This window comes from Nyctereutes procyonoides, unplaced genomic scaffold, assembly GCF_905146905.1.
Source record: "Nyctereutes procyonoides isolate TBG_1078 unplaced genomic scaffold, NYPRO_anot_genome, whole genome shotgun sequence".
Lineage (NCBI taxonomy): Eukaryota > Metazoa > Chordata > Mammalia > Carnivora > Canidae > Nyctereutes > Nyctereutes procyonoides.
In genome coordinates, this window is record NW_026575049.1 from 26,895,190 (window position 1) to 27,369,836 (window position 474,647).

Below are 474,647 nucleotides of genomic sequence, written 5' to 3' on the forward strand. Positions count from 1 at the left end.
AGGAGTAATATTCTGTGGCTAGCATGCCAGCACAAGGAAGATGAGAGACAGAGCAAACTAGGACCCAGCCTACCACTTGAAGCCAACTCCAAGCTGAATCAGCCAACTCCTTACTGATCCTAAAAGCATAAGCAAGCTATTTTAGCTTAACCTATCAAGAGGAAAATGGATAAATAACTTGGGGTATATCCATAGAACTGAAATAGAATACTACTCAGCAATAAAAAGAGGAAAATGTTGGTAAACACAGCGGTGGATGAATCTTAAAATAACTATGCTGAATCAAAGAAGCCAAACAAAAAAGTTTATGTGAAATTCTTAAAAACACATACTAATCTATAGTGACACAAGGTAGATCAGGAATTGCCTGGGACTTGGAAGAGGGAGAAGTGGGTTGCAAGGAGGGTTACCAAGGATCCTGAAGACACTTTTGGAGGTAATGGATATGTTCACCATCTTGATTGTGGTGATGGTTCCACAGATTTATGTATATATCAAAACTCATTGATTGTATACTTTAAATATGTACAGTTTATTATATGTCAATTTTACCTTAATAAAGCTGTTTTTTAAAAAAGAATAAATGGTGCTGTTTTATTTATTTGTTAAAGATTTTATTTTTGTTACTTTAATTTTTTTTTGTAAGTAATCTCTACACCCAACGTGGGGCTTGAACTTACAACCCTGAGATCAAGAGTTGCAGGTTGTACCAACTGAGCCAGCCAGGCACCCTTAAATGAATATTGTTTTAAACCACTGAGTTTTGGGGTGTCTAGTTCCATGGTGAAAGCTTCCTGATTGGTCCCCATTGTTTATGTTTTGCTACAGTGTTTCCCAATATCTCTTCAGATTGAGAATGAAGGGCATTTCCCAAAACACAAAGATCCACTTATCAGGGCTAACACAGAATGGATCTGCCACTCAGGCATACATCTGACCAGCAGACATCAAACCACATGAGTGTGCATGTCTGTGTGTGGAGTTATGACTGGGTAGTCAACATCCTCAAAGAGACAGAATTATTTTAATCATTATGAAAATTAAGGAAAGAAAGAAGAAAGAAAGAAAGAAAGAAAGAAAGAAAGAAAGAAAGAAAGAAAGAAAGAAAGAAAGAAAGAAAGAAAGTTAAGTGATCCTACCAGGATTTAAAAAAAAAAAAAATCAAGGTCCGAGGTAAGAGCATGGGCTCTGAATCCTGTATCATCCTTTTACCGCCCACATGACTCTGGAGAAATTACCTAATTTCTCTGTGTTTCAGTTCCTTTATCTGTGAAGATGGAGAAAATAATAGCACCTACTTAAAGAGTTGTTACAATTAAATGAATGAATGAATAAAAAGCATTGTAGAACTACCCTGGGCACATAGCAGGCCTTCGATAAATATTAGCTAGAGATGTCATGAAGTTCAAAGGTCTTTTTTCATTTAAACTTCTTAAGAAGCAAAGAAATTCAAAATCCAATCAATGATGTAGAAACTAAGTTTGCAGATTTCCTTCAACAGAAGAAAAGAATTACATAATGATAGGACTCAGTCCCAAGGATATGGACCAAGGCAGTCATAAGGGCTCTGAGATGACCCCACACGGAAGGTCTTGAGATGAGCATCTACACATAGTCCTTCCATCAGGGTCATGGACAAGGACCCAGGGTATAGATCTTGGGTCATTATGCAACATCAAATAGCTGAGTAGGTATCCTCAAAAATTGCTCAAATGACCTTACAGTTTCCCTAGTAAGTACTTTTTTACCCTCCTGGGGAAGACTTACAGAAATATAAAAAGAGCAAACACTGAAATGTTAATATTTTTATGTCAATGCGGTTTTGGTCTTTCATATCCTCATAATGTTTATGAGAACTTGGTTTATTAAAATAACATATTGCCTTGTGATTCCAATTTAAAATACATAATCGAGGGGTGCCTGTGTGGCTCAGTGGTTGAGTGTCTGTCTTTGGCTCAGATCATGATCCCGGGGTCCTGGGATGGAGTCCCGCATTGGGCTCCTCTCAAAGAGCCTGCCTCTCCCTCTGCCTATGTCTCTCCCTGTCTCTCCGTATCTCTCATGAATAAATAATATTTTTTAAAAATAAATAAATAAATAATGAAATACATAATTAAGGAGCACCTGGCTGGTTCAGTCAGAGGGTGTATAACTCTTGATCTCAAGGTCAGGAGTTTGAGCCCCATTTTGGGGGTAGAGATTACTAAAAAAATAATAAGTAGGGGTGCCTGGCTCAGGTCATGATCTCAAGGTCCTGGGGTCAAGCCCCAAATTGAGCTTCTGGCTTAGCAGGGAGTCTGCTTGTCTCCCTCTGTCCCACCTTTCCCATCCCACTTGAGTGTGTGCATGCTCTCTCTCTAATAAAATACAATCTTAAAAAATAAATAAACTTTTAAAAATAAAAATGTAATTGAATGTGCTGAACTTAAAATTTTATTCTTTTATATATTGTACTGGGACAGCTCATCAAACTTCAAAAACAGCATATGTATAACCTAAATGTGTTAGGTTTGGAGCACCTGGGTGACTCAGTTGCTTAAATGTCTGCCTTTGGCTCAGGTCATGATCCCAGGGTCCTGGGATTGAGCCTGCATCAGGCTCCCTGTTCAGTGGGGAGTCTGCTTCTCCCTCTCCCTCTGCCCCTGTTCATGTGCTCTCTCCCTCGCTCACTCCCTCTCAAATAAATAATTAAAATCTTAAATCAACAACAACAACGTCTTAGGCTTATAAGAATCACTGAAGTTACTTGAAAAAGTTTGTCAGCCAATTAAACTTAGGAAGTTAAGAAAATACACTATATGTGTTGGGTAGTGCAATTGGAAATATTTACAGGAGTTTATGTTTATAAAAGAGACCAAAATTGATCAAAGCCTTCTGAGAAGTGATTGCTAATATTTGCTAGCTCTGTAATTAAAATAATAAATTATTTAAGCTGAAATTAACAGTTTAAGGATGAAGTTTTTTCCTTTTATGTATACCTTTAATAAATGGGATAGTAATTTTTAAAACCTAAGCAAACCCCTAAATCGTCTTTTCTGCACGCAAAAACTACTTTTTAAAATACCTTTTTTAAAAAAAGATTTTATTTATTTTTAATTTATTTTATTTTAATTTGTTTTATTTATTCTTTATTTTTTTATAATATCTTTTTAAAAGATTTTATTTATTTTTTCATGAGAGACACACACACACACACACACACACACACACACACACAGAGGCAGACACAGGCAGAGGGAGAAGCAGGCTCCATGCAGGGAGCCCGATGTGGGACTCGATCCAGGGTCTCCAGAATCACGCCCTGAGCCAAAGGCAGAGGCTCAACCCTCAACCGCCGCCGAGCCACCCAGGCATCCCAGATTTTATTTATTTGACAGAAAGAGAGAGTGCGAGCGTGAGCACAAGGAAGGGGAGGAGGAGGCAAAGGGAGAAGCCTTCTCCCTGCTCAGTGGGAGGGCTGAGGGCTCCATCCCAGGACCCTAAGATCATGACCTAAGCCAAAGGCAGATGCTTAACCAACTGAGCCACCCAGGCACCCTTAAAACACTTTTTTATTTTTTTTTAAGATTTTATTTATTTATTCATAGAGACACAGAGAGAGAATGAGAGGCAGAAACACACGCAGAGGGAGAAGCAGGCTCCATGCAGGGAGCCCGACATGGGACTGGATCCAGGGTCTCCAGGATCACGCCCTGGGCTGCGGGCGGTGCTAAACTGCTGCGCCACCGGGGCTGCCCTAAAACACTTTTCTAATTGAAATGTAGTTGACACTCAATGTGACATTAGTTTCAGGTGTTCAACACAGCAGTCTGACAACTCTATATGTTATGCTGTGCTCATCACAAGTGTAGCTCCCATCTGTTACCCACAAAAGCTACTTTTAAGGGCATCAAAAAATATTCACATTAATGTATAGATGTATGTATGGGTTTGAGATTATTTGAGATGGGTTTTGTTGTTGTTGTTTTGTTTTTAGGGATAAGACAGTTTAATTTAGAAATAAGCTTTGCACAGTCTCCCAATCAGAAGGGAGCCTAAGAGCCCACCCTTGGAGAGAAAAGCCATCATGGAAGGTAAGGCCCCCAAGTGGGGAGGAAACAGCACGGAGCTGGTACCAACAGTGCCACAAAGCAAAAATATAGAACACTTCACAAATTTGCGTGTCATCCTTGCGCAGGGGCCATGCTAATCTTCTCTGTATCATTCCAATTTAGCATATGTGTTGCCGAAGTGAACAAGAGACAGTCTTGTCACCTCTCATTTCTGTCTGTGTGGGGCCAAGAACAGGACAAATTCCCAGCAGGCTCCTGGGCTGACCTCCCAGCCCCCTTACATCACTGGGCATGGGTCACAACTCTTCCTGCTGTATACACCCATCACCAGCTATGGGTCCCGCAGAACCTGGAAGACAGAGGTGTCCCTGGCCCTTATGGGACTTGGGTTGTGGCTCCCAGGGTCCCCCAGAGGGATGTCCCACCGTGGTATGACAGGTGCAGGTGCAGACCTGTCCCAGAGTCTGAGGCTGCGGTGTCCCAGGGCTCCTGCTCCTTCCATGGCTCAGAGCACGAAGATCAGGATGCGGTTCTCTTCAGCAAAGTCCTCGAGGGGCACCTCCTTCCAGTGCAGCCTTGGGGTGGTCAGCAGCACAGCCCCAGGCAGGAGAGCTGGGGCTCTCACCCACCCCACCCTGGGGAAGGCCCCGCTGGTGGAAGCAAGGAGCAAATGACAAATTGGGGTCTCACACACGGTGCTGGAAACATTCTTTGACAGGCCCAGACAACTGATAATGACCTTCACCCGTGACAAAGGTCAGGGGCAGCCTCTAGGAGTGGTTGCTTCTAAATTAGCTACATAATCAGGCCAACATACTTATGTCTCCTGGCTGTGGCCTGAGAAGGCCACACCACTGGAAAAATCCCCCTCAGCAATGTCTGGGAGGCCCACATGTGCCCCCAGGCCCTGGGGACCTGCTCCCCTCCCACAGTATCTGGGATGCTTGGCTGGTGCAGCACTTTCTGGGCATGTTCTGAGCTGTCCGTGCATTTTGGAGGCAGAGCTCAATGAATCCATTAGAAGGATTCTTTCTAATGAGCCCCTAGAAGTTTATCTTTTCAGACAGCCCCAGAACTGCCAAGTCACAGGGAGATTTGGATCTTTATTATCACTCCCCCTAAGGGCTCTCTGAAGACCCCAGGGAAGGAGACAAAGGTGATGAGAGGCTCCCCTCAGGCAGGACCACTGGCCCTGGCAAGACACTGGTCCTCACCGTGAGCAGAAGCAGGGGACCAAGGCCAGGATGGGGAGAGCAGGTGGTCAGCAGCCAGGCTCCTCTGGCCCCCACGCTGGCCCACTGCTCCGGGGACCACACTGCCTGAAGAAGCTGGCAGCATGGGATCAAAAGAAGCCCCAGCCTCCTGTCTCACCCCCTCTCAGGTGCAGCCTCCGGGCATCCACCTGTCACCTGTCCTCCGCCCCCAAGCTCTCCTTGCTGTGCAAAAGAATCTGGGAAATTAACACACACACACACACACACACACACACACACACACACACACACCCAACCAACTGAAAAGTATTTGAAAAAAAGTTTCCCAACATAACAGAAAGAACAGGAAGAGGACAAGTTTGCACAGAGCTGGCTGCAGTCTGTGGGAGATGAAAGAGAAGGCACTTCTCATCTGTTTTGCATTCTCTAGAAGAGGGAGGGATCCTCAGGGGCCCCAGGGCTCACATGAGTCGGAATCATCCTTGATTTTATTTGTAATCCCTTAGGAGTCAGTCCCCCCAACCCATGGCCTTGACCCTCCCTGGCAACTGTCCACTGACCTTGCCGCAGGCCAGATTGCTATGGAAGAGAGAAACAAATCATTGTATTGAGGGATATCTTTGTACAGAAGCTGAGCCTTTTCCCAAACTAACTAGCAGAACAGAGGAATGGCTTCCTCCCCCTTGTCCACCTTTCTGTTGGAGGGGACCCAGGCTGGGAGAGTCCAGAGACAGTTCTTTCCATGTTTCTTTACAGCCTCTGCCTCCATGGATGTATATCCAGGAGGCTGGGTGGTGGCAGATTTGAGAAGCAGCCATCACTTGGCACTCAGGACGGCGCCAACAACCCAAGGCTTGGCCTCTGCATCAAGCACTGTGATGGTCTTTTTCCCTCTTGCAATGAGTTTTCCCCTAGGGCTTCCTTGCCACATTCAGAACAAAGACCAAGCTTTCTTTCGTGGCTGTGAGGTCTGTGTGTGGGGTCTCTGCCTTCCTTGAAAACCTCCGCCTCCCAACTACTCCATTCCAGCTCCACTGTCTTCCTTCTGAGCCTCAGATAAGCCAAGCTTGTCCCTGCCTCGGGGCCTTTGCACTTGCTTCTTCTTCTTCTTTTTTTTTTTTTAAGATTTTATTTATTTATTCATGAGATAGAGGCAGAGACATAGGCAGAGGGAGAAGCCAGGCTCCTTGAAGGGAGCCTAATGTGGGACTCAATCCCAGGACCCCAGGATCACACCCTGGGCTGAAGGCAGACACTTAATCGCTGAGCTACCCAGGCGTCCCTGCTGCTGCTTCTGTTGGGAAAGCACTTGTCCCAGATCTACACAGCTGCCTCCTTTTCTTCATCAGGTCTTATCTCAGATGGGGCTCCTCAAAAGGCCTGCCCTGGCCACCCTAGCTAAGCACCTCATCCACATACCCTGTTCCTCTCTGCCACGCCACCCTATTTAGTCTTCCTATGATACAAGTCTGGCCTAAAAATCATCTTGCTTCATGTGTTCATTGTGTCTCCTATTCTCATAAGAATCTAAGCTTCTTGAGGGCAGGGATGTGTCTGTCTTTTCTCTGCCAGCTCCCCAGCACCTAGGTGCTAGGCACATGGTTGGTGCCCAGAAAGTATCTGTTGACAGACTACCTAGTGTCAGAAAACTGAAGGATATAGGGGTCCCTGCCCTCAGAGAGCTCAATCTTCCCAGAGATGACAAGGGACCAAACAGAACTCTCCTGTGTTCCCAGAACTATGTAAACCTTCAAATGGGGACAAATGAAATCTGGCTAGCTCTACCTGGGGAAGCCAGGTATGGCTTCATACAGAAGGACTTCCCAGAATCGAGTTTTGAAAAATATGTAGGTGCTTCCCACGTGAACAAAATAATAATAATAATAATAATAATAATAATAATAATAATAATTAGGGACAATTCAGGAAACAGCAGGCAGATTAATTAAACCAAAGGAAAGGTTGTGCGGGGTGCAGGGGAAGGGGGCAAAGACCATCAAGAGAAAGGACTTGGGTTTCCTTCTAGAGAGAACCATTGGCCCCTGTGAGGGTTTTTTCCTTGTTGATATTTTGCCTCCTTCCAGCATTGAAGAGTCTTAAACAGAGGGATGACTTGGTCAGAACTGCATTTCAAAAAGATCCCTCTGCCAAAATTGGAGCTCCCTGTATCCCTTGCCCAATTATGACTGTATTCAGGCATAATTCCAAAAGCCTCTACTGCCCTCTTTCTAAAAATAGTTAGTCTTTCTTTTGGGGGCACATAAGTTTGCAGCACGATCATTCAGGAGGAACTATGCATGTTTCAATTCCTTGAGACTTATACTGTCCCCTGACTGCACGTCTTCAGCTTTTTTGTCCAGTTTCATAAGTCAAATGACATCCTGTGGCAGATCTCATGGGGTCATGGGAGGAGATGAAGGACATCTTGTGGACTAGAGCCTAGGTGTTGTTCATCTCAGCTCCAGGTCTTTCATGTTTGGACAGAAACCCAGCATCCACAACAGTGAGGTGGGACAGTATGAGTATCTGGCCACTACGATTGTTTTGAGGTTTAAGTTAGTTAATATTATGCATCGCACTTGGAAGAGTCCTTGAAACATGATGAGCACTATATGTAGTGTTTGGTATTCTCTCTGACCAACACAGATTCAACTTCTAGAGTTGATCAAATAAATTGAGTTTCGGTGGAAGAAAAACATTTAAGTGTATACACTGTGTGTGTATGTCCCCATTTCCCTCTGAGCCAGCTTGGGGCATATACATACTTACACTCTCACAGACCTACTATGTACCCAACAGAATTCCAGGTGCTATATGTGTGTTATCTCATTATCTGCACAATAAACCTACAAGATAGGAATGATTACCCCCATTTTACAGATGAAGAACACCGAAGCACAGGGAGGTTGACAGCTAAACATCAAAATGCACCTGTTTGAGCCTTCATCTCCCCCTGCACCTCAGTACCGGGAGGACAAAAATCCCATCATTTCCATCTTTGCATCCCCAAAGCCCAACACAGGGAGGGAAGGGAATACCCAGGGACTGTTTGCTGGGTCTGTATCCCTGTAAATGTTATATGGTCAAGATTAGTCTTGAAAACCCTTTCAATGTTCCACTCATGGGTCCAAAAAATATTTATTGAACACCTACTACTGGAGATAAAGTATCGGATGAAGTACAAAACCCCCGCCCCTGTGGAGCTTGGAGTCTAGTGAAGCATAACTCAATGATTAATATAATATCAGGTAGTGTTAAGGGTCAGGAAGAAACAAGGTGACATAGGGAATAGAGAGTGACAGGTACTACTTTAGATAAGGAGGTCAGAGAGTACCTTTCTGCAGAAGAGAAATTTGAGCAGAGTCTGAAAGAAGTAAGAAAACAAGACATGTGCCCATCAGGAGAAAACGTGAATGTTCCAGGCAGAAGGAACAGCACGTGTCAAGGCCCTGGAGTGGGAATAAGTGTGGATTTTGCAGAGCCCATAAAGTGAGGTATACATGGTGTTATAGCTCAGCCCTTCACAGTGAAATCTGTTGGCTACCTAGATCCCCCTGGGTGGATGCCCTTTATCATGTCCCTACACCCATTCCCACCCCACCTAGGTACCATGTGCTTTTCCTTCCAACAGCCAGCACCTGTGCCTCTCCTTCTGGAGACCTCCCCAGAATACTGAAGCACACTGAGGTGGAAAGCAGGAAGTGCCTGGGAATTGACATCTGCCCCCCTGACACCTTCTCCTTGCAGCCTTTAACCAGTGCATGGAGGAGAGGAGGCTGGGAGGGCTTCTCAGAGGTGGGAACATCTGACTGGGGCCTTGAATGATAAAGATGAGTTTGCCCTCCAGGCCTCCTCTCCTCCAGGTAGTGGACTGCTCACCTATCTAGTATGAGGGTTCATTGGATGTGTCAGTTTGATTGGGCTCTGGGATGCCCAGAGAGCTGGTAAAGATTATTTCTGATATGTTATGAGAGTGTTTCCTGAAGAGATTACCATTTGATTCCGTAAACTGAATAATGAGATCCACCCTCGCCAATGCGTGCTATAATGTATCCATTGTGGACCTGAACAGAACAAAAAGGCAGAGGAATGGCGAATTCTTTCTCTTCTTGAGCTGGGACATCCATCTTCTCCTGTCCTGGTTCTCTGGCTTTCGGACCAAGGGTCTAACAGCTGAATTATGAGAGGCCAGGAGCCAAGTGAGGCCCCCTGCTACCAGCTTTCCTGGTTTTCCAGTTTGCAGACTTCTTGATCTTCATAACCACATGAGCCAATTCCTATGAACAAATCTCCTCTTATATATTTCTATATACATCCTCACAGTTCTGCTTCTCTGGAGAACTCTAATAAATTTAGACCCCCAAGGCAACCTATACCTACTTTTTGTGGTAGGCTGAATAACGCCCCATCCACCCAAAGATCTCCACATTCTAATCCCCAGAGTCTATGAATATGATACCTTCCATACACTGTATAATATGTTACCCTAGGGTAAAAGGGACTTTGCAGATATCATTAAGGTAAGGATGTTGAAATGAGAAGATAATCCTCAATGATTTGGTGAGCCCAACGTAATCACAAAAGTCCTTATTAGAAAGAGGCAAGAGGTAAGTCAGAGGAAGGCAAAAGTAAAGACTAAAGTGATGCAGTGATTCTATGAGCTGAGGAATGCCAGTAGCTTCCAGAAGCTGGAAGAGACAAGAAATGGATTCTCTTCTTGTGTCTCCAGAAGGAACCAGCCCTGGGGATATCTTGACTTTAGCTTAGTGACACTGATTTTGGATTTCTGACTTCTGGATCTGTAAGATAATAAGTCTGTGCTACTTTAAGCTATTAAGTCTGTGGTAATTTGTTACAGCAGCCATAGGAAATTACTACATGTTTATTCTAGCACCAGTCACACTACATGGCAGGTGCCTCTTTCACCTGACTGAGGGTTCCTCAAGCCTGGGGCACCTTTGTCTAGGTGGTTTAACACAAAACCTTAAAAAGGGTCACAAAAGCTGCTGAATGAACTAACAAATGGATTTAATGGTTACTCACTTTATCTGGCTGCTTGTCTCTCTCAGCCTGAACACACACACACACACACACACACACACACACACACACACTCTTCAATTCACACAGCTCATCTGCCCATTCACCGTGATCATCCCCAGGAAGGCAGCTCAGTTCTTATGTGAAAGCCCACTTGGGGCTGGCCAGCAAATAACTATTTTTCAAGAGCATGTTGATTTTAAGGAAGATGAGGGGGATTTCTCCCAAGATAATTAGACAAATCTGCATAGATGCAGGGATGAGAAGCAGAGATTTTGATATGGTCGATTAGAAACTACAAGAATTAGGATTACAGTAGAGAAATATAAAAATCCTCTTTTCTAATAAACAAGTCATGAAAGCAAGAGACAATCCTGATTCTCACTACATGCCGATTCTTCTCCACCTCCATCTCAGCCCCATCACAGCCACGAAAATGGTGGCAAATTTTTCATTTGATGACACCAAGAGAGGTTTGCTTTATATCATTAAGGGAGAAAAGCAGATTGCAGACATTGTGATTCCTACGATCCCATTTTGTTAAAAAGAAATAACAAATACATATACATATACTATGTATCTACAGTGTACACATATGCATACATACGTGTGTTTATATAGGCGTAGAACAGAGGCTGGAAGAGGATTCATGAAGATATTAATAATGGTTTGATGGAGATTATGGACAGGAAGGTCTTTTTTAAAATGTATTTATAAAGGACAAGACTGCTGGTGCAATAAAAAAAAATAAAGTTTAAATAATTCAAAAGAAAAGAAATGGAGCGTTTTGCGTGGCAGGGCTACTCTGTGTGTCCATTCCGGGACAGCCAGGTCTTCCAGTCCGTCCTCAAATAGGAAGCTGGGGTCTGGTCTCCCTGTGAGCAATGGCGGAACCAGCAAAGGAGCTGCAGGCAGCCGGAGAGCGACAAGGCCAGGGGGCCCGGGGATCAGAAAACATATAGACAAGATCATGTGGGTGGTGTCTGCCAAATGACCCGAGGATGGCCCGCTCAGGCCTCATCTGGGGTGCCAGGGGCCCATTCTCACCCCACAGCCTCTCTCTCCCCCTCCCCTCGCCGCCACACAGTCCTCGCTGCAATCTTCCTCCCGCCTCCTGGGTGAAGGCAGGTGCCGCCCAAGACCCCGGCCGGCCGGCCAAAGGACAGATGCACAGGATCCTCCCGGCCTTCCTCCACCCCATTTACCGCCCCCACCCCTCTTCCTGCGGCGGAGTTCTTGTTTTAATTCATCTGAACTGGTTACAAAACCACACTCCCACGAATACATAAATAATGGATTGGGGAGGAGGAGGGCAATGTTTTAAAGAAATTCCCGCAGGGCCTGGCAAGGCAACAGCAAATGCATTTCTGCTGTATCATATTTAACTGTTTGCAAACTTCTGCTGGGAGGATGCGCAGCAGCTGCAGCGACTCCATGGTCCTTCCCCTGCTGGGGCCTAGCGAGTCTTGCAAGGGGGAGGTGTTAACAGGAGGGAGAAGGTGTCAGCTATGGCGGGCCGGGAAGATGGAGAAGGGAGCAAAAAAAGTGCCTGTTAGACTGCACTGCGCCAGACCAGGCTTCCCACGAGCCTAGCACCCACCGGGTTCCGGGCCGGGACTCCCGCCGCGCGGCGAGGCCCCTTTAAGAGCCAGCGCGCGCCCCCGCCCCGCGAGCGCTCACTTTCCCTAGCAACCGCCCCGGGGGAGGGGGAGGTCCTGGCAACGCCGCGCCTGCCCCGAGGGGTCACGTGACGGCCCGCAGCTGGAACGCGAGCGCGCGCCCCGCCGCGCGCCCGCCCGCCGGGGCCTGTGCGCTGCGGCGCGTGCGCGAGCGGTGCAGCACCGGCCGCGGGAGCAGGGAGTATTATGGGCTGTGGGTGCCGCTGAGCAAGATGGAGCTGTCTGCAGTGGGCGAGCGGGTCTTCGCGGCCGAATCCATCATCAAGCGGCGGATCCGAAAGGTGAGCCCCCTCCCGAGGCGGGACGCCTGGCCCCGCAGCCGGTGCCCGGGTCCGCGGCCCGTCGGGGCGAAGCGGTCCCGCCGACCCGGGCTCTCTCGCCCACCCCGGCGCCGCCGCCTCCTCGCGTCCCCGCATCCTCCCCACCCCCACTCCCCCCTTTTTTTCTTCTCTGTTTTTCAGGGACGCATCGAGTACCTGGTGAAATGGAAGGGGTGGGCCATCAAGTAAGTGCCGGTGGGGGCCGGGGGCGAGGGGGGAGGGGAGGCAGCGGACGGCGGGGCCTTTTTTCCCCTTGGGGGTGGGGGTGTAGGGGGGTGCACGTTTGCTGCTTCGCATGTGCCTCTGCCTGTTGGGTTTTCATTTTTATTTCGTGCATGTGTGACTCGGCAGGTACAGCACTTGGGAGCCTGAGGAGAACATCCTGGACTCGCGGCTCATTGCAGCCTTCGAGCAGAAGTGAGTTTGGGGAGCTGGCAGGGACGGCGGGGCCAAGGCTCGGCTGGGGCGCCGCGCGGGGAAGCGGGGGAAGCGGGAGCGCCGGGGAGGGCAGCGCGGAGTGGGGCCCGGGAAGGGGCTCTTTTTAACCTTTGGCGTTTCTCGGCCGCAGGGAGAGGGAGCGTGAGCTGTATGGGCCCAAGAAGAGGGGACCCAAACCCAAAACTTTCCTCCTGAAGGTAACCTGGCCCAGCCCCAGCAGCCCCCTCGCGGGCCCCTAGCCCTGGCGCAGCACGGGGCCTGCAAGGGAGGGACAGATCCGCGGCTGCCCAGGCGGGCGGACCTTTCCAGAGGGGCCCCAGCTGGGCAGGGGGTGGTTGTGAGGCCCCCGACGAGCCCCTGGCAGCCGGCCCTGGCCCGCGCCGGCTTCAGCAAGAGGGGCCTGGGAGTGGGGAGTGAGCGGGGAGGATAATCCTCGCTGACAAAACCGGGATTTGGGGGTTTGGGCAGGCCCGCCGGGCTCCGGCATGGGGATGGTTGAGGCAGGTGGGGGCTGTCCACCTGAGGGGGTGGCAGGGAGGTTACTTCTGCACATGCCAGGAGGCCAGCCCTCCCCTCTCCCCCAGCCTTGAGATGGGAGGGCTCTGCCTGGAATTAGAACCCATGGGGAGAGTAAATGTGGTTTCCCTGAGGGCTGGGAACAGGGAGCATTTGGGGGCCACCTGCCTCCCCGCCCCCCTGCTTCCTTCTCTCTTAGGATTTGCTCTGCATGCCTCCCCTCCTGTGGAGGGGAATCCAACTTGAATTTGACCTTAGATCACTTCACTTTGAGCTTATCACCTGGGCTGGGCCGCTGGCTTCTCCCCACCCCTGGCTGTTTCTGGAAAGGAGGATGGGGTGGGAGGGAGTGAAAGCGGAGCTCATCGGCCTTGGCAAGGGAGGGAGACCTAGCTCCGGAGGAAGCCATCTTAGAGGTTTGGGGGGGATTATCTAATTTTCCTCAGTGAGGAAGAACAGAGTCGGAGAGCGAAGGTGAGATGGCCCTAGGAGAGAGGCGAGGCTGCAGGCGCGCCTCCGTGGGACACCCCAGTCGCCCCAATAATCTGATGGCTCCGGGCCCCTTCCCACCCTGACAGCCTGTGTGGCGATTGGCAGGGGAATGAAGGGCAGGGAAAGCTCCGCAGGAAAACGACTGTACAGAATGCGCAACCTCAGCACCTCCAGTTTGTGCAAAAGGCTTAAAGCCCCAGGAGGGTGGGGGTGGGCCTCTCCAGCCCCAGCCCCACCCCCACCCCGAAAGGACTGTGCATGTGTAAGGGTTCGGACTTAAAGCGGAGCCGTGGAAGAACTGTCGGCGTCCAGAATTACCTATTTCCGTGACTCCTATTGCCAGCCGACACTCGTTAGGGGGACCCGCGGAGGAGCTCCCTCAACCCTTCATGCCTGAGAGGAGGGATGGGCGGAGCAGCTGGAGGGCGGGTGGCTGTGTGACAGCCTCTCAGCGCAGCTGGAGCACCCTCTAGCGGTGAAGTGAGTAATGACCGTGAGCTTGGATTTCACGAAATGCCATTTTCCTCCTTGATAGCTCTAGCTTCTGAGCTGGCTCTGGGCCTAACACGGTGCCGAGCCCTCACATTGATTATCTCCTTTAATCCTCTCAACCCTATGAAGGCGTAGGATTCTCATTATGCAGATGAGAAAAATCGAGGCCCAGAGAGGGGAGGTGACTTCTGTGAGCTCCTACCCTCCCCACCCCCCCAGCTTCCCCGCTTCATTCTGGCTCCTGGTCTTCACCCTGTCGGTCAGAGAGTCCACATCAGGTTGAAGGGACAAGGTGAACACACCCCAGAAACTGAAGGCTGCAGAGATGGGGTGGGGGGGAGGTGGAGAGGCAGATGAGAGGACCCGGACCCGGACCTGGACCTTACGAGAGTGATGTGGATATTTGTAAGGGGTGATGGAGACCAGCTTGGTCTGAGCCCAGAAGTCTGTGAGTCACCGAGGGGCAGTGTGTATAGTAAACAGATTCTACTGAACACTTACTTTCTGCCTGCAAGGAAACAGGAGCCCAGGAGGTAGGTTGTGATTTATCCCCACTTTACACATAGAAAAACTGAGGCCAGGGAGGTGGTGGAACTTGCCCCGGGTCACAGAGAGTCCGTGGTAGGGTCCAGCTCTTTCATCTGTCGTACATGCCAGCCCCTCAGAGCCGTGCCTCTCCCCCCGTTTACCCACAGCAGTAAACACTGGCTGTGGTTCACATTTTTAATTCACGGGCAGACCCAGGTCCCACCTTCACAGAATTCTCAGCCTAGGGAGGGGAGAGGAGCAGGAAGGTTAAACTAGTCTCTTTTCCAAAAAAAAAAAAAAAAAAAAACTTAAAAGCTATAAAGTAAGAAATGTTTCTCTTACAAAGTTTGGAAATCATACATTAGTAGAAGATTGTTGCTCATAAACCCTCTGTCCGTCCCACCCCCCACCCCCCATGGATAAATCTAGTATTTGTCAAGTACTTGCTGTGTGCCAGACCCGGTGCTGAACAGGTGTTAGCATGTTATCTGACGGTATGTGATGGGCCCCCCAGCCGGAGTTTCATCCCAGGTCTGAGGTTTACCCCCTTTCACCACACCCTGGGGACCATCACCATGGGACTGGGGCAGAGGCCTGGGAGCTCAGGAAGCTCGCTGAGGGCATCAGCACTGACCCCCTGGGGGATAAGAGGGGAAGGTTCCCCCAAACTCCCTTGGAGATGAACCTGCAAAAGGCCCTGTTTGCCAAGCCAAGGAAAGGCTAATTCTCCCGCCTGGGTGTGAGAAGGGATGCGAGGGAACCAGACCTTGGCTCCGCTGGCTGGCGTGCTGCAGGAGGAGCTGGCCGTCCTGGCATGGGGCAGGCTGGGCCTTGTGTGCTGCCACCTAGTGCTCAAAGGGTTGTTGGCCAAACAGCCCCCCAATCTTTCCCATGTAGAGTTAAAAGTGTGCTGCTACCACATTCCAAAGACCCCTTGTTAATTCAGCAAATAAGTCTGCAAACACTGCTTCTGGGCGTTGTGGTCAAATACGATCTAGTTTTGCCTGAGGGGCACCCGGGCCACCACACACGGACTGTTAAGTGCCTAGTGCTGTGGGGAGGGATATGGAGAGGCCCCAGACTGCAGATCCCGCTCCCGGGGAGCTCACAGACTGTCCGTGGGCATGTGTCCTCTTGGCCTCTGTCTCTCATGTGGATTGAGCCAGACACTGCCTAGCGAGTCTCCCCCACCAGGAGCCAGGCTGTCTGTAGATGACAGATCAGTCACTGCCTCTACCCTCTGTCCAGTCATTGCTTTTAATCTCTTGACCACCTCTGGGCTCTCCAGCCCCACTGTTTGTCTTTGTGGCACCCCTGTGGCAGGCCACCAGAGCCTCAAGCGTGGTTGGCTCAGAAAGGACCAGGGCTCCCTCCTCAGGCTTCATCCTCTGAGACAGGCCTGCCCCCGCCTAAGCTGTGCTCCTCTAGGCCCCAATCGTCCTTTATTATGTCGAAGCTCCCAGCATCCTCCCCGCCCGTCCCTTGTCTCCTCCATGGAGGGCAGCCCCTGTGTGTGTTCATAGTTGTAGCACCAAGCAACTTGTGACTACTACTTTGTTAGTGAAGGAAGGACTGGCTATGGTGGACGGTTTATGTGGCCTTGAGAGTTCCTTGCCCTGAACTTGGCAAGGTCTTTCAGGGCCCTGCCACACCCCCCATCTTCCACGAGGTGGTAGGTGAACTTCTACAGAGTGCAGGGGCTTTACAGATTTCACAGCTGGGGTTGCAGCAGCTCCCAGGAGCCTGGGACAATTCCCCTGGCTGCCCACAGGCCTGCTCAGCCATCCCACCCCACCCTGCAGGCTATCTTGGCTCCCATATGAGGTTGGTCCCATCCCTTGGCCTATCCCTGCCAGACCCTTGTCTCATTGGGGTGGATTCCAACCTAGGCTTTAGGTGCCAGCTTCGGAATCTGTAGGCACTGATTTGCTCAGACCCAGGCCTTGCACCACATCTGGGGCAGACGTGAATCAGACCCAAGAGGGGAAGTGGAAGGGGCTGGGAGCGTACAGGAGGGGCCAAGAGGGCCAAGTGTCTGTCCCAGAGGTGATGACCAGCCAGGAAGGGAGTCCAAGCTAGAGGTGCAGCCTGTTCAAAAGCAGAGAGCACAGAGCCCTTGGGACCCTGCAAGTAGGTCAGTAGCACTGGGGGGTGGGGTGGAGCAGGGAGGGGCCTCTGTCTTCCTCTGTCACAAGAATTGGTCCGAGGAGGAGTGCCAGGCTAGGCCGGGATCCTCCACGGAACAGAGTTAGGTAGGGGCTTCTAGCAAAGGGCTGTTCTTCCCACGCAGTGACCTGATGGCTATCTATACTCTGGTGTCATCGAGGACAGCTACCAACCCATCTGTCCCCGGGGCCCACAGGCAAGCTAGCAAAAGCCATGGATCTTAGAGCCCTGCTTGGTCGAGGGTACCCCTGCCCGCAGACCTGTGCACTTTGCTCCAGCTGTCTGACCCCGTTGCCTTGGGAGCTCCGCAGATGCTCCGAGATGCTCTCGGGCTGGTTTAAGGGCACAATGCTTGTGGGTGGCTGGCACCCACAAGCCAAGGCTCTGCTCACCCCGCGCTCTGCCCCACAGGCGCGGGCCCAGGCCGAGGCCCTCCGCATCAGCGATGTGCACTTCCCGGTCAAGCCCAGCCCCAGCGCCTCCTCGCCCAAACTGCACTCCAGTGCAGCCGTGCACCGGCTCAAGAAGGACATCCGCCGCTGCCACCGCATGTCCCGCCGCCCCCTGCCCCGCCCAGACCCCCAGGGTGGCAGCCCTGGCCTGCGCCCCCCCATCTCGCCTTTCTCCGAGACAGTGCGCATCATCAATCGCAAGGTCAAGCCTCGGGAGCCCAAGCGAAACCGCATCATCCTCAACCTGAAGGTGATCGACAAGGGCACAGGCGGGGGCGGCCCCGGGCAGGGGGCCGGAGCCCTCGCTCGCCCCAAAGTCCCCTCCAGGAACCGCGTCATTGGCAAGAGCAAGAAGTTCAGCGAGAGCATCCTGCGCACCCAGATCCGCCACATGAAGTTTGGCACCTTCTCGCTGTACAATAAGCCCCCGTCCGGCCCTCTGCCTCCGCCGCCGGCGGGCAAGGCTGACACAGCAGCCTCCCCAGGCCCCGGGCTGCTCCTGGCTGCCCCTGCTGCCCCCTATGATGCCCGCAGCTCCAGCTCGTCTGGCTGTCCCTCACCAGCACCGCAGTCCTCCTCCGACCCTGATGACGCTCCCCCCAAGTTGCTCCCTGAGACCATGAGCCCGTCTGCTCCCGACTGGCGGGAGCCCGAAGTGCTTGACCTGTCCATCCCTCCTGAGGCCGCAGCCACCAGCAAGCGGGCACCTCCCGACGTCCCTGCTGCCGTGGGCCAGGCACTTACCGCGGCCCCTGAGCCTGCCAGCGCCTCCTCCGAGCCTGAAGCTGGGGACTGGCGCCCCGAGATGTCACCCTGCTCCAATGTGGTTGTCACCGATGTCACCAGCAACCTTCTGACAGTCACTATCAAGGAATTCTGCAACCCCGAGGATTTCGAGAAGGTGGCTACTGGGGTAGCAGGTGCCACTGTGGGTGGTGGCAGCGGTGGGGTGAGCAAGTGAGGGGGCTCCACTGGGGAGGGGGGCTTGGGGGGGCCCTCCTGCCCAAAGTCCTACTCTTGCTCCCACCCCCGCCCTTGCCCTCAGACACCTCTGCCTGTGCTTTGCTTGTTTCAAATGGCTCGGTGTTGACCCCCCCGGATGGGGCCGGGCAGTTGGAGCCCCGAGGCCCCGTGGGAGCAGCAGTCCCAGAACAGGTTAGGGCTGGAGTGGGGCGAGGGCACTTGGAAGTCCTCCCTCTTGCCTCTTGGCATCCTCCTTGCCCGAGCATGGTGGGGCCTACTGGGTGGCTCCTGGGGAGCCCCCAAGCCTGGGGTTCAGCTGCCTCATCCGCATCCCACTCTCTCTCTCCCCAGCTTGCTTCCAGCTCTCGCACACAGCATCTGATTTCTCGGTGCTAACCTGGCAGCTGCGGGGCCCCTTAGGAGACCCCCTCCCACCGTGGGCACCGTCCCTTTCCCTCCCCTGGATGCCTGGGCAGGAGGGCCAGGGATGGCAAAGCCCCGTCAGAGGTTGAGGTGAGGCTGGCCTCGGCCCCTCCCTCAATGCCAGTGAGGGTGGCGGGAGCGGGGCCAGAGGCCTGGGTCTTCCTGCCCACTTCTGGACGGACAGACCCAGCTAAGGTGGTCCCCTTAGCTCCACCCCAACCCCGCTCCTTCCTCATCCCCGTCTCAAAGGTTGGAGGGTCTGGCAGGGTGCCCCCCCACCCCCGCCACAGCCTCCCAGCATCTAAAGGGCCCTTCAGTTCTTGACCAAAGGTGCTACAAGAACCTGCCGTGGAAACTTCCAGCTGGCGTGCCTACCTGCCGCCCCACGGCATGTTTGTGCGTGTACCTGGATGTGCACAGGGCCCGCCAGGGCTTTCCAGGTGGCTTCCTTGAAGGTTCCTCAGAATGAGGTGGTCAAAGGCCCAGCCGTGCTGGGGTGTGTGCCCCCACACCCTTCTCTCTGGGGCGGTCTGCCCCACCAGCCAGGCCTCTGCTGCAGACACAGCATGGTGGAGACCCAGGTGGAGAGGGGAGCCCCAGCCCTGGCCTTCTCCTTCCTCCTTGGTGTCTGGGGGAAGGAGGAAGCCTGGAAACCATTCCCAGGCAGTGGGCTCCTGCCTCTCCAGCCCCCCTCTCTCTTGCTTCTGACCGCTGAGGCTTTTCTCACAGCACAGCCTGCTCAAAGCAGTGGGAGGCCCTGGTGCCCAGGGCAGCTTTCCTTCTCTCTGTTGCCAGGGAGCTGAGGTGTCCATGCCAGCAGAGACCAAGGCCCCAGTCTTAGGCCAGGCACTGGGAGGGCGGGGAGGCCAAAGGGGGTGACCAAAGAAGGGGCCTATGTTCTTCAGGAGAGGGAAGGTATGCGGGACCTGGCTCTGGTGCACTGTGGGAACCCCTCCGCCCCCGCTAGCCCCGGGTCTCAGTTGGCATGGGTGGCATGTCCCTGAGCATGGCTCAGGGAGCTTCTTGGTGTGTGCTGCAAGAGGTCACAACTCAGAAGCATGATGGCAAAAGGTAGGAGGAGGCAGAAAGGGAATCCCGTTAGGTAAACAAATGCCTTTGTCCGAAGTATAGGAGGATTTGTTCTTCCAAATCTCCCTGTCAGGGGCTGAGGCATGGCCCCTGCTCCTCCCCACCCCAGGGTGTAGAACAAGGGCCCTCACAGGGTTTGGGGGGCTGGTACTCCTAGACCCCTCCCTACCCTGCCCTTTGTGTTGGCTCTGTGGCCGTCCAAGTGCCAATTGGCTTCCCCCCAAATAAGGGCTGGTATTTCTCCTCTGTCTTTAGAGGGGATTTCCCCCCTGACCCCTCACCCCAGGTGAGTGACCACCTGGGTGCCAGTTACAGGTGTTTCCAGAGACCATAGAAATGTGTTTTCCTGAGAGTCCGTGTCATTCGTGACTTTTTTTGTAAAGAAGTTGTGTTTTCAGAGGTGATTTTATGACAGGAAAGTGAAAGAATTAGTTTTGCAAAAAAACAAAAAACAAAAAAAGAGGAAAAAAAAAGAAAAAAGAAATAGAAAAAATATTGTGGGATTCCTATGGGGTCGGGGTGGGAGTGGGGGGGAGAGAAAGAGATATTTAAAGAAAAACTAGTACCGCAATGATTGCACAGGTGAGGTGGCGGTGTTAGGAACGGGGATGGAGGCCTAGGCCTGGCTGGCGGGGCCCTAGCATCTGGCTGAATGCTCGCTCTCCTTGGCCCCAGGCAGGGGACAGCCTCCCTCCTGTCCTGGGCCCAGACCCCACACCTACCCTCCTTCAAAGGGAAGGATGACCACTGGCCCTGAGGGAACTAGGCAAAGCTGCAGCGGCCAGGCAAATGGAGCAGAGATTTAAGGGGAGGTTGTGTGTTGGGGGGGGTCAGCGGGAGTCCCACTGTTGCATCATTGGTGACTTTGTCCAGGAAGGCTAGTGAGCAGATACAGTTGGGTTTTCTTGCTCTCTTCAGTTCGTTTGCCAGCTTGTTGGGTCGTCTGGTCCCTCTTCCTCATCCCCCCCAAAGACCATGACACCCCTGAGCTTCCCTGGCCAGGTGGGGATACAGGCTTCAGGAAGACAGGAGCTGTAGACTCTGGGAGAATCTTAGGTGGTGGCCCTAGGGGATCGGGGGTAACCACGGGGAGAGGGGGATCCTTTCTCTTTCCACAGGTGGTTTGCTGTGCCTGACGCTCAGCCATGTGGCCCCCACCCCATCTCAGCACACACAGAGGCACGCATGCACACTGCTTCGAGGTGGGCACCTCCCCTGGGAGGCCTAGGTGGGCACAGGGGCAAGAGCAAGTGGAGCCCTCCTTACCTCTCTCCCAGGGTGGCTCTGAGCAGGGACCCATAACTCTCCCCCCACACTCTTGCACGAATCAGCCTCCTATGGGCCCTTCCTCTCCCCTTGCTGCTTTTCCGTTTGCCTAATTACCAAGCAGAAGTTGCATTCTGGTTTGCTTTATTTTTATATGTGAAATACCCCCAAAGCCCAAGCTCCTCCCATATTCAGTATCAGTTGGGGCATCGATCGTCTCCCCATAATGCCACCCCCTCCCCACCCACGTGTCATAGGAAACAGGTGAGGTCTGGTGTCTCTGGTTTGAGATGGGAAGTTGGGGCACCTCCCGGTCTCATCCCCCTCTCTGACCCTCAGTGTGCCCCTCTGTGAAATGGGTGTATTAGGTGCAGGGCCTCTTCATAAAGCATTGCTGGTGTCCAGACAAGCTGCTGAGGATTCAGTGCTGGTGGAGGGTGCTGGCACTGGGGCCTCCAGCCTCCCTCCCACAGCCCCCTTTCATTCTTGCCTGCACAGGGGTCTGGGGCAGAACAAGCTCCATCCTTCCCCTGCTCTGGAAAGAAGTGATGATCGAGGCCCACCCTCAGTGTGACGTGGGCAGAGTGAGAGGGATCGCCCTATATAAAAGACCAGGGAACTGGGGCTCAGAGGCAAAGCTGCTTCTCTGGGGTGAAGAGCCCAGCTGCTCTGGCGTTTGGGGGAAAGCCCCTTCAAAGGTGGGGGCCCGGGTGCTGAAGCCACCACAGAGCTGACAGGCTCTCTGCCCCCCTACCCCACAGCCTGTGCCCCGCAGTCGTGGGTAAGGGGTCAGCCCAGAGGAGGAGACTTAGGTCTGAGGGGCTGGGCCGTCACCAGTGCTTTTAGCCTCCATGGGACCTGAGTGGACACACCACCCTTCCGAGCTTTTGGGGTTTTTATTGGCTGTTTGGGTTGGGTTTGTGGTTTTTTTGTTTTTGTTTTGTTTTTGCACTTGGCCCACGCCGGACAGTGGAGCCCCACGTGGTCAGTTCCACTTTCGGGCTCCCATGCACTAGCCCAAGGCAGCCTCTTGGAGGCTGGTATGGTTTAAGGAATCACTTTTAAAAAGAAAAGGAAAGTGTTTAAAGGTTTAAGTTTTTTTCAATCTGCATCTCCTCTCAGATTCAGAAAGAAGTTGAGGGGCTGAAACTCCAGGAGAGGGTTTCCCTAGCCTGACTCCGTCTTTTGACAGTCAACAAGGTGCCGGGATAGGGGGCCGGCAGAGTGCGGACGGAGGACCCCACCTCCCAGGCCCGCAGGGTCCCCCCCGCTGCACCTTGAAGGAGTCAGTACCCCACTCCAGCAGTGAGTGAGTGCCTACTGTATGCGGAACTTCAGCTAGGCAAAGTGGGGCTGGTGGTCTAAGGGGGGGCCCCTCGCAAGAGGCCAAGGTAGAAGGAACGAAGGGTTCTGGGGCCTGCCCCTGTTGTCGAGTGGAGTGCAGATGGACACTTTTTGTTCGTTTTAATTTAAAAAACACAAAGGCCTAAAGAAATGTATCTTATAATTTTTTTTAATTTTTGAAAAGCTCATTTAATGAATTGTGCACGAATGAATTCTATATATATAAAATATACATATATAGCTCTATATTTGGGGAGGGGCACTGTCTCTTTCTTTCTCTTTCTCATTTTAAAAATGAAGTGTTGTTGCCTTTGTCTGTGGTTCAACCATCCAGCTCCCAGCTGGCTAAACTTTGCCTCCAGTGGTTTAAAGAGAGGGAACTAGTTGGGTTGGCAGGAGACCAGGAATGGAGATGCCGCCCCGGCGTGGGGGTGGGTCCCCTCTGCCCCCGTCCACCTGCCCCCCTCCCAGAGGTCGAGGGTGGAGAAGACGGCTCGTGTTGGGTGTGGGTTTTGGTTCTGTTGTTCTGGATTCGGTTGTTTCTGGGCCGGGGGAGGGAGGGTTTGTGCCGAATACTCTTGTCTTGTACGTTTAGTTCTGCTGCTCTTCAATGTTGTATCAATGCCAGGAAGGGGGAGTGAAAAGCCTCTTTTGCCCCCCCAAATAAATTGTCACATTCCGAAGCTAAGGCCTAGCCCCTGGGGTAGGGATGTGTCTGTCTCGTTTCTTCCCGCCGTCCCCATGGTCCGTAGGAGCATCAGGCCAGGCCCCTCCCGCTGCAGGAGGGTTGGGGGGGGTGGCCTGTCCCTCCAGCTGTGACTAATTGCCAGCCCATTGTGAGGACCCCTGCACAGCTGAGACCCAGGTCCTTCCACTTCTCTGACCCTGAAAAAGGCCAAGTAGGTGGTGGGGGGAGGGGGGCACCCCTCCTTTTCCCCACTTGGAGTCACAGCCGCTGCAGAGGTGGGGCCTGTGGGGCTGGATCCCTAACAAGTTTCTCGCCACCAAGCCTGGAAGACCAGGCCGGTTCAGAGACCCGTTTTCTGGGCGCTTGGGCACCTCTGATTAGAGGAGCCCTCTCCCCATGTAGGGCGACCTCATGGCTTCAAAAGCTGCAGCCCCAGGCAAGCCCACACCTTCCTCAGGGGCCGCTGCTCTGCTCTTGAGCCACACCTGTGTGCATCCGTAGCAACCGTTTGCGAGGCCTCGAGCAGGTGTCACCCCACATCCTCTCCTTCATGGCACCCCCACCCCCTCAGCCTGAAATCCCAGTGTCTCCCTGCTCTGCTGTCTCCCTACCCTGCACACCCCCAGCCGTCCTGACAGGTCTTTGCAAAGCTGCCTGGTCGGCCAGGCTCCATTTTTGCCTGCACCACCCCTGCCCCTTCCCCACCAGTGCCACTGCCTCAAGCCTGTTGGGAGCCCATGGGAGTGCTGTCCCCACCCACCCTCCTCAAGGTCTCTCCAGGTGCCTCCCATGGCCCGCAGTGCCGCCTGGGCACCTGTCCCTACTGGCCCCTAAGGGGGCGGCCGCATCTCCCCACTGACAGCCTAGTGCCTGACACACTAGGCCGTCCCTTCAGCTTTTCTCCCCCTTATTGTCACCCCCTTACTGATGGGGTCAGTGAAGCTGAGGAGTAGCTGAGCAGCAGGCCTGGGACCCCAGTGCAACTCATCCAACTGGTCCTGGACCAGCAGGACAAATGGGAGTGTCGGCAGGGAGGAGGGAAGGTGGGCGAGGGATGTGGAGTCCCCCTGTGAAGTCAGGGCTGGCCCTCCTCCACGGCACCCACTCCATACCACCCCTACCCCTCCTCCATCTGGTCATCTTGCCAAGTTCTGTGTTTTGTTCTCCAAAAATCCTTAATCCGACTTACTGAGAAAACAGCCCTGAGCTCAGTGCACCTACTACAAGCCAAACACCAATGAGTGCTTTACTGTCTCTCTTCATCCCCTCTCCCTCCCCCTCTCTCCCTCGCCTCCCCCCATTCCCCCTCCCCGCTCCCCTCACTGGTGCCCAATGAAGCCTCACGTGAGGAGCCTCGTCACCGGGGAGGGGGCTTAGTTAAAGCAGTCGATGGATGCTGGATGCATTTGCCTGAAGCAGCACGGCTCCCAGTGGTGGGGGGCTGCCCTCCAGGCCTGGCTCGTGCCCACAAGCCCTACGCTCTCTGGGATTAGGAACACGGGGCTGCCCTTGTGAGGCTGGTGTGTTCAGAGATTTAGAGTCACTACTGTCCTTGGCCACAAATCCTGCCTTTACTAAGGACCAACTTCTGTGTATTTGCTGCCCATGAGTGAATATGAACAACAGCTTCTTTAAGGGGGATTGGAGGGTTTGTTTTGGGGGCTGGGCAGGACCACACAACTCAGCTCAGAAGGCAGGACGCCCTGTCTGAAATGCGTCAGGGTCATTGTTGGTGTCACGCGGACTCCTCTACCAGGTGGTACCTCTGAACGAGCCCCCACCCTTACCTCCTCTTCCTGGGCCTCACCAGGGGTAGGGGTGGGGGTCAGCCACGGGGTGAAGCTCAGGGCTGGGACAAGGGAAGGATGGAGGTTGGGATGGGTGAGAATGACAAGTTTGTAAAATTACTCCATTTTTTAAAAGCTCTAAACACAGTGGGGTTTTTTGTCCTTGTCAAGCTCTGCCTGAAGTGGAGAGGGGGGCTCAGCGTGGTTGCATCCTAATGGCAAGCCCCCCCCGCCCCAAGCCAGATCACAGGCCTGTGTGCCCATTCTGCACCTTTTTGTTCGGGCTGCTGGCTTCTGACAGTTCACACTTCAAAGAGAGCTCTGGCTCAGAGAGCTGAAGGATCCTGATCCAAGCAGGGGGTCTGCAAGGGAAGCAGCAGGGGAGGGGCCCCACCCTCCAGACAACCACAGGCTCTGAGGCTCTGCGTGCCTCTGCATCACAGGAGGGATGAAGATGGAAATAACCCTGGTGAGCAATAATGAGACTTGCACACAGCAGAGGCAGTGGGGATGGTAGGAAGTGGCCAGAGTTGAGAGAATTTGAAATATTGAAGTTTGTGATTGGCTTTCAGGGCTTGCAAGAGGGAACCTCTGAAAACCTCCCAGGTACCTGGTGGGCAAAGCAATGGGTGTTGGTGCCTTTCACAGGCAGGCTGGGGAGCCTGGAGGAGGAGTCAGCTTGTGAGGAGGGGGAGTGCAGCTTGGGTGTGACCCCATGGGTGTGAATCAGGAGGGATTTTGACCCATGGATTTGAGGCTTGGAGCAGCAAGTTCCTGCTCACTCAGGCACTGCTAGAGAAATCTGTCCCTAGATGTCACCAGATGCCCTGAAAGGGTCACTAGGGACTTAGGTGCTTCACTCCAGGGGCCCCTGGGATATCCAGCTCCTGCCTGTCACTCACTCCACAATCTCATGCCTTTCATGTGGGTGAGGTTGTGGAGCAGGTGGCTGGGGACAATGAACTCCATTAGCACTTCCCAGGGTCACTCAGAAGCTGAAGGAAGGGGAACCCAGGTCTTGGGTGTGGTGGATGGAGCCTTCTGATGGGATGCTACCCAATACCTAGAGATTCTGGCTAAAGTGTAACAGACATTCTGTTATATACCCAGCTGACTTTCCAAGGTAGTAAAGAAATCCCTAGGGACCATAAACAAAGAGGAAGCCAAAATCAGAGTGATATGCAGATCACTGCATCCTTTGCCCTGCAGGGTAGGTCTTTGGGTGACACAGGGACAGGTGTGGGGAAGCATTGGCCTTTGCTGATCTTGGTAACCAAGGAGCTTGGATTCTACATCTATATAAAGGATGGGAGACAAGGTCTTGAACCCTTGCCAAAAGAGATGTGAAACCTAGACACCTGAATAAAGCATATCTTCAATGAAAAGGCAAGTGGAAGAAAAAAACTCTTCGGTTAAAAAAAAAAGTCATCAGAGAAGTTGTCTCACTTTTGGTTCTGGATGGAAAAATAAAAATGAAGTCTCTCCGGCAGCCCCGGTGGCTCAGCGGTTTAGCGCCGCCTTCAGCCCAGGGTGTGATCCTGGATACCTGGGATCGAGTCCCACGTCGGGCTCCCTCCATGGAGCCTGCTTCTCTCTCTCTCTCTCTCTCTCTCTCTAGTAAATAAATAAAAAATCTTTAAAAAAAATGAAGTCTCTCTTGAGAAATTCTGACTCAAGACCTTCCTAACACAAATTTGAGATTTGAGTTGGTATTACCCACGTGGTCTCAGCACTGCCAGGTCTGGTAATTAACATATTGAGCAAACGTGGGATGTGTAACACCCACCGAGCACGTGGCAATAGTAAATGCAAGCCTCTCTGGAGGGACATTTCCACAATGGGATACCCTTGTTAACGTGAGCTTGCAATCCAAAATTATAAGACATACAAAGAAGCAAGCCACAGAGACACGCAGCAGAATGACAGCCATGTATAGAATCCTGCACCTGACATGTCATTTTCAAGCACACGCTGAAGATTTCCATATATTACCATGTGCATCATGCGACATGATATAAAGCAAATCCCAACAAATCTCAAGAAATTGTCCTCACCGTTCATGTATAATTATTTTCTGTTTTATTTATTTATTCATGAGAGACACAGAGAGAGGCAGAGACACAGGCAGAGGGAGAGGGAGAAGCAGGCTTTGCACAGGGAGCCTGACGCGGGACTCTATCCTGGGACTAGGGGACCATGGCCCGAGCCAAAGGCAGACGCCCAACCGCTGAGCCACCCAGGTGTCCCTAATCATGTATAATTAAATAAAAAATCAATGGCTAAAAGAGAACTGAAAAACTAAGCCTCATGTATTTGGATAGTAACCCACATCTCTCATTCCCTGGCATCTTGCTCCTTCCCCAAACTTCTGAAATCTCTTTAGAACAATGAGACTCAAGATGAATGTGGAAGTGTGAATACATGGTGGACACACAGGAGGTGCACAGCCAAATGGAGTTGATGCTGGATGGGAACAGGTCCCCTGTGGGCCCTCTAGACGGAATATGACCTTCATTAGAGCAGAAGACCAAAGTCTTCTCTGTCTCTTCCAAAGGCTGAGCTCAGAATGTGACAAAGACACAAGCCTCCATTTAAATGACAGCTGCTGGTGATCAGCCTTTATGAGCCAGAAGGAAACATCTATGCAGAGCCACGATGGGCTGATAGAAATGGGACAAAGCAGGTGGCAGGGGTTCTTGGTGCTGTGGCATAAAGACAGGCCCCCCACCAGCCTTCTGCCCACCTCATCTCATGGTGTGAAATCCCAGCACGAGCAACACGCTCTTTTGGGGTGGATTGGGAGGTCCCTAGGGGTTCTCTGTTAAGGCTCTGATGCTCTCGTCTGTGAGCAAGGCAACGGGACACACTCTGGAAAAGGCAATTGTAGACTGTCCCCCACAGGGACTCATTAAAGTGAGCGTCTTCCCTTGGCAATCTCTGCAGGGCCCCGTGGCACAGTTTCCATGTCGTAGGGTCCTGGCGGAGGCTTTTTATCCTCATCAGCCCTGACCCGCTCCCCCATACTCATCCCTCCTCCGTCTGTCTGCCTTTCACACCTCAGTCATCATAAAGAGACCCTCGTCCGGGTTCAGGTGGCCGGGTCACTTCCCCCTCTCCAGTCCTTGGTGCTCCTCAGCTGTATTGGAAGACGGGAGCCCCTACTTGGCAGGGTTCCTTGGGAGGCCTGAGGTGATGAACCCCAACGGGTTTTGCTCAAGCACAGCTTGGGTAAGAGAAGACACCTTCCAGATCTATGCATCCAGACTTGACCATTCCTCTGACTTTGGTCCGGGTGTTCAGCTGTCTGCTCCCAATTCTCGATGCCCTCCTCCCTTCTAACGGCTTCAGGGTAGCTGAGAAACAGTGGATGAGCCCCAGCTCTGCCCCCTGTGTCATCTCAGACCCGTCAATCACTCTCTCTGGGCCCCGCTGTGTCCTCTGTAAGATGTAGGAGAGGGGCTTCCTCTAATTATCCTTCCAACCCAGAATTGCTCTGAGAAGGAAATCTCACACATATGGAGTGGACTTTACAAGGATTAACTTCTTAAATCCTCACAACCCAGAGAGCTCAGTGCCCACAATATATCAACGAGGGACATGTGGTCCAGAAAGGTGAAGTAACTAGCTCATGTAGAAACGTGGTCGGGGTAGGATTTGAACCCATGCAGGCATACTTCCCACTGTGCCACCATCCTCCCGGGGAGCATGGTAGGTGAGCGTGCAGGAAGCAGAGCTGGGCTGCCTGACAGTGTGGGCCTGGCTTGATATATTGCTCAGCTCGATGTGCCTCAGTTTCCCCATCTGTAAAATGGGAGATGAGAGTAATACTCCCTTCCTCATGGGATTGGAGGGAACCCTCCTGAGGGCCCCTTGAGCTAGGCTCTGAAGTTCACACTCAAGTTTCACTCTGGGTTAATGCCCCCATGGTGCAGCCCAGGGAACTGGAGAAAGAGGCTGACTCACTTGCCCCAGGTGGCACCTTGGTAAGCTGTGGAGCTGGAATTGAAACCCAAACCCCCTAACTTCAAAGTCCATGCTTTCAACCTCTCTGCTCCACCCCCATGTGTCACCCTCAAACTCCGTGTTCAAAACCAGCCTCTGGACTCCAAATTGGCCCCCATGGACTGCCTGATTCACTACTTTCCACTAATGGAGCCACCTGAACCCTGCGCCTCATCTCTGACTCATCCCTTTCTGGCCTGTCACCCTGTGACTGAGGGACCTGAGTAGAAATACCACTCTAATCCCTCTGTTCCACCTCAGCCCTGCTGCCTACTCCAGTCCAGACCCCCAGAGCCAAGGACAGTGGGCACCAAGTACCTCCAATCCAAAGCATAGACGTGCAGTGAGGCTGAGCCAAAAGTGCTCCCGATCCCTCAACCTTCCAAGGCTGCATGGCTGAGTATGGGGGAAGGATTGAAGAGGGGGCCCTCTTTAGAAACAGTTGGCGGTGCTCCCCAACCTCAGGGCAAGTGAAGGGGCTTCAGAAAACCCAAGAGTGGGGATACCTGGGTGGCTCAGTGGTTTGGTGCCTGTCTTCATGCCCAGGACGTGATCCTGGGGTCTAGGGATCAAGTCCCGCATTGGGCTTCCTGCATGAAGCCTGCTTCTCCCTCTGCCTGTGTCTCTGCCTCTCTCTGAGTGTCTCTCATGAATAAATAAATAAAATATTAAAAAAAAAAAGAAAACCCAAGAGCATGGCATGTGTGCCCTGGAATTCTGAGCATGAGTGACAAAGGGGGAAGGCTGGCTAGGCTTCCTTGTTTCTGTGAGGGAAGGACCGAGCTGCTCCGGGAACAGCCTGCACTCCCAGCCTTTGGGGGCCAGAATGCAAGTGTGTTTCCCAGGGCTCCAGAGCGAACCTTGCAGAATGCGGCTGGTTTGAGGTTATTTTGAATTAGGACCCTGCCCTCAAGAGGATTGGTTGAGCAGGGAAGGGACACAAGATCCTATCAGAAGGACTCATATTGGGCTGGACCCCCAGAAGGCAGGTGCTGAAGGGGGCTGTAAGCCCCACCAGCCCGGCGAGGCTTTGCCCAGGTAGAAACGACAGATCCCTAGTGATGGGGTGGGGGGTGGTCTCTGAAGAACCCACAGAAGTACCCCTAATGAGAAAGAGTGCCTTCTTCCTCATTATACAGGTCTTTGAGTTTAAAGCAGATTTAAAGAAAAGGAGAAGGTTTGAACAGAGCTTAAAGCTTTGCTTCTAGACTATTTTAATATCTAAAACAAGGTAAAATCGGGGCACCTGGGTGGCTCAGTAGGTTGAGCGGCTGCCTTTAGCTCAGGTCATGATCCCAGAGTCCTGGGATAAAGCCCCATGTTAGGCTCCCTGCTCGGCGGGGAGCCTGCTTCTCCCCCTCCCTCTACGGTTCCACCCCCCCCCCCCCCCCCCCCGTCCTACCCCGCCTGTGCTCTCTGGCTTTCTTTCTCTTTCTCTCTCTGTCAAATAAATAAATATAATCTTTAAAAAAAAATAAGGTAAAACCTAAGAGTAACTGAAAAAGTTATGAGGTATGCTTAAGATTTCATCCAAGAGTGAGAAAGATTGGGTCAACAGAATAGGTCGACAAGACAGCCACTAGAGAAAGTAAAATTATCTCTGCCTGCAGCCTGCCAAGCGCAGCTCATTCTGGGTGTTCCCTGCTTCAGCCTCCACACAGACCCTCTTTCCTCCCTCCTGAGGCTCCTGCCCTACTCCTAAACCCCCTCCCAGGCCATCGGGTGCAGAACAGTGCCTTCCCTGCACTGGGCTTCCTCCCAGAAAGTCCGCACAGCCTAGTGGTCATGAACTTGAACACCTGAACTTGAATCCCAGTTCCTTACCTTGGCAGAGTGACCTGGAGCAAGTTGCTTACCTTCTCTGTGCTTCAGCGCCACCAGCCATCACATGGAGACGGTGAAGGTGGCATGGCTGTTCCATTGAGGCTTTGTGAGGCTTTAGATGATTGCGTATCATGCACTTAGGAGCAGAGCAAGAACCACCTCATCTTTATTTTTTTTTTAAGAGATGTTTCTTTTTTTTTATTTATTTATGATAGTCACACACACAGAGAGAGAGAGAGAGAGAGAGAGAGGCAGAGACACAGGCAGAGGGAGAAGCAGGCTCCATGCACCGGGAGCCCGACGTGGGATTCGATCCCGGGTCTCCAGGATCGCGCCCTGAGCCAAAGGCAGGCGCTAAACCGCTGCGCCACCCAGGGATCCCCCACCTCATCTTTATTATCAAATGCTTCCTCTTTGCTGTGTAATCGGGAGAAAATCCCTTCCCCTCCCTGAATCTCTGCTTCTGTATCTGAAAAAATAAACTGTGTGTGGGTACAATCTGCTAGTGGCTGCAGCTAAGGCTGGTGACAGGCCAACTTTGGAGGAAAGAGACCCAAGGTGCGATCCATCCCGAAGTGGACCGAGACGAAGGCTGGCAGGCTGATGGGCAGGAGCGGGGGTCCCGCCAGCAGGACTGCCCACTCCACCCTGCTCTCCTGCACTGTCCCTTCTTCCAGCCTCTGGGAGAGTCTTCCTAACCTGCCCCCCACTTCCCCTAGGGATCACCTTGGGTCCCCCAAGCTAGGTCAGGAAACAGATGGTATTTGAGGAGTAGCTGCCAGACACCCTTGGTTCCTCGCTGGATACACATGAGCGGTCGTCCGGTGAGGTCCCAGTACCCCCCTTGCCTCCAGGCCCATCTCAAGCCTCTGCTCTGACTCTTCAGCGGCCACTTGTCCCTGAGCCTCCTTCCTAAGGAGACCTTTTGTCTTTCACAGGCCTTCCATCATATCCGTAGACAGCAAGGTCTGTCCATACCCGCTCTACAGATTAAGAAAGGGAGACTCCTGGGGCAGCCCCGGTGATGCAGCGGTTTAGCGCCGCCTGCAGCCCAGGGCATGATCCTGGAGACCCTGGATCGAGTCCCACGTCAGACTCTCTGTATGATGCCTGCTTCTCCCTCTGCCTGTGTCTCTGCCTCTCTCTCTGTCTCTATGAATAAATAGATAAAATCTTTAAAAAAAAAAAAAGAAAAGAAAGGGAGACCCCTGGAGCCCTAAAAACTCGGCTTTCCTGCCTCCAAGTAGAGTGTCTGCAGAATCCTGGGGGTGATCAGAAATCACCTTTCCTAGAGGAGCTGGAGAAATGGGCATTAGCCCTTCGGTTCCATCGTGTGTGAAGTAAACACACCCCGAGCACACGCTGGGTGCCAGTGACCCAGATACGAAACGGGCGCGGAGCCAGACTGCCAGAAGTTCTCAGGTTTCGTGGGGGAAACGCAAGTCACAGATCAGTGCAAAAGAAAGCAGTGCGGGGACCCCTGGGTGAGGGCAGGGGCAGGCCACAGTGGCTGAGGGGTTTAGATGGGCGCCTGAGGTCAGGGCAGGGCCTGGAGAAAGAGGTGGACTGAGCCCAGGGCAGAGTGAGGCTCCAGGATGTACTTGGCTTTACCTCATTGCTCAGGGGCTCATCGACTCGAGAGAGAGCAAGAACGATGTGCGATGTGGAGTCTGAAAACTTCGGGGTTCTAATCCCAGGTGTGCCTGCACTGAGCATGGGGCCCTGGGCAAGTTACAGCACCTCTCTGAGTTTCAATTCTTATCTGTGAAACAGGGAAGATTATAATGTGGAGCGCCGGGGTTGCCATGGTGAGTAACAGTTTGAGAAGTGTGGGTAGGAGGAATGGACTGAACCCCAGGGGCTGGTGGCATGGTGGTTGAACGGTGAGAGCACCCCGGCCCCGACAGCCACCAAGAGAGGACACAGTCTCATTGGCCGGCCACTTGTTCTGGTCTTTCCCGGCTGGGCCTGGCTGCAGGCACACACCTTCCAGCCAACTGCCAGGCCCCCTGCAAGGAGGACACCCGTTTCCTCCTTGGTTCTCGGTCCCTCCTGAGCTGGGAACAGATGTCCTCGCTTCCTGCCTGAGCCTGAGAGGTGGGTTGGCTCCTTTTGCTGCTTCCAGGGAAGCAGAAACCCTGGATGGAAATCTCTGGGCTTCCCCAGAGGGGAAAGCTCTCTCTCTTCCCTGGTTTCTGCTCCTCCTCTCTGGTCAGGCTCCTAGTCCTGGAATCTACTGCTAAGATGCAAACATTTCTGAGTCCTGCTTCCCCTTGGAAGGTCGTGGGCTGGGGGACGTTGGTTGAATGCATATATGAGCCTTAGTCTGCACGATCCCCGACTCTGGGAAGGGGTGGAAGGGGAAACAGGGAATGACGGTGCACCTACAGGGGAAGGCATTGTAGGCACTTGGGGATAAAGGTAAAGGAGTAAAAATGAGGGGTCCCTAGAGGTCTTAGTTGGTGAAGCATCTGCTTTCAGCTCAGGTCATGATCCTGGGGTCCTGTGATCGAGTCCCCTGTCGGGCTTCCTGCTCAGTGGGGAGCCTGCTTCTCCCTCTCCTCTGCCTCCCCCCCCCCCCGCTTGTGCTCGCTTTCTCTCTTTCACTCTGTCAAATAAATAAATAAAATCTTAATTTTAAAAAAGAAGTAAAAAAAAGGAAATTAACGTTTACTGGGCACCTACTATGTGCTAGGAATAATAAGGGATAGCATGTATTGGGTACTTACTAAGTGCCACCACTGTGCTGTGCCCTGGGCACACCAAACAACGTGGTGAGAAATGGTCCTTGCCCCTGAGTCCTCGGGAGATTTTACACACAGCATCTCATCTGCTCTTATCCTGTTCTCACTATGCGGTAGGTACCACGACCCCACTTTATAGACGAGGAGAACGAGGCGGCTCTGGTTCTGGCACAGTCCATCCCTGGGTGGAGACTGGACTCTCAGGATGGAGATGTCCAGGATGGACCCTGGCAGCCCCCACTCTCCAGGGAAAGGAAGCTCTTTAGCTCACAAGCACACCCGAAGAATTGTCCTCCTTCGCTGGGAGCTTGAGCATCCACAGGTGCAGGCCCCCGAAGACACAGGCATGAGGCGGTTGCAGCTGGTCCCAGTCTCACAGGAGACGGTAAAGTGGGTAAAGTGGGAGATGCAGCCCTGGAGGGAAGCACAGTGGCTGAGGAAGGCAGGAAGAGGGAGACTCGTGTGCTGTTCGATACCCCTTAAGGACCAGCACCTGGGGGGAGTGTGATTTGGAGATCGTCAGGGTGACCAGCTGGCCTGATCTTCCCAGGACCCGGGACTTGCAGTGCTAAGCTGATATGAATTGGTCACCCGAAGCCCTGGGTTCAAGATCTGAGTGTGCCATGTGCCTGTGGCAAAAACTACCAGGTCCCAAACTAGCAGCCTTCTCCCATTCTTTTAGACGTGACTTTGTTGTGGTCTGAAGGTTTTCCCTATCCCTATCGTCCTCCCTCCCTCCTCTGCTTTAAAAAAAATAAAAATAAAAATCTCAGTTCAATAAATATTTATTGAGCTTGTGTGGACTTTGCTAGTCTAGGAGAAGGAAAGAATATTCATCCTACGTTTTCTCAGCAGAGGTAATAAGAAGGCAAGGGGAATTTATGATGGGCAGTGGAGGAGGGAGACAGTGGATACCTCTTGGGGCCCTGAGACCAACTGGAGCGATGGAGCCCATGGTTCATCCCACCAACCCCCCACTTCTAAATATCTCCCCAAGAAGAGAGGCCCAGAGGGGCCGTTGGAGGATCTGCCTCCTGACCTGCGTGGAGAAGTGGATCTTCACGCAAGGGGTGGAGAGTGGCAGCCATGGAGGGGCACTGTTTTTTTTTTAATTTTTATTTATTTATGATAGTCACAGAGAGAGAGAGAGAGGCAGAGACACAGGCAGAGGGAGAAGCAGGCTCCATGCACCGAGAGCCCGATGCGGGACTCGACCCCGGGTCTCCAGGATCGCGCCCTGGGCCATAGGCAGGCGCCAAACCGCTGCGCCACCCAGGGATCCCCCAGCTCCCCGTTTAAAAATGAACTTGCCACAGGGCTGCGCCCCATGCAGTTAGCAGACACCCTCCAGCTGCGGTGCTTTCCGGAGCCTTTCCAGCTTTTGTTTGTTCATTCATTAGGGCCATTTTAGGTTCATGACAATATCGAGCAGAAGATCCAAAGATTTCCCATATACTCCCTCCCCCACACATGCATAGGCTCCCTCACTCTCAAGGTCCCCCACCCGAGTGGCACATTTGTTGCAATGAATGAACCTACATTGACACGTTGTTGTTACCCCAAGTCCTTAAGTTACCTTAGTGTTGTACATTCTGTGGATCTGGATAAAGGTATAATGATACGTACCCACCATTATGGTATCCTGGAGAAGACAGTCTCCCTGCCCTAAAACTCCTCTGTGCTGCGCCTATCCATCCCTCCCTCCCCCATAACCCCTGGCAATCACAGATCTTTTCACAGTTCTTATAGTTTACTTCTCCAGATGTCTTCTAGGTGGAGTCATACAGCATGGAGCCTTTTAGGGCTGACCAATTTCACTGAGTAATACGCATGTAAGGTTCCTCCAAGTCCTTTCATGACTTGATAGCTCATTTCTTAATGCTGAATAAGGTTCCATTGTGTGGATACACCAATTTATTTATCTGTTCACGGCCTCAGGGACATCCAGGTTGCTTCCAAGTGATGGCAATTATGAATTAAGTTCCTCTAAACATCCGCGTGCAGGTTTTCGTGGACATCACTCCCGCTTCAGAGCTGAAGCCACCTTATTCTGAGGCAGCTCCCAACTAAGGATGGAGCATGAAAAGGGTATCAAGGGACTGGGCATTTCCACCCAATACAAAACTTCCCTACTGGTCAATCCTGACCCTAGAGCTCCCTGTCGGATTGGCCAAGACTTTGTCAGATCTGCATTGGGGTCTGAGGCTCTCACAGCCCTTAGCCCCCAATGAACCACTTGTTTATCCATCCCCATCCCAGTGTGTGCTTGGAGGACCTAAGTGGCAAACTACCTCTAAAACGATCCATCCAATTCTCTCAGTCTTCCAAGTCTCCACTCCTCTCACCTGGATGGTTGCACGGCTCCTGGTTGTCTTCCCCTCCTACCCTGATATGACCCCGTCTCCATAAAACTACCAGAGAGATCTTTAACAAACACAAACCATGTGATGTCACTTCCCTACGTCGAGGCTTCCAATTGGGCTTAGAATCAAACCCATTCTCCTCCCATAGCCTGTGAAGCCCTAAATGACTTTATCTGCCTTTCTCTCCAAATTTCCCCTCTCCCCTGAAGTTCACGCTCCTTTAGCCCCAGTGGTCTTTTTTCTGTTCCTGGAACATACCAAGCTCATTTCTGCCTCAGGGCCTTTGCACTAGCTGTCTCCTCTGCCTAGAACACTCAGTCTTTCCCCAGATTTCTGCATGGCTGTTTTCTCAGGCCTTTCAGGTCTCAGTTCATGTGCAGGACTTTTCTGACAACCTTATAAATAATGCCAACCCCCCAAAACCCCCCACCAACACACACACACACACACACACACACACACACACTGCCTACAATTTTCTATATTACTTTTTAAATTTTCTTTGTAGTTCTCATTACTCTTATAAATTAACTCATTTAATTATTCATTTGTTTACTGCTTACCTCCCCACTAGAACATAAACTGCGAGCTTGTCTTATTTCCAGCTCTCCCCAGTGCCTGGCATTATGCCTGGCACAAAGTCGGTCTCAAAACATATATTTTGAATGAATAACTATATTTGTTCATTGAGGGGAGAATTCCCTTACCCTATGAATGGGATATAAGTGAAGAAATAAAAAGCCCAAGAGGCATGACACTTAGAGGGAAAATGTAGGGACAAATCCAAGCGAAGTTCCCCTGAGGATCTGTTTCTGACCATATCTGGAGGAATTCTGGTTAGGAGTGTGGGGCGGTGGGGGGGGGGTCTCTTCCACAGCCCCTGAGAAATGAGTGTCAGGACCTCCCTGTCCTAGCCTCCCCTCCCCCAACCCACTCCAGCAGCAGCGAGTGTTGCCTGTAGGGGAACTAGCTCTGCAAACATTTACCAAGAAGCCATCCTGGGTGGGGGCTCCATGCTGATGTTGGGGATAGAGATGAGCCAAGGAAGAAGGAGAGGAGCAGCATGGCAGGCAGCAGACACCATGAACAAAAGCAGAGAGAGGGAACATTCTGGTGTGTTTGGGGAATTATGCGCAGTTTGATATTGCTCCAGACAGTGAGGAATAGGAGATGAGGCTGGAAGGGTGAGCAGTGTCCAGGGTTGCTAACAGTCTTACAAACCGAGAGAAGTTAGCATAATCAGGCCTGGCATTTACTGAGGCTTCCCACGTATTATTGCTATTCCCCATTTTATAATTTGGAAAACTGAGGTACAGAGAGGGTGTCAAGAATTGGGAAGGGCCTAAGACCTTACCCTCCTGGCAAACCATGTCCCACAACTGAAAACAGGGGCAGGCAGGGTTAGAATTAGGCCTTCTGGCTCTCAGAGAGCCCATGCCCTCGACCACTAGAAGGTACTGCCTCTTAAGAGGTTTGGAATTTATTCCATAAGGGATGGGGAGCCACTGATGGATTTAGAAGCAGGAATTCACATGTTCCTATCACAGGATAAACAGACCAGTTTAAAAAGATTTGACGCCAGCCTATGGACCCATTTATCCAATTGTCCCCTAATCTCATGGGGCAGCTCACATAAAAGTGGCATCATTTGGTGCTCAAGCCACAATGGCTCTGCTGCCCTCGCAGCAGCCCCCTCTCTCAGCCTCCCCTGTCCTTCCCTGGATTTTCTGTAACAGTTTCTCCTCCGGATATTGTGTGTGTTTCCGTCTTCACAGAACACGAGCAGCTGCATCAGGAGTCCCAGTGCCTCATGCACCTTCTGGACTTCCTGGGTCCCCTTCTGCCTGCGTTGGCCTTCAGGGAGCCTGGCTCACCTCTCCATCGCGGAGATGCTTCCCCTAAGCTGTGCCACCTGGCAGGGTTTCCAGGTCACTGCTCCAGTGAGTACTAACTCACAACTGTGTGCATAAGGCTCTGGGGGCTCATCATGTCCACAGCCTGTACTTGCTTGGCTCCCACTTTACAGTTCATGATCCTTGACTCCCAGAGATCTGGTGAGCAGGGTGGGCATCACCCTGGGTGGGGTGTGCAGAGCATGTGCTCAGGGACCATAGCGGGCAGGATCCCAATGGTCAGAGAGGGTCCCCTAGGGCTGTGGGTCTCTCCCCACAACCACCACTACATAGAGACCATACGGCAGCCGTGGTGCCTCAGAGCCAGCTTGTGTCTTCCCCTCCAGTCAAGAATGAAGGCTTAGAAGGGAGAATGGCCTGGGTGTCGCCTTGGCCAGTGACTCCCAGGAGCCACAGCCTTTCTCTGCACCCTAGGCTGTGAACATCCCAACATCTGCAGCCTTCTAAGGGCCCTTTCAGCACCAGGAACCCATGCTGGTCAGAAAATGCCTCGTGGAAAACTGAAGCTGGACCTGAATTGTGGAGGATGGTAGGATTTTTTTTTAAAGTTTTTAATTGCAAAATTAATTTGCAGCAAAATATATATAGACATGTTTGAAAAGAGAAAGTAAGTCTCCTCAACCACCCCCACACCACAGCCGCACTCCCGTTCCTTCTGGTTCCTTCTGGTCCACACGCACGGTTGTGCCTTCCTACTGTATGTAGACTGTGGTGGGGAGAGGGGTCTTCTCTGGGACCCCTGATGTTTCCTGCCCTTAGGGCTTCAGGGGAGACACCATGTAGTTCTGAGATCACCGGAAGTTTTTCTTTGTCTTTCTGCTGTGTGTGTGTGTGTGTGTGTGTGTGTGTTCTTGGGGTTTTCTTTTTGATGAGTGTGGAGGGAAGTGAACCCTGCTCCTTCAGGAGATTGGAGGTGGGAGATGGCAGGCAGGTGGCCCTAGTGTAAGCAGAAGTTGGCTCCAAATCCCCAGTGCCTTGCCCCCAACACCGACCTCTTTTCTTCTACCCACGCCCCTCCCCCAGCTCCACGCCGGAATCTGAGTCCAGCCAGAAGGGTCTGAACTCAAACGCTGCTCCAAAGCATCCTAGGGCGTGACCTTGGACAGCGGCCTGACCTCGGTGGGCCTCGGGCTTCGCATCTCCGCGGTGAGGCTAAACCGTGCGCGAGCTCGGAGCTGTCGCTCGGCCCTGAGCCCGCCCCGGAGACAAGCTTCCCGCAAGGTGGCTGTCGGCCTTACCGGGGCGGGGAGGGGGCCGGGGCACCGGGGCGGGAGGGGGCGCGGCGGGGGTCCCCCGGGGGTCCGGCGCGGCGCGGGCGGTGGGATCGCGCTCCCCGCGGCGGCCCGGCCCCGGCGCCCGGCACGGAACGGGTGCGGGGCTGGGCCACGGCCGGCCGGGGGGAGCCGGCGGGGCGGGGCGGGGCCGCCGCGCCCGCTCCCCCTCCCCGCCGCCCGCCGCCTTCTCCTCCTCGCGCCGCCCGGGCTCAGAGCGGCGGCAGCAACGGCCGCGGCAAGAGCTCCGGCTGCGGCTGCGGCTCCCGTTCCGGCTGCGGCTGCGGCTGCGGCTCCGGCTCCCGCTGCGGCTCCCGCTCCCGCTCCCGCTCCCGCTCCCGCTCCGCCCCACGCGCCCGGGCCCCGCTCGGCCCCGACCCCGCCGCCGCGCCTGCCGGGGGCCTCGGCGCCCCCGCCGCCCGCCTCACGCTGAAGTTCCTGGCCGTGCTGCTGGCCGCGGGCATGCTGGCGTTCCTCGGTGCCGTCATCTGCATCATCGCCAGCGTGCCCCTGGCGGCCAGCCCGGCGCGGGCGCTGCCCGGCGGCGCCGACAACGCCTCGGCCGCCTCGGCCGCCTCGGCCGCCGCCGCCGCCGCCGCCGCCGCGTCCCCGGGCCCGCAGCGCAGTCTGAGCGCGCTGCACGGCGCGGGCGGCTCGGCCGGGCCCCCCGCGCTGCCCGGGGCGCCGGCGGCCAGCGCGCACCCGCTGCCGCCCGCGCCGCTCTTCAGCCGCTTCCTGTGCACGCCGCTGGCGGCCGCCTGCCCGTCGGGGGCCGCGCAGGGCGACGCGGCGGCCGGCGAGCGCGAGGAGCTGCTGCTGCTGCAGAGCACGGCCGAGCAGCTGCGCCAGACGGCGCTGCAGCAGGAGGCGCGCATCCGCGCCGACCAGGACACCATCCGCGAGCTCACCGGCAAGCTGGGCCGCTGCGAGAGCGGCCTGCCGCGCGGCCTCCAGGACGCCGGGCCCCGCCGCGACGCCATGGCCGACGGGCCCTGGGACTCGCCGGCGCTCGTCCTGGAGCTGGAGGACGCCGTGCGCGCCCTCCGGGACCGCCTGGACCGCATCGAGGTGAGCGCCGTCGGGCGGGGCGGGGCGGGGCGGCGGGAAGGGCGCGTTCCCCTCGCGTCGGCTCCAGGCGCCTCGGTGCGAAGCCTCAGCTTCCGCGTCTGTGCAACGGGCGTCGCAGTGCCCGCTCTCGTGGTGGGGGTTTAGTGTTTGCAGGTGTGTGTGAAAATGCTGGGCACGTAGTAGGGCCTCGTTAAAGGTCCGCTTCGTTTGTTTGTTCGTTCCAGGCGCCCCCAAAGCAGCTGCAGTCCCTCTCGCTTCCCACGGCCCGCAGACAGGAAGCGCTGTCCCGGACCGGACCGGGAGCTGCTGCCCTGCTGAAGAGCAGGGAACAGAGCGTCCCATCAGCCAAATCCGGGCCCCCTCAGCGCTTCCCATCCCGGTCCCTCCCCCTGGGGCTCAGACCACACTCCTAAGGGCAGCCGCTTTCGTGGCGCTGGCCCAGCCCTGGGGCGGAGACCGACCCGAGGACTGGGCCTCCCGAGGGTTCCTTCTCCTCCTTCACCTTTTTTTCAGCCGTCCCTGGCTCAGGTCAGACCCAGGGGGTCCTACAGGGGGAATCTGCCCTTGGCTGTGGTGTGATCCCCTGGCCAGTCATTTTTCCTTTCAGGTTGCCAGACCCCTTCCTTCCTGGGGGCGCTGGGCGGACGTGGAAGGGCCGGTCTGCAAGACACTGATCACCCCACGGCCATCCATGATTTGCAGATGGCAGGGAAGGGGGTTAGCACCAAGATAGAGCTGTGGAAAGAGGGAGGAGATGGAGGCCAAAGCCCCCTCCCATAGTTTGCCCTGAGTGGCTCTGGCAAAGACAGAGGGGAGGAGAGGCTGGGAAGAAGGAAATGCAGGGAACCCCCCTCCTCATGGCTCCTTCAGATCAACCTCTGGCCTGGCAATAATGTGTGTGGGGAAGGTTGGCCCTTGCCATGGCCCCAGCCGCCCTCCGGAAAGTCTGTGCTGGTGTCAGCACCCACCCCAGGGGGTGTCCGAGTGCAGCCAGGCCATCACAGCCAACCTTCTCACCTTACTGGTGAGAAACCCCGGGCTCAGGGCCCTCCTGGGTGAGTGGCAGAGGCAGGAGGAAAGCCAGACCAGCAGCATCCCCTTTTTCTCCTTCAGCTCTGAGGGCATTTCTAGGGTGAGAGAGCCAAGAGCAAGAAGATAATCAGGGAAACACAAAAATTCAACAGTGAAGAGGAGCCTCAGTGTCCTCACCCGGGAAATGGGGACACTACCTCGTCGGGGTGTTAGGAAGATGAAATGACTTAGTCTTTGTCAATGGCCCAAAACAGTGCCTGGCAGCCACGTGCTCCATCAATTTGAGCGATGGCTACTTTTATCACTAAGCTATAATACTGCTAATTTTTTAAGTAGCCAGAACTAAAAATGGGAAGAAACCCCCCTTTTGGGAATAAGAGTTTATTAATGTAAAAAAGAGAGAGAGAGAGATTTGGTTTTCGGTAAACTTCCTCTTGCCTGCCCTAGCGCCTGCCTCCACACCCAGATGGCACCTGTGGTTCCTCCCACGTCTGGGGCTGGCAGGGCTGGGCTTGCCCTGGACCTGTTCCCCCAGCACCTGTGCATTTGGCAGGGTGGGCTCCCCTCCAGTTAGCCTGCTGAGGTTGGGGGGGGGCGGGGATCCTGGCGCCTGGGATTTGGCACCAGATCAGCCTCCCAGGTTGGGAGAGCCCTGGCTTCCCTACACATACCCTCTCCTGCTTTCTGAGTGCAGTGGACATGGAGGCAGAAAGGTGGGGGTCAGCTTGCCCACCAGCTCTGTCTTCTGAGCCTGGCAGCGGCCAGAGCCAGTCTCTGTGGAGCCTTTGGGAGGGGCTGGGGTCTGGTCCCCCATCTCAGCAGGACCCTATGCATCCTGTAGCCACGGCCTACTTCCTCCTCTCTCTTTTCATCCAATATCCTCAAAAGGACGCACTCAGATTCTCAAGGTCTGTAATCTCGCCACTCCTTCTTCTCCCTTTATGGCGCACTGAACATGCTCTGGGGACCTCACCAAAGTTGATCAGTTGAACGAGAATGATTCAGTCCTTATCTTGCTGAATGCCTCTCCAACGTCTGACCATCTGACCGCGTCGATCATTCCCTCCTACAGACCTCCATGCCCTTGGCTTCTAGACACCTCTCTCCTGCTCCTTCTCCCTCTCTGCTTCTGTGTCCCCTTTCAGGGTCCTCCTGCTTTAATGGCCACGCCCCTCCTGGCTCTCCCTTTCCCTGGGTGAACTCAGCCACACCCTACGGCTTCCAACACCCATTCTACTGTGGTGCCCCAACCAACTTCGTCCAGCCCAGGTTTCTCTCCAGGATAGGTCCAGTCGCTTCCTGAGAACCTCCCTCTGGACTTCGCACTGACCCCCTGCCCTCAGGGTGCCCCAGCCTGAACTCCCGTCCCCCACCAACCTGCTTTTCAGGTGTGCTCTGAGAAGCTCCTCCCTTGCCCTCCTCCTTCCAGGTGATCTCATCTCTCTGGATGCTTGCTGCAGCCCCCTCAACTCACCAGGCACCCCCCTCCACCCATCTTTCTTCAGGCAGCCCCAAGGATCTTCCTTAAGCCCATCATGGGGCTTCCTTGTGGTGCAAACTCCCCAACCTGCTCCCAGGCTGTAACTTCAGAGCTGGCCCGACTCCCAGTTCCTTCTTGCCTCTGCTCAGATTACCCCCCGAGTATCCATATTCAGCATCCAAGAGTCTGCTTTAAGGACACCTCCTCCCAGGGGCCCTCCCTGATCACACACTGTCTTCTTCCTAGCCCCGTTCCTGCTCCCAGAACCCTGGGCACATCCCTGCCAGTCTTCCCCGCCACCCCCCCCCCCGCCCCTCACCAGCACTTCTCTGCATCACCCCCTCCCTCACCCCACCAGCCTTCTTCCAAAGGGGTGGGAAGGGCACACTGGCCCAGGCCTCCACCCGAGGCCTCAAATGAGAGCCACGTTTGAGAGCTTAGGAGAAATTGTTTGTCTTCTTTCCTGTGTGCTTATTTTTGTTATTGCTCTAGCTGCTATTTGAAAAAGGTAAAAAAGGTGTTTTGGGGGGAGAAATTGCATCAAATTCCACCATTGTATCCATTTTTGCAGCCCCTCTTGGTCTTTTATCCAGATGTAGACATTGTTCCAGACTTACCATTGCTGGTAATTAACATTTTAATGATGGCTATAATATGCTGGAATCCATCTCTGCCTCTACCATCCATCAATCCTCTGATGGTCTCTTGTTGCTGGAGATGTAGGTTGTTCCTAATTATTTTTCTTCTAGATGCTCATTGCAGGATCAGTTTCATACAGATAGTTGTTGTTGGCTTTTTTTTTTTCCTTTATAAGTCTGTTGAATTATTTCTTTAGGCTGAATTCCCAGGAGTGGTATTACTGGGTCAGAGGATATTGATCATTTATGGCTGTGGCCAAGAACCACTTTTCAAAAGGGCTGAACCCTTTATATGGCAACCAGCCACATATGCATGTTCCAGGGTTTCATTTTTGCATTAATTTAATATATGTGTAAAATGAAACTTTAAGATGGATTTAATCAGTAGTTCTTTGACATAAAACACATCCTTAACCCGGCCTGGCAAGCTGGTTGCCTACCCCCATCTTGGAGTGGGAAGATGGGGATAAGGAATACCCGGATGATGGTCACAGAGGCCCCTGGACTTAATAACAATTATAGCTCATGTTCACTGAGCGAGCACTCACCATGTGCCGGACACTGTGCATTACCTTATTTAATCTTCATAAAATCTTCACGAGGGAGGTAACTGTTTTGTTCCCCTTTTACAGATGAAAAAACCATGACATTGAAAGGGATTAAGAAATTGGCCTGAGGTCACACAGCAGCGGGGCCTCGATTTGACCCTGTCAGTGTCTGGCTCCAGAGCCCTTCTTTGTTCTTCATCATTTCCTGTAGATCCATCTGGAGACCTCAGACCTCACCTACCTTCAGGAGAGTGAGAAAGAAGTGAGGGCAGTAACTCGTGCTAGATGTGGCCCCAGACTATTTCTGCCCTAGAGCACCCAGAGCAAAAGCGATGAGGGCCAGTCCTCAAAGGCTTGTGCTGCTGGCTGGCCAAATAATCAGAAGGCTCACGTGGGAGCTTGGCTGATAATAGATAACAATACAACTAATATTTATTAGTTTATCAGTCTTCAGCCCTGGGAAGTGGGCTGCACATGTCTCCGTCTTACAGGCAGGGACGTGGAGGCTCAGAGTATCTAGAGAAAGCTGAGCCAGGCAAACCCCCCCAACACCCCCCCCCCGGCTTCGGTTTCCACTCCAGAAGATGATATGGTGGGCCTGATGTTCTCTAAACACCTTACAGCTCCTAATATCCTCTGAAATAGGATGGCTGGTGGCATAAAGTGGAGTTCTTATGATTTTAAGCTCTTCACCTCCCTCAGTCTTTTTTTTTTTTTTTTTTTTTTTTTGCCATTTTCTTATCTTTAAAATACGTACAAGGAGGGGCTAGATTTGGTCCTGGCCCTTTGGGCTCTAAACTGGGAGTTCTTGGGCAGGTGCCTCCAGCTTAGGAATAGCGTGTATGTGTGTGTGTGTGTAGGGGGGTGGGGGTTACATGTGTGTGCAGCCCTGGCCAGGTCCCCAGCCATCCACTCCCAGACTTCCAAATTCTGAGGCAAATCTGCAGATAAACACAGAGACTGGGAGACTCTAGTGGTGCCTTTTCTGAAGTTTATTGGTGGCTTCTGCTTTTCTCTGATATTGCTGCCCGTTCTGGCAGCTTCTGCTCTGTGGCAGCTGGGTCTCCTCACCCTGCCTCTTTGGCCATGAAGGGGGCTGGCAGGGTACAGAGAGAGAGGTTCTGCCCATTGGCCTTTTGTTTTGAGGATGTGGAACCTCAGTGGCCACCAGCTACCTGATGGCCCCTTCCCTGTGACTGCCCCCCCCATCTCTGGGGGGACACTCACACCCAAAACCCTTAACCCCTGCTCCTGTCAGTGTGACACATTTGCTCTTGCAAGAAACCTGGTGTTTCAAACCCTGGTTCAGCCACCTGTTTGCTGTGACCTCAGAAAATCCCTTCTTCTCTCCGATCCTCAGCATCCCCATCTGTCAGAAGGGGTGGGCAGGACCCCCCTGAGGAGCCCTCTTGCCCTGTCATCCTGCGCCCTTGCATCCTCTCGTCCCCAGCAGTCCTTCACCCAGGAGAGGAGACCTGTCCTGCTATTCCAAGCCTGGCGGGAGCTGCTTGAGGCAGAAGTCAGGGCCTTACCTGGGGGATTTTTTTTGGGGGGGGGTATACCTTACATTCCAGACATGGAAAAGCTTATATATCTTACTTGTAAAATACACAGATCTTGGGGCACCTGGGTGGCTCAGTGGTTGAGCGTCAGCCTTTGGCTCAGGGCATGATCCCAGGGTCCTGGGATCGAGTCCCACATCGGGCTCCCACATGGAGCCTGCTTCTCCCTCTGCCCGTGTCTCTGCCTCTCTTTCTGTGTCTCTCATGAATAAATAAATAAAATCTTTAAAAGACAAAACACACAGATCTTAAGTATATAGCTCAATGAAAATGTACATATGAATACATCCATGAGAGCACCACCCAAATCAAGAACAGGACATTTCCAGTGCCCCCAAAGCCTCCGTTGTGACCCCTAAAATTCCTTCTTCCCCAGAGGTGCCATTATTCTGGCTTCTGTCCCTGTAGATCTGGTTTGTCTGGGTTTGAACTTCATACGAATGTTCTCAGACAGCTGCACTCTGTGTGTCTGCTGTTTTGTTGTATGTTATGTCTGACATTTGATCGGGGGGCATGTGTCAGTGGTTTGTTATTTTTGCATGCTGTAGTGTTTCGAAGCGTGGCTGTGCCTAAGTGTACTTACCCTTCCTCCACAGATGGACATTTGGGTTGTTTCTAGGCTTGGCATTATTACAGATAAGGCTGCCACAAACATTCTTATGACATCTTTTGGTGGCAATAAGCCCTCATTTCTCCTGGCTACATCCCCATGAGTGGGTGTCTGGGTCCCGGGAGAGACATTTATTTAGCGTGAGGAGGTGATGCCAAACACTTTTCCAAAGTGGCAGTAAGCACTTACATGCCCACCTGTGTGTGAAGCTTGCCAGCCTCGGTACGGTTATTTTTAAAAACCTCCCCGTTCTGGTGGGTGTGTGGTGAACTCACTGTGGTTTTAATTTGTATGTCTCTGGTGACTCATGATACGGAGCACCTTTTCTTATATTTATTGGCCATTTTGTAAAGTCTTTGCCTGTGGGAGGTGGAAAGAGGTCAGGGGCTGGTGCTCCTCACCAAGTGAAAATGTGGTGGGGTTACCCGAGGACAATCTTGCACCCGGGGTCCCCATAGAACTCTGGGGACAGGCACTGAGACAACCAGCCCAGAGTGGAAGCACTTATGTGCTCCCACATACCCCTCATTTGACTCCAGGGGAAGCTGAGGCTCAGAGAGGCTGAGCGACTTGCCCGAGGCCACACAGCACAGCAGAAGTTAAGCTAAGCTCACAACCAGGATTTTCTATAAAAACAGGCTGGGGGTAGGGGGGATCCTCAGTCTTTACTGCAGATTTTTGACCAGGGCCCAGAAGTATGTGGGCAAGTAGGACCTGAGAGGAAATTCTGTGGCCTTCTCAATGCAGTAGCTCAACAGGGAATGCTTGAAAGGAGAGGCAAGTGGCCTGGAGTTGGGGGTGTCCTATCACTTAGTCTGGGGCCTCGGAGCCCAAGAGGGTGTGTGGACAGATGCTCATAGAGCCTTCTCCTCGCCTCACCACACACTGAGTGCCCTGACCTGGTCCCCGCCTCTGCTGCACAGAGACCCATTTGTCTACTTTTCCCTACAGCTCCGAATTGGCACTGGGGGCCCAGGACCAAGATCAGTCTGGCCTCCATAGCTCACTCTCCTGCTCCTTTCCCTTCCCTGCCAGGGTGGGATGGAGACACAGGGCCTGCTGGGCCAGCAGGGCTGAGGGCACCCTCTGTGCCAGCCTGTTCTAGGGGCCTTACAATTGAGTACCAAGAACTATGGGACTCCTACTGTCCCCATTTCACAGGGAGGAAACAGAGGCTTGGAGGGATTACCAGGTCCTGCAGCTGGGCCTTGCCTCTCAGCAGCTGGCTCCAGCGCCCACACCTACACCGTTACTGCTCCCGGTGTTCTCCTGCCCCTCCGTAGAAGCGAATAATAATCATGGTCATACCCATTTATCAGCCACATAGGTATGCCAGCCCTCATACACGTTCCTTCATTTTGTCATTAATCATATTCCAAAATGTATAGACGATTATTCCCATTTTATAGTTGAGGAAACCGACAGTCACAGGAGTCGAGCAGCTTGCCCAGGGCCACAGATCTAGTTAGTGGGGGGCCTGGAAATGACGCTGGCCTGTCCGATGTGAGGGTCGTGCCTGTACTTGGACATCGAGTACATCAAGTGGCCACAGCATGTGTGGATGCGCAGATGAGTGATGGGGGGAGGGACTGAGCAAGGAAGACTTTGCAGTCCCCCCCACAGAAGCCCTCTTTCCTCTCCCTTTGGAACATCTTAGATCAGGTGTCCGGAAAGCTGCCATCTGGAGGGGGCAGGCACTGGCCAGGGAAGGTGTGGCGGGAGCAGGAAGTGTGTTCTTAGCAGCAGGAACAGTATGTACGGAGGCCCTGGCGTGAGAAGGGAGTTGGGGACAGTTGGGAACATTAAGTGGGAAGGAAGCATAGCCTGCTGGGGTGGGGAGTGAGGGCTGAGATCAGGGGGACATTATGGGTGGTTGGGAGAGGGCTCTTAAAGGATTTTTTTTTAAATTTTTATTTATTTATTCATGAGAGACACAGGCAGAGGGTGAAGCAGGCTCCCCATGGGGAGACTGATGCGAGACTCGATCCCAGGTCCCCGGGATCATGACCTGAGCCCAAGGCAGATGCTCAACCACTGAGCCACCCAGGTGACCCCTCTTAAAGGATTTTAAGCAACCTGGTTGGATTAGCTGGTTAGGCCGCCCCTGGCTGCTGGGTGAGGAAGGGCCAGTGTAGGGGCCCAGGTGATGGGGGCCTGGACTGGGAAGGGCCAAAGGAACCAGGTGAGCCCACCATTAAGATTCAGGGCTCCATTCTACCCTCGGAGACTCTGCTTTTGGATTTTTCCATTTTTTAAAGAAAGTCATTACGGAGTATCTCAGATATACACAGAGGCATAAAGAATGCCATCCAGGTGGGAGCCCAGAATCAAGAACCAGAACGTTTGCAACCAGCTCATGCCCTTCAGAACCTCCCAGCTCCCAGCCCCAGACTTCTCTCCTCCAAGAGAGGGTCACCGCTGTCCCGAATTCGTATTCATCTGTCCCCATGTGTTTCTGCTTTTACAAATATGTGATCTAGTTTTGAATATTTGCAACTTTATACAAATAGTATCTAACGGTTCTTCTGTAATTTGCTTTTGCTCTCAAGATGATGATGAAACAAAAAGATTTGCGTTGGAGTTGGAGAAGGATGGGCCCCTGCAAGAGATATTTAAATAGTGGTGATAACTGACAGCACTTCGTGTGCCCGCTCTGCCCTCGGGACAGATATAACTCACTTCTCACTAAAATGCAATGAGATATTATTTCTGTGCCCCCTTTTTGCTGGGAAAACTGAGGTATAGTGGCTATACACAGGGTCGCTGGGCTGCTGGAACTGAGCTGTGAACCCAGCAGATTCAAGCTGGACTTGGGGGTGGTCAGATGGGGAGGTGAGGAGACCACACGCACAGTCTGCCTCTCCTCCACCCTGCCCGGCTGCCCCCCGAGCTGGGCCCTGCGCTGTCCCGGCAGGGTGGGGGGTGAGCTGTGCACTGAGGTCCAGCACCCTCCCTCTGCTCCCTGAAGGAAAGGAGCAGACCCCACATGGGGGCGAGGTGGTTGGGTCCTCCCCACATCCTCCCACACTCACAGCCAGCCTGCCCAGGCAGGTCCTTCCTATCCAGGTCCCTCTATGGGGCCACCCCCTACCACGGTCTGCTGGCCTGCTGGACCCTCCCAGCCTTTTCATGGCCACTGGAAGGTCTTCCACTGTCCCCCAGCACCCCCACCATCCCAGACAGGCAGGGCAGCTGGCACTGTGCCCTCTTGGCCCACGGTGAGGGAAGGACAGAAGAACGAGAATAGCTTCTGGAACCAGAAGGGCCTGGGCTGGGGTTCCTGAAACTTCACCTCACTGTCTCCGTTCCCTCCTCTAGAAAGTGGGCCTCCTCACTTGCCCAGATGGTCGAGAGGGCTTGTGAAATGTGCGCACAGGCTTCCCTGGTGCAGGACCTGGCACGCAATATGTGACGATGGGGACAGCTGCCGCTGTCGCATTATTGCTGAGCGCTAATGAGCCCAGCACGCTAGTGCTGAGCTGGCCTGGAACCCCCGGCTCTGGCTCAGGGCCTGTGCACTCACACTGAGCCCCACCCCACAGACGCCCAGCACAACAGTCTGTGGGCTCGAAGCGCCCCCCCCCCGTTCCTGCCTCAGCGGGACCTGAGTGGGGGTGATGGCATCACCATCCCTCCCCCCCCATCTTGGGCGAGGGGCCCAGTTGGCATCAGCCAGGAGCCCACGCGGCACAGCCTGTGCCCGCAGCAGATGGAAAAGTAGGGGGAGTCATGTTCTTCTGATTCAGACATTGGGGTGGGGAGGGGGCTGCACACGATCTGGAGAGCCCACCTCCTCCCTGGCCTTCCTGCCGGTGGTAGAGCTGGTGCCTCGTACAAAAGAACAGCTTGCATGCCCGCCTCCCTCAGCCTGCACGGTTTCTCCTCACCATGGCGTCTGTGTAAATAGCACTAGACGTCCTGTTCCTTCCTGCCAGGCCCTTCTCCCTCTAAGGGAGGAGAGCGCTTTGCTAGAGAGCTCCAGGGGTGTTGGCTTTGCCCAGCCCCATGGCTGTAGAAGATCCAAAAAGGACTTCTGCCTCAGTTCCCCCATCTGTGAAATGGGGGCCCCAGGAGTACCAACCAAAATGAGCGGCTGTGAGGATCGAAGAGTAAATACACAGACAGTGCCAAGGATGGGCCGGGCACACTGTCTCATTCAGACGTATGCCCTTCGTGCCAAGCTTCGCATTGTGGGAAGAGAGGAACAGAGTAGAGGGTGCCGGAGCCCAGGAGACCCAGCCACAGCCCCCCTGGCACTGAGACAGGATGCACTTTATGAGCTAATTGCCTCAGCCCAAGATTTCCTGGAAGTTCAGCCCCTTTAAAGGCAGTGGGCGGCTGGCCCTGTCACTCCAAGGACATAAGTGGCGAAGGAAAGGTTCTGGAGGTTGCCAGTTCTTTGTTGGTTGACGTATTCAAGGTGCACAGGTTGCATTCTGCTTTTATAGTCCACCAGAGCGGGGCCAGTTTTACAGAAGGGGAAACTGAGGCTTTGTGTTCAGTCAGCCCTGGGGTTAGGATTCGTAGGCACACAGGGAGTTAGAAGGAGCCCTCCAGATAGGGTATGGGAGGTTAGGGTAACAGGGGTGGGGCTAGATGTACGGAGCTGCTCACTGGCCTGTGCCCCACCCACCTGGCTTGGCCTGTGCCCTGGCCTGGGAGAGCAAGCAGGGGACTGCATGGATGGGTAGCTATGGTGGGGGGGATGTGAGGGGGGGACAAAGGTGGCCCACTGTGGGGGCGTCTGAGTGGCAGAGTCCATTGAGCATCTGACTCTTGATTTCAGCTCAGGTCATGATCTCAGGGAGCTGCCCCCCATCGGGCTCTGTGCTCTGTGGGGAGTCTACTTGAGGTTCTCTCTCCCTCCCTTTCCCTTTTCCCCTCCTGCCCATGCTTTCTCTCTCTCTCTCTCTCTTTTTTTTTTAAGATTTTGTTTGTTTATTCATGAGACACAGAGAGAGAGAGGCAGAGACACAGGCAGAGGGAGAAGCAGGCTCCATGCAGGGAGCCCAATGTGGGACTCGATCCCAGGACCCTGGGATCATGACCTGAGCCAAAGGCAGACACTCAACCACTGAGCCACCCACATGCCCCTCATGCTCTCTCTGTAAAAATAAATGTTTGAGAAAAAAAATAAGGTGGCCCACTGTGGTCCAGGTTTGGCCTGGGCCCTTCTGCACACCACCATTTAATCCTGACCACAGCTACAGCTCTGCAAGCTGGGGATCCCTAGGCCTCATTTTATAGATGAGAAGTGACGGCAGCGAAGTGAGCCTCCCACTCCCACTCTCCAGGTGGAGTAGCAGAACCAGCTACCCAGCCTGAGGGAGCTTCTCTGAGGTGCTGCCCTCCCCGCCCCAGCCTCCAGCACTCTGATACGGACACGCATTGATCCCCTCAGCACAGCCGGAAAACAGGCCCCAGAGAGGCGATCTGCCCAATCTCACCCAACGAAGGACCGGGGCAGGGCCAGTGAGGCTGGGGAGGGGTCTCCTGTGCCCCAAGCCAGGGGCCATCCTGAGAGGCACAGGGCCCTCAGGGTTGTACTCTTGGTTTTCTGTGTTGCCCTCAGCTGTCTCTTCAGTGCTGCATGCATGGCCCAACCCATCATTGGTGCTCCCCAATTCCTTGCTCAGTGAAGGAACCCTGAGAATTCAGTGAGCTCAGGTCTGGGGTTAAGCCTTTGAGCAAGGCCCAGGGCTCACAGTGGGAGCTGCCTGGGCCCTTGGAGAGTGTGGAGGGAGCCAGGGGGACAGGGAAGGTCTAATTTGGCTCCTAGAAGCTCAATGAATTATTAATGTCTGCCAGAGACTATCCCCTCCCAGAGTCCAGACTTGGCAGCCTTGCCTGTCTTCTTCTACCCCAGAAGGGGCTTCCTCCAGCAGGAGGGGTGGGGAGAGGCCTCCTGAGGCTCCTGCCCCACTTCTCCTGCCCACTAGGGTCGTATGACAACAAAAGGGGGCCTCTAAACACTTTGTCCTCATCCTGGGCAGCATGAGGGTATCAGAGACCAGCTTGGAACACTCTGCCCTGGACAGTAATTGCAATAACCAGGCTCTCTTCATTGGCACCTAGTACTTAACCATCCCCCAACCCTTCTAAATTGTTGTCCCCTGTTGCATGTGAGGAAGCAGAGGTTCAGAGAGGGGTGCCTGGAGTCACACAGCAGATTAATTCTGGAGCTGGATTTGAGCCCTGGGTTGTTTGACTAGGAGCCTATGACCTTACCCACATGCTATTCTGGAATGGGCACCCCCTGCAGCCCTATATGCCCCTGGGTTGTGCCTCTGCATCTGCCCAGCGCCCACACAGAGCCTTGCACCATCATAGAGAAGCCCAGGGAGTAAATGAGTGAAGACAAAGACAGTCCACCCCTTCAAAGACCCCTCAGTGTAGAGGCTTCCAGTTACCAAGGACTCAGCAGTAACTCTGACTGCAATGTTAGAACCACGGAAAGGGGAGCTTTCTGTAGCCAGCCCCCCGCCCACCATAGGCTGAGGTGTTCTTGAGGGCAGAACCAGCCTGCCTTCAGCATGCACAGCACCAGCCTGCTTTCAGGCACCAGCAGTGGAAAGGACCTGCTCTTTGTTGAACATTTGCTCCCTGAATTTGGTATTGCCATCCCCATTTTGCATTTGGGGAAGCCAAGGCTCACCTGGGGTCACTCGACAGCGGTAGTAGGCATCTCTGAGCCCTGTGTCTCTCCCCTTCCTCCTTCCAAGTGACCTCACATGCCCTTTATTCTGCCTCATAAGCAGCAGGAGCTCCCAGCCCGTGTGAACTTCTCAGCTGCCCCCGCCCCTGCGCCTGCGATGCCCACCGCCCTGCACTCCAAGATGGACGAGCTGGAGGGGCAGCTGCTGGCCAAGGTGCTGGCCCTGGAGAAGGAGCGTGTGGCTCTCAGTCACAGCAGCCACCAGCAGCAGCAGGAAGTGGAGAAGGAGCTGGATGCACTGCAGGACCGTGTAGCCGAACTGGAGCATGGTGGGTCCGGGGACCCCAGAGGGCACAGCAAGCAGGGTCTTGATTCCCAGTTAGGTCCTCAAGGTGGCAGATTCACTTGAAAGGATTTTTAAGCTCTCCAGAGGCTAAAGCTAGAGGGGAGGGTGGGAAGGAGACTGCGAAACCCAAGAGGGAGAGAATAATTGGGAATATAATATTTTTTAACAGCATTTTCTGGCACTTACGTTCTGGGAGTAGGCTAAGTACTTGACATGTCAGTTTTGATCTTCACAAACAACATGGGAATTGTACTGTTATTATCCCCATTTCACAGATGAGGAAATTGAGGCTCAGAGAGGTCAAGTGATTTGCCCAATGTCACACGGCCAGTGAGTGGTGGATCTACACCTCAAACCAGTTCTGACTCCAAAGTCCAAGCATTTAACCACCCCACTAAGACGTACCTTCAGGGACTTGGAATTTTGTTCCTTGCTTAACACCTCGGCCTGGCACTGCCAGGAGTCAGAGAAACATGTTGTCATGGATAATGCACAGGTCTGAGCATCAGGAAACCTGGCTTCTAGCTCCACAAGAGGTCTCTGGATTGCTCTGTGGCCTTGGAATTTTGCTTCCTTTCCCCAGACTTGTTTTTCTCATCTGAAATATGGGGATGTAGGACTCATGAGCTCTAAGGGAACTTTCATCTTTGAAACCTTGTGAGGATCACCCTCAAGAGGCTTACCGACAAGTTAGGGTTACCAGGGGGAGATCATGAGTCTGTTTCTGGCTTAGATGTAAGATGGCAGTTCAGAAGAAAATCCAAGAGGCCTCCTGAAGGAGACTCACAACCCTGAAGCTGATCATTGAAAGCAGAGGTGGACAGCCAGTTTTGGAGTGGAGGGGCCGGAGCAAGGGCACAGCTGAAGGCGAGGCACGGGCTGGTGGGTTTCAGGGCCAGTGCTACTGGCCCCTCAGGACTGCATCTTCTAAGGGATTGGGGAAAATGCGCCCTCCAGAGGCTACAGGGCAGAGAGGCGACTAGGCTGGATGTCTGTGTGCCTGTGGGCAAGTTGTGTCTCTTTTTGGGACTCAGCTTCCTCATCTATGAAATGGGTTTCAATGAGCACTGAGCCCCTTCCTCTCTTACCATGATGCATCAGCACAACAGCCTTCACCCTGAGCCCCAATCAGACCTGGGAACCTGGGTCCACCATTCCCAGCCCCAACCCCCTAGTCCAGCCCTCAACAACCAGCTAGAGGAAGGGAACTCCTACCCTGGACGTGGGTATGGTAGGTGTTACTCTCTTTCCTTGGAGGTAGTGACTCCCCAGGGCTCCCCCTGCAGACAGCGCTCTGATATTCAAGATGTACAGTCCCAGAAACTCTGCACTAGCAGACGCCCTGGATACCAAGGAGTCACAAGATGATCTTGTTCAGATCCCAGCTCTGCCACTGACTAGCTGTGTGGTCTTGAGAAGATTACTTAATGTCTCTGCACTAAGGCTCCCCCTCTGTGAAATGAGGATTATAATAATGTCTACCTCACACGGTGTCATAAGAACAGAGATCATATATGTAAAAGCACTTAGAACAGTGCTTGCCACCTGAAGGCTCTGTGTAGTGCTTGTTAAATAAATAGGCAAAGAACTCAGAAAAATGATCATTGCAATAGCTCACCTTTCTTGAGCATTTACCAAGGGCCTGGCCCCTTACCTAGTTTGTCCCACTCGGCCCTCACAAAAGCCTGGGAGGGAGGAAGTCTTATTTATACCATTTTACTGAGCAAACCAGGGCTGGAAAGGTGAAGTTGAACTTGTGGAAGGTCACGTGGCTGGGAAGTATGGAAGTAGGATTTGAACTCAGGACATCTCAGGTCCAGAGCCCTTCTGCTTTAACCACACCCGTCAACACAGAAGTAAGGTAGAGAAGGCCGTGAAGGCACCTGGCACAGGGGAGATGCCCAAGGACCAGGAGCCCTCATCCTAGAGCCTGCCTTGCCACCCCTGATAGTGCCCACTGACCCCCACCATGTCCACCTTGCTCCCCCCAGGAACCTCAGCCTACAATCCCCCAGATGCCTTCAAGATCAGCATCCCCATCCGCAACAATTACATGTACGCCCGTGTGCGGAAGGCACTGCCCGAGCTCTACGCCTTCACCGTCTGCATGTGGCTGCGCTCCAGGTCGGGTGGCAGTGGCCAGGGCACACCCTTCTCCTACTCGGTGCCCGGGCAGGCCAATGAGATTGTGCTGCTGGAGGCGGGCCACGACCCCATGGAACTGCTGATCAATGACAAGGTGAATGGGGGCTGGGTGGGGTGGGAGGAAAGTCGGGGGTGGGGTTACCCTGCACTGTGCTGGGTCCCAAGCATGTGGACCCTTTCCATTCTGCTGCTCGGCAGCTTCAGCGCACGGGAAGTGCCTGCTGTGTGCCAGGCTGGGTTCTGGGAACACAGAGACAATCCAGACCCAGGACAGGCTAAAGAGAGGCTGTCTGTGATGGCATTTCCGTTTATAGAGGAGGCCCGTGGGGCTTCCCCAAGGACCCAACTGTAGGAGCAGGGCTGGAAGTGTCTGTTCCAGAGCCCTGCTCATTCTCCTGGACAAAGAGAGAAATAAATGAGGTCCAGGGAGCTACCTGGGAGGGTAGGACTAGTGGACTCCTTGTGCCCCCCCTCCTCCCCTGCAGCAACCCCTCTGCCGCTCCCTTCACATGGAGAGCAGAATGGTGCATGGTTGGGCCTGAATGCTGGATTCAAATCCCGGTTCTGCTCCTTACCCACTGTGTGACCTTAGACTGGTCATTTACCCTCCCTATGCCTCAGTTCCCTATCTGTCAAGCCGGATGATAATAGTCTCTACCTTGTGGGGTTGTAGTGAGAAGGACTTTACTCACATGATCAGCACTGGGAGGTAGGTACCCTTATTATCACCACTTTGCATATGGAGAAGCTGAGGCTCAGAGAGGGCAAATAATGCGCCCGGGCCACATTGGGTGAAGGAATGGTGATATGATTCAGACTTGGGCTACAGAAACCTCCTCTTAACCCCTCCACTGTTCTGCCCTTGGGCCACCCATCTTCCCCCTGCTTGGGCCACCCAGCCCCACAGCCCTCCCCGGACTTGGCTGAAGGACAGGACAAGGACATGGGGGAGTGATGTGGGAAGGGCATGGTGACTGAGCAGTGTCTTACCACCCTCATTCCCCTCAATATCCTCCTCTGCCTGCCATATTGCTTTGGGATTTGCATGGTGGCAGGCATGGTGATCTGTCGAGACCCCCTGGAGATGCAGATACCACATATCACAGCCACTCATGACCAGCCCACAGCCACATGGAGCTGCTATGAGTGGCTATCACCCATCAGAAGCCAGCTCAGGGGCAGCCCCGGTGGCGCAGTGGTTTAACGCCGCCTGCAGCCTAGGGCGTGATCCTGGAGACCCTGAATCGAGTCCCATGTCAGGCTCCCTGCATGGAGCCTGCTTCTCCCTCTGCCTGTGTCTCTGCCCCCCCCCCCGCTCTGTGTGTGTCTCTATGAATAAATAAATAAATTATCTTTAAAAAAAAAAAAAAGAAGCCAGCTCAGCAGGAGGCATCTTTCATGGGTGTCCTGGAGAAGAAGGAGGAAGGAAATGGGTCCAGGGGACAATGAGTTTCTCCTGTAGCCCAGTAAGGCCTAAGAAGACTAAGATAGTTGGACCACATCTCAATCCTGCTGCCATGTCCCCTTGATACCCCTCTGGCTGCCATCGTTGACCCTGCCCAAGCTCGGTGCTCTGCTCTCAATGGAGAGGATTCAGCACCCTGGACAGGGCACAGACCATTCCTATTCCAGGAACCTCTAGAGTCTTTTAAAACATCAACCTCACAAACAAACAAACAAACAAACAAAAAAAAACCCATCAACCTCACAGGTTACTCAGTTCTCCTCTTTTGTTCCAGCCTCTTAGCCTTTGCTCCTGCTGTACCCCCATCTTGCTTTGACTTGCAATGAGACATTGGCTCCATTGTCCTTCCAGATGTGTTTGAATACCATGTCTGCTGTCCCACACCTGCCTCTTCCTCAGGACCTCCCAAACGGGCCCTGTTATTTTGTCTTATAATATTGCCCTTATAGTTCTTCCTTCCCACCCAAACTCAGCTCACTTACAGCCAGGACCAGATCCACATCCCCAGTGTCCAGAACAAGGCCTGGCACTAAGTGTGCCTCAGAGAATGTTGTATTAAAGTGTGATCTCACAGAACTTAGATGAAAGAGCCCTTTGGGAGTCCCAAATCCACAGGCAGCAAGTACCTTTCACCTTACAGGCCAACGCTAATCAATCACCAGAGGCTTCCCAGAGCACTGTGATGGGAAAGATCCCGGGGCTGAGCCTGGGCTCACGATTCATTAGCTTTGTTCTCCTTGGGTGGTTGAGGTAGAGGTGGCCACATATTTGCCATTCTTTGCCTGACCTCCTCACTTCACAGATGAGGAACTGAGGCCCAGGGAGGAAAGAGCAGCCTCCCCAAGGTCCCACAGGAGATTGGTTCGCAGAGCCAGGGCTGGACGCCAGTGCCCAGCCTCTGGGTCCAAGGCTTGGTCCAGTACTGCCAGTACTTCTTCAGCCCAGCCGTGTACCAGGCACTGTGTGAGGTGATAAGAGGCTGTGAGACGTGGCTCTCACCCTGCCTGACCTTACAGGGTGAGAGGGTGAATAAGGTACCTGGGAACACCTGAAAACCAATACTGAGTAGTCTCTTGTGATCTGAGAGAAGCTGCCTGGTTAAGTTGTAGGGAAAGAGAAGAAAGTGATCAGAAAGACACAAAGCTGGAGGAAGGGGAGGGTCAAGCCTTGGCTCAGTCCCTGGAAAGGACACGGGTCTCGTTGTCCCCACCCCACTGGTCCAGCCTTGGGACTTGTGGCACCTCTGACCTGGGGTTGTGGAACCTCTGTCCAGGTAGCCCAGCTGCCTCTGAGCCTGAAAGATGGTAGCTGGCACCACATCTGCATCGCCTGGACCACAAGGGATGGCCTATGGTCTGCCTACCAGGACGGGGAGCTGCAGGGCTCTGGGGAGAACCTGGCCGCCTGGCACCCCATCAAGCCTCATGGGATCCTTATCCTGGGCCAGGAGCAGGTAAGATTTAAGGTGGTGTGGGGGCTTGGGGTCTGAGTAGATACCACACTCACCCAAGGCCCCTGAGAATGAGGGGTCCGTGATCATTCAGTCTGATCCAGCCATTCTGCAGATGGGCAAACTAAGACCCAGAATGAGCAGTGAACTGCCCAAGGGGCTGGAACCTTAGGGACAGAGCTAGAAGCTTGGGATGGGGCTAGAGCCTTGGGGGCAGGGCTTCAGCAGGACCTGAGGCCCTATTGAGCCTGTCTGCCTGTCTTTTCCACTGACTCGCTCTATGTCTCTCTCTCTCCTTTCTCTGCCACTCTCTTGGCCTAGGACACCCTGGGTGGCCGGTTTGATGCCACCCAGGCCTTCGTGGGTGACATCGCCCAGTTTAACCTGTGGGACCACGCCCTGACACCTGCCCAGGTCTTGGGCATTGCCAACTGTACCGGGCCACTGCTGGGCAACGTCCTCCCCTGGGAAGACAAGCTGGTGGAAGCCTTCGGGGGTGCAAAAAAGGCCACCTTTGATGTCTGCAAGGGAAGGGCCAAGGCATGAGGGGCTACTTCATCCAGGGTCCCTCCCTTGCCTGCCATTTTGGGGACCTTACAGTGGGGGCACATGTTCCCTCCTCAGCCTACCTACCCACTGGCCTTCCCTCCTGCCCTGTTCCTGGCCAGGCCTCCTGTTTCCCCACCTATACCCACACCTCCAGAATGCCCTACCCTGCAATGGCTGTCCCCTAACACCACTTGGATAGGGACAAGCAGCTCAAGCCCACAGGTCAAGCCTGGGGTGAGTCTAGGGTTTGGTTGGGGGTGGTAGCAGTGCCCACAGCACTGTCCACCCTCTTGGCATTACACTGGAGCTGTCTCTTACCCCCACCCACCCTGGCCCATCAACCACGTCTGAATCCAGTAATCTCAACAGCATGTCTCGTGGAGTTGTGTATGGGGGGCAGGACCTACTATCTCAGTGGCAGGCGTGGCTGTCTGCCCTCCTGTCCCCCATGCAACAGGCCCGGCCCCTTCCCCTTCAGAGCCACAGCAAGCTCTAGAACTGTGCTCCCAGCTGAGAAGGGGATGACCGAGACATAGGGAGACTCAGAATCACCCATCCTCCATCTTTCCACCAGTTGCCAGTGAAGGACATCTTGATGGAGCCTCCTGCACCCTCTCTCTCCTTCCTCTTTCCTTGTTTCTTTGTATGCAGTGGTTTGAATGTTGGTTCCATGCCTGGCCTACCCCCACCTCAATTTCCAGAATATCCCCTTCCCGGCTCCAGCCTGAGGGACCAGGACCCTGGGAGGCCAGAAGGCCACAGTCACCCCTTGTATCCATGCACATGTGTGCTAACTGGCAGGTCACCTCTCCTCCTCCACACCCAGGACAGGGCCTGGGCTAGGAGCAGCTTGTGACAGAGGCATGTGCCCAGGGGACCCAGGTTATGGCAGAGCCACATGACCTAATCCCTCTGCATGGCCCTGCAGCCTCTGGGGAAGGAAGGAAGGAACTGAGTGGGTGAAGAGGGGAGAAGCACGGAGTGGTGTATAGAGCACTGGCTGAGAAAGAGCCCACGGTTCCTAGCCAGCCCTGCTGCTAACCTGCTGTGTGGCCTTCTGTAAGTCTCTGCCCTCTCTGGCCTGCCTTCCTCATTTGTAAGCTGACGCCTTTGCTTTGGTCATTTCTGAGAGATGAAACGTGATATGGTCTGATTCCAAGTGGCTAGGGCGGGGCAAGCCTGAAGTTGCCCAGGAACCAGGGGACATAGCAGGCACAGATGGTGAGAGTAGGCAGCAGATGGGCTCTGGCTGGGCATGGGTCAGGGTCAGCAGCTCCTCCAGAGAGTCAGGGGCAAGGGCAAGGGCCAAAGCAGACCGACTTCATGCACAGATTGTAAAAACCACCTTTTCTGGATCGCCCTCCAGCCTGCACCCTTGCCCATTGGAGAGGACTGGTGGCTTCTAGCTCCCCTACCTGAGTCCTTGCCAGCGCCCCCGAGACAGTAGAAGAATGTAAAAGCTGAGGAAAGCCACCCAGGCTGACTCTTGCTTGTATAGATGGAGAAGAGCTCCGAGAGGTCAAGTGACTTGCACAGGGTCACGCAGCACAATGTGGCAGAACCAGGACTAGAACCCAGGGCTTCTGACACCCTCTTCAGTGCCCTTCTACCCTACACCGTACTGCCTGCCCATGAATGTCTTTGAGTCCAGCCTGCACCTGAGAGGATGGACGTTTGAAAGAGGTCAGAATGCTTTCCAACATGAACATCTTCCTTTATGAAACACACAAACATCTTGGCATCCAGCTCCCTCCAGGAAGTGGGGGGGGGGGGAAGGGGTGATCCCCAGGCACTCTGGCAGGAATGGAAAGCAGGTATCCCTTCTGTCAGTCACCTACCAGGTGTCTGAGCAGCTGCAGGCTACCTGACTTGAGAAGGTACTGGTGCCTTTTGCCCTGCTTTCCATTCCCTGTCCCCACTCCCCGTTCCCCAACCACTTAACCCGAGGCATGATTCAAGAGCTGCAGGCTGTGGGGCCCATTGCCATGGAGGCTTCTCCAAGACTTGTTGCTTCCAGCCCCCAGATCCTTGTTGCCATTTCAAGAGCACAAACAGACCATTCAGCACCGCAGGCCCAACTCCCCCTAGAAGAAGTGATGGCGTGCTTCAGCCAGAACCTGCTGAGATCAAGGTTGCCCTGGTAACAGTCAATGACATCAGCCCAAGCGCTGGGTCAAGCGGCTCTTAATGACATATGCTGTTGCTGGGGTGACAGCAGCATTCGGAACTTAGATTTCGGGGACCCTGGGCTTTATTGGATTTCCCTTATTGGTTTTAAGGAAGCAGCTTTTGTAGAGGCCTTGGGGAAAAGAAGGGGCCTTAGGAGGAACGGAACAGAACTTGAGCCCACCCAGAGGCATCATCCCAAGTCCTTCATGCTTTGTCATGGTGATAATGAGACATCTGACCTTGGTCCCTGCTGAGTCACTCTGGACAGCCCTCCAGAGGGAACAGGAACAAATTAGAGGTGTTGAGGTGCAGGCTGTGAGTCTGGGCCATTGGTGAGTGGCCTAGGTGCCCATTTCCATTCCAAGAAGGTGAAAGCCCCAAAGCCCCCACCCCCTTCCTTCATCCATTGATCATTCTTCACCTTTGCCGAATGCCTGCTGTATGGACCCCCCGCTTTGATCTTGTTCAGCTGCTCCTGGGCATGGCCAAGAAGACGTGGAAAGAGGAGCTAGAAATGGTGCTCACTAGTGTCCCTGAGCTGCTCTGGCTAACAGTGATGCTGGGGCCTGTTACATCTTTTTTTAAGTGTCAGGCACTGTGCTGAGCACCTCACAGGCATCATCTCATTTATCCTCACAACACAGTTATAAACTGGGATTGTTTTTAGCCCCGTTATCCTAGGAAGGGAACTGGGGCACAGAGAGGTTAAGTAACCTACAGTGTTAATCAGCTGGCAGGTGATGGAGTCCAGACTTCAAACCAAGGCAGGTTATAGCCAGGACCGAAGGGATAGGCACCCCAACTCTCTATGGAGTAGAACTTGAGCATCATTGTTCCTGGTGGGTTTTGCCCTAAAGAGATGTGCTTGACCTCATTCACTGCCCTCACACGGTTTGTGATGGAGGAAGAGGCCTGGGATGGGCTGGCCCCAAGGCCAGGGCCCCCTTGGGTGAAGCCGTGGGAGAGGTCTCAGCCCCTTCAGGGAACCTCTGTCTCTACAGTGTGCCCATCGCCTCAGCCCTTCTCCAGCTGGCTAGAGTTTCCAGGAGAACTAAAAGGGAAGAGGAAGCTGGATGGTCACTCAAGAGTCCCAGGCAGGGAAGGGGGAAATGATATTTCTCAAACTTCTGCTTTGAGTCAAGCCCTGTGCCAGGTGCTTCACAGCTCTAATCTGCCAGATTCCACCACCCCCCCCTTTGTGGTGTGTTTTGCCCCTAAATCAACATCCTGAGGGGACAGATCACCTTGCCACAATCATGCATGACCTAGGACCACAGTTGGGCAGAAAAGTTTCTTCAAGAGGCCCAAGCCTCATTATATAGATGATGCCGAGGCCCCAGGAGGGTGAGTGGCCCTTGCAGCCACCCAGCTGGGACACCCAGAGACCTGATCTGACTCTCCACAACACAGTAGTCCCTACCCACCACAAGAACTGGGTCCCTGCTCCTCTACATTTTCTAGCACCCTGCCCTGACCCCTGGGGAAGGAGTCCCTCCCAAATATGGGATTATTCTCTTCCCCTCTGTCCCAGCTGCCTGCCATCCCCAACCCCACCTCACCCCTGCTGGGTAGGGAAGGGGCTCGTGTGGGCCCAGGCTGAGCAGTGAGTGAGCACATGCAGCTGTCTGACACTGTGAAATTAGTGCACCCTAATGGTGACCCACCCCCCCCGCCCAATTTTGTACATAAAGTGACATGAGATGCAACATGTGTGTGTATGTGTGTATGTGTATGAGATATGTCCAGGGTTTTGTTACTTTATTGTTTTTGTATATTTGAATGTTCAAAATAAACGATGTTTACTCTGAGGCTCTTCTTGCACGGGTAGAGCTCTCCTGGGGGGTGCCGGGCAGGAAGAGGATGGCTACTTGGGGCAAGGCAATAGGCAAAGACAGGAGGTGCAGCCTTGGTGTTCCATAGCCTCCCCACTTGTGCCTCTCAAACTGATAGTTCCTCAAGCTCCCAGGTGCACACATACCCTGTTGCCCGGGATTTATGCAGGAAAGATGTAAAGAACACAAGTCCCACATGGAAAGTGTCCCAGTTCTGATAACTGGGTTTTGGCCTCATTCCCAACACCCCATCCCCACCTCGTGCCCCAGTTCTGGGAACCAGGTCCCTGACTTGTTCCCTGAGACCCAATCTGCCTGAGTCACTTGCCTAGACCCCCAGAGCGTTGCCTCCCTTGGGCCCTAGAGAGACAGGGAAGGAGAGAGGGAGGGACTCTGTTGTATTTCAGCCTGTCCCTGCTCCACAGTCTACCTGGATCCCTTTGACATGCTTGGCCTCTAGGCTAGACTCTTTGACAGTGTCAGGGTCTGCCACCCCCACCAACGGCTCCAGCACCCACCCTACCCCTGGGAGGTCTTGATCTAATCCTCAGCCCTCCCTGTCCACACCATCTTAGGGACACGGCCTCCACCCTCCTGTTCCACCAATACTGTTACTGCTCATAGTGGGACGGTGTCCCCAGACAGCTAGGGGGTAATGCTAGGGGGTCAGTCGGGTCAAGGAGTCATGCCGGTAGGACAGGCCTTCCCAGATTTTTCCAAAGCTTCCCAAACTTTCCACCTAAGCGAACTCACCCCATGAAGACCAAGGGGTATAGCTGGAAGCAGCACTTGAAACAGGAAAATCAAATCTGAAGTCTACCGAGTTATCCTAAAACTTTGTGTGCTTTCTTCATTCTCCAAAATGAATCCAGATTTGTTTTAAAATATTGCTTTTAATTACTTAACATGGAACAAAATTAAGCAGCTGGCAGATACACTTTGTTTATCCTCTCTTGCACTGATTTACTTACAAACACCCTCTCTCCCTCTGTCCCACTCAGCTGGCAATGTCCAACCCTGGTTTAATCCCCCCCATCCACCTGCTTCATGCCAGCACCTGCCCAGCCAAACACTGATGCAGAAAAGCACTGGGCTCTGATGTGTGTGGACTCTCCTTTTAAATTCAGGGCCAGAGATCTCCAAGGGGATTTCTTCCTGCCCTGCAATCTTAGCACTTTCCTTGTGCGAGGGCTTGCTCTCCAAAATAGCTAAACACCAGACCCTCTGTCTCCTCAGACCCCCTAGTGCCCTCCACCCCGCTTCCTACACCCTCAAGGGTGACCTTACTCCACAGCCCATTAAGGAAACAAAATGATCATCACCTCACCATACCTGTCTACAAACCTGCACATCCTCCGGCTGTCCTCCTGCCACTCAGAGCAAACCATCCCTGCTCCTATCATAGGCCCTTGTGTACTGGACTCCATACCCCTCACCTAGTCAAAAACATCCCTCCTGAGTTACCAACTTCCCCTTGTCTACTTTATCATTCGAACAGGCTTGCAATTATGCCCTCCTAGCTCCTCAAACCAAATCCCCCCACCCCAAGCCAATATGCCCCTCTAGGCTTCACTGTTTCTTTGCTCCTATCATTGTAAGATTTCTTGAAAAAGCAGGTGTGTCAGGGTCCCCAAGACCACCCTCAGGTTTGATGATTCATTAGAAGGACTCACAGGACTTAGAAAAGCTGTTATTTTCATGATTACGATTTCTTGAAGCGAATAGATAACAGAGGGAAAAAGGCACATTGAGCAGAGTCCAGGAGAGCCCAGGAGCAAGCTTCCAGGTGTTCCCTCCAGGGGAGAGGGGGTGCCACTGACAATGCTTCATTCTCCCAGCAGTGAAGTATGACACCTGTACAGAAAAGGTACATCCAGGGAAGCATACCTGAGCCTTGGTGTCCAGGGTTTGTACTTGGGAGTCAGTCACAGAGGCATGAAGCACCTGCATGAGCCTTAACTACTCACTCTCCAGCCTCCACATCCAGAGGTCAAACTGAAGCAGGTGTTTTCCATAAATCACTTTGTCAACATAAATTCTCTGATATGACCCTTCAAGGTATGCAAAGACACCCTGATTAGGCAAGGTATTTGAAGGGCTCAGAAGTTATCTACCAGCCACTGATCAAAGGCCCAGTCCTTTCTTTGGAATGTGCAGGGTTTGAGCACCCTAAGCTGGTTGAGTTAACCCTTTACTGAACACGGGGTCCATGGTCTTGGCCACTCCCTCCCTCTCATTCCCTCCCTCTTCAGCACCCACTCCACTCCTGCACCCACAGTTCACCGAGATCACACTTGTCAAGGCCAACAGTGACCTCCCCGTTACGAAACTTCATGGCCAGGCCTCTGTACTCATCTGAGCTGAGCTCCCATCAGCACTGACACAGAGTTAACCAGTCCTTCCCTCTCTTAAGATTTCCTTCTCTTGCCTTTCAAAACACAACCTTCCCCATTTTTTCTTCCATTTCACTGGTTTCATCTATAGCGCAATAAAAGCACAGATTCCTGGGCCTCACCCCTGGCATGTCTGAGACAGCAGGGCTGAGGTGCAGCCTAACATTCAGCATTTCTAACAAGTGCTAGATGATGCTGTGGCTGCTGGTCCCTGGACCATGCTTTGAGAACCACTGCTTTACTTCACTGGCTGCTCCTTCTCAGACTCCTTCCGATTCCTCCTTATCTCCCCAGCCTCTAAATCTGCAGTAGCCCAGGCCACAGTCTTACATCTCTTTATTCTTTCTGTTTAGATACTCTCCCCAGTAAATCTCATCTAGACTCATGGCTTTAGCTATCATCTGATGACTTTCAAACCAATGACCCAATGAATCCTTGCCTGATAGGAGCCTCAAAATTAATATATCCAAAACTCCTGATCCTTCTTGACTTCTGCCCCAGCCTTCTACTTAACAAATAGGTCCACCATCCACCAGTTGTTCAAATCAGAAAGGTAAGAATTATCATTGACTCCCCTCTTTCTCTTGCTCAAGCATCTTCTGACTCACCACTAACACGGGTTGGGTCTCCAGCCTGCTCACTCCTCTCCACGTCTGCAACCACTCTGTCCAAAGTATCATCTCTCAATTGTACTCCTGCAATGGCTTCTCCCAAAATCCATTCTGTAAACAATACCCAGAGTGATCGTATTGCAATAAAAATATTGTCATTTTTGGGACACCTGGGTGGCTCAGTGGTTGAGCATCTGCCTTCAGCTCAGGTCACCATCCCAGGGCCCTAGGATTGAGTCCCACATAGGGCTCCCGGCAGGGATCCTGCTTCTCTCTCTGTCTCTGCCTCCCTCTCTGTGTCTCTCACGAATAATTGAATAAAATATTGTTTAAAATATACTGTCATTTCCCTTCATAAAACTCTCTGAAGCTTGCCAGTACACTTGGAATGAAATCCATAGGCTCACCCTGATTTACAAAGCCCCGTGTGATCTGATCCCTTGCCTACCTCTCAGGTCTCATGCAGTAACTCTCTCCCTTTCTTCCATTATGCTCTGGGACACGCAGGCCTCCCTCTGTTCCCCAAGCATGCCAGATCAAGGGAGATTGCACATGTTCCCTCAGCCTAGAAAGCAGGCATCTTCCCCTAATTCTCAGGGGACTTACTCCTTCCTGTCAGTCAGGTCTCATCTTGTCATGTAACAATCGCAGATGTTTTGCTGACCCCTTAGCCTTAAATCACTGCCTGGTCACTCTTTGCCACTCACTGGGTCTTTTCCTCCAAGACCCCAGAGTTGGCAACAGAGCCCTACTGACTCATCCTGGACCTACACCTGCTGGAGTCAACTGCCCTATCATCCTCTTTAACTCTTTCCACAGTACGTACCTCTCTTTGGTAATGATCTTGTTTACCGACTTTTAATTATGGATCACCAGAGTGTCGGTCCCGTGAGAGAAGGGACTGTATTTGTCTTTTCCACCATGGGGTGTATCCAGCAGCTGACAGAGTAGGGCTTATTATGTATTTGCTGAATACTAATAACTGATCTATATTAAGTCCTTACTATGTACCAGACATTCGCTGCTCTGATCACTTGACATATATTAGTTTATTTGACCTGGAGGACAAGTACTGCTAGAAAACAGGCACAAAGAGATGAAGTGCTTGTCCAAGGTTATCCATCTGGGAAGTGGCAACACTGGGATTTTAATCCTGCCAGAACAATCACTCAAACGCTGCACTATATTATCATGATTTTTGGATTCCCCTTAACCCCTCAGAGATATCAAACACTGGTTTGAGAAACAAAGGCTGATATAGGAGGTTTCTATTGCAGATTAATTCTCCCATTAGAAAAACCAAACATCTGAAATATTCAAGGAAGGCATCAGAGAGGCATCAAGAGAGGTGAGATTTAACCAGATCCCATGGAGTTTCTGTTGAAGTTCAGAGGTGAACCTGACTTTGGAGCTACAGTTTTCTTCTTGAGGCACCTGCCTACTTATAACAAATGCCTAAGCTGAGCAAAGAGCAGTAGCTGAGTAGATGGCTAATTGGTCCAGGAAATTGTATTACAAATAGAGGTAAAGATTCTAGCTAAAAATTGGAGGTCAAGTTAAGGGGCTCTAGGTAAATAACTCAGACTTTCAGCAAGACCCCAAGAGGTTATACTCTGAGATTAGGGTAAAATGGAAATATTGCAGCCCTCCCAAGACAGAACCCCAGCTTCCAATCCTCTCATTCACTGACTGAATTAAGGTGTCTGCTCTTTCACCAACATCTTGCCAAAACTAAAAGTAAATTCTCTCTGGAGGAAGGATAACAACATCATCCAAACTCACATTACATTTTTGTTACACAAGTTTGGCATCGTCAGACATATCTGGAAACAAAACTGAATGACTAAAAATCAAGAGGGAAACATGTTTAAAGGCCAATAGACCTACGCATATGATAAAATTGCACAGAACTAAATACATACACACACTCGAGTACAAAGTAAAATTGGAAATCTGAGTAAGATTGTATCATGTCAATATCCTGGTTGTGATATTATCCTATAGTTTTGCAGGATGCTACCATTGGTGGTAAGTGGATAAAGGAGGCATAAGATCTCTCTCTGTATTACTTCTTACAACATAATGTGAATCTATAATTATCTCAAAATTAAAAGTATAATTTTGGAAAGATCTCTTTAGGAGATCCATATGGTGGAGTTGTGAGACACAGACCTGAAAATAATTATGGTTAATATATTTAAGAATTTAGATGAAAAATAGAATTTCAACAGAGAACTGTAAATTATGAAAAATAATGAAATGAAAATCCCAGAGCTGAAAAATACATTAACTGAACTCATGAACTCAATAAATAAGTCTAACAGCAGGTCAGATGCATCTGAGGAAGGAATTGTGAACTCTATCAATAGAGATTTCAAAAGAAATGAGCCAGAGTAAAAACTGAGGGAAAAGAATAGAAAGTAAGGGTGGGGGAAGCATAAGATTAATAAGGGACATTGTGGAAAGTTCTAGCAAGTAAGGAGCCCCAGAAGGGGAGAAATTAAATAAGGCAGAGAGACTATTTAAATAAATAACATCTGAAGATTTGCCCAAAACTGTTGAAAGACATGAAGCCACAGATTTAAGAATATCAGGGAACACCAAGCATGAGAAATGCAAAGAAAACTACAACTAGAACTTTGATGGTGAAACAGTTGCAAAAATCAAAGACAAAAAGAAAAATTTTCCAAGACCCACAGAAAAAAAAATGCATTACCTTCCAAGGAGCAATGGCCATAATAACAATTAACTTCTCAATAGAAGGAATGGAAAAAGGAGGACAATAAAGTGATGATAGCTTCAAAGTGTTGAAATAACCACCCTTATAGAATTCCCTATTCATTGAAAACTCTTCAAAAATAAAGATGGCATAGGGGTGCCTGTATGCCTCAGTTGGCTAAGGATCTGACTCTTGATTTCAACTCAGGTCATGATCTCAGGGTCGTCAGATTGAACCCCACATTGTGCTCTGCACTTAGCAAAGTCTGCTTCTTTCCCTCTCCTTCTGCACTTTTCCCTGCACTGTCTCTCACCATCTCTCAAATAAATAAATAGATAAATAAATCTTTAAAAATGTGGCATAAAGATGTTTTCAGACAGAGAAAAAAGAGCATATTCATTGCCAATGGCTTTTGTTACCTACAGAGGTTCTTCAGAGGACAGACTAAAGGAAATCATTTACGGAGAGGGAAAATGGCCCTGAAAGGAAGAATGGAAATTCACATCAGGAAGGGTAAGCATATGGATAAATCTAAGTTAATACCAATCAAAAAACAAAAACAAAAATAATTATCTCCTGTGAGGTTTAAAATTCATGAGAACAACGGAATTACAGGTGAGATGAGGTAAATGCAGTTAAAATGTGTTAATTTCCTTGCATTGTCCTGGATGTAGTAAAAATGTTAATTTTATATTAGACTTTAATACACCTAGGGTCAATATTTTATTTTCCTGGGGTAATCACTAAAAGGGTTGTAAAAGAATATTTAACTAACAAGTTACAATCGAAGAAAAAATAGAATAATTAAAACAATTCAAAAGAAGGCTCAAAAAGGAAAGAAAAAGGATTATGAAAAGGGTGGGATACACAGAAAATGAATAATAAGTTGACTGATTTAAACCTAAATGTAATGTAAGTGGGTTATTACCTTGAATATTAAAAGGGAAATATTCAATAAAAATATTAATATTGTCAAACTGGTTATATGACAGGTTGAAATTTAAAAGATAGGAAAATATATACCATGCCAACACTAATTCAAAGGAAGTTGGTGTAGCAATACTTAGTTCAAACTAGTCTTTAAGATAAAAAGCACTGCTAGAGATAAAAGAGACATTCCATGATGATAAAGAATCAATCCCTTAGAAAGATATAACAATCACAAATTTGGATTCATGTATTAACACAGCTTCATAACATATAAAGTAAAAACAGACAAAACCAAAAGGAAAATTTGACAAATCTACAATTGTAGTGGGAAATTGTAACACACCTCTCTCAGTAATTTATAAAGCTAGTACACAAAAAAAAATCAGTATGAGTATAGAAAGTGTGAACAGGGATCCCTGGGTGGCGCAGCGGTTTGGCGCCTGCCTTTGGCCCAGGGCGCGATCCTGGAGACCCGGGATCGAATCCCACATCGGGCTCCCGGTGCGTGGAGCCTGCTTCTCCCTCTGCCTGTGTCTCTGCCTCTCTCTCTCTTTCTGTGACTATCATAAATAAATAAAAATTTAAAAATAAATAAATAATAAAATAAAGTGTGAACAAAATAATATTAACAAACTTGACCTAACAAAGCAACTACAGAATAGATACTCTTTTCAATTACATGGTGAAAAAATTACCCAAACTGACTAAAGGAGGTAGAATAATGGTCCGCCACAGACGTCTATATCCTAATCCCCAGAACCTGGGAATATGCTATATCACATGGCAAGGGGAAATAAGATTGCAGATGGAATTAAGATTGCTAATCATATGACTAGGAGATAAGGAGATTAACCTGGATTATCTGGATAGACCCAATGTAATCACAAGATCCCTTAGATGTGAAAGGAAGGCTGAAGAGCCAGGTAAGAGGAATACGGAAAGTCTCTAGAAGTTGGAAAAGGTAAAGAACCAGTCTCATCTATAGCCTCAGGAAGAATGCAGCCCTGGGGACGCTTTGATGTTAGCCCAGTGAGACCCATATCAGAACTAAAGTAATAAACTTATGGGGTGCCTAGGGGGCTCAGTCAGTTAAGCGTCCAAGTCTTGATCTCAGGGCTGTGAGTTCACGCTCCACATTGGGTTCGACACTGGGCATGGAGCCTACTTTTAAAAAAAGATAATACATTTATGTTGTTTTAAGTCACTATTTTTCCAAACTCTGTTACTCGTAGCTGATCCAATTGCTAACTGATTCCAAGGTGTCCCCCATCAGCCATGTTAAACAGTAGGAGCAGGAGCAGCACAGGAAAGAGTGTAGCTGGAATATTGGCTGAATCTTGAGGATTGACAGGAGCTGAGTCTGAATAAGTAGGGTGAGATCCTGTCACCCCATTCGTTCACTCATACATCCATTCATGAAACATTTACTAAGCACCTACTCCCTGCTAGATACTGTGTGTAACACAGGGCTGTAGAGATGATCAGGACAAGGTTCTTACTCTCCAGGAGCTCACAGGGGAAGAAAGAAGTAAACCATGAAGAAGAGCAATGACAGGAGTAGGCACCAGAGATGGGAGCGCAGAGGTCTGGTTGCCAGCAATGGAATCTCAAGAAGTACAACTTAGACCAAAAGTATATGGGCTCATATAGCCAAAAGAAGGAGGGTCAGAGGGAGAATGTAGCCAAGAGGATGTGAGCAAAGGCAAGGTGAGAAATAGCTTAGAAAGTGTGGAGAGCCATGAGAACCGGTGTAGCTGGGGTACAGAACACTGGGGAAGGAGCAGTAAGAAGAGATGGAGGCACCCATGGGCCACACCATGGGGGAGCCTCAAATGGCGGGTCATGACATCTGATGTCCCCTGACAGGTTATGGGGAACTGTGGAGAAAGGGAAGGAGTTGTTAAAGACAGGAACGCAATGGTGAAATTTGGGTTTTAGAAGCATCATGTTGACTGCGGCATGGAGGATGGATTGGAGAAGGCCAAGACTGCAGTCAGGGAGTCCCTTTAGGAAGTCCCTTTCAATAATACAGATGGGATCATAGTGCTGGTACATGGTGGTGCCGTGAAGATAGCCAGGAGGGGCTGTAATCAGGACATAGTTAGGAGTCAGAATCAGGAGGCTTGAGATTGACTTGAGGTGGGCGATGGCAGGGGGCAGTAAGTATGAAAGACACGATTCTCTGGTTTCTGATGGAAGCAACTTGGTGGTGCCATTTATTGAGATGAAGGATACAGGGGGAGTGAGTTGGAAAGAGATGATCGAGCAGCCCGGGTGGCTCAGCGGTTTGGCATCCACCTTCGGCCCTGGGCCTGATCCTGGAGACCCGGGATTGAGTCCCACATTGGGCTCCCTGCATGGAACCTGCTTCTATCTCTCTCTGTGTCTGTCATGAATAAATAAACAAAATCTTTAAAAAAATAAAAGAAAGAGATGATCAATTCATATTGGGGCACGTTAACTTTGAAGGGCTTCTGTGACATTCTGGCGGAGATAGCCAGGAGCAGTTGGGTATTTAGGTCTGGAGCTCCAGTAAGAAGCCCAATCGGGAAAGAGAAATACAAGAACCATCAGAATCTATGACATTGGACAACGGAACCGTGGGAGTAGATGAGATCCCCAAAGGACACGGCTATGGCTTAAGGCAGCAATTCTCAACAAAATATGTGTGGGGTGGCATAACTCCCTGGGAGGGTTTGGAATCACCAGAGGGGCTTTTCCAAAGCACCAGCCCTCAATTTCAGTAAATATCCTAGGAAGTGTGACCAAGGGAAACTCTTGCCGATGAAGATGTGACCTAGGGTAAGAAGAAATTTGAGACCCTTGGTAAGATGGAAATAGAGTCAAGGTGGGCACAAGAGAGTAAAGGAAAAAGAAGCCAGAAAGAAGAGATGTTTGGGGAGATCCAAGAGAATGAGGTGCCCCAGACGATAAAGCAGTGACTCTCAACTGTGATTGTGCACCAGGGACACTTGTGAAAAATAACAGATTCCTGCCCTTCACTATTCTGATGCCATGGGGCCCTAGAATCCGCATTGTAAAGAGTTCTGTGGGCACTATTTCTGGGGTAGAGAATTTCATGAAGACAGGTGTGGTCGACAGGCTTACACCAGCAGAGGGAATGGGTCCAGCAAGATAAAGATCTGTTGGATTCCGCCCTTCAGGAGGTCACCGGTAACCATGGAAGAGGTAATTTCAGTGGTGGCAGCGTGGGTGTGGAAGCCAGATTGCAGTGGGCTGAAGACCGAATAGGAGGTGAGAAAGAGAAGACAGCAAACGTGGACCCCTTTTAGAAGTTTGGATGAGAGGCGGAGGCGAGAGCTTCATCCCCCTCAAAGGCCAACTTCCATCTCCTGGAGAAACTTGGCGAAGAGGATTGGGGAAATCTGGAGGCTGAGTCAGACATTCCATGGACCTTCAGAATGCACCAGGAAGGCGATTCGGGAAATGGGCAAGGGCCGAGCACACCTCAAGCTGCCAAGTCTCAAAACCAAATCCACTGTGCCCTCCTTCTCTCTACTCACCCCACGGCCATTCCACCATATTCACCGCCCAAGTGATCTTTCCATGACTCAGATATGACCATCCTTCTGCTCTACTTGAAACTGTCCAACAGCTACTATCCCCACTCTCACCCAAGAGAACACCGGGAACACTCCCAGGGAATAGCCAAGTCCCCGAAGTTGGCATTCAAAACCCTTCTGACCTTTGTGATCCCTACTTCCCTCTGTTTCTTCACCCCCATCCTCTTCACTGTCACCTCCCACTGTACCACATTCACCTTAAACCCAGGCTTCGGGATCCCTGGGTGGCGCAGCCGTTTGGCGCCTGCCTTTGGCCCAGGGCGCGATCCTGGAGACCCGGGATCGAATCCCACGTCGGGCTCCCGGTGCATGGAGCCTGCTTCTCCCTCTGCCTGTGTCTCTGCCTTTCTCTCTCTCTCTGTGTGACTATCATAAATAAATAAAAATTAAAAAAAAAAACCCAGGCTTCATGGAGTCAGTCAATGGCAGTTCCCTGGTGACCTGTGCTGTCCCACCCTCATTACCCAACCAGTCCTCTTAGACACAGCAAGCTCAAGCACCCCCTCCTCTGAGAGTTAGTCACTCCCTCCTTGGAGAGAACCAGCACCTTGCCCACACCTGTACCAAAGTACAGGTAGAATGGTCTCTCTCTCTCTCTCTCTCTCTCTCTCTCTCTCTCTAACATTTTATTTATTTATGAGAGACAGAGAGAGAGGTGCAGAGACGCAGGCAGAGGGAGAAGCAGGCTCCCTGAGGGAAGCCTGATGCAGGACTCAATCCCAGGACCCTGGGGGTCACGACCTGAGCCAAAGGCAGATGCTCAACCATTGAGCCCCCCAGGTGCTCCCCAGGTAGAATAGCCTTCTGTGTCTATTTGTTGACACAGCTGTCCCTTCCCAGGACTGTGTCTTCTCTGAATGACCAGCATCTGGCCAGGGCTGAGTTCCCAGTAAGCGCCAGTGAGTATGAAGTGGGGTTTCACCTGAAGTACCCATCGCGATCAAGTAAATGTTTAAATCATGGAGTCACACCACAGACCCTTTGATCCACCAATTCAATACTTGAATCTGAAGATTCTTCTCTTTCCCCCTTTCCCTTCTCCCTAGCTTTACTAATACTTTCGGATTAATTTTCCCTCCTAAAGGGAAGAAAAGGCAGGCTCGGGGCAAACCGTGTCTTTAGATGGTACAAGGTCTCCTGTGGATTAGGAAGTCATAGGAGGGTGTGCCCCAGGGGAGAGAGCGCCTGGTCCCATCTCAGGGAGTTTTCTTTCCTTTCACACTTTAACTCTTTGAACCTTAGTGTAGATGGGGTTACGAATACCATTACCTTAAAAAAATTGTGGTAAGAATCAGGTGAAATACTCGCTGCAAAGCCTAGGGGTTTGTTGTTGTTGTTGTTGTTTTTAAGCCTAGTTTTTGTAGTGCTAGTTGTTACTAGGCTTTTGAGATCCTAATAAAGTAGTATCTTAGTGTCAAGACACCAACAAATTGTGATTTCAAGTGGCTAACAGAAGCGCTCAAGGTAACACCGCCCTTCAAAGTTTGTCTCTCTAAAAGGTCCACTCCCGCACCCCCCTGGCCCCTCAGGCCCACTCAAGACGACTAAGACTGAAGCCCCGCCTCCCCGGCCTCCAGCCACGCCCCCTTCCGTACAAGCTGTACGTTGTAGGGGGTCTTTACCATTGATTGACGTTTGCATTCACCAATAAAAAGTGAAATCCCCGTCAACGTCCGGTGAGGGGGCAGGACTTCCTTGTTGTTGCTAAGACACTCTTGTTTCGCTCCTTGACAACCCTGGCGGGGGTGCGCTAGCTGCGGCCCCGGCTCCGGCCCCCGCGGGAGCAGGTGAGGCCCCGGGGCGCGGCGGGCAGCCGGGCGGGGAGGGCCGGCCCGAGTCGGGGCCGAGAGGCGTCGCGGGGCGGGTGGGGCCTTGCCCACCGCGGAGGCCCCACCTCAGTCTCCCGCCTGCTGGTCCCCAGCCCCGGCTCCTCCCAACCCCCACCCTCCCATTTCGGAGACCGATTCGCTGTGGCGACTCCGCGGGCAGCTCCTTCCCCACACACTCGAGGCCCCGGCCCGCCGCGCGGTGCCCCAGCCTCCCTGACCCGAGCTCCCCACCCCACCCCATCCCCGCCGCGACCCCCACCAGGACCTTGATTCCCCCAACGTTTCGCGAAATAATCCCCCCACTCCCGCGGCTGCATGGGTGGTCGCGCTCGTCTTGGCCCAGACTGCTTGACTTGGACAGTTGGTGACGTGCGGGGACTCCGGGCTGGTCATTTCCTTCTTTGGGCCTCAGTTTCCCCATCTGTAAACAGAAGTCGGATTGAATAATCTCTAAGGCCTCTTGGACTCTGACGTCCTAGAATGTGATTCTTGATCCAGCGATAGGCTTCCGTGAGGATGTGCTGCCCACGGAAGTTACCGGGTGCAGTGAACAGAACTTGGCAGACCTGATTTGGATGCCCAATTACAGGGCCTTAGGGAGCTACCTGACCTCCCTGGGCTCCAGGCTGAGGATATATAAAATCAGGATGCGTTAGGCTATCTCCTTGGGGAATTCTGAGGGTAATAGGAATTGAAGTATGAGGAGTCCAGTCCAGGGGAGGTTTAGTATTTGTTACTTCACTTCCTTTGTCTCTTACTTCCCTGGTTCTTCTGGCTCTGAGAAGTGTCACCAGCTCCCTTAGTGTCAGCCGTCCTTTCTTCATGTGACCCTTGAATCCAGGCCTCCTGCTCTGATCTTTCTCCTGGGCTTCCTTGGTTAGGGATGCTTCGGGGTGGGGGTGCGGGTGGGGGTGAGGGTAGGGTGTGATGGATTGCCGCGGTGGTTGGACTCAGTAGCTTCCATTCTGTGCCTGACAATCCGTGATTTGGTAGTTACCTACTCCTGACAAGACACCTCCATTTGCATGTCTCACCAGCAACTTAAACTCAGTTCTAAAATCAAACTGACCCACTTCTTTACCTGTCCATCTGTTCTGACTTGCCGTCTTTCTCAGTCACGTGGCCACCGTGCCTCACTCTGCCATTGCCCATCCCACTCAGGCAGTTGTCAAGTTGCTTTGATTCTGCGTCCTCAAGGACCTCACATCTCCATTCCTGAAGCTACCATCCTGGCTCAAGTCTTTAAGTCTTGAGTGCCTGTCACCTGAGCCAGGGCCGTAGCTTCCTGACTGGTGTCCCTACCTCCAGTTTTTTTCTGGGTTTACCCAGCCCACCAGAGTAGTTGCCTGAAAACAATGCATGTCACCAAACCCCAAGAGACCTCCAAAGGGCTTCTCATTCCCCACAAGGTTAGATATTAGAGCCCTTCTAATACTTCTATACTTCCGCAACCCAACCCCAGTATTTTTTCCCCAGGCTTTTTTCTCCTGTGTCAGGTTCTGTCCTCGAGCCAAATTTGACCACTGGACCTTCCAGAAAATGCTTTGAGCTTTCTGCTTTGATATCACTGTGTTTGTTCATCTCTCTACCCTCGTCCACTTGCCAGGATTCCCACTCAAATGCTGCCTATGCCACCAAGATGTGTCTGCTCTCCTCTCCTCTGCCCCTTCTAGAACTCTCCGCCTCCCTTTCTCTGCACCTGCCTTGTGGCATGTACTGCTTGGTTAGTTCCTTGTATATGTGTGTTGGTCTCTCAGATTATAAGCTCCTTGAAAGCAGACACCGTCTCTTGCTTATAGTGGAGTCGTTGAAAAGGCATCATCTTGAAGGCCTATATACCTGAGGGAGTCTTAGCTCCTCCCATTTATTAGCTGGCTAGAAAGTCACTTTCCTTTTCTCAGCCACCGTGGTCATCAGAAAAGTAGGGATGATAGTGCCTGTCTAACAGAGTTATTGGGGAGGGGGGACAGTAAGATCCTGGATGTAGAACACCTATCCTGTTGCCTTGCTCAAGGTCAGTGTCCCATAAATAGTGGATGGATTTAATAGGTCTGCTCCTTTCCCAGGGAGCAAATGAAATATAATTTAATCACAATGTAGATATCTGTTGGGCTTTTGCCATGTGCCAGACACTGGTCTCTGAGCTCTGGGACATCTACAGGAGAATAGATAAGGTCTTTCAGCCTCAGGTGATTGTCTGGACTTGACACGCTGCTAAGTCGTGACTGGTTGTGAGATGTCACCGGTAATTAGTAATTGTGAATGATAAAAATAAATAATGAGTGCTAACTCCAATTTATTTCTGTAATAATGTCATTCGTAGTCCCTTACGTTCAAATCTGTTCTCTTGAGTGGGAAAGGGGGGGTGGGAAACTGCGTAATCCACTGTCTGTGGGAAGCATCTGTTCTTGTGTAGAGCTAATAGCTATGATGGTTTTGACTTTTTGCTATACTTTGCATATTGACAAAAATGTTTGGGATTTCATCCAGATTTGGGTATGTTGGTGAGAGGGTACCACGTGAGTCAGTATTGCTTATTGTATTAGGTTACGCATAAAGAAAATGTCTTGATCTCTTCATCTGTCTTCCTCCCTCCTCCAGCATAGTCTAAGGCACAGCAGAAGTATTCAGTGGACCTCAGAAAATGAGAAAAAATAAGGGCAGTGTTAAAAACAACACCACCAGCACCAACCTCCTGTGTGTGTGTATGTATGCACGTGAGCGCACATGTGTGTGTGAAGGGTAACTGTCTTTTCTGAGGACTGTCTTTTATTCTGCAACCATCTCCTCCTAACTCTTAAAACCTTCCTTTATAGTAGATGATGTGTTCAATTCTCTTGCTTAGCATAACTTAAAAATGCAATCCTGCGTTTGTTCCCCCTTTCTAAACTGATCTATGAGATCCATAGTTGAAATCCCTGTTGCCTCCTAACTTCACCACCATCTTGGATGAATGCTCCCAGGTCCTTAGATTTCTTTCTCCTTCCTTTGCCAGCTTTGCTCTGTGTTTGCCAGAAGGCAGAGGGTAGACGTGGCCAGCAAAGGCATAAGGATAACCAAGGTACACAAGTGTGGATCCCAGATATGGCTAGGCACACCTTAGACAGGTGGCTGGACTGGGATGCTGAGAATTGAAACTATTTGCATTTCTGTCTGTCTCCGACTTGCTTGTGGCCGGGAAAAGGGCATAGAAGATAGAATGAGAAGAGTAGGTATGGGTTTGGATCCTGGCTCCGTCATGGCTGGCTGTGTTCCCTTTGGCCAGCCTCAAAACCTTTCTGAGCCCCAAGTGCCTTATCTGAGAACGAGAAGTGGATGCTGCCCTCACAGGTGGTTATGGGGAAAAATGAAACAATGAATGAAAACCCAGTGTACCTACACCACTAGCGCCGGCCACAGCTTGTTCTACAGAATTTTCTTGTGACTTTTGTCCATCCATGCTACTATTGTGGTTTGTAGAGTGACCACTCAGTAAGTATTGGTTTGTTTGGCTGAATGTTTAGATGTTTAGCTGAACTAGTATATGAAGAAAGAAGTTGCAGGTCCCCCTCCTACTGTACCAGCAACAAGAGCTGACATTTACTGTGAGGTAGTCTACGCTTCATCCCAATTTCCAGATGAGATGTGAATCCGGAGCTGCCTGTGGAACCTGCACCCAACAACCGCCATGTCCTGCTCTGAGTGTGGCCTGCCATCTCTCAGATCCTGATGGTTACTGGGGGTACCCCGAACTCCACAGGCCAGGAGTGTTCTGGGCATTGAGCGGCTGGGGGCACCCTCAGAGGACTAGCAGACACTTCGGGCCTCATTTCCCAGAATCCTTCATTTCTCCTCCCAACCCTCTCACATCCCCTAACCCCCTTAAGGATTCTTCCAAAGCAAAATAATACATGACGACTGAGGTCAGTGTCACAAAAGAACAGGGCACAGAAAGCAAAGGGCCGCTGGCTTTTTCAAGGCGATGACAGGAAGGGCCCTGTCTGTGCCCCCTGTTGCCTAGGAGAAGCCTCTCAGCAGACACAGGCGAGGCTGTGTAAAGCACGCAGAGAGGCCCTCAGGGGTGGAGGAGAGCAAGGGGCCAGAGAGGTCACGACTGCCACCAGCCTTGCGCACAGGGACATCTCGGGACTGGTACCCAGCAGATTCAAGGACCTTGGCCGTGGGCACACTTACATTATTAAAGGGCTCTCTTTTAGGCCTGATGCGACTTCTTTCTGGCCTGGAGCTGTCAGGCACACACGTTTTCACGGAAGATTGATAAGGTTATTAAAACCTCTGGGGCGGCTATTTTTGGTAGCGTTCTTCCAGCTGGGTTTTAAATTGCGGCTGGATGACTATAGCTGCACTATAATGATACAGCATCATAAAAGATTCTCCTACCTTTCTGTATTTGGAAGCGCATCATCTTTAACTGTTCCTTTTTATTCTGCAAGTCTCTTCCCTTTTGGATCCCCAGAAGTATGGATAGCGGTTAGGAAAAGCCATTTGCAATCATGGTCCTTAATATAAACGTGGTTGAATGATGTTGATAAAGTCCTGGCTAACGGCAGGGCGGCAGTAAGAGCAGCACAGTGAGAAAAGTGCACGGGGCTTTGCAGTTTCCAAATACTTACATGCCTATAATTGATGCTCGACCCAGATCTCTAAGAACGAGAAGATGGGTTTATCCCATTTCACAGAGGTGGAAACCAAGGCTCAGGTTCAGTTACTTGCCCAAGACTACAAAGTAAGGAAGAGACCGGAATTCATTTTGCCTAGAGAACAGGCATTCAAGCCTAAATACTCTGCTTCCTGGTTCCCCACTCGCGCCCGCCCCACCCCCCCACCCCCAATATATACCTGTCCCAGTGGCTTTTACCCCTTCATTCCTGAAGAATGACTTTGGTAATACCTCTGACCTCTGAGTCCTGTTTCATTCAAGATTCCATCCACTGAAGCAGAATCTGAGCAGCCGCAGCCCTGCCCTTCCTAAGGGCCTGCACGTGCACACTTGCCTCGATCCCCTCCCAGGCCACTCCAGGCCGGCACACGTGAGCCCTGAGAATAAATTGGATCAAATTGAAATATTTAGGTGGAAGAGGCCCCTGCAGCTGCTGAGGACTCAGTGTTCATCATTTTAAGCTGAAAATCTTGGCAAGTCAGCAAACCGTAAAGCCCTTTGCCTTTGGTCATTGCCATGGCCACCACCTCTGTGACACCTTGATAACGTGGAGAATGCAGCAAGCAAGTGGCCTTTGTGAAAGCCAGGAGGACAGGATGGAATTGGAGATGGGTCTTAACATTCATGAGCAAAGACCAAACAATTCACTGAATTTTGTGAACTAAGAAATGAGGAGGAGGAAGTACAATGAGGTGGTGCCTGGTCATTTGCCAGCTTCCACATAGAAACAGAAGTTGCTAATATCTGAGTGCTCCACATGTCCAGAATTGATGAGATAAGAGGAGCCGTCTGTCCACTGGCAATCAGAAAATACCAGTGTTGCGTGGTGGCAGAGTCGGTGGCAGGCTTCCAGCCTTGTTCGATGGAGCCCACCAAATGGGGTGGCGCAGAAGGCTTCCAAGACATCAGAGAGTGGGCAAAAATTGAGAGCATGGCCCAGAAGGACATAGAAAGCTCAGCACTTGGCCACACAAGGGCGGAGTTCACGTTAGAACATGGTCACCAACTGGTCAGACATCAAATGTGCTGGGGTCACAGGAACCATGCTGGTGGTGGCTCCCGTGTGTTGGCGCTGTGAGGAGGGCCCACCCAGAGTGTCAAAGCGCAGGTCTGCAGCTCACTAGCAAGACTTCAGGCTGACCAAGTAGCAGCTTCAGGCCTCCATTTGTACAGGCCTCCCCGTGGGCTCACTGCAGTAGTGAAGCGCTAGGGACTGGACACCTAGCAGGTGTCACCTGTCATCACTGCCCGTGAATTACTCTGCTAGTATCTTCCAGCTTTGGTGACTGTGCCATGAAAACAAACCTAATTGGAAATGTGAGACATACTGGAGCAACATACAACAGGGTTGTATTTGTCCAGCATAGATGGTTAAACGGGGCTGACTGCACGGTGGTTTGTACACATTCTTCTGAGGTGAAGAAGTCTTTGAGTTCTAGGATAAATTGAATTGTAGAATAAAGAAAAACACCAGGATTTCTAGCAATGCTCCCAGACATTTAGGATCTAGGCTCATCTCTTTAGGAAAAGTCCCATCTGTTATTACATAACTAGATCTGGAAAGAAAAGAATCCAAACATATGTATTAGGCTTTATAACTTTCTGTTCATATGCACACACGTCTCATGTATGTAGCCACGTGCTGGGCACTGTGTTAGGCGCTTTACATACAGTGTCTCATCTGATCTCTTCCAGCCCCAAGAGAGATGTGACCACCCCCGTGTCACTGATGAGGCATCTGAGGCCCAAGGCCACGTGGCTGGTGAACAGTAGAACCAGCACAGACACCCAGGCCTTATACCTTCTGGACCAGCCAGACAGGACAGGGAGGCCTGAGCTGGGAGCCTGGCCTGCCCAGGAGGACCGGAGCTGCTCCCATTCCTTCCTCAGATCGGGGACCTGTGGAAGGAGGCACCTGCTTGTCCATAAGCCCAGGATTGTCGCTCTTGACCTTGACATTTAACTTTCTCACCACGTGTGCTAGGAAATAAGGACCAGGTACATTAGAGCGCCTGGAGAGTTGCTGCATTTGGTACTTGCGAGCTCAAGGCTCCATCCTCGGCCTGGCCCGCAGTCAGTATTTGTCTTGATAATGACAGTGTGGGCTTATAGCAGCATACCAGTGTGTTCTTAACCACCGGGTCCCAGCAGCTCGTGTTGACTCATCCTCCCGTCTGCAGACTTGCTGGCCATTTGGAAAAGGATGTGGAGGAGTTAAGACGGGGAGGTGTCACATTGTCGGTGAGACATTTCTAATTTGTGATGTATGGGTTTAAAGCCAACTCTTTCTCCTGGTTTTTCCTGTTTTCTACAGCACCCCTTGAGGAAAGACATTTTCTGCTCCCACCCAGTTGGCAGGGCCTGCTTCCCGAATCTCCCAGGCGTGTCGTAACTGCCAGTGCCAGCACCTCCTGAGAGCCCCGCTCCCTCCTTCCAGAGGTCACAGTGGAAGGATCATGGGAGAGACAGAAGGGAAGAAAGAGGAGGCTGATTATAAGCGACTGCAGACCTTCCCTCTGGTCAGGGTAAGCCCCAGGGGAGGGCGGCAGGGCCACACAGCCTTGGAGTGAGGCAAGGAGCTGGTTCCCCACATGACAGCGGAAGAAGAAAGGCAAGGGCTCTGTGGGCTCTGATCTAGAGGTCAACAGCGCTTCATTCCGTCATCCATTCATTCATTCAACAAGTCTTTACTTAGGCCACCTACCACACGTTGGGCACTGTTCTAGGCACTGTGGATGTAGCCGGGAACAAGACAGAGCCTAGGCCACGTGAAAGAGAGGCTTAAGGAACATAATTCCAGTCCTTAGTGCTTTAAAGAAAAATAAAGCAGGTGTATGGGGCTAGAGAGTAGAGGTTAGCTTCTGGAAAGAGTTCTCTGATCAGAGACGTGAATAAAGTTGGGGAGATAGCCTTGCAAATGTCTGCGGAAAAACATTCCAAGCAGGAGAAACGGCGAGCACAGAAAACCCAAGTTGGGAGTGAGCTCTGTGTTTTGGAGGAACAGAAAGAAGGCCGGTAGCTGGATCAGAGTGCTGAGATGGGTGGCAGGACATGAGGGCCAGAGTGACAGCAGGCCAGATCTCACAGGTGCGCCAGCCACTGTGACAGATGTGGTGAGGAGCATGGATTCTATCCTGAGTTCAAAGGTGAACAGTGGATGTTTTATTTATTTATTTTTTTAAAGATTTTATTTATTTATTCATGAGAGACACAGGGAGAGAGAGAGGCAGAGACACAGGCAGAGGGAGAAGCAGGCTCCATGCAGGGAGCCCGACGTGGGACTCGATCCCGGGTCTCCAGGATCACGCCCTGGGCTGAAGGTGGCACTAAACCACTGAGCCGCCCGGGCTGCCCACAGTGGATGTTTTAAACAGAGGAGTAATGTGATCCGTTTGGTTTTTAAAAGATCACTCCAGCTGTTGTAAGGAGAATGGGTTTTAGGGGACCAGAGTGGAAGGGGGGAGACCAATGAGGATGCTACTGCAGGGGCCCAGAGAGATGAGAGGGTGACTGGGTCGAGGTCATGGAGTGGAGGTGGACATGGTCACAGTCAGGTCGAGGCAGTAGAACTCACTGGCGTGTTGGGAGCCGAGTACGAGGGCCCACGATAGTCAAGCTAACTCCTGAGCTTAGATGAGAAATTGGTGTCAATTACAAGAGTAGGAAGATGGAGGAAGAGTAGGTTTGTGGGGAAAATCGAGTTCTCTTTTAAACATCTTAGTGAGATTGTCAAGTAGACAGCTGGACATAGGAGTCTGGAGCCAAAAAAAAAAAAAAAAGGTTATAGCTGGGAATGAAAATGTGGGAACCCTCCCCATGTAGAAGATACACAAATCCACAGGACAGGGTGGGATCTCCTAGAGGCGAGATTGCTGGGGAAGAGAGGGGGTGGAGACGAAGCCCAGGATCCTCCCGCAGTCAGGAGGAGGAGGGGGATCCAGCGTAGTGGATGAGAGAACAGCCAGAGGCAGGAAAAACCAGGACCGTCAAGAGCAGCCAAGCTGTCTCTTCACACTTTTGAGGTGAGATCCAGCTGTGCTCTGGGGCCGCTTATAAGCTATTTCTGTAACCGGCATCCCCTCCTGCCTGGGCCAGCCTCCTTCCCCATGTCTGCTGGCTGGAATGTGATGCTGATGAAGCTTCATGCCCTCGCAGAGGGGCCTGGGCATTAGAGCCCACTTGGTTCTACTGGATTCCGTGTCCTCTGCCCCCCAGCCACACACCCCGAGTCAGGATATGAGTCACTCTCTGGGCTCTGCCCAGGGCTGTGCCAGGGCAGCTACCCAGTGTCCATGCCTTAAGCTTGGGACAGAGAGGCCAGCCCAGAAGGCCAGGTCACGGGCTAAGCCTCTCTCTGTTTGTCCCCCTGCCCTGTCTCTAGCATTCGGACATGCCAGAGGAGATGCGAGTGGAGACCATGGAGCTATGTGTCACGGCCTGTGAGAAATTCTCCAACAACAACGAGGTATTGCCATCGGTACAGGCGGCCTCTTGTGCCTTTGGTGACCCCCGTGGGTGAATCGAGTGGCCCCAGTTCGCACATCCAGCTCCAGAGAGTTTTACTGGGACCTGGCTAGCACCTTTGGAAGCATTGAAAGCCCAAGGAAGGCCAGCAAGGGAAGAGGCTGGTGCTGTCTCCAGGCACTGGTCTGCTGGTCATGTCCAGCCCCAGAGGGCTCTCCGTAATGCCCTGCCTGGGGTCCCCGTCTCAGAAGGCCTGCTGAATAGGGTACCTTTCCCCTTGGCTCCATCCCAGTGGAGAACAGCGCCTGGCCAGGCATTCATTCATGTATCCATTCATCCATTCAGACAAGATGTGAGACACCATCTCTCGTGCCAGTCACTGTTCTGGGTGCTGGGGGTACGGCCAGTCGGCATTGACGCAGGAACACCCTTCATCAATCTGGGGATGAGTGAGAAAGTATCATGGCAGCCAGTGGGGAGGCAGCCCCCGGCCCATGAGAGCTCGGGCCTCAGGCCAGCCAGGCCCAGGTTCACATGCTGTCCGCAGCCTTCCGAGCTCTTTAACCTTAGACACCCCTTCTCGTCTCTGAGCCCCGGTGTCCTGGTCTGTAATGGGGAGTCAGACGCTGCATCCTCCCTGGGCACTCGTGAGGATGTGTGCCAAGGTGGTGCGGGCACAGTGCTGGTGCTAGCACGCACCTGAGCGTGGGACTGCCCCCCCCAAGGCGGGCTCCTCTGCCCCTCCCTAGACATCGTGCCAGAAGAAGCTTCTTGAAAGAACCAGCACAGGAAGGAGTGGGGGCTGTTGCCATAACTGAGGGAAGGAGTCTGCCTTCTCTTCTCAGAGCCCCTAAACCCATTAGGGAAAAGCCCTTCTGTGCCCTGAAGGGAAAGCCAACACCTAGAAGTGAGGATGGTCACATACAATCCGCAAGGTGCTCTTAGGCTCTCAGGTTGTCAGGGACAACCCGCCCGAGCACAGCCTGGCTGTGCTGACACCAAAAACAAGCCGTAAGGGGTAGTGCCAGAGCTCAGACCCAGAGCTCTGTCTGCAGACCCGTGTCTGCTTTCCCTCCCTCACCACTGTCTTCCTGACTGGTAGGGTCATGTCTGTTCTTCTGTCCCTGTGTTATAGCCCCTGGCAGGGGTGGGGGTGCAGCCAGGGTGGAAACCTTTTCTGCAGGTTCCAGAGCAGAACAGCAGCAGGGCCACAGGCTCCTCTCTTGCCAAGACTTCTGCTTCCCAGAGAGGAGGTTGACTTGTGCCCCCTCCTACCCCCTGACGATTGTCCTCTCCATTCCAGAGCGCTGCCAAGATGATCAAGGAGACCATGGACAAGAAGTTCGGCTCCTCCTGGCACGTGGTCATCGGCGAGGGCTTTGGGTTTGAGATCACACATGAGGTGAAGAACCTCCTCTACTTGTACTTCGGGGGGACCCTGGCTGTGTGTGTCTGGAAGTGCTCCTGACACTGTCCCCAGCCCTGCCCCCGTCCCCTGCAGGGCCTCTTCCCTCCGTCTATCAGGGGACGGGGGAACAGCCCCGGGCAGGTCCTGGTTTTTCAAAGGAGAGTCTGGGGTCTTTCCTTTCACCCTTTCATACCTGTGTGTGAGCGTGTGGACATCTTTCCCCAGGCTCCCAGCGTGTGAAGGGGAGGGCAGGCTGTGGTCTCGATGCAGGGGAGGGTGGGAAATGTGACAGGGTAGGAGGGCAGGGAGCTGGAGCTTTTGTCACAAGGACATGCCAGCCCCACCTTGCTGGGGGGCTGCCCTCTCCTTGCCTCCCCCGGAGCCCCCGGCCCTCCCACCCCCAGCACTGCTGGCAGGTGTTCGCTGTCCTTGTCTTTAGTGGCCATACGCAGGATGGCCCCAGGAGGAGCCTGTCCTCTCAAGGAGGCAGCTTCTCCCCTTGTCCTCTGGAGAAGTGGTGACCACCCAGAAGCCCCTTCCCAATCTGACCCCAGGCTGAACAAACCACTGCATCTCATTGGACCAATAGCTCCAGAGTCCCCGGCTTTGGCATGAGGAACAAGCAGCCTCTCCCTTGTCCTCCCCTCCCTTCCCAGCCGCCAGGCCGTGAACCTTTTGTACCGCCTCCACCCATGCACTTGGTAACCCGTGGCAGAGGGTGTGGGTGTCACTGAGCCTCCGGCGAGGCTCCCGGGCCAGGAGTGCACTCACCATGAGGCCTGTTTCGGCAGGGAATCCTGGCCTGCCAGCTACTTCTCATCAGGGACCGCATGCTAATTTGTACTTCTTATCTCTGCTGGGTTTTCTATATTCTTTTTTGAGCGTGGGGAGAAGGGTTTTAGTAGAAGGGTGAATCCTATTTTACACAGCGGTCTTATTTATATAAATGTCTTGGTTTTTACAATTAAAGTGACCAAAAATGGACCTTGACCTACAGCCTCCTGAGGTTTGGGGAGGTTGGACTCGGGATTCTCAGGCTGTGGTGGGTCCTAGGAACCCAGAGAGTCTTCTGGTTGTATAGGGAGGCTACTAGAACGTTGTCGGGCACAGCCCCCATCACCCCAGCCCTGCCCCCTCACTATCACGGCCCAGCTGGGGGGCGGGCTGCATGCCGTTGCTGGGGACACAGGGACACTGATTGAGACACACCCTCCATGGCCAGACTGAGCTGCCCTGAAGACATTTTCAGTGTAACATCATGAAGTCATAACTGTTGAGTGGCAGGCCCCAGGCGCAGGGACACAGAGATGGGAAAGCGCAGACCTTGCCCTTGGGGAGCTCACCAGAGGAAGTAGTCCGGAGCAACACCGGACACCGGATCCCGTGCGGGATCCTGACCTGAGCAACCCAGTTGTTTCAACAGGACAGGGAAAGGGATGCGACCAAAGATGAGCCAGGGCCTACCAGGAAGAGGAAGGATCGCCTCCGCACCCAGCGCAGGGACGGAGGGTGTGAGGGGCCTCTGGAGGCTGAGGGCTTTCCTGGGACGGGGGTGGGCTGCCCCAGGCCCAAGGCAGAAGGGATTTGAGGATGAGGGGGGCACACTGTGGGACTGTGAAGCCCCCTCGGCTCGGAGCTGGCCCCTGAATTCAGATCTCAGACCCTCAGATGCTGGCCTGCAAGGGGCTGGAACAGTCTGCCCTTCACAGCCTTCGAGGCCCCCGGGGATGGCCCACCGAGGACACTCAGGCCTGGGAGTCTCGGCCCCCAGGCCAGGAGTGCACTCACCACGAGGCCTGTGCCCAGGCCAAGTCCATCTGTAACAGATCTGTCGTTGCACAGGCCAGATGGTGTGGCTTCGGTTGGCTCAGGTATGCTCACACAGGCCGGCGCAGCCGGGCAGGGAGATGGGTGCTGGTGGGTCACCCGTGCATGAAGCACTCACTGACTTGGTGCCGTGCGGGATCCTGACCTGAATAAAGTGGGACAGCAAGGACTAGCAGCAGTCGGAGTCCCCCCCACAGGCTGACCCAAGGCTGGAGAGATGGGGGGTGCACCAACAGGACCCCCAGGAATGGGGCGCTGGGGCCTGGAATAGCTGTGGTTTATTAGCTGCCCGCTTTGCGTCTGTTTTCTCCTTTCATCTGCCACCTGTGGCTGCCAAAAAGGGAGGCTGGCTCAGCCTGCAACCGAGGTGGTGGGGGCAGCATTTGGGAGCGTGGGCTCTGAGGTCCACCGATCTGGCTCAGGCCCGGCCCTGTGCTCCCTAACCTCTCTGTGCCTCGGTTGCTTTGTCTGCAGAATTAGGGCTAGAAAGCACCCTCCCGAGGCTGCTGAGAGCCTCGGGCCGACATCTGGGGCAGGTGACCCCAAGGGGTACGTGCTGTTACTGTCTTGATGTGCACCTTTGAGCCTGCTACTTCTCTTCCCACCTGATACCCGGTCCTGAGGATGGGGTGGAGGTTCAGCGACGTGGGGCTGGTAAGGGGCTGGCCCTCGCAGGCATGTGCTACAGCAGAGCTCCCCAGGTCCAGGCAGTGGACCCCCCCCCCACCTGCCGCCCCATTCCTGCTCCCATCTAGGGTATGGTCCCTGTTGGGCAGGGTCAGGTGACCGAGCACTGTGGCAGCAGTGTTGCCCAGGGATTTCGTCCTTCTGCTCCCTGAGACCGGGGCTGGCCACGCTCACCCCGACCTTCCTCCCACGGCCGTCCCCGCTCCTGGCCGGTGGTTCAACAAGCATTCACTGACAAGAGTGGAAGAGGAGGGGCGTGATGAAGAACACCTGCCCGCGGCAGCGAGCGGCTCGAGGTCTGTCGAGGGCAGACCCAGGAACAGAAAAGCAAGAGGCATTTAAACCATCCACGAGGAGGAGAGAGGACAGGGGTCAAGGAAGTACGGAGTTCAGAAGAGGGAGTGGCTCACTGCCCAGGGCACGGCGGTTGGGGGGGAAGCCTCACAGAGGAAGGCCAGGGTGTCCTCGGGGCCCGGGGACACTGCCGAGGTTCCAGGATGGAGAGCAGGTGGGCCAGAGTTGACCAAAGGGCAAGGTCAGGGCTTCGCTGGGCAAGAGGAGGAAGACCCTGCCATCCGTTGAATGCGTCCCACCTGGCGGGCACTGGTTCCGTCCCTCGAGACCACGACGTCCTGCGTCCTCAGCAGCCCCCCAGGCGATAGACACTGTCCCCGGTTATGAGTGAGGGCTGGGAAGTGGCGAGCCAGGACCTGCAGCTGGGCGCGTGGGCCCAGGCCTCCTCACTGCCTCTGCTCGGACCAGGCAGCCGGGCACCAACCTGGTGGAAGGGGGGCCACAGCCTCGGCTTGCCCGCCCGCACCTGGTCCCCCTGCCAGGCCCAGCCAGGCGCAGCCTTGTTCACAGGCCAGGTTGCCCGCCCCACGCCACAGGGCTCCGTAGCTCGGCCTGAGAGAGCGGGAGGTCAGACTGAGCAGTCCAGAGTGGGGGGCCGGGGGAGCCAGCAGGCACTGGGCAGTCACTGTGAGGAGGCGAGGGGGGAGGCCCCCAGCTGCAGTGGGCATGCCACCGCTGGGCACACCGACTTTGAAGCGCTCGGGGTGGCCTGTGGAGAAATCCGCTGAATGTTTAATGCCATCTTAGAAGGGAGGCCAAGAAGCTCCAGGATCCCACTTAACCTACTTCCTGCCTCTCTGGAGAACAAACAGGCAGGCAGGAGGGTGGCCCCTTGGGTTGTGGGGTCCCAGCTTAAACCAGTGCCTGCCCCCCCCCCAGCAGGAGGGACTGAGCTGTGAAGCTCCCAGCTCCGAGACATAGAACGTAGGACGAGGACGCAAAAATTCCGCCCTGCAGACCCTCCCCAGTTTGGGAGGGGGATTGTGAAAGTTTAGCCACAACTCCCCACCCTGTTCTATTTTCCTTTTGTTCTCTCATCTCATATTTAAAGCAACCACCTCCCACTGCCAGCTGCTGTCTTCAATCCTTAGAAAGGCCCAGTGGGGGGTGGCGGGGGGGTAAAGAGAGCACTGGAGGCAGAAGAGCTGAATTAGTGTTAATAATGTTCCCAAACTACCAAGCGTGCCAGGCACTTGGCTGAGCATTTTCTGGACTCTGGCTCACTCTGAGGAGGTACTGTCCGCGTCCCCCCCCCCCTTTTCACACAGGGCATCAAGACACGGGGAGGTGAAGCTCCGGGTCACACAGGGCTGGGGAGGCAGAGCTGGGGTTTCTGTAGGCCTGGGACATCAGAGCCCCGGCACCTAAACCTCTCCAGCCCCCCTGCCCTGCTTCCTTTCCAGGAGACTGTGGGGCACTAGAGAGATGCTGGCCATGGACATGGGAGTGCTTTCAGTGGGAGGAGCCAATCCAGGATTTGGGCCAGGGCCAGTGTGGGGTGCCATCCTGCACCCTTGGGCTTCCTAGCCCCGGTACTCTTGGGCCCACAGTGCTAGAGTGTGAACAGCAGGGTGACCACGCAAGCTTGTGCATACACTTCCAGTGACCAGGACCTCAAAAAGCTGGACTAGACCACCCCCCCTTCCACCAAGCCAGGGAAAACAGTCTCAGTGACAAGTACCTGTGAGGCCTTCAGAGTCGCCCAAGCCCTCCTTAAGCCCAGTCTGTACTCCAGCCTTAAAATGGCCTAGTGAAGTGGGGGGTGCCCACCGCCACCAGCAGTGGGAGATGGCTTCACAGAGAACTGGTGACATGCCAGCGGTGGGGTCTGGCCTTGGGCTCAGGTTTCTCTACTGCTCACCAACAGCCTCGAGACATGGTGAAAGTGACAGCTCCGGGCAGCCCGGGTGGCTCAGCGGTTTAGCGCTGCCTTCGGCCCAGGGCGTGATCCTAGAGACCCGGGATCAAATCCCACGTCGGGCTCCCTGCATGGAGCCTGCTTGTTCCTCTGCCTGTCTCTGCTTCTCTCTCTATGTCTCAAACAAATAAAATCTTTAAAAAAAAGTGACAGCTCCTCTGGGACACCTTCCCCACTGCACCCTCGGGACCCCCCCTTCTAGATTCTGACTTTGTGTCCCCAGTGTGCCATATCATCTGTCATGGTATCTACACCTGATACATTTTAGTGACTTGATGGCAGGGACTATGTCTTCTCTCTAGCACAGGGCCTAATATGTATTGAAGATGCATCATGAGGAGTAAGGAAGTGAAAGGATGGACAGATGGATGGATCGGTGATGGTTGGATAGGTGGATGGGTGATGGATGGGTAATGGGTGGATGGATGGATGGATGGATGGATGGAAGGATGGATGGATGGGATGGATGGACAGATGGGTGGATGGGTGATGATTGGATAGGTGAATAGGTGATAAGTGGTGATTGGAGATGGGTGATGGAGGGTGGGTGGATGGGATGGATGGACAGATGGGTGGGTGGACAGATGGGTGGGTGATAGTTGAATAAGTGAATGGTGGGTGATAATGGATGGGTGGATGGAGGACAGGTGGATGGGTGATGGGTGGGTGGTGGGTGAGTAGAAAAGTCCCAGGAAACTTAGAGCAACAGGCACATGAAGCAGGTATATCAGCGATGACAGAGTCAGGGACTGAGCCTTGTCCCTTGAATTCTGATACCCTCTGCCAAGTTCCCAGGCCCCTCACAGAAGGCCTAGGGTTTGTTTGGGACTCACAAAGTCACCCCCGCTTTGGCCTGGTTCCCAAGAAACACGTAAAATCCAGAAGCAGTATGAGTGGATTCCCACAAGTGGGAGAGCATTACAAAGCAGGAAGAGGATGCTGGGTTTGCAATGAGACCTGAAAATCAGTGCCAGCTCCACCACTGCCAGCTGCATGGCCTCGAGTGAGTCCTTCATCTCCTGAGCCCCATTCTCCTCATGTGTAAAATGGTGAGATGTCGTTGTCCTTCTAGCCCAGAGGTCACTGGGAGGATTGAGGGTATAGAGCAGCAATTGAAAGGAGGTCACGAGTTAGCTGCTATTATCAAAGCCTCTGCCAGAGGATTGCCATTGGCAAGTGCAAGGTCAACAGGGCTCCTACACCCTGGGTTGGCCTTTGAGACCATATTCAGCCTCACTTCCTGTCCTCATGGTCTTTCCAGTCATCACTCAACAAATATTTGATGAGCTCCGGGGGAGGAAATGGGCATCCGCTGTGGGGGACACAGATTCTAGAGGGGCTTCCTAGAGAAGCCCATGCAGGAGAGCCGTGGGGAAGCCAGTGGATGTTCAGGATACGTGTGTTCCCAGCCCTGGAAAGCTTCGCCCAAGCCTTCCTAATCGCCCTGGTGGGGGCAGAGTGTCCCCCTTGAGCCCTCATAGTCCTGAGCAGTTGTGGGAGCCAATGCGCTTTGGATTATGTATCACCGACCGAGCTTAGCACAAGAGTGTATACACAGCTGGTGCTCAATAAATGCTTAAATGAATGCCCCTACCCATGTATCCACTTGTGAAATCTTTAAGCATGTTCTTTATGCCGGTTCGGATGGGGCCAGGGACACAGGATGGTGTGACGTGCTTGCCCCCTTCAGGAACCTGCAGTTAGGTGGACATGAGAGCCGCGGGGACAGCTCCAGGTGCAAAGTGCCTGGAGTGCCAGGGAGTGCCCAGGAGGGACGCAAAGCCCAGAGGAGGGACGTTTGAGCCCAACCTTGAACTGGACTGGATGTGGGGTTCAACACGCGGGGAAGGGGAGCACATGCACGAGCACTACCGGCACAGCTGGGGGGAGTGGGGCACGGAGCGTGGGGGAGGGGAGCGGGCCATGAGAGGGGCCAGGCCTGTGGGCCTGAGAGGTCAGGCTGGGGGTGCGAGGAAGGCCACCAGGAGACAGGGAGGGAAGTGGGGCCGGCGATGGTGCGACAACCCATCAGATGCTGGGATGGCGGTGTGGGGGGACAGAGCTCAGTCTTTGAAGGGTGGTCCTCACTCTCCCCCGCCACCCCCAGCTTGGGCCCCATGGGGCTGGAAGGGGCAGCACCACCCTGCAGACAGCCCCGCATCTTTGGAGGTTTGTTGGGGCTAGGGCAGTGGGGTTGGTCTCCGAGTCCTCAGGAGGCCAGCCCCGCCTTCCCCTGGGCCCCTTCTCTCATCAGCACTGATAACTGGGCCCCACCCCCACCCCTGCCTCCACTGCCCCCCCCCCAGGGCCTTGGGCACTCCCTGGACTCCACCTCTGGAGACCCATCGGGAGACGCCCCCACTGCAGCCCCCAGCTGGCTGCCCTGCGTGGAGGCGCCCCTTCCAGGCTGTGGGCCCCATCGAGCTCCGTGGCCCTCCCACCGGTTCCCTAGCGGCCGTGACCCCATCTCTGACTGCTGGGACTTGCTCAGTGGCTCCTTCCTCTTGGGCTCCTCCAGGTGGCCTTATCCCATTCAGGGCCACCGGGGCCTGTCCCTCCTGCCCCCCCCCCCCAGAGACCGAGCCTCTCCCACTTGGCCGCGTGGGAGGTAAAGAGTCTCTGTGAGGACTGCACGGCTCGGACTCCAGGAAGGGGGCTGCTTTCTCTGTCTCAGGCTCCCCTCTCTGCCCTCTTCCTCATCCCTCTTGCTGAGTGTTATATCTGCTGCTGGGCCCTGGGACCCCCGAAAACGGCCAGTCCCTGCCATTAAACAGAGTTTCCTACTCATTGGGGCCTCGGCCACAAACCCCGGTAATTGGTGAGTGCTGTGCTTCCATGAGCTGGGGGTGCCAGAGAGAAGCCTCAGCACCCAGACTGGCCCAGAGGGCTTCTTGGAGGAAGTGGCATCTGAGCTGGGCCTCGAAGGGATTTCCACAGGCCCCGGGTGGTGAGGAGGGCTCAGGCACTGCAGCCGAGGAAGCTAGGGGTGCAAGGAGCCTGCCACAGAGCACCCCCCCCGGGGGGGAGGTGCAAGGCCTCTTGTCCCAGCCCCGAGGGCTTGGGAGAGGCAGCCAGGAGCCCGTAACCTGCTGTGCTAGTCCAATATGGAGCTGGCCGCGGCCATACGGCAGGCAAGGGAGAGCAGGGGTCCTCATCCAGCCCCCCATCCCGATCCTGCTCCCCCCACAGCAGCCAGACTCACCCCCACCTGACAGTCTCCCCAGCTGCCCCGGGATAAGGCCCAACTCCTTGCCCTGGCCTGGGCCAGCCCTGACCCTTAGGTTGGCAGAGGCGTGCCGGCCCTGGGGCACCTGGGGCACCCCCCCCATGGGGTGCTTCTGCATCTGCCTGGCATCATGCCCCGCCTGGCTCTCCCTGCAGAAGGAGGTGGCTCCCAAGAGGATGGTGGCCTCGGGTGAGGCCCAGCGCCCCGCAGGTCCCCAGCCCTCCCCAGCGCCGTCTCCTCCCTGGGGGCCAGAAGTCCCGGGAATCCCAGCCGAAGCGACCCGACTGCTGCGCCCACAATGGTAAACTGTCTCCAAACCCGTGCGGCCAGACCAGGGAGGGGACCCGTGGGCTCCGCCACCAGCTGGCTGTGTCCCTGGGGCCGGCAGCCCCTCTCTGGGCCCATCGCCTCCCCTGCGGCCACGGGCTGACCCTCCAGAGAGGACGATCCTTCCCTGACCCTGGCGGTCCACGACCCCCGGGCGGACCTTTCCCCCCATGAGATCCCCTCCTCGACGCTAGGAGCCCTCAGGGAGGCTGTGCCCGCTGCGGCTGGCGGTGTGGGGCGACCTCCTGTGGCCACCTGTGGGCACAGCATGGCTCAGCCGCGACCGTCTCCCCGGGGCACACGGGGGCGCTGCCCGCACCCTGCTGCCTCCGAGGCCGAGCCACGCCCCCTCTTCAGGTGCATCAGGCCCAGTGGGGAAAGGTGTGGTGGCCTAGAGTCGCAGCCCACTTCCTTCGGACCTTCATTCAAAAACATTTAGTAATCATCTACTGTATACCCTGCCCGGGTGGGGGCTGGGGCAGCAAACTAACAGCAGGCAGGGCCCCCTCCTCACTGAAGTTATGGTCCAGCCAGGCCCTGGCATCTCCCCTTCAGTCTCTGAGCTCCACATGCCCCCCATGCCCGTCCGTCACCTTGCCTGCTCAACAGTCCCCACCTGGCAGGGCCGCCGTGAGGGTGGAGGGGCCGGTGCGTGGGACCTGGCCCCGGGCAGACACCAGAGACTCCGCAGATCAACACCCACCCGGTCCGCCACCCATCCCACCTCCGCACTCTAGCTGTCCAGAGGGCTAGTCCAAGGGCTCCACGAGACGCCCCAAGCCCTGATAGCTTGGCACCTCTGGAGTGCCTCGTCATTTTGGTGATCACTTTGGTGCTGACTCACTTTACTCTCCAGGGAAGGGGTCAAATTAACAGAATTTGATTATGCTTCTTTCAAAATAAGGGCCCTTTCATAGATGGGGGAAGCGCTCTAAAATTGGTCTCTTAGGCCCCTTCGGACTTTCGGCTTGGAGGTTCACTTGAAGCAGGGCAGGGCCCTACGCCTCCCCCAGAGCCAACATGGGCCAGGGGGCCTGGGCACGGAGGACAACGCAGGCCTGTCCCTCTCAGCCCAGGGAGTCCTCCTGGAGAGCAAGAAGGGAGACCCTGGCTGGTCTCCATCCCGTGGCTCGGAGTGTCACCTCTGGAGCAGAGGCCCCCACCCCAACCCTACAGTCACCCGGGGAAGGGACATTTGCCACACTCCACATTCTGCCCACAAAAAAAAGAACAACCCAGGGATGTTCTTCCACAGCCGCTCACACACCTGTGGTTGCACCTGGTGAGGCAGAGTGAAGACGCCGACGCACAGAGAGGTTAGGCACCCGGTGCAGGTCACACAGCCCCTGGGAGCTGAGCAGCAGGTGCGTCCAGAGCAGACGGCGAGTGCAGTGCTCCCAGAGACTCCAGTCCCATTTCGCTGGACCATTTCTCTTGACTTTCGAAAGGCCTTCCTGCGGACCGTTTTTGGAAAGAAGCCAGAGGAGGTAAAGGTGCTGGTGTATAAGGGCGAGGCTCTGGGCCACATTATCCTTCCATCCACACCGCAGTCCTCAAAGTGGGTGCCATTATTCCACTTTGACATATGAGGAAACTGAGGCCCAGGGAGGCAGAGCTACACCTTCTCCCCGCCCCCCTCACCCCACCCCCCGGCCATGCAGTGCCCTCAAAGGTGCAGGATCTTGTCTCTAGTGCTGTGGGCAAGATGCCAAGATACCCCTGACCCCGGGACCTGGGGTCTCCGGCCCAGCATGAGGCTTTCAGCCGCTGGGTCCCCGGTGGAGGGTCAGGTAAGGAGGGGGCAGGGGTCCTTTCTGTCTCATATCGGGGTGACCCAGGGTCAAGAGGCCCCTGCCCACCTCTGCTACTTCTCTGACTTGGAGCAACACCATTCGAAAGGCTGGCTTTCCTCCTGCTAGGTGAGCCTCCATGGCCAGCCCCCCAGTGGCCCCCAGAGCGCAGCCCGACTCCCCCGGAGCACATCCCGGGGCTCCCAGAGCACATCCCGGGGCTCCCAGAGCACATTCCAGGGCTCCCAGAGCACATCCCGGGGCTCCAAGAGCACATCCCGGGGCTCCAAGAGCGCACCCCAATGCCCCCAGAGCACAGCCCAGGGCCCCCAAAGCACATCCTGGGGCTCCCAGAGCACAGCCTGGGGCTCCCAGAGCACATCCCAGGGCTCCCAGAGCACAGCCTGGGGCTCCCAGAGCACAACCTGGGGCTCTAAGACCACACCCCAATGCCCCCAGAGTACATCCCGGGGCCCTCAGAGTGCACCCCAGGGCCCCCAGAGTGCAGCCCAGGGCCCCCAGAGCACATCCCAGGGCCCCCAGAGTGCAGCCTGGGGCTCCAAGAGCACATCCTAGGGCTCCAAGAGTGCACCCTGGGGCCCCCAGAGTGCAGCCCGGTCAGCGGGGCTCCTCAAGCTCACCTGCCCCTGGGTTTCCCTGTCCCCACCTGGCCTCCCCTGCCAGTCACCAGATGCTGCCTTGGACAAGCCCTCAAGTCTCCCAGCCTGGCTTCCTGCGAAGGTGATGATCAGCCTCCTCCTCACGTTTCAGAGATTTAACTGAGCTCACAGGTGTAAGGAAAGGGGCCCGAGCCTGCCCAGTGTGAGACCAGCTGCCAGGTAGAGTCACAAACAAAGGTGCGGAGGCAGGAAGCAGCCTGACCGGTGCGGGAGCCGTAGGCCAGTTGCTGTGGCTATTACTGGAAACTGAGGCGAGAAGGGAACAGGCTGGGGACAAGGGTGCAGGGAGGAGGCTCTGGGTGGGGCTTGCTGGCCTGAGTCGTTCCAGGGTGCTGGTCCCATAATCTTGCCTCCCAGCTAAATGACAGGGCCCTAGTGCTTACTGCTCTGTGTTCACTTGCAAGTGACCAGGAAGCCTGGGGGCCGTGGGGGCTGGCGAGCCACTGTTCCAGCTGAAAGGGATCTGTGCTCTGTGGGCACATCCTGGATCTCCCAGGAGACGCAGGGCCTGAGCTGCACCACCACCCCACCCCCTATGCCCTTGCTCAGGTCCCCGCAGTGCGAGAAGGCTCCTCCCCATCTACAGCTGGCGTCCCGGGTCCAAATCCTGTGCCCCACTTACCAGTAGGAGGCCCGGCCCGTTACTCGTGTTGTGTACTTGCTGGTCCCGGTGTCCTTACAGGTAAGAGCAGACAGTAAGACCTGTGTGCTGAGGGCCATCGGAGGTGCTCCTCGCTGTGAGTCCCCTTCCCCGTGTGGCAGGACCTGACTCCCTGCTGAGGCCAAGGGGAGGGGGAAGGCAGGGCAGGTAAGTGTAGACATAGAACCAGATGCGGGAGGAGGTGGGGGGTCAGGTGAGGCGGACAGAACCCAGTTCTGGAGGCCCTGGCGTCCACTCACAGGTGACAGTGGAGGCTGGGGGTGGGGATCTCCCTGGGGCCCACGGGCCGCCCCAGCACGCAGGGAGCTCAGCGAGGGGGAGTAGGGAACCTGCAGCCCCCAGACCCAGGCTGGGCTGCTGGCAGGGACACATCCGGTGGCTGATGCCTGGGGTGGACGAGGAGAGGGAACGATTTACTAGGCTTCTTCTTTTTTTTTTTTTAATATTTATTTATTTATTTATGATAGACGGGGGGGGGGGGGGCAGAGACACAGGAGGAGGGAGAAGCAGGCTCCATGCAGGAAGCCTGACGTGGGACTCAATCCCAGGTCTCCAGGATCGCGCCCTGGACCAAAGGCAGGTGCTAAACCGCTGAGCCACCCAGGGATCCCGATTTATTAGGGTTCTGCCAGGAATTGGTCACTTTGCGGAGATGGTCCTTTAATCCCCTCAGACACCCCAAGCATGGTTGCTGTGTCCCTCTTACAGGCCAGGAAACTGAGGTTCATCTGCCCCTGCCCAGCTACAGAGAGGGGACAGGGCAACAGAATCTGGGCACAGGGGCTCCTGGGTGGCTCAGTTTGTTAAGTGTCTGCCTTCGGCTCAGGTCATGATCCCGGGATCCGGCCCTGCATCAGGCTCCCTGCTCAGTGGGGAGTCTGCTTCTCTTCTGCCTGCTGCTCCCCCTGCTTGTGCTCTCTCTGTATCATATATAAATAAATAAATAAATAAATAAATAAATAAATAAATAAATAAATAAATAAATAAATAAAATTGAAAGGAAGGAAGGAAGAATCTGGGGACAGGGGTAGCTGGGATCTGGCAAAAGCAGCAGAAATCAAGTTAATTGGAGGTGGTATAGAGCCAGGACCCAAGGGAGTTACTGCTTTAGGGCAGAATGTGGGGCAGGGGTCCTTCTGCCCCCACCCCATCCCCAGCACTTGAGTGGGCTGAGCCCCGTGGGTGAGGGACAGTAGTGGGGGTGGGGGCTATCCCAGGACTGGCCCGTGTGGCCACATCTACAGCTTTGCTCCCCCTGCAGCAACAACCGTGCACACCTCTCCCACTGCAGTAAAGAGCCCAGGATGTGGGCAGCCCCACACACCGGAGGGCTCCACGGGCACCTTTGTGCCCAAACCAACCTGGCCAAATGCACCTGGTCCAGCCCCTGGAGATGCTCCTGAAGCAAGAGCAAGAAGGCCAAGTGAGTGGGGACAAACCTCTCATCTAGAATAACTCTGGGGGTAGCCCCAGTGGCGCAGCGGTTTAGCGCTGCCTGCAGTCCGGGGCGTGATCCTAGAGACCCTGGATTGAGTCCCACGTCAGGCTCTCTTCATGGAGCCTGCTTCTCCCTCTGCCTGTGTCTCTGCCTCTCTCTCTCTCTCTGTGTGTGTGTGTGTGTGTGTCTATGAATAAATAAATAAAATCTTTAAAAAAAATAGAATAACTCTGGTCAAGGCCATGGACAGGGGTGTCCACTAGGCCTCCCCCTCATTGCCTACGTGGCTCCTGCACCTCTCCTCTGAACTCCAGGACAGTCACGGACCAAAGGAAAGGAGAAATGTGTTCTGGATTCAGAAAGCTCCAATTTTGCCAATAACTGGCTATGTGACCTTGGACAGACCACATCTCTGAGCACGAATCACATCAGTTTTCTCATCTGTAAAATGGAGATCACAGTGCCTACCAGGGATGGTTGTTATTCACCCATTCAACTGGTATTCACTGAGCACCTACTATGTGAGACATTGGGAAGTAGCACAGTGAGTTGCTCTCATTAGGCAACAGGGGGACACCTTCCAGAAATTCAAATTTCCAGATCCCAGCCAAGGGCCAGCCTTGAAAACAGGCCTTTGTCTCAGGCCTGCTGTGTTAATTCCTTTCTTTTTTTTTTTTTAAGATTTTATTTATTTATTCACGAGAGACACAGAGAGAGAGAGGCAGAGACACAGGCAGAGGGAGAAGCAGGCTCCATGCAGGGAGTCTGACGTGGGACTCGATCCCGGGTCTCCAGGAACACACCCCAGGCTGCAGGCGGCACTAAACCGCTGTGCCACCAGGGCTGCCCTGTTAATTCCTTTCTGTGTAAGGTGGGGAAAGGAGGCCGGGAGGCTGGGGTACAGACAGAGGCCATTCCGTGGGCCTTCGAAGCTAGGCTAGACTTGGCCTTGGGCTTGATGGAGCCATGGACGGGTGGTCAGCTAGAGGCAGGTGACAAGGTCCAGCCTGTGCTTAAGGAAGATGGTCTGGAAGCTTTGTGGAGACAGGAGGGAAAGTGTGGAGTAGGGGCAGCCAGGAAGCCGCAGAAATCATTCAGAATCCAGTTCTGGAACTGGGGTTCCTAGGGGAAGACAACAGTGTGACAGGCCTCAGGGGGTGGAGGGACTGTGGGGCAAGGAGGAGGGGTGCCACTGTGCTGAGGGGTCCCCAGGGGAAAGGCTGGAGCCTAGGGAGGGGAGCTGGAGGGAGTGCAGGATGCAAGAAGCTGGTTGTGGGAAGAGGCTAGCAGTTAGGGGCGAGGTGTGCGGTGGGCAGGGACCCAGCTCTGAAGGGTCTGGGGTGGGGGTGACACCTGGAGAGGGTGGAAGAGGAAGATGGAGAAACTGCCCTGGATTTCAAACAACCACAGACCCCTTGGCCCAAGAGGAAAGCTGTCCAAATTCCAACCCAGGAGGATGGAGTAACAGAGAAGAGAAGTGGGACGGGGTATGGGACAGGAAGGCGGGGGAGAAAGCAGGCGAGTTTGGAGCATTCCACACAAAAAGGAGAAAGAGATGTGACCTGTAGGACCCTCGGAGCCCGTGTGGCAAGAGCCCGGGTAGCCAGCCTCTGGGAGAGAGAGGAGGGGCGCTCCCACCCCCACCACACACCCCGCCTGAGCGGTCCCCGTGTGGCAGGCACTGGACCGGATGCCAGTCCTGGGAGCTGGACGGGTTCGGGCAGGGTGGCAGCTGCCAGCCAGGAGGGCTGAGCCGGGGATGGAGTCTGGAAGGGACGCCTGCTGTGACCACAGGAGCACACGGAGGCTTGCCTGAGGCCATGTCATTCCCAGGTGGCAGCCCAAGACTACTGTCCACGCCGTGTACACACATACACACACACACACACACACACAAGGGCATGTGCACATGCACTCCACACACACTTGCCCCCAGCTGCTAGAGGCGAGTCTTCTCTGGGATCCCATCCCTCTCTCTTCCCTCCACCATTCTTCAGCATCAAGAAGCCAGACTTCCTGAGCCCACGCTCCTGAGCACCAGGGAACCGTGGCAGGCGGCGCCTCTGAGCGCAGGTGCCCTGGGCCCGGGCTGCAGGCTGGGCTGGATACGTAGCCCCTGGAGGTGCTGGTGGAGGAGCTCCCTGGCTGGCAGGACTGAACCGGGCAGAGGCCCGCAATTGGCCTCTGCAGTCCCGCCCCGCCGCGCCTGCATGCCACCAAAGCCAGCCAGCCAGCACCCCCCCACACACACAATGGGCAAGTACAGACCTCCAGGAAACAGGCGCCATGGGGGAGCTGGAGGGGCACAGGAGAGCTGAACCGACTGGGGTCCCCAGACTGCACTGTGGACAGAGGCTCCCAAGTCCCGCACCCTCTCTGGGAAACACAGAGTGACTTACGATGGAATGTTCTTCCCCATGCAGGCTGCTGTGCTGACAGGGTGCCAAGAGAGGAGGGCTCCTCTGAAGTCTGTCCCTGCGTGGGAAAGGCATGCTGGCCACCCCAACAATAGCACTGCTGTGAGGATGGCTACCTCTGTGGTCCCATGGAGGGCAGGGCTGGGCTGCAAGCCCTGCCCAGTGGAGCAGCAGCAGGAGCCGGAGCAGGCAGGCCAGTGCTGCAGCCCTGGAGGACAGCCTGGCCAGTGGCAGAGGATTTGTTGGTGTTGGAGAGGGGCTGGGGTGGTGCTGAGGCATCTCAGGCTAGCCTGGGGGACAAGGATGAAGAGCCAGTGATTGGGTTGGGACGGACAGTGGCTGTGCCCGCACAACATGCCTGGAGGGTCTGGCCATGTCCCCTGAATTGAGTGCTGTCCCCTCTGTACCCTGGCTATTCCTCTCGCCCTGTTGCCCTGATTCAAGGCACTGTCTCTGGCAGCTTCCTGACTCCCCAAATCTGGGTGAGGGGAGTCACACCCAGTCCCTTATACACGGCAGGCACAATGCCAGGCCCCACAACAATTTAGGGCCCACATAAATGTCTTAGTTTTTCAATCAGAAGGGGGGAAAATGAATACAATCCAGCATGGATTATGTTCCCTTTTATACCAACATAGCTACAAAATCAAATTTTTAATATTTTTATAGAGGAAGGGGCACATGAAAATGATACTGAGGCCTTGATCATGGGGGCCCCTGAAGGCCTGTGTCCCTCCTGGGGCCTCACTGTGTGATCTGCTTACTCACCTCCTTCTCCAGCAGGGCCAGGTCCTACTCGCTGGCAAAGCAGGCATACAGTAGGCATTGGGTGAATAAATAAATGCTTGTAAATTAAAAAGTAGTTGACATTGATTGAGCACTTACTCTGTGCCAGGCACTGGGCTAGGCTTCTATGAAGCAGAGGCATCAATGTTATCCCCATTTTATGGCTGAGGACATTGAGAAAGCCTCAATGATTGGCCTATGTTGTTCACCTGGAGTGTCTGAGTATCAAGCCTATGCTTGGAACCACTGGCCCAACAATACCCCCACAGCAGGTGGAGCAGCCAGTGGGGGCGTCAAGGGGCTGAGAGTTTCTAGGAGATACAGCCTCACAATATATTGGGATATTGGGCAAGTCCCTCTACACTTGATCTTAGTCAAAAGACTGAGAAAGCAACTGCACAAGTCCCTCTAGATGAGGCCATGAGTAAGGACTCATAGGCCAGTGCCCTTGGAGGCCCCAGCACCACCCCTGACTTTCCTTCTGACTGCACAGGCCCTGGCAAGCCATTCCTCCATATGTCCAGGTGCTATGGGGAGGGGGCAACGAGTGATCACCAAAACTTACACTGAGGGGCATGAGCCCTACTAACGTTCATGCTATCCCTGGGGGGCTGTGGGTGACTGTTATTCCCATTCCAGAACACAGCATGGAAAGTGCCTGGACAGAGGGGAGGAGGAATGTGGCACCGTGCAGTAGCCATCCCTTCTGACTTGGGAACTTGGAAGCAGGGAAACAAGCCTCCATGGGTGAAGTGACATTTGAGCCCAAACTTGAAAGCTTAGTAGAATCTCATCAGGCATTGCAAAGGGCCTTCTAGGCCAGCACACTGCCTGAGCAAAGGTGTGGGAGTGGGAGGGGCCCTGGGTGAGGCCGAGGAGGGCTCAGCTCCTGAGAGTGCAAGTGGGTGCTCAGGGGTCTGCAGCTGCCATGCCAGGGAGTGAGGTGTTTGAAGATCGGGAAGCTGCAGTCAGGCAGTTAGCTGATGCATGTTTATTGAGCAGTTATTAGGAGCCTGGTCCTGTAGTAGGCGTAAGGGGACAGAGATGACTAAGGCACAGTCACCCATAAGAACCGAGCTGGGAATGTCCATCTCAGCCAGGGACCTAAGTTCAGTCCCTGGCGCCAGACTATCCCACTTAGTAACCTGGATCCAGCACCTTTCCTTCCTCGGACTGGCCTTCCTCTCCCATAAAACACGCTTTACTGTGCTTGCCACCAGGTGACAGAGCTCTTTGAGGTCTTGGGATGAAAGATCCCGTAAATATGGAGCCCTGATGCCAGTCAGGGCAGGGTGGAGTAGGGAGCCCACATAAGATCCCCAAGAAGATAGAGAAACAACCCCTGAGGGGTGGGAAGACACCAAGATCCTCTGAGGTTATCCCCCTCCATAGCTGCCAAACGTGTTCCTGCTGCCAGGAAGCCTGACATTAAAGTCCTCCCCACCCCACCCCCAGCAAGTACACTCTGCTTGGGGTGATTAAATGACAGACGCTGACACCGTGGTTGCTGACCCATGCTGACAGCAGGGAGGAAGAGTGGAGGTGGCCTTGGCAGCAGCGAGGTGGCTAGAGGCTTTACTGTCACTCGTATGTTCCTGACACCAGCATACTGAGTATTGACTATGGACCAGTGCTTGGCACACAAGTCTGGAGTCATGGAGAAGGCAGACAGGTTCACAGATCATTCCACCTCCATGTGAGAGCCTGGGTCTCTGGAAGCACAGAGAAGCTCCCCGACTTGATTACAAGCCCAGGACAGACCAGCAGTCAACTTCATCATCTTCCCAAAGATCTCCAGCCTTTGTGTTTGAGCAGTTTCTCTCCTCACTTGACCTCACACCTGAGGAAACAAAGGCCAGGGGGCCTTGCTGACTTGTACAAACTCACATAGGACAGTTGTTATTATTCACATGAAGAAAATGACTCATGATATGAAAATAGCCACCCTAGGATCACAAAGCAAGCAAGTGGGCCATCTGCTCTGGAGTCATGGCTACAGGTCCATGTCTTCTTTGCTTCTTATCACCCCAACACCAATGCAAGACTGCCTATGGCTGCTCTAGGTGAGAGCGGAAGTGTTGTATGGCCCAGGAACCCTAGGTGGGCCCTGTGGCAGGCCGGGGCTGGGACAGAAGCATATTTTGGCTCCCCTGGTTGAGCCATTCCTTAGCATCTCTAGTGTGGGACCAACTTTTCTATTAAGCAGAGCAGCCACAGCACCCAGAGCCCACAGAACTGGTTTCCTTTTTATCCTTTTAACATCAGAAGAAAAATCCCATATAATAATAATAAATATTTACAGGCGAATTAAGCCTAGTTTGCAGTCATCTTTCTGCCAATGTGATTATAATATATAAGTTTAAGGTTAAGTTTTTTTTTTTTTTTTTTTGAAGGAAAGGGCCACCAAGGCAAAAGTGCCTAATGACAAGGAAAACCTTTATGTGGCCCCCACTGCAGTGGTTGCATTGTCAGCCACTGAGACCTTGTTCCAGTGGGTGAAGCTGTCCACCTACCACCTTGCGACTGTGTGTGAAATGATGAGAAAAGAAAGGAGGAGCAAGAATGAGGCAGAGAACAAGAGAGGGGAACTGGGGGAAGGCTGGCCGCATGGATGGCAGCTGAGAAGGGAAAAGCCCCAAACGGCTGAGAGTTGCTAAATGAGCAGACAGCAGACAGACAAGGGGCCCAGAGGGGGAGACGGGTCTGCATGTGATCTCATAAGTCTGACGGGTGACACTAGTGACTACAGGACGGGTGTAGGGGCACAGCACAAACATGGGAGACCCCAACAGTAAAGCCAAGAATTCTGCAAGGGCTCTTACTACTTTCCCGTGTCTGCTATAACAAGTCAGCACAAATTTAGTGACTTATAAGCAACAGGAATGCATTCTCTCACAGTTCAGAAGACCAGAAGTCCAAAATCAAAATCACTGGACCAAAATAAAGGTGTCAGCAAAGTCATGCTCCTTCCTGAGGCTCTAGAGGAGAAAGGAGGGTTCCTTGCCTCTTCCAGCTTCCGGGAGCTGCCAGCATTCCTTGTCTTTTGGCAACATCTTCCAATCTCTGCCTCCAGGGTCATGCTGCCTTCTCCTCTCCTCCTCTGTCTCTCTTTTAAAGAACAATTGTAATTACATTTAGGGCCACCTTAATAATGCAAGATACCTATCTCAAAATCCTTCATTTAATGGCTTCTGCAAAGACTTTCCACTTTCGCTAATATTCACAGTCTCTGGGGTTTAGGACCTACTCTCCTTGGGGCCATTATTCGCCTTCTGCTGGCCCACGGAGGCAGCAGAGTTTAAGAGGGCCCTGTCTCCAGTGGGCCTGTGGGCATTGCCCCTGCCTGAGATCAGCAGAAGGCCGGGAAAGGGTCCTTCTGCCCAGATCCTGGGAGAGTGAAACGGGGTGAAACGGGCCTGCAGGGGAGGGAGGTGGTGAGATATGGACACTCCACTGCAACTGAATAGGTCAGGATTGGGGTTTTAAGCTCCCAGGTGAGAAGGTGTCAAGAGAGGCCCCTAGAAGCTGGCCCTACGTCTGATTTGAGTTCTCATTTCACTCATTCCATTATCAGCAGATATTCAGCCATGAGCCAGGCGCCCTGAGAGGTCCTGGAGAACCAGCCTGGTCCTCAGGGGGGTTTGCCGCCTAACCCTTCGGGATGCTGGAAGTACAGGTGAGGCTCTTCTTTTCAAAAGGGAGGAAGAAGAGGCCCAGGAAGGGAGGGTTATTTTTGTCTGGAGTCAACTTAGCACAAGGGTTTCATTCTTCCTCACTCTACCCCCAGCACCTTCCTGTCCTGTCTCAGTGATTTTGTAATTTCTTGTGTCTTCCTCTTGGTGCTTTAAGAGCGAAATAACCACAGTTACCCTTTGAACACCTTGCACAGGAAATGACTTCTCCCGAGCTGAGCACTTGCTGCATCTGTAAAGTTGGCCTGTGGCAGGGCTGCTGGTGTCAGGCACCATTTGACTCACTATCTGTCTATCGCACAGATCTGAGTGAGGAAGAGGTAACCAGCCCTGCCTTCTCAGTACCAAACGTACCAAACTCTCTCCTTAAAGTGGCGAAAAACGTTTGCAGTGAAACTTGGAGGCCCTGGGGGCAGACCGGGAAGTGACAGGCCCTCCTGCCACGTCTGGAATCCCCCAAATCAACCCTAAAGCGGAAAAATCATCCTCGGATGTGAAGAGAATCTCCTAATCTCAATTTTGCCTCTTTCTAAGCTGCGACTTTAAGCAAATCACTTAACACCTCTATGAACCTGTTTCCTTATCTCTGAAATGGGCGTAGGAAGGCCGGGCTAACCGGACAAAGACGCCGGCGCCAGGCAGGCGTTCACGAGCCTTCCTCATCGCCGCCGGGGAGTCCGAGGGCGGGCTACTCCCTGCCCCTCCAGCTGGGCCTGAGGCCGGGGGGGGGGGGGGGGGGGGGGGGGGGGGTCCTTCGACTCCCCTCGCGCCCCACTTCCCTGGGCCATCGTCAGACGGGCTGTAGCGCCCCAGCCGCCCGCGGCGTTTCAGGCCCCGGGCCCGCGGCTCGCAGTCGGCTCGCGGGGCGCTGGGGCGCCGCGGCCGCAGGGCCACGGGCGGGGCGAGGCGCACCAGGCAGCGCTCGGAGCCGGATCGGGTGTCCCGAGCCACCAGGCCGAATCAAGTGCGCAGCCGGCCCGGCCCAGACCCCTCCCGCCGCCGCCGCCCCCGCGCCTCCCACGCGCGGACTCCAGGGAGGCACACGGGGCCCCCCGGGCCCACGCGGCGGGCGGAGCGAACCGGGGCCTTTGTGTTCAAACCGCCCAATGGGCGGGGGCGGTGGGCGGTGACGCGGGCGGGGCCCGGCCAATGGGCTGCGGCCTGTCAGCGTTGATTGGCAGGCGCACACATACACACTCGGCCACGCGCGCGCCGGCCGGCCCCACTCGCGCAGCGCGGTTGTGCGCGGGTCGCATTGTCTGCCGCGCCGTCCCGCCCGCTGGCCTCGCCCCGCTCCGCCGCTCCCCGCGCGCCCCGGGCCCCTCGCCGAGCGCGGCTCGCGGGATTCCGACGCGGGAAGGGGGCGCGCCCGGGCGGCGCAGCGGGCCTCGGACGCCCACGGCCCCGCACGGAGCAGCCGCGGCAGCAGGTAACCGCCGGCCGTGGGCCTCTGGCGGGGGGCGAGCGGGGCAAAGGGTGGTGGGCCGGCCGCGCGCGCCTCTCCGCGGCGCCGGGGCCCGGCCCGACCCCGGGGTCATCGTCGGGCGGCTCCGGCCAGGGCCGAGCTGCCCAGGCCTGGTCCTTCCTCCCCGGGCCAAGCTGGGCCGCGCTCCAGCCCCACCCGGCGCACGCCCCTGGGCCGGTGGGGAAGGGCCAGCGCGGGCCGGGCCAGCCGCCCTGACTCATCCCCGCAGCCCGCCCCCTGGCCAGCCCGCAGGGCGGATGTCTCCAGGCGGGACTTCCCCGGGCACAGCCTCCCGAGAGGAGGGGAGCAGAAGCGGGCTCCCTCCGACCGGCCCAGGGCAGTGCCTGTGTTTTCGTGCCAGGCAGGCGGTTTCCAGGGACAGGCAGTTCTCTGCTCTGCTTGTCAGACTCTGGGAATAGGAGGAAGGCCCATTTTGTTCCGTTCTTAAAAAAAGAAACCAAACAAATAGGAGGCGGGAGTGTGACTTAGAGCAGAACCGCAGGGAAGGCGCGTGGTTGCTTAAAAAAAAAAAAAAAAAAAAAATCAGAAGTCCCATCTCTGCAGGTTCAGCCCGTTAGGGAAGATGGAGAAGGGAGTTAGCACCTGCAGCGTTTTACAGGCCCCATGAGGGAAAGTAGTGTGAAAACGCCCGTGGAAGACGCCCAAGATCTAGGTTAAGTCTGAAGACTGGCTGGGTACTGCCGTAGAAGTTTGTGGAGAGGGTGTGGGCAAAGGTGGAGTTGAGAAACGGAAGTGGTTCACCTCAGAAGTGAGGAGGGATACTTAAAGGGTTTCTGAACTGAGTGTGTGTGTTGGTGAGGGTGGGGTCTCCTGATATGCAAAAGATCTGAGCTCCCAGAGGCTCTTGTTTTGTTTTGGAGGATTCAGACTTTGACCTTTCTCATCTTCTGAAACCCAGACTCAGTTGCAAACTGTTTAATGATGCGGGGACTACAGGAGAGACTGGGAGGGTGGAGGAGGGTGCCACTGCTGACACTTTCCTACCACCACGCCCCGCCCCCTACACCCCCACCCCATACACCTCCCTCTGAATATTTATATTCTTGCCAACAGCAGCTTGAGTTGGCAGAAACATTGCTTTCTTTCTGCCCCAGGGTGAAGGCTTGCTTCATCCACTTCTGCAGGCAGGGGCGAAGAGGAGGAGCCTATATGGGCATCTGGAGCTTTCAAGTGGGGAGGGCAGTCATGAGGGTGGAATTGCCTTATAAGGAGTGGGATATGGAAAAGGACCCAGGCTAACTTTCTGCTTTGATGACCAGTTGGTCCCTTTACCAACACCTGCTAAAAACCACAGGGGGATGCCAGGTGGGCATCTTAGCTGGGAAAATACCAATAAGACCAAGGCATGAGGCTGCTTGTTTTTCATAAGAGGACCTTCTAGAATTCTCCAGCTGGACTAACCAGACCTTCTGGTTTCCACAGTCTTGAGTTGGGAAATATTCGAGTCTGTGCCCTCTGCACTACCTAGGGAACTAACAGTTTAAATATCCACCAGGAATATTAGAAGTGATAATAAGTCACAAATACTGGGGACTCTTGAGCAGGCCTGAGTATAACAAAGACTTTGTGACCTGGGCAGCAAAGGCACCACGTTGAGACTCCTTACATTGGTAATCTGAGATTCTGAATTTGGGTTTCTTTCTTTCTTTCTTTTCTTTCTTTTCTTTCTTTTCTTTCTTTTCTTTCTTTTCTTTCTTTCTTCCTTTCTTTCCTTTCTTTCCTTCTTTCTTTTCTTTCTTTTCTTTCTTTCTTTCTTTCTTTCTTTCTTTCTTTCTTTCTTTCATTTGGGTTTCTATATCTGAAAGGCTTATTAATCCTCCTCTGGTTGTAGAATGAACGCTGCCTTTGGCCTGGTCTCCTCACCTTGACCTCCTTTGAGTCCTAGATATCAATTCCAGAGCCTTGATTTCTCACCCCACGTGGTGACTTGTTCCCTCCGGCAGAGATTGACTGTAACCCCACACTGCTGCTCCACCTCCCAGTTTTGTTAATTTGTTAACAAGTATCTGTCGTGTGACAAGTCTGTCTACAGCCTGTTCTGAGCATATTTGAAGCTATTAAAGACTCTCCTTGGGGACATACAACACATTCCTTAAGCAACTTGAAAACTTTATGGTAAAGGGGAAAGACCCAGGCTGTGCCACCTGTCCCATCTGAGCTCAAGCCCTGCCTCTGTCATTCATAGGCTGGGTGACTGTGGGCATGGTCACCGATCATCTCCGTGTCCCAGGTTCCTCCCTTGCACAATGACAGTAATGGTACCTCTTGTGTTCACAAAGATCAGAAATGGGTATAAGGAGCCAGGTACCTAGGAGGCATTTCACACAGTATTTTGTCCTCCCTGTCACCATCCTGTCAGGATGCACTGATGTTGCAGTACAGTAACCACTCGGGGGACACAGCCTACACACCTTCAGGATGTATAGGGGGAGCTTACCAAGAGAAGGTTTTCTCCAGTCCGAGTTGGGTTGGTGCCCTGAATCAATGAGTACAAATACAAGGAAAAGAAAGTGTGTCTCCTTTAAGAGAAATGACTGGAAAGAGCGCACACAGTTCTAGGGGGAGGGCAGCATGGTAGGATGGCTGGACCGGAGGGTCTGTGCACGGCAGCAGCGATCAAAGGCATTCGGTTAGCATCTATTGCATGCCTATCATGTTCTATGTGCTCTGCTATTTGCCAAAGGTTGCAGAAGGTTGGGTTCTGCGTCTCATGCAGTTCAGTCAGGTAAACTAAAAATTAGAAAAGCTTGTGGGAAGCACCATGAGAGGCCACCCAGGTACTAAGTGAGCCCGAGGCAGAGCGGGAGGGTGGGTGCCAGGGGATGCTTAATAAATACTCCATGTCCCCTCCTCTCAGGCTGTTTGGGTTGAATGCACAGGGACCGACTGTTCCCTGGGAAGCAGGTCCCCAGTGGGGAGCTGAGAACAAACCCAGGCCTCACATGTCCTCCTTTCTCTCCTAAGACTCTCTTCAGGGGGAAGGTCCCCATCCTACCTTGTCATGTCTCGCCGAAGCCAGCGCCTCACGCGCTACTCCCAGGGTGATGATGATGGCGGCAGCAGCAGTGGAGGAAGCTCAGTGATGGGGAGCCAGAGCACCCTGTTTAAAGACAGTCCTCTCAGGTAGGGCATTGCCGTCCCCCCACCACCGTGGATCACGCTGACCTGCACAGCATCTTCTTGTTACCACCTCATTAAGTAGAGATCAGATGCCCATGTCTGGTTGAGGGGGAACACTCACACCCTTGAGGATGCCAGGATCCAGCACTGCTGATTTTTCTCCCCCTATTGTAAGCCAGGCTATTGCCCTCACATTCAGAGAACAGGAAGTGGGGAGGGGCAGCTTCAAGAATAAACCAGGCCAGAAACCCCCAAATTGCAAGTGGGGTTCACAGGAACCCGTTCTGCTATGGATGGCTGTGCCCTTCTGACCATCCTCCCCAGACCCATGCAGGCTTCAGCAGGGCCAGCGAAGCAACCGGGGAGAGGACCCAGTCTGAGGGGCATGGTAAATGAGCTAAAGCCGGCGTCCGCCTCATCCTGCCCGGCTTGCAGATATGAGGCCCAAATAACAGCTCATGAGGCTGTTGCTAGCCCTTGGAGGCCAGGTTGGGTTGGTCTGGGTTTTCAGCAGGTGGTAGAAGTTTCTAATGCATCAAGAAGCATGAGAAGAAACTTTGGCTTTGAAGTTAGAGACCTGGATTTGAATCCTGACTTCATCCATTAACTGCTGGTGAGATTTAGAGGAAATGGTGAGCAGAGAAAGCACCTGTGGTTAGCACAGTCAGGAGCTGGGAGCTGCTAGTTGCCTAGCAACAAGGGTGACCCACTCACCAGAGGCAGGCCCAGCGACTTGCTCTCCTGTTCCTGGCTGAGCTCACCTGCCTGTTCCCTGCCTCTCCCCTCCCGGCTGAACTCCCACAGGACCTTGAAGAGGAAATCCAGCAACATGAAGCGCCTCTCCCCAGCGCCACAGCTGGGCCCCTCCTCCGACGCACACACCTCCTACTACAGCGAGTCAGTGGTCAGGGAGTCCTACTTTGGCAGTCCCAGGGCCGCCTCCCTTGCTAGGAGTTCCATCCTAGACGATCACCTGCATGATGACCCCTACTGGAGTGAGTATCAGAAACCTTCCTCCTGGGGCTTTTGCTTCCTTTGCTTCTAGTGGAAACTCAGGGTCGAAAATCTTCCCCTGAGTGGTGTCCTAACTGCTGCTGGGCTGGAGGAGGGGCTCCCTGTCTTCAGAAACCCTTGGAAAGAGGAGCCTGGTGCCTGACCCGCTCGGGCTGCTTCAGACAGCAAGGCAGCCATGGAGCTGCTCTGAGCCTGGAGACCCAGGGAGCTTGGGAGCAGCTCAGGGCAGTTCCGGCTGTCCATCACAGATGCTCCTCAGGGTGACCCACGAGGCCCTCCAGAATAGCCCCCTGGGAGCATCCCTCTGCCCCAGGAGAACCCTGCGTTCTTCCCTCCCCAGGTGAGGATTTGCGAGTGAGAAGGAGGAGGGGTACAGGTGGCACGGAGAGTAGCAAACTCAACGGGCTTGCTGAGGACAAGAGCTCTGAGGACTTCCTGGGCTCTTCCTCGGGCTACTCTTCTGAGGATGACTTTGCAGGTAGGTGACGCCTGGGAGCAGGCCCTGGGGACCCTGGGGAGGGGGACTCCTGACAGCCCGAGAGAGCACACAGTATCTGGGCGGCCTCTCCACAGACCAGCTGGGCCTCCCCTCCATGGCACCGTGGCACCCTGAAACCCAGGCCCAGGGTGGCCCTTGACACACTGTGATTGCCCTGTCCCCAGGGTCGGAGCAGCCTACTGTCATCTCCACTTCCAGCAAGTACTTAACATGGGGCTTGACCCCTTTAGTCCAGTTCTGAATGATGGTTTGGAGGATTACAGATGAGGAGAGGGACATAGACAAGAAGCTCAGGGGAAATTATGTGTCAGAAACCTATCACTCTATTCCTCTGACAGACATTTACTGACCTGCTAGGTGCCAGGCCTGTGCGACACTCGGGGGATGCGAAGGAGAATGATGTGTGGTCTTAGCTCACAGTCTCTAGGAGAAGACAAATAGGACAGTCTCCCTATCCTTGGGCTCTTAAGAGTGAAGACAGGGCAGCCTGGGTGGCTCAGCGGTTTAGTGCTGCCTTCAGCCCAGGGACTGATCCTGGAGACCCAGGATCAAGTCCCACATCGGGCTCCCTGCATGGAGCCTGCTTCTCCCTCTGCGTCTCTGCAGGGTACTCGGAGACTGACCATCGTAGTTCAGGTTCACGGTTAAGGAACGCCGTCTCTTGGGCAGCCTCTTGTTTCTGGATGGTTGTCACTTCTCCAGGTGGGTGCTGGCTATTCTGTGCATGATTTATTTCCTTTCTCTATGGCAGTCACTCCTCCCCCTTTCTCCCTGTGGTTGGGCATTCCACCAAGAGACCATAGGACTGTCAGGGAAAGCTCATTCTGGAATAATCACTGGAAATCAGAAGCCATAGTAACAGTCTAGCGTTCTCTAGTGGAAGGGCAGGAGCAGCCATGGAGCAGGACGGAGGGTGTTGGCAGACCAGGCAGGTGGAATTGGAGGAATGGGGTAGCCTCAGACAGGACAGAGGAGCCCTGGCACATCAGTGTGGGGGGAGGGGCAGAGAGGGCTGCAGGTGGAGAGACCAGTGCTCTGAAACCATGACCTGCAGGCCACTGGCTCAGGGTGACACTCAGGCCTTGCTGGTCCCTCTCCTAGGCCGGCTCTTTGGACTCCTCTACTGGTGGGTTGGCACCACTTGGTATCGCCTGACGACAGCCGCCTCTCTTCTCGATGTCTTCGTTTTAACCAGGTTAGCAAGACCCCCACTTTGACAATGAATCCAGAAGCCCTGGGACAGAAGGGACCAAAAAAGCTTCTAAACCCATATATGTCCTTTCCCCGAAGGTCTTTGTCCCAGTCTACTTGAGCATGCAGTAGGCTCCCCAGAGCCCCTCTTTGCCTGACAGATGATGGGACTGAGTCAGGTGTTTTCCAAACCAGTAACTCTTCAGGAAGTATTCTGGAATTACGGTTCCTGTTCTTGGGTACTTCCTGCTAAATGCCAGCCCCATCCCACCACTTCTGAGTTTGGCCTGCCTCCTGCCAGTCAGGTTTTAGGCTCTGGCCAAGAAGTGGTGTTTCCATGGAGGTTCAGCTTCTTTCGTGGCCTCGTGCCAGTCTAGAACCCAGAGTCTCTGCTGTGTGTTCAGAAGTCAGGAATAGGTGCTGCATGAGGATGCTGTGGGTTTATTTCCCAAGTCCCTGACCCAGCAGAGCCAGGAAAGAAAACTAAGCCAGGAAGTCAGGGTCCTCTGGCCGTTAATCCTGGCTGGATGGTTGGCCAGCTGTGCTGAGAAGAGGATCTGTGCCACCAAAAGAAGGTTCCTCATTTTTCTAAAATAGTGTTTAAGGAGTTGTATTTTTTTTTTTTCTAGAATTGCTTGCTTGGAGGACCTCTATATATGAAAATTTCAGGTTTTTCAAAGACCCCACTTTTTTGTTTTAATAACATCAATAAAATTCACAGTCATAATTCTCTCCATTATTCCAAGACCTGAAGGGAAATCTCCAAAGTGTCCAATCCGGCCCTGGCAAGATGAGACACTCCAGGGCATCCCCCTCCAACTCGTTAAGCACTCAGGAAAAGCCTCTGCAGACTCCCTATGGGGCTGCAGAGGCCCGAATGCCCTCTTGACCACCACCCTCATCCTCCCCCACCCCCGCTTTCCCTGCCATCCCCTCCTGTGGTCTAGGCGCTTCTCATCTGTGAAGACATTCCTGTGGTTCCTGTTGCTGTTGCTGCTCATGACTGGCCTGACCTATGGTGAGCTTCCCCGGCATTGCAGGGGAGGGGTAGGATGAGCATGCCAGGCCAAAATGGTGCTGGCTGAGCCTGAGGGGTAGGGTGGCGTGGGTGGGGGCTGGCGCTGAGCAGAGATGGGTAAACCAGAGCGACAGTGATTGCCTACAAGAAAGGGAATGAGGCAGGATGAGTGGAATCAGACTGAGCTGGGGCAGCTCCCAGGCCCTAGGCTCTCCTGGGTCCTCACTGACCCATGCTGCATTCTGAGGGTGTCCTGGGGTGAAAGGGGTATGCCCCAATCCACCACTGATCTTGTCCTGTTTGGGTGGCTGCACTGGACTGCCTGGCCTGTTTAGAGCATTCTTGGAGCCACCTGGGTCAGAACATGCCCTAGTACATGTTTTTACCCCTTTTATTGGGGTAAAAAGCAGAGATCTTGACACTGTTACTAGTAGTCTTTTCCCTTCCATTCCAAATCAGGATGTAGTCTAGGTGAGTGAATTCTTGTTACAATGTCAAATTCAATCTTTATCTTCAGGATCATAACAAAGTAGTAAAGAGAAGAATGCCTTTTTATAACTAACATAGCTCATTTACAAGTTGCTTGACATTGTTCCAAACTCTATCCTAGGACTTTCATGTGTCTTACATAGTTGTAATCGTTTATATATTTTGTGTTCAGCTTGTAATTCGACATGTCGTGTCACAGGAGTCTCACAGTTCTTTTTTTTTTTCTTTTTTTTTTCTTTTTATTTATTTATGATAGTCACAGAGAGAGAGAGAGAGACGCAGAGACATAGGCAGAGGGAGAAGCAGGCTCCATGCACCGGGAGCCCGATGTGGGATTCGATCCTGGGTCTCCAGGATCGCGCCCTGGGCCAAAGGCAGGCGCCAAACCGCTGCGCCACCCAGGGATCCCGAGTCTCACAGTTCTATAGGAGTTGCCTCTATTGCCCCCAGGGTTTCAATGATTATATCAATCTACAATTTATAGAGACCATAGTTTCTTTTATTTTTTGAGTTGGTTTTATAGGTTTAGCGTCTACTCAACTTGTATTTATTAAATAGCAAGGTAGAAACATTTTCCAAGTGTTGATTTCCTTTTTGTTTCCTGTTACAAGAACAGCTTGTTCATTTCTAGTGGAAACTGGGCATCACTCTAAAAATAATAATGATGCTCTACAATTGTATAGTGTTTTGTTCATGAGTTACCTCTGTTAATTTGCATTTCACTGTGGGTTTGATGGAGCTGATGTCCTGGCGGCAACATGCTGAGAGTGTGGAGGGTCTGAAAGGCTGGTGGAATGGCCTGCTCAGGGAGTGCATTTAGTGAGGCATGTCCAGAGGGACTGACTAAAAGCCCGATGAGGGGGTGCTTCCTGTTGCACTTGCTCACAGTCAATGATCGTGTGACGAGTGTGGTCTTACCGGGATGGAGACCCACTGGCTAATATGGCTTTTTAGGGGCCCTCATTCCTTCTCACACACGCATGTGCATAGCTCAGGAGTGAATACATCACAAGCAGACAGATGACCCCTAAAGCAAGATGCAGGTGTCACTGTGGCTGTAGCCTTGTGCTGGGTCTTGGATCAAAAGCACTTTTTTTTTTTCCTTCCCCCAAAAGCATCCTCTTATTGTCTTGTTTGATTCTCAAGCATTGCAGCCCATTAGAGTTACCTGGGGAGGTGTTTTTTTTTTTTTTTAATTTTTTTTTTTTTTCCCATAGGGTCCACTTTAGTTGGGCTTGAACTCATGGCCCTGACATCAATAGGCAGGCACTTAACCAACTGAGCCACCCAGTGCCCATCCTGGGGAGCTTTTAAGATTCACCTACAGGAGCACTGGGGTGGCTCAGTTGGTTGGGCATCCAACTCTTGGTTTTGGCTTAGGTCATGATTCGGGCTTATAGGATCAAGCCTCACATAGGGCTCTGTGCTTCAGCATGGAGTTTGCTTCTTCCTCTCTCTCCCTCCCCCTACTTGCTCTCTCACAAAATCTTTAAAAAAAAAAAAAAAACAACAAAACAAACAAAAACCCCTCACCTAGAGAGGGATTCTTCAGTCCAGTGAATTCAGTGGGGCCAGATATTGGGTATTTTAAAAGTTTCCTGGGTGATTCTGATGGACATTTGGGGCTGAGAACCACCATCAGGGCCTCTGGTTCTACCCCAGGATCATCCCTAGCTTATTATAGCCACGTTCTCCAAGTTTTGCTGTCTACAGAAAAATGAGGATTCCTGAGGGATGTGCGCGAATGCATATACTCTGGGACTGTCAGGTGGATGTTGCTGCCTCAGAGAATGATGGGAACTTCCATCCCCCGTACTGCCTTCCAGCAGCACAGCTCACAGAAATGAGACAAGCTGCTAATAACTTGTGTTCATTAGGCCATCTTCAGCAGCTGTGCCTTCCTGCCTGGCCTCTGGCCTGGATAACCCCCTGTCCTCTGTACAGGTGCTTGGTATTTCTACCCCTATGGGCTGCAGACATTCCACCCGGCTCTGGTTTCCTGGTGGGCAGCAAAGGGCAGCAGCAGGCAGCATGATGTGTGGGAGTCCAGAGACGCATCCCATTTCCAGGTGAGTATCTTACAGTTGTGGGTCTTCACTCTGCCCATTTATAATTCATTTCCCTGCCCTTACACCTTATATATGGGGCTGAGAAGAGGCGCGGTCCTTGCTGGTAAACTGTCTTGTCTCCCAGGATACCCCTTTCTCTACTGTTTGTGGTGGAGGTACAGGAGAGCAGTTTGCTTGTGCTTAAATAGGACTTCAAACTGACCAAAGTTAGTTGTCATCTTAAGCACAGAAAACAGAAGAGGGATGAGACAAATCATTTTGTCTACTTTGTTCCTTTTCAGTAGTTTCATAAACATTTACTAAGCATCTTATATGAATAATGTGCTGTTTGGTCAGTTGCCAGTTACAAGTAAATCACCCCTAAAATCAGCGCCTTAAAACTACAAGCATTTGATTAGCTCATGGGTCTGGATCATCTGGGTGGCTAGGCTGGGCTCCCCTGCGTGTCTGCAGTTGTTGATGGGTCAGTGGGGTTGGGTTGGGTTAGGCCTGACCCAGCAGGCTGTGTGCCACATGTGTTTTTCTCGTCCAGCAGGATAGCCTGGTCTTGTTCTCATGGCAGCTGACCATGGTTCCATGAGAGCAAAATAAGGCCTAGATTCAGAACTGTCCTTTCCACCACATTCTAAGCCAAAGTCAATCTCAGAGCCAGTCTAGATTCCAAGAGGGGGACATAGACTCCAGCTCTTGATGGGAGTACCTGCAAAGCCACAGGGAGGAAGATAGAACAAGGGCCACTTTTGCAGCCCAGGCTGTGTCCTCGGGGAGCCTGCAGTCCAGTGGGGGTAACAGGTACACAGACAATTTGAATGTGTGCGTGCAAAAATGAAAATTTAATTCTTTACTCCCTAAATATATTTGAATTTTGCTTGTATCTTGCTGAATAGTTAGTTGAGTAACACATTTTTCATCATTTATTTTGGTGGATATTACTTTCCTGACCCTCATGTTACCATTTCATTAAAATGACGTTTTGGCATTATAACTTTCCCTTTTTTAATCATTAGTAAAAATGTTAAATACAATTTTGGGACCACCTTTTCTGAGAAAAGGGAAAGTATATCTTTGTATTCGCTTACACTGACATAAAGACACCAATGAAAATTGTTGTTTGGTTTGGTGGTTGAGGGCACCAGGTAGATAGGTACATAAATTAGGAGAGTGGCTTTTTAAAAGATTTTTAGAAGATTTTACTTACGTATGTATGTATGACAAAGACATAGGGAGAGGGAGAAGCAGGCTCCCCGCAGGGAGCCTGATGTGGGATTAGATTCTGGGACCTCGGGATCATGCCCTGAGCCAAAGGCAGATGCTCAACCACTGAGTCACTCGGGGGTCTTTTTTTTTTTTCTTTTAAGATTTTATTTATTTGAGAGAAAGAGATAAAGCACAAGCAGGGGGAGCAGCAGAGGCATAGGGAGAAGCAGGCTCCTTGCTGAGCAGGGAGCACAACACAGGCCTCAATCTCAGGACCCCAGGATCATGACCTGAACCAAAGGCAGACACTTAAATCAGCTAAGCCATCCAGGTGCCCCAGAAGAGTTACTTCTTAACTCTTTGCTTTTTGAGTCCTGCAAATACACAGTCTACTTAAAAAGATTTAAAAAATCAGAAGCAGCTTTTGCACCCAGGAGGTCCCTGTCTCTAATGGACAGTTGACAAATTAGTTTTTCTCTTGGCAAAGATTTTTGTTCTTAAGCTAGCAAGTTTCTCAAACTTCATGGCATGCTGTTAGGAGCAACCCTCAAGTCCAAATGATTTACATTCCCTTTACTCGGTGGGCCCTCCAATTAAAGAGAAGAAAGCAAACCTTTTCAAACATTTTTGTCTATTAGCCATAGTTCTCTTGGACAAAGTGGGAGCTGCTGAGGTCAGCAGCTGAACCCCCTGACCCCTTGCTTTCCAGCATGTGCACACATGTAGGAGGGGAGAGGGCTGGGGTTAGCTCAGCAGGCCACGCAGGCCCCTGCAGCTCCTTCTGGTTCTCTGCTTGGACCTGTCCCTCCATTTGGAGTGTCTCTGGGGAGGGATGTGTGTGCACACACCTGGCCCACACACGCTCCTCCTTGGGGATCAAACCCTCCCAGACCACATGTCTAGCGTCCTGTACTGCACTGTCGTGTCAGCGGACTTACGGCACCCTACCTTCTGGTGTACTCACCTACCTGCAGGGCACAGACTATCCTCAGAGCCAGCGTGTGTCACATTTGGGTGTTTCTGGGATTCTCTTCCCTTTCTGTTCAGGAAGCATTGTCGTCCTAGGTCACTCACCTTCATGGCTTTTCCCTCCCTACCCCGCCAGACTGAGCAGCGCATCTTGTCCCGGGTACACTCCCTGGAGCGGCGCCTGGAAGCTCTCGCTGCTGAATTTTCCTCCAACTGGCAGAAGGAGGCTATGCGGCTGGAACGTCTGGAACTGCGGCAAGGGGCCACTGGTGGAGGAGGCCACGTAGGCCTGAGCCAGGAGGACACCCTGGCGCTTCTGGAGGGGTTGGTGAGCCGCCGTGAGGCTGCCCTGAAGGAGGACTTCCGCAGGGACACGGCTGCTCGGATCCAGGTCTCTGAGCGTGAGCGAAGTGGCGTGTGGGTGACACTGTGGGTGTATAGGGGAGGGAGGAGCCCCTACACACCCTGACATGAAGACAGCAGTGTGTCACTTGGGAGTTACCTCCTTTAAGCCTTAGTTCCCTCATGTAAAATGGAGGCTATGGTGTTTACCCTCGCTCCCCCACCCGATGGTGAGAGCATGAGACTGTAGAGTGCCTGGCACAACAGGTGTGCGTAGATATCAAAGGAGTCTTGCGTGTTTCCAAGAAGCACTGGAGCATAAAGGCCAGGACCTGAAGTTTACAGTCAGGCCTGGTTCAGATTCCAATCCCACCACTTACTGGTGGTTAAGTTTCTTCTGCCTATAACTCAGTAAAAAACCTCAGACACTCGCCTATGTCTGACAGGAAGAACTGGTCACCCTGAGAGCAGAGCATCAACAAGACTTGGAAGACCTCTTTAAGAAAATTGTCCAGGCCTCCCAGGTTGGTGGGGCCCTGATCCAGTTCAACATCTGCTCTTGGGCTGAGACAGCTTGGCTCTCCCAAAGTGCCTGCTTAGACACCAGATGGGGTGGGGGTATAGTCTCCTGACTTCTGCAGAAGCTGAACCCTAGGGCTCTGGAATGCTTTGCAGGGATGCGTTGGAGCATGCTTGATGAAGGGTTGCTTTCAAGAGGCCTGTTGTGTTGGGTATAACATACTAAATAAATGAGTGAATGAATGAATGTGTAAGTGTGGCAGCAGGGTGGCTCTCCCTAACGACATTGACTAGGAGGTGTTTAAGGTTTTCCAAGGTGGGGCTGTGATTAAACAGACTCCAAAGGGAACAGATCCTGCTCTGGGAGACCAATTGCTCCGAGTCTGGCATTTATTGTATTTGTCCCTTTTTCTGGCTTATAGGAGTCAGAGGCTCAACTCCAGCAACTGAAGTCTGAGTGGCAAAGGTAATGGGCACTGCCATCTGGCCTAGGCCTGCTCCTCCCCCTGCTCTCCCCGCTGCCAACAGCGAGGCAGGCCTGGGGTGCAGAGCCCCAGAGCAGAGTTCAGATTGTGTTCTAAGCAGAGGGGATGGCCAAAACCTACCTCAGAAACACCTGCCTAGAGCCTGTCCTTGAAGTAAAAGAAGAGGTTGGGAAGGGGGCCACCACAAGAGAATTGGGATTTGTGGGTTCATGTGTAGATACACCATCTTTTGTGCACAGGCTCATGCAGACAGCCTTCCCATGCCCCAGACAGCGGTATGTGGGGGTGGGGTGGGAGAGGCCAAGGCAGAGTGAACTATGGATCTGGGTTTAGAAAGGTAACAGGATAAGAATTCACTCTTCAGGATCAGACCAATTGTAGACACTGAGGCTATGTTCTACAGCCAGAGTCCCCAGGTGTAGGGCCTTGCATTCACCTGTCCATGATGGGCACACACTTCTATCAGGAGCCAATTAGGGGATTCTTTTGTGTTCCTCAGCATGGCCTTACCCCTCACCAGAGATCCAAGGCTTACTGTTTTCTCCTCTCTTTGGGAGTAGGATGACCCAAGAATCCTTCCGAGAGAACTCTATGAAGGAGCTGGGGCGGCTGGAGGGTCAGCTGACAGGCCTGCGGCAGGAACTGGCAGCCCTGAGCCTGAAGCAGAGCTCGGTGGCAGACCAAGTGGGCCTCCTGCCCCAGCAGCTGCAGGCTGTGAGGGATGATGTAAGTTGGGACCATCCAAGTCCCCTGCTGAACACCCTGTCCTCTAAGAGTATCTGCCCTAAAAGCCTATGTGGCAAAGAGCCTCTTGCCCCGGTGGCCAGTTAGTCCCCCAGGTCCCTGCTTGGCATTTGGCACAGATGTTGGCTTTCTTTGACAAGAGTTCTTCCTGTTTTGTTTTCAGTAACCTGGAGGGTTGTTCACAACTCTTTCCTCCATATGGGCTAGCAGGATCTGCTGGTCCTCCCCTCCCAGGCTGGTGCTCTCTCCTACCTCCTCCACTCAAGCCAGGCACTACTCTGCCCTGGGCCACCACAGCAACACTGTCCCTGTGAGCCTCTCAGAGACCTTTTTTTTTGGTCCCTAGGTGGAGTCTCAGTTTCCTGCCTGGGTCAGTCAGTTCCTTCTCCGAGGTGGGGGAACCCGCACTGGGCTCCTTCAACGAGAAGAGATGCAAGCTCAGCTGCAGGAGCTGGAGAACAAGATCCTTGCCCACGTGGCCGAGATGCAGGGCAAGTCAGCAAGGGAGGCTGCCGCCAGCCTGGGGCTAACGCTGCAGAAGGAAGGCGTGATTGGGGTGACAGAGGAGGTGAGGACTGTATGGCCCCTGGAACATACCCACCCTGACATAGTGTTCTCTCTGGGAGCCATAGACCTGCACAGTCCCACACTGCCAGCTTCATGGTATGTTATAAGGCCTAAGTGACATGCGAGAGGCTCTGATGTTTGCTTTGGGGCTGGTAGGGGTGGGGTACACCTAGGTATGTGGCCTGTATGGCTGAACACCAGTGTGTGGTACAGGATAGGAGGGGCCTGTTCATGGGTCCCTGGCCCTCAGTAGTAGGGGGCTCAAGGGTGGAAGAGTGTTTCTCATGGCAGCCGCATGGATGCCTGTTTTAGCAGGTGCAGCGCATTGTAAACCAGGCCCTGAAGCGCTATAGTGAGGACCGCATCGGGATGGTGGACTACGCTCTGGAATCAGGAGGTGTGTGTGCACTCTACCCTTTGCCCAGTCCCCATGCTGGCTGGCCCTCTAGCATCTGCCGGGGCGGCCATGGTGCTAGGCCAGTGGGGCTTGAGATCAGCACAAAACACAACAAAGGCAAGTGAATAAGCTTGGAGAAGTCTGGATGAACTGAACACCATCCTCACCCAGGGAGAAGGTGACATTTACAGTTACTTTGTAGTTGGGTACAGTTGAGGGATACAGACTAGGCCTGGGGCATCTGCCCTCCAGCCTCAGAGAGGACATGACAATAGTCATCCCCGCCTAGGTTCCTTGAGCTGGTGAGATGCCCCGGTGTATGGGTCTCTCCCCCTACCCCCCGCTAGGGTTCAGTTCCAGGTGCCCACACTGCCTTGCTTTCCTGACTTAGGGGCTAGTGTTATCAGCACTCGGTGTTCCGAGACCTACGAGACCAAGACGGCCCTCCTCAGCCTCTTCGGCATCCCTCTGTGGTATCACTCCCAGTCGCCCCGAGTCATCCTCCAGGTAGGCACCCAAAGAGGGCAGCAGCAGGGGCCCCAAGCAGAGTCATCTACATAGCTGGGAACTCTCATCCTGGGTCAGCAAAAGCTGTGCCTAGCATAAGCTTTGTCACCAGCCTTGTGCTGACCCAGCTTCCTTCCTCTCTAGCCAGATGTGCATCCAGGCAACTGCTGGGCCTTCCAGGGGCCCCAGGGCTTTGCCGTGGTTCGCCTCTCTGCCCGCATCCGCCCCACTGCTGTCACCTTAGAGCATGTCCCCAAGTCCTTGTCGCCTAACAGCACCATCTCCAGTGCCCCCAAGGACTTCTCCATCTTTGTGAGTCTCTACCAAGGATAAAGCTGGGATTGGTCTTTGGGAGGGAGTACATTAGGAAGAGAGTGCGGCAAGGTGGGAAATGGTTCTCAGTCCCAGTTATCTTAGGCTGTACTGGAAGAAACTGGGCACAGGGCTTGGCCCCCTGCAGTCCCGCCAAGGCTCCTGCCTGATCTGCTCGTGTGGGAGGGGACCAGTGTGGGAGCAGGAAGGGGAAGTATTCCTCCCTGGGGGACTAGGGAACTTGTTCTAAGAGCAAGATCTTCTCTCCATCCCTTGTTCTCTTCTCAGGGGTTTGATGAAGATCTGCAGCAAGAGGGGACACTTCTTGGCCAGTTCACCTATGACCAGGATGGGGAGCCCATTCAGACCTTCTATTTTCAGGTATGGGACGCTGCTATGCTAACAGAGGTGACATTCACTTTCCCATCCACTCAACGGTTTCTGAACACTTACCCTGGGCCAGGCACCAGGGGCTTAGGGCAAGAAAAAGTACAGCCCCTGCCTTCCCAGAGCTCAAGGTAGGGAACAGACTCCCATGCTCAAGGGGCATGGGAAAGGTACCACATAGATGTCTGCACAGGGGAGGGCCCATCCCGGTTAGAGCAGTTGTCTGAGGGTGGCCCAGTTGGGCTTCAGGCAGTGCAGCATGGCTAGGGGGCAGAGGGAGGCTGTTTGCCTCAGTTTGAGTGGGCATCGGTCTCCCAGCCCCTTGTTAGAAATGGAGATTCCCAGTCTCTACCCCGGGAGATAGGCTCCTAGGTTTTAAGAGCCCTAAGGAATCAATGTTCTAATAAGCAGCCCAGATGTATGCTGAGCAGGGGGCTTAAGCAGTATACCAGGGGTGAAGAATTGGGTGAGATGGTTAAGGGACAGTGGTGGGAAGGGAGGCTGTAGAGAGGCAGGCCTAGCCATCAGGCCAAACACTTTTGGCCCTCAGGGCTGGGCACTGCCAGGTTTTAGACAGATAAGTGACAAGGCATTGTAGGAAGATCGCTATGACCATGTAGAAATGGACAAGACCAGTCAGGAAGTGGTTGCAGAAAGAGAGTGTGAGGAGGTGGGAGGCCAAGGGTCAAGTTGGACAGAAGAGGGGAGGGGGAAGGTGAGGATGGCTCCCAGGTGCCAAGAGGCAGGCTAATGCAGGAGGGGGTTTGGCCACCAAGTCTGAGGGTGGGACAGTCTAGTGGAGCCATCAGGGAACCCAGATATCACCCTGGAGCTGACAGCTCTGTCTATATAACTGAGCCAGTGGAGTGCTTGCGACTTCTCAGCATGTGTGTAGACTGAGCCTTTAGGAGAAGGCAGAGGACAAGAGGCTGTGTGGAAGGCCAGAGGGAGACAGGAAGAATAGGAAAACGCTGTGCTTATTGGCATCAAACCCGGGGAACTTTGCTCCAAAGCTTACTTAAAAAAATGTGAGTTTTTGAGCAAAGAGGACAGAGGCCTACTGAGCACTTGAGAAAGAAAATTTCTATTTCAGAGTAAAAGGAAATTCTGTCCACTGACAGTGATAACTCCTGTGAATCTGTCAGTATGGGATGAATCTAGCTGGTCCTCAACTATAAGGCCATTTTTATGTGGCTGTGGGTCAGTGGCCCCTAGAGGACCTCTGAAGCTCCTGGGGCTCCTTGGCTCAGAGGGTGGATATTCTGCTCCATGGTCTGAAGATAGGGGCTTTGAAGTCTACTTCTCTGTGGAGGCCTGTGGGTGGGGGGAGTGCATCTGGCCCTGGGCATGTCCTCCTTCCTGTCCTCCTGTCAGTGAGGTCTTGAGGACTTGGACACTCACTCCTAATCCCTTCTTTCTCTACCCAGGACACTAAAATGGCCACATACCAGGTGGTGGAGCTTCGGATCTTGACTAACTGGGGCCACCCTGAATACACCTGCATCTACCGCTTCCGGGTGCATGGGGAACCCACCTACTAGGCCTTCTCTGCTGTGGCCAGCCAGCTGGGAGGCCAGCCCCTCTCAGCATGTGCCCCCTTCTCTGGGAGTGGGAGAGCAGCACCCTTGCCACTTCCCCACATGCTTGACCAGTGCACTGACTTCCAGGAGCAAGAACCGCTGGCCCAATGGAGCTGAGAAAGAACATGCAGGGCTTTCCTAGCAGCAGGACAGCTCGAGGTGGACAGCAAGTTCCAGCATCCCTTTTCTCTGTCCTCCTTGTGCCAGGCACTGGGTGTCTACTTCCCCTTCTTGGGAGGATGTATATATGTAGCATATTGTGGGGGACTGAGACAGGGAAAGAAGCAATGAGTGGACATGTTCCAGCAAAGGTGGGTGAAACCTGTCTGCCTCTTAACCAAGATGGGGGGCTGGCACCCAGGGAGCTGCTGTTGGTAGGCCTGTGAATGAATCAGGTGCCAAAGCTGGGGGTGGGATGAGTGAGGGCCTGGGGTAAGTGAGCTGCCCCCATCCACAGGCAGGGAAGTAAGGTCCTCTGGGAAGAAAGTGTTCATGGTACAGGCTGGGATTGAGCCCCTGGCAAGAAACTCCTTGTACAGGACAGCCGGGCTCTTCCAGAAGTCTAGTGCCATCAACTTAAGGGAGCTTGACCTGTGAGGTCCCCAGAAAGCCTCTATACACTGTATTTGTTCTGGGTCAAAGTGGGCCATTGGGCTTCCCATACTCTTGAGGCTCTGGCTCCTGTGAGCCTCTGAGGGGCCAAGGGCCAGCTTGTAGGATTCCCTGTCTGCTGGGACTAATTGCTTTCTCTCTCCCCTGATGCTGGGACCTGGGTCCACTTTGCTCCTCATTCCTGCTAGGGCCTGCCTATGCCCCAGAGCAAGCTTGCCATATTCCCCCAGGGTGCAGGGAGCCTAGACTGGTCTTTTGAGGCTATAAGCAGCTGGGGTAAGCTTAAAAGGGTAGGGAGCAGGGTACTCCCCAAGCTCTTGGTGACATTTAAGGTGTCATGGTAGGAAGAGGTCTGTCTGTACTAGGGGCCCCATCCCAAACAGGTGCCTGACTCTAAGGGCCCTGATCCTCAGCTACCCCCTTGGACTCTTTCAGCTCTTTCTCAGATGGTTTCCTTTCTGGCTCATTTCCTAGGGGGTGCAGCCTTCAGGGGTGGTAGGCTGGGGAAGAGACAGCTTTTAGACCCAGCAGGCCCTGCTGTATTATGTATATATTTTTTCAAGGTCTGTTTTTTAACTGAAAAGCTTTGGGCTTGATTCCTAGCCCCGTTCTGTGGGGCACTGGCTGATTTCAGTTCCTTGTAACCCGGCTGCTGAGAGGGGCTACTGTGGAGGCTGATCCCCAGATGGGCTCCTAGGGGAGGGAGCTGGAAGGAAGATGAGGCCCAAGGCTACCTGTGGTCCTTGGGCACCAGCCCCAGCCCAGACAACCAGGTTTTGTTTTGCGCTCTCCTGTCACAAATGCTGCACTATTGGTTCTGAATTTTTTATCTCCAGATTCTAATTTATGCCTATGCAAAAAAAAAATAAATAAATTATGCCCAGGATTCAGGGAATGTGTAGTTTTTATCTGGCATGGCAAGGGGGATGGACTCTGCTCTTAGGAAAACAAGAGAATGAACTCTGCACCAAAACAATGCCTCAAAGACTTATTCCTAAACTTTAGAAACCCAGGCTTCTCCACTACAACCCAGCTGGGATGGGGGACAAGATGGGCTTGAGGCTGGCCCTACTCTTTGATTCTGGGCTCAAGGGCTAGCAGAAGAAGGGAGGTGGCTTTATTAGCCCTCACGGACATCTCAGTATGAAGTGGGCAGTTTTTCCTGCATCTCTTGGTGCCACTTGAGCAGAAGGTAGAAGAATTTACCTGTTTCACTACTGACCACGTCTGCCTTCAGTACGGAACTGGACTCCACCGCGGGAACTGGACATTTGTCCCTTGTACCTGTGCTGGGATGGCACAAGGAGACGGGTTCCCTGAAGAGCCAGAACCTGTCTGCTTAGGGGAACAGGTCCTGGCCCTTCCTGCAAATATGTCCCCAGATTCACTGCCTCTAGTGAGCTGTTTAAAGGGCCAGGGGTGGTTTCACAACCACACTTCCCAACATATTCTGCTCCTGACTATGGCACCTGACCCAGGGCTGGTCCCCATCACAGCTGAGAAAAGAGGTGGGGACAGGCCAGTAAGGAGGGGTTAAGGATAAACTGCCACAGAAGAGTAAGAGGTGTGGTATAAATCCAGCCCTGAGGCCTTGGGCCAGTTAACTTCTCAGCTGCATGTGCCAGGAAAGAGCTGGTCCTATGGCTCACCCCCAGTGACTTCATTTTTCCTACTTCACTCAACACTTGCTCTACATATAGAACTGCTTCTCAACAAAGGAGATACCCCAGCTTCACCACTAAACAAGTGCCTGGAACATGGCTGTGCCCTCTGGGCCAGACATGTACCCTCTTCACACCTGCACATGTTCAAATTCTACTGAACCCTCCAGGCACAGCTCTCACACCATTTTCTCCACAGCATGTCCCATGACCCCAAACTTGCACTGTGGCATATTCCTGTGACCTTATTCTGCAGCAGGGAGGCCAATAAAACAGAACAGGGGTCCTAACTGAACTAAAGACGCCACAAATGCTAGCTGTACACACAGAAAGGTCAGGATTGGCTATTCGAGATAATCAATTAACAACTTTATTATTAGCTACAAAAGGGCTGGTGTTTTGTTCCAAAGTGAGAGTTGGTGGGGCTGAGACCCGTAGAGGACCTTGGAGTCCCTGTTAATGACAGTAAAACACTGTATTCAGTCAGCCCCTGCTAGCAGGTGTAGGCCTGGTGACCAGAGAGATCAGACCAACCTCTTGTGTGTCTGAGGGCAGAGGCCAGGGGAGATGCCAGAGCTTCCAAATGTAAAAAAAAAAGGGGTTATTATGCTCTTAGGAGCAAAAGAGTTCAAACCAAACAAGGTCTCACCCTGGTGAAGTCCTGTGGAAACATGCACCCCACAGCACCTGCCACAGGGACAGAGCAGAGGGGTACTCAATGCTGGAGCCTTCCTCTTATGAAGGCACCAGTGTGCAACAATCCCTATAAGCAGAACCAGAGTCAAAAAGCAAGAAGTAAATAGCACACAAAGGAGCAGACGGGGGCCAAAGGACACAGGGCGGAGCGGCTGCCTACCAATGGCTGATGCAGCAGGAACAGACATGCCTACTAGTGGTACTGCTCCTCTGAGATTCTGTTTCCTAACCTAGAAAAATGGAACACCATCTCTCTCCTAGATGATAGCTTCAAAATCAAAGCACATGAGTGAGGGAGACATCCAGCACAGCATAGCCACAGCTGAGAGACAGGCCAACATATTTCTCCCTTCAAGCCTGCCCACTGCCCCATGGACTCAGGAGCTGGCGCAGCTGGAAGCCGCAAGGCACCTCCCACATGCAGGTCACATCAGAGCCTTACCACACAGTTTCTCACTGACCCTCACAACCACCACAACACAGGCATTTGTTTACCTCTCGATCTAGATGAGGAAACAAGTTCAGGGAAGACTGGCAACTTGTCCTGTGTCACATCTGCCAGAGAGCCTGCATATGCCTGAGAGAAGCTGGGCTCCTCCCAACCCTGCCCTGCTCCGCAGGTGGGGGCTCTAGGGCAGGCACAGCCAGCGCTCCCCACAGCAGCACCTCCACCTGGAGGGTCTGGGCAGGGAACATCACACCATCAACTTGGAACAAACTTTTATTTTTTGTGCTGGTCTGGTCAGTCCATGGCCATGGGTCAGTGGTAACTGGAAATAGGTGGAAGGAGGGGAGGGGGGGGAACCAGAAGTCGAGAAGCAGGAAGAATGGAGAAAGGTCAGGGATGGGAGGGAGGCAAGGCTGAGGAAGGACCCAGCCAGCTGGGTGTCTGCCCTGGCTAGAAAGAACACATCTCCACCCACCAGTCCACCCTAAACCGAGGGCTTCTGGCCACAGCTCAGGCCAGTCTGGTTTGGACCCCACATTGCCATCTCTGGCCTGAGTGACTCTGACCCCACCCCCACCCCAGGCAGTGAATATTCTAGAGGGCTGAATGAAGGTCTGTGCTGGAGCTGAAAGAATCTTTCACTACTCCTACCTGCCCTGCCCACACCCCAAATGGGGCTTCCCAAACTGGGGCTCAGGCCCTTCCCTGTTGTGCTCCTATAGCAGCCATGCTGGGTCAACATAGTGGGGCTATAGTGAGGAAGGAGGTGTTCCAGTCCTGGCCTGGCTCAAAGGAACACCTCGCACCCCCACCAATAGGAGGTGCTGGTGAGTGTGACCCAGAGCAAGCCAATCCTAGTCTAGGTCAGCAGTGCCCCAAAACCCAGCAAGATTCGTAGAAAGTTCAAGGGCCAGAGCCTCCAGCTCAGAATCAGCAAAGCAGGAGTTGCCCTGGCCTGGCCAGGCAAACACAGGATTGTCTCCAAGGGGAAAGAAAACCATAAGCTGTCTTTGGGTCAGTGGCAAGGGTCAGAGTTAGGGGCAGGGAGGAGGGTCCTACAATCCAAGTGCCACTCCCTTCCACACATCTACAGGTTACAGCTTAAGAGCTTTTGGCATTACCTGTTTTTGGGCTTAAGGGTGGAAAAAAGGAAGAGAGAGGGGAAAAAAGGAGGCCACTACTCTCCATTCTGTTGAAAGCCCCCCTAGTCCCAGAAGGCATGCTCCCTGCTCTGGTAGCAGCACTTATGAAGCCCTTAAGCCCCGAGTCCGGCTCTGTGGAGGGCTCTGGGCGCAGAGGAGTGAGCACAGGGGAGGACGGCAAGCACAGGAGACAAGGGTGCTCTTTAGCTCCTGAAAGCCCCTAAAAGTTGTCAGAGACACACAGACAGATGGACAGATGGGCAGGCAGCCAGCTCCTGGAGGCTGGTGGCCAGCTCATAGAGGAAAAAAGGAGAAAGATTGCCAGGGCCCTGACCGGCTGCACTTCTATACCACACACGCACACACACACACACGCACACATATGCACGCACGTGCACACACACACTAGAGAGAGAGAGAGAGAGAGAGAGAGAGAGAGAGAAAGAGATAATAAAAAGAATAAAAACTAAGGGCCCAGATGTACAAAAAATGTGAGTAAGGAAGAAGGCAGGGAAGAAGGTGGATGATGGTCAGTCCTCCAGAAGTCTGGCCACCTTCCTCAGCTTATAAATTACAACCCCTCTGGAAAATGGGGGTGGTGGAGGAGTGGGGAATGATGAGGCTCCAGCTGTGGCCTGGGGGAGGGCGGGTGGTAGTCAGAGCTGCTTTGGCTCATCTGGTGGAACAGTGGCCAGAGTACAAGGATCCCTTGGGTGGTGGGGGTGGGCCAGGGGAGATTCAGCAGCCGCTGGCAGGAGTCACGCAGGCCCCCTGGGACTTCACTTTGTGACGCTGGCCCCCCCGTCGCCGGCCCCCGCTGCTGGGCTTGGGCTGAAAGGGAGAAAGAAGGAGCTTGAGAAGTAGTAGCCCACTGGGAGCAGGGCAGGACAGCAGAGGGGCAGGAGAAAAGCGAGCAGGTAGGACGGTCTCAGCTACGCTGAGCAGTAATCTACTACATGACTTGGAGCATGGCACTCCCCCTCTATCAGATGGAGCCGGCACCCAGCCTGCCTTCCTAGCAAGGAAGGCACATGGGACAATGGTTGTGAGACGGAGCCATTCAGAGAAACACAAAGTGAGGAGGAACCAACACCTGCTCCCCCCCCATAGGTGCAAAGAGAAAGGCTCAATGTGGGAGAACAGAAAGAACAGGTCCAGACAGAAGTTTCCCTCTCCAAAGAGGGATCAGATGGAGAAGACCCTGGAAGGAGCAATATGAAGGGGTGCCAGGATAGAACCAAGGGATAGGAGACGTTGAGTGAGAACCACACTGACATGGGGCCTAAGGCCACCTATCCCCGCCCAGAAGGACCCCCTAAGGCAGTGCCTTTCCAACAACCTTCTGGACCACCACACACACATCCCACTCCACACACAGACTGCACACACCCTTATTTGGGGGACAGAAATCCTGGCATTTTCCTATTGTTTCATTAATACCAAATCCTAATCAGGACCAACTAAATCAACTTTATGTAGGCCACATTGTCAAACTGGAAAATACTGCCCTAACAGATAAATAGTGCACACTTAGCACTTAGGTGCCAAGAGTTGGGGGAGATGCTATGAACGGCAGACATGGGAGCTAGACACAGGGTGCCTGAAACACTCCTGTTACCTCCACCAACTACAGTAACAGCCACCCTCCCACTCCCACCCTGAAGTGGTCAGGGGACCAGACTGGCCCAAGGAGCATACTTACCTGTGGCTGGAGACTGCTGGACAAGGTTGGCTGCACAGCCCCTAGAGAGCAAGCTTCGTCTCCAGGAGGGGGCGCCCCTACTGCTGGCCCTCCAGATGGGCCTCCTTCTTCTCGCTTGGTCAGGGGACCTTTTTTTGTTGACTGCATTTTAATTTGCTGGGGCTTTGAGTTCATCGGGGAGTTGTTGGTGGTCTGGAGGAGCTGGAGGAGCCAAGGAGTTGAGGATGAGGCTGTAGCTGCAGGTAGTGACAATGGCAGGGCAGTCCAGGCCCTACACCCCCAGGACTTCCCACTCCTTGGCCTGGCTGGTCCTGAGCAAGGTGGATAGCAAGGGAGCTAAGACAGGGACAGTGGGATGGACAGATGTTCTCATCCCTGTTCAGTGTCTCAGGGCTGCCTACTGCAGCTGACTCACCTGCCTCAGCCTGGCTCCATCCTAGTCCCTGCTGCAGCTGCTCTTCCCACAGACCACTTGTGCATCTTGGCTATCTCCTACCTAGTCTAGCTCCTAGGCTGGAGTCTAGCCTGCCCAGAACCCTGTAACGAACTTGAGGCTTTCTTGCTATGCTGGCTGAAACTCCTCAGAGTATCAACTGCATCTCTCCTACTGCCCCTAAAATAAGAGCCTGGGGCAAGTTTTAACTTCAGGCCTCCCAAAGAGACCAAATGAATGTTCAGCATCTGGAAACATTTAGAGTGTGGCTATCAGGGATCTTAAGAGCTACCACCCAGGAGGGACTGATTTAGATCATTCCCTTGCAGCCCCAGTTCAATTTCAAAGCAGGGGGAAGGACTGCCGTACCCCCAAGGGTACTACAGCATGTGCCGGCAGCTTCTGCCACTGTCAGCCAGTCCCAGAGGCAAGTGGTCTTCAAGGATGTGATCTACCCACCATACAGCCCTCAGGTCTGCATGAATGGGCCTGAGGAAGAGGGTTCTAGAGGCAAGGCCACCCTGAGGCTGATCCTAAAATCTCACACGGGCTGTTTGGAGTACTGGAGTAAGAGTCAAACCATTCTACCAAAAGCACCCCCGCCCCCCAAGGCTGTGGGTGAAGTCTTCAGAGGACATGAAGTGGGCTCCAGGATATAGAAACAGCTCAACTCAAAAAAAAAAAAAAAAAAAAAAAAGAAAGAAAAGAAACAGCTCAAGCCCCAAGGGAACCCAAGCCTAGGCCCCCTAGCTATCCCAACATTCAAGGGTGGTACCGAGACCACCCTTCAGCACTCTTCTAGTTCTCGCAAGGCAGAACTAGTGCCTCGGTTCCTGGCAATTAGGGGGATTCTGCAGGCTTCTCCTGTTGTGCTCACAGTCTGAAACTGGAGCGGCCCCCCAGTGCTTCCTGGAGCTTGGCAAGGAGGGCTGCCTGGCCGTACCTTGGTGATGGTGCCCACCGCTTTGGTGCGGCCTTCCCGGAACACCAGACGCTGGTCTATGTGCAGGTACTCAGGAGTCTTGATGAAGCGGAAGTGCACAGTGGCCTTGTCCCCGGTGCGCAGACAGTCCTTGTCCATGCTCAGAATGGTAGCCGTCTGCCTGATGCTCCCACAGTGCACTGCCAAAAGAGCCAGGGGATCACAATAGGACTGAGCTGCCCAGTGACCTCCGGGCAGGAGACAGGAGTGAGAGCATAAAATATGCTTGAGCTATGGTCAGCTAAAGGCCTCAGGGGGCTACATGTGGCCAAGTGACTTGGAGATCTGCTCTGAGGTCTGACCCTGCTGCACACACTCAGTTAGATCCCACCTGTCCCTGGACCCACGGTCCTGGTTCTTTAACACAGGGCACTCTGTTTGCATGTGTGCCTTCTCTAGACTGTTGGCTTCTTAATGGCAAAGCCCTCGCCAAGCATTGTGTCTGTCCCCAGCACCTTGGCAATACCACCTGGCACACAGCAGCATTCAGAGGACATTTGCTGAAGGAAGGTGTGTGAGGTTCTTGAGGGCAAGTCTGGCTCTCCAGAGCCCAGCACAGAGCAAGCATTCAGTTAACATTTGCAGGACTGAATTAACACTGTAGCTTATGGGGAGAACAGAACGGGCATCACTAAACAGGATGGAGACACAACTCTTAGCTGCCGCTAAAACCTTGGGGTTTGGGTAGCTGGAGCACTTTGTTGGGGGAGCGAGAGCAGAGGACTGGCTAGGCTGGCAGTGCTCTCAGACACCTACCCATGGCCTGGTAGCGTGGGCTAATTGTGGTGGGGTGGTGGAGGACAAGGATCTCGGCCTCAAACTCCCAGGAGGCTTGGGGATTCAAGCGTGGGGAAACCATCACCATGCCTTTGCGGATGGACGAGCGCTTGATCTGAAAGAAGAAAGGAATCCCAGATGTCAGGGATAATAATACCCAGTAGTTCTCTTCCCTGGTCTCAGAGGACCGGGAGTTCCGTCTGCGAATGAAGACCACCCCCACTCAGCCTTGCCCTCCCACTGCACTAGACACAGGCCTTCTAGGATGGACAACACAAGGCTGACTTGAGTGCAATCTGGGAAGCCTAAACACTGCTACTAGGGGGCAGGAATTGGCATGGGTAAGAATTAAGTGGTGGAGAAGGCAGGGGTAGGCAAGCTTTCAGGTGGAAGGGACAAGGCAAACATAACAGGACTACTGGAGGGAATTAGGAAAGTACCACTCTGACAGTTAATGTGGTTGGGAGGGAAGGTAGGTGTCCTCAGAGCTAGCACTTACCCAAATCCCCCAGGGATAGAAGGCTGACTAGGAGGAGGATTTGGTATGGACCCTAAGGATCCTACATGGACGGACCATCTGCAGGAGAGAGAGGTGTATTTCTACCCTTACCACTGAGCTTAGGGCACCCACCTCAGACACTAGGAGGAGGAAAAGAGCTTAGGAGGCAGGCACGCCCAGGTTCAAGGTCTGGCTCTAGAACTTACTAGCTGTGGGTTTCTGGCCAAGTCACTTGGACTCTTAGAGCCTGAGTTTTCTCACCTATAAAAGTGAGGTCAGTAATTCATGCCTTACAGAGCAGCCAGGACAACTGGAGATGGTCCAGAGCCTAGTGTAATGAACCCAAGGGGAGTTCTTTTTAGTCTCGGAACTCACCTTCTTCAGTGCAAAGGAGGCTGTCTGGCCGCCCCGCACCTCTTTGACAGGCATGCGCTTGCGGTGGATTGATTTGACAGCAATGGACAGGAAGTTACCCAAGGGATCTGGGCCGAGCAGCAGTGTGTCATTCAGCTTGATCAGGCCTCTCAGTGTTGTCCCTGACACCACTGTCCCCACACCCTGCAGAGAAGGCCAGGGTCCAGTAAGTCTATCCCACTCAAGTCCTCCCCACCATATACTTGCTCGGATGCCCCTGCAGGAAGTACACCCACCCAGCCTCCCACCCTGTTCAGTCCACCAGAAGCCACTCACTGGCACAGAGTAGGTGTCATCAATCTGAAACTCTGCAGGCTCTTCCTCCCGGTAGCTGGTGCGGGGGGAGAGGAGGTTGAGGAACATCTTCAGCAGATCTAGGTTTTCACCTGTAACGTTGGAGATCTGGAATATCGGGCACATCCTAAGTGGAGGGTGGAGAAAGACAAAGGAGCTCATGTGGCCACCTCCTGTGTGACAGGGTGGGAGCAAGAGAGCTCCTGGGACATGTGCTGCTGCTACAGGCCCTGCTGTCCCCTCACCAGCCTCTATGCCTCTGCCTAGGCCTTCCAACTGCTGCCCAGATCTGCTCCGAGGCTTTCTTCTTTCATTCTGTTTTCTCTATGAAATCTGTCCCCTCATCTCTGGTCCCTCCACCACTGCCCCATTCTGGGCTCTGCCTCTTCTTCCTAAAGCACACTCATGCTTGTTGAAAATTCTTAACCTACTTTTCCACTGCAGAAAATACAGATGGAATTCCTTCTCCCAACATCTCTGCAGGTTTATTTCTCTCAAATTCCTATCTGCCAGCCAGACCAGACAACCTGCTTTTCTCCTAAAAGCTTAGTACTTTTTTGCTCCCCATTTATTTCTTCACTCTGATCCTCCTGACTGAACTCTTTCCCTCTTACAACACTAGCAAATCCTCTCCTCCTTCAGAACCCACTTCCAATGCAGATTTTTCCAGGAAACCCTTCCCAAATGGGCACTCCTGACACCTCCCAGCTCTAGAGAACACTTCTCATGTCTGTTACATGTAGCTAATATATGATTTTCCCTCAGTCATCACAACAGCCTTTATATTGCCTCTCCAGGGTTAATCACACTCTTCAAGAACAGGAATTATATATTCTCCATAGGTCCTAGAATAGGACCTGCATAGAACAGGCACGGGGGATGAATGGAAACAGGGCCGGCTGAAACGTACCCCCTCTGGTGGCCGCCTAGTGGTACTGAAGACAGCATTAGGACAAAGCCATAGGCCAAAATGCCAGACTGCTTTTGGGCTGTATACAGACCAAGCCAGGGGGCAGATGGCTCCTAAGCAGCCCCAAGACTCTGGGAAAAGGACAAACTTAACAGAGTTCACTATTATCAAGAGGGTATCTCTGACCAAGGAAGTGATCACCCTAAGAACAAGGATTATACCTGAGTCAACTCTGAATCCTCAATGCCTAGATGAAGAGTCTGCTACAGAACATCCAATAATTATTTATGGAATCAAAGTATACATTAATGAGTAAATGCCAAATGCTAATACATGATTAGAGTTTTTGAGAGACAGTAGTATAAAAACTTACTAATAACAGTTATAAAAATGGCTGTGTATGTATCACACAGCAGCCAGACACAGACAGAGCTGTTGTCCCTGACACCACTGAGAGGCCTGATCAAGAGCTGAGTTCTTTTACATACTTCATTTCTAACACTTATGGGGACCCTGTGAGGAAGGGAATATTATTCCCACTTCACAGGTAAGGACACTGATGCCTCAGCTGGGATTCCAACCTCAACAAGTCCTGCACTTTAGAATCTAGGTTGCTTGATACAGCTCCTGGGCAACACAGCCAGCCTGAAAGAACTTGTACTGAGACCAGAATCTTCTATTCCATCTCTGTCCCAGCCCAGCAGTGACTGCTCCCTACGCCATTACCTCTCAGAGCTGAAGTTGGAGGCCGTAACGATCACATCATCCTTGCTCTGTACCAACACAGGGATCTTCCGGCAGCCTGGAGACTTCAGCAGGCGCTGTAACAGCTTCAGGGTTTCTTAAAGGTTGAAATGGAACACAATTAGGGGGACACAGCTTTCTCTCTGGCCAGGCTTCCAGGGCAAGACTGGTCCACTCCTTACTGAGAGAAGCAGGAGACAGACGGACGGACCAGTGTTAAATGCCATGCCTGGAGAAGCAAAAGGAGGATCAAAACTTGGGGTGGGTATGTGCTTACTAGAGTAGAAGGAACACAGATAAAGCCTGTCGGGTAAGGTTATGAGTCTGAAACTTGTTGGATTTCTCTGGAGTCTCTAAAAGACTCACATCCTGTAAGCAAGTGACTTGGTCGCCCGTGGGAATGTGGGAAAGGCAATGTTCTTCTTAGAATATTCTGCTTCCTGGATTAAAAAAATTCATCTGACAAAGGATCTCTAAGACATTTACACATCTGCAGAAGCATTCATGAGGCATTCCAAAAGGACACCTCTCCATTTCTCTTCTACCATCTGCAACCAATGAGGGAGAAATGCAAAGCTATTTTGAAACCTTTGGTAGAAGGCAATCGGACCCTCCGCCCAAATGCCTCCATATATATCCTGTTCAGATGGTATAACCCAACCCCCTGGCCCTGGGGGCATCTGAAAAAAGGTGCCAGATTGGGGATCTCAAGGATCCTATATTTGGAAACAGAAGGAACAATGAGCAGGAGATAATTCTAGGGTGAGTTTAGACCAAGAGCTAAACAAAGGAGGAAGCAGAAGATTTTGGTTTAATGGAAATACAGACAAAAAAAGCAGAAGGTTCTAGGCTGAAGCTCTGGCAGCACCACCAAGGAGCCACAGTGGGTGATAGTCCCAAACACAGAGACTGCTACTAGCTGCAGGCTTTACTTACCTTGCAGAATGTTGGCAGGACACATGTCAATCTTGGTGACCACCACAAAGACAGGAACATTGAGTGCCAATGCCAAGCCCAAATGTTCCTTGGTCATCCCCACGATGCCAGCATTGCTGCCCACCTGCCCCAACAAAGAAAGAACGGTCAGGACAAGAGAGACAGAGGTTGCTGCTGGGTGGGCACATGGGTTCAAAGAAGACTGGGTTAAGAGAGAGTTTTCATCTCTAAGTCCCTCATCAGAACAGAACACATGGGGCAGAAGTCTTAGGTCAGAAACAAAACAGCTGTAGATGAGGGCAGCCTGGGTGGTTCAGCGGTTTAGCGCCACCTTCAGCCCAGGGCATGATCCTGGAGACGGGGGATCGAGACCCACGTCGGGCTCCCTGCATGGAGCCTGCTTCTCCCTCTGCCTATATCTCTGCCTCTCTCTCTCTGTGCCTCTCGTGAATAAATAAAGTCTTTCAAAAGAAAGAAAAAAAATAGCTGTGGGGCTGGGCACAGATGGCTTTAACCTCTGATTTGATGATGTGGGCTGCCAAAATCTGAGGAGACTTGGAAACAATAAAAAAGAAATCCAGATAGTCCAGGGAAACAACGGTCTAGTGTCATCAAGATAGATTCAGTTTAACATCGTTGGCCCCCAGTTTCCTCATCTATAAAATACCATCCCCTTTAGAGAATCTCTTGAGGTTTAACTATAATGTATGTCAAAGCTCCCATATACAACTAGCATGAATTAGGTGTTTAGGCAATAGCAGTTCTTGTTACTGTTACTATTCCTTCCTGTAACAATAAATGTTTTAAATTATCACAAGGGCTGGCTAAATAAATGAAGGCACATGTACAAGTGTACAGAACAAAATGTACCAAATGTGCTATAGACAAGAGAAAACTATTATCTACTGATATGGGATAATCTCTAAGGTACGTTTTTAAGAACAGGAAAAAAGCAAGGTGTATACAGCATGCTACCATTACATGGGTGTAGAATGGATCGTTGAAAAAAGCAGCTGTCAAAGTTGTTAAGACATTTGGGGAACATCTGAGATCATATAAACTCTTACAGCCTAGGTATTAGAGTGTATTAGCGAGCTTTTGTTCATCTTTCTGGCTGCTGTCACAGCAGGAGACAGTTCTTACTTTTAGGAGCTGTGTGCTGAAGTATTTGGGGGTTAAGAGTCACAATGCCTATAATCTACTTTCAAATGATTCAGCCAAAACAACAAAAATACACATATGCATCCATCACATATACAGATGAACATGGCAAAATGTCAATGACTGTTGAATCTGAGTGGTGGGTTTATGGTATTCATCGTGCTATTCTTTCAAATTTTCTGTTTTGAAACTGGAAGGAAAGAATATATCCACATTTGCTGTTATGATTACAAAATATCTCTGGAGAATACTTAAGAAACTGGAAATACTGGTTGCCCCTGAGACAAAACTGGACAGAAGAGGAAGGGAGACTTTTCACTGTAAGCCCTTTGGTATCTTCTTGTTTTTGTATCACACGAATGAGTGATTTGCTAAAACAAAATTATATTAAAATTGCCACAACATGTTCCAGAAGGGTTTCAAGCAATGCTCTCATTTGATCCCAGTTTGTAGGTGAGCCGCCATCCCGACACAGATGTCCCCTGCATGTCCCTTTCTGCCCACACCAAGATACCACCTCTCTCTTCCTTCTAATTCTTCCCATTTCTTCCAATCACCTTTCCTATCCAACCCAGACTTGCTTTTGTTCTTCCCAACTGGGATAAGAGAATATTCTATCACTCTGTGGTCTATATATTTTAAAGATTTTTTTTCCTGGAAATTGTCATGGAGTAATAATGATTTCAGTTTTTTCTACAGAAAATTTTTAATATCTGGATTATAGTCTAAAAGTCAGGTAATATATAACATTTCATCTAGGGTGAAGGTATTTTCTTTAATTGGCCTTGTTCACTATATAGCTTGGTTTGAAAAATGCTCATTTTAGACTGGTGTTTCTGTACCTTTCTTAATATAAACCCAACTCCCCCAAATATACCCTACAGCTCCTCCTCTGAAATCCCTTCTTGTCAAAAAGCTTTTCTTAGCCCAGTAAAGTTGGTAGTGGCCCCTTGAAATGCTGAAAGATATGGGAGCTGAAATCATGCTGAGATCCCAAGAACCTTGGGCAGAGAGCCGATAAGAGTGTTCACACATATGCTCTGCCTCTTTACTCTCCAGTTTGGGGAGAATTTGCCTGAGAACCTGCGTTTGTGGGGCAACTTGATCAATTATGATCTCAACAGATGTCTGTGTTTACTATACTTATTAATACAGGCAGCTGGAGGAACTAGGAAATGGCGAAGGGCTAGGAGAAGGGCTTGCCAAAGGAAAACTTGCTCACTTGTGCTCTCTCTGAAAGCTGTGAAGCTGTGTGCAAGGCTGTGGGCTTCAGAGACTCCCACTCTCTGTCCAGGGAACATCAGTGGGACCCAAATGGAAGCTCTGCAATATGATCCAACACAGAAGCCTCTGCTCCCTTTCCTTCTCATGTGATCTACACGATTTGCTGCTGAAAAATCTCCACTGGTTACACCATAAACTCTATAAGAGCCCAGGGTGGCCCTGCTCACTGCTGTATTTTCAGGTCTAGCACGAGGCCAGGCACATAGCAGCCTCTCCACAAGTACCTTGGACTGGCTGACACTCCTCTCAGGCTTTGAAAGAGGCCACCTCTCAGGCCCCTCTCGATTGTTGTCTGCATTCTCCTCCAATTCTTCCCAGCCCTACCCTTGTTTGAGGGTGCCGCCTGGTATCAACTTCACAGAGTAGCCTAACCCCAGGAGAAACATTTCTGAAGGTAGTTAAGTAAGCCCCGGGAGAAACTCTCCTCTGTGCCTCTCTGAAATATAAGAGGTCCGCAAATGGCACCAGGAGAGAGATCGAGGTACACACCTTGAGAAGGCCATAGTGCTCAGAGGACTAGGCACCCCTGTAAAATTGGTCATCCTTACCCAGTGCCAAAGACCCAAACTAACAGGCCTCTGTTGCAGAACGATTTCTAACACTTGCATATAAGCACCCCTCAAACAGCCCAGCTGAAGCCTCCCCTACTCACGAGGGCCTCACACTTACCATGAGCATGCAGAAGTCAGGCAAATGACCTGTCATGCCAAAGACAGTGGTCTTCAGGTATTTCTCATGGCCAGCCAAGTCGATGAAGGTAATCACCTTAGTGGATTTCTCACAAATCTTTGTCCATTCCAGGCTGCCACCATGGCTGTCTGGCTTGTTCACCACATTACCTTCACTGTCAAAGCCCAGAATGTCGTTGCCCACGCTGCTGGTGCGACCAGATTCAATCTCGTGTTTGTGGCGGAAGAGCTTCTGGCGGGCAAAGCCTCGGCCATTGTCCAGCTCCCCGTGTGTCAGGACCCCCAGGAGTGTGCTTTTGCCAGCATCCACGTTGCCTACTACTGCTACCCTGTATGTACACAAACCCAAACATCCTTGTCAGAGTCAGTGGGGGAGCAAAGTAAACCCCAGTTAACTGGATCTGTAAGGACAGACTTGCCCCTGAGCCTCTCTAGCTCACTGCTCCTACCATTCACGGCTGAGCACATTGAGAATGTCCCTGGAGGTACACCCAGAGTAGAAAGAATCATTCAGGAGCAACTCAGCTCCTGTCACGAGGGCGTTCTCTCTTAACTTCCACTAGGCCTCTTCAAAGGTGCCAGACAGGATCCCAAAAGCCAAGAGAGGCACAAAATGTTCTCCAAGACCTTGGGTTTTTTAGTAGCCCCATAGGCCGATAGGCAAGAAAACACAGCCCACACACAATGACCACAAGCGTATGGCTAGCCACCCACTCTTACCAAATGGAAATATTCAGGGATGGGAAAGTACAGAAATAAAAAATGGAGCTATCATGTCTCTGGATACTCTTTCTATGCCTCAGAAGGGGAAGGAGCAAAGTTGACATGCCAGGTGCTAACGGCTCAATCACCATTCCCTGCTCAAAACCTCAGACGATAAGGTCATGCTGCAGAGAGCCCCTGAACTGTTCTGAGGCCTCCTCACCTGACTTCCAGGAAGTCATTGTCTCCTACTCGTTTCCGGACCAGGTAATCACGCACACGGCCCCCAGCTTCTTGACGTTCCCGCAGGAGGATGACATCAGCCTCTATCTGTTCCGCCATGCTCTTCACTGTGGCGTAGGAGGCCTCCATGTCAGCTTCACTTAGCCCATACTCAGTTCCATCTGGTGACAAGAGCCCAGATATCAGCCTGCCAACAAGCCAGCCAGTCAACAACCCCTACCAAAGGCCCCACCCCAGGCACTGGAGAAGAACATGGCTCTCTCTACCTGATGCTTTTCAAAAACCTGGACACACACAGAGTTAATAAACAATAGTTCCATGGGCTTCCCCTTTCAGCAGGGTATTCATTAATTCATTCAACAGTAATCACTAAAACTCTCCAAGGTTTTATGTCAAGCCTCATGCTGGGTACTGGGAACACAGGTGCCCTTGGTGAGCTCATAGCCCAGCAGGAGAGAGAGAAAATTAATTAATTGTAATACAGCTTGAGTGCTTTACTATAGAACTGGACAAAAAGAATGTAAAGCGTGAGCAACTGGCATTGCTTGGCGAAGCTGAGGACAGCTTTGCAGGGTGCTGACTCCAAGTATGGTCACCAAGTATAAAAAACAGGCCTATAGAGAAAGGAGTAAAAACATCCTAGGCAGAGGAACAAAGCATGGAACATAGCAGATCATGGACATTCAGGGACCAGTAAGCAGCTCAGTGTGTTGGACAGAAGGATGTCAAGTGGTGAGAGACCATACAAGGAAGAGGTGGGAGCCATTAAGCAGAGACATTAGAGAGCAGAAAAAACACAATATGTACCAGACAGTAGGAAGCTTTGAGGGGTTTAGGCAGGAGAGGAGCAGGATCAGATCGCTGTGGGTTAGAAAGATGTCTTGAGCAGCAATATAAAGTGTGCACTGCCAAGCGAGAGACCACAAAGGGGGAGCTCGGTTAGAAAATAATTCTAGTAATCCAGGCAACAAATAATGAGGACAGGAATCAAAGGAAAATGGGGAGCAAATTTAAGAATGATTTTAGGGATAGATTCTTTTTTTTTTTTAACTGAGGTAGCTCAGATGAAATATCCAGCAAGCAGCTGAAAAACAATAGCAGCAACAAACCACAAGTCTGAGCTCAGGATAAGGAAAGGGAGTCCAAAGGAAAGACAACAGAACAGTCACCAATCACTAAGTGCCTACTCTAAGGCAATACATGTAAGGTGCTTTCCACATGGTGTCATTCAATTCCCACAGCAGCTCCCTCAGCTTTTCCTCCAGCCTCTGGGTCTCACGGAGCACCTCTGCTCCTTCCATAGGATGATCTCCTACCATGCTCCCAGCTCTCTCTTTTGCAGCCTCTCAAAGACCTTGCAGTACCTTTTATCACTTTCTCTTCCCTCCCTCCATGCTTCCCCTTACAAATGAGCTCATTCTTAAACCACAAAAAAGGAAACGCACCCCCTCTTGCCATGCCCCTGCATACTTACTAAGCTATCTATCTCCCCTGTTCCTCCTTATACCACCAAGCATCTCAAAAAAGTGATTGCACCTGCTGACTATATTTCTGACGACTCTAGAAGAAATTAGTTTTCAAGACGTTAATGGACTTCAACCACTCATCTAATAATGTTCTTTTCTTGACCCCTATAGCATTTGACACTGTTGGCTGTCCTACCTTTGCTTCTTGAAGCACCTTCCTCCCACTCTGCTTACGTACTGCTTGAACTCTCTTGATTCATCTCTACCCTCTGTCTGGTTTCTTCTTCTGTTTCCTCTGCTGGCTCTTCCTGCTGCTGCTTCCTAAATGCCAGTCTTTTCCAATAGTCAATCAGTGGCCCTTTCTTCTAGTTTCCAAACATTCCTCTTGGCCATCTCATTCTATAGCTCTGTCATTTTGTAAACTACAAAAATATTCATTTCTAGCACTGCCCTCTTTGCAGAGCTCCAGACCGAATTTCCAACGGCCTGGATGATAGCTCTCAGAAGTCTGGCATCTAAATTCAACCACTCTACTGCCCTTTTAAACAACAACACAGGGATGCCTGGGTCTCTCAGTGGTTAAGCGTCTGCTTTCAGCTCAGGGAGTGATCCTGGAGTCCAGGATGGAGTCCCCCATCCCTGCATGGAGCCTGCTTCTTCCTCTGCCTGTGTCTCTGGCCTTTCTCTGTGTGTCTCTCATGAATAAATAAATAAAATCATTAAAAAAAAAAAACACAAAAACTAACACCACTAACAAAGCATTTTAGGCCTCCCTGCAATCCTAAGGAGTAAGCATTACTGTTCCCATTTAGCAGTGGGATAAACAGAATTCAGAGAGGGCTCAGAGTCAATAGAGGATCAAGGGGCTGTGTGAGCTTGGGTCTTCTGATTCCAAACCTAGAGCCTTTTCCTCTGGCAAGGGCTCCTCTTTGTAACCCACCAGTTCTTCCCTTCCCTTCCCTACTTTTGATGATACCACCATCCTCCCAGTCCCAAGCTCAACACTCATCCCTCCAGTCCTGTTGATCCTAGTTTTAGGCCTCGCCCTTCTGTCCTTGTCCCTGCTCCTTTGTTGCCAATTTGGTGCCGCCAGCCTGATTCAGGCCTTGTCCCGTCTCAATCACTCCAAGACCCCTGGATGGTCTCAGTGTACCCAGGCTCTATTCCCTGCAGCCCATCCTGCATACACACAAGCTTAAGCTCCTAATCCAGGCATAGTTCTGACGTTTTCACTTCCAACCCAAAGCTTTGGAAGGGATCCCCCAGCCCAGCAGCATCCAGTTCCAATTAGTTAAAGGCCTCCTCCATTTATCCCACACCCCCTCTTTAGTATTGTCCCAGTGCAAGTGACCCAGTCACAATCCCCCATGTTCCCTGAACTTCCTCTACACCTTTGCTTATGTATTTCCTACCCTAGAAAGCCCATCAGCACCACATACTATCCCTTGTGGAACAATGTTTTGGATGCATATATTCCTCCACTATACATAAACATCTTGAGGACAGGGTACAGCTCAAACATTCCCTAGGTGCCCCATGACGGTGGTTTTCCTCCATCAAGTCCTCAAATATTTGCGAAATGCAAAACAAATGAACAAAGAGGGAGCAGTTTGGCTGAAGAGTTTCCAAATGCATGGCCAACTGAGCTCTGGAAATCTTCTAGGTTAGAGAAGGGCTTGTGGAAAGTGTCCCTAAGAGACAGTATGCTCATCTTGCCATTCTTGCCAGACCCCCAAGTTCTAGCCAACTTTCCCTGTTTCTGTAACAACAAAAGGCTTTCAGGTCCTGTTCCAAACAAGGGGGCAATCACGAATGTTATCTTGTCTATCCAGAGCTCCTAGAAAATGCTCCCAGTCCTATTACCCTTCTCCAGCAGGCACGACATTCCTCACTCTGTAGGAGTGGAGACAAAGGCCAAGGAGAAAAGCTGCAGAGGCCCAATTACCTAAGGCCACATATTCAGCCATGTCCAAAGCTAATCAGATTTCTGTCCTGCCATTTGATTTACCTTTTCTGTATGTACTCTCCTGCTCAACATGCTTTTAGGATAAAAGTCTTAACTCTTTGATAGGGTATTCAAAAACAATCAAGATCTGGGCTCTGTGATCTGTCCAGCCTACCCTCTTGACACTCCCAACCTCACATTCTATACTCCCACCTTACAGAATCACTTTTAGGGGCACGTGGGTGGTTCAGTCAGTTAAGTGTCTGTCCAATTCTTGATTTCAGATCAGGTCATGACCTCGGGGTTGTGAGATTGAGCCCCTGGGTCAGGCTTCACATTCAGCAGCAGTATAATCTTTGAGATTCTCTATCTCCTCTCTCTCCACCTCACCCCTACGTGAACATGCACTCATTCTCTAAGATAAACAACTTAAACAATTTGTTAAATCTGTTAAAGACTTAAACAGAACCCCTCTTGGTCCACCAAATATCCCATAATAACCAATGCCTCTGTGCCTTTGTGCATGTGGCTTTCTCTGCTCACTCGTTATCGCCTCCATTTACCTGGAAAACTCCTATTAACCCTTTAGTATCAATTCAAGGGGCACCTCCTTTTTGATGCCCTTCCTGACTCCCCCACAATGATCTAACATACTTCCTATGTTCTCTGAATTTTTAATATAGTAGCTGGCTCTTAGAAAGCCATGACTTAATATGAAAAATGAACAAGGTGGTTCTTGAAAGAAACCTCATGGTAAATCAACTATAACCTGGAATCCTTAAAAAATTACTACTGCAATTACTAACACTAGGTAACGTTTATATGGTTACCGTATATCAAGTATTAATCTTCACCATGACATCATGGGATAAATTCTATTACTTTTTTTTTTTATGATAGTCACAGAGAGAGAGAGAGAGAGAGGCAGAGACACAGTCAGAGGGAGAAACAGGCTCCATGCAGGAAGCCTGAGGTGGGCGATCCTGAGTCTCCAGGATCACACCCCAGGCTGAAGGCGGCGCTAAACCACTGAACCACCGGGCTGCCCAGATTCTATTATTAACCCCATTTTAAAACAACAAAAAGAGCCAAGAGGCAAATGCAGACCCACCAGGCTCCAGACCCTGAACTATCAGACCAGACTGCCTTCTTTTAAAATTAGGAATGTAGGGATCCCTGGGTGGCGCAGCGGTTTGGCGCCTGCCTTTGGCCCAGGGCGCGATCCTGGAGACCCGGGATCGAATCCCACATCGGGCTCTCGGTGCATGGAGCCTGCTTCTCCCTCTGCCTGTGTCTCTGCCTCTCTCATTCTCTCTCTCTCTCTCTCTCTCTCTCTGTGTGACTATCATAAATAAAAAAATAAAAATAAAAAAAAATAAAATTAGGAATGTATACTTGTTTTTTTAAAGATTTTATTTATTTATTCATGAGAGACCCACCGAGAGAGAGGCAGAGACACAGGCAGAGGGAGGAGCAGGCTCCATGCAGGGAGCGCAATGCAGGACTTGATCCTGAGACCCCAGGATCACACCCTGAGCCGAAGGCAGATGCTCAACCACTGAGGTACCCAGGCGTCCCTGGAATGTATACTTAAAGAGCACATTACTCTGCTTAGAATTTTCTAACACATAACTTATCCATACAAATCTCTCTGAGGTTAAGGTGGGGAAGTAATTATCCCCATTTTACAGATGAAGGAAGTGACAAAGAGGTGAAGCACTTATACAGGAAGTCAGTAATTCAGCTGACCCCTGGGGGCCTTGTGTCTGGTTTAGTCCCTTATTTGATGTTCAACTTGTTTAACTAGTTATGATCTCTTTCTCCCTCTCAAGAATTCCAGCAGGAAGGAGTCACTATGAACGTAATAGCGCCCAATTGGTAGATGCAAAGATAATGCCTGGGTGTGTAGGAAATGTAATAATGAATATATGACATTTTCCTACGCTTTGCCATTGGAGGATTAATTAGTTGTGGGTTGCCAAGGCATGGTAAAATTCGCTGAGTCCACATTAAAGAATGAGGGGGAAGAGGTGGGGTCTTAAGAATCTAGATCATCAAAGAACAGTCCCAACACTGTCAAAACTGATCTAGATATGGTTTCTTCAATTCTACAAGCAAGAAGTGGCCTTGGGGTGGTTCATCCTATTACAGCAGGCCAGATGTGCACCTGAACACAAGGCTACCAACAATCTCCTAGTCACGTTTTTTTCTGAACCTGACTCTCTTTGCTATCTCTAGCACTTGACAATGCTGACCAATTTCCTCCCTTTCTTGGCAAGGCAACCTCTCAGTTTGCCTATCTCTCTGACCAAGCTTTCTTTAAAGTGATAAGACCCGAAATGGGAAGGTGACAGCAAGGATGGAATGGAAGGGATAGATAGAAGAAGCATTTCAAAGGAAGACATAGCAGTATTTGGACATCAAGCCCTTCTATGTGCCAGTCTTGCAGCATTTCCAAATACTGTTTTCTACTGAAGTTATCTATGTATATGCTATCTTTCTTTCTGGGGCAGAGACTAGATTATAAGTATCCAGAAGTACCTTGCAACAGTATCAAGCCCATAGAAGATACTTTTTTTTTTTTCTCCATAGAAGATACTTAATAGATATATGTCAATAGTTAAAGAATGATTTCCAGATTTTCTCCATTTTAGACTAAAAAGAATTATTACCTGCCTTTTCAAAACCTATGTTCAGCAAAGAACTATTCCTTTAAAGATGCATCAAGGTCTACCAGGGCTTCCTACAAAGATGACAGAAACAAGTTCTGGTAGTAGCTGAATTCAAAAGCGTTAACAAGCCCAGCTGCCATTTCAGCAAAGGTAATGTTATAATGAAGCAAGAGTAAGTAGGCCTTGTATTGAGGACATAAACTAGGAACAACAACAACAGCAGCAGCAACAACAACAAAAAAACCCCAAACCCCAAAAACAAAAGCTCAAGATACAATCTACAGTGAGGACTGCCTTCCTCTAAAACAGTGGGCCCCATTACAATGGAATAAGCATGTTGGAGGACATTAATCAGCCCCTTCCAGAATGATAACAAGGCTACATGTCTGAAAGGATCTCAGAGAGAGAAAAAGAGGACTTCTGTTATCACAGCTATCCACATTGAATGGTCACTGTGGTCTAAGGCAAGGTAGCCTTGCTGAAGACAGAAATTTTGTGTCCCTTTCCTGTAGACATAAAGAAGAATCACAAAGGTTCTTTGCCAAACAGGCAATATGTAGCAAAGGAATCTGTAAATCAGGACTGGAGAGGGAAAATTTAGAGCTGTCCAAGGAAGGCTTAATTGTAGACCTAACTGTGACTTGCTCTATTACCTGAGTTAAGAAATTTCCTTGTTTTGTGCAAATGTCCCTTTATGCAAATTCAGACTACTGGAGATAGAAAAGAAGCATCTGTAAAACCGCCTGGAATGCGAATCTTTGAAGTCAAGCATATCATGACCACTAAGGTGGGAATTAGCATTATCATTTTGTACTTTTATGTCCTCCCAAACAGTTCTGCAGAAACTAAAGAATCACTGCAACTGAGACACATGAACAGAAAGTCAATAAAAGAGGGAAAATGTGCTCTAAATAATTTTTTAAAAATAAAGTGAAAGGAAAACTATGCTCACCTGATCCCTGCCCAATGACATATATGGTCTCTCCGCATCCCTCGTCCATCCTCTCCCACATCTGCCGAAGTAGGCTGTCATACTGCTCTGATGTAGGGCTCACTAGAACCAGCTAGAAGAGAAACCAAAAGCCTTAAGACCACACTTACTAGAAGAGCACCACAGCCAAAGTAGATCAATAGCCTGACCAAAGACCCTGACCGAATCCCACCACACCTTGATCTAAAATAGCTACACAGCCCCCTCATGCCCTCTCTGCCCCTCCAGAAATAGACTTTGAGCCTAAGCCTTTATAATTTGAGTTATATGATGTATTAAAATGAGTATGTCTGAACCGCAACCCACAGAAAAGAGGGTGTGAGGAGCCTGCTTCCTGCTGCTTAACATGAGGCACAGGACCCATAATGACTGGGAATCTGGACTGTGGGCAGAAACTGATGAGCACTGCTTTATTACCTACATGTAAAAGTCTTCCACTTGCAGCTTGCAGTTCACAGGACAGAGATCTTATACACTGCCATGCCCTCCCCCTGTGGCCAATTGTTCTTATCATAACCAAAGAATTCTGTTCCATGTTGCCTTGGCTAACTTGATTACTTAGGAATTGGCAGTTAAAGCTTCTGCAAGACTCATTTTCATCAACAAAACACCATTACCGCTAAGATGGGTATTAGCACCATCATTTTGCAAATTTCTGCCAATAATATTAAAATATGAACTACTTATTTGGGGAAGCCATTTACTGATAGGTGTGTCATAGTCCATCCTCTGACTACTTGTGTGGAGCTTTGGACAAAGAACTTAACCTGAGTCTCAATTTTTCAATCTACAAATAGAGCTTATACTACTTGCATCCTAAAGACATTGTCCAGGCCAAGTAAGAGAACCTGCAATGCATCTAGTCCACAGCTCAATAAGTGGAAATTAGTTTCCTTCACCCAATCATTCCTAGAAAAACCTTCTTGGATGAAACTAGCCACTACAGACCACTAATTGTTTCTCCCTTTGAAAGCTCTCAGAACTTTCGGTCTCCACAGCTAATTATAGCAAGTGTATAAACTTACAGCTTCTAGTCTTCTTTTACTCAGGAAGCAATCTATTCAACACACCCCTTCTCCCTCTCCACATTGTCAGTTCTTCTTTTTAATATCATCAAAATTTATATACATATAGCTTCTAAACTTTAAAACCATGAGGAGGACTTCCCCAACTATGTGATGAAGTAACATTTTCCTATCCTCGAACATTAAATAAGTTGGTCAGGAAATGAAGGTACTAATCTCTTTGCATCTCTGCCTTGCAATTTCCCACTGTGTTTTCAGGATTCTTCAGCACCTTGACCATGAATTGACATCTAATTCATTTGCTCTTGAATCAAGTGTGTTTCTTACAGTCTCCTGAGTTGATTCACTAGGGCTTGTACTTGTAACCTAGGTGCTGTCTGTCTGGGTCTTTTGCATCATGTCACATCACCTCACACATTTCCTCTGATCATCCCTCTCTTTGAGGTTGGCCATTCTCATTGTGGCAGTAGAGACGTCAGACAGGAAAACTGTTACAATGCAGACAGCTGGTTTCTAAGTAGGCAAATGAGACTAGAGGGAAAGAAGAGTCAAAACTTGGCCACTCAGGTTGCAAGGCAAGTTCTCTTGTTTGGGTTAAGTTTCTTAAGGCAGTTTTGCCACCAGAGATGTTGAAAAATCACAAATTTTTTCAATGCTTCACAAACATCTTTTACTGTAACTATCCAACAACAGGTAGGAGGTACCTGTTGGTGTTCTATCTTCCATCAGCTGCTATTTAATCTGCACAGGGAATTATCAGTTATTCAGTTCATTTCAAACATTCACTGAGTAGTATGTATCAGAGCACTGTACTACATGTCTGTTAGAAAACAAAATTCAATTGGGTACATTTTAGCATCTAATTGGCTTTATTCTAAATTCATCAATCAGGCAGCATCTTACTGAGCAAGGAAAAGGAGTTCCAAGTAGCTATACAAAAATGAAAGATTTTATAGGCAAAAAGGGGGTGAGACAAGGTTATTAGCAAAAGAAAAAAAAGTATAATTTCAGGCAAGGTTACCTTCCCTTTGGGAAAGACAGGAGGGATTATCCGGCAGACTATCTTACTAGTGCTGACCAAAAACCTTCACTCCTGGGAGAGGGGGAAGCTACGAGGCCTGGTTTGTAATCTAAGGGGCAAATGACCCCATCTTGGGCCTGTTTGGGTTTTGTTTTTCTAAACACGTCATATACATTAAAAAAAAAAAAACCCCGCTTATCTGTACTTTAAAAATGTTGGAGTTGGAGAACGAAGAGGTTAAGAAACTTTGCCAAGGTCACAGAGCCTTTTAAGTGGCAGGTTAGGGAACCCAGCCCTGTCGGACTCCCAAGTTGGCATTCTTTCCTTTCGCGACGCTTAAGCACCTTCAAGACACCAGCCACATCTTACACTTACTTTGCCATCCTTACAGCGCCAAGCAGAAGCCGAGCCCTTGCTTCCCGCCTACCTTCTCACAAGCTCGGCGGCCCCGATTTAAGAGGTCCTTCATTATTTCATTCATACAACATGAGGTTCCACTCCTGCTATGGCCAGATTCTGCGTCCTGCTCGTCTTTCAGTTTTGGTTTGGGAAGGGATTCCTCAGACCCCTCTCCGGGACTGGCCAACTACTTTCCGGCTCCTCGCCGACACCAGGAAGAGCCCCGCCGCCTTCCTGCTCCCGCCCAGCCTCCTCAGCCGCCGCGGCCAGCGCCGGGAGAGGACCACCTAGGTCTCCGCGGAGGCGGCACGGCCGAGGGCCGGCAGCCGAGCAGGGCGCCGCGGGCGTCGGCGTCGGGCGCCCCGGTTCCACGTGGCGGAGCCGGGGGGCTGTGATCTCGGCGGGAGGCGGACGGCGGGAGGCCGGGTCGGCGCCGCCGGGAGAGGACGCCGGGGCTCGGCCTTCGGGGGCCGCCCCTCGCCGGGAGCCCCGGACGCGTCCCGCCACCGGCAGGTGGGCGGGCTCGGCCCCTCCCGCCCCCGCCGGCGCCGTCGCTCTGGAGACCGCTCAGCCCGCCGCCCTGTCCCCTCAGCGCCCGCCGGTCCCCTCAGAGCCGCCGGCGGCGGCCGGGCCTACCTTGCTGGTGAGGTCCAGCTCCGGCTCGCCGTTGAGCGCCTCCCCGTCTTCACTGCAGTCCGAGTCGAAGGTGCCGTGGAGCCGGGCAGCAGCCGCCGCGGCCCTGGCCGCCCCCGGGGAGCTGGGCTCGGGGGCGAACATAGAGGCCGGGACCGGCGAGTCCATCGGGGAGCGACTCCGCTCCGCCGCCATCTTTAATAACTTAGGCTAATTCGTAGCCGGCCTCCCCTCCCTCCTCGGCGCATTTGCCTAATCTATGCGCGGCCCCGCCCCGGCCCTCTTCGGATAATTTATGCGAAACTTCTCCAGCCGCGTAGAAGATGACACGTATTTCTAGCTAAGAAACAATCGACCAGGCCTCTCAGCCACCAATCACTGCGGCCCTTTCAAGTACCTAATGAATAATTAATGAGGCCCAAACCCCAACAACAAAAGTCTGAGACGTCACACGCCTCGTTCGCAGCTCGGGAGGGGGCAGCACCGCGGCCACGCTACCTGCCCGGAGCCTTCCAGCCAACGAGAGCTGGGCAGGGTTTGACTGACACGGCAGCCATCCAATGAGTGGGGAAGCACACACAACGTTTACCCTCACCGCCCCTTACTTCCCTCCTTTCCATAGGCAGTGTTCAGTTTCCAAATCTTACTGCAAAACAATCCGCACGGACAGCCTTCCGATGATGGACAGGGGCAAGGCCCAATCTAGTCAGCACACAGGGCCCGCGCCTCGGGCCACCGCCCACCCAGATAGTAAACCGCACAAGGCCCCTCCCACCTCCCTACTCGGAGACTCCCGGCAGTCCCTGGAAGACCGAGGTCCAAAACGCTGGCAACCTCCACGCAATCTTAATAGAAGGATCGATGCCTGGAGTACTATAGCAGCCAGAGCGAGGGAAATTAATTAAACGCTGACCTTAGGGAGAATTCTCCATTCACTGCCTCTGCGGTGAGAGCAATTACAGGTCCAAAAAGAGGCAACCAGCTAAAATACAAGCCAAAAGTACCTCACCACATTTGTGAATTGCGAAGCTAAGATCTGGGTCTGTTAGGAGAGTTTCCTATGGATGATTTTTCCAGAGTATCATCAGTTGTATTAGTCCCAGTCCACAATACCATTAGCACGTTTTTGGTATCTCTCCCTGTCTCAAAAGTCTGAAAAGCTTGATAAAATGAGGGATTAGGGCAGTCTCGGTGGCTCAGCGGTTTAGCGCCGCCTTCAACCCAGGGCGTGATCCTGGAGGCCCGGGATCGAGTCCCACGTCGGGCTCCCTGCATGGAGCCTGCTTCTCCCTCTGCCTGTGTCTCTGCCTCTCCCTCTGTATCTCTCATAAGTAAATAAAATCTTAAAAATAATAAAAAAATAAAAATGAGGGATTAGCAAAAAGTCACATAATGCCGGCCTTGGGCACTCGTCCCAAGCAGCAATCAAGAAAAAGCAGCCATTGGGGCAACCGGGTGGTTCAGTGGTCTAGCGTCTACCTTTGGCTCAGGTCCTGATCTCCAGGTCCTGGGATCAAGTCCAGCTTCCGGCTCCCCGCAGGGAGCCTGCTTCTCCCTCTGCCTATGTCTGTGCTTCTCGCTATCGCTCATGAATAAATGAATTAAATATATATTTTTTTTTAAGAGCAGCCATTGAGATGGTAACATATCCAAGAATTAGAGTTTGGAACACAGGATTTGATAAGAGTTAGAGTTCAAAATGGCCTTCAGTTTCAGGGATCAACCTGAAAAAAAAAAAAAAAACTCTGCTTGCCCCTGTTAACAACTACAAATCTCTCTCTTTTTTTTATGATCAAGTCTTATGTACACCGCAGCTGGGAATCTGGGACAAAAAGTCATTCAACTCCAAAGGTCTTGATAAGATCTCCTCGAATGCATTTTTTCCCCTTTCCTTTTTTTAAGATTTTATTTATTTATTCATAGAGACAGAGACAGAGAGAGAGAGAGAGAGAGAGGCAGAGACACAGGCAGAGGGAGAAGCAGGCTCCATGCAGGGAGCCCGACGTGGGACTCGATCCCAGGTCTCCAGGATCACACCCTGGGCCGAAGGCGGCGCTAAACCGCTGAGCCACTGGGTCTGCCCCCTTTTCGGACTAAATTGCTCACCACTATCCTATATATTCCTCTATGAGGTACTTAAAAAACATTAAAATCTTGATTTGGCAGAAAAGCCAAATATCAAGCTTTAGTCCTCTAGAATAATTGGTATTTACCATATGACCAACTGGCTCTTCCAGAAAGAGCTCAAGTACATATGTGCTGACACCTATCGGTAGACTAAAAAACATGTCCTCGCTATAGGACTAGTTCACAAAACATACTCTCAAGAGTAGGTACTTCTTGAACAGAGAAATCTTAAAATTACATCTTGGGAAAGAAATTCCCTTCCCATTTTTACAACCTCTTTCCGAAGACAAGTTAGAGCTCAGGTTCAAATCCTGAGTCTACTACTTCGTAGTAGTAGTAATTATCAAACAAGATAATTAACCACTCTGAGCTTCAGTTGTCTCCTCTGGAAAAAAAAAAAAAAAGCAGCAGCTATCTCAAGGCAGTTAGCAGGAAATGAACAGTGTTTGCAAGCCTCCATTAACTAATCTTATGAAAATATAACCGCAACCTTAGGTGGCTTACAAATTACAAAACTTTTAAGATAATTCTAAAGTCTGGATTAGGGCAGGACTCCCAAGAGTGTGGTAAGCACTCAAGCGTGTGTTAAAGTGGTAACTGCGGTAAGTGTAATGGTCTTAGAGTCGAGTCCTAGCAAGGTTAGAGAAATACCTGAATTATGTAATCTTACTGTTTTTCCAATTTCCTGAACAAAAAATCCCAAAGGGCTCCTAGGGTGGATGATGCCTCCCATGTGACCTAGAGGTAGGTAAAAGGGGGGAAAAGTCCCCGCGGGACCGGGTGTTTACCTTCCTAACACCCAAGATACCTTGAGAAAATCCAGAGTAAAGTCCTAAGTCAGCCACCGTGAGACCAGGGCGAGAGGACAGTGGTCTGTGGGTAGTGCACCGAAATTCGACACCAAGGCACTGAGACAGGGCTCTCCACTCCGCCTGAAATGTGACTCCAGGCGAGGCACTTACCCTCAGCGCTCCCAGGGAAGTGCGAGGCGGCCGGGCCCGCTAACCAAGGCAGCTTACGCCCGACCGCACCAGTACGTTTCTCTGAAATCACCTGGTGAACAGCGCGTTAGACAAACATAAAACGGCCAACGCAGGAGTAGCTAGTCCAGGTTCTGCAAAGCGCTCGGCTCGAGAAGCCCGGCCCACAGAAGGGAAAGGGTGGGGAGCCCGGCGAGGGCAGCCGCAGGCCGGGTCGCCGCCCCGGAACGGCGCCGACGCCCGGGGAAGGGTGGGGAGCGGCGGGCGTCGAGGCGAGACTCCCGCAGGCCGCCCCGCCCTACTCACACCCGGAAAGAACCGAACCCAGGAGCCAGGCACCAGCGCCATGGCCGGCTGCCGCCGCTGCGCCTCACAGCCCCACGGCCCCACGGCCCCACGGCCGCACGCTCTCTCCGACCCCCGCCCGCCAGGCCACCCAGCACCGCCCACACCCGCTCAACGGACCCGCGGCAGCCCCGGCCTTAAAGCCGGCGCCGCCTGACGACAAGCTGACGTCATACGTGACGCCGCAGCGGGCGGGAGCGGAGACGGCACGGGAGGGCGTTTCCGGAGCACGCGCCCGGCGAGGGCCGCTGACGTCGGGCTCAGGTGCGCGCGCTAGCCCGCCCGCCCGAGCGCGGCCCAGGTGGCGGCCCGCAGCGCCAGGTGGCGGCCTGCAGCGGTGAGGGGCGACCCGCGGCGCGGGCGCGGGCGCGGCCGGGGGCGGCGGCGGGAGGGCGTGTCGCCCTGCACTCACGTGACGGGCGGGAAGGTTGGGGTGTGGGCGGTGAGGCGAGCGGGGTGGGCCCGACCCCACCCCTCGAGGGCCTGCCCGCCCCTGCGGAGGACCTTCCCTCGGGCTGGGGCCGGACCCCGCCGCCTACCCCGCCGCCTGGTTGTCCGCGGCGGCCCGCGCGACCGCCGGAGCTGACCGCGGTTGTCTCCTCCGCAGGGCCGCGGCGAGAGGGTGAGAGTCCGCGCGTTCCGAGGGAGCCGTCCCCGCCTTGGCCCGCGCCCCGCGGGGCCCCGCCACACCCGAGGGGATGGAGAGCGGTCCCCGAGGCCCCAGCGCTGCCCGCGATCCCACGCTGGCCGGCTCTCGCTAGCTGCTCGAATTGTGTGTTTTCCCACAACCTAGGCCTTGTCTCCTGAGTCAGTGGCGTTGCGGTTCGAAAGAAATGGAAGAAAAGGAGCGATGTGAACAATTCTGCTCGGTCCTCCTGCATTGAGGCCTGGTTGGCATTTGCAGAGAGGAAAATACGGGAAGAAAATCGTGGGGGGTTTTTTTGGCGGGGAGAGTGGGAGAAAGGAAACAAGGTCTTAGATTTTCTATTTTTTTAAAATTCTGCACTTTGACAGTGGTGGCGAAATACACTAATCCAAGTGATCTTTCTATTGATGGAAGTGGATTTTTTTTTCCCTTTTGATTCCAACCTTTCTCCCCGTGACAAAGCATAAATCATGGACACCAAAAAATAAGGTGGACCTCAGGAATCCCGAAAGGACTGAGCAGCTTACATTCTTCCTCTGGAGGGAAGGGTGGTGTGTTTTTAGCCATCTCTGGAACCTAAAACGAAAACATGAGTTGCGTGCCATGGAAAGGAGACAAGGCCAAATCTGAATCTTTGGAGCTGCCCCAGGCAGCACCCCCACAAATCTACCATGAGAAACAGCGCAGGGAGCTTTGTGCCCTGCATGCCCTCAATAACGTCTTCCAGGACAGCAATGCCTTCACCCGGGAAACGCTGCAAGAGATTTTCCAGAGGTAGGGGACCCCTTATCCTTGGCATTTTTACACTTTTTGCTATTTCTGAATTCCGGGGGGAGGGGCAATGTCTCCGCTATATAAACCTTTAAACCAACAGGTATTATTAGGTAACTGTTGTTAGCAGGTACAGGGGATACAGAGATGAGAAAAATAATAATCACTATCGTTGACTGAGCACTTACTATAGGCAAGGCACAGTGCTAAAAACCCTCAGTCGTGTCATCTGGTGTGATCCCCCAACAGTCCCATGGAATATGTGTTGCTTCTTTCCATTTTATGGACATAGACTTCAGAGAAGCTCAGCAACTTGCTGGAGGCGACATAACAAGAGATAGAGCCAAGTTTTAATTCAGACTTGTATCTGTGCTGTTGACCAGGATGCTGTAATGCCTCTCAAGTCCTACCCCCAAGAGGTTACAGTCTAGAAGGGGAACAAGATCTGTGTACACTGGGTCATCTGTCGTCAGAGGTGGTTTGTTGCAGGTTTTATAAGGAAGGTGTTCAGCTATACATAGTGCTCAGGTTTTCCATAAGGCCATACTCTGGCCTTGGTGCATTTTATACATTATGCTTTGCTTTGTATAGCTTTCCCCAGCAGTTATTTTACCATCTCTATTTTACGGATGGAGCAACAGGCAGAAAAGCCAGATAGTTTGCCCAAATTGCTTTCAAGTAGCCAAGCTATGACTTGAAGCTGACTCTAGACCTCTTTCCCTTTCTACTTCATTCTGGATGGCTTTTTTTTTTTTTTTTTTAAACCAACACTTTACTAAATGCTGCCTGACAGGTTGACAGAAGTTCAGTTTTTTCTCTCTACTTTGATGTTCTAAAATTCTTTTATCACAGGGTTTAAGAATTAGTTCTGTGGTGTCTGGATGGACATAGCATGAGTGCTACTTCCTGAGTATCAGAAAGGCATGTCAGAGCAATTCTATCATCAGTACCCATTCAGCCTGCTAGTGAGTTGGGCCTGGATCTAAAGATACAGACTGTGGTTATAAGCTGTTTGTGGATAATTGCAAGATTCTTTCAGTTGTGTTTTTCCTGAATGAAAGAATGCTAAATATTTGCTAAACTCTCACATGGAACCAAAGTTCTATTCCTGGCTACTAAAGCTCTAGTAAATTTGTACTACGCTCTCCAGTTTCCTGTCAGCACAAGGTAAAGGTTCATCTCAAAGTAATAGCAAACCAGTGCATAAGAAAATATCCTCTATTCTCACTCCAGAGGCTGAATTCTATGTATTTTGTATGGAAAGATTCAGCGTGGATAAATGGAAACAAAGAAGTATGAAAGGGATCAGAGGAAAAAGGAAAGGGAGAAGAGGTGAGGAAGAGAAGATGGAATTTTATAAACAAACATTTACTAGCAGCCTGCTGTGTGCCAGGCCCTGCTAGGCACTGTAGAGAAAACAAGTTGAACAGGACTCAGCCGCTAAGTACCTCCCAGAGCTCTACATTGACCAGACCTTGAGAATAAACTTAAGTGAAGTTAGAACCTTAGAATTTAGAGCTGTTTGAAAGGGAAAAGATGATCTCTTTGGATCATAATGGGAAGAATAGTAATGATGGCAGGTTAAACTAGATAATTTTAAATTCTCAGATACAAAGTTTTATGCTCTTTTGAAGATGAGGCTGATGAATGGTAGAAATGGGAGAAAAATTTTGATGAATGCTGTTTGTTGAAAGGAAGTTCATCCTAGCAGTCGAATTTTAGCCAGATTAAAAAGGAGAAATACAAAAGCAGGGTGGAGTTTTCAGTACAGTTGTGGATATGAGATGACTCATGTTTGGAATAGAAATGAGTAGGGATTTAGAAAAAACTAAAACCAATGGCCGGCAGCATGGGGACGGGGAAGAGAGGAATCAAGGTGGCAGAGTCTCAGTCCAAGAGTTGAACATAGTGATAACAACCATAGTGATGGCAGAAGAGGGCACTAGTTTGGAAAGGATCAGTTTTCAACATGTGAAATTGGAGAAAAGCTCAGAATCTGGGCAGGTGTCTTAGTGCACATTATACAGACTCGGATGTCTGATCTCGTACATCTCATCATATAGGAGTCAAATGATGTAGTAGTAGTTTTGCTGAGTTGTTTGGAAAATCCTCAGGCCTCAATCTATTTTCATAGACTCATCTCAATTGTTCAGTGATTAGATGTTCTTGCAGCAAGTATGCATCCCTCTTCCTCCAAAAAATAGCTGTTAAAATCTAAATAGATGAAACGTAGGTTGGTCCCCCTTGAAAAATCTAATGCAAGCTGGAAGAGACAAAGAGATTTTAGATTTTGGTGAACAACCAGCATTCTCTACCACAAAGTCCAGCCTCCCCATTAAAAAGTCCCTGAGCAAGCGGAAGGAGCCACATTTAAAGGTATGGTGGTGGTAAATTGCTCAAAGAGATGGAGTACTAACCTCTAGAGATTTAAATCATTTTGTCCAAGGGCCAGGCAAACACAGCATCATCATTGCCAACACCTACAGAGTACATTGATGTGCCTGACTCTATGATCTGTGCTATATATATATATATATATATATATATATATATATAATATTATATTAAACATGTATATTATATATTAAATATGTATATTATATATATTTATTTAAAGGTTTTATGTATTTATTCATGAGAGACACAGAGAGAGAGGCAGAGAGAGAAGCAGGCTCCGTGCAGGGAGCCTGATGTGGGACTTGATCCTGGGACTCCAGGATCACGCCCTGGGCCAAGGCAGGCGCTCAACCACTGAACCACCCAGGCATCCCTGTGCTTTATATATTTAATGATATAATGACACATCATGAAGTTCTGAGACATATTTTCTAATGTCATATTTCTTAAGAGCTGATAAAAAGGAAAATAATAATTATGAGAGAAAAGGAACCTCGATGAATGTCCACATCTTCTTTTTGTTAAAATCTGAAATCATCACCTTAGCTAGACCCAGGAATAATCATGAGGGAGGACCAGGAACTCCCCTGAGCGCATTGGCATTAGACCTGGCTGGAGCCCATCTTCTTGCCTGGAGATCACTTCAGACCACATGGCTCTAACCTGCAGCCATAGCAACAGAAGGGAGAGGCATGCTTCATAGTTCAGAACTTCTGTCCAAATCATGAAGACCATCCTGAACAGGAGTTTGCCAAGGAGTCCCAAGAAAAGAATCACAGAAGGGGATGGCATGGAATTCGATGTGACCGGTGTCTCCCAACTATAGGGAAGACCATTGAGTTTATTAGGTGTAGGGTTTGGAGCCTAGCTCTATCATTCACCAGCTGCATAGGACCGTGGAAGTCGCTGTAGCCACACTGCACCTCAGCTTGCTTATTTACATTGCACGATTAAGCTCTGTCTCAAGGTGGTTGGAAAGATTAAGAAAGAGAGCTCAAAAGAGTAGCTAACATGGGATCCCTGGGTGGCTCAGCAGTTTGGCGCCTGCTTTCAGCCCAGGGCATAATCCTGGAGACCTGGGATCAAGTCCCGCATCCGGCTCCTTGTGTGGAGCCTGCTTCTCCCTTTGCCTGTGTCCCTGCACCCCCTCACCTTTCTCATGAATAAATTAATAAAATCTTAAAAAAAAAAAGTAGCTAACATGGTAGGCACCTGGTTATTGTTAAGGCAGAAACAAGTACTGATATCATGGCACACTGGGTAGATTCCACTTACTCAAATGGCCTTTCTAGGAATGAGATGGAGGCCATTCTCTGCATTCCCTAGAGTGGTATCATCTAGGACAACATGTTTATTCAGTTGCCACTGCTTTGCTGTGAGGGCAACAGAGTAGAAGAGCCATCCCTTGTGCTTCAGGAGTTTGCTCTCTGGTTGGACACGTATAATGGAATTCCTTAATGGTTCTGGAAGATGGGAGTTTTTGCCATTGTTAAAGATAAGCCAACAGTCACAGAAATTAAATCTCACAGTTAGCATTGGTGCTGCTTGCTAGGATAACGGGTGGTCCTTCCCATCTCCCTATGTTTTCTACACAGAAGCCAGGAAAGATTCCATGAAAGAGGTAGTATGTGACATTGACCTTGAAGAAGCTTTAGGATTGGGCTTGGAACAGGAAACAGGATTGGAGAATAGAGGTGTCTGAAGTACACTAAAAGCCCAAGGAGAGGGGAACGCAGGCCCCAGAGAGCCAGAGGGTTGGTGTTAGCCAGTGGGCAGGTGGCTCCAGTGGCAGTTCTTACAAGAGAGAGTGAAATGATGACTTGGTAAATGTGGCAGGAACTTCTGGGTGACTTGGTGGAAGGAGAGTTTGGAAGCAAGGAGATCAATTTAGAAACCTGTTTGAAAAGCCCATATATGGAGCAAGGAGGCTCCAGTTTGTGGAGGGTGAATGGGAATAGACAGGAGAGGGCTGGAAACTGAGATAAAAAATAGAAGACATGGAGAAGAGACCCTAGGAACACTCCTGTAAGGCGTACCTCAAAAAAAAATGTCAGATATGTTTGGGAACTGAAAAGTACCCCTCTTCTCAAGACTCAAGGTGAATATTATTAGCATCTTAAGGGGACACCTGTGTAGCTCAGCAGTTGAGCTTCTGCCTTGATACTGGGGTCTGCAATAGAGTCCCACATCCGGCTCCATGCAGGGGACCTGCCTCTCTCAGTCTCTCTCATAAATGAATAAATAAAATCTTTAAAAAAAAATTAACATCTTAGACACACCACGAATTCCTGCAGGAAACCTTTTTACTTGATTCATTCAGCCATTAATGTATTAAACACCTTCTGTGATCATCTGGGAACACATTTGGGAAAGCGTGGCTCTAAGTTTTGAGCTTGGTGGAGAGTTAAATGGTGAACAAGGTAGAAGACCCAGAAGTTTCTTTGTGGGAGCCTTCATGCATCTCCCGGCTAGAGACCTTACTGGAAGTAAGGAGAAGCTATTGAAAAATTGGTGACAGGGAAGGAACTTGATCTACCTTGAGCTAGGCTTTCCATATGCTTTCTTTTTTTTTTTTTTTTTAAGAGTTTACATTCAAATGCCACTCTTCCTGACTGACTCCAGAGACTCAACCTTTATTTATTATTTTTTAAAGATTTTATTTATTTATTAGAGACACAGAGAGGGAGGCAGAGGGAGAAGCAGGCTCCATGCAGGGAACCTGATGTGGGACTCGATTCTGGGTCTCCAGGATCACGCCCTGGGCTGAAGGCGGCGCTAAACCGCTGAGCCACTGGGGCTGCCCTCTATATTCTTATTTAATATGCTTATTAAATGCTTTCTTATTTAATACAAGAGCCCACTGAGAGCCTTTGTCCTTTGAAACTCCACTTTAGGCACAGACCCCAGGGAGTCTGCTGGCCTTTCTTCTTACCCCACTACCACCACCCACTCTAGTTCTTGGACCCTGCCATTGAGCACAACATTGGAGTCAGATAAACCTAATATAAATCCTAGTTCTGTCACTTGTGATCATAGGCAAGTTACCATTTTAAATCGCCAAACTTCAGTTTGGCCTATAGCTTCATAGGTTTATTATGGAAACTAAATGAGATATGCATGAAAGCATCTTGCATTGGGTGTGGCATGGGATTTTTCAATAAATAGTTTGTTTCAGTAAACTACAGTTTGGTTGCAGAGTGAATAGTGTCCTCAGATCCCCTTCTTTGCTAGCTATGGAGACAAGATCACAAGCTCTCTTTATGGGTCTGCTTACCAATGTTTACAAAGAAAGGGTAACAAAATAAACATGGTGAACATGTTAAGTATTTCTTGAGCACCTGTCATGTGCCAGGCACTCTTTACCTCCTGGTGATATAGCTCTGACTGGATGGAGAAGGCCCCTGCTATCATTCTAGTGTGGAAAAACAGACGTGTCAGTTAGTACAAGGGCTGTAATTAAAGCAGATGGATTGGGCAGCCTGGGTGGCTCAGCGGTTTAGCGCCGCCAGACCGAGGATCAAGTCCCATGTCGGGCTCCCTGCATGGAGCCTGGCTCTCTCAGTCTGTGTCTCTCATGAATAAATAAATAAATCTTTAAAAAAAATAAATAAAGCAGGTGGATTAAGAGCTGGCGCCTGGAAGAAACCGAAGATTGGGTGGTCAGAAAAGGTCTCTAAGGCACTAACAGTTGAGACCTAAATAAGGAACAAAACAAGTGTACATCTAGAGGAAGGGCATTCCAGACTGCTAAAACAGTGCATGCAAAGGCCCTCAGGTGAGAAGTTTTGTGTGTTAAAAGACATAGGGATTAGGTCAGCAGTGTCCTGAGGGCCTTGGAAGGAGAGGAGGTAATTTAGACTGCATTTAAGTGTTTTGGGAGCCATTGGAGGATTTAAGCAGTGGAAGAAATGTTTTATGTCTGAAAAATATCTGTATGGTTGATGTGTGTAGAGAAGTTTGAAAAAAACTTTTTATAAGATTTCTTGAGTGTTTAGAGTTGACCTAAAGTCATGATTCTCTTCTGGAGAGGGCCCTTAGCAGCCTTCTGGACGTCCACTCTCTTGCTTTTATTCCTGAGAAAACTCACTCCATTTCCCTCTCTCCTCTTCACACCAAGGTGGAAGCAATCTACCCCTTCATCCATGGGCCTAACAAGCCTGTGAAAGCAAAATCATAGGACTGGAAATGCTTTAGAGCTACTGCCCTTGTGTTGTGATGGAGTGGCCAATGAGACCTGGCCAAAAATGACTTAAAGCTGGGTGGGCAAGTTGAGTTTTGTTTGGCACATTTTTTTTTTCCCAGTTGATTTTTTTTTTTTTTTAGATTTTATTTATTTATTCATGAGTGACAGAGAGAGAGAGAGAGAGAGAGAGAGAGGCAAAGACACAGGCAGAGGGAGAAGCAGGCTTCATGCAGGGAACCTGACGTGGGACTCCATCCCAGGTCTTCAGGATCAGGCCCTGGGCTGAAGGCGGTGCTAAACTGCTGAGCCACCCAGGCTGCCCCAGTTGATTGTTTTTAATTTTTAAAAATTTTTTTATTCAAGTATTTTACACACACACACACACACACACACACACACACACTTTGGAAATAACTTTTGCTGGTTTATGCATTTTGGTTCAATATAGGCCTTACTACTTATTGCTTTACATTTGGCCCCAGTTCATACATTTATGTTACCTGCTGGGGCCCCTGGAGGCCTTGGAGTATTTAAGGATTAATGATTACCAAGTGTGCAAGCCTTAAAAAGAAAGCATTTAAACTGTAAAAAAAAAAGAAAAAGAAAAAGCAACAAATACTACCTATGCAAATGAAATTATCAATTACTATTTTCTAACGTTTAAAAAATGGCTGTATTAAGGCAGGAAGATTAGAGAAGAATGCAGAAATGGATAGGCTGGGGGTTTCATAAATGAGACTCTTTTGTGGCACATGTTTTTTGTCTATTGACTTTCTGAGACAGCAGATAGGCCCCACCACTACTGAATTAATGTTTTGCATAAAAAGAGAGGTAATCCATAGGGCAGTAGGATCGCAGACTAAAAAGTACTTCGGTAAAAGTGGTCACCTTGCGCTGAATGGGGGAAACGAGCTTCCAGAGGCAGTGGTGGAAGGTGTCTATGGAGTACGGGTCAGGAGGGGTTGGACAGCCCACAGGTCTCAGCCCTCCTCCTTTCACATTTGTAGGTTGTCTCCAAACACCATGGTGACCCCCCACAAGAAGAGCATGCTAGGAAATGGGAACTACGATGTGAACGTCATAATGGCAGCACTTCAAACCAAAGGCTATGAAGCTGTCTGGTGGGACAAGCGCAGGTAATCTGAACCAGGCCTGACTTGATGAGAAGTGGCACGAGTGGGGAGGTGTTCCCAGCAGGGGATCTTGGCTGATGCCGTTGCTTTTCTGCAGGGATGTCAGTGCCATTGCTCTCACTAATGTCATGGGCTTCATCATGAATCTGCCCTCCAGCCTGTGCTGGGGTCCACTGAAGTTGCCTCTCAAAAGGCAGCACTGGATCTGTGTTCGAGAGGTGGGAGGTGCCTACTACAACCTCGACTCCAAACTGAAGATGCCCGAGTGGATTGGAGGCGAGAGCGAGCTCAGGTACCTGTTGTGAATGTGCCAGGCTCCTTCCTTGCATGTGTTGGGCAAGTTGAACCTACCTTTAGTAACTTGACAAAGGAGATGAAATCTCTAGCTCCTCGGATCCTCTCTCTGCCTTGTTTAGAATTAGGGTCTTGGACTAGAAAGAGCTGAATCTTAGATGGCCTGTAAGGATATGAAGTCCCTTTGGTAGAGAAGTTCCAGCACCCAGAATGCTGGCCTTCTGGTCTGGTAGGACTGGCATCATAACATTCTCGATGCTTAGATAACTGGGATGGTATAGCTGCCAGTTCAGAAGAAAGGCCTTTAGACCAGAGAGGGCTAAATTTCCCTCAGATGAAACCAAAAACTTTAAAAAAAAAAAGATAAATCCCTTACTTGAGTACTTTGGGCCGGCTGTTCCTCACAGAACTAGATGGTGTTGAGTGAAAATTAACTGGGCAGGTGGAGGGGGTAGCCAGATGTGGAACCCTGCAAGAACAGATCCTTTCTTCAGTGTCTTTAGGACTGCTAAGGATGTAAATGATGAGGTCAGTGGTGAGCACACGGCCCTGAGACTTGAATTTGTAGTTTTACCAGCATTTCATTTTCTTTCATCTACCCTTTGTTCCCATAGGAAATTTCTCAAGCATCACTTGCGAGGAAAGAACTGTGAACTCCTGCTGGTGGTGCCAGAAGAGGTGGAGGCCCGTCAGAGCTGGAGGGCTGATGTGTAATGCAGTTCTGCCCAACCTTCCCTCACCTCAGCCCCCCAAGTCCTCTGTCATGTGCTGTGGCCTATACAGTGGGTCTGCCCTTGCCACTTCCCCAAACATCTCATTGGGTTTCCCCCTCAGATTTGACAGTGCAATAGGACAGATGTGTGGACTGTTACAAGAACCAGCCACCCAGCATTACTCATTCCTGGGACAGGAAGATAGGAGCTCTGTGTGCTTAGGGCAAGCTATGAAGACCCTCGTTTTATTTAAGAGAGGAGGAAGGAAGGTGGGTCCTGGTTTATTTTCCTCATTCCTACGAGAACTTGACAGAGGCTCTGCTGGAGTACACTGCTGCTGTGATTCACCTGGAGATGCTGCCTCCACTTCCCCTTTCCTGGCTACCAGTGGGTCTGAAGACCGAGTACATGCAAAGCCCATGTAACTGGCTTGACGGACCCAGAACATATGGGCCTCTCAGGAAACCATCTCCAAAACCCCAGCAGTGGTACAGTATGCCATCTCCAACCCTCAACGCCACCCATTACCCATTACCCATTTTTATGGTCATCCTTGGAGTTTTCTAATGAAAAGTTCTCTAGTATTCCATGCTGGGTGGTTGAATCCTGCAATATCCTAGTGAAACAGGGTGAGCTAGATACCTAAGAGGACTTGACGGCAGCCAGACTGGGGCAGGCATGGATGGCCTGTTGGCCCCACTCCAGCATTGTCCCTACCACTTCACTACATGGATTTAGGAGGCTCTGGGGCAAAGGTCAGTCTTCCCAGCTGACACACTCCGGCAAAATCAGGAAACAAGTCTGCTTTCAATGTCTAATTCCACTAGTTTGAGACACAGTTGGGTGAGGAAAGTATCGTGAAGATAAGCTTCTCAGAGATTAACAGCAGCTAGAATTGGTACATGTCCTAGGCTCAGAGTCACTATAGTGACAACAATCAGAATCCTCAAGTTGGGTATTAACTTGCATTGCTATAGGACCTGGATTTGTCATCTTTTAGTTTCCTTTACAAATCAATGAAAATTGATCCACCCCCTACCTCTTTAAATAGTTGTAGGCCACTTTTCTCCTGTAACTTTGGAAAACAAAAGAGAAGGAGGGGAAGTATCTTACCACACTGTGTGTCACCTAAGTGGTTGTGGTTGCCTTGAGGCAGGTGGGCAGGCAGGGATGGTCTGTCTACCCCTTACAGATCCATGGTCTTGGCAGGTCTGAGAGCCGCCCCACTGGCCAGATGTCTCCAGCAGCAAAGCCAGCCTGGGGCTTGCATGTCAAGCCTGAGCAAGCTTAACAGGATGAAGCTGAGGCTTTCTCCCCACTGTGACTGGAGTGCATGTTTACACCAGCACTTTTTCTGCACATGTATCTTCAATCCAACAAGGCCGTTTTTTTATGCTGAGTAACAGAGGCCACCAAGCAGCTATTGCATCACACCCTCTTGGCAACTGGCTGCAGTCTCTTCTGCACCATTTTCCACACCAGACCTGCTTGGCACCACAGGGAGCTCTTTACCCCTGCACAATGACATTCCAACCACCACCAGCCAGAAGTTACAGCCAACCTGATTGTCACAAGCAGGACCTTGGGTCTATGGGCACTGTCTGTGATAGTAAGCCATTTACTGGGAGGAGAGGAAAGTCCTCTCCACCAATCTGCTTGGGCCTGTGCAAATGGCACTTCAGAGGAGTCCCTGTGCACTTGGAGTCCATGAGCCAATGGGATATGCAAAGACGCTTAAACATTTCAGGGCTGGTTTCTCTGTTCATATCCAATTCTGGTGCTTAGGAACAGGGACCCATGCTGATGCCCAAGGGCAAAAAGCCCCCACTTCCTTTAAGGAAGGGGGCAGGCCTGACCCTGATGCCCCAAAAGGGGCAACCCTAGGCTTTTTGTTTTTCTTGCTTTTATTCCTTTTTTTGTTGGCCTTGTGCTGGGTTTGTTTACAAAAGATGTATTTTGTTTAACCAAATATTAAAAATGGAAAACTGTACATAAATCTCCTTCCTGTCTGAATTCTGTATGGAAGAGGAAGAAAGTAAACTTTAGTGTGATGAGACTTTAGAAGAAAAACTCACCATCATAAGCCATCTTTTAGAGCTATATGGTGCTTTGGTCAAACCTCTCACCTCAAAAATCCAAACAAAATATTCACTGAGTAGGATTTGGTTCAAAAGCCTGAGGCATTTTTCAGCTTAGAAAAAACTAGGCTCAACAATCAAATCCTAATGTAAGGACAGTTTTCTTTTCTAGCACTGAGATGTGACCAGTGTTTTTCTCTGCTTGACAAGCAGAGAGAGCAGAGGGCCTACTAGATTTGAATTCAGATCCAGCATTTCCTATGCAGTCTGGTAGATTAACCTTTCTGTGACTGATTCCTCTTTATAATAGGAATAGTACTATACCCTAAATAGTATTATTCTGATAAAATACACACCAAAGGCTCAGTATTGTTAATAGCACAGTGCTAATAAAACTTTCCATTATGTTAAATGGAAAAACTGCAAGGTTCAAAGACAGGACTATAGTTGGATTCATAGTCAGCTTGTCATTTTTAAAAGACCAAACCAAAGAAGTTCTGTTTGCCACCCCCTCCCTAGATCAGAAATTAGTACTATGTCATTCCCTAGAATTCTTTATGACTGTATATCACTGTAAACTGTACAAGTACATGGACCGAATCCTTTGTTGGCAGATCTGAAAAGGATTAGCCTGAATTCAGGGCAAAGATTGCTATTAAGAGGTTCTTAGCCAAAAATGACCTTTTTCACTTTTGGAAGTTTAACTAACTTGGACCTAAGGAATCAAATAGTGTTAAATGCTAGCGCTAGCTTAGTGAGAAAAAAATGTGAGGGGCAGTCTAAATAAATGATTTCAAGATGTATATCACAAGTACATAGATGACACTTTCCATTGGAATAATTTTTAATATTTAAATACAAAAAGTGAGCACTTACTTTTTTTCTTTTTTAGACAGGTCTCTCATAGCCAAAACAGGCAGAGGAAATGAGCTGCTGCTCTGTCCTCCACAGTCCCCATCCTGTGGTTGAAGCTGCTGCCCGGCCCTCCCTCCTTTCCAACACAGAAATTCACAGTGGCTGCTTTACACTACGGCTGTAATGCACTATGTGTTTCATATGTGTGCATGTCCCTCCCCAACATCTCCATGCTTAAAAACAAAAATGGTGAGGGGTACCTCCTTCCTAGTGGCATCAGTTCCTATGCCACAATGGGATAGTGAGATCCTCCAGTCATAAGTGATTTAGTGAGAAAGGGGGTAGAAGGCCAGAGCTGGAGTAACCGTCTGCATTGCTGCACTCTTGCTATCAGAGTGAGAACAGAAGAAATGGGACAGCGTGGAGGACACAGTTGCAAGTTGGGAGTCTCCGTGAGACACTGGGGAGAATTCTCCCCACCAGGTTTAGATAGATCAATGTGCCAAAGTTTAAAAAAAAAAAAAAAAAGGAATCCAAATAATCAGCAGTTCAAACACTATTGAATTTTCAAACTTGTCCCAAGACAAGTCATGTAGCAGTAGCAATCTAGATTTTTCCAGGAAGTGAAGGTAGAGCCCCTGGCATTCCTCCTGAGAGCCCTGTGTTAGGCCCTAAAAGTATCTGGAAAAGAAAAGGGAGGAGTATAAGGATCATACAAGCCTAGGGATTGCATTTTCACTACACCTGACAAGGCAGACCAGCTCTACACAAACTGCTGAGCAGAGTCAGGCAGCACCTAGAAGAACATGGGCGGGACCCCAATCTCTACCCACACATAACTGCTGGTCTACCCGTGCAAGGAAATCAACGACTTGCATCTCCACCACTGACAACAAGCCCAGAGGCTGGGCTCACCTGCCTCTGCTGCAGTTGTTGCTGCTGCTCCATTTGCAACTTCTCAGTCTCAAAGACAACAGGAAGAACCAGGATCATGAAGGAAGTGGTCCCAATCCACAAGGCTGCCCTGGAAAACCTGCAAAGGGAGTGTGATTATGACAGAGAGACACAAAAACAGATCGCTCCACCAAGAAGGACCCAGTAACCAAACCGCTCACTCTCCTATGTCTTCCATAGGTGTGTTCTACCCCAACCTTGCACCGCACTCCCACCAGAAACAGGACGGGCAGTTTTGCTGGCCGTTCATCCAGTGATGGCACTTCTAAGATTCTGAGTACTTACAAAGCTACTCATACAGCACATTAATTACCTCACGTGATGTGAACCGATCTCCCAATGACCCTGCCCCATAAGAACTGCCACTTTAGGAAAGAGGAAATTGGGACCAAGAAAGGTTAAGGTACCCACCCGCCCAAGGTCACTCAGGGATCTAGGTAGCAGGCTGGCCTCCAACCCCGGTCTGCTACTGCGAAGCCCAGGTTCGTTCACGGAACTTCAGTCACCCCAGGCACACCCCAACGTCTCTGCCTTCGTCCCTTACCTGTACATTTTTTGAGCCACAAAGAGGGAGAGATCAAAAGTGGCTCCAGCCGCGGACCGGACCCTCTCTGGGAACATCTCCGTCAGACCCCACAGTCTCTCCGACAGGGTCTCATCTAGCTGTGGTGGAGGCGACGCGGGTCTTGATCCAAGCAACTGCAACAACCCCCTGGGGCGAGGGCACCCCCCCCAGCCCGGTGGAGGCCCTAAACCCGCCTCCTGGTGAAGACACCTCCCCCCCGACCTCTCCGGGCCCCGCGACGCGCCTCCGTCCGAAGCCCGCAGCACGCGGGGCTCACACCCCCGGGTGGGCCGCTCCCCGCCCGCAACCTCGCACCCCGTCCCACACCGCAGGGCCCCAGTACCTCCTCGTCGTCTTCCTCCTCCAGCTCTTCTTCGGTCTTCTCGGCATCGCCTTTCGGAAGCAATTCGTCCGGGGACAGGGGCACCCCAGGGCCGCCAGCGGCGGCGGCGGCGGCCATGGCTGCGGGGGAACACCGGAAGCGGAAGAGAGGAGACGAGTGAGCGCTCCTGGCGGGCAGAGCGGCTCTTCCGGGAGCCGGAGGCCGAGGTGCTAGGGAGAGCGACACCTTCTGGCCGGCCGACCTCGGCTTTCGGTCAAGAAAGAAACACCTGGGAAACGGCTTCCGCGGTAGTTCTCTTCGGTTTAGGATGGACCCAGAAACCTGCATCTTAATAAGCTCCCAGGGGTCACACTGAGAAAAACATAACCCAGTCTCATTTCCCCGAGGGGTGTGTTACTTGGTAGGAGTTAGATATTTGGAGGTTTATTGGTCTTTCAGGAAAATGTCAAGTGAACAGTACCTACGTACTAAGACAGGCAAGAGTTAGCACTTAAGTACTCAGCGCTTAAGTACTTGAATACCAGACATTGTGTGTGTGTGTGTGTGTACTCACTCAATCATCACAGCAGCCCACTGAGCTATGTACTATCATCCCTCGTTTAGAAATGAGGAAGTTGAGGCACAGTACAGGGGTGCTGCAAGTCTTCCTGGAGGATAGATTTCTACAAGTGTTTGCTGGCCAAAAAGCCCGAACATTTTAGTATTTTGCTAGATATTAGATAATTACCCTCAAAATTATATCATATACTTTCATAATTGTAAATGGAAGTGTCCTTTTCCCCCACACCATCCCCAGCCTTAGGTATTATCTATATTTTGATTTTTTGCCTTGATGGGTTAAATGCTTCTTTTTATAAGGGGCCACACAAGTTCTTAATGCAAGGGTGATTTGATAGACACTGACCAGCTGACTGTGGGATCAGGGAATCTCAGGACTGAACAGTCATCTCTATCTGAGGCATGATGATGTCCTTTGTCCTGTGCCCACATAACAAGGAGCAGGTAGGTTTGCACTTCCTCCTGTAATAATCCTTGGTCCTTTTCAGCTCTGAACAGGGAAGCCCTGACAATAAAAGGGTACTTACTTTATTTTTCCATTACAAAAAGTTAAAAAAAAAAAAAAAAACGGCAAACCCAATCTATGATCAGGATTAGTGATTCCCTTTGAATACCTTGGAGGGGATATTTGGTAAGGGGCAGGACAGCGGCTTCTGGGGTGCTGGGAAAGTTCTATTTCTTGACTTAGGTGGTGTTTACCTGGGTGTGTTCATTTTAGACAATCTATCAGGTTGTACACTTATGAATTATGCTCTTTTGCATTTGTTAAAATTGCTTAAGTTGGCTAGCACTACATAAATGTAAGGGCAGCTTAAGAGCCCAGTACCAATGGTTTTCAATTCTCTTGTAGGCTCTTTTAGGGAATGCTGGAAGACCAACACTCTTGAAGGTAAAGAAGGCTATCTTTTCTTTCTTTCTTTCTTTCTTTCTTTCTTTCTTTCTTTCTTTCTTTCTTTCTTTCTTTCTTTCTTTCTTCTTCTTTCTTTCTTCTTTCTTTCTTCTTCTTTCTTTCTTTCTTTCTTTCTTTCTTTCTTTCTTTCTTTCTTTCTTTCTTTCTTTTTTTAAGATTTTATTTGTGAAAGACACAGAGAGAGAGAGAGGCAGAGACACAGGCAGAGGGAGAAGCAGGCTCCATGCAGGGAGCCTGACATGAGACTCAATTCCAGGTCTCCAGGATCAGGCCCCAGGCTGAAGGTGGCGCTAAACCGCTGAGCCACTGGGGCTGCCCCTCTTTCTCTTTTTTAAGTAGGCTCCACACCCAACCTGGGGCATGAACTCACAACCCTAAGATCAAGAGCTGCAGGCTCTACCAACTGAGCGAGCCAGGCACCCCTAGAGAAGGCAATCTTAGATACAAGGTACAGGGATTAATGCCTCTAAGTGGAAAGTCATGATACTAATGTGCAGAGGTTTTAGGAAAACTTCAACTAATTTTGTTTAAATTCACAAGAGCAATATATGATTAAAAAAAACAAAACAAAAACAAAACACCTGGGTGGCTCAGTTGGTTGGGCATCTGCCTTTGGCTCAGGTCATGATCTCAGAGTCCTGGGATCCAGTTCCATGTCTGGCTCCCTGCTCAGCGAGGAGCTGCTTCTCCCTCTGCCCCTCCTTCCTGCTTATTCTATTAAATACATAAATCTTTAAAAAAAAATAAATGTTTAAGAATAAAAAAACTTTCAATATTTAGATCACTGCAAAGAGATAAGAAGAAAGGGAATCATGCAGTACAGAGTATTGAAAGCCTTGGGAGAGGTGTGTTGGCCTAGAGAAGGCAAAGTGAGAAAGGGAGCCAAAGGCTGGGACCCTGTGGAATCAGAAATTTCAAGGTCAGCGAGTACTTAGTGGCAATCATAGACAGTAGACAGGCAGTTGCCAGGGCCTGGAGGAGAGGAATACTGAAATGGCCAACCAAAGAGTTCACAGGCTGGCCAAGGCAGCTGCGACTTCTCAGAGAATATTCAAAATTCTGCTGGTTTTCAGAATACTGTCTGCCACCATGTTTCTAGAAGATACTACTTATGCATGACACCATAATAACTCAGTGTTAATTCAATGTTTTGCAGAACTCAAGGTTTCATCACAAAGCCAGCTGAAACTAGTCAGGGCACTGACCTCCCCTTAGAGCCCAACAAAATGCAGTTAACCCTCCCTTACTTCATAACTTCCTTTGTCTGATTTTGAGTCACGTAGTTTCTCTCCCCCTTACTCAGATCCTTTTCCACTTGATTTGAAAAACCCCTGGCACTCAAAAAACAAACAAACAAAAAGACCTGGCCCTCCTGCTTCAGGGGGGTAGACTTGAGGCTTGTCTTCTCATCTGGCTGCCTTGAGAATAGACTCTTGCTTTACTGTACACTCAAGCTCTCAGCGATCAGTTTTACCTTGCATCGGGCACATGAATTTGGGTTCAGTTACAAAATGGGGAATTACTGTCTGATGGATATAGTTTCAGCTTTACAACATGAAGTGTCTAGAGATGGATGGTGGTGATGGGTATATGACATTATGAATGTATTCAGTAGCAACGAAATATCTAATTAGGGCAGCCCAGGTGGCTCAGTGGTTTGGCAGTAACTTCGGCCCAGGGCATGATCCTGGAGACCCGGGATCGAGTCCCACGTCAGGCTCCCTGCATGGAGCCTGCTTCTCCCTCTACCTTGTGTCTCTGCCTCTCTCATGAATAAATAAAATCTTTAAAAATTAAAAAAAATAAATGCCTAACTAAAAATGGTTAAAATGGGGGCGCACGGGTGGCTCAGTCAGTTAAATATCTGTCTTCAGCTCAGGTCATAATCCCAGAGTCCTGGGGTCAAGCCTTGCATAGGGCTCCCCGCTAAGCAGGGAGCCTGCTTCTCCTTCTCCCTCTGTCTCCCACATTATGCTCTTTCTCTCTCTCTCTCAAAAATAAAATCTTTTTTAAAAAATGGTTAAGATGGTAAATTTTACATTATATGTATTTTGCCATGATAGAAAAAAAAATTAAATTAAAAACAAAAAGAAAGGGGATGCCTGGGTGGCTCAGCCATTTGGTGTCTGCCTTTGGCTCAGGGCGTGATCCTGGAACCCTGGGATCGAGTTCCGCATTGGGCTCCCCCGCATTGGGCTCCCTGCATGGAGCCTGCTTCTCTCTCTACCTGTGTCTCTCATGAATAAATAAAACCTTAAATAAATAAATAAAATCTTTAAAAAACAAACAAATAGAAAGGATGCCTGGATGGCTTCGTGGTTAAACGTCTGTCATTGGCTCAGGTTGTGATCCCAGCATCCTGGGATCCAGTCCCACATAGGGCTCCCAGCGAGGAGCCTGCTTCTCCCTCTGCCTGTGTCTCTGCCTCTCTCTCTCTGTCTGTCATGAATAAATAAGTACAATCTTTAAAAATAAATAAAAAACAAATAGAAATTTAGAACTACCAAAAAAGAGAGAGAAAGAAAGATGGGGGGAAGGGGAGCCTTCTTTCCCCACCTAAAGAGGTTCAAGGAGGAGCTGCAGGAGAGGAAGAGGAGAAATCGGAGTGGCTTTACTAAAGGTTTCAGGGAGAAATGCTGAGAGGCAGCAAAGACCATGTAAGACACGACTGATGCCAGGCCAGGGGACACAGTGGGAGAGTAAGGAGACCAGCAGAGGTGCTAAGGAAGGAGTGTGGATGCCCCTTGAAGGCGCACAGCTGATTCTTCCATCTGGATGGACATGGAGATGGGGTGTTCTGGAACCCTGGCCTCTCACTCCTTTCCTACCCCATCCCTCAAGTCCATGATTTTGCCTTTCCTGCTTCTGTCCTGCCAGAACTTGAAATTGGTGATACAGCAGTTCTTGCTGTGGGTCTGTGGGCGGGCAGAGATCCCGCTGAGAATCTCAGGGAAGCTGTAAGGCCCTCCCATAAGGAACACACTCGAGCAGGTATCTGTACTCTTGTGCAGATGGACCCCTTGTGAGGCCTCAAACTCTGCCTGCCTAATCCTGCACCCACTCCCTGACACACCCAGAGCTTTGGTGTAGCTCCTCCATAACTGCTCCCCCTGACATGCAGCACAGCAATTTGCAAAATTGTTGGTAGTATCACAAGAGATAACGTCAAGGAGATAATAGCACAATTTCCTTGCGTGGCCCCTAAGTAACAGATTTGGTTAATAAAGGCTTTGAAGGAGGAAGAACTTAACTGGAAGCTGAAGGATGTTTCTGACTAGAAAGGTAAGAACCTGAACTTAGATAGCATCTCAGCAGGGGAAAAAACACAAGGGTTGGGGTGGTGAGAAACAGCGACCTTCCTCTTTTCGCCTAGAGACCCCACATCCATCAGTAAACACTGGTGGGCTCCACCTTCACTTCAGTCCAGAATCCGACCACTTCACCTCCTCTCCTGCCACCTGCCTGGTCCCAGCCTGGCCCCTTTCACTCTCTTCTCTTCACACAGAAGCCAGAGGATCCTTTTTAAAAATTGATTGGGGCACCTGGGTGGCTCAGTCAGTTTGAGTGTCCGATTCTTGATTTCAGCTCAAGTCATGATCTCAGAGTTCTAAGACTGAGCCCTGTGTTGGGCTCTGTGCTCTGTAGGGAGTCTGGTGGAAGTTCTCTCTCTTCTCCCTCTGCCCCTTCCTGCTGCACATTCTCTCTCTAAAATAAATACATCTTTAAAAAAAATAAATAAAAGTCCTTCTGGATGCAGAACTGTCCCACATAATGGCTCAGCCCTCTCAGATGGCGGGGCGATGCGGAGACCCACATCATTTTGACAACGAAATCCGCCCCTGATTCCCAAGGTCTTGGTCCGGGCTCCATTCCCTCCAGCTGTGTCACCTTGAGGGGGTTCATTATTCATCTAAAAGCAGGGAACGAGGGATCCCTGGGTGGCTCAGCAGTTGAGCATCTGCCTTAGGCCCAAGGAGTGATCCTGGAGTTCCACATCGGGCTCCCCACATGGAGCCTGCTTCTCTCTCTGCCTATATCTCTGGCCTCTCTGTGTGTGTGTGTCTCTCTCTCTCTCTCTCTCTTTTTTTTAAGATTTTATTTATTTATTCATAGAGCTGCAGAGAGAGAGAGGCAGAGACACAGGCAGAGGGAGAAGCAGGCTCCATGCAGAGAGCCCAACGTGGGACTCCATCCAGGGTCTCCAGATCACGCCCTGGGCTGCAGGCGGCGCTAAACCGCTGCGCCACCAGGGCTGCCCTCTGTGTGTCTCTCATGAATAAATAAAAAAATAAAATCTTTAAAAAAATAAATAAAAGCAAGGGACAATAACCAACCTGAATTCTATGAGATTTAGCAATAGGTGTCCGGCATCAAGGGCACTCAATAAATGGTTGCCAACAATACCAGAGAGAATAAGCCAACTTTCAACTGCTCCCATTATTTGTACCTGGAGATTTACATCCTGCTTACATTTGTAGCCTCCAATTGCTTCTGAGTTATCTTCTCCTGTATCAGAAAGTAAAGTTAAGGGCTGGAGCTTTTCTCTATCTCCCCTCGAGCTGGCCCATTAGAGGCCGTCCCCCACCAGCCCCTCCCTCCCTTTCACCAGGAGCTGGCAATCAGTAAGCTCTCACACTTCTGCTGTAGGATTCTGGACCAGTTTCTGAACCTCCAGGAATCTGGTTCCTGACCTGCAAGGACACCTGCTGCCAGTCCCCGCTTTACAGGGCTGAGCAGAGGAAGACAACAGGAAGATGGCAAGGTGCTGAGTCATGTCCCATGCAATTAACAGGCTTTCAGAAACCGCTGACCCCAGGCTAAAGCCCTGGGGTCTCTGTCCCCATCTCTGTGCCTTCCCCCCTTAACTTTGGGAGCTGAGTTCTCTCTTATTGACTCCCTCCTCCAGCCACAGCAGCTTGGCTCACACTGACTTAGGCACAAATTCCCTCTCTAGGAATGAGCCCCCCACCTAACCACTCGGTCCCTGCCAGGTCCGAGCTAGTCCCAAACCTCTGAACGACTTCAGAGGAATTTGGGCAAAGAGATTCTGTTCCAGTTAGCCTCTGCCAATGCCCAGGAAGCTGGAATGCTTCTGCGACGGTGACATTTCCCCACAACTTAAAAATTCTGTCTCTGGACAGCCAAACAGAGGTTTAGACTCCAGGCTCCATTTACTTCTTCGAGAACTGCTGCTGCCATTTCTCAGTCACTTTGGCCACAGATCAATTGCATATCATCATTTAATTCTTAGAAAGTAGCGTGAACAGGAAAGTAGCACAAAAATATAGTGTTTGCCAAGGGAGGCTGGTGCCTGCCACTGAGAGGCTGAAGCCAGAAGAGGCTGTAAATTTGTAGAATGAGTATTCTTTAAAGGACAGAGGGAGTAGCCTGGGAGGCAGAGAACTGGAAGGGCCATTCATCCTAGGCCCCTAATACAGGGCTCTTTAGAACGACTGGTGCCACAGCCCCAACACCAGCATGAGGGGTGAGACAGTGAACTCCAGTGGCTTCGGCAAACAGCATCAGTCCAGGGAGAGGGAGCCCAGGATGGCCCATTCGTACGTGAAGTAACCCCTGGACAGCACCCCAGGGCTCGTTCCTGCTTACCGCCCTGGACTGGAGTCCTGGTTTCTGCCAATATGCTGTAGGTACAGCATATTGTACCCGCTGCCAACCCGATGTGGCCGGTGCCTTTGGGCCCCACTATATGACACTCTCTCCCAGGACCTGATCCAGCAGTTCAGCTACAAAAAACTCTCAGCCACATCCCCCTCCTCTGGTCGATGGGCTTCTCCCTTTCCTCCTGACAAATGTCTTCAGGGTGATTCATTTCCTCCTGTGACTGATGCTCTTCAGCTCCTCCAATTCTTTCTCCATTATGTGGGACTCGGCAGTGGTCTCAGACAGCTGAAATTAGGGCAGCAGACCATTAGAAAGAAGGATCCAGCAGAAAGAAGGACCCCTCTGGGCTGTGATCTGCCAGCAAGGGCAGCTGCATGCACCGGGAAAAGGCCCCCATGGTCTCTCTCTCACACTACCCTGACCTTTCCCACAGGAATTCCTTTGACTTGGGCAGAATCAACCACCTGGCAACCCGGGCCGCCAGTACATAAAGAACAGTCACAACCCACTGTCTCCACACTGACATATTGGTCACCTACAATTGATCGCAGGGCATTCACTGCCTTAAAGACAGAAGCCCTCAGGGCATGAAAAAGCAGATAATGGGCCATTTTAAGGATAAAGAATTAGCGTCTGAGTTGTTTCTGAGCTATAGCTCACATAATGGTGATTAGGGGGGAAAATGTTTGAAAAAGAATGCCACTTCCCTCACTAGGATGGTTCAGTGGACTTTAGAGTAGAAGATGGAAGATATTTAGGACAGGGACAGAAACTTTACTCTCCAAATCAGAGGTCAGCTTACTGTGGAAAAAAAGAGCTATGCTTCTGGGCAATTCTCTATTCCAAGTGCTTTATGTAGATTATTAACTCAGCACGAGGCAGATCCTGTTATTGTGCCTACAGTATCGATTGAAACTAAGTTTCTACACAGGAGCAGTGAAACCATTTGCTAAAGTTACAAAGCCAGTGGTGGAGCCACAGGAGGAAACAGGACGGTTAGCTCCAGGACCTGTGACGGCACAGGCTCTCCTGCCCCGGTCAGCTCTCACCTGCTCTCACCTACAGTCCTGGTCCCAACGGCCTGCTGGGCCTTCTTGAGCAGCCCCAAGAAATCAATACCAGCACAGAGCACACTCCTCAGCAGGTCGGTGCCCGGTCCTGGAGAATGTCCGCTTGGTACGGGGCACCGCCAAGCCTTTCTGCCTGGAATGCCTTCATCCCACCCTCCGTGCCTCGCTTTATTCTTCCACATTCAGCTCAGACATCCCTTCCTCTGCGACCCTCCTGACTCAGCAGAAGGACCTGCTCTCTCCCACGTGCTGATGCCACAGCTGCACAGACTCCAAGTGTTGCTCTTACCCAGAGAGCACTGTCACTGTGTCTATTGTCCATCTCCCTGCTAGACTTGTAAGGCCTGGCAAGTAGGGACTCCGGCTAACTTCCATCTTTGGATTCCAAGCAACTTACTAGGGGGCAAATGGACATCTAGGGGTATTGGCTGGACAGAATGGCCCCTCGGTGGGGCCTCCCTGAAAGGAAAGCCTAGGGGTCCCTTCCATTCCCCTCCTCACCATGTCCAGCAGGATGTCCACCTTTAGCCTCAAGAGATTGTTTTCTTCCTCCAACTGCTGGTTCCGCCTGCGGAGCCGCTGAGCCTCCCTCCGGTCCACATCTTCGCTAATCCCAGTCTCTGGTGGAAGGACAGAATCAAAGGTTACACAGGGGCTTTCCTCCCACAGTCTTGTTGGATACGATGGCAGGACGTCAGCCCACCTGCTATCCACTGGCCATTTTCAAACTTCAGGCTTTGGCCCGCCAGGTTCATGGTGGGGGTTCCATAGTCCAGGCCCAGCTCGACCTCCTTGGTTGATCGATCCAGCTGTGGACAAGACATTGGCTGGGAGCCCAGAGACGCCAGTCCCAGCACCTCTCCCACTAACTGTACGACCTCAGCAACTCATTTCTTTTCTCAAATCATCACCAGGCACATTTCATAACTTTTGTTCAAAGTCAGAAAACCAAAGAAGGTACAATAAACACTTTTAAACCGGAAGAAACACCCCACTTTATTATACATGTTTTCCGGAAAAACTATATATGCCGAAATTTGAATTATTTGACATGGGCTGGGCACTTTAATAGTTAAGAAATCCTACTATAAAGTTTAATAAAGTAGAAAATCCTTTTTAGAGGTGGTGAGCCCCTAAAATATCCCTCGCTTACCATGGAGCAATAAGGTCACATAAAAGGTGTGAAATGCTAACACCCAATCTGTAATTGTAGCTGGTCTGTAATGTGGTTTTCAGTTTCTACAACTCACTTAGGAACCAGGCTGTGGCAGGACTGGGACTGGGGGATTCTGGGATGAATGCAACCAGCCCTGCCCTTGAGGAGCTGCATCTAGAACTTCAACACACCTTGAATGCCATTAATGGTAGCAAAACATCATCCTTTGAGAATGAATTTGATTCTTAGACATGATTAAAATCAATTCCTGGCCAAGTCTTGGTAATAAAGTGAAGGCAAGTTGGCTAATACCAATACCATTTAGAGGCAAATCATGCTGAGATTGACTGTCTTACTAGGGTCTTGAACACACTCTGACAATGATTTCCAAACAGGAGTTAAAAAAAATTTTTTTAAAGTTTATTTGTTTAAGTAATCTCTACACCCAACACAGGGCTCAAACTCATGACCCCAAGATAAGAGTTGCATGCTCTCCTGACTGAGGCATCCCAGGAGTTAAAAATATTTTTAGCAATAGCAATCATGTGATTCAGAAGGATGTCCTCCTTACAGGGATGCCTCCGTAGGACCACACTTTCCATCAGAGGCCAGGCTTGATGCTCCAGTCACTGCACTACTGGGATTGGTCCAGTAGTGATACTCACATTATGCAGGTTGGAGAGAGAAGCAGACTTCCGAGGGGGCGTTTTCTTAGGACTGAACGTATTCCCAAAGAGAGGCATCTTTGGCCCGATGAAGGAAAGGTCGATGCTCCCTTCTCCTACCATCAGAAAATGTCACGGATACAAACATGGGTCAATGACCTTACACCACCATCTTTAAGTCATGAAAACATACATCTTATCATGTGGCTCTTTTTTTTTTTTAATTTTTTTAATTTTTTTATTTATGATAGTCATACAGAGAGAGAGAGAGAGAGAGGCAGAGACACAGGCAGAGGGAGAAGCAGGCTCCATGCACTGGGAGCCTGACATGGGATTCGATCCCGGGTCTCCAGGATCGTGCCCTGGGCCAAAGGCAGGCGCCAAACCGCTGCGCCACCCAGGGATCCCCATTATCATGTGGCTCTTAACAATCCTGATGATGGCACCCGTGTGCCAAGAGCTCACTATGGGCCAGGGAGGATGCTAAATGAACCCTTTGCATGAAACACCTCAACTCTCACACCCACCCTTTGTTTACTTCTCTTATTATCCCATTGAACAGATGAGGTTTAGAAAGAGTAAAGTCCTAAGTGGGAGCTAGCATTTCAGTGCAGTTCTGTGTGGCTCTACAGCTTACTCACCAGGGGCAAGGGCCTAACTTGCCTATTTTAAGTTTTGTCACAAGTTGACATCACAAGTTGACATCATCAGGGCACCTGGGTGGCTCATCAGTTTAGTGTCTGCCTTCAGCCCAGATCATGATTTCAGGGTCCTGACATCAAGCCCCACATCGGGCTCCCTGCTCAGTGGGGAACCTGCTTCTCCCTCTCCCCCCTCCACCCCACTTGTGCTCTCTCGAATAAGTTAAAAAAAAAAAGTTGATATCACCAGATTTACAGTTTAGAGCAAGGAAGGCAATCCTGCTCATTCTTGTATGCTGGTAAGAATCACACCTAAGGGCAGGAGGTCCTGCATAGATTCCATTGTGAAGAAAAGAAGCTGTATTTATACTTCAGTTTCAGAGTGATAATGGTGCCCCTTTACTCAGTCCTATGTCAGAAGGTCACGTGTCCTGTGTGGTAGGCAAGGCAACCAGTGGAAGGAGGAGGCCCACCCACAACATGGCAGAGCTGACACTGCCAACCGTTTGCCTTCAGCAGATTGCAACCTATGCAATTCATACAGGCCCAGTGAAGTTGATTTACTGACACTGCCCGTTTCGGGGGTGGGAAGGTGGGGTAAATATTTTTGTATATTTATGTGTAACATAGAAAAGTATACACATCATAAATGTATGGCTTCATGAATTTCAACTACGCATAAGCCCCTCCCAGCCACCCCAGTCCTGTGTAGCCAGCCTCCAGATCAGGATACAGAACATTTCATCACCCTGCAAGCCTCGCCTAGTAGCTTTGTATCCATGGATTTATGCAGGATGTCTTCTGTTTTTTTTTTTTTTTCATTTGAGGTCATGTTTGTGAGACTTGTCTATGTTCTGTGTAGTTATAGTTTGTCCATTCACATTGCAGTAAGATAGTCTACTGAGTAAGTGAACATTTGGATTGTTTTCAGTTTTTGTCAATTAGAAACAAATGCTAAGAACATGTTTGGACATGTACTTCTGTACATGTAAGTCTACTTCTCTGATCCTATACCCTGGGGGTGGAATTGTGGAGTTCTAGAGCATTCATATATTCAGCTGTAGTAGATACTGCCAAATTGTTTTCCAAAGTGTTTGAGCCAATTTATATGTCTTATGAAGAGTGTATTTACTTTGAACTTTGGGCATTTCCTATCTTTTTCATTTTATCTATCCTGGTAGGTATGCAGTTGTACTGCATCCTGTGCTTAAACTGCTTTCCCCAATAAGTAATGTTTTTAAAAAAAGAATTTATTTATTTATTCATGAGAGACACAGAGAGACAGAGACATAGGCAGAGGAAGAAGCAGGTTCCCTATGGGGAGCCTGATACAGGACTCAATGCCAGGACCCTGGGATCATGACCTGAGTCAAAGGCAAATGCTCAATCACTGACCCACCCAGGCGCCCCCCAATTAGTAATTAAATTGAGCACCTTTTCATATAGTCATCAGACATTTGGATATCCTCTTTTGTGACATGCTTGTTTAAGTCTTTTGCCACTTTTCTATTGGGTTTTCTATCATTTTCTTATTGATTTGTAAGGGCTTTTTATATATGCTAAATATAAGTCCTTTGTTGTAGAGAGAGAATACTGAAAATATCTTCTTCCAATTCGGAACCTGTCTTCTTGCTTTCTTATTGGCTTCTTTTTGATTAAAGAAGTTCTTAATTTTAATAGAATCTATCAATTTTATTTAATATTTAGTGTTTTGTATCCTATTTAAGAAATTTTTGCCTACTCCAAAGTCATATTTTCATATATTCCACAAATTCTATTGTTTTCGCTTTCACATTTAGGACTATGATTATCTGGAATTAGTTTTTGTATAAGGTGTGAAACAGACGTCAAGGTTCATTTCTTCCCAGGTATTACCCAGTTTTAACTTATAATACACAACTGGCTTAAAAAGATTCCTTCTAAGAAACTGTAGACTAAAGATAACCATAATAAAAGCATAAATGAACAGAAAGAAAGAAACAGATCTCTCCATTTTCCTACTCCTGGGTATAAACTCTTCCTCTACCACATTATGAAATAAAAACAGTAATGAATTAATCACATGTGACAAGAAGGTGGCCAAAAAAAGACGGAACTTCTCAAGACCATTTGAACAAAGTTTTCTATCAACTATCATTGAAAGATAGCTCATTGTATGAATCCATCAGAATTAGGAAGACATGCACTCAACGAGAACACAACAATAAAACCATGCTATTTTCAGTGATGTAGAAATTAACATCACTAAGATTAATGATAAAAGTCTAGAAGCTTCTTTGGAGGTTTTACAATATATAATGCAGAAGTTCATGTCTCTATGACTCTGTAAATAAATAAAAATAAAGATATTTGGAGCAGGTGTGCTCATGAGAGTTTCATTGGTAGGTGTGTATTTGTAATTAAAAACGCAGTAGAGGGATGCCTGGGTGGCTCAGCAGTTTAGCGCCTGCCTTCGGCTCAGGCCTGATCCTGGAGTCCCAAGATCCAGTCCCATGTCAGGCTCCCTGCATGGAGCCTGCTTCTCCCTCTGCCTCTCTCACGCGTGCTCTCTCTCTGTCTCTCATGAATAAATTTAAAAAAAAAAAAAACAAAAAACAGTAGACCCACAGCCTAGGGGATGTCATCTGGGCCTGGGCACAACACGAGGACCCAGACAAAGTTTGGTGGTGGATGGGACAGCAGTGAGGACCAAGATGCTGGGGGAGATTTGAAGTTGTGCTACCATGTCATCCTAAACAGTGCAAGGCCCTGGCATTGTTTCTCCTGGAGAAAAGTAAAAGGGTGGTAGAGGGAAGACAATCTGATGTCTGTAGAGGGCAGAGCAAAAATGAAACAGAAATATCTGGGAAGAAAGAGTTTAACTCCAAAAAGAAAAGAAACAAAAACTAGTATTGCTTTCTGCAGAGCCACCATGGGTTGAACCCAATGCTGAGCACACTTCAGAGATTTCTTTTATTCCTTGCAGCAATCCCATTAGGTGGGTATTTTCCTATCCATATCACTGAGGAGAAGATGGGGGCGTGGAGAAGTCAGCCAATTTTCTCAAGGTCCACAACCATGGTCAGTTGGCCAAAAGTCTATATCAAATTACCCTTGTATTAATAACAAGTGGATACATCATAAAAAGAAGCATTTTCATCCACTATACTGGCAAAACTGAAAAGATGAATAATATCCAATGCTGGTGAGGGCGTGGGGAAAAAAGACACTTTCATTTTCTCTAGATGGAAACATAAGATGTTATAATTTTCCCAGTTAGGCAAAACCTAGCAAAATTTTAAATGTGCATATTTTTTGGTCAGCAAATCTACTTCTAAAAATTTATCCTCCAAAAAGAATTGGACATGTACACACAAATGTTCTTTATCATTGATAACAGTGAAAAATAAGAATCCAAAATGTCTACCAATGGTTGGTATAGCCAAATACATTGCAGGACATTATTATTTTTTTTTCAGCACATTCTTATAACAGAATGCTACAGGGCGAGTAAAAACAATGAGGCAGCTGTGTATGGACTGACCTGGAAATAACTCCAACACACTGTAACATTAAGAAAGCAAGTTGCAGGGGATCCCTGAGTAGCTCAGCGGTTTGGTGCCTGCCTTAGGCCCAGGGCGCGATCCTGGAGTCCCAGAATTGAGTCCCGCGTAAGGCTCCTCGCACGGAGCCTGCTTCTCCCTCTGCCTGTGTCTCTCTCTATGTCTATCATGAATAAATAAATAAAATCTTTAAAAAAAAAAAAAAAGCAAGTTGCAGAACAATGTGTATACTATAATGCCATAGAGAAGATAGGAAAAAAAAAAGGGCAAGAATATAGGTGCATATGTTAAAAAACAGAAAAAAATCTGGAAAGATACACCAAACTGCTCATTGTGGTTAAATGTGAGAAGGGGAGTAGGATGGCTGGCTTAAGTGAAATCGTCATTTTAAGGCACCTGGGTGGCTCAGTGGTTGAGTATCTGCCTTTGGCTCAGGTCATGATCCTGGGGTACTGGGATCAAGTCCTACCTGTTTGTCCCTCTGCCTATGTCTCTGCCTCTCTCTGTGTGTCTCTCATGAATAAATAAAATCTTTATTAAAAAAAAAAGAAATCGTCATTTAATAGGTACAAAGTGGTCAAGTGGTAGCAATTTCATACATTTCAATACCAAATTACATTAAACAAATATACTTCTAGATTTAATAAATTACAATAACAATATATTAATTATGAAAAAAACAAAACAAATGAATCTAAAAGAACTAAAAAGCAGTGCCTGTCCTTCCAAGCACCTGGAAACATCTGAAGAAGGAAAAATACATAGCCAAGTTGTTCTCACAAACACGGCAACTGTGCTAAGAATACTACCCCTGAGCATATCCCTTGGACACAACAGACCAAGTTCCAGGTCTGGCTCTGCTCTTCAACTGCATGCTAAACCCCCAAGTTACTTTCTTCCTCAGGATTTTAACGGGGGGGGGGGCACTTCCCTCAGGACCTCATTAATTCTCATAACCCTTAGGCAGAGAACTATCAATATATTACAGACAAGGAAAAGGAAGTGCCTGGACGAGATGCCTTTTAAGTCATATCCAATATTCCACAAACAACTTTGGCTGAGACCCTAGGATCCTGGAACATCAGTGTGGACCCAGAGGTCCCAGCTGACCCCCTTGACCCAAGGCAGCTGTCTTGCTAGTGAAATTCCCCGGGGGAGAGAGGGCTCGGCTCTAAGAAAGTGAATGGAGAGCATCTGGGTTCCAACCACAGCTCTGACGCTCAGCCCCCCTGGGACCCTAAGACTTAATCTTCTCTGGGCCTCGGGCTTCTTTATTTATAATCAGGGATAACAATTTATAAAAAGCCACCGCATTTGATACTCACAGCCACCCTGAGAAATACAGATCAAAGTAACTATGTCCCAGACACCAGATCGGACAATTGAAGCTTAGAGAAGTAACTTCTCCCCAGTCACGCGGTGGAGAAATGGTGGAAGAGGGCTTCCAAGAAGGTCTGCTCCTCTGCGCTGGGGATAATCACGTCATCGCTGTGCAATGCTTTACAGTCTGCAATGGGCCATAACATACATCATCCTATTTTAATCTAACAAGAAGGTGAGGGAGCAGTTTTTGGCTTTCATCGGATTCTCGAAGAGTTCACAACTAAGCCAAGTACGTGCCGCGCAGGTATCTGCCATCCGGAGCCGCGGGGCTCAACTAACGGTACAGAACCAACGTTCACACGCATGCCCTTTAATTCCCTTTGCAGCCGACTTACGGGGAGGAATTACCACCGCAGTGTATAAACGGGGAAACCCACTTGGAGAAGGGCGGTGGGGGCCTGGGGTGAACCCGCCTCCGCCCCGGGTCCCGCGCCCCCGGGCCGCCCCAGCGGCGGGGAAAGCCCTGGCTCCCCGGGGAGACGCCCGGGCCTCCCACCCCTCCTCCGGCCCTGGGGCGACGCTGGGCTCACACCCTGCGCATCCCAGGAGCCCGGCTCCAAACGCACCCCGATACCTGCGGGAAACTGCCGGCAGGGGTTCGCGTCACCCACCGCGACCACGGCCCCGGCGCTGCTCCGCCTCCCCGCCTCTGTGCGCACGCGCATCCCCGTCCGGGACTCTTCCATCGCGGAAGGTGGGGGCGCCCGGCGCGGGGGGATGCACAACGGGAGCCTACGCGAGGCACCAGAAACGCTTCAGGACCGCCTCTGTGTATTAGAGCGACTTCGGAGGCGATCTCCTGGAGTCACTTACATTCCTCATGCTATAGACTGGGGAGAAGAACTACACTCGCCCTCCCCACAAACCCATTGGTCTGGTCCCAGCCCCCGGGCCGTCACCGTGGTAACGGCGTCTAGCGGACGCGGAGGTGGCTCGCCGCTGTTCATTGTTGTGGGACAGGTGGAAGCGGTGACTGCGCCTGGCGTTGCCTTGAGAACGCCAGGACTCACCGTAGCAAAATGGGCCTCTCCCCGAAGTCCCTCCTCTTCCTCTTCCTCCTCCCCGACCACAAAGCAAAGGGCACCCCTTCCTAGTGGATGTGGGGGCAACAGGTGTCGAGTGTCCCATCCAGAACTTTTCGGGGGAACCGGTCCCAAGTTCGTCGGATTCCGCGGATGTTTCCAGGTAAGACGTACAGACGGACGATGACCTGCCCTGCCCTCTGCGCAGACTGCCACCTCCCCACATCCCGACTCTTCAGCTTTTACAAGCAGGGGGAACTGAGTCCCAGGGACCACTTCAAGGTGACACAGCGAGCAAGGGCAGAGAACTACTCGAGAATCAACGCCAGATCTTCCGAAGTCCTAACAGTGTATATTATTGGTTCCATTTGAAAAATAAACCCAGAGCCATTCAAGGGATATTTATTGGGTGTCCGGTGAGTGCACCAGGTCATCCATCCAGTGAAAGCCAGATCCCGTGGGCCTCTGGCTCCAAGTGCAGTTATCTTCCAACTACACCCCAGTGAATTGAAAATGGAGAGTTCTATGCCCTAGAACCAAACTCTGCGATTTAATCCAGCACTATCCAATGGAAACATAATGTGAGCCATACGTGTCATTTAGAATTTTCTAGTAGCCATATTTTAAATATTTTTAAAAATCAGATTATATTGAGTATTTTATTTAATTCGTGTGTCTCAAATATTATCATTTCATCTTATCAACATTGTTTTTAATTTATTTTTTGTTTATTTGAGAGAGGACAAGCAGGAGTTAGGGGGAGAGCAGAAGGAGAGGTAGAGAGAGAATTCCAAGCACACTCACTGCTGAGCACAGAGCCTAACAGGGGCTGGGGCTGGATCTCAGAATCCTGAAATCATGACCTGATCAGAAATTAAGAGTCCCCAACTGGCTGAGCCACCCAGGTGCCCCCATATAATCAATGTTTTTAAATTTATACTGCTTCAGTTTTTAAGTTTCAATTAATTAAAATTTCAGTTCTGGGAATTCCTGGGTGGCTCAGTGGTTTAGAGCCTGCCTTCAGCTCAGGACGTGATCCTGAAGTTCCAGGATCAACTCCCACATCTGGCTCCCTGCATGGAGCCTGCTTCTCCTTCTGCCTGTGTCTCTGTCTCTGTCTGTGTGTGTGTGTGTGTGTGTGTGTGTCTGTCTCACGAATAAAGAAATAAAAATATTTTTAAAATAATAAATAAATAAATAAATAAATAAATAAATAAATAAATAAATAAATAAAATTTCAGTTCTTCAGTGACACTAACCAGATTCCAAGGGCTCAATTGTCACATATGTTTCGTGGCTACTGTAACACATAGATCTAGCCTTTTCCTACCTTTCTACACTTGCTCTTGTCTGCTTGAATGGTATCCTTCCCCTTTATCTAATTAACTCCTATTCTTCCTTCAAGCCTTGACTACATCCATACCTAATATCAGCTCATCTCATAGCACTACATTCTCCCTTCAAAGCAATGGTCACAGGATAATAATAATAATTCACAATTATTTATATAATCATTTGATTATTGCATGTCTCCCTTAGTAGGCATAAGCTCCACTAGGGCAGGGATCAAGTCTGGCTTAGCTCACTACCAGGTCCCTAGTAAAAGCACACTGCTGGTTTCTGACGGGTACTCAGTAAATTGTCATTGAGTGGCTGAAGTGTTTTTTTTTTTTTTTTTTTTTTAAGATTATTTATGGGCAGCCCCAGTGGCTCAGCAGTTTAGCGCCACCTTCAGCCCAGGGTGTGATCCTGGAGACTCAGGATCGAGTCCCACGTGGGGCTCCCTACATGGAGCCTGCTTCTCCGTCTGCCTGTGTCTCTGCCTCTCTCTCTCTGTGTTTCTCATGAATAAATAAATAAAATATTAAAAAAAAAAAACAGAACAAAAGTCTGATTCCAAAGTCAGCAGTGTTTTAACTTGTTTAATATGCTTAAATCTCAGCTGCCAGAATCTGTGCCACACGAGGGCAGAGTGTTACTCTTCCACTCATCTGCCCCCAGAACTACACAGTGAGAAACATGGGCTAGATATTCAGCAAATTGTACATGAGCTAGATATTCAGCAAATTGTTTTCTCCCCCAACCTTTTTTTCTTCCCCAAGGAGAGACAGTAAAAACTTATCATGTTTCAGAGAATACCTAAAAAGGTATGATGAAAAATTCAGAAGAGAACAGAGTATGTATTTTAAGCATTTCTTTTAAGAACCATAATAATAGCCAATTCTTCCATTAAGGCATGAGTAAGAATGTCAAGCTAAAGCAAGAGGCTTCTTGATAGAGTCACCCTAAGGCTGCTTCTCAGAGAACACACTATAGTTTTGCAATCATGCTGTGGAGTAGGTAGGAGGAAAGTGAGAAGCCCTGCGATGCACCTGCTGCCTCCTTACCCTCTCCCCTTCGCCTATAGAGCAAAAGGAGGAAATAATAGTGACCTGGGCCTGGGACAGCCTTTCCTGCAATCTAACTGACTTGGGACAGTGCCAAGCTTCTTTGGACTAGAAAGAAGTATGGTGAGTGAGTCTAAAATGGAATCAAATATTGAGAGTACCTAATCTATGGGGATTAATAATTTGCCTAATGGAGAAAGTTATGGAAGCAAATAATTCCGGTTCAGAAGTGCTTAAGTGCTGTAATGGAGAGATGGAAGCAGGATTCTGAACTTCCCAGAGGAGGGGTGGTAACTAATGGCCTGGAGTATTTCAAGGTTTTCCAAAAGAGGGGCACCTGGATGGCTCAGTCAGTTAAGTATCAGACACTTGATCTCAGCTATGGTCTTTTTTTTTTTTTTTTTAAGATTTTATTTATTTATGAGAGACACAGAGAGGCAGAGACATAGGCAGAGGGAGAAGCAGGCTCCATGCAGGGAGCCCAACGTGGAATTCGATCCCAGGTCTCCAGGATTAGGCCCTGGGCTGAAGGCTGCGCTAAACTGCTAAGCCACTGGGCTGCCCATCAGCTCAGGTCTTGATCTCAGCTCAGGTCTTGATCTCAGGGTCATGAGGCATGGAGCCTACTTAAAAAGAAACAAACACATTGTTTAGAAGAGAAGGTTTTCCAAAAGATATATCTCGGGATGAGCGTGGAATAGAGGGAACAGCATGTGAAAAGGCTTAGAGGTGCTAGGAGCATAGCTTAGCAGGGACCAGGAGGAGGGACAGAGGGGTAGGCATACAGGGTGCATGGCTGGGGAAGAGGCCGAGCAGAAGGCGAGAAAAAGAGAATGTGGTGAAAGAGCCCCTGAGGTGATTTTCCCACTAAACTACATTTTCTCTGTCCTTCCATTACATATGAGCTTCCTGAGGGCCCATCTGAGTCTTTTACTTCATTAGAACCAGGCCTGTGCCACCAGCTCTGGCCATGGAAGAGCCAGGAATGGTAGTCTGAACTCCTGGCCAATAGACCCAGGAAAGCAGTCCGGCTGGAGTGTTCTGAAGCCAGGAGGAAAAGTAGTGATGGGGTTGGTTTCCTGGGAGGGAGCAGGAAGCCTCAGGTAGGTCGGGAGCCTCAGGCCGAGGAGATGGACTGACCCAGTGTCATAGCATCTGAGAGCTGAAAAGGGTCTTAGGGAATCTAAGCCAAATCTCTGACTTAGCAGAAGAGTCTCAGAGAGATGGGACTTTGGTGTCTTTTCTAGTTTGGGTATTGGTTTGCTAGGCGGCCCGGAGCTCTGGCCTTTTCAGCACTCTAGTCTCCTGATTTTATTTTATTTTTTTTTAATTTATTTATTTATGATAGTCACAGAGAGAAAGAGAGAGAGAGAGAGAGAGAGGCAGAGAGAGAAGCAGGCTCCATGCACTGGGAGCCCGATGTGGGATTCGATCCCAGGTCTCCAGGATCACGCCCTGGGCCAAAGGCAGGCACCAAACCGCTGCGCCACCCAGGGATCCTAGTCTCCTGATTTTAAATGCTAGAACAGTTTTCATGGGAACGGGGTGGGTGGAGGGTATCAACAGGAAAAGAAGAGTGTATGTCTGAAATCCTTAGAAGGGCTTGGCAAAAGGATTGCCTCCATTCTCCACGTTGCCTGCAGCATGTGCCTCGCCATCAGCCCAGCTTGCCAGATTGTGTTTTCTTTTTTTTTTTTTTAAGATTTTATTTATTTATTCATGAGAGACACACACAGAAAGAGAGAGAGAGAAAAGCAGGCTCCATGCAGGGAGACTGATGTGGGGCTCGATCACAGGACTCCAGGATCATGCCCCGGGCTGAAGGCAGGCGCTAAACCACTGAACCACCCAGGGATCCCTGTGGTTGTGTTTTCTAAGATGGTTCTATGCTGTTTGTGATTTCCAGGAGGCTGGTTGAACATAAAACAAGATTGGTGTAGGAAATGAGAGGCTCTTAAGTTTACAAGAAACTGGATGGTGGCTTATTTCAGTAACATGGATGTCATCAATGTCACTGCCTTGCCAATGGTACCAGTGGATGAGTACCTGACTGTATCTCTCAATGCACAGAACAAGGTGAAGAATGCTGTGAGGAAGACCCTGGAGGACAATCCACCCTGTATCCTTCTATGGTGCTGTCTACAACTCAGACCAAATACACCTGCCACAGATGTGTAACTAGTGTCTACATCTGTGACCCAAGTTATCGGCCCTCTCCTTATTTGCTTGTTAATTTGTTTTCAATTAGTTAAGCCCTACCAATCCTCCAAAAGAATCTGAGACAGATGGTTTGAGTTTATTTTACTATCATCAGGAAGGGCCCCAAAGAAGAAGTGTGGAAATATTTGTTGAAAGAACAGGGAAGAAGAAGGAGGGAAAGCTCATTTTCTTCATTGTCTCATTCTTTCTCTTCTGTTTTCCTAAGAATTATACGTAGCAACCAAGAAGTCCTGGTGCAGCGCTCTACCCCTCAGACAAATGAGCTTAAGACCCAACTTTGTTGTTCTCACTCAGCTTGACCTTGCCTCTTCTCACCTGCCAGCCCTTCTACCTGGGCTCCGAGTTTGCCCTTTCTGGCATCCTCCCTCCCCCATACCACCCCCACCCCGGCCTCTTCCAGCATCTGACTTCTCTAGCCCTGCCTTTGTTGATCTCCTCTCCCTTCTGACTCTGAGCTCTATGCCAGGGACCCTCAGAAGCCCATCTCTGGAAGACCTTAGAGCTCATCTGGCAAATCACACTCTCAGGCTATAAATAACCCCAGGTCTTCTGGTCTCATCAAGAGCTCATTGACCTTCAAGTCCTGCTGCTGCCAGCCAAGCTGCAGGTGTCCCCTCTGCATCCCCTCATCTTCTGCACCTCTCAGAAACCCTTCTGGAGATGAGCACAAGTGATCCGATCAGGGTCTGCTTCTCAGACTCACTTTCCTGGGTCTTTTTCTAATGTCCCCTCTTTCTTCTTAATCCCTCACTCATCTCAACCTAACTAACCCATTTCACTTCCTATGCTTTATCATGTCCTTTCTTGGCATCTTCATCTGTCAAGTATCCTCCGATCTGTAAGAACCCTTGAGGGTAATGGAAAAAGGAGTGAACTCTGCTTTATATGAAGGCAGTGAGGAGTGATAGGATTATGGGGCTTCTATGAGGATATTTCCTAGACCAATTGAGTCTAAGACAGAAAGAAATGCAAACGTAAAGAGGATAACAAGAGCAGCCCTTGAGCTGAGCAGAGATTTCAATAGTGATAAACAAGGTTGAGATACTTCTGACCCAGTCATCCCTCACCTGAAAGTCTCCCTTAAAGGAACAATCCCAAACATGGAAACAGCTCTCTATGTGCATCACAGCATTATTTATCATAAAAAAATTATGGACAACTTAAATATTCAATAGCCATGGGACAGTTAAATGTATTAAGGCGTATTCTCTAAATGGATTCATATAATGCCATTTAAAATATTACGAGGATTATTTAGCTCTATAGAGAATGATCATAATAATGAGTGGAAGAGAAGTCGAGTCCTGAAATAGACATTCGCTGAGATTGTAATTATGTAAAATGTATGTTATAAAAAATACTGGAAGAAAATTTCCCCAAATCCTAACAGAAGTTGTTAGCATGGTAGCATAATGGATGATTCTTTTTATATTTTCCAAGGTGTTTAGGATATGGTTAATTTTCATTTAGACTTTATAAAGCAACTCATTTAAAACGACAAAAGAAGTGTGAATGTTTGTAAAGAAAATTGTTAAGTGAAGAGACAGCTCAGAGAGTGAGCCAGGCTAGCTAGCCCTATCCTTTTCCTGTGTGATCAGTACCCAGAGAGTTTCCTTAGCAGACTCACCTCTCAGCCTGCCTTATTGGCTCCATACACCAGGTGAATCAAATGATTGGCGAGCTAGATCTGAGTCCCAACAGCCTGGTGAGTTATGGGTCCCAATACAAGGCTTCCTCCACTTATCTGAAAGCACATTTGCACAATGGAGATCTGAAAGATATATTTTATTAGTAAACTTTATTTTTTGGAGCAGTTTTGGGTTCAAAACAAAAATGAGGAGAAAGGGCAGAGTTCCCAAATACCCCTAACTCCACACCTGGACAAGCTCCCCATCACCACAGTGGTACATTTGTTACAGTTGATGAACCTGCATTGACACATCATTATCACCCCAAATTCGTTGTTTACATTAGGGTTCTCTCTTTGTGCTGTGCATTCTGTGAGTTTCGACAAATGTGCAATTACATATATCCACCTTTGTAGCATCATACAGAAGAGTTTCACTGCCCTAAGAATCCTCTGTGCCTCTCCTATTCAGCCCTGCCAACTCCTGGCCACCCCTGAACTTTCTGCTGTCTTCATAGTTTTACCTTTTGCAGAATGACATAGAGTTAGAACCATACAGTATGTGGCCTTTTTCAGACTGGCTTCTTTTACTTAGTAATATGCATTTAAATTTCCTTCATGTCTTTCCATGGCTCAATAGTTTGTTTCTTCTTGGCACTGAAGAAGGTCCCTTTGTCTGAATGCACCACAGTTTATTTACCTGTTCACCTACAGAAAGACCTCTTGGTTGTTTCCAAGTTTTGGCAATTATACATAAGGCTGCTGTGAACATCTTTGTGCAGGGTTTTGTGTGGACATATATTTTCAGTTCATTTGGGTAAATAGTGAGGAGCGCGATTCCTGGACCAGATGGCAAGAGTATGTTTAGTTTTCTAAGAAACCGCCAAACTGTCTCCCAAAGTGGCTGCACCATTTTGCATTCCCACCAGCCATGAATGAGAGCTCCTGTTGCTCCCCATCCTCACCAGCATTTGGTGTTGTCAGCATGCTGGATCTTGGCCATTCTGATCAGTATATAGCAATGTCTCCTTGTCGTTTGAATTTGCAATTCTCTAATGACACGTGGAATTGAACATCTTTTCATGTGCCTGCTTGCCATCTGTTGATCTTCTTAACTGGGGTGTCTATTACAGTCTTTGCCCCATTCTTTGAGTTGTTTTCTTACTGTTGGGTTTTAAGAATTCTTTGTGTATTTTGGGTAACAGTCTTCTACCAGATGTGTTTTTTTACAAATATTTTCTGCTGCTTCACTCTGACTAAATCTCCTGACCCCATCCCCCTTGGCAGCTTACTTTCCAGCAAGTTCCTCCAGCCCCAGGGCCCTGAGCTGGTCATTGCCTCCATAGTTTTCAGTTTTACCCTCTCCCCTCAACTTTTCTAGTGCTAAGTTTTTGGGGCCAGTTCATCTTTTGAGTCTGTCTTTTTGTTTTATTTTTTTTTTTTAATTTTAAATGGCAAGGTAATGCATACTTATTCTAAAATATTCAAATGGAGGCACCTGGTGGCTCTGTTGGTTGAGAATCCGACTCTTGCTTTCCGTTTCACTCATGATCTCAGGCTCATGAAATGGAGCCCCACATTGGGCTCTGCTTGGCGTGGAGTCTACTTGGGATTCTCTCTCTCTCCCTCTCCCTGCACCCCTTCTCCTTGCTTACACAGTCTCTCTCTCTAAAATATAAAGTACTCAAACCATTGACAAGTATATTAAGTAAACTCTGAAAGTCACTTCACTCCCAGCCCAATTTACTCCTTAGAAGTAAACATCAATAATTGGTGTGTATCCTTCTAGAACTTTTTATATGCATTTAGAAATCAGGATGCCTGGGTGGCTCAGTCAGTTAGGCATCTGCCTTTGGCTTAGGTCATGATCCCGGGGTCCTGAATCAGGCTCCCTGCTCCATGGAGAGTCTGCTTCTCCCTCTGCCTGCCACTCCCCCTGCTTGTGCTCTCTCTCTCTCTGTCAAATAAATAAAATCTAAAAAAAAAGAAATAGAGAACACATATATTTAGGGTTATTGTTTTCTTTTCTTTTCTTTTCTTTTTTTTTTAGATTTTATTTATTCATGAGACACAGAGAGAGAGAGAGAGGCAGAGACATAGGCAGAGGGAGAAGCAGGCTCCATGCCGGGAGCCCGACGTGGGACTCAATCCCGGGACTCCAGGATCGCACCCTGGGCCAAAGGCAGGCACTAAACCGCCGAGCCACCCAGGGATCCCCTCAAATTGCTTTTCACAGAGATTAAACTGTTGTTTAGTCATGCAGCAATGAGACCACTAGTTTCAATTGCCCCTACACTACCAGTCGAATTGTGAGTAAAGGCAAAACAGACACACACTATTTGGTGTGATTGCCTGTAAGTTAAGAAACCTTGTATCTGTGTTTGTGCACATATCCATGGGAGAGGTTATAGTACTAGAGGCATATGCTCTGGAGTAAGACTGTCTAAATTCCTGGTCTATTATTTTCTCACATTGTGACATTAGGCAAATAATTTAATCTCTGTGAATCTCCTTTTTTTTTTTAAGATTTTATTTATTTATTCACAAGAGACACAGAGAAAGAGATAGAGGCAGAGACACAGGCAGAGGGAGAAGCAGGCTCCATGCAGGGAGCCTGACGTGGGACTCGATCCCGGGTCTCCAGGATCACACCCTGGGCTGAAGGCGGCCCTAAACCACTGAGCCACCAGGGCTGCCCTCCATCTTCTAGAAAATGATAACAGTAATAAGTATCCTTCATAGGGCTGCTGCAAGAATTAGTTAAAACCGACAAAGAAAAAAAATTATTAAAAACAAACAAAAAACCCCCACAAAGACCCTTAAATCGGGGCAGAGAAGAGTGCCGGCTCATAGGAGAGACATTCCATACATACCAATGTGTAGGAGAAGAGTCTGGAAGGATACACACCAGTCAGTAGGGTCAGTTCTGGAAAGAGGGTAAAGAGGAAGGCAAGTAAAGCATCTTTTACTGTATATATTTCTGTAATGTTTAGGTATTTTACAATAGGAATGTTATTTATGTGTCAGTTCTGTGGCTTTTTTTAAATGATAATTTTAAAACCAGGAAAAAGGATGTTTTCCTCCTAGAAGCAGGATCCGGTGGCTTTTCAAGATTACCTAGCATTGGCGTATCCCCTCAGGTGGTCTTCATCACCAGTCAGTTCCAGGAAGGGGCTGGCAGGAGCAACCCAGGGTCTTCACATGACCTGGAGGAAGGGACCCTTTGCCTGTCCTACCTGTCCTCTGCCCAAGCAGCCGGCCAGATCTGTCAGAGCTGCCTTCTGCCACCAGAGCCCATCCCCAGGCTACCCTGCTGGCCTCTCTTGGCTGCGGGTTGCCCTGTTCTATGTTCACCAGGCCTTGACTGTGTGGCTGCTTCTCCTGAGTCAGCACCTTAGCCAGACTAGTTTCTCCTGTGTCCCTGCTGGCTGGCATCTAGCACAGCGCCTGGTGTGTTCAGAAGTACTTAATAGATGTGTACTAATGAACGAGTGAGCCCCAGGTCCTCCTCCCTCCGTCCCATGTAGCCAAGTCCTATTTCTATTCCCTCTTCCATGCCCTGAGTGTGGGATTCCCTCATCTCTGGCCATGAACCTCACCTAGCTCCCCTTTCCAGTCTCCCTCCCCTCAAGATCTCCCCCACTCCACATCAGAGCTCCACCATCCACACAGCCGCAGCAGGCTCCTCTTCCTGCAGCTCATCACTCTGGAAAGGCCTTCCCTGTGTCCTCCACCCCAGGACTAGTGTAGATGCCCCTTCTGGGCACACTTCTGGCATCCTGTCCCTCCCCATGGCTGCACTGATCACTTCATAATCACTGGCTGCTCCCCACTAACCTGTGAACCTTTGGAGGGCAGGGATGGTGTTCACTGCTCTCTCCTGCATCCTTGATGGGCCTTTAGCAGATGCTCAGGAAATATTTATGGAAGGAATGATAGGGTTGCAAATTCTCGCTTTTCTGCTGTACTTCAGCCTCGTATTCTCAGCTACCTGGAGCAGTGCCACCAAAACCTAAGTGATCATCAGAATCCCTTGCAACATTTTTAAAAACTAAAAGTGTAAAGAGCATCACACAGGACTGCATGTTCTGCATGTTCTTGTTGGTACAGGATTTCTCTGGAAGGCTAGGCAAGAACTAAGGATGTGGGCGGTGGGTAGGAAGACTTGTGACTAGACTATTAGATTTTGTACCTTGTAAAATATTTACTAGTTTTTACAATTTAAAATCTATTCAGGAGCCACAGTAAATAAACAATTCATGACCAAAGGCAGACGTCAGGAATGAGCTTCTCTAATGAATTGGTATATCTGAATAATTCCCCAACAATGCTGGTCACCTGCCAGGTTTAGGAGTTGACTTGCCCCTTGTCCGTACTGCTCTCATCCCAAAGACAAACAGCCCAGCATTGGTGTCACATTTTCCCCTGAAATTTGTTTTTATTCCAATGTTCATTTATCCTTTCTGCTCTCTCTGTATAAAAATTTTGTCCATCCTTCCAAGGCCCAGATAATATTGGCTACAATGGCACCCTGATAAGGCTCAGAGATGCTGCTGTTTTGCAACATTGGCGTATACCTGTTCAATTCATTCATCATGCTACTTTTTCTTGGGCTACTTTTTTGGAGCAACAGTGTCGACAGACTTACCAACGTGACCCCTTTCCCCATCTACATACACCTACATACATGCCAATTTAGGATAAAGTGATGGGAGGCTAGAGGGGCATTTCACAGTTTATGGAGGGCAACAGACAGCTGCCTCATCATGCCTCCCAACACTCATGTCCTACCTCTCTGGGCATTCCTCTGTGACTGCTCCAACTCACGCTGCTCTCATTTGTTTGAATCCCAAACATAGCAGTTTAGGACTTAATTGGCCCATGTGTGCTGATGTGACTATCCAAACAGATTGTAAATTCCTAGGGCAAGAGCACAGAATCATAATTCTTCGTTAACTCTTATTATCCAAGAACAGTGCTGGGTTCATGGTTGACAATCAGTACAACTTGTTGGATCACTGACATTAATTTTTCTTTTCTTTCCTCAACAAAAGATGGGGGAGTCAGATCAAGAGAAATCTCTTGAGCAATCAAGGGTATGGTGATTAATAATAATAATTTCCCTTTATTGAGCAGCTCCTGCCTGATAGTAACCTCTGTGCTAGTGTTTTAAGATGCATTCAATACTTTATATGTGATCCATACAAGGATCCTAGAAGGTAGGTATCACTGCCCCCCTCAGAGAGTTTAACCAATAGCTTTTAACCCATGGAGCTTGATTGGAACCCCATTCCAAATCCTGTACCCCTCAGAGGTGTAGACAAGAGGAGGCATAGCCAGGAGAAGGAGCAGTGTGAGAGAGGGAGGGGTGGGGGAATGTATTGGTGGTGACACTTGAGGTGGGGCAGGGATGAGGTCAGTGACACCAACGGCCACCAAGACCCTAGCACCTAGGGGGAAGACAGTGAGGCACTGCCACCAACTTTGCTCCAGGACTTTTGCACACCAACAGGAGAAGTGGCCTGACCTCTGACCCTACCCCTGTCAGAGATCTGCATGAACTGCCCTAATGCCCCTTTTCTTTTTGATTTTTAAAGGCAATTGAGAGATTTGAGCTGGAAAAGAAGGCTTTGAGAGAGAAAAGTCGCGGCGGCTTGAGAGACAGAGGCAAAAATCCTTTCTCATAGCCTTGCTGGTATTTTTGTGGGGTTCGGCTTTTGTTAATATCTCAAATGCAGTTAAGCGGGAATCCAGCATTTCAGCTGAGGATATTTCTGTCCTCTTCTGAAGGAGCCTCACATCTGAGTTGCTGGCATTGGGCAAATTAGGAGGGGAAGGACTGCACACTTAGAGACGGCCTGCTATGTGGCTCACTGCACCACTGCTTTCAAGCGGATTCCCTTGTTAAATCTTCATAATGTCCCCACCTGTGGGGTAGATGCCAGTGAACATAGTTTATTGATGAGGAAACCAGCTTGGAGCAAGGGAATGGCTTGTCTGCAGCAGGTCCTGAATTCAGGTCCCAGCCTGCCTTCACAGCCCATGCTGTGTGCTCCTGGGGCAAGGAGTCTAACCCATCAGGAAGGGAATCTTAGTGAGTCAGCAGCGCAAGTCCAATGAGACTAAGAGTGTGACTGGCAGCCGGCAGCTCAGGCTGAGTGAAAAATCGCAGCTGTAATTACTGCACAGTGGTGAACAGACCCCATGGTCACTCACATCCTGTTTCTCTTCCATTCTTCTGCAGACAAGACTCAAAGCAAATCACAGTATACGTGCAGAGGCTCAGAATCCAGGAATGTCAAATCTTTCGTTAGTAGAAGGGTAAGGGATCTATTGCTGGGTCTCTTTCTGACTGATTTCTGCTGGGCATGAGTTTAGTCCTGGGGAGGGGACACTTGGCACCTGGCTGGCGATGGTGCAGGAAAACCACAGAGTGCCCTTTTTAGAAGATCTTAGAGCACCTTGATAACACTAGAATTTCTCATGCCACCCTTGAAGGGCTAGAATGAAGAGTGTTCCAGAGGTCATTTGTCTGTTTATTTTTAGAACTTCCAAGGTGTGTCCTCTTAGAAACAGTCAGTTTAGAGTGAGCTCACACAGAGCCGCCTGTTGCCCCGCTCCAAGAGGCCCATTCGCGCAGCAGAGCAAGTTGTGTCCGTCACTTGGACGCCACAGGAAGCTGATAGGAGTAGGTCAGCAACCTGTCCAGCATCATGCATCTGGCTCAGGGCAGAGTGCCTGTCACCCGCCCATGGCCAGGCTGCCCGCTGCCTCCACAGCCACCATCAGGCGCCACTCCAGTGAAGATTCTCCCAACGTGCTCATTTAGCTACCCAGGTCATATGTGTTCAAACTTTCTTTTTGGGGGGGTACAGTATACTTTATTGATGGTACATGACAAGGTAGGGCTCCCCAAGCCCCTGTGTTCAAACTTTTAAAGGTCAGAGTACACGAAACCATCTGTTATTGTTACCCTGTTTCTACCTTTTAGCCCAGGAAATTCCCACACAGCACAAAGCCTGATGGTCGAGAGAGTGGGTCAAAACTGGCATCCTACCTATGATGGTGGCCAAATGGATGTGAATGTCCTGGCCAAAGTGGCACAGCTAGTAAATGGTGGAGCTGACCTCTGGCCCGGGTTGTGTGAGTCGGGGTCAGAGCAGTTCATCAGTTGAGTTTGGCCAATGCCAGAGCCCAGTTAGAAAGCAGCTCAGTCCCTGAGAATGTTTCCAGTAGGTGCCATGGGTGATGGTAATCTGTCTCTTCTTTCCAATTTTCTATATTTTCACACTTTTTGTAGTTATTATATTGTCTCTTTAAGAAATTCTTTCTAGGACGCCTGGGTGGCTCAGCGGTTGAGTGTCTGCCTTCGGTTCAGGGCATGATCCCACAGTCCTGGGATTGAGTCCCCCATCTGGCTCTCTGCATGGAGCCTCCTGCTTCTCCCTCTGCCTGTGTCTCTGCCTCTCTCTGTGTGTCTCTCGTGAATAAATAAATAAAATCTTAAAAAAAAAAAGAAGAAATTCTTTCTAAATGAAGAAACCTAAAAGAGAGGAAACTTATATCCTCCAAATTATCAAAGACTATAATATTAATTGGAGGTAATCAGAGAGTATAGTTAAGTAAATGATGGGATGTCTTCAGTGATAATTTTTTTTAAAGGTTTTATTTATTTATTCATGAGAGACACACAGAGAGAGGCAGAGACACAGGTAGAGGGAGGAGCAGGCTCCCTGCAGGGAGACTGATATGGGATTTGATCCCAGAACCCCAGAAATCATGCCCTGAGCCAAAGGCAAATGCTCAACCACTGAGCCACCCAGGATCCCCAGTGATAAATTTGAAGACAGTGTAACAGTGTGGAAAATCTAAAGTGGACAAACCAGGATATAAAGTGTGTGTGTGTGTGTGTGTGTGTGTGTGTGTGTGTGTTTATGTTTCTGTGTTGTAAAGTGAGTGAAGTTACACATACATATTTGTATATAGGTGCTCAAAGCCTGAAAGGGAAAAATCAGAAATAACATCAATAGGAGTTTGGCTAGAGGTGCTGGGATCATGAATGCACCCCTATTTTTTCCAGTGTTCTATAAACTGGTTATATTGTCTTCATGAGGAAAAGGGGAAGCTATCCTGTTATTAGTTTTAAACTGTCAAATGATGGACCTTATTTCTATATTCTGCTTTTTGTTTCAGAAAATAGCCCATAAAAATATGCTGGCAGAGCTGTACCAGTACCCACAATTTAACAGCGCTGTGCCAAACAGGCTTCCAAACGGGGTGAACTTCTGTGACATGGTGGGCAATGTGGTCCGGGCTGAGAGAAACCGCCTGAGTGGCAAGGTAAGGAAAGACAGTGGGCAGTTCACCAGTGTGACATCAGCTCTCTGAGACCCAGCTGTACCCCAGCTTTGCAGCAAGCTATGTTGCAGGCAGATGCGGCTTTCCCTGATTTATACCCCAAGAAACAGAGTCAAGGTCACTAAGTAAGTCATTCAGGGCCACACGGTTTGCAAGTGACTGAGCTGAGATTAGAACCCAAGCCTACATGTTCCCTCCAAAATCTAGATTCTTCCTCCCAGAGCACTGGTTTCCAGACTGTTTTGATCACATATCCTATCGGCAAAAACTTCTGAGTGTGTGCCCTCATGATGTATTGTTTCTTTATAAATGATATGCTTGCTCTGTTGTCAACAGCTACATTGTTTATTAGTAATCTTAATTTCTTGTTTTTCTTTAAAAAAAAAAGATTTTTATTTATTTATTCATGAGAAACAGAGAGAGAGAGAGGCAGAGGCAGAGGGATAAGTAGGCTCCATGCAGGGAGCCTGACGTGGAACTCAATCCCGGGCCTCCAGGACCATGCCCTGGGCTGAAGGCAGCGCTAAACCACTGAGCCACCCAGGCTGCCCTAATTTCTTGTTTTTCTTAATTAGACATTAGTTAGAACATTTTCCTCCTACACCCTTTGGTACCACTTGGGGTGAATTAGCACTTGGGGTACTGGAGGGTGCTAGGTTCCTTGGGAAGCAGGGTTGGGGCACTCTGAGGCCCAGAACCTGTGTGAGACAGCACTGGTCACTCAGGACTTGGGGACCAGTTTAAGGAGGGGTGGGGAGTGAGGGAAGCCTAGAATATGGTAGCTATAGCTCTATAGCTGTGCCTCAGCACTCTTCACGACTGTTCACTAACCACCCTGTCCCCAGAACAGCTCCAATCCTTGTCCCCTTGGCTCCTAACTAGTCTCCCCACCATTCCCAGGAGCTTCTTAGTCTTATCTATCCGCACTTCCCACTGCTGCTTCAAACCACTCACTCCTCCATCTCTCTCTCTCTCTTCTCTCCTTCCCTCCGTCCCTCTGTCTCTCTTTCCCTCTCTCCTTCTCTCTCCCTCCCCCCACAGGCCTTCCTTTACTCCCTTCTCTCTTCTCTCTACTGCCTTCTCTCCAGCCCTGCCTCCACATCAGTTCCATATGTCTTGTTCCTCCGCATCTTGCATTAGGACTCTCTAAGAGTGATGATCTGTTCGGGCTAGGTACTGCCCAGTATGATGGTGGTGTTTGCTGGAGTTCCAATACCTAGTTCCAGCGTGCTCCAGCTGCAGCCAGCCTTTGACCAGACAGTGGTCACTCTGGGGTCAGGTACCTGATCCCCTGCTGTCCTCAGCATAGAGATGGAGGAGTGGCGGTACTCAGAGCATCAGATTTACCCCAGGACAATGTAAAAAGATGTTCCCTGCATTGCTATTTATGATAGCAAGGAACTGGAAGGTAGTACATGCTGGTGGCTAGGGAGCTCTCTGGGCTCTAGTTTCTTCTGTAAAATATGGTTAAGAGCAGTCTCTGTGTAGAGGTGTGATTGTAAAATTAAATAGGAGAAGGATCTTATTTAAGTGTATAAAAATGCACTTAGGGGGTGCCAGGGGGGCTCAGTTGGTTAAGCATCCGACACTTGGTTTCTGCTCAGGTCTTGATCTCAGGGTCCTGGGAGTTGGGCTCCACACTCGGGAGTCTGCTCATCCCTCTCCCTCTCCCTCTTCACCTGCTTATGCACGTGCACACATTCAGTCTCTCTCTTTAAATAATAAATCTTTTTTAAAAATGAAAAGTACTAAAAAAAAAAAAAAGGAAAGAAAGAACGAAAAAGAAAAGTACTTGGTCCACTGCTTAGTAATGAATTCTCCCAAAAATGGTCATTTCTATTATCAGCATTATTAGAAACAGTTTAAGGATGATTAATAGAAGGCCAGCACAGTCATTTTGAGTACATCTATTGTGGACTACTTAGCCATTGAACTGAGTGTTTATAAAGAGTGTATTTTGGTATGCAGTGATGTTAAATTAAAAAAATATATCAGGGATCCCTGGGTGTCGCAGCGGTTTAGCGCCTGCCTTTGGCCCAGGGCGTGATCCTGGAGACCCGGGATCGAATCTCACGTCGGGCTCCCGGTGCATGGAGCCTGCTTCTCCCTCTGCCTGTATCTCTGCCTCTCTCCTTCTCTCTCTCTCTCTCTGTGTGACTATCATAAATAAATAAAAATTAAAAAATATATCAGTATATAAAACTCTATAATACGGTCTTAAATAAGCACACATAGAGGAAAATCTGGGGATGAGACCATAGATATTACCAGTGTTCGCTGAGTGATAAGGTTATAGCTTTTCTTTTCTCCTTTTTCTGTACTTTAAAAAGAAGAAAGCAGCACCTGACTGGCTCAGTCAGAAAAGCATACGAGTCTTGATCTTGAGGTCATGAGTTCAAATCCCACAGCACCCACACCCAGTGCCTTCCACTGCACATTCAAATCCCACATAGAGATTACTTAAATAAATAAAAAACTTTAGGGCACCTAGGTGGCTCAGTGGTTGAGTGTCTGTCTTTGGCTCAGGTCGTAATCCTGGGGTCCTGGGATCGAGTCTCACATCGGGTTCCCCACAGGGAGCCTGCTTCTCCCTCTGCCTGTGTCTCTGCCTCTCTGTCTGTCTCTCAGAAATAAATTTTAAAAATCTTTAAAAAAATAAAATAAACTTTAAAAATAAATAGAAGAAAGACTTGAGAATAATTAGATTGTATGTTTCATGGATCGGCCGTCCCTATGTGACCTTTGTGCCCACTGGCACAGCCACACACTCATATTCCATTTGCAATGTGGGTAGCCCCAAGGACAGTGACCACTGTCTTATTTTGGAGGTCCCATGGGGAATGTTCTCTTTAGGCCTTAATCCCCAGAAAACTGTATCTCCTGGCATGCCTTTAGTCGTATAACTGATGCTTATAACTAATATTTTTCTTCAGCCCCCAGGAAACTCAAGGCAAATTTGTGTCTTACCTTTAGTTTATTTATTTTATTTTATTTTATTTTATTTTACTTTATTTTAAGATTTTATTTATTTATTCATAAGAGACACACACACACACACACACACACACACACACACACAGAGGCAGAGACACAGGCAGAGGGAGAAGCAGGCTCCATGCAGGGAGCCCGACATGGGACTCGATCCCAGGACTCCAGGATCAGGCCCTGGGCCAAAGGCAGGCGCTAAACCGCTGAGCCACCTGGGCTGCCCTTATTTTTTTAAGCTTTTATTTTATTGTATTATTTCTTTAAAGTTTTATTTATTGAAAGAATCTCCATACCCGATGTAGGGGCCCCAACTCATGGCCCTAATACCAAGAGTCTCACGCTCCACTGACCGAGCCAGCCGTGCGCTCCCATGTCTTACCTTTAAAAAGTCCCTCATCCATCCTGCTCAGGGGCTATCGCAAACCCTTCTCTACCTCCTCACACCCTCTCCTCCATCACCCTTCTGGGCAGGCAGCCCACGTTGCCTCTGCTTCAGAGACTCTGGAGGACATCCCTGACTGTGAGCTCCACGCGGAGGAAAGGCCTGCTTCCCTCTTTGGACGGTGGCCCCAGCCTGGTACTGAGTCTCACCTGGGACTCGAAGAGTTGGGGGTGCCGGCTGCCCTCACTGCTCATGGCCGCTCTCTTTCTGTCACTGCAGCCTGTCACTGTTTCTGTCCCTGACTGTGGCCCAAGTCACTCTACCCTCTGCTCTCAGAAGGTCAAGTCCAGAGGATGTGGTTTTTTGTTTGTTTTTTTAAAGATTTTATTTATTTATTTATTCATGAGAGACACAGAAAGAGAGGCAGAGACACAGGCAGAGGGAGAAGCAAGCTCCATGCGGGAAGCCCGATGTGGGACTCGATCCCAAGACCCTGGGATCACACCCTGAGCCAAAGGCAGACGCTCACCCACTGAGCCACCCAGGCGCCCCCAGAGGATGTGTTCTGTTATCACTTTAGATGACCCCTCCGTGGAATTGACCCCCTTCATGGAACTGACCTTCCTGCACTCGGAAGTTCTGTCCTTCCTTGGTTTCTGTGCTGGCTTCTCCGTCTATTCAGGCAGTACGCTTGGGCTCCCGAGCCCATGTTCTTGGGGACCCCTACCTCCACTCCATCTTCTCCCTCGGCACGGACGCATGGGCACAGTGGAGGGTGGACATGAGGCATCTTCTCCCGACACAAGGCTCCCCACTGTGTCATATCTCCAAACCCCATGCTGTGTGCCCCACTCCCATATTCCCTGCCTCCTGCCCTGCTGGCCCTCAGACCTGTTTCTCTCCCTGTCTTGTCGAAAACCACAGCCTTCCACCAGCCAGTCTCCTCCCTGGCCCTCGCCCCTCTGGCCCAGCAGTCATGTCTTGACCGGACTGTACTTCCTCTTCCCCCAGCCACTGCCAAATTCAGGCCCACGCCTTCTTGTCTGGATCACCAGACACCTGCTGCTCAGCATACCATCTGCCTTACCATCTCAGTCCCCTCTAATGCACCTTCTATGCTGCCTCGAGGGATCTTTCCAGAACAATAATTTTCATGGTGTTCGTGCCCTTTTGAAAATTCTCTGGTGCCAGCTGCCAGAACAACCCTTGGTCCCAGCACCCAGGTGCCTCATGGTCTGACTCCTGCTTGGCCTCTCAGCATCCACACCCAGTGCCTTCCACTGCACAGAGACCCCTTGAAGTTCCCCAGATGTGTGTCCTGCTGTTTCCCCACCTCAGCACATGCTTCCGCCTGTCTGTGGAGCTCTCAGCTCTCTCTTCTTCATCCAGCTGTTTTTATTCTCAAAGCCTCCCCTGGCACCCCGAGCACAGGTTAGCTGCCCCTCTGGGCTCCATATCCCCCTGGATTCCTTCTCTCAGGGCACCCATCACACTAGATTACAAATGTCTGCTTACCTGGGAACACCTCCAGGGCAGGGACTCTCCATCACCAGCCAAGCACCTAGCAGGTGACCAGTAAATAGCCATTGAAGGGCTGAAATGAAATCCTTTTTGAAAGGAAACTGGGGAATGAATGAATGAGAAGTAGCACACCCTTAGCGAGTGTTTCCTAAGTGCCTGGCACTATTCTAAGCATTTTGTAGGTCTCGCTCGCTAGCAGTCCTGGAGGTGGGAACTATCACTGTCACCTCCATTCTTTGTGATGCCAGCAGGCTGTGTCCCAGGACCTGGTGGGGGAGGGGGGCGTCCCATGGGACCAGCCAAGAGGGGCCCTGGCTATTCACAGGACAGAAAGCAAACACGAGCCAGCAGGAGGTGAAAGCAGAGTTTATTGAAGATGTCAGGAAAGTGCAGGTAGAGACAGTGTCTGGGAGACTCAGGAAAGGGATGTGAGTCTTGTCTATGTTTGTGGCCTGGGGTGTTTGTTGAGGGTGGTGGTCTGGTGTATGTGTCCTCACAGGCAGCCAGGAACTGGTTTGAACAAAGACAAAGGCCCAAGTGTTATTCCTTGGAGCCAGGGGTTCTTGGTGTCAATGCCTAGTACCAGGGGGTCTGGAAGACACACATGATGGCTTCTCTAGTCATTGTCACCTGGTCCTTCCTCAGATGTCATCTCTTCCAGAGAAATCATCCACTCCTTGTTCTTTACAAGAAGGATGCACTATCTGCATTAGGAGGCTTGTGTAAAGTGGGGATGCAAGTCCTGGCAAGAAGAGAAACAGGGAAAGGAGTGAAAATATTTTTATGGAGTCCTTCAGTTTCCCTGCCTCCTCTAGATGAGGAATCCGAGTACACACAGGTTCAAGAATGTTGCTCAAGGTCACACAGCTTGTAAGTGTAAAAGCTGGATTTGAATCCAGGCAGTCTGGTACCAAATTGTTGCTCTTAACTGCTCCGACTATACTTTTTCTCTAAGGAAACAGGAGGAATGGTGAAAAAGAAAGTGAAGAGCAGGGATCAGAGAGCTCCCTGCTCATAAGAGGGTTGCTTATCAATGCACCATGCCCTCAGCTTCCGTGGGCCTGAAGGGAGAGCCAGGAGGTCTCTCCCTGTGCATCTAGGAGAGAGGTAAAAGTGGGATTGATGTAGTTAGGACATATAGGTGAGGTTTGCTGGGGTGAGGTCTGGAGCCGATCACCAAGAAAGGGTTCTTGAGATGTCTTTGGTGCAAAATGGTGGTTCTATGAAAGCATGGGGACAGGACCCATGGGCAGAAAGAGCTGCTGCACCGGGGTTGTGAGGGGTGCTGATTATATACTTGGGGGTTGGGAGAGGTAAGGAAAAGGGAGGTTTCCAAAAGAACTTTCATATGCTAAAGAGTACCTACAAGATACTGGAGGCCTTCCCACTGCCAAGTTAAGGTGGTTTTTTTCCCTCTAGCAATGCATTAACATTAAGATAGTTGGGAGCTTCCTGGAGGAATATTACACTCTTCCCACTTCAAGTCTCTGTCAATGGGCTACAGGTTATTATTATTTTTTAAAGATTTATTTATTTATTTATTCATGAGAGAAACAGAGCGGTAGAGACACAGGCAGAGGGAGAAGCAGGCTCCATGCAGGGAGCCTGATGTGGGACTTGATTCCGGAACTCCAGGATCACGCTCTGAGCCAAAGGCAGATGCTCAACCACTGAGCTACTCAGGCATCCTTGGGCTACAGGTTATAAGGACATTTAATTGTATGTACATTTCTTTTTTTTTTCTTTTAAAGATTTTATTTATTCATTCATGAGAGACACAGAGAGAGAAAGAGAGAGAGAGAGAGGCAGAGACACAGGCAGAGGGAGAAGCAGGCTCTGTGCAGGGAGCCCGAAGTGGGACTTGATCCCGGGTCTCCAGGATCACACCCTGGGCTGAAGGTGGCGCTAAAGCGCTGAGCCCCCCAGCTGCCCTGTATGTCCATTTCCTTCTGGAAGCTAGGTGATTGATAAAAATTCTTTGTTCTTGTAAATCACTAAGACATTTGTAAGCTGAGGGAGACCCCTGTCTTGCTGGACTGTGCTCTCTCTAAATTAACTACTTGTTTTTCCTTTCCTTAGCTTTAGGGCAGCCAGGAGTGCCTGAGGAATGTCACACATATCCCACCTGGTGGGGGGGGGGGGGTTGGAGTTGCAGGGTGTCCGCTTGTGTTGTGTCCTCAGCTAGCCCTCATCAGAATCTCTTTGCTCTTCACTCTTCATAATGCTAAGAGGCAACCTGTTTGGTGTTTCCGGGGTCAGGCAGCCTGCTTCCAGAGCCTTCCGGGTTATATGAATTTAGGCAGGAATCCTAAACTTTCAATCCATACTTTCCTCTTCTATAAATCAGGGATACCTATGGTATCTACCACATAGATTGTGAAAAACGAAGTGAGATAAGGAGTGAATGTGCATAGCCCAGGGCCTGACACAGGATAAGCATTCAACAAATAGGACACAATATTATATTATTTAGGTAGTAGCTTTGGAATCAGAGTAAGGTTCAAGACCATATGGCATCGCAATGAAATCTGAATTTTCTGACCCTCTTGATGGGGAACAGAGGGCTAGCTGAGGACAAAGCACAAACTGACACCCCACAAACAACTCCCTCACCCACGGTGGGAGACCTGTGACATTCCTCAGGAAGTTCCCAACTGTCTTAATGTTAATGCCTTGTTAGAAGAAAAAACAACCTTTAACTTGACAATGGCAAGGCCTCCAGTATCTTGTAGGTACTCTTTAGCTTATGCAAATCCTTTTGAAAACTCCCTTTTCCTTACCTCCCCCCACACTGCAGGCATATAATCAGTCACCCCTCACAAGCCCGGGGCAGCAGCTCTTTCTGCCCAAGCAAGGGTTCTGTCCCCGTGCTTTCATAGAACCACCGTTTTGCACCAAAGACGTCTCAAAAACTCTTTCTTTGTCATTGGCTCCAGACCTCACCTATACCAAAACCACATCACTCCGACTTCCCTGATATTCTATTCTAAGTTCTAGAATTCCATAGGCTTACTAGGAACCCGGCAGAATCTTCTGGTCCAGTGATTTGCATTTGTGTAGTATCTGTGTTTGTTGATTGTAGCTAATTGAAGTAGGTGAGAACTTGGAGCAGGGGCCTGGAGTTACAGGGTTCAGTCCCTGCTCTGCCACTCGCTGGCTTATTACTTTGGACAAGTAACTTCAGCTCTTTGGTTCTTGGTATCCTCATCTGTAAAACGTAAACTGTAAACAAACTATAAGACAAAACATTGTAATGGTTAAATGAGAGCATGTAAAAACACCTGGAAAGATAAATAGTTGACACCTACTTTAAAGGTTTAAAGTGTTGGGACGCCTGGGTGGCTCAGTGGTTGAGCGTCTTACCTTCAGCTCAGGTAGTGATCTCAGGGTCCTGGGATTAAGTCCCACATTGGAGTCCCTGCGGGAAGTCTGCTTCTCCCTCTGCCTACATCTCTGCCTCTCTCTCTGTGTGTCTCGTGAATAAATAAATAAACTCTTAAAAAAAAGGGGGGGGTAAGTGTGGGGCACCTGGGTGGTTCAGTTGATTGTCTGCCTTCTGCTCAGGTTATGATCCTGTTGGGTTCTGGGATCGAGCCCTGCATCAGGCTCTTTGCGCAGCAGCGAGTCTGCTTCTCTCTGTGATCTCTCCGGCTCTCACTCTCTCAAATAAATAAATAAAATCTTTAAAAAATAATAATAATGAAAGGTAAGTGTTGTTTTTAAGGTGACGCCCAAGTATGTTAACTCTACAGATGACTGGCGGGAAGATGGTATGATTAGTAACAGCCTCAAGCTGTGGAATGAAGGAGGAAAGGTGGGTCTTGGATGGAGAGGATTATGAATCTGCCTGTGGCTCCAGGTGAAAAATGAGTGTTCAAAAACAAGAGGAATAATAATTTGATTTTTGTTGTTTGTTTGTTTGTTTGTTTCAAGTCTTTCTGTTCAGATAAAGAATTAGAGAAATTCCTCTCTTCTCCTTCTCCAAGAGCCATGTGGTTGGATAGCTTCTGGTGGATCTTTCATGAGAGGTACCAGGTAACACAAATCTGATTGCTTCTCTCCCTTGCTTATTTTTCTCTGGAACAAACCCAACCTCTTTCACATGGGCTGTAAACCTCTGATTTTGTGGAGCACTCCTGCAGCCTCATCTGCCACCTTGACCACCCCCCCTGTGCCCCCTCCCTCCCCAGTGCCTCACCTACCCAGACACCCCATGCCTCAGCCACTGCACAATGTCTTGTAGCTCCCTGAGTGTTAAGAACCATTCTGTGTCACAGGGCTGGTCAAGCATAGGGCCGGAAGCAGAGTCAGGACCTCCCAGCCCAGCGTTTGGGTGCTTTCTTCAACAATCTGTCTCTATGTATATATCTATTTTATAAATCCTATGAAAATTAGTGTACTATTTCATTAATAACATGAGGTTAAATATCTCAAGAATGAGTTTCCTATACATGAGAAAAGTACATATTTCAGAATCTCAGCCGTTGGCCATTTAAACCAGGGGCTCTAGTAATTCCTTCTCCACTTTTATTCCTGGTAGCCAAACAAGGAGGTCCAGAATAAGCTGTTTGACCGGATATCCCAAAACTACGCCTCTCTCTTGCTGCATGAATTCAAGTCCCACTATGAAGAGGCTCTCTTAAAAGTGAGCATCAAGCACTGTTTGGAGAAAAAAAATCACACTAGATATCTCTTCACTTCTATTGCCAATAGAATGCCCATAACATTCTGTGAGGGAGTAAGCAGTGAGTTGTGCTATATTCTTACACTGACTTGTAATGCAGCAGTTAAAATAAATAAGGCAGATTTATATATGGTATATTTTAAGTAAAAAGCAAAGCAATTTATAGAACTCTGTGTTTAAAAATGTGTATGTGTGTGTGTATATATATATGTATGTGTGCCTCTGAATAGAAAAAAAAGATCTAGAAAAATACTTACCAAACTCAGCAATGGTTATCACTGCGGAATGAGGCTGTAAGAGACTTCCTTTCCCATTTCATATATTTCTGTAGTATTTAAATAAGCGTGTAATTTTAAAAGTATAAATATACATATATTCACAAAGACTGATTTAACTACATAAATTATTTAAAGTACCATAGTCAGAGTTAAAAGGCAAAGGAGAAACGGCAGAAATCACATAGCACATACATCACACAATGTAGCGAACGCTTACAAATCGGGGTGCCTGGCTGGCTCAGTCAGAGGCACATTTGACTCTTGATCTTGGTGTTGTGAGTTCAAGCCCCACTTTGGGTGTGGAGATTACTTAAATAAAAACTTTTAAAAAAGAACTCTTACAGGGATCCCTGGGTGGCTCAGCGGTTTAGCACCTGCCTTTGGCCCAGGGTATGATTCTGGGGTCCCGGGATTGAGTCCCACCTTGGCCTCCCTGCATGGAGCCTGCTTCTCCCTCTGTCTTTGTCTCTGCCTCTCTCTCTGTAGGTCTCTCATGAATAAATAAAATCTTAAAAAAAAAAAAAACTCTTACAAATTGATAAGTAAAGATGAGGGGCGCCTGGGTAGCTCAGTGGTTGAGCATCTGTCTTCGGCTCAGGTCGTGATTCCGGGGTCCTGGGATGGAGTCCTACATTGGGCTTCCCGCCGGGAGCCTGCTTCTCCCTCTGCCTGTGTCTCTGCCTCTCTCTCTCTGTGTCTCTCATGAATAAATAAATAAAATATTTTTTAAAAAGATTAAAAACATAAAACAATAATCATTTGATACTCCTTTTTACCTGCTAGATGCATTGATTAAAAAGAATGATTCCCAGGGTTGTGAAGCATCTAGGGAAATGGCGCTCTGAGAGTCTGAGAAGTAAATTAATATATTTTTGCTACAAGGCAGTTATACTAGTTAAGTGTCCACCTACCAAATCACTTCGATGTTCTGTGCCCCAGTTTCGTCATCTATAAAATGGAGGTGATAGTGCCTCGCTCACTGAGTTATCCTAAGGATTAATTAAATAAGATGATGTTTGTAAGGCATCTGACATATCGCCCAGCACCCCAAGCGCATTATAACTGCTGTAATTACTATCATGATTCCATCTTCTGGAGGTCATAATCGAATACTCAGGAAAAGCTGCCTTCCCTCATGCATGCAACAGATTTTTGCCTGCGATGTGCCAGACAGAGAGATACTTAACAAAATAATTATTCCACATAATTAGTAATATAAAGGGATAGTATCCATTGATGGGGATGTTGAATGATTTTGATTTGACTACTCAGCACAATATTATGAAGGTCACTCCTGGCAAAAAAAAGAAAATTCCAAAAAGTTGATAAGAACCCAAGGAAGTGCTTATATTATATTGTTAAATGAATTAAGCCAGATACAAATGTGTAATTTAAGATCAACTCAAGTTGAGAAGGAACAGCAGTACCACCTATGCGTAGGGAAAAAAACCCAGTAGTAGTACTTCCTGCTATCTCCCAGAGGTAGCAAGATGGGCAGGTCAAGGGTATGTCCTCATCTGGACTACTCTTGCAGGTGGCAGAAGGCTGAGCCGCAGACCACCTGCAGAGGAGCTGGGGGAGGGGGAGGCTGCTGGCCAAGCAAGGCGAGCAACAGGTTTGAGGTGTGGCCCCCAGGTAGGGTCAGGGGTCCGCCAAGACGTGGGCCAGCAGCAGAGGGAAATTGCCACCCCCATCTCCTCCATGAGTGGAAGGCCGTGTGGTGTCAGGTAAAGAGTTTAATCATGGATCCTTTTGGCAGTCAGGGGCTCTTTTCTGGTTGTGGAAATGTCCAGAATGTTGCCTGAGCTCTGCTTCCCGCCCCCCACCAGAGGTTGCCATCGCTTCTAAGTAAAGCCGTGTACACCAGCTTCTGTTGCTGTTTCCCGCAGTCCTGGTTCAACACGCATGAATTCAAATCAGACATCTGTAACACAATGAGCCTGTGGATTTCAGGTAAGGAGGCCTGCTCTGTTCTGGGGGCAGCAATTCCGGAAACACTTTTCTGCCTGGGCCTCAGTGTGTTGTTGCCATCACACCTCTCAGTGAGGCAGTTGTCCTTTGCTCCTGTTGACATTAAAGAAGGTAAGGTGTGCGGTCAGAGCCCCCAGGAGTACTGATTGCCCTGTTTCCACAAAATAGTGCGGAGACATTCCTCGTTGCCTTATTGTGTCCCTCGATCTGCAGGAAGCAGGTTTTAGCAGAGGTCAGTTGGTCATGTGCTACGGGTCAATGGACCCAGAGCTCAGGAACCCAAAACCGTATGCTGATTGAATGATCCCACTCTTCAACTCCGGGGTGACCCCGTGTCGCCCAACTGTAGTCCCCTCATCCCTGCCGTGCACACAGTGCCAGGCTGATGTTTGCTTTTAACTACTTTTCACTCCCCTTCCTACTCCTTTCTTCTGGACCTAGATATTTTCTAAGGTCATTAACATCTGCCTATTGAGACGTTCCTGTGTACTAAGTACTGCACTAAGTAAGCACTTTTTTTTTTACATTTCCTATTGTCCTGGGGGTCTCCCAAGTTCACTTCCACATTGGGATATTTGCTCAGAGAACTCACAGTCTCAGCATGTAGTTACGTTCACGGCTAAGATTATGGCAATGAAGTGAGGATACACAGCCAGGGAATACTCTTTTTCTTAAAAAAAAAAAAAAATTATTCGTTCATTCATGAGAGACACAGGCAGAAGGAGAAGCAGGCTTCATGCATGGAGCCCGATGTGGGACTCTATCCCAGGACCCCAGAACCCCAGGATCACAACCTGAGCCTAAAGCAGACGCTCAACCACTGAGCCACCCAGGTGCCTCCGGTGCCCCCAGCCAAGGAATACTCTTAAGGGAAAAAACAGGCAGAGTCTGGAGGAATTCATGGTGTGGGCTTCCTTTTGCTCTCTTCTTTCTATGAGGAGTTAGGCAGGGCGCTCTCATCCCTCTACAACAAAAATGTAGCAACATGTTTGATGTTTCTGCCTGGGGAAGCCTACAGGAGACACAGCACCCGCAGCTTATACTGGGGGCTGGTCACATAGACACCTCTATCAGGTACCAAAATTCCAGGAAGGCAGGTGTTCAGCAGAAGCCACGTTGTTTTATAGATTGTTTAGGCACATTAAGCCTCTTTTGACAGGGAAAAAAAATTTTCTCCAGCTATATTATTATAATTGATGTACAACATTCTGTAAACTTAAAATACACAAAGTAATGATTTGATGCAGGCATCTATTGGGGAATGTTGACCATGATAAGGTTAGTTAACACATCCTTCACCAAATAATTACCATTTTGTTGTTATGGCGAGAAGACTTAAGGTCTACTCTCAAAGCAATGCTCAAATATACAACACACTGTTATTAACTGTAGTCATCATGCTTGTACATTAGATGCCTGGAACTGGTTCCTCATATAACTGGAAGTTTATACCCTTTGACCAACATTTCTTCCTTTTCTCCATCCCCAGCCCTGGCAACCACCATTGTACTCTCTGCTTCTATGAGCTTGGCTTTTTCGATTCCATGTATAAGTGAGATTATATGGTATTTGTCTCTCTGTCTGCTTTATTTCACTTAGCATAATGCCCTCAGGGTTCATCCATGCTGTTGCAGTGTATGATTTTCCTTCCTTGTCTGTGACTGGATAATATTCCATCATGTGTATATACCACATTTTCTTTATCCATTCATCATCCATGCATGGACTGTCAGGTTGTTTCTACGTCTTGGCTGTAGTGAATAATGCTGCAGTGAATATGGGAGTACAGGCATCTTTCTGAGAGAGATTTCTTTTTTTTTCTTTTTCTTTTTTTTTTTAAGATTTTATTTACTTATTCAGAGAGAGAGAGGCAGAGACACAGGCAGAGGGAGAAGCAGGCTCCCTGTAGGGAGCCCAATGCAGAACTCAGTCCCAGGACTCTGGGCTCACGACCTGAGTCAAAGGCAGATGCTCAACCCCTGAGCCACCCAGGTGCCCCCACATGGTTTTCTTACAAGAAGAGCATTAACCCCATAAACATCACCATCAGATATTTAGGGAGAACCCGTTTCTGGTTAGCTAAGTATGATAATATGTTGAGCAAATACTTACTAATCTCCTATTTATCATGTGCTAGGTCCAGTGCTAAGCCCTGGAGATGCACAGGTGAATAAGATCCAGGTCTTGTGCTCGGGAGCTCATAGTCCAACAGGAAGAGAGGAGATAATCACTCCAGGAAAAGGAGTGATTACAATGCCTTCACATCTGGACAGCACAGGATCACGTGTCCTGGTGTGATCCAGTTGTCATACCCACACTGTCTGGGGGTGCCAGGCGAACCTCGCCATCTCTTTTCCAGAGGAAGCCACCAAAGCTTCCTATAGATGCAGAGATGCAGGAAGTGGCTTCCTCAAGGCCACAGGCCCAGTGTAGGATGGGGCTAAGGCTTGAACCCCCTTCCCCAGGACCAGTGGGGGAGGGAGAGGAGAGGCTCTGTCTTGTTTTCTGCCTCCTTTCTCTTCTATGGAAGTTTTCATGATCACTCTTCACTCCCTGTTAGGTATCTACCCTTGCCTGCAGAGCTATAACAGCTGGGACTATTCAGAACTGGATCCAGAGAGATTCCGGAGAGAAAAAATAATTCTTCAGAGAAGATTGTTAAAGAGTAAGGTACCCCTTGTGGATCTGGGCCCCCTTTATTCCTGCCACCATCCAGTTGGGGCAGGGCAGGGCCTGGCAGGCTAGGGCCTTAGTGTTGGCTGGGTTCCCTCTCACATTCCCCCAAACTAGCCACCAACATGACTGAAATGCTTTCGCTTAGGAATTCTAGAGTCAGCACGACATAATAGCTGGGAAACAGAGGTGGAACTTTATGTTAATTATACTGAGGGATGCCAGTGACTGGGTGTCTACTCTGGGTGAGGTTCCATGCTGGGTCTTTATCCATGTACTTAATCTCACAACAACCAGCTTGAGTACACACTAAATCCATTTCACAGATAAGGAAAGTAGAGTCCAGAGAAGCAAGTTGCCCAAGGCCTACTTTCTTATGGCACGCAACAGGTGCATAAAGGGCCCTGTGTGCCAGACACGCATGCCCCGGCAGTGCAGTCTAGTGGAAAATTTAGGTCCCACAGTCACACTGCCATGGATTAGGCACTGCGGTGGCGCAGGGAGAGATACCCAGTCTAGCCCTGAGATGGTCAGTCAGTGGCATGCAAGCTGAGATTTGAAGGATGTGTATTTTAGACAAGTGAAGGGGACAATTACTGTTCCAGATGGAGGGAACAGCATGTGAGAAGACCTAGAGGCATTCCTCATGGCAGCCGTGAGAGGACTCTTAACGGGTAACCAGCCCATGGGTGACGAGGCCAGAATCCAAACTCAGGACTGCAAAGCCAGAGAGACACATGCTGAGTTTGGCAGATATTTCCTCCAGCAAGGGCATATCGACCCATTTCATGGGTGCACCCCAGAGTCGCAGCGAAGCCCTATCTTTCATGGGTCAATAGGACCCAGGGGGCAGACAACACCCCACTAATAAAGTCCCTTAACCACACACAGGACTTTTTGGAAGTGGAAGATAGGAGTGAGAAAATTATTTTTGTCTTAAATATAGTGCAAACAGTTCGTGCTGTAGAGAACGAGTCTGACCACAAAGTGGTACTCTGATTAACAATAAAAATAATGCTATTGTACACTGGCTGCATTCTTTGCACCAGCCACTGGTTGGGTTCTTTTGTGTCATCCCTACCTGAACCTCACGAGTGAGCCTGTCACCCTAATCTTACAGCAGGATTTGAGGTGCAGAGAGGTTCCTGCGCCCAGGGCTTCCTGGCACAACTGGGGGCCAGGATTTTGCCCAGACGACTAATCAGCCTCCTGCTCTTGTCAGCCGGTGGCCTCTGTGGCCAAGGACATGGTTCTCCCCTCTCAGCCTACCTCCCTTAGGGAAACTGAGGTCACTCAGCAGGACTGGGGGGCCTCCTGAGAAGCATACTGTCCCTGGAGGGGCTCTAGCAAGGCCTGTCACATGCTGCTTATAAGGACGAGCGGCATCAGCATCTCTAGAAGGGCTAAAGCGGACTCTGCGGTGACCGCCGCCCCCCCCCCCCCCCAGGATCTCTGAATGTTGTCCAGTTTGCGAGACACTGGCGCAGGGCCCAGGGAAGGCAGTGCTCAGAGAAGAGCACGGCTGCCTTATTGAGTGGAAATGATAGCTTCGCTACTCCTCCTGAGCCCGGCATTTTCATTGCTGCTTTTCTCAGCATTTACATTTACTGACCCACTTAATATGTTCCCTTTCCCAGCAATCACCATGGACACACAGAAATTTCAAAGTGAAAAAAAAAATGTAACCTGTAAAGGGTCTTCAAATTTAATGACACTCCCTGGGGATGATTGTTACTTTTCTAAGGGATTAATTCAACATTTATTCATTTCAGTGTTTCGAGGTTTTGAGTTTTTTGTTTTTCTTTTGAAGCCAGTACTTGTTTTTTTTTTTTCTTCATGTGGGTTGACTGCTTGCCCTGTGTACTAGCCTCTGTATACATGATTTACTCTAATTTTGTTCAGCAGCCCCACAAAGGTAGGTAGTGTTCAGACCTCCAGCAGGATCAGAGAGGTTAGGTAACTTGCCCAAGGTCACTCAGCAGAGGGAATTACAGAGGCTCTGAATGACAGTTTGCCTGAGGTCCATTGTCCTGCTATGGCTGTTGCCTCCAGGGAGGGGGCTGTGTCAGAACTCCTGGTCTGCAGTGTCAGCTCCCAGACCAGAAGGGACTGAAGCACATTTTTCTCTTCTCTAGAAAGAGAGTTCTCTTTGTTCACTTCTAAGAGATGTATCTCCCAGATGTCTATCCAGAACAAGAAAATCCATTGCCTTAAGGTGAGTAGAGGGGCACAAACCCGGACCCCTTGTATCCCCAAAAGCTGCAATAACTTCTAGTTGGTTCCACATCTCTGCACTCCCTGTCCATCATCTCGGGGAGGGATCCGGGTCACTCTAGGTCTGTGTGAGTGAGTAGAGCACTGCAGGGTCACCCCACAGAAGTGCAGTGATTGGGGGATGAGAGGAACAGAAGCAGTTTCTAAATGTAGGCTCAGCTCAAAGCGTTTTCGTATTTTTGCCTATCACTCCTCATCATAAACCTGCACTTGGCTCTCCTATCTGATGTACGAAAGATGTTTAGGGTTCAAAGCTGGTGGCCAAGAAAGAATTCTTGTGACGTCTTTGATGCAAAAAGGTGGTTTTATTAAAGCACAGGGACAGGAGCCATGGGCAGAAAGAGCTGCACTGGGGTTGTGACAGGTGGCTGGGCCGTTATATACTTCCGTGTGGGGAAGGGGTTAGGGAGAACCTGAGTCTAAGGAATTTTGGAAGCAAGGTTTCCAGGACCTTGAGGGAGCTAGCTATTGTTGGGATAAGGTCATTTCACTGTCTGATAAACCCTTAGTCATGAGACCCTTCAGATGTCTGTCGGTGGGTCATATGCTTGCAGGATGATTGCCAACACGTATCTTGGGGGGTTTAGAGATAAAGGAAGTTTCCAAAGGAATGTTTATATGTTAAAGTAGATTCACAGGATCGTGGGGGTCGGGCTAGGATTGCCTTTTGCCCTTTGCCAAGTATTAACATCGAGGCAGCTGAGCTCCTAGAAGAAGGTCACTCTGCCTGTTTCAAGGACTTGTCAGTGGGCTGTAGGGAGTAAGGAAACTTGATTTGTCTTCTGCCTTTGTTTCCCACATCATGCTTGACACCACCTTGCCCCTCTCTGCCCTGTGATGTTCCCTCCTAGGTAGCTCCAGCACCACCTCTCCCCTCCATTTTGCCCCTCTCCTGTCCCCAAATTCAGTTTGAGCTCCTTCTCTGTTGTCATAGGATCCTGGATACCTGCAGTCTTTTCCATTTTAGTATATGTGCTACCAAAGCGAGCACCCTGCAATCTTTTCAAAATGCAGATCTAATTATGTTATACTGTCACCCCCTGGTCCCGCCCTACTCACCCTACCAGAAACACCATCCCCCAGCCCAAATGAAAAATACCTCCCAAACTTCAGAAGGCTTCCTCTTGCCTTGGGGTAGACTGATCTGTGTGGCCCCGCCATGACCTGTCAGCCCTATCCCCACCCTCCTCTGCTCTTGGGGTCCCCCTGCAGGGTTGTTCTCTCAGTTCCTTGTAGACATCACATCCCCTACCAACACCTGGCCTTTGTACCTACCAACACTCCCTCCCCCACTGCCACCAGCATCATCAGCATCTCCTCCCCTTGGTAACATGAAACCTGCCAAATACTACCTAGCAAGGCATACTTTTTCCAGAGAGCTGGAAAAAAAATGCCTGGGAAAACTATGAATGAGGCCTTTTGCTGCCCCCCCTTTTCTTTAAAGATGTTAATTTATTTTGGAGAGAAATAGATAGCAAGAGATTGAGCATGAGTAGCGGGGAGAGGGAGAAGCACACTCCCTGTTGAGCAGGGAGCCCGACATGAGCCTTGATCCCAGGATCATGACCTGAGCCGAAGGCACACACACCTAACAGTCTGAGCCACCCAGGCGCCCCATTGCTGCCCGTTTTTGTAAGTAATACACTTACTGGCACACAGCTGAGGTCACTGGTTGTCTGCTGTCTTCGATGATCTTTGCTCTCCAATGACAGAGTTGAGTACTTGTCATATAGACCTTATGGCCTGCAAAGCTGTAGACATTCACTCTCTGGCTGTTTGCAGGAGTGTGCAGGGGACAAGCACTCATCCTATCCCAGCTGAAGCCTCGGGGCCAGCGGTCTCTACCCTGCTCCACATTCTGTCCCTTGTTCTGTGCGCTCAGAGCCCTCTCCTTCCAAACTATGGAATTATTCAGTCATTGCTCTGATGGCTGTGTCTCCCACTAATCTTTAAGCTGTAGACCCACATCCTTGTTTCTAATACCTTTGTTCTTAATAAGTAGGATAGGAGGTATGAGGCTTGACTCATCATTAGACCAGCCTTTCCCCTTTGCTTGGAGCTGGGTGGGCGGTGTTTCCACCCTGGAACATTCACCAGGTATTTGAAATGAATGGGTGAAGGGTGTGCCTTTCTGTTGTAAAATGGGATAAAGGCCCACTGCCAACTCCCACGTGTTCTCAGGAGAATCGCTTTTCGAAAACAGGATGTGAGGACATTTGGGGATCTGGCAATGGACATCCTTCTAATTGGCAATCCCAGTATTCCTTGGAAAGTCTTCATGTCCCCATAGGGGTTGAAGGTCTCTGGTTAAAGCCTGCTCTCTGTTCTGAAGAAAAGATTCACGGGAGCCATACTCTTCAGTTTTAAGGGGCAAAAAACCACTTTATTGATATTATAAAAATCTAACAGAAACAAAAATAAGGGAAATCTGCACATACATGAGGGATATAGTAAGCAGGAAAAGAGAATAAGGCAAAGTTATATCAAATCTGGTACTTACGACATCCAACCTCATCACTGGGGGGAGCCCCCTGGAGACAGCCAGGCTGGAGTCCTGATGGAGAGGTCTGGGCCAAGCATCCTCCCCTCCAATGAGACTTCAACTGTCCCTATTAATTTCAACTGACCCTAATAAGGGCCCTATTTATAGGGCAAATAAGTATTTGTAGGGCAAATGACTGGGGTCTGAAGTGAAACATTTGTTTGCCTATGGCAGTTTGGAGCAAGCTGCATTTCTATGTTATCATGTCTTTACATCTTCAAGGAGCCTGGGCTAGGTGTGCTTGGCTCCCCTCTGGGATTCTGGGGCAGCTAGCCCAACCTGGAGGCTGCAAGGCAAATTTTATAGCTCTTGGCGTCCAGACCAGAAGGGCCAGTTCTAACCTAGTAGGTCAACTAATGTCAACTAACCAGACTCCTGAGGTCACTTACGCAGCACGAGTCTCACAAACAACAATCTTTAGCCTACCTGCATCCATGTGGGACACATCACAGAAACCATCCATACAATGAGCCATCCAAACATTCCCCCAATTCAGACTGCAGTTGTGCAGCCTCCATGGCTCTGACACTAATGTCACCACTTTAAGTCCCTGTCATGTGGTTGGCTGCTCCCACCTTCTTGAGATGCTCTTTTCTCTTGGCTTCTATGTTGCCAGACTTTTGTGAGTGCCTTCCTTCCTGGCTGGCTCCCTGTCCTGTCAGTCGGTCTGACATGGCCCCTTCCCCTCTACCTATGTATTCTCCCCATGTGGGTCTCATCTGGTCCTCTAGATTGATTGATTGATTGATTGATTGATTGATTTAAAGATTTTATTTATTTATTCATGAGAGACACAGAGAGAGGCAGAGATACAGGCAGAGGGAGAAGCAGGCTCCATGCAGGGAGCCCGATGTGGGACTTGATCCCCGGACTCCAGGATCACGCCCTGGGCCAAAGGCAGGTGCTAAACAGCTGAGCCACCCAGGGATCCCTGGTCCTCTAGCTTTAAATGTCACCCATGTGCCAGTAACACCCAAATCTGCCTCCCCACCCTGGCGTACCCAGTCACCCCCTGGGCCTCACCAGGGAGGATCTCAATGTGCAAGGCGGGAGGAGGTTGCCAGGAGGTTGCTAGATCCAGCATCAATTGTCTCCCAGAAAGGGGCAGCAGCCTCTTCCCGGGCTCCTCTCTTTCACCCTTGCCCCAGCCTGGTCTCCACACAGTGACCAGAGTGACGTTTTCAAAGACATACACTAGATGAGATTGTTCTCCACTTAAAACCTCCAGTGGCGGGCAGCCCAGGTGGCTCAGCGATTTGGCGCCGCCTTCAGCCCAGGGAGTGATCCTGGAGACCCGGGATTGAGTTCCATGTCAGGCTCCGTGCATGGAGCCTGCTTCTCCCACTGTCTGTGTCTCTGCCTCTTTCTCTTTCTCTCTCTCTCCCTCTGTCTCTCATGAATAAATAAATAAAATCTTTTAAAAACATACAGATAAAAATAACAAGGTTTAAAAAAAACTTCAGTGCCTTCTCCAGTGCACTGGAATCAAATCCAGACTCCTTAGCCTGATTTGGACTACCCTGCAGAATCTGACCATCGCCTCCCCCTCCAGCCTCTTCACATCCTTTCACTCCCTTGGTGCCAGACATCAGCCCGTCAGACTTCCTTCTGCCCCTTGGACACTGCAGGCCTGTGTCCAGTTGGGCCCTTGTACTGTGACCTTTGCCTCAACGTGCTTTCCTTAGAATTCCAAGGGAATGGCTGGCTCTTCCTTGTCCTTCAGAGTCTAATTTCATGGATATTGCCCTAACAACAGCGATCCTGACCTCCCAGCTACTCTCATCACATGGCTGATTTAGTGCCCTGTATAGGGCTGCTCACAGACTGGTGCTCTTGCTGGGGGATTTATGTATTGTTTATGTCTAGGCTCTATTAGAATGTAAACTCCATGAGGACAGGGCCCCTTTACTCACTGTTCTATCTCTAGTTCCTAGAACTGACCCTAGCACAAAGAAGGCACTCAACGAATACTTCTTGACTTTATGAATGGGGTCATCTGTGTGAAATCTTTTTTTTTAATATTTAATTTATTTAGTTGACAGAGAGAGAACACAAGCAGGGGGAGCAGCAGGCAGAGGAAGAGGGAGAAGCAGACTCCCCCCTGAGCAAGGAGCCTGATGCGGAGCTTGATCCCAGGACCTTGGGATCATGACCCACACTGAAGGCAAATGCTTGGCCAACTGAGCCACCCAGGCTCCCTGTGTAAAGTCTTGGTCCTGTGCTTAGTTTATAATGGTGCTTTCTCTATAAGTGTCCTCCCCGAAGATGTGTAGACAAGCAGGCACTGCAGAGGGATAGCTGTCACTCAGAGACCAAAGTCAAAATATTATTAATGTTTTTTAGCACTGCCTGTCACAACTGTGTAAAACAAAATGTATTTCCTTTGTACTGAAATACATAAAATCTGACGATTATTTCAGAAACCCAACTAAAAATCCAGTTTTCTGCCCCAGAAATAGAAATAATCAAAAGCTTTCCAACCTTGAAAGCAGCTGAAGTTTTACTGGGTGAACCAGGATGAACTAGTGGAATTCCGGGGTGAGGACAGAGCTTCTCACTTGTTTATAGCAGACCGGCTTTCCCATCTGCTCACAGAAATAGCTGTGTTCCAAATGTTTTTCAATGGCAACAATCTTTCTAAGAGTCCACAGTTGAGTTGCTTTAAGTCTGACCTGTGATTTGCCCTTCCCTTGCTTAGATTTGGGGTTGGCCCAGTGGGAATGAAAAAGCCTCTAACTGCATAGGGTTTTCACCCTGAGGCTTGGCTATAAATAAGGGCTCCTACCTTTTAAAGGTGGGGTCATTCATTCATTTAACAAATATTAGAGAAGATCATCAAGGAAGGTCTTTATAAAGAGGCATCATCAGAATTCTTACCTGCAAACAATGGAAATCTCCTCAGGAAGAAATGTGTTAAAGGAAAACAGTTGTGCACCGCTCCCCTGGGAGGGCCAGTGGGTTAGTTTCAGAGGCCATGCCAGCAAGAATGATGCCCAAACCGTCCCACTCCTGAAGGGTATGCTGCTATGCCCTGACCAGTGTTCCTGGATGCTCAAAGCTCCACTCTGCTTCCTGTCAGCAGTCTTCCCCAAACTGGAGTCTGCATGGTGCCACTTCGTCATGTTGGTCATTTATACTTTGAAGTGTCAGGCAGGTGTAGTGCATCTAAAGGACAGACCGTAGGTGAAATGTCTGCATGCCAGCCACAAAAGAAGTTGAGTGGAGTACCTTAAGTCTTTCACCTTGGGGCATGGGTCTTGTGTATGTGGAGAAGGAAGGGTGCACATGTGACAGATAACACTGCCAGGAAGAGCCATTTGAGCTGAGAACCAAAGGATGAGAACTCAGCCATTAAAAGAGTGAATGGAGGGGCACCTGGGTGGCTCAGTGGTTGGGCATCTGCCTTTAGCTCAGGTCATGATCCTGGGGTCCCACATTGGGCTCCCTGCAGGGAGCCTGCTTCTCCCTCTTCCTGTGTCCCTGCCTCTCTCTCTGTGTTTCTCATGAATAAATAAATAAAATCTTAAAAAAAAAAAAAGTGAATGGAAGAACCTTCCAGAAAAAGGGAACAGTATGTGCAAAGGCCCTGAGGCAGAAAAAAAAAGAGCTTGAGATAGTCAAGGAACAGAGAGAAGGCCAATGATACTGTCACTAGCACAAGTGGGAAAGAGGTGTAGGGGTCAAGGCTGGGGAAGTAGCAGGGGTCAGGTCCTATCCAGTTTTGAGGGTCATAGTAAGGAATATGGATATAATTTAAGTGCTACGGGAATCCATGAAATAGGGAAATGACACCATCTAATTTATATTTTTATAAGATTATAAGATCACATTGTCTTCTGAATAAGAGGAATGTAACAGTAGGGGACACAAGACCAGTAAGGAGGCTTTTGTAGTTGTCTCAGGAAGAGACAGTGACAGCAGGTGGTAAAAGGCAAAGACCTGAAATGTGTTTTGTAGCCAGGTCTTTCAACATGGTCTAACTCATTTGCTTTGGGAATGGGGAGGTGGCATAGGGAAGGAAAGGAAGGAGCCAAGGATGCTTCCCCTTTGAATGGCTTAAGCATCTGAATGGTCCCGTTCACCAAGAGGGAGAGTGGAGCCATTTGGTGTAGGGGCAAGCTACCGAGTTGAACTTGTTTACCTTTAAGATGACTGTGAGAAGCGTGGATGCAGATGATACCTAAGTGGTTCAATCTGCAAGACCAGGCTTTGGAGGAGAGGTCTGGGTTAAAGGAAGAATAAGTCTTACCGAAGTTGCCTGACAAAATATGGGAGCTAGGAGTGAAGGACCACCATGGAGCCATAGGTAAAGGCAGGAAAACACATGAGCTTGGTTCCAGAAGATCGAAAATTCCCTCTATGTGATGCCACCTCTCAGTTGTACAGCTTTCAACAAAACTGAGCCTCTATGTTCTTATCTGCAAAATGGACGTCACAACTGACATTCGTTCTTGCAGATTCAGTCCAGGGATAGGAAATGCCTCAGAGATTGCTCAGTCGAATCCTACCAGAATGTCTACTCATTTTACCAGAGTTTTCCCAAGTTCCAGAGCATGGGTACAATAAGGGTATTAACAGTCATGACCCCGACTCCTCCAGCTCATGTCCATACCTGCTAATACCAGATCTGCAAAGTCCCCTGCCCTCCAGACACTTCTGGGCAGCCCCAGATTGAATCTCACATTGGCTCAAAACAGACTCCCTGGGGGCACGTGGGTGGCTCAGCCAGGTAAGCATCTGCCTTCGGCTCGGGTTCTGATCTCGGGGTCCTGGGATCGAGCCCCATGTCAGGCTCCCTGTTCAGCAGGGAGCCTGCCCCCACTCCCTCTGCCCCTTCCCCTCCTACTTGTGCACTCTCTCTCAATCAATCAATAAATAAAATCTTTAAACAACAACAACAACAAAAATAGGCTCCCTGGCTGCCCTGTCCCATCACATCTGAGGCCTCAGCAAGTGAAATGTGAACAGCAGGGTGACCACATGGGGCAGAAGGGGGTTCCATCTCCCTCTGGGCCTTGGTGAGGAGGGATCCCAGAGCCGTCTTAGCTCACCCCCCACCTGCATAACAGACGCCTTGCCTCACACCTCGCAGGGTTACTGGTCAAAGCCCAAGAGAATAAATGGGGAAGTGTTCTCTCCAGGCCTTACAACACCCTTCAAGGCAGGTAATTATTATCTTATTTGACAAAGGGAGCAAGAGACTCGAAGTAGTGAACACCTGCCCCCAGGCCACGCAGCTGACTTCAGCAGACAGCTTACTGAGCTCCTTCTGCATTGCCATGCTGCCTCTCCAACAAATAGACATAATCCCAGGATTTAAATCTATTTAAGTGCATTTGTTCTCTGCTGGACTCCTGATCTCTCTGAGGCCTGTTAACAAGGAGCGTGAAGCTTCATCGAGCCAGGAGCGTTTTCTCTCTAACACATCCCAGCACACATTTTAACACTATAAAAATCAGTAGCTGTTGGACAGCCGGCTGCATGGTACACAGGAAGCCCTTGCGGCGCTCTCCCCATTCAAATATCGTATTTATATACAAGCAAAGTGGTTGTTGAGGCTGGTGGACTGCTTGTCTGCCGCTTGGTGGGCCATCTGTTTAACGTTGCCAAACTCCTCCTCATCCTTAAAGACAGAGCAAAAGTGTCTTCTCTCCTTGGAAGCCCTCCAGCTCTCCCCCAGATGGAATCGAGCGTTCCCCACTCTGGCTTCCGATGAGACTCTGCTCCTACTGCTAGTGGCAGACTTAGTTGTTCCCCGATACCTGAGATCCTCTTGGACCCTAGGAACAGGACTCCTATCTTAGGAAAGTTGTAACCATGAGCTGGAAGAAATCAGAGCCCCTTGGGACTTATACAGCAGAAACACCGAACGAGCCCCGGATCGCCCACCTTCAGGCTGTTTTGTGGCAGAAATTTCTACCTAGTTTGAACCATTGTCATTTTGAGTCTCTGACACTCACCTAACCCCAACTTACATTACCTCTCTAAGGACTATGTGATACTTTCTACCCCTTAATGTAACTGTCTATTTATCGTTCTCTCCTCTGCTAGCCTGGGAGCCCCTCTGGGCAGGGACTAGGTTCCAGGGTGTGCCCAGTGGCAGACATAGTAGCAGTTGCTCAGTAAAATGTCCCCTGATGGAGGTGCCAGGATTGATTGTGTGAACGATGGCAGCAATGCTCACAGAGCATTTCCCATGAGCCACTCATGTGCTTTGCTTACATGAACTCACTTAATCCTCCTAAGAACCTAGGGGGAAACCAAGACAACCAAGAGGTTCAGGGACTTGTCTAAGATTACCAGCTGTTTTGGGGGACAGGCCTGGGACTGGCACCCCGGCCTGCTCCATCCCCAGCACCTGCATTTTCTGTATCAGCCACCTCTTGGCCTTGCTCCTGGGTTGGAGGGCTGAGTGCTCAGGCCATACTGAACAGTCTCCCTTCACATGTTCTGTCACCAAGAACAATGAGAAATGTGTAGGAAATGTCATTCACACTATATTCCTCTCACAACCATTCTACTAAATCTATTCTTTTTTTTTTTTTTTTTCCTCTCCTGGAGTCTCCTGGTATAAGTTCAACCACTGAGAAAGACTCTTTGGCCAAGAAGAGTTTACCAGATAGCTCACAAACACAGAATGTCACCAAAGGTACATTAACTACCTAAAAGGGAAATGTAGGCATTTGGGTTATGATCTCCCAAGCCCCAGTTTCTTGGGTTTATTCAAACATAACTTGCCACCCTCGTTTACCCTTGTAGAGCTAGCCTGGGCCTTGGCATCAAGTAATATCTTAAGAAAGGACAGAATTAAATTTTCAGTTCAACAAGCCCTGATGAAGTTCCACCTTATGATGATGAGTTCAGCATGGTGCTAATATCTGTGGGGAAGATAGGTTGTTAGCCATGGAAGAAAAAACCCTAAGACATGATTGCTCCCCACCCCTCCGTTAGAAACCAGCATTTATTGAGGTAGGAACTAATTTGTGTCCAGGTGTTAATTTATGAAGGAGACTGAGTGACTACACAGAGAGGCCAGTGCCTTCGAAATAAAAGTTTGGTACTCACAGCTCTAGAAACAGAGGCCCAGCACGCCACACAGAGCGACAGGAGGAAGCATCAGGGTCCGTCAGGAGGCAGAACAGAGCAAGGGGAAGGCATAGACCACAGTCTTTCCTGGGATTTCTTTACAAAAGATTAGGCATGAAAGTGTAAACAGGTTAAGGTTAGTTAGAGTGATTCTGGTGGGCTTTGGGGCATAGAGCCTATCCCTAGTTGTCTGGCACTTGGCCCTGGGGTGACTTAGTGCAGGAAAAAAACTGCCTTAGTGTGCAAGAGTTAGAGAAGTCAGTGGTTCAGAGCACTCTGGGTTACGGGGGAGACGTGAACAACTCTGACCATTAATTTTGCCTTAGATGCCAAATAAACAAATAGAGAACCTAAGAAAACATAGAACAGAAACCCTTAAGTATCATTCTAGACACTTTTATGCATGTTATCATTATTCCAAAAAATTAAACAATCCTTTGTCTTGGTGAAGAAATGAAGGCTCAGAGTATATGAATTATGGCTCAATCAATCTGTTATTAAAACAAAATAAAACAAAACTTGAGAACCACCATTGAGAGATATAGCGTGATTCTAAACAGGGGTAAATATTTGTAGGAGACTTTGCAAGTCCTCAAAATGTAAGCATACAATTGACTCTTGAACAATACAGGGGTTAGGGACACAGATCGTACCTCTCACCTCAAAAATCCATGTATAACTTTTGAATCCCCCCAAAACTTAACTACTAATGGCCTACTGTTGACTGGAAGCCTTACAGCCACACAAACAGTTGATTAAACAAGTTTTGTATGTTATATGTATTCTATGCTGTGTTCTTACAATAATGTCACCTAGAAAAAAGAAATTACTGGGATGCCTGGGTGGCTCAGTGGATGAGCGTCTGCCTTTGGCTCAGGGTGTGATCCTGGGGTCTGGGATCAAGTCCTACGTTGGGCTTCCTGCATGGAGCCTGCTTCTCCCCCTGCCTATGTCTCTGCCTCTCTCTCTCTCTGTGTTTCTCATGAATAAATAAATAAAATCTTTTAAAAAATAAAAAATTACTATTAAGAAAATCATAAGGAGGGGCATCTGGGAGGCTCAGTAAGTTAAGCAACCCATTCTCAATCTAAGCTCAGGTCTTGATCTCAGGGTCATGAGTTCAAGCCCCATGTCCAGCGTGGAGACTACTTAAGAAAAAAAAAAAAACCAAAGGCCAATTATATATTCAATTCATGAAGACACATGAGTCAAAGAGGAAGTATTCAAAGGGACTTAGAAAATATTTTGAACTGAATGAAAATGAGACCTTTTTTCCTAACATAAGCATTTAAGGCTATAGATTTCCCTCTGCACACTGAGGTGTTTCACAAATGTTTGGATATGGTCTCTTAATTTTTATTCAGTTCAGATTGTGTTTCCATTTGTAGCTGTTATGAAGAATGTTGCTATGGGCATCCATGTATAAGATTTTGTGTGCTATATGTTTTTATTTCTCTTGAGTATATGTAAACCAACAATTTGGGTTGTTGGTACAATTGCCAGTTGCACCAGGGTACAATTGCCAGGTCATTATGGTGACTTTTTTTTTTTTTTTAGATTTGATTGATTGATTGATTGATTTAGAAATATAAGCAGAAGGAGAAGCAGGCTCCCTGCAGGGAGTCCCATGTGGGACTCCATCCCAGGACCCCGGGATCACAACCTGAGCCAAAGGCAGACAGACGCTCAACCACTGAGCCACCCAGGTGTCCTCATTATGGTAACATTTTGAGGAACTGCTAAACTGTACTCTAAAGTGATCATCAGGGCAGCCCGGGTGGCTCAGCGGTTTAGCGCCGCCTTCAGCCCAGGGTGTGATCCTGGAGACCCGGGATCAAGTCCCATGTCAGGCTCCCTGCATGGAGCCTGCTTCTCCCTCTGCCTGTGTCTCTGCCTCTCTCTCTCTCTCTCTCTCTCTGTCTCTCATGACTAAATAAATAAAATATTTTAAAAATAAATAAATAAATAAATAAAGTGATCATCATATACAGTTTGAATAATTAAGAGGAGAAAAATAGTCTTATATTTACTATATATAACCACATATGTTTACTATTTATATTATATATTTATTATGTATATTATATACTCTATGTAACCAAAAATTTATAATTTCTATTTTTTCCCATCTTTCTTTTTTTAAGATTTTTATTTTTAATTAATCCCTATACCCAACATGGGGCTCGAACTTACAACCTTGAGATCAGGAGTCACAGGCTCTACCAACTGAGCCAGCCAGGCACCCATATTGTTTTTCCATTATTCTTGAAGTTCCAAGCTTCCCTTTGGTACCATTTTCTTTCTACTTGAAACAAAAACAAAAACAAATCAAAACAAAAACTCTTCCTTTAGTATCTCATTTACAATAGGTTTGCTGGCAGTGAATCTCCTTCATTTTCTTTCTTCTGAGAATGTCTTTATTTCACCTTCATTCTGGAAGGGTATTTTTCCTGGATATTCTGGGTTGGCAGTTCTTTTCTTTCAGCCCTATAAAATGTTCTACAGCCATCTGGCCTCAATGGTCCCATGAGAAAATCCAGGCATTTACATAGTAGTTCCCCTTTTGTGTAATGCATTTTTCTCTCTCTGCCCTCAAGATATTTTTCTTTGTCTTGATCTTTCAGCTGGTTGATTAGAATGTGCTTGGGCATGGGTTTCTTTGGATTCAACTTGTTTGGGGTTTGTAGAGCTTCTTGAACCTGTGAGTTTATGTGTTTTGACAAATTTGGGAAGTCTTCAGAGATTATTTCTTTGAATAATTTTTTTTGTACTTCACTCTCTCCTTTTTTTTTTTTTATAAAGATTTTATTTATTTATTCATAAGAGACACAGAAAGAGAGGCAGAGACACAGGCAGAGGGAGGAGAAGTAGGTTCCATGCAAGGAGCCCGATGTGGGACGTGATCATGGGAATCTGGGATCAGGCCCTGAGCCCAAGGCAGATGCTCAACCGCTGAGCCACCCAAGTGTCCCTCTTTCTCCTTTCTTTATGGGACTTTGATGACACGGATGTTGGACCTGTTGGTATTGTTCCCTAGGTCCTTGAGGCCCTGTTCATTTTTTCCAGTGAACATTTTCAATGTCTCCACATTGTTCAGATTGTGTGGTATAATAAAAATATAGATTTGGTCTTTGTCCCCAGTTCCTACACAGAGTTCCTAAAACCCTTAGAGTTTCCCAAGTGATGGGAGTGTCTTTTGTTATTCATAATGAACATCTTTCAACCACACCTCAGGATGTGCTAATAGAATGACTCAGGTTGGGGCTCCAGATGGCTGCAGGATGGACTCTCATTACCAGGAAGACCAAACAGGAGTAGAGGATGGGAACTTTCAGCCTCACCCTCTCCAATCTCCAGGGAAGAGAGAAGGACTGGAGATTAAGTTATAAAAGCTGTGTGGTTTGGTGAGCTTCCAGGTTGCTGGGCACATTATGTGTTGTGAATGTGGTATGCCTGAAGAGGGCGTGGACCTTCCTCCCCCATGCCTTACCCTGTTTATCTCTTCCATCTTTCTGAGCTGCATCTTTTATAATAAATCTGTAGTAGTAAATAAGGTACTTTGCTGACTTCTGTGAGTCATCCTAGTGAATTATCAAACCTGATAGTTGGTCATTGGAACCTCCAAATTTGTTAAAAGCTAGATAAAAATATGCGTAACTGGGCACCCCATTTGAGACTGGTACCTGAAGTGGAGATAGTTTTGTCAGACTGAGTTCTTGTGGAATCTGACACTAACTGCAGGTAGATCTGGAACTCAATTGAATTGCCAAATACTCAGTTTACATCAGAGAATTGGTGTAGAAGAACCACACATGTGGTATCAGAAAATACCACACAAACTGGATAACTTCTATTGATCTATCTTCAAGTTCATTGTCTCTTTTCCTCTGTCACCTCAGTTCTGCTATTGATCCCATCTAGTGAATTTTTTCCTTTTCTTTTCTTTTCTTTCTTTTCTTTCTTTTCTTTTTCTTTTCTTTCTTTCTTTCTTTCTTTTCTTTCTTTCTTTCTTTCTTTCTTTCTTTCTTTCTTTCTTTCTTTCTGAGATTTTACTTATTTGACAGAGAGAGAGAGAGCACAAGCAAGGGGAGCAGCAGAGAGAGAGGGAGAAGCAGACTCCCTACTGAGCAAGGAGCCCAGCGCAGGGCTCAATCCCAGGACCCTGGGATCATGACCTGACCTAAATGCAGATGCTTAACTAACTGAGCCACTCCAGTGCCCCAGGGGGAATTTGTTTTCAACTGCATTTTTCAGTTGTAAAATTTCTATTTGGTTCCCTGTCATAGCTTCTTTTTCCCTGCTGAGACTCACTATTTTTCTCATTGGTTTCAAAGTGTTCGCCCTTACTTTGTACAGGATTGTTATAATGAATGATTTACAGTCTTTATTTGATTGTTTCAACAGCTGAGTCATTTTAGGGCAGGTGATACTGATTGTCTTTTTCCCTTGAGAATTCAAACTTTCCTCATTCTTTGTATGTTGAATAATTTTGGATTGTATTCTGGGCATTTTAAATATAAGATTTGTTTAGATGTATCGAGAAGGTTGGAGTGTTTTGTTCTGTTTTTAGCATGAAATTCACCAGATTAGGTTCAGGTCACAAGTTCTGCCTTCTGTAGATTGTGCTTTCAATGCTAGTTCAGTTTTCAAAACTTTTGCAATGCCATTTGGATCCATCCTACACCTGTGCCATCCAGGAACCACATCTGAGACCTGAGCAGTGATCTACCTTGCAGTTCAGTTCTAAAAGCCTTTGGTGTGCTGTTTAGGGTCAGATGCACATATGTATGTGCAGCTCAAGTGAACATGACTTCCACACACAATTTGATGGGATTCTTTCCTTGACCTCTCTCTTCTTACCCATGCTTGCCTCCAAAGGTACCTCCTGTCTGGTCTTCTGCTGGAAAGTTGAAACTTCATTCTCTCCGCTCTTCTGCATACTTCCTGTGACTGGGTCTGCCTCCATAGCCAACTGGGAGGAAGACAGAGAGAGGGCAAAAGTGACAGAGATTCCCTCCACACTCTGTATCACACAAGTCCTCCCTCAGAGTTTTAGATGCCTATCCAGCTGCCATTTCTGCTGCTGTCACTACCATATAGGGTTGCAGCTTCAGGAAGATGGTTTGCTGAGATGTATGGGTGAATACACTAGAATACTTGCTGTATTAAGCGAGTATTAAGCATCTGCATTTAGCTCAGGTCATGATCCCAGGGTCCTGGGACTGAGCTCTAAGCTGGGCTCCCTGCTCAGTAGGGAGTCTGCTTCTCCCTCTTCCTCTGCTGCTCCCCTTGCTTGTGCGCTCTCTTTCTCTCTCTCTGTCAAATAAGTAAAATCTTAGGGAAAAAAAGATAAGAAAAAAATTCACTAGATGGGATCAAGAGAATACACTCTTGCTGTCCCTTAAGACTTCTTACTTCTTAGATCACAAATAGAGGGCTTCTGTTAGATCTCTTTCTGTCTTCACCTGGTTCTCAGTTCTGGGATTCATGTTGCCTTTGAGCCAGGACATTCAAGAGGTAAAAATAAATCCAGGAAACTCATTGCCATATGGTTCTTATTTTGAGTTCTGGTTTCCTTTTCTTTTCCTTCTTTTTTTTTTTTAAATTTATTTATGATAGTCACAGAGAGAGAGAAAGAGAGAGAGAGAGAGAGAGAGAGAGGCAGAGAGGCAGAGACAGGCAGAGGGAGAAGCAGGCTCCATGCACCGGGAGCCTGATGTGGGACTCGATCCCGGGTCCCCAGGATCACGCCCTGGGCCAAAGGCAGGCGCTAAACTGCTGTGCCACCCAGGGATCCCCTGGTTTCCTTTTCTAAGTCACTTGCTATCATCTACTTTTCAGAGTCCTCAGATAGCCATCCCATGCATTATGTCCAGGACTTTTAGTTGCATTTAAAGGGAGTTGGGGTAGGATGTGCTTACTCTACCCTAACCAGAACTAAAATCCTGATAGAGTTCTTTTGGTTCTTTTTTCTTTTTTTACTCTATATTATTCTAATTTTTTTGGAAATTACATATTCTGTCTATATTCTTTATTGCAGATTTTTCTTTATTGCATTGAATTTTATTTTCTTTTTTAAAAATATTTTTATTTATTTATTCATGATAGACATAGAGAGAGAGAGAGGCAGAGACACAGGCAGAGGGAGAGAAGCAGGCTCCATGCAGGAAGCCCGATGCAGGCTCCTGGATCATGCCCTGGGCCAAAGGCAGGCACCAAACCGCTGAGCCACCCAGGGATCCCCTGCATTGAATTTTAAACAGGAACAATCCTCGTCCTCATCCCCAAGGAACATTTAGCAATGTCTAGAGACATTTTTGGCTATAAATGTCTCAGGGAGAGGTTGCCACTAACATCTAGTGGGTAGAGGTCAGGGATACTGCCAAATATCCTACAACACACAAGACATCCCCCACAGCAAAGAATCATCCAGCCAAAATGTCCACAGTATCAAGATTGTGAAACCTTGCTTTATTATATGCATTTGAATTTCTTTCATTCATATTTAATTTTATCTAAAGTTAATTAATAACTTAACCTACCTTTCCTGAACAAATCGAGAGCTTGGACTAATTTAACTCCAATCTCTTATCTCCATATTTAAATGCTATTTTTTCTAGTGTTTTTAGCTCTTATTTTAAAACCTTATGAATTACATATTATACTTATTATTGTAGATAATTTTTGTTTGGTCTTAAACTATCATGTTATTTGCTTACTTCTTGATGCTCAGACTATCTTTGTGTGATCATTTTTCCTGAAAAAAAATATTAGGTAGATAAATAGATATTGAGAGAGAAAGAATAAGAAAGAGAATCTTAGCAGTTCCTTTATCATGAGTGTCTTCCCTTAGTTTTTGTTTTTAAATATTTTATTTATTTATTTATTTATTTATTTATTTATTTATTTATTTATTTAAGAGAGAGAGAGAGAGAGAAGAGAGCACAGGCAGGGGGACTGGCAGAGGGAGAGGGAAAAGCAGGCTTCCTGCTGAGCAGGGAGCCCAAGCAGGGCTTAGTCCCTGGATCCTGGGTTCCTGACCTAAGCCAAAGGCAGATGCTTAACTAACTGAATCACCCAGGTGCCCCAAGTTTTTGTTTTTCTATGAATGTCTTTGTTTCACCTTTGTTCTTAAAGATAGTTTGTTGGGTACATAAGTCTACCTCAATGCTTTGATTTTATCATTCCATTGTCTTCTGCCTTCTGTTGTTACTGTTGAGAACTCTACAGTCATTCTCATTGTTATCCTTTTATAGATGATCTGTTGTTTCTCTTGGCCCATCTTTAAGGTAGTCTGTGTTAACCTTCTCCCACAGAAAAGCTATAATTTTGTGCAAGAACTGGATCTTTTATTCTCAGCACCGTTTCTGATTCTGCATAGTTTGTTTGTTTGTTTATTTTTAAGTAATTTCTACACCCAATGTGGGGCTTATTCACAACCCCGAGATCAAGAGTCACATGCTCTACTGACTAAGGCAGCTAGATGTACCTCTGCTTAGCATTTTTGAAGGCATCAAGCCTCTCTTTTCTTATTCTGTGGCTATAGTGTAACTTGTAGAGAATTCTATGCGTGGCATTGAGTTGGTGTTACACTTATTACTGCATGTCTTTTTTTTCTCACTAAACTGAGTTCCTTGAAGATAATCTACCTTCAGCACTGAGCATAGGCTTAACACATAGTAGACACTCAGTAGATGTTTGCTGGATGGGTAGAAGGGACAAATGTGTGGCTGGCTGCAGGTAAATGTATGAATTTACCTGAGCTTCTTCCTCTAGCATGATCTGAATACACCCAGCCATTTTCACATTAATAGGAAGCTGAGATCTACAGTACATGTTTCCTCATCACAGCTGACAAGCTGCAATGATCCTTTTTTTGTTAACGTTGCATTGCAGAGTATCACGGTCAGACTCTGGTGTTCAGGAAAGCTGCAAAACAAGTCAAGAGGATATCACAAGCAAGAGAATATGAGAATATGCTTCCCAAGCAGGTGAGCACATGATTGGAAATTTCATAGTAGAGATGATTTAAGAGGGGCTAGGAGATCTGGTAAGAAAAGCCAGCATGGTGAAGCTGTCAGGGTAGAAACTGGGGTATTTCTGATTACAGACTCGGCTGATACACTCAGGAAATTTCCTAAGGGTAATTCCCGACTACAGTAGGCACCAGTTGAGTGGGCATTTTATCTGGATTTCTCCAGGGCTTTAAGTTATCTGCTTGAAATTCAGGATCCTTGATGTAATGGAAAGAGAGCACTGAACCTCAGATTCCTACTCTAAAATAGGGATGATAATTCCTAGATCATGGTGTTCTTATGAGGTTTACCTGAGGTAGTGATGATAATTAACATGTAATGAACACTTACGATATGTCAGACATTAAACTAAACCTGTACCTGCAGTATATTTTATTTTACAGTCAAAGTCCTCAGAACTTGAAAGGCCCTGGATTGGTATGTGTTCTGTCCTCTTTTCCCCTCCCCTAACTCTTCCCCACAAACCTCTGAGGATGATAGTTTACATCAATGGCACCTTCAGAGTTCTTGAACCTTCTTCATTTCTCCATGTTTTACTGCTGCCTATTTCCCCTCATTATTTAGGAGTGAAATTTTGAGAAGTAACAGGACATGATGGAAAAGACAGACAAATCTCAGTCCTATATCTCATCAACTGTGTTACTTAAGCAGGTTGTTTAAAAAAATTTTTTTTTTCTTTTAAAGATTTTATTTATTTATTCATGAGAGACACAGGAGCGAGAGAGGCAGAGACACAGGTAGAGGGAGAAGCAGGCTCCATGCAGATAGCCTGACACGGGACTCGATCCTGTGACCCCCAAGATCACACCCTGAGTCAAAGGCAGATGCTCAACCGCTGAGCTCCCAGGCATCCCTGTTTAAAATTTTCTGATCTTATTCTATAAAATGGAATAAATAGGGACACCTGGATGGCTCAGCCGGTTAAGTGTCTGCCTTTGGCTCAGGTAATGATTTCAGGATCCTGGGATCGAGCCCTGAGTTGGGCTCCCTGCTCAGTAGTAGTTTGCTTCTCTCCCACCCCCAACTGATGCCCTCTCTTTCTCTTTCATAAATAAATAAATAAATAAATAAATAAATAAATGAATAAATGAATAAATAAATAAATAAATAAATAAATAAATAAATAAATAAATAAAATTTTATTTTAAAAGTATAAAATAAGGAAAATATAAAATCCAGTTGTGGTTATGGCCTTTCCTGCTGACAGGGCTAGTGATAGGTGATGAGCAGTTGTGTCCTACTCTTTGACCCATCTTGGTGAGGAGAAGAAGCTGAGCAGTTAGAGTGGATGGTGGCAGATTTTAATAGGAATGGAATGCAACTGAGAGCCAATGGCCTGGCAGAGACAAGCAGAAGGGAATTGCCAGAGGAAAGTTGGCTCAGCGAGCTATTTATGGGGGCCCACTGGCCACTCCTGACTGAGGAGCTAACGTGATTCCACCCCTTGAAGAGGTACAGCATTGATGTAATCAGTTGCCCATTCTATTTTTTTTAATACCATAGTTTTTATTGAAAAGATAATGTGTGCCCATGGTAAAATCAAACAATACTAAAGGATATGTAATAAAAAGTAAATTTCTCTTCCATGCCAGGCCCTATGCCCTGTACCAACAGGCCAACACTGTTTTCCCATACATCCTTCTAGAAATGTCTGATGGACATCAAGGAATATAAACCTTTTAAATGTTAATGTATAAATACACAAACTGCAATAGAATATACACTAATTTGCACTTTGTTTTTTCAACTAACACATAATAGCTAATGTTTATTGAGTGTTTACTGTATACCAAACATCCTTCTAAACACATTATATACATTGAGTCATTTATTTATTATTATTTTTTAAAACATTTTATTTATTTATTCACAAGAGATGCAGAGAGAGAGGCAGAGACACAGGAAGAGGGAGAAGCAGGCTCCCTGTGGGGAACCTGATGTGGGACTCTATCCTAGGACCCCGGGATCATGACCTGAGCCAAAGGCAAACGCTCAACCACTGAGCCACCCAGGTGCCCCTACATTGACTCATTCAATCTTCTTTTATTATCCTCATTTTATAGATAAGGAAACTAAGGCTCAGGAATATTATCTTGCTTAAAGCCAAATAACTAGTAGGTGGCAGAGCCAAGATTTTTAAAAGACACAATTTGCATACCATAAAATTCTTCATTTTAATGTACAATTTAGTCATTTTTCATTTTTTCACAAGGCTTTGCAATCATCACCACTATGTAATTCCAGAACATTTGTATTGCCCCCAAAAAGAAACTGCATACTCATAAGCAGTCACTCCACGGTCCCCTCTCCCCAAGCCTCTGCAAGCCACCAATCTACTTCTCTGTCTGTATGGATTTGCCTATTCTGGACATTTCATATAAATAGAATCATACAATATGTGGCCTTCTATAACTGATTTCTTTCACTTAGCATAATGTTTTCAAGGTTTATCCATGTAGTGGCATCTGTTGGTATTTCATTTCTTTTTATGGCTGAATAACATTCCATATATGAATAGATCACATTTTGTTTATCCATTCACCAGTTGATGGACATTTGGGTTGTTTCCATCTTTTGGCTATTATGAATAATGCTGTTTCCATGAGCATTCATGTACAAGTTTGTGTGGGCACATATGTTTTCTGTCCTCTTAGATATATAGCCAGGAGTGGCATTATTGGGTCCTATGGTAACTCTGTGTCACACTTTTTGAGGAAATGCCAAATTTTCCCATAGCAACTGCACCATTTTACATTCTCACCAACATGTGAGGGTTTCAATTTCTCCATACCCTTGCCAATACTTCTTTTCTTTTCCATTCTCTCATGATACTTATCCTCATTGGCGTCCAGAAGTACTTCATTGTGATTTTGACTTCTATTTCTCTAATGACTAGTGATATTGAGTTTCTTTTCATGTGTTCATTGGCCATTGTGTACTTCTTTGGAGAAATGTTTATTCAAATATGTTGCCCATTTTTAGACTGAGTTGTTTTTATTTTTGTTGTTGAGTTGTTATCATAGAGCCAGGATTTTTGACTTGAGCAGTTTGAGTCCAGGTCCTATGCTCTAAATTAGACTCTATACTGACATCAGTATATCTTATGTAATGTTCCGTATGAGAGCACCTGGAGAGCCATCACACTCTGTTCTCATGTTTACTTACGCCTGTGTTTCATAGTTCGTTAACCATTTTCCCGTCAGTAGGCGTGTAAGTGCTTCCAGTCTTTGCTATTACAAATACTGCTGCGTTGGGCAGCCCGGGTGCTCAGCAGTTAGCGCCGCCTTTGGCCCAGGGTGTGATCCTGGAGACCCGTGATCGAATCCCGTGTTGGGCTCCCTGTATGGAGCCTGCTTCTCCCTTTGCCTGTATCTCTGCCTCCCCCTCTCTCTGTGTGTGTCTCTCGTGAATGAATGAATAAATAAATAAATAAATAAATAAATAAATAAATAAATAATAAATAAAATCTTTAAAAAAACAAATACTTCTGCCTTGAACATCTTAGTGTTTATGTGTTTCTGGGCTCAAGTGCACCTGTAGAAACACTCCTGGAAGTGGAATTACTAAATCATAGTACATCTTAAATTGCTCTCCAATGAAGTTGTGCCAATTTATATTCCCACCAGCAACCTACGAGAGACCTTCCAGGTACCTTTGCCAATGTCGTGCATCATCAAATTGTTTGTTGCTGTTCTCATGAAGGGGAAATGGTACTTTTTAATTGTTTCGGTATTAATGCTTTAATTATGAGTGAAGTCGCCTAATTTTGTTTATTTTTTTATTTTTATTTTTAAGATTTTATTTCTTTATTTATGAGAGACAGAGAGAGAGAGAGAGAGAGAGGCACAGACACAGGCAGAGGGAGAAGCAGGCTCTATGCAGGGAGCCTGACGTGGGACTCGATCCTGGGTCTCCAGGATCAGGCCCTGGGCTGAAGTTGGCGCTAAACCGCTGAGCCACCCGGGCTGCCCCCTAATTTTGTTTAAAGATTTTATTTATTTAAGGGAGAGAGAGAGAGCACAAGTAGAGAGGAAGGGCAGAGGGAGAAGGAAAACTGAGCAGGGACCCCACTGAGGCTTGGGGCTAGATCCCAGAACCCTGATATCACAACCAGAGCCAAAGGCAGGCAGAGGTTTAACTGACTGAGCTATCCAAGCACCCCTATTTTTCTATATTTATAATCCTTTGGAAGTTCTATTTCTGTGAAATGCCTGAGTCTTTTGGGGTTTTTTTCTAAGTAGAAATATTTCTACTTCTGAGATTGAGGTTCTCAATCTTTGGCTTATTATTCATTTGTAGATGCTCAATTCTTCGTCATATGTTTGGCAAAAGCATTTACTATTTTTTTAAAGATTTTATTTATTTATTCACGAGAGACACACAGAGAGAGAGAGGCAGAGACATAGGCAGAGGGAGAAGCAGGCTCTATGCAGGGAGCCCGATGCGGGACTTGATCCCAGGATCACACTCTGAGCCAAAGGCTCAAACACTGAGCCCCCAGGCATCGCCAAAAACATTTACTATTTAATCTTTTTACTTTAATTATGGTGTTTTATGTGAGAAAATTGTAATCTTCTATAGCTTTTCTTATTGGTCTTCTCTTTTACAGCTTCTCGATTTCATTTCTTACTATGAAAGATCTTTACCACTCTAAGATGTATGAAATATTCTCCCAATTTTTTTTAAAAGATTTTATTTATTTATTCATGAAAGACACAGAGAGGCAGAAAGACAAACAGGCTCCTCCCCATCAGGGAGCCTGATGTGGGACTCTATCCCTGAACTGGGATCACACCCTGAACCAAAGGCATACACTCAACCGCTGAGCTACCCAGGCGTCCCTATTCTCCCAATTTTTTCCATAATATTTTTATATCATCACCTATTCACAATGCAAAAACTTTACTCAATCAGATATCACCAGGAGTCACTCTGCTCCTTTGAATTTATTTTTTTTAAGTTTTATTTTTTTATTCTTATTTTTTTAAGATTTATTTATTTATTCATGAGAGAGAGAGAGAGAGAGAGAGAGAGGCAGAGACAGGCTCCACACAGGGATCCCGACGCGGGACTCAATTCTGGGACTCCAGGATTGCGCCCTGGGACAAAGGCAGGCACCAAACCCCTGAGCCACCCAGGGATCCCTGCTCCTTTGAATTTAGCTAGAGATTGCTCAGGCATTTGTTATATGATTTGTTTGAAGCCCAATCCTCTCCCCATTTGTCTGTGAACTCTGGGGGCTTATGTTTTTTTCTGGCACTGAGCTCCCCTTTTGTCCTGGATATGCTCTTCGCATACAACATCAGCATCAGCCCAAATATGGAACTCACCTCTTCCCCTCATTTTTGAGGGGAAAAAAATTGTCCACAAAGGCCTGTTATGTCTACCTGTGTAGACAGAAGGTATTACTAGGTTGATAGAGGTAGGAAGAGGGGAAACCCTATCACAGTGGCACTGAGAACAGTGATGTGAGTTACTCTTCTTTTTTTGTATGTGTGAGTTACCCTTCTTACAAACCCTATAGTTATCCACCAGTTAGACCCCCTCCCAAGCCCTCTCCACTTTACTCTCTTCTCTTTCTCCCATCCCCAACTCCTGCTCATTTCTGAGGCAAAGCAGTATAGCCCTCACTCTGCCTTTGACACTAAGCTTCTCACCAAGTGCTAATTGCTGTGCGTTCCTGAGCAAAGACAGTCCCCTTGATGTGGGAAACAAAGGCAAAAGAACAAAACTAAATTTCCCTACTGCCTTTAGCCCACTGACAAGTCCTTTAGACAGAGAGACCTTCCTCTGGGAGTTCAGCTACCTCAACATTGACACTTTGCTAAGGGCAAAAGGCAATCTTGGTCTGACCCCCAGGATCCTGTAAGACTACTTTAACATATAAAAATTTCTTTGAAAACTTCCTTTTTCTCTACCCCCTAAGATACATGTTGGCAATCATACTGCAAACATTACTGAGATACATTTGAAAGATCTCATGACTTGGGTTTTACTATATATGTTAGGAATCATCCCCCAAGCATATGACCCACTGATATACATCTGAAGGGTCTCATGACTAAGGGTTTATTAGACAGCAATAAATGATCTTTTCCCAACAATAGTTAGCTCCCTCAAGGTCCTGGAAATCTTGCTTCCAAAATTCCTTAGAGACTTACGCTCTCCCTAACCCTCTTACAATTTGAAAGTATGTAATGGGCCGCTCCTCACAACCCCAGTGCAGCTCTTTCTGCTCACAGGTCCTGTCCCCATGTAAAACTACCTTTTTGCCCCGAAGATGTCTCAAGAATTCATTCTTGGCTGTAGGCTCCGAACCCCAACATTTTCTACATCACCCTCCCCATGGTAAATTCTGGTATCAGCTAAGACCATTTTATTACATCCACTACACCAGGAATGGAAGGGGACCTTGGGAACTAGATAGAGACATTAGTATCAAAAGCCTGCAGAACAGTGAACAGTAGAGCCTTTGGCTTAACACCAGGAACAAGGAAAGGACTCTCATTTCTACCTTCCTTTGAAGTTGTTCTTAATCCAACTTCAGCACTCCCTCAGTTCCCTAGACCTCAAAGGATTTTCCTTACTTTCTTGCAAGCTCCTCCATTCATTGAGAAGAATTTAAAATATATTTACTAGCAGGGTGCTGGGTGGCTACTCTGTTATACATCTACCTTCGGCTCAAGTTATGATCCCAGGATCCTGGGATGGAGCCCTGCCTTGGGCTCCCTGCTCAGTGAAGAGCCTGCTTCTCCCTCTCCCTCTGCCCCTTCCCTTTTTCTTGCTCTTGGTCTTGCTCTCTCTCTCTCTCTCTCAAACAAAAAATTTTATTTTATTTTATTTTTTTTAAAGATTTTATTTATTTATTAATGAGATATACAGAGAGAGAGAGACAGAGACACAGGCAGAGAGAGAGGCAGAGAGAGAGAAGCAGGCTCCATGCAGGGAGTCCTGGATCACACCCTGGGCCAGAGGGAAGGTGCCAAACTGCTGAGCTCTCAAACAAAAAATTTTATTTTATTTTATTTTTTTAAAGATTTTATTTATTTATTAATGAGATATACAGAGAGAGAGAGACAGAGACACAGGCAGAGAGAGAGGCAGAGAGAGAGAAGCAGGCTCCATGCAGGGAGTCCAGGATCACACCCTGGGCCGAAGGCAGGTGCCAAACTGCTGAGCTACCCAGGCTGCCCTCAAATAAAATTTTTTTTAAAAATCTTACAAAAAAATATTTACTAGAACTTTTTAGATATTTTATCATGATTTAGAGTGTCCCATTAAAATTTTAAACATATACACCTATGACCCAACAATTCCATTTCAGATAATCTATCCTGTAGAAAGGTTCATACATGACCATCCTTTACATTAATCTGGACTGGAAAAAAAGGGAAGAAAACTTAAATTTCTGTAGATCAGAAGGTAAATTGTGAAATGCCTATAATATGGATATTGCTGCTATTAAAAACAATGAGAGGTTTCTTTGTTTTTTTTAATTTTTTTTTTAAGGTGCAAAAAAGGCACTTTTATTATAGCATGGGCACAGAATCTGTGGGCAGAAGGAGCTGAACTGCGATTGTGAAGAGTGACTCATATACTTTTAAGTTTTGTGGGGGAGATGGTAGAAGTAACAGAAGTCTCTAAAAGGGGTTTCTGCATGTTAAAGAAGACTTAGAGAATCCTAGACTAGGTCTTTAATTTTTAGTCTCTTACAAAACATCAACATTAAGGTGAGTTCCTTGAGGAATGTCACACACTGCTTTTCTCAGGTATTTTATCACGGGGCTGCAAGTGATAAGGAAATTGAATTTTATCTACATTTCTCTTCCCATTGTTCTCCTCATCATTTTCCCCCCTGAACAATGTTGACCTTTGGGGATCCCTGCATGGCTCAGTGGTTTAGTGCCTGCCTTCAGCCCGGGGCATGATCCTGGAGGCCCGGGATCAAGTCCCACATTAGGCTCCCTCTCTGCCTGTGTCTCTGCCTCTCTCTCTCTCTCTCTGTGCCTCTCATGAATAAATAAATCTTAAAAAAAAAAATGTTGACCTTTAAATCTTTAAGTTGCCGAGGGTAGAAGTTCTCATCTTCTATAACTTCTGCTGAATAAGGGCATAGAGATGTCCCTACCCATGGGTCAACATTAATCAGTTGGGGAATTTATGTTTATATAGGAGTTACAAAGGGTAGAGGCAGCCAAATCCAAGGTAGACAACATATATGGTTCCTGTGGGACAGATTTATAACTTATATAAGAAGTTAGTTGACAAGGTTTATAGTTCATAAATCAAGAGAATGTTACAGGTAATGCATTTAGATACTGGTGAGTGAAAAAGTAATAAGACATTGTATAGAGTATGATTCCATTTTTATTTTTGAAATATATTTCTGGTATAAGATTGGTATGTGCCTACCAGAAGGTTTGGAAGGATACCCAGAAAAGTGTTAATAGTATTTATTCTTAGGGATACAAATGGAAATGAGGGAGACTTTTATCTCTTACTTTATGCCTTTTTAAAATATTATATGAATTTTTCACAGTGAACATGAATTTATTTTGTAAAAAAAAAAGGTAATAATAGAGGCTTTCATCCTCAGAGATAGCAGAAAAATGATCTCTAAGTGTCAAAAACAAAAAAACAAAACAAAAAAAAAACTTCTAAAAAGGAAGTTCTGTTGGCCCAGAATGAGAAAGAGGACAGTCCCAGTTCAGAACATTTCATTTAACGTACATGCAGAGGGAGGGAGCTGGTTGGAGTCTGTACAGGAGTAATTAAAAGCACTAAGGATGTTTAGATTGGAGAAGACAAGACATAGAGAAGATCAAGGGCTCTCCTCCAATATTTTAAGGACTAGTCTGTTACACATGGTTCCGGAAGAAGATGGGTTGGAATTACAGAGTCAGATTTTTATCTAAGGTAAGAAAGAACTTCTAAGAGTCCAAGTTGTCATTTAAAACTAGCTTTACCCTCTGTCTCTGTGGCACACTGTCTCTTGGTCTTGTTCCAGCACTGGCTCTCAAACCAACTCATTCCTCTTGCCAGGTCTCTGATGCCAATGCTTCACTCTAGTTCCTACTCTGCCTTCCCCCTGCCCCTTGGATCTGATGTTTCAGAACTTCTCATCTTGCATATTGCCCAGCCTTTGCCCAGTGCTGTGGCTAGGAGCCAGCCCTTCCCACAACTATCCCCAGGTCCCTGTATCCAAGAGCCTTCCTCTCCCTCCCACCTGTGAGGAGAAATCCGATGCTTACCAACATGCTGAAGGTAGTGTGTTCCTTGTTTCCAAAGTTAGGGAAGCAAAAATGGACAGTTACCTGTTGAGAGTGTTATTGAAAGGAGGTATATTGGGATCCCTGGGTGGCGCAGCGGTTTGGCGCCTGCCTTTGGCCCAGGGCGCGATCCTGGAGACCCGGGATCGAATCCCACATCGGGCTCCCGGTGCATGGAGCCTGCTTCTCCCTCTGCCTGTGTTTCTGCCTCTCTCTCTCTCTCGCTCTCTGTGACTATCATAAATAAATAAAAAAATTAAAAAAAATTAAAAAAAAGAAAGGAGGTATATTAGTTGGAATTATTTGCTTATAAGTAACAAAAACCTGTCCTTGGCCAACTTGAGCAAAAACTGGAAGAACATTGAGTAGCTAGAAAGTCTGAAATTGAGTCCAAGGACCAGGAGAATAATCATGATAGTTTCAACCCTTGAACCATCTCTTCAAGGTGACGTGTCTGAAATGGGTGAACCCGGGCAGCCTGGATGGCTCAGTGGTTTAGTGCCGCCTTCGGCCCAGGGCCTGATCCCAGAGATCCAGGATCAAGTCCTGCGTCGGGCTCCCTGCTTGGAGCCTGCTTCTCTCTCTGCCTGTGTCTCTGCCTCTCTTTCTCTGTGTCTCTATGAATAAATAAATAAAATCTTAAAAAAAAAAAAAAAGAAATGGGTGAACTCCCATATTTTTTCAATCTATGTTTTACCTCACTCAAGACTCAAAATCCCAGGAGCAGGAGCTTTGACTGACCAAGCTTTGACTGTGCCCTGGCTCTAACTGGATAGGTGAGAGGCAGGCTCTGGCAGAGCTGTGAAGGCCTTTGAGGACCCTTCCAGTGGCCCTCACGGAAGAGCAAGACTTTTGACTTAAAGTCCCCTTAAACACAAATACAGTAGAGGACAGGCACAAGAATTGGGACCTGTTAGGAAAGGAGGATGGATCTTGGATTCACTTTAGAATTCTCTGGACTTTGAAAAAAAAAGTTTTCTAACTAAATAATTTCATTAAAGCAAAATAACTGCTATCTACCATCACCGTGATTTCATAGAAGAAAAGTCATTAATACAAAAAAGTAGAAAAGATAATCCCAGAATAAAAGAAAGATCTTAAAGTAAATAAGCTTACTTTATGTCAGATTTATTGCAATATTTTTTTTCCTTGTTGCCCTCATTTTGCTGGAGACCAGTAAACACAGATGAGTCCCTGATTTGGCAGTAGGTTTTTAGGGTTTTAGGAATCTTTGGGCCAAATGATCTGTTGGTTCCTTACTAGTCTCAGGTTTCTGTGATCACAATGGGATCTTGCTGTCAAATAGTAATTCTCCACTGGGGACAGGTTTGCCCCCTAGGAGACTTGGCTATGCCTGGACACCTTTCAGGTCATCACAACTGAAGAAGAAGTTAGAGTCCTACCAACTTCTAGAGACCAGGGATGCCGCTCAGCATCCTACTATATACAGGACAGGTCCCATCACAAAGTATTATCTGGCCTAACGTGTCAAAGTGATGACATTAGGAGACCATACTATAAATAGAAAAAAAAAACAAACAAACTCATGAAGCAATTAAAATGGAAAGTATAGAGAATAGTGCGCTCAGATGTTGTCACAGCCCTTATTCACGAGGCTGACTTTTTGAGTTAAATTATATATGCTTCTTTAAAATAAAATGTATTGGGATGCCTGGGTGGCTCAGCGGTTTAGTGCCGCCTTCAGCTCAGGGCGTGATCCTGGAGACCTGGGATTGAGTCCAATGTTGGGCTCCCTGCATGGAGCCTGCTCCTCCCTCTGCCTGTGTCTCTGCCTCTCTCTCTCTCTGTGTCTCCCATGAATAAATAAATAAATAAATAAATAAATAAATAAATAAATAAATAATCTTTTTAAAAATTAATTAATTGATTGATTGATTAAAATGTGTTATTTCTTTAAATGCAAAGATAGTACATAATCATTATTGACATTTTTGGAAAAAGGCAGAGGAATATAAGCAAGGAAAACAAATCACTCTTGGCCCCAGCCCATTCTTTCCTGAGATACTTCCTCTCAAATATAGCGTGTCCAAACCAGACTTTTTTTTTTAGATTTTATTTATTTATTCATGAGAGACAGAGAAAGAGAGATAGAGAAGCACAGGCAGAGGGAGAAGCAGGCTTCCTGAGGGAAGGGATCCTATCCACATAGGATCCTGGCTTCCTGACATGAGGCACAGGCAGAGGGAGAAGCAGGCTTCCTGAGGGAAGGGATCCTATCCATATAGGATCCTGGGATCATGACATGAGCCAAAGGCAGACATTCAACCACTGAGCCACCCATATGCCCTACAGCAGACTTTTTTTTTTTTACAGCAGACTTTTTGATTTTCCCACCCCACTAACCTGTCCCTTCCCCAATCCTCCCACCTGAAGCTACTAATACCTACGCTTTAGAGTCATCCTTGACTTCTCTTCTCCAGCAAATCCTGCCAATTCTGCTTTCACAGCATATTGCAAATGCCATCCTTCTCACCCCTCTCTGCAATTACTTGGCTCAGTCCCAGCCCAATACACGTCATCCCCAAAAGAGACCCCTTAACCACTCCTCTCAGCAGCTTTCACTCACAGCAGGCCTTTCTTTACACCTCAGTCAAAGGGAACAGTAGAAAAATTAATCCAATTATGTTGAACCCCAGCTCAAACCTTCCAGTGGCTTCCATCACACTTAGAAAAGATCCTCATTCCTATTTCCTCAGGGCCCTCCCTGACCACCTTATGGAAAAGATTCCTCTCCTCTCCAGTCTCTCTTCCCACCATCCTCCACCCCTTGTCCTGTTTGATTCTTATCTAAAGCACCTATTTTCCATAATGTCAAGTTATTCCTTTATTTATTATTATTCCTTTATTGTCTGTGTCTCAACTGTAATGCAAGCTCCATGGGGGCTGGAATTTGTCATTTTCTCAGCTCAATCTCTAGCACCCAGAACAGTATATATCCATGGTAATGACCCAATAAATATTTGCTGAATGAATCATTAACATTTTGGTAACTAATTAAAAAGAAAAAACCATTTTGGTAACTAAGCTTCCAGTCTCCTATCTTTTTTTTAAAACTGGTTTATTTCATAGAAAGTATATAATGCTATCTACCAGATTTCACATCTCAATTTTTTAATCCATTATATCTGAAGCAGTTTCTTAAGACCAATTCTTTATAAACATTTTAATAGCGGCATAACTATTCCTTGGGACAGAAATATCAATATTTTCTTGAACACTCAGGTTATTCTAACCTTTTGCTATATATATATATATATATATATATATATATATATATATATATATCTGTTGCGAGCATCTTGGTACTTAAATTATTTTTGTTTGATTTGGGTAATTTCAGGACACCTGGGTGGCTCAGCGGTTGAGCATCTGCCTTTGGCTCAGGGTGTGATCCTGGAGTCCTGGGATCGAGTCCCACATCTGGCTTCCTGCATGGAGCCTGCGTCTTCCTCTGCCTATGTCTCTGCCTCGGTGTGTGTGTGTGTCATGAATAAATAAATAAAATCTTTTAAAAAAATAATGTGGGGAATTTCCTTAGGATAGCATCCTAAAATTGTAGTTATTGGACAAAGAACATTGGTACCTTTACATTTCTTAACACATGCAGTAAAAATGACAATATATCATTTTTTTCACTCTTTCCTACTCAGTCTTACCCAGCCTGCAAAAGCCCTGAGCTGACTTCAAACTTCTTCAACATTTATGGGAAGAGCCCTCTGATTGTGCACTTCCTCCAGAACTACGCCAGTCTACAGCAGCATGGCAAAGACGTGTTGATAGTCAGGAGGGAAAAAACCAAGAGCATCCCATATCCTTTCCACCACGGGTTTCCTCCTTCCAGAAGCAATGGTGTAGAGAGGCACCCAGCCTTTAGCACAAGTGCCTGGCACATAGTATATGCCCATAAAGGGTAGCCATTGATATGAGCCTAAGGATCAGAATCTTGCTCATTTTAGTTCCAAGTCTGCCTCATGAACTGGCCACATTGGACCTTGAGCAAGTCAGATTTCCCTGGGTGCACAACCTCTTCTATGTGCCAGGGTGAAGGCTAAGTAGGTACTTGAACATGCTTTGCAGCTCAGTAATGCTTCCCAGATGTTCACTGACCCCAGAGTATGTATCAATCAGGATTTGAGTTCTAGGTGTGTGTTTCTTCTAACATTCTCTTCACACACATATATACCCCTCCTCTTGACCCACCAGCAAATCTCTGGCCCTGTTGTCATTTATCTTAAAGATTTGATAACCAACTCAGATCTTAAGAAAATAGATGTGACATGTTGGTGTCCTGAGTCCTAGCACTTTACTGTAGGGGGTCAAAATATGGAATCAAGTCAATCTGAACTCAAGAACCAACTCAATTGTTGACCAGCTAAGTAATCTTGGACAAGTTTCAGCCTCTCTCTGAGCCTCATTTTTTTAATCTATAAAATGGGATAACAACACCTGCCTTCTAGGGCTGTTATGCAGAGTACAGGCACGATAGCAATAAAGGCTTGGGATAGAGCCCAACAGGTAACAAGTGCTTGAAACATTACCTGTCTGCACATAGCTCCCCATCAGGAGGAGCTTTCAGAATGAGCTAGGTAGCACTTGCCCTGTAGAGCTCATATCCCCAAGTTATTTATAAGTCTATATGCAGAGAATAATAATAGCTTTATTATCTATAGATAATATCTATATAGATATTAATATCTATAGATAATAAAGATAACTTTATTATCTATAAAGCACTTTCTCATGGATCACCTCACTGCTCTGTGGACAGTGTAGTGTAGTAGAAGGAGCCTGGGTTGGGGATATACAGCCCAGCTCCATAATCCACTGGCCTTAAGATCTGTGCACAGCTTAACCTCTGAGCTCTATATCTTTTATTTCCTTCCTAAAGTAAGGAGAATTAGGGGCACCTGGGTGGTGCAGTTAGTTAAAGTGTCCAACTCTTGGTTTTGGCTCAGGTCATGATCTCAGGGTCATGGGATTGAGCCTCACTTCAGGCTCCATGCTCAGTGTGGATTCTATTTATCCTTCTCCCCCTGCTCTCTCTCTCTTCTTCTCTCTCTCTCAAATATATAAATAAATAGAATCTTGAAATAAAATAGAATAAAGGTAAGTATACCAAACCAATAGCATTACAGCCAGGAATAAATAGCATATGGCTGGTTCTAAATAAATAATAACTCATAATTATTATTAAATCATCTAAGGCAGGAATTACTATTCCTATTTTACAGAGAAGAAAATAGAAATGTAGAGGATGACATATCTTGACTGAAATCTCACTCCTGAGATTCTGACCCATCCCGAAGGGGTATAGAGGGTGGGGAAGGCACAGAAGATTTTTCAACATACAAACATAATATTGGGAATGAGGTCTTGGGACTGAAAGTTGGAATCCCTTCCTCTTCACCACAGTGATAATTAATAGAGTAAGAACTGTGTTTATTCTTTTTTTTTTTACTGAAGTATAGTTGACTTATATTAGTTTCAGGTGTATGACACAGTGATATGACAATTCTATACATTATGAACTGTTTCCCACACTAAGTATTTCCCACCTGTTACCATACAGAGTGAGAACTTTAGGTGGCAGTCTGAAAAAAGCATTTCCTAGCCCTTCCATTAGCTGGAGGAGAGAAAGGCTTTGTCAAAAGACCAAGTATGGCCTGGCCATAGGGGAGGATAGCTCCTTGCCTTCCCGAGTAGGCCATGGTCAGAGAGCAGGAGTCATTTCCTGCTCAGATTTCAGTGATCCGGTGGAGAAACAGGTCATTTCCCCCACTCTGGCATCTCACCCCCCTCTCCATGTAGGACGCCATCCTGCTGGTAACGCTCAAAGTCAATACCAACTGACAGTGTGGGGTCTTCCTTGACGGCAGATGCCACTGAGTCTGTCCTGACCTATGCCGAGGTCATCGACCTGACCCTGAGTAACATGAAGAAGCGGAAGGAAAACTTCCACCAACTGAACCGACTCCACTGGAATGAATGGAAATATTTTGATGAGTACCTAAAGGGACTGCAAGAAAACTTCCTCAGGTACTTAAGGGTTTTAGGAATGGGGCATTGTTTGAGCATCTGTCTTGTTGCATGTGATGATTAAAAGACAATTTTTTTTCAAGAGAATATTAAATCATTTATTGATTACACATGATAATGGATGATACACAAGCTTTAATCCCATATATAATTTTATCTGATACCATAATTCAATTTAGATATATTGCATAGGATGTGCCAACAATCATAATAACCAAATAAACTCCAGGACTTTGCTTGGGTGACCCTTTTAACGGTGAACTCCAGGTCACAACACATTAACTGTCAGTTCAACCACACCGAGGTTTGTGGAGACAATGGCTTCTGTGCCCAAGCAGGTTGCAAATAAATTTCAAATGGAACCTGGCATCACCCTGAAGGAATTCTAACTTCACACTTTTGGGGTAGTTTACCAAGATGGCTTCAGAGTAGACTAACTTTACACAGTATATTTTTAAAAAGACACATTTATTCAGCGTAAAAAATTTTTAAAAAAGATTTTATTTTTAAGTAATCTGTACACCTCAAACTCACAACCTCAGGAACAAGAGTTGTACACTCCACTGACCAAGCCAGCCAAGCACCCCTGCACAAGACAATTTCTTTTTTAAATGCATTTTAAATATGTATTTATTTTAATTTGAGAAAGAGCAGGAGTAAGAATGGGAGGTACAGAGGGAGAGGGAGAGAATCTGGAGCAGACTCCCTGCTGAGCATGGAGCCCAACCTGGGGCTCAATCTCACAACCTGAGCAAAACCAAGAAGTGGACACTTAACTGACTGTGCCACCCAGGCACCCCTGCATGTGACAATTTTTAATTGGAGGCCTAGCCCTGGGACTATCTCAAGCATATTCAGTTTTCTTGTGGTCAGAATGTAAATTCCAGAATAACAGAGAACAGATCTTTCTTTTAAAAATCCTATAAATTCTTCCAGTCTTTTCTCCTGGGCCCATATAGGAGTATCTGGGTTTTAGACTTTAATCTGGTTTTTAGACTTTGTTTTCCTACTTAGCAGCATATTATGGATATTTTCCTATGCCTTCTGACTTTTTCAATATTTTTATTTTATTTAGAAATTTTTCAGACCTGCCAGAAATGTTGAAAGGATAGTGCAGTGAACACCATATGCCCTCACTGTGTTTACCAATTATTTACATTTTGCCATTTCTCTCTCTGGTAATTAGGTCAAATTCAAATTTCCCCATTTTCCCCAAAAATATCTTTTTTTAGTTTTCCTTGCTGCTCCAGGACCCAATCAAAGATTGGGAATTCTAGGTCGCTGTTACTCTGAGGAGAGAACAGTTGGTAGTGGGGTGCAAAAATGCAGAGCAATAAAACCTTTAACTTGGAGAAGCAAAACCATACTCTAAGGAAGCAGCAGCAGCACCAGCACCAGCAGCACCAGCAGCACCAACAGCAGCAGCCACCACCGCCACCACCGCCACCAATACCTGCAAATGGGCAACAAGCCAGCAGCCAAAATGAAGGCTTGACTATTGACCCAAAGAATTTTAGAAAACCAGGAGAGAAGACCTTCACCCAACATAGCTGGCTCTTTGTGGGCAATCTTCCTCCTGATATCACTGCAGAGGAGATGAGGAAACTATTTGAGAAATATGGGAAAGCAGGCAAAGTCTTCATTCATAAGGATAAGTGCTTTGGTTTTATCCACTTGGAAACATGAACCTTAGTGGAGATTGCCAAAGTAGAATTGGGCAACATGCCACTTTGTGGAAAGCAGCTGCATGTGTGCTTTGCCTGCATCCCTCACGATCCAAAACCTTCCTCAGTATGTTTCCAATGAACTGCTGGAGGAAGCCTTTTCCATGTTTGGCCAGGTGGAGAGGGCTGTAGTCATCGTGGATGATCGAGGAAGGCCCTCAGGAAAAGGCATTGTTGAATTCTCAGGGAAGTCGGCTGCTTGGAAAGCTCTGGACAGGTGCAGTGAAGGCTCCTTCTTGCTAACCACATTTCCTCGGCCTGTGACTGTGGAACCCATGGCCCAGTTGGATGATGAAGAGGGACTTCCAGAGGGGATATAGTTTTTCTTTTCAGAGAAACTGGTTATAAAGAACCAGCAATTTCACAATTAGCAAGAGCAGCCACCCAGATTTGCACAGCCTGGCTTCTTGGAGTATGAGTATGCCATGCGCTGGAAGTCACTGATTGAGATGGAGAAGCAGGGCAGCCCCGGTGGCGCAGCGGTTTAGTACCGCCTACAGCCTGGGGTGTGGTCCTGGAGATCCGGGGATCAAGTCCCATGTCGGGTTCCCTGCGTGGAGCCTGCTTCTCCCTCTGCCTGTGTCCCAGCCATTCTCTCTCTCTCTCTCTCTCTCTCTCTCAATAAGTAAGTAAATAAATAAATAAAAATTTTTTAAAAAGTTTAAAAAAAAAAAGAGAGAGAGATGGAGAAGCAGCAGCAGGACCAAGTGGACCACAACATCAAGGAAGCTCGTGAGAAGCTGGAGATGGAGATGGAGGCTGCTTGCCATGAGCACCAGGTCATGATGAGACAGAATTTGATGAGGCGTCAAGAAGAACTTAGGAGGATGGAAGAGCTGCACAACCAAGAAGTGCAAAAACGAAAGCAACTGCAGCTCAGGCAGGAGGAGGCGTGCAGGCGCTGAAGGGAAGAGATGCAGTGGCAACAGGAAGAAATGATGCAGCGACAGCAGGAAGGATTCAAGGGAACATTCCCTGATGCGAGAGAACAGGAGTTATGGATGGGCCAGATGGCTATGGAAGGTGCTATGGGCATAAACAACAGAGGTGCCACGCCCCCTGCTCCAGTGCCAGCTGGTAGCCCAGCTCCTCCAGGACCTGCCACTACAATGCCAGATGGAACCTTGTGATTGACCCCACCAACAACAACGCTTTGGCCAGGCTGCTACAATGGAAGGAATTGGGGCAATTGGTGGAACCCCTCCTGCATTTAACCGTGCAGCTTCTGGAGCTGAATTTGCTCCAAACAAACGTCGCTGATACTAATAAAAATTTCAATGTCTAGTTTCCCAAAAACCCTTAAAAGAAGGACCCTTTTTGGACTACCCAGAATTCTGGCCTGGAAAAGTGTTAGGGATTCCTCCCAATAGTTAAGTCGTCCTTGCCTGTACTACTCTGAGGGAGTTTACTGGAGGCTGAGGGCAAGGAAGGGGCAACAGTTAACAAATCAGGTTTGTGTGGTATATTGTTTAACTAATTGATTCTGTGTGGTGCATTCCTGAAGCCTCATGTGATTGTTGAGGGTCTTGGGGGGGTGGAACCATGGCAAAATGGATCTAGTTAGAGCCCCATTAATCTTGAACATTCCATTCTTGTCCATCCTGTTCTTTTTGCTTTCTCATTCTTTTTTTTTTTTTTTTTTAAGATTTTATTTATTTATTCATGAGAGACACAGAGGGAGCGAGAGGCAGAGGGAAAAGCAGGCTCCACGCAGGGAGCCCGACGCGGGACTCAATCCTGGGACTCCAGAATCATGTCCTGGGCCAAAGGCAGGCGCTAAACCGCTGAGCCACTCAGGGATCCCATGCTTTCTCGTTCTTAAATCCTCCAACCCCATAGACACTGCGACATACATCACAAAAACAAACATCCCCCAATTACTTTAACCCCATTCCATTCACTCACAGGTGGGAATTCAGGCAAATGTCCACAGAGGCCACAGACAACATACATATGATTCTGTTATATCCCGTATATTAACCCCTTCAGGTCCTTTTTTTTTTTAAGATTTATTTATTTATGATAGACATAGAGAGAGAGAGGGAGAGAGGCAGAGACACAGGAGGAGGGAGAAGCGGGCTCCATGCCGGGAGCCCGATGCGGGACTCGATCCCGGGACTCCAGGATCGCGCCCTGGGCCAAAGGCAGGCGCTAAACCGCTGAGCCACCCAGGGATCCCCCCCACTTCATGTCCTAAGGAAGACCTTTCTCTTAGAGATTTTCATTTTAGTGTATCTTTAAAAAATCTTGTGTTAAGTTGCCTCCATCTTTTAGGGACCTGGTAAGGACAACCCAGGAATGGCCCTTTTATGTCTATGATGCTGTTCACAGCTTTTCTTGATAGGCCTAGTACAATCTTGGGAACAGGGCTGCTGTATGCTGAAGGCCAGGCAGTAGCTCTTAGCCTTGGCTATCTTAGGTAGTTATGCCGTGCATTTTTTTTTATTGCTGTACCATGTTGGATTTGTCCCTGATATCCTTGGAGTTTTTCTGAGAAATGGAGCAGTAATGCAGCATCAACTTATTAAAATACGTTTTAAGCCTTTAAAAAAAAAAAGATTGGGAATTATATTTTGTATAGAAAATGTTGTTGTATCTCTTTGGTGCCTTTTCATCTATACCAGTGCCCTGCCCCCACCTTTGTTGTTATTCCCTGAATCAATTATTACATTATTAATTTTTTTATGACAGACTTTTTTGAAAAGCTCAAGCCACATTCTGGATTTTTCTGATTATTTCTTCAGAGTATAATTTAACTTATTCCAAAATGCCCTGTATTTCTTTTAAACTGGACATTGGGGATATACTAGATGCTTGAGAGGATTCGGGGAAGATCTTTTCACTGAGAATACCTCATAGATGATGTTGTATATGCTCACCACACTGCATCAGGAGATGCTCAGTGTCAGGTCAGCCAGCTCAGCCAGATAGATGGTTTCTTCCAGACCTCTCCACTGTAAGATTCCTGTTTTACATAGTTAGTCTGTAATAAGTGGTATGACTCTTTTTTTTTTTTTTAAGATTTTATTTATTCATGAGAGAGGCAGAGACTCAGGCAGAGGAAGAAGCAGGCTCCATGCAGGAAGCCCAATGTGGGACTCGATCCCGGAGTCTCCGGGATCATGCCCTGAGCCAAAGGCAGATGCTCAACTGCTGAGTCACCCCAGTGTCCCAAGTGGTGTGATTCTTTGAGACTGAATGAACCTGCTCTCCCCAAACCTTCACCCAGTAGTTTTAACATCATTGATGGTCTTTGCCTGAATCAATTATTTTATTCAGGGTTGTACCTGACTTTCTACTTCCACCATCCCTTCTGCATTTATCAGCTGACACTTTTCTCTATAAAGAAGAACTTGCCTTCTTTTTCTCCTTATCTCCCCCTCATGTCTTCTCTGCCTGATAATATTCTCATGTGGACATCCTGGCTGCAAAAGAAGCTTAGGAAATATTTGGCAAAGAAAAATGAGATTTCCATGCCTAGACCAGAGTGGAATTTCATTACCCAAAATAACACTGGATTTGGTTATCAAGGGAAAAAGGGGGGATTGCTGGGTTTTTTTTGTTTTTTTGGTCCAATATCTGCCATCATAGGAGAGAAAGAAAACAATAAGCACATAGGTAACTTTGTTTTACAAAGTGATACAGCTGAGTTATTCCCAAATTATGATACACACATAAAAGCCTGTTGAGCAGCAGCACCACAAAAATGCATTTCAGCCTAAATGTTCATCAAAAGGTGATTGGTTAACAAGGTATCATATGTGCAAACTCTGCAGTGAAGAAAAATGGTCATGTTGATCTAGTAGTCTTCTTTTATAAGGAAAAATGGTCATGACATATTATTGGACAAAAAAAAATCAGGATATGAAATAGTGTGTGTAAGAGGCACAGCTGTTTATCCCCATTTTACAGAAGCCAAGGCCAAGGACAGAACCTTAGAGAGCCACCACATATGTATGGAGGGCAAAATATGGGGCTGAGGAGAGGAGTGGCCACAGGGAAAGAAGAGCCTGTATGTAAAGGTGCACCAATACTGATGCTGAGGGAAGAAAGGGCTAGGGGAAGCAGTGATCAGCAGTTGGGGTTCCAGATGCAGACTCATGGGGCTGAGACAAGTTTAGTGATTTGGTAGAGAGGGGTCTTCACAGGCCTGAAGTCACACACTGGAGCATGGAGCATTAGGGAGAAGGTATGGCTCCCCATGGTGACTGAGATTACTAGAAAGCAGAAGGAGCAAAATTTGGCACCAAAAAAGGCAAGATTGGATGGTAACAAGTCTGTTTCAGTGTAAAGTGGGAGACCCAAGCCTGTGTGAAGGGGGAAGGATTGGAGAGATGCAGGTGATGGTCAGGACTGGGGAAGGGGGAGGACCCATTCTTTTTTTTTTTTTTTTTTTAATTTTTATTTACTTGAGAGGGAGAGAGAACACGAGTGAAGGGAGGGGCTGGGCTAGGGGAGAAGCAGACTCTCCACTGAGCAGGGAGCTTGACACAGGGCTCTATCCCAGGACCCTGAGATCATAACCTGAGCTGAAGGTAGATGCTTAACCAACTGAGCCACCCAGGTGCCCCCATAGGAACTGCTCTTTAGGGTTCTGTGTTTTTGCATCTGTTACTATAGTTCATTATGCTTTGTTTCTTCTATATTTCACTCATTGTTCCAACAAGTATTTTCAGCAACTTCTATGCACCAGGTGTTACCTGTTGCGTATATTTTGTGATGTCTGTCTCTCCCAATAGTTGTTAACAATCCTTGAAGGTGGGATCCTTGGAATGGTGGAGGCTTAGGATTTTTTACTTACTAGCTCTGTGACATTGGACCAGTCACATATATGGCGGAGCTTCCATTCCTTTGTTGGTTAAATGAAGATAGATAGTATTTCCTACCTTGGAGAGTTGTTCTGATCAAGTAAAATAAGGCACATAAAGTCTATTTATAGGATCAAGCCCATAGTAAGTAATTCTATCACTTAGAATTAGGTTTAGCTTCAAGTGACAGAAGAACTCAAAATAGTAGCTAAAACAAGATGCAAGGGCACCTGGGTGGCTCAGTGGTTGAGAGGAGTCTGTCTTTGGCTCAGGTGATGATCCCAGGGTCCTGGGATCAAGTCCCACATTAGGCTCCCCACCGGGAGCCTACCTCTCCCTCTCCCTATGTCTCTGCCTCTCTATGTCTCTCATGAATAAATAAATAAAAATCTTAAAAAAATAGAATAAGCAAATCTATTTTTATTATTTAAAAAGGAGTTCAGGAGATATGGCAGGTCACAGTCTCAGGGACCCAAGCCCCTTTTGTCTTATTTCTCCATAATCCTTTGCCCATGATTTAGCCTCTTAGTGCTCAGACTCCAGCCATCAGGTCTATATTCCAGCCAATAGAAGGGAAGATGAGTCCAAAGAAATGCATTCCTCCTGTTAGTCACAAATAAACCTTCCATTTTTCATTCCATTGGCCAGAACTTAGCCCCTATAGTTATACATAGCTATGGCATTAGCAAGGCAAAAATAATTTAGGGCTAATATTAAACTTATTCAAGATTAAGTCTACAGCATATATGCTTCAGAAATATATAAGGATATCCTTGTTTAATAAAGGAATCCTTATTAGGTGAATTATAGTATAGGTATTATAGGTCAGTAAAAACTTTGTAATTATGTGTTAGCTAATCTCTTTGCTAAATATTTTCACTTTTTTTTTTAAGATTTATTTATTTATTCAGTCAGAGAGAGCAAGAGAGAAGCAGAGACACAAGCAGAGGGAGAAGCAGGCTCCATGCAGGAAGCCCGATGCGGGACTCGATCCCGGGTCTCCAGGATCACACCCTGGGCTGCAGGCGGCGCTAAACTGCTGCACCACCAGGGCTGCCTCAATATTTTCACTTTTTGTTGGATAAGGCATAATCAAGAAGCTCAGCATGCCTTCTGTTAATAAATTGATTCTTAGAATTTTGTTTACAAAAGAAAATGGTGGCCTTAAAACACATCTGTGTTATCAAGGGCACCTGGGTAGCTCAGTCAGTTAAGCTTTTGACTCTTGTTTTTGGCTCAGCTCATGATCTAAGTATCCTGGGATGGGGCCTTATGTTGGGCTCCACCCTCAGTGGAGAGTCTGCTTGAGATTCTCTCTCTCTCACTCTCTGCCTCTTCTCTGACCCCCTGCATGTGCTCACACATACTCTCTCTTTCTCAAATATATCTTAAAAAAAAGAACACACATCTGTGCTGTTAGACATCAGGGCAGGACTACCCTCGGGGTATGATTGAGTAGGGTTTGGATGAGGGAGCTCCTGGGTAGCTGGCAGTATTCTGTTTCTTAATCTGGTGCTGGTTACATGAGTGTGCTCAGTACACGAAAACTCATTGAGCTGTGCATTTAGAGTATGAACTCTTTGGTATCTGTGTTCCAAAGGAACATATTAAGGAACTCACTATATTGGGGCATTGCTTTTCTTTGTAGATGTTATAATGGTTTTGTAGTTACCTTATTTTTAAGAGTCATGTCTGAAAGAGTTATCTAATGAAATGTTTATGGATGAAATGACATGGTATCTAGGATTTGCTTTTAAAAATCACCCATTTGGGCAGCCCGGGTGGCTCAGTGGGTGGCTCAGTGGTTTTGGGCCGCCTTCAGCCAAGGGCCTGATCTGGAATCCTGGGATCGAGTCCCACACCGGGCTCCCTTCATGGAGCCTGCTTCTCCCTCTGCCTGTGTCTCTGCCTCTCTCTCTGTCTCTCATGAATAAATAAATAAAATCTTAAAAAAAAAATAAAATCACCCATTTGGGGTGGGGATGGTAGGGGTGCAAAAGGAGTAGTGGATAATTCAAGATTAGCCTTGTGTTGATAACTATTGAAGCTAGGTAATGGGTAAATGGTGTTGATTATGCAGTTTTCTTTAGTTCTGTTTATTTTTTGAAGCTTTGGCCATAACAAAAACAAAAGGTGCAAATGCCCTATAGAATATTACTTTTAGGAGGGTTAGAACTCTTTTGGGACCTCAGTTACCACTTATTTCCCAAATAGAGCCTATCAGTTAGGAGCACTGGCTTTGAAGTTAGACTGACGTTCCGTTTATGAATCACTTAGTGTGTGTAAGGCTTGGATACCAGCACAGGACTCAGAGTTGAAAGTCTGCAGCTGGGGAGACCTGGAGCAGTCCCCCTTAGAAAAGGCAATCCAGGGGTCATCCCGGGTAGCTCAGTGGTTTAGCACCGTCTTCGGCCCAGGGCGTGATCCTGGGGACCCGGGATCGAGTCCCACGTCAGGCTCCCTGCATGGAGCCTGCTTCTCCCTCTGCCTCTCTCACGCGCGCTCTCTCTCTGTCTCTCATGAATAAATAAAAATCTTAAAAAAAAAAAAAAGGGCACTTGGGTGGCTCAGTTGGTTAAGTATCTGCCTTCTTCAGCTCAGGTCATGATCCCAGGACCATGATTAAGTCCTGCATTAGGCTCCCTGCTCAGCCGGGAGCCTGCTTCTCCCTCTTCCTCTGCCTGCTGCTTTGCCTACTTGTGTTCTCTCTCTCTCTCTCTCTCTCTCTCTCTCTCTCTGTCAAATAATTAATTAAGTAATTAAGTAATTAAAAGAAAAGAAAAAGAATGAAAAGACAATCCAGGAGTCTCGGCTGTAGGTAGAGGAAGAGCCTAGTTTGCACGTTGCAGGTGGATCATGCATTGAGTGAGATGGGGCCCGGGGCCATAAACACCTAATAAGTTCTGGCTGCTGGAGAACTTCATTTACATGAGAGTCTAAAGCCCTGATCCTCAAACTTATCTGGGGGCAGAGCACTCCCAATTCAGAATCCTCTTTGCAGAACTCTATGAGATATTTCAAAATATGATTCTGTCACAAACTAAAGATGCTTTTTCTAGTAGAAAATATGAGTCTAAGGCATGTGCAGGCTTCAACATCTCAAGAAATAACAATATAGAAAATAAGTTATATCAGTGTTTTTTCTGTTAGAAAATGTGATCATTGGAGGGCACCTGGGTGGCTCAGTGGGTGAGCGTCTGCCTTTGGCTAAGGTCGTGATCCCGGGGTCCTGGGATCGAGTCCCACATCGAGCTCCCCACAGGGAGCCTGCTTCTCCCTCTGCCTGTGTCTCTGCCTCTTTCTCTCTCTGTGTCTCTCATGAATAAATAAAAAAAAAAAAAAAAGGAAATGTGATCATTGGGGTGCCTGGGTGGCTCAGTGGATGAAGCAGCTGCCTTCAGCTCAGGTCATGATCCCAGGGACCAGGGATGGAACCCAGTGTCAGGGTCTCTGCTCAGCTGGGAGTCTGCTTCTCTCTCTCCCTCTGACCCTCCCCATGCTTGTGTTCTCTCTTGCTCATTCTCTCTCTCAAATAAATAAATAAGATCTTTAAAAAAGAAAAGAAAAGAAAGGAAAGAAAGAAAGAAAAAGAAAGAAAGAAAATGCGACCATAACAAGGACAAATGCAATTTGCTGCTCTTCTTTGCCTCTTCGTCGCAACCACAAGCAGGCTCCCCAGGGGTAAGAAAAAGTTGTGGCAGAAGATCCCAAAAGTAAGAATGTTGTGTCAACCGAATTTCTTCCTTTGACTTGGGAAAAATGCCCATTGTTGGAATAGCCATTGGTTTTGATACAGGCAGGTTGAGTCTAAGGGACTGAGGAGAGTCCCCAACACGGCCAAGAGGGTCCTTGGCTTCACACAGGATAGAAATCAAATGTAAGCCAAAGAAAGTGAAAACAGAGTTAATTGAATAGTATAAATGATGGGTAGAGAATAGCAGACAGAACGTTTGGGAGACTTGGAAAGGAAAGGAGAATGAGTCTTGTCAGTGCCTGGGGTTAGGGAGTTTACACTGGAAAGGGGTCTAGGGTTCTTGTTTCTTTAGGAGTCGAAAATAGGGCCCAACCAGAGGTAAGTGCCAGGTGAGCAACAGGCATTTTTTTAAAGATTTTATTGATTTATTCATGAGAGACAGAGAGAGAGAGAGAGAGAGAGAGAGAGAGGCAGACACACAGGCAGAGGGAGAAGCAGGCTCCATGCAGGGAGTCTGATGTGGGACTCAATCCTGGGTCTCCAGGATCAGGCCCTGGGCTGAAGGCGGCGCTAAACCGCTGAGCCACCTGGGCTGCCCAACAGGCATTATTCCATCAATTACCAAAGGTAGGGGTATTGATGCCAGTGTCAGCCTGGAACTTATTTGAAATCTGGTTCTTAGACATTATTAGGTGTTTGCGGCGCCTGGGCAAAATTTAGAGGATTAACTTTCTTGCTTCCCCCTCAAAGTGGGAACATAGCTTTTTTGACTTATTCTGAAATGGGGCCTAGTAGAAAAACAGCAGAGATAGAGCCTTTCTAAAATGGGAGTCCCTTCAGGGGCACCTGGGTGGTGAGTCTGTTGAGTGTCCATCAGATTGTGATCTCAGGTTGTAGGATCAAGGTCTGTGTTGGGCTCTGCCCTCAGCACGGAGTCTGCTTGTCTCTCTCTCTACTCCTCCCCCTACTTGCATGCATGCTTACTCTCTCTCTCTCTTTCACTCTCCAATCAATCAATTAACTTTTAAAATCTTAAAAATAGGGGAGCCTGGGGGGTCTGCCGCGGAAACAAGATGACGAAGGGGACGTCATCGTTCGGAAAGCGTCGCGATAAGACGCACACGTTGTGCCGCCGCTGTGGCTCTAAGGCCTACCACCTTCAGAAGTCCACCTGCGGCAAGTGTGGCTACCCTGCCAAGCGGAAGAGAAAGCATAACTGGAGTGCCAAGGCTAAAAGACGGAATACCACTGGGACCTGTCGAATGAGGCACCTAAAAATTGTATACCGCAGATTCAGGCATGGATTCCGTGAAGGAACGACACAGCCCAAGAGGGCAGCTGTTGCAGCATCCAGTTCATCTTAAGGATTTCAACGATTAGTCAAAATAAACGTTCTGGTTTAAAAAAAAAAAGAAAGAAATAGGGGAGCCTGGGTGGCTCAGTCAGTTGAGCATGTGACTTCAGTTTAGGTCATGGTCTCAGGGTCCTAGGATGGAGCTGATGTTAGACCCCATGCTCAGTGGGGAGTCTGTCTCTTCTTCTGCCCCTCCCCCCATTCATGCTTTTACTCTCTCTGAAATAAATAAATAAAATCTTTAAAATAAATAAAATAAAATAGTCCCTTCAGCTTCCCTACCTCAGTTTAGGCCAAGATCAATGCTATTTTTTAATATCAGTCTTTATCTATCTTCCATCAATAGAGAAGTCTATGACAGAATCTTAATTCACACAAATACATTTTTATTGTTATTTTGCCTACCTTGAGTGCCCATAACCTGCTTCTTCATCAAATGTCTACTCACATTTCAAAAGGCAGCCAGTGTATCACCCAATTTGGCATTTCCGTTGTGTACCCCATGCTTATCTGAACACACTCCAGTGAAAACCGTCTAGAACACCAGCAACAGCAGCTGGCATCTCTCAAGCACTTCCTTTGTTTATTGTGTACCAGACGCTGAGCTAAGCACTTGACCTATGGTAACCCAGACCTCACTACAACCCTAGGTTATATTTTTTAAAATATTTTTTAAAAAAAGATTTGTAATTAATTTGACAGAAAGAGAGAGAGAGGGAGAAAGACAGCACGAGCAGGGGGAGGGGCAGAGGGAGAAGCAGACTCCCTACTGAGCAGGGAGCCCACTGCAGGGCTCCATCCCAGGACCCCAGGATCATGACCTGAGCGGAAGGCAGATGCTTAACCGACTGTGCCACCCAGGCACCCCTACCCTAGATTCTATTATCTTCTCTCCACACTGGCGGGGAGAAGTTAAGTAATTTGCCTAAAGGCACACAGTAAGCAACAGCTCCCCAACTTGAAATCAGCTTGCCTTCCAAATTCAGCTTTCTTTTAGATTGTTGATTTCTTCTCCTGTCCTCCTAATTTGAATATATGTTCCCTGAATTCAGGGACCATTTCTTCTTCCTCTCTGTGTCCCCAAGGACTGATATGACCCCTAGCACACAACACAGGCTCCAGACTGTTTCTGCTATGTAGTCATCTCTCTGTTTTAGTCAGTTGCTCTTGAATGAATCAGTTTGTAAATATTTGTTTCTCTTTACATATGAAAAAAAGGAGTGAAAAGGTCATGCTGACTCTTTTTTTTTTAATATTTTATTTATTTATGCATGAGAGACATATATAGAGAGAGGCAGAGACACAGGCAGAGGGAGAAGCAGGCTCCATGCACCGGAAGCCCGACGTGGGATTCGATCCCGGGTCTGCAGGATCACGCCCTGGGCCAAAGGCAGGCGCCAAACCGCTGCGCCACCCAGGGATCCCGGTCATGCTGACTCTTAAGTATTTTTCTGTATGTGCCCTTGTGATTTCCCCACAGGGAGGTGAAGAACGTTGATCAAAGAGCATTAGAAAAAAAGAAGGCAAACCACATGTTCATCCAACCTTCAACCTTCCTTGAGGAATCCTTTGACAAGAAACCTAGAGGAAGTCATGAGAGGGAGACTGCGTTTCTTTCAAGGTTTGTTCTAACAAAAACCATGGAAAAGTGGAAATACAAACACTGTATTTTTTTTAATTTTTTTTTATTTATTTATGATAGTCACAGAGAGAGAGAGAGGCAGAGACACAGGCAGAGGGAGAAGCAGGGTCCATGCACCGGAAGCCCGATGTGGGATTCGATCCCGGGCCTCCAGGATCGCGCCCTGGGCCAAAGGCAGGCGCCAAACCGCTGCGCCACCCAGGGATCCCTGTATTTTTTTTTTTAAAGTAAACTTCACACCCAGTATGGAGCTCAACATGGGGCTTGAACTCACAACCCTAAGATCAAGACCTGAGCTGAGACCAAGAGTCAGATGCTTAACTAATTGAGCCACCCAGGCACCCCTGTCAGAATTTTTTTTTTAAGATTTTATTTATTTATTTGAGAGAGAGAGAGAGAGAAAGCACAAGCAGGGGAGGATGGGAGGAGAGAGACCAGCAAACTTCCCATTGAGTGAGATGCCCAACACAGGGCTCAGTCCTAGGACCCTGAGATCATGACCTGAGATGAAGTCAGATGCCTAACCAACTGAGCCACCCAGGTGCCCCTAGAATTCTTAATACATAGAAAAGAACACATAAAGGTTTACTCACTTTTATGTGTTATTCACCCAACTCTCATTTTTATTATAATTAATGGTGGTAGTAAGAGCTACCAGTGATTTTGTACTTCTTTGCCAAGCATTTGTACTTTATGAACTGTATGTCAGAACTCTTTTGCTGCAAGTGCCAGGAAACCAGCTCAAACTAGCTTGAGGAGGAAAATCTAGTAGCTGCAATAACTGGGATGGCCACAGACAGGCCAGCTGCAGGCATGTTAGACCTAAAAGCTCAATGCCATATTTAGGTTTGTGCTCTCTCTCTTTCTCTCTTATTCCCTCCCGCCCTCCTTTCCTCTATGTGCTGGCTTGTTTTCCAAGCTGCCTTTGGCCACAGAAAAAGAGGGCCACAGATAGCACCAAGCCTGTGTATCTATCAAGATTCCAGTGACATCTTTGAAGAAATCACACTGAATTTTTGATCCGATTTTGTTGTGTTTTTTATTTCCCCCACAGGAAGGGAAAGGAGGAGAGGGAAAGAGAAGCAAGACAGAAGTTGGACTGGTCTCCCCTTTCACTCTCAGGCACTGACTAATTCTCTCCCCTAGGACTGGGAAGCTCCTGCAGGAGCCCAGGAGCTTTGATATTTCTACCAGGTAAGGCAAAACAACAGGAAAAAAAGGACACTGTGGCCGGAGACTAAGAAACAGAAATAGCAATTCCTAGGATAGGGGAAATATACCATCATAGTTTTTTCTAAGCTGAATGAGGAGTTTTTTTGTTTTGGTCACTACATTTATTCATGCATTTACTCTTTTATCCATTATTTTATTTAAAATATTACAAATAATAATATTAAATTACAATATAATAATGGCTTTAGATATAGACTAAACAAGTAAGCTAAAGACCTGACAAATGGGCAGCCCTGGTGGTGCAGCAGTTTAGCACCACCTGCAGCCAAGGGCGTGATCCTGGATACCCTGGATCGAGTCCCACGTCAGGCTCTCTGCGTGGGGCCTGCTTCTCCCTCTGCCTGCGTCTCTGCCTCTCTCTCTCTGCATCTCTATAAATAAATAAAATCTTAAAAAAAAAAAAAAAAAGACCTGACAAATGTCACCTCATTTTGATCTTCATAACAGCCATATGAGGTAGACATTAGCCACTGCGTTTTGCACAGCAGCAAGCCTAGGTTAGAAGGGATTTTAGGGGTACCTGGATGGTTCAGTCAGTTAAGCATCCAACTCTTGATTTTGACTCAGGTCATGATCTTAAAGTCATGAGATAGAGCCCTGTGTCAGGCTCCATGCTCAGTATGGAGTCCACTTGAGATTCTCTTTCACTCTTCCTCTGCCCATAAATAAATAAATAAGTAAGTAAGTAAGTAAATAAGTAAATAAATAAATAAATAAAATCTTTTAAAAAAAGAAGAAGAAGAGATTTCAGAAGTTCCCTGCACTAGATGCTGTGTTAAATAACATAGTTAACACAGTCCCCATTTTCAAGGGGCTCACAGTCTGGTAGAGAGAAGGCAGTTGTCTCAACAAATAAACCCCCTAAGCTCTGGAGGTACTGTTAGACAGAGGTCACCCTAGGAGCCATGCAGAAACGCTTTAGTTTAAATAATATATATATATTATTTTATAAATATTTATAATATTTTACTTATAATAATATAAATATTTATTTATAAATATATAATATTTTATATATTATAATATATTTTATTATATAAAAATATATATATATATTTAAATAATCTCTACACCTAACGTGGGACTCAAACTCACAACCCCAAGATCAGGAAGTCACATGTTTTTCCAACTGAGGCAGCCAGGTGCCCCCAGAAACACTTTATAGAAGTGGTATTCCTTGACCTGAATTTGGAAAAGATAAGGTATTTGTCAGGCAGAAGAAGGGGGATGAGGCAAGAGGATGGCGTTCTTGGTGGACAGAGCAACAAAGGCAAAGGCTCAGAGGCAGGAATTAGCATGGCAGGGGATCAAGAAAGTGTGTGAGGGGTTCCAGGAGAGGTGAACATGGAGATCCCTGGAAATCAGGAAGGGATGGCCACGAAGCACTTTATTTTCTAAGTATTGGGGAGTTGTGGATTTTAAAAATCTGAATATTTTAAAAATCCTGATGGCAGATGAAGCAGTAAAAGGAGATTTGACTCTAAAAAGATCTGGGTTGTTTTTTTTTTTTAAAGATTTTATTTATTTATTCATGAGAGAGAGAGAGAGGCAGAGACACAGGCAGAGGGAGAAGCAGGCTCCACGCTGGGAGCCCGACGTGGGACTTGATCCTGGGACTCCAGGATTGCGCCCTGGGCCAAAGGCAGGCGCTAAACCACTGAGCTACCCAGGGATCCCCAGATCTGGGGTTTTGAATCTTTGCCCTGCTCCTTCTGTGACTCTAGGTCAAATACCTCCATTCTCTGGGCCCGTTTCCTTGGCCCTAAGAGATGTGGATGGTTGTTATATGTGAAAAGTTAACTCATATAAGTTATATAACTCATAGTTAACTCATAACTCATATAAAGAGCCTGGCATAGAACCTGTCAGTAATTAATAGTCACTTTATTTATTATTGTTTCATAAAGCTTCTTACATTCATTTATCCAGAACACCTTTGAGCATGCCTGTTTGAGACCACTGCCCTAGCCCAGCCCAGAAGGACTCCTGGGTTTTCTGGGCCCTGGACTGGCTGAGTTCTTACCTCTTAGGGCAGTGGTCTCTTACCCTACTTACCCACCACCAGGCACTGAAATGGTGAAACTCCACAAATTCCTACCTGCAAGGAAGAGGCTCTAACACACAAATTCCTACCTGCAAGGAAGAGGCTCTAAACCCCAAGAGTTTCACATTAAGAGAGGGCACAACCAGGTCCAAAAATGTCTCCCCAGACACTTCTTTCAGAAGTCACTGAGGACTGGCAACTCTAGACTTTTCAGGGCCCAAAGAAGAGCAAACCTGCTCCTCCTATTGCAAATACTGAAGGGGGAATTGAGGGAAGTAGTCTTTGCCCTGTGCTAGGCATATTCCATTGTCCCATTCAAGTCTAGGAACAGTTCTGTGAAGTAAATTTTATTTTTCCTGTTTTTCAAAGGAGGCAGCTGAGGCTTGCTTAAGTCAAGGCCTGGGCTCCTCCTGGGTCATCTGTACGTTGGACCATTCTGGACTGGGAGGTTTGGAGCAGATCCATTTTGGAGAAGACATCTAGTCATTAGTTTTACAGGATTACTGCTCTAGGGTGGAGGAGGAGGCGGGCTTCAGGTGCAGATGGACTAGCAGGTGAAGGATCAGATGCTGACATACTCAGGGTGTTTTCCTGAGCTCAGAGCCCTGATCCTCCCATGTTCTGGGGACAGTACAGCAGAAGTTGTCTTGCTCTTTGCAGAAGCCCATAAAAATATCACTGCTTTAAATTCTGTCACCCAAATAAAGGACTATTGAGTAGCATAAAATATGGATCTTCAGTATATCTGCAAACTTTGGTATTTTAAAGTAACACATAACATGTTAAGAAATTACAACTTGATTACAGATTAATTTTTTTCTTAATTATAACTTTTACTTACTCATTCCTTTTATCACCTTGAGCAAGGACACCCAACAGAGTCGTGCTTGCCAGGTCCCTACTCCATTCTAAACATGGTCTGTGTATTCTTTAATCCCCACAGCACTCCTGTAAGATATGGGGTGTCATTATCCTCATTTGATAACTGGGGCAGCTGAGGCCCAGAAAGGTTTAGTGACTATTGCCCAGGATCTGGCCTTTGGTAGACAGATGAGCCAGGATTTGAAACCAGCAGCCAGACTCTAGGGCCTGTGCTACAGCCTTTTTTTTTTTTTTTTTTAAGATTTTATTTATTTGAGAGAGAGAGAGAGAGAGAGAGCACAAGCAAGGGGAGCAGGCAGAGGGAGAGGGAGAAGCAGGCTTCCCGCTAAGCAGAGAGGCTGACGTGGGGCTCATCCCAGGACCCTGGGACCGTGACCTGAGCCAAAGGTAGATGCTTAACCAGCTGAACCACCCAGGTAAGAGAAGGTTTAAGAAGCAAATTTAAGGGACGCCTGGGTGGCTCAGTGGTTGAGCGTCTGCCTTTGGCTCAGGGTGTGATCCTGGGTCTGGGGATTGAGTTCTACATCAGGCTCCCTGCAGGGGAGGCTGCTTTTCTCTCTTCCCAAGTCTTTGCCTCTCTCTCTCTCTCATGAATAAATAAATAGATCTTTTCTAAAAAAAGAAGTAACTTAATATGAAGAAAAGTTATCAATTTATTTATTTTTCTTTGATTAAAGAAACAGCCACTGATTATAACAGCATGGTTTGCACCCACTGGTTTGAGCTACAGAGTCTCTTGAGTTAAGAGGGATTTATAAATGCTATTGTTTCTGACATTCTAATATTTCAGAATGGAAGAAGAAAGCAATCATTTCAGTTCATTTAAACAAGTATTCATTGCTCTGTCCTCTTCCTTAAACAGGCTTTACTCACTTTTTCATCTGACAAACTCCTACCTGACCCTTAAAGCCCAGCATGGGCTCCTCCTTCAGAAAGGCTCCCCAAACTGCCCTAGTGACTGCCTACTTTGAGCTGTGTTTTTCCAAGCTTGCTCCACTGAATATGATCTGCTTTAGTGATGGAATTGTCTGTCTCCCTTTCTGTTCTGTAAGTCTCCCAAGTTCAAGGACCTTGTCTTATTCAGCATTGAATCTTTTGTACCTGCTCCTATGGCTCACTTGTAGTAAGGATTCAGTGAATGTTTGGTGAAGGAATTAATGATTAATGTGTGTTTAGCATTTTGCTTCAGTTCCTTGCTTATACACAAAATTGGTCACATTTTAGAACTTTGCCTCTCTATATCCATAAAGTTAGGAATAAATCCTCTTAAAAGATCACACTGATTTAAATTTTTTTGTTCTTATTTGAATTAAAACAATACATACTCATCCTTTAAAAATTAAATAGAGAGGCAGCTCTGGGGTCAGATCACCTGGGTTTTAATCCCAGTTCCTCTACCTATTACCAGCTCTGTGACCTTAAGCCACTTAACTTCTCTGTGTCTCAAGTTTCTTCTTTGGAAAATGGGGATGATAATAGTATGTACAGCATAAGGTTGTTATGAGAATTCAATTGGTTAACATTTGTAAAGCACCTAGAACAGTGCCTGACACAAAGTAATACATAAGTGCTCATTAGATTAACCAATTAATGGGGCACCAGGGTGGCTCAGTTGGTTAGGCATCTGACTTGATTTCAGCTCAGGTCATAATCTCAGGGTCATGAGACCCAGCCCTGGTGGGCTCCACACTCAGCGGTGTGTCTGCTCTCCCTCTGCCCTTTCCCACTGTGTGCACTCTCTCTCAAATAAATAAATAAATAAATAAATAAATAAATCTTTAAAAAAATTAACTGATTAACTATGAAAAGCATAAGTGCTTATTAAATTAATCAGCTAATAGTTCAGTTAACATTTTAACAAAACTTGTTAAAAAATTGCATTTCTCTGGAACCCTTTTTCCATTCCCCAGCAACACATTTCCCACTTTCTTTCTTTTGGGGGTTGGGAGGGGTAGAGATTTTATTTATTTATTTGAGAGAGGAAGTGAGCATGAGCAGGGGTGAGAAGCAGACTCCCCGCTGAGCAGGGAGCCTGATACAGGGCCTGAGCTGAAAGCAGATGCTTAACCAACTGAGCCACCCAAGAACCCCTCCACTTTCTTTTCTGATTGTTTTGGTATTTGTTTTCCTATTCCTGTTGAAATACCATGGTGCTCTGGGTCCTTGATTTTTCAGTGTTAGGCATTATGCATTGAGTTCTCACCAGGGAAGTCAAGGAGGACTGAGCTTTCTTTAATCTGCACACACTTCTGGGAAGCCCTGGTGGCTCAGCGGTTTAGCACTGCCTTCAGCCTGGGTTGTGATCCTGGAGACACGGGATCGAGTCCCACATTGGGCTCCCTGCATGGAGCCTGCTTCTCCCTCTGCCTGTGTCTCTGCCTCTCTCTCTTGTGCTGTGTCTCAAATAAATAAATAAATAAATAAATAAATAAATAAATAAATATCTTTAAAAAAATCTGCACACACTTTTTTTTTAAGATTTTATTTATTTATTCATGAGACAGAGAGATAGATAGAGAGAGAGAGAGAGAGAGAGAAGCAAAGATACAGGCAGAGGGAGAAGCAGGCTCCATGCAGGGGGCCCAATGTGGGACTCGATCCAAGGACCCTGGGATCATGCCCTGAGCCAAAGGCAGATGCTCAACCGCTGATCCACCCAGGCGTCCCTGCACACACTTCCTATCTCATCGTCTCAGTGTGTTTTTGTGGTGATTTGGTTTGGATCACTAATCAGGACTGTTATGCCATCAATACACTTGCTGTGAGCCATAGAGTATGCTATGGTTACTTATGATTCTTGTAGAACTTTTTGTTATCCCTATAATTAAATCTCTCTCGTTTTAATCTATTTCCTTGCCTTTTTATATCCCTCATGTGCTTATCACAATTTATCTCCAAATTCCCCCTTGGTTATACAAATCTCCCCCCTTTACATAGTCTATCCATTTCACCTTCATTTCCCAGTCTTCTGACCGGTTTCACTCTGGGTGGTTGATTTCTAGGTTGTTTACATAACCCTGTGGACTCAATTCTTCATTCTCTTCATCACACTGGCTTTTTAATCTGTTTCTGTTTGTGTCTTTATGATTCATCCACAGAGAGGACACCAAGAAGTCAAAACCAACGCAGAAACAGGAAGCCAGCTTCCTTAATCCCTCACCTTCTAGCTCACCTGGATGAATCCTTGTCCAAGAATTGGGAGAACTTTTGGCTGAAGCCTGCCCATGTTGTTGGGTTTTATCTAAAACAAAAACAATAAAACAAACAAAATAACAATACCACAACACATTTAGTCATTCCCAGTCCACAGGACAAAGAATATTAAAGTTCACCTCTACCCTTGGCCAAAGTCAGGATTTAAATTGAAGTTAAATGACTTAATTCACTCATGCATTAATTTACTAATTCGTTCATTCACTTGTTAGTCGTAATACTACGTAATATATAAAATTATTATATAACACACTAACATAATCATAGGAGATGTTTACTGAGTACTTAACAATGTGCTGAGTACTCTGTTAAGTCCTGCTTAGTCATTATCTTGGTTAACCCCCCTCATGGCTCCCCACGAGGTGAGTATTACTACCTCCATTTCTCCTGGGAGGATTGCGGGGCTTGAAAGAGTTGAGCAAGCCCTCCAGATGTCTATTCTCTACCATGAATCTCTACCCTGACTCATAGTAGATGTATAACTTTAGGCCTTGTAGTTATGTGGTTTGATCTTTTCTGAACTTGTTTTCTTGCGTGCAAAAAGAGAATGCCTGCCTAGCAGTAGTGTTGTGATCATTAAATGAGATAATTTATTCAAAGTTCCTGGCACAGGATATTTCACTTGGTCATTGCTACCAGCTATTGTTGTCATTGCTGTTAATAAATATGTACTTCTCCTGAAACCTGGACATATGGAGCACTTGCCATGTACAAGGCGGCATAGAAGATAACCAGAACTTTCTCACACCTTCCTCTCACTACTCAAATTACAGTTAGCCCTTTATTTACAGTTTATCTAAGGAGCCATACTCTCTCCTATTTCTGGGCCTTTTGCCTGTTGCTGCTTCTGTACCTGAAAATCCCTTCTCCCTCTTCACTATTAAGTCCCAACATCACTCATTCCTGCTTCTCTTCAGGACCCCACATAGACATCCTCTTCTTTCCCTGAACAGCAGGAGCAAAGTTGGCACATGGACCCCTCCTACGCACTCCACAGCCTCTCTTACCCCTCCATGGTAGCAGTTACCATAGTGGATATAATCGCCTGTCAACCTGTCTGTCTCTACTAGCCCCCACCCAGATGAAGATCTCCTGGTTTTCTGGACCCAGGCCAAACTACATTGCTGTCTTTCAGGACACTCCTTTGTATATCTTGAGGCCAAGATCATCTCTGCTCAGACCCCTTCCAGAAATTAATGAGAACTCCTAACCAAAGGCCTCTCAGGAAGTTCAAGATGAAAAGACCTGTCTCTGTTCTTTGTAAATATTAGAAGGGAAAATTATGGTGAAGAATTCTTCGCCCTTCATAAGGGGAAGGGGTAGAGCATTTCAGGGAACTAACATTTAAGAAGCATTTACTGTAATGAATAAAACAAATGAGTAATTGTGTAATACTCCAATTCTGTCATTCCCAGTGTTGCTGAGAACCAGTATTCTCAGCATCAGAGAAGGGAAATTCAGATGTTAAACTAGATGTCAAAATCAGATTTTGAACTGATAATGAATTAAGGTTGTATCTTATGTTTAAAAACAGTTGCCTGAATAATTGAGAGGAGGGGTATTTACAGAGGGGAGGGGAGAGATAATAGAAGGGGTTACAAAGAAGCCTGAAGAAACTTTTGGGGTGATGGATATGTTCACTCTCTTCATTGTGGTGAAAGGTTCTCAGGTGTAGACACATTTTAAATATGTGCACTAGTATGTCACTTATACCTCAAGCTATTTAAAACAGAAATAAAAAACCTATTTCCTAATTCTTTCCATCGAAATGACCTAGAAATAAAGTCTGCAGTAGCAATACCCCAGAATTGTGGTTTTGAAATACTCTTTGCCCTAAAGGGATCCAGGGATCCTTGAAGAAATGTCTAGTTCCTGGTCTAGGGCAGGGAAATCATGAGGTGAACACACAACATCTTGTTACACTAGACAACAAAGAAGCTACCAAAGATGAAGAGTCTTGTCAGAAAAAGTCAGGAACCAACTTAGGATCTCATTGGCTACAGATGGGATAATTGGGGATCCCTGGGTGGCTCAGCAGTTTAGTGCCTGCCTTTGGTCCAGGGCGTGGTTCTGGAGTCCCGGGATGGAGTCCCACATCGGGCTCCCTGCATAGAGCCTGCTTCTCCCTCTGCCTATGTCTCTGCTTCTCTCTCTCTGTGCCTCTCATGAATAAATAAATAAAATATTTTAAAAAATAAAATAAACCCCACATTGGGCATGGAGCCTACCTGAAAAAAAAAGTTGGGACAATTTAAGCACTGTAGTAATAAAAATTGCCATGGATCAAAGCACATCAAATACATTTTCACTTATTCATATTGTTGCTTTAAAAAGATTAATTGGTCACCATTGAAAAATACTAGATAGGGTGCCTGGGTGGCTCAGTGGTTGAGCATCTGCCTTCGGCTCAGGTCATGATCCCGGCTTCTGGGATCTAGTCCCACATTGGGCTCCTCTTGGGGAGCCTGCTTCTCCTTCTATGTCTCTGCCTCTCTCTGTGTGTCTCTCATTAATAAATAAATAAAATCTTAAAAAAAAAAGAAAGATACTAGATAACCAGTTCATTATTCTGAAAACTGGTAAATAAAGGGGTAAAAAATAAGCATTTATCATGCCATTTCCATCCAAACTGTATTACCAGGTAACCAAACAGAAGATGAGGGGAAGTTTCTTTTTTAGAAGTATTCCACTTAATAAAATAAAAAGCAACAATAGAATTTAAAAATTACCATTTTGTGACCCCTAATGAATTAACAATCTAGGTTGATCATCAACAACAGCTGCTAACATCCCCAAAAGATAAAAAGCCATTAAACGCCTCTTAATGGTGGACCACCTACAAAATAGTCATTACCAAATAACCGAACCTGGATCTGATCTACACTTTACATCCAACTACTGTAATAGTAGCTGTCCTCTGAAATACAGAGGACAGAGGAGCATATGACATCAGGGGAATGCAATCAGCAAAATTCAGGCTCTGGAAAACTCCATTTAAAAAAATTACTCTTAAAAAAAAAAGTCACAAAGGAAAAAGAAGGAAATCTATAGATTTTTCAAAAGAAGGTCAAAAGGCATCAGTGAGTTGCAGTGTGTTGACATTTTTTCATCCTGGTTGAAACAAACTTTAAAAAATATATGGCATTGATGATCAAATTTAATATTTGAATGCTACCTATATATTTGATATTAAAAGTTACTAATTTTTAGGTGTGCTAAGGACATTATGGTTATGTTGTTTTTAAAGTCCTGATCTTTTAGAGATACATATTGAAATATTCATAGATGAAATGATATGATGTATGGAATTCACTTCAAAATATTTTTTTAGTATATGTGCTGCCGAAGCGAGCACTGGAATTCACTTCAAAATAATATGAGAGGGAGTAAGCAAATAGAGGCTTAAGTGAAATAAGATTGACCATGTGTTGAAAGTTGTTGAAGCTAGGTGGTGGAAATATTATATTATTTTACCTTTATATATATTAGAAATTATCCATAATGAAATAATTCAAAATATTTACTATGAACTAAATACTTTTTTAAAGATTTTATTTTATTTTTTAAAGATTTTATTTATTCATGAGAGACAGAGACAGGCAGAGACACAGGCAGAGGGAGAAGCAGGCTCCATGCAGGGAGCCCAATGTAGAACTCGATCCTGGAATTCCAGGGTCACACCCTGAGCCCAAAGCAGACGCTTAACAGCTGAGCTACCCCAGTGTCCCTAAGAGTTTATTTTTAAGTAATCTCTACACCCAGTGTGGAGCTCAAACTCACAACCCTGAGATCAAATGTTGCTCGCTCCACCAACTGAGCCAGCTAGGCAGGCACCCTGAACTAAACACTTATAAGCATATTTCCACATTATTTTATTGCCTTCTCACTATAGCTCTGTAAGTGAGGTACAATTTTCCCCGTTTTCAAGAGGACTTTCTTGGCTGAAGCCACCCCTAGCTTTGACTTACATAGTTTTCTCCCTGGCGTCTCTCTTGCCTCCTTCAACCCATTTTTCACACAGCAGCCCAAAGACTTCCAAGTGTATGAACCCATTTAATTCTCACAACTCAGTATTATTATTATTATTATTGGTTTTCAGATGAAGAAATTGACGCACAGATGTTAAATAAATTTCTCCCAAGACGACACAGCAATAACTGGCTGATCTGTACTATGTAAGCCTGGTTTAGTTGCTACTCATGCATGCTGAAACCATACTTCTATTAACAGAAAATAAAATCATATATGAATATACAGAGCCTGCCATGTACTGGTTTAGTATATTGGTTAAGAGCATGGATGCTGAAGCCAGACTGTGAATCTTGAGCAAGTTACTTAACCTTGTGGTGTCTCAGTTACCTCATCTGAAAATAGGGGAAATAATAGTTCCTACTTCAAGATGTCCTTGTAACAAGTGATTATGTTAATCTGTGGAAAGGAGGAAGTGCTGTAAATGTTGGTTGTCCTCAGATGTTGCCTTTAGCTTCTCCCCTTTGCTTCTGAGAGCTGCTTTCTCTCTAGCACCTTCCACCCCGGCAGAACCGCTCGCAGTTACCTAAATAAGCCTCTCTGTTGCCTCTGCCTTTCTGGCAAATCCTCACTTGCTCTCCCAGACCCACATTAAGGGTCACCATCTCCATGAAGGTCCCACAGTGAGAGGTCTACCTCTTACCTAACTGCATGCATAATAAGCCTTACCTTACCCTGTGTGGGATTATCTGTTTCAATATCTATCTCCCCTACTAGACTCCTGGCTCCTGAAGGGCAGAGACCTGTCTACATCTTATCCAGCAGAGAGCTGGGATCAGGCCGTGTTTAATAAATGTTGGTTAAATGACCTGTCAGGGGCATGCCTCAGGGCAGTTATGTGCTGAAGTTGGAGGTCTTTCAAATTTGGAAAGCTTAGTTCTAAATCATTTCTCGTATTTGAGTTCTTGAAACTCCAAGAATATATATTCACAGGCACCAATTTGAAGAAACCCAACTGCAGACAGTGGGATCATAGGCCTTTATTTGATTATAAGTCAGTTGTCCACAGAGGGGCAGTAAAGTGTAATGATTTAAAATTCAGGTAATCCCACTGCCTGGTTTCGTTGTTTTTTGAATACCATAAAAATGACACAGATTTTTAAAATTTTGTAGAGAATTGTGGACTCACTGAAGGATTTGAAAAATTGGGAAAGCTACTTGACATAATTACTATTTAGTTACTAATTGATACAAAACTCTGGCTCCCCATACTCTATATCTATATCTAAAATAGGAAAATAGGTTTTACAACACAACTTTTTAAAATGTAGTCGTTTTAATAAGTCCTTTATGGCTTCTGAGTTTTGTGTCATATTTTAAAATATTTTTTTAGTCTAGGATGATAAAAGATTGTCTCATTTTCTTCTAGCACTTGTATTATTACATTTAGATTTAATTCCTTGATCCATCTGGAATGTATCTTGGTATAAGGTGTGAAATATTGGTTCCAATTTTATTTTTCTTCCAGATGGCTACTAGTTGCTCCAACACCATTCACTGAATTCATCATTTCCCCACTGATTTGAAATATCTCTGTCATCATATTCAGAATTTTTATATGACAAAAAAACCTAGTCCTTTTTTTTTTTTTTTTTGGTCCTGATTTGAGTGGAAACGTCTGCAAATATACTTTTTAACTACCCCCAGTTTTTGGTTAAAAAATGTTTTTAAGTTGTATATGACCATCAATATCATATCCAAACAGGATTTTTATCCTCATTTTATGAATTTGTCATTACCAAGCTCATTTCTGTTTCTTTCTTTTAAGTGTAGTGCACACAACCTTCAAATATTATGAACATTTCTCTCTCCCAGCTGTCACTACACCAAACTACATATGTTATATTTCCCTAAATCATCTTGCTGTGCTCTTTGCAGCTCTTCCATACACTTGATGTCCTCACCTAACAAGTTGCTCAGAAGTCACTACAATTATATTAAATGAGGTTTTGACGTGAAAGCCTATCATCTCTATCCAGTTCATCCCCAGACTGGGCCCTGATTTCCGTTTAACACGAAGGACAGGCTATGTTTCTGGAAAATAAGATTTTGAAGGAGCTACAGTAGTTATTTGTTGGCACTTTAAACAATCCACTCTGAAGGGGAAAAAATGTCCTACAAAATGCCAAATGTTATTGTGGGAAATTTTTTTTCTATTTATTCCAGCAAAATGATTCAGACACTGAAGAAAAAGGGTCGTCCTGTACTAGGTCTTGAACTCAAAGAACTGTTTGCACAGATACTCATCATAGCCTCCACCTCAACAGATGCTCTTTCAAATGTTTCATGACTCTTGTCAACAGACAGTCTCCATTTAAGGGGAGCAAGATGATGCTGCCAGAGCCGGCTGTGCTGGCAAGAAGGCGGGCCCAAAATTTCTATTTAAAAGCTGGACCAAAATATGTTTGGCTTCTGTTGTCTATTTAAAATTTCAAGTTAAGACGCAGAAAAATTACTCTCCATCCTGAATGGGCCCCGGGGTGCCTCACAGACTAGACAGCTGCTGACGCCATGAGAGAGAAATCAGGAACGCTGAGGAACCCGTGAAGACCCCATATTCGACCTCCTGACCCGAGGGTCTCCCCACCTCAACAAGATAAGCATCTTGGGCGGCACCTGCCGCCACGTCAGCCACCTCCACCGGGCGCCCGCTCCACCTTGGTTTTCCACCTCATGACCCTTTCCTAGCGGCCTCTGTCCCTTTCGGAACAACCCCCACCTCAGGACCTTCATTCTCACAGCAGCCCTGGTTCACCTCAGCGCCCACCTCCGTGCGCCCACTTTGGAGTCTTCTCCCTGACTTCAGCGTCTCCCTCAGCCCAAGGGAGGCCCCCACCCTCCCCCCTCATCCGAGCCCCTCTCCTCAGCCGGTGTCCTCCGCCTCAGAATCTCTCCCTGACCCCACGGAGCCGCCCCAGAGGCTCCCGGAGACCGGCTCCCAGCTCTTCCTCCCCCACTCTAGGCCCCGCCCCCCGCGGCCCGCCCCTCCTGCTCTCCGCCCACGGCCGGCCCGCCCTCTCGTTCGCCCCAGCCTGTCCCGCGCCGTCGGTGGCCCCGCCCCCTCGCTCTCTGGCCCGCCCCCGGCCCGGCCCCTCCCACCGTGGCCCCGCCCCCTGCGTCCTCGCTGGACTCGAGCTGAAGCTCTCGTCGGGTGGCGCCAAACCTCCCGGTCAGGGTCCCCTGGGCTTCCAGTCTCCGCGTTCTGGTTCCGAGTCAGAATCCCTGAGGACCGGGAATCCCGGGCAGGGGACAGAAGGGAGTCACCTTGAAAACCTGCGTTGAGAGTGGGGGTACGAGCCGGGTTTGTGGCAAAAAAGAGCAAGCGTGTGAAGAACGTGAGGGGAAACCGAAGGGTTCCTTTCTCTGGTGGTGCTTCGCGGTCGTCGCGGGGCCCTGGGCTCGTGGCTGTGCGTCCCGCGCCCACCCCCGAGAGGAAATCTCCGTCATCTCCAGGGATTTCTAGCAGCATTATTCTAAAGCGGGTCTGACCTAAGTCTTCACGTGGCCTCCTCTGCCTCGTTGGAGGGAGTCGGGTGACGGGAAGATGCCAATGGCGGCGCGGGGGGACGTGGACCAACGCTCCGCAGCGGTGACGCCTGAGACCGTGGTGTCGGGGAGCCCTTCCGTCCATCGTGGCTACTTTTCGTTTTATCAAGGCGAGGGAAACGAACGATTTTTTTTTTTTTTTTTTTTTTTTAGTGAGGATGGCCAATGTTGAATTTGGGGTAGTCCTATTTATGATTACCTATGTGGGGGACAGAAGACCCCATTCCATTATCTCCTCTTTACCTCAGACATCTGCCGTTTAATGATATTAGGTGGTAGCAATCATATCTCTACCTTAGTATTTTTTTTGCACTTCTGCCGGGCCCCAATCGCGACTTTGGTAGGAAGAAAGATAATGCGATAAACAATATTCTACAATCATGCCTTGTAGATTCCTGAGATCTTAACAACTAGTACGGTGTTAAAGACTCCATTTATCTGCCTCTAGGTTCTCACGTTATCCTAATATTGGGTATCTATCATAATTTTCAATCTTAAAAAAATTCTTGAGGCCAGTAAATACTATAAAACAAAATAGATCTAGTGTTTTATGAAACAAAGGGATATGTTGCAAGGGAGCCCGTTCATAATTAGGAGGCAGGAAGGCATTCATCATATATGACAAAAATAAAATCTATTGATTGAGGGTAGATTAAGTTCTAGGAGCCAGGGAAGATACAGGAAGAATGACATGAGGTCAAAGTTCGTCGGGCATTGTTAACATAAACGTGAAAGGTGAAACAGCAATAAGCAATACTAAATAGCATTCCAAGACAACAAAAAAGATATTATCAGACAGTCATATTTGTGCTGTAGAAAATCAAAAGCTAAGGGACGCCTCGGTGGCTCAGTGGTTGAGTGTCTGCCTTTGGCTCAGGGTGTCATCCCCGAGTAACCGGATGGATTCCCCCATTGGGCTCTCTGCATAGAGCCTGCTTCTCCCTCTTTCTGTGTCTCCCGTGAATAAATAAAAAAATCTTAAAAAAAAAAAGAAAGAAAATCAAAAGTTGAGAAAAGGTGACCAATTTTCAGAAAAGGGAGTAGAAACTAAGCCCCCTACCTTCACATACATATACCCACAAAAGAAACAATGTCAGGTGCCCAGCAAAAAGAAGATACAAAAGCATTCTAAACTAAATATATCTCTTATAGCTCTTTTGGTCCCTGGTGACTTTGAAATGAAATCAAGATCTCTGGGCAAAGGATTTTTGTACTATATGATCTATGACTACTTTTTAGATAATATTTCTTATTTTCCCCAGAACTGATTGTTTTTCTGCTGCTCACCTTTCAAGATGAAGGAGGATCAAGTTGTGCTGGAAGAACCAGGATTCCAAGATGAAGAAGTATGGCTAGAATTTTGAAACATGGGTAGACATTCAGTCATTCCACAAAAATGAAGTTCCTTCTCTGCTAGCTATTATTTTTAGAAACAGAGATGGAAAGAAAGCATAGTTCTAGAGAGAGGCAATATTACAAATATGTAACAACTTGTTTGGCAAAGGGTGCTAAGATTAGCTACTTAGCAACTAAGCGTGAAAGTATTTTAATAACCTAACAACTGGTACCACCATGATAGTAACTCTGCAGGCTGGTACCAAATAGCAGAGGAAGGAGTTCAAGGTCTGGTGGGGCAGAAAGTTGAGAAAACATATTTTAAAATAGGGGCGTCTGGGTGGTGTAGTCAGTTAAACATTCGACTCTTGTTTTTGGCTTAGATCTGATCTCAGGTTAGTGAGATCAAGTCTCACATCAGGTTCCAGACTCAACATAGAGTCTGGTGGAGTTTCTCTCTCCCTCTTCCTCTGCCTCTGCCTGCCTCTCTCTCTCTCTCTCTAATAAATAAATCTTTAAAAAAATAAAATAAGTTAAATGTTATTCCACTCCTTTGGGTTAAGGTCTTAAAAATCTGGACAGGACAGGACAAAAATATTGGGCTTCCCAGCCCTTTCAGTGTTGGTGCATCTTCTAAATTTATAATAATGTGTTTAAAAAACACATTATTGATCCTACCTCGATCTATCTAGAGAAGTGGAATTTGAGGCATTTTGGAGTAACTCATAATATTGAATCAACCCTTTAAAAGATATGATACAATTGGATAATGAAGAATCAAAGCTCCACTTTTTATTTTCTGTTGCATCCCCTTCAGGAATCTTTGTTTCAAGACATTGACCTGTTACAAAAACATGGAATCGTAAGTATTTTTTCAATTTTCAATGTAAGTTTTCAATGTGAAATTGTTCAATTCAGGGTTTCTCATCCTTGACCCTATTGACATTTGGGACTGGGCAATTCTTAGTTGTGTGTGAGGGTTGCATTTGTAAGGTATTTAGTAGCATCCCTGGCTCCTGACCACTCACTTTATGCTGATAGCACCCCTTTTAGTTATGACAACCAAAAATTTCTCTAGACATTGTCATATGACCCAAGGGGGCAAAACTGCCCCCAGTTGAGAACCACTGGTCCGACTGGAGGTGTTCAGGGCTACCTACTACTGTCTTCAACAGAAAATTCAGTTCCTTGGCAGGTGATTAGAGTAAATGATGTTGACCAAAATCAGACTTTGAGTAACAAGATGAATTCAACAGCAGTTCATTGATAGTAAAACTTCTCTGACATTATCTTTTGAAGCCCTCACATTTAATTTCTTTCAGTTGGATTTAGAAAATAGGAGCAAGAGAAAATCCTGGCCCTTTGGTAATGTAGTTATTTGCATTTCCCAAGGGTAGAAGAAAAAAAATTAATTAAAAAAAAACATATTCATAATGAAGTTCTCTAGAAGGAAAGAGCTGAACCGAGGGGGCGAATGTGTGATAAATTTGCTAGCTTTTCTACCAACAGACTTTTCTTTTGAATTCCTTGTTACATTGCCATGGTCTCACTAACATTCTTGGGAAATCAGGGCACAGCCAGAACATTTGGCAGCATGCTGGGTATGTTCTACTCAGATATTTCCAGAACATTTGGCTACATGGTGGGTGGGTTCCACCTGGCTGCTTGTATAAAATTGGCATCGTGGTAGAAGGAGATGGACACAAAAGCACATGACATAGTATGGGAGCCTTGCAGGCTGGCATTTTATCAATCTGCTGCACCCATTCTTTTATTTACAGAATGTGGCTGACATTAAGAAACTGAAGTCAGTAGGAATCTGTACCATCAAAGGGATACAAATGACAACAAGAAGAGCACTATGCAATGTCAAAGGGCTCTCAGAAGCAAAAGTGGACAAGATTAAAGAGGCAGCCAACAAACTTATTGTAAGCAAAATCAATTCTTTGTTGTTTTAACTTAGAAGGGCCCTGGGAGTCTCTGTAGCCTTTCTCATTGAACACCAGAAACTCCTCACAAATACTAGAATCTACAGAGGGAACCCTGAATTTCTGTGGATCACAATCTATTATACCCCTCATGTTAACTTTTGATCACTTCAGTTTCAAAGCAACAACAATTAATTTTTGACAGATTGAGACAAGAGTTAAAGAGACTTGAATACTATAAAGATAATCATTTCTACCAAGCCTTTTTTTTTTTGGATCTCCTTTTATATTAATTTTTCTCCCTTTATGTTTCTATGCTTTAACTCCTCCTTATTTTTGCTTTGTCTTCTCAAATATTGTATCTTTGGTTGTTGCAAAGCACTCAGCACCAAAGAAGTTGTACTCTCATGGTATAGGTCAATTGGTAAGGGAACGTTGGGTTAGAAAAAGACTAACAGTGTGGTCTACACGTATACAGTCGAGATAAATATGACCAAGAATATGCTCACTGAGGCAGATGAACTGTAGCTGAGCTGAACTCATACCTTGGAGCTGGCCCACAGACTATGAGAGGCCCATGCAGCTAAGAGGCTCCAAGCAAAAACATATGCCTTTTACCCTAGCTTTTGTGTTGAACTTTTGGAGGCCAGTGGAGGCACTAGCACTGGTAACAAGAATGTGCGGAAAGAAAGTCACCAAGTCTCTCCTTTTGCAGAACAAGGCTTTCCATATTTACATATGTGTGTGAGGGTCTTATTCCCAGCAACTCCTAGAAGCATTCTTCATGGACGGCCATTTGGTTTCCTTCCTCAGAGGCAGTTGAAGTGTGACAGTGATGACAGTGGCAGTGTGGTCCTGAACTTGGAGACAACCTAACTGAACTCTTCTGAACCCAGCTCAGTTGCCCTAACTTCTGAATAAACTCAGGCGGTATATTCACAGGTCAATTCTACAACTGCCCTAGAGCAGTACCCAGAGTTTTTAAAACTGCCACTTTAGAGTTCATAAGCATTACTCTTATTTTCCTTGTAAACTAAATCCCATTATCAAAGAAAAGAATCCCTCTCCTTCTCAAGCATATACTAGTGAACCCAGAATCTGCATCCTTTCTTAACTAAAGCTGTTTATTCTTAGAAAGAGATTGAGAGATAGAAGGCGGGAGGGAGGGAAGGAGAGGAGTGGAGTGAGGGAGAGAGAGACAGAGAGAAAGGAAGTTAATTTAGTAATATAGTGGTTCCAAACATTAGTGCTTATCAATGACCTGGAGTGGCTAATAATGAAGACATACGCCCAGACTTGTTGAAATAGGATAGGGCCTCGGTTTTTTTTTTTTTTTAAGAGTTGTGAGTTTAAACATTTTATTTACTTATTTTACAGGGTGGGGGAGGGGCAGAGGGCAAGGGAGAGAGAGAACCCCAAGTAGGCTCCAGGCTTAGCACACAGCCCTACATGGGGCTTGATCTCATGACCTGAACTGAAATCATGAGTCAGAGACTCAACTGACTGAGCCACCCAGGTACCCCGGTTTGGGCTTTTTAAACCTCCTGTCAAGTTCTCCAAAGTTTGAGAACCACTGTCCTATGAAACAAGAACAGAAATACATTAGACCATATTATTAGAGCACATCAAGCCCTGTTCTCACTAGTTACACTACTGCATCGCTACAGCTCATTGATTTGACAAATAAGTAGCATTTCTACTGCTGACAGATATTGTATCATGAATAGTGAATTTCTGTGCTCCTTGAAATTTCCAGAGCTAGGGGGAAATGATGCTGGTCAATGGAATCATTTAGTAAAATACCATTCTGCTTTGTGCAATAAATATACCTCATTTAAATTTTACAGCTACCCTATGAGAGAGACACTGATCTTATCCTGATTTGACCCCAAAAATAAGTTGGAGTACAGCAAGATTAAGTAGTTTACCCTAAATTACACAACTAGTAAGTATTAGAGACATATTTTGAACCTACATAGGGCAGTTCCAGCACCCATTTTTTTAACCATGATCTTGTGCTGCTTTCAAAGATAAATAAATGAATTGTAGCTCATATCAAATGATGACCCTGATAATCAAGTAGAGAGTTTTGGGCAGCATTTGAAGTTAACATCATCATCTTATACCCTTTTGAACCTTTCCTTTTGTCTTTCTGTAGGAACCAGGATTCTTGACTGCCTTTGAGTATAGTGAGAAGAGAAAGATGGTTTTCCATATCACCACTGGGAGCCAGGAATTTGAGTGTGTATCTTGTATCTTTTACAACCACTAGACACAATCTTTGGAATGCTGGATCTTTTTTCTTGAGTTTGTTAGAAATAGCTTCTTTTTCTGAAGTAGCTTTTTTTTTCCTGAAAGACTACTAAAGCAAACAAATTCCAGATGATTTGTAGAAGCAAGATTAAATTTCTTATAAGAAATTCAGACCCAAAATATAAGTAGTTTTCTGAATCAGCCTGTATTTTTAAAACCATCTTGAAAATCAGTTTAACTTTTCATTTCCTTTTCTTCTTGTTGATAAAGGAAATTCCATTTCACTTTTGGTTTTACTTAAAAATCATTTGTTAGATTGAATATTTTAGAAGAAATAAATTCAGTGGGTTTTTTTTGCTCTTTAGCATCAGAAGCTCTTACTCATTAACAAATTCTGTCTGCTCTACCTTCAACAACAAATCACCCTATTTCTTCATTTCTTCAACAAATAAATTACAAGGAATCAAAAAAGATGAAGTCAGGGAGAAGACGTACAGATTAAAAGATATTTAAAAGACATTTTACCTAATCCCCAATATATGGATTTTATTTGGAGCCTGATTCAAATACACTATAAAAAATAAGATGTATATGAGACAATTGGAAGATTGAACACTTACCTTTTTTTAAGATTATTTATTCATTTAAGAGAGAGAAAGGGAGTACAAACAGAAAGAGGCAGAGAGAAGAGAAGCAGACTCCCCACTGAGCTATGAGCCTGATGTAAGGCAGATAGATGCTCAACCATCTGAGCCACCCAGGTACCCCAGAATTACTACTTTTTTAGGTAATAATGATAATATGATTATGTTTAAAATAAGAGTATTCATTTTTTAGAGATAACTACTGAAATATTTAGGATAAAATGATATATTGTCCAGTCTCTGCTTAAAATAATATGAAAGGGGAAGGAAGTAATTAGAGGTTTATATGAAAAAAGATTGACCATGAGTTCATAGTTGATAAGTGTTGAAGCTAAGTGATAGGTACATGATGGCTCATTAGTATACTGTTTTTTTGCCCACTTTAGTTTATGTTTGAAACTTTCCATTATAACATTTATATATTTTTTTCCATGTGTGTGTGTATAGAAAAAAGAAGAAATAGGAATTCAATTAATTCTCTACCACCTCCTCCACTGTTACCTTACTGGTTTAAACTATCTATTAATATCTCCTCTAGAGTATTATAATGCTTCTAGCCTCTCTCTTTCAGATCTTGCCTCTACTATTTATTCTTCACACAGTAGCTGGAATGATCCCTTTAAAACTTAGGTCACAAAAAAAATAAAATAAAATAAAATAAAATAAAACTTAGGTCACAGGCGTCTGGGTCATTCAGTCGATTGAGTGTCTGACTCTTGATTTCGGCTCAGGTCATGATCTCAGGGTCATGGGATCTAGCCCTGCATCATGGGGTTCCATACTCAGTGGGGAGTCTGCTTGGGATTCTCTCCCTCTGCCCCGCCCCCTCTGCCCCACACTCTCTCTTAAAAAAAAAAACAAAAATCAACAAACTTAGGTCAAATCATGACATTTCTCTGCCCAAAACTACTCTAATGACTCCTCATCTCAGAGCAAAAGTCAAAATCCTCTTTAATCAACTCTCATCTTTTTATTCTTTTTTCAGTTTGCTATACACCAACCACACCAACTTCTTTGCTATTCCTAGAACATGCCAGATACACTCCATCCTCATGGTCTTTGCACTTACCATTTCCTCTGCTTGGAATACTTTTTCCTTCTACATCTGCATGGCATACTGTCATCTCTTTCAGATCTTTGCTAAAATGTCCACTTCTCAATGAGGCTGCTTTAATCACTTTATTTAAATATTTAAACTCCCTGCCTTCATCCTCTGCATTTCTTTTTTTTTTTTTTAAAGATTTTATTTATTCAGAGGGACACAGAGAGAGAATGAGAGGCAGAGACACAGGCAGAGGGAGAAGCAGGCTCCATGCAGGGAGCCTGACGTGGGACTTGATCCAGGGTCTCCAGGATCACTTCCTGGGCTGCAGGCGGCGCTAAACTGCTGTGCCACCGGGGCTGCCCATCCTCTGCATTTCTTATTTTCTTTCTGGATCTAATTTTTATTCATACCATTTAATAACATCTGACATACCACATATTTCACTCATTTACTTATTATTGTTTATTGTCTATTCTCTCACTAGAATGTAGTAAGCTCCACAAAGTGAAGGATTTTTGTCTTTTGTTCACTGCTTTACTCCAAGTGCATAGAACAATCTCTAGTGTAAACTAGGTGCAGAAGCTGTTTTTAGGCAAATAGGCTTAAGTGATGGAATATATAAAGGGCCCACAGTGACACCCTGGCTGAATCCAGTCAGGCCTATCAGGCAATGCACCTCAAAGTATCTACAGGCCCTAATAACCACTGGGCTACTTACAACCAGGCACAGTTTACCAAAAAAAGCAGAATTGCATTCGTTGCCATGTTTCCTCATCTGTCCCTTTTAAAAACAGCCACTCCCTCAAATAAATAGAAAATAAATAATAATAAAATAAAATAAAAACAGATCCCACTTACTGCTTCATAGCAGACAGCCTTTCCCTTGCTCTCTTGCCTGCGCCTCCCTTGCAGTGTATTCAATAAGCTATCTCCTCTGTCCTGCCTCTGGTGAATCCTTCACTGCCAGGACTGTTGGCTACCACCTGATCATCACCCCACATTAGGGGGTCCCCATCCGATTAGGACAGACTCTATCTATCTATCTATCTATCTATCTATCTATCTATCTATCTATTTATGAGAGACACACAGAGAGAGGCAGAGGGAGAAATAGGCCCCGTGCCAGACATGGGACTTGATCCTGGGTCTCCAGGATCATGCCCTGGGCTAAAGTTGGTACTAAATCACTAAGCTACCAGGGCTGCCCAGGAAAGACTCCATTTAAACACCACACTAGGTTCTCAGTAAGTATTAGGTGACTGCATGAATAAAGAAATAGTAAATGAAGTAAATTGGTGAAGTGTAGTATACTATATATTCCTCTTATGGAGATTCACAGTGTACACCAGCCTACTAAAGGATCTAAAATCCTGTCATGGGATCCCTGAGTGGCTCAGCGGTTTAGTACCTGCCTTTGGCCCAGGGCGTGATCCTGGAGACCCGGGATCGAGTCCCACATCGAGCTCCCTATATGGAGCCTGCCTCTCTCTGGCTCTCTCTCTCTCTCTCTGTCTCTCTCTCTCTGCGTCTCTCATGAATAAATGAATAAAATCTTAAAAAATAAAATAAATAAAATAAAATAAAATAAAATCCTGTCATGAAATACAACACCTCTTTAACCTAGGATTACCCCAAATTTTAAAAATCAGAACCCTTCTTTCACGTAACAGCTAAGGAAGAGTCTTTGGGAAATCCTACCCCAAGGCATATTGGTCAAAATCAGGTTGATTAACAAAACAATTTGATTTAAGTGACAGCTTGATATTCTCCAGTCATTCTTCCACATCCTGGTTTAAGCAACATTGGGTTGAAGGAATTCTTACTGTTGTAGTGAGTTTTCTGGTGTCCTCGGTTTTAGTTTTGGGCACAGAAAATACTATTCAAGAACTAGGTTTTTAAAATTTTATTTATTTATTCATGAGAGACACACAGAGAGAGGTAGAGACATAGGCAGAGGGAGAAGCAGGCTCCCAGCAAGTAGCCTTGATGTGGCACTCAATCCCAGGACCCAGGATCCCATGTCCAAAAGTCATGCTAATAGAAATAAGAAAGATTTTAAGAGTCTCCTTCCAGGTCTTAGTACAGTTAACACAATTAATATTTGTTGTATTTAATGAATGAGTGACATAATGACCTAACCTTAAGTCTTTTCACATCAAGAATATTAAATACACTGAAACACTGAGTTGTCAATTAAATATATGCTGTCAAAATCTGACAGTTATTCTTCTAACTGCTAGCATTACCTATAATACTTTTGAATATTTCCTATCCTGACATGTTCTTCATTGAGTTCTATTTGTGTAAGACAGACCAATCATGGTTTCAATCACCAGAATCTCCTAATATCTATTTTTCATACATTTCTCAGTATATTTAAACACTGGATATTCAGGGGATCCTAGGTGGCTCAGTCTCATAAGCCGTTTGACTCTTGGTTTTGGCTCAGGTCATGATCCCAGGCTCCTGAGATGGAGCCCTATGTCAGACTTGTGACTCAGTGGGGAGCCTGGTTCTCTCCTCCCTCTGCCCCTCCCCCTGCTCATGCTCACTTTCTCTCTCTCTCTCTCAAATAAATAAATTTTTTTAAAAAGATATTATTTATTTATTCATGAAAGACACACGGAGAGAGAGAGAGGCAGAGACACAGGCAGAGGGAGAAGCAGGCAGGGAGCCTGACATGTGACTTGATCCCGGGTCTCTAGGATCAGGCCCTGGGCTGAAGGCAGTGCTAAACCTTTGAGCCATCGGGGCTGCCCCAATAAATTTTTTTAATTTAAAAAATAGGGGCACCGGGGTGGCTCATTTGGTTAAGCATCTGCCTTCAGCTCAGGTCATGATCTGGGTCTTGAGATGGAGCCCCACTCAACAGGCAGACTAGTTCTCCCTCTAACTCTCCCCCTGCTTGTGAGTTTTCTCTCTGTGTGTCAAATAAATAAAATCTTAAAAAAATAACAAAAATAAATTAAAGAAAACCACTAAATATTCAGTTGACTTTTAGAAACATAGTCCCAAGCACAATATGAACAATCCAGTTAATAACTAAGACCATTTATTCAAGCTGCAATTCAGTTCTAAAGAATAATGAATCTTAAACCTATATAGCCCATTTCCTATTGATATTCAGAAGTAAGAGCAAGAACAACAGGACTTATATGTTTGTTTGTTTTTTTGATCCACTTTGCCAATATACCAGAACCTATGGTCTAAAGAGGTAGAGTGCCATTTGTCCTCCCAAGAATTCCCGTTTGTGATGGTGGATAGATAGATAGATAGATAGATAGATAGATAGATAGACAGATAGATATGACACAAATGGTACACTTTCTTCTTTCTTGATCTATTTCTGTTCCTTTTACTAATGCTTACTTTCTATTTCCAGTAAGTTGCTAGGAGGTGGAATTGAAAGCATGGCAATCACAGAAGCTTTTGGAGGTAGGTAGAACCTTAATATTTTGTTAAATGAAAAAACTTATGTACACACATACATATATAATTAAACAGACAACCAATAGTACATTGTATCTACTTTGAAATTTATGTTGAAATCTTAATTATAATAGAGGGCCGTTCTGGGCTGGAATTAAAATACATTCTAACATTAACGGAGAAGTCTTGTTGGCATTTGTCATCTTTTTGTCTCTGACTTCCATAGAAGAGAATAGACTTTTTTCTTCTCTCGTTACTTCAAAAGGTAATTGGATAATGAGACCAGTCTTATTTCTAGGATATGCATGCTCCAGGAACATAGAGAGTAGATTTTTTTCTTCTCAGATTATATATCTTCTATTTTTCTTCAAAATAATTCATGCTAAACTATTTTATTTTTTTATTTTTTTAATAAATTAATTTTTATTGGTGTTCAATTTACCAACATACAGAATAACACCCAGTGCTCATCCCGTCAAGTGTCCCCTCAGTGCCCGTCACCCATTCACCCCCACCCCCACCCTCCTCCCCTTCCACCACCCCTAGTTCATTTCCCAGAGTTAGGAGTCTTTATGTTCTGTCTCCCTTTCTGATATTTCCCACATATTTCTTCTCCCTTCCCTTATATTCCCTTTCACTATTATTCATATTCCCCAAATGAATGAGGCTAAACTATTTTATATGCTGTGCCATACAATTCCAGTATCTGCAATCCTTGGAGAACTAAGTCTGTTTTTATGTTGTTGATGTTCCTGTCAACATAGATAAATAAATCTGGTTTTTATTATTTCTGTTGACTATCAGTCTTAGTGGCTTACTCTCTTGTGTATTTTTTTATATTTGTGAGCTTACTGCCTGATTTTTGATCTATGGGATTTCACTGGACCTAAAATGGTGAGTGGGGAAGCAGAGAGAATTTGCTTTTATTGGGAGGTAGGGCATACCACCAGTCTGAGACTCCTTCAGCTTTCCCTTGAGGATCTCAGTGCAGTGGAAGAACCCTAGGCCCTCCTTCCTTGTAGTAGGGTCTTAAATTTTCATTTATATGACTAAAATGAAAAAACTCAGTATTTTTTTCCCTTTATAGGGAAAACCCAGTTCTTTCCTACTGTATATTTTTTCCTGGAAGTCTCTTACATAAACACTTCACTTCTGACACTTCTGGTCACCAAATACATGGATTATTTTCCCCCACAACAAGCAATTATCCAAGAATTCAAGTCATTTTTGACACTGTCTACCCAGAGATAGCATCAGATTCCACAGCTTAGGGGCACCTGAGTGTCTCAGTGGTTGAGCATCTGCCTTTGGCTCAGGTCGTGATCCTGGGTTCTTGGGATCGAGTCCCACGTTGGGCTTCCCACAGGAAGCCTGCTCCTCCTTCTGCCTATCTCTCTGTGTCTCTCATGAATAAATAAATAAAATCTTTAAAACAAACAAACCTTTAAAAACTTATTTTTACTACTGGTATTCATATTGCAGGATCTTTCCATGACACAGTGGTACTTTATATGTAAGATTTGACAAAGAAAATACTCTAAGACTGTTTTTCATTCTTTATGAAAATAGCTAAAAATTAACTATGTAGTTTTTGTTTTTTTCTATATTTCACAGAATTTCGTACTGGAAAAACCCAGCTGTCTCATACCCTCTGTGGTAAGGATATATAACAACCACAATAATGATAATAATCATAGCTTTTGCTTACTAATTTATTTTGTGCCTGGAACTTTATATAATCTCATGTAATCTGAAATTTGCAAGGAAATTAAAACTCAAAGAAGCTAAGTAAACTGTCCATGGTTACACAAATACTAGAACTAGTCTTTGAACGTGTGATGCTTGAGGTAATGTTGTATGTGCTGCACTCTGAACCACCTGAATGGTAACAGGGAGGAATTGAATGGGTATATGAGGATAGTGTTGGTAGTGGGGAGAGGCCCTCATTGTCTCCATTTTACCCATTCTATCTTCTCTATATCCTATTGACAAGAATGTTACAAAATTAGTTGAGACCTAGAATCTCCAACTTTCCATGGAGTGAAGTTGGCCTTATAAAAGACCTAAGAATAAATTTTTCTAAAACAAAATAAACAAAAATACCTCCTTTTGTACAAAGATGTTACTCTGTATTTCTTTGACCTAAACAGAAGGTTTAGGCTCCAGTCTTGGCTCTACCATTAATAACTGTGTAACCTCACGGAAGTTACTTCACCTTTCTAATTTTTCCCATCAGTAAAATAGGAATAAGGATAGTGCCAAATTTAAGGTTGTTTTGAAAAATAAAGGAAATAATACGTGAACCCAATATAAAGAAATTCCATAGTGTCAACTACTAATACCTATAAAGAAAATGCATTTTAAAATTTGACCTGCATTAATAGGACGGTTACTTAAATGAGTTATATAACATAAATTATGTTCGTGATTGTTTCTTATAGGAAGAAAGTAATACTTAAAATCTATTCTTTAGGAGAATTTTCATGAATATCTCCCATTGTGAGAGATATTGACATTCTTTGTTGAACTACCATGTTGATGGAATACTTAACAGTTTTACCACTGGTTAGTAATAACATGCTGTTTAGAAACTAAGGGGTCATGATTTTTTGTCAGATTGGTGAAACAGTAGCAACCAACATAAATCCTATGTTAATTTATATTTTTACTTGTACCAAGTTTATTCAATTCTATTAATATTATTTCTTTTTTTAAATTGCTTCCTAGTGACAGCTCAACTTCCAGGAGCAGGTGGCTATTCAGGAGGAAAGATTATCTTCATTGATACAGAAAATACTTTGTAACCTTTTTATTTAAACAAGTTGCTAGCATAATAGTGTGATGTAATAATGTTACTATAAAACAAAGTTTGAAATATATCATTCCTATAATCATCCCCTAAACCAGCAAAACTGAGAAAAGCCACAGGGAAAGCAGTTGTTGGTAGGGTTTTCAAATCACCCTTTATTTAAAAAGTTTCACTTTTCTAGATGGGTTTGGTGTAAAATTCACAAAATGGATACATGAGACGAATTTATATTTTATTTGTTTTTAATCCTCTTCTCCAATTAAAAAGAAGATTGTTGACTCACTGAAAGTCATGGTTCAACATATAGGGAAAGGAAAGAAGAGAACAAAAGCACAGAAGGGAAAAAAGCAGAACCTGTTTGGGTCACAGAAAGAATTATAGTTTAATTGAAATGTAAGATATTTCAGAATTAAGGCTGGAAAAGTGATTTGGGTCTTAGATATGAAGGGCTTTAAAATGAGATGATGGGTGTAAATTGATACTTTTGCAATATTCTAGGCAAGTAATGAGAGCTTGATCTAGGTTGGAAGCAGGAAGAATAAAAAAAAAAAGGACAAGGGGTGCCTGGCTAATCAATCAGTGGAGCATGCGATTCTTGACCTCACGGTTGTAGGTTCAAGCCTCATGTTGGGTATAAAGATTATTTAAAAATAAGAATCTTGGGCAGCCCGGGTGGCTCAGCGGTTTAGCGCTGCCTTCAGCTTGCGGCGTGATCCTGGAATCCCGGGATCGAGTCCCACATCGGGCTCCCTGCATGGAGCGTGCTTCTCCCTCTGCCTGTGTCTCTTCCCCTCTCTCTGTGTTTCTCATGAATAAATAAGTAAATAAAATATTTTTTAAAAATAAGAATCTTAGAAAAAAGGGACAAGAAATATTAGGGAGGAAAATTAATAGGACTTGATGACTATATTTGGTAGACAAAGGAGAGGTTTGAGAAACTACTAGATACTGGAAGAATAGATACTGGAAGAATCTATTTTTGTCTAGATACTGGAAGAATAATGACACTGAAGACAGAATTGGGAAAATCATGTTTCAGACAAAGGGTGTATTTCATTTTGGTGTGTTAAATATGAGGAACAGGAGGACATCCACATGGCAGTTGGAAATGTTGGACTCGGTCTGAGAAGGGGCAGGGCCAGAGATATAGATGGAATAAACAAAAAGGGCAAGAGAACTTACAAGAGAGGAGAACTGAGAACATAACTTCCGAATGTGCCTAAGTTTAGGAAGAGGGACCTAAAAAAGAGGATGCCATAGAGACAGAGGAAGTAGGAGGAAATCTGGTTGTAGAAGCTGAACAAAAGGAAAGTTTCAAGAAGAAAAGGGCAGTCAGCACTGTTCCATGAAGAGAGAGTTAGAGAGATAAGGCACAAACTGGGAAAGATCACTGAGGTTTGAAATTAGGAATCCAAGAGAGCATTTGCAGTAAAGGAAGATGGCGGAAGCTTATTGCAAATAAAGTACAAAGAATGGAGACAGTGTGTTATTAGAAGAAGAAATACAGTAATTTGAGGTATCAGGTTCAGAGAAAATTGTTTTTAACAATAGAAAAGACTTGCACAAAAAAAAAAAAAAGACTTGCACAAGTTTGTTAGGCTGTTCACAATGAAGCCCCAGCCTAGCTCTCCAAGTTCATTACTCACTATTACCACTATTAGAGGCAAAAGGATCCAGTCTGTTCTAGTCTAACATTATTGTCTCTAAAACATGAATACATTGTACATCAGCAATTAGTTAGATTTAACTATAAAGATATTCATTATGTTTGTTCATTATGGTTTCTTGAATCCTTAATTTTCTTTCCTGTAGCTTTGTTTTATCAAAATACCTACTCAAGTCATTCTTATAGAAAAGTAATCTAGGTGGTAAGCTTTGAGCCCTAGCATGTCTGAAAATGCCTTTATTTTGCTCTCACTCTTAAATGTGAATCTGGCCATAGAGAAATATGTATGGTGTATTTCTATCCTCCCTGAATATTTGAACTGTCTATCCCTACCTCAGAGCCTTTCTGAATCATACAAATCCATTAAAGGTCCTCCTTTGAAGGCCTGCTTTTTCTAATCTTCTCTAATTACCCAAAATTAAGAACCTTGTCTTTCTTATTTTGCTATAGAATATACTATCTAAAATACTCTCTTAGAAGGAAACAAAAACAAACCCAGAACCAAGTGCAGAAGACTTGATTTGGAAATAATGGGCATGAGAAGACCTGAAGGAGACTCCAAACTTGGGAAAGAGGGTGGAATGCCATGTAGCATTTCAGTAATGCAGCTAGAGTTCAGCTAGTTTCAGAAATAATTGATTAATAATGGTTCTTGAAGAGGGAGGAATGGTTCTTGCAGATGAGCAGCCACTGTTTGGACAATTTGGATTTTATCAAGAATGGTAGAGAGGAACAGTTAGGAACCAAGTCATATGCAAGAAGGAGTAGGGAGGACAGCTGAGGGGGAACAAGGACATTCAAGAGCGCCAATGGAATGTTCTCATTCCTTTAGTATTTTTGTTTTTAAGATTTTATTATTTAGAGAGAGAGTGAGACCATGAGCAGAGGGAGCGGGAGAAAGAATCTCAAGCAGTGAACACAGAGCCCATGGCTCACAATTCTGAGATCATGACCTGAGCCAAAACCAAAAGTTGGCTACTTAACTAACTGCACCACCCAGGTGCCCATCCTTTAGTTTCTCTTACATGTACACTGCTTTGTCTTAATATTTTCCTTTTTATGTGTTTATATTTTGCCTTCTTATGTTTTACATTTACCTATAATATGGATTGTTTTACCACTCCTTATATTTTCCACAATGCATTGGTAATTGGTTAACAATTACCAATTAATTGGTTAGCAATTGAAATGGTAATCAATTCCATATGGTGATTGGTTAACAAATTTTTATAGGTTGATTTGAACTTCCCTTCAGCATAAGCCCAACTTTTACACTTTTCAATCACATAGTAACCAGGTTCTGTAAAAAGTGATGTAGTGAAAAGCATTTTTACTGTGTTTTCTAGTTCCTTGCCCTCTTTGACCTGTCCACCAAAAACATCTACTGGGTACACTCAGTAGCAATGGAAGATTTTAATGATTGTCACTGAAGCTCTGAAGAAAAAACACAACGTTGTGCATTAGGATATAGATGGCTGGGAAAGCATAAAGACAATCCAATTCTACATATATGGAACTAGTTGTAAATGTCACAAGTAAAATTGTAAATTGTCCTCATTTTATAGTTATGGTATGATCAGTACTATACAAACACTGTAAACAAAGTGAAATGAGAACACAGACGTGGATTTTCTTTTAGCTCACTTTACTTCAGAGAATACTGTAGACATATTTGGGATCACCAAAAACCTTAAAAAATGTTGGTTATTCCTTTATAAATTTGATAGTTATAAATGATTATTAGCATCTTCCTTTTTAGAATACCTTTGCAGGTGCACTGAATTTGCCTCCCTATGAATTTACTAATTTCAGAAAGTTAACACACAAGTCCTTTAGAAGAAGGTAGATTTTAAACCCTAAACAAACCCAAAACCATAGATTGGGAATTTCCTTCTGATCCTTGAAATTACGTTTTTTTTTTTTAAAGATTTTATTTTTGGGTGGCTCATTGGTTGAGCATCTGCTTCAGCTCAAGGCATGATCCTGGAATCCTGGGATCAAGTCCTCCATCAGGCTTGCACAGGGAGCCTGCTTCTCCCTCTGCCTATGTCTCTGCCTCTCTCTCTCTCTCTGTGCCTCTCATGAATAAATAAATAAAATCTTTTTTAAAAATAGATTTTATTTTTTTTTTAAATTTTTTTTTTTATTATTTATTTATGATAGTCACAGAGAGAGAGAGAGAGGCAGAGACACAGGCAGAGGGAGAAGCAGGCTCCATGCACCGGGAGCCCGACGTGGGATTCGATCTCGGGTCTCCAGGATCGCGCCCTGGGCCAAAGGCAAGCGCCAAACCGCTGCGCCACCCAGGGATCCCAATAGATTTTATTTTTAAGTAATCTCTACACACAATGCGGGCCTTGAACTCATAACACTAACATCAAGAGTTGCATGCTTGAATGACTGAGCCAGGCACCCCATGATCCTTGAAATTTCTTTTTGATCCTTTTCTTCATATAGTCAAATTTATCATTTGTTGGCAACTGGTGGTTAACAGTATATGAAATTATTTCATATTGAACAAGTGAGGAGTTTAAAGAGAGTGAATTAATTCACTTTGAAGTGACTTGAATTATAATTCAGTGATATTATCTTCCTAGAATAGATCTATTTTTATAGAACTGAGATCAAATGAGAGTCACAAATCTTAGTTTCTACTTTTTCCTCTTGTAACTGATTTGCTACATAATCCTGAGTCATTTGCCTAAACTGATTGTGAGTGTCTTCATCTGTAAAATGTAATATAGGCCATAACAAATAGTTTCCAAAGTTATGGTAAGGATTCGAGTATTTAATATTAAATTCATCACTTCCTCATCATTTCTATCACTGTTATCACTAAGTTATTTATTAATTGGGCACTTAGGAAAAAGAAAATCTGATATAGATTTTAAGTGATTATTGGCATCCTCCAGAGTACCTTTGCAGGTACGACGTTTGCCTCTCTGTTAGTTTACTTACTTAAAGTATTATTTTTTGTAGTTGTTCTAAACTTTTTTTGGAATTGATTTATTGGATCCTTAATCTTGGCATACTCCAGTCGTCCGGATCGCCTTCGAGACATTGCTGACCGCTTCAATGTAGACCATGATGCAGTACTGGACAATGTACTTTATGCACGTGCTTATACGAGTAAGAGTCCCATGTAATTGGATGGTTGGGCTGTTTTCAGGTTGGCAGCACTGATTTACTATTTGAGTGATACTTATAACATTTTGACACTGTTCTATTCTCTTTTCATTTTACTTTCCTCCAAATTTATTTAGTGAGTCCACAGATTTTTTCATCTGGCAAGCCCTGAGAGTAAAATGCCCTCAAATGATTTCTTTTTCTTCTCTTTGAAATGGAGAGTAACATTCTTTTTGGATAATGTAGCATTTGGCATGCATGCTAAGGTAGAATGTAGAAATCATATTTAATAAATCCATGAATAATTAAGAAAATCCTTTCAGGACTCTCTTTTGCCTGACTCCAAGAACATAAATGAACCTAGTCTCTGCCTCTTCTAGCTTTTATAAAATGTTCTCACTGCATTTCCCACCAGGTGAACATCAGATGGAGCTACTTGATTATGTAGCAGCAAAGTTCCATGAAGAAGCTGGCATCTTCAAGCTATTGGTACAAGCTTTTAAATACTGCTGCCTCAAAGAGCTATTTAGTGTATTGTTTTTCTTCTATTGATTCCAATCCAAATTTATATCTTTCCATTTTCAAATGCTTATTTATTTTTACTTTAATCCTGTGCAGATCATTGATTCAATAATGGCACTTTTTCGAGTGGATTTCAGCGGTCGCGGGGAGTTGGCTGAACGGCAACAAAAATTGGCCCAGATGTTGTCACGACTCCAAAAAATCTCAGAAGGTAGATTTTTAAAATAAGTGGCGCTATCAGAATAGCATCTGTGACTGTTGAGTAGGCTTTGCAGAGAAGCTTAGAATAATGTTGGGAGGCAATACATATTTAAAAAATAAAATTACCTTGATGGGAATGCAACTGTTTTTTTTAAACCAAAATACTGATTCTAATACAATAAGTACCTAAATAGTAATAACAGTAGTAACTTTAAATAAATTAACTTACGTTATAAATTAGAAAATAGGAATGTAATATTGTTTATAAAATAACTTCATAGTACAGTGTTCATAAACTTTGAAACCTAAGCAATGAACTTTTTATATTGCTATTCTCTTAGTTTCTTAATTTTATTTCTTGATGCAGAATATAATGTGGCTGTGTTTGTGACCAATCAAATGACTGCTGATCCAGGAGCAACTATGACGTAAGCCTCAATAGTCTGCTTTTGTATTTCACAAAGGTTAACACCAAAAGGGTTAGAGTGGAGAATAGAAAATAATTCCAAAATGATCAAGTCCCAATGTGGGCACAAATATATCACAAATCACTCTATTACACAGTGCATATTACTTCATAATTACAAATATTGCTTGTTATCTAGTGTCTATTTTTCTCTAGTTCTTTATAGAATAAAGCAATTCTTTAACCACTTTCAGGGATACTTTGGGCTCCTCTTTTGTCTAGGACTAAAAGGATATTGGAGGATGAGAAAAAGATTAAAATTTATATTTCATATACATGAATGGCTTCTATTGTACTGATAAGTTGTCAGTCTAAAAACCAAAAAAAAATGGAGGCTCTCTGCAGGATATACAAGAGATACGTTTATAAGAGGTCTTATGAGAGATGTCTCCTGTTAGAAGAAACAGAATTTCAGTTCACACTTAGGCATGTTCAGAATCTGTTGAGGTGTTTGTGCACATTATATACTTATTGATGGCTCTGCTTGACAGATGGCAGTGAACAGAAAGGCAAGGAGAGCTAAATAAAGTAGGATGATGAAAACAGAAAATTCAAAGAAAGATTAGTTGCCACCATCAAACATTTTGAGCATGATGTATCTGAAAAAGCAATCAAAATTACCCTGAATTCGTGATGTCAATCTTTCCAATAAGTTTTTATTTAGAAAATTGTTTAACCACAGAAAAGTTGCAAGACTAGTACAAGTGAAGACACATACATCATTCACCTACGCTCATCTATTGTAAACATTTGCCACATTTTTTTCTCTCTCATGTTTTGTGTATGTATGTGTATAAGCTCTCTTTCTCCATACATACACACATATACTCAAATATATATTATATTTTGGTGAACCATTTGAGAGGTCTTCCACCTGAATCGTTGAGAATTATTTACAGACATTATGACACTTCCCCTCTTATAATCCAGCATATTTCTTGTAAGAACAAGAACATTCTCCTACATAACCACAACACAACTATCAGTCAGGAAATTTAACATTGGCACGTGTTATCTAACTTAAATTTATATTCCAGGGCCTCCAATTGTCTCAATAATGTCCATTATAGGGGCTCCTGGGTGGCTCAGTCAGTTAACCAGCTGCCTTCGGCTCAGCACATGATCCCAGGAGCCTGAGATCCAGCCCCACATTGGGCTCCTTGCTCAGCAGGAAATCTGCTTCTACCTCTCCCTGCCCCCTGCTTCCGCTTTCTCTCACTCTCTCTCTCTCTCAAATAAATAAGTAAAATCTTTTTTTTTAACATCCATTATAGTTGTTGCGGTTTTTAAATTTTATTTTTGATTCAGGACTAATTGAGGATCATGCACTGCTTGGAGTTAGTGGTCTTGTCTCTTTAGTCTCCTTTAATCAGAATGGCTCTTTAGCATTTGTGTTAGGCTTTTATGACTCTGACAGTTTTGAAGAGCACAGGCCAACTGTTTTTCAGAATGTCCCTCAATTTGTAGGGTATTTTTCCTCATTATTTAAGATATTAAACTCTTGGGCAGGAAAATTACATAAGCAATATTGTGGCCTTCTCCATAGATCATCAGGAGGCATATGATGGCAGTTTGTCCCATTATTAGTGATGTGAACTTTGATCATGTAATTAAGATGGTGTTCACAAGATTTCTCCATTATAAAAGACCTTTTCGCCTTTATAATGAGTAAGTAACTTGTGGCATGTGTAAGAGCAATCTGAGACGTGTAAATATCATGTTCTGCAATAAGCTCTCACCAGTTGGTTTAACATCCATTGAAGATTCTTGCTTAAATCAATTATTACTATGATGATTACAATATAGCTTTATTTAAAATGAAGGCAGTACATAATAACTTAGTAGCAGATAAATGGGTCATTGACATATGTGTTTGAAGATATTTGATATTTGCAAATTGTACTGAAACAAATGTTTCTCTCTTTAGGCATTTTCTTTGTTTTTTTATTATTTTTTAAAGATTTTATTTTATTATTATTTTTAAAGATTTTATTTATTTATTCATGAGAGACACAGAAAGAGAGAGAGAGGCAGAGACAGAGAGAGCAGAGCAGGCAGAGGGAGAAGCAGGCTCCATTCAGGGAGCCTGATGTGGGATTCGATCAGAGGTCTCCAGGATCACACCCTGGGTTGAAGGCAGCGCTAAACTGCTGAGGCACCCAGGCTGCCCAAGATTTTATTTTTAAGTAATCTCCACAGCCAGTGTGGGGCTCAAACCCCAATCCTGAGATCAAGAGTTGCATGCTCAACTGACTGAGCCAGTGAGGTGTCCCTATCTTTTTATTTCTTAAAAGATTTTATTTTTAAGTAACCTCTACCTAGTGTGGGGCACAAACACACAACCCTGGGACTGAGAGTTACATAATCCACCAACCAAACCAGCCAGGTGCCCCTCTTCAGGCATTTTCTAAACTAACCCTAAAAGTATCGCTGCATCTTCTGCAATTTGTATCTCTTACTTTTCAATACGCTTTTATGAGTATTTTCTACTTCATCCCGGGAAATTCCAATGTGAAAACATATTAACTACATGCATGGTATTAAGCAAGATAAAAAGATTGAGGAGGGGGGAATCAATCACTTATTCATTCAACAAATACTTATTGAAAATCTATTATGTATCAAAATTCTGGGAATTCACTAGTGCACAAAAAAGACTATGTGCCTTGTCTCTATAAAGAAGAAAATAAATGATGTCCATTTAACTCAGAATTGTTAAAACTTGGTAGGTCATGCGTTGTCTGTAGCCCTTGAGTGGTTAAGGCAATCTTCTCCATTTTATAGGGTGTCTTTCATACACAGGACATGAAGTACTTCACAAAGAGAATAATTTTAAACTGAAGAGAAATGGAAGATTTTCAGGGCTCACTTTAAAAAGAGAAAATGACTCATTGGCTCAGAGGGAGGAAGTGGGTTGCATTCAAATAAAACAGTACAAGTTAAAGAGCAATGTTCTTTCTTCAGGTGTGGGGAGGGAACACTGCAGAGGCCAGAATTGTCTATCTGGGGTTAAAAGGCAAAGGAAATCTGTTGAAATTAGGTCAGACAGGGGTTCTTTTTCTTGTATTTGTAGAACGTTTCAAAAAGAGTAAAACCATTTTGAATTGACTCCAATAAGACAATGAAAGGAGAAATAGAGAGATGACAGAAAGAAACAATTGTAGGACCTAGGGAGGGGAGATTTATAGTGAAGTGAATTGAGACCCAGAGAAGGTAGTAAAGACTAGTATTTTTGCTGGGTGACTCTGCTTTGTAACCTCATCTCCTCCATGGAGCCAACTTGTGAGAAATCAGGGTTCACTATAATTAGTATATTCTAGGGCAGCCTGGGTGGCTCAGCGGTTTAGCGCCATCTTCAGCCCAGGGCGTGATCCTGGAGACCCGGGATCGAGTCTCGCATTGGGTTCCCTGCATAGAACCTGCTTCTCCCTCTGCCTGTGTCTCTGCCTCTCTGTCTCTCTCATGAATAAATAAATAAAATCTTTACAAAAAAAAAAAGTCTTAAAAATAATTAGCATATTCTAAAGTATATTAAATTTTAACAATTTTAAATTGTCTTTATATAAAACACATAGATTGCCACAACTAAATGAAAAAGAAATAAAAAAACAGTACAGTTTTAAACTAGAGGATCTCAAATGCTATCAGAAAACCTCCCAGAAAGAAAATCTTTGTTTCTCAGTGTTGAAAAACTCCACGCTGAGCTTGCCTAGGACCTGTCAGAGAAATACCACTATAATTGGTATGAGTCCCCAAGTATGCTGACAATAATTGAGGCTTATATCCCATGCATTATACTTGATGGCACATCGTATTAAAAAGGAACAAAATTATAGAGGCGAGGAGCTGCTGTATGATACAGCAAAGCATTAGCTCCTAGATGAGATTTACAGATACAGATTTTAGAACTAGAATGACCCAGGTGATGAAGGCCTGGAGATAAAAAGTGAAAGTATCAGCCTGCAAAGCTCCACACCAGGGCAGATAATATGAGCAACAAATAAGACCATGATGTTGCCACCTACTTCGTTTGTGTATTTGCTTTGCTAAAACAAAAAGTCATCTTAGAACATTTGCAGTCTTGTAAAAGTGCAGTTTATTCTCTAAGGGTGTCACCGACCAATCCAACATTATTTGTATGAGTTAAGAGGCAGTATGGTTAAAGGAAAAACATTAAGCCAAGTTCACTAGCATAGTGACCTTGAGCAAGTCATTTAAACTATTTGAACTGCAGGGGCGCCTGGCTAGCTCAGTCAGAAGAGCATGCAGATCTTGAGCTTGAGGTTGTGAGTTCAAGGCCTACTTAAATAAAATTAAAACTTTAAAATAAATAAATAAAAATAAACTATATGAACTTCATTAAGAGATTAAGAGGACTTATATTTATTGATTGCTTACCATGTGCCAGGTGCTTTTATGCATTATCATACATAAAACGATAGCCTCCTTGAGCCTCCCTGTTCTTTGTATAAAGTCAGTCTCAGATTGTTTTCTGTGCCCCCTTCCCAAACCCCAGAATTCCATCTTCAAACTTTTGAAAAAAAAGTGTAGATTTTTATGCGTATTTTATGAGAAAATGGCAGGAGGGGGAGATTACTTAACAAAACTTCTTAAACATACTCCTATTATTTTTATTTTTTTTGCCTTTAAGTAGACTCCGTGCTCAGTGTGGAGCCCAGTGCAGGGCTTGAATTCTCACGGCTTGACCTCATGACCCTGAGATCAAGAACTGAACTGAGATCAAGGTTCAGACACTTAACTGACTGAGCCGCCCAAGTGCCCCTAAAAATAAAATCTTAAAAATCTTCTTTCCCCCCAAATTTTTCTCCCTCTGCCTGTGTCTCTGCCTCTCTCTCCCTGTGTCTCTCATGAATAAATAAATAAAATCTTAAAAAAACACACACACACACACAAAAGCTTCCCCTTTAGCAGGTCCAAAGTACCAGGAGTTCCAGCTGTCCCTTAGGGACAGTACCAACTTGCCCTTGTGCAGTCCCCTGAAGGTCCCCACTCCAACCAGTATTTGAGGTAGATACTATTATTATTCCTAATTTGTAAAGGAGGAAACAGAGGCCCAGAGTATCTACTTGCTCAAGCATCCAGTTTAAAAACGGGAGCCAAGATTTGAACCCAGGTATCTTTGATTTCAAAGTTGATGCTCTTTTAGCCTCTCTGTGCTACCCTCCCTATCCCACTCCTAGGAAAATATCAGCTGCCCTACTGTCACCATAATCTTGTACTTCATGACTAGAGCTCCCTGATTTGACATTGGGAGGTCAGGCTGTTCTGGGTCTTACCCTCAACGATGTCATACGCTCTGTCCTGTTCAACCAGCGGAGGGTAAATGACACAATCTCTCTTGACCTCTCTTTATTCCTAATATCCACCCCCTCTTCCTCCTCCTCATCATACTCTCCCATTCCCTGAGAAAAGGAGGAAAGAAGAAAAGAAAATATGAAAGAAGGGGAGGGATCCCTGGGTGGCGCAGCGGTTTGGCGCCTGCCTTTGGCCCAGGGCGCGATCCTGGAGACCCGGGATCGAATCCCACATCGGGCTCCCGGTGCATGGAGCCTGCTTCTCCCTCTGCCTGTGTCTCTGCCTCTCTCTCTCTCACTGTGTGCCTATCATAAATAAATAAAAAAAAATAAAAATAAAAATAAAAAAGAAAGAAGGGGAAATAAGAATAGGCTGAAGGAGGAATGTGGGTGGTTTTCTGAAGCTGTTTTTACTAGGTCAGAAATAGAAGTAAATTAAAGCCCTCTAAAAGGATGCTGAATGCTGCATCTTCTTGTACTTTACCCCGAGCCTTGGTTATAACAACTAAAATACTCGGGAAGTTCAAAGAAACTTTAAGAAAGTCATGGTCTACATGTCACTGAAAGAGTGGCTATTTTAGCTGAATCATTTAATTAAATAATTAAATAATCATAGCTACCATTTATTGAGTATCTCTTATGTGCTGAGATCAGGGTAAGGGTAGAGCTAATGTACATAAATGACCTGGCACAGTTCCTGGCATGTAGGTACTCAATGAGTTATATTAAATATATCTTGAATCCTTATGACAGCCTTAAGAGGTAATATCTTTTTGTTCCCATGTTACAGTTAAAGAAACTGAATTTCATAAAGGTGAGGAACTAGTCCAAAGTAGCATTGATAATGTGTGGTTGAGTCAGGATTAGGAAAGCAGATAATTGTAGGCACTGGGCTAATGCCTTACCTAAACTATTTCATTCTATTCTTACAAATACTCTACCAGTTAGGTACCTGATTACCCAGCATTTAAAATGAAGAAACAACACTTATTATGCTTAAACAATTTTCCTGAGGTCACATGGTTGGCTGGTAAGCCAAAACTTGAACCCAGGTCTAACTTCAATGTTCGCTTATACACCACACAGTACATCAGGGCCATATAAGCCTGGGAAAAGGTTGACAAGCTGTCATTTGAGAAACTTTGCGGGGTATATACATTACCCTGGTGAATTTACCAGAGTTCAAGGCCCTCAGCCTTATAGGTAGAGATTTTATTTTGTCACCAACTGAGAACCAATTCATCTCTTGGAGCAGATTCACATTAATCAAGCTCAAGAGACTCAATGAAAGATTAGAGGGGCAGTTTACTGACAATGAAAAATGTAACTACATTTGAGGTTCTTGTGACCAGTGCATTCTCTCCCTGTAGGTGGATCTCTATAGGAATTCAAATTTTATTTAAAAAAAAAAACAAATTTTATTTTATTTTTATTTTTTTAAAGATTGTATTTATTTATTCATGAGAGACACAGAGAGAAAGGCAGAGAGGCAGAGACACAGGTAGAGGGAGAAGCAGGCTCCACGCAGGGAACCCGACGTGGTACTTGATCTCCAGGATCACATTCTGGGCTGAAGGCAGCGCTAAACCACCGGGCTGCGCATCCGGGCTGCCCAGAATTCAAATTTTAATCCAAAGTTATTCACTAAATATGGAATCATAGCAAAAGGAAATAATTGGATGAGTTAAGAAGAGCATCTGCCACATACTAAGGACTCAATAAATCTTAGCTGTTATTGTTATTACTAATACCCATCTGTGCCAGAGGAGAGAGAAACCATGAATTACCTAAACTTACATGCGAAGTTTGTGTATATACATATGTGCATTTTTCTGGGGGAGAGTCTGTGTCTTTTATTAAATTATCAAAGTGTTGGGCACCTGGGTGGCTCAGCGGTTGAGCATCTGCCTTCAGCTCAGGTCATGATCCCAGAATCCGGGATCAAGTCCCACATCAGGCTCCCAGCATGGATCCTGCTTCTCCCTCTGCCTGTGTTTCTGCCTCTCTCTGTGTCTGTCATGAATAAATAAATAAAATCTTTAAAAAAATTATCAAAGTGTTAGCGACCTATAAGAAAGGTTAAGAGCCATAAATTCTACATAAAATTCTACACAGAATCCTCAACACCTTGATGGAGCAAGTAAAATTTGAATTGACTTGATATTCTTCCAGAGCTAAGGTTGTTATAGCATGTAGCAATCTATTTTGATTAACTATAACCTCATTATGAGTTACTTTTGAGGACATTTTTCTTCCTATAATATCTTTACTATATTTTTTAGTACTTTTGAACATCTATAATTTATTTCCCCATTTATTTTATTCAAAATCATCTCCCTTTGGAGATGACATTTTTTTTGAGATAATATTCTTAATATTCAGGCTCTTCACCCAGAGTAATCAGTAACAAGCAGTAGTACCTATTCTCTTTTTGCATAAGGAATCACATTTAAAAATAATAATAATAAGGTACCACATTGGTAACAGCAAGCAATAATTTGCTAAGGAAATAATCATGGCTATACATCTAAAAGCTCTACCTTTCTGCTCTTTAGATTATCAGTAATGGGGTGGGGGTAGGATTACTTCATTAGAGAGAAAGTTTATCTCCTTTTCCATTTGCCTTTCTGTCAGAACATCCTTCAAATGCTCCTTGAATTATAGCTTCTTTGAAATGTGTATCCAAATCTGTATCCAAAAGAATATAGATCAGGGAGACCCAAATTTCCTCTCTTCTATTCATTTAACAATATTTATACAGTGCCTTTTATATTATAGGTGCTTTTCTAGGTCCTAGTGTTACAAAGATAAACAAGGATTTAGAGTATAGTAGGGGAATGAGACCTATACATTAAAAATTAAAATGTAGGGGCACCTGACTGGTTCAGTTGGTGAAGCATGTGACACTTGATATCAGGGTTGTGAGTTTAAGCCCCACATTAGATGTGGAGTCTACTTAATGAAAAAAAATTACAGTGTAGAATGCTTTAAAAGAGGAATATACTGTAATATGAGAACACAGACAAGAAGGCTCTACTCTGTTTCAGAAGTTCAGGCAAGGTTTGCAAGAAGGGATGACATTAGATGTGTGAGTAGGAGCTAAGTGAACAAACACAGTGGGGAAAGGGGCTTTTGTTGCAAGGAATTGTGTGTGCAGAGGCACTGAAGTATAAGAAGGCTTGTTGGAATAAGGAAATAGCAAAGTTTGAGAGGGAAGAAGGAAGGATGACTACAACCATAGCTAAGTATGGATGGAAAGCTGAGGAAGCAGATGGAAAGAAGAGGACGTTAAGGGATCTTCCTCTTAAAAACATTCATTTCTTTTTTACAAAGAAGCAAGGTTTGTCATCCACGATGAAAGGACGAGAATGGAAAGGGTGCTTACGGAGACTAACCACGCTCAAATAGGAGAATTACTAAGCAGTACCAAGAGACCATCTGTGAGAACTAGTAACATAGCTGTTGAAACTTCTCTCCACCCCTTTAGCTGACTATGTTTGTCTCCTCTTGGTAGAAATTTCTAACTGGTCTACTTTCTGTGGAAGCATCAATCTTTCTACAGTCCAATATTCTCCTTGATATTTTTATAATTTCTGTATCTTACGTTTTTGAGCACCCACTGTGTAGCTGGTTGCTACAAAGTTGTTGTTTTTTTTTAAAGATTTTATTTATTTATTCATGAGACACACAGGGAGTGAGGCAGAGGGAAAAGCAGGATCCATGTAGGGTGCCCACTTTGGGACTCGATCCCCGGACTGTGGGATCATGCCCTGAGCTGAAGGCAGGTGCTCAACCCCTGAGCTACCCAGGCATCCCACTGCAAGGTCAAATACAGTATTGTCCGCCTTTAAGGAGCTTAGTGACAGGTGATAGAATAGAGATTGAGAGTAAATATAATAGGTGAATAATAATAATAGCACTAAAGGCACAATATGAAAAGTGCATTAGTCTTTTAAGACCTTTAAGAAGCACTGATAATGTAGGATGACCTGGAAAATGTAGAGCCGTTCCATTAAAAAGAGTGGCATTGATCTGTAAGCATTATATAGACAACTCAACTCTAGATATTTCATCCAACTGAGATCACATTAGCTTTACTACCCCTCAGCTGCCTGCAGAAAGCAACCTAGCCTAAAAACTTCTGAAGTTTTTATTTATATTCCACTTAGTTAACATATTGTGTAATACTAGTTTCTGGTATATAATTTAGTGATTCAGCACATCCATACATCACCCTGTGCTCATCACAAGTGGTCTCCTTAATCCCAATCACCTATTTAAGCCATTCCCTACCTCTCCACTCTGGTAACCATTAGTTTGTTCTCTATAGTTAAGAGTCTATTTCTTGATTTGCCTCTCTTTTCCCCCCTATGATCAATTGTTCTGTTTATTAAATTCCACATATGAGTGAAATCATATGGCATTTGTCTTTCTCTGACTGACTTATCTTGCTTAGCATAATACTTTCTAGCTCCATCCATGTTATTGCAAATGGCACTATTAGGTATCTACCCAAAGGATACAAAAATACTAATTTGAAGGGATTCATGCACCCTGATGTTTATAGCAGCATTATGAACAATAGCCAAATTATAGAAAGAGCACAAATGTCCATTGACTGATAAATGGATAAAGATGTGATATATAGCCTTCTGACTTAACTGCTGTCAGGGACAACTGCCTGGCTGCTACTTTCTTGATAGTGGTTTACTCCAAAACTAACTTTCTGTGTTTGTTCCAACATTGGACTTACTGAATCTTAACCAATCCTCTCCAGCCCCAACCAAGGATCTTCTGGTCCTAACTCCTGAGCCATTTAACCAAGCAGCAGTTTATAAGCAGACTCTTGATGTTATGAGCAGACTCCTTTACCAGAGAGCTTCTTATCCCTACTGCCCTACAGTCTATTTAACCTCATGTCAATCAGCTACATCCTTACTATATCATGCCTCGTGCTTAGAGTAACCAGGATTCTGAACACCTTCATGGAACAAGCATAATTTCAGTTGATTTGTAGCCATATATTCTCCCAGAGCTGAGGTTATTAGACTATGTCACAGTTTATTTTCATCAAGTATAATCTGTTAGTTTATATTCAGTTCCCTTTATTGATGATTTCAAAGCCTAGGTTTTCTTCTACATCAACTGGGATGATTATGCGGATTTTTCCCCTCTATTATGTTGATCTGGCATATTACACTGATGATTTTCCTGTGCTGAACCACTCTTGCATTTCTGAAATAAATCTTACTTGGTCATGGTGTATAATCCTTTTAATATGCTTCTGGATTTGGTTTGCTAGTATTTCATTGAGGATTTTTACATCTAGGCTTTTTTTTTTTTTTAATTCATGAGAGACACAGAGAGAGAGAGGCAGAGACATAGGTAGAGGGAGAAGCAGACCCCATACAGGGAGCCTGATGTGGAACTCGATCCCAGGACTTAAGGATCACGCCCTGAGCCAAAGGCAGGCACTTAACTGCTGAGCCACTCAGGCATCCCTACATCTAAGCTTTTTAAAAGGGTTCACTATTAGGGTTATTCAGAACCTTCACTTCTTGCCAAGTGAATGTTAGTTCCCTAGTGTGTATATCTCCTAAGATGAGTGTCAATAATATTTGTAACTACCTTGCAATCATAATATGTTTTTTGAATTCAGACATAGTAAAAACTTATCTTTTCTGTATCCTCTTTTGGAGGAATAAACTTTGAGCATCAGTGATAAAGACAAGGATATTTCCAAGATTATTCTCACTGCAAATTCGTAACAAATATGATGTTGAAGGCTTCCAACATACAGTTAATGAACAAGAAGGAGGTTCTCAATCTGCTGTCATTTATACCATGACCTCATAGGGATAATTGGATATTTCTTATTCATTAGACTAGAATAGTGCTTGACACGTGGCAGGCCATTAAAAAACATTTTTGATAAATGAATGAATAAATAAGTTTACTCTGTATTTTAAGAAAAATTGCTTACCTCCAAGAGTTATCCTAAGACAGTGAATAACATCTTATTTACGTTTTTTCCTTTTAAAAAAAATCAATCAAAACATGAACTGTACCTCATTGGACTCTTGGAAGCCTGAACTGGATAGCAGCTTCAAACCATACCCTACTCCATAGTTAACAAACGAGCCTCTGCTTGCTTAGAACACGTCCCATGCTGTCCTCCACAGAATAGTTGCCTTTTAATTGCAAATTTTACTATATATAGTCCATATGATAAAACTTGAAAAAAAGTGTTTTATTAATTCAGTTTTCAGGCAGATCCCAAAAAACCCATTGGGGGACACATTCTGGCTCATGCTTCAACAACAAGAATAAGCTTGAGAAAAGGAAGAGGAGAACTGAGAATTGCCAAGATTTATGACAGGTAAATATTTTCTCATTTTTAATCAGATTCTTGGGCATATGGCACTAAATAGAATTGCGTCTCCTGAGAGCCTGTAATTATACCACTGGCAGATCCTACAGGGATGTATTCTTCTCCTTTCTTCTGCCAAGTTTGGGTTTTTTTGAGGGGAGGGGGTTAGGTTTCTGTTTAAACATCACTTCAATAGGGAACCTGTCCATAACCTCTCAGTCTAGGCTGTACTCTATGATTTACATTCTTTCATGGTACTTTACTTATTTAATTAAGAATTATAAACAATAGGAACGCCTGGGTGGCTCAGTGGTTTAGCTCCTGCCTTCAGCCCAGGGTGTGATCCTGGAGACCCAGGATCGAGTCACATTGGGCTTCCTATGTGCTTGCTTCTCCCTCTGCCTATGTCTCTGCCTCTCTCTCTGTGTGTCTCTCATGAAGAAATAAATAAAATCTTTAAAAAAAATTATAAACAATAAATTTTTACAGAGAGACCTACTACACAAAAGCTGTTCTAGGTTCTGGGGGTAGAACAGTAACTAAAACAAAAAGACAAGTCCCTGCCCTCACAGAGCTTATATTTCACTGGTAATGATTTATATCATGCATGTCATCCATGCTAGACAGCAAATACCTCAAGGACAGGGACACTATTCTCTTGCTCACTGCTATATTCCCAATACCTGAGATGTAATAGATACAAAATATTTGTGATTGACTGACCAGCCAACCTTGAACAACAAGGCAGAGATATATAATAACTACTCAAGGGAGGAAAAAATCAACCAAAAAGAAATCACATGAGCTTCTAATCTGGTTTTTACTATGAATCACAGTACTTATTATGGGCTGTCACTGAATAAGTAGTAAATAATCAGTTCTCTCGTTTATCTGATCATTATTTAAACCATTTTGCTTTTCATGACCTGTCTCTATAGACTATAATATACAAATGCTGTGTTTTATGGGGCTTCAGCAATCCCTAGAAATCTGCTACGAATTTTCTTTGTTGAATTAAATGGGTAGTAGGGATTGCTCCATTTTTTTACTAAAATTTCGTAGTCTGTATCTTAGATTGCTGTGTTTAGAACTTTCCTAGGAGCACCTGGGTGGCTAAGTGTCAACTAGTGTCACCCCAACTGGGTGACAGTTGGTTAAGTGTCCAACTATTGGCTTCTGCTCAGGTCATGATCTCCAGGTGGGAAGATCAGACCCCAGAGTCAGACTCCCCGCTTAGCAGGGATTCTGCTTCCCCTCTCTCTCCTGCTCTGCTCCTCCCTCCCATTCATGCACTCTCTCAGAAATAAATAAATAATTAATTAATTTAAAAACTTTCCTAAACACTTTCCACTCTGAATTGCATCAGCTCATCACACGTACATCTCCCTCACAAATGTCCCCAGCACATAACATGATACTTGGCACATAGTAAGAACTCCATAACTATTTGTTGAATTAACAACTGAACTCCATCTACGTGTTCAATCATTTGCATATTTTATCAAATCCTCCATATTTGCAGGAGCAAGTAACTCCTGCAGTTCTTACAGTCTTGAGGCCATATTGGTTCTGTAGACTCAATAAAGGATAATTAAAGTTATTATAGAGGTTAGAAATGTCAAATTTCCATAAATTTGAATAAAAACAGCAAAACTAGATCAGAGTTAAAAATGTCAAAATGTAGTTTGCTGTGCAGCATGTCCTCCCTTCTTTCTGGTCCCTAAAGATTTCCTGCAAAAAATTCTTGACTTTAGAGAAAACTTTTTAGTTGAGAAGATGATGATGCTAATAATGATAGCTAATACTTATTGAGTGGCTGCCATGTACTAAACCTTGCACCAAGTGCTTCATATATATGTTTCATTGTTTATAACAACAACCCTAAGAGATGGAGGTCATTATCCCTATTTTCACCATGAGCAAACCAAGGGCTCAAGCAGTTAGGTACCCATTGCCCCTCTAACAGTCTATTTTAAACACAGATACCAGAGTGATCCCTTGTAAAATTAAGTCAGATCATATCTGTCCTCTTCTTAAAACTCTCCAATGGCTCCCCATCTTAACTCAGAATAATAGCTCAAATCTCTGGGGTGGTTTAGCATGCATTGTCCCTGCTCTCCTCTTCTCACAGCACTGCAACCTCAGTGGGCACTTTGATGTTCTATAAACATGCCAGGCACAGTTCTACCTTAGGGGCTTTGTACTTGCTTAGAATCATCTTTCCCTACATAGCCCTCATTCTGGCTGTCAAGCTTACCTCCTCCAATCTTTGATCAAATGTTACCCTCTCGGGATCCCTGGGTGGCGCAGTGGTTTGGCGCCTGTCTTTGGCCTGGGGCCCGATCCTGGAGACCCGGGATCGAATCCCACGTCAGGCTCCCGGTGCATGGAGCCTGCTTCTCCCTCTGCCTGTGTCTCTGCCTCTCTCTCTCTCTGTGACTGTCATAAATAATAATAAAAAAAAAAACAAATGTTACCCTCTCCACAATACCTATCTAGATCTCCCTATTTAAAATTGCAACTCCTCCCAGTTTCCACACTTGTACTGTCCCTCACCCAGCTCTATTTCTCTTTCCCCATAACACTTGCTGTCTTCTAACATATTACATAACATATTTATTATGTTCATTATTTATTATCTGTTTCTTCCTTTCTCCAAATATAAGTTCCATAAGGGCAAGGATCTTTGTCTATTTTTTTCACTTCCAGATTTCTTTTTTTTTTAAACAAATTCTTTTTTTTTTTAAGATTTTATTTATTTATTCAGAGACACAGAGAGAGAGAGGGGCAGAGGCACAGGCAGAGGGAGAAGCAGGCTCCACGCAGGGAGCCTGACGTGGGACTCGATCCAGGGTCCTCAGGATCACACCCCGGGCTGCAGGCGGCACTAAACCGCTGCACCACTGGGGCTGCCCTCACTTCCAGATTTCAAGTGCCTACAGCAAGGATTCAGCAGGTGCTCAATAAATACTTTCTTAGTGAATGAGTGAATGGCCTTGCCCAAATCACACAATCAATAAAGGATGGAACCAGGATTAGAATCTGTACTGTCCGAATCTAGGGTTGACACTTTTAATCGTTACACTGTTTCTTAGTTTGTTAAAGATACTCTTTTTCAGACAGTCAAAACTAGTCTGCTGCATCGGGCTCCCTGCATGGAGCCTGCTTCTCCCTCTGCCTGTGTCTCTGCCTCTCTCTCTCTCTCTCTATCTCTCATGAATAAATAAATAAAATCTTAAAAAGAAACTAGTCTGCTGTAGCTACTCCCATGGCTTCAACTACTAACATACAGATGTAAGAGAAAGACATTTCTTATTCAAAGAAAACACAGAGTTCTCAAGGAATTGAATAGAAAAGGATTATCAGGGATCCCTGGGTGGCGCAGCGGTTTGGTGCCTGCCTTTGTCCCAGGGTGCGGTCCTGGAGACCCGGGATCAAATCCCACGTTGGGCTCCCGGTGCATGGAGCCTGCTTCTCCCTCTGCCTGTGTCCCTGCCTCTCTCTCTGTCTGTGTGTGTGTGTGTGACTATCATAAATAAATAAAAATTTTAAAAAAAGGATTATCAGAAGAATTACCAGACGTACAGGAGTGACTGCAAAAATGGACTAAACTCTTTCCCTAGAATGTCACTATAGTTACAGCTTCCCTAAGTATTTATAGCTGGCCCCCAGTGTACATTTTTCTCTCTTTAAAACTTTCGAGTGAAGAAAAACCCCATTTATTTTATTCCACTTAGCATATCTGAAATTGGTGAACATTGAAAACAAAGAACTCTACTGAATTCAAAGGAAAAACATTTTTTTTTTTTTTTATGATAGGCACACAGTGAGAGAGAGAGAGGCAGAGACACAGGCAGAGGGAGAAGCAGGCTCCATACACTGGGAGCCCGACGCGGGACTTGATCCCGGGCCTCCAGGATCGCGCCCTGGGCCAAAGGCAGACGCCAAACTGCTGCGCCACCCAGGGATCCCAAAGGGAAAACAAATTTTAAATAATTACCCCAGGGAACCCTGGGTGGCGCAGCAGTTTAGCGCCTGCCTTTGGCCCAGGGCGTGATCCTGGAGACCCGGGATCGAATCCCACATCGGGCTCCCAGTGTATGGAGCCTGCTTCTCCCTCTGCCTGTGTCTCTGCCTCTCTCTCTCTCTGTGACTATCATAAATAAATTTAAAAAATTAAAAAAAATTTTAAAATAAATAATTACCCCAAACTGAAGAGGCACTCAAATCATCAAGTTTCTGAAGTAATTGTGTTTTATCCTGTTTCTAGAACCAAAAAAGCAAACAAATCCCAGTTCAACTTTGCAGATATCTTGCTTGGTCCCCCTCTTTCTCATGTCCTTAGCATCTTGCCATTTGTAAATGGCCAACTGAGTATTTACCATCAAGGCCAAAAGGTTATTTTCTGATTTGGTCAGGCGTTTTTACCCAGCTCTAGTTTTAGTTTAGCAAGACTGGCCTTACATACAACCCATTTATTATCCTCAGGGGAGGCCCCCCTGCTATTTCCTAAGAGAAGTAACCGAACTCATAGTGTGCTCAGAATATAGTGCTTAATCTCTACCCCTCTAACAAAACAAAACAAAATCAAAAAATAAAAACCAGTTTTGAGGGGCAATATAGTCTAGTGGTTAGGAACATGAGCTTTGGAGTCAAATAACTTAGTTTCTAATCTGACATCTTCATTTACCAGCAATTGTGACCTTGGGCAAATTACTCAAATTACTTCTCTCTGAACTTTGATCTCATCTGCAAATTGTGGATAATAATACATACCCAAGAGTTCTCATAAAGTTAAAACAAAATAATAAAAAGGAAACCGACAGGTAAATTAGTAAATAATAAGTGGAAGCTATTAATATTACTAAACAGTCATCATAACCTGTATATATAACAATACAAAGTAGCAGTAGACTTTCTCTCATGATCAGTGCTTTTTTTTTTTTTTAAGATTTTATTGTTTACTTTTTCATGAAAAACACAGAAAGACAGAGAGAGCCAGAGATGCAGGCAGAGAGAGAAGCAGGCTCCCCACAGGAAGCCCGATGTGGAACTCAATCCCAGGACCCTGGGATCACACCCTGGGCTGAAGGCAGATACTCAACCACTGAGCCACCCAGGCGTCCCGATTAGTGATTTACAAATTTTTATTTCTTGTTTAGCCTTTTACTTGAGTTTTAGATATGTTTCCAACTGCTTGCAGAACTCTTCTACAAGAGTATCACACAGGTACTTCAAACACAACATACCTAAACCTAACTTCTTACTTTCTTTCTTATCTATAAAACAAGTATCTCTATTCCTGTGTTTTTGCTCATACTACTCCCTCTGCCTGAGATGTCCCCATTTCTGCCTCAAAAGCCACTTCAAATATGATCTCTGAGGCCTTTCCTAATCAACCTCACTGGTACAATGTCTCCTTTCTTTAGAGTTCTGTAACATGTATATTGCCTTTATAAAATTTAACTTACTTTACATATTGGACACACGTCATAGTTCACCTGCTAGACTTCTTGAGACTAGAGGTTCTGTCTCACCTTTGTGAAATCTGTAGGTCTAGTACATATACTAACGTATGATTTTCAGAAGTTGAAAACATAACTTTCTTGCAAATAAATGTAAAATAAATGTGTCAAAGACTTGATTCAGCTCCTTAAGGAATGAAGAAACTGATTCAAAGGATAATTTGACAAACAGATTTATGTAGTCAAAGGAATGCTGAAATAAATTTGTTAATAGATGAAAATCTGATTAGTATCTTACAAGGCGGGCAGCTCCGGTGGCTCCGTGGTTTAGCGCCGCCTTCAGCCCAGGGCGTGATCCTGGAGACCCGGGATCAAGTCCCACATCAAATTCCCTGAATGTAGCCTGCTTCTCCCTCTGCCTGCATCTCTGACTCTCTGTGTCTCTCATGAATAAATAAATTCTTTAAAAAAATATATCTTACAAGGCAATAGATTTTAACATTTGAAGTTGTCTTTTCTATTGGAGGGAAATCAATTGCTTCTCTACACAATGAAATTCATTTCCAGGGGCATCTGGGGGGCTCAGTCCGTTAAGCATCTGCCTTTAGTTCGGGTCATGAGCCCAGGGTTCTGGGGTTGAGCCCCACATCAGCTTTCTGCTAAGTGGGAAGACCGATTCTCCCTCTCCCTCTCCCTGCCACACCCCCTGGTTGTGCAAATAAATGAATAAAATCTTTAAAAAAAAGAAATTCATTTCCAGTGCTATAGACTGGAATCATCTGCATCACCCTCAGACAAGAATCATCTGCATTGCCATCGGTTTTCCACAAATTAACCTTGGCTCCTACGGTGTTGTAGAATAAAGTAAAAGGCAAAATCTAAAAGATCATATAATCACGTACAAATATAAAGTGTCAAAGATTTTATTGAAGTCATCAATTAATGCAGGAACTAATAAGATTTTATAACCAGATCAAAGAAAAAATCAAATTAACACACATATGGAGCCAAATAAGGAATGCTAACATGAATTAGAAATTGATCAAAAACAGGGCAATATCCATAAGACAAGAATGAATAGCATTCCTCCTCATACAATTTACATTTCTACAGGCAAGAATGATTTGTATTACTCATGATTACCTATAACTTCCAGAGTAGTCAAGTAGCTCAAAGACAATGAAAGGCAGAGTTCTCACAGAATTGAGGAACCTGGAAGGATGTGCTGGGCAACCTATTTTTCCACTGAAGGTATTTGGCAATCTTTTAGTTTACTTCAAAGCCTATCACAAAAAATAAATAAATAAATAAAAAATAAAAAAAAAATCCTGTCACAATCTTGCCCTTCATTGGTCTAGTTAATAGAAACATGCATATCGGCAGCCCCAGTGGTGCAGTGGTTTAACACCGCCTGCGGCCTGGGGTGTGATCCTGGAGACACCGGATCAAGTCCCACGTCGGGCTCCCTGCATGGAGCCTGCTTCTTCCTCTGCCTGTGTCTCTGCCTCTCTCTCCTCTGTGTCTTTCATGAATAAATAAATAAAATCTAAAAAAAAAAAAAAAAAGAAAGAAACATGCATACCCTCTGTGACCCAGGCCCCTGTAGGTCTGCCACAAAGTGCTGAGGATATACTGAAAGTATACCCAGTTACTCTTTCTGCGTATTTCCAAGTTTCGGGTAATTTTTCTTGACATTCAGAACCTTACAAATGGAAGTTGTTCAATAAGCATTTGTGAGGGTTGACAATACTTGTAGGTAAATTCTGTAGTCCACATTTAGCTACAGCAACTCTGAAATGTCTCTGGAGACTCAGACTGATAGGAGTGTGATGCCTGTGACATGACTATGGTATTTATAGAAATAGAGCTTTTTATAAACTTCTGTTCCCTTGTATTCTGTTAGCCCTGAGATGCCTGAAAATGAAGCCACCTTCGCAATAACTGCTGGAGGAATTGGGGATGCCAAGGAGTAGGTGGTGAATTGATGCAAATTGCTTCTTAGTGCTTATTAGGAGCTGAAGAAATGGAAAAGCAGTCTCAAATTTCAGGCCTTGAAGTAAGAGTTTGTTTTTTTCACATATTATTAGAGGAAAGTCAGCAAAAGAAATTTAAATCTTATGTTTATCCTAAAACTCAACTGATGTACAATAACTATACATTGTATGTCAGCTCAGGAATACATATATATGTATGAAACCCATTGTTTCAATGGTATGAAACCATTGTATGTCAGTTCAGGAATACATATATATATATAACCTATTGAAAACTAGTATTGAAAACAGAGGGTACCTGTTCCTCTCATTTTAGCTGTCCAAAGTGAGCCACTAAACAGATGGAAATATCTAAGAGCTCAGAAATGCTCCATTCTCCTACCATTTCCCCTTGAATGCTTACAGAGGTGGACACATATCCAAAGGAGGGAGCTATTTAAGGAAGGAATGTTTACAGGACACACAAAAAAGTTTTTTTTTTAATTTGCAGCATCAAACAATACATTCACTTCTATAGCAACAGAAAAGAAATATTAAACTAAATTTTAAACCATTTGACTTTTTGACAAGTTGAAATTACTTTTAAAAAATTATTTCTTTTTTTTTTTTAGTTATTTCTGATACAAACATTTTATTGGGGTGATCAAGAGAAAGGTAACTAAGAATGTTACAACTTGGGGTAATCAATGTAACATGAGTTTTATATTTTAAATGGGGTACAGAATTAAAAATATTTAAAAAAATGTTTTAAAGTTAGTTAACATGTAAAATTTTTGAATACTAAGTTTAGAGATGTGCAAAAGAATATTGCTTTTCCTAACTGTTAAACAAAAATAAAAGCTAGTTTTCAAAGTGAATGTATGATGAAATATTTAAAAATTAAAATACTAATAATATTTATAATGACAATCTTTATAGACCTCAAAAAGATTTCATGTCTTATGTTGCATCACCTTATATAAAAATGGAAGTATTGAAAGTACCATTTGTTATAAAAGGTATTTGATTATCCATTCTCATTCACTCAGCAATGCTTGGAGCTAAAGAATATATAAGGAAAGTATGGTTCCTGCCCTCAAAGAACGTGTACACTAGTTAAGAGAAAATACTAATATTTATGAAAGAGAGCAAATGATTATATAATTAATTAATCAGTCGTATGGGCTTGGATTAGAGGATTCCAAAAATGGGAGAGGAAAGGTTAAGCTGTGGGACAGCATGTGCAAAGGCAGAGAAGCTGAATTTGGAAACAAGAGACCAGCCTGACAAGTAGAAATTGTTCAGTGTTGGGTACTGGGAAATAAGAGCTTTTTTTTTTCTTTTTACTTATTTTATACCACAGAAGTTGCTTTTTTTGAATAACCATAGATAAAGTCATCTAGGATCAGATTTTCTGTATTCAACAAAGTCATCTAAATGACTTCTTCCGGTATCCAAATAAAAATGCATGCTTTTGTCCTTCCTAAGGGAAGATTTTATTTGATAGAAACTGAGCAACAACTAAAGATTCCCTGGTATGTGGAATACTAATTTATATAGGAGCCCAGAGCCTTTGGGTAGGAAAGGAAATAGAAGTCCCAAGATTTGAGATTCAGAAAAATTTTCTGGATTAAACTGAGTAACCTCCTCACCAATGAGAATTTACCAAGAGGTGGGCAGTAGGTTTGGATGTCAGGGCCTGATACAAGGGCTTACAGTTCTGTGAGGCTAGTTGTAATATGGCATGTAGCTGAAGCCAGAAACTTCTCTGGGTCCAGCTACTTTGTGTGTTCTGCTTTGGAGAACAGTAGCTGAGAACTGAAGATGGTGAACTAAGAAGCTGTAACCTTGGGGCCCAACTTCGGGATAGCACAGCAGATTGTGCAGTGCCCGTGGAACTCTGCTAGGCCAGGGTTCACTTTGGTGGGGTTTTCCAGTCCTCCCTCTCCACCTGACTATAGAAACTGCTCTCACTTCTTATCTAAAGGGGACAGAAGAGCTCAAAAAAGAGCTTTTATTGGTCTGGACTCTTGGTTACAAGCCACAGGAATTCAAAGTAGCACATGGAAGATAGGAATTTATTGGCTCATGAAATTCAAAGTTCAAAAGTAGTGCTGACTTTAGCCACAGATGGAGCCAAGATCTCAAACAGCATCATCAGGACTTGCTTTCCCTGCCTCCTTTTCCTTTTCTGATCATTTCCATGCTGCTATTGTTCTCAGACAGGCTTTCCCCACATAGTAACCAAAATGCTGCTTACAGCTCCAGGCTTACATCCCACTAAGTTAGAAAAGCCACTAGAAAAAGCATGCCTTTTCCTCCATAGATTATTCATTTTGTGGGAAAAAACAAAATGAGAACAGAGGCTATTTATTCAGAGTTTGCTACAGCAAGAGAGTCAATGACCTTTATTTGCTTTTTGAGACTCAAAGGCAGGCAGAGGAATGGGAAAGCTTTATAGTAGAAAAAAGGAAAGACTGTAGGTGTGCTCTGATCAGAAGTTGTTGGCATGGGGAAGCTGAAGGATTAACCTGATGGAGACACAGAAAAAAAATAAAGGAAATAACATTGGCATCACAGAGACAAATTAGGAAATAGTTACAATAATTGTGAGATAATAAGGAATGGGACTGGAGTAGCAGTGAAATAGATATTTCAAAAAGGTAGTTAAGAATTGGTGTGAGGAGTGGGATACCTGGGTGGCTCAGCGGTTGAGCATCTGCCTTTGGCTCAGGTCATGATCCTAGGGTCCTGAGATTGAGCCACACGTCGGGCTCCCTGCTCAGTGGGGAGCCTGGTTCTCCATCTCCCCTTGCCCATCCCACTGCTTGTGTTGGCTCTCAATCTCTCTCTCTCAAATAAATAAAATCTGTAAAAAAAAAAAAAAAAAAAAAAAAGAATTGGTATGAGATTGAATGAAAACAAGAAGAGTCACAGGTGACTATTGACAAAGTTCTCTAACCTATGAGGGGAGATTATGTTTGTATCATGATTAGGAATAAGGAAGTGTCAAATAGAGATTAGGCCTTTGACCTGGAGAGGTTAGTGTATTAGTTTGTTAGGACTGCCATAATCAAGTACCATAAATTGGATGGCTTAAACAATAGAATTTTATTGCCTCACAGTTCTGGAGGCTAGAAGTCCAAGGTCAAGATTGGTTCCTCCTGAGGTCTATGAGGGAGAATCTGTTCCATGCCACTTTCCTAGCTTCTGCTGGTTTTCTGGTGACCTTCATTCAGTATTCCTTGACTTGTAGAAGAATCACCCTGTTTCTGCTTTCATCTTGACACGATATTTTTACTGTATGTACATGTGTTCAAATTTCACCTTTTTATAAGGATACCAGTCATGTTGGATTAGATGTCTACCCTATTCTAGTATGACTTCAATTTAACTAATCATATCTATAATTACTTTATTCCCACATAAGGTCACATTCTGAGATATTCCCACATAAGGTCACATTCTGGGACTTCAGTGTATGCATTTTAGTGGGGACAGGAACCCACAGCAGTTAGTAAGAATCAGGTACAGCCAAGGGTCAATCACTGTTGGCCCATAACCTCCTCAGGAGCTTTCCAGGGATAGTCTGAAATCAGCCCCCATAGATGGAGGGCAGGAGAGAGACTGAAGAAAGAGGCAGGCCACTCTCTTGGTGGGTGGCCATTTTACTCAGCAAAGGGAACTTACATATGAGGCTTGTCTTGGGCAGCAGCAATAGATCTCTGCACCCACCCACCAAATTTTAAAAGTATATGTAGAGGCCTTAACTGCACTGAGTCATGTATACTGTGCAGGTATTTTTCAATACCACACCACTATCTCTAGGCTATGTCCTTGGAAAAATGGGAAAGACAAGCAAAACCCATACTCCAAGGAAAGGGGAGGGGGCAAGGAGCTCCAATTGTCTGAGCCTACCTCACAGGTCAACAGGAATTCATGTCTTCTGGGATCCCTGGGTTGTGCAGCGGTTTAGCACCTGCCTTTGGCCCAGGGCGCGATCCTGGAGACCCAGGATCGAATCCCACATCAGGCTCCTGGTGCATGGAGCCTGCTTCTCCCTCTGCCTGTGTCTCTGCCTCTCTCTCATTCTGTGTGACTATCATAAATAAAAAAAATTAAAAAAATTAAAAAAAAAGGAATTCATGTCTTCTGATGACCTCCCCTAACAAGCATCACAATGCAGAAGACACAATCTGTACTCAATACTGGCTATAGTCAGAAACATGTAAATCAAAGTCTAAGGAAACCTAGTATCTTTTTAGAAAATGAAGAGGTTGAAATAGAATATCTCTACCATCCCTTTCTACCTTCCCTGTTCAATCATTCCTTAAAGATCAAAGAAAAAACAAGAATAGAAAGCCAGGAGATCAGAATAGGGTTGCCAGGCCAAAAATAGGGAATACAATAACCTAGACACCTGAGAAAGGATATCTTTTAGGGCATATAGAGGGATTAGGACCTTGGACACCAAGCCACACCCAGTCAAGTTGTCTTCACCTGACTCTGGCTTGGATATAGTGAATGTTTATAATTTTTTGATTGTGAAGTTTCCATTTCTCTGTTATAATAACATCCTGGTTTTCTTTTAAAGAGTTCTCTCTCAAGACACCTGGGTAGCTCAGTTAAGTATCTGCCTTTGGCTCAGGTCATGATTGCAGGGTTCTGGAGCCCATATCAGACTCCCTGCTCAGTGGGGAGTCTGCTTCTCCCTTTACCCCTCTGCTCTCTCATCTCTCTCTCACTCACTCACTCTCTCAAATAAATAAATAAATAAAATCTTTAAAATAATTAAAGAGCTATAACTTCCCAATTCATGTAGTCTATTCTGAGACGTTGGATACTGAGTGACAGTTGCAAAGATTAAAACATGGATTAGAAGCCACTCATTTGTGCAGTGACAGCAGGGCAGCAGGGCCAGCAGCAGCGGCGGTGACCTGGCAGTCTGTTCCTGCTGCTAGACTGCAGGTTTCTGATTTCTTAACTGCAGTATTGCTCAAACTCCTGTCCATTTCCTGGGTGGTTTTCCAGCCTCCTGCCAATTCAGTGACTCCTAATGTCCTTCTGACAGATTTTTCTTTGTTTCAGTTAGCCAGAGTTGTACTATACTACTTGGAATCTAGAACTCCAAACAAGGCACAGAGAAAATGATTCCCAAATGCTGTTTCAGGGAAATGGAGAAAAAGGAAGCCAGGGAGGGCTTGCTTAACACTCAAATGAGAGATTCCTTATTATTCATATTCTTCATATACTCTATCCCAGTAGAGGCCAGTGTGGGGCTTGAACTCATGACCTTGAGATCAAGACCTGAGCTGAGAGCAGACACTTAACTGACTGAACCACCTAGGTGTCTCAGTCTTTAATATTTTAGAAGAAAGTTACTTGACTGAATATAAAAAAAAAACCTGAAAATAGCAGTGTCTTAAACAAAATCAAGGTATATTTCTCTCGTTGACAAGCCATCTGAAGCCAGGCAGTCCAGAGATTCTATGGGACCCTACTTTGTCATCAGGTTTCTGTCTTGACCATCCTAGCTTGGCTTCCATGCTCAAGGTCACTTTATGGCCTAAGATAGTGCTTGGAACTCTTGTTAGAGAAAGCAAGCTGGAGGAAGAAAGATGAAAGGCAGAAGGGCAGAAAAAAAGGGTTCCTTCCAGCTGAGTCAGCCCCTGTGAAGCAGCCCTCCCACACACTTCTGCTTATATCTCATTGGCTTGAACTCAGTTATACGGCCATATCTACACACAAAGAAGTAGGGAACTAGTCTTTTGTTCTAGACAGCAATATGCCCAGCTAGAATTTTGAGTTCTATAATTAAGGGGAAAAGGGAGAACAGTTGTTGGGTAAGCAACTAGCAGTCTACCGCAAAGTCTTTTACTTCCTCAGCAAAGACAAACTCATTGAAGGTCTGTTATAGACAATGCAGAGAATTTCAGGGGTTTTCTATTTGTCCCAGTAGAGCTGATTGAGGAGTATATCAGTTAGAATGCCTTCAGCTGCAGAGCACCTGGCTGGTTCAGTGGGTAGAGTATGTGACCCTTGACCTCAAGGTGGTAAGTTCGAGCCCCACATTGGATGTAGAGATTACTTTAGAAAGAAAGAAAAAAAGAATGCCTTCAGCTGCAAGGAACAGAAAACCAAACTCAAAGAACTTAAACAATGAGGAAATAAGCCATCTCATATAATAAAAAAGTCCAGAAGTTGACCTTAATCAATTAACTAGTTGGTTCATTAATATAATTTATATAATAGTTAATAGCAACTATATAATGTCATAAAGGGCCCAGGTTCTTTCTGTTTTTTCACTTTCCCATCCTCACTGCTGATTTGTTCTCCAAAAGCTCCCTCATGGTCAAAAGATGGCTACAGCAATTTTCCTTCACATCCTAACATGACAACATCTAGATAAAAGAGCAAAGAATCAACCCACACAGCTGCCTTCAGCTCATGGGTTGGCTGGAAAGTCTAAGATGGCCTCACCCATATGTCTGGGGTCTTCTCAGGATGGATGAAAGGGCGGGACTTCTCTCTGTTATCATTCAGTAGTTTAGCCTGAGCTTCTACATGGTAGCTGGGTTCCAGGAAGGCAAGCACTTATCAAGCCTCTACTTATCTCATGCTTGCTAATGTCCCATTGGCCAAAGCAAGTCGTGTGCCAAGCCCAGATTCATTGTGAGGGGACTACATAGGAGCTTGAAAGCCAGAAGCTATGGTTACTTGGAAGTCATCAATGTAATAATACTCTACAGGATACTATGTTGGGCCTTTGTAGGTAGGGAGAATTCATCTTCAAGAGGTTACAATATGACCAGGGACATGAAACACAAGCTATTATAAAGTTCAGTAACAACACATGATTTAAATATTTAAATAAGGGATCCCTGGGTGGCGCAGCGGTTTAGCGCCTGCCTTTGGCCCAGGGCGCGATCCTGGAGACCCAGGATTGAATCCCACGTTAGGCTCCCGGTGCATGGAGCCTGCTTCTCCCTCTGCCTGTGTTTCTGCCTCTCTCTTTCTCTCTGTGTGACTATCATACATAAATAAAAATTAAAAAAAATAAAAATAAAAATATTAAAAATAAATAAATAAATATTTAAATAACATTTTTAAGACTATGTAAGTCTAAAGGCAGACACAGAGAAAGGGGTTTCAACCTGGGAAAGCTAGTTGGAACTTTCCCAAGAGGTTTCATACAGTGGTGAATGTTCCATGCCTCAGGGTCAGGCCTTCTGCCTTCATCTTCAATGTGTTTAGTTCTTCCAGCATTGACTAATTTCTAGAGAAATGGCTCTTTCTGAATAAGCACACAAGCTGCCAAGTGGAGTATACCAGAATGCTAGTGATATTGAAGAATGGACTATAATGGCAAGCTGATCGTATATATAGATTGACCTGAACTACCCATTGCCTCAGTGAGCAAGTTCAAATGAAGCTAAAGTTGCTTGATAAACATGGAATCATAATAAGGTTGCTTGATGTCCACAATAGCCAAACTATGGAAAAAGCTCCATGTCCATTGACAAATGAATGGATAAAGAGGAGGTAGGACATATACATGCAGACACACAATGGAATACTATTCAACTATCAAAAAGAATGAAATCTTGCCATTTGCAACAACGTGGATGGAACTAGAGGGTATTATGCTAAGCGAAATAAGTCAGAGAATGACAAATATATGACTTCACTCATGTAGAATTTAAGAAACAACATAGATGAACATAGAGGAAGGGAAGGAAAAATAAAATAAGACAAAAATAGATAGGGAGACAAACCATAAGAGACTCTTAACTCTAGGGAACAAATTGAAGGTTGCTGGAGAGGATATGGGTGGGGGGAATAGGACAACTGGGTGATGGGCATTATGGAAGCATTTGATATAATGAGCACTGGGTATTATATGCAACTGATGAATCACTAAATTCTACTCCTAAAATTAATAATACAATATATGTTAATTAAACTGAATTTAAATTTTAAAAAAGAAGCTGTATCTCAGAACAAAAAAAAAAAAGAATAAGGTTGTTTGGATATAAACTTGAATTATTAATGGCCACTGACAGCACACTACATTCATCCTCATTCATTCACTCATATGTATATTTTAAATATATTATAGAGTATTTAAGACAAAAAGGTATAAAAATAATGCAGTTGATAATCGTGAAATGAAACATTACCAATACAATTGAAGACCCCTGAGTATCCTCTAGGATTGAATCTCTTTCCTCCTCTACAGAATTAATCATTTTTCTGAATTTGTTGTCAAACACTCCTATACATTTCTTTTTTCTTACATTACATATATGTGCATCTCTAAGTTATAAAGCATACTGCCTTGTGGGCAGCCTGGGTGGCTCAGCGGTTTAGCGCCGCCTTCAGCCCAGGGTGTGATCCTGGAGACCTGGAATCGAGTCCCACGTTGGGCTTCCTGCTTGGAGCCTGCTTCTTCCTCTGCCTGTGTCTCTGCCTTTCTCTGTTTCTCATGAATAAATAAATCAAATATTAAAAAAAATAAAGCATACTGCCTTGTATTCCACCAATACTGAGACACCAGTTAGTTGCCAAGTATAGCAGATACAGGAATGATTAATCAAGACAGTTCCTGATGCCTAGACTTGTAGGGAAAATCATCCAAATAACTATAAATGTGGCTAAGAGCTACAAAGCAAAAGTACAGGTAACTATGAGAGTACTGACTAAGGGAACTGGCTTGTCTGGGATTAACCTGACCAGGTTTGGGGCAGGTACAAAGACCTGCCAGGCAGCCTGGAGATTCACATTGTTTTGACAAAACACCCTCTACCTTGGGTAGCTCTTGGATGGCTGCTTTGCCACCCTCCCTACCACCCCCTACCTCAAGCAGTTTCACTCTTTGGCAGAGAGCAAAAAGCCTATCCAGAACACTATGACCTCAATTCAATTCACAAGTACTGTCAAGGGAGTCAACTCCCACATTTCTGAATCTAAGAACTGGTCTTTACAACAATTCCAGTAAAGGAGGTAATGTCATGTGAATCTATTTACACTGACTTATTTACTTTGTGCAGGAGTCCATTTAGGGGGACACAACAAGCCTGCAGTACTCCTGTAAATTTTCAAACATATATGCCTAGATTTAGATATTTATACAAAAGCAAAAGTCCCTTTTGACTCCAGTACCAATCTGAACCACCCCCAGATCAGGTAGCGTGTGTTTGTGTGTGTGTGTGTGTGTGTGTGTGTGTGTGTTTAGACTTGGTGTCCTTATTTGACATAGTCCTTCCTAAGTGATAACCCTGATGTGAAGTTGGTTTTCCTCCAAGTGTGTGCAAACTATATTTTGCCTCTGTGATCAAAATTACACCAGAGCTTTCTTTCTCATTATATAGTACCTTTGAGACACCAGTTGGTGTTTAACTGACCCATCGATGTTTTCACTGTCTTTGTCCTTATGTTCTCATTTTTGGTGCCAGCCTGTTTTTCTTCACATTATTAAGTCTATGTATTTCTAAAGTACAATTGTATTTCTAAAATGCAATTTTAAATATATAATTAAAGAACATAATTGTATACTTTCTGGTCAATTCTCCTCCTTTCCATTCTGTTGCTCAGCAGGATGTTGCCAACTCTCCTCTCAGAGTCTCCATACCTGATCAACATCCCTGTATCTGTCTGGAGAACACAGAGGGATCTATCTGAAAACATGAACTGGCCCCTCTACCTTCTGCTCAACTGCCTTAGCATATACCTACGCCCTTCCTTTCGGCCTATGAAGGCTGACTTTTCCTCTCTGGGATTTGTCAAAAGTAAACCAAGATTGCCAACCACCTTCTCCTCAGATTTGTATTTCCCAGGAAAATCAAGGCCCTACTGTGGTTCTAGAGACTGTCAGGGCCTCCCAAGCACCAGCGGTGCCAGTCACACAACTCTGGCAGGTCTGATCTTTAACCTTTGAGCCACACCCAGGTGAGCTCAGAGATTGGGGTCCAGCGCGTAACATGGTAGATGGTCCTTGACCACAGGAACCCAAAAGTTTGCTTGGGTCAGTTTTTTTTTTGTTTGTTTTTTGTTTTTTTTTGTTTTGTTTTTTTTATGATAGTCACAGGGAGAGAGAGAGAGAGAGAGAGAGAGAGAGAGAGGCAAAGACACAGGCAGAGGGAGAAGCAGGCTCCATGCACCGGGAGCCTGACGTGGGATTCGATCCCGGGTCTCCAGGATCGCGCCTTGGGCCAAAGGCAGGCGCCAAACCGCTGCGCCACCCAGGGATCCCGCTTGGGTCAGTTTTATGCTTCTCCAGAACTAAAAAGCTACCATGGGAATGGACTTGGTCAGTCAGTCTGTGGTCAGTCCAAGCCTGTGATAGTTTTTTTCTATTGCTAGCATGCAAAGAGGAGCCCATAATGTCAGCCTTACCCGGACTTAATTGCTGAAAAGCCTGGGATTGGCTGCAACCTTTGCAACAGTGGGCATGGTGGAGAACAGAGACTGTGGGAGTAAAGAGTAACAGAGAATTTGGGGAACCAGGAATCTAAAGAAAATTACATCCCTGTGCCTTACAATCTATTAGAACATCTCAGAATTTTCTCTGGACTGGGAATCAGTTACCTCCCATGTGGCTGCATCCATCCTGATGGTGTCTATTCTCAACCATTATCCATCTTGAAGAGGAATTCAGCAGTCTGCGGCATCTTAATGGCACCTCCGTTACAAACACCCTCTACTGAGCACTAGAGAACATTACTGATTTCTTTTGAAGGTAAAACATTGCCTTATTGCCTCCTCCTCCTCTTCCCCCATGTAAAACATGTTTACTTTCTCTGGCTTCTCAGATTTTGCACTCCATACACATCATTTAACACTGTCTTTAAATTCATTTATATTCTTTTTTTTTTTTAAATGCATTTATATTCAACAAACCAAAGAGCCTTCAGCTACTAGGATCCCTTGACTTGGAAGGCTGCTAGGGAATTATAACAATTTTTTCTGTCACCAAAAGAATTTTTCTTGTCCCACCCTAATTAGGAAGGTAAATTTGCTGAGGCAAAGGGCAGGATGGATGTATCATCCTGTGCATTTGTGTATGCAAGTGTAGTATTCGTCACACCTTGTTAATTATAATCCCCCCTTTCTCATTTAGAGTCTTTAAGATGCAGTAACACTGTTAATCTCTATGCTTGTGAGTCATTCTCTTTAATTCTTGACTATGTCACCCCTAGTGAGCTGAGTGTATAGTCTCAACTCTTCCTCCTCAGCTTGCTTGCATGCTGTGCTAAAGGGAGGAACCAAACAGCTGCCCCCATTATCTATCAAGAGAACAGAAAAAATATTGTTTCCAGGTGGTGATTAATGCCTCCAAATGCCAAAGGACAGACAGGAGATCACGTCTCTAAGTTTCCAAGCAGGGAGAGGACAGAAGTAGACCTTGAGTTTTTCTATTCATATGTATGAATAGGGGTTAACAAAAAAATCACAAAAGTTGGCATAAATAAATATTTTAAATGTAGGTAAAGACTAGAGATTTGCTGAAGCAGGGAGGTAGTGAGATGTTGGACATTTTATATGATTCTGTTTTCCCTTTGAATTATTTTCTTTCCAGAATTTTATCCCATATTTTTATATTGAATGTCTTATTTGTCATTTAATTTTATTTCTGTCACACAGAATTGTGACACAAATATTAAAATATTTTTATCTCATTTCCTATGATCATAAGGCTCTACATATTAAAATTTCTGGATTAGGGACGCCAGGGTGGCTCAGCAGTTGGGTGTCTGCCTTCAGCCCAGGGCGTGATCCTGGAGACCCATGATCGAGTCCCACGTCGGGCTCCCTACATGGAGCCTGCTTCTCCCTCTGCCTATGTCTCTGCCTCTCTCTCTGTATGTCTCTCATGAATAAAAAAATAAAATCTTTAAAAAATAAATAAAAATAAAATTTCTGGATTAAGTTATCATTATAATTATTTTTAGAACACAAGCAAAGTAACATAAATATATTAAAACTTAAAAACTGTGCAGCCTGGGTGGCTCAGCGGTTTAGCACTGCCTTCAGCCCAGGGCATGATCCTGGAGACCAAGGATCAAGTCCCACGTCGGGCTCCCTGCATGGAACCTGCTTTCCCTCTGCCTCTCTCTCTTTCTCTCTCTGTTTCTCATGAATAAGTAAATAAAATCTTTTAAAAAAATAAAAATAAAACTTAATAACTATTAGACATAGACTTTTTTTGGGAATATCTTTTTATTTTTTTAAAGCTTACTTATTTATTTAAGGAATCTCTAGAGACAAACACCCTTGAACACACAACCTCAAGACCAAGAGTCACATGCTTTTCCTACTGAGCCAGCCAGGTACCCTGGGAATGTATCTTTTAATAAGATAGATGTTGATTAAGAAATAGATCCTGTATCCATGGAATAATATTACTTTCGACTATTCTTTTTTTCCCCCTCCTTTTTTATAGCTGTAAGTGCTGAGAAACTTTAATCACATAATTTAGTAGGTGGGAATAGAAAAGAGCTTTGTTACAGTAATGTCATTCAATTCTTTAATCTCCTTCCAAGTTATATGCCAAAAATCTCATGATCTATCTCAAGTTATTTTTAATGATTTACTGACTGAAAATTCCACATGGTTCTCTTTCCATTTTGTTGAAAGCAAATAACTGGAATTCTCCTAATTTGCAAAAAGGTGTTACCAATTCGTTAGAATCATTTCCTTTTCTCACTTCTAGATCATTTCTAATTGTCCCTGTATTCAGCACCTCTGAGATTTGAACATACATGGCAAAGTCCATAGTAAGATTTTAGATAGAAGAGAAATATTCTTTTTGTTTGTAAAATAGGTGACATCTTAAATTTATCCATTTTATGAATTTTAGAAAAGAGTATATATGAAAGTTTATGTTTTGAAAATAGATTTCCTAAAAGCTCTGTTCCAATGTGTCCCTCATATACCATAGTTTGAAGGCAACTTCTTTAGGTTACCTTGTTGACTTAAGAATGTCAGTATTCTCAGCCTCTTAAACCTAAACTACAATGAACCATGCTATCAAAAAACTAATCTCAGTCCTACCAAAGCAGAAAGCAGAGGCAACTATATTTCACATTTGGGGAGTTTAAGGACTATGAAATTGCAGAGTTGTAACAGAGAGATGAGATGAGAGAATGTATGTACAGAACTTAGCATAGGTGGTTGACAGCAAAATAGCTTAAAAACAAAAACCTATGGTTTTAAAATCTAAACAAAAGAAATAATTCTCTTAATGGTTGGAAATTGAGTCTTGAATATAAATTTTACTGCAATAATAATAGAACAGATAAAATGAAAAACAGCATTGATACTGTTGGCAGATAGAAGGTAAACCAAATTTGCAGAAAAACTTGACAGTTGAAAGAGAATGATAATCGTCCTGTGATCCCATGGGGAGGTAGTATAGCATAGGGTTTCTTGAGCAGCAGTTCTCAATTAGAGTCATCTCAATGTTCCCTCTGAGATGTCTTGTGACATTTTGTTGTCACAACTAGAAGGAAGAGATTCCATTGGCATGTAGTTGGTAGAGTCCAGAATGCTACAAAACATCTTACAATGCATAAGATAATCTTCACAACAAATTATCTGGCCCAATATGTCAATAGTACCATGTGAAAACATTGCTAGCACATCTAGTTTTGAGTCCCAGCTCGGCCAATTGCTGTGTCACCCTGGGTGAGTGACGTAGCCTTTCTAAGCCTCAGCTTTCTCATCCAAGAGAGTGGAGAGATAATAACAGGTAATATTCATTTAGTGCTATGTGCCAGGCACCGCTCTTGAGTAGTATTTTCATTCGTTCCTTCTAAAATCTTATGAAGTACTGTTACCTCACTTACGGATGAGAATAGGATACAGTAAGCATGAGTATTCAATAACCATCAGTCTTAGTGGTAAGGCTTTTATTTATTTTTTTTAGAGAAGTTTTAGGTTTACAACAAAATTGAAAAGTACAGAGATTTCCTATATAACTCCTGCCCCTCACATGCATGATATAGGAAAGATGTTGGGGTTTGGAGCCAACGGCTAAGAAAGAATTCTTGAGATGTTTTTGATGCAAAATGGTAGTTTTATTAAAGCACAAGGACAGGACCCATGGGCTCTGCACTAGGGTTGTGAGGAGTGGCCCATGATGTACTTTCAAGTTGGGAGGGGGTTAGGGAGAGCATAAGTCTCTAAGGAATTTCAGAAGCAAGGTTTCCAGGACTTTGAGGGAGCCAGCTATTGTTAGGAAAAGGTAATTTATTACTAATAAAACCTTAGTCATGAGACCCTTCAGATGTGTATCAGTGGGCCATATGCTTGGGGGATGATTGCCAACATACCTTGGGGGGGTTTAGAGATCAAGGAAGTTTCAAAGCAATTTTTTTTCTTTTTTTTTATTTATTTATTTATGACAGTCACACACAGAGAGAGAGGCAGAGACACAGGCAGAGGGAGAAGCAGGCTCCATGCACCGGGAGCCCGACATGGGATTCGATCCTGGGTCTCCAGGATCGCGCCCTGGGCCAAAGACAGGCGCCAAACCGCTGCGCCACCCAGGGATCCCTCAAAGCAATTTTTATATGTTAAATAGACTTACAGGATCCTGAAGATTGGGCTAAGATTGCCTTTTGCCCTTAGCAAAGTATTAACATCGAGGCAGCTGAGTTCCTAGAGGAATGTCACTCTGCCTGTTTCAAGGACTTGTCAGTGGGCTGTACGGAGTAAGAAAACTTAATCTTTCTTTTGCCTTTGTTTCCCACATCAATGCAGAGCCATTATCAACACTCGCCACATTTATTACAATTGATGAACCTACACTGGCATATCATTATCACCCGAAGTCCATAGTTTACATTATTGTTCCTTCTCTGGGTTTGGATACATGTATAACGATATGTATTCACCATCATGGTACCATACAGAATAGTTTCACTGTCCTAAAAAATCCTCTGTACTCCATCTATTCATCACTCCCTCCCTGCTAACCTCCCTGGCAATCATGGATCTATTTATTGTCCCCATAGTTTTGCCTTTTCCAAAATGTTATGTAGTTAGAATCATACAGTATGTAGCCTTTTTAGATTGACTTCTTTCACTTAGTAATACACAGTTAAGATTCCTCAGTGTCTTTTTAAAGCTTGATAGCTCATTTCTTTTTAGTGCTGAATAGTATTTCCCTTCCCTTGATGTACCATAGTTTATCTGTTCACCTATTGAAGAATATCTTGGTGGCTTCCAAGTTTTGGTAATTATGAGTAAAGCTACTATAAACACCTGTGTGCCGGTTTTTGTCTGTATGTAAGTTTTCAAATCTTACATTAAATACTAAGGAGCACAATTGCTGGATCATATGGTAAGTGCTTAGGTTTTCAGAAAAAAGATGAAGTGAGCAAAGCATAGTTCCTTTTTCCCAACAGTCTTGCCTGTTACTAATAAAATTCCTAGGTTCTCTGACAGCTCTATTTAATGAAAATCTTTCCCTGTATTTTGAAAAAATGTAATAAGCTTCAACCATCTTTGGTGAGAAAACATATATCAAGAATGAGAAATGCATACTGTGGATTCACTTTATAAAAAAAAAAAAAAAAAAGCCTGCCATAGGAAAACTAAAAGTTCACCTTTTTTGGGAGGTGTTATTAACCTGATAATGATACAAATATATAATTACATACTGTGAAAAGCCTTATGAAGACAAAGGAGCTATGAGATGCTAAGATAGGGACCTGATCTAGTAGCAAAACATGATTTTCCCTCAGCAAAACAGAGGGAGGGTTTCAGTGGACCTAACTTACTTTATAAATTATTTATAAAGAGAGTCTCAGATTTAATTATTTAGCCTATCTGCTAAATAGGCAAAACAGTCTGAATTATTCCTTAAGTGCCTGTACAGTCTAAATCACAGGAGCTTGTTTTGTCACTCCTACAAGATTTATCTTTGAGACTTTCCTTCATATCCCACCCATTAGCAAATCATTAGCTACATTTTCAATGAGACCATGTCTCCTTTACCCCTTGCTATTAGTCTGCACCGAACCCCATCATCTCTTGCCTAAACTAGTGCACTAGCTTCCTAATTAGTCTACCTGCTTTTGCCCCAACTCATTCTCAATTTATTCTCTATTCTGTAGTCATAGGGGTCCTTTTATTATGTCACTCTAAAAACTTTCTAGAGATTTCCATTTTACAGAAAGGAAAAAACAAAGTCCTTACAGCAGCCTACAAATCCTTCAAATCTCTCCTGTCTTTCCTCATTACAGCCCGCCACATTCTGCTTCACGGCCTTTGCATGTGTTCCTTCCTCTGCCAGCAAAGCTAACTCCCTCCCTTTAGGTCGCTGCTCAGACATCACTGAATTAGAGAGGCCTTCCCCCCCCCCCAGGTCACCCCATGTAACACCGTGACATCCATACACTCCCCTCCCCCACAGGCACAGAAACACTATCCCCTTTCCTTGCTTTTTCTATTTTAATCAGCAATCTTTGTTTTTTAGTTAGCAATCTTTAAATAACATAAAGATTCATTGTTTTATTCCCCTCATTGTGGTGTAAACCCCATGAGGGCAGGAACCCACGTGTCCAGTGCCCTCTGCCCCAGTGCCTAGCACAGTGCTGGGCTGATGCGGTGTTCAGCACAGGTCCAGTGATTCCAATTGCCCATCTGCGCTACGGCCCCAAGGACCTCTGAACGGCTCGTCACCAAGCTCCTTTCCTTGAGCTCCTTTTGTCATAATTTGGGAAACATTCACAACCAAGAGACAACACTCAGCCCCCACAATGAAGGACCTCGAATCCCCCCCCCCCATCTGTAGAAATAAACAAAAGAGACATCAGATGATCTGCTCGCGAGGGCCTTAGCAGCTCAACAATTCTGTGACACTGTCTGGCCAGGTTTGTGAGACCGTCAAGCTCAGTCTGAGGGAGGAGGCAGGAAGTTGGAAACCAGCGTGGAAGGAACTGAGAGGAACATGCTCCGGCCTGGTTAAAAACACGTGCTCAGGCCTTCACCTTCTCTGTGTCGAAAGGCCACCGCTTTTAACCGTCCTCGCCCGGGGAGGGCGCTGAGGGCCTGCCAGGACCTCCCGAGGCAGCGCCGACGAACGGAGACCATGGGGCCCGGGAATCTTCCTCAACAGGGGCTCCACCTGCGTGTTGGTTCTTTGTTAGCCAACTGCGCTCAGCGCCCGACCGTGAATATTCTGCTCAGAAAACGCACTTCAGTGTGAACCAAGCGTAGCAGGAAGTGCTTTAACCTGACTGGGACGTCGTCCGCCGACCACCTCCCGAAAGAACGGACAAGGAGCATCCATCATGGCTGCCGGCGACAGCGCAGCGAGAGGCAACCGAAAGAAAATGGCGCCGGGGCGCGCGGCCGGCGACCGCAGGCCCAGGCCGGCGGAGCGACCCAGGGGCGCCATCCAGGGACCCTGAAGACCCGCCTGGAACCAAGGCGCCGGGAAACCCTGACACTTCACGACTGCAATATGGAGGACGGTTATTGTGTCTGCAAACCAACTTGCACAAGGAGACCCGTGTTCCGTCCCGCGTTCGGAACCCGGCAAAATCCTCTATTCTCCAAACAGAATGCGTTACGCACACTGCGCATCTTCGCAATAGTGGGCCGGGTAACGACGCAAAGAATGTTACGTCGCACCGGAGGCTCTTCCCCTCACCCCACCCCACGTTCTAGTTCAGGTGGCGCGAGCACTCTACGCCCGCTTCGTACTTTATTTTTCTTCTACGGACTGCAACATGTGCCTGTCTGCGCAACTGACGTAAATGGCTTCCAAGAATGCCCTTAGTACTCCGCCAAGCCCTCGGGCTATTCCAAGACGCTGTTTACGTATCGTCTCCGACGTACGTAGCGTTAAGCTGGAGCAGTCTCAGCGCCGGCCGCCATTTTGTGCAGTCGCTGGGAAGGAAGGAGACGCCTAAACCGCGGCACTGCCGGGTTTGAGCGTAGCCAAACCTACCCACAGTTTTTATAACCCCGATTCTCTGTGTTTTGCTCCCGTCTCCGACGAGAGAGGCGGCGACGGTGGCGTCTGCGACGGGAGACAGCGCGTCGGAGCGAGAGAGCGCCGCGCCTGCCGCCGCCCCAACAGCGGAGGCGCCGCCGCCATCGGTCGTCACCAGACCGGAGCCGCAGGCCCTCCCGAGCCCGGCCATCCGTGCCCCGCTCCCAGATCTCTATCCCTTTGGGACCATGCGCGGAGGCGGCTTTGGGGACCGGGACCGGGATCGTGACCGTGGAGGGTAAGGGGGGAGGGGGAGAGGGAAGGCCTCGCGTGTGCGTGGGCCGGGGGGAGGGGGAAGGTTGTTTCCTGAGGAGACCGCAGCCTGCCGCCGAGCGGGAGACCTGGAGCCGACTGCGGGCCTGGGAGCGACGCCCCCGACTCCGGGAGGCGAGGCGACCTGGGACATAATAGCGGTTTGGTGTGCGGGCCTGCGGGTGGGCCTGCGCCCCGGGATCACGGGAGACCCGGCGTGGGGGGGGCGGCCTGGCGACGCCCCAGCCCCTCCTTTCGGACCGCCGTGGTGGCGGGGAGCCGGAGGGGCGGCCCGAGCGCGGCAGACCCAGCCTGGCCTCGCCTCGCCGCCCGGCTGCCGGGCCCGGCCGATTTGGGCAAGTCATTTGATCTCTCCAGGCCTCAGCGCTCATCTGTAAAACACGGATGTTCTTGCTGAGAAGAGGAGGAGGTCTCCGAGTTCGGCCTGGGAAAATCTTGACGCCAAATGGCTTCCCTTATCTTATCTGTCGCCAGAGATAACTGCTAAAGGAACTGGAAATCGAGTGGGAAACTAGACGCCAAATGGCTGATTTCTAGTTTTAAATGTATCTTAAAATCCCCTTTAGTCGTATTTCAGATAATTCGAAGCACGCACTTTGGACAGTAAAGCAGTGGAATTGTTTGCCATCTAAATGATCTTATTTGAGGAGGGAGGGTTTTTTGTTTTTTCGGTTTTTTTTTTTTTTTGTTGTTGTTGTTGTTGTTGTTGTTGTTACTGTAGGGTTCCCTCCCACCCTGTGTTCCGTTCTTCTCCAGTTGGGGCTGGAGTATTAGTTGCTCGGCCTGGTTAGAAAGTTTCGGTGCGATAATGCCACGGCTGAAAGTTAACAAGACTAAAGTTCTTCCCAGATACTGAGATTCAGATCTTAACATAAGTTAAAGGGAAAAGTTGCCTAAGAGATGCGAATGTTCGTGCTGTTAACTTTTTGTAATAAAGGTCTTATCTCTGGATAAATAATAATGGAACGCCAGTTATTAATATATATACATATGTGACCTTGGGCAAGATCCTGGACCTTTTTGTGAGCCTATTTTCTCAACTGAAGATGGGCATAATAATTGCCTTTACTTTGCATTGTTTTTGGGAATTGAGATCTATGTAAAATTGTGTCTTTGTGACAGGTGTTCTGTTGATATTTTCTCCGCAAACATTTTTGTCTTTTGCGGTTCAAATACAGAAGTCCCAGACCTCTAGTCACAAGCACCTCAATTCACTTGAATTGCCGAATAAAAAGGATTATTTTATTTATACCTTGTTAGGAAGGAAAATATTTGATCTTAGTGTTAAATTTGGAGGGCTAGAAGTGGAATGTTTGCTTAGAGTTTCACAGTATAGCTAAATTTAGAAGTGAATTTCAGTGCAACCACTTGAGACATAGTAGAAAATGACCCAATAATTCCTTTCTTAAGCTTTGTACCCTAGACACAAGCCTAGAGAAATCATTGTACATGTTCCCCAGCATTCATGTGCAAAAAATGTTCATACCAGCACTGTTCATGAAAATATTGGGAACCACTCTTCTGTCTAGATAAAGGGTGGGTATTCATTACAGTAGAATGTAACACAACCGTGAAAAAAGAAATGTGCATCAAAATGGATGACCAGCAAACATTGAAAAAGGAAGTTGTGGTAAAAGGATACGTATATGACCGGACTCCAAAAAGCAAAAATCAAGGTGGTAGTTGTAGTGGGTTTGTAAACTTGAAATAGGCACAGAGGGCTACCAAGGTACTGATCATGTTCTGTTTCTTTACCATACCATAGGTGTTTGGTTTAATACTTAATTTCACCATATACATGTTTTAACAAATTATTTGAAAAGAAGAAAAAGTAAATTACTGATCCATATTCTACTCCATATTGACTATCAGATGACATTTTTTTAAAGCTTTAAACTGTTCTTTTCACACAAAATGGCACTTTTTCATAATGTCTGTGTCCTAATTCTACATTTACCATGAAATTGCATTTATGATTTTGAGTTACTATATTCTTAACAATTACAGAGCCGAAATAGATTATTTTGAAAAGAGAGTAAAAGTGAGGTTAGTGTATACGTGTACATGTAAAATCCAAAAGTGATGTGCCTTGTACATTTAAACTAGCATGATATTGCACATTAATATAAATCTATAAATCTTCAGAGTTGTGTTTATTGCAAAGCAAAATTAAACTTAATGAGTGTAAGTATAGTATGCTAGGGATTAGGTTATGTGCATCTTTGAAGGATGGCAAGAATGCTCAAAAATTCTACAAGAGTAGAAAAAAAGGCTATCTTGAGTTTTGAGGTACGCTTTAATTATAAAGGTGGAAGACAGCATATTTTTAAAGAATTAGGTGTTTCAAATTATATGTGTAGTGTAGAATGGTATATCTTAGATAAATAGTCAAGGCCATAGGGAGATAGGAAAAAACCTCTCCTTTTGAATAAGTCTCAAAAGGAATGTTACTTTCCAAAGTTCTGTTTTCTTGTAGATCATTAGCTTAAGGTCTAGGTAGCATTGGAATGCAGCAGCAGCATTGGAACAACATCTAGAAACCATATACATTAGTATGAACTGGGCTGACAGACTCTAAAAATTGACATTACAATTCTTTGTAAGCCTGACAATCTAAAGACTTGGCTGATCTCTATAGATATGTGTTAGTTGCTTCATTTATAAGGAGGGATGTTGATGCAGGTGGTCTTTGTTCAGTATTGAGGTTTGGGCCTGATATCATTGATGCTATCATGGGTGTGTATATCTTTTGATTCCTGGTTTCTCATAACAAGTAGTATAAATGGAATCCACCAAGTTCTGCCCTTTGAGTGTAGATGCTCAGTAGTCCCAAGAAGATTTTCCACTATCAGTCTTTGTATGTTTGTATTTAGAGAAATGTCTAGCTGGGTAAGTAAGTTTTAGGAACACTTTGAATTCCAGGAAATTGAGGCCCTTTGAAATATTACAGCTACTGCCTGTCGATTATAAAGTGGAACCATCTGCAAGATGATGATATGAGTGGGTTAGAGTGGGAAAAGGAAGTTAAATTGAAATTCACAGTGTGTTCAGGAGTAAGGAAACGGAATGAAAACATCGTGTAAGTGTATACTATTTGTATACAAAGCAATGCCCCACACTTTGCTAGGTTGAAATACAGAAATGAAAACCATCTTCATGTTTTAGGAAAAGTAGGATGTTACAAGTTCGCCTAGTGGAAGATTGGCTTTAAATCTATTTCGAATTTTTAAAACCTAATTAATACAAGAGGTGCCTGGCAGACTCCATTGGAGCTTGTGACTCGATCTTGGGGTGGTGAGTTTGAACCCTATGTTGGATTTAGATTAATAAAAAGAATAAACTTAGAATAAGTAAAACCTTGAAGATTTACTTTTTTTTTTTTTTTTTTTTTTGTAAATTTGTAGTCAAATTAATAGTACTATTTTCCCTGGGAACAAAAAGAAAGTAAAGGTGGAGATAAAAAGGAAGGATAGGTCATAAATCAGTTCTGGCTATTCATTAGCCTAAACTAAATGTGAAGAGTAGCCTGCTAGTCTTGGGGAGGGGGTCTAGTAGTTTTCCTTAGATTAGCAGATAATAGGAGTGCTTATCACAATTAGTGATAAAGAGTTTTAAAGAAACTTCCAGTATGGGACAGCTTGGCTTGAAGTATATTTCCCTGCCCACAATGTTGCCTTTAATTTAAACATGAACTAATGCCTTCCCTTGCCTACATGTCTGAATGTTAAGTAAGAATATTCGATTTGATATCTCCAGCACCTGGTACAGTAACTACTTGTTGAATGAATACAGTTATGCTAACTTGTACTGAGTGCTTACTATGCCAGATACTTTTTTTCTTTAAGATTTTTTATTCATTTATTCATAAGAGACACAGAGGCAGAGACACAGGCAGAGGGAGAAGCAGGCTCCATGCAGGGAGCCCGACACGGGACTTGATCCCGGGACCCCAGGATCACACCCTGGGCCAAAGGCAGGCGCCAAACCACTGAGCCACCCAGGGATCCCCCAGATACTTTTTTTTTTTAAGATTTTATTTATTCATGAGAGATAACACAGAGAGAGGCAGAGAAGCAGGCACCTCACAGGGAGCCCGATGTGGGACTCGATCCCTGGACTCTGGGATCACACTGTGGTAATCAGATGCTCAGTGCCACCCTGGCACCCCTACCAGATACTTTTTTGAGCACTTTATATTAGTCACTTCATTTTCACAACAATCTCTGAAATAAGTGGTTGTATTGTTTCTACTTTACAGAGGAAACTGGAGTATAAAGAATTTAAATTGTTCAAATTGTACCATAAGAGGCAGAATCAAAATTCAAACCTTTGCAGTGATTTCTAAACTTAGAGTTGTTAATTTTTTATCTGTTGTAATCATACCTGTAACAATGTTACTGGATTGTGAAGGAAGTTTTACAGACTTTTTCAACATACTTTTGAGAAAATAAAAAAATATTCTTTGGAGGGGGCTTGATAGTATCCTAGGAAGCAGTCTTTTTGCTTGTTCTTATGCCACCCAAGGTATATTGCTTTTAAGATACTAATAAAAAGTTTTTGGTGTTTCTAGATTTGGTGCAAGAGGTGGTGGTGGCCTTCCCCCAAAGAAATTTGGTAATCCTGGGGAGCGTTTACGTAAAAAGAAGTGGGATTTGAGTGAGCTCCCCAAGTTTGAGAAGAATTTTTATGTAGAACATCCCGAAGTGGCAAGACTGACTCCGGTAAGTTTGGGGGATTTACCTTTTTTCTATACGCAGTAATGAACCAAGTTAACATTAGGCAGACTTCACTGCTGTTAGATGTTTAGTGTAGTAGTTCCCTTAGATTCTTACTAAGACTACTGGTACTTGCATGAGGAAACAGTTTAAATATTTACCTAATCTATTGTTTGGTTCTCGTTTATTGGCTATGCTTCCCAATTTGTCATATATGAGATTTTAACTATATGAGGTATCTTGTCCTTTCATCTACATTAAAACATTGACATAATGTACTTCTGTTTTTTTAACCTTGTGATTGTTTTGGACTCCACTCATTGAAATGTTCAAAAAAAGATATGATGGAAAAAGCACTTGGTCCAAGTTCCACTGTTTATCCCTCATCCTAGTTCTGGCCCTTGGGCAAATTTCTTTTAATATTTCTAAGTGTCTGTTTTCTCATGGGGAAAATAGAACTCTTCTCACATGCTTCATTAACTCAAAGTTGGGAGGATCTTTGCAAATTAATGAAGTTGAATGTATTTGAAAGCAGTATTAGAAGTGTTAGATATTTTCCAGTGTAACTGTATAGTTAATTGTTCATCTTAATTGGAACATAGTGTTGTATGTTTAGAGTAACTTATTTTTCTTACTTCGTTTTCTTCCATAGTATGAGGTTGATGAACTACGCCGAAAGAAAGAAATTACAGTGAGAGGGGGAGATGTTTGTCCTAAACCTGTGTTTGCCTTCCATCATGCTAACTTCCCACGTAAGTGTTCTTCAGTCCAGGATTGTAATTGTTAATATTATTGAATGGTAAACATGGATAATGGGTTATTTAAAGGTTTTGATTCAGGCTTAGGATTTTATTGAAAGAGGCAAGTTGAAACCTTTCATAAAAGTAATAATAAACTTTTTAAAAAATTTCAAGACTTTTAAGTAAATGCTGTATTGTTGCATAAGAGTTTTTTTATGCTTATGTTTTTTATTTTTAAGCTTTTTTGAGTTTTTCATCTTCCCCCTAGAAGTTTTGCCTCTACGTTTTAGAAAACAATGAAATTGCTTTCTAGCTGGATATAACTTGGCAAATAATATGTGACCAACAACCATGTGCCCATGCTGTATTAGAGACTTCAGGGCAATAGTTTTTAAGTATTGAAGGGAAGAGTAGATAACTAGGGCAATAGTCCTCTGAGATAGCCAGCAGGTCAGAGATTCAGTAACTAAAGAAAAAAAACAGCACTTCTCTTGGAGATATGAAGCTGGGTAAATCTTTCCTTTGATGAGCTGAATGGATTTTTTTTAGAATTCTATTGGCTGTGTCCTTGTTTTACCTGAAAGCACTGACATTTGTTCTCTTACAGAATATGTAATGGATGTGTTGATGGATCAACACTTTACAGAACCAACTCCAATTCAGTGCCAGGGATTTCCTTTGGCTCTCAGTGGTCGAGATATGGTGGGCATTGCTCAGACTGGCTCTGGGAAGACTCTGGCGGTATGTACCGGCAAGGGAATGTTAACATTATGGTAACTTATTTTGCAGATTATCCCATTAATTTTTTTTTAAGATTTATTCATGATAGAGAGTGAGGCAGACACACAGGAAGAGGGAGAAGCAAGCTCCCTGCAGGAACCTGATGTGGGTCTCGATCCCAGGACCCCAGGATCATGACCTGAGCCCAAGGCTCAACTGCTGAGTCACCATTCATTCTTTAAAAATTCTAATTCATCGGCTCCTGGGTGGCTCAGTCAGTTAGGTGTCTGCCTTTAGCTCAGGGCATGATCTCAGGGTCCTGGGATTGAGCTCCACATCAGGCTTGCTGCTCAGTGGGGAGCCGCCTCCTCCCTCTGCCCCTCCCCCTTCCATTCATGCTTTCTTGCTCACTCTCCCCCTCTCTCTCAAAATAAGTAAATAAAATATTTTTTTTAAAATTCTAATTCAGATAGTGTAGGTAGTTTCAGCTTTCTTAGGTATGGGAAATGTGTGAGTACGTTGTGTTCAAATTTACATTGCACATATGTGTAACAGTTGAGAGTTCTGTTTTCATTTTTGTAGTTAGGCATTATCAATTAACTATGGTAACTTAAGATAATGGCTTACTTTTGGAATAAGACTGTCATTGTTTTCCCCCCTCCCTAGTATTTGCTGCCTGCAATTGTTCATATTAATCACCAGCCCTACTTGGAAAGAGGAGATGGCCCAATTGTAAGTGTATTTATAATTCTAAAAATAATCACAGTTTAATGGTAACTGTGTTTCAGGCATTGTGCTTTACATGTGTCTTCAGATTTTATTCTCAAGCCCACCCTCTTTTTCTGGAAGTGATGTCTCCATCTTACTGATAAATTTTGACACAGTGCTATTAAATGATTAGTCCACAAAGTCATAATAGCTGTTAAATGGCTGAGTTTGATTTTGAATAGTCTTACTCTTAACTGCTATGTGTGCTGCCTTCATCTATAGGCATTTACTCTGCAGTAAAGTCAGAATTCTTAATTATTCAATGATTGTGTGAGGGATAAGGAAGTATGAAAATTATATCCCTGCCATTTGTATATAAGTCACATTTAGGATATGTATTCTTTGTGGTTAAGTAATACTTTTAAAATGTTTATAGGGCAATATGATTTTCTGGCTTATTTTCACTTTTGCTATTTCCTGTAAAATGTGTGGAGTGGTTATCAAACATTTTTAATACATTCTTACCTGTTTTTTAAAAATTGAGGGGTGCCTGACTGCCTCAGTCAGTAGAATATGCAGCTCTTGATCTCAGGCTGTGATTTGGGAGCCCCACGTTGGGTGTAGAGATTACTTTTAAAAAATCTTAAAAAAAAATAATCGAGCTTGCAGCTTGGATTTGATATGTGTTTACAAATAGGTACATTATTACTGTCTCAAAATAGTCACAAAAAGGAGTAACCTATAACTTTGCGATGTGTGATATATTCCACATTGCTAGTTGAATTAGCTAATTGAATTAGTAATATTTCATGGATCTACACAGAACAGGATCTGTTGTTAATAGTGTATATAATAACCTATTTCAAAGCGTCTTCTAATTCTGTATTGTTTTGATTATAAGTCACTGTTTTTAACCTAATGTGTCTGGCTGAAAGCTTACACTAGAAGTCAGAAAAATGTCTACTTTGCTCTTTCCTTATTCATCTAGTTTTCTACTAATATTTAATTTAATTAATCCTTGGCTAATGTCACTTGTTCATTTTGTGAGAGCTGTTTACCTAGTTAAAACTAGGTAATACAATCTGTAAATCCACTTAAAAAGCACAAACTATAATGAATCCTATATCAAAAGTAAACCATCATTTCACATGCTAAATGTTTTCTATCACACTCCCATATGCTGTCTTAAACTGTCTTCCCCTACCCCCTCACATAATTTTAAAGTACCAGATTAGACAATACAAAAAAAATTTAAATGACTTTTTTAATTTGATGGTGACTTAAACATGTGTGTTTGTTTCAGTGTCTAGTTCTGGCTCCTACCAGAGAGCTTGCCCAGCAAGTACAGCAGGTGGCTGATGACTATGGCAAATGTTCTAGATTGAAGAGTACTTGCATTTATGGAGGTGCTCCTAAAGGTCCCCAAATTCGAGACTTGGAGAGAGGTAATTTAAAAATATATATATATCATGTAAGAATTAACAATTTTTCTCATCTTACCAATTTTTATGAATGAAGTTGGAGAGGAAAATAGTGTATTATTTTTGGAAAAAAAGAGTAATTCAGCAGCTTAGAAATTCCCAGGTACAGTTAAACTGCTAATAAGGGAAAAGTTTTTACAGAGACAAAATTTAACTAGTGTGGGGTGCTTGGGTGGCTCAGTCCATTAAGCATCTGCCTTTAGCTCAGGTCATGATCCCAGGATCCTGGGATGGAGCCCCACTTCTGGCTTCCAGCATAGCAGGACGCCTGCTTTTCCCTCTCTCTCTGCTTGTGCACATGCTTTGTCTCTCTCAAATAACTAAAATCTTTTTTTTTTTCTTTTTTAATTTTAAAAGATTTTGTTTATTTACTCATGAGAGACAGAGAGAGGCAGAGACACAGGCAGAGTCTTCCATGCAGGAAGCCCGATGTGGGACTAGATCCCGGGTCTCCAGGATCAGACCCCGGGCCAAAGGCAACACTAAATCACTGAGCCACCTGGGCTGCCCAACTAAAATCTTTTTTAAAAATTTTAGTTAGTGCTCTCCAGTATTGAATGCAACCATCAGAGCTGGTGCTTCTTAGTTTGCTGAGGCTTGGACAGTGTATAAGGAATTCTTAGTTGGCTATATCTTTGGTTTTGTTTTACAGGTGTTGAGATCTGTATAGCTACTCCTGGGCGCCTGATAGATTTCCTGGAGTCAGGAAAGACAAATCTTCGCCGTTGTACTTACCTTGTACTGGATGAGGCTGACAGGATGCTTGATATGGGCTTTGAACCTCAGATCCGTAAAATTGTTGACCAAATCAGGGTGTGTAAAACTGATGATACACTGTCTTTATTCCCATTTCCTGTCACAGTTCCTTAGCCTAAAAGAAAGCCTTTCTTCTCCTGGTAGCCTGATAGGCAGACATTGATGTGGAGCGCAACCTGGCCAAAAGAAGTAAGACAGCTTGCAGAGGATTTCCTTCGTGATTACACCCAGATCAACGTGGGCAATCTGGAGTTGAGTGCCAACCACAACATCCTCCAGATTGTGGATGTCTGCATGGAAAGTGAAAAAGACCACAAGTAAGAGGGATTTTACTGTTTTGATAATGCTGTTAAACTTTTCCTGATAATCCTCCCAAAATTAAAGCATTGAAGAAGCCTGAAATTTTTTGAGGGCCAAAAAATGTTAAAAGCATTACTAGCTTACCAGCTATCAATTCTTTATCTCATTCTCCAGAGTATTGTAGTTACAAGCGAGGTACTGGATCCTTAGAATTAAATCCCAGTTCAGATAGTTAACAGCTGTATAGAAGATAATGTGAAAAGAGTACTGTAGTTTTGAGGAATTAATGTTGTATACATAGCTTTTACATAATGTGTGGGGAGATTTTATCTGAATGCACTTTTGCTGGTCTTGTTTTCAGGTTGATCCAGCTCATGGAGGAAATAATGGCTGAGAAAGAAAATAAGACAATAATATTTGTAGAGACAAAGAGACGCTGTGATGACCTCACTCGAAGGATGCGCAGAGATGGGTGAGTGCAGCACTGAGGTAATTAGCTTCAGGTTTTTTTTTTTTTTAACTTTTTTTTTTTTTTTAATTTTTATTTATTTATGATAGTCACAGAGAGAGAGAGAGGGGCAGAGACATAGGCAGAGGGAGAAGCAGACTCCATGCACCGGGAGCCCGACGTGGGATTTGATCCTGGGTCTCCAGGATCGCGCCCTGGGCCAAAGGCAGGCGCTAAACCACTGCGCCACCCAGGGATCCCAGCTTCAGGTTTTATATTTATAGTTTAGTAGGAATCTTTAAATTGGTATTATATATATTGTATATTTCAATAATGCCCATCATGCACCTTGCTCTTTGGATGGACAGTCATCTATTCATGTAGCCTAATAAACCTTCACAATTCTGTGTGATAGTGCTTCTTTTTAAAGTTTAGTTTCTCTTTTTTTAAAGATTTCTGAAATATTGGTCATTTTTCTTCTGACAGTTGGCCAGCTATGTGTATCCATGGAGACAAGAGTCAACCTGAAAGAGATTGGGTACTTAATGGTGAGTTAAGAACTAAATATTGTCCACACTCTATTTTAGGGATGGGCAAACTTTCTGTAAAGGATCAAGAAGTAAATATTTTCTGCTTTACAGACGATAACAGTGTATCGTCACAGTCACAGAATTTCTGTCAGTCATTTGGCTCATTACGGCAAAAAAGAATGGAAATAGGCAATATGTGAAGATCAGCTTGGTTGTATTGCAATAAAATAGTAAAAATAGTATTTCTAGATTTGTTTTTTTATAAACTTTTTTTTTTATTTTTTTTATTTATTTATGATAGTCACACAGAATGAGAGAGGGAGGCAGAGACACAGGCAGAGGGAGAAGCAGGCTCCATGCACCGGGAGCCCGACGTGGGATTCGATCCGGGGTCTCCAGAATCGCGCCCTGGGCCAAAGGCAGGCGCCAAACCGCTGCGCCACCCAGGGATCCCGTATTTCTAGATTTGATGCATAGGCCAGAGTTTGCCTAGCTCTGCTCTAGTTAATTGACTAGTAGGGACATTTTTTAGCATATCTCTGCTGTCTTTGAAGGTCACTAATGCTGGCTCTTTACACTTTTTTTGTAATTTAGACTACCTTTCTTTTATTTAATAAGGTCTTGTCTTTATAGACTGTTCACCAGCCTAGAGAGTTCCCCAAACCCTATACTTCTGGGATTTTTTTTTTTAAAAGGTTTATTTGAGAGCAAGCGTGCGCGGGAGTTAGGGGGGAGAGGGCAAGAGAATCTCAAGCTGACTGCGCTATGCGCAGAGTCCCATGCAGGCTTCATAGTATAGGCCTGATTGATTATTAATTCAATCTCTAGTCCTCTCCCATTCTCTAAGGGTAGGGCGTAGGGCTGAAAGTTCCAAGCTCATATAATCATGGCTTGGTCTTTGTGATAACCCATCCTGAAGTTCTCCGGGATTCCACCAAGCAATGCCTCAGCACAAAAGAAACTCATCATTCAGGAAATTCTGAGGGACTTGGGGTCTCTGTGTCAGGAACCAGGCAGGGTCAAAGACTAAGGATAAAAGGCTCTCCTAGCACCTCTGTGTACAAGGGTTTTAGGAACTCACAGCCAGGACTTGGGGGCAAAGACTAATACATATTGCCTATTACTTCACAGAAGAAAGTACGGTTTCTCCTTTCACTCCACATCTTTTAAACTTGTTTCCTCTCCTGCTACTTTTGGTTTTATTTCATTTGGAAAGTAAATTTATTTCATTTCACAGTTATGCATAATTTAAGGGGAAAAAATTCTAGCTCGTTTTAATTTTGTTTCAAATTGCTATACAGTTTTAATAGTACTTGATCATTAGGGGTAGCTTTTTGTCTGTTCATATGCTAAAGTGAGTATAATAAAGATTTTCATAGAAGTACTATTTCCCTTGAATTTAATCTTTTAAGAGCTTGTTATGTTCTGGCACCATTATTTGAAGTTGAACATGGTAGAGTAAAAGGCCAGATAGCTAAGAATGTTTGCATGGTTATTTTATAAAGATAATACCTTATCCTTGATTGGGTAACTTGACTTTTGTGGTACTATGCTTGTTTTACAGAGTTCCGTTCAGGAAAGGCTCCCATCCTCATTGCCACAGATGTAGCCTCCCGTGGGCTAGGTTTGTATAGATAGGTGTCTCTGTCAATGGTATATGTATCTTTTGGTTTAAAGATTTGTTTGTCATTTCAAATTAGAGTTGTATATATGTGTGTTTAGATAAATATTCAAAAGAGAAGAATATAAAGTGTGATTTCCCCCCCCACAACTGTTTTTTTATTTTTATTTATTTTTTTATTTTTATTTTTTGTGGTTTTCTTTTTTTTTTTTTTTTCCTTTTATTTTCAAAGTCTCTTCCTGCTCCTGACAAACAGGCTTTGGTCTTCAGCAAGGCCTAGGCATGACTGTTCATTTAGAGGGACAGGAGACATTCAGTTGAACAGCTCAGCTGCTTCTTGGTTTTATTCTATTTTCTGGCTGTAGAATGAGCCTAATTGAACCTAAGCTATTAGAAACTGGTTTCCACAATTGTTCTTCTCCCTATAGCAGTCTATTTGTGCTAGATGTGTATGTGAGGTCCAATTCTGTGAATGCTAACATAATGTATTCTTGGGATTTAATAAGTCTATAAGTATGTTATCATTCAGCAATTAAATCTACATTGCCCAATTTTATTTACTGATGTAAAATTATTATGGACACTCAGTTACCCCTCTTCCCACCCGTGTGCCTATTATCGGTGTGCTGTCTTCCAATTTAAGAACTTAATTTGAAGCTCGTGTTCTTTTGGAGTTTTCCACCCATTATAATTTGAGAGTTATATAGAACTATCTTGGGGTACTTTATCCCATTATTCTGAGGTAAACAGGTATAACTCAAAACTTTTAAATTAAAAATGACATTTCTATCAAAATTGACAGATATTTAATTTCTTGCCTAGTAAGGTGAGAAGTACCATATTCCCTTGTAATACTTAACATAAAGAGGATAAATGTTCAACTGGAATACAAAGGAGTGAAAGCTTTTTGTACATTGCACTCATCATTCCCTCCTTCAGAGGTGGTGACCTGCAGCCATGACTGAAAATTGTCTCTGCCCTCTGAGGTCATGTCTGGATCTGTGCGGTTAGAACTCTGGGCCTGTTGGGAGAAGAGGCTGAGGCCTGAAAGCAGTTTACACAAAAGCTTTCAGTAATGGTGGTTTTTAAACAGGCTTGCTATGTGCTGGTAGCTTCTTTGTGCATCTTGCCTAGACAATTAAAAATATTTGTTCCTTTCCCCCTTGCATTTCTAAACCAAATCAATTGGCTACCATTAGAATGACTTAGACTCTTCATCCCACCCCCACTCATGCAAGTGCGGGGAGAGGGAAGGTACCTGAGTCTGTTTCTTGTTACTCAGCATCAGTGCTTGTTTTGGGCCCCTTTGTTTGCTGCCTCATAAAAATCAAAAGGAGGGGGAAAACCCACCAAAATGGCAGAATGCTGACCAAGGTCCTACAAGATCCTGGAAAGTGAAGGCTTCTCCCTCACAGACAGGGGTGCAATTTTCAGCTGAGTCACCAGGCCTTTTTTCACTTCCTGTCGAGCGATGGCCTCTTAAATGTTCCCTTCAGGTAAGTTCTTCACTTCCCATAGTTTTATGATAGTCATCCTCAGGAAGCCACTATTCCCTTTCCACTGGGATAGTTTTAATTTTTCCTTTTTTTTTTTTGTTGAAACTACACACTGTGAAACATAAAAGTATTGAAATTTATTTTGTTTTGTTTTTTAACAGAAGCTTTGATATCAGCTGCAGCTCACTCAGTACATGGCCGAGGCAAATCTACATCGGCCCGAAGCAGCTCTAGATGAGCCTATTGGCTAGTTTCAGTCCCTCCCAGTTAGCGATTGGATATCCAGGCCATGTCATAGGGCTTGTCACTCAAAAAGTTATTATCCTAGGCAGCTAGCCCAAACATGAACTTTTCAGTTTCTTACCCTGCTACGGCATCTTCTCTAAAGGCAACAAGATAATATTGTGGCAGTGCACAAATAACATCAGGGCAGGCTTGACTGGAGAAAACCAAGTTCTGCGCTTGCTCCTATGTGCCCTCAGCCAGCTCTATGTGTATACACACAGGACACCTTTCTAGTATGAAGAACTGGCACCATGTCTTTCCCTTATTGAACCCCTCCAGAGATACTCCCAAGTCTTAGTTTCTGAACTGCCGACTCCAGTCTTCCGTGCTTTCTGCAAGGAAAGCACACAGCTGTGCATTCACTGCAGTCCTTCAACTTGCTCTGCTGCTCGTGGTCAGACACCATGGGACTGACTAAGGAGCATTATCCTAGCTCTGAAGAAGTGGCTGTGGAGCATAATTTCCCATCCCCCATCTTCCGTCCATCCTGGCCCCGTACCTTTTTGTTTTTCCTTTGTTGCATCAACGACTCTAGCCGGAGACTCACGCTGCCCCCTGTGATAACTGCCTTCTCGTCTTTCTGGTGTGATTTCAGGACTTTAGGGGTCAGTAAAGACTGAGGAGCCTTTATTGTAATAAGAAACAGACATAATGCCCCTTTCTTCACAGGCCCTTTAACAACAGCTGAATTTTTTTTTTTTTTAATCATCTCCCCTTTCCCCTGAAATTAATCCAGTCTGGGCAATAGATGCAGTCTGACCCTTTGGATGTAACTTACATTTTTTTATTAATTATTTTTTTCTACAATCACCCCAATTATCCTTGGGGGAGGCGTTGGAGGACCTGAAATTTTTACCCGAACCCAGGTTCTCCGGCGCTTGGCAACCAAATGGGGCTACAGAGAAGCATCTAAGCCAGTTCACAGAGCGAGCGTGTGTGGGGACTTCTCACTGCCACGGACCCTTGATGCATGCTCCCCGCGCTCCAGTGGTCCCGTGTCAGAAGGCGGAGTTTTCGAAAGGAGGCCGCCAAAAATAAAAGGCAAAGAGACGGGATCGGCTGCAGCGGTTTCCCAAAGGAGGAGGGAGTGTGCATCGGTCTGGTAACAAACAGAGAATGTTTTTTAATTATTTATATCACAAAAATCTGTGTTTTATCTAGGATATTTTCTGAATATTCTTTGTAAAATGCAGATTTTTTTCCACAAAACATTAGGATTCTTTGTTATAATAGATTTGTTTGTTTAAGTAGGTAAAAATAAACATTTAGCTGAAAGCATTACACTAACATTTACATACTTTAAGCATTAGGAGGTTATTCAACCCAATTCCCAGCAGTGGATAGAACATTAAAGTGTCTCAAGGTTTCATGGTTTTTCCCACCCTCTTTGGCTATTTAATTTCCCAGGTTATGTAGACCATCTTTGATAATTGAAGCAAGTACTGAGTTGAAATAACCTTGAGTTGAGAAAAAAAAAAAAAAACCTCATTTGGCAGAGCTGGGCTTGGTAGTACAGTGAAATTTTAGTGTAATGTGCTCTTGCGGTAATTGAAAGGGGAAAGATAATTTGGATAATTTTGCAAAGGAAAATAGGTGTGTACTTAACTTTGCCTCTGATCAGTTTTTTAAAATACAAGAGCAAAACATTTTTTAATCTAAATATTTCAATTAAGTCTCCTTGAAAATGTAGTAATAAAGTATATGAAGTTTCTTTTTTCATTTTGCTCTGTGACTGGTTTAAAGGTAAGTTTGTTATATTACTGGTAGATTTTGCCAGGCTTCTCCCAACAGAGTAGAAGTAATTTGACCTTGTACCTTATCAGTGGTAACCACTTTGCTTCTACATTTCCAGTTTGGAAAAGGAGCTGGAATTGGATACGATTCCTGCCGGTTTATTGGTTAAAATAAAGAAGAGGCAGGAGTTTGGATGGTTGGATGGGATTCCCTTAGGATTTTACAGCTGATAAAGATGCCACTTCCTGTGCATGTCCCAAGAATCATTCATCCTCTTTTACTCTGTTGGGATGAGTCTTTTTTTGTTCGTGTTCAGTGTGGTTACTAACTTAGTCTTCTTTCCTCTTGCTGTCATCTGCATTCGTGCTTCCCACCTGTTGTTGGCATGTCCTTTACCTTCTCTTTCCCTGCTACATCAACCTGCACACTGACTCATCGTTGGCTTTGAAGATGTGGAAGATGTCAAGTTTGTGATCAACTATGACTATCCAAACAGCTCAGAGGATTATGTGCACCGTATTGGCCGAACAGCCCGTAGCACCAACAAGGGCACCGCCTACACCTTCTTCACCCCAGGGAACCTAAAGCAGGCCAGAGAGCTGATCAAAGTGCTGGAAGAGGCTAACCAGGCTATCAACCCAAAACTGATGCAGTTGGTGGACCACAGAGGAGGCGGCGGAGGAGGGGGTAAGGGTAAGTCCTGGAGTTTTCCAGGTACTGCCAAGGTATCTTTTTGTTTTTTAAGTCCTGTTGAAAGCTTTTGAGTATGTTGCTTAATAACAGAGGACAGTGATGAGTAGTTTTTCATAGTCTCTTTTAAGTAAGCCCATATTGAAGGTTGCGAGGTGGGGGCTGTGGAGATTGTCCAGTATTTCCATAGGCAGTATTATAAAACTGGCCTTTGTGTTTTGAAGTACATGGTACATGTTCAGAATTAAGCTGAATTCTGATTGGTTTTAATACCTTCAAAAGCCTTAGTGTAGTATATTAGGTTTTCAGTTTTTAAGGTGAAGAGATGAGTAATTTTACACCATTTTATGGTAGTAGAAACAGGCATAATTAATGGATCTGAAAATTGGATAGTTGCAAATATACTTGGATCAGGGTTTCTTGACTACCATACAAGTTTGGAATTATTTTGTCCCAAACTTATTGCATGCTGAAGCCATTAAAATCACCCAAGAAGTTTTTTAAAATAACAAGTTTTTTGGTTTTTAAGTGGGTTTGGAATTGAGCCTAGGATCCTAAAGCTTGTGAGGTAATTCTGATGCATTTAGGTCCACAAAACAACATAGAGAACCCACTAGTAGAGGGTCCTGGTAGGGTATTCTGAACTTAGCTGCTTGTCTTTGTTCTTTAACCTGTGGTAAGTCACCTAAACTTTTTTACCATTGTTCCTGCATTTTGAAGATTGTATTTCTCAGTAAATCCTCAAAAGGAAAAAGGACATAAAACGGTGAGAAGTTGAATGACCTTTAATATTCACCATTTTTTCTGAATATGACCTATTAAAGAATCAGATTATGGGTATAGTTTTAAAGTAATTTGGAGCCTGGCCTAGTTAAAAGATCAGCAAAGAGCATTGAATACTTTTGTGTTGTAGAGTTTTTACATCTGGTTGCATTTGGATTGTGTATCTGGCATTAAAGATACCTCGTGTCTTCCCCTTAGGAGGTCGTTCTCGATACCGGACCACTTCTTCAGCCAACAATCCCAATCTGATGTATCAGGATGAGTGTGACCGGAGGCTTCGAGGAGTCAAGGATGGTGGCCGGAGAGACTCTGCGAGCTATCGGGATCGTAGTGAAACCGATAGAGCCGGTTATGCTAACGGCAGTGGCTATGGAAGTCCAAATTCTGCCTTTGGAGCACAAGCAGGCCAATACACCTATGGTCAAGGCACCTATGGGGCAGCTGCTTATGGCACCAGTGGCTATACAGCCCAAGAATATGGCGCTGGCACTTATGGGGCTAGTAGCACCACCTCAACTGGGAGAAGTTCACAGAGCTCTAGCCAGCAGTTTAGTGGGATAGGCCGGTCTGGGCAGCAGCCACAGCCACTGATGTCACAACAGTTTGCACAGCCTCCAGGAGCTACCAATATGATAGGTTACATGGGGCAGACTGCCTACCAATACCCCCCTCCTCCTCCTCCCCCTCCTCCTTCACGTAAATGAAACCACTCAAGTGGTAGTGACTTGTGCAGACTTAATACATTTAAAGGAACGCTGTCTTTCCCCTTTTTTTTTCTCTTCCCCTTTTCTTTCTTTTTCTTTTTTTTCCCCCAACCATTGTGATTTGTCTTTCATGCAGATTAGTTAGAATTCACTGCCAGGTTTCTTCTGTCCGCCAAAATGATCCAGTCTGTAATAACAGATTTTGTAAAAAACATATATATATATAGCCGACTGGAAGAGATTTTTGTTTTCCCCAACTTCTTGCATGTTGAGGATACTTGAGCTATTTTTCATCTTAAAAGAAAAAGTAAGGTATTAGGCCCTTTTGTGGGAGCCCATTTTTTTGTTGTCCTGAGTTGGGGTAGGGGGGAGGGTAGAGGGTTGAATTCTGCAGAAGAAGATGGCATCTGTGCTTTTAGATTGCTCACATTACTGGGTTAGAAAACCAAGAGGGAATTCCCTGCACATTTTCTGTATTGCTTTTTAATGTTCCTCAGGCCTGATGAGTTTCTAAGACAATGCTTTGCCATTGTCATTTTGGCTGATTGCTTGTTAAGTGCATTTGACAGTTTAAAAAAATTCCTAATTGGTTTTGTCTCCCTTATATTCCGCCTTGCCCCTTCCCAATTACTGAAAAATAACCATTTTAGTCAGGTTAGACATTGAATTGCTGAGTCTGAGTTTCTTAAGTGTATCTTTTAAATTAAAAACCCCAAGTGTTTATTGCAATGGTTAAATGTAGCCTCTCAGCATCTGGGTGGAAGCTGCCTATTTTTCTTCCCCACATAACCAGGGACCATCTGTGAAATTCATTTTCCAATTAGATAGCTGCTCTGAGCAGAATGAACATAAATGCTCACTGAAAATTTATTAACCAGTTAGTTAAATAACCAGTTAAGTATGCATCCACCTACAGTGTAAAAACCACCTTTAATTATAAACCGAATATACTCAGCGGCAAATTTTCTTTTTATCTCAGTTGTAGAGCTAGAATACAAAAGCACCTCTTTGCTAGCTACTCAGCCCTTTTGGCCAAATTATCTTGAATAAAGAACCTTTGGGGTCTGTTAAGAAAGCTCTTAATTCTCTTCATACTCTTCTCTGCAGTGCTTTGTAACAGCTCTTGGATGCAAATTTTCTTCAGCATCCTTTTGCACTCAGCTTTTTACAGGTAGGTAGTGCTTAAGAAAAGTTACAGAGGACTAAGCCCAAGTCCTCACTTTTCTTCCTCCTGAAGGTAGGTGAGTTTGTTCCCTTCCAGTAGTGATACTGTTTTACTGAGACTTCCTATAGCACATGAGCCTAGAAAGGATTTTCTGCTCTTGTGTGTTCACTGTAACAGGACAGGACAAGGAGATCAGACGACCCCAGAACCCTCTTCCATATCCAGTGTTGGACTATTAATTTTTTATGCTTGTATTGGTATTGTTGGTTAACAATGTAGTTAAAGGGGGAAGGCTCCACTGCATCCTTTGGCTAAGGACTGAGGGTGCTTGCTGGTTTGTAATATCTAAATACTTGAGGTTTTTTTTTTTTTTGTTTGTTGTTTTTAAAAAATTCTTTAGGGAGAGGAAAGGGATGGTTTCTGAGGGGTTCTGAAAAGTATGGTTGAATGTGCAACATACAGGTAGGTTGTCAGCATAAGCTGAAATGTACGCATGTGAGAACTTGTCGTCCCCCATCCCCCCCACACACACTTTTTCTTTAACTGTACTCTTTTCTCCCTTCGAGAAGTTAAGGCTGAGGGAGGATGGTAGGCACAGGAAAATCTGGCAAAACTGCTCTGTGCTTTCAAACCAAAGTGCCCCCTCACCCCTGAAAAAGAAAAAAAATTTTCTTTTTTTGGTCTAAGCATTGACCAGTCCATTGTTGATATTTCTTTGTACACCAGAATTCTGATTATTTTTAAACAGAGGTGCCACCATAAGGGGTGTCCTTCTTTACTCTCTTGCAGGTCTTAATGCAGCTTTGTGGGAAAGGTCTCTGGGCAGGCAAGTGGTATTTGGTCTGCTGCTTGCCAACCCTTTTCCCCCCAGGGATGCTGTGGTCATAAAGTCAAAATAACAGCATATTCCAAATCTCAAAAGCTATTGTGGCCTGAGCACAGCTGAAATCTAGCAGAGTCTTTCATATATAGTTTTAGAGTAACTCTTCTGTTTCTTTGTCACTCATAATTCACGTTCTGCCTTTGCTTCAGAACATGAGCAGAAGAGTCCTCATGTGATGCTAGTTATTATTGCAGTCATGGTTGAAAGTCATTTAGGGAAAGGATTTCAATATTAAGCTGTGGGGCTGCTTCTCCCCAATACCTCCCTAACAATTCGTTGTGTGGACTTCTCTCATCTAAAAGGTTGGTGGCTTTTTGCTTGGGATCAGTGCTCTATTCATGTGTTGCTGGTCTCTGAACACATTCCTGTTGCGTTAAGACTTGAAAGATTTGTAGATGTGTGATGTTCAGGCACAGGATGCTAAGAGCTATGTTACTATTCTTAGTTTGTAAATTGTCCTTTTGATACCATCTTGTTTTCTTTTGTAGGTATAAATAAAACACTGTTGACAATAAGGCGTGAACTTTTTATTGCTTGAAAATTATCTGACTGTAGTCCAGTGGTAGTTTTCTTAACAGTTTTTATTCAAATTTGGGGACGTCAGATTGAGTAATCCCCTTAGCACCTAAAAATGTGAAAGGGAGGTGGGACTGATTGAATTTAATGAAAGAATTTGAGTCACAAAGCAAGGCTGGGCACCTAGTAGGTAAAGGCTTGGGCATTTGTTTCCTTATTGGTAAATGGTGGTCATGGTAGCGGTACCCACCTAGGTGGGATTAAAGTACTGTCTAGACCTGCTGTGAGCTATAGCAAGACCCAAGTCCATTGTAAAAGTGAGGGAGGAAACTACTTAGGTCTAACCAAAGCTAATAAATTTGGCTTTCACTTATGGCCTGAAGGCAGGTTGAAAGTGAAGTGACATTTCACACCCATTAAGACTGGATCACCTCTGTATCACTCCCGAAACTTCGTCTTCTATCTGGAAAGTGAAAATCACAACAACATGCTTCTAATACTTGAAGTCTGATCTTTGGGGGACATTTGCCTTATACACAGACTTCTTTTCGGATGGGATTGACTGTTAGCGTGAGGGTCATGCTAAGACCTTAAGGAGCAATGGTTTATTTGACCCATCCATGGATTAAGCACCTAATATTTCTTTATACACAGTTGATGTGAGGCACCATGCTTGTGTAATTGGCCTAAACTTTTTGTTGGTGCTATAATTTAAGGGACCGGGGAGAACGTCTTCTAGATAGATCAGTGCTTTGCTGAAATCCACACTAAGCATTTTTCTGATTTTAACACTTGGCCCAAGTCATCCAGGAGAACATTTCAAATAGCTTGCTCTGTGTCCTTGTTAAGGTGTAGAATCATCTCAGGCCCTCAAATGGGCATTGGAAGACTTAACTTCTTTCCTTTAAGGACTAGAAAAAAATGGAGTGAAATTAGAATTTATCACGCTGCAGACTCCCTTGTAACTGCAGAGTCTCTAATCTCTGGTTCATAATAGGTGTTTGGCTGTTGAAGCCAAGGGGGAAGCTTCATCCCAGGTTAAACTACAGGCTTAGTGACACGCCCGCCCCAAGCCATCTTGGTTACTGATCCCCCTTTCCCTTAGGCCATAAACAGTTGGCCTCCATTTCTGATTCACTTGAGATCTGCCCACAAACTGGTGACCAACTGAACAACGGCAACTGCCCCATCCCTAGTCTCCCTACTTTGGTTGCCTTTTATTCTACACAGCAGCCTCTGGGCTGGTTCTTCAGCCCCTCTGGTGGCTGCACTTGGCCATCTGTGCAATGCAAACCTGTAACCTCCTGCCCATCCCCACCTCCAGCTTTGCTTGATCTCTGAGCTCTTCAGCTTTATAGATATGACCACACTAGCCTCTTTGTCCTTTGTCACACCAACCTGGTTCCAATCTCAGGGCTCCTTCATAAGCTATTCTGTGGAATGTCTCCTATGTTTTCCTAACAAAATATTACGTCAAATGTCCTCATATTTACCTCCTTTATACACCTTGCACAGTACATATATCTTAACTGCATTGTATTTTTCCGTGGTGCTTGTTTCCTGAAAATACTTGTTCATCTTCCCTCATTAAAAGCACCACGAGGGGCATAATCCATTCACTTCCAGATCCCCTCATATATTGAATAGGTAACTCCTTGTGCCAGTGCCAGCAACCCTGCTCCGTTCTAGCACCCACCTTTGGTCACATACAAGTAGAAGAAATCGCAGTAGAAGATGGTTTGTACTACTCCAGACACGACTGCAATTTGGTCATAGAAGTTTTCAGTCTGGTACCGCCTGATCCAGTTAGCCAAGTATAGTGCCCGGTACAGACCAAGAAAGAACAAGTAGTGAGTAGTAATGGTTTCAGCCTCTCCAGTTTTACTGATCATGAAGAGCTGGGGCAGGATGGCCACGGATTCCAGGTAGATAGAGAAAGTCCAGAGTATCTGAACCAAAGAGATAAAGTGGGCAGAGGAGAGTGATCAAGACCATGAAGGGGCCCATCTTTTTATAAAAATGTAATTAGTGGGATGCTTGGGTGGCTTGGAGATTTAGTGCCTGCCTTTGGCCCAGGGAGTGATCCTGGGGTTCCAGGATCGAGTCCCACATCAGGGTCCCTGCATGGAGCCTGCTTCTCCCTCTGCCTGTGTCTCTGCCTCTCTCATGAATAAATAAAATCTTTAAAAATAATAAAAATAAAAATGTAATTACTAAAATAGTATGTCTACTGGAATAATATAGTGAGGGGAAAAAAAGTTCCTGAAATAATCAGTATATCATTTCACCTCTGTCTCTGAATAAAAATATTTTTAGAATATTAAAGCAAACTTTTTTACATCACATGAACATTTAGAACATAACTGTTGCAAAACCTTATTGTCTAACCTCGCCATAACTGAAGCCATAGTTTCTCAAAATGCAGTCCATAAACACTTGCATCAAAACTTCTAGATGTTTGCTACCTCAGATTCTTGGGTCACAGTCCAGACCTACTGATTTGAAATCTCAACCTGGACTGTGCCCTAGTATCCACCTGTGGGACACAAGGTCCCAGTAGCTGTAAGTGGTGCTGTAATGCCTGCTTTGTTTACTAACAGGACTATTTGGATGTGCCCGTTTTCTAATGGAGCAGTGTGAATTAGCTTATTACCAATTTTTAATCTTACAATGACAATATATATGAATAATAGTCCCAGCTGTACCAGAACACAATCCCAGATACTACAAAGGATCCAGAAGGAAGGATGTTAGGGAACATGTTTACCTTTAAGAATTCACACTCCAGGTCCCTTCCCTTACCTCCAGGGGAGTGAAACTGTAGTTCTCAAGGAAGGAGAGGCCAATGACAGGGACCAGAAGAAACTCCAGGCGGAACGTATCGTTCTCGCTGTCAAAGGTTTTCTGAAACTTCCCATAGATCATGTACACTGTGACATAGGCACAGAGGAGAAAAACCACCTGACAAGGGAAAGAGACACACGGGGATCAATGAAGTCATCTAGCCTATTTGCTGAGCTTCCAGGCCACCCCGAGTTGGGACCTGGCTAGTGCCCTGCCCCAAGGGGGACAAAGTGAAATGTGTTTGCAATTTCTTTTGAGTCCTTAGCCTAGATTCTGACCCTTTTGTTAAGTAACTCCATGCTTCCGATGAGGACCAACAGCACTAACCATGAAGACTTAAAAGTGCCCAGGCCTCTCCTTACTGCACAGCGTCTGGTAGAAGACCACACCTGACCTCTGTCCAGGGTTTTAGCAGTGGCCAGCCTTCTAGAGCTCTTAAAAACTCAAATTTCCAGATCTGCCTCAGTGACTTTTAAGCATTCTTGCACCAGGATTGACAACCTTTGAATGAGCTGATCCTTACTCCTTCAGGAAAGCTCTCTTTTTTTAGTCTTGGTAGCTGCCCTCCAGCATGAGGTGGTTTTATGGTTTGGCCTCTGACCTTCTAGGCCAGAGGTTCTCAAATTTGTATGTGCATCAGAATCACACAAATGGCCACCTTTTCTCCTCCTGCCCCTAGAGTGGCTGATTTAGTAGGTCCAAGTAGGCCTAAGGATTTGCATTTCTAGCAAGTTCCTATGTGATGCTGTTGCCGCTGGTCTGGGAACTCACTGGCCTAGAGAACTATTTGTACTTCAAAACTCAGATTAGTTTCTTACCAGAATGAGGCAAATCTACTTTGTGTCACCATAGCCCCATGGGAACACATTTACTGCCACCCGTGACCGCCAGGTTCTGCAAATGTCTGTATATCAGTCTCTTTTCCCTATGGAAGGGGAGTTCAAGGATGACTTCATGTCCACCTCCGAATCCCCAACCCCTAAAACTCAGGGCCTGGCACAAAACATGCTGGAATGAATAATGAATTAATGAAGTAGTGATCACTTCCTCACGTCACAAATGGGGAAACTGGCCTCCCTGAAGTTCCTACAACTCATTCAGCCATGCCAAGGGTTGGGTCTGCAGTACCTCCCAGGGCTGGCCAACTCACACCCGGGGGCAGAGGGATGAACTAGGTAGGTGGTGCTCTGCTATTTCTGGGTTGACTTTAAGACCGCGACTTCAGGACCTCAGACTGAAGTTCACACAGTTCAACACCCCACAGAGAGAACATCCTCCATTCCAACAAGACGCCTAGAGTCCCAAAGGCAGTCTGATAGGGAGGGGAAAGAGAACTTGCCTTGGAGGATATATCTACGCCTTTACATACATTCTCTCATAGAGTCCTCACAATAGCCCTGCAACATAGGTAGAATCATCCTATGGATTCCTCCTTAAAAGTGGAACTATTAGGGCAGCACTGGTAGCTCAGTGGTTTGGCGCCACCTTCAGCCTAGGGCATGATCCTGGATACAGGGGATGGAGTCCCACGTTGGGCTCTCTGCATGGAGCCTGCTTCTTTCTCTCTCTCTCTCTCTCTCTCTCTCTCTCTCTCTCTCTCTCTCTCAGTGTGTGTGTGTGTGTGTGTATCTCATGAATAAATAAATAAAATCTTAAAAAAAAAAAGTGGAACTATTAGATGACGTGCTCAACTAAAAACTACATCCCCCAGCCTCCTCTGCAGATAAGGCTGGTCAGTAAGGTGCAGGGGAAAGTCACTGCGCACAGTTTGGAGAAAGCTCTTGACAAAAGGCTAACCCCAGTTGGCAGACACACTACTGCTTTCTCCCCTTCTTCCTCCTTCCTGCCCAGAATGTGATGTGATGCTTAAGGAGTCCTAGCAACCATTTTGTGACCCTGAGGCAACCTTGAGGGTAGATGTCACATTTGGACTCCGTATAATTTGCAGGCCCTCCTAAAGAACTGAATTTCAAGATGGCAACAGCAAAGTCTTAAGCCAAGTGTGGGGCTCTTCGAGCAACTGCATGAGTCACACATCCTGGAGTCCTGGTCACACTAAAGATGATGGAGCAGAAAGTTAAAAGGAGCTGCAATCCCAGACCTGGACTGCCCACCCCCAGATTCCATGTTATGAGTAAAGTAAAAATAAACCTTTATATTATTAGAATAACTCCCTTTGAAAAAAAAAAAGAAAAGATCTATTTATTTTAGAGAAATAGCACGAGCGGCTGGGATACCTGGGTGGCTTAGTGGTTGGGTGACTTAGTGGTTGAGCATCTGCCTTTGACTCAGGGTGTGATCCTCCTCCCAGGATCGAGTCCCGCATGGGGCTTCCTGCGAGGAGCCTGTTTCTCCCTCTGTCTCTGTCTCTGTCTCTCTGTCTCTCGTGAATAAATAAATAAAATCTTAAAAAAAAAAAAAGGGCAGTCCAGGTTGCCTAACCTTTTTTTGCCTAAACCTCAGCGGTTTAGCGCTGCCTTCCCCAGGGTGTAATCCTGGAGACCTGGGATGGAGTCCCATGTCTGGCTCCCTGAATGGAGCCTGCTTCTCCCTCTGCCTGTGTCTCTGCTTCTCTCTTTCTCTCTCTGTGTCTCTCATGAATGAATAAATAAAATCTTTTAAAAATAAATAAATAAAAATTAAAAACAAAACAAAACAAAAAACAGAGCACGAGTGGGAGAAACAGAAGGAGAGAGAATTTCAAGCAGACTCCACCTGAGCCTGGAGACTGATGCAGGGTTCGACCTCACACCCCTGAGATCATGACCTGAGCAGAAGCCAAGAGTCATGATGCTTAGGCACCTGTAAAATAACTTTTTTTTAAAAGATTTTATTTATTTATTCATGAGACACACACACACACAGAGAGAGAGAGAGAGAGAGAGAGAGAGAGAGGCAGAGACACAGGCAGAGGGAGAAGCAGGCTCCATGCAGGGAACCAGATGTGGGACTCGATCCCAGGTCTCTAGGATTACGTCCTGGGCCAAAAGAAGGAGCCAAACTACTGAGCCACCAAGGGATTCCCCGTAAAATAACTTTTTTATTTTTCCCGTAAAATAACTTTTATTTTAAGTCTCTGTTACCAACATCCAAGCAGTAATATTCCACTTCACTGACTGAAACCTGTGCTCCTTTCACTAACCAATGTGGCCTTAAAGAGTTACAATGGCTGAGGGGATCCTGGGGGGCTCAGTGGATGGAGCATGTGACTCTTGATCTTGGGATCATGAGTTTAAGCCCCACAGTGTCTTAGAGCTTAAAAAAAAAAAAAGGCTAGAAGGGCTGATTTTTTTTAAATTAATTTATTTATTTATTTACGATAGTCATACAGAAAGAGAGAGAGGCAGAGACACAGGCAGAGGGAGAAGCAGGCTCCATGCACCGGGAGCCCGACGTGGGATTCGATCCCGGGTCTCCAGGATTGCACCCTGGGCCAAAGGCAGGCGCCAAACCGCTGCGCCACCCAGGGATCCCCTAGAAGGGCTGATTAAAAGCTCAGAAAATGCCTCATCCCAGCATAACCTCTAATGGCTGTGGCCCAGATCCTGAGACATCAGAGTGGAACCAAGAGATACTCAGTTTATCCTATAAAACAGGGCCATGCTTCAAAGCAACAGCTTCCCATCACAAAATTTAAGTCCAAACTGTTAACCTGAGCCACCTGCCCTCCCCCAGCCCTCTGATGGCAGACCTCTTGCCTGCTGGGCTCCCTGGCTTGTTCCTTAAATTCACCAAGCTTATTCCCATCTTGGGGGGTATTTGCACAGGCTATTCCTTCTTGTTGGAATGCTCTTCCTCTGATCATCCCATGGCTGGTTCCGTCTGTAACAGAGACCTTGACATATATGTCACCTCTTCAGACAGGCCCTTCCTGGTCGCTCCCTAAACGGCTTCCTATCCGTTCTCTATCACATCACCCGGCTTTTAAACCCATTTCTTAATGGGGTGTCTGCCTGGGTGGCTTAGTTGGTTTAGCATCTGACTCTTGATTTTAGTTCAGGTCTTGAGCTCAGGGTCAGGAGTTCAAATGCCAGGCTCCATGCTCAGTATGGAGCCTACTTAAAATAAATAAATAAAACTTTTTTTTTAATAATTAAAGGAAATGTCACCCTATTTTAGTTATTTGCATAGGCTCATCCCAAACCAAAGATTTTCTTGCTTGTTATAATATTTGTCACCCCACTTAAAATACTTACAATATAGGTTCCATGAGAATAGGAGCCTCCAATGTCTTCAAGTACCTGGCTCGTAGTTAGGTGCTCAATAAATACTTGTTAAATGGATATTGGATGAATAATCTCTCTGAAATCTCAGGGTTCGTGTTTGACTTTTTGCTTATTTTTTAACGATTATACTAGCTAACCTTTACTGACTGTTTAGTATATGATGGCTATTGGGACACCTGGGTAGCTCAGTCAATTAAGCATCTGATTCTTAGTTTTGGCTCAGTCATGATCTCAGGGTCATGAGATCAAGCCCAAGCCCTGTACAGGGCTCTGCGCTCAGTGAGGAGTCTGCCTTCTGCTTGAGATTTTCTCCCTCTACCCCTTCTTAACCTCCCTCACCCCAGCCATATTCTGTCTCAAAATAAATAAATCCTTAAAAAATATATATGTGATGGCTATTGTATATTTGCATTTATCACCTCATTTAATTTTTACCACAAACCCTCTGAGGAAAGTACTAGTATTATCTTCATTTTGTGGAGGAGGGGAAGGAGATCCACAGAGGCCAGAGGGCTTGCCTGAGCCCAGGTCCCATAGTAGCTCACAACACAGTCAGGATTCACCTCTGGGTCTGCCTGCCTCCACAGCCTGAGTTCCCAAGGGCACTGTCTCGGTTGGTTGGGCTCAGCAGGCCCCGCCACCATGGCCACCACCCCCTCACCTTCATGACTGTGTTGTAGATGGAGATGAAGTTGGTGAACAGGTCCAGGTACCTGGTGGTGAAGACGAGAGCAAAAAGGATCTGGCTCTTCCCAGAGATCCCTGTGGCCAAAGGAGGATGGAAGACAGTGAGAACACAGACACCTAGGCCCACCGACCCTCAAGAAGCCCAGAGCCTGAGCTGAAAAGGTCTAATAGGGTGTCCAGCTCCACTTACTGACAGCCCCCTGTCCCTGCACCATCCCTCTCTGAGGGTCAGGAAATACCTGCCCACTAGATCGCTTGAGTCCCTCTCAGTAGCACAAACACTGAGTTCCCAGTACCCCTGCACATGCCTGCCCAGGTTCCAGGCTCTACGGAGGCTGTGGGGTGGTGGGGAGGCTTCTCTTCAACTCACAGACTTTATAAGGTGTCTATTTATCAGGGAGACTAGAGGGGGTGGAGGAAAGAGCAGGGCCAGAGGAGCATTCTGTTTTATTTTTCAAATTTTAAAAATTAAAAATGCTTTTTTTAGTTATAAAAGTTATAACTTTTTTTGCCCTTTGTAAACAAACAAAAAAATCATACATAGATATAAATAAAAAAGCAGCAGTCACCTGAATCCCAAAGACTCACTGTGTGTCCTCCCAGATCTTTATTGGCACACACGTGCACATACATGGCACACACGTGCACACACGTGACACACATGGCCCCATCAGCTTGATAGCACTGGGGCCATCCTTTCCATGCTAACTCCTCACCCGCTTTGGTCTCTTTCTTTTTTAACTTTTTGTTTTGAATTAATCTTAGATTGGCAGAATTGTAGAGCTAGCACAGAGAGTTCCCATATACCCTTAACCCAGCTTCCCCTAACGTTGACATCTTGCTGAATCACAGAACATTTACCAAAACCAAGACATTCGCATTGACATAGCATTGCTGACCCAACCTCTGGGCTTTATCCAGATTTCTCCCACTTCCCCACGGACACCCACAAGCCAATCCAGGAAGCAGTGCTGCCACACTCCTGGATCTCCCTTTGGCCACTCTTGCTACGTCACGGTGGGCCCAAGGCCAGGCGAGCCCTGCCCTACCTCCCTTTCCCCTCACTTGACTGACAAGCCCACACCAGCCTGGATACCTCACCAAGCCACTCCCATCAATGATGCCTGCGTTTCCCATCCAAAGGTCAACTCTGTCCTCACTTGCCCAACCTCCTCAGAGCCCATGGAGGGCGGTGTCTATTCAGAACCACCTCCTTCCCCTGGCTTCTGCGACTGACCTCCACACTGCCAGGCACACCTCTGACCACACCACTTGATCGTTGCAGGGCTACCCTGGCTTCGCCCTGTCCCCATGCCCTCTCGTCCCATATGCCAGGGATGCCCCAGCTCTGGACTCTCCTCTAAGTTCTGACCTACAGATTCCTACCTCACCAAACTCATCATCTCCCCCCAAAACCCTCCTCTTGTCTCCCCTCCTTGAAAAATGCCACTAGGGTCCCCTCGAGGTCCCCTCCATGCTCGAGCCAGGAAACCAGGGGCCATCCTTGAGTCTCTTCCCCGTGTTCCTCCTTCTCCGTATTCCCAGCACTACTACCCCCCACTTCCTTGCCCCTCGTCCCCCCAGCACCCTACCCCGGGGATCCCACTGGTCTCCCCAAGTCCTTCCTGCTGCCAACCCCCCGCCCTGCATTCTACTCACCAACCAACAGGCTATTTTCAAAATAAAATTCCACTGCAAGCCCTTAACTGGCTCCCAAATGCCCTTAAAATAAAGACTCGAGGGCAGCCCAGGTGACTCACTGCTGCCTTCGGCCCAGGGCGTGATCCTGGAGTCCGGGGATCCAGTCTCACATCAGGCTCCCTGCATGGAGCCTGCTTCTCCCTCTGCCTGTGTCTCTGTCTCTGTCTCTCTGTGTCTCTCATGAATAAATAAATAAAATATTTAAAAAATAAAAAAATAAAGACTCGAATCCTTATCATGGTTCACGAGGTCCTGCACAGGCCTCCCTGGCCCCACCGCTCATCACTGTCCCCCTGCCCCTCTCCCTCCCTCCAGTCCCAGTGATCCATCTGAATTTTACTCTCAATGTCATGGACCAACTGGGGACTTTGGCACCGGGAGGTGACACAACCTGATTAAGGGTCTGGTTCCTTTATTTGTCTGAACTGTGCCTTATGTATTCCTCTGGTGCTGGACCTTGGGAAGGGGGGGACCACTTTAAAGACTGAGGATGAAGCCCGCTGAAGCCTCCAGCATTCTAGAGGGTGCTGGGTCCCATGCCGGCCTTTGGCCTTCCCACCAGCAGGGCGAGTCTGAGCCTCCCACTCCTCGCTGTGAACGGAGCAGCCTCACACAGGTGGGACAGGGTGGACATGAGTGCCTCCTTGGGGGTCTGGGACTTGGACTTGCAGCAGCAGGGCCAGCTGTGGGTGAAGGAGCCCGCCCCCGGGATGGGGCCTGGAGTCTAGGAGGCCAGCACTGGGCTATGCCTGCTGCGACCCCGCCTCACAGAGGCCTCACAGAGACGTCCTCAGCACCACTTAGGAGGGTCCAGGAGGTGACTCTGGTCGGGGACACTTGGCTACTCCCCGCCCCCCACGGCCTTCCCCCACCCCTCCCCTCTCTGCATCCTTAGCCTGCCAGGTTCCTGGGCTTCACTCACATTTTCCTTAGTGCTCAGGAGCCCTGGAAATCTTGACCAAAGGTTTTCATACTCTTTTGAAAGCAGTGAAAAACTTCCACTCAAAGCAAGCTATGCTCAGAGATCCGGGACATAGAAGAGAACATGAGCCAGTACCTGGCCACAGCCCCTTAAGAGGTCCACGGAGCACATAGGGGACCCGCTGCAGCCCTCCCTCCGTGGCACAGACGGGGAAACTGAGGTCTGAGGTCACACGGTGAGTCAGTGGCTGAGGGAAAACTAAGCCCCAGTCTCCAACCTCTGTGAGGGGGTAGGGGGTAGTCAGAGAGGGTCACACCAGGCTCCGCATCTCGGGGAGGACAGGACTGGCATCCAGGCTCTTCACCTCCTCAGATCCCAACCAGGCCTGTACCAGCCCCTCTACACACACACACACACACACACACACACACACACACACACACACACAGGCTCCCCCCCCCCCCAGCTGCCCTTCCCTGTAGCACTCAGCACCTCTAACAAACCACTCAGCGCCTCTAACAAACCGTATCATTTACTTGGTTGCTCTGACTGCTGCTTGGTGGCAGTGTCCCACCTCTAGGAAGTCCGCTGCTCCCCCAGGTCTGGGGCTCTGTGGTTCCGGTTCTGTCAGGGGGTCCTAGGGCGCTGCTGGGGGAGTGGGCTGGGGAAACAGCGCCCCCTCCTGGCCATGGTTGCCCATCCCGCTCAGGGCCCTCCCTGGAAGGGCAGGGACAGACCCAAGCTAGATTCCTCCCCTCTCAGGGCTCCTGCCTCACTTCCCGGAGCCGGGTCTGCGGGGCCTGAGGGGCCGTGTGTGCCTCTCTCTCCAGGGATGGGGAAAACCAGAATGGGCTGCAGGTCCAGAACCACTCTCCGGCCAGCACCCACCCCTGACCCCCTGCAAGCCTCCCAGGCTGGCAGCCTCCCCACTGCTCTCTGCCTCCTCTCTTGGTGGGTCTACACAGCTTTCAGGGCCACCGCTTCGGCTCCCTCCGGGCCCCCTCTCCTGCTCTCCAAACTTCAATCACTCCCCAGACCTGACTCCCTAGCCTGACAGACAAGGCTTTTCACCTTAGACCACTCGGCCTCCTGCCACTCATCTCCCTTCCGGACCACCCCCAAATCGGGCTGCCCGCTCTCCCTGGGACATGCCGCTCTCCCTGGGACATGCCCTGTCTTCTGTGACCTGTGGGCCACAGCACACCCTTCTGGGGGACACCTTGCCCAGCCTCCAGGATTAGCACAGACCCGCTCCCTCCATGAAGCCTTGGGGGGGGGCGTCTGCTTTCTGCCTCCTGCCCCCCCCAACCCAGCCTGCTCTCGGCTCTGTCTCCCCTCACCCCAGGGCCCAGCAGAGGGTGGGCACCTCCAAAAACAACAGCGGACAAAGATGGCTGCAAGAGGCCTAACGCACAGTCCCGCCCCAAACTTCTCCAGCCCCCCAGCAGGGCATCCAGACTGCTGAGCCAAAGGGGGACTTTCCTACCATCCCTGGGCCTCCGCTCAGGGGCAGCTCCATGCTCATCGGGGCGGGCCTGGTGTCCCTCCTGCCACATCACAGCTGCCCCTACCACCGGCAGGCAGGGGAGGGAGGGGGGGCCCAGCCTGAGGGGCTGTCTGGAAGGGGCAGGAGAGGCTGCTGGGGAGGGAAAGAGAAGACCCTGAGACCTGGAGGCCGCTTCCTGTGTGCATACTTCTTCCCCCAGTCTCCAAATTCCACCCGGGGCCTGAGGGAGGCTACAGACAACAGCAGGCCTCCAGCTCCCGCGGAGCCCAGCGAGTGGGTGGCGGGAGCAAGAGGGTGTCCCCTCCTCCTCATCTCCCTCCTCTTCCCGCTGACAGTGGCAATGCCAAGGCAGGGAGGGCCGGGGTGACTGGAGGCACAAGCCCACGCCTGTGCATAACCTCCACGGCTCCTCCTTCTTTGATTCGGTACAACTTTAAATTTTCTTTGGAAGGTGAGCTGTGCAAAAAGAGCTTCAAGCACCCCCAAGCCAAGTCCCCACCCTAAACGGAAATTCGGGTGCCCCCCACCCCAGCCTTGCAGGCAGGGGGCAGGGGCTGGCCAGGGGGCCCAGGCGGCCCAGGCGCACCCCCAGCCCCCCAGCCCCGCCGCCCGGGGCGACCCTCACCCGAGCAGCACTTGGACCTCCAGATCTTCCCCAGGAGCAAGATCATGGCCAGGAGGTGGCTCAGGTCGCCGAGGATCCGGAACACGTTCATGGTGCCGCCGCCGCGGCCCCGCACCGCGCGCGGCCAACTCCCGGCAAACTTCCCGGCGGCCGAGGCGCTGCCACGTCCCCGCCCGCCCGTGCGTCCCGCGCCCCGCGCTCCCGCCGCTCGGCCAGCGCTGTCCCGCCGGGCGGTGACGTGGCCGGGCGGCCGCCGAGCCCCGGGAGCCAGGAAGCGCCGCCGCCCCAGAGCCCGCCTCCCGCCCGTCCCAGCGCCTGGGCCCCGGGCGGGGCGGCCGGGGAGGGGGGCGACCGGGGCTGCGGCGGCGGCCGCCCCTCCGCAGTCCCTGGCGGGCCTCCCGCACGCCCCTCAGGCCCCCCTTCCATACCCCGGGTTAGTACTGCGGGGGCCAGGTTGGAGGGGGGTTCGCAGGCCAGCGCTGGGCAGAAGCCTGGGGGGGCGGGGGGCTGGAAGCAGCCCATCAAAGTGACCCACTGCCCCTGCCGTCACCCCCCTGGGGACCAACACCCGCCCTCTCACCTGTTCACTGCAACAGCCGCCTTGTCCTGCCCCCACCAGTTGGAGGGAAGGTGGTAAGCTGGGCCTTCAAGTTTGGAGTCAGGCCCACCTGGCGTCCAGCCCTCCAGCAGGGCATCTTCCCCTCTTGGCCTCAGTTGATTCATCTGTAAAATGAGGTTAGTGTATGAAAGACCTCTCTCAGGGAGATCCAGGGCTAAGTGCTTCCCTCTTCTTGGTAGGACAAGATGTTCCAAAAGAACACAGGCCAGGAGACTCCAGAGAGCCGCAGACTGTTGGCCACCAAGGTGGGAGGCAGGAAGGGTGAAGGGTGAAAAACCACCAGTGAGAGTGCTGTGTGGCCTGAGCGTCTGTAAGAGTGGACCGCATGAGCTAAGGGCCCTTATGACCACCCTCCTTTTGACCCCGGTAAGCCCTTGGCCCAACCAGGACCTCCATCTCTCCCTAAACACTCACCTCCTCCCACCCCCATCCCCACCACAGCCGGAGAGGCTCTACTATGATGGATCCTGTCCCTCCCTTACTCATCACCCTTCCATGGCTCTGTCACCATGACTCCCAGGGCAAGGCAGTCCTTTGAGACTCAGAATGTGGTCCAAGGGCCAGCAGCATCTGTATCGCCTGCTGGAAGTGCAGTATCTCAAGCCCCACCTCATATCCATTGAATCTGAATCTGTGGTTAAACAAGATCCCCGGCTGACTTGTGTGCACATGGAAGTTTGAGAGACACTGATCCAAACAACATTATGAGGGAAGTACTGGTATTATTCCTATCTTACACTGGGGAAACTGAGGCACAGAGAGGTTAAGTCATTTCCTTAAAGTCACGCAGACACTTAGTGTCTAGATTCCAACACACAGTGTGACTCCGGGGTTTATGCAATAAGTATGTGTGTGTGTGTGTTTAAAGATTTTGTTTTTAAGTAATCTTTAATTGGGTATAGACCCAATGTGGGACTCAAACTCACGACCCCAAGATCAAGAGTTGCATGCTCCTCCAACTGAGCCAGCCAGGCACCCCCAGGGTTTATGCAAATAAAATTTTTTTTAAGATTTTATTTATTCATTCATGGGAGACACACACCGAGAGAGGCAAAGACATAGGCAGAGGGAGGAGATGCAGGCTCCATGCAAGGAGCCTGATGCTGGACTCAATCTGGGACTCCAGGATTACACCCTGAGCTGAAGTCAGACGCTCAACCACTGAACCACCCAGGCGTCCCTTGCAAATAAATTAATACATCACACTGTGGGTCATCTCAGGGGGGGGGGCGTTGATGACACCCTTTGTCACCAGAGGTGGGAGAGCAGGGAATAGGTGCCCATTTGCCAAAGATGCTGCAGCAGGGACTCCTGCCCTGGCAGGGAGGTTGGGATGACAACAGCCATCAAGCATTGAGCACTGACTGGGTGCCAAGCATGGGTCAGACACTTCATTAGTTCTCTCCGTTCAGCCTCAACAGGCACCCTCCAAAGTCAGCTTTAAGTCCTCACTTTTCAGGTGACAGCTCTGAGGTCCAGGGAGGTGAGATGCATGGGCCAAGTCTTTCTGGGAGGAGGAGCCAGGCACTCATCTCAGGGCTGTGACAGGTTCTGAATGGGCTGCTCTGTTCCCGCTCCAGTCCTGCCCAGATGCCTCTCTTCCAGCATCTCCTAGAGAAGGCGGTGGCTATTTAAACCCCTCAGGTGTGGCTACGGTTCTGGGCCCTACCAGCTGGCATCTCCTTCTCAGCGCCCACCTTCTCCCCAAGCCAGGGAAAAGCACGTGCATTTGCCATTTGGTGAAACATCTGTCCTTCTGAGAAGCAGCCCCAACTGCCAGCGGGGGCTGGAACAAGGGCTAGAATTCTCTTCCCTCTCTTTCTCCAGCCATTCCCCCACCCCACCCCAACCAGGGGAACTGAACACAGCCAGGGAAGGTCTGAGAACCATGGAGGTGGAAGGGAGAGAACCCAGGTTGGGTGGCCTTAGGGCTGAGATCTTGTCCTGGGCCTGCCACAGTGCCCTTGAGCCTGCCATGTCCTCTCCTTTGGCTTCACCTTTCCCATCTGTTAATGGGGATAATGTAGGGAAAAGCATTGTGACTGGTGATTTGGTTCTCCTCACATCTAGTCTTTCCAGTCTCCCAGGGAACTGATACTCCCTATTCCCAAGACAGGGAGCTCATCACCCCCATTTTAAAAAAAATTAATTATTTATTTTAAAGAGAGAGAGAGCACACAAGCAGGGGGAGGGGCAGAGAGAGAGATGGAGAGAGACTCTCAGGTAGGCTCCTCGCTGACCGCAAAGCCAGCACTTTGGCCACCTGCACCATCAGACACTATGATGCGTGGTTCTGGGCACATCCCACAGTCTTGTAAGCCTCACTTTCCTGACACCCAAAATGTGTCTGCTGTAGGCTTGCAGCTGGGGGGAAGCCAAGGGCAAGGGTTCTTTTTCCCTCACTCACAAAGCAAATTGTATATTCAAAGTCAAAGGAGGGAGAATGGGGGAGTAACTCGATGATAGAAAAAAAAATGTGTATAATAATCTCTTTTCCTTCCTGGTCCTAGCTCTTTATTACACTTCACCACCCTATTGAAGATCCTGCCAATTGCCTCAAATGCTGTGTGGAAGGAATGTGTGGATGTAAAGTGAAAAACCACTATCCTGAAGATACTCCACCACTGAATTGGCTGCCTTTCACTGGGCAGGGCCCTGGAAAGAATGGGGAGCTATGGGCCCCAGCTCCTGGGACTCCCCACAGGTCACTAGGGGCTGCTATGACATCCTTTGGCATTCTGGCCTCTGGAAGGAAAGAACTCTTCCCTGGGCACCCTGAGGCTCCACTCCGAAGGCAAGGTCAAGTCCATTCCCTAACCTAGGTTGAGGGCAGGCTTTCTCTTCCTGTGGTTCTGCCTCAGGTGTTCCAGAAGCATCACCCTCCCCAATATCTTTTGTGACACGCAGCATAGCAAGTGCAGTCCAATTTTTGCACAGCAGGAAACCAACATTCCAAACCACTCCTCCACTTTCGGTTCCGAGCCCATTTGCTGACGACCAGCTGTGTGCTGGTGCCTTACAGGTTGAACATAGAGGCAGCCTCACTGAGCCCTTGGGGCACTGTGGGGGGCATGTCTGTACATGGGTTAAATATGGCACAGATGGAGAGTAATTACCCTGGGTTGGCGGGGAGTTAAGAGGAGGATTCCTGTTAAGAAGACTTCAAGTGATGCCCCAGTGGGTTTTGCAGGATGAGTAGGAGCTTGCCTGAAAGACAAAATCTGGGAGAAGAGGCTAGGAGTCCCAAGTAGAAGCAACTACATGTGTCAAGGCACAGAAATATGATATGACCCACTCTCCCAGCACATTTTATTTGTGCAGCTCTTTAAAAAGAGACCAATAGGGGTGCCTGGGTGGCTCAGTCGGTTAAGTGTCTGAAACTTTGGCTCAGGTAATGGTTCCAGGGTCCTGGGATCGAGCCCCAAATTGGGCTCCCTGCTCAGTGGGGAGCCTGCTTCTCCCTCTCCCTCTGCCTACTGCTCCCCCTGCTTGTGCTCTTTCATTGTCTCTGTCAAATAAATAAAATCATTAAAAAATAAATAAGAGGCCAATAAGCAGGAAAAGGGGAGGAAGAATGAACACCAAGGCTAGATAGATGTTTGTTCAAGTCTCAAGTGTCACCACTTACTGATGGGCTGTCGGAATTTGGGCAAACTGTTTCATCTTTCCCAGTCACACCGTTTTCATGGGTAACCTGGGTATAAACCAAATACTGACTTGATAGGTTAGTTACCAGAGTCAAAGTTAGCTAGGTACCTAAAGCGCTTTGCAAGGAGTAAACCACTCAACAAATGCCAGTCCCCTGCTCCCCTTTATGGGACACCCAGGCCCAAAGAGGATCCGCAAAGCAGAGCCAGGAGAAAACACATTCTGTGTTCTCAGAAGCCGATCACTCCCTCGCCGGTTTATTCCAGAAGTGCAAAAAAGACAATTAAAAATAACCTCGGGGCCCGAGGAAGCCTTCTGGGGCGTTAGAAGTGTTCTGTATCTTGATCCGAGTGGTGATTACACGGGTTTTTTGCGTATGTAAAAATCCATGAGCTGTGCTCTTAAGATGTATTACAGTTTGTAAGTCACACCTCAATTAAAAGATAAAGAAAAGCATAACAAACCTTGCGACGCCGCCTCCCTTCGCCGCTGGCGACAGGTGTCTTTCTGAGACACCAAAGACCCCTCCGCGCTCGCGGGGCAGGCCCGGCCCCCGGGCTCCGAGTCGTGCGCCGCGCCGGGGCCGCCGCGGGGTTCCCACGGCAACCGCAAGCCGCTCACCGCGTCTCCCGAGTGACGAGGCGTCAGCGAAGACCCGGAGCCCGGATCACCGAACCGGAGCCACGGAGCCAACGGTGCGCGGGAGGTGGGGGGGCGGTTGGGGAGAGGTGGCTGGAGAGAGACGGTGGCTGGCCGAGTGCAGAGGGGAGCGACGGGTGCCCTTCGTCCTTGCGCTGGCATTCTCGGGGGGGGGGGGGCATCTGGCACCACCCCCTAGCCCCGTGCCGGCCAACTGCAGGATGAATACACCTCTGGGGTTCACTCTCGGCTTTCCAGGTGGGGAGGTGGACCGCTTGGCTGCTCCCCAATATCACAGAACGAGCGAATCAGGGGCAAAGGCAAGCCCTGCACCCTGGTGGTCTGCTTTCTAGCTTGTGCAGTCCAGCCGAGTGAAGGGCGCATAGAGCTGGGTGCTGGCACCTCCTTGGGCTCTGGTACCAGCTCTGCCAGTAACCCGCTGTGCGGTCTTCAAGTCCCCTCTCCTGCCTTTGCCGCAGAGATGGGACAGCACCACCAATATCTCAGGGCAGCTGTTACCAAGTGTGTGAAATAATGGGTGTAAAAGTGGCTTCTAAACTGTAAAGTGTTGTGCACCTGTTAAGGACCATCACTGCTGCCACTCTATTGTCTTCTTGTCCTCATCATCACTCTGGCCTCAGCTGCAGGCTTGGTGACAACCCGATGCCCAGTGAACATGGGGCTCCCAACTCCCCCCATGCCCATGGGTTTGCAGTCTCCAGGGTGAGATTTCCTTCCCGGAACATCCCCTTTCCCAAGCAATGGACCCAGCGTAGCTCTCCCAGGCACCAGGGATCCTTTGGTTCCCAGACCACCTACCGGAGGGATTCACAGAGACGGCAACCTCCACCACCCTCCTGGACACCGCCTCCTAGTCTGCTACCCTGTAGCTGGATCGCAGAAGTGCCCCACTAAGTGAGGATGTCTGGAGAGCCCAGGACGTGGCTCCTGCACAGAACCCGATGGTAACACCACTTAATGCTCTTTGAATGCCACATGCTGGGCATGTGTTGTTACAGTTGTGTGTTCGTGTGCTGTGAGACCGTATTTACATTGCGGTGCGTGTGTGGGGGTACATGTGCCAGGCGTGCATGCATACATTGGTGTTTGTGTGTGCTTGCGATTCATATTTGAGTATGTGTGTGTAAATGTGTGTATTTATGGCTGCGTGGTATGTGCTTGCAGGTGTGTGTTGTGTATTTGAGGCATATGTATTTACCCGTGCATCTATTTGTGTCTGTGGTGGTGAATATGCATATCAAGGAGGGCATTTGTGGGTTTGTACTTGTGGTGTGCACAAGTGGATGTGTAAAACTGTGAGGTCTGTAATCGTGCATGTGTAGGAGTGTGCTGAGGGTTTCGGGTGTGGGGGGGGCTCTCTTCCCCCCCCCATCTCCCCTCATCTGGGTGACCTTCCTCCAGCTGAGGACTGTGCCCAGGCTAGCTCTTGCCCCCTCTGCAGACCTGTGGCTGCTCTGGTCATTGGCTTGCCCCATCTTGGGGCCTTTGGGCAGCAGGAGCAAGGGCGGATGGGTGAACTTGGGTCCAGGGCTCACATGCCACCCCCTCCCCTTCTGGCCTCCTCCCCTCCCCACAGCAGGAGCAGCAGCGGGAAAGGTTGGCGGAGGGGGGCTATTTTGGGAGCGTCTCCTTAGCAACAGCTGCCACGGCCGTCTGTGGCGGTTTTTCTATAGGTGCTAAAATATTCCACCCTGGTGACTACTGAGTGCTGGGGGGTGGGCGAGGGTGGGAGTGGAGGGCGGGAGAGACCCCTGCAATCCTCCATTCCCAGGGCATAGCCTGCTGGGATGGGTCTTGGTCCTCTGGGCTCCCATTACCCCTTTCCCCACCATCCATCCTCACCCCTCAGGGCTGCTGGGACTTCAGAGTTCTGAGGCTGGCCAGCTGTGTCCTGGTCTGATTCCTAATCTAAGCAGCTGGGCTGCCTCTGTTTGCCCCATCTGTAGAATGGGCTGGCCAGACTTTCAGGAACTCTCTAAGTCCCAAACCCCTGGACTCTGTGACTCTGGCATCTGGAAGTGGCCCCTGGTGGCCCACCTCCCCCACTCCTCTCCCAGCTCGGCCCAGGCCCTCCCACCTGCAGTCCTCCGGGCCTTCTGTGCCTGCTCTCAAGGCCTCTATGGGACCAGGGAGGCCTGACTGGTCTCCTCGAGTGAGCCAGTTCACGAGTGCTCTGCTGGCCTCAAACGACCTCTCTCTAGAAACTAGGAATGGATTCCAAATGTGGCTGAGACATTTGCTTACTCCCCGAGTGACCATGGGCAAGGCATTTCCTCTCTCTGTGTCTCAGGTTGGTTTCCTCACCTGTGAATGAGGGATAGTCCTAGAGGCTCCCTCATGAAGATGCTGGGAGGATCAGCTCTGAGAATGGAAAATGGGCCAAGAAGCTTTGGCAAAATGTTCAGTTGGATGAACGTTTTACTGTCACTACCCATCAAACTTCAGAGCAAGTCTTGCCCTTCCACAGAGTTGTCCCTGGCCATGTACCAACATGGCCCATGCCTCAGTTTCCCCATGGGTAACAAGCGCCTGCATCATAGAGTTCTGGTAAGGATTAAATGAGACAATGCCTGTGCAAGCCTAGAATAGTGCTGGGCTAATGGTATCACCCCCAGGGGCGCCTGCTCCCTTCACTCTTTCCAGGGGGCGCTTTGGTGTTGAACGCCACAAAGCCTGCTTGCCTTTTGGGGACCCAGTCCAGACTGTCCCGTTACAGATGAGGCTCCTGAGGTCCAGAGAGGATAAGCAACTTGCCCAGGGTCGCCCAGGTTCTGACAGCCAAACCTCTACCCGCTGCCCCTGTGAGCCCCTGCACACCTGTCTCACATCCCTCCTTGCCTCCACCTCCCCACCCCTGCCCTTCTCAAACATGGGCTGGACAATAGGGAATTCCGCCTCTAAGCTCCCATCATCTCAACCGTGGGGCTATTATCCTATGACACAATAGGCTGTCATACAGATGAGGACACTGAGGCATGGAGACAAGTGAGCTGTCCAGAGTCACATCAGGCTTAGGGCAGGGGTGGGGGGAGGTGAAGGGACTCTTTTTCCTGGGGTCCCTGAACCTCTCTCTGGCCAGAGCTGCCCTTTCTGCCTCTTCCCACCTCCTCCCAGTCACTCCTAGCCTCCACCAAACCCTCCTTGCAGGAGGGTCCCAGGCTATAGCCCCAGGACGAGGGGACCATTACCAAATGTTTCCTCTCAGGCCTATGATGTCACAGCCACCAGGCTTCCCCCTTCCATCTTCCAGAAGTCCCTGTCCCTGAGCTCCTACCTTTCCCTTGAACTTGTGCCCAGTGACCCAGCATCAGGACTGACCCCACAGGAGCAGAGGCTCTAGATCTACAGACCCCTCAGTCTCCATTCCCCACCCCCTTTGCCCCTGCCTCCTTGCCCTGCACCCCACATTTCCAGGGCAGCCAGCAGGCAGACCTCTGGCTAGGTGAAGAGACCATGGGTCATTTGCTCCTCCTGCACCCTCCCAATTTCCACGGAAAGTTGTGACAGTGACCAGGCGCTTACCTGCCATGGACCCGAGGATTCAGATTGCCTAAATTCATGCGCATCAAAGATTCATGTGAAGGAACACAGTCCTGGCTGCCTGCCTGTGAGGACACCGCAGAGTTAATGAGGGAGACGGGCACGGAATGGGTCATCTGCTATGGGGCTCCCCGCGCGCGGTTGAAGGGAAAACTGAGAAAGGATGGTCACATTATTGACTGCCTACTGTGGGCTGTGCATTTCTTGTGCATCTATCTCTCCTAATCCGTCCCTGTGATGGGGAGGGACTGTTAGGGACCCTATTTTGCAAACAGGTTGGGTAAGAACTTGGGAGTATGAGGGCCAGATGAATGAATGAGTGGGTAATGAATGACTTCTGCTGAGGGCATCAGGAGGCCGCCCCAGGGGCTGGGAGAGCACTAGGAATTCTCTGGGCAGAGGAGGAGGAAGGGCACTTCAGGCAGGAAGAACAGCACCGGCAAAGGCAGAGAGGTGCGGAAGCATCTGGTATGTTCTGGAATCTGTGGGAATCAGGGTGGATGTGTGGGTATATAGGGTGCTGGATGAGGTGGGGCCTGACTGTACATCATGCTGAGGAGTTGGGACTGGATCCCAACTGGAGGTGGGGAGGATCCACCGGGAAGGGAGACAGTCATGGTGGTTAATGCACTGGACACATGCTCGGGGACCCGCTGGGAGAAAAAGCTGGAGGTTTCATCCTCAAAAAATTCTCAATCCGGCTTTGGGGTGCCTTAGTCTCTCCTGAGACTAGCCACAGATGGGCAGGATACCAGGGAAGTTCTTCTGGCTGTCTAGCTATAGGTGTTTTCTCATCCTCCATCCTAGTGAAGGAGCACTTTCCCTCCTCAGAGTCGGGGTGAGGTGGCAGGGTGGCCAGGGAGGCGGCTCGCTGTCCTTGGGGGGGCTCTGAGGTGGTGAAGTCAGCTCCCCACAGCCCAGAGCGCGCAGCCCAGACCTGGAGCTCACTCAGACCGGGATCCTCCCCTGTAAAGACAGTCTGGAGTAATGCGGCTGCAGAGAGTAAGAGTCTGGGGTTTGGTCCAGCTCCGCCACCTCCGGGTGACCTTGGACAAGCTCACGACCCTCTCTGGCACTCAGTCTCTCAGTCTGTAAAATGAGGCGGTGCTGTCTAGGTGACTGTGAGGGTCCCCTGCAGCCATGCACGCCAGCCCCCGGCTCCCGGAGCACAGTACGTGGGGTCATTAAGTGCCGGTACTTCAGGAGGGGAAGGGGACCGCGGAGCAAAGCGGCCCGGAGCCTCCGAACCCAGGACAGACCCTCTCCCACGCACCCCCTTCCCGGCCCGGAGGAACCCTACCGACCTGCCCCCGGGGGTTGTAAAACCCGGGAGCGGATCCTCGGAATGGGTTCTGGGAGGAGCGCTCCCGGAGGGAGGAGGAAAACCCGGGCAGGATCCGGGGCAGGAGCGGGGCCCCACGGCCCCTCGGCCCCCAGCCCTGCCCCGCGCGGCCGGCGGACCCAGGGGCTTTGAAGCGCCGCTGCGCCGCGGGGAAGGAGCCGGGCCGGGCCCCGCGGGCCGCCCGGGGCCGGGGGCTCGGGGGCCGGGGGGGGGGCGCGCGGCCTCCGCACTGGGGCGCGGGTCACGTGTGAGGAGGGGCGAAAGTCTCGCAAAGCGGGCGGCGTGCCGCGAGTTGGGAGTTCTCGGCGCGCCGCGGGCGGCGGGAGCTCGGGCTCCCGGGCGAGCCGGGGACGCGGCGGAGGCGCGGGCCTGGGTCCGAGACAGCGGGGGCCGCACCGAGAGTGGGAGGGAGGGAGAGACACGGAGAAGGACAGACGGCGCCCGGGAGGAGGACAGAGAGAGACGCGCAGGGGAGACCGAGACAGGGCAGAGGCGGAGGGAGGCAGGGGAGGTTCTGGGAGGGCGGCGGGCCGCAGACCGAGCCCCCGCCGGGAGACACGGGAGGCGGGCTCGGGGACCGAGGGGCGGCCGGACAGACGCACGGAGACCCAGGGGGCAGCCCGGCGGGCGGCGGCGGGTCCCGGGCCGGCCGGCCGAGGGCTTCCCGGGGCCGGGGCGGGGAGCGGGGAGCGGAGCGCGGGGCGCGGGGAGCGGGGAGCGGGGAGCGGAGCGCGGGGAGCGGGGAGCGGAGCGCGGGGCGGGGGACGGCGCGGAGAGACAGCGCGACGGCAGCGGGGGGGCGGCGGAGGGCCGGCGGCTGCGGCGGGGGCGGGGGCGGGGGGCGCGAGCGCGGGCGGCCGAGGCCATGGGCCCCCGGATCCCCGCGCCCTGAGCCGGGCCCGGCCCGACGATGCTGACGCCCAGGCGGCGCCGGGGGCGCGGCGCGGGGCAGCGCTGAAAGTTGAGCGGCCCGCGGGGAGCGGCGCGGGACGGCCCCGAGGCGCGGAGACCCGGACACCGACGGACAGACCCACCGGCAGCCGGGGAGGGGGGCGGGGCCGGCCCGCCGAGTGCGCGGGGAGGGGGCGCCGGGACTCCCCTCTCCCCGCCCGGGACGCCGCCCGCCCGCCCGCGCCGTGGGATGTAGAGCCCGCTCGCCGCCGTCTGGACCTTCGTCGGACCCTCCGCCCCGCGGTAAGCCGGGCGCACGCCCACCGCCGGCGCTGTCCGTCTGTCTGTCCAGCCACGTGCGTGCGTGTCTGTCTGTCCCGTCCGGGGTGGGGGGGGCCGTGGGCCCCGCGCACCCAGCACCTTATCCCTGCGGGTCTCGGCTGCGGGGCCCGCGTTCAGCGCGGTCCAGTGACTCCCAGGGAGCTGGCAAGCGCTGTCGCTCTGTCCGTCGGTCCTTCGGGAGCGTGAAGGTCTGGGTTGTGGCCAGAAAGGCGGAGAGGGGTGGGTGGAAGAGGCCTTGACCTCCTGTCCCGGCCTCGACCTTTCCCTGCCTCCACCCACCCCCAGTTGTCAGCCTGTTCTGAGGAGCTTCAAGGCAGGTGACTCCTGGCAAACGTGTGTGTGTGTGTGTGTGTGTGTGTGTGTGTGTGTAGGGGTCCCCTTTCCACTTCCCCAGCTGCAACCTGTTTGCAAATAGCCCTCTGATCTCACGGAAAATAACATCCCACTTCTCATGTTTGAGCACCTACTTTGGGCCAGGTGACCCCCAAGGAGGGTGGACAGGGATCCAGCAAAGAAGGTATTTCATATTCATAGTGGAGAGAGGCACAGACTGCTCTTCTCTCCCTACAGGAGAACCCCAAGGGAAGAGAGGTCTGAATGAGCCCCTGAGCAGGGAAACTTCTCTGGCTCTCCAACCAGCGTCAACATCACACTTCTGCCTCCAGCCGAGGCTCTAAGATGGGGAGAGAATGCAGGGAGATGGTAGGTGGGAGTGTGGTGGAGAGGCAGGGCAGCCTGGCTAAGTTGGCAAGCCAGGGCCTCAAGACCAGCAGGATGCTGAGCAGCAGGTTGAGGGAATGGAGGAGCTGAGGAATGGAGGTCCCAGGGCCACGCATGTGAGACCCAGGGAGGAGCCAGACCAGTGTGCATGTGTGTGTGTGTGTGTGTGTGTGTGTATGTGTGTGTGTGAAATGGTGAAATGCCTGTTCTGCTTCTCCCCACATCCAGTCCTGTGACTTCCAGGGCTTCCGGAGTTTGGGGAGCTATTGTCAGGACTTTTTGGGCCCTGAGAGCCACGATGTGGCCCTGCCTTGGCCTGGGTGGAGAGGAACAAAAGACAGAGGAGAGCAGTGGGATAAGGTCTGGGTTGCAACATGGCAGGAGCAAAGGCTGTTGGCCATTGAGCTGACCCGTATCCAAATTGGAGCCGGGAGGGCTGAGCCTAGAACATTCGACTGTTCTCCACAGGGAGGAGGGCTCTTTCTGGGGCTTTCCACACTGGGAAGTGGGCTTCGCATACCCTATATTCAGGCTCCTGGAAATCAACTCACTGGCTGAGGGGCCAGCATCCAGAGCAAGTTACCCTCCTCCATGACCCTCAACTTCCGTATCTGTGGAATGAGGACACAGCTCTCTGCCCCACTGACCTCCAAGGGCTCAAATGAGCTGGGGGCTGTTCACAGGCTGGGGACGGTGCTGGGCAGATGGCAGTAAGGACTCATTTTACCTTTGGGAAGGTGCACAGCTAATGGGGAGAGAGGATGTGGCCTCAAATAGAGGATTGACCAAGGAGGGGTCCAGGAATTAGAGGGGGATCTGGGGTTTGGGAGCAATTCCTCGGGAACCTTTGGTTACCCTTGAAAAGGAAGCTCCTCTCCCAGAAAAAAGCCTCTGGAGTGAGTGGGAACAGTCAGAGCTGGCCTTGAGTATCTGCTGGGTGACCTTGGGCTGCTGGCTTGACCTCTCTGGACCTCAGTGTCTTTGACTGGAGAATGGGGATGTCGGTACTGACTTCACTGGGTTGCCAAGTGATTTACAGACTATGTCACGTCTCTGAAAGCAGCTTGCAAAAGCCTGGAGCGTAGTAGGTTCTTAGACATTTGCAGAACACAGAATGAAGTGGCTCTAGGAGATGCTGTGGAAAGATTTCTTAGCTTAGGATAAGAGGGAAGGGGAGGAGGAACAGTGTAGGCTTATAGGGCGGGTTGGTTCTTAATGTGGATCTGGGGGAGGCGGGGGCGAGTGCTGAGGGGGGTGTGAGGAGGAGGGGGCCCCTCTGCGGGGACCACTGAGTCACGAGGACATGTAAGCAACATGACAACCAGCAACATGGTAACCAAGAGACTAGTGGCGGTGGGAAACGGAGCTGGAGCGGTGTGTTGGGGGGGCAGGACTGGCAGTCCTGGGGCTGGAGGGTCCGGGAAAGAGCCAGGCTGGACTCTCAGAGTGAGAAGGAGACCCCGAGGCCAGGTGGGCTGGGGCGGAGGGGTCCAGGTTGGAAGGAAAGGAGGTGACTCTGGGGTCTGCCGGGCAGGGGGGCTTCTCCCGCACCTCCCCAGGCTCCTCGCTCCTCTCCTCCACATCTCCACTTTTCATGCCTCTCCCCCTAGGATGCCAAATTTGGCTCACGCAATCTGTCGTCTCTCTTCTGAGATTGGCACCGGGACCAAAGCCGAGTGCATTACATGCATTACATCACCGCCGCTCCCCCTGCACGAGGAGAGGGAGGGACAGAGGGCCGGGGGGCAAGCGGCCAACCCTCAACTTTCATTCCCGTCTTCCTGCTCACTCTTGCCGCCTCAGTCCCAGGTGTTGGGGGCTTCCTGGGGGCTTCCGGGGAGCAGCCGAGCTGGGCCTGGAGGCAGGACGGGGGGGCCAATCTTGGAGTGATCCCAGGGCCAGGGCAGGAGGTCAGATCATGTCGCTGTCCCCCTGGCTAGGTGGTACCTGGGAGGTGGGGAGCCTCGGTTCAGTACAATTTGTCATTGCCTTGCTGGGTGACCTTGGGCAGATCCCCCCATCCCCTGCCCTGTGCAGTGTCTACATCTGTGTGGAGAACAGTTGGCCACTCAAGATCTTGGTGAGTCTCCTGGAAAAAGATGCCCTTGAGCCCTGCTGCTTTCCTGGGCACAGACTGAGGAGTCCGGATTTTGAGTGGCTCTCTGTGACTTTCAGCAAGTGCCTCTACCTCTTTGTGCCTCCATTTCCTCACCTGTCCAGTGGGAACGATAGAACCCTCAAAGGCACAGCATGTGACAGAGATAGTAGACGTAAAAGCTGAGAGACAGGGGAAGAGCCAGGGTCTCTGGCCCTGAAACCACAGACCCCCCGGGGGGCCCAGAGGCTCCTTGCATGCTGGGCGGCGGGGGCGGGGGGTGAGGGGGCAGTGGAACAGTGTCTCAGTACAGACAGGAAGGTCGGAGCTTAAGTCATGGTCTGATGTCCTCGTTTTACAATAGTGGAAACCGAGGCCCAGAGGGAGAAGTGGACTCCCACCTCAAGGTCACAGTGGTGGTTTGGCGGTAGATGAAGTAGAGCTGGGGCCTGAACCCAGGGCCCTGGTTCCCAGCCCTGTGTGGAAGTGAGTAGGCAGGCAGGCACATGCACACCCTGTGCACCCAGGAGTATGGAAGGCCCGGGTTCTCGCTTTGGCCTCCTCTCTTCTCCCTTCCTGCTCCCCGGTTCCCTTCAGCTCCACCATCCCTGAGCGTTAATCTCATCTTTCATTTGGTCTACACTGAAGAGCTCCCTTTCAGGCTCATTTTGAAGCAAGTTTTAAGCAGTCCCAGGCAGGGAGAGGCTAGATTTGGGGTTAAGCTAGAAGATGATGGCCCCTTCTAGAAGATTCCCAGAGCTAGAGGTGGAGAAAGATGGGGAGCCTCTGTGGATGTTTTGTGAAATAGTGAGCTTCTCATTCCCAGAGCTATTTAAGCAGAAACAGATGAGTACCTGCCAAGAATCCTGTCCCCATGAGTCCTGCCTTATGGGTGAGGGAGAATGACATCCCCACATCCCAAATCCCAGGAGCCTTTCATATCTCAGGAGACACTGGGGAGCAGCACCCAGCTTCCCAGCAAAGAAACTTACATTATTAGGCCAGGAATTGGGCTAGGAGTTTTTGCAAATGGCTTTCTCTTGTAATCCTCCTCACAACCCTGCAATGTCGATGTGGTGTCCCTGTGTTACAGATGGGGGAGCCACGGCTCAGAGAGTCTATGTGATTTGCCCAAGGTCACGCAGCAGGAAACTGGATGAGTCTGGATTGGAGTCCGGGCCAGTCTGATTCTCGGGGGCAGTCCCTGGGACTTCCTTGAGAAAAGAATGGAAAAAGTCCCTCCCCTGGGCTGGGGTTTGGCAGGAGATGATGTGTCGCCCCCACAGCATGACACCCCCTCAAGGATCCTCTGGGGGCTCCATTCTGAAGACATGGGTATAGACGTGCACCCAAGGAAGAACTGCCTTTACAAATGGGAAGACTAAGGCACAGAAACAGAGAATGTCCTGCTCAAAGGTGCCCAGCGAGTCAGATTTGGGTCAGGGGCCTTGTTCCCTGCACTGGTGGGTCAGGAGGGTCCTTTGGGCCCACGATTGTGTGAGGTCTGGGATTGGAAGTGCCAACCGCTCCAGGGTTTGGCAGAGCTGAGAGAGTGCTGGCTCAAGGCTAGGGCTGTGGGTCGGGGTAGGGGAGTTGGCCTCGGGAATGTGAAGGGAGCAGGAAGAGACACCAGCAGGGGCGGCAGGTCCACTTCTGTCCTCCCTGGTCCTGCCCCAGGGCCACCCATGGATATCAGTGCCATACACCCTGTGAGGTCCTGGGATCCTGTGGGTGGGACCTGCCTGGCAAGAGAGGAGGAGCTTGGCGCCAGCAGCCTTGGGTGTGGCTCCCAGTGCGACCTTAGGTCAGCTCCCCACCCTCTCTGAGCTTGATGTGCTGGTCTGTGTGACCAATGATCTATTTCCACAGCGTTACTGCCGCTGGGCTGCCGTCTCAAAGTGCTTCTCCCGTGCCCACGAGGACCCTGGGCCCTGGGCATGAGGCAGGCAGGAATCTTGGAGGTTGGCATAACCTTTAAGCCTCCTGGGCGACTCAGCCTTCCTCGGGGTGTGGGGGGAATCTCCGGGCACAGCCCTTCTTCTCCTTTTCATCTTTATTTTTCTCCTGCTCCCTCTTCCCCTCGCTACGTGGGCTGATCGCTGCTCAAACTTTTAATTCAGATGGTAATTGAAATAATAATACGGGCTGAGGCCCCTCTGCTTGTGACGCTGCAGCTGGTGGAGCTCAGCTATGAATAGACCTTGAGTCACACACGCACGCGCGCTCCTGCCGGCGCGCACCCGGGGCTCGCGGGGTGGTGGGTGGGGTGCAGCTTGGGGGGCAGGGTGGGTTCACGCTCTAGCAGCCTCTGGGTCTCGGCCCCTCACTCTCCAAGGCCAGGGATGCTTCTGCCCCTGCGACCCACTATCTGGTCCCTGGGCCATGATGAAGCTGCAGAGACTTGGGACGACCCGGCTCTGTTTACAGCAGGGGACACTGAGGTCCAGCAAGGGGGAGTGGCTGGCGGGACAAAATAGAAAGTGACTGGGCCGAGGATTGAGCGGGTGGGTTTTGCTTGATTCTGAGACCACGGTTAGGTTCGGTTCGTTCTAGGACATGCAGGTGGGTGAATGGGGCAGGGGAGTGCTGGGGTGTGGCCCTACCCCCCTTTTGTCTCCCCCCTCCCTGCCTTTCCCCCCTTGTCCTCCCTGCAGGCTCTCTTGCACTCTAGCACACACTCACACAACTCTTTTGCACGCTCCCTCACATGCAGCACACTCTGACGCCCCACCTGGCTGCTTGGAGAGGTGGTGCTGTCGCTGGGGGGGTGAGGGGAGGGGGGCTGGGCTGACAGGGAGGTTTTCTTGGGGGTCCTGCTGCAGGAAGGGGGACAAGCTCCCATGTGCCAGGCTCTAGGCAGGCTTTGTATTCGTGGTTTTATTTAAGCCTCCTTGCCACCCTGTGAGGGCCATCACTCTCACTTTCCAATTGAGGAAACTGAGGTTCAGCTAGCAGCCAGAGTTTACCCCAAGGTCCAGCGGGTAGAAACAGCCTTATACCTCTGTCCTGCTGGGATACTCCCAGTTCCAGCCATTCTGGGACCCTCTGTTTGGCTTGCTGAAAGAGGAAACGTGTGTCCCTTGCAGTTCGGGGCTCCCCTTTATCTGTGCCAGTTCCCCCATTCCTCCCTGTGACCACCTGGGCCACAGTTATTGGTTAGCTCTAGTGCCAGCAGCCAGAACATCTGGTTTTGGTGGACAGGAGGTGGTGAGGTGTCCATGAGGGGCACTGGCAGCTCAAGGAGAGAGGCCACCAAGACAGGTGCTCCTTAGTGTTCTGGGCCCCAGCTGAGCGGTGCAGGGAGATGGTGTGGGCAAGGTCCCCTAGCCACTGGGAGCTTTGGTCTCCACCTCCTCAGGTGGACTCAATGGCCTCTGGAAGGGCAGAGGGGAGTTGGGGCTGGACAGGGGGCGTGCGCTTGAGCAGAGGCACCCCTGGGCCTGAGAAGTTGCAGAAAACTCTCCCCAGCATTTTCTTATGGCTCCATCTAATCCTGTACTGGCCCCATACTCTGTTGGGACGTGGAGCATCTGAGCCCAGAGACCACAGTGAATCGCCCAAGGTCACACAGCAATGGTGGCAAGAGGTAGGGCTAGACTGGCCCTCCTGACTCCTCAGCCTCCCAGCCCCGGGACTGTCAACACCCACCTCTCTCTCTCTCTCTCTCTCTCTCTCTCTCTTCCTCTTTCTCAGGTGCTCCCTATCTTGGGGGGCTACAGGAGGGAGGGAGAACTGGGTCTCCTCCAGCCTCTCTCTGAGCCAATCCTAGACTGGAGGGAGGGAAAAGGACAGCAGCCCCCCGGTCACAGCTGGTGCAGCTGCCCAAGTCATCCAGGCCTGGGATTTAATCCCAGCTGCACTCCCCTCACTTAGCCCTTGTGACCTTGACTGGGTATCTGTCTCCCTGAAAACCTCTCTGCTCCTCTGTGACACAAGGACAACCTGTGGCAATGGGGGGAGGTACTTGGCTTTTCCCTTGTGTTGCCCTGTCTGCTGTCAGAGCACCCCCCAGGTCAACCTAGGCTGCAAGACGGGAGGGGAGCCGAGCTAGGCCAGGAAGGAGGGGGTAGGTGACTGGAGGGATTGATCCCATTTTACTGACCCAGGTGAAGCCTCTCCCCTACCCCACCCTGCAGCTTCCCTCCCAGACTCTACCCTAGACTCCCATTGTGGGCCTGAGAAGAAGTCCAAGCCCTCTGCCCTGTAACAAAGTGCCACTCAGCCCACAGAATGGATGGAACGGGGGCCAGCAATTTGGAAACTCCATGGGACCATATAGGGACGGTGGCAGGTACAGAGCTGGAGGTGCCCTGGCTGTGGGCAATAGGGTGCAAGAGGGCAGAAGGAGCTCAGCCACCCTGACACATGGGCATCAGAGCCCCCAAACAAACCCCTCTTCACAGGGAGCTTGCTATCTCCTGGGGCAGCGCACTGTGTCTGGAAGGTTCTGCTAAGGGATATGGGCCTCCCACTTTGGCTTTTGCTCCAAGGGAACCAGCCTCTTCCCTACAGGAGGGATGGCTGGCTGCCGCCTGCTCCCCCAAGGTTTCTCTCCTCTGACTGCAGTAGTTCTAGCTGAGCCATGTGGATGGGAAACAGATCTGGGTTCAAGTCCAACTCCACCCCTGAGAGGCTGTGTGGCCTTGGGCAGTCTATTCACCTCTCTGATACTCCATCCCTTGACCTGTGGGGTGGGCTTGTTTCATTGCCTCTGTGGGTTGCTGGGAAGATCCATGTACTTTGAGTGTAACGTGGCCCATCGTTGACATGAGCCGCTGTGTGGCCCGACCAGTCAGTGGTGACTGGTGGCAGTGGCCAGGCCCCAGCCCCCGCACTCTCTGGCCATCACCTTCAGATATCTCTTCTCTAGTTATCTTGTGTGTCAGCGCCCAAACTCTCTGCTGAGCCCTCCAGACCTGCTCGGGTGGGGGTAGGGCTGGCTGAGCACCAGCGCCAGGACGTGCAGCTGCAGATCCTCAGGCCACCTGACCTTGGAAAGAGCCTCTCTGGCTGGGTTTCAGAGCCATCCCCCAGACACTGGGCAAGAGCTGGGCAACAGGGAGGAGAAGGAATCAGGTGGGGCAGAGAGCGGGCATGACCTCATGCTGGAGCTGGCCTGGGTCCCTGGGGTGACAGGCCATGAGATAGGAGAGCAGACTGCCAGCCGTGGGAGGGAGTTACGGTTATCAGCTGTATTAATAGCGCACAGCAAAGCCTCACTCCGCACACTCTGGTGGGCTGCCTGAGGAGGGGTGAGCTCCCTGTCATGGGAGGTATGCAAGCAGCTGCTGAATAACATCTGTTAGGGGGACAGTGGCAGGTTCTAATATAGGACCAGAGGAAGGAATTAGACCCAGAACCCGGAGTCCTTACTGTCTGGGCCACGAGGCAGAGGTCCTGTGACCCTAAGGGTCTAACAGACTGTTCCAAGTAGTCCCTCATGAACTCCAACAACTCTCCCCACAGCTGTGCCCTCCAAAAGCCCATGGCCCTGGCATGGGCAGTCTTAGCTTCCAGACAGGCCCTGGAGGCTTGTGCCCACCCAGGGACACTGGAAAAGAACATAAACAAGCCCTAGATCCCATCTCAGCCAGGTCAGGGCTCCTGAGCACCCGGCAGTTCGGCAGGTCAGTGCTCTTCAGATTACACGCGGGTCCTGATCCATCAGTGGTTGTGAAACTGATTTAGTGAGCTCACTACTTGATTTTTTTTAATGACAGAGAAACTTTCAAGTGCTTTGTATGCAGTGAGGGCATTATTTTGTAACACTCTCATTATAAGTCTTAAAATATATATGTTGTATAATGAATAGCAATGTGTAGTGTGTTTGTTTTTAACCTGGGTGTCGGTCAGAAAGTTTAAAAGCCACTGCCCTGTGAAATCCTGGTGGCAGCACTGACAGAGGCTCGGGTGTGCAGATTCCTTTTTTTTCCAGGATGCTCAGTCCCTAAGGATATAAGTGCCGACAATTCCAGGGTGCCACTATTCTGTCCTTAGACCTCCTTCCTGTGGCTCAGCAGCCCACTTACCTCAGTGCTCTGGAGCCCCAAAGCCAGCCCAGGGCCCACTCTGCCCAGCCCAGCCCTGGCCCAACCTCGCTCTCTCCTCCCACTCCCGGCTTGCCCCACATCTTCCCCAGGACCCCTCTAGAAGCCCTCTGCCCTTGCAGACCCTTCATGTTTCCACGCGGGGCTCAGCAAGGCAGGCTTGTGCTTACTCACTCCTCTTCCCCCAGCACATGGTAGGTGCTCAATAAACGTTCATTCATTCCACGGTGATTTATAGAGCAACCCCCAAGGAAGGCACCGAGCTGCAGCGCAGACACACCAGGCAGGAGGGCAGATGCCACTCCAGCTCAGCATAGGCTTAGGGTGACGAATGAATGAATAAATGAGTGGAGTCCCAGAGTCTCTGGCCTTAGGAACCAGCGGGGCCAAGGGCCAGAATGGTAAGCACGCAGCCCTCTGCAGGGTATAGCAGGCATCCCGACAGGAACAGTCGCTCAGGTCTGTGGATGAGCAGGAGTGTGGGGTGGAAGCAGAGGTGAGTGTTCCTACCGCGACCTCCTGCCCTTCTGAGAGCTGCCTGTCGCCCCCAGCTTCCCCGCCCGCCCTCCGGTCCTTGGAGCTTCTCTTAGGGGCCTAGAGCCCTTGGTGTGAATCAGGGATGCCCTGCTCGCTCCCCCAGGGGACTCTTGGGGGACACCTTCAGAGAAGCTCTGCGGGCGAGTGCCACCGAGGCCTGAGGCTGCCGCTGTCCCGCACTCACTGCCACCCCACAGGACTCAGGCCAGGGCAGGCCTCTTTCTGGCCTCCACTCAGGGCCCGCCTCCACCGGGAGGTTCTCCCTGACTGCGGTGCCAGAAATAGCTCTCCTCCTTGGTCACATTCTGTCATAGCCCCTGTTAGGTCCTTCCCGGGGATTATGACAAGCCGAAATTATCTTCTTTCTTTGTCACTCATTGGATGCTTGCTAAGGGTCCACTGTGTGCCAGGCCCTGGGGCCCCGTGGGTGAAACGGAGATTCAAGATCCCTGCACTGAAGCTGATCGCAAATGAAATGGGTTTGGAGCGGATACAGGCCGCGAGGATCAGGACCCAGGCAGCGAGCACGGGAGAGGGGGCGGAGGGGGGAGGCTCTGGGAGGAGGCAGCCTCTGACTCAGACCTGAAGGGTGGCAAGGTGCGAGCAGAAGCAGCGGAGGGACAACGTGGGACCCCAGCCCGTGTGAAGGTGGGATGGCTGGGGGAGAGGCCGTGGAGTTGCGCAGTGGTGATGCTGGGAGCAGGGGGCGCTCTGCAGGCTGCGTGGACACGTCCCACTGCTACAGGGATGGCTGGCTCTGGGAGGCCTGGAGGGTGATGTGCAGGTGTTAGTTAAGGACCCCCTGGGAGGTCGCAGACTGTGATGGCGAAGGCAGGAGGGGGGCCACTGATCTGCCTTGGCGATGCTGGGTTTGCCCTGCCCCTCAGATGGTTAGCAGACACCCAGTCCTCGCGCGGCTGCTCCGGAGGACAATTGGGGTGGTCAGGGTCCGTGGTATCTTCGGCCAGGCCAGCCTGGGCCCTGCCAGCTGTGTGCATATAGAGGCCGTAGGCCGAGAGTGGCTGTCGGGATTGGGGCCCCCAGGGCCAGCAGGACCCAAGGACCAAGGCAGGGGTGAGAAGTCAGGGTGCCCTTCAGGGCTGCTGAGCCCAGGAGAGGAGCCCCGGAGGGGGCCGTGGAGAGAGTGGGGGAGGACGCTAATCCATCCCCTTCAAGAAGCGCTTCTGCCCTTTACAGTTTATAAACTCTTACTGTCCACCGCCGCTGCTCATCTTCCCAGCATGCCAACGCAGTGGGCGTTATTCCTCCCTGTCTTATGGATGTGACTCAGAGAAGTTAAGGCGTCTTCCCATGGCCACACAGCACAGAAGTCAAGCATTCTCAGGCTTTCTGGGATCACAGGCCCTTTTGAGGAGGACCTGATGAATGCTCTGTAAGCCTCAGAAAAATACACATATGTATGCACTAATTTTAAAGCTTTCTATGTGTCTTTTTTTCTGTAGGTAATACATTCATATGGTTCTAAAATTAAAAAGACACAAACAGGAATACAGTGAGAATTCTTCCTCCCACCCCATCCCCAGACACCTGCTTCCCCTCCCCGGAGGCAGCCAGTGTCACCAGTTTCCTGGGTCTCCATCCACAGACAAGCACAGACAAGCAAATATGTGTGTCTATAAATTTCTTTTCTTTTTTACACAACTGGCAGATACTATACTCAATGTTCATCACTGTTGCCTTTTTTTTTTTGGTTTAAAAACACATCTTGAAGACCCACATTGCTCCTTCTGGGGCTCTTTCCCCCCCGGCTGTGTGAGATGTCGTTCGTGGATGGGCATCAGGCTGCTCCCAGGCCAGGCTGGGCAGACAAGGGGCCTGGCTCCCCTCGTGTGTGACTGTCTGCAGGCTGAGGCCCCAGGAGGGCACCCAAGTGTCACAGGCAGTCCCGTGGCTCCCGAAGCCACCCAGGGCCTCATAGGGCAAGGCAGAAAGTAAGCCTGGGACATGGCTCAGACATCCCCTACTCCTTCCTTTTCCCATACCTCTTCTTAGGTGTGGCCTGTGGGGGCCCATCAGAGAATCCAGGGAAACTAGTGCCAGTGTGGGTGGCTCAGGGAGACCCTCTCCCCCGCCCGCCGTCAGCCCCAGCTCCTACAGTCTCGTTCACTGAGAGACCAAGGTTGGGGTGGTGATCTCTGCACCTGCCTCCCCTTCCCCTGTTGGGGCACTTGCCCTGGGCTTGGGCTGTGCTGAGGCCACCTCTGCTCCTGCCCCCTGACCCACCACAGCTTCTGTCCCAGCACCTTGCCTTCTCCTGCGCAAATGTCCTCACTTTGCCCTTTGTGGCTGAGGAGGGACAGCATCCCAGTGAAAAGGGGATGTGGGGCTGCTGGCCTCATGTGGTCTGGACTGGCCAGGGCTAACTGGGCAGCTGTGTTAAAACTCCTCTTCTCCTGGCTTCGGTCCTGCTGTCCTGCTGCTCTTTCTCCATCGTCCATGTGCAGGAGATGCTCAGCGGCTCTCCTCCCCAGCATTCCTTCCCCAGGCGGCTACACCCACTTCCACAACTTAAAACACCGCCACAGTGGTCAGCGTCACATGTCTCCACCCAGACCTCAGGGTCTGACAGGCTGTGGACTTCTCCACCTGAACATCCCATGGCCACCACATGATGGAAACCATCACTCCCTAAATCTGGTCCTCTTTCAGTGTCCCATTGTTACCTGTCCCCAGCACCCCTCCTCCCAACTGCTCCCTGCAACCCGCTGCTGCTGCACCCCACATGCTCATCCTTTGGAGCCTGCTTCAAAGCCTCCTGCTTGCAGGGTACCACACCTGGGGCCCCAGCACCTCTCATTCCGTGGGTGCACTAGGCTTGGTCAGTAGAGGCCTCAGGATCCACAGGAGCCAAATCGAGGAGGATTTTGTTTTTTTCAAAGTAGGCTCCACGCCCAGCATGGGGCCCAATGTGGGGCTTGATCTGAGGACCCTGAGATCTAGACCTGAGCTGATGTCAAGAGTCGGATGCTTGGGATCCCTGGGTGGCGCAGCGGTTTGGCGCCTGCCTTTGGCCCAGGGCGCGATCCTGGAGACCCAGGATCGAATCCCACATCAGGCTCCCGGTGCATGGAGCCTGCTTCTCCCTCTGCCTATGTCTCTGCCTCTCTCTCTCTCTCTCTCTCTCTCTCTCTCTCTCTCTCTCTCTGTGACTATCATAAATAAATTAAAAAATGTTTAAAAAAAAAAGAGTCGGATGCTTAACGGACTGAGCCCCCCAGGCACCGTGAGGAGGTTTTATTTTATTTTATTTTATTTTTTATTGATTTATGATAGTCACACACACAGAGAAAGAGAGAGAGAAAGAGAGAGAGAGAGAGAGAGAGAGAGAGAGAGGCAGAGGGAGAAGCAGGCTCCATGCACCGGGAGCCCGACGTGGGATTCGATCCCGGGTCTCCAGGATCGCGCCCTGGGCCAAAGGCAGGCGCCAAACCGCTGTGCCACCCAGGGATCCCGAGGAGGTTTTATTTCTTAAGCCTGGTGCTGAATACACAGGGATTATTGTATTATTCTTTATTCCTATTTGTCTTAAAGCTATCACATGACAATTGAAAAGATCAAACTAGGCAAAACCCAACTGCCTGCCCCCCTGTTTCCTGCGGCCTAGAGGGCAAAATCCATAATCCTTCCCACCCCCTACCTCTGAGGCCTCCTCCTGAGCAAGTTTGCTCTCCATCTTCTTGCTCACATCACTCTCACTAACTGGACTTGCTGCACTTGACATGCGAAACTCCTTCTGGAATGTTCTACACCCCAGCTTTTACACAGACACACAATTCTCCTCACTGACTCGACTCCCAGTCACTACTCAGGGCTCAGTTTAAATGTCACTTTCTTAAAGAGGCCGTAGGGGACCCCCACCAAACCAGAGCCCCGTTTCCTTTCCCTTACATCATGCCAAACTTTTCCTTCAAGCAGCTTACCACAATTTCTGACCGCCCAGCTATGCAGATGCTATTACGTGTACACTGTCTCTCCCCAGCTGATCCATAAGTTGGGTGAGTCTATAGCCTGGGTCTGACCCGCAGCAAGGGTGCCATGCATAGTAAGTGACCAAGCGACTCTGGAGGAAGATTGAGCAGCAGACCAGGCCCTGAGAAACCACAGTGAGGCCCTTGGGGATTGAATCCCACCACCAATGAGAGAGCTGAGGTTGTTCTGGAAAAGAGAAGCCTCCAGGGATCTACTCTCACCTTCTAATCCCTGTGTAGAAGAAGGGCACAGGTGTTTGGGGAACAGTCCCTTTGGTGGGACTGTCGGGTCAAGAGAGGTGGCTCCTATGGGGGTGGTGAGCTCTCTGTCAGGGCAGGAGCCAGGTGCTGGCAATGCAGTAAAGGGCACGTCTGCAGGTTGGAGCAGTGACCCTTAGGTCCTGTGGCTACCAGTTCTTGCCATTTGGCCACGACCAGCATCCTCTCTGGACATTCTGGGGGAACTTGCTTTCTAAGTTTCTAAGTCAGTTCTCCTGCTGGCTGAGTGGCTGGGAGGGAAAGTTGAGAGCTAGGGTGCAAAGCTGGAAGCATGAGCCAGTCCACCCCACACTGCTCGGGGCCTCTCTGGGAACCCAGAGTCTTCTGTGTGTCTGGCTCTAGAATCAGGGACCATGTCCTGGCTCCAGGTTGCCCTATGACAACTGCCCTATGCCCAGCTTCTCCTTTCCCCAAAGGTCTGATCTGACAGCCTGGCACATAGTAGGGCTTGATAAATGTTTACTAAGTGGAAGAAACATGCAACGTGACAGTGTTTCTTCAGGGCAGGAGAGTAGAGTGTCCACTGAACGTGCTCTGGCATTGACTGCCTGCGTCTAAATCCTGGCTCTGCCACTAATGGGCTGTGTGACCTTGGACAAGTTGCTGAACTTCTCTATGCCTTAGTCTTCTGACTTCTAAAGTAGTGATAATAATGGTAACTTCCTCTGAGGTCACGGTGAGCATGGCAAGAATTGATCAGTGTAAAGCACTCGGAAGAGCGCCGGCACAGAGGAAGGACACGCTAAATACTCTGGGTGGATTTTGCAATGTCACACCGGTGGCCAGTGGGGGAGGGCCTATGGCGGGGAGGGGGCCACAGTGGGATTTCATGGTCCAGAAAAGTGTGAGGGAGGAACAGGGTTCATTGAGCCCCCACTATGTGGCCTGCATGTCTGTGACAACTGGCAATCTGCATCGGGCCCTCACAACTACCCTGCAAGGTAGGCATTACCATGTTCCTTTGCAAAGGAAGACACTAAGGCTCACAGAGGTCAGGGGATCTGCTGGAGCGAGGCGGGACCCATCCCACTTCTGGCCTAGTCCTGGAATGGGATGTTGTGGCCACTGCCCTCACTCAGCTGCTCCCAGGACTGGTGTTGGAAAACAACCTGGGTGGGGCCATGTGATGGGTACAGGGCGGGCTCTGGGGAGCTGCCGCTGAAAATCAGAAGGAGGAGGAGGGCAAGGAAGGACTGGTCAGCCCTGGGAGTGATTTGTACCACTTAGCAATCACTTACTCTGCGCTTGGGCATGTGATGTGCATGATTCCATTTTTTCCTCATTACAGTTTTATGAGGTAAGGGCTATTGTGAGCCCCACCTAGAGATGATGAGCGTAGGGACCAGAGAGGCTAAGTAATGCGCCCAAGGTCACACAGGCAGAAAGTGGTACAGAGAGTCCAGGGTTGAAGCCTCTGCAGCAGGAAGATGGGGGTTCTTGAGACTCATGAAGACCTGGGGTCTGAGGAGCAGGACAGGGGCCTCCAGAGGGCTGTGGGCAATGTCCCCCATGGCTAGATCCATCTTCAGGTCCCTTTTACTCTTTGAGGAGCACAGCTCAGCTGCCAGGCCTTGAGTCCTTTCTCACCCCAGGCACAGCCCTGTGCGTCTGAGCTGAGTGAACACTCACCCAAACCAGGCCCCAGACAGAGTTGGAGGAGTGGCCGGCCCCGGGGTCCTCAGGGGACTGAGGAAGGGAACAATGGTGCTAATTCCTTCCTGGGTGCACTGAGTCAGCCCCTCCACCCCACCTCATCTCTATTGCCTTGTGTGTGCTCCTTCTGGTAGAGGAAGGGTCAGCCTCCCTGTGCAAGCCCCAGGGGCTTCAGAGATGAAAGGGACTAATCAAACTCAGGAACACCCACCCACAGCTCCTCTGTGCTGGGTGCCTTATTTCATTACATCTTCCTGCTCTCCTGCCAGGGAGCAAATCTGGTCCCCCATTTTGCAGATGGAGAGAAGGAGCACCTGGCTGGAGCAGTTAGTGGTGAAGCCAGGACTTGATGCTGGGTTTCCCAGACCCCATCCCCCATCCTGTGTCGCCATCATCATCATCATCATCACCACGACCACCACCACCATCATCTGCATTCCACCTGCAAAGCCCAGTGAAGCCCTCAGCCCGGGGTTTCTGTTCCTACTGGTTATCACACTTGCCTCAACAGGGGTCTGGTGATGTAGGTACTATCGCCATCGTGTCCACTTTGCAGATGAGGAAACTGAGGTCCAAAACTGTCACTAGGAGGTGACAGAGCTGAGATCAAGAGCCACGTATTGCCACCCAAACACAAGGGCTTCGCCAGTGTGTTCTTTTCCCACAGTTGAGAAGGAGCCGAGTGGTGCAGACGGGCGGTGAGAGCTAAGGGGCTCAGAGGAGGCAGGGCTGTGGCTGGCGGTGCAGCCGGGGAAGATTCAGAGACCTGAATCTGGAGGGGCTGGGGCTGGGCCTGGGGGGCTGCGGGCAGACATGGGGGGATCTGGATCCGAGTTGAGCAAAGGGAGCCCAAAGCCAGAGGCTGGGGACCAGGGTGAGCCGGGGACCTGGAGCCAACCGGACCTGAGTGGGAGCCGCTTCTGCTGTGTGACCCCCATTTTCATCCCCACTCCCCAACCCCCAGCCTGTGATTTTTCAGCTGAGAAGAGAAATAATAACCCTGTTTGTTGCTGTGGTTGGTGCTTAATAAATACTTGTTAAATAAACAAAGGGTTGCAGTGACGCTTCAGTGAGACAGACCAGGCAGTGCCTGGCAGGGAGCTGACACTTCCAGAGGGTTCCTTCCCCGAGAGCAGCCACAGAGCAGGACAACAGGTTCAGCTGGCCACAGGGCTGAGCAGTGTGACCTCGGGCAAGTCACTTCACCTCCCCTATTGTCCCATCCAGTGACCATGACATGCATCAAGGCCCTGCAGTCTGGCTTGGTGTCCCTACGTGTGGCCTTCTGCCCCTTTTCCTGCCTTCTAGAAAGCCTGCATGGCCCCGGTCTTAGGAAGGGCTGCTCCTGTGGGCTAGAGGCCAGGGTGACATGCCCCTGCAGCCACTAGTGATTTTCCCATGAGTGGGGCAGGTGCACCCAGGGAGATTTGACCTCACAGCCTGCCAGGGTTGCTGGAGTCCACTGGGGCTGCTGTCACTTTATCAGCTTTTCTTGTATGAAGGGTGTTATGGGCAAGGAGGGGGCATTTGGTGTCACCAAATCAGAAGGAAAACATAGTGACAGGCATGGGGTCTTTTCCTGCCTCCTCTGGACCCCTGGCAGGCAGGGCCTCCAGCCCCACTCAGGGAGGAGCAGGTTAGCAATGGTGCCAGCAAGTTGAGAGCCCTGCTGGTCACATTCACTATCTCCTTGAGGCCGGAATGTCCTTGGCTAGCTGCTGCCTCCCTGTGCCACAGCCCTGCTCTTGGCCTCAGTTTCTCTAGTTATCCAGTGAAGTCTGGACTAGGGGCTCCAGATTTTGGACATTTACAGCACAGTAAAATTAAAGGAAAAAAAGAAAAAAGCTTGGTAACTGGCACAGCATTGCCAATCCTTCACTTTGCCAAGAAAGGACATTAAGTTTTTAAAGGCAGCCAGCATCTCCCATCCGTATCATTTCCCCAAAGAAAGAATGTTTACCATGAAAGGAGTCTCAGGATGCGCTCAGAATCCCGGATAGTCCCGCAGAGGAAACTGGCCAGGAAGGGGAAGGTCTCGTCCAAGGTCACCCCGAGAGGCAGTGAGAGGGGCCGGGCCTCCCAGAGCCCCTGCCGGAGGAAGTATGCCGAAACCGTGTTCTTCTATGTGTTCGTTTCATGGCACACTTGTTGCAAGAGGATGAGACCGGCTCCCTGCCTTCCAGAAAAGTATGGTTTCATTGTAGACATGATCCAGGCACCAGTACAACCAGAGAATGCGCTCTCTCCGACAGAATATCTATATTCAGAGGAGGTGATACCCATCTTCTACCGTCTGTGCCCCATCTTTCCACACTTTGCCCTTGAGCCCTTGGGCCTTTGCCAGGAAGCCCCGCGTGACAAACAAGGGAAAGAAATCCTGGCTGTCTCCCCGTGGTTGTCACATGAAAGCACGATGCCAAGCTTCATACTTTTCACTTTCTGATCGGGCATTGTGTGGGTCAGGGCACGCGCTGAGGGGTGAGCCTCTCCTTCCTGCTGAAGGAGCGAGCAGTGACAGGAGTGTTCACTTATTTGGACAGGGCCCCCACCAACCGAGGGTCTTCAGGGGGACAAGCTCCGTGCAGGCTCCTCCGTGGTGGAGGGTGATGGGTCGGGGGGCAGCTTTCCCAAAGGCCCAGGAGTGAGCATTTGGGACTGTGGCTGAGCAGAGCAATGGGCAGAGGGCCCGGAATATCGCAGGGGCTTGAGAACACCGCTGTGACCAGGAGAGGAGACACATGGGTGCAGGACAAGCTGTGCCCTGCTGGGCTGAGATGTGAGGCTGGAGGGGATGGGGTGACGGGAAGGGAGGGTTGGGGGTGAGGGTGGAAGCTGGGGTGGGGGGTGTCGGGTGGGGACATGCAGAGCCTCGGTTTCAGTTTGGAGCCTGGGGCTGGGCTCATTCTGCCACTTGCCCTCAGGAACGGGAGAAGTAGGCAGTGCCGGTGAGGGAGGACCAGCAGCCCAGAGCATGCGGGGACCATCTCCCTTATGCTCACCCCGGGCCCTCCTGGAGAACACCATAAAGAGCCTTCTATGGCATGGGATGAACCCCCCAGGTCAGGGCCAGTCCCTGTGGGCAGACCCTGGGTTCACAGCTGGCCTTGGGTGAAGCCCTCATACTCTCTGGGCCTCAGTGTCATTTTTCAAAGGCCAGGTCACCACACTTTGTCCCTCTGCCTCTCTCCCTGGGGCCTGCGGGGGCCAAGCTGGTAGCCTCTCTTCTCTAGCCCCAGGCCCTATCCCAGGCACTCCAGGGAAGAGGCTCCTCCTTCCAGGAGTACCTTAACTTCCCAGGAGCTCTGGGGTGGGAATGTGGAGCCCCAGCTCAGGGCTGGCCCACCCTGCCTCGTTCGGGGACCCTTAGCACACCCGTCCCAGGTCTGTGCTTCCTGGGCCTCAGATACAAGCTGAGGGTCTTGAAATTGGTGATCTCTGGTTCCTCCCGGCTCTCGTTCCTTCTGTGGGGCTACTGGAGGCATCCGAGACTGTGGGGCAGAGAGGGAGATGTTTAGTGAAGGAAGACCTCCCTAAACACCAAAAGGGGCCCCTGACCCCCAATTCCTCAGAGCTACCACCTGGAGCCCTGGCTGTGAGGCCTTGGGCCCAGGGGGGGTGGTGGCAGACAGGGTCTGGGACTCCCGGCCAAACTGAGGACCCCTTAAGGGCCAGCACTGCACACCCCTAGTTTGTCTGTTAGATCTTCAGACCGATGGGTCTCACTGGTCCTATTTTCCGGATGAAGAAGCCGAGGCTCACGGCAGCCAAGTGACTTGCCCATGTTACGAGGTGGATGAAGGACTGCAGTGCAGGACTCTGGAGCCCAGGGAGCACAAGCCGGGGGAGGAAGGAACCGGGAAGGGGGAGGGGGAGGCGGGGGGCAGGGCTCACCCGCCAGGCCTGGCCCAGGGAGGGAGTCTCTCCCGGGAAGAGGCGCAGGCAGGCACCAGGCTGTTGATCTCTAAATTACAGCGTTGGCGCGCACCGGTTGCTGCGGCAACCGAGTTGTCCTGAACGGGGAAGTGTATAAACATTGCCACAGATGCACAATTAGATCAGGAAGAAGAATAGAACAGAAAATAGAAACTTCCAGCCTTATATAATTCTGGGCCAAAACGTTACCGGGCGCCCGGGCCCCAGCCCAGCCCCGCCAGCGGCTGGGGCCCCGGGCAGCACCCAGGGCCTCTCCCTCCCGGGCAGTGGTGGGGAGGGGGTGCGGGGAGGGCTGCCCCCCGTGGGCCCAGCTGGTGCTCCCGCCGCCCCCACTGAAACACAGCTGAGGAGGCTGACAGGCAAACCCTGCCTCTCGCCAGCTCCCTCCTGCTCTGGAGCCACGAAGGAAGGCAGGGGGGTGACTGGCTTTGACCAAGCACCTACTACCTCCTGGGTCCTGCGATGTAGGCTTTGAGCCCCCGATTTTACAGGTGAGGGGAAGTGAGTCTTCACAGGTGTCACAGCCAGGCAGCGGGTGTGCCTGCCTCCCGGCCTCCGCACGTGGGCCCACGGATGTTGACAGCACCTGGGGGCGGGGGGCACCGAAGGTTAGACACACCTGAGTTTGGATTCGCTCAACATCTAGCTGTGTGGCCTTGGGCAAGTCACTTCCCCTCTCTGAGCCCTGCTCCCTCACCTGTGACGTGTGACTAGCGATGCCTCCATTGGAGCCAACATGTGGGGGCTCCCCCTTCCTCCATCTCGACCACTTCCATTGGCGTCTTCACCCACTTCTGTTCCCAACAGGACCGGGGACAGGACGGGAACCCACATGGAGCTACGGGGCCCAGCACAGTCTCGTAGGACTTTCCACAATGATAGAAAAGTTCTGTATCAACTCCGTCGGGAGATGGGAGCCATTAGCCACAAGTGGCTACTGAGCGCTTAAAATGGGGAGAACTGAAGTTAAAATCGTATTTAATTTTAAGTAAACGCACAAAGCCGCAGGTGGCCGTTGGCCGCTCTGTCGGACAGCACGGGAGGACGGCCAGCCCCAGAGACAGCCAAGAGGGCAGCGGCTGAACCCAGGGAGGTGAGCAGGGGCCAGAGCGGTCACAGCTCCCTCCGCTCAGGGCAAGTGGGGCAGGTGGTGGAGCCGAGACGGGTACCGGGAGGCTCCCCAAACGGGGTGGGGGCCACGGAGGCTCAGAGGGGACAGCCGGTGGCCTCGGCTTCTGGCCCTTGGAGGCGCCGGCTGGGGCCCCCACGCTCCCTCCCCGTGGTGGGAAGCACCCCACCGGCCACATTCTGTCCCCAGCCCCAGGAGGTCCTGCGGCTTAGGCCCGGCCCTTCCCTTTCTGAGCCAGCATCTCACCTGTCGGGCTTCTCCTCCCCAGGCCCTGCGTCTTCCCAGGTGACCACGCCGGCTTCAGGACATGCACGGACACAGCCGCAACGGGCAGGCCCACGTGCCCCGGCGGAAACGCCGCAACCGCTTCGTCAAGAAGAACGGCCAATGCAACGTCTACTTCGCCAACCTGAGCAACAAGTCGCAGCGCTACATGGCGGACATCTTCACCACCTGCGTGGACACGCGCTGGCGCTACATGCTCATGATCTTCTCCGCGGCCTTCCTCGTCTCCTGGCTCTTCTTTGGCCTCCTCTTCTGGTGTATCGCCTTCTTCCACGGCGACCTGGAGGCCGGCCCGGCGGCGACGGCGGCAGCGGCGGCGGCGGGGGCCCCGACGGGCAGTGGCGCCGCAGCCCCGACGGCCCCCAAGCCCTGCATCATGCACGTGAACGGCTTCCTGGGCGCCTTCCTGTTCTCGGTGGAGACGCAGACGACCATCGGCTACGGGTTCCGGTGCGTGACGGAGGAGTGCCCGCTGGCGGTCATCGCCGTGGTGGTCCAGTCCATCGTGGGCTGCGTCATCGACTCCTTCATGATCGGCACCATAATGGCCAAGATGGCCCGGCCCAAGAAGCGGGCGCAGACGCTGCTGTTCAGCCACCATGCGGTCATCTCGGTGCGCGACGGCAAGCTCTGCCTGATGTGGCGCGTGGGCAACCTGCGCAAGAGCCACATCGTGGAGGCCCACGTGCGGGCCCAGCTCATCAAGCCCTACATGACCCAGGAGGGCGAGTACCTGCCGCTGGACCAGCGGGACCTCAACGTGGGCTACGACATCGGCCTGGACCGCATCTTCCTGGTGTCGCCCATCATCATCGTCCACGAGATCGACGAGGACAGCCCGCTCTATGGCATGGGCAAGGAGGAGCTGGAGTCGGAGGACTTTGAGATCGTGGTCATCCTCGAGGGCATGGTGGAGGCCACCGCCATGACCACCCAGGCCCGCAGCTCCTACCTGGCCAGCGAGATCCTGTGGGGCCACCGCTTCGAGCCCGTGGTCTTCGAGGAGAAGAGCCACTACAAGGTGGACTACTCGCGCTTCCACAAGACCTACGAGGTGGCTGGCACGCCCTGCTGCTCCGCCCGGGAGCTTCAGGAGAGCAAGATCACCGTGCTGCCTGCCCCGCCGCCCCCGCCCAGTGCCTTCTGCTACGAGAATGAGCTGGCCCTCATGAGCCAGGAGGAAGAGGAGATGGAGGAGGAGGCGGCAGCCGCTGCTGCCGTGGCCGCAGGCCTGGGCCTGGAGGCGGGCTCCAAGGAGGAGGCGGGCATCATCCGAATGCTGGAGTTTGGCAGCCACCTGGATCTGGAGCGCATGCAAGCCACCCTCCCTCTGGACAACATCTCCTACCGCAGGGAGTCTGCCATCTGACCTCCAGGCCCCGCCCTCGTCACTTCCCACAAGAGCCTCTGCCGGGGGGTGGGATGCCAGGACACCCTCTCCACACTCAGGACAGAGCTGACCCTGGCTCCATGGACCTCCTGGAGGGAGGTGGGGGCTTCAAAGACTGGGGAACCCCTTCCTATTGACTCCAGAGCCCAGGCCTGGGAAGGGCCCAGGATCCCCTCTGCCCTGTCAGCCTACCTACTGGCATCTCGGGGACCCCAGACCCACCACCCTTTTCCCACTGACACTTCAAGGACATGCCCCCTTTACTCTCAGAACCTTGGGGAAGGCGGCTGGACTGCTGGGGGGTGGGCATCATGGGGTTCTGGGGTGGGCAGGGGTTAGTGTGGGGGGAGGGAGGGCGGGGGTGCGTTTCTTTTGCATGACTGTGACCTGTTGCTCTTGACTTTCTTTTGTAAATATCTATAAATGGAGAGATGGAGGCACCAAATCCACCTTCTGCCATTTGTACCTGCAGGATGAGGAGGTGCGGTCCCTCTCTGTGAACCCCTCCCCCTCCTGGCCCAGTGAGCTTAGCCCCTCCCCCCTCCCCCCCCACCTGGCTGGTCCCCAAAGCCAGCCATCCCGGCCCCTGGATGGTGTTGGGTTTGGGTGCAGAGGTGGGGCCCCAAGGGGCAGGACGAGGACCATCCCCTCCCTGTGGTCCCTCCGGATCCCCGGGGTCCAGCCCAGATTGACAATGGAGTTTGTAACTATATATTTTTAATAAAGTATATGGTCCATTAGGGGTAGGCTGATTGAAGATGACAAGCGGAAGAGAAGAGATAGAGTGAGAGAGAGAGACCAACATGATGTGAGTGTGTCTGTGTGTGGTACGTATGTGTCCCTTTCTGAGACACTGACCCTTGGAGGGGACTTTACTGCCTGCCATTCTCCTTCCTGGGATCCAATGGGAGAGATCCCCAGCAGGCTTCAGAGGACCTGGGCTTTGCTACTTAACAGCTGTATGGCTGCCAGCAAGTTGCCCATCTGCTCTTGGCCTCAGTTTCACCATCCATAGAATGGGATGAGCCACTGCTCCCTCCTGAGAGATGATGGGCAGGAAAGCCCTGTGTGGATGTCAGCTAACCCTCTGTAACCAGGGGGAAGTGGGGAAGGCCTGCCTGGTTACATCTACACACAGGCACACACTCCAGGCTGGGCTGATGAATTTGCCCTCAGGACACTGGTGGGAAGCTGGGAAACCTGGTCCTAGTCAGACTTGGTCTCCATTTCACTGTAGGTGGGACTTGGGGTGAGTCCCTCCATTTCTCTGGGCTTCAGTTAGCCTGTGCTGTGCAACAAGCCACTCTGAAACCTAGACCACAGTGCCATATTCTTTCTGGAGCTTCTGTGGGTGGATTTGCCTGGTTTCTCTGGGCTCCCTCCAACAGCCATGGAATGTCAGGTAGGCTGTACCATCCAAGATGGCCTCACCCATCAGGTAGTTGGTCTGGCTGTCAGCCCGGGCCTCCCTTCTTCTAAATTCCTTCATGGCATCTCAGGGCAGCAACCTAAGAGACACGAAGGCAGAAGCTACAAGGTCTCCTGAGCCAGGCTTCGAACTTGACATCATCTCCACTGCATTCTATTGGCCAATGAGGTCACGAAGGCAGCCCAGATTCAAAGGGTGAGAAATCCAACTCCAGCCTTTGGAAGCATGGTAGAGCCACATGGCAAAGGGTGTCCACACTGGGGCAGCATTGTGGCCATACTTGGTAGTCGATCACAGAACATTTCAATTTTGAGAGCTACTCCAGCTCTACCTCTAGTCTAGGTGCCAGCTGTGTACCCAACAGTCAAGGTGTAAGGAAGCAGAGGGAACCCTCGCTGTTCCCAGGAATCTTCTAGGTAAAAGGTGCCACTACCTCAGGAAACACAGGCAACTAGCAGGCAAGCTCACCTACTGTGAAGTGCTGTGAGCTGCTTTGTGAATAATGACACTTCACCAGCATTGGCAACGTGGCTGCCATTCAGGTAAAACATTGTGCATCCAACATGCTTTAACAGTTTGTTTGTTTTTTTAAGATTTTCTCAATCTATTCATGTGAAACACAAAGAGGGAGGCAGAGACATAGGCAGAGACAGAAACCGGTTCCCCACAGGGAGCCCGATGCAGGACTCAATCCCAGGACCCCGGGGCCATGACCTGAACCAAAGGCAGACGCTCAACCACTGAGCCACCCAGGTGCCCCTGATTTAACAGTTTAACAAGAGAACCTGAGGCCTCTGTCCTGGAGAAAGAAGCTAGCCTGGGGTCCAAATCCCTCAACAAATAACTTGTCCTAATGCCTCCCTTCACATGACACCCTTCATTCACCGAACTCTTACGAAATGCCAAGAAACAGGTAGATAAGGATTGTGGTCTCCATCTTCCTGGAGACCTGGGAACTAAGGGGCTGACTTGAACCAAGGTGGAGCCTGGCAGAGGCTAGGAGGCCTGCTTCCCTTCCAATCACACTCTCCCAGGCAGGGGCTATGTGAGAGGCAGGGCTGCCCCCACCCAGACTCCCCAGAGTGCACCTGTGGCCTTCAAGGGCTCCCGAAGGGCCTTCGGGAACCACTGGGCAAGATAAAACTCAGTTTCGCAGATGCCCAAGCTCTCAGAGGGGCCTTGTGTGCCCTTGGGCCAGGGGAGAGCACCCCGGGTCTCCCGTCCCACACAACTGGTCAGAGATGTCCCACCATCCAGTCCTCCCCACCTTCATCGCCTCTGGCCAACCTCATTCCCAGTGATGCTTTGGCGCCTGGGTGACCAGCAGTAACTAGAGACCTCAGACTCAGGCACCCTTGGACTCAGAATCTTTGACCAGGAAGGCGTCTTAGAGGTTAACCAGAGGGTATGACCTGGAGGAGACAGGATAAGCAAGTTCTGACAAGGGCTGGAAAAGCAAGGACTTTCTGGGGTGCCAGGGAGGAGTGCAAGCCTGGGCACTGGAGGGCGGGCGGGAGGGGCCACAGGTGCCAGAGCCCAGAGGCAGGGGGGGCAGGGGGGCGGGCCCGGGGGAGGGGCCACAGGCTTGGAGCCCAGAGGCAGCACCAAGCTGCAGGGAGGCTCCAGGGCCACGCTGGCTGCCTGCAAACCCTGCTCGCTCTGCTCTGTGCTGACTCACCTTCCCTCTCCCACCTGTTCCCCTTTCTCAGCCCTCCCACCTGCCTTCCCCCCCTGCTCGCTGGCTGGCAGCTCCTCTGATCTCTTTCAGGGGCTCCTTGGCGGCGCTGAAATGGGTGGGGGTGTCCGTTGTATCTGAGGTGGAGGAGCCTCAGGTGTCACGGAGCCTGGAATCACGGAAGCGGGCTGGCTGAAGGAGAGCTGCTGGCCCTCCCTCACCGCACCCCATCTTCCCAGCCGCAGCTTCCCTCCCCTCCCCTGCACCCCCCACGTCCCCCCTTCAGTCACAGCCTCGGGGGAGTGGTGGGCGGCCGGGAGGGAAGGAAGGAAGGAGGGGGTATCAAGTGGGAGAAAGGAAGAGAAGTGGGGGCTGGGGGGTTCGGAGGGTGTGGTCTAATGAAGCTGAAAACCTCCCCCTCATCTTGCCTCCAGTCCCACCCTTCAGGCATCATTCCTGTAGGATCCTCTTTGCTTCCTTCCCGCCAGCTCCTGGAAAACCTGTTCCTTACCTACTCGGCTCAGCTGTTTCACCTGGTCAGACTCCCACCTTATCCTTGCTGGTCCATAGTTAGATCACCGGCTGTGACGGGGGTGGGGGCCCTTCTGCCTTCGTCTGGCTTTTCTCACCACACCTTTTTATGGGGACTGACTTTTCTTAGTATTGATGGAGTCTCCATATTTTCCATTTTTAATGACTACATGATGTTCATAAAAATCCTAGAACTCAGAAGGGCCTAGGCCTGGGGGCCTAGGCCTGGGGGCTCAGTCGGCTAGGCATCCCACTCTTGGTTTCGGCTCAGGTTATGATCTCATGGTTGTGGGGTCGAGCCCTTCACCGGGCTCCATGCTCAGCATATAGTCTGCTTCTCCCACTCCCTCCCCCTCTGCCTCCCTCCCTGCTCCCACACATGACCTCTCTCTCTCTCTCTCTCTTTCAAATAAATAAATAAAATCTTAAAAAAAAAAAAAGTCCTAGACCTCAGCAGGACAAACCCTCACAGGTGGGCCTAGAGGGGAGTAACCCTGAGCCCCATTGTCCTGGACCCCAGCCCAGTGGCTTCCCACTACTGCACAGAGGACCAGCTACATAGCTTGCGGGATCTGCTGCAAAATGAAAATAGGTGTCCCTTGTTCCAAAGTTGGGGAAACCCAAAATATAAAGATTTTTCCTTTCTTCAGATTACCTCCTCTGCTGAGTGTGCCCCAGCGTCCTGTTGGACTTCACTTAACAAAACACAAGCTCAAAGATAAAATTAAGAATTTTAAGACAGAGCCTACAGGGCATTAAACCCAGCCTTGGTCCCTCCGGTGAAGCCAGCCCTCTGACAGCTCTGCCAGCGGCCCCTTCCCCTGCAGCGCCAGGATGAATGCAGCTCTTCCCCACCATACATGATGCTGCGATCCACATCTTCGTACGGTTTGTTTTGTTGTTTTACTTGCTTTTCTCCTTGTGGCTGTTTGCTCAGATGAAGGGCTAACAGAATTCTGGGCCATGTTTGCCAGACCGTCTCCAAATGCCACCCGGCATCGGAATCTTTCCACAAGGACAACATAAAGCCAAGTTCTAGGCAAAGGGGAGAGGTTTCAAAACCAAGCTCCCCTTCCACAGCTGCTGAGGGAAGAAGCTTCCACAGCTACCATAGCTCCTGCGATGGGGAGGGGGGACGCAGACGAGGAGCGATGCTGGTCGTGGGGCACGGCAATGACACCAGGGCAGGAGCCAAGAGCAGAGAGAGACATGCATGTGCATATTTATTGAGAGGAAAGAGCGCAGGTATGAGAGATGAAGGGTCTTAGGTTTGAATTCTGCCTCCACTACAGACAAGCTGTGTGACTTTGGGCAAGTTGATGATGTCTCTGAACCTGTGTCCTGATCTGTAAAAAAAAGGGGGGGACCATGTATATCTCTCTCACATGCTGCATGGACTAAATGAGATCCCATGTGTGACCAGGCCCGGCATGATGTTGGGCACATCAGTGGACCCAAATAAATGTGAGTTCCCTTCCAAGGAGAGCTTTCATGGGTTTACCATATGAGACACAGTTTGAAAACTGACCTCTGAGCTTCCCGGCAGCCTTGCAAAAAAGGAAATCAGATCACCTAGTGCTCAGTATATGAAGAGCAGGAAGCCAGAGAAAGAGCGTGGGTTCTGACTTACTGTGTGTCCTTGGTAATCTCTTCCCTTCTCTGAACCTCATTTTCCACATCTTCGAAGTTAAAGAGTTGGACCTAATGACCTCCAGGGCTTGACATGTCTGACAACCCAGGATTTTACTCCTAAGCCCTTCACTAAATGGCCTTGGGGAAAGGGTGGGGAAGGACAGAACTGGTACTTGGCAAACTGGTCCAGTCTTTGTCCCCTCCTGCACCTGCTGGCCACCTCCAGGATCCACCCCTAACTCCACCCACTGGCTGCCTCACCTGTGGTATAAAAGCCCCTCAACCAGCCCCAGTGGGAACTCCCCAAGCCAAGGCAGTTGCCCGCACCCTGGCCATCAGCTCAAATGTCAGCATCACTGTGACACATTCCAAACGGCTTCTGTGTCATTCATTCATTCATTCATTCATTCATTCAACAAATACTTGTTGAGCACCTACTATGACCATGGTCTGGGAGTGGGGATTCAGCGCTGACCTGAACAAGTGCAGATGGAGCTGGGGCATGAGCCCCCAGCCCTTCAACCCCAGACTGTGGCGCTGGGAAAGAGCCCCAGGCTGGCAGCCCTGAGGCCTCTGGCTTGGGTTGTGCTGCCAACACCAGGTAGGACCATGGGCCACATCTGCCCTTCCCTGCTTAGGCTTGAGACATCGAGCAGACCTCCTGGGTTTCAGTTGTCATAACTGTGCTCCACGGCCATACGTGCCAGGACAGCGTGGCAGGTAGGCCAGAGTCCCTGCTGGACAGAGACCACTGTCAGCATACACACAGTGCCCACAGTGGGAGGGAGACATGAGGGGACCCCCAGGTACCTCATGGACGGGGGAGAGACAGGCTCAGGGAGACATCACAGAGGGACAGGTGCAGAGCCCCATCCAGAACCAGGTTCCTGACCCCCCCACCTGTCCCTAGGATCACCTCCACTGGAAGTGCCACTTAGAAGGAGGATCCAGAGGCCAGCACCTGCCCCTCATGCTTCTGGGGCCTTCCCTGCCAAGCAGAGCAGAGCTCAGCCAACTGTCTTTCTTTCTCAGCTCCAGGACATTTCCAGGCCTGTCCGAGCCTCCTCAATCCTCCCTTCCTCCTGGGCCTCCCTGCCAACACCTGGTCAGGGGCTAAGGGTGAGGTCACAGAGGGGGGAGAGGGCTCAGGAGGTGGTACCCATGCTGTGGCATATTACACACCACGGGTGTGGGAGCAGGTGGCAGGGACAGGGCAGCTGTGACAGAGTCGGAGGAGGCCAAGAGACAGAAAGAAGCAAAGAGACTGAGACCTTGAGAGAGCCAGAGACAGAAAGACGAGAGACAAAGGCAGAGAGAGAGGCCCACAGAAGAACAGAGCGAGAGCCGGCCAGAGGGAGAGTTTGAGAAAGAGGGAGACACGGGCTCAGGGAGTCAGGGAGGTGGGGAGAAGAGGTGTGTTGGGTTGGGGGATGTGGATGTGGCCATCCAGCCCTGTGTTTGTAGCCTCATGGGGTGGAGACAGGTGGCACTCACCCCCACCCTGTCACACACATTCCTGCCAGCCTCCCATGAACCTCCACACTCCAGAGTGCCAGGTTAACCTCAACAATCCTTCTGGGACAAACAGAACAATGGAGTGTCTGCACTTCACAGATTACAGAGCCTTAACCCTTGATCTCTCATTTGATACTCACAGCCCTGGGAGGAAGATTCTTTTTATTTTGTTTTAAAGATTTTATTTATTCAAGAGAGACACAGAGAGAGGCAAAGACATAGGCAGAGGGAGAAGCAGGCTCCCTGCAGGTGGATCCTGCAGGGAGCCTGATGTGGGACTCGATCCCAGGACCCCGCGGATCATGACCTGAGCCAAAGGCAGACACTCAAACACTGAGCCACCCAGGTGCCCCTATGAGGGGGTGTCTGTTACCATCCTCACTTCCCATGGGAAGGCTCTGAAGCTCCATGCCTCTTACCAAGTTCTCGCAGGTGAAGGCCTCTCAGCCCCTGAGCCACAGCAGAAGCTGGCTGATGGTAGAGTGGGGCTGGTAAGGGGTTGTGTGAGGGGAAGACAGTTGCCAGGAGAGGAGGTGAAGATCTGGGGCCTTTTCTTGCTGGCCGTGGGGAGCCCTGGGAGGTCTTGGAGCAAGGGAGAGAGTGACAGAGGAAGCAGTCGGGAAGCTGGGGAAGCTGTGTGTGGCAGCTGAATGGGCCTGAACCTGAACAGGGAAGTCTGCAGGATGGAAGCTGATTGACCAGAGGGGCCGAGTGGCAGCCCTGAGGGGGATCTGGCCTCTATGCAGCCTTTGAGCCTCCTCTGGGGCCTCTGGAGGATGCTGGATGGGGCAGCAGGAACAGGAGGGGAGGTTTCTGGGCTCAAGAATGAAACAGGCAGGATTGGGATGCAGCCAGAGGAGCCGCAGCAGGGGGGGGGGGGCAGGACAGATTAATGACGGGGAAATGCAAGGAGTGGAATGATTCTCGTTTTCTCTGTGACAGGTGAGGGGAGGAAGGACACGGGCAATTGAGCCCGCTGAACAGCAAAGGTGGAAACCTATGGAGAGGATGGACAGGGATATTTAGGGCCCAGTCCCTGCAGGAAAGGGGTGGGTGAGGAGGAGGCCGCAGGTGACCTTGCCACCCCCCAGGCAGCCAAGAACCAGGCTCAGGGGAAAAGAAATCAGGCTTTTGGCTACTTGGAAGGCCCAGGCTGACTGGTTGCTTCAGGAAGGGAGCAGCAGAAAGGGCAGGGTTCTTGAGCCCACAGCCTCCCCGAGCGAGGCGTCCCTTCCTCTCCAAATTGTCCTGTGCAATTTGTTTCCCTTTCTGGGCTTCATCTGTGAGAACAACATGGTAATAACAACTGCTCCATCCCAGGGGCGAGGACGTGCAGTGTAAGCAGCTCCGTGTAAGCAGCTCCGTGTCAGGCAGGATCCGAGGGAGCAAAGGAGCAGTCCCTCTCTTCCCTCAGGGATGGTTGGGCCTCAGTGGAGAATGGGACTGCTGGAGGCCGGCTGGAACACACCGCCTGCCCTCCTGCCCGCTCCCCACCCCTAGCCCTCTGCCAGTCTCCGGGGGACAGGTCGCAGAGCCTCTGGGACCTGATCCCATCTCTTTGAATTACAGACGGGGAGACAGAGCCCAGGACGGGAGGGGACATGGCTGTGGGTGTGTGCTAATCTGGATGTCCAACAGAGGTGAAGATCCTGGCCCTTCTTGGCCTTGGGCCTATCTATGAAATAGGGGTCTTGGTGGCTTCCTGCTTCTGGGGCCTGGGCTCCCAGAGCTGACATGTGCAGAGGGTCCTGCATACCTGCGGTGCTCAGGAAACCCACAAGCCTTCTGCTTATGCAGGTCGCGCTCACACGGGCACAGCCACGGTTGGAAGTGCCGCCTCGGGCATCACCCAGGCTCAATGCCTGGCTCTCCCACTGCTGCTGAGTGACCTTGGGTGAGTGACTAGGTGTCTCTGAACCTGGGCTGTTCTGTAAAACAGGGAAAGCCTGGCTCCCACCACAAGAGTAACGAAGGTGGCAGCAGGCCACCAGCCCCCTTGGCAGCTGTGGTCCTCAACCAGTGGCCAGCCTGTTCCCCTCCGCCTCACTCCCTGCCATCAGTGTCTACACCTTGCCACTCCTGCATGGGGAGAGCCTGGCCTTGAAGACACGGAGGCAAGGAAGGGACTCCAGCTCCCCCTCAGGCCCCAAAACAGAGTCCTAGTTTATCTGCCAGCTGCTCCACAGAGGGGCCAGGGCACGGTGGGAGGGTGCCTGGCAGCTGAGGGCCCGCCCCCGCCCACCCCACCCTGCCAGGCACTGCCACGCTGCGCCCTTGCGCCTCTCCTGCGTCCTGGTGACTGCTCCCTGGTCCTGGGCACCTGGGGGCCTCCACCACGGCGGCAGTGCTTCCTGCTCTTCTCAGCTCCACCTGGACACTGTCCCTCCCGTAGAGCAGGACCATCATGCTCGCAGGGGCCCCCCACCCTCCGCTGCATTATTCAGATGAGGCCCCCTGTGAGTTTCTACAGCCCTATCCCAGACGGAGGAGAAGTTCTCCAGGGCACAGAAGGAAGGAGTCAGGGCTGCTAGATTAGGGGGCAGCATGAACCTTAATCGTTCAGCCCACAGAACCTTCTGCCCAGGGCAAGGCACTGTTTTCTACCGCAGAGGCCTGGCACCTGTAGATCTCCTGCCTGGAACTCCCTTCTCCGTCGTCCCCAGCTGGGGCTGGACACCAGGCTGCCTAGGCCCGCGCTCCGCACCACTGGCGATCATTCTGGAAGAACATCCAAGCAGAGGGGTGGCACCGCATAGCACAGCCTTAGGAAAGAGGGCTCAGCTATGATCCAGCAGAATGTTTTTGGTTTCTGGAGACACTAGGGGACTTCCTCTTTCCCCTCTTTTACAGAGAAGAAACAGGCACAGAGGTGCAGTAACTTGCCAAGGTTATGCATTAGTGAGTGAAAAATCTGGAATTTGAGCCCTGTCTCCAGAGCCCGCCCCCTGCACCCTTCTAGCTGGTCTCTGGGCCGGGGCTGGGAAGAGGTTTGCTAGGTGAGGAAATGAGAGAAGCCACTGATGCGATTCTAGCCTGTGGGCCTGCAGCTCATCAATTGTGCGTCTTTGGACAAATCGCCTCATGGCCTCACCCGTCAAAGTGGAGCTGAGAACTCCTTTCCTGGTGGAGGCAGGGGCTGGAAGGAACACACATCTTGGGGCCCTTGAATCCTCAGATCTGGTGAGTCGGCAACGTGGAGGGGGTGGAGATGGGGGGGAGATGGACTGCGTGGGCAGTGGGGACAGGTGGAAGGCTGAGTGGGCTCCGGCTGCAACCCGGTCCTCAGCTCTGGGCGTCGTCAGCTCCTCTCAGAGGCTCAAACTACATCCCCAGAAGCCCTCCGATCCCACATGGGCTCCAGGCTCACCCCTGTTCAGCTTCAGGGCAGGCAGGAGTCTCTCTCCACTGTTCCAACAGAGGGCCCCAGGTTCCTGCCTCCTTGGCCAGACCTGAGCCCACCCTGAGCCCACCGCTGTGCCAGGGCCATGGACCCCTCTGATGGGCCAGGCCTGAGTCGTGGACGGGAAGAGGCACTTGTCTCAAAAGGGGAAGGACCGCCTGAGGGTGGGGAGGGTGAGCAGCGGGGCTGCGGAGAAGGAAGAAGGGAGGAAGGAAGCCAGGACGCAGGGATGGGAGAGGGAAATGGGGCAGGAGAAGATCCATCCTGGCCCCTCTCAGCCAGCTTCTAGGCAGAGGCCAGCACAGAACCCGGGGACCAGGAGACAGGCTTTGCAGGGCTGCGTGACCCCGAGCAAGCCGCACCGCCTTGCTGAGGCTCAGCTTTCTCATCTGCAAAGCGGAGGCAACAGTAGCAGCAGCCTGACCCCGTTTTCCAGGTGAGAACACAGGCCCGCAGCCGCTCAGAGCCGGGGTTCCCTCCATCACAGCAGCTGTTGGTGGAATCGGATAAAGATGAGGGAGGGAACGGCTCCCCGCCTCAGTTTCCCCTCCTGCCGCGGGAGAAACCAGAAGGACCCCATTCTTCCGTCCCGGGTAAGTCCCCGCCAGATGAACGGGCAGCGACTAGTCCTCCCACCTCGCCCCCGCGGGACCCCTGCTTCCCGGGGTCCCTGTCCCACACCGCCGCCCCGTGGCGGCCTCGGGGAGCGCAGGCGGCGGGCGCCCAGCCGAGGCGCCCCCAGCCGCCGCCCTCCCCGCCGAGCGCCTGCACCCCGAGCGCCCGCCAGCTCGGTGTCCGAGGCCCGAGGCCCGCGCCGCCCTCCCTGCGCCCCAAGGCTTCCCACGGCCGTCACGCTCCCCTGCCACCAACGCCCCCAGCGGGCGCCTGCACAGGGTGTCAGGTGCTCCGCCGCCACCGCGGGGCAGGACTCGGCCGCGGAGACCCGGCCGGAAGGTGAGGGCGCCCCCAAGGTCACGCAGCCAGGGGCCGGCTGATGGGACGGAGGTGGGATCTGAGCCCAGGGGTGACTTCGTCCCCATATTTTCGTGGGGGGGGCGGGTACCAGAGTTTGCAAAGCGCTTTTCACAGACATCCCCGAGCCCCGCGTGGCTCCTGCCGCGGCCCGGCCCGGGGACACCGGACCAGACTCCGGGCGCCGCTGGCCAGCGACACCAGCCACGACCCAGGAGCACTGGACACGTGGCTTGTCCGTGTCGGGCTGGCTGTAAATGCAAAACACACACCTGATTTCAAAGACTCAGTGTGTAAAAAAAAAGTGCATACAGAGGGTGCCTGGCTGGCTCCGTAGGTAGAACAGGGGACTCTTGATCTTGAAGTCTTGAGTTCAAGGCCTACCCTGGGTGTAAAGCATCCTTTAAAAATAAAATTAAAAAGGGGCACCTGGGTGGTTCAGTGCCTGAGCGTCTGCCTTCCACTCAGGTCATGATCCTGGGGTCCTGGGATCAAGTCCCGCATAGGGCTCCTCACGGGGAGACTCTTCTCCCTCTGCCTGTGTCTCTGTGTCTCATGAATAAATAAAGTCTTTTAAAAAGATCAAAATTGGGGATCCCTGGGTGGTGCAGCGGTTTGGCGCCTGCCTTTGGCCCAGGGCGCGATCCTGGAGACCCGGGATCGAATCCCACGTCAGGGTCCCGGTGCATGGAGCCTGCTTCTCCCTCTGCCTATGTCTCTGCCTCTCTCTCTCTCCCTGTGTGACTATCATAAATAAATTTAAAAAAAAAAAAAAGGCAAAATATTGGGCAGCCCCGGTGGAGCAGCGCTTTAGCACCGCCTGCAGCCCGGGGGTATGATCCTGGATACCTGGGATCAAGTTCCACATCGGGCTCCCTGCAGGGAGCCTGCTTCTCCCTCTGCCTGTGTCTCTGCCTCTCTCTCTCTCTCTCTCTCTCTCTCTCTCTCTCTCTCTCTGTCTCTCTCTGAATAAATAAATAAAAAATCTTTAAAAAAGAAAAAAGCAAAATATCTCTAGTTTTTTAAATTATTGATTACATGTTAAAAATGATATTTTGGGCATGTCAGGGTAAATAAATAGATGACTGAAATAATTTATATACTAAATATATGCATTAAATATGTTTTAATTTTAGATCTTAAATATAGAATTTAAATACAGAATTAACATTTTCTGTAAGGAAAATTTCACCTGTTTCTGTTTACTTTTTTTATTTAATTACTAGAAAATGTAGGGACACCTGGGTGGCTCAGGGGTTGAGCATCTGCCTTTGGCTCAGGGTGTGATCCCAGGATCTGGGATTGAGTCCCCCATCAGGTTCCTTGCAGGAAGCCTGCTTCTCCCTCTGCCTATGTCTCTGCGTCTCTCTCCCTCTGTCTGTGTCTCTCATGAATAAATAAATAAATAAATAAATAAATAAATAAATAAATAAATAAAATCTTTAAAAACAATTTTTAAAAGAAGAAAATTTAAATAGCCAAACTCGGTTCCTGTTTGCAAAGAAAATAAAGGTAATAGAGTGGGAACCTCTAGGTCGAGACTTAGTTGACCAATTACACACCCTGATGGGCTTTTAGATTGTGACTTAAACAAAGTGAAAAAAAATGATATTAGATGATGTTAGAGAATTGTTGTTATCGGATGTTGTGATGGGATTTTTTTTTTAAGTTCTTTTCTTTTGGGACACCTGGGTGGCTCAGTGGTTGCCCGACTGCCTTTGGCTCAGGGCATGATCCCGGGATCATACCCCATATCCGGCTTTCTGCATGGAGCCTGCTTCTCCCCCTGCCTATGTCTCTACCTCTCTCTGTGTGTCTCTCGTGAATAAATAAATAAAATCTTTAAAAAAATAAAAGTTCTTTTCTTTTATAGATACATCGTCAAATGTTTAGAGATTATAGGTATATGGGATTTGCCTCAAAATAATATGGGATGATTGAGCTAAGGGGGTTATTTAGTTTGATTTGGTATGTGTCTAAACAGGTCGGTGGGTACATGGGTGTTCATTGTATATGATTACGTACTTCTGTATGTGCTGAAAATTTTCTGTAATATAAATACTTATAAAATAAAAAATCAAGTCATTTCTCACTAAGGTCAACTAGTAATAGTTTATTTGGAGGCAAATAAATTGTCCTTCTTTGGAAAAAGATCAAAATCAAAAGGCTTTTCACTATATTAATAACAAACAAGGCTACAAGCCAAAAGCATTATTAGGTACAAGGAAGGAATATATAACTCCGAGAAGATATAACAGTTCTAGACTCACACACCTGATAACATAACTTCAAAATAGACAAAAAAAAAACAAACAAACAAGGAGAAACTAGCAAGTCTATTATTATAATGAGTGATTTTATCACAACTCCTTCAATGACCGGTATATCAAGAAGTTAAAATCATTAAGGGTATAGAAGATATCAATAAGACGGATATTCAATATCATTAGCAATCAGGGACGTATAAATGAAAACCATACTGAGTTGGAATTCTACTTCCACTAGCTTGGCGAAAATTATGAAGTTTCACGTTCGGCAAAGATAGGGCTCAGTGAGAACTCTCACCAACTTTGGGTAGGAGTAAAAACTGGCTCAATCTCCTTGGAAAATAGTTTAGCCTTGTCTCATAAAGTAAAGTTGACCACAACACACAGGATGAGTTAGCATTCCTCATCCTAAATTTATTAAGAATACACATATATGTGGTCAATCCACAAGGAGAATCAGAGGAGGAGTAGGGGCACAGGTGCAGAGGGGCACAGGGGTGTGCTCCTGAGAAGTGTTGGCAATTTTTACGGGCTTCTAGATTGCTCTTTAAATTGTTTACCTTTTGCATGTACACCTTACAATAAAAATACTATGCCTGTATATTTGTACATATCATGTCTGTATGTGAATGTATAAGTGGAAGGACACCCCAGGCAGTTTGCAGTGGCTCTGCCTAGAGAGTGTTATTGGGGGAGGGAGGAGAGGGCAAGGAGAGAATTCATATTATGTTTGTATATTTCTGGATTGTTTGCATGTTTTTACAGTAAGTAACTTTAAAGATCCAATTAAAGCAAATGAAGCAAAACAAAATCCAAACATTAACCCTGGCTGGGAGAAAATGGCACAAGGGCATTTTAGGAGGCTGATTGGTGGGATGGAAAGAGCCTCCATGGTCTGGTGAATCATGTGATTACCCGAAGGCTCAGTTTCCTCACCTGTAAAATGGGCTTCATGGGGTTTCTGGTCTCATGGGGTCTCCAGTGGCCCAGAGCGGTCTGTACAGGAGACGCTCCTAAGTGGGGCAGGAGTGTTTGGGAGGCTAGGGGAGGGGATGGAGGGCAGGACTGGAGACAGACTTTCAGCTGGGAGGTGTGGAAGGCTTCCAGGGGAGGAGACGTGTGTGTGCCAGGTCCTGGGGAACCAGGAGAATAGGGAGACAGGGTGCAAGAATGGTGTATCTAGCTGGAGGACTCAGGTGGGGAGGAGGGGGCTTACACAGGTCTGGGGATGGGGCGGTGCTGCGGGAGGAGGTGGGAGGGGAGAGGCTTTCCTGAGGACCCGGCAGAAAGGAGGACAAGGCTACAGGAGGCCTCCTTTGGAACCAGAGAAATCATGCAAAAATATGCAAAAGACCATGCAAATGAGCCCGGCTGGTGGCTGGTGGGAAGAGGGCCCAGCTGGTGATTTTTGTTCCCGGAGTGTGGTCCAGGGCCACCTGTGACAGAATCACCTGGGGAACTCATCCTGGTCCCCTGCCACCCCCAGCCCTACTGCTTCCATCCTCCGGGGCTGCAGCCCAGGAGGCCACGTGTTCCAGGAGCCCCCCCCCCCCCCCGCAGCTGATTATTTACTTCTGCACTCGTTTATTGAACAGCCACATGGTAATGCCTTATAATTATAACACATTCGAATATATGCACCTTGTAATGTATAATATAAACATTCAAACAGAAAAGTAAGTCTCCCTCTTCCCTCATTCTCCACCCCCATGCCAGAGGCAACCACCAGTGCTGTTCCCGTGGGTCCTTCTGGAAGCTACTCTGCACATCCCCAGGTGATCCCCTGCCCGTTCAGGTCCACAGCATCTTGGAGTCCTAGGGTGATGTCTCTGGGTCCCCCACAGATCAAACTGTCACTCATTTGTCTTTGTTCACTCACTCAAAATCCACTCAGAGCCTGCTGAATGCCAGGCCCCTGCCAGGCACAGGGGAGACCCCAGTCCTGTCCCCAGAAACTCTTAAAAAGGGGAGCCAATGGGATCCCTGGGTGGCGCAGCGGTTTGGCACCTGCCTTTGGCCCAGGGCGCGATCCTGGAGACCCGGGATCGAATCCCACGTCGGGCTCCCGGCATGGAGCCTGCTTCTTCCTCTGCCTATGTCTCTGCCTCTCTCTCTTTCTCTCTCTGTGACTATCATAAATAAATAAAAATTAAAAAAATAAAAATAAAAACATTTTTTTAAAAAAGGGGGGGAGCTAGTCGCACAAGGCAGCACTGTCCAGTGGTTAGCGCCCACCTGTGGAGTCAAGATGCCTCTTTCAGCAAGAATCCCTCTCCCTGACCACCCATTTCCTCATCTGTATCAGGTAGTAATGGCACTTGGCTCCCGGGGTGGCAATGGCGGGGGTCAAGGGTCTCACGGAATAAGGGGAGCAGAGCACACTCTTCAATGAACACTGGTTTCCTTCCAGAAGACAAGGCCTTATCCGGAGCAGAGCAGATGGAAACAGAGAGATTTTTCCAACAGGGGCTGTGCAGGTTTGGGGGCCAATGGGTGTGCGCTAAGGGTGGGAAGAGAGTCTTTTTTTTTATTTTATTTTTTTATTTTTTTTTATTTACTTATGATAGTCAGAGAGAGAGAGAGAGAGAGAGAGAGAGAGAGAGAGAGGCAGAGACACAGGCAGGGGGAGAAGCAGGCTCCATGCACCGGGAGCCCGATGTGGGATTCGATCCCGGGTCTCCAGGATCGCGCCCCGGGCCAAAGACAGGCGCCAAACCGCTGCGCCACCCAGGGATCCCGGAAGAGAGTCTTATTATCTCTCCCTGCTCTTGGGCAGAGATCTCCCCATGCTGGAGTTTTGGGTGCTCTGGGATCTGGGAGGGCAGCTGTGACCACAGCAAAGGGCCACATCCCTTGGCACTCAGGGCCCCTGGGGTGATAGGGGAGCCCAGCAACATCTCCATGGGTCTCTCTGAATCAGCCCTTACTTTCAAGTCCCACCTCCTCCAGGCAGCCTTCCTGACTGTACCAGCCAGTACAGGGAGGGGAAGGAATGCTCATTACATGCCAGGCTTACTAGGTGCCCACTGCTGGGTCTGGCACAGTCACACTTTTCAAAAATCTAACTTACTCCTCCAATTCCCCTGGAGGAAGGTATTTCATACCACTTTACAGGTGAGACAAATGAGGCAGAGAGAGATGAGGTGACTTACCCAAGACCACACAGGGATCAGTGGTGGGGATTTATCTCTATGAGGACTCTGAACCTCCTTTGTTTTCACCTTAGGACTCTCTCTGAGGGCCCAATTCCCCCATAGCAGAGTTCCTGCTGCTCAGACACTCAGCGCAGGGTGACCCTGGCTCACCTGGGCTGCTCTTATCTCTCTGGGCCTCACTGACCTCATCTGTGAAATGGATGGATTCTCACCCGTGGCAGTAAGGACGTGAGGGCATCACGGGTGTGAGGGCATCTGCAGCTTCAGTCCTCCGGGACCCCTCCGCCTGGCCTCCCCAGCCAGACCCCTCCAGCTCAGAAGGCCCCACACAAGCTCAGCACCCTCTGATCTGCTCCTCTTTCCAGGTACCGTCCAGCCCCATGACCCCATCGCCTGGGCCAGAAGCCTGAGCTCTCCGGGGCCCGTCACTGGTCCTCACCCTCCCACCCCCGCCCCCACAGGCACTAAGTCTGAAGCTTCTCCCAGCAAAGTGCTCAGCTGGCTTCTGCTCCCACAAAGCTTCAAGCTCCCCAAGGGGAGCCCACCTCAGTGTCTGAGTTTGGGTTATAACAAGAATACCATGGACTGGGTGGTTTGAACATCAAATATTTATTTCTCACAGTTCTGGAGGCTGAGAATCCAAGATCAGGTGCCAGCAGATTTGGGATCTGGTGAGGCCTGCTTCCTGGTTCACATCTCCTCCCGGTGTCCTGGCACAGCAGCACAGCAAACGGAGGAGGGAGCTCTCTGGGGTGTCCTTTATAAGGGCGCTAATCCTATACGTGGTGGCTCCACCCTCATGACTTAATCACTTCCAACCACCACCACCCCAGTACCATCACTGGGGTTAGGATTTCAACATATGAGTTTGGGGGGATGCAAACATTCAATTCACCAGTGTCAAGTCCACTCAGAAAACAACAGCAGGAGAACAAGTGAACATCCCAATAGCAGGTGCTGACGAGACCGTCCTGGTTCTGTCTGGGACATGCAGGGGTCTTGGAAGATCTCTTCTCATTTGGGACAAGGTGCTGGTGGAACAGACTACCCGCTGGGGCCCCACCTTCCTGTCCCCCACTCTGCCCACATCCAACATGCTCAGGAGGGTGGGTGTACACCCAGTCTGGCGGGGACCCCGCATGGGCTGGGAGGGCTCATCTCTGTACCAAAGAGCAGATGGACTCCAGCACATGGGGCGTGCAGGGCTGAATGTCTGCAGCGAGTCCACAGAACAAGAGGCTTCAGCCTCACCCACAAGCCGAGGGAGGGAGGTGAGAGAGCTCCCAGTCCCACCGGGCACTTCCTCCCAGCCCTCGTCACTTTGGCTGTCACAGCTGTGAGCCTCTGCACTAGGTTGATTTTCAAACATAATATATTTTCAAATCAACTCACTTTTGTGTCTAAACAAATTTATTTATTTTTGTTTTTTTGGTTTTTTTGTTTTTAAACAAATTTATTTTAAAAGGAAACATTCTAGGAGCACTTGGGTGGCTCAGTGGTTGAGCGTCTGACTTCAGCTCAGGTCACAATCCCAGGGTCCTGGGATCGAGTCCCACATCGGGTCCTGGGCAGGGAGCCTGCTTCTCCCTCTGCCTCTCTCTGTGTCTCTCATGAATAAATAAATAAAATCTTTTTAAAAGGGGGGGAGGGGATCCCTGGTTGGCTCACAGGTTTAGCGCCTGCGGATGGCCCAGGGTGTGATCCTGGAGTCCCAGGATGGAATCCCACGTCGGGCTCCCTGCGTGGAGCCTGCTTCTCCCTCTGCCTGTGTCTCTGTGTCTCTCTCTCTCTCTGTCTCTCATGAATAAATAAATAAAATCTTTTTAAAAAGAGGGGGGAACGTTCTCTCCCCTTTTACAATGGATGGAAATCAGTCTTCACTTGCCAGAGGCAGAAGGCAAAGGTGGACATCAGTGCAATCAAGTCAGCCAGGGCGATTCTGTGGCTGCCAGGTGCTCCTGCCTTGCTGCTCCGAGGGCTGAGCCCCAGGCCCGCTTTAGGGAGAAGGAGGTTAGAAAGTGGGGTTCCTCCCCAGGGCTGCATGGAGACCATGCTCAGCACCCCATCTAAGGGGTGGGGAAAGCACTGAAGGAAACTCCCTGCAGGCAGGGGAGGGATGGGGGAGGCTGAGCACCCCGTCAGTGGGACCGGGGCCTGCGCTGGAGGCCTTAGATGCCACTTCCAGGCAGCCCGGGAGAGGTGCGTGCGCGCCACCCGCTCCCAGAGCGAAAGGACGCACAGAGAGGGTTGGGGCAGCTGCCGGGCCTGGAACTCTGCCGTCGGGTCCCACGGCCTCTACTGCAGCCTTGGCCAGGACTCCCCCAGGCAGGGTGCTCGCCCATGCTCAGGGCCACCTGCTCAAGGGCCACTGCGTCCCAGAAGCGTCCCCGGTTTCCCTATTACAAGTGAACTCGTCCAGGGCCCTTCTAGGGGCTGAGGCTCAGGCCCCCGCGTCCCCGGAGACTGGGCACCGGGGAGTGCGCGCCCCCCACCGCAGGGACCCGGACCGGGAGGCACCGCCGCGACCCGGCTGCAGCTCCCGCAGCGGCCACACGGGGGCAGCAGGCGAGCGCCCTCCGCGCCGCCCCCGCCTGAGTTCTAGCCCCCGGCGGGTCCGCTTGTCGCTGGCTGAGCTGGGACCTTTAGCAAGCAGGTCGTCGTCTAAAACGGCGAGCCTCAGTTTCCCCATCTATCAAATGGACTAGGCTGCCTGCAAGGGACTCTTTTGACCGTGGCAATCCGGGAGTGAACTTTAGTAATAAGAGGAGAGGGGCTCTTGTGCTCACAAAGTGGGGTCCCGCGTGGGTCTGACAGACGCCTCTCATCCCCGGGGAGGGGGGGGGAGTAGTGAAGCTGAGAGAGGGAGGTGCGTCCCCTGCGGTCACACCTGATTCCACCCCAGCACCCGCCTGGGGAGACCCCTGTGTAGACCTGGAACCTGAGCCCCAAAGGGGAAGGGACTTGCTGTGCTCACACTGAGGTTGAGGGCAGAGTGTGCCTCCTTCGACTGCTCTGCCTAGTGCCTCCCTAGACGGTTAAGGACCTAGCAACTTCACCCCCCTACCTTTATTTGGAAAATTAGGGACACCTGGGTGGCTCAGTGGTTGAGCATCTGCCTTGGGCTCAGGTCATGATCCCAGAGTCCTGGGATTGAGTCCTGCATTGGGCTCCCCGCAGGGAGCCTGCTTCTCCCTGTGTCTCTGCCTCTCTCTGTCTCTCATGAATAAATAAATAAAATCTTAAAAGAAAGAAAAATTACACAGAACAAGAATTGGCAGTCCGTTCTGCACACAGAGCAAGAAGGGAGAGGCTCCTTCTAGGGGCTCAGGCTCCTAAGGGCCCTGGGAGTCCCGGGCTCAGGGAGCAGGCCCCCTACACAACCTCTGGAGTGTCTGTCACAGGACCTGCTGCCCAGGCCCTGCCTCCCACCCGGCCCCATTCCAACGGTCTCCTGCGGGCAGCTGAACACAAGCCCCTTCCATCTCCCTCAAGGAGGGACAAGGCTTGGGGTGGGGGTTCGAACCCCTGAGCACAGCACAGCAGCTGTGGGAGGAAGAGGAAGATGCTAAGGTTCATGGTAGCCCGGAGGCAGGCCAGCACTTGACCTGCCTCCCTCAGGCCCTGTCTACACCGCTGAGCTGGCCCCTTCATACCTCAGGGCAGGAGAAAACAGCAGAGGGGATATTTTCAGAGCCCCTCGCACAAGCCTGGCCCCGACTTGGAGTACTTGCCTACTGGGTGCTCCAGCCCCTGTGAGAGGCGACACCGTCCCCTGTCCCACCTATAGACGAGGACTGAGCCATGGCCACCAGAAGGAGTGAGCAGAGTGAGATACGAACCCAGGGCAGACTGGCTCCCACACCTGCCACAGAGCCTGGGGTCTGCCCTGCCTCCTGGGCAGGGGTCCAGCGGGTGGCTTCCCCATGTGGCCTCAGAGCCTGGAGAACAGTAGGGGAGCAGGTTTCTAGAGCGGTCGGGGCAGGTCAGAACGCCGCCCTGTGCCTCAGTTTCCCCAGTCCTACCCACTCACGGTGCAAAAAAGTACTGAAGAGACCTGCCGGCTGACCAGAGTAGCATGTTCCAGACAGTGCTGGTGTGGGGGAGAGCCTGGGCCAGCCTTCCAGGACCCCCGGTGGGTGGGTGGGACACAGCTAGGACGACCAGGGCCACCAGGGCCAGCATCAAGGATCATGGGGAGGGGTGCAGAGGATGAGGGGTTGGTGTCATTGTGGCAGCAGAGCTGTGGTCCTCCCCACCCCCTACCCTGCACCCAGACCCAGGGACTGCCCTGGTCAGAGACGTGTGGCAGCAAGAAGGCCAGAAATTCCTCCCCTTTGTCATCATCATCATCATCATGGACTTCCAAGAAGTTCAAAGAATTTCCTCCCCTGACCCCAGTGAAGGCCTGTGGATGGAAGCAGGAGGCTGGGGGAGAAGCCCTCTGGGGCCCCCCCTGCTGGGGTACATGGAGCAGGCCTGGGAGTCAGGGAGACTTCCCAGAGGAGTTGGCTGGTCCTCTGAGCTTTATGAAACGGTTCCACTCCCATGTGATATCCAGGGGAGTCAAATTCAGAGACAGAAAGAAGGGTGGTTGCTCCGGGCTGGGGGGTGGGGGTTAGTGTTCAGAGGGCACAGAGTTGTAGTTTGGGGAGATGGTGGTGATGGTGGTTGCACAACACAGCCAACGAATGTATTCAGTGCCGCTTAAAAAATGCCTGATGTGGTAACTTGCAACTTATGTATATTTTAGCCCCATTTTAAAAATTGTTTCCATTTTTTAAAAAAGATTTAAGATTTAATGTATTTATTCATAAGAGACACACAGAGAAAGGGGAGACACAGGTAGAGGGAGAAGCAGGCTCCCTGCGGGGAGTCCAATGCGGGACTCGATCCCAGGACCCCGGGCTCTCGACCTGAGCCGAAGGCAGATGCTCAACCACTGAGCCACCCAGACGTCCCAGATTGTTTCTATTTTTTAAAAATAAATAAATAAGCAGGAATGGGGCCGGCAGAGCAGGGGAGAAGGAGTCTCCCAAAGATGTGGAACAGGAGGGAGAGTGTGTCCCCAAGAGGCAAGGGCACTGAAATGGGAGCATCGAGTGCAAATGGGGAAGGAAGTGGTGGGGGCCGCAGGCAGGGCATAGCGCACACTCACGACTCCCTTGTCACGGTCATCTGGTGTCCCAACGCCTACCACCCACCCGAGACCCCATCCTCCACACACAGAGTCCCACTGGGCAAGACACTCCATGCTCCCAAGACCTCTTGGTCACTGTGACTCCGGGAGACTTAGAGCCTTCCCCTCCGCCACCGTCCTGGCTGTCATGCACACCCCTGAATTCTGGGAAGAACCCCCGCCCCGCCCTGCTCTGTCCTCTATGAAAAACCTCCCGGGACCCCTATGGCCTGCCAGATATAACCCAGAGGCCTCGGTCTGGCATCCAAGGCGCCTGGCCCTGGCCCCAGCTGACCTCTCTCATCACTCCTCGAGGTTGCTGGGCCCCACCACGCGCACAGCCCTGCACTGGCCCCGTGGGCACCCACGCCCACCTCGGGGAGCAGCCTCCCAGGAACCCACGCCCTGCCCGGTCCTTCCCTGCCTCCTTCACCTTTGTCATCTCGGGATGCCCCTTCCCACCCTCCGAGCCTGATCTTGTCTCCTCTTCTGCGGGCATCCTGGATCTTCTCCCTGTGACCTTCCCCTGGGCAGGGCTGCCAGCGCACAGGAGGGACTCAGACAGGATCTGCCGGGAGGCGCGTCTAACGCGGGCTCCTGTCTACCTCCCTGTCACTCAGCAGGAGCACATGGGGCTGGCAGAGAGCTAAGTGTCCCAAACCCTGGCTTCCTGCTGGGTCCAGATGTGCTGTGTGACCTCAGGCAAGGGTCTCCCTTCTCTGGGCTTTGGTCACAACCTTCTAGGAAATGCGGCCTCCTGAGCAGTTGGTCCCAGGGAATATGCTGTGTCAGAGAGTAGTCAAGGTGGGGCCGAGGGAGTCATCAAAGCCATGATCTGAGGGTGGGGCCCAGAAGGCAAGAGGGCCAATGTCACCACTGCCACTGTGGAGATTTCTGGGTACTCACCCCCAACCCCACTCCGGAGCTATGTTTGGCACTTAGCTGAGGCTGCCCGGGCCTGCTGGAATGTCAGGGAGGGGCCAGAGCTTTGTCACTACCGCCAGCACCACCAGCATCCTCTTTATCACCACGTCATCATCTCCAACGCCATCATCGTCAAGAAGTTCAAAGAATTTCCTTCTCTGGAGGGTACCTCTGGCCAGAGACAAGCCAGCTCTGTGTATACCTAGTGGGAGGGACAAGAAGACTCTTCTAGGCCCCTGGAAGAGGGGCTAGAGGGAAGCTCCCATGTCCCCGACCTCCTCAGGGGTGCAAGGCAGGGAAGGGACCCCACTCTACTGAGCAGGTGCTGGGCATTCTCTCCCTAAGCTTCCAGGCTGGATTCCTTGTCCATCTTACAGATGGGACTGCTAAGGCTCGGAGAGGTCAAGCTTGCACAGTTGTGAGGTCATGAGGAAGGGCTTAAACCCAAGCCCTCTGCCTTCTGTTTGCTCATCCCTATGCCTCTGGCCACATGGCAAAAAGCAAAGTACATTTGCCTCTGACTGTGGCCCCTTTCATAGCCCCAAGCGTCTGTCCCCCCTGCTGGTGACTCTGTGCACCCCCTCCCCTGCTGGTGACTCTGTGCACCGTGAGGTCTTTGCAGTGCAGGTAAGAGCCAGGCTCTGGAACCTTCCTGCCCGGGGTTCAAATCCAGTTCTGCCTCTTACCAGCCGTGTGACCTTGAGCCCCAGCTCCCAGGCTGGCAGCAGGGCTAACAGGGTCGGTATGTGGAGAGCAATTAGAAGAGAGCCAGGCGCACAGCATCACCCAAGAAGCATTGGCTAGCAGAATTCTTATTTCCCTGCCAGGCAAACACCTCCTCCTCCTTCGGTACCTTCCTGACCACCGCCCTGGGCCTCCTCCCACCTCCAGAGCCTTTCTCATCCTGCAAGGGGGGCCCAGTTACCCCCTGCACCTCCTCACTCCAGAGCACGCGCCTCCTGAGCGTGGTGGGCTAGAGTGTCCTGCCAACCCCTCCCTGCATCCGGGGCCCAGCCCAGGACTAGCCCTAGCACGCCCTCAGGTGTGCTGATGATTGAATAGGTGAGTGTACATTCATTTCCTCCTCCCACTACTGCCGGCCACCTCCTCACCTCTCAGGATTTTGTAGAATCTTCCCTGACCTTCTGCTGCCCCATCTCAGCTCAGGCTTAAGCCCTGTGAACCTAAATTCTCCCCAGGCCTCATCCCTCTACCTTTCAAGCACAGGTTGAGGCTTCTCCTATGATTTCTCCCACCCTGCACACCTCCTGGCCTCAGTCTGGGAGCCTGTTGTCCCGACATCCCCTACCCACTGGCTATGTGTGGTTGGGCAAGAGCCTGCCTCTCTCTGAGCTCTGGGGATGTCAGCTGTAAAAGGGAGAGGAGAACTCACCCCTCAGTGGATTGCTCCGAGTATCAGGGCAGGTGGGGAACTCTTTGTAAACTGGAGAGGCTGATGCACTTTGGAGATCTGTATTAGTGGGTGTCAGATGCTGGCTGGAATGGGAGTGGAGTGGGGGGCATGTTGGGATATAACTCTGCCATGGGCTGGTTAGAACCCCCCTCCCCTCTCTCAGAAGAATTAAACCAAAGGGCCCAGCTGTGTGGGAGGGAAGCTTGTGCCCTGTAGCTTGGGAATCAGAAGGTGTGGGGCAGATTAATTCCTCCCCTGGCCTGAGCCCCAGCTCTGGGCCAAAACGTGTGCCAAGCTTTATGGGGAAACAGTTCTGGAAACCCTTCACTACCACCCAGTGTGAACCAGGAAGCCAGGCCAGAGAGGCACGACTGCTGTGAGGGCAGAGAGGGCAGGGGTCCTGGAGGGCTTCCCAGAGGAAGTGGCCCCAGGACCGGACTTGGCAGGAAGCCACTGCCACAAGGAGTGAAGCTGAGTGGTAGGAGCCCCCGTGGACCCCAGCACTCCCTGGTAAGGTCTAGAAAAGCTTTAGAAGGAGGCAAATTAAGTCTTGAAAGAAACTGCCATTAATTCAATCAGAAAATAATCCCGTTAATTTAGTCAAAGAACCACTTAATTGAATTTCTTTCCAAATCCATGCCTATTCAAAAAGCCAGTGAATCCAGGGCCTGCTACATTTAAAGCAAACTCCCAAATAGTCCGATGAATAGGCCAGTTGAGTCAAGTCTCTGGTAAATCTAGCCCGGAATCATTCCAGTCCTATAACTGCTCAATCAACTTATCCCTTTTTTCCCCTTTTCTTTCTATTTTTTTTAAAAAATAAAGTGTAATTCAGGCAAACAATAGTACACTTTGGTCAAATAACCAGGAAGAATGGCCAGCGCCAGTGAAATGAGAAATGTCATGTCTGCCGGCCAGCTGGGGGTGGCATTGTGTGGTGACAGGGCCGGCTGGAGGGCCAGGAGCGGTGAATGTGAAAGGGATGTTGGCTCCCCGCTGCATCCCAGCTTCGTAAGCTCAGGTGTCATTCTCCAGCTCTGAGCCTCAATGTCCACATCCAAAAAAATGGGGAGATTGCTGTGAAGTTTAAATCAGGAGAGCAGGGGCACCTACCTGGGTGGCTCAGTCGGTGAAGCATCTGCCTTTGGCTAAGGTCATGACCCTGGGGTCCTGGGATCGAACTCCGAATCGAATCAAGGAACCTGCTTTTCCCTCCCCCCCCCCCCCACTCATCCCCCTGCTTGTGCTCTCTCTTTCACTCCCTTTCTCTTGAACAAATAAATAAAATATTTTATTGTGTTAAAAATCAGGAAACCAAAGGGAGTGCCCTTCCAGAGGACACCCTGTCTCCTGCCCTCCTCCACCCTGGCCCTCGTGGGGGAGACTCCTACAAACTGCACACCCACAGAACCCCTTCCGTATAAAATTGACCGCTAAACTTTTAATTTCATGTAATGTTTGAAATGGAAAATATTTTCACGTGGATGAACTCTGAAAGTTAGCACAGGGGGTACAGTACAAGTCTCCCTCCGGTGCCTCGCTCGCAGCCACCCACTTCCTCTCTTGGGGGGAGGTCAGCACCTCACTGGCTTGTTACCCCACTGACCAGAGATCTGGGTATAGCATACACAGAAGAAAACAGATGCACGATCATTCTCCTCCCTGCCTTTTTTCCATAACGAGACACGGATAGAACACAACACTACTTTGGGGAGACCTTTCCCCATTTATACATAAAGAGCCTCACTTATATGGCTTCATTATGGTCCTCCATTCGATGAATGTTCTAGAATTTCTCAGCCCTTTACTGATAGAAGGTATTTGCAACACACCCGCACACACATACACACTGCTATGAATAACCCATTTCCCTCCTACGCAGTTATACCTGTGAGATAAATACCTGCATTTGCAATTCCGAGGGCAAAGGAAATGTGCGGTTGTCAGTTTGACAGATGTTACCACTGCCCTCCTTGGGGGCTTTACTTATTTACTCTCCCACAGATGAAGGCATCTGCTCCCCCAGAGACGTGCAGTCAGTGTGTTCTCAAATGTCATGACTTTCCTCACCTGGTGAGGGTGAGGGTGGAATCTCAGTATAATTTTATTTTGCATTTTTCTTCTTTTGAATAAGGTTGCAGTCTTGACCTGAGTTTCAGAGACCTTTGTATTTCCTTTTCTATGAACAGCCTGTTCACATCCTTATATTCTTATTGATTTCTAGGTGTTCTTTGTATATTCAGGAAAGCATGATTTGCAAATTGTTTTTCTTCTGGACCTTTCCAGAGATGTCTTGGAAAGGACACATAAAAGCAAATACATATATGGCACAGCAGGCACTTTGAAGTGCAGTTTGCTGGAGGTTTTTTTCACTCGATGGTCCAGATATGTGAGGTAGGATCCCTCCAGAATATTGGAGCTGGAGCTGAGGACTGGGATGGGACTGAATGACCTTTCCCCTTTCCAGGGCAAGAGCTAATGATGCCCTGGTCTATCTCCCTCCATTTTTCTTAGGCACTTGAGGGCAGGGACTGTACCTGGGTACAGCATCCGGGCCTCACAGCCCACTGAACACTCATCTCCAGACTCCTAGGCCAGTGCTCCTTGCCCTCCTCACTCTGCAATAAGTCTGCATATTCTGAGTATGTGTGGGGTCAAACCACACCCTCTCTCTTCCTCCTTCTCAAAGGCAGACATTTGTAAGAATATGTTCATCGTATGGAATGGAGTCTTCAACCACAGCCTAAATCACACCTCAGGCCTTATTCATATGGTGAACTCATTCCTCTGCCTCTACGCCCCATGGCAAACTCCTACACATACTTGAAGGCCCAGCTCTAGCGATGCTTCCTCTGGGAAGACTTCCATGACTCCCGTCTCTTTCTCTCTTAAAATTCTGTTCACCTTGCCTATGTCTATATTTAGCAGAGCAAGAACTGTGTTTTCCTATTTCTCTGTCATCTGGAACCTCAAGACAATAATTACCAAATGACTCATCAAAGAAAGGCAGGTTTCTTCAACATTTGGGGCCTTAGTTTCCTCATTTGAAAAGGAAGATCGTAATACAGAGCCAGCCACAGTGTTGAGAGGATTAAATGTGTCAGTTCATGCGAAGTGTTTAGCGTAGCACCAGGCATAGTTCATTATTCATAGTTCATTATTACTAACCCTGTGACCTTAGGCAAGTCACTTCTCTTTTCTTTGCCTCAGTTTCCTTTTCTATAAACTGAAGAGTGAAAGAGCAGACTTAGGTCGTGACCATCAATGGATGCTAACATCAGGGGATCGAATGTCGATGGGTAACTTTATAACAGATGATGAGGCTAACAACACCTAAAGGGGCCAATCAACCTTACCATCCCTAAAAGATGGAGGAGCTTGACATACTGCAGCTCCTGCTCTGAAGCACCAGGAAAGAACACAACATCATCTGTGGAATATTCTAGATAAAATCACTGAGTCCAAATCAAATCAAGCCTCCAGCCTCCAAAGTCTACATTTCAATTACCAGTTGGTAGGAAACATGGAGTGGAGCATGTTCAAGACACCACAGGGATGCATGCAGTCAACCAACTCCTGACTCTGGGCAAGAAAGTCTGGAATATCATTCGACCATAAAAAAGAATGACGTAGTGACACCTGCCACAGTATGGTTGAACCTTGAAAACATTACGCAAAGGAAAGCCAGACACAAAAGGTCACATAATGTGCGATCACCTTTCTACAAAATACCTCCAATAGGGCCAAAGACAAAAGTAGACGAGAAGTCCCCAGGGACTAGCGGAGGGCAGGAGTGGGGAGTGACTGCTAGTGGATATAGGATTTCCTTTTCCCTAACAAAATTTCTAATTCTCTAACAAAAGTGTTCAAGAATTAGGTGGTGGTAATGGTTGCAAATCTTGTAAATCTAAAAAAAGCCACCAAACTGTACACTTTAAGTTTTGGTCAATTTTGTACAAATTTTGTGGGGCTTAGTTGGTTAAGCCTCCAACTCTTGATTTCAGCTCAGGTCTGATCACAGGTTGTGGAATGGAGCCTGGTGTAGGTGTCGGGTTTCATGTAGTGAGGAGTCTGCTTGAGATTCTCTCTCCCTCTGCCCCTCCCTCCTGCTCTCTCTCAAATAATAAACCTTTTAAAAATGATTAATTTTATGGTGTGTAATATCAGCCAGATACAATAGGAGGGCCTTCTGTGGATCCTCATTCAAAGAAATCAACTGGAAAAGACATTTTGGAAACAAATTAGGGTAATTTGAACATCAATTGCCTATGAAATAATCAAATTAAAAAATAAGTGTCACTATTGCAAGGTGTAATAATGTTATTGTGTATGTATCGTTGTTGTTATTCCACAAAGTCTTTATCTGTGAGAGATAATTACTGAAGTATTTATAGATGAAATAATATGATATCTGGAACTTCCTTTAACAAAATGTAGGTGGGGGATGGATGAAGCAAGAATGGAAAAAGCTGATGTTTGTTGAAACTTAGTGATGGGTATATGGGTTCATTATACCATAGTCCCCTTTTTTAATGTTATTTAAAATATCTGGAGGCACCTGGTGGGCTCAGTTGGTGGAACAGGAGACTCTTGATCTTGGGGTCATGAGTTTGAGCCTCATGTTGGGTATAGAGATTACTTAAAAATAAATAAAAAAACTAATAAAATAAAATTAAATATCTATAATAAAAGGTAAAGCAATAATGGGATTGACTTCTATTTCCTTCTTTATATTTTATTGACCTCCAATTTTCTATAATAAATATATATTACTTTTATAATCAGAAAACATATTAAGGTTACAAAACTGACCGACAAGGTTGAGCTAACTGACCTCTCAGCCTTGGAGGTTGGTCTCTGGGAAGGTCCCACCAGGGAGGAGTCAGCCTCAAAGCCTCCCCAGCAAGAGGGAAGGACTCATCCACAGGGAGGAGGGCTTGCTGAGACTCTGCGGCTTCCTTGCTCACTGCCCCAACTCGTGAATGAAGCCCAAGGGCGGACAAACCCCATCCCTGACTCCTTACCTGAAGTTGGTGGCCCTTGTAGCCTGGTGGCTAACCGGAGGGTGTTTTTATTTTTATTTTTTTATTATTTATTTATCAGAGACACAGAGACAGAGAGGCAGAGCACAGGCAGAGAGCAAAGCAGGCTCCATGGAGAGAGCCCTATGCGGGACTCGATCCTGTGTCTCCAGGATCACGCCCTGGGCTGGAGGCAGGCACCAAACCGCTGAGCCACCCGGGCTGCCCCCGGAGGGTGTTTTAAAGTGTTCCTTGGCCTTGAAAGAGAGAAAGGATCTCTGAGCCTTTCTATCCATGTGACCTGGGGAAACAACCTCTCAGACCTTGGTTTCCTCATCTGCAACCTGAGGAAAAGAATGATTCCTACCTCATGGCTATTGCACAGATTACATGAAAGGGGTTTATCCTAGATTATAGGAAGTGCTCAGTTAATGTGAACATTTTATGAAATAAAGGAGCTCTATAAACGTGATATAAGCCCATTAGGAGAAAATACAGCAAAACAGAAGGATTTAAAAAAAAAAAAAAACAAGCTTCATAAGTGCCCAGAGAGTGCTCAGAAAGAACCACAGCAAGCATTTTCTTTCCAGGCTCTTTCCTGTGTACACAAGTGTGTTCTGCTTTTAAGTACAACTGTAATCCTGCTGTCAACACACATTCACATCCTGCTTTTCTTCTTGTAATATTATAGCACATTTCCTCATATTATTATAAGCTGTTTGTAAACATGATTTTAATGCTTGTGTAATATTCCATTGTGTGTTTGTGCTGTTCACCCCTGCCCCGGGTGTTGGACACCTAGACTAGTTCCAATTTTCACCATTATAAAGAATGCCACAATTTGAAAAAAGCCGGGCGAATGCCACAATGAATGTGTATTCTGAATGACCTCCTCGGGTAGATTTTCAGAAATGCAATTGCTGGGTCCCAGGACAAGCACGTTTTTAAAGCTTTTGGATAGGTGAAGCCTGATTGCCTTTTCAAAGAAGTGGTGCCCTTTATTTTTGCCATCGCCAGAAGGGGGCTGGCATTTCCAACAGGGAACTTTGCCGAATATAAGCAATCTCAGATGATATAAAAGTAGGTGAAGGGCAGTCCGGGTGGCTCAGCGGTTTAGCGCGGCCTCCAGCCTGATCCTGGAGATCTGAGATCGAGTCCCACGTCGGGCTCCCTGCATGGAGCCTGCTTCTCCCTCTGCCTGTGTCTATGCCTCTCTCTCTATGTCTCTCATGAATAAATAAATAAATAAATAAATAAATAAATAAATAAATAAATAAAACAAATAAATAAATAAAAAGTAGGTGAAGACAGTTTTCTGACTACAGGCGTCAGAGGCCAGATCACCTTTCCCCAACCCCCAAGGGCTGGAATCACACTTCTAGGTCACTCCTCTCTCCCCCGATTCCTGGTTCCTTAGCAGAAGGCGTCGGAGGAAGGGTCCTAGGGAAGCATAGAGTGGGGTACCGAGAGAAGACATTCGGGGGAATCAGAGGCTCCCTCCGTCCCCCGGACGCCATTCCTTACCCAGGTTATTTGAACCTGGGATCTACGGCCCCAACAGTTCTCCGTAAAGCAGGGGTGGAGGCGGAGTCAGGGGGTCGTGGGGGATCCCGGCTCTTCCCAGGCTCCTCAAAGGGGCCCTCGTCTGCGAAGAGTAGGACCTCCCCTCCCAGCCCGCCCTCCCCGAGGGCGCGCTTGGAGGTTCCCTTCGGCAGGTGCTGCCGCCGGCCGGGGCCCGCCCACGGGGGCGCGCGGGTCCGGAGGAGTGTCGCCAGCGGCTCACCCGGCAAGCATGACAGTCACGAGCGCCCGGGGCCGAGAAGCCGGGGCGTGGCCGGGAGCCGGGGGCGGGGCTGGAAGGTGGCGTCACGGCCCCGCCCCCGACCGGCTCCCTCCTTCCTGCGCGCGGCGCCCGGGCAGAGTCCTCACCTGGAGGGACAGGTGTGCTCATCTCGCATCTCCGAGAGGCCGGCCTGCGAGTGTCAGGTGAGCGTTAGCAGGAGCTCGGGCGGGGGGCTGGGAGGAGGGGCCGGGTTGGGGGGGGGCCCCTCCCTGGACGCTGGGGATGGTCTGGTCAAAGCAGGCAGCAGGGAGGTGGAGCTGGGCGTGGGTCTGCAGGGTCTGATTGCTCCCCAAACTCCTGCGACGTCTCTTGGGTATAGTCACGTTGTACTGAAATGTAGGCACTGGAGGGATTTGAAGGAGAGCAAGTTGAAGAGGAAACAGCAGGTTTCCAAGTATTTCAACCACAAATCTATCATTTTTTGTACATGATATCTTTTCCTTGTTGTAAAAGTAATGTGCAGGGATTGACTGGCAAATGGGGAAGAGTAGGAAAGAAGAAATCGCCCGTGGTGCTCTCTCACACACACACACACACACACACACACACACACACACACACAACAACTGCGGATATTCTGGTGTTTTCTTTCCCAGTCTTGTTTCTGTGCACAATCACGTTGATATCATTTTATTGTACTGTATTTACAATTTTTGTGTCTTGCTTTTCTTTTAACATCGTGTCATAAGCATTTTCTTGTGTTGTTATTAGTCATCCGTGTATGTGTAATCATTATTTTTAATGGCTGCATAATGTTACATTTGAGGGAGGGGCCAGAGTTGGGAGCCACTCTGAACACTTGGAGGCAGGATTTGAGGGGGAGACGGGAAGGTGTCATAGGAAAACTTGGGGTCTGGGTCAGACAGGCCAAGACCTCCACGTCCAACACTGGGCTTCAAGAAGGATCTTTGCATCAGTTTCCACATCAGGAAAATAGGTCCATAGAGCTACCTTCTCAGATCATTGTGAGGCTCAAGTGAGCTAATTGATGTAGAAAGCCTCCCCCCCTCTACCTCCATGGCCCTGGCAGAAAAAGGGTCCATGTGTTTGTGAGTTTGGAGGAGGGATTTGGGCCAGCTGAAGCTGCTGAGGGAGTAGAGGAAAAGCTGGGGACAAGGGGCAGGCTCCCCAGCATGGAGATGTCTCTGAGTCTGGGGCAGACGGGCTCACATCCACTCTGCGGTCACTAAGGCCCCTAGAAGAGTTTAACCCCTTGAGATAAGTTTCTGGAAGGGCTTTGAAGTGAGAGAATTGGAAGAAAAGTAGGAGAGGAGGGCAAAAGTGGAGCTTAGTAATCAACCTCTTGGACAGATAAGAATGCTGAGGTTCAGAAAACAGAGGATTTGTTCAGGATGCACACAGGGAGCAGTAACAGCATAGGTTTAGACACCAGGGCTCCTAATTCCCACAGGGATCTCAAAGCCAGAGACTACTGATGCTAAGGGGGGAAGGAGGAGGTCAGGGCTGAGTCATCAGCTGCAATTGTACCAGGCTAAGGTATCCTGAGAAAAAACAAATGTTTCTGTTTTTTAAGCTTCCACTTCCTCATCTGTGAAATGGGATAGTAAGTCCCCACCTACCTACTTAGTCCCCACTGCCAAGCCTATCCATCTCCAGGTAGCTAGGGCCTCCTTCCATTTTTAGGGCCTGTTCAATCTCTGCTCATATACCCTCACCATGACTCCTTCATCTTTATGGTCCCCTGGCCATCTTCACAGGGGGGTCTGGGTACCTGTCAGCTGAATCAGTTGATTACCTGTGGCCACATCTCAGTTAGGAAGGGAAATTCCATACTCTCATGAGCCATCTGCTTCTAGACCTGAGAGATACTGTTCTGTCTTTCTAATTTGCCCCTACAGCATGCTACTGCTAGATAAGAAAGGGCTTCGTGCCCTGGGAAGAGTTCCTAAGTGCTACAAACATCTTGTCGTGAGGGTACACGACCCTCTGAGGCCATCTCTTTCTGCCTGGCCTGTCACTCCAGGACAGTAATAAGGATGTCAGCCTCCCCTAGCAATTTTAGCGATCTCTGTCTTAATCCTGGTAACGCTGATGTGTAATGACTTATTCTGGGTCTTATGCCTCCATAGTAGATGCAGTTCTCAAGGGCTTGACCCACCACAAGGCCCAGACCAGGTCCAGCCCTCCTCCCTGTGACTGAAGTAATAATAATTGTGTCTATCATTCAGGTGCCAGACTCTGGGCTGTAGGCTTTAATCAATTGGAGGTGGGTGCTGTAGCCATCCCAGTTCTGAATGAGGGAACAGAAGTTTAGGAAAGTTCTATAAACTCACCCAGCCACACAGCTCAGAAATAGCTGATGAAAGATCTGAACCCAGCTGGTTCAGGGTTTCTACCGCCACTGCCTCTCAAGTGAGAATTCAATTGCTGGGGTCCTCCAATGCTAATGTAAACTCTTGTTGCATACCCCTTTCTGTAAAAAATATTTTTGAGCATGTGTTTTGTATTCAAATGTAAACGTATTTGTTAAAACTTGGGTATAAATGTTCTACTGTGCTAATGTGTGCATTATAAAACATCCATCGAAATGGAAGATTTAGAAAGTTAAGATTAAAGACTAAATAAGAATACAAATTCTGATCTTTCTTCCCATACCCCAGTGGATCACTTTGTGAACTTCCTGGGGTGGCCAGCATCTACTTTCGAGACAGTCACTTTGGTGGTCACCAGAATCCCCTGGATGCTTTGGAAGTGGGTGAGTGGATTCATGATGTCCTGAGGAACAAGGGGTACCCTTCAGTGGGGGCCCAGGTATGTAGCCAGGTTCCCGTTGGCACTGAGGGAGACAAAGCTGATTGGGCTGCAGTCTGTAAGGCAGGGTGAGGCCCCAGGGTGGGTCTGGAAGGGTAAATTGGAGTCCTTCATAACCTTTATGAACATTAGATCATATTCACTCTCTTAGCCTCAGGTTCCTACCTGTAAAACAGGTGGGATGATCTCTAGCTCATGAGATTGTTGTAGAACTAAACCAGAGCAGGTGAGAGGTGTCTATTGTGGTGCCACATTGTACAATAAATGAGAATTTGCTCATTCTCTCCCTCTTCTTCCCTTCTGCATGCAAAATTCCAAGCTGTTCTGAGCAAAACCAGTGAATAAATCCAATATTTACCTGCTTGAGATTAAAGACCCTGCCTGCCTCCCACCTTCCTCATCAGCTTTCTCCCCGCCAAGGAGGGGGATCCTGGGTGCCCTCTGACCCATCTCCCCACAGGGCCCCCCCCTTCAAATGTCTGAGGTTCCTACCTTAGTGTTGGCTGAGGTTGTTCCTTCCCACCCTCCGATTTGGAGGGTGCAAGCCCCTCCTCCTTCCACCTTCCCCAGGGGCGCCTCCCCAGTTTCTCCTTGGAAGGGGCCTAGTGGGCAGTCTGCTTCCAAGGAGCCTCAGAGTCTTATCTGGATGCTGTATCCTTGCAACACTCTGCATCAAGTTAAAAACTCCCTAGCGGTGCATTTCACAGAACACCTGGCTGGAGGGAGAGGGGCAGCTCATCACTGCTTGGTGTCCCCAATGATGCCAGGCCACGTAGACCTGTCCTGTGGCTCTCACCATCTAGCAGTTTCTCTCTGGTCCATGGACTCTCTCTTAGTCCATATTTTTTTCTGGTGTACACCCAGCTGGCTGAGGCGGACTGTCAGCTTGAGGCGGGCAGGGCTCAGTGCGGACCTCTCAGGACCCGTGAGGAGTAGGCATCAGGAAGTGTTTGTGGACAGACGTGTGACAGGGTGAGATGATGAATCGCACCAACTATGCTGACTTGGGAAGTGTTGCTGTGGGAATTGGGATTATTAGCCAGGGCAATCATCGTAATTCCCGCGGCCCAGTTAATGAGTGGTTGTGTGTCCTAGAGATGGGATTCCTTGGATTCCCAGAGGATGGAAGGAGCGCATTGTAGAGAGAGTTGGCAGCAGTGCAAACAGTGTGGTTTGTTGAATGGAGGGGCAGTGGGGTGACAGGCCAGGTTGAAGGAAGGATGCAGGCAGACAGGTGGGGGAGTGAGGGGTGGGCAGAGGTGAAGGCAGCGACCCTTGGGTGATGCTGGGTGTTTTCATTGTTCCTGTAACTGTGCCTTTAGTGACAACTCCTCTGGGAGTTGATTCCTCAACAGAGATCGGCAGCATGGGGAATACTGAGAGGGGTTTGCCAGGGCGGAGCGGGGAGGGCCGAGGGCCCACCGTGAGCAGGGGTGGAGGGGGTGGGAAGACACCACAGGGTAAGTGAGGCCTTATGTGAGGGAAGGCTGTCAGGCACCATCTGGCCCAGAGATGGAAAGTGCCAGGCCCTTGCCTCCACCCCTATGACCACACACCCACAGCAGAATTCGCTCATTGCACAAGTATTTACAGGGCACCCATTACCAACTGGACACCCACAGGAGCACCTATAGGAGGATTTCTCCCTCTTGGAGCTTATGTTTAAGGGCATTAAAAATAAACAAGTTAATGTTTCTTGCCTGTAGGAAGTGCCATAAAGAAAAGGCCGGGTGATCCAGTAGAAAGAGGCAGAGGGGAAGGGAGCCTGCTTAGGACTGTGCGGTCAGGGCACCCGGCTGGCTCAGTCATGGGACTCTTGATCTCGAGTTGTGAGTGCAAGCCCCATGTTGGGCATGGAGCTTACATTAAAATAATAATAATAATAATAATAATAATAATAATAATAAAGATTGTGTGGTCAAAGAAGGCCTCTCTGAGGAGGTGACTTTTGGGTTGTGACTTGAATGCAAGTCATTGTGTTCAAGACATTGAAGGCAGACATTGAAGACTGAGGATCTGGGGGGCAGGCAGAGATCATTCTAGGTAGAAAGAATGGCAAGTGCAAAGGCCCTGAGATTTGATGAAATGAAAGTAAAAATGAAAAAAGATAGTTCCAGGTGAGGTCTGAGAGGCAGGTAGGGGCCAGATCATAGCAGGCCTGGGAAAGAACATGGATTTCACACTAAGGACAGAGAGAGCATTTGGTGTATTTTCAGTAGTCAAGCGATGTGATCTCACAGGTAACAAACCACGGTAGTATCCAAGTATGCCCACCATGAGAGGTGGCTGGGTTCAGAATATAGTTGGGAGGGGGAGCTGATGGGATGTGCACAAGGTTTTGAATGGGAGGGGCAGAGAAAACCCTTTCCCACCAAGCCCAGATGTGTGTGACCTCAGGGTCTTTCTCAACAGAGCGCCCCAGATGTGGAGTGTACAAGACCTTCCCCATCCAGTCCAGCCCTTATGGATGGGGAGACTGAAGACAGGGCCTTAGAGGTCTCCTTGTCTGGGCCCCCGGAGAGGAGGCTGTGGATTCCCTCAGTTCCTGCTGAAGTTCACTGGCTGAGCTGGGACTCAGATGTGGGCTTCCTGGCCCCTGGTCCAGGCCTCTTGCTACCCAACCCAGCTCCGTCTCCACTGAAGATGGAGGAGGGAGGAAGTACTGCCCGAGAACGACCAGGCATGGTGATGTGGTGAGATCACCAGGAGAAGCGTCTAAAGGCAGCGGAGTCTGGAGAGGCCTAGGAGACAGGGCACTGCCCTGAGAGCAGTCAGAGGTGGGTGGAACATCATGGAAGAGTCCAGGGGCAAGCTGGGCAGTAGGTAGGCTTGAGGAGGGCCTCTTGGAGCAGAGCGTGTGGTGAGCCATCCACCCTCGGGGCTCTTGGGAGAGAGGCACGAGTAGCAGCTAAGAATAGGAAGACTGAGAGACTTCCTGCAGGGGCATCCTAGAGCCGATGCTGTGGGTGAAGACGGAGGGTGGGCAAGGCCAGTGGCTCACCTGGGCCCACCTGGGTTTGCCCACCTCCAACCCAAAGGGGAAGGAGAAGGCAAGGAAAGAAGCCAGAGACCCAGCCTGAGGTTCTAAAAGAAGTCCAATCAGGTGGCCTGGATTCCACTCCATGCCGGCTCCTTGGCACGTTATCAACATCTTCCTCTTACTCAGGACTAAGTTGTTTTTGTACATGATCATCTGCATTATCCCCATTTTATGAATGAGCCTCAGAGACTTTAAGGAACTTTGCTAGGGTCACAGTTAAAAAGAGGCAAAGTCAGCATTTGAAGCCAGCTTCTTAACCACATGGGGCTCCCGTCTTGGGCTCTCTTTGTGACTTTGAGCAAGCAAGGCTCCCTGAGTCTCAGACTCTACCTGTAAAATGATGGGGCCTACATAAATGAACCCCTCAGGCCACTGTGGCTCTTAATGGGGGCCCCAATATTGCCTCTCTTGGACTGGGGCTCAGGAGCCTGAAAGAGGGGCTGTAGACTCGTTCTGGAACTGTGTTCTCCCCCAGCCTGGGAGAGTGGTTAGGGGTGTGGGCTCAGCTAGGCCACTCCTCTCCGCTGCCTCTGCTGAGGGTGGATGTGAGGGTAGGATGAGTCAGTGCAGATAACGTGTCTTGTAGAGGGCCTGCACACAGTAGGCACTCAATAAATGTAGCTCTTGATGTTTTGTCAGAGAGAGCGAAGGCCGTCTCTTCGCAGACCATTCATTCACTCATTCAGCAAATATTCATTAACCCCTCCTATGTGCCAGACATGGTTCTTGACTCTGGTGACCAGTGGTGTCCCCCAAATAGTACCTCCCCAAAATAGCAGTGCCCCTCAAATAGCAGTGGTATCCCCAGAATAGCAGCTTATATTCTAGTAGGGGGCTCAGACAAAAAAAATTCAAATAAGTACCATGTAGAATATGTTATATAGAGATAAGTCTCAGGAAAAAAGGAAGCAGTGAGGGTGGGTTCAGGGTAAGGGGAGGCAGTGCCCTAGTCGGGTTAGGATCTTAAATCAGGAAGACCAGAAGGCCTCCCTGTGAAGGGGATAAGAGCCAAGACCTCAGAGAGGGGAGGGAATGAGCCATGCAGATATCTGAAGGAAAAGCATCCCAGGCAACAGGGACTGCCAGGGCTAAGACCTCGGAACAGATTGTGTAGGGCCATTTGAAGGACCATCCTGATATTTAGTAAATCCAGGGTGGGGTGCCCACAGTCAAGACTCAGACTGCAGATCCCTTTGGGAGGATCAAAAGCTTCCTTCCCATTGCTGATTGCTTCTGCATTATCATCCTGTGGGCTGGCAGTTGCTGGGCTGTCCTTGAGATCCCCAGCCCAGTGCTCCGGGGGTAGGGGAGGGGGGAGAGGGAGTGGTGTGCCAAGAAACAAAAACAAAGTGTTAGATTGGAAGGGTGCCGGGGAATCTCTTCTGACCTAGTGCAGAGCAGCTAAACTCTGGGGTGGGACCCATGTGAGCTGGGACTCCACTGACACCTAATGTTCCAGGCTGATTGCATCTTCAGGGTGAGTGAGTGGGTGTGCAGGGAGCGGAACTGGGATGAGCTCAAGCTGGCCACACCCTTGGGCCTTAAAGTTGAGAGTTAAGTCCTGGGAGGAATCCTTGAGAACCTAGAATGAAGAGAGCAGTCAGGCCCAGAGGCTGCTAGAACCCCATAAGATTTCTTTCCCTTTGGAATCACCTCTATTCCTCTGTTGGGTTTTGTGTCATGTCTCAGTTTCTTGTAAGAGCTGAGCTGCAAAGCTTTTTAGAAGTCCCTGGTTGCGAGGTGGGGTGGGGGAGAACGTTGGTCTTCTAGGGGAGTAGGAAAGAGAACTAGGCCCACAGTAGAGGTAATCAGGGGAAGGATGTGGGGAAGGATGTCACTCTATGTTCAGTGTAGGGGCTGGGGTGGGAGTGTGACAAGATTGGGGCAAGGAAGCTGGGACTTTGTGATGGTTAATGTGTGTCCTTAGGCAAGCACTGTTGAGAGCCTCAGATGCCCTCTCTGTAAACCAGGGAAAGAATAGAGTAGGATTTAATCTTTTGTTGTTTCAGAGGTTAACCACCTCCCCCAGGGCCAGGTGCTTAGTAGATGCCTGAGCAGTGCCAGTCCCTTCCTGGAGAGGGAGGCCATAATTGGGCAGCAGGGCTCAGGCTGGAGGGTGGAGTGGTGAGGATGGAGGACCCAGGGGTACATTCCACACCTGCTCAGTAATGCCAGGGTCCCTCTGCCTGGGGCCCCAGGCTTGGGCACCTTGTTTCACCTTAGCCCAAGTGGGGTTGGTGACAATGCAAGCAGAGCCTCAGGATTCGGGGTTGGTAAGATTGGGATGAAAACAGGTAACAAAGGGCAGGGCATTGGGGGTGGCTGACTTCTAGGACTGGGGCATACTTGGGGGCCTCAAGGGGATGAAGGAAATCATAAAAATGGGTACAACAAGCTCAAGGAACAAAGTAGGTAGCTACTGCCCAGGCCAGCTGAGTGTGGGAGGAACCCAGTGTGAGTTTGGACTCAGAGTTACCCTCTCTCCCAGGGCTTCAAGAGAAGTAGGGAATATGGACCTGTAATAGGAAATCAGCACATTTATTTATTTAAAGATTTTATTTATTCATTTATGAAAGACACAAAGAGAGAGGCAGAGGGAGAAGCAGGCTCCATGCAGGGAGCCTGATAGGGGACTCGATCCCGGAACCTCAGGATTACACCCTGAGTCAAAGGCAGACGCTCAACTGCTGAGCCACCCGGGCCCCTGAAAATCGGCACATTTAAAACAGCGGTTATCAATTAACAAAACAATATAAATAACAAAAAAAAAAATCACTATGCAGGTCCAGCAAAGCCAACCACCTTGCCTAGTGACCCCCTGTTCTGGCAAAGGGGACATGTTGGCCCTGTCTTGGCCCAGGCCAGCTCTGTATTTTGCTGTGCTTTGTGGTCCTGGGCAAACTCCTCCCCTCCTTGGACCACAGATTCCTGGTCTGGGATAGAAGAACCTGATTTGTGGGGCTCCCACCAGTTTGGACAGTGTGTGACTAAGTCCCTCAGGCTCGAGGGAAGATGTGGTTATTATGGAAGCGACTCTTCCCGGGAACCATGCTTCCGGGATTGGATGCAGTGCACTCTGGTGTTTTGTGGGTTCACAATCACAACTGTGTGTGTGTGTGTGTGTGAAGGGATGTGTGTCATCATTTGGAGCTTTGCATGGTGCAGTGTCAATATCATCGTTTTAATAACTTTGCCCTGGAACCTTTCATTGGCTACCCTGGAAGCTGGTGAGAAGCCTTAATTAATTCTCCCAGTGACCTGGGGAGCAAGGGGTCTTCTTCCTAATTGTGGAAACCCAAGCCTAGAGGTGGGAGGTGCCTCAGGCATCTGGGCACCACTGGGAACCCTGACCCAAGTGCTAGTTTCAGGGCAGTGGGGGGGGGGGCGGGGAGGGTGGTGTTTCCTCATTAAACCCATGAGACCAGGATCAGGGTTGGTGCCCATTAGTCTGAGCTGCTGGAAGAGCTGGGAGGGTCCTTTCCACCGGGGTAGGGTAGTGGTGAGGGTAGCTGAGCTCTGGCCACCCCCCTGGGTCTTTTGTCAACGTCACTCTATCTCCTGCTGTCCTGTCAAATCATTGACCCCTGAGCCAACCTGGCCTGTGTTCTCTGCAGTATTCAGAGCCCTCCCCGCCAACATTCTCCTTTTGCAGTGGCCTGGGGGGGGGGGGTGTTGAAAGGAGAGAGGGCAGGGGGAAGAGGAGGCTTTGGGTCTAGAAAACCCCAGCTATGTGTGCACCCGCCTCCTCCCCACCCCACCCGGCTTTTTTCCACCTGTGCCCCAGACTGGATCGGGGTGTGGGTGGCTGTGTGTTTCCCGGCCCCACACGTGAGACCGCGTTCCTGCCACGCGCTCCTCGCCAGGCTTGGGGGAACTGTGTTTCCCGGCTGCTCCCCCTCTCCTCCCCCCACCCCCAGCGTCCCCCGGAGCCGAAGGCGCGGGCCCTTTAAATCCTCCGGGGCGGCGGCGGCGGGCCGGGGATGACATCAGCGGTCGGGCCCGGGGCTCAATGGGAGCCGGCGGGCGCGCGCCGGGCGGGAGCGCGCGAGCCGGCGGCGGGGGCGGGCGGGCAGGAGGGCCCGGAGGAGGGAGGCGGCGGCGGCGGCGGCGGCGGCGGCGAGAACCCAGAGCCAGAGCCCGGCCGGGGCCGAGCGGAGCGGAGCTGAGCGCGGCGGCGGCGGCGGCGGCGGCGGCGGCTGGGCCGGGAGAGGCTGGCGCGCCGGGCGGCTCCGCGAATCCTCCGGCATCCGCCCCGGCGGGCCGCCCCCGCCCGCGGCAGCCCCCCGAGCAGCGGCCCGGCACCGGCGCCTTCCCGGCGGGGTAAATATTGGGGGGCCGCGGGCCCGCGGAGGGGCGCAAACCCGGGGGGAAATGGGGCTCCCTCCGCCTCTTTGTTTTTGCGCGAGAGCGAGGGAGGGGAGGGGACGGGAGGGGAGGGGGGGCGGACACACGCGCGTTCGCACTCGGGGACGGGGGTGGGGGGGCGGCCCGGGCGCCGCCCGCTCGGCCCGGCGAGGACAAAGGCGCGGCTGGGGACGAGGAGGAGGAGGGTGACTATTATTTCGCTGGCGTACCCGGGGGAGCCCCCCCACCCCAGCCCGGCCCGCCTCCCCCTTCCCCGGTTCGACCCTTCCAGGCTCCAGCCGGCCGCGAGGCCCCCCGCCCCCGGGGCCGTCACTGGGGGACGCTGGGGGAGGGGCTCTGGGCTGGGGCGCTGGGGCGCTGGGGGCCCCGAGACTGTGGATACTGTTGATTCCGGCTTCTCGGCGGAACCCTCGCCGGACCATCGGCAGCGCCAACCCCCCCTCTCTCTCCCGGCTCGGGGCTCCCGACCTGGGGGTCAGCGCGGCTGCTCCCGCGTGTGGGATGGGGGCGCTCGGGGGCGCGTGGGGGCCCTGCGGTGACGGGGTGTGTGGTCACCCAGCCGCCGAATCTGTTTTCCTTTGTGGAGAGAAAGAAAGGGGTGGGGGTTATTTATCAGATCGGATTCTCCCGTTTCTGCCCGTGAGAAATCCGTGTTTTGCAAGTCTCTGTGGAACCTGAAACTCTGTGTCCGGGTTATCGCTGGAGAGAGGATTCCCGAGCTCCTCTGCACGCCCCAACTCACAGTGGGGTGAGCCCCCTCCCCGACTTCGCCCTCAGTTCTCTTGCATAGGCGCTTCCCAGCACAATCTCCGCGAGAAGAAAGATTTGGGGCGAAGGGAAGACCCACTGTGTCTGAAGTTGCCTGGGTTTGGGGCTCCCTTGCCTTCCCCATCTAGAAGGTGCCTCCAATTTTTATTTTAATGGTCCACTGACAGGGGCCCCGGCTGTGGGGTGGGGGGTGTCAGAGTAAGAAAACTGCCCATGTGCTCTGTTGCTTGGTAGTTTGTGTAATTTTTTTTAACCAGCTGAAACTCCGGATTTGCGTCTTCCTTTTTTTTTTTTTCTACTTCGTTTATTCCACCCTCACCCCACCCCCCATGGGAGAAGCGGCAAAGGACTGGGAAGCTTCTCCTTACTCGATCCTTTCTCCTCTCCTCTGGGAGGCTTTTTAGGGGACAGTGCTGGGACAGTGGAGGCGCTCCCTGGGGCCCTGGCCCCGGGGGCTGGGTAGCTGGCGCCCAGCAGTGGTTTCCGGTGGGGCTGGTTGTTTGCACCCTCTTCTCCCCTTCCCTGCCCACAGCCCGGTGAGTGGGGAGGGGCTGGGGGGTCATGTGCGGTGTATTTATGTAAGACACCCAGACGGAGGGCGCGGGTATTTATATAACCCGGCGTGGGTATTTATGTAATATAGGATGCGGGTATATTTATGTTCCTTTCCTAACCTGCGGATTCCCCGGCTGCCATGTGTGGTCTCTGGATTGGCGTTGGCGGAACACGGGCTGAGGGGGGAGGCAGTGTTTGTGTATGTGCACACCCGTGACACCCCCCTCTTCCCCCCTCCTGCTGTGGGGCTCATGGTGTGTGTCTGCTTTCCTGTCTTCCTTGGGAGTGTACACACAGATCGGTGGATATGTGAAATGTGTGGCATGTGAGTTTTCTGCAGATGTGGAGTGTGTTCTGCCGACAGCCACAGCCAAGGCACCTCGGCCGGGGCGGCCAGGCGTGTGGGCAGAGGCCCTTGGTTGAGAGCCAGAGTCGGGCTGGCACGGGGCGGGGAGGCTACTTCCTCGTGGCCCACAGCGAAGGGCTGGTGGTAGCTCTCTGGGACTTAGGTGCTGGGGGCTCCATGTGTCTCCTGGGCTGGAGCTGTTGGCTTCTCGCCTCTGCTGGGGCAGAGAGCACCAGCCTGGCCATCTGTGAGCTAAGTCTCTCCCATCTCCCCTCCCAGGTGGGTGCGGCTTTGGGGATGGCATTTGGCATGGGGATGGGGCAGGGTGCTGTGCCCAGCACATCTGCTTTTCCATCTTCCCGCTTAGCTTCCCAGCTCTGGCAGGAAATAAGTCCTGTTTGTGTCAGGTGGGACGGCAGGAACGCTGTCTGGGTCCTAGGTGAGGACACTCTGCCACCAACGTGCTGTCAGGGAGTGTGGGGCAGGTGCTCTTGGGACCTCGCTAGGCCTGAGTTCCCGGTCTGCAGAGGGAGGTCCCTCTTGTAAACACTCTGAGATCTTAGGGGTCCCCCATCTTTCTCCGTTTCATGGTCCACCGTCCCCCATCTTCTAACTGTAGAAACCACCTCCTGGCCTTTGAGTTTCCTTTTCTGCTGACCAGGACCTCAGAGGGCAGAGGGTCTCTACCAGAGTGGCCCCTGATGTCGCATGAGCTTGGGCACCCAGGGTGAGGCACAGGAAGGAGGGAAGCCGCAGAGATCAGCACCCCTTCCTCAGACCTCTCCTCGCACCCCAGAGGCTGGTGACTGAAAACCTGGCTTTGGTCCCTTTGCTTGCTCTGTGGGGCCCTCTCAGGAGATCCTCCTTCTAGTCGTGAAGGAAGCCAACCCCAAACTGTTCAGAGAGGCCTGTGTGGGGTGCTTGGTGTCGTGAGGTCAAGAGAGAGAGCCGACTGAATGTTTTGGGGGCCCCCTTTCCTGCCTGCCCCCTGAGTTGAGAGGAGGCCTGTCTCCTGCAGGGCACACTGCAAGCTGGCAACTTCTAGCCTCTGGAAAGACGGGGCCAGGCTGTGGAGGCCTGGTGTCCAATTCTTGTTATTAGAAGCATGGGGGTTTGGGGGTGGTGGCGGGGGACTCTGTCATTGCCGAGTCCTAAAGGAGCTGAGGAACTCCTTTGGGACCCTCCATTCAATATGTCCTCCTATCCCTGGAGGCTTAGAACCTGCTGGTGGTTGCCATGGTAGCACCCCCAGAAAGATGAACTCCTGCATCCCTCTCCCTCCCCATCACCTCTTTTGTCTGATTTTCCTGGCCCATTGTGCCTGGCCCACCCCTGAGGGGCTGCTGTTGGTGGGTCCCCAAACAAGTGTCCCCCAAGGAGATGCTCGCTGGGCTTTTTCCTCTAGGGCTTAAGATCCAATTCCACCCTCTGCCTGGCTACACTGACACATTCTCAGCCTTGCCTCCCTATATCTCACCTGTGGAGGCCATCGGGCCACCTGGCACCTGGATGCCCTCGGGGAAATGTTGGCCTCCCAAGTTCCTTGCCTCTTTCCCTGGCCTTTGGGGGGAGTCCACTGGGCCAGGCTCCCTTCCCTGCTCCCCGCTTCCCTGACCCCTGTGTCTGCTTCTCTCTGCAGTGAGAGTGAGTCATGGAGCTGCGTGTGGGAAACAAGTACCGCCTGGGACGGAAGATCGGGAGTGGGTCTTTTGGAGACATCTACCTGGGTAAGTATCCCTGATTCCAGCCTAGTGGCTCTGGGGCCCCCGGGGTGGTGCCAGGGACAAGGAGGGGTAAATGTGTCAGGACTTCTGGCTCTGAAACCAGAACTTGGCTCCAGGCCTCCAGTGGCACGGTTTGGTCATTTTGTCCCCAGGGCCATCCTAGGTCGGGAGAGAAGCAGCAGGTTGGGGGTGAGGCAGGCTGGGGGGTAGGGAGGTTCCCCACTGGCTGCAGGCTGGACAGACGAGAGTATTTATAGCTCTGGTTTCCAGCTGATGATGACCTGGGTCTCCAGCTGGACGTGGGAAAGCCCAGGCTGGGGTAGCACCCCTGTTTCTTGCCTCCGGGGGGGGAAGGATGGTGGTAGACAGAAGAGGCTTGGGCCACCACTCGCTCCCAGCTGGGCGCCCTCCCTCTGCTCTGGCCCCCTGGAATTCAGCCCAGGCAGGCTTCGGAATGACGATGACGCAGGCTCTCCCACTAACCTCTGGGTAGGGGTGGGGGCAGGGGTCTGGTCGGCGTTTTCAGGATCTTTCTTTCCGGATGTGCTTCCTGTTGAAAGTCTGAATTTGCTCTTGTGTTGTCATTTTAAACAAAACGCTGACTTCTCACCCTGTCCCTCGACCTGACAGAAAAGAGGCCTCCTGCCTTCAAATGCTGCCTTCTCAGCTGCCCAAGGGCATATGCTTGGTCAGGAGTCAGCCCTTCCCTTGCAGTTGTCAGTCTGGGAGGAGCTGCTGTGTGGGTAATCATGAATGGAAGCTGTTAGAGCAGGGTATCCAGTCCCTGGGGTTTATCCACATTCCCATCTCTTTGCCTCTTTTTCCCTACTTGGAAAAGCAAAGTAAATCATTTCTGTCCGGGGCACAGAAAGGCAACAAAGCAGTGTGCTGTGTTCGTTGGTTCTGGACTTGGGGGTGGGGGGCGGTTTCTCTTACCTAGTGGTCGGGGCCTCTACCCACTTGGAGTATGAACTCTGCTTCTCAATGAGCTACCCCTTCCCCATCAGAGGCGACAGGTAAGGGACATTCTCTGAGCACGCAGTGGGTGCTGGGCAGGGTCCTTTTCGAATGTGGTCTCCCTGCAGAGCAGCCTATAGAGATGGAGCTGTTACTGTCCTTTCTGCGCACAATCAAGAAGCAGGTGTGTGTGGTCAAGTTGGCTGCCCATTGTCTTTCTCTTGAACATTAGAAAAGGCAGCCTTTATACTCATGAGTGAGAGGGTGTGATAGAACATGGGAGGGAGACATCAGACAGAGCTGGGTTCCAGACCTGGTTTTGTGCCGCTGTGGGAAAGTCATGTGACTGCTCTGTGCCTCAGTGTCCCCACATGGAAAGTTTGTGTGATGATGAGGCCTGGCTGACCAAGGGCAAAAGTCACGGAGAAGCAGCTTTTGGCACAGATACACATCTGCTTGTAGGGACCATCCAATCTAGGGCCTTCATTTTGTAGAAGGGAACAGAGGCCCCGAGAGGGGAGGGGAGGCTAACGTCATTGAGAAAGCTGGTGTCCCTGGTCCATGTGGTGGGACCTCCCTGGGGGCTTCCACGGAGGTCCTGGGGGACTTCCTGTTTATCTAGTTCATTTAAAAAAAAAAAAAACCTGTCTAGATTTACTACTCTTTGTGCAGGCTTTGGAGTAAGTTCTACCAAGATTCGGGTGTCGGCATTTCTTCCATTAGCTGTATTATGCCCAAAGGTGATGACCTCCACCAGTCTTGGCTTCCCCATCGGTAAAATAGGGTCATGAGGCCTGCAAGGTGGTGAGAAGTAATGAGATCACAGTGTGCACAACACCTGCACATGCTCGGCCCAGCTGTGGTGCTTTTCTGTTGTGTCCTCCACCAACCCTCAGTATTTTGGGATTTGCTATTGTCGGAGGATTTGGGTTTTCTTGGGCCTGAGTGGGGGAGGGAGCTGGTTCTGCCCTGAGAGCAGGTCCCCTGCCCAGCCTTTGCTGGGCGCTCAGGCCAAGTGTGTGTGTGTGTGTGTGTGTGTGTGTGTGTGTGTGTGTGTCCGTGTGTCCCGTGATGCTGTGTCCTGCCAGCTCCTTCCTGGGCTCCCTTCTTACCACTGTGGGGACAGCGTGATTGTAGGGCCTCCCCAGCTGGCCTCGCTGGCTCCCTTTGTTCAAAGCTCTGGCCACATTCTTGTCACTGACGCCAGTGCCAGGGCCCGACTCCAGATGGCCTCTGCAGGTGGGGCTGGGCGCGGCCTCCAGGCCCTGCTTTCCAGGATCAACCAAGGCAAGCCCTCTGTGGATGTGGCTGCAAGGCCCACAGCTTTTCTGGAGGTCCCGCCTCCTCTCCTCTTAGCGTCCTAAGGGAACAACCAGGAGAGTGGGGCCAGCTTTGTGAGGGCCTCGGGTCAGCTGCACAGGGTCTAGAAGTGGCCGAGACCGTGTCTGCTCTACCCCCTCTGGCCCTGTGCCCCTGAGAGCTCCCTATTCTTAGTCTCCATTTCTCAGTCTAAATGGCAGGGGGGGAATCCCTCGGTGGCGCAGCGGTTTGGCGCCTGCCTTTGGCCCAGGGCGCGATCCTGGAGACCCAGGATCGAATCCCACATCGGGCTCCCGGTGCATGGAGCCTGCTTTTCCCTCTGCCTGTGTCTCTGCCTCTCTCTCTCTCTCTCTGTGACTATCATAAATAAAAAAAATTAAAAAAATAAATAAATGGCAGGGGGTTGGAGGGGTGCTGTGTTCTGCACCTCCAATCCAGCCAGGTCCCTGATTACATGTGTCTGTGTTGGTGTCTAAATGAGCCAGCCCCCATGTGACGGTGGTCACCCCTCTCCCCACCCAGGGCTTCCCCAGGCCCCAGATCCCAGGCTGGCTCTCTCCAGGCCCTGTGCCGTGTCCCATTTGTTTTCCAGACTGCCCTCTCCTCCCACCCTGGGAGCCATTGTACCCTACCTGCTGGGTTACCTCTACTACCCCTGCTCTGGTACTTTGCACTTAGGGTCACCCTTTGTTGCTCCCACAGAAGGTGAGCTGATCTCATCCAGGGCAGGGCTGGTTCAGCCGCTCTGGGCCTTAGTATGTGTCTGTTGATTGAATGAATGAGATTCTAGACAAATCCCAGCTCTGCCCCTGCAGACCTGTGACCTTGGGCCAGTTATTAACCTTTTCTGAGCCTTAGTAGTGGGAGTGAAGGGAGATCAGAGGGGAAGGCTGGTGGCTTTCTGACAGAACTTAGAGGCAGTAGAGGGGCCTTGTGGTGGTGGGAGCCTGTGGGGGCAGCCAGCCGTGGCAGCTTTCCAGTACTCTGCAGAGACCCGAAGGCTTTACCTAAGAGCGAGGCTCCTGCCCTGGGGAAGTTAGCGCAGAATATAGTCTCTGACCTTTGGTGTTTCAGTTTCTATATGTGTCAACTAGAGATATAAACAGTAGTCCTTGCAGGATGGCAGGGGAGTGCCAGGGGATAAAGGGCTCCCAACACCCTGCCCCTCCCCATCTCAGGGAAGATGTTCTCTTGGGCACCTCTCCTTCTCTGCGTGCATCCTCCGAATCATAAGTGCTGGAGGTCCTGTTTTCAGAGGGGTCACCATCAATCAGCTCTTCTCTGGACAGTATTCCTGGGTCTCCCTCGCCCCTCACGTCCTCTCCAGTCCTCTCCTAATGCCAGTGGGTCTGAACAGGGGCAGGGGTTGGGGGCAGGTTTGTCCCACAGGAGATATTCGATGAGGTCTGGGAACATTGTTGATCGTTTAAACTCAGGGAAGAGGGAGCTACCATTGGCAGCTAGTGGGTAGAAGTCAGAGATGCTGCTAAACATCCTACAACACACAGGACGGGCTCCGGATTCCAGTAGTGCAGAGGCTGAGAATCCCTGCAACAAGGCATCCATACCCAGCCCATGGAGTCTCAGGCTCACAGCCAAGACCTCAGCTTGGTATTTGAGACCCTTCTGAGCTATCCTTTGCTCCCCTCTTGTGCCATCTTCTTCAGCTCCTTCCAGGTCTAGCTGCACCAAACCACTCAGGGTTCACTGCACCCCACTCCCGTTGGACCTTTTCGTGTGCTGTGACCTCTCTCTGGTACAGTGCTGCTCACACATCTGGAGCCTTGTGCAGCCTTTTCTCCCACTGACCTGCGCGTGGTTAGGACACGGGCTCATGTCTGAAGCCCAGGGCCCACTACTTACTGAACCCAACTTTCGTTGAGCACTGATTATGTGCCAGGCCCTGTGCTAAGCCTGGTGACACCTCAGAACAACCTCTCCCATACCACGTCCCACCGCCCCTCAGAAATGTGTGTGGCTCTCCCCACTGATGAGTGTCAACGTGCCAGAACATTTTACAGTTGGCAAAGTACTTTTTCTCCAGTTGCTCACTGGAGTTGGTAATCTCTTTTCTTTGTAATTTTAATTTTATTTTAGGGGGTTCAAAAATGAAAACACAAAACGAGAAACCAAAACACCCCGAGTGGGGATCCCTGGGTGGCGCAGCGGTTTAGCGCCTGCCTTTGGCCCAGGGTGCGATCCTGGAGACCCGGGATCGAATCCCACGTCAGGCTCCCGGTGCATGGAGCCTGCTTCTCCCTCTGCCTATCTGCCTCTCTCTCTCTCTCTCTCTCTCTCTCTCTCTCTCTCTCTCTGAGACTATCATAAATAAATAAAAATTAAAAAAACAAAAACAAAAAAAACACACTGAGTGGAAGAAATCAGTTGCAAAAAGATCACATATTGTATGATTTCCATCTAAGTGAAATGTCTGGAATAGACAGACCCATCGAGATGGTAGATGAGTGGATGTTGAGCGAATCCTGAGGGGTACTGGGGTTTGGAGGTGGTGAGAGTAGTCTAAAATTGGTGGTGGTATCAGTTACACAGCCTTGTGAATGAATATACTGAAAACCACTGAACTATACACTTTAAAGAAGTAATTGTGTGCTATGTGAATTATATCCCAGCAAAGGTGTTGGGAAAAGTGGCAGTTGTATAACCTGGAGTCCAGTAAATGGTCCTCCCCTCCAGGGTTAGGGGTCTGAGTAGCCCTTCCTGGCCCTTACTGGTTTCTCGTGCTTCTTTCCAGTGTTTTCTTATGTAGATAACAACTAAACACAGATCCGTATTATTTCCCCATCTTTTCATTTTTTTTTAAGCTAGAAAGAGCATAGAATACATACTGTTCTGTACTTTGCTTTTTCACTTCCTGTATCTTTGAGATCTTTCCACTTCTGCACAGAGAGAGCTTCCTCATTCTTTTTCCATTGTATTCTATGTTATTGATGGGCCATTCTTTATTTAACCAGCCCCACAATGATGGACATCTGGGCTGTGTCCAAGTTTTGTTGTTGCAAACAGCCCACAGTCAACAGCCGACAGCCTCATCCAGGCCCATTTTGTAAACACCAGGGTGCTGAGTGCACCCCTGAAGTCGGAAGGTTCTTCAGTTCGGGGTGCCCCCTGTGCTGCAACCGTGCCATCAGACAGCACAGGTGTCTTACGGCAGAACATCTGCCAGTTATAGGTGGGAGTGTACTTTGAGGACCATTTGTGTTTCTCTTACCAGGAGATTGAGCATCTTTTCATATGAGTACACCATTTTTATATTAATGATTTATTCTCTCCAGGTATCTATTCAAATCCTTTACCCTGTTTGCTTTGAGCCTTTGGTCCTTTTCCTAACAGATTAGCACTCTCAGCTCCTTGCTGCTGATAAGTTACAGGTATATTTCTTAGGACTTTGCTGCTGGTGTTTTTGTCAGGGAGAAGGGATTCCCTTTTTGGGTGGGACAGAGCCTTTTTTTTTTTTTTTTTTTTTTTAATAGCCTGTGGATTTTAAATCAGGGATAAAAAGCCTTGCCTACCCCAAAGTTTGTAAGGCAGTTCTTTCTTCTTCTAATATCTCACTGTTTTCATTAAGTGTTTTTCATTTTTGTTTTTTAAAGATTTATTTATTTATTCATGAGAGACAGAGAAGGAGAGAGGCAGAGACATAGGCAAGGGAGAAGCAGGCTTCTCGAGGAGCCCAATGCAGGACTCGATCCCTGATCCTGGGATCATGACCTGAGCCAGCAGCCCAACAGCTGAGCCACCCAGGCATCCCTTCTTTTCATTAAGTGTTGAGAAGATACAAAAGAATACATGTAACAAAAAAAAAAAAAAGAATACATGTAACAGATACGCATGCTATTAGGTACCTTCTGCTGGAGGAGGACCTGCCTGTCACCTTGTAGGGCCCTGCTACACCATTGCACTCCTCGTCTGCTTTCCCCTCCCAGAGGGAACCACCATCTGACAGTTGAAAATTGTTCCCTCCTGTTGCAGAGGTTTTACTGTTTGGACTTAATCCTATTCATAACAAAATTAACCATTTTTATTTTATTTTATTTTTTTATTACTATTATTTTTATTTATTTATGATAGTTACAGAGAGAGAGAGAGAGATGCAGAGACATAGGCAGAGGGAGAAGCAGGCTCCATGCACCGGGAGCCTGATGTGGGATTCGATCCCCGGTTTCCAGGATCGCGCCCCGGGCCAAAGGCAGACGCCAAACTGCTGCGCCACCCAGGGATCCCCTAACCATTTTTAAAATACACAGTTACATGGCCTTTGATACATTCCCATTCTTGTGCAACCACCATTCATACCTAGTTCCAAAACATTTTCATCACCCCAAAAGAAAGCCCCTTGTGCATTAAGTAGGCACGCCCTCTTTCCCCTTCCCAGCAGTCTACTTCCGGACTCCACAGAGTTACCCTATTTGGGACATTTCCTGTAATGGAATCATACAGGATTTGTGCTTTTGTGGGTCTGGCTTATTCATGTAGCACATTTGTAAGGTTCATCAATGTAACATGTGTGGTGGGTCCTTCATTCCTTCCCGTGGCTGAGTAACATCCCGCTGTGGAGAGATGCAGTTTGGCCACACATCCTATTGCTGCACACTGGGTTGTCCTCACCTTGGGTCCTTAGGAATGGTGCCACTCCTCGCTCTCTCGTACCAAGCTTTAAGATGCTGGGAGCCACCTAGCAGCCGCATGGAGTTGGTATCCATTACTTTGCACTGCCTTGTGGCCTTCTTCTCTCTGACTGCATCGCAGCTTAGCCATTCTGATGCTGGACATTTGGGTGGTTGGGGGTTGTGTACATTCTTGTGCTCCTGGGGCTCACATGTTTCTGAAGGGCACTATACTCGGGAGTGGACTTGCTTGGGCAAGGCTATGTGTGTATTCAGTTCCACTAGGTAAATGCCAGCCTGGTTTTCAGAATGGCTGCTAAGGTGCCTTGGCTCTTGATCTGGGGTTTTGTGTTCGAGCCCCACGTTTGGATGTAGAGATTGCTGTAAAAAAAAAAAAAGGGAAAGTGGCTGTGCTAACTTATGCCCCACCTTTTCTTTTTTCCACACAAATTTTTGCTTCACTTGGGATTTCTCTTGGTGTGTGGTGTGAACTGTGGTGTCTTTTCTCAGCTGGCTAGCCTGTTGTTCCAAGGACGTTTATGGCAGAGGCTCATCTTTTCCATCCTTTCTCCTATCCTAAATTCTTCCAATGCTGGTGTTCTCTGGACCTTCTGCTGTGTGTGTATGTGCTAAGGCTCCACTGTTTGAGTTATTGCCACTATAGTTAGACCTGGGCCCTGTCTCGTTCTAGCCCCCAGGCCTCTATCTCAGCCCCCTCGGTATTAGAGATGGGGAAACTGAGGCTAGGCACAGTTTGGATTTGGGTCTTCCTTGGGACTTCTTGAGACAGAGCCTTGCTCTGCCCCCTTCTCTCCTCCTTAGCCTGATATCCCACTGACCTCACTCCTCTCCAGCTCAGCAGCTCCCGCCCTCCAGGATAAAATTCTTTTCCCCCCGGATCTCTGGGCCTCCTGCAGCCCATCCCATCTCCCTTCACACCCGGCCTTCTTGCTGCATCATTCTGTGGCTCTGTGAAATGTCTGCAGATCCTCCGTCCTTCCCCTCCCCACTCCCACCCAAGAGGAGCCGGGTGCCTGCTCTGTGCCGGCAGCCGCTCCACTTCCCTTGGATATGGTGCTGGGCCCTTTGCTGCCTTTCCAGCCTTCCCCAAGGGGTGCTGAGCTGCTTAGGGGCAGACACCGAATTAGCTGTGACTTGGGGCCACCTGCCTGGCCGAGTATGACCCAGGTCTCTTGTGTCCCTCCTCCATCCCTGGTAGGTGCCAACATTGCCTCTGGTGAAGAAGTTGCCATCAAGCTCGAGTGTGTGAAAACGAAGCACCCGCAGCTACACATCGAGAGCAAGTTCTACAAGATGATGCAGGGAGGAGGTGAGGGCTGGGTGGGGCCTGGGGGTGGAGCCTGAATAGCACTGGGTGGGGGTGGGTTGTGCACGTGTGCACAAAGGTGTGGTGGGGGGCTGCCAACCTGACCCCTCATCTCTGGCCCTCAGTGGGAATCCCATCCATCAAGTGGTGCGGAGCTGAGGGGGATTACAATGTGATGGTCATGGAGCTGCTGGGGCCCAGCCTCGAGGACCTCTTCAACTTCTGCTCCCGCAAGTTCAGCCTCAAGACAGTGCTGCTCCTGGCCGACCAGATGGTGAGTCCCTACCGTACCATTGGGCACAGGATACCAGCCCTGCCTCCTGCGACTGGAGGATGCCCCAGCAGGAGGCAGTGACAGGGACATAGGACAGGCTTGGTTCCTAGATCAGGACCAGGGACCTTGACCATTGGCTGTAGAATTGGGGGTAGGGGGGGTCTTACACACAGAGGGAGAGGGAGAGACAGGCAGAGGGAGACACAGGCAGAGGGAGAAGCAGGCCTCATATAGGGAGCCCGACGTGGGACTCAATCCCAGGTCTCCAGGATCAGGCTCTGGACTAAAGGCGGCACTAAACTGCTGAGCCACTGGGGCTGCGCCATATAGCAGGGCTTTAAATGCAGATCTCTAGGCCTCCTGGGTTGGGCTCCTGGGGTAGGACCTGGGACCCTGCCTCAGGTGATTCTAAAGCCAGTGATCACACAATCTGGGCTGCACCCCAGTGTGTGACTGACTGTAGGTAATTGCTAAGCCTCTCTGAGCATCAGTTGTCTCATGTGGGAGTCTCTCCTTTGTTGTGGGGTCAAGAGGGACACCACACAGTGCCTGGACCAGAGCAGATACACGGCCCACTGATAAGCGGTCCTTGGGCCCTAAAGCCCTTTACAAACTCAGAGGAGGAAACCTTTTTAAAAATATAACATAGATGGGATCCCTGGGTGGCGCAGCGGTTTGGCGCCTGCCTTTGGCCCAGGGCGCGATCCTGGAGACCCGGGATCAAATCCCACGTCAGGCTCCCGGTGCATGGAGCCTGCTTCTCCCTCTGCCTGTGTCTCTGCCTCTCTCTCTCTGTGTGTGTGACTATCATAAATAAAAAAAATATGTATATATAACATAGAATTTTGGACTCAGAATGATATGTGGAGCTCTTGTTAGGCAGGGGTCTGGGTCTGCGGCTGGCCTGCAGAGTCTACAAACACTTGCAATTTGGGACTAAATGTGTGTGTGCAGAGGAGAGTTTGTCAGATTCTCACAGGATGTGACACTCAGTAAAGGTTTAGGAAATACTCTGCCAAGCCAGACGAAGCTGTTGACTTCCAGAAGCCTGAAACCCAGAGACAGGACTCACTTGCCAGAGGACGTATTGTGTATACCCATATTCATTCAAGTTTCTGACATAATATTTAAAGGAAGGGTCTGTGTGGTCCCCCTGACTCTGGTGTCTTTTGCAAGCTAGGAGACAAATCCTGTCTTTTGTGCCCTAGCTCTGTCACCCCTGAGTTTAGGCTTCATTGGTCCTCCACCCTTTCCTCCCTTCCCCCACAATTTTGGTTGCCAGAACAGTCTTTGAAATGCCTCTCTAACTCCAGCTCCTCAAGTCTGGTGACGGTGTAGAGCCAGGCAGCAGTCTCTCCTGGCCAGGCCCAGATGCCTTACCGGGCTTTATCTCTAGATCTTGCCGTTAGCTTTCCAACCTTGCTGTCTGTCCCTGTTGCACAGCAGCCTCGGTGAGCTCCTTTCAGAATTCCTCTCTACGTCACTTCCTCCAGGAAGCCTTTTCTGACCTGCCCCTCAAAATCATCTTATGCAGTTGCGGAGGCAGATCTTTCTCCCCTCCCCAGGGTAGGGACCACAGATGCCTCTTTTCTATTCCTACCACCCCTGCCCTCAGGCCCCAGTGCAGGGCCTGGCCCAGGGTGCCCTCCATGGACCACTTGCTGAGTGACTTGCTGCTCCCTCCCCCAGATCAGCCGCATCGAGTACATCCACTCCAAGAACTTCATACACCGGGACGTCAAGCCTGACAACTTCCTCATGGGGCTGGGGAAGAAGGGCAACCTGGTGTACATCATCGACTTCGGCCTGGCCAAGAAGTATCGGGACGCCCGCACGCACCAGCACATCCCCTATCGGGAAAACAAGAACTTAACCGGCACTGCCCGCTACGCCTCCATCAACACCCACCTGGGCATCGGTGAGTGTGCAAGGCCCGGGAAGCCATGTGCGTGCACTCGTGGGCTTGCTGACCAGGCTGCTCCCCCTCAGTTGTTGCCCCAAAGTTGGGTCTTTTAGGAGAAGAGCTATGGCATGGCAAGCACCTTAACATGCCTTGCTTTGCCCCCACAGCAGCCACATAGAGTGGGGGGGGGGGGGGCGGGGGCCGCATGCAGGCTCACAGGTGCAACAGAGGCCGCTCTGCATTGCACAGCTTAGAGAGGACCAGAGTCAGGTTCGAGCCTGGCCCTGTCTGTTGCCACACTTGTACCCTGTCCACAATGTGGGCTGGCGAGGAGGCAACAGGGTGCTTATTACATAGTTGTTGAATAAATAAGTACCTGCACTAGAGAAACTAGACCCAGATGGAGTAGGGAAAGCTTGGCCCCAGGCCTTTTTCTGTAGGAGGGATGATAACCCGTGTCTATTTGGGAGTTGCGGCTAGCCAGCGTGAGGGCTGGCGGGAGTGGGGGCAGTGCCTTTCAGTTGAGCATGTCCTGGAGGGAGAGGGTCGTGGTCCCCATTGGCGTGGAGCCCCAGTGGACCCTGCCCCTCACCCTGTCCTCGACTCCATGCAGAGCAAAGCCGTCGAGATGACCTGGAGAGTCTGGGCTATGTGCTCATGTACTTCAACCTAGGGTCCCTGCCCTGGCAGGGCCTCAAAGCAGCCACCAAGCGCCAGAAGTACGAGCGCATCAGTGAGAAGAAGATGTCGACACCGATTGAGGTCCTCTGCAAAGGCTACCCCTGTGAGTAGCCCAATGAGGGAAGCAGCCAGCTGGGGACCCCCTGCAGGGGAAAACAAGGGGAAGACAAGGCCGCCCAGCCCACACTGGACCCCACTGCCCCGGCGCCAGAATGTTAGTCAGAGACTAGCTGTCCCTGCTCAGGCCCCTGTCCTGCCTCATCTCATAAGGGCTACATTTTAGGAAAGCTAGTTCTTCCTCACCCTGCGAGCCTCCTTTACCACCCACACAGAACATGCCCGTTCTGACACTTTAGCTCACCACACATGGGGGAGGTTCCCTCCACCAAGCAAGTCTCCGTGACACCCATTGGGTGTCCTCTAGCTTAACTCAGTTCTGACATAGTCTGCCTGGAGGCAGCAGCAGATCACACAGGTTTTTGGGGCTCGATCTCACAAGACCACTCCCTCCCACCCCGCCAGATGCCGGTCACAAGTCCGACTTGCTACCTGTGCTCTGAATCTGACATTCCCAGCCCCTCTCCTTGGCTGAGATGAATTTGCTAGAGCGGCTCACAGGACTCGGGGAAACTTACTTGGTGTTCCACTTTATTAAAGGCTATGATACAGGATGTGGATGAACAGCCAGATGAAGAGATACATAGGGTGAGGTCTGGGAGGGGCCCGAGCACAGGGGCTTCTGTCCCCATGGAGTTGGGGTGTGTCACCCTCCTGAATGGGGACATGTTCACCAACCTGGAAGCTGTCCAAACCCCGTCCTGTTGGGATTTTTATGGAGGCTTCTTCATGTAAACATAAGCGATTACTACATTTCCAGCCCTCTCCCTTCTAGAGAAGTGTGTGGGGGGTGGGGCGGTGAAAATTCAAGCATTCAAAGCTTCTAGTCATGGCTCGCTCTTGTGAGCAGTCCACCCATCCAGGAGCCATTACGAGCCCACCCAGTGCTTCAGAACAAAAGACGCTCCTAGTGCTCTTAGCGTTTGGAGATTTACAAGGGTTTTCGGAGCTCTGTGCAGGAATGGGGGCTGAGACCAGTATATATTTTTTACTAGCTCACAAGGGCTCTCCCCACCCCTGCTTTCTGGAGGAGGAAGTTTGCCTCCTGTGGCTAATGTCATGTTGGGAGTTCCCACTGTGTTCTTGAGTCCTTTGGGTTTTGTGATCCCTCCTGATCTGCCCTGTGCACGTGGTCCCCAGAATGACTGGCAAGAGCAGATAGAGCTGTGGCCTAAGACTGCGGTGCCAGCCAACTGCAAGGGAGCACTTGCTCATAATTCACGGCTCTTTGGTTCTATTCAGGTCTTCCCAGGCTTTCCCCACCGACGTGTGAGGGTTTTAGCACTGTTAGAGGGACCGTAGTTCAGCTCTGTCATCATCTTGTTCCCTCTTAGATTGAAAGCATTTGTAGGGATAGTGGTGAATGGGTAGGATGACCTGGGCTACGGGGGCCCTGGGAGCCTAGGCTGGGCCTCACCTCGGCCTTTTCTGTGACCCCTGCCAGCTGAGTTCTCAACATACCTCAACTTCTGCCGCTCCCTGCGGTTCGACGACAAGCCTGACTACTCCTACCTGCGCCAGCTCTTCCGCAACCTCTTCCACCGGCAGGGCTTCTCCTATGACTACGTCTTCGACTGGAACATGCTCAAATTCGTGAGTCACCTGGAGGCCAAGGCGGGCTTGGGGGACTGGACGGGGAAGGCCCTGACTCATAAGGCCAAAGTGACCCTGTGGGGGGTGGGGCTCCCGAAAAATGGGAGTTATGAGCTGGACAGCGCCAGCGACGTCGCTGGGGTCCCGGAGTCCCCGCGATCTCCCCTCTGCAGCCTCATCTGTGCTGACAGCACGTGCTGCTGTGGTCAGCAGGGCCTGGGCAGGGCACCACCTCCCGCCAGGCCCAAGAGGACCTGGCTGGGCCTCAAGTCCCTCCTCGGTGCCCTCGGCGGGGCGTGGATGGCGCTGGCGGGCCCCCCGGCTGTCCTGATCGTTGCCTACACCACCCTGCTCTGGTTGTTCTGCACATCCCAGGCGGCTGCCTTCAGCGTGGCTTCTCTGGCCAGCCTCGACCCGTTCATTGTGGTTTCTTTCTTCCTGGTCATGGGACCCTGGGTCTTGCTAGGCGGTTGCTCTGTCTCCCTCTTTTAAAGGTCTTGGGGGGGTGGGGGGTGGGGAGGAGCGTTCGTCAGCTGTGCCCGGAGCTCCGGAATCTGTGAAATTGTGTGTCTCGTTTCACATCTCTTCTGGAAAAGGGGGCTTCCTCGAGCCAGGCTCAGCCCCGTGACAACGAAGCCATTGCGCTGCCCTGTCCCCGCCCCCGTCCCTGGGCCGGGCCCACGTACTCACCCTCCTACTGGTAAGGACCCACCAAGGCCTGGCCTTTCCGAGATTTACCGCTTGGCCGGGCAAGCACAAGAGGCTGAGCCTCTGCTGTGCTCTCTGTCCCTTCCAGGTGCCCGGCGCCCCTGGGCACCCAGGGCCCTCCAGATAGGCCTGTGGAGGAGGTGGAGGAGCTGCCCCCCCAAAACTACTGGCCTGTGGTCTGGACTCCGGGGCCCCAGTTCTGACGTCACCAGGTGTGTCTGCGCCCATCGGGGCCAGGCCTGAGGAGGTGTCCCTTGGCGTTGGTGGGGTGCGGTGGAGAGGGAGTGGTGGAGAAGGCCCTCCCATGAGATTCTTGGGGACGAATCAGCTGCCTGATGAACAGAGCCTGAAGGAGGGATGACGTTCACTGCCCTGGAGGGCCTGGTGGGAACGGGCACTGGGAGCAGCCTCAGCAAGACCCCGACGGTGGCCTCTCTGTTGCACCTGAACTCATTAAACGCCCCCAGCCTGTATCGCACTTCATGCTGGTGTGCCTCTCCTTTTGTGGCGGATGCCAGATGCTCAGGACCCAAGGGCTTATCCTCCTGGACACTGGGGTCGGCACTTGGTCTGGTGCCCCTCTTCTCTCTCGGCTTGGGGCAGTACTGTTCCCTGAAGAGTTTGACAGGTCAGGCAGAGAACATCAGTCCCACGGGCCAAGGGACCTGAGGGGTGGGGGTGGGCAAAGGGCAGTGGGGCACCTTTCACCCAGACCTTCCAGCTGGGAGTGTGGCCAGGGGCCAGCTCTTCTCACCAAAGGGCGTTCACTGCTCAAGGCTCTGGACACTGGGCACTCGGTCATCTGTGTAGAAAATTTTTCCCGGGCCTGCTGTGGGGATGGGCTTGGCCCTTCCTCTCAGTGTAGCTCCAAGAAACGGGTGTTATGTTGTCTAGGCTTGCACCATGCAGTATGATAGCCACTGGCTACATGTGGCTAATTTTAATTAAAAGGAATCAAAGCTGAAAATGTAGTTGCTCACTTGCATTTGCTACATTTCAAGTTGTTAGGAGCCACGTGTGTTTGCTTAATGGCTACCACGTCCAATAAGGCAGACTGTGAACATTTCCATCATCACGGAAAGTTCTGTGGGACAGTGGTACTCTAGATGGGTTCTCACAGAACCTCTCATGGGACCATCCATCTGACAAGATCTCATCTCAACCCAGGCCAAGAGTACCCCCCACCCACCCATGGCTGGTACTCTGACCCCTTCCTGGGGTTCCCTCTGAGGCAGGCTCTAGAGTCAGAAGCTGAGCAGAGGTGCCACCAGCCTTATTCTGCACCCATCTCTGACTTGAGGGTCCTGGATGGGATCCCTGAGCGCCTTTGACCCCATCACCACTATGGTGAACTCCACCGTCTCTACCTGCCTGTTGGCAGAAGCATCTGACATGTGATACGGGGACCATCCATGCCTTCACCCCAAGGCCAGGCCCCTGGTGCCATTACCAGCACCGCCCTACAGACTGGACCCCACGCCAGGCACCAAGGGCTACGGACTCCTGCCAGAAGGTTTGCACCCTTGACAGAGCTTCTCTCCGTGAAGTGGCCACCTCATTCGGTGTCAGGGCCCTGGAGCCCCCAGATCCCTGGAGCTCGGGACATTGCTGTCGGCACCCACAACCCCTGTATTCCGAGGTCCACCCAGCAGGCCAGCAGGAGACTCAGTGTAGCCAAGGACAGGGGTCCGCACGACAGAGGTGGATTCTTGTGTGACTTTGATGTTGATCTTTTGTGTTTTCTGTGGGCAAATAAAAGCCAAGAAACCTCCCCGGTGTGCATTTCTTGAGGCGTTACTGGTTGGATGGAAACTTGCGTGGAGAGTAGTTCCTGCTCTGGGCTGGCCTTGACCCGAGCTTGCTGGGGTCACAGGGGCAGGGGCTCCAGCTGTCTGCTCAGTGGCTTACCCCAGGGCTGCAGCCCTCAGAGTGGACCACTTGGCTCACCAGCCTCAGTTGGCCCAGGCAAGGGATGCCCTGCCCTGCCCTGCCCACAGGGCTCTTAGCACAGGCTTGCTCTGGTCCTGCCTGGCTGAGTGGCTCGCTGCCATCCTATCAGGGCTGAGTGGAGCCTGGGGTGGCAGGGGTGGGGGGATGCGGGGACGGGGACTGGAGTCAAGAGGCAGAGCCCTGGTGGTCAGGCCTGCCTGGACAGGCTTGTGGGCGGAAGGGCCAGGGGTGTGCTTCCCAACTAACTCTTCTGGGGCTGCAGAGTAGGACTGGGCGGCAGAGGCCCGGATTCAAGCCCTGGCTCTGCCTTGAGCTGTGTGACCCCACATAGGTCATGAGAGCTCTTGGGGCCTTGATTCCTCACTAGGATTCAGGGATCATTCTGATCCCTAGCTGCCCATCTCTGGCGTTGCTTAAAGGCAAGGGTCCCCCAGCCCTCATTTCCCAAGGACAGCAGAGCCTTCTCAGCCAGTTCCCTGGGAGAGGCACAGGGTTGCAGGAGCCTGTACCCCCTGGCCCGTGAACAGGCCCCCCACTCAGCCTGCAGCTCTCTCCTCCACAGATGCGGCCCCCCTCATGCCAGCCCCCCGCCCTTCCCTGTGGACGACCCCAGGACCAACTAGGTAATGCGGCCAGGTGCCGCTCCCGTGCCATGCTCCTCTCTCTGAGCCTTTCTCCTTTCCTCCTTCACTGGGGTGGCAGCAGCTGGAGGGCAGGCCTGGGGGGCTCACGGAACCCTTCCAGCACAGCCTGCCCATTGGGCCTCTTTTTTCTCCACGGGGCATCTGGCCATTCTTCCTTGAGCTTCCCCTGAGCTCCTCTCTTGTCTCAGGGCCACCCCTGCCTGCCCCCCAGCACCTGCCAGATGTCATTGCCAGGTCCAGGGACAGGAGAAGAACAGCCTTTGATGAGGTCCTCCAGCTGTTGCTTTGGTTCAAGTCCTGGCCCTGCCTCTAGCTGTCCTTGTTACTCCTTCCCTGGGTCTCTGAACACCTGCCTTGCTTGTTTGGAAACTCGGAGGAGCTGAGGGCTTCTGAACACAGTAGGGGCCCAGGTTGGGAGCGTCGGGGAGTGCCCTTGCACACTCCGGGGCTTTGTTCTTCCCGGCTCTGCCTCTGCCCCTTGAGACCAGGGCAGAGTAACCTTGCTCTGCTTCTCAGACCCAACTACCTCCTTCCTCTGGGCGGTTGTGTGGCTCTGTTTCTCTGTCCTGTGTGATCGTGGGTCATTTCTAGGCCTCGGGCTCCTTGCCTTGTGGGGAGGAGGTTGGGCCAGAGGGTTTCTGAGCCGTGTCTTCCCCAGGTGCCCACTCGGCCTCCCTCCCCATGATCTGCCTGGCAGGAGTGCTGGATCTCAGAGCCCCCTGAGCTCTCAGGGCTGACCAGGTCTCCTCTCACCCCAACAGGGCGCGGCCCGGAACCCCGAGGATGTGGACCGGGAGCGGCGAGAACACGAGCGCGAGGAGAGGATGGGGCAGCTCCGGGGTTCCGCGACCCGGGCCCTGCCCCCTGGCCCACCCACGGGGGCCACCGCCAACCGGCTCCGCAGTGCTGCCGAGCCCACAGCTTCCACCCCAGCCTCCCGCATCCAGCAAGCTGGTGAGCAGGGACCTTGAGCGGTAGCTGGGCCTGGGAATGGGGGCGGCCGGGGACCTGGGCGCTGAGGGTGGCCTCCCCCTGCCTCCCACCCTCTAGGCAACACTTCTCCCAGGGCGATCTCACGAGTCGACAGAGAGAGGAAGGTGAGCATGAGACTACACAGGGGTGCGCCCGCCAACGTCTCATCCTCCGACCTCACTGGGCGGCAAGAGGTCTCCCGGATTTCAGCCTCACAGGTGAGCTGCACCCACGCCAACCCCACTGTACCTCACCGCTGCACTGGAGGGCCGTAGTCTGTAGGGAATCGGGCTCGAGCTTCTGTTCTTACCTCCCCGATGACTTTGGAGCAGCCCCCTTTGTTGAGCAGAAACTTGGCTTCATTTAATCTTCTGAGTGGGTTTAGCCTCACTGAGCAAAGAGGAAACTGAGGCTCAGAGAAGTAGCTTGTCCCCCAGCAGGTGGTAGAGCTGGGATCCCCCCCTTTACTACCAAGGCCCAGCCCGGGTGGGCCGCAGGGAGCTCACAGAGGAGGGACTGATGGTCCCTGCCATCGGGAAACCCCCTTCCCCTCAGGTCCTGCTCAGCACAGGATTTGAGGGATGGTCAGATTCTGCTGGTGACCCCACTTGGGGCCCTGTTTGGACTAGGAAAGTCAGGAAGGAGGAGTCTGTGGTTGCCCGGGGATGGTGTCTTGGCAGAGGTGGGCGGGAGACCTGCTTTGGTCCTTCTGCCTGAGGTGGGTGAGCCTCAGGATGGGCCACAAGCTGCGAGTCTGATGACCCCGACTTGCGGTGGGTCTAGAGCTGGCTGCTTTGCCTCTGGGCAGTGTGCTTGTCTACACAGCAGCCACGTCCTAGGGTCATTGAGATCACATACCCCTTACCTTGGCTCCAGGGGCGGTGGGGGTGGGCATGGAGCTTCACACTGCCATCATTAGCTCCTTATCCCCTCTCCACCTCTGTGCCTCTCCTCCCAAAGACAAGCGTGCCATTTGACCATCTCGGGAAGTGAGGAGGAGCCACCATCGGACCAGTATTTGCTTAGGTGAGTCAATATCTGCTGCAGAGGCAGTCCAGCCAGGCCTAGAAACACCCATGGCCCCAGGAGGAGATGTATATGTAATGGAGTGGTGGGGGGGGGAGTGGCAGGGATCCCCCAAATGCAAAGCTCCCAAAAGAATTTACCTTGGAGCTACCTGACTCAGGCTCTGAGTAGGCCCAGCCCACACCAGCTAATTTCTGCTGGAGAACCCTTCCTCTGCCCTCACTCAGGTCAGTTCTCCATCCTGCCCTACCTTGCCTTAAAACAATCTGCAAAGTTAGTTCTTAGCAGAGACAGCCCTGGGGCCCACACCCTGACAAGCTCCCCCAGGGTTTCAGTCCTGCCTCAGCCCCTGGGCTGTTAAACTGGTCATTCACACAAAGCACTTAGAATGGGGTCATGGACCTAGGAGTTTCTCTGCTATAAGAGAAGGCCCTTGGTGGCCACCATGAGCCCTCTGGCCAATGTGAACCTTGATGAGATTTCCATGGCCACATGCGGGCTTGAGGTGCTGAACAGCAGGTCTCTGCTCTGGGGCCCAGCTTGGGGAAGCAGAGGTTCTCTGGGGGTAGGTGGAGGGGACATGCTGATGAGCTCCCTGGGAAATCTGTACATTTTAGGGGGCTTCACCAGCTTGGCCTCAAACCAGGACATCCTGAGCATGATTTACTTTGCAGAAATTCATTCCACAGATAGAGCTGGGATAAAAGTAGGGCTTACCTATGTCAACTCTCAGGTCTAGGAACCAGTCCTTCTATTCTTTCTATGGGTTGGAGGTGAGGTTCTGCTTACCAGGAGGACAGAGGAGGGAGAGAGATTGTGTTCTTCCGATGAACAGGGAGCACCTGCTCTGTCCCCAGAGAGGGACCGGCTCAAAGCCTGGGGACAAGAGAGTGGGAACTGCATGTGGTCTGCGGATGGGTGGCCAGAGGCAGACGTGCACCTCATCTGTTTTCTCTCCCCCTTCTAGTGTCTTCACTGTATTTTCTTTTAAAAAACAACAACAACAACAAAAAGATGGGGAAAAAAACCACTCAAAAGAACAAAAAGAAAAAAACCCAGCATAAAACCGACGATGGATTTTGTTTCTTTTATTTTTTTCCTCTTTTTCTTTCTTTCTTTCTTTTCTTTCTTTCTTTCTTTCTTTCTTTTCTCTTTCTTTCTTTCTTTCTTTCTTTCTTTCTTTCTTTTTCTCTTTCTTTCTCTCTTTCTTTCTTTTTTTTTTTTTTTTGCCAATGGCAAGAAGATGGGATGCTTTCAGCACAGAGGATTCTTGTCCCTATGCGTTTCCCACTGTCCACAACCTTCAGGCTGCCAAATGCTCCCCAGACACTGGGCTACAGGAGTCAGACGCCATGGCCCTGCCCCAGCCAACACAGACACCGGCTGGACGGGGCTGTCTCTCTGCTGGAGATGCATCTGGTCCTCATGGGCGGGCCATCGAAAGGTGGCCCGAGGAACTGGGGGAAAGGTTTGGTTGGTGGGAGGCAGATCCCACTGAGTGCTCTTGAGCCTCAGGACCCCAGGAGACACGCACAGCCCCTACTGCCCTGAAATGACTGTGGCTGAATTCCTGCATTGGGCTTTTTCCAATGTCCCCTGAGCGTTTGGGTCTCTTCTTTGCCTCTCCAAGAAGACTTTGAGGAATGGGTGGCGAGGTGCTGGGGGCTGCGATTCTCGTGTGCGTGTGTGTCTGTGTCTGTAGCTCCCGGGCAGCGGGTGCCCCGCTCCACCTGCCAGGCCGAATTTCTATTCTCCTAACAAGGACATGGGGGTAGGCAGTGACTCCCATGTCCCTCAAGGGCAGAGGGCCCTTGCCACTCCCGACCCCCAACTGTCATCAGCCTGTGGCAGCCCCCACCTCCCCTTCTGGGTCTTAGGGCAGAATCCATGGAGACTACTTCCAGAAAGCATCCGGTTCCTGGGTTATAAATTAATTCTCCAGTCCCAAGGCACCTGGGGCCCCACCCTCCCTGGGTTCTGCCTCTTGAGGAGCAGCCTGGGGTCAGGGCTGGGCCCTGGATTTATCCACCCCTCCTAGGTAACACCCCATTTTTACTTTATTTTTGTTTGTTTTTCTCTGTGTGTGTGTATTTCCTAATTTATTTACCTCTTTTCCCCCTTTTTTTCTTTTTCTTTTTTTTTTTTAATTAAAGAGCAAAGCTTTTTATTACTTTGTAATTTAAAAAACTGAAAAAAAAAATACTGAAGAACTTTGGGGGGAATTTTGTACTTTTTTCCTGTGTAAATATTGGACTTTTTTGAGCTTTATTGTGGTTGTTAATTTGAAGTAATAAAGTAGAAAAGGATAAAGTGACATGGGCAGCCCTTGGTCCACCTCTTTGCACTGGGGGCTTCTCCCCAGCAGGCCTGGGGGGTGTGTAGCGGAGGTGACTCCCCCTGGGCATTGATCAGCACCTCCCTCGGGTTATTTTAAACCAGTGTTTGACAACAGCTGGTGCCTCATTCAAGAGCAGATTCTGACTCCAGAGGGGACTGAGGATTCTCATCCTCACAGGATCCAGGTGACCACTGGCCCAGGACCACACTGCATAGGAAGGCTCAAAGCACTCTTCACAAGTTGATCTTATTCACACAGGAATTGTGAGTGCGGCCCTATTTATCTCCCCACCTTCAGATGCAGAAACGGTGCATAAGTAAAATAACCTGCCCAAGGTCACACAGCCAGCTCTCCAGCAGTGAAACCAGGATTCAACCCTGCCGTTGGCCAGGGAGCCCTATGAGTGAAGGTCCCTGAGGCCGGTTCTGGTGCTGACTCTGCACCAGTGCCCATGGGCAGTGCTTCCTTTGGGCTAGCCTTGATAAAGGAGCAGCCCTCGGCCTTGCATTCCTGTGTCTCATTGGCTTCAAGAAGAACCTGTCAGTTTACCTTTATCCAACACTTTACTTTCCAACTTCTCATTAACCCAAGAGCCAGTATTGCCATAGTCAACCTGCAAGGCAAGAGCAAAGCCAGCTGATGGCCCAGTCAGTCTGGGGAGAGGGTGAGGGCTCTGAGAGGTTGGTTCCCCAGGGGTGTTCTGAAGTCCTCGGCATAGCTCATACCCCCAGAATTAAGGTCCCTTCAGGGCTAGCATTTGAAGACCCTGGGACCCCATAGCCTGGCTCGGGCCTGGTGAAGTGTCTGCTGCCCCTCCATGGAAGGCTTAGGCGAAGCTGGGTTCTAATTCACAACCATCAGAGAGGGGAGTGTGTTACTCAAAGCCAAGGAATACCAGAAGGCCTGAAAGTACGGGCAGTGCCCCAGAGCCAAGCACAGGAAAGCCTGTCTGGGAGAGTTAGTGACCCCATCCCCCACCCCCCAGCTCTCCACGGGCTCCCCTCAGGACCTTTCAGGGAGCGAATCTGACTTCAAAACAGTAAGTGGCATAACCGACTACAGGCCCTGAGGGAAAATAGAAGGAGCTCATCTTTTTTGAAAGTCTTATATACATACTTCTGCAGCGAAAATCTTAGTGCCTAGTAACACTAATGTATTAAAATTACAATTTTAATATTACTAGTAAACATACCTATGGGGTAAAGAGGTGTTTTTACAGTTTGGGGGGTTTTCTTGTCCTTGGAATATATCTCACTAAGGGTGCACTGTCCGAGTACAGTGCCCAGAAGTAATGTGAAATCATTCTTTTCTCTGTGGTTATTGTATTGATTTTAATAATGAGTGAGTACTCCCCCACCCCATCCCAGTGTTTTCATTTTCTTTTTTGGAGATGTTACATATCTGAAAGTCAAACTATATGAAACATTATAATCAGAGACTCACTCCTGTTCCTGGCCCGCCACCCTGTCTCCTCCTACCCATGATCCTCACTGGTCTCTCGTTCATTCTTCCTCTGTCTCTTAATTGGCGAGCTAATGTACATGGGAGTGGGTGGTGGCTGACAGTCTCTGAGGAAGTGACATTTAGTTGAGGCTAGAGGTGACCAGGATGTGTCAACCATGCAAACAGTTTATTAAGTACGCCAAATAATCACCCAGAAATTTTGCCCAGACTGGAGGGGACAAACATGCCACTTGATGAATCATTTTCATTCATGCAACAAACAAACATTGACTAGGCTTGTATGGGTGCCAGGGATGCCAGGTGCTGGGCTGAGGAAGAGTGGATTGCAGGGGTGAGGGTAGGGAGAATGGGGCTGGAGTCCAGAGGGCCAGCTTGGCTCCTCTGTGACCTTGGGTGTTGTCTGGGTCCTGGCTTTCTCCTCTGTAAAATGGGGGTGATAATACCTGCTTCAGAGGGTGGCGGGATTAAATAAGACCACAGAAGAATGAAAGGGCTGAGATAATTGAGGGCTTTCCATGCCACGCCTGGTTCCCAACCCTTTGCTCATAATAACCTATGAGGTTGGTATATAATGATGCCCATTTTATAGGTGAGGACATTGAAGCACAGAGAAACCTGCTTGGCTCCGTGGCCGATGCCTTTAGCCTCCACGATAGGCACTGTGTAAGTGCTTAGTAACGGTAACTATACATTTCATTTTTTAAAAAGATTTTTATTTATTCGTGAGAGACACAGAGAAAGAGAGGCAGAGACACAGGCAGAGGAAGAAGCAGGCTCCATGCAGGGAGCCTGACGTGGGACTCGATCCCGGGTCTCCAGGATCACACCCACCCTGGGCTGAAGGCAGCGCCAAACCGCTAAGCCACCAGGGCTGCCCAACTATACATTTCAAACATGAGATGTGACCTTGGCTTCCAGGGACTCAGCCTAGTGGGTAGGGGGAGAGACCCACTAGCAAATGGTTCATCCCAATACAGCATCCGGTGTGAGATGCTCAATATGAACTAGAGACAGTGGAGGGAGGGAATGTGTCTGGTGTCCTCAAGGAAGGTGTTTCAGAGATACTTAACCTGAGCCTTGAAATGTGAGTAGCAGTTTACTGGAGACAAGTGGAGCGGGGGGCAGGGTGGAGTCATTCCCAGCAGAGGAAATAGCATGTGCAAAGGCCCAGAAGTAGAAACTAGCTTGATATTCCAAGCACAGAGGGGGAAGGAGAAGATCCAGGCAGTGGACGCTAGTGGAGGCAGAGGTGATTCTGTAGACGTGGGGATGCAGAAGGCTGTTCTTAGCTAAAGCAGCTCATTCTTGAGCCCTGGTTTTCTTATCTGTAAGTTGGGAATCACCATGCTATGCAGAAGCAGTAATTCCCCACTAGTCCCACAACTTCAGTGCCTACTTGCCTGCCTGACTTCCATCTGCCAGCACCTACAATGTGAGAAATGACTGATTAGGGAAGAAGGCCTAATGGGTGTGAACTTGAGGAACGTGAATCTGGCAACAGTGGGCAGGGAGCCTGGAGGACAGAGAAAGGAGACAGGGAGTTTTAGGGAGTCGTGGTCACAATCCAGGTGGGAGGCTTCCAGAAGGCAAGGATGATTAAACCATGTCAGAACACAGTCTGTTCTGAGCCGTCTGAGAGAGAAAGAGGGGTCGAGGCTCTGAGGTTACCCAGGTGCCTGGGCGTACCGCAGAACCACCGACAGAAAGCTAGAAAGCAGGTGGCAGACAGGTGCATTCTGGACTCCAAAGCAAGGGGGGGCCGGCCCCAGGGGAGAGGAGCAGAGCTGGGGGCGGGGCACCAGGAAGGAGGGCGTGGTCCGCCGGCTCCAAAGAGCAGTGGTGGGGTGAGGTTGCCAAAAAAAAAAAAAAAAAAGGTTCTGGTTGACCATTTCACCCTAGTTCTTTTTTTTATTTGGAATATAATTTAGGGGAAAAGCGCATATATTAAGTGTACAGCTCCATAGCTCTCTACCTGTTTCTATACACCTGTGTAACCTCCACCTGATGAGAACATAGGCAACTGGCGGCACCCCAACAAGCTCCCTCAAGCCCCTTCCCATTCAACATTCCCCCACACCCATAACTACCCATAATGACGACGCAGGACACCACTCTTCTAGATTGTCTCAACAAGTGACCTGACTCTGGGGGACAGAGTCAAAGCAGGGAGTGGGAGGAGGCCGTGCACCCAGGAGGCTGACAAGAGGAGGAAGGCCCAGGCCAGTACCTACTTGGGTGGGCAGGTGGGAAGAAGTGGTTTTTGAGGGTCGAACCTGTATACAAGTATTTGGAGGCCAAAGAGCCCCTGAGGAGGGGGACAGATGACTGGCTGCAGCAGGTTGGGAAGGGAGGGGTAGAGGCACAAGGAGAACCTGGTCTGGGACAAAAGGAGGGGCAGGGCTTCCACCCAACTCATTTCCCCTGCAAAAAGCCCAGCTCCTCATACCACTGCGCTGCTCCCTCCTGGGCAGTGGCACACTGGCTCCATTCCTTCCTACAGTCCGCTGCCCCCCCAACCTCAGGCCTCCCGAAAGGAGTGGATGGGGGGGACCCCCGCAGCCTGCTGGGGGAGCGGGCTCCAGCAGCGCTTGAGCAAAGGGGAAAGCCTTCTACTTCAATATCCTCTCCGTCTGCCACTCCCCCATCTGTGCCCTAGTTGAGAGACAGATATGGGCATAGTTAGAGCTGAGAACGCCGCCGAGTCCTGCGTCACATCCTCCTTCCCAGAGCCTACCACACAGGAGCCCACAGGAACGAGTCAGTCAGTCCAAGGGATAAACACCTTCCAAGCCCTGGCTTGTGTGCCTCTGGCTCAAGCCACACTCCTCTGGGGACCTGTGGCCAGTGAGGGAGAAGGGTTCCAGGGTGCAAGATCCACGTTGCCATGGTGACACCAGTCCCCTTCTCCCTTCCTCCCTGCCACCTCTTCTTTCACCCTAGCCTCTCTCCAACATCATCTCTGTCCTCCCGACTGGGTGAGGCTGCATCCCGCAGCCTGCGAGGTTCAGGGAGCTGCCCAGCCCGGCTCGGCCTCACCCTCACTGAGGCTGGGCTGCCCACCCCCTCCCCGCCCCGAGGGAGAGGCTGCGGGGCTGGGGGAGCAGCCCCCGCCAGCTTCGGGGGTGAGCAGAGTGGAGAGCCGGCCCTGGGGCTCGGGGAGGCAGCCCGGGGACCCCTGCAGGCCCCTGGGGGAACAGCATGGCAGGTAATGACACCTCTGAGGCTTTTCATCCCAGCCTCTTCAAAGCACCTATGATTAAGGTGAGGCCCCTTTGAAGTGGTCCCATCCGGGTTTACCAGTCACTGTAGCTCCGAGGCTGACAGCCAGGCCTCTTGTTTCCTCTTCACCTCCCTCTCATTAAAGCCTCTCTGAGAAAGCCCTGAACCCCGCTTCCCTAGCTGCCTACCTGCCCCCGCTCCCACCTGCAGAGGACCTCCCCTGCTGGGCAGCAGCGCTCCAGGATAGTTGGCTGCAACCTGGGATTTTGTAGAGAATCTGAAACACATTCCTAGGAACTCCAAGGAAATTGGCAGTAAATCCTCTTTGGCCTGTTTTCATTTGCTTGTTTTTGTTCATTTTGGCTAGGTAAATTAGAAGTGGGACTTGGCCCCGCCTACATCAGAAAGACAGGTGTGTGCGTGCTTATGTGTGCGTGACTGAGAGACAGAAAAAGAAGCTTCTCTCCTGTGTCTCCAACTCAGGCTTTTCCCAAAGCAGCCTGCAAATCATCAACAGCCACATCCCCGATTTAGACACACACACAATCCCAGGTGGCGTCTCCAAGAAATGGCCTCGTTCTGCTTGCTGATGGTCAACGATGGCCTGAACGTCACCACCACTAAGGCAGAGGCTGTGTGAAGTCAGAAGCATTTTCTCTTGCTGGCTGATTTTCCTAATCCCTGTGGGGGCTGGAATGGGTCCTGGGTTCATGTCACCGACATCTCCTCATCTGCTAAATGGTGGTCACTGCTGCTTGATGAGATAATAAGAGCTTGGTACATGGCCTGCACATAGTATATGGTCAATAAATAGTAGTCGTGCTACAGGTGAGGAAGAGCACACCAATGCCAGCCCCTGTGTGTCAGGTTCTGGGAATGCAAAGATGATTAAGATCTAGTCCTTCTTTGCCTTCCATTTATAGGACCACTATTCTCCTGACTTCCAGAAATTTTCTATGTATTTTAAAATTTCAAGTCATGCACACACATGCAGGCACCCCCCCCACAAATATACATGCACATATATATTTGCATAAATGAGACATCCAGTACTTAGATCCTCCCCCCCCCTTAATGACATATGCAGGGGAACTGATGTTTTATCAGGGACCCCAAAGGAGGGAAAGAACGGAAATGTGGTGAAGGTAGGAGTGAGGAATGTATTCTAGGTCATGTGAACAGCAGGACCAAGATCCAGGCAGCGGACGAAGACGGCTGCTGGAAATGGACTCTCGGGTGACCGTGTTTGAATCAGGTTTGCTTAATCAAAATCATCCCATTTGAGCCTGTTTAGGTTTTCAATTCCGAACAGGAATTTCAGAAAGGGTCTTCTGTGTTTGTATTTGAGGACATTAAAAACAACACACACTGAGTGCTTATAATGTGCCAGGCTCTGTGCTAACAGCCTTACTTGTGTTACCTCAGTTAATCCTCACATCAGCCCTGAAAAGAGGGTACTCGTATTATCCTCATTTTACAGATGAGGAAACTGAGGCTCAGAGAAGCTAAGTGATTTGCCCAAAGTCTCACAGCCTGTCAGTGGTGGAGCTGAGAATTGAACCAAGTGGTTTGCACTGCACATGGTAAAGTCCTGTGGGGTGGGGGTGGGGGGTGACTCCACCCCCTGGCATGGGGCAGTCTAGGCCTGGCCAATTGGAGCATTGAATTTCCTGGCTACAAGGATTGGCTCAGAAATGGGAACATGACTCAAGATGCGCCAGTCAGAGGCAATCCTGAGACAAAACTTTGAGAATTCTTGAGAAAGAGGTGCTTTGCTCTTGTTGGGGCGGGGGAAGCCCACCTGAGAATGAGTCAATGTGTTTGTGTACCCATACACATATGACAGAGAGACATAGTGTCCCAATGACTGTGAGGCCTCCAATCCAGCTCTGCTTTTCACTTCCTAATTGAGCCCATAAATTCACTTTCTTTGTTTAACTTGAATTGGATTTCAATCAGTTTGCAACCCAAAGGGTTCTATTCAGGTAAAAAGCTAGTTGAGTATTCAGCAGTCCCGTTCTGTAGACCAGAGCACAATCATCAGCTGTGTGCATAGTAGTGTGCTGACATTTTCATATATATATATACACATATATATACACATATATATGTATATATATGTATTTTTTGAAAGATTTTATTTTTTATTCATGAGAGACAGAGACAGAGAGGCAGAGACACAGGCAGAGAGAGAAGCAGGCTCCCTGTGGGGAGCCCGATGCAGGACTTGATCACAGGACCCCAGGATCACGACCTGAGCCCAAGGCAGATGCTCAACCACTGAGCCACCAGGCTTCCTCATATATATATATTTTTAGGACAATCCTGCCAGATGGGTTGTTCTTACTCTCTACCTGCTTACTGATGGGGAACAGGCTCAGAGAGGCAAAGCCACATGCCTAAGATTCACTGCTAGGAAGTAATGGAGCTAGAGCTGTGCTCTGCCTGCCACACCATGCTGCCTCTCCAGGGCTCCAGGCCAGGTCTCCCACTGCATCCTTGGGGACAGGTAGGAGACATAGAGGCTACAGGTAAATGGATCTGGAGAGTTCTGGGCTCTGGGCCACTCATCAGCTTTCACTCCTGAGGCTTTGGCTCTTCTCTCTGCACTCCCTTACCAAATGCTAGGAGTGGATTTTGAATGCAGAGATAATCTGATCTGGTCTTTACCATTGAGAAGTTCTCTGTCTGATGGGGGAGACAGATGCATTCAAATGAATTCATGATGCACAGTGAGGATAAAACAGAAGGGAACAATAAATCATTTTTTGAATAACCTTTTTCTTATTTTGAAGATATTACAGGCTATTTTGCCAAAAAATTTTGGAAAATACAGAGAAACAAGATGGTAGGAGAGGGGGAAGGTAACCAAACTAACACGAATAATCCTGCCACTTAGATGGACCCACGGGTGACATTTTGTCATATTTCTTTCAGTCTCTCTTCTGACCTTTTTTTTTTTTTTTTTTGCAGAGTTCAGACCAAGTGGTCATGTAAATCTATTACTTCCTTTTTATTCAATATTGTTCCTAATCATTTCCTCATGGTATTAGAAATGTATAAAGAGGCTATTTGAATATCTACATAAGTATGCTGTTGTACGGATATACCAGGATTTACTTAACTATTCCTTGGTGACTTTCAGATTATTTCTAACTTTTTGTTAAGGAGAAGCTAATTAAAACAGCATGGAGAAAATGAAGGAGGCGGGGATCAAGAAGGAATCAAAAGATGACCTCGAATGTGGTCTTGAAGGAAAGAATAGCTATTTGCTGGAGGCGGAGAAAGACATTCAGCTTTCTATAGTCACTGGGCAGGTATAGGGTGACTGGTGGGCTGGGGAACTGTTATAATTGTCCAGAGGCAAGGGGACCTGAATTGGGGCAGTGGCCCCACGGGTGGAGGGGGGAAGGGACTGATAAGAGCAGCATCTTTGAGCCTAGATGGATGATGGGCAATTGCATAGAGCAGGGAGGGGACAACAAGTGGGATACATTTTGATCTTTGTTTTGGAAAGCCTGAGGGAGAGGATGAGGAAAGGCAGGGAGCAAACAACCAGGGCTTCCAGTGCCACCTGCTGATCTGCTGTGTCACTCAGGCCAGGTGACCTTCTGTCTTTAAACCCTTTCTGGCAATCCAAGCCTAAAAATACCCACCACTTGTCTCTGCCCCCACCAGTCTAGGGCCTCTGTAAACTGAGACCCAAGAGTTAGTACCCTTGAGGAGGAGGGGCTGAGAACCTGAATTTGGGTGTGGTTTGGCCTGAACACTCAGCAGATGTTGAATTGTGTCCGGTTTGTAAGCTTTCTATGCTAAGTACGAGAGATAGTGAAGCTGGGACAAGGATTTTGCCCTGGAGAGCTGGGAAGTCATAAACAGGTGATCATAATGCAGCTGGTAGGCTTGTTCTTTGTGTTGGGATAGCCTTGAGGAACTTCTTACCTGAGGCTGGGAAAGAAGTTTTCTATAGGACTCTTTCTAGAAGGTATTCATTAAAGCTACAAATAATCTTTGAGTGTGTTCTCTGTGTCAGCCCTGTATTAAGTACTGGATTACATCAGGAAACAAAAAGAGTAAACATCTTTGTCCTTAGAGGGCTGATGGAAGACAAAAAACAGGCAGATTATATATTATGATAGAAATTAAGTGATATGGGAAAAAATAGAGCATGATAAGAGGGGAATCAGGAGCGCATGTAGGGGCTTGGCAATTTTACTAGGGTGGCCAGGGAAGGCCTCATGGAGTGAGGGACATTTGAACAAGTCCTTGAAGAAGGTGAGGGAAGGACCATTTGGATATATGAGGAAACAGTCATCCTGGCAAATGGAACAGCTAGTGCAAAGGATTTGAGGCAGAGGGTGCTCCACTTGTTCTAGGAACAGCAAGAGGTCAATGTGGAGGGAAAGAAGTGGAGATGAGGTCAGACAT

At 48.7% G+C, this 474,647-nt stretch overlaps 15 protein-coding genes, 1 non-coding gene and 1 pseudogene across 46 annotated transcripts; 12 read left to right on the forward strand and 5 right to left on the reverse strand.

Annotated features, from left to right (window-relative positions):
* Positions 1–4,132: 4,132 nt before the first annotated feature.
* LOC129512264 (U6 spliceosomal RNA) lies at positions 4,133–4,238 on the reverse strand. Its single transcript, XR_008665001.1, has one exon. It is a non-coding gene; the product is annotated as a U6 spliceosomal RNA (small nuclear RNA).
* A 7,858-nt stretch (positions 4,239–12,096) lies between these two features.
* CBX6 (chromobox 6) lies at positions 12,097–23,162 on the forward strand. The gene is made up of 5 exons (XM_055328202.1): positions 12,097–12,266; positions 12,447–12,490; positions 12,657–12,722; positions 12,874–12,940; positions 17,349–23,162. Exons 1-5 carry the CDS (start codon positions 12,198–12,200, stop codon positions 18,348–18,350), a joined length of 1,248 nt encoding a protein of 415 aa, XP_055184177.1. The 5' UTR covers positions 12,097–12,197; the 3' UTR covers positions 18,351–23,162.
* Positions 20,435–62,592, forward strand: NPTXR (neuronal pentraxin receptor). Its single transcript, XM_055329424.1, has 6 exons — positions 20,435–20,446; positions 39,283–40,134; positions 52,763–52,988; positions 54,997–55,244; positions 57,889–58,068; positions 58,387–62,592. Exons 1-6 carry the CDS (start codon positions 20,435–20,437, stop codon positions 58,609–58,611), a joined length of 1,743 nt encoding a protein of 580 aa, XP_055185399.1. The 3' UTR covers positions 58,612–62,592.
* Positions 62,593–74,539: 11,947 nt separating this feature from the next.
* DNAL4 (dynein axonemal light chain 4) lies at positions 74,540–86,197 on the forward strand. The gene is made up of 4 exons (XM_055329343.1): positions 74,540–74,639; positions 81,656–81,866; positions 83,723–83,806; positions 85,109–86,197. Exons 2-4 carry the CDS (start codon positions 81,798–81,800, stop codon positions 85,271–85,273), a joined length of 318 nt encoding a protein of 105 aa, XP_055185318.1. The 5' UTR covers positions 74,540–74,639; positions 81,656–81,797; the 3' UTR covers positions 85,274–86,197.
* Positions 86,198–106,224: 20,027 nt separating this feature from the next.
* Positions 106,225–125,406, forward strand: SUN2 (Sad1 and UNC84 domain containing 2). 4 transcript variants are annotated; one of them, XM_055328773.1, is made up of 18 exons: positions 106,225–106,445; positions 109,467–109,625; positions 110,427–110,617; positions 110,977–111,114; positions 111,715–111,837; positions 112,237–112,330; positions 113,274–113,344; positions 115,778–115,902; positions 118,205–118,459; positions 118,857–118,934; positions 119,352–119,395; positions 119,975–120,140; positions 120,505–120,726; positions 121,038–121,122; positions 121,514–121,629; positions 121,774–121,941; positions 122,230–122,322; positions 123,756–125,406. In XM_055328773.1, exons 2-18 carry the CDS (start codon positions 109,504–109,506, stop codon positions 123,867–123,869), a joined length of 2,205 nt encoding a protein of 734 aa, XP_055184748.1. In that variant the 5' UTR covers positions 106,225–106,445; positions 109,467–109,503; the 3' UTR covers positions 123,870–125,406. The 4 variants fall into 4 exon arrangements, with proteins under 4 accessions (XP_055184748.1, XP_055184749.1, XP_055184751.1 ...); XM_055328774.1 differs by having other exon boundaries at positions 121,041–121,122; XM_055328776.1 differs by having other exon boundaries at positions 111,742–111,837; positions 121,041–121,122.
* Positions 125,407–125,491: 85 nt separating this feature from the next.
* On the reverse strand, positions 125,492–153,615 carry GTPBP1 (GTP binding protein 1). Of its 5 annotated transcripts, none has more exons than XM_055328778.1 (12): positions 150,393–151,589; positions 147,273–147,384; positions 140,218–140,398; positions 139,273–139,621; positions 136,159–136,282; positions 135,205–135,319; positions 133,551–133,695; positions 133,236–133,418; positions 132,341–132,476; positions 131,546–131,724; positions 130,170–130,370; positions 125,492–125,809 (listed from the first exon to the last, which is right to left on the reverse strand). In XM_055328778.1, exons 1-12 carry the CDS (start codon positions 150,582–150,584, stop codon positions 125,735–125,737), a joined length of 1,992 nt encoding a protein of 663 aa, XP_055184753.1. In that variant the 5' UTR covers positions 150,585–151,589; the 3' UTR covers positions 125,492–125,734. The 5 variants fall into 5 exon arrangements, with proteins under 5 accessions (XP_055184753.1, XP_055184754.1, XP_055184752.1 ...); XM_055328779.1 differs by lacking the exons at positions 125,492–125,809; positions 150,393–151,589 and adding exons at positions 126,536–129,298; positions 153,479–153,615; XM_055328777.1 differs by lacking the exon at positions 125,492–125,809 and adding an exon at positions 126,536–129,298 and having other exon boundaries at positions 150,393–151,588.
* A 415-nt stretch (positions 153,616–154,030) lies between these two features.
* JOSD1 (Josephin domain containing 1) lies at positions 154,031–165,991 on the forward strand. 3 transcript variants are annotated; one of them, XM_055328784.1, is made up of 5 exons: positions 154,031–154,105; positions 154,449–155,261; positions 162,846–162,974; positions 163,069–163,263; positions 163,880–165,991. In XM_055328784.1, exons 2-5 carry the CDS (start codon positions 155,077–155,079, stop codon positions 163,977–163,979), a joined length of 609 nt encoding a protein of 202 aa, XP_055184759.1. In that variant the 5' UTR covers positions 154,031–154,105; positions 154,449–155,076; the 3' UTR covers positions 163,980–165,991. The 3 variants fall into 3 exon arrangements, with proteins under 3 accessions (XP_055184759.1, XP_055184757.1, XP_055184758.1); XM_055328782.1 differs by having other exon boundaries at positions 154,059–154,178; XM_055328783.1 differs by lacking the exon at positions 154,031–154,105 and having other exon boundaries at positions 154,266–155,261.
* An 891-nt stretch (positions 165,992–166,882) lies between these two features.
* On the reverse strand, positions 166,883–168,931 carry TOMM22 (translocase of outer mitochondrial membrane 22). Its single transcript, XM_055329328.1, has 4 exons — positions 168,774–168,931; positions 168,410–168,528; positions 167,827–167,944; positions 166,883–167,592 (listed from the first exon to the last, which is right to left on the reverse strand). The coding sequence occupies exons 1-4, from the start codon at positions 168,888–168,890 to the stop codon at positions 167,518–167,520; spliced, it is 429 nt and encodes a 142-aa protein (XP_055185303.1). The 5' UTR covers positions 168,891–168,931; the 3' UTR covers positions 166,883–167,517.
* Positions 168,932–175,463: 6,532 nt separating this feature from the next.
* CBY1 (chibby family member 1, beta catenin antagonist) lies at positions 175,464–185,292 on the reverse strand. 6 transcript variants are annotated; one of them, XM_055329329.1, is made up of 6 exons: positions 185,220–185,292; positions 184,263–184,444; positions 178,755–178,870; positions 177,637–177,742; positions 177,435–177,553; positions 175,464–176,148 (listed from the first exon to the last, which is right to left on the reverse strand). In XM_055329329.1, exons 3-6 carry the CDS (start codon positions 178,830–178,832, stop codon positions 176,068–176,070), a joined length of 384 nt encoding a protein of 127 aa, XP_055185304.1. In that variant the 5' UTR covers positions 178,833–178,870; positions 184,263–184,444; positions 185,220–185,292; the 3' UTR covers positions 175,464–176,067. The 6 variants fall into 6 exon arrangements, with proteins under 6 accessions (XP_055185304.1, XP_055185307.1, XP_055185305.1 ...); XM_055329332.1 differs by lacking the exon at positions 185,220–185,292 and adding an exon at positions 184,895–185,023; XM_055329330.1 differs by lacking the exon at positions 185,220–185,292 and adding an exon at positions 184,887–184,964.
* A 4,411-nt stretch (positions 185,293–189,703) lies between these two features.
* FAM227A (family with sequence similarity 227 member A) lies at positions 189,704–264,046 on the forward strand. Its single transcript, XM_055329425.1, has 16 exons — positions 189,704–189,848; positions 191,584–191,654; positions 197,174–197,243; positions 197,821–197,897; positions 199,770–199,916; positions 208,759–208,860; positions 209,366–209,470; positions 211,617–211,740; positions 214,319–214,423; positions 216,567–216,646; positions 225,809–225,896; positions 234,230–234,324; positions 247,310–247,467; positions 249,543–249,695; positions 262,756–262,865; positions 263,976–264,046. Exons 1-16 carry the CDS (start codon positions 189,704–189,706, stop codon positions 264,044–264,046), a joined length of 1,701 nt encoding a protein of 566 aa, XP_055185400.1.
* On the forward strand, positions 251,019–252,679 carry LOC129512070 (non-POU domain-containing octamer-binding protein-like; annotated as a pseudogene).
* LOC129512071 (60S ribosomal protein L37-like) lies at positions 260,978–261,285 on the forward strand. Its single transcript, XM_055329336.1, has one exon. The coding sequence runs from the start codon at positions 260,995–260,997 to the stop codon at positions 261,283–261,285; it is 291 nt and encodes a 96-aa protein (XP_055185311.1). The 5' UTR covers positions 260,978–260,994.
* A 15,113-nt stretch (positions 264,047–279,159) lies between the features above and the next one.
* On the forward strand, positions 279,160–316,411 carry DMC1 (DNA meiotic recombinase 1). Of its 2 annotated transcripts, XM_055329208.1 has the most exons (13): positions 279,160–279,210; positions 280,017–280,061; positions 280,981–281,127; positions 283,286–283,368; positions 288,452–288,504; positions 290,113–290,154; positions 291,226–291,298; positions 296,011–296,102; positions 296,515–296,588; positions 296,718–296,832; positions 297,190–297,250; positions 308,866–308,982; positions 316,342–316,411. In XM_055329208.1, the coding sequence occupies exons 1-13, from the start codon at positions 279,160–279,162 to the stop codon at positions 316,409–316,411; spliced, it is 1,023 nt and encodes a 340-aa protein (XP_055185183.1). The 2 variants fall into 2 exon arrangements, with proteins under 2 accessions (XP_055185183.1, XP_055185184.1); XM_055329209.1 differs by lacking the exons at positions 291,226–291,298; positions 296,011–296,102.
* A 17,859-nt stretch (positions 316,412–334,270) lies between these two features.
* On the forward strand, positions 334,271–354,965 carry DDX17 (DEAD-box helicase 17). Of its 2 annotated transcripts, none has more exons than XM_055327967.1 (13): positions 334,271–334,656; positions 339,262–339,412; positions 340,059–340,158; positions 340,754–340,887; positions 341,533–341,598; positions 342,878–343,019; positions 343,708–343,868; positions 343,956–344,128; positions 344,473–344,583; positions 345,046–345,107; positions 346,654–346,713; positions 350,676–350,918; positions 351,897–354,965. In XM_055327967.1, exons 1-13 carry the CDS (start codon positions 334,607–334,609, stop codon positions 352,400–352,402), a joined length of 1,959 nt encoding a protein of 652 aa, XP_055183942.1. In that variant the 5' UTR covers positions 334,271–334,606; the 3' UTR covers positions 352,403–354,965. The 2 variants fall into 2 exon arrangements, with proteins under 2 accessions (XP_055183942.1, XP_055183943.1); XM_055327968.1 differs by having other exon boundaries at positions 334,272–334,656; positions 350,676–350,912.
* Positions 354,963–367,732, reverse strand: KDELR3 (KDEL endoplasmic reticulum protein retention receptor 3). The gene is made up of 5 exons (XM_055327969.1): positions 367,479–367,732; positions 362,698–362,798; positions 357,769–357,927; positions 356,663–356,915; positions 354,963–355,877 (listed from the first exon to the last, which is right to left on the reverse strand). Exons 1-5 carry the CDS (start codon positions 367,567–367,569, stop codon positions 355,837–355,839), a joined length of 645 nt encoding a protein of 214 aa, XP_055183944.1. The 5' UTR covers positions 367,570–367,732; the 3' UTR covers positions 354,963–355,836.
* Positions 367,733–376,388: 8,656 nt separating this feature from the next.
* On the forward strand, positions 376,389–400,887 carry KCNJ4 (potassium inwardly rectifying channel subfamily J member 4). 7 transcript variants are annotated; one of them, XM_055329265.1, is made up of 3 exons: positions 378,130–378,481; positions 398,581–398,866; positions 399,171–400,887. In XM_055329265.1, the coding sequence occupies exon 3, from the start codon at positions 399,210–399,212 to the stop codon at positions 400,554–400,556; it is 1,347 nt and encodes a 448-aa protein (XP_055185240.1). In that variant the 5' UTR covers positions 378,130–378,481; positions 398,581–398,866; positions 399,171–399,209; the 3' UTR covers positions 400,557–400,887. The 7 variants fall into 7 exon arrangements, with proteins under 7 accessions (XP_055185243.1, XP_055185240.1, XP_055185238.1 ...); XM_055329264.1 differs by lacking the exon at positions 378,130–378,481 and adding an exon at positions 396,327–396,616; XM_055329268.1 differs by lacking the exons at positions 378,130–378,481; positions 398,581–398,866 and adding an exon at positions 376,389–376,413.
* Positions 400,888–431,594: 30,707 nt separating this feature from the next.
* Positions 431,595–465,512, forward strand: CSNK1E (casein kinase 1 epsilon). Of its 9 annotated transcripts, XM_055328134.1 has the most exons (13): positions 431,595–431,674; positions 434,153–434,247; positions 445,017–445,104; positions 453,223–453,333; positions 453,456–453,604; positions 455,294–455,522; positions 456,121–456,291; positions 457,750–457,898; positions 461,119–461,179; positions 461,962–462,154; positions 462,251–462,390; positions 463,133–463,198; positions 464,166–465,512. In XM_055328134.1, exons 3-12 carry the CDS (start codon positions 445,029–445,031, stop codon positions 463,147–463,149), a joined length of 1,296 nt encoding a protein of 431 aa, XP_055184109.1. In that variant the 5' UTR covers positions 431,595–431,674; positions 434,153–434,247; positions 445,017–445,028; the 3' UTR covers positions 463,150–463,198; positions 464,166–465,512. The 9 variants fall into 9 exon arrangements, with proteins under 9 accessions (XP_055184109.1, XP_055184110.1, XP_055184111.1 ...); XM_055328135.1 differs by lacking the exon at positions 461,119–461,179; XM_055328136.1 differs by lacking the exons at positions 461,119–461,179; positions 461,962–462,154; positions 462,251–462,390; positions 463,133–463,198; positions 464,166–465,512 and adding exons at positions 458,495–458,598; positions 458,695–459,089.
* The last annotated feature ends 9,135 nt before the right edge of the window (positions 465,513–474,647 follow it).

What these genes read in the sequence shown, in the direction of transcription:
- CBX6 (XM_055328202.1), top strand. Translation starts at nt 12,198, where the DNA reads ATGGAGCTGTCTGCAGTGGGCGAGCGGGTCTTCGCGGCCGAATCCATC. An exon ending in TCAAGCGGCGGATCCGAAAG is followed by an intron (nt 12,267 to 12,446) that starts GTGAGCCCCCTC and finishes TCTGTTTTTCAG; the next exon opens with GGACGCATCGAGTACCTGGT. An exon ending in CCAAAACTTTCCTCCTGAAG is followed by an intron (nt 12,941 to 17,348) that starts GTAACCTGGCCC and finishes TCTGCCCCACAG; the next exon opens with GCGCGGGCCCAGGCCGAGGC.
- NPTXR (XM_055329424.1), top strand. An exon ending in ACCGCCTGGACCGCATCGAG is followed by an intron (nt 40,135 to 52,762) that starts GTGAGCGCCGTC and finishes CCTCATAAGCAG; the next exon opens with CAGGAGCTCCCAGCCCGTGT. An exon ending in TGTAGCCGAACTGGAGCATG is followed by an intron (nt 52,989 to 54,996) that starts GTGGGTCCGGGG and finishes TGCTCCCCCCAG; the next exon opens with GAACCTCAGCCTACAATCCC.
- DNAL4 (XM_055329343.1), top strand. Translation starts at nt 81,798, where the DNA reads ATGGGAGAGACAGAAGGGAAGAAAGAGGAGGCTGATTATAAGCGACTG. An exon ending in AGACCTTCCCTCTGGTCAGG is followed by an intron (nt 81,867 to 83,722) that starts GTAAGCCCCAGG and finishes CCCTGTCTCTAG; the next exon opens with CATTCGGACATGCCAGAGGA. An exon ending in AATTCTCCAACAACAACGAG is followed by an intron (nt 83,807 to 85,108) that starts GTATTGCCATCG and finishes TCTCCATTCCAG; the next exon opens with AGCGCTGCCAAGATGATCAA.
- SUN2 (XM_055328773.1), top strand. Translation starts at nt 109,504, where the DNA reads ATGTCTCGCCGAAGCCAGCGCCTCACGCGCTACTCCCAGGGTGATGAT. An exon ending in GATGGTTGTCACTTCTCCAG is followed by an intron (nt 111,838 to 112,236) that starts GTGGGTGCTGGC and finishes TCCCTCTCCTAG; the next exon opens with GCCGGCTCTTTGGACTCCTC. An exon ending in AAATTGTCCAGGCCTCCCAG is followed by an intron (nt 118,935 to 119,351) that starts GTTGGTGGGGCC and finishes TCTGGCTTATAG; the next exon opens with GAGTCAGAGGCTCAACTCCA.
- GTPBP1 (XM_055328777.1), bottom strand. Translation starts at nt 150,584, where the DNA reads ATGGCGGCGGAGCGGAGTCGCTCCCCGATGGACTCGCCGGTCCCGGCC. An exon ending in AATGACTTCCTGGAAGTCAG is followed by an intron (nt 139,622 to 140,217) that starts GTGAGGAGGCCT and finishes GTGTACATACAG; the next exon opens with GGTAGCAGTAGTAGGCAACG. An exon ending in ATGACACCTACTCTGTGCCA is followed by an intron (nt 133,419 to 133,550) that starts GTGAGTGGCTTC and finishes CCTTCTCTGCAG; the next exon opens with GGTGTGGGGACAGTGGTGTC.
- JOSD1 (XM_055328784.1), top strand. Translation starts at nt 155,077, where the DNA reads ATGAGTTGCGTGCCATGGAAAGGAGACAAGGCCAAATCTGAATCTTTG. An exon ending in GTCTGGTGGGACAAGCGCAG is followed by an intron (nt 162,975 to 163,068) that starts GTAATCTGAACC and finishes GCTTTTCTGCAG; the next exon opens with GGATGTCAGTGCCATTGCTC. An exon ending in GGAGGCGAGAGCGAGCTCAG is followed by an intron (nt 163,264 to 163,879) that starts GTACCTGTTGTG and finishes TTGTTCCCATAG; the next exon opens with GAAATTTCTCAAGCATCACT.
- TOMM22 (XM_055329328.1), bottom strand. Translation starts at nt 168,890, where the DNA reads ATGGCCGCCGCCGCCGCCGCTGGCGGCCCTGGGGTGCCCCTGTCCCCG. An exon ending in AGGAGGAAGACGACGAGGAG is followed by an intron (nt 168,529 to 168,773) that starts GTACTGGGGCCC and finishes CCTCCACCACAG; the next exon opens with CTAGATGAGACCCTGTCGGA. An exon ending in GTGGCTCAAAAAATGTACAG is followed by an intron (nt 167,945 to 168,409) that starts GTAAGGGACGAA and finishes CTCCCTTTGCAG; the next exon opens with GTTTTCCAGGGCAGCCTTGT.
- CBY1 (XM_055329329.1), bottom strand. Translation starts at nt 178,832, where the DNA reads ATGCCTCTCTTTGGGAATACGTTCAGTCCTAAGAAAACGCCCCCTCGG. An exon ending in AAATGGCCAGTGGATAGCAG is followed by an intron (nt 177,554 to 177,636) that starts GTGGGCTGACGT and finishes TCCTTCCACCAG; the next exon opens with AGACTGGGATTAGCGAAGAT. An exon ending in TGGACATCCTGCTGGACATG is followed by an intron (nt 176,149 to 177,434) that starts GTGAGGAGGGGA and finishes CCCTAATTTCAG; the next exon opens with CTGTCTGAGACCACTGCCGA.
- FAM227A (XM_055329425.1), top strand. Translation starts at nt 189,704, where the DNA reads ATGGTGGCTTATTTCAGTAACATGGATGTCATCAATGTCACTGCCTTG. An exon ending in GAAACCGCCTGAGTGGCAAG is followed by an intron (nt 199,917 to 208,758) that starts GTAAGGAAAGAC and finishes GTTTGTTTCAAG; the next exon opens with TCTTTCTGTTCAGATAAAGA. An exon ending in AGAAAATCCATTGCCTTAAG is followed by an intron (nt 216,647 to 225,808) that starts GTGAGTAGAGGG and finishes CCTCTCCTGGAG; the next exon opens with TCTCCTGGTATAAGTTCAAC.
- LOC129512071 (XM_055329336.1), top strand. Translation starts at nt 260,995, where the DNA reads ATGACGAAGGGGACGTCATCGTTCGGAAAGCGTCGCGATAAGACGCAC.
- DMC1 (XM_055329208.1), top strand. Translation starts at nt 279,160, where the DNA reads ATGAAGGAGGATCAAGTTGTGCTGGAAGAACCAGGATTCCAAGATGAA. An exon ending in AGGCAGCCAACAAACTTATT is followed by an intron (nt 281,128 to 283,285) that starts GTAAGCAAAATC and finishes GTCTTTCTGTAG; the next exon opens with GAACCAGGATTCTTGACTGC. An exon ending in TTATGCACGTGCTTATACGA is followed by an intron (nt 296,103 to 296,514) that starts GTAAGAGTCCCA and finishes ATTTCCCACCAG; the next exon opens with GTGAACATCAGATGGAGCTA.
- DDX17 (XM_055327967.1), top strand. Translation starts at nt 334,607, where the DNA reads ATGCGCGGAGGCGGCTTTGGGGACCGGGACCGGGATCGTGACCGTGGA. An exon ending in CCATCATGCTAACTTCCCAC is followed by an intron (nt 340,159 to 340,753) that starts GTAAGTGTTCTT and finishes GTTCTCTTACAG; the next exon opens with AATATGTAATGGATGTGTTG. An exon ending in AATTCGAGACTTGGAGAGAG is followed by an intron (nt 343,020 to 343,707) that starts GTAATTTAAAAA and finishes TTTGTTTTACAG; the next exon opens with GTGTTGAGATCTGTATAGCT.
- KDELR3 (XM_055327969.1), bottom strand. Translation starts at nt 367,569, where the DNA reads ATGAACGTGTTCCGGATCCTCGGCGACCTGAGCCACCTCCTGGCCATG. An exon ending in GAGGTCCAAGTGCTGCTCGG is followed by an intron (nt 362,799 to 367,478) that starts GTGAGGGTCGCC and finishes CTTTGGCCACAG; the next exon opens with GGATCTCTGGGAAGAGCCAG. An exon ending in ACAGTTTCACTCCCCTGGAG is followed by an intron (nt 356,916 to 357,768) that starts GTAAGGGAAGGG and finishes TCTTTGGTTCAG; the next exon opens with ATACTCTGGACTTTCTCTAT.
- KCNJ4 (XM_055329268.1), top strand. Translation starts at nt 399,210, where the DNA reads ATGCACGGACACAGCCGCAACGGGCAGGCCCACGTGCCCCGGCGGAAA.
- CSNK1E (XM_055328130.1), top strand. Translation starts at nt 445,029, where the DNA reads ATGGAGCTGCGTGTGGGAAACAAGTACCGCCTGGGACGGAAGATCGGG. An exon ending in CAAGATGATGCAGGGAGGAG is followed by an intron (nt 453,334 to 453,455) that starts GTGAGGGCTGGG and finishes TCTGGCCCTCAG; the next exon opens with TGGGAATCCCATCCATCAAG. An exon ending in CAACACCCACCTGGGCATCG is followed by an intron (nt 455,523 to 456,120) that starts GTGAGTGTGCAA and finishes GACTCCATGCAG; the next exon opens with AGCAAAGCCGTCGAGATGAC.